The sequence below is a fragment of the Thrips palmi genome, unplaced genomic scaffold, assembly GCF_012932325.1.
Source record: "Thrips palmi isolate BJ-2018 unplaced genomic scaffold, TpBJ-2018v1 HiC_scaffold_11, whole genome shotgun sequence".
Taxonomy (NCBI): domain Eukaryota; kingdom Metazoa; phylum Arthropoda; class Insecta; order Thysanoptera; family Thripidae; genus Thrips; species Thrips palmi.
The window spans coordinates 5,993,869-6,448,959 of NW_023144622.1; the positions used below are offsets into that span (position 1 = coordinate 5,993,869).

Genomic DNA, 455,091 nt, shown 5'->3' on the forward strand with positions numbered 1-455,091 from the left:
GCCCGCGCCCGCCGGCCGGCCCCTGGCTGCCCCTGGCTGCCCCTCGCGGAAAGGGGGTCACGCCGTGGCGCCGGGTTCGAGTACCCGCGCCGCCGAGACTTTTTTTTCTTTACCCCGTTCTGTTTCCGGCCTGCGCCGCCCGTCTTGCATGCTCGGCACATTCTGAACATCACGCTAACACGCGCGTGTCCGCCGTGTGTGTGTGTGTGTGTGTGTGAGTGTGTGGGTGTTGTGTGTAGCGGGACCATGCGGTATGGCAAGTCGCAGGCGCGGAGCGGTCGCTGACTGCAGTGACCCCCCGAACCACCACACCTACCCACATTCTTCGGCATGGCTGTGTGTGTGTGTGTGCGTGTGTTGGTGTGCGTGCTCGCAATGAAGCGCGGCGTGCCGGGGAAATTAAAGCGTCCGACTTCTACCGATGCAAAGCGCGCGCCGTTCCGAGCCGAAATAGACAACAAGAACAAAAGGAACGAGAATGAAAAGAAAGCAGCGGCGGGGCGTTTCGTGGTGTGTGGTTGATTCGGTCGCCTTGGGCGTCACGGACCCATAGCCTGCTGCCCGCCCTCGCGTAATGCTCGCGTTGGCCGAGCCCCGCCCCGCCCCGCCCCGCCCCCGCCACGCGCCGCCAGGCCGTAGTATGCGGGATTTGCCGGACATTTTCCGGTCGGCCGGCCCCTACAGTGGGGCCTACACCCTCACGCCCCCGTGGCCGGCCCGCCGACTCGCCAAATTCCGGCGCCGGCCGACCGGCCGACACGCATGACTTGACATCAAATCGAAATCTCCGAGCCTCATTGCGCGCCCCACGCGCCCGGTCTCGCCGAGACACGCCCTGGGGCGGCCCGGGCACTGCGCAGGCCAAGTTCCGGATGCCCCCCCCCCCGGTCTGCTATCCACCCAACCTGCTCGTACATGACTCTAACAAAAGGTGATAAACTTAAAGCTCGTAAGACTTGAGAAAAAAATCTTTAAAGAAATTTGCTGTGCCTTCTGGAGACTTGAACGCGGGGCGGATCAAGAGGGACGCGCTATCTAAATGGGAGCGCGGCTGCCGAAGTAAAAGTCGTCCCGACAATCTCTTCATCAAACTCTTCCTTCCACTCAGCCGCGCCGTAACACCCGACAGAAAGCGACACCCTTCCTTTTATTTTTTTGTCGCCCGGGAAGGGTTTTGGGGCCCCTCCCCGCGTCGGTCGGCCCTTGTGGTCGTCGTGTGGACGACTGTCGCAACGGGTCAGGCCGTGCTCCGAATTAGACGTTTCTCTCAATCGTCTTCACCGCCTTCGCTGTCGCGACCGTCGCCACCGCAGCGCTCCATCTGCCTCCTTACCTATTAATGAACCAGGCGAAAACGACCCGGAGCGACTGCCGCGGAACCGGGCACCTCATGAACCGGCCGAGTTGTTTTAATCAAGAGCAGAGCAACAACGTTCATGATAAACAAGGCTCTTGATATGCAGAAGCAAGAGGAAATAAACTACGAGTGGAGCGGACAGGGCTGCTGCAGCTGCTGGGAACTTCCCCGCCGGGAAACAAGATGGCACCTTACTCCCAGCAGGGCTTTTCACACACCGGCCGGCAACAAGGCGAACAAGACACAAAAAAGGGAGTCTCAAGTCTTAATTCGTTCCGCGACAGTTGAAAAAAGACGAGCGGGCACCAGTTTTATAGCCTCGTTGGAGGGCGCTGGGTGGGAAGCACGCGTCCAGGGCTCATCAAGGGGCAAGGTAAAGGGCCGCAGAGGGCCTTTGCGACAGCAGTCGGTCTGGATTCAGCGGTTTGCCAAGCGGTGGCAGACAGGAGACAAAAGGGCTCCGTCGGCTGGCACGGATTGAGAAACAGCGGCAGTGGTTTAGGACGAATCGGCAGCCAGAGAGTTGGCGGGGTAACACCTCTGCCACGTTCAAACACATAACAACAAAAATACATTTTTAGATCAAGGGAAAATTTTTTTTACGCAAAATTATTTTTGATTTACCTACTATATGAAAAAATTCTTGCATCAAAATTCTTTACCCATGAAAAAAAAGGGTTTTTCTGGTCGCGCTTTTCCGGGCGGGAGTTCCAGCAGTCAGCCGGAAAACGGGTGGCTTTCCTTCCTGCTGCTTCCGATGCGAAATCGAGTCTAGGCGGCCGACTCGGCTCGCGTCGGTTGGCTTCGGCGCAGCCAATCGGGAGTGACCCGTTTCCTCCCACAGTCATTCAAGTTTGCATTTCCGCGTGGAGGGCTCTGCACCACACGGATCGAGATCGGCGCCGCCGCCGGTCGGCAAAATAAACAAACCCTTTTGCTCGTTTTTCGCACTTAAAAATCTCCATGAAGCCGAGTTTATGGAGGCAGTGCACCCACCCAGGCGAGTGCCGCGTCCCCGTACAAGGTGTCGTGCACTCAGGGTTATGTGAACGGCGAGCCGCCCCCGCCACACCGTAAAAATGCCGACGTCGGCGTCACAAGGGAAAACGACACGCTCGAGTGTGTGCACGTGTGTGTGAGTGTGTAAGCGCCATCGGGTCTCTAAAGTTCCCAAGCCTCGGGTCCATGCCGGCACAGAGCGCGCACCGCACTAGCTTAGGCGCTTTCTATACCGCCGCGACCAAGACTTTACAGTGAGGGGGCTTCATTACGGACAATTCCGTTCAACATTATTGCGCCGACACTACTTAAACCATTAACATTTGTTGCCGCGGAATGATTATTTATGAGCAGAGAGAATGGAGCTGCGGCAAGCTCGCGGTCGCGATTGGCGAGGCTTTCGTGTCGTTAAACCTCGCGGCGAGGACTTCCCGCACCTCGGATGAATGTCAACAAAAGTGGTTCGTACTCGGCGAACACCGAGCGGCTGGAACGAGGAAAAGGGCTCTGCTCCCGAACGGGACGTGGTAAAGGATGCAGGATGGACCTGACCGGACCTGACATACTCGCTCAGTGCCAATGGCCAATGGCAGCGGCGGCCCGGGGAGGGGGGAGTGCCGTTAGCAGGAGCCGGTTCGCGCGGACGGGCCGGCCCGGCCCAAAGGCCGCCACATGGTAACATGTCTTACAGTCTTACAGCACAGTGTGGCTGAAAAAGCAATCCGCACTCCGACTGGCCGGCCGGCCCAAACCAAACGGGGGGCACGGGCACGAAGTGGGCAGACGAGCCCGGGGAGTTCAATCGCGAGCAATTAGTATCGTGTTGCTGCGTTCCTTCCTGCATGTAAAAAACAAATCGAATGCCAAGATTAACAAATGGAGCAGCAATTTAACTGCGCGAAAAGAATTTCAAGAATTTAATCCGTGTTCGAAACACATTCAAAAATAAAAACTGGAAAAATAGAAAAGATTTTTTCCCGCCACTTAAGCTAGGGATTGATCCGGAGCATCGCATGTGATCGACATTCCTCGGCTCAGCCTCGGCTTTGGCTCGCTGACAGGTTTCGGAGCGCAGGGCAAATGTTGTTCCCATGCCTCAAGGGAAAGGAAGCCTCATCTGGGTCACGCAGAATAGTCCTGGGCAGGGCGCGTCCTTAAGCCGAGCCTGTCCGGCGTGTCCTCGGAGCATCTTCAGCGCGTCTTCGGGGCATCTTCGGCGCATCTTCGGAGCCTCTTCGCCGTCTTTCCGAGCGTCTTCGGAACGCGGCGGCGACGGGCAGCGAATATGCACCATGCAGTGCAGGCACCATTCCTTGGTGGTCATTGCCACGGTTGCATCACGCGCGTGCCGTGCGGCGTGCGCGCTGACGGCCGGACGCTTGATCACAGGCCGCGTGCCGACCGAGTCCGGTACAGCGCGGCTCGCTGGTGATGACCATGCAGGCATTGGCGAGGATGAGGCGTGCCTTGTCAGGTGGCCGTCGAGTGTAAGGCTCAAAGGAACAACTCACTAGAACACCAACCTTCTCTGCACTTGTCAATTACTTTCCTGATTGCGTTTTTATTTTTTATGGTAGTGCACCCAGAAAAAACAATTGACTTATTGGATAAAAAATATAACTTTTCTTGGTTTTTGAAAAAAAAATTCTGAATCCAATTTTTTTTTAATAAAGAAAATTTTTCTTGGGTCAAGAAAATCAAAAATCAAAAAACCCTTTTTCAGGTTGTGTTTTCAAAAATTTTATTTAAATTTAAAAGAACTTTGTGCTGAGGCATGCGTTAAGTTGTGCCGCGGTTTTCGTCTTCGATCTATCTCACGCCACGTGGAGCGGGGTCTGAAAATCCGCGCTCGCTTCAACAACGGCCCCTTACTGTACTGCGACTGCACCGTATGACCTGTCGCGCACGGGAATCAAACTATCAAACCAATCCGGCTCCGCTGCCTCGCTGCCGTCGTCCGGGGACGTCCCTCCCAACAACTTGTTGCCGGCGTTCCTGTCCGCGCGTAACGGTGCCATCCTCGGACAGTTGGATGGAAGGGGCGATCGGCGCGTCGCCGCGGTGCCGCGCTCAGCGACCTCACGTGCGCCACGGCCCGCTCCAGCGTCTTTAGCGACGGTCCCCGGGTCGGAAAGCCCCTCAAAACTCGGTCTCTTCGTCTCCCTCGCACCCGCAGGGCCGCCCCACGAGTGCGACGGAGACAGCGCGAGTCACCCCGCTGCACTGCGCCGTCAATCGCGAGGAGAAATCGAAACAATGGCGATTTATTTGCCAAGAAGCGGGCCGGACGCGGCGGCGTTGACGTCGAGGCTGCGATGATGGCTCAGGGCGTCTTGTTGTTTTTTGCGTCGCGACGCCCCGATCGTCACTTGCTTTCCTCTGAGTGATTTCCGCGCCTTTGCATCCAATGCTTTCACCTCGCTGCAGCCGCTCCAGGGCGTTATCAAGCGAAACCCATTTTTTTGGCGCGTTGCCTGGTTATTAAGCCGGTGCGGTATTGTGCCGAAGAGGCTGACGTGGGTGTGTCCTTCGCCATTTCGGCCACGGCGTAACCCTCGTCGGGCCAAGGAGGCAGCCAAGACCGACTCGCTATCGGCGGAGGCATCCCCATCCCGACCGAGATAGAAAGTGCCGTCTTTGTCGACCGCGTCTCCAGTCAGATTAGAACAGCGGAGGGTCGCCAAGTCCGGAGCGACGTCATCCACGCCGGGAACGCAGGGAAGGCCCAGGCCAAGCCGCGCCCCAGCGGAGCGCAAAATGACAACATGATATCTACGCACCGATGGCGTGCAGGATAAGCCCAGCCTATTCATTTTGCCAGATTCAGCTTCCCGGTGACCCCGAGCCGGCGCCTTGGTCCAGGGACATTCCTGGGCGCAAGCCCGTCCCTCATGACGCACCCGTCCTCATGAGTTAGGCCCTACACTTACCTCTCCGCTCATTACATGAATCACGCCAAGTTGCACCTGATTTTCCACCTCTCATCCCGTCTTCCTACTCACCTCCCACTTCCACTTCCCCTGGTGCCGCTCCTTCCTTCCTGGCCCAGTCCCCCAATCAGCTGATTATCCGGCCCTGACACAAAGCCGGGCCCCGACAATGCCGCCCCGCCGGCCGTCGATGTGCTCGACATCCCGCGCGCTTTCGCCTGTCGTCGTCGTGGGTGCGTCTGTCTGTGGAGCAGTAGGGCCGCCAGGCCGCGAGGTGAGAGAGCTGCAGGCTCGGCAAAGCGGTAAATTGTCGGCGTGCGCAGTGCGGCGCAGTGCGGCGCTGCGGTGCACTCGGCGCACGCCAGATCCGCCAAGCCAGGCTCGTCAACTTCGACGGCAGTTTCGTCTGGCCGGGCCGACCGCAAACATGACGACGTCGAGGCCAAGAAGCGAGGCTTGACCCGCATGGCGCCGCGGCGTCGCGGTCCATTTGTCCATTTGTGACGGGGGCGTATTGCGTTGTCCGGCTTCCGCAACCCGGAGGATGAGAGGCCCGCCGCCAGCTCGGACTGTCCGGCCGGGCTGCCAGCTCGGCCGTCCGTATAACCCGACAGCAGCGGGGTGCGGCACCGCGCCGGCCGGCAGCCTAGATACGCCGAATGCGACGCGTTGTGCAACGGAATGCATTTGGGCGGTGCATGTAACGAACCAGCCAACTCGGGGACGTCGCGGGCGAGGCGGTGAGGCGTCGCACAGTGGGCCAGAAGACCGGTGGAGGCGGACAAAACTCAAGACGCGTTTTGAGCTCTAGAGTAGCTATGGGACTCGAACCAAAGGTGTGATCCCACCAATGGATTGCTTTCCGAACGAGGAATCCATTGGTGGCGTCACACGTTCGTTTCGAGGCCTGCCTGGAGCTAAAAACGCGTCTTAAGTTTTGTCCACCTCCGCCGGTCTTCTGGCGCACTGTGCGTCGCCCCTCCCCCGCTCGCACACAAACACGCACAGAGGATACAAACTCGAGGACAGGCGCCACTTCTGTCAAGGAGGTGTTACCGCGGTGACCTCGACGCAGGGCGACGCGGGGCGACGCATCCCGCACTTTCACCCACACTGCCACAAAACGCAAACAAATCCCAGCGGGATAGAATGGGGCTGGAATCGGCCGGAATCGGATAGAGTGGCAGACAATGCGGGCCATAGCCCCGATGATTGCGCCCAGCGGGCACAGCAGGGCTCTCCATTCTATCTCTATTCTCTATCCACGCACAATGCGCCGGCTGCTGCGGGCTGCGTCCAACGGTTCCGCGGTCTCTCTCGCGCTCGCGGCGCGTCCCACACGGACGCGAGAGAGACGCAGCGTTCGGAGGCAGCGCGCCGCTGCCCACCTCGATGATCTTCATTTGTTCAGCTCGAAGGGCCGGACGGGTGGTCCGGTCCGTCCCGGCCCACTCGATCGAGTGCATCGGGGTGACGCAACGCCACTGCGAGGACCAGGCGCGGTTCTTTGCACCTTCCTTGGATTAACGACGCCGCTATTGTGTGTTTCAGGTGCGTAGCCGTGGCCGGCCCATCATCAGCTAGTCCGGTCCGAGCAACACCCGACGAAAATCCGATAATGAAGACAGTGAAAGAAAGCCTCGCAGTAAGTCGCGGCTGGGACAATCATCTCACGTTGCACAAGCCTGGCGCCTTTCGACGCCCCGGGCGGACTTCTTCGGCGCGGCTTGGTGGAATGCACGGTCCAGCCCCGCTGGTGACAACGCCCTCGCAAGGAGAGCCTTCAGTCGCGGACTTGCACTGCGGACTTCAGGCACTCCTACGCCGTAAACATGTCTCTAGCCGTGTCCTTCGGGCTCCAAAGCCAAGTCTCTGTCAAACTGCAGCCCTGCCGTGCACTATCACCGACACACTTTCACACACACACACACACAACACCACACACACACACACACACACACACACAGACAAACACACACGGACGACGGAGAGTCCGAGTTGGGGCACTGGAGCGCCATCTTCATTACGAAAATGACAGCCGTCCAGGACACTGTTTGCAGAGCGGGGACGGACGTTCATGACCGCGACGAAACCGCGCCGAATACGGAAGCCTTCCCGGAGGCATTACGGCAGCCGGGATAGCGCCCCCGGGAGGACTGCGAGGAAGTACCCGCGAGATCAGGCGGGTTAAAAGCAAAGAAATGGAGGCGGAAATGTAGGCCACACGAGTCGTAAAACTGTTTCATCCTCTCGGGGCCAAATCGGACAAATGCTCACATCCTGAGCCTACGTGGGTTCGCCGCACGCAAGCACCCACACACGCCCACTCCCGCACGCGCGAGCGCACACACACACACACACGCACGCGCACACACGCGCCTGCGTGCCGAGGTGTTCGGACCTTGAACTCCATGGGCACTGACCAGAATGTGCAGGAAACCCGGTGCCGCGCCTCGCTGCAGTCTGACTGCGAGCTGTGCCCAGTCTCTCTCGCTGAGTGCGAGCGAGACAGAGCGACGAAAACACTCTGGCCGCGCACGCAGAACGACGGACCGCACGGACCCTACCGCCTCACTAATCCACATTCCCGGGGCCTTTTAGAAATTCGGTCCAAAAGCCGGAGAGAAAAGAGATAACTTCGAGTCACTCAACCGCGGGAAAATCCACGGTGGAGTGTTTGCATAAAAATCGTCCAACCGCAGGGGGAGGGATGCACTTTACTTTTTTTCCCAAACGCGGAATGTTCTTTTCTTTCTCTCTAAGTGAGCTACACTCCATTTTGCAACTGAGCGCCCTGCCCCGGTGTTCGATGGCGCCACAGCACGACGTGGGAACGGCCCACGGCGCGGGCGGACCGCGGCGGACCGGGGCGGACCCTCGGGCCGGCGGTGTAAGGTGTATCTTTACCCCTTACTAGGGTACTATTTCACTAGGAGGAAAGTACCTTGCCTAAGGGGAGGGTAATAATTCCCTAGGGATATCATACTCATGCAGGGTGGGGGGTAATATTTTCCTAGGGTAACTTTACCCCTCTAGGGGGGGTAATAATCCACTAGTGGAAAAATACCCTCTCTCTGGAGGGGGTAAAAATTCCCTAGGAAAAAAGTACCTATCACAGGGGGGTAATCATACACTAGTAATTTCTTACCCTCTCTCCTGAGAGGGTACATGGCCACTAGGGTAAAATTACCTAGGGGTTAATAATTTACTAGGGCATTTGTACTCCCTCACCAGAAAACGAGCATTAAGGTGTTGAAAGACACGTTCCACACGCAATTTCAGAAAAATCAAATTTAAAAAAAGTAAATTGGATTTTACATAATCCAAGGATAAGCCAAAGCGGGCGCCCATTCCTGAGTTTTGGGCATTCGTCTACCTACCTGACTAACTCATCGTTTATTTCGCAAAGTTAAAATGAAGAAAAAAATGACCTATGGTGCTGAAAACATTAAAATTCGTGAATCAAGTTGTTTTCTGTGTTTAGAATTTATTTTGACTCATTTTGTATATGACTTGCTTTCTCTAATTGCTTGTGGATTTTTTTTTCATCTTCACACTCGTTTTTCTGGTGGGAAAGTACGAATTCACTAGTAAATTATGATCCCCTGGGTAACTTAACCCTAGTGGGCATGTACCTCTCTCCGGAGAGAGGGTAAGAAATTACTAGTGTATGATAACCCCCCTGTGATGGGTATTTTTTTCCTAGGGAATTTTACCCCCTCCAGAGAGAGGGTATTTTTCCCTAGTGGATTATTACCCCCCTAGAGGGGGTAAAGTTACCCTAGGAAAATATTACCCCCCACCCTACATGAGTATGATATCCCTAGGGAAATATTACCCTCCCCTAGGGCAAGGTACTTTCCTCCTAGTGAAATAGTACCCTAGGTAAGGGGGTATAGGTTCACGCTGACACCGGTCATACTTCACTTGGCGCGCGGCGGGCCCCTAGCCAGGGCCCCAAAGTGTCGTCAACACAATTATTGTTATCTGGAAAGAAACGGGCGGTTAGGATTGAGTGCGGAGTGGAGCGGAGCGGCAGGGGGCCGCCTAGGTCCGCCCGCAGCGAAACGACGTGGATTTCAGCAGGCCGTCTGTCTCGCTCGCACCCCAGCGGGACGTCTCTTTCCCACTTTTATTTCGTTAAAACGGGGGAATTAAACTCGAGCCGGAGTCCTCCGGGCAGTGTGGTGTAGGGTGCTGTCCGCGGCGCCCCGCTGGACAGCAAGCAGTGCACGCCGCCGAACGCCGGCGAACGACGGCGATCGCTATCCGGGAGCCCCACTCGCCAGTCGCGACAGACACTGATGCTGCGGGCGTCAGCCTGGGCCCCGCCAGAGGCCCTGCCTCGGCGGCACTCGCCCCGCTCCCGCAACAGGTGTCCTGTATAAGTACCGCGCGCGTTTCTACGCCGCTATCTCGTCTCAAAATCTGGCCGCCTGCTTCGCTTTCATGGGCTAGGCCAGCACAGCCAGCACAGCCAGCATTGCCTGCTGCACGGGCCCGGCCCGGCTCGGCTCGGAGGCCCCGCTTCGCTCTCGCAGGGCGCTGCTGCTATTCTTTGCCTTTAATTGTGAAATTTTCGTCCGCCGAGCATCGCATTAACACACAAGGCGCAGCACACACACACACACACACACACACACACACACACGTGGTGCTCTGCATACGACGAGGCGGTGGCCGGTTAAAGTGAAAATACGGGGGCCAGAGCACCTATACGACTCCGAGGCGTAGCAAAACTCCCCCAGTGTGGCGGATGGCCGCGCCGGCAGCTTGTTTGCGCCTTCACGGTCCTTCGCCGCGTCCACGACGAGGGAAAAAGACCGCCCTCTTGTCGGCGCCGTAAAAAGCGACCGGCCGCGTCGGCGACTCCGCCGTCCGCGCCGTCAGCGTGACCAACATTCGGGGGGAAAAAACCTCCTTGCGTCCGAGGGGGAGCATTCCAAGGAGTTTCAAACCACGCGCGCGTTGCTTAACCACTGGCCGGCAGATGGCGCTCTCAGGTGTGTCCCTCAAATAGTCCGGCATTTCATTTCTACCACAAAAACTAAAATTTTTTAAAAAAGAAAATTGTTTTTAAAGAAAATAAGGTGCAAGTCCGGTGAAACACAACGGCCTTCTTGGATTTCCCGTGGAAGCAATTAATCGAGCGAGCCGCCAATCGGGCAATCGAGATATCGATCCGCCGCTACGAGATGGAAAGGAAGGTGTTCCGTGTGTAGTTCGTCCTTCCTTCCAGTGGAGGCGGCAATCAGGTGTAATCAGCGCGCGCGGGTCCGCGGCCGGCCCGCCCGTTTACCCCGCTAAAACTGGGCCAGGCACCGCCGCCCTCACCATCAATAACAACAACAACAACAGCTGATGGTTCCTAAATCCTTAACAGTGTGTGGCCTCCCGCCGGCAAAACAGCAGCGGCACGAACTGCAGCATCAAGTTTCCATAATGGCGCACGCGGTGAAGTTTGGGCGGCGCAGGCGATTTCGCGTCGTCCGTCAGCTTGTGACTCTCACGAGCGGTTGCCTGCAAATGACCGAAGGACGCGTAAGCACACACACACACACACACACACACACACACACACACACGGCAATCTACTGGAGCCTGGAATCTCCAGTCGGCATCCATCTTCCTCACCGCGGTCCTCGCTGACAGCCCCGCGGATTCCTTGGCCTCTCCAGGCGCGCGGCCCACGGCGGCAGTGTCCTGCACACTGTCTTTTGCTCAAACGCAGCCCAGTTCGGCCCACACAACTCACATGGGAAGCACAATAGATGGATGGTGTCCGGCCTCAAGGCACCGCCGCCATTTAACCAGCATAAATAAGAGACGAGCGATTTAGAAAAAAAACAAGGATGAAATCCTCAGTGATTCGCAGTGCAGTTGTGGACAACCCTCCACTCCAGTACACTGTGAGACATAGTAAAAACTGCGGCCAGCTCCTTTCTTGGACGTCAGTTGTGCCATTGCAGCAGTGGAGCAGCGGGGTCGAAATAAGGCTGAGGTTCTCCGCTAAGCCCAAAGCCCTTAACGACTTCTCTTCAGCCATTCAAAGTATTGGACCGGAGAAATGCAGAGCGGCTTGTAGCGCTGCATGCACTACACGGCCTGGCCGGGGCGGGGCCAGGCGGGGCGCCTCAAAGCCTTGCACAACGCGGCACTGCACGAGGTCCTTATTTTACGTATAACATGTGCCGCTAAATAAAGCGGTTTGTAACGAAAAAACAACTTAGCTGGAACCTGGGTAAGGGCCTTGCAAGGGAGACTTAGCCGAAGACTAACCTTAAGGCTCATTGTGCAGACTTAGCAGCGGAAGCTAACACAAGCTTAGCAAGACTGCAAAATGCTTAGCACAGAGGCTTAGCGGTGGTGAATAATGCTGCTGCGCTAAGGCCTTTGACTGATCATGGGCCCCTGCGTGGAATGGCCTCGTAACTCTCTGCAGAAGGAACGGCAGTGGCCGAAGGGCTGAGGTAACAAGTCGGCAAGTAAAGTCTGAGGTTCGAATACCGAAAATTTCCTGACTTAGTTTGCTGCTAAGGCCTTGCTCCTAGCAATAGTGCCTGCTAAGAAGGTTGCACTGGTGCTACAGATTAGCTGTCAATACAGCCAAGATTATTAGCAAGGGCAGTTAAGAAGCAGCCAGCGCTAAGCATTTCTGCGTGCGGTAACTGAAAAACGGCGCACGCAAGGGCCTGCTGCTGGAAGGGCCTGCTGCTGGAAGGGTGCTGGAACTGGAGAGGGCGCACCTGGAGCTTGGCTGGACAGACGTTCTGCACAGCGGGCAGTCGGGCTGCATGGTCACGCCTGCATCCAATCAGGACACACCCACACTCACAAAAAACGCCTCACGCACACACACACACAGAGGAGACTAACGTCCTTGTCAGGTTCCCCCGAGCCACGAATACCTCCAGCAATAACAGGCTGCTGACGTCTGGCTGCCCACACGACAGTTAGAGCAAATAAGAAACCAGAGACACAAAAAAAGGGCTAGTGGGACACGATCTCGTGTGTATGCATAGCAACAAACTGCCCTCCCCCCTGGGGCATCATTACGGCCGTGGCACAAGCCTCCTCTGCAGCGTAAAGCCAGAGCCGTGGAATTCGGGCGGGGTGTGAGGCGGTGCGCGCAGTGCGCATTCTCCGCGGCCCGAAATTGGCAGCACGAAGTGTAACCACGAGCCTCACGACTTGCAGCTGCAGTTGCATTGGCCAAGGACGGGGAGGCCGTTGCCCCGGCCTTGGCTTCATCATCATCTTATTCGCAGGCATCTTATTCGCAGGCCGCGTCCACAAAACGACGAGCTAAATACGCCGGGTGCAAGGGCCGTGTACTCGCATCGGAATCCCGCGTGGCCGCGGCGTGGCGTCCGCAGCGGCGAGGCTTGTCAGGATACCGGATAACATCATCTCCGTTGCAATTTTCTTTCGAGTCTGTCCGAGTGAAACGAGCTGGAAACGGTGGTGGGTGATGGTGAGCAGAAAAGCGGCGTGTGTTCAGCCGCGAGTGCGAGAAAACACAGCGAGAGTCGAATTTCAATTCATCAGCTTTTCAAGTTGGTTGGTTTGTAAACACTAGGATCACACAACATGACGACCAAAGACTTGGGTTTCTTGCCCTGAAACCGAAGCAACACACACACACACACACACACACACACACACACACGGAATAGGCGCGGTCGGCATGACGGGTCACAAAGGTAGCGACTTCCCTTATTCATCGCGCGACAATACGAGAAAAGGAAAGCCATCCTCCTCCTTGCTTTTGCCGGCAAAGAGAAAAGAAGCGCGAAAAAGAGAATCGCTTCACGGTCGGCTAGCGAGGTGCACATGCTAATAGGGCTGCTGCGAGTGACACATCACATTGTTACGTGTCCATTGTCGGGATGGGTGACCATGTTTCCTGCCGGGTTACACTTGCACTGCAGCGGCTGGCTTCGCTGACCGTGACGTCAACTTGGCGGAAAATTCAGACGAGGAAAATGGTGTGGCCGTCTCTGTCGCACTCACGGGGCGTCCCGGAGGGAGTTGAGAGAGACAGAGCGACGAAAGCAGTCTTCGCTCGGCTGCTGTCGCCGGGGGAGGACGTGTGCTGCGCACTGCGCGCGCCATAGACTTCCGGGAGGTGATCTCTCTCCCGATTGGTCGAGCGCATGATCACGTATCGCCTATGACAGCTCGCCTTATGCTTCCTGCGCGCGATGGCAACCCTAGGCAGGCGGCTCGCTGGTGGCCACCCTAGCGTCTATTCATTCGCTCCAGCAAGTCATCCAGTGACACGTGTGAAAAAAAAAACGTTGATCAAGCGTGAGCCGACTCGGAAGACGAGCTTGAGATCGCCGGGGTTAACTTTCGTTTAAGAAGGGCTGGGAGACTGACAGTCTTGACCGATTTGCGTCGGAAATGGACTCCGATTGGTGAAAAGAGGAGACGGATGGCGAGGCTCGTAATGACAAAGGGAGAAGTATGGCCGAGCCGAGCGTCGTCACTTTCATTGGGAACAAAACGCGCCTTTTTATGTCGCGACCACTTTCGCCGAGTTCAACTGTTTCACGATTTGATTTGGCCGAAGTGACCGACCGCTGCGCTCTGCGGTGACGTTGGAAAAGTTCAAGAGCCACACTGCCAAAATTTTTCAATCGAATTCATTCAACTGAAGTTGTTTTCCTGGGGAAAAATAACCATGCACGCTTGCAAGTGGAACAACACACCACTCTGCGACTCTGAGAGCAGAAAACCTCAGTACCGTTTTTGAGACGCAAGTGACAGGTGCATTCTTTCCGCAGGTGTTTTCGACACCTGTTCCATATACCGGGCGTGCAGACATGTGGCAACGCTGGTGGCAGAAGTCACACTAGCTGTCGGCACAGGGACTGCCCGAGCCATTGTCAGCCAAAACGATCTCACAGTTCGACAGCCGTTATGTGATGCTATCATGGGCCGTCATGTCGGCACGCGCTGCTGACGGACGGGCGGACGGACAGACGGGCAGAGACACGCAGACAGACAGTTAGCAGAGGTTACCGTGCGCACGACCTGAACAACGATGAGAAAAGCACAGTAAGTGTGCACGCGGCAGGACAGCATGGCTTCTTCAAATCCGGAGGTGGGAAATGTTTCATTCATTCTCACTGCCTCATTCCTTCATTCATTCTTCAATGTCAGATGACACACAATCGACGGTTTGATAAATCACATCTCGTCGGAGGCGTGTGGTTACCGCGAACGGACTGCATCCTTGGCCTAGCACAACGCATATGCAAATGTGTGTGTGTGTGTGTGTGTGTGGACGGCCCACCGCATATTGTTCGCTCTCACGACGCCCTCTGGTGACGCTGGGCGCCGCAGAGGTCAGTGTGGCGGGCCAAGATGCTCGACAAACCGGTCATTAAAATTTAAAAATAAAAAAAAAACACAGAAAAATTACTTAAAATTACTTTAAAACAACTGCGAAAAAAAAATCATTATCTTTCACGAATTTCAAAAGAGAAACATGATAAAGGACAGTAATGAATGGCCTTTCTCGCCAGTCGGCATTAGCAGTCGGCGTCATTAAAGTTTCAAACGGTCGAAATTTCTCTCCGATTCCGAACGGAGCGGGCCTGGGGCGGCGGGGACCGATCGGAGTGCGGGCGGCACCGCGCTGTCCTAGGTGCACTGGGAACCTTCGGGCTATTGGAGCGCGGGGCGTGGCGTGGCATGGCCTGCAGTGGCCCCATTAACACCGGGGCGACGGTTCAAGGCGTTCAAGGTGTGCAGGCCGGGCCTGGGCCGGGCAGGCGGCGCCTTGCGGAATGCACGGGTCAGCACGCCACAACGGCCCCGGCGGGGCACAGCGCGCACAGCGGCCAGGCCGGCCGGAACAGGCCGACAGTCACGATTTTTCATCGCTCTGCTTCAATCGTCGTCATTTACCCCGGGCGCCTTAACGCGCAGTTTGATACGCCGCGCGAGGAGGGGACCAATCCGAGATAATGCGCTCAAACCGGGATTCTCAATTTTGTAGGAAAACGAAAAAAAACTTTAGTAAACAGACCCAGTAACTTTGAACCAGCGACTAGCATACAGATGGGAAAGGGCTTTGAGCCCCGGCTTAATTGAACCATCAGTAATAGAAAAGACCTTCATCGATAATTGGAAAATGAACAGAAAAAACTCGGGAGAGATAGGACTGCCTGTCTCTATTAGCGGCGTGCGCGTTCGGGGGCGGGCCGGCGGCAGGGCGATTCGGACCGACAGAGCGCTCTGTCTCTCTCGCAGCCGCGTGGGTTGACCCAGGAGAGCGAGAGGGAAAGACAGTGGACCGCACAGCGCGTTATCGGGCCGGCGGACGTGGGGCCCAATCAGCGCCACACACGGCCTAGAGGCCGGGGCGTGAAATCGACTGATCGAATAAACACCGTGTCCCGAATGAGGCCCGGGCGGGGTGGGGCGTGGCGGGGCGGGGCGTGGCGGAGCACCCCGAGGAATGCAGTGCCGAAGAGCACGTCCCGCGGCAGACTGACGTGCGAAAATGCGCGCGGGGGTGTGGACGAACGTGCGTGTGTTTACTGCCAACGACTAGCCAGCGGAGAAAAAACGGACGGGATAGTGTTTTCCTTTTTTGCAGTTACTAATCCGATTAAGACAGCTAGCAACGACACACACACACACGCGCGCGCGAGCAAATACAGTAAAGGTTCGGAAGCTTGACCTCGGGTAGACATGTGGAACACGCCCCGCCCCGCCCCGCCGCGTCGCCCTGCCCCACGATAAATCCCGTTGATGCAGACACGACGCCGCCCCGCCCCGCGCCGCCCCGCCCAGGGTGACCTAGCACGGTGACTCAACGAACGCGCACAGACGTAATTCAATTCCCGACGGTGCGTCCAAACGACGCGGCAAACTGCGAGCCACTCCCGTTTTTCTCCCTCGGCGGTTTATTTTTTCCGGTCCTTTCCTCTGCTTTGCTTTCGGCGCGCGGCCGCACTGTAAAGAGGTCCCCGAGGGTCATTGCCACCCGGCGGGGACCCGAACCGACATCGCGGAGCGGGAATTCGAAAAAAAAAGTGTCTGCTGTCACTTGGGTGGGGCCTTCCCTGTGATTATGACCGACCGGTTCCGAATAAATGAATAAATGCCCCGCGAAACGACAGCGACGGCGGAAACGGCGCGGCGGCGTCGGAAAGGTCCGACCCGCGGGCCGCGCGGGACACGCAAGGACGAACGGGTTGCAGTTACTCCGTCGCGAGTGTGCACCCGCATACGGCAACGGGGCACGACCGGCCACGCCTCGCCAAGGTAGGCAACCCTGCGGCCAGGCGCTGCTGCGCGCGGGGGAGTGGCGCGTGGCCAAGCAGTCATCGTTCGCTGCCAACAGCAAAAAAAAAAAAAATTGAACCAAGTTTTGAACCCGCGACCTCCAGTTTGCCTAGTTAGTGTCGCCTTACCTTTCGCGAGGCTAGGCACGTCGCGACAGACACGCCACGCGTGCCTCGACGATCTTGCGACTAATGTCTCCATTTCGCAAGCAATGCTCCTTGTGGTTGCCGCCCTGCCCGCTGCAGTCACATCGTCCCAGCACCAGCCACTCGGGTGGTGTTGCTGCGACGATGTGACTGCAGCTCGGCGGTCAGAACACGCCAATTTACTGGCCTTCCAATCCTAACTTCCAAAGTAAATCCCTCCACGTTTTTTTTTAATTTAAGAAAAGTTGGTACTTTGTTTGGGCGCGGCCCCTGCGCCCCTGACGGTCCAGTAACTGTCCCGCCAGAGAAAGACGGACAGCCTGTGGGAACCGATCTGACTAATAAAACAAAACTGGCGCCATACACCGCCAGGGCCAAATTGGCCTTCTCGGGCCACTTCTGCGGTAAATGGTGCGAAGCGGCGCAAAAGCACGCCGCGCTCTGAATCCGCGGGCCGCATACACGCAAAGCGCACGCGAGCACACTGTCGAAAACAAAAACAAAACGCGGAGCTAGCGCCCCTAGCGTCGCGCCGCGCACTCACTCCACACGTGTGAAAAAACGCTTCGAGAGTCTCGAACGTAGTGATCGCGTTGACCACGCGCGCCCCATTGTCGCATCGCCGATGCGTTATTGTCGCCGTTGTGTAACGTTCCAATTCCCAGGGTTATGTTGTTGTTCTGCCCCCGCGGTGGCCGCCGTGGCCGCGGTTAGCGGTTCAGTCGTCATTGTCGGCACAACCTTGACTCTTTCCTTTGTCGAGCCGACGGGGCAGGGCGGTCTCGTGCGTGGACGATCGACGCAGCTGTCGCTCGGATTGTCAATGAGGCGATGTTAATGTTCTGAAACCGCGGCATAGAGGCGTTAAGTTCCGCGAGCAGCGTGAAATCTTTCACTTCAGCCTCCGGCCGACCGGACCTGCCGGTGGCATAACGCCTCCAAATCGTTCCATCTGAGCGATTTGTTCCCGAACGGCCGGCAGAGGTCGCCGCCGGCGAAGGAAAAGATCCGTCACAGCGACGCAATCTCACAGTGGGTTTCCTTTTCGTGTTCCAGGTACTGCAGGCAGGTGCCGTTGCGAGCTGATTTGGAGAGGCAGAACGACCGCGACGACGCCCACACTGTCGGGTGAAAGGGAAGGGCGAAGCCGGCGAAGTGAGTATGAATGACGCGACTGACAGCGAGAGGGAGCGGCCGAAAAATAAAAAGGCTTTTAGGCACACGTGGCAAGCAGATCAAGTTTCTCTTCATTTCGTCGAAGCTCAGAATGCGCGATGTCTCCGTATCGAGTTACTTACATACAAGAAATATCTTTCATTATTTTTAAATTTGGATGTAATTAGTTTTAGATACAATTTTTATTAATGATTCATTTACTTACATTGCAAACATAGTAGTAACTGCATGAACTGCTCGTGCAGTCGAGAAGTTCCTTTCTCAGGAGAAAACTGTTCGCCTTCTCCCTTTTCTTGGCGCTGTCTCCTTAGGAGCCGTGCCAGCCAGCGGTCCGCCCGCCCTCCCTGTCGCTCCCTCCCGTCGAGGCGTTTCAATAATCATGCGTTAATTACGCCAAACAGCGGCAGACTCGCAATTAGGGCAAGCAATTACCCGGCGGGGGTGGCAACAACAACAACAAGCTGAAGGTCGCGGATCGATTTCTTTCTCGCTTTTTCCTCTAACAACAACAACAAATGGTAATTGCAGTGGAGTTGGGCGATTACACGTGAAATTCAAGCCAGAGTGTGGACTTGTTGACGCATACGCAACGATGTTCTCGACCTAGAGAGAGAGGAGGCAAAGTAAAACTGGGTGGAAACAACGAGAAAATTGATTCTGTAATGTTTGTGTTGGGAAACGGGCGTTAAATGGGGCTATTCCCGGATCGCCCCTACACGAGCGGCAGGGCGGCACTTACGGGCCGCTGTTAAACACACTGCCACTTCCGATGCAAGGCCCGGCAAGGCCGGCCCGCTGGCACACTGGCAGTCGTTGCGCCACACGGCCGGCTGCCCTGGGCTGCTCTACTACTCGTGACCCGCGCGGGGGCGTCGGAAGGCCTGCCAGGCGGCCAGCCCGAGCAGCCAGCCAAGGCCCCCAAATCAACAAACGAACCGAACTGACCCGCGGCCGGTCGTGCTCGATAATCGTCGGTAGCGCGGCAAGGCCGCATTCCGTCTCTCTCGCACTCGCGTGGCGGGTGGCGTCCCCCCGGGGGTGCGAGCGAGACAGAGCGACGAGAGCGCAGTAACTCAGATTCCGCACTGACACCGCCAGGCCGACGGCGTCGCCGGCTCTGTCGGCCCCCCGCGCGTTTGGGTCTCCGCGGGACCACTTCCGGTCGGAATCGAGATTTCCGCGATAAACACCGGCCGCTTAGAAAAAGCGAACGGAAAAAAAAGCGCAGACGCGGCGGTAGCGCGCGCATCCCCCGAAAGTCGCTAGCTTCCTCCTTCTTTCTGCCGCGGCCTGTCCGTTCGTGAGTCTGTTCATCCGTGAATTTGACGCGTCGGCGGGGGGGAAACAGCACAATGGGCAACGCGCGGCTGTTTTTCCGGCGCGGTCCGAATCGCAAACAGTGTAGCGGATCATCCGGCGCGGCCTGGCGCGAGGCTAACGAACGAGCTGCGTGGATGGGTGCAGCCGAACTGCGGCAGGCTGCCCGGCAGACTGCACCGTCGCGTCCATTCGTCCATCCTCCAGCCGCGTGGTGCCGCCTGGTCCGTTACCCGGCGCGCCGCGTCCACGCGTCCCATTTCACATCGTCCACCTTACACTTTGACGCCACTCGCAGCGTACTTTCAGTCGCTTCAAAGCAGAGGACCTTTCTCGTCGTCCTTTGACTTTTTAGCTAATTTTTCTTTAAAAAAAATAAAAAAATATGAAAAAATAAAAAAAAAATTAAAAAATATTTTTTTTTAAATTAAAATTAAATTAAATATTTTTAAGAAAAAAATAAAAAAATATTGAAAAAGTAGAGCATAATTCCAATGGAGTAACCTTGAGCTGTGTGGCCCATTTCTCCCTCCGACAGACGCCATACAAGCCCCCCTCCCCCGGTTCAGGCAGGCCTCCGTGTACACTTTGATTGGCCCTGGTACGACGCCGGGCCGCGTTTCGGAACCACTTTACAAGTTTTGTAAGGCGAGTAATAACCCGGCTGCAGACTTGCAGTGGCGCGGTGGGCGTAGCAGTGCGCGTCGCGCGGCGAAAGTCCCATCACCGCCTTCCCTCACGCGTGCGGACGCCACGTCCAGACCGAACCCGCACTCGCTCTGTCTCTCTCGCACGCACTCGGACCGCCCCGCGAGTGCGAGAGAGACAGAGATGCCAGAACGATACCGCGTCGGACACCGGCAGAATTTAATTTCATTTGGGCCGCCCAGTGTTTCTTTAATCTTTCTCCCTTAAAAGTCATGACGGGCAGATCGCCGGAGACGATCCCCGATTTCGGGAGCACCCCGATGGCGGCCGGATAGACGCGCGTCGTGTGACTGACAGAGACAGAGTGCGGTTGACCCAAGTGGGCGCGCGGTTGACGGAAACGCTTGCGTCACGTCGGTCCCGCGCGAAAGGACGGTCTCTGTCGCTCCTTCTGGCTCGCCAGGAAGAGAAAGAGAGAGACAAAGAGATTTAAAAAAGATCGCGGCGCGGGTATTCGAACGCGGACCCGGCACTCATCTTCTGCCGGCGCCCATCTAATCAGAGCAGATTCGTTGCAGCCGCCACCGCTCACGACGCGCAGGGCCATAGAGACGTCCCGACGCCAAATCCTCCGACAGACACAGGAAAAAAATACTGCCCCTCTTTTTTTTTTAACAAAATTGAAATCATTTTTTTCTTTGCGGTGTAGTGATTGTAAGGCAGCAGGCTGGCATGCGACGCGCGACGACGACGCGGCTGAATCTGGACCACGCGCGTCGCGCATTCCAGGGAACGGTGCGCGGAGGGCACTGTACGGGTTACCGTGCCAATACGCGCATCGACGGCTTGGAAAAGGAACACGACAAACAACAACAAGAGGATGAGCGGGGATGCGGCGTGCTGAGCGGTCTGAGCGCCTGTCGTCAGGCAGGTAGGCAACCACGCGGCACGGCTGTACGGCGTGGCGGCCCACCCTCAAGTTCGCAGGCGCTAAGAGCCGTGCGCATTTTCGATTTGGACGGATGGACGGACACACAGACAGGCAGCCTGACAGTGCCGTCGTCACCGATTCAAATCGACCGCGTGGATGAAAGCCGTGCAGGACAGGCTCCAATCGCCGCGAACGATATCGCGCAAAAAACGGGAGGAACACGTCTGGCCGCGCTCCGGATTCCGTGACGCGTCGCCACGCTGCGCTAAGGTGACAGGCACACGGCGGCGACGGCGGCGTTTTCGCGCTGCTCCCGTTAACAGTGGGGCGTCATTTGTACCGGTAAGGCACACCGGCCGGCTGCCGTGCCGAGCCGAGCCTCACAGCGCGGCGCGTCACGGACAGGTGCGCCATGGGAATGCAGGGCCAAGGACCGACCGGGACCACCGGGGACCCCTCGGGGGGCACCAGGGGGCTTCGGGACGGCCCACAGTGGGCCAGAAGACCGGTGTAGGTGACAAAAATTCAAGACGCGTTTTGAGCTCCAGAGTCGCTAAATGGGACTCGAACCGAGCGTGTGACCCCACCAATGGATTCCTCGTTCGGAGAGCAATCCATTGGTGGGGTCACACGTTCGGTTCGAGACCCATTCAGCGACTCTGGAGCTCGATACGCGTCTTGAGTTTTTGCCGCCTCCACCGGTCTTCTGGCCCACTGTGCGGCCCCTTGGAGTGCCGAGTGGGCATCCAGCTTAGGGCCGGCCCCCGGGCGTGCCGATTTGCAGCCTCATTTGCCCGCGACAATACCGAGCGAGATGCGAACGTCGATCTTGTCCCCGGCCACGATGCCACGCCGCCACCTCTGGCCGCCCCGACGCCGCGCACCGCCGCACAGCCCGGTCAGGCCACGGCACGGCCTCGGCGCGGCCCTCGGCCTTCGGGTCCGCCTTCGGGGACACGGGCCGCCGCCTGACACCGCGGGCTTTCAAATCGGCGGGCCACTTTTCCCCGGGCCGGCCGTTTTGACGGGACCGTCACTCACGCTTTGGCGATTCGCTGCTGATCCGCACTCGCCCTCTCTCTCTCGCGTGGGAGTGCGAGAGAGACAGAGTCCTGCTCGGAATCAAACAGCAGAGGTCGCCACGGCTGCGCACGAGGTCGCCCGGGCCAGTACAACAAACAATCGATAGTCCTTGCTTCGATACCTCGATTCCTCACGACGCCTCACCAGACAGCACCGCTCCGCGCGAAGACGCCCAAGCTTACCTGCAACACAACAACAACAGACACATGAACGTCAACACATCGCCGCTTTTCCGCCGCCGTTCGCTTAAAGTGTGCCCGCGGACGGCGCCGGCCAGCCCCACTTTCCCCGTGTGGACATTACCCGCCTCGTGTCGCCCCGATGTCGCCCGATGTCGCCCGCGGCCCGGAACTTGTCGCGGCCGCGGTGTTTCGACTGGGCAGCGAAGCCACGCCCCGCTTCCAGACAGTCTATGCAAATTTTGACGAAATTTCGGAGAAAGTGACCAAAATGTGTCGAAATTTTTGATGCATAAAGTCTTTGTGTTTGTGCTCACGGCCCCAGGGCCGAAGCGAGACGCTCCGCTCCAGGCGACTCCACTGCTGGAGTGGCTGACAATTACCAGCCATCGGTCTTGATCTAATTGGCCGAACGGCGAGTCATTAACGGAAGGCTGTGGCGACGACCGGCGTTTCCGATGTCCGCATTTCCGCAGCGGATTCCGATCGACCGCGCGGGTCGCTCCGTCTCACTCGCACCCTTGCGGGCCGCAGCCGCGGCCACGCCGCGAGTGCGAGAGAGACGGACTTCTGCGGTCCGGCGGCACTTTGGCGGCTAAGTCATGTCGCGGTGCATGATGACGGCCTCCTTGAGGGACTCCGCGAAGGGCCGCCAGGGCCGCCGAGGACCAAGAAGGGAGAAAGTGTCAAAAGGGCGCCGCGGGGGCCGCGCGTAAGCCACCAGCGCTGCCTCTCTCGCACCCCTGCGGACCGGGCGACGAGTGGGACGGAGACAGCCTCCGATCTGATCGGCAGGACACCCTACACGCGGCACGCGCGCTGCCAACGCCAATACCAGGGACCCTGGAATTCCCTTTCACTGGCCGCAGGACTCGCAGGGCTCCGTCCGGCCAAAAGTCAACACGGCAAATAAATTGTGACGGCGAGGATGCTTTTGCTTCTCATTAACTTTTAATCATCCGGCCGCAGCCGCCGGGGCCGCCACCGCCCCGTGAACCCGTTCCAGCGGCCGCGGGTTCGAGCCCCGCCAGACGCCTCGCAATTAGACGCGACAATTTTTCGCCCCTATCAAATGATTGACTTCCAACCGCACTCGGCCGGTCTTCGAATCGCATTCCGGGCCAGGCCACGGCGACGACGCTTGGCGCTAATCTGGCCTGCTGCTTGGTCTACTTGGCCTGCTCGCCGAGGAGAAACCCCTGGCGGCGCACCGCAACCTGCTGCAGCCACCTCTCGTTCTCGTCGAAAATAATTTGCGCGGAGACGGGACGAGCGGGAGCATGGAAGCGCCACCCGCAGAGCCCCTGCTCGTGAAAAAAAGGGGATCTATAAACCCCCTGCTGGTATTCGAACCCGGGACCATCAGACGCGGATACGTTTTCGGTCTTGTTACGCGTGTTTTTCCCCCCACGCCAAGCGCGGCGTGCCTGCGCCGAGCCCCGCCGTCGGACAGTCTGCAGCGAGCAGGGCCCTCGCTATCGGATCGCTTTCCTGCTGGCTTTCCTGCCCGCGGCCCATAAGTACCAGTCCAACACGGAAAGCTCAATTTAAGTCGAGCAGCACCGGCCGGCCGGCCCGGCCCCGCCCGCTGTCCACACCGCAGGCGGCGTAGGGCTTGTCCGCCACACGACTCGTTGTTATGCAAGGACCGCTGGCTGGACCGAGGGCAGGACAGTGCGCGGCGCGGGGAGGGAGGGGGCCTCTCGGGTGCTAGCTAGTCATTCATTGCTGCGTGAGGGCCACAAAAAAAGGACCTGAGTTAAAAGAGCGAAAACAACGACCGAAGACGAGTGCGTCCAATTCGGAAGGCAGAGGAGAAGCTTTCGATCTCATCATCTGATTGAATGCTGTTCTTGCCGCGCGGCAGTGACCTCACCGCGGGGCCGAACAACAAAAGCAACGAGCAAAAAACGGGCGCAGATTTGTCTTGGTCAGTCGATGTTGCTGCGTTCGCTGTCGATGAGGCTTCGGTTCGTTTCGATTCTGTGTTGTTGTCTCTCTTGCTCTGCAGCGACACGCGCGCTCTCTTATTCGGGGGCCAAATGTCCAAAAACTGGCGCCAAAACCGGCGGAGAGGCGCGCGGTGAGAGTGAAAATGCCGGCGAAATGAAAGAGAAGCGGCAGCCGTGATGACGGAAAAAAATAAAGAGAGCGAAAATGCGACTCGTAGATAACCGGCCCGCGAGAGAGACGTCGCGGTGCGATAAAGTGAAGTATGAAAATGTTGGCACGACCTGGCGGGGCGGGGCGGGGCGCGGCGGGTGCAGGCAGAACACCAGGAAGGCGTGCGCGCGCGTGGCGTTCTTCCGGTGCGGCGGGGCGCGAGTTTGGAGCAGAGCAGAGGGGCGGGGCGGTAAGATCAAATCTGTCCTACCAGCTGTAAGGCCGGCCAAGCCCGGCGACGACAGCAACAACAACAACATTGCTAACAAGGACAACAGCAGCAAGCTCGCCCAGGCCAATTGCGGAGCCGTGTCACGCATCCGCCGGGCCGGTCACAGGGCACGTCCCAAGACGTCGTGACAAGGCGTGACAAGCCGCGTGACAAAAGTGTGGCGCCGCGAGACGGAGCCCCGGCGTACCGCAAAATACGGTTTCGAAAAAGAAAAAAAATAAATGTTTGCTGTGTTCAGAATAATAATTTTTCGTAAGAAACTGTTGTAATTTTTTTAGAAACCATTTTGTTCAATTTGTTTGAACAAAAAGAAAACAAAAGTTACACAATGCTGTCCGCGCGGAGGGAGGCACTGTGCGGTTTTCCTTCGTCGTTTGAATAACAACATCGACCGTTCCGGACGCCACCGAGCACCGCGTCGCCGCCGCGTCGTCGCAGTGGAGCAGCCAGGCGTTTCCGCACGCAGCCACCGCGGGGCCCCACGCAATATAAATCAACGGGCGGTTCATTTTAAATTGCAACTCGCAACTTTCTTCCAGCAGCCGTGGCCACGTCCACCACGGCGGGCTCGGCCAGGCTCCAACGTCCACGCCGCTCAACTAGACGGCCGTGCGGCGGGCGGGCCGCACCGCGGCGGCGACCGAGGCAACGCAGGGGCTCCCCGCTGCTACGCGTGGTCCGTGGTTCGCGTCCTGCACAAGTCAATTATCATGACCACGCGTTGCAGCCGCAGGATTGCACCGAATCACATCACACGCTGGGGTTTGGGTTCAAACACCGACATTAATTTGAGATATTTTTGTACGATAATTTTTGCATTGTCGCGTGTTTTGGTTTTTGATTTTTCTAAGTTTTTTCATTCCCACAGTTGATGTGCGTGCGTTACTGACGCGGTAACCAGGGGCTGTCTGTCCGCGGAACAGGACGACGCTTGTCCGTCTATCGGCCGCCGTGCCGCCCCCGCTATGCTATGCCTCGCACCGGCCGGCCAAAGTATCCCTATTATAACTTTCTTTGCCGCCCAGCCGCTCCCGCCCGACTCACCCACACAGTGGCGTTACCCTGCCCAGCCAATCAGAGCGCGTCGTCATCGGTGCCTGCGTCGAGGGAAATTGTGCGTTTCGAGGATGCGGACGACAGGAAACCGTCAAAGGAATAAGAAGGGATGAGAAAATTGACAGAAAATGAATGAATGAATGAATGAGGGTGTGGTGGGAGCGCTAGCGGTTCGCAGAGACAAGTCCCGCTGGACGCCGCCCTACCAACATCAATTAGACGCCAATAGTATCGGTTTGGCTCGTCACGGCACCAATACCGTGGGGCTGCGGCTTACTGACAACCGGTTCGTCACCCGTCCGTCTGTCCGTCCGTGTGTCTCTAGTTTCACACCCGCGTTCAAGTCTCCACGGGAATCGGATCGGCGGGACATCCGCCAGCGCGCTGGTTCCCAACAGTGCATCTTTCGTCGCTCTGTCTCTCTCGCACCCCTGCGTCCTGCTATGTGTGGAGAAGAGACAAAACGACGAAGACTGCACCGTCCGGAACCGGCCTGCGGCCAGGCGGGAGTGTCACCCGCAGCGCCGCGAGATAATATGCGCTGCAGTGTGGTGAACGAGTTCCAGACTCGCGGCATGCCACACGCTCCCCTGGCGATACATTGCACTACCACTACTAACACTCCTCTCGACCGCCAATTAAAATTGAATGCGTCGTTTGGCACTTTGGAAGCGGCCTAGCGCGGCTCGGCACGGCACGGCTCGGCGGGGGACCGCGATCGCGTTATAAATAAGGAGTGCAGCGCTGTCGATGTTGCAATGTATGCACGATAGGCACACCCTATGGCGGTCGCACCCCCTGTCGCAATGCATTTCGAGCGCAGGAAGGGACGATGCCTATCTCGGGACGGACGGACAGACAGACGGACAGAGCGTGACTTTTGACGGCGTGCGTGGGTGGTGAGGACACTGACGCTGACTGACACCCTCGCCAGTCACGTCACGTGTGCTTCGAGTTTATTGCATCGCCTCATCGAGGACGGAAAAAATAGAACAATGAACTGTAATGCGATTGGCGTTGCATGCACGGTGGTACAACGAAAAAAAAGTTTATTTGAAAAACAGTAAACCCAAGTCTATTCTTTCTTAAAACAACCAACGCCACGGGCAAAAAAAGACCTGATCCAGAATGGGTAAACTTTGCAGTAGATCGGAGCGGGCGCCGCGGTGCCGTGCTGCTTGCGGGGTCCTTACATCAGTGGGGCCGACAACGGCGATACGAATCTAAATCAAATAAATAGTGACCGTGTGCCATAAGCGGCCACGTGCATTCTTGCATAAGTGTGCGAGTGTGTGTGTGTTCCATTGTCGTAGTGCAGCGGACACGGCTCACCGCGCTCCGCACTTGTCCAGTCTGGGGTCAAGCAAGCTTGCAAGCTTAATCAGCAGGTAGTCGACATTTAAAGAGCGGTGGGTGGGTGGTTATTGGAGGGGCAGCTGGTCACGGCACACACACACACACACACACACACACACGGGCACGCGCCAGGCGCATGCCGCGCGAGCCTCCACCAGTGTGCCGAACTCGTTAAAGGCCGACTGATTCTCTGTCTCTGTCGCGCCTTAGCGGGACGTCTGGACGGCCCCACGAGTCCGAGCGAGACGGCGAGGCAGGCCCTTTGGGGCCGCGACACCGCGCAGTTAGTGGACTCGGCACGACCCCGCAATGGCCGCAACCGCTGCAGCCCGCCTGCTCCAGTTCGATAGCTCGATAGCAGTGCAGTGGCTGCCGTGGACACGGCGCCCACCTTGACGGCCACCCCCGGTGGGTCCAGCCCCAACACGGACAGGCTGTTGCTGTTGGCCGGCGACACGCACGCTCTGCAAGAGCGTCGTGCACTACTTATTGGGGCCCTTAATAATGCGCACGAGCGCCCCACCTTCACTGACTCATTACTATTCCTCGCGCGAGAATAAGGGAGAATTTTTGCGCGGGCATATTCACCAATGCATGACGCCATATTATTATTTCGTAACTTTCTTAGAAAATGCTTTTTAATTCCTCAGTATTTTTTCACGTGTTTTCTCTTTCTTTGGCCGTGCCATTAGGTGGGGCCGGGCGCGCCGCATAAAGGAACCGCGCACGCGATCGACAGCGTGAGGCTAGTGGCGCCGTCGTGCGCGGATTAGACAATGTCGCTTGATTCTTGGGCGACAGCGGGCCACCTCGCCGTACGCCCTTTACCCTTGTCTGCCGTCATCGCCGCGCAGCATAGGCCCATGCCGAGCAGTGCCGTCGTCGCTGCGTCTCTATCGCACTAACGGCGAACTCAACAAGGTGCGAGAGAGACAGACGGGGCCTCCCCGCTGTCGGTATGACTCGGCGCAGCCAGACGCACGGGACCTACTTTCGAGTGCCACACACAGACGGCATGAGCGAAGCATCGCGGCGAAACATCGCCGACATTAATATCAATCAAAAGCAGCAAGATTGAAAAGCGGCGCAAAAACATTAATAACAACGCCCTCCCGGCACTGAGGGCTCTGATTGGTTCCCACGGATATAGGAGATCAGTCAATTTTTTACTTGACCTTCAAAAATTTCTTTAAATTTATTTTTCTTTTAATTAAAAAGGTTTTATGGCTTCTTTTGGACAGTGTTAGTGACGGTAGTTTTGTAACTGCGGCGACAGCCGTCTGTCGGCAAACAGTGTCGGTGAGATCGGACGCCCAAATCGGTCCGTGACGCGGGGCGGGCCGGCCGGGGTCAGCGGCTACCGCCTGGCGGCCAGTCGGACACACATCGCGCTGCAGCGTCTCGCATATCAAATCAACATCGGGCTCCCGAACCGACTCCAGTCGCTCACTTCGTGACTCGGCGATCCGACGCGCGGACGAGCCAGATAGGCGGGCCGAAAATCAACCGCCCTGCGCTATGGACCAACGATGAAAAGCTGTTTTAAAATATTTTAAAGTCTAAACTAAGTCGCTTAATACACCGCGAAGAGTCACTTCAAACTTTTTTGGCGGGTAAATTGGCGGTCCGGATGTCAATCGTGAGGAAAAGCGAGAGCGAGACAAGGCGCTGGAGTGGCTGCCGGCGGCGGGGCGACGCGGCGACACCCAGCCCGGCCATTTGGGACACTTTGCACGGGCAAATGGAGGGCGCAGGGCGCTTGCCCGCGTCCCAGTCAGTCTGCGGCTTGCCACGGTGGCCGGGCGCGGCGTGGCGTAGCGAGGAAGGTGGACGTGGACACACCCACGCAACTCAAACTCACTTTCGCGCGCTTTCTGCGCATGCAAATTTGGAGGCTCCGTGGTCCATCAATGAGTCGGCCAACATCTCGTAACACAGTCCAACATACACAGGTACAAAAATAAAAAAGATGAAGTAAAAAAGGCTGTGTAGAACCCCGGACGTCGATAAAAATGCACGGACAACGTCAGACCAGCCTAATTGGAACGTAGTATTCACTTTACACGCGTCCATTTACCCGATTCTTTACGTCGAAACGACGCCGTGCGCCTTTGAGGCCTGCCCGTGTGTGCGTGTGTTGTGTCACTGTCCCGCACTGTTCCCTAACGACCCCCTAGAGGGCGCCACGGTGCCCAGTCTGGCCCCGCCCCGGCCGTGTTGTCAGGGGCCCTTTTTTCCCCGTTCCCAACCGCCGAACCGCTTCTTTGATAATGACCAGGCCGCGGGCCGCGCGACTCCGGGCCTTCCAGTGACTCCAGCACCGCGGAGACCCCAGCAGTGACTCCACCGCCGAGTGCAGGCCCTCCAGGGAACGGGCGCACAAAACTGCGATAGCGCCACCGCGGCCCCCGCCGCCTTGCGACATGCTCCGGGCATGCTCCGGGCACGGCCGCTCCGGGCGTGGCGGTGGTGGGCCGTGGTCCGGGGGCGGTCCTTTCCGGGGTCCGCGGCCCGCCCAGCGGCCTACCGGGCCCCAGGACGCCGTCCAGGCCGTCCACCGCACTGACATCAAACGCCACGCGTGCTCGCCGTGCTCGCCGAGCTTGCGGCCGGCGCAGTCGTGACCCGCCGACCAAAGCATCGGTTGGTTCACAAATTACGTGACGTTTTGCTACCGCTGACCTCGCCAATACCAGCGGCGTTGGCGTCAGAGGGGTGTTTCTTTGCTGTGCTTTGACAAGTTCGGTTTGTTTCTGCGGTGGCACGACAGCGGGTTGTCCAGTCCTGCATGCACGGCCTGTCGGCGGTGTAGAGTGTCTGTCGGAAACGCGACCCAAGGGTAACGCTACCTTCGGGGCAGGACGAGTGGCCACAGCAAAAAAAATGCTTTTCAATTATTTTAAAAAAAAATCCATTTTAAAACGAATAACGCGGACTGGACACTACCATTCATCATCGTCCGGCGTGTGTAGCTTGACCCCGCGCCGGCCGAGGCGCTGCTGAGGCAATGCAGGCAATCCAGATTCGTGACGACTGCCTTGCAGACTGCCTGCTGAGAAGTCAGGCACGGCAATCGGCTGCCGACACAACCCACGCCCCACGCCTCGACGAGTAATTACCCAGTTCGGAAACTGCAAAGAGGTGTCGGCGGGGCCCTGGCGCTCGGGGGCCCAGAAGGTCCCCGACAACGAGTTCAGCGCGAACCGCAGCCCCGCAGTAGTTCAGCGCAGTGCAGCGCCCAGACCGCAAACAGCTTAAAAACGCGGAGCGCGCCGAGCGGTGGCGCCGCGACACTTACGAGTTGCCAAAGACAGTCGCGCAAAACGGACCCGCACCGCCACGGTTCATTCGGGCGCCAGCGGAGCGCGTTTAGAGGAGACGCATCGTCGCAGAACGCCAAGGCGAGGGGAAAAGGAGCAGGACGTCCACTGGAATCAATGTGCGGCGCATGTGTGTGTGTGTGATTGAATAACACACACACACACAGAGACTCCGAATGCGGTGTAATCTCGCAACTCGGTCTGCAAGGCGTCACTACTCGCATTAGCATTTCGCACACACAGTGGTGCAGTAGCACACAGGACATGATGGGTGGGACACACACACACACACTCACTCGGATCGCTGTTGCAACGAGTATTTGAGGCTTTGGCACACCCCCGCGTGGGAGCCTGGCATTGTGGTCGCGCCGCGCCGTGTCGTGCCAGGAAGGCGCACGTAATTAATGCAAGGCAGCCGATGCTGACTTATGATAGGCCGCGCGCTACGAGCCGCGCCGCCCAGAGGAAAGTCTTTCTCCTTCGAAAAGGAAAACCAGTGCGAGTGATACCCAGCCTGCACGCTCATTTCTTTTTCTCTGGTGGTTGTTGTTGTTGTTGTTGTTGTTTTGGTCTGGAGACACGGTGAACCCTGCTGCCCCCGACTGCCCCGCTGCATGAGGTACGCGCCGACGCGGGTTGGGATGGTCCGGCTGCCCCAGTTCCCGCCGCACGCACACTCACTCACACACACACAGACACTCGGCGAGCCCAGTCAGTGCTGCCAACAACAGCGTCAGCACTAATCCGCGCGGCCAGTGCGCGTTGTGTTTCCACGACTCTCGCTCGGTTTGAATGGAGAGGCGGGTGCGGTATATTAAACTCTCGCCAACCTTACATGCCGACTGCCAGCCAACTTTTTTTTTCGGAGGGAAAAGTTGGTGGCACTGGTTGCGGGCCCTGAGGTGTAAAATATGGCCCGGGCGCGCGGGCCAGTGCCATCGCACGGAGGGAACTTTGCGCGTTCCACAACGACGCACTGGTCATGAATCAAACCGCCGTACAAAAGACGAACGGAAAAAGAGGCGGACTGCGTTCACAGCAGTACGGCACCACCAGTTGGATTGAGCCCGCCACTAAAACGAAATAAATCACAGCTCCTGACACATTTTTAAAATCCCCCGCCAGCGAGGGCGATTGTCGGTTGTTTGCCCGGGACGACAGGAAGGAGTAAGAGCGCACCGTCACTCATCGAAGTGCCGAAAATTTAGTCTGCCAGTTGCAAGGGTCTTCATTTTAAGTCATTTAAAACTTAAAATCGTTGCCGTTTTTTTGTAATTTTTTTTTAACTTATTTAACATTATTTCTAAATCTGTTCTTTTTTTTCTGTGCCGCAGGTACGCCCAGAGCAGACGCCACTCGACTTAGCCACGGCCTCCTTCTAGGGCCACGGATGTCGCTTCGGTAACGTGTGTGACAGAGACCGCGGCGGACGATCGAAATGTGTGAATCCCGATATTATTGCCGGGAAAGCGTAGAGGATCGATAGAAGCTGTATTCCATTGCATTGCATCACACGTAATGACACACTGGCCAGACGGGCCCACGCGGCATTGGGGGGGTCTGTGATGCCACATCATGTAACGCGGGAGTTTAAAGGAAGGAGCACACACCGACACGTTCGAGGCCCGGTGTTTGCTGCTTCTCTCGTAAAACGCCATGGCTTGGCATAGGGGCTCGCTATCCGCGTAAACGCCGCACTCGATGGTGTGGGTCATCGCACCCACATGCTGGCCCGTCAGCGCGCTTTCCCCGACGATTTTCTTTCAAAACAAGTAAATGTTTTTAGTTTTTTTAAAGAGTAGTTTTAGTCAAGGGAGACGTCCCCGTTGGTGATGGCGTTACGGCACGTGGGGCGTCCGTCCTCGGCTCCGCGGCTCATTTAGGAAGCGGCCCTATTTGGCTTTTGGCGGCGAGGCGGCCGAGGCAGCCGCAAGGGGGGAAGGCCGCGGAGTCGCGGAACGAGGGAGCGCCAAAACGGCCAAAACGAAACGAGGGAACGTCGTAAACGTCGCCAAACGTTTCATTCCAACGGCCAGGAAGCAGTTTCCGTTTTTGCAGTCGGCTCGTAAATCGATACACGCATGTTACACCGCTTACACGGTCCACTGGAGGGAAAAATTTTAAAACTCCTTGCGTATTTATAATTTCTAAAAAAAATTTCTAGAACTAAAATTTTGAAAATGAAAACAAAACCGCGTCCTTCTTTTTAACAGTGCTTGAGCGTGGGTGGCACTGGTGGCTAATTGGTCCCTGCACTGACAGGCAATCCGTCTTCAGACTCACCGCAACGTACTGCCTCGGGGACGTCCTCTACCCAAAAAAGCAACCGAAATGAAAAGGGAATTAGAAGCACGGGCGGTGCCTTCGAAGGGCGAATAACGCGACGCCACCGAGCGTTATCGGCAGACTAAAAGCGCGCCAAGACGGCCTCGAGGCGATCCCGATTCCCCGTCGCTGACCGCGACGGCCACTGCGAGGCGCTTAAAAGCCGCGCGAATTCATAAAGCGACCAAGCGGGGGCAATGGAGCCGAAAACCGCACTCTAATCGGACTCGAACCCGCGGCCTGGGGCGCAGCGACGCGGCCGAGCGGAACGCCGCTCGGTAATATGCAGGCAATTGAATAATAACCGCACACAGTGCATCGCAGTGCATTCGCCGACCTTCGGACACGTCGTGCGGGGAATCGAAGGCGATCCTCTCGGACACAATTTGACCACGCCTGCGGGTCAGCCAGTGTGTGTGTGTGTGTGAGCGTGAAGAAGCATTAGCCATCAAGCATTTCCCGTTTTCGGGCGTGCGTTCGACTCTGTGTGTGTTTTAAGGGCACGGCGCCGGGGGGAGAGAGAAGGAGAGAGAGAGGGAAAGGAGGGAGGGGGAAGGGGGCAGCCGCCGGGAGCGCGGAGAGGGGGGGGAGTCATCCCGTTAGATTCCTCACTGAGCTCCACCTGACCCACCGACCGCTCCTCCACATAACAGGTGACTCCCGCGCGCTAGGGCTGTCGATGCTTGACACATATTCTTCCTGCCGCTGTTATCAAAAAACGGACGACAATTTTTTGATAATTGTGATTGATTTATTTTAAAACTGTTTAACTGTTTTGTCGTTTCGCGAGACGGTTTAAATTTTTCTCAAAGTGAACGTGCTGCTGCACCGCGTGAGTGCTGCGGCATGCGTGACGCTCTTGTCACTTTCAAATTGTTTCGAATTTTTTTCCTTTCTTCAAATTGAATGCGGGGCCACTGGTAGTGGGCAAGCCCTGGGCAAGCCGAGCCACTCAGAGCCATGAATGAAACATGCCGCCGGCAGCACTAGCACACCGCTGGGACGGCCGGGCCAGCGACCGCCATCAACATACCTTTTAGTGCCTTTCGTTGATGCTGCGGGGCGGCCAAGGGGCGGCAAGGCGTGCATGAGATCTCACTCCACCGTAATCAGGTGGGCTCGTAAAAGGGAACGACGGGCCAACCGAATCAGTGTCGATAATCCGCGGCCATCAAACTATTTTATAATCATTTTTAATTTTTAATTCGTAATTTTTCTGGCGTCGTGAGCCCGCGGCTGCCAAGGCTCCATGGGTAGGGGTACCACGCCATCTGCATCTCGGCGCGTGTAACGGGCGCAGCGCAGCCACCCATGCCATACAGGTGTCAACAATTGGGGCACCGCGGCACCAAAGCGGGCAAAGGTTCGCGACCCCCATCGGGTACACTGCAAACTTCCCACGTGGTGCAGGGAAAATAGGCGGGCTGCGCTGCTAAAGAGCGCACTGCTCGCCTACTTGACCGCTATTTTTTCAGACACGGCAGCCGGGCCCAGCCACAACGGCACTCATTGGCTTTCACGTCACTGCGCCATTCACTCACTCGGGGCAGCCTCTTTAACGCGGACGCATTTCACCGGCCGGGCGCTTTTTCGGTTCGGCCCGGCCCGGTTCGGCTCGGCTCGGTCCGGCTCGGCTCGGCCCGGTTCGGCTCGTGCTACTCGTGCCGACTCGGCTCGTGCCGGCGGCGTCGCGACGCGTCTCGCGCCCACACCGAGGAGCGTCTGCCGCGCCCCGCGGCGCCCCGCCCCGCCCCGCCTCGAGTTTATGACTCGCTTAAAGCGGCGGGTACCGCAAGCAGAGCAGCAGAGCGGCCCGAACGGAACACCGCGCTTGCAACAACAGCAGCTGCCGGCAAAACACTTTAAATAGCAGCCAGCCCACCTGCAGCCCGGCCGGCACCGCCACGGCACTGCGAGGCACCGCTGGCTGGAGTCGCAGGGCTGCCACGCCCACGGCCGGAACGGAACAGGCGTGCCACGCCACGCACGCCAAAACGGATTCCTTGAACGCGCGCGAACCGCCGGGCCAACGCCAACCCCGACGAAAAAAAAAGTTTCTCACTTCATCAACGGTTCAGCATTCCGTCACGGCCGGCGATCGCGCCGGTCGTCGGGGAGGTGCGAAAATGGACTCGGGTACGTGCGCGCCGCGTCAGGACCACGGCTAGCCACAGGCTGGATTATAGGCCCCGAATTAAAAGACGGCCTTTTCTCGCCGGCCTGGTTCCGAGTAGATCGCGCACGCGAGTGCGAGAGAGACGGGGCGAAGCAACGGGGTGTCGACCGTCCGCAACATCGGTGCCGCCACTGTAGTACGGCGCACGGGCAGTACGGGTTGCGTGGGCGTGCGGCGTGTCATGCCACGTAAGGGCTTCCTCCAGAAAAGAATAAAACAAAAAAGTTCTCACGACCTGGAAGGGGGGAAGGAGAGGCTTGGGCTTGGGGCCACGGTGGCAGTGGGGCCCTGTGCGAGTCGGAAGGTCAGTCAGATGGGCGCAGCGAAGTGCAGCGCGGGGTGGGGTGGGTGGGGGGGGCGGGGCGGGGTGGGGTGGGGTGGGGCGGGGTGGGGTGGGGTGGGGCGGGTGGGGGGTGGGGTGGGGCGGGGTGGGGCACGTTCAACGGGACGCGGCGATGGCGTTTGCGTTGGAAAACGGGCAGCATGGCGGAATGCATTTTTCAACAACAACAACAACAACAGCTGCGCGTGTCACGTGAGAGGCCTCGGCGGATCACGGCGGCCCAAGGGCGGCCCGGCCCGCCGACGACGGCCGGAGGTACCAACAACAACAACAATGAAGGGTCAGCCAGCCATTGTGTTGTTGTTGTTGACCCAATAGTATTGAACTTGGGCATGGCCCCGGAGGCCCTGGCCATTGAGTCGGTGCACGTCCCGCGGACCGTTAACCCGATCGCATCATATCGGCGTCAGGCGGAAGAGACGGAGGGGAGGGGGAAGGGCAGAGGGTGCGTCGTCGAGTCCCGGACAGCGAGGCGCTTCCTTCAGGCCTCCAGGACGCTTCCCAGGGAAAGGGTGTCGGTATCAAGGCCTGACACACTGCGACACGTAACCGCGCCCTCAGATTTGTCACTGTCGGAAACCGAACCGGTCACCGCCGCCGGGAGAGCGCGCGCGCTTCCAGGAACGCCGTGTGAGTGAGTGACACCTTGTTGTGGCGACGATCCGGGAGGCGCCCGTCGCTCTGTCTCTCTCGCGCCCCCGCGGCACGCGCCGCGAGTGCGACAGAGACAGAGCGACGACGTCGCGGTGGCGCTCGTTCCGAGAATCGCCGAGAAAAGTAGTGTCGCCCTGATGACAATGATGACGTGGGGAGAGAGCGTGGCGCTGGTGCCAAGCATGGTGGCGGCATGGTGGCGGCATGGTGGCGGCATGGTGGCGTGGTAATGGACAGATATGAGCACCGGGACCGCGGCTGCCCCGACTGCCCGGCATGCACCCAGACCGGCACCCAGACCGGCAGGCAGGCAGCCCGCCTGACCTACATGCCCCACACTCCCCTGCAGGCTCGCCGGAGCCCCACCGGGGCCCTACTGCCGTGGGATTCACACTGGGAACCAAAAGCGGTCCGTCTCCCTGATGTATATGCAAGCGGTACTCTGTTAAGTACCACGCACTGGGTCACGCAGGCGGCATAGCGTGTACACTGCGTGAACCGCTCATCAACACCGGGCCTGTTAATCCAACGCGTCCGCCAAAAAAATCGGCGATTTTTAAGTTGATTTTTCGCGAAGTGGCGCTTCTGCGTATTCGAACCGACAACCCTTGCGTCAGCAGCGCGCCCCGTCACACTTGGAAAACGTCGAAAACGGCGCCAAAACTTGGACAACTGTTACAAAGCTGCAGCCACTTCCCTTTCGGGGAACGAGCAACGCGTCGATGGCTCGCCAGGAAAGAAACGGCGCTCTGTCTCTGTCGCACGCACGCGGCTTTCCATGCGGGTGCGAGAGAGACAGACGACAGCCCCGCGCGCGTTGAAGTCTCCCACGCGCCACTGGAAAAAGGATTACCCAACGACGACTTCGATCCCTCCACTCCACTCTCATCCAGTAATGAGTGGCCAACTTCCGTAACAACAGAGACAACATCGGCCGTCATCGGAAGTCCTTCGGGAAGTCCTCGGGCAGTGCCTTCTAATTACACGCCAACGATTGCAGAGTCATCAAGAAGGCCCCCCTCTTTTTTCTATTCCCCCCCTCCCCCTTCTGGTCCGCGGAAGAAACACAACGGGCCCCGACCCACGCCAAAGGACCCAAAGGAATCGGCATGAATGGCGGCGCGGTGTTCCCGACCGGACTGAACTAGACTGTCTCTCTCGCTAATGCTCGAATAACGACTGGGCGAGGCGTGTGTGAACCCACCGAGCCGGAGAGAGAGAGAGGGGGGGAGAGAATGTCAAAAAGAGAGTATTTTTAGTGCCCCGCAGAGTATTTTTTATGTCCCTCAGAGTATTTTAAATGCTCCACAGAGTATTTTGTTTTGTTCGTACAAAATTACGAAGTATGAAATGAAACATTTTGTCTGATTTTAATGTTTATGAGCTCAGCTAAACTCTTCGTTATTTACGTCCGTTCCACTAGAAAATCCAGGCTATAATCCGCACCGATTCGCCCTCGATGGCGCCAAAAGCTGCCCGCAGTTTTTTCCTTGCGCAACGACCGACCAGGGCGACCAGGGCCCGAGGGCGCGACGCTATCGGAAGAACACAATGCACTCGTGTCATAACCTTAATTCCAGTGCACCAGCAGCAGCGAGCTGCACGCCGAACACATTCGTCGCTCTGTCTCTCTCGCACCCCAACGGGACGCCCCGCGAGTGCGAGAGAGACAGATTCCGAGTCAGCCTGCAGGGTGCAGAAAGGGGAAATTACTTTACGAGGTCGCGGGCGTCAAATACCTACTTCTCTCTCTCTCTCTCTCTCTCTCTCTCTCTCTCTCTCTCTCTCTCTCTCTCTGAGAGGAATAACCTGCTGCTGATGATAGCTCGCCTATTCGCACGCCACTTCCCGCCCTGCGAATAGCGAGCAAGAAGACCCTGATACGCGTGCGTTGCGTAAAGGCAACAGCCGGGAGTGGTTCGCAGTAGTTCCTAGTCGAGCGTTCGAGGGAAACAGAGCTCGATGAGATGATCCTCCAGATTGGCTTAGGCAAGATTGAAATCGTTTTGCACAAGTTCGCTATAACGCAGTCTTTTAAAAGTTTTTTTTTTTTTTTTGCAGTGGCATTACCCTAGTTTCAATACATGTACTATAGAAAGCGCTTGGCGGGAAAAGTTGGCGCGAAAATGAGGGGACGCTCCTCGCTGCACGCTCGGGGCGTTTGCAGTGCAGGTGCAGTGGGCCGCCCAATCCGTCCAGGAGGCGCCATCGGGCAGTGTGCCAGCAGCCGCCAACTAGAGCAGTGCAGCAGCAGTAGCTCTATCGCGCGGGGATTAGGATAGAATGTTGTGATGCGGGGCCGTGCGGAGCGGATAGAAGCCGCCCAGTGCCGAGTTAGGGAGCCAGCGTGAGAACCGCGGCGGGGCGAGGCGAGGTCACCGAGAGCTCGGAGAGCCACGCGTCCGGCGCCACGACACTTGCGTGGCGCACTGCTTCATGAGGCGCGGGAGCCGCGACGACCCGAGGACGGCCGGGCCGCCGTGTCCTATGGAGACATGGCGTGCGCAGGGCCTGGCTGCCAAGGCGGGGCGGGGCGGGGCGGGGCGGCCCCCACCCCTTTTTTCCAGTGGCTTGCTTGCCTCACGACGACACGCCAGCCACGAGATGCCCACTTTTCTGGGAACATCACGCCACTCACTCGCCAAGGGCTGCTTGATACGTCCCGTTTAGAGACAGGCACCGCCAGGAGCCTCGTTTACTATTTTTTTTGTCGTGTGTCAGAAAATCCAATAACGTTTGAAAAAAATGCATACAGAAAATAAAGAAACGGCTCCTAAGCTACTGCAGCGTGTTCATCGAGTACAGTGTAGTGTCTTAAGCGTATATTTGAGAACGTTGCATCATGCTGTGACCATTACCATCATTATGCGATCTTGATTTAAGATCTCATTTTTCAGGGTGCCCCCCCCCCTCCCCCCTCTTTCGCCCGTAGCCGAAATTAATACACCACAGTCATCCAGCATACACGCACACACACACACCGACGTCGGTTTCGCCGGAATGGATATTAATTCCGATACGACTGTCGTTTCATTTGCGCGCCATTCACGGCTTGCTGCGCTACACCACTACAATACTTCCGGCGGGAGATACGGCGCTAGTAGTGGCGCGACTGATCCGCCCGCCACACTGTGCGAGTTTATAGAGCGGGGGCGGAGTGCAGCCCGCCTTCCTTCCCTTGCAAGGGGAACGTTATGAGGGCGATCACATCTCCACGCACGCACGCACGCGGGAGTGGCGGTCGACGAAGGGGGGGGGGGGTCCGGTGCGTGCTTAGAGCAGAGCTTTAAGCGGCCCTCACATTTGAATATCAATATCGGTTATGGGAGACGATTGTTATGGCGCGGGGCACTGTCCAGGCGGACTGTCCCATCGCGCCTACAACGGGGAAAAAATTTAAAAAAATTGTTTTTATTTGCTTACGGGGATCAATGAGCTGCTTTGACGGTTCGGACAGCACAAAGTCCCCTACAGTGGCATGCCGCGGCGCATGTTTAATTAGGCGGATACACTGTAACTAGGTGCCCGCCGCGCCCTGCACCGCCCCCCGCCCCCGCCCCGCCCCGCCACGCCCCGCCACGCCTCTTCGGAAGTATAAGTGAAAGGAAGGAAGGTGCAAGTGGCATGCTAAGCCCTGCCGGCCTGCCGGCGTACGGCCCGTACGGTGTACGCGCGGGGCTTTAGATCACACCACTTTCGCCGAATCGGCGAGTCGAAGCCCCGCGAGGCACCGCGGTCTGGTCCGCCCGCCGTCAGCCTCAGCACGGCCGCGGCGGTGACCGAGCAAAATGCAGCGATGCAGCGCCACGCCCTGTTTGAGCCCTTAAGGGGATAACAGTGCATGACACCACCGCAAAAAAAAAACGCCAAAAAGTTGCTTTTTTTTTAAGGTGTTGGCTGTGGCCCGGCAGCAGGCTATGCCGTGAAAGTTGCACCTTTTGGACGGACACTGCCTGGGGCCCTGGGGCGGCGAGCGGCCTAAGTAAGGACCCCAGAGCCATATAGCGCGGCCCACGCCCACGCATGGCGCCGCCCCGCCGCGGGCACACACACACACACACACACACACACACACACACACACACACACACACACACACACACACACACACACACACGGTAGTGGCCGCCGCGCCGAATCCCAAATAGTGCAGACGGTCACGCACGAGCCGCGCCAGACACACTGTTTGTTACTCGGCCAGACGCGCGTTTGGACTTTCACGAGGAAACGGCGTCGGAGACAAATCGCGTATCCAGCGCTGGAGGACGATGGAGTGCACCCAGTGGGCAGGCTTCCCTTCGAGGCACCCCCGCTCTGTCTCTCTCTCTCGCACTCATGGGGCGCCCCCCTAGAGCGACGAAACGGACTCTCGAAGCAGTGTGCAGTGTTGCTTTTTCGGGACCGCCTCCGGGGTGCATTAACGAAGACGCGGACGGAGCGGCCCGCCATGACTGGACAGCCAAGGCAGACAGACAGACAGACAGACAGACGACAGACAGACAGACAGACAGACAGACAGACAGACGGACAGAACACACGCACGCCAGAAAAGCACAGAGCGCAAGGGCGCGACTTGGTCAATCCAACACGGGGGTTATAAACGACGATGTCGAGGGGGGAAGGGAAAACCAGGTCCGTATACTGCATCACACACAGTGCGGCTGCATCAACCACACCCTAGGGCCTCCAAGCGAGCGCGCTTCTAGACACACACACACACACACACACACACACACACACACACACACACGCACGCGCGCGCGCACAAACGCTGAACTGACCGTACAGCAGTTTATCAGTGCGCGGTACACTCACTTTGACTTTCTCCGCCGCCGTCCGCGCCGCCGACACCCCGTAGGGCGCCTTGCCGTCGGCTTGCCGTCGGCTTGCCGTCGGCTTGCCGTCGGCCCGCGAGCTTATTTCGCGACCGGCAAGCGGCCCGCCAATACGAGGGGCGGGGCGGGGCGGCCCTTGCGAGCGAGCACGCCCAGGAAAACGTTTTTCCGTATCGAACGACGACCATACACACTGTTCGAGCTCGAAGCAGTCAAAAATAATTGAAAAGTAGGAAAGAAAACAACAATGGTGTGGTGTTACGGGAGACATGACTTAAGGACGCGCCCCACTTGATTCGCGATATGCTCCCCCGCAACAACAACAACAACAACAACAACAACAAGGAAGCAGGGGGCGTGAAATTTTACACTCGGCCTCCCTACTACACGTTTCGCATCAAAACGGAACGAACGGTTAAAAGGCGCGCGGGAGGCTCCGGGGGCCATAAAGGCGAGCTGCTGCTGCACTGCGAGAAGTGGAGGAGCGGAAGAGGGCAAATCGGAGAAAAGAAAGCAAAAGAGAGAGAACCGAAAAATATCTAATCGAGATAGGGATCTTTAAGAGGACTCTCTCGTACGGTCTCTGCGGGCCTATAGGGCTACGCGCTCGCGTAGCGCGCTGGCGGTATTGTTGCACAGTCTCACATGCACACAGGTGCACACAGACACACACACACCTACGCACCGACGCAGGGTCTCAAGGTTCGCACAAAAGGCAGGGCGCACACAGAACACATATGAGAAAACGGTGACGCAAAACGTCCGCATGGAACGCGCCTATGTGTGTCCCTAGTGTAGGTGGCGCACGGAAGCACCACCGGGGAAGGCACCACAACCATGTCATCACCATCGCGACATGACGCAAGCGAGGATGGCCGGCCAATGGTCACTGCACTGGTATTACGCCCCGGACTGCAACGTTCGTTCCAGGACACGGATCCAGGCCCCGAGTCCAGAGCTTAAACTCGGCCACTTGCTACAGAGCTTTTATTGTCCCTTGGTCTCCGGTCCTAGCGAAGGCCCCGTCTCGAGTTGACTTCGACTTGGCTTTGGGTCCAGTCTTCGACCAAGACTCTGGTTCTATTGACTACAACTAAGACCTGGTTGACTTGGCCTAGGACTCGGACTTCCCCTGCGCCAATCGCCCGCCCTGCGTGCCCTGGGAAGCGGACGGCGGGCAGGCAGGCAATTTCCGTTATTTGCGTGCATCCTCTTTCCCCGGTGCCTCTTGGCCCGCATGCATTTATACATGACTTTTGTCTCCACCTGGCGCTTGCTTTCCCTTCGCTTTTTCCGAAGTGCTTTTGCCCCGGGCCGATCGGGGCGCCACTGCGTCTTGTCTCCGTGTGACAATCTCCGTCCATGATGAGGGTGGCTGAAAAATGGCCTCGGCGCGGCGAGCCTTAACCAGGCCGAACCGGGTCAGGGCAGCATCCTTTGGCAGTGTGCCAACGCCCTTGGGTCCTTCGGCTCCATTGGACTAAGAGCCTTTCAAGGATGCATGCGCCCAGGAATGCGATCTGGTTCAGGGCCTCGTTGGAAACTCGTTTGAAAAACGTCAAAATGGCTTGGCTGAGGGATGCGCGGTGGCTTCCACGAACGGCCGGCCTGCATGCAGGACTCATTCTAATAGCACAACGATGCGACGAGCCGGTCGCCTCAATCAGAGCGAGACAACACACTCACGTGCGTATACGTACCGCCGACATCGACACACTTTTTCCCGCGAGCGCTTCCTTTCACGTTTCCAACTTTTTTCTTTCTTCTTCCTTCTGCCGATTCCTCCCATGCAAAGCTACCAATGTTCCACATGGCTAGCCCTTCCTCGCGTCTAGTCACAGCCATTCTTCCATATTCATTCCCCTTGTCTGTCTGTCTGTCTGTCTGTCTGTCTGTCTGTCTGTCTGTCTGGTGTCCGCTCGCCCGCCCCCTGCCAGTCTGGAGTCCCACACTGTAGCGCATGGAAAGCGTGGCCAAGCGGTGAACGAGGTGGGTAATAGAGGCATCAGTGTCGCGTCACTCGCGTCACAGTCGAAAACGAAAAGACCGCCATTTCACACACATTCCGACCGCACTGCTACGCCTCTGTCTCGCTCGCCAGTTTGGCTGTCACCTGCTACTCTGTCTGTCTGTCTGTCCGTCCGTCCGTTTTGTCGCGAGAGTATGCGGGCAGCGGTGCGCATAGCCGGGGAGGCCACCAGCAGCTTTTCGGCACCTTCCCGACCACGACGGAGCCCCCCCCTCCCTTCCCCCGCTCCGCCATTTTCACTTAGGTACTCAAAAAAGCAGCCAGCGACAAATTGAATCCTCCTCCGTTCGCGTTCGAACGCCTCCGTGAGTTATAGCCAGCCGCTACTCCCTCGGCCAGTCGCTCCGTCTCTCTCGACACCCACGCGTGCGAGCGAGACAGAGCGATGGTTCGGAAGGACGTGCTGTACGACCCGATGCACCTTTCACTCTCGCGGCTCGGGGACGGTGACGGTCCTTCCTTCCTGTTTTACGCGCTCTGTCTCTCTCGCACCCGAGCGGGACGCCCCGCGAGTGCGAGAGAGACAGAGCGATATTTGCCTGCTTCACTTTCCCCGCGGGGCGTGGCGGGGCGTGGCACGCACGGGGCGTCATTCGGAGCGCCAAGGTCACGCCCCGCACCGCCAGCACGCCGGGCACGCCACTGCAAGTACGCCAAGCCGCACCAAGCACTCCATGCATTATGCGGCTACCGGTCAGGCGTGTCTGCGATCATCTCGCGCGCACGCTCACACACACACACACACACACAGTGGCGCTACCCGACCGCAGGGCTCGTCTCGTTCTGGTCTCGGGGGGTCAAGGGGTCGGCCAGGGCGCCGCGGAGCGCCGGTCCGTAATTATGACGTCATTAACGACGCGATAATCCGAGCAGATCGTCGTCATCGGCGTGTTCGAGGCGTGTCCGCGGGCGCGGCGCTGCAGGGGGTGGGTGGGTCAATCGCTGCGGGGCCCTACAAGGAGAACGTAACGCCCCCCGCGTCCTCGTCGTACACATGTCGCGGCGTCGTTCCAATGTAACCGGGAAACGGGCACGGCGTCGTGGCCCGTCGCGCTGTCGCGCGGCCGCCGCTCGCCGGCCGGGAAAACATTTTAGTGTGTTTCACGTTCGGCCTGGTCGGTCGTGTCACAACGCGCGGCGCCACGGGGCGGGCGGCTCTCTCTCTCTCTCTCTCTTCTCTCTCTCTCTCTCTCTCTCTCTCTCTCTCTCTCCATCGCACACTCGCGGCGGGCGTCCCGCACGGGTGCGAGAGAGACAGGCAGCGGCCGCCCCCGCAACACGCCCCGCAGTCATTGGGTGATAGTCATCGCCCCGACCGTCATGGCGACCACCGCGAAGGAGAGAGAAGGACGCCATCCATTTCCTGGGGTCGCGCGGCCATGTCGCGGACAGTGTGTGAGAGAGACGGAGCGACGGGGTGCACTGCACTGCAGGCGCCAGCCAGCCTCTTTGGCAGCGGCCGGCCTGCAACACGTCGCCCTGATTTTGCCCGCAACATTTGCCGCAATTTCTCCGGCGCGGTGGCGGCCAACGGGACCTGCTGGGACGGCCGCAGCCACGGCCTCGGCCCTCCGCCAAGAGCAGGCCTCGGTCAGCACACTGCTCTCGTCGCTCCGTCTCTCTCGCACGCACAGGGCGTCCCCTACGGGTGCGAGGGAGACAGACGACCGGCCGGGCCGTCCATTAGCATCGGCAGGGAGATGCACCGATAGGCACGGAGTGGCACCTTCGCCTCGGCGCCTCGGCACCGCACTGGAAGTTCGGAACCCAGCCCCAGCCGGAACGGCGAAAAAAAGGAACGAGGAGAAGAGGAGTGGAGGGAAGGAGCGAGGCGCCGCCAGGCCACGAACAAGTGGGCCGATCAAGTCGAGTGCCCGACCACGGGAGCGAGCGCGCGCCTGTGTTGCGTCTGCTCATTCAGGAGATCTAAGCTCGGCTGCGTCAGTCAATGATCAGTCGCGATCACCCGACGCACGCTGTGTGTGCGTGGCTCAAGTGATTGTGAGCGGCGCGCTCCGTCTCGGAGGTCAGCGCATAGCGTCTGTCAGTCGTGGAGCGTCCGGCTAGCAAGCGAGATAGGCTGGCGTGCAGGATACCTGCCCGGCGACCTGCGCACCAGCGGCGTGGCCAAAGCTAACGTGGAAGCGTCCGTCTCTCGCAGAGAGGCGAGATGAGTGCGGCGGACAGGAGCACCGTCTCGGCGACCTGCCTGCCCGGCGCGCTCCCTTCTCCATTCAGGAGAGATTCATTCCACAACGCTCCGCGCTCCGCGTGCAGCGAATGGTATCAGCCGAGTGGACAGAGCGGACAGCGAGAGGCAGATGAGACCACAAAGTGCCATTGGTGCAGCGGCCGCGCTCCGGTCGCGGACCGTGGGTCAGCGGGGGGCATTCTGGTCCGCGGAGCCGCCCGGCGGGTAGGCAACCCGACGACACGGCTGTGGAGGCTCGGGCCGGCCAGGGCAGACAGGCAGAAAAATCTGCCGGGGCCTTCGGGTTTGGTACCAGTAACGTCACAAAGTTGGTCAAAAAGTGGTCAAATCTCGGAAATTTGCTGATTTTGAGTGGCCACTGTGTCCAATCTAGACGCCGTAAAAGGCCTCCCTCGACGTCCTAGTATTCTTAAGACCCTACGCTTTCATGCCCTGTATCGGGAAGACGTTGACCACAACGATTTTGGCCTTGACCGCAACGATTTTCCGACCAAGTTGGTCAAAAAGTGGTCGAATCTCGGAAATTTGCTGATTTTGCTGACTTTGGGTGGCCACCGTGTCCAATCTAGTCGCCGCAAAAGGCCTCCCTCGACGTCCTAGTATTCTTAAGACCCTACTCTTTCATGCCCTGTGTCGGGAAGACGTTGACCACAACGATTTTGGCCTTGACCGCAACGATTTTCCGACCAAGTTGGTCAAAAAGTGGTCGAATCTCGGAAATTTGCTGATTTTGCTGACTTTGGGCGGCCACTGTGTCCAATCTAGTTGCCGTAAAAGGCTTCCCTCGACGTCCTAGTATTCTTAAGACCCTACTCTTTCATGCCCTGTATCGGGAAGACGTTGACCACAACGATTTTGGCCTTGACCGCAACGATTTTCCGACCAAGTTGGTCAAAAAGTGGTCGAATCTCGGAAATTTGCTGATTTTGCTGACTTTGGGCGGCCACTGTGTCCAATCTAGTTGCCGTAAAAGGCTTCCCTCGACGCCCTAGTATTCTTAAGACCCTACTCTTTCATGCCCTGTATCGGGAAGGCTATGACCGCAACTAGTTTGGGAGCGGTAGACTCACAAAGTTGGTCATGAAGGGTAAAAACATAATGTTGATCGGGGACCTTTTGCGGTCTTATCCGCTGGGGCCTTTTGGGGGCCAGTCCGAGCGTGCGGCTGTGCGACGGCACGGCCTACCCGGCACGGCGCTCCCGCAGGCCATCCCGACCCTGATGACCGACCGAGCCCCGAGGCCGCGTGATCCACGACGGGGTCCACAGTTACTCGAGTTTGTCGCCCCTTTTAGTCTAATTGGGCGTGGACAGGTGGCTCTGCAGGCCGATTGCGAAGAGGGCTTTCGTCGCTCTGTCTCTCTCGCACCTTCAGTAACGCCGCACGAGTGCGAGAGAGACAGAGCGACGAAAGCACTGCGCTCCGCGGAGTCAGCCCGGCGGACCGCTCCGGCGGCGTCGCGGCGTCTGCGTGGCGGCGTCTGTCTCCAGAAACACCGCCGTAAAAAGATAAATCAAGCGAATGAAAATCGTAAAAACCGATACCGCGGTGTGTGATTTGCAGGGGCATAAACGGCCAGGGATTCCCTGTGCGTTGGTTCCGCGCCACCGCAGGGCGGTCTTCGGGTCCTTCGGTCGTTCCATTCCGCGTTTTACACCGCGATTCCACTCCCTTTACGGCGCGATTCGCGATACACAATGCAGTCGTCCCATTCCGAACAGAGTGGCGTCGTCTCTCTCGCACTCGTGGGCCGTTCCGTCTGGGTGCGAGAGAGACAGAGCGACCGGGGTCGTAAAGTGGCGATAGGCCACGACAAACGCGGGCCAAGCCGAATGACTCGAGTGTGGCTGCCCGGCTCCGTGCTCCGCGCGCTCCGCCACCGATCTAGGCGCGCCTCTGCCTGTGCGCGGCGCGCGCCGCGGCCGGTTCGATGGCCCCGCGGCCCGCGCCTCCGCTTCCCCTCCCTCCCCCTCGCCGCCCCGGACGCAGCCAGCGGCAGCCAGCGGCGCGGCGATCGGGAATCGGCAAATGAGCGGCCGGCGGACACAGAAAAAAAGGGATGGCACCTCGGAAGTAGCCACCGGCCAGTTGGCGTCGCGCTGGACGCGCTGCCCGGCGCTGCCATGCCGCTCGCCCAGCCGGACTCGGGCTGCTGCCGCTGCCGCTGACCAGGCCAATAAGGAATGAATAGGCGCGCCGGCTCCGCTGGCTCGGCAAACGAGATGCCGCCGAGATTTTCCGCTCCGCCGGACTTTTCCCCGGGCGAAGGGAGGGGCTGGCCGAGAGCGACGACGAGGAACGCGACGCCCTGGATGGCGACTAACTCGCCCTGCTTGTCTGCCCACAGGATGAGCCGCTCCGGCCCGGGCCCCGGACGGTGTCGGGCTCGGCGTCGAGGGCCCTGGCGACCCACCTGGCACGTCCTCGCCGCCGTCCTGGTCGCCATGGCCACGTCCGCGCTGGCACAGTGCCCGTGGCACCGCGACGTCAAGGAGCTGCAGTCGTCCTGCATCTGCGCCTACAACCTGGGCCAGGAGCTGTCCGTGCAGTGCGACATGGTGGACTTCCCCCGGCTGCTGTCCGCGCTGGACCGCTTCGCGCGCGACGCGTCCCTCGACCTGCTCTACGTCAACAACAGCACGGTGGGCAGCCTGGCGGACGACGCCTTCAAGCACCTGCGCCTCAAGAACGTGCAGCTGTCGGGCTGCCGCATCAAGAGCATCGCGCCGCAGGCCTTCCGCCACCAGGAGGCCACGCTCAAGAACCTCAACCTGCAGGTGAGTGCGGACCCGTCTTCGCGATCCCAAGGACGAGAACCAGGGAAGTACATTCTGTGGTTCTTGTGCAGGACAACGAGCTGGGCGAGGTGCCGGTGGCCAGCCTGCGCGGCCTGCGCAACCTCACGCTGCTGGACCTGTCCCGCAACCACATCGAGCGCGTCCCCGGCGCCGCCTTCGCCGCGCTGCACAGCCTGGCCACGCTCAAGCTGGCCGACAACAACCTGTCGCTGGCCGCGGACGCGTTCCAGGGCCTGGAGGACACGCTCAAGAACCTCAACCTCAAGGGCACGCGCCAGAAGCGCGTCCCCGAGGCCATCAAGGGTCTGCGCACGCTCGCCTTCCTGGACCTGGCGCAGAACGGGCTGCGCGAGCTGCCGGGGCCGGCGGGCGCGCACATCCTGGAGGGCCTGCACTCGCTGTCCGCCCTCAACCTGGAGAGGAACCTGATCCAGAGCGTGGGCGAGACCACCTTCCGGGGCGTGAGCGACACGCTATCCTCCCTCAGCCTGCTCAACAACCTGCTCACCGACTTCCCGGCCGCCGCCGTCAGCAACCTGCGCGAGCTGCGGGTAAGGGACTGTCTGTAAACGTAGCGCTCTGACGGGGGAGTCTCCCCGCCCCCGCCCCTCCCTTCGCGGCATCGACAAGGCGAAGTAGTCCCGATTCCACGACGCCCCCCGGCAGAAGCCACATTCTTCCCCCGAAAACAAGGCAGAAAAAAAGGAGTTTGGGGCGCACAATGGCGCGGGCCTCCAGTGCCTCCCACGGCCGATTACAGGGCCGGTCCGGTACAGACAGACTGCAGACCCCATTCTCGCGTAGCGGGCAAGCCGGGCGAACCGGCAAGCCGAGCCAAGCGGAGCCGCGCCGAGCAGGCCCTGCGGTCAGTCACGTGGCACACCGGCACACTGCCAGGCCGGACGCGATTGACACGCGCCGAGCACTCGCCGATTATTGCCCCGCCGCTTCCGGATTTAGGGTCGGCCCCGCGGTGGGGTCGGCACGGCGCGCCGGCTACCCGATTTAGGGTCGGCCCCCGGGGTGAGCACGGCGCGCCGGCTACCCGATTTCCGCGAACAGGCGGCTAGCTCGACGGCGCGTATTATGGATACCGCACCGCTGTGTTTTACTGCGCTGGCCGCCCCGCCCCGCCCCGCCCCGCCACGCCGAGAAGAGAGAATTCCTGGATGCACTGGGCTCGGGGCTCGTTAACGCGGTCGGTGGCGTAGCCAAGGCGCAGCTAAGCGCCGCTGGAGGCGGCTGGAGGCGGCTGGCCGGGTGTACAGAGCCATCGCATTAGTGACCATGATCAGGACGTTCCTTTTGGCGGCGAGGCGCGCCGGCCAGGCCGGGCGAGGCCCCGGAGTGCCCCGGAGTGCGGGGCCCGCGACTAAGCCACATTCCGCGTTTTAGCGCGCCGTAAAGGGTTACGCGCGGAGTAAAAACAGCGGACGTTTTCATTTTAGTTTTGCCCGGCCTGCGCTACACGATGCGTAACACCTGTAACTTTGTCTTTACTGCGGCGGCGCGCGCTCTAATCCTCGTGCCCGCTCGTCCGCAGGTCCTGGACATCGGCTTCAACCTGCTGACCGAGCTGCCGGCCAACGCCTTCCTGGGCACGCCGTCGCTCACGCTGCTGGCGCTGGACGGCAACCCGCTGGCCGGCGTGCCGGAGCGCGCCGTGGCGCACCTCAACACCACGCTGCGCGGGCTGTCGCTGGGCGGCCGCTTCCTCAACTGCGACTGCAGCCTGCGATGGGTGGCCGAGTGGATCGCCCGCGGCGACCTGCAGGTCACGAGCCGCGAGCGGAACCCCCAGTTCTGCGGCAGCCCCGCCCACCTCAAGGACCGCAGCTTCTACGCCATCCAGCCCAACGAGCTCAAGTGCCCCGGCGACAAGGAGGAGCCCGAGCAGCCCGAGGAGAGCAAGCCGCACGACGACGAGGACCAGGACGCCGACCCTCTGGACACGGACTACCACGTCGTGGCCGTCAGCTCGCCCGCGCCCACGACGCCCTCCTCGACCACGACGACGACGACCACGGTCAGGACCACTGCGGCGCCGACGACCACCACGACTACCACGGCGCGCCCCACCACGGTCGCCACCACGACGACAACGACCACCACCACCACACCGCCGCCGCCAACCACGACGACGACCACGCCAGCCCCGACCACCACGACCACCACAGCGCGAAACACGTACCGCCCGACGTACAAGACGAGGCCCACGACGCCACCCACCACGTCCACGACGCCGCCGACGACCACCACGACCACGACCTCCACGACGACGAGGCGCGGCAACGGGCTGGTGGCGGCGCGGACCACGGCCGCCCCCGGGGTCTGGAGGAGCAACGCGGCGCCGCAGGGCAGCGCGCCGCCCGCGGCCGCCAGCCTCCCCACGGTGCACGCCCCCGGGCACGGCCCCGGGCTGGTGCCCGGCCTCGCCCCCGGCCACGCTGGGTCCGCCTCCATGCACCGGCCGCCCCTGGTGCTGGGCTTCCCGGCCGGCAATCACGCCAAGCAAACCGAGCCCGAGGAGGTAAGGCACCCGTGCCGGTTGTTTGTCCCTTTACCCGCAGCCCTCCGTGACCCCGTGCCCCTCTACGCCCTTTGCAGGAGGTGAAGGTTCGCAGCGCCTACCGCCAGGACAGCTCCATCATCATCCAGTGGGACTCGCACACCGCCAACATCCTGGGCTTCCGCGTCGTGTACCGCCTCTTCGGCGACAAGAGCTTCAAGCAGGGCCCGCCCCTGGAGGCCAGCGAGCGCGAGTTCAAGATCAAGAACGTCCCCTCGCAGGTCAGTGGCCGTCTTAAATGTGAGTTCGAACAACGTGATTCGAATGCTAACCCTGCTCGCGTTCTAGGAGTGCATCGTGGTGTGCGTCATCTCGCTGGAGGAGGTGAACGTGACCCCCGAGATGGTGCCGTACAGCCAGTGCCGCGAGGTGCGCACCGTCACCTCGCCCACCAGCAACATGGACAAGATCACGATCGCGGCGTCGGCCGCCATCTGCGGCACGGTGGTCATCGCCGTGATCGTGTTCGTGGCGGCCAGCCGGCGGCGCACGCGCAAGCTGCACACGCTGCAGCAGCACGGCTCCAAGAACGGCATCCCCGCCGGCGGCAGCGTGGGCGGCCTCGGCCTCGGCGGCGGCCTCGGGCTGCCCGTCGGCTGCTGCGGGCCCACGCCGTCCCCGGCCGGGCCCCTGTCCTCGCTCGCCACGCTCAGCGCCTTCACCAACCACAAGGACTGGGACCAGGTGTCCGTCTACAGCAACCGCAGCATCAACAGGGCGCCCCGGATGTACCACGTCGAGCGGCAAGGTGAGTTACGTTGTGACCAGTGGGGTAGCAATGCGAACCCGCGGTCGCGGTAAGTCAAATGCCAATTTATGTAGCTGTTTGTTCGTAGCTTCAGGAACACAGGGTGTTATGCAGGGACTTAGTTTGGCTAGCAGTTCCCTACACTGTGTTTTATAATTTGCTGAATTTTTGTTCTTTTGTTTTTTAATCACACCCAGCTGAATAAACTCTGCCATGTCAATAATATTTGTAATTAGCCAGTCTAACATGATGAGTGTTTTAAAATGTTGTGTATTTAACATATGTAGCCTTAGTGTGGCTGAGTGGTAGCACAGCTTTTCAGTTCTCGTGAAAATGTGAAACTACAGCACCCTATTTCGCAGGCTCAATAAATGCTGGATGTGCTGCGGAAGATGTTCGCACACATGCTTCTCACTTCGCCAGCAAGCCTAAGACACGCTCCATCGCCGACGGCCAATCGCAGCACAGCTTCTCCAATCACTCTGGTCGCTACCTGTCCGGCAACTCCTTCGCCCCTGGTTTAGTAAACTCTCCGCAAGGTGCTTGTCCTCAACTGCCTGATTGCATGCTATCCTGCACAAGCTTTTATTTGTTTACCTGACTGCACAGTAAACTTAGAAAATGTGATTATTATTATCTTAAAATTAAAAACTGATTTTATGATTTAATACCAGTGAAGTTCAGAAGTAAGCTTACGCTTTGGGCTATATGTGTTCTAACCCGTAGATTACAAGGAAATAAATGATAGTTATGTGCAGCTAGCCCTAGGGTGAAACAACTAATACCATTGTTAAATGTTTCAGAGTTGCGACATTCTCGACAGTCGCTGGCAGTTTCTGACCGCATGTCCAGAGTGAGTTACCCAGCCAGCCATGCAACGCACCACCAGCCCTCTGTAGCGTCGTCGCGTCGCCAGCGACCCCGCTCACGCACCCGCGAATCTACAACGAACCAGTCTCTAGCTCACAGCCATGCCCCAAGCATGACCAGGCCAGGCAGTCGATACAGTGCTGCAGGTTCAACGCATACTTTGAATAACTACTGCGATACGTCAGACAATTGGACGGACCATGACATGGACATTTACATGGCTCGCAATCCAACAACAAGGACTGGATTAGTGCCCCTATAGCATGTAGCCGCTGGCACACAGCAACACAATCACACACCAACTTCCAGCGAAGAGAGTGAGAATGGATGGTTAAATCGTGTTAAAGATGTAACGCAAGGGAATAGAGCAGCAGTTGGGTCATGGAGTTACCGCAAAATTTGCTAAAGCAGGATGCAAACGAAAAACTAGATCCAAATTGGAAAAATAATAACATGCTCCAAAAAGGAACAAAATTAAAGGATGTGGTGGCTCCATCTGTGTGTATGTGTAAGATAGCTTCCAAAAGTAAGCTACTGTTGAGTATTAATGGGATGGCCAAAACAAATTTATAAATTTATTGAGGTCTCCCAGTTAGTTGTGTGCCAGCACACTGCAATGCATGCTGATGAAGTAATGTTATGTCGAGCTTCTAGACAAACTAATTTATATTTTAAATGTCCCACACAATTATATGATAATTTTGAATTGGGTACAGTCCATGCCAAAATCAATTTGAAAGCCAGCAGAGCCACAATGTGCCATGGTTCTGACAAAAAAAAATTATTCCATTTTCTGACTCCGAAGCATAGTTGAGTGCAAGAATTTGACTGAATTATAATTCTTCAGACTATTTCCACTCAAGTCTGTTAAGAAATCTGAGTCATAACAGGATATCTGTTATAAGGAGACAATGACAATTATACCAAAGAACTGCTCAAGGCTCATGCCTTCTTTCAAGTAACTGTCCAAACAATAGCATCATCAGTGACACCCCTCTAGTATTTTTTCCACTTCGTTTTAATAGAATGTAATCAATTTTTTAAATTATTGTTCGTTTCTAGGAGAAGCAGTAGCTGCAGCAGTTATTGAGAAATCAATAATTAAATTTAAATTTTGACATCGCTATAACAGCAGCAAATATTTCAAACCAATTATGGTAGCTGAGGTCCATGTATGGGCTTTCTCCAAAGGGAAAATAATACACAGAGAAAGGATTAAGCCCACTGATTAATGTTACCAAGGTAAAATCTTAGTTGCAGGATATATTTGAATCAATCATATCACTGCTCATTTCTGGAGGGAGCAAGTTCTGTTAAGCCTCTAAAATTTAGCCCTGACTTGCATGAGATAATATGTACTCAGAAGTGCAATATTATTAGTCAAAATAAATTATGTGTAAATAAACTGTTAAAGAAAGATAGGTATTCAAAGTAATCTAGGAGTAATCTAAGAAGCAACGTAATAATAAATTTTAAATTACTAAAACTACCATGACAGAACAGGCAGTTCATTGTGATGAACACAGCTACCTGCGTTTCTCATAGACACTAATTTAAGGACAATATACCAGTGAATAGATTACTAGATTTTAAGAAACTGTGAATTGAGTGACTGACATTGAACTTGTGACAGCTAAAGTTGAGTAAAATATAAGACATATGCCAATTCCGCTGAAGAGGCACATTCAGATACATTAAAAGTTGAAAAGGCTGGTGAGGAATGACAATTTTTATTTATGTACATAAGACACAATATCTTATTATATTTTTTGTTAGTAACGGAAATGCATGTAGTTTTTATGTGTGCGTGAGTGAACTTGCTTGTCAGTGTAATAAATTGTTTACATTGTTAAGTATCTATGTGTAGACACTTTAATAACAATAATGAAAATGTTTTCTTGTAAATAGTGTGAGTATCTGCATTGTAATGTATTGTAATATATGTAGCTTTCTTTTTAAAATTTCCTAAGGTCAATTTAAAATAGCTGAACTGACCTCAACAGTCAAAATTCGTGATTGTATTCATGACATTGATGTTGCACTGTATAGAGAGAACTTCATGGATCTGAATGTGTGCTATAAACACTTAGATTAGAAAATGTCCACATGACACTGTTGATTATGCACTCGCCTTTTCAGCTCTACAGTAACAGTATTTATATATTTTTATGAAATGCAATGTTTGTTTTGTCCGTAATATTTCTTTATAATAAACAAAGTTAAAAACTGATAATGTGACTTACCCTGGAATTGGAATGGCCTTCTCCCACCGGTAGCGCATCTCTTCGGTGAACTCGTACCACACATGAGCTGCACCAGGAGTGGAGCGACTGCTGTTGTACATGAGAGGAAGAAGCAGAGCCAAGCGCCACACCAGACTGTCAGGAGGCGCAGACTTGACAATATGATTGCGCTGAAAAAAGTAAAGGCAAATAACACTAATTTAAATGACTGGGACACATTTTCATTGATGAACAAAGAAGGAAACACTTACTTGGTTCTCTTTAGATGGACTTGAAAGTTTGCCTGTCTCAAATGATGGGTATGGATAAGGCACTGTTGTGGACTTCAAACGGAACAAGAAAAAGATGTTAGTCAGTGACAGTCATTTCACTTCACTTTTTACCTCATCAAATCACACAAAGTGAACTCACCGGATCTGTGACAGCATCTGGGAAGAGGTAGTACAGAATATCTTTCAGGCTTGATTCAGGAATGGCTCCCTGTTTGTTCCTTTGTCTATTTATGACTGAAGGGTTCCCAGTGATTACTTTGTCAAGAACCTTTGAAAAAGTTGGTACTTTGGACTCTGTGAGAGCGTCTAAGGAATTGCCAAACTTGGGATTTCGGGGACAATCTACAATGACTGGATCCGGAAGACAGGGAAGATTAGTAAACAAACTTCCAAGATCAATTATTGGCAAAGGCAGCGACACCATACAGTACTTACAGGGAGCCAAAGGCTCTGAAGACATTTTGCAAAGACTCGCAAGTAATTGGGATAGTTGAGGACCTTTTGCATTTTTTGCAAGTTCGATTTGCATCGACCACAAATGAGCCTGCATTGGTTCCAAATCAGAATAGCTTTGGCTATCGACGACCATTTGATCATTGAGCTGAGGCCATGTTGCTAGGAGATGCAATTTGCTGTAAGAACATAAGTTAATGTTATTGTTTGTCTTTATTTTACTTCTGGTATGAATTTCCAGACTATAGCAATACACTTACCTTATAGGATCGGAGCCTGTACCAAACGGAACCATTGACACAGAAGTAGCTAAATCAGTAGGGATGGAAGTTTTCCAAGGACTAAGCATTCTTAAAGTGTAAGTCAGACGAACTGCAATATTGATGGGGGGTGGCTGCTGACCTCTGCTAATTTTAGATTTAAAAGTATCAAGCAAACCTGAAATATAGAATTTTTGTTGACGGAAATACCATGAAGAAACATTTAATTTGGTAAATGTGTGTATTTGACCAGTACCTGTGAGGTATTTACAGTGTTGAGGGGTGCGTTCAAGGTGAACCATTTCATAATCCGCACTCAGCTCTTTGCCAAGGCAGGAGCCAAGATAGAAGTGCTGCCATAGTTCAAGGATTTGAACAAACGCAGGGATTTCACTAGAAAGATGAAAAAAATGTAACACATGTAGCTTGTTTTCATTTCAAATCAAATCTCAAATCTAATGACAAATTGAAAAAAAATTTACCATCCTGTAGCATGGAGGGCCATTGTAAGAGAGCTAAGAAGTATTTTTGCTTGAGTTTCTGACGTTATATTCCTGACATCACTTTTTAGCAAAAGAAAGTCTCTGATACCATAGAATTGAGCAATTCTGGGACAGCTAGCAACCTTAAACACACAGAAGAGAGACAGTAATTCTATAAGATTAAAAATCCACTCAGAAAGATTTCATTTTCACAAAAGTCAATGTAAATTTGGCATGAAATACTTACAGTTACGAAATCTCCGGATGTTGACATCATGTCCACCAGGCACTGAAGTTGAGGAACATTCGCTGACGGATTATCCGGTTCAGGCTCTTCGCTTGAAATGATCGAGGTGTCCTTCAAGCTCCATGATGTTAAGGAAAATTTCTCGCCTAAACATAACAAAGAAATCATAAGTAAACGAAGATGTAACAGCAAACGACTCGTAAACTTTCCAACAAGACATGGACGTTTCTTGATACACCACTATTATGACAGTTCATTCAGGACGTAATAGTGGATTTATTTTAATCTTTCATATGAATATAATCAACAATCGAAACAGGGAAAGAGTCCATTTCTTTGTTTGGAAAGTGGACACAGGGTAACATAACCTCCAGTGTAAGAAGCATAACCTCCCACGGCCACCACGACATTTAAGGCAACCGTTCATTACGATGACATAAGAAGCACAAGAAACACATAAACGAAAACATGCCTTCGAAATGAATTTCTTCCGTCTTTGTGGTCCATTCGCCATCGAGATCGCCCTTCTTGAGAGGCAGTCTTGTTTTCGGTTGGTTTAACTTCCAGTCGACAACTATTTTCTCAATACGATCAACGAACTCCTCCCAAGCCGATGCTGTAGTAAAATCCTGGTGGTAGACATCGGGGTCATCGACTTCCAAGTTCATTTTTCACTAAATTTCGTCCCCAGATCGGGGTTTGACAGCTGTTGTCTGTTGCTTTTATGGTCTGCTAGCTTGTTTACAACGGAGTGCAGCGCTACCAACATAACATTTCCGTCGTCTCACCACCGAAAGAAAGCCGTTTCCCATTCAGTACGCCGAACATTGTTATGAGTGGAATGGAATTAGTTTAAAATGCTCATTTTGAATAAAGCAGTGAACAATTATCGACGGGAGCGGGTAGTCTGGCTCAAATTGAACGGGGAGAAAAGGGAAGGGGGAAGTACCACCAGCGCCCCGCGATAGCAACAGGGCCAACAGGGCCCATTATTAGGCTGGTTTTCTTTCGTGGCCTCGCCGTCGACCATTTCTTAACAGCACTGCGGCCATGAATTTTCTCCGCGGCAGCCGTCGCCACAAAAACATAGTGTAATGTCTTCGCCGACGTCCGCACCCACCGCAGGAACAACAACAAGCAGAGAAGCGTTTTGACTTTTTCCGACGCAAACGACGAGATAACAGGTACACGCGGAACCATGATCACGAAGGCGGAGGTGGCGGTTTCCGCGGGAAAGTCGCGTGACGGTGACGTCATTGGATTCCCCCCAGGCGGCAACATGTCGCACCTGCACTCCTTCGAGAGCATCGCCAACCTGATGCACGACCTGGAGATGGAGCGCCTCAAGCGGCCCAAGCGGCCGCACCTGCAGCAGTGCGCGTGGTTCGAGAAGCCACCCGTCGTCTTCTCGTGAGTACCTCAACGCACCGCGGCACCGCCGGGCCGCCAGGCCGACCTCCAGGCCGGACAGCCTGGGGTAAATTTACCACCACACGCCCCCCGTCGTGCGGAGTAACATGTAGGGAAGAATACCCTCTCTCTCTGCCCTTCGGCCTTACGGTGTCGACGGGTAGCATGACGTCGACCTTGATCAGCCACCGCGCATCCGGCAGCCCCGGCAGCTGACTGACTCCGACCAGAGTCGCGCTGTCTCTCTCGCACTCACGGGGCACCCCGTAGGGGTGCGAGAGAGACAGAGCATCAGCCGGCTCAAGTGGGTATTGACAGCCCCGTGCCACACCCCCTCCGTATGTGAGGCAGCGGGTTGAGTCCGAAGACTGCCCGCGTCTGTCTCTCTCGCACCGCCACGGAGCGCCCCGTGGGTGCGAGTGAGGCAGAGCGACGAGGCGGCCCTCGGACTCGGCCTGCAGCAGGGCCCGGGACGGCGGCCTGCAGCCCCAGGGCCCCAGGCCAGTCGATCTCCGGCGTCGCCCTGCTCGACAGTCTCCACACTTTATGTGTGCGGCAGCCCCTCCAGCCAGTGTAGCAGCTGGCACTACTCCGCGACACGAACGCGACGGGCGACGAGGATAGAAAAACGGGAAAACGCCGGCCGTAAGGTGCGCGGGGTGACGGGCCGGGTGACGCGCGGCGGCTTGTCTCGTCACGCGCGTGACGGAGTGACACGGCGACAGCGTGACGCTCATAAGCCGCCGCAATCGCCTGTGGTGTTGTTGTGGGTTCGAATACTGACCCAGGTGTATTTTTGTTTTTGTTTTTACCGTGCTTCTCGTAGCTGTTAAGCGGCATTATTGGTCGTTCATTTAGCACTCTAATTCTAATTTCATCGCAATTTTTCTGCCACGCGCTATTTTTTGGATGCCCGTAGTTTTTGTTGACTGTGTGAAATCATTTCTGACGAAAAGTGTGAGGGAAGTTTCACAGTCTGAATATCGATACCTCTTGAAAGCAGGGGTCACTTGTGGGGTTGTGGGGCCGCGGGGCCGCGGGGCCGTGGGGCTGTGGGGCGTGGGGGCGTGGAGGCGTACACTTTGTTCGTGCGTTGTGGTGCGCACTGGTTCACGCAACCACGCCACCTCGCCGCCAGCCATCCATCTCCCGCTAACAACGAGCAACCCGCGAGCGTGTCTGGGGGATGTCGGCCCGACAGGCAGGCAGGCCAGACAAATTAGGTGGCGGCCTTCTTGTTGTCCGTCACTAGCCGCGGATCGATTAAATCAAAAGTCTCAGTTTGAAACAAAATCGCGAGCCCCTGTGGAGGGGCGAGTTTTAATGTTCGGTTTCGCTTAAGCAGGGGCAAGACAGGGCATCATGGACTCGCGGAAGGTGGACAACCTGTGGGCGACGCTGGACCTGCTCGTGGGCCCGGACAAGAAGCGCACGTCCAAGGACATCCTGGAGGACGTGGACGAGTGGCTGGACATGGTCCGCGCGCGCATCGCGGGCGCGCGCGCCGAGGTGGCGGGCGAGGGAGCGGCGGCTGCGGCGGCCGCGGCCGCGGCGTCGTCCGGGGGCGGGGGCGTCGTCGGCGAGGTCGGCGGGGGCGGCCGCGGGGCGGCGGGCGGGGGCCGCGGGGGGCTGTGGGGCCGCGGCATCCGCGGGGTGTTGGCGCCGGCGCCTCAAGACAGCCCGGTGAGACGAGCCGCCTCCGCGTCGGCCGCCTCGGCCGCCGCCAGGGAGGCGCCCGCCGGCCAGACCGCCGCCGCGCGCGCCCTGAGCGCCAGGGCGGCCAGCACCGGCATGGCGGCCATGGCGGCCTACTTCGAGGACAACGAGTCCGAAAGCGACAACAACAACGCCAACCTGAAGCACTCCAGGCGCGCGTCCGCCGCCGGCAGCAAGGGCCGCCGCAAGAGCAAGGACCCGGGCGACATGACGCAGATGCTCATCTGCAGGTCAGACCCTTCAACCGCCCACAAACCACGTAGTCACTGCAGGACACGTCCGCGAGGACACGCACCGCACAAGGCGTAGCTGGAACCCATTGTCTCCTCGCACCCAGCACCAATGCTCCAAAAAAGGCACCTGCGAAGTGCCAGTCTTGTGCACCGTCATCGCAGGCGTCGCGCGATCGCACCAATATGACTCATAACAGAGCGTGCCTCGTGACTGACAGGGAGAACGTCTCAGCAATTTTATGCCCTCTCCCTCTCGCCGAGCACTTGACGCCCCCCCCCCCCCCACTACCAGCGAAAACACAAGCTAATTAATGCCCGGAAAGGCAGCCCCTCTCCCTCAAAGTCCGCCCGGGGGGCAGGCGAGGCAGGCAACCCTTCCTTGCCCTTTGCTCCGACTTTGTTTATTTTCTGTTTTCTTGCCAGCTTGACGTCAGGCGCGCCTTTGGCAGCTCTCCTGTTTTTGACGCGCTCTGCAGATGCTTTCCTTCGGGCCCGTTCGGCCCCTTGGCCTTTCCATTTCGTCCCCTGGTGCATCCGCATGGTCTGCATGGCGAGGGTCGTGGTGGTCGTGGCGTGGCGGAGGTCAAAGTCAGCGTCTGGCCTCGGCCGTGGCCGCCGTGTCGAACCGTCACTCTTCGTTCTTCGTGGAGGCCGGGAACCGAACCGTACCCGCGCGGGGAGGCCGCCAGGTTGGCGGTGCGGGACTCGAAGCAGGGCCTATCCACTAGAGCGTCTCTGTCTCTCTCGCGCCTCCACGCCAACGCCCTGTGAGTGCGAGAGAGACACAGCGACGAGTCAGTCAGTCGATCGGAGGAGCTGTCAGGGTGTTGCATGCCGCCGGTTCGGTGACGGACGGCAGTATTGAGCAGCTGGATCTAGATGTGCACAGTGTGGTGCCGAGCACTGCCCTGCCGCAACCCGGTACGCAAATACGCAGCTCTGTTAGCCGAGAGGTTAGAGACGTAGCGCCCTATCAGCAGGGACCAGGGTTCGACTACTAGGATCTCGAATTTTTTTTTCCGGCTGGCTGTGCAGTGGGGGCGGTTCGAGGCCATTAGAGCGGAGCCGTGTGCAATAAACCCACATGTCGGAGGTTCAACTCCTCACAAATATTTATTTAATTTTACTGCCGCACCCAGTGCGGTTCGAACCCGTGATATCAGCCAGCCTCCACCAAGAGCCGTGGTGGTCTAGGGAGTAGAGGCGTCGGTTTCCAGTGCTAGGGTCGGCGGTTCGACTCCCCCAACTTCTTGCGAAATTTTGACCGGGTCGGTCGAGTCCTGTTGCGTCAAGAACCCACCTCACGCCGATCCCCCCATCATGGGCCGTGGTGGCCGAGAGCGTAAAGTCGTGTGATCCCGATGCCGGGGTCCAGGGATCGAATCCCATCATTTCATTACATTTTTCGACCGCCTTCCTCCCAGTGCAACTCAAACCCGTCGTCCAACACGCTGCCAGACGTACAAGCGTGATAGCGTAGTGGTCAGAGTCACATTCACCTGGCCACTCCGCTGTGGGTGTCTAAAAAGCAATCCGCTTCGGCGGGTTGGCCTCGGCACTGGAGCGATGGAGTATTTGATCCATCAATCCAGACCATCCGGTGTGTGGTTGCGGGTGGTGCCTCCTTGACTCGTCGGGGAGGCGATGATAAGTCCTTTGAAGCTGGCCTAAAACGCTGTATGTTCGGTACGGGAGCGCCGGACAGTGGGGGTACCATGGGGTACACAACCAACCCTACGAAAACAAGAAGCTCCCACCAAACCTCTTCTCTGTCTGAGTCTCTCTCTGTCTCTCTGTCGTCTCACTCTACGTCCCGCCCCTCAAAGAGCTTCGTACTGGGTGCTCTCACCCAGCTGCCTGAGCTTTGGGGTCCTACTGGGTCCCCCGGCGAACGCTTGGGTCGCTGACGGGATTAACCCCAGGTACCTGATAGCACCGGTTCCCATCCCGAACACCGAAGTAAAGCAGGAGGCCTCCCCATTAAGACTGGGGAGGGGGTGTAGAGTTCAAATTTTTTTCCTTTCCCTTTCAAATTTCTTGGTTAATACTCGTTTGGTTTTCTTATACGGGGTAGTATGCGGACCTTGGACGAGCGGGGCGCCATTTTGCAGGGTCCGCTGGGCTGGCCACCCGTTTCCAGGACTGTCCTGGTCCAAAGCGTCCGTTTCTTTTAGGACAGTCCTGGAAACGGGTGTCCGGCTCTACGCGAACCATGTTCCAGACCGCCCAAAACACGATATCTTTCCCCCGCTGGCGAGCGTGCTGGAGTATTCACCCCTTGTCGATACCCCGTTCTCCGCGGCGGCGATACCCCGCCCCCTGTTGCACCGCCGGCCACACAGAGGGCGCGGGTCGCGGGTCGCGGCCGCGGCAAGGGCACCAAGTCAACTCCCTCGCTCCTAGAGGCCCTGGGCCGGGCCCCGGGCCGGGCTCGCCGGGCTAGCCTGGGGCCTGCACTGGGAAAAATGCTGTCGGATGTGGATCGAAGCATCGCATCAACTTATCCGCAACCAATCCGCTAAGTGAGCTGGCGGGCGTGTGCGTATGTGTGTGTGTGAGTATGCTAGTGGAGGGTAGGGGGAGAGCGACGTAGTTGAACCCGAAAGACCCCGATAAAAATGTCAACTCCGGCGTGCAGTCCAAATTTCTGAGTGCGAGTCGGATGATGACCCAAACCGTCCGGGGCGCTTCACCCGCCCTTGCCCGTGAAGGCCGTGGACGCCGTGAACCCTGAACCGAAATAGGCGCGATGGCGGGGAGGAGGGCGGCGACACTGTCATCGGCGAGGTGACAGGCCGCCTCATGCCCGCTGGCAGGCGGGGCGGGGCGGGGCGGGGCGAGGCTTGCATCTCTATCCGGTACGGAAAAAGGCATGCATCCCTGGCGGCTCGAAGGCGTGAAGGCCAAGGGCGACACCTTCCAAGCCGTCGTCGCCGTCGTCAGAAAGGCGCAGTCTCTCGTCCCCGGGGACTCGCGCAGCACGGGGAGGGTCTCCAGGGCGTCCGGCAGCCCTCTCTGTCCGCCCCTCCGATGGCCCATGGACGACCAGCAGGCGTTCCAGCGCTTCGAGAAGGACATGATGGTGGTGCGCGGCCGGCCCACCGCGTCCGGGGTGCACCTGCTGGAGCCGTGGTGCATGATGTGCCAGCCCAGGGTGCCGGCCGCCTGCTGGACCGAGTCCAGGTGAGCCCCGCGCCGCGCCGTCAGTGTTGCCACCACGCCCCGCTCATCTAGGTCACGGCGTCTGCGGCCTGCGCGGCGCGCACGTGCGCGACGAGGGCCTGCCAGCAAAACGAAAAGGGCGAAACGCACGTAGAAAAGCCGGCCGGGCCGGGATTTGAACCCGGGGGCACGCACTTGGCGGGCTAACCGCTTGTTGCCCGCGCGCAGCCCCGCGCCCCCCGTGCAGCTAAGCCACTCCGCGTTGTTCCGAGTTGGCGAATTGGCTGCGGGTGCAATATGCAATATGCTGAGGGCGGGGCGGGGCTGCGCGGGGCGTGTGGGGCATAACGCGAATGGTTTGACCCAGTTCCCGCGCTGCAGGGGGCTACAGGGGCTGCAGGGGCCTATTGGATGGCGCACTGCATGGCCACGACGCTGGAAAACCTCCGTCATGTGAGCAGTGCAAAATGGAGGTCCAAAGACCACCCCCCGGTAGAGGCAGTGATTAGCCGCCTTGGATTGGACGCAGTGACCACCAAAGCCCGCCAGTCTCAATGACTTCTCTCTTTCCTCGTTGGCAACGAACAGAACAAGCGGCGATCGAGTGCACCTCGAAATGAGTTATGCATAATTGAACGAATGCATGCAAGCGTGAGCTATGAGTGAATATAATTGAAGACTGAGAGGTGAGGGTGGGCCTTTCACCGCCCCCGGCTCCGGAGGAACAATGCCCGGAGTGCAGGCCGGTCCCGAACAGGCCGCTCTGTCTCTCTCGCACTCATGGGGCGTTGCGTGGAGGAGCGAGAGAGACAGAGCGACGAGCGCCGTTCGAAAGCAGCCTGCAGGCGGAGCGGGCGTAGGGTGTGTATAATTTACTCGCCGAAGTCCCCCAACTAGCTCCGCACCCTCTTTGTTGGCAATTTGCAGGCCTCGGGCTTCGGGCTTCGGGCTCCGGGCTTCGGGCTTCGGGCTTCGGGCTTCGGGCTTCGGGCTCCGGGCTTCGGGATTCGGGCTTCGGGCTTCGGGCTTCGGGCTCCGGGCTTCGGGGTTCGAAAGGCGTGCCACGATGTAGAAAATATAAAGTGTATAAAATAAATCGTGGGCGTGGACCTCAACAGGCGCTTCGGATCACTGTCGCCAGTCTGTCTCTCTCGCACTCACGGGGCGTGCCGCACAGGTGCGAGAGAGACCGATCGAAATGAGGCTACAGGCGCCTCGCTTCTTCGCCAGCCCGGCCCGCCACCCCCACCGCGGCGCCCCCGGCAGAGGTCACCCTCTCCGTCGCTCTGGAGCGGAACCGAGCGAGACCCGGAGACGAGATTGCCGGCGGCGTGCGGTACTCGAACCCGGTCCCGCGCGGTGTAAGGCGATGCTTGGCGGCGACGCTCCCAGTGTCGTGGCGGCAGGGCGCCGAGCGGGGAGGGCGCCAGACCCGGCGGCACTGTAATTCCCTTCCCACGAAAGTGTAACAACTCGCAAGACTCGGCCCAGTACTTGGTGGTCGTACGTTTTTCCAGGTTCCAGGTTTACTGCCTTTGGCGGCCTTTGCCCTCGTTCCTCGTTCCGCGGCGCGCTGCCCTTGAGGCTCGGGGCCGGAACCGGCGGAGCCATCAGTCGTGGGAAGCACATAAACTGTCCTCGCGCGAGGCTAGGCGGCGTGCCGTCGATGCGGTCCCGGGGCGGGGCGGGGCGGGGCGGGGCGTGGCACGCCCGTCGAGACAAAACGCCGCCCCGCCCCGCCCCCGCGCAGCGCGGTGCCGTTTGATGGATTACAATGGCTGCGGCTGGCGGGACTCGCGACGTACCTCCGATGGGGACGACGACCCCCGCAGCACCGCGAAAACAAATTCCGCCATTCGCCTGCAGGATGCCTCCGAGCCGCTCTGTCTCCCTCCTACTCTGTAAGGGAGACAGAGACGGAGCGACGCAAGCGAATCAGCCTGATGCTCGCGTCGCCGTGACTGTCGCGCGGCCAAGCGGCGGTGGCAGGGGCGGCAGCCACGACGACGACAGCTTGCATGTCGACGGCGACCTGTTATGGCCGCCGCCGTGCCTCGCGCCGGGGCTGGGCCGCCCTGGCCGCCCTGGCCGCCCTGGGCGCGGGGCTCGGGGACCGCTGCGTCGCGGTCGTAAATTGAGCGGGGGTCGTGTAGCCGTCGCGGCGGCACGGCGAGCTGCCGCGCGGGTTAGGTTAGGTTGCGGGGTGCCTTGGCGCCCCCACCGCCGCGACGCCGACGGGGCCTCGGCATTGGAGCCATCTTTGAAAGTCATCTCTGCGAAACGGCATCGACTTCTTTCTCCGCTTCGACCACACCGTTCTAGCCGACCCTGGCTCGCGGGCAGATCGCCGAAGTTGGCGTCGGACTGAGCCGTTCGACGGCGGCGACATGTTTCCCGCTGCATCGGCGGCGACGTGGAGGGCTGGAGGCCGCGGAGGCGAGAGCGGCGCTCGTGCGCCTACGCCTCCAAGATAAGAGTGATGTGGGACTGGCGCATTTATCGACGCCAGGCATGCGAAATACTTGGCGACGGCGCGCGTCGCTAAACGTGCCCGTCCCCCGGCAGGCCGATGCCGAATAGTGGCATCGTCGCTCTGTCTCTCTCGCTCTTTGGCTTGCCCCGCGGGTGCGAGTGAGACAGACTGCTAGGGGTTCCCGCGCCCCTCGAGCGAACCGCATCGCTAACTACTCGCCTTCCCAGCAGAACAACAACGGGTCGGACGGGAAATCTGGGCCACTAACTGTCACACTGTTTGGCGTGTCACTCTACGCGCGGGGTGGGGGACTTCCCCTGGCTCAGCACCATAATGGCGGGGAAGAGGCTCGACGTTTTGAATGAGGGAATGAGGGGGCGGGGGGTACCGGGTCAAGGAACGCGGCACGCTGTTTTGGGGTGGGGTGGGGAGGGGGTCGCTAGGCCGAGCGAGCATACACGCCGATAGCGCGCGCTGCCGCCTCGCCCCGCCTCGCCCCGCCTCGCCCCGCCTCGCCCCGCCTCGCCCCGCCAGGCCGCCACCGCACGTTCTCATGTCGCTGCAGCCAGTCAGCCACAACGGCGGCGTGTTCCTTCCCCTATTCCGGCTCGCTTCCTTTGCCCCTACTTACAGTTCCGCCCCGCCCGCCCCGCCCCGCCCCGCCTCGCCCCCACTTGTGCATGGTCGGGTTGGTCGGGGTCGGTGCTCTGCCCCGCTGCGCCCCGCCGAGCCCCGGGGCCCGGGCCGCCCTGTCCGCGTGGTGGCGCAGACCGCGCAGGCCGCCGTAGTGCCGCTTCGTTACCCACACCTGGCGGATGGCCCCGGTGCCCCTCAGCCCCTCCCCGTCGACCGCGACCCTAATTACCCGCAACGCCGTTTTAATAAAGGCGTTTTGTCGCGTTTTGTTTTGCGAGTTTGCTTTTTGCGCGGCGCCGCGTGGTCAGCGCGTACGTCGCGGTGCGAGGCGCGCTGCGGCGTGGGCGGCCGCCACACCCTCGCGTCGTCACCGCGCTAATTTGCCTCGTTTTTTGGCGGGGAAAAAAGTCGCACGCTAATTGAAAGCGGGGCTCGTTGGCCCGTGGGCCGATCCGGCGTAGGTGGAGGTGGACGCCGAGCGCGCCGAGCGCGCCGAGGACGCCATGAAGTGGAGGACGAGGCCGCTGTTGTGGCGGCGGCCGAGGCCGCGCCGGCTGCTGAGGACCATCATCCTGCGCAATCCGTCCTGAAGGACGCCGCCGCTCCAGTGCTGTGACTGCGGCCGTGGTTCGCGCCGTGCCCGAGGTCGTGTCCGAGGCCGTGTCCGAGGTCCAGTTTCGCATCCCGCGCGCTTTCTGCAACTTCGCCGCGATGGGCGCCGGCGACCTGATCGTGGTCCCCGAGACGGCCACCATCTCCGAGGCCGCCGCGCTGCTGTGCCGCGGCCTGGAGGAGAAGCAGGAGCGGCTGTCGCGGGGCAGCTCCCAGGACGTCATCGCCGCCCTCACCGGCCAGGCCGCGGCGCCGGCCACGCCGCAGGACGACGCCGACAACGGGTCCTCGTCGTCCACCGAGGCCAGCAGCAGCGCCGAGTCCGAGGCCGATGCGGCGGCCACCCTCACGCGCTGGGAGGACTGGTTCACCCTTGCCAGGTACACCGCCCGCGGGGTAGGCACCCCAAGTCACCGCGGCACGCGCGCGTCGGGGCCGTCGGGGCGCCCCGTCAGCTGTCAGCCTGTCTGCTGTCTGGCGGTTCGCCTCGGTTCACCACACCCTCGGCCTCGCCCCGTGTGGTGCCTGCGCCCCGCCAGCGCCCCGCCAGTGCAGCGCAACCACAGGCGGCCAATCAGGTTCCCATGCGAGCCGTGGGTGCGGTGTGCGCGGCCCCCAAGTTGTTCCTGGAAATTCAAGTGGTTCATGTTATCGTGTGCACCCGAATCTGACTTTGACGCGCGCGCTATTTTTAAGCTCCGCTACCGGACTCCGTGCCGCTCGCTCGGCGTGCGAACGGAGCAAACTCTCGACAAACAGCGTAGGCAGACACAGAGAGCAACCCAACGCCCGGAAACGAACGTACCGCCACTCTCTTTGCTTCCGGGTTCCATAACTTCCGCGTCTTTTCCCGAGGGACTTCGGGTGTTTCCGGACACTAAGCCGGCCGAGCCTCGATACGACGATACGTCAGCCTGTCATACACCTGCCATTGCGAGGCGCCTACCCACGCCCCGCCCCACCCCGCCCGACTCGCCATGACCCGAATCTTTCACGGCGTGTTTCATGATCCAATCCGCCTGCCGCCCGGCTCGGTGCTCGGCTCGGCTCGGCTCGGCATGTCCGCTTAGCCTCACGCCGCTGCCTCACTTTTTCATCATTTCACGCCACGGTCTCGCCATCACCCTACACAGCGTGATGACGAACCGGCATCATCGGTCTGTCTGTCTCTCTCGCACTCGCAGCTTTGTGCATCGGCGTGCGAGAGAGACTGCTGCTGCAGACACGTCGCGGTGATCAAGGCGACGCAGTGGCACTCCTTGATGAAGGCACGGCGGCCGGGCCGGCCCGAGGCTGCTTGCGCGTCCGCTCACTTTGCCACGCCGCCATTGAATTGTTTTCGGTGATGGAAAGTTTGCCCTGCCGGAGGTAATTGAAACGCTGTGAGACCGTCGAGACGCGCTGACGCCGCGCGCCGCGCTCAAAGCCCCCGGCCGGCCGAAGAAGGCGACGATGAAGGGGGGGGGGGGGGGGGAATTAGCGCGCTAAGTCGAAGAGATTACTAATAGGTGCGGTGTATAAAGGGGCCGCCTTCGCCGCCTTCGCCAGTCACGCCGCGACGTAACGCCCCACTAAACAGGCAAATGACGTCGTTCACCCTCCACGCCTCGCGCCGTGCCTCGCGCCGTGCAGTCGCGCAAATCTTTGACACGCGCACCAACAGCACGGCCGTCGTCGCCGCATCTCTCTCTCTCTTTACCACCGCCTTCCGGCGTTTCCATAAAGGTGAGAGAGAGAGAGAGAGAGAGAGAGAGAGAGAGAGAGAGAGAGAGAGAGAGAGAGAGAGAGAGAGAGAGAGAGAGAGAGAGAGAGAGAGAGAACGCGAAACGCGATTTGTTTACACCAACTTTCAGCTGAATCGACGTGTCGGCGCGTGGCGCGGGGTGGGGGTGGGGGTGGGGCGATTCGAGTATGTGGGCGGGCTGCGCACCGGGTGGTACGTACTGCGTAGCCGCTAGAATAAAAAAGGAAGTTAAAAATCAAGCGTCCCGCGCTGCGAGAATTTTCTGCTTTCTGCTCATCGCTTGAGCGAACGCCTGCCCGCGAATCAGAACCGAACGTTTATTGGAACGCGTGTGCGGGTTGAGTTTGAATACTCGGCCAGCCAATGCGCTGGGAAGAATAGTCTCGGGGAAGGGAGGGGGAAGGGGGGGAGGGGAGGGGGTAGGAAAACGTGGGCAGAGGGGATTGCAGGGCGGTCGGGGGATAGTACAAGGCGAAGGGTGGCGGGGGGTCGTGAAAAGAATGTGCTGCCATGCTTGCGAGGGGAGGGGAGGGGCAGGCGGAGGAGGGGGTCGAAACAACAAGGGTAATAAGGACCGACGCAGACAACACACACACACACACACACACACACAAAAGAGGGAGGGAGGGAGGGGGTATTCCAGGAAGCTGATGAGGTGCGTGACAACGGTGGAGCGAGACGACGGCGAAGAAGGGTGGGGGAGGGGGGAGCAGGCCCTGGACAGAACTGCGGCGGCGGTTCAAGGGGCTGGCTGCTGCCTGCATGGAACGCCTGTGATTCGCTGGGTAGGCAACCCGTGGAACGTGCCTGTGGACGGGTCTGCCTATCCTCCGTTTCACAGGCGCTCCGAGCTGCAGGCTCATCAAAATAAAACTTAAATCGTAAAGTCGCTTTAAGCGGTCCAATATGGGCGACCGCGGCCTCCGCAGAAGATTGACGACTCCGAAGCGGAGAGGTGTTTCACCCCGGTGACCTGCACGACCTGCACACGAGGGTTCTTAAGCCTCGAGTACATCGTTGACCTTGGTCGGGGTGCACGCCGCCACGCCGCGCCGCAGCAGCAGGTTGTTGGGGGGCGGACGCGGGCCGAGGGGGCGGGGGCGGCGGGGGCGGGGACGGTTTCTGAGCAGCAGGCGGCACGGTTTTCCCCTGCAAAATAACGTGTCAGTCTCGGCTGGCATGGCGGGCGCCAAGGCTGGCGCCGGGGCCGCCGGCCCCCGGGGCCCTCATCGCCGTGATCCTCGGCGGCATGTCGCCGCCAGGGGGTGCCCGCCGACGCGCGCAGGAAGCCGTCAAGGAGGCCGCGGCCCGAAGGGGCCCAGGGGGAGCCACGGGCGTGCGCGCGGCCGGCACGCCGCCGTCAGCGCCGAGGGCGACGGGTGAGATTAGGCCCCGTGTGTGTGTGTGTGTGTGTGTGTGTGTGTGTGTGTGTGTATGTGTGGGTGTGTGTGTGTGTGTGTGCGTGTGTGTGCGGCACGTCAGACAGAGACGTACTGACCCTCAGGGATGATGTGCGCTCGCGAGACGCTGAAGAATACGGGGTGAGATAATCTTCTTGGTGTGTGCGCATGTGTGTGTTTTTTTGTGTGCGTGTGAGTGTGTGTTGTTACTTGCTGTCTTGTAGAGAAAGCGAAGGTGGGAGCAAACATTCTTGCTCGAGCTGGCGATAGCAGAGCTGCATAGTGAATCCGCATTTAAAAGAGATTGATTTTTCTTAATAACGTGACTTTAATTTGAATGACTGCGCACCCACGCGTTCGAACTGTCCTCCCCTTTCGATCTGTGTCGCCCTGTCGTCGTCGGCTTCCCTTGCCGCATGCCGAGGCTCTCCGAGGTCGGCGGGCGTAACCGTCTTGTAGTCTAGTGTGATGGTATCTGCGGCCGTGTCACATGGCGGGCCGGGCGCTGAGGCGAGGGGGCCGGGTGTACAGTGTACAGTCCACAGGCCCACTTACCCAACAGGCAGGCTAGGCCAACGTGACTGGACCCTGTGAATGGCCGCGCTGGAGTGGGCCAAGCTGGCCAGGGTGGCCCCGTGCGGACGGTCTGAGCTCTTCCAGACGAGGACGACGCAGTCAGCGGTCCCGATTTGAAACGTCCTTTCGGACTACGAAACGGCCCTTTACCCCCGGAAGAGACTTTTTTCCACCGACGAACGGCACGGAATGAAACGAGGGGGCTGTCGTTAAATGAAAGCTACGACTGCCGGAACAAAAAACAGGCAATAATTGGCCAGCCCAGCCCGGCCCAGCCATTCCGTCATGAAGGCGGCCATAAATTCGTCCTGCTGTCAGGCGGGACAGCTGCCGCGCTGTCTGCAGCTGCCGGCGGACGGATTCCGAGAGATCCTCTGTCTCTCTCGCACTCATGAGGCGTCCCTTGTAGGCGCGAGAGAGACAACGCGACGACTCTCGGAACCCGTCTGCTGCTCTCTCACCCTCGTCGGCACGATGCAATTTGCTGCAATTTAGGCAGACAAGGCTGCACCGAGGAAGCGCGCGTCACCACTGCAATGGATTTATCACTTTGCAGTGGGGTGCCGGCGCGCGTCCTAAAGTCGGCAGCGCGGTCTCGGCTCGCGTTTCGCTCGGAGGGACCGTCCATCTATCACATCGGGCTGGAAAAGTTTCGGCAGCGAGGGATGCAAGTTGTCACGCGGCCGAGTTTGGTGCGTGTCCTCAAATAAAAACCGTTTAAAACGGAGCGGGCGGCTGGTGACACGACGACCGACACGTCGCTAGGCGCCGCGCTCGAGGCCCGGGGTGCGTGGGGGGTGGGGGGGGGGGGGGGGGGGGGGGCGTCCCCCAGTCTCTCCAGGAACATCCCCGGGACACGCGAGGTGGCCGTCGTGCGGCGGCCGCGACGCTCTGCGCACGCCACCCCGTGCACGCACTCGACCTAGCGGGTGACGCTCCGGATTTCGGAACGGCTTCGTTCCTGGAAAAGCCCACCCTTCAACAGCCGACTCTGCTGATCGGTGGCCGACGCCTCACCTCCTAACCTTCGACCGCAGTGACCCACGTTCAACCATTCTTCGACTCCTCATCTTCTCTATTTGTTATAAATTATTTTTGAAGACAAGTTTTGCAGTGTGCGTGCCGTAAATTGACCCCGGTCGGCTTCATCGCCACGCTGCAGGAAGCGCTTTGACGCACTGCCGATCCCACGATACCCAGAAGCGGCCCCCGCTGCGCCGCCCCCGCCGTGACGAGCGTATACTACCGCCGCCCCGCCCCGCCCCGCCCCGCCCCGCCCCGCCCCGCCCCGCCCCCCCCGCCCCGCCCCGCTGCGAGCAAACACCCTGATTGCGAGCGAATCGTGTCATTAGCGCGGCGCGGTCGCATCGCGGGACTGTCGCCCCGCACGCGGTATGACGCGCCGAAGGAGCGTCTCTCTCCGTCTCTCCCTGTCTCTCTCGCACTCACGGGGCGCGCCGTCAGGCCGCGAGAGAGACGGCAACACTAAACCACGCAGCGCGGAGGAATTATACCGGTGTGCCTTTTCTCTCAGTTTCAGCCACCCCCATGTCATGTCCCGGCTGGAGCGGCTCATGGGCACCAACGTGGTGCGCATCACGGACCGGAAGTACATGCTGGAGCTGCAGCGACGCATCCGGGAGGACCACATCCGCAGCGTCCGGGAGCGGATCCGCGCCAGGGAGGTACGCCGTTCATGTTCAAGTTTTCAGAATTTCCAAAATTTCAAAAATTTCAAATTTTGAAATTGAAGAATTTTTTTTTTGCATAATTTTTGACACTTTTTCGTGTAACGTAATTTGAAGACTTAAGTGTAGTCTTAAAAAAATTCTGCATGATTTCGAAAATTTTTGTGTATTTTTTTTTAAGTTTTCAAGCGTGGTTTTCAAATTCTCAAACTCCATATACTACTGTTGAAAAACAACAACAACTTGTCATTTTATGAAAATAAATCACTCTTAGGGTGAGTGACCGCTGTAAAAGTGACGCTTTAAAAAAATCCCTGGCAGCGGCCGGTATTCGAACCGACGGAAGTCACTCATCACGTGGTAATCTGACGAATCAATCACAATCGCCCCCTGGCTGGTGCCTGGCGTGGGCGCAATCACACACCACTGTAAATCAGGGCCGACAAGCCGCCGGGCCCGGCGGCATCATCATCGGCCGGTACCGAGAAATGGCCCGCGTGGCTCGGTGCGATAACGCATTGGCTGCATTGGCTTTGTTTGCCGGGCCGAGCCATGGCCGAGCCCTCCGACAGCCTGTTGACGCTGACATTCGGGCCTTTGGGCACGCAGTGGGGGATTGGTTCGGTGGCCGGATACAAAAATTAAACACTTTGTAAAAAAAATTAAACTCTTTGTAAAAAAATTAAACTCTTTGTAAAAAAAATTAAACTCTTTGTAAAAAAAAATTAAACTCTTTGAAAAAAAATTAAACTCTTTGTAAAAAAAATTAACTTTCTTTGTAAAAAAAAGGTTTATTTTAGGCGATTTTGGGACTGTGCTGTTAGTGGCGCCCGTTTTGTTGCCTGTCCAGGTGGACGAGCTGGAGCGCGAGAAGAAGCTCATCCTGGACGGCCGCATGTCTCTGGACGAGGCGCCGCGAGAGCTCGTGGACCACCCCGTCTTCCAGATCTCACAGTTCATTAAGCAAATTCTCCTCGGAGGCAAGGTAACTGAGCAGTCGGAAATAAATATGTTTTTTGCATTTTTGTTTTTGCTGAAAGGGGACCTTGATGGCGCCAGCGCGGCGCCGAGAGTGTCCCTCTCTCTCACTCGCATTACCGGCGCAACTTTGCTCATCTGCGATACACAAAGCGGCAGAGCGGCCCAAGCGGCGGGGAAATTGAACTTTCCAACTGATCCACCTCCTCGGTCGGTAGCGACACTGGAAAACTGAAACGGAGTGCGGCACACTGGGAAGGGACGGCGGCACGCGGACCTACACCGATTCCGCCGCGGCAGAGCCTCAGAGCCTGGTGGGACTTTGTTGACCCGCTGGAGGACAGCCACATAAACATACCTTCCAAGGGACATCGAATTTGGGGCGGTTGGGGATCGGTTACCTCGAGCGGTGCTGCCACGGGCACGGGCCCCGCGGGCCACGGTACACTATCCGTCCTGCCCGCTGCGGGCATCTTTGAAAGCGTTATGGCCTTTTATACGAGCCCCGGGGGAGGCGGGGCGGGGGGACGCGCCTGCCCAGCGGCCGGCCCGGGGAGGGGGCGTCAGCCGGTGACGTCACCACGCATTAGTCCAGATAACTGTTATTGTTTTGGCGCGCAATTTCGCGCGGTGAAACAGGGCAGTAAAACGCGGTAAAATGGAAAGGGGGTCGGGACCTGCAGCCGCCCGCGCCCTCACCCCGCCCCTTGAAAGATTCCAGGGTTCCTGGCCGCGCCCAGGACCCACATCCAGCCCGAGCGACTGTGCGAAGTAAGTGTGCCGGGTCTCCCGGTCGCTCCCCACCTTCCCGAACCGGACCTGCAGGCGTTGCCAAGCAGACGGGCGCCCACTGTAAGTGACCCCCCCGCGCTGCCGACAGATGGCCTCCAATGTGTCGCGGAGCACGTCGTCGAGGGCCGCGCTGTCGCTGTCGCGCAGCTGCCTGGAGGAGGGCGCCGACCGCTCGCTCGCCACCCCGACCACGCTGGCGGCCGCGGCCAGCCGGCCCAGCTCCACCAACGTGTCGTCCAGGACGGGCACCCCGAGGACCAGCACGCCGAGGGACGCCTCTCCGAGGGACGAGTCCCCAAGAGGCTCCAAGGCCGCCGCGGACGCCGCGGACGCCGCCAAGCCCGAGGAGGCCGTGGAGGTGGCCGACGCCGAGGAGGCCCCGCAAGGCGAGCAGGCCGAGCAGGCCGAGCCCGTGGTGGAGGAAGCGGCGCCCTCGGCCGCGCCCTCCGCGCAGTCCAACAAGACTGTCTCCGTCAAGGAGGAGCCCGCCACGGTGAGCCTCGGCACTCCCTCACGCCACCGCACTGGTATAGTGACCCTGGCCTCACCGCCCGCTCTCGCCGCAGGACCTCCAGGACACGGACGCCGCCGGCGTGGTGGTGCACGTCGAGGACGCCGAGGACGACGTGGAGACGCTGTCGGGCATGTCGGCGTGCGACGCCGACGAGGACCTGGACCGCCAGGCCGACATCGAGCGCGGCTACATGTTCACGCAGGAGGACTTCGATCGCATCAAGTTCGAGGCAGAGAGCGTCAAGAAGATGTGGGAGCTGGAGGTAGTGCACTGGAGGGCCCTGCTGGCCCACTGTGGGGTCCGTGACACAAGTCGTTAGGGGGGCCGCCCTTACATTACAACTCCCCTCGAGACTCCCGTCTCATCGCGCAACTTGTTGTAACTGTGTGTTGCTGTGTCTTTGCAGACGGTGGACGAGCTCTACGCCCTGGCGGAGTCCATCGTCAGGGAGATGGTGGCGCAGGACGCCGCCCCCGCTGCCGCCCCCGCCGCCGCCCCCGCCGAGGATCGAACCGCGTCCGAGCCGAGCGGCTAAACGGGCGCGGCAAGTTATTAAACCGCACCCCCTTGCTGTACACCCCCGCGCCGCGAGTCAACACCGAACTGTTGTGAATAAAGAGTACTTTTGGAAACAAACGCTCGACGAAGGATTTTCAATCTTGCTGATGGGACTCCCTGGACAATTTCATTAGCAGTGGCGCTGCCGTGGGGACGGCGATCGACGAACGTGTCCGGGGGACGCGGCGCCATGCCATTCATCACTACTGTGGGTTTAATAGGTCACCGTCGACAGTACGGGGAAGGCAGCGGTCTCCAGGCGCAGGGCACGGCGTGGCGGCCGGCCCCGGGGGCTGTCCTGTCCACCTCGCCGAGGGCGTACTCCGCGTCCTGCGGGCCCCAGGGCGCGGCCCGGGGCGCAGCGCCGAGCACAGCAGGGCCCCACGGGGCGGGAAATAAACAAGCGAGGTGCGAAGCAGCGCAAAGCCAGCGGGATTTCACACCGAGCAGCACCACAAGTGGGCGAGGCAGCACGCCGGCCGGCCCACAGTGGGCCAGAAGACCGGTGGAGGCGGCCAGAATCCCGGACACGTTACGAGCTACAGAGTCGCCACATGAGACTCGAACCGAACGTGTGACCCCACCAATGGATTGCTCTCCGAACAAGGAATCCTTTAGTGGGGTCACACGTTTGATTTGAGTCCTGTTTAGCGACTCTGGAGCTCAAAACGCGTCTAGAATTTTGGCCGCCTCCACCGGTCTCCTGGTCCACTGTGCGGCCCGCCCGACCTGGGTGACCCCTTTCCGGGTCACCAGGCCGGGCACTACCGGCGTCCTGGATGCTGCGCTAGTCGGAGGAGGAGAGGAGAGTGGCGGAGCTGCAGCAGCGCGCGATATTGCAAGACCTGAGGAGGGCGGTCATCAGTCACTTTATGGAGTTGAACCTGCGCGGGGGAGGGGCGGGGGCTGCACGCTAAAGGGCACGAATTGGAAACTGGGGCAGTCCTGCATGCCTTACTTTGAGGTAGCGGCCATGGCGGGGCGGGGCGGCGCGGCGCAGGGCTGCCCTTTGACGTAGCCATTATATTCGCTCCGGCCGAGTAGTTTGCTGCCCCGCCAGTAAGGCGGGCCGGTGCCGCACATATGGCTGCAGCAGAACAACAAACAGTTCCACGCCGTGATTAGACAAGGCGCCACCGGCCAGGCCGTCACCAACCACATCAACCAACAGGGAAGGGCTTCATGTGCTTCGTCGCTCCGTCTCTCTCGCACACTGGCGGCGCGGCCCGCGAGTGCGAGAGAGACAGAGAGAGTCTGCGCGTGGGCCGCCGGCGCGGCATGGCCATGGGCACGGCGCTGGGCGACGCACCCGCGCGGCCCCGCCGTATTGTCAACATGTGTGTTCGACAAGTTACGACGAGCAAACACAACTTAGCACGGCGCCCTGCCGGCTGGCTTGCTGGCCGGGCCTACGAGCGCCAACTAAGGGCTGCGTGGCTGCGTCACGCCGGCGGGCCTCTGGAACCTGGAGCTGCCAGGAACCAGAAGCAGCCAAAGGTGGTCGGGATCATACGAGAATCCAACTCAGTGGACGCTGCGCGAAGTTTACTCATAGTTCATTCGGGTTTTTGACGAGGCTTTGTCCGAAAACGTCAATCTGCTTGTCGACTGGAGTCGAACGGCTGTGGGCGTGCGGCGCGGCGCGACTCTAACCCTTTCGGAGTGGGGAGGGGGGCCATAAACTAGCCCCTCTCCAATATTAACCGTTTTCCCTGAACACAAAGCCGCGATCGTTGCTGGCCGTGCGGTTGACTCAAGCTGTGCGCCAGTGCTGCCAACTTGGCGGCAGCAAAGCGTGGGAACAAATCGCCTCGCGCGCCGCCAGGAAAGCAAACCTGACAAAAAAAAAACTTTACTAGTAGGGAACAAGCGCCCCGGGCGCCGAGAATTCTGAATTTCACAGGAAGACACTCCGTCGGCCTGCTGCCTCGAACAGCAAGTGGAGCCTCCCGCTTTCCCATTCGCCCCTCGGGCGTTGGGGGTGGACGCCGTGGACGCGACGGGGTCCTCCAAGCTACAGGTCAAAGCCACACGGCAGTTTCATGGCCTTTGCACCGCCCTCCGAAAGGCGGCGGGGAGGGGGAGGGGAGGGTCACAAGTGACATTCATAAATTTCTCGCACAATATGACGTCCACCTTGGGCGCGCGCTCGGCTCCAGCAAAGGATTTTCCTGTTATTCTGCGAAGGAAAAAGTTGCCTGCCGCAGCCTTTGCAGACGCCCCCCCCCTCCCCACCGGAAGTGAACGTTACCCCTGGAGCGTTTCCGGTCTCCGGGAGGCACTGCCGCCGTCCCGGGGCAGCGAACGCAGTGAAACGACGCAACAAGTTGCAACGCCCCAGCAACTTTGGAAAGACCTTGTTTGCCTACCCCAATGGGGCAAAGGGTTGGGGCGGAGGTGCACACGTGCGTGAGTTTGCGTGCGTGCGTGTGTGTGTGTGCATTGATCTTCGAAAAAGGGTCCCCGCCTCCCGGCCTATCGCTTCAAGCAATCGCCGCGGCCCTTCGTCGCCGCAACGTCCCGGAGAGTGAAGTAACACGCTTTGTTCCCGGCCCCGCTCACCCACGTGCCTTTTTCATAAAGACCGCCATTACTACTCCTTTTCCGAGAAAGAGGCTGCGTCATTTTCGCGCGGCTCCGGCGCGTCGTAAGAGTTCACTTTGTTTTCATATCTTTTATAATGTAAGCTCGACCGAAAGGAGAGAGAAAAAAAAAGTTGATGAAAATTTCCCTCAGTGTCATATTATGGCTTCTCGGATTACCTCGGAATTTGTTCCGGGTTTTACTTCAGTCCGACCAACTACTGCAGTCGGTACGCGTGCGCGTCCACGCACGGCAACGGCTAAACAGAAAGTAGTGCAATGCTGCGGGAGGCGCTCGGCCACGCGTCTCGCCTACTGGCCATAACGCACAGCCACGCCTACGGGAGCGTCTCCAGCTTCGGAACCGCCTGCCTCGACAACAACAACAACAACAATACAGCAACACAAAAAAAGCACAACAAAAAGTGGTTATTCCTTCTCACCCCCGGCGTGCACCGCATAGAAACACAAGCCAGTCATTCGTATGAATTCCGAAGGCTGCTTCCTCTTTTCTCGCTTCCCTGCTCTCTGTCTTCTAGTGTGTGTGTGTGTGTGTTGGTGTGTAGGTGTGCGTCTGTGTGTGTGTGTTCGTGCGCGTCTGTGTGCGTTATCCCGGAATGCCTGTGCTGTCGCGGCGGAGGGTCGGCGGGTGCAAACAAGTGTCTGACAGGGAAGGGGGGTGTGGGGGAGCGCGGGGCGCGAGAAAGAGAAAGAGAATCAATGAATAGAAGAAGAAAGGATTTCCAGTGCTGCCGACGGCGGGGCGCTGCTAGGCGGGCGCGACGCGGCGGCACATCTCGACGATGTATACCTTTCAGCAGGGAGGCGCGCTTCGCGGGGGCGGAGGGGAGGGGAGGGGAAGAACATACGGACACGGCGCAACTTGTCGGGGCAAGTTTCGTAAGAAAGGTACAGAGCGAAGAGAATACACTCTCATGCAGGTGACTCTTTGAGCCACCCTCGACCAGTTATTTCAAACTACGTTGAAACTAAAAAGCGCGGTCAAAATAGCTGATGAGCAACAGTGACCTCTATCAGCCGTCAGGTCCCATCAGTAAGGTCAGGTGATCGACTCCCGGCATTTCCTGAGAATATTGTTTTTTTCGATCCTGAGGCCTTACAATGATGGTTTCATTTACAGTAGTAAACCACCATCACCTCACGCACACTGCCTCCCCTCCCCTCCCGCCCCTCCCCTCTCCGCGCCCCGGGTGGGGTGGAAGTGCCCCCTCCCCTCCCCTCCAGCGGCCTGCAGTGGCGGCGCTAGCGCGGCGCTGGCGTGGCGCCCCGTATAAAGGGGCGGGGGTCGGCCGGCCGCCGGTTACTCTCGCGAATCCGCCGGAGCTGTGCGCCGCGTCGCGTTGCTGACCGAGGCCCCCCAGGCCCTCTAGGCCCTGCTCCTCCACAGCGCGCGCGTCGCCGAGTGGTGCGCGCCCCGCAGGGCTAGAACCAGGACTAGGACTAGACCGCCGTGCTGGGGACTCGCTGCACTCACTAGACGAGGTAGGTGCTGGGCTTGCAGTGCAGTGCAGTCGGGCCATTCCGCCGCCCGCGCTCGCCGCTCTGTCTCTCTCGCACTGATGGGGTGTGCCGTAGGGGTGCGAGAGGGACAGAGCGAGAAGTGCGGGCGGCGGAGGGCGCGACACGAGCCGAGGCCGTTGAGTCCGGCTGGAGAAGCTTAGGCTGGACCGAAAGGATAGTCGGAAGCCGGCAAGAGGAGAGCCACACCCAAAACCCCGAGCAAAAAACGCTTTCTTGCCAAAATTTTCTTCCAAAGTTTGTGTTTGATTCAAAAAAACACCTTTCGTAGCAAAATTTTTATATAAGTCAAAACACAAATTTTTTGAGGACTCTGCAGTGGTGAATTTGAGGGTAACGACGAAATATGTGAGAAATCCGATCAAAATTTAGGACCAAAGTACAGCACCACGTTGGCCTGAATTTTATTTTTAATAAATCCGAAAGAGAGTATAAATTTAGAGAAAAGGTTCAAGCTTTCAACACGCGTCGATCTTATAACCTGACTTGAAACCAGTCGCTTTTCTTCCGACGCCAAATTTACTTGAACGAGAGGACGCGACTCCGGACGCAGAGACTGCCGTTGCATCGTGCAATGTGACGTCATCGTCCGCCAGTTGAACCCAAACAGAGAGTTAGTCGCCAGCAAACGGCTGCAAGGCCCTCAGAGCTTCGTGCGCCCTTGTACACCAGTGAATTGACCTTTCTCACTAAAATGGACTGATTCGGCAATATTTCGTAATATTTGGCGAAATTAAAAGTCCGATATAGCACTGCTTCATGATTATAGTTGCTGTATTGTTAGGAAATCTAAAATATAGTCAAATGGGCCAAATATATAGAAATTCGGGAATGAGCTTGTGAGTGATGTCTCTTTGTTTTTATTCGGCGAAGGGCGTCCTAGTTGATAGCTGCCGACACTGTGAATGGGCTTTGTGCGGCACTCGGCACGCGTCCCGGTCACGCGACGCACGCGCGCCCGACGCACGCGACCGACAGACGAGGACGGACGGACAAAGACGGACAAAGCTGCACGTGGAGTGACGTATTTAGCCCGGCTGGACCGGACAAAAAGGCAGAGGGGGAGGAAAGGTGACGGGGGTGGGCGAGGCGGCAGCCTCTGTCTCTCTCGCACCCCTTCGGAACGCCGCAGGGGAGCGAGAGAGACAGAGCGACGAAGCCCCTGCATGGAATCAGCCTGCGGGACAAAAACGGCTGCAGGCTGGAAGGATTAAACAAGAGAAAAATCAGGAGCTCACTCTGAAAAACGATATTAAGCCAGAAATGTTGAGTTACGTCGAACTGTAAATAAATGTGATCGTAAGGAGATCAACCTAACTTCAGTCCAGGTAGATTGATTTTTCCAAGGGCTCAGGGAATCCCCCGGCAGTGGGGGAAATCCATTGCCTGGCTGCGCGGGGGCGGAAAACTTGGCGCGCCAGTTCCCGGAAAGCGTCCTGGAGTGCTGGAGTGCTGGAGTCGCACTCCGAGAAAGCAGCCCGATGCAGCGGCCGAGCGCGAGGCTAATTTCCGGGAACTCTTGGTCTCTCCGCCCCGGCAGTCGCTCTGTCTCCCTCGCACTCGTGCGGCCGGCGCGTGTAGGTGCGAGAGAGACAGGGGACGAAAAAAGACTCCCGGATCCAGTCTGCTGAACCGTAAGCCGAAGCTTAGCTGCAGTCGACCCCACTAGAGGGAGTCCGGAGTTGGAGAGTCGAGCGAGCGCTGTTGGCGGGGGCGGAGGCGGGCGGGGGCGGGCGGAGGCGGGCGGTGGCGGGCGGGGGCAGGCCTGCCTGCCGCGTTGCGACGCGCTGCGATGCGCTGCGAGTTCATGACGTCCACGTGTATTGATTGGCACGGGGAACATCACACGGCGGGGAAAGCACGAGTACACTGGTACACGTCGACACGCAGAGACGGCGGCGAAAACAAAGAATGAAAACGGTCAAATTGGGCGCGTATCGGGTTCGATCTCTCGAGCGGTCCTGGCGAAACCGAACGCGCCACTTGCCAACTAGGGGGGCGGTGGAAGGGTGGGGGAAGGGACAGTCCTGCGGGACCGAGTCAAGCCCAGCTCCAGCCGACAATGACCTTCAGTAATCATGAAAAACGCTCCGTCTTTTTTTTTAACGTCTGCGGTTTTAATTACGAACTTTGGGGGCTCCGCGAAAACTTTATAACTAAACTGCAATTTTATAAAAAAGAAAAATACCCTATGAAAATTTTACTTCCATACTCCCGCGCGCGCGCGCCATGACATGTGAGACCTTAATTAATTATTTAATTAAGAAAAGCTGTTTTGGGGAGGCGGGGGAATAGGACTCCAGTCTTTGTTTTGACCCCAGGAGGCCCATCTCGGCTACAATTGCTTTCCGCTTCCATGTGCGAGCTCACTGTGTGTGTGTGTGTGTGTGTGAGTGTGCATCAGTGTGGGAGGGCGCGTTGGTGTGACTGTGAATGCGAGATTGTGGACCGGTATTAGCCAGGGGAGCGTGGCAGTGGCGTGGCACAGCGCGCGCCACAACAACATCGCAACCCGAGCCGTGCCGCTTTTCGCTTTGTCGCTGCAAATTGACGCGAAATCCATATCAGCCGGCCGACCGCCCCAGCGACAACTTTTCCCGACCGCGTTTTCCTGTTTCCAGTGCCGCAATGAACACCGTGTGTGTGCGTGCGTGTGTGTGTCCATAATTGGACACGCGCATCGTTACGAGAGAGACAGGGAGAGGGAGGGAGAGAGAGGGAGTCATGCATGCCGTTAAGTGTGCTCTCGGTCGTTCCGGAGTCCCTTGACCCCAGGGCCAGCAAGCGGCAGCGAGCAAGCAGCGGCAGAGATAGTGGTAGTGAGCGCAGCGCGCGCTCATAAGCAGAGTCTCTCTGGATTTAAGGGGGCGCCGTAAAACGGGGCTCAAAAAGTTGGCTTCGTGATTTACGGTGAGTCCCCGGCAGGCTGGCAGGCCGGCACGGCGCGCCACGCCACTGGCTCGATTACCTAGCTGACCCCCGGCCGGCCCGGTCCGTCCCGTCGGCTTTCCGCCACTTGTTGCCCCCTCCCCCCTCCCCCAGAGGCCGAGGCCCCCGGGACGGCCGGGGCGGCGAGGGGAGCCTGTTGCCTGTTGCTCGGCCAATCCGGCGCCCCCTCTCTCTCTCTTTCTCTCTCTCTGTCTCTCTTTCGCTTCCGACGCACCCGCGACGATCGCAATGCATTTATCTCGAGAGCAGCGGCTAAAAGGGTGCAATTAGGAAGGCGAGCTCTACTCCGCGCCTGCCTGCCTGTCACATCATTGCTATTTTTCTGGCACTTTCTGACGCGCTCTCAAGCCTTCATCGTATACTTAACGTTGAAAAGGCGGGTTTCGCGCAGGTAACTTTTCAGTTTTCATAAACCGAAAGCACAGAATTTCTTTTTCTATTTTTCTTTTGAGTGGATTTGCAGTGGGCGTGACGCGCTCCGACTGTGCCCGTCGGAATCGCAGCGTTAGAAAGGGGGCGTCCTGCCGGAGTCCTGGCGGAGTGTGAGCAGTCCAAATCATATTACTGCTCAAAGACCCACTCCCAAGTCCCCCGGGCATTCTCCCCCACCCCCCTCGCTCTCCCATTTTCAACCCTCCTCCCAGTGATCACGCCTCTCTCTCTCTCTCCCTCCCCCGCAGCGTGTAACTCAATGACGGCTCCCCAAATCGCGCGACACAGTTGCACCTCCCGGCGGCCCGGCCGCGTCGCCGACGTCGTCAAAATCGATAGACTCTTCGCGCCGGAACCGGAAACGCGTTTCGGACTCTCGGGCGCCGCTCTCCACTTCCGGGACATCTCCCATCGGTCGGAACGGGGTCAGCAGTCACCGCACTGGGGAGGGGGCAGAGAGAGAGAGAGAGAGAGAGAGAGAGAGAGAGAGAGAGAGAGAGAGAGAGAGAGAGAAAGGTCGAAGTCAACACGAGATTCTTGAACGATAATTCGAGGCTGAATGTGCGCGGCCCGCACTAATCCAATCCGCGGGAAATGTAACACGAGAATGACTACACCCTATTTTTCGGCGGCGTAAGGCGGAAGGTAAGATTTTTTTTTTTCGAGGAATTCCCCAGTGTGTAACCGGACTCTCGATTTTCGTATTGCACAGGGCTTACAATGTGTCGGTCCCGAAATTCCTAGGCGGGCCTGATGTGGGTTGGAAGTCGTGGCGCGTCGTCGCGCTCAGACTAGGTCACTGTTAAAAATATTTGCTCCAAACATTCAGGCCGTTTTGGCGGAAGTAAATACGCGGTTGCTAACTGAAAATTCAGACTGACTCTTCGCTCTCGGACTGCTCGGCGGTCTGGAATTTCAAGGAGCTCCGTGTACTCCAACGCGGTGCTCCTGGCTTGGTGCGCACCTCGGCTTAGCGCCGCGGCCAGAACGAAAACGCCGCATCGCTGTTATGCTAAATACAATTGGATCCCTCTATTTGCCGGCAAACGGCGGCGTGGCCGGGCTAAGCCGGGCCGCGGTGGACGCGGTGCTTTTGGCCTCGCGACTCGCGGTGTAGGGATCACCGCCGGGCGGGCAGCAGTAGTAGCAGCCAGGGTCCAAGAAACCTCCAGCACTTTTCATTACTTTGTTTCAAAGATGTTTTCGATTGACGAATTGGTCTGGGTGCTGCAGTCGCCACTGATTCATTACGAGCGCGGAAAGCGGCCAGCCAGACGGCCTGCCGGTCGGCCTGGGCGAAAAGTGTTTGTTTTGGCTAGTTGTCCGCCCGTTACAACCACGGCCCTTTAAGGGCGAGACGGGCTGGCCCTTTGTGGGCTGCCGCCCTGCCGCCCGGCCGTCCCGCCGCCCTGTTTGACAAAAGGCATCTGTTCCACCGCAGCCACCTGGACATGACGAGCACATCAGCCCTTTGTCGCCCTTTTTTTATGTAATGCCTCTCTCCCTTTCACTGGAAGAAAGGGCTTTCGATTCTGGCCGTGGCAGGAAAGAGATAAAAAGATGCGCCGGATGGCCGCGTGCTCGGGAGGAAGTGGGGCAGGACGTGCCCGCCGAGGGGGTCCTGGTGGGGCGGCGGGCTGCCCCGGCCGGGGCCCCCCGGCTCGTCCTCGTGCGGTCGCGGGGGCGGATCGGACGCGCCCCGCCACGCCCCCGCAGGGCACCGCCGTCAAAATGTCAGTCTGAGAAGGGCTGAATTAAAACCGGGGAAAATTGAGTGGCGCGGGTATTTGAACCCGCGGCCCCGACACGGTTCGCGGGGCGAGCGCGGCCGTGGAGCGCCTGCGCAGAGCAGGGCGGCCCGCCCGTCGCGCGGCCGTGGCCGCCGGGTTGCCTACCCGGCGCTTCGCGGGCGCTACGGCGGGCTGACTGCGACGCTCTGTCTCTCTCGCACCAAGGGGGCGCCCCGTAGAGGTGCGAGAGAGACAGCGCTCCGCGGTTCGAGGAATCGCCCTGCGCAGGCCGGCCAACCCTTCCTCCGCCCACGCGGCGAGACACTGTATGAACGCCCACGACTAAATCCCGTTGGTACGACTGTACGACTCGGCGTCCGCGGGCCGCGCCGCCGGCGATGTTTGCGCCTTGTGCTTCTGTGTGGACTCGGCATCTCGGAATCGGGCGGCGGATCGCCCGAGTCGGCGGCCTGTCAAAGCACGTCGCCGAGAAAGAACGCAACGCGGCGAGGGTGGCAGCCCTGGGCAGCCCTGGGCAGCCCTGGGGGCCGGGTCATGAACCCCATGACGTGGGGTGGCCAAGTAGACACTGCCCGCCTTACCCCTACACCACCCTGCGCACACACGCGCCTCGGAGGATGGAAAAACTCATACACCCATTGTAGTCAGCCCTGCCATTATTGCGAAAATAACATTGAAGATTGACGTGATGCTTGGTGCCGGCGCAAACGGGAAAGCTTCATCTCTCGTCTCTTTTAGAAGAAAGGCAGCTCTCATGCGTGCGAGAGAGACGGAGGCTTCGAATTGAAACGGCCGCCATTTTGCGGGCATTTCGATCACTCCATTATTCACAGTAAGCCGGATCGGATTATTCCCAGGGATGATCAGCAGTCGCCCTCGCCGCTAGTTTCGCCACCCTCGCCTTGCCCATGGCCGATCAAAGTGATACAGCGCCACAGGCCGCGGGAAAAGTTAAAGTTTTGCTCGACTTGCGCGACGACCGGCACTTTGGCTCCGGCCGAGACCAGAAGCAGAGGGCTACACCGCTACAACCGACTAGAAAACTTGAAACGCACCGCTGTTGCCCAAACAGAAATATCGTAATCCTTTCTAGGCATTTTTCATCCCATTTGAAAAAATATATACGTGAAAAGGCACTTTGAAGTTTAACAAGGGTGTATACACTTTTTTTTAAGGCCCACTTTTTACCAAAAAAAGGTTGTTTTATCTAGGCCAAGCGCGAGAGGCACTAGGGCGCCCTCCGTTATTGGCGGCGTGTGTCACCGTGCTGGACGGGCCCGGTGGGGCAGCGCGGCACCGGACGGGCGTGGGCGGGGAGCCGGCACCGTCAGCCCGACCGGCACTCGCGGTGGGGTGCCCTGGCCGCTCCCGCCCGCTCCTGGAGGCTTGAGAGCAGACCTGGCGGCCAGGTGGTTTCGTCGGCCCGGCACCCAGCAGCACCAACAAGGCCCCCGAGTGTGCCGAGTTTGCTGCAAAAATCGCTCACGAATCGATCTCTCTCTGTTGCAGCGCGACATGTGGAACATCCTCCTCGTCGGCGCCGTGTTGGCCGGCCTGGCTGCCCCCGGACTGGCCGGCCCCGTCGTCCACGAGCAGGCCCAGGCCAACGGAGGTGAGGTTTTGGATCGACTTTTGGATCGACTTTTGGATCGACTTTTGGATCGACTTTGGGATTGACTTTTGAATCGATCTTTAGATCGACTTTTAGATCCACTTTTTGGATCGACTTTTGGGAGCGACTTTTGGAGCGTATCTGTATGAACTTTTGGAATTTTATATCGCAACTCTTTAGCGAATTTTTAGCGACTCTGTAGTGGCTTCTGCAACGACTCTGTAGCGACTTCTGGAGTGACTTTTGTCGAACCGTTGCGAGGAAACTAATCGATGTCCGGCGTCGCCGCGGGGCCCGGCCGGCCGGCGCTGGAGCACGCTGCGTCAATAAAGTGATGAGGCTGTAGGCCCGGCCGGCCCACCGCCCTGCCATGGCACACTGCAAAAAAGCCAATGTTGGTGTCTCTGGTCGGCAGGAGTCCCGGAGGTGGGCGTGCCGCTGGCGGCCATGACGGACTCGGAGCTGCAGTGGGTGCGCGACTACCTGGTGGAGCTGATCCGCGAGGACCCCTGGCAGGACAACAAGATGCCGCTGCTGTACGTGGAGCAGCCCCAGGACGGCGGCCGCCCGGTGCAGCCGGGCCCCGGACCCAACCCCGACGACGCCGAGGACGCCGACAACGCCCTGGACGCCATGCCGGTGAAGCGCTCGCGCTACTACCGCCGCTACCCGTGGAAGCGCGTCACCCGCAACCGCGGCACCTACGACCCGGACCTCTACATGTGCAACCCGTCCAGGGAGGACGTCATCCAGCTGCTCGTGGGACTGCACCGCGCGCGCGAGGGCGACACCGGCCGCACCATCAACTTCTGCAACCGGAAGCGGCCGGCCTCGTCCGTGTTCACCAACATCCGGTTCATCGGCTAAGGGAGGGCCGCCGGGCTGGGCGTCATGTTCGGGGTTTGGGGCAACGCGGTGGGGCGGAGAATGCGAGGCGATGCAGAGGAAACATCCGTTTTTTTTGTTGTTTTCTTTTTTTAGTCTGTAGAGCGAGTCATATCAGCGTGTCGTTTTCGTTTCCAAGTTGGGTGCCGAGGGGAGAAGCAGCAGAGGACAGGAGTTGAATCGATGGTCACACGGTTGTTCTTTTCGTCAAGCGCCGCAAATGTCTCTAAACTCCCTCGAGGATCGTTTTAAATGACTTTGGTTGTTGTTTTGGAATGATCGTCATCAACCTGGACACCGCTCTCCGATGTAGCGGGACGGGTCCACTTTGGCGTTGATGCTATGTGTTTACTTAGTTAGCAATCCTTAAATAAAGTGTCAATGTTGGGGGTGGGTGAGAAGCAGGCACGACTATCCTTATAATTTTTTCCTTAGAGTTAAAATCCGTAGTGAAGAACAACTTAGACGCTTTATTTTCCTGCTCAGAAGGCTCTTTCTAGATCGGAGCGAACAAGATCAAGCTCCTAAAAGTAAAATAAAAGCCGCATGCCGCGATCGGCGGCGGCAGAACTGAGTTGGTACTTTAAGGGAAACCTCGTAAATTATCTTCTAGCAGTTTATAAGTTTTAACTCAACGCTTCGCTCTTCAGGTGCTTAGAAGTGTCAAGGCCACTTCGGTGCCCGTCTCTGAATCAGAGATAGTTGTAGTACGCTGCCAAACCTCATTTTAACTCTAGACTGATTTTTTTAAAAATATCAACTGTGACTATATTTTGAATATATCTTGTAAGTTTAGATTCGAAACACGGCGAGTTTCCCTTTAAAATTGTTAGTGCTGCACATATGTTCAGTTCCCTCCCGCTTGTGCCTTCTGCCTTCATGTCGGCATGTTCAAAACGAAAATTGAGAAAAGAAACACTTACCAAAATAGAACTTTGGAGCAAAATCTAAAACGTTTTGGCTAACGATTGAGATGCATGATGGTTCGGGGGAACGTGCTTTAACTTATTATTTATTGTCTACTATTAATCATCATTATTATTATTATCATTACGATTGTAAGAGGGACGACGTTGTTGAATCAACCCAGAGGCAAAAAGAGGATTACTTGGTGTGACCTGCTGATGCAATAAAGTGTTATGTTTGTAGCTGCTGTTGAACGTGGAGACTTCCTTCCGTCCTTCCCGAGCTTCAAACCCTGTTGTATGACGATTACACAAGACAAAACTGGAGTACTGGAGTTCTTTTTCAACCCTTAGTCCGTCGGGCACTAAGTCATTTACTACAGTGAGTACAGTGGAAAAGGGAAAGCTGAATCAAAACCGACAAGAAGTGTAAGAAAATACTTGTTTTATTCGAGAAAATTTACAATGAGATATTTACAACGTCGAGCACTCGCTCTGTATTTTTCTTCATAATTTTCTTTCATAGAAAGAGGAAGGAATCAATAAATACTGAAAACATCGGCTGCAGTGTAGCGGAGTCAGCACGGCAGCTGGGCGTAGGAGACGTTCCAGCGGGCCGAGGGCACGTCCTTGTGCAGTCGGTAGGGCAGCTCGATGGTGGCGCCGGCGAAGCTGAGGCCTGTCAAGGTCAACACGGCGCCAATTAATACCGCCATCTCCGTTCGGGGCGGCTCCGAACCGTCGCGCTCCGTCCCTCTCGCGCCGGCCGCTGCGGGGCGGCCTGCGAGTGCGAGAGAGACGGAGCGCCGCCCGGAGGCAGCCCGCGGGGTGTCTGGCCCGAAATCGCCCGGCATCACGGTGCGGTCGGGCCGCACAGTGGGCCAGAAGACCGGTGGAGGCGGACAAAACTCTAGACGCGTTTTGAGCTCCAGAGTCGCTAGACAGGCCTCGAACCGAACGTGTGACCCCATCAATGGATTGCTCTCCGAACGAGGAAGCCATTGGTGGGGTCACACGCTCGGTTCGAGGCCTGTCCAGCGACTCTGGAGCCCAAAACGCGTTTAGAGTTTTGTCCGCCCCCGCCGGTCTTCTGGCCCACTGTGGGCCGGGGAGGCCGCACCAACACAAAGGCGGGTCAGCCAGGCAGATTGCGAACAGTGTTCTCGTCGCTCTGTCTCTCTCGCACTGACGGGGTGGTCCGTAGGGGTGGGAGAGAGACAGAGCGACGAAGCCAGTGTTTCGGAATCAGCCTGCAGGGCCGCCCGCCGCGTCGCGCGTCCACAGTGGCGGAGCAATATCGCCCACAAACCACACGCGGTGAGGCCGGGCCGGCCGGGCATGAGCAAGCATAGGGCCGAGCGGGGCCAAGGCGCACCCAAACAAAGGGAAGACCGGGCCGGGACGGCAATTATTTTTGATGAGCACGCCGCCGTCGGCAAACCAAGCCAGCGGCGATCGGCACCGGCCAGGAGGCTGTAAGCCGCTTAAAGCGCGCGCACATGCACACACACACACACACACACGCACACACGGCCAGGACCGTTGCCGCGTCAACTGTGACTCTGACCCGAGCTCTGACCACTAAACTGCGCAGCCACACTACTGAAAAAATAAGAGCAACGTGAAGTTGGCGGTCCTCCTCACCGTGAGTGGTCCTCGCGAGGTCCGTGCCGCAGTACTTGTGGTTGCGCAGCGCCAGGTAGGACTCGGTGCACTCGGGCCCGGACGCGATGGCGAAGTCGTGGAAGTCGAGTCGCAGCACGCAGCGGCCTGAAAAACAAAACGGGGAGGCCGTGATTACAGTGTCAGAGTACGCCTCTCCCTCCGTCGCTTCCTCATAAGGGCGCGTCCCTAAACGACCGCTTGGTCTGACCTCTCTCCACAGGCACCCCCACCCCCAAAAGGACCTCGTGCGGGGACGGGCCCCTTAACCGAGGATTGTTACTGCGGCTGATTATTAAATTCCAGAAAGCCCGCCCCGCCCCGCCCCGCCCCGCCCCGCCCCGCACACGAGGATTTGCAGCGAGCCTGGGGCATTATGTCTCCGAGGCTTATTACCCCGGCCCGGCACCGGGGCGGTCCAGGACACCGATGAACACGACCCCGGCGCCGCGCTGCAACGCGATGCCGAGACACTTTGTAAGAACTGCGGTCGGGCCGCGCGACGCTGACGCTACGCTGCTAGTGGCCATCTCGGACCTCTCGCTCCTATATCCGTGTCCCTCTAGCCAGGCCTCTAGATGCTCCGCCCTCGAATCAAACACGAGAGGGCTGGCAGTGGCTTCCCCATTCGAAGGGCAATCGATTGGCCCTAGTTGGTTCGAGACCTATTTAGAAGAACGACGGAGCTCGAAGCGTGCCCAGCCCAGTGCCCAGTGCCCCGGGCGAGCGTACAGTGCACAGGACTCCGGGTCGGTGGTTTGGTCTGTGGGTCCAGCAGCGGCGGAGACAGTCCGGCCGGCCGGCGATCAAAAGAATCCCCAAGTGGCGGTGGGCCTCCCACTCCACTCCCTCCACGCCGGCGAGCACGATGACCACCAGCAGCAGCACCACCAGCAGCGCGTGTCGTGTCGCCGTTAAAAGTCATCGCCTCTTCGGCCACTCGTCGCCGTCCTCGTCGCCGTCCTCGTCGCCGTCCTCGTCACCGTCCTCGTCGCCATCCTCGTCGCCGTCCTCGTCGCCGTCCTCGTCGCCGTCCTCGTCGCCGTCCTCGTCACCGTCCTCGTCGCCGTCCTCGTCGCCGTCCTCGTCGCCGTCCTCGTCGCCGTCCTCGTCGCCGTCCTCGTCGCCGTCCTCGTCGCCGTCCTCGTCGCCGTCCTCGTCGCCATCCTCCTCGTCCCCGTCACCGTCATCGGAATCGGCATTCTGCTTTTCTCCCCTAATGAGAATGGGGCCGCCAGGTGCAGGGGCCGCTCGACTGGAACGGACAAGATAGGCCCACTCCGAGCAGCCCTCGCCAGCGCCGTCTCTCTCGCACACCCACGGAGAGCCCCACGCGAGCGAGAGAGACGGAGCGACGAAAGCACCCGTTCGGCCCGGACAGCCGTCAAGCCGGCCAACCGAAATTCCCTTTGGCTTCCGCCGAAGCCGCCTCCACCCTGTAGACTCATTTCGAGAGTCGTTTGCGTCGCGCTGTCCCTCTCGCACTCATGGGGCGTGCCGCATAGGTGGGAGAGAGACAGAGCGGCGAGGACGACTCTCGGAATCAGCCTGCTGTTCGAACCGCCGCGGGCACAAAGGGCCAGCGCCAGGCAGGCCGAGGCCGAAACGTGGTGGCGTCGCTCTGTCTCACTCGCACTCGTGCGCCAACCCGCAGGGCCCCTAGAGGTGCGAGAGAGACAGCAGTTTCGCAATCGCACTGCACGTGGGGCACACCAACGCTTAAGCACGATCTTCTTCATTCTTTTCTCTCACTCGCACCCACTCCCACACGCGCGCGCACAAACACACACTCCCGCTGGAACACTGGTGCGTGATGGGGGAGGTAAAAGAGCGGACGCTCTCTCTCTTCCCCCCGTTTTTTCTCTTTTTTCGCGCCGAAAGCAATCAGTCCAAAGCAAGCAGCGCGGCCGCGGCCATGGCGGTCACTCCTGTTGTCGGACCGTTTAATTGTTGGCGACTTGAGCGGTGCGTTGCGTGCGGCCGATTTGTGGAAACCGCGGACGGAAAGGAAATCCCGTAACCGGTTCGCTGCCTTTCATTCTCGCCACTCAAAGTCTCAAAGGCCAGCGGGCTCGCTCGTTCCAGAGGGCGAGAGAGACAGGGCGACTCGCTTTCGGAATCACTCGGCGTAATCCGCGCTCGCGAGTCACCGCGACGGAAAACGGAAAGACCCGGAAAGACCTGTTAGTCACCGAGGGAGGCGTTTGCATAACTTGGATCGACTGTAGTTTCCCGCGGCGCACTTGACGGGGCTCCCTGCCCGCTGCAGCTGCCGCTCTGTCTCTCTCGCACTGACGGGGCGTCCCGCAGGGGTGCGAGAGAGACGCGATCGACGCCCCTTGAGCCGCTGTGTCGCGGTGCTTGCAGGCCGTGCAGGCCCACTGGGCGGTGTCTCCCCCCTCCCCTCCCCTCCCCTTTCACTCAAGTGGCCTACTCCAGAGACTGTCGAGGTTCCGCCCCCACTCCAGACGAGATGGAACGAGGCGCGGGGGAGGGAGGGGAGGGAAAAAGAAGAGGTACAGGTTTTCACACCTTCCATAGGGCGCGAGCGGGGGAGGGGTTGAAGCCTTTTCATCTCCTGAGTGGCAGCGGCACCCTGCCGGCACCTGCCGGCCCTGGAGGTCCTGGAGTTCCAGGTGCCTACGGCCTGCGGCCTTGCCTGCGGCCCAGGGCCTGCAGGGCGCCGCTCGCCGCGCAGTCAAAACATAATCTCAAAGTCATCACCCCCCGGCCCGGCGCCCCTGGAGGGGCCCTGCAGGCAGCCAGGCGGGCAGCCAGGCAGGCGGGCAGCCAGGCGGGCAGCCAGTCAGGGGTGAGGAAAGTAGCAAAGTGGCCGCTTCTCCGCCTTCTCCTTCTTCTCCGGAAAGGAGAGACCCACCTCTAAATAAATGGCGCCGCGCGTCCCCACCTTTCACTTTCCACCGCGAGGTCACCGGGCAAAGCAAAGAGAGGCGGTCCGGATGACACAAGGCAGGCGGGCCTAGCGGTGCCGCGGTGCCCAGGAAGTGACTCAGGGGGACAGCGCGGTGGGCCCGGCCCCGAGTCCCAGACCGCTCCCCAAGAAAATGTCGACAAATCGATGGACTATGCAAATTTGTGCGGCCACTGCGTACAATCCAGCTGCGGTTGAGGCTCTTTCCCAACGCTGAAGTTGTTTAAAGACCGTGCTCTTCCATATGCCCCGCCTTGCGAACGCCTTGTCCGAGCTAGTTCGGGCATTTGCGTCGGACCTGAAAGTAAAGCGGCAAAAGTGGTTCGCTGGATTTTTTTTCGGCGCCGCTGCGAAAGATGAAAGATGAAAGGCCGGGGGCCAGCACGGCCGAGGGCACAGCCATGGCACAGTGGCGTGGCGTGGGAGTGGCGGAAAAATAGGAGCGAGACGGGCGGCAGCGGCGTCAGGGGATGAATGAGCAGAATGCGCCAAATCTTGGCAAGGCAGCGACAAGTGCCGCCCCGCCCCGCCCCGCCCCGCCAGGAGGACCGCCTTCTATACCTCCCACTGCCGCTCCACCATTAACATTATCAGCCACTTACAAGATTAGCCCGGTCCCCGAGTCCCTCTCCCGGTCCGCGAATCGGCCCCATTTAAAGCGAGGCCTCCGCAGATGGCATGGCCCCGGATTGCCGGAACCGGAAGTCACCTCTTTGTGCGCACAGCGGTACAGTCCGCTCCCGGGACTCACCGGGCCGCCGCCGGAACACGTAGCTGCAGGACAGGTGGTGCGGCGACCGCGGCTGCAGCGCGGGCGCCTCCAGGTGGCCGAGCACGCCGTCCAGGACGACGACGCACTCGCTGACGTCATCGGGCGCCGCCTTGCCGAAGCGCGCCACCGGCGTCACGTCCACTGGAAAGAAGACAACAGTCGTCGTCGTTCTGTTGTTTTTGTTTGCATGGCGAAGACGATTTGGACACTCACAGTCCAGACAGTCCGCCACCTGCTGCACGTGGATGAGGAAGTCGGCCTGCGCCGCCTGCACCCCCTCGGCGAAGCCCTGGTACACCATCCGCACCGCGTCGCCCAGGAAGTCCACCGTCACTGCGCAGATCGGCCGCCACATTAGATTACGCCTTTCGACTTTTCGAGACGAAACCGAACGCCCGGCTCTCTTTATTTTCTCCCCCTCGCTGTTCGAGAAAGGCCCGCCCCGCCCCGCCCCGCCCCGCCCCGCCTCGCCCGGCCTCACGCCCGGGCGTTAATCTCGGAGGACCTTTCAAGACCGGAGTGGAAGGAAGCCGGGATCTTAATAATGAAAGATAACACTACCCGGGCCGAAAAGAGTGCCGAGTGGCCAGAGGCAAAAAAAGGCTTTTTTAAAAAAAATGTGAGTGTGGGCGTCGACGTTTTGAAACCGGCTGCCAACTGACAGTTGGAATACTTATTGTGTTTCTTTCCCGATATCAAGGACTGAGATAGTAAAACTTCTGCATTCTCAAATTTAAAACATGATTATTAATGATTAACGTCGATTTTGTTCTGTGGTTCTGCGGGTTCTGCCGAAAGGGGTGGCGGGGATGGATGGGTTGGACGGCTCGGCGCCTCATTTCCTGCGCCGTCCTGCGCCACTATTACATCCGCTACTGAGGCAGTTTTTAAAGGGGAGGGCGCCCCTCACCACGCGGTCACGCGGTCACCACACCGTACCGTACCCGTGCGCCCCGCCAGCTTTTGTCCACACAGTGTGCTGCCGCCCACCACGACGTGCTCGCGCTGGCAGTCCAGGGCCATGCGCTCGACGAGCACCTGCAGGCCGCAGATGTCCTGGAACAGGCAGAGCGTCATGAGCTTCGGCCGGCGCCAAGTTTGATTTCGAAGAAAAATTCGCGCCTGACCTCGCTGACCCTCCTGACGGTGAACTCGCACTCGGGGTGGCCCGCCACGTCCAGCGAGCTCAAGGCGAACTGCTGCTGCCTGACGTCGCCGCCGCAGACGGCGGTCGGTGGCGGCGCCGTTCTTGGCGGCGGCGGCGGCGTCCGTGGCGACGACGGCGTCGTCGGCTCCGGGTACAGCGGCGGCCGCTCGGGCTGCCCGGAGTCCTGGTAGGGACCGGCCTGCTCCACGGGCAGGGGCCGGGGACGCGGGAACAGCGCTGGGTCCGCGGGGAACGACGGGAACACACCCCCGGCAGCCCCGCCCCCGAGCGCATCGCGGCCGATGAAAGCGCCCGGGACTCCCGCGAGTACCCCGCCGTAAGGACCCGGCCCGAGAGCACCCCCTCCGGGAAGGCCTCCGGGAAGGCCTCCGGGAAGCCCTGGCGGAACGCCGCCCGCAAGGACTCCTGGCACGGGCCCCACCGGCCCCACCGGCCCCACCGGCCCCACCGGCCCCGCCACAGGTGTGCAGGGCAGCTGCCGGAAGTTGGCCCGGAAACCCCTGCCGTTGATGGCGTTGTCACTGATGAACAGGACGTCCACGTACTGACTGTCCTGGAAGCTCAGCATCACTGCGAAAAAAAGAGAGAAAAAAATCTCATTCAACGAACGTTAATGAAAGCAGATGATCCGTCGCCTTTCACAACTGCTGTGATAGCCGAGAGGTTAGAGACGTGGGATCGAGTTACCGCAGGCCGGCGTTCGAATACCAGCGTCACGAAAGTTTTTTCGACTTGCTATCCTAAGGGTGGTGGTTCGAGGCCATGAGAGCGGAGCCGTGTGCAACAGGCCCACATGCCGGAGGTTCGACTCCTAACAAATATTTCCATTTAATTTTACTGCCTCAGCCAGAGCGGTTCAAACCCGTGAACGTGAGCCCACTTCGAGCATGGGACGTGGTGGTCCAGGGAGTAGAGGCGTCGGTTCTCAGTGCTAGGGTCGGCGGTTCGACTCCCACAATTTCTTGCGAAATTTTGACCGGGTCGGTCGAGTCCTGTTGCGTCAAGAACCCACCTCACGCCGGTCCCCTCATCATGAGCCGTGGTGGCCGAGAGCGTAAAGTCGTGTGATCCCGATGCCGGGGTCCGGGGATCGAATCCCATCATTTCATTACATTTTTCGACCGCCTTCCTCCCAGTGCAACTCAAACCCGTCGTCCAACACGCTGCCAGACGTACAAGCGTGATAGCGTAGTGGTCAGAGTCACATTCACCTGGCCACTCCGCTGTGGGTGTCTAAAAAGCAATCCGCTTCGGCGGGTTGGCCTCGGCACTGGAGCGATGGAGTATTTGATCCATCAATCCAGACCATCCGGTGTGTGGTTGCGGGTGGTGCCTCCTTGACTCGTCGGGGAGGCGATGATAAGTCCTTTGAAGCTGGCCTAAAACGCTGTATGTTCGGTACGGGAGCGCCGGACAGTGGGGGTACCATGGGGTACACAACCAACCCTACGAAAACAAGAAGCTCCCACCAAACCTCTTCTCTGTCTGAGTCTCTCTCTGTCTCTCTGTCGTCTCACTCTACGTCCCGCCCCTCAAAGAGCTTCGTACTGGGTGCTCTCACCCAGCTGCCTGAGCTTTGGGGTCCTACTGGGTCCCCCGGCGAACGCTTGGGTCGCTGACGGGATTAACCCCAGGTACCTGATAGCACCGGTTCCCATCCCGAACACCGAAGTAAAGCAGGAGGCCTCCCCATTAAGACTGGGGAGGGGGTGTAGAGTTCAAATTTTTTCTTTTCCCTTTCAAATTTCTCGGTTAATACTCGTTTGGTTTCCTTATACGGGGTAGTATGCGGGCTCATTCCAAAGATAGTAATTAAAATTGTGTATGAAACAAAATATATAGACCCGAGCGAGGTGGCCGGTGTTGGTACTAGCCGTGCCGAGCTGTGGCCTGCACCGCCCGCCGCCGAGCCCGAGCTGGCCCGATGAGTGCCCCGGGCCGGGCCGAATCGGGAGGTATTGTTGCGCGATATTCCGCGCCGTGGCAGGCGGGGAGGGATTGTCAATGTTGCGCGTAGGCCGTCACGAGCGAGGAGGGGGTGCCATTGTTTACGCCTGGTGCCGCTGGCGCTGTACCGAGGAGGGATTGTCGAATTCCGCGCAGGCTGCGCCTCATTGCCAGACACACGCACCAGCCCGCCCCGGCAGCCAGCCCCTATTATATTGTTTAGGATACGCGCTTCGTTTCTGGACTCGAGAGTAAAAGCACGCTGACACCTTCATGTGTATAGTAGTTTTAAGTATGTTTCAAGTGTGAAGGTATCATCTGCTAAAAAATTAGCAGGTGGTCGCCGGGAGTCGAACCCACGCCAGCGAGTGGTCAAAACCCACCCAAGGTCGACGCGAGGGTGTTGCCGCAGTACCGCGTGGCGCCGCCCAAGCTCACGTAGTCCTTGTTGCAGGTCGGCGACGGCTCCAGGTCGAAGTCCAGGAACGTCACCTCGAGACTGCACTGCTCCGGGTACCGGGGGAACCTGATAAAGCAAAGAATAATGGATTTTACTTACCAAAACTTTAAAAAGTTAAACTTTGGAAGCTAGTTGTGCTGCTCACCGGTAGCAAACGCGCGCGTTGTTGGGGTAGGGGTCCGGGTACCGCGGCGAGGTGAAGACGCCCGCCAGTGCGCGCAGCTCGCGGCACTTGGCGAAGGGGAAGACGCCGACGGGGCACTGCAGCAGCGCCGAGGGCACGGTGCCGGCCCAGGCCGCCGCGCCCGCCAGCCAGTCCTTGTAGGAGGGCGCGCCGCACACGGGCAGCAGCAGCGCCGCGCTCGCCGTCACGGCAGCAGCCCCGCCGCGCTGCCCCGCGTCCTGGGGCACGTCCTCGTCCTGCTTCACGTCCCCCTTCGCGTCCCCCGGCACGCCGTGGACGCCGTCCTGGGACTCCGCCTGGTCCGGGAAGCGCACGAGGCCGGACCTCTCGCTGGCGGAAGTGGCGTTCCTGGACGGGGACGCGTCGCGCCTGGACAGAGATTGTTTGCGTCAACAGTGAGGAAAGAGTCGAGAGTTTGAAAGAAAACTGCAAGGGAGTCGCGCGTCGAAAGTCCAGCCTTTGAACCTTGAACAGGCTTTGATCCTGTACCGGAATCAGGTTCCGGTTGGTCGGAAACAACAGCGACGGCAATACGTGTACAAAAAGTCGACGTACCCGTTGGATGCGTCTGTACTGCGAGCGCGCCACGGCAGCCCTGGAATTCCAGGGATGCCAGGGTAGCCGCCGGGGATACCGGGGGCGCCGAAGCCGCCGCCGGGCAGGGCGGGCGCGCCGCAGCCCTCCTGGCGCACCTCTATGATGAAGGCGCCCGTCGACAGCAAGTGGCGCGAGTACCTCAGCAGCTGGGTCACTTCACCGGGCCTGGAACACAAACAAGAGCGTCTCACGCGGGTTCGACTCCCCGCGGCTGCAATTGAGTTTTCGTTATTTAATTTTTTTTCCTTTTTTTTCGAACCTGAAGTAAGACACGATCTGGGCGCCGCTCTGGCAGCCGCAGAGGCGGCGGCCGCCGACCTCAAGGAAGTGCTTGTCGCAGGTGCCGAGCAGCAGGAAGTGGTGGAGGACGAGGCGCAGGCGGCACGTCTGTGGGAGCTGCCTGGCCACCGGGTACACGCAGTCCGAGGACCAACCGCTGGCCAGGCCGCTGGGGAAGCCGGGACTCGTCAGGAACAGCTGGGGCCCGGCGTGGACGCGGCCGCAGCACTGTGGGGCCGAAAAGCGGAACGAAGCGAACAAACTTGGAGCAGGAAATTGGATGCGCCTTGATCAAAGCGGCACACACAAGTCCTGTCTCTCTCGCACACCGACGGCGCGCCCCGCGAGTGCGAGAGAGACAGAGAGCGCCGTTCGGAATCAGCCTGCAGCCGGGTACAGCAGAGCGAGCCTACTATCAAGCCAAACAGACGCGCGGCGGATCCTCCATCCTTCCCGGCCCTTCGCAGCGCTGCGCCGAGTCGCTCTGTCTCTCTCGCTCCCTACGGGCCGCCCCGCGAGTGCGAGGGGGACGCAGCCAAACAGACTGCCGGCAGCACAGGCAGCACAAGCAGCACAAGCACTGCGCAAACAAGGCCGACTCACTTGCGGCAGCTGCGCCGGGTACGCGGGGAAGGCGGGGAAGGGGAGGCCCAGCGACGCGCTGGCGAGGCCCGCGATGCCCGCAATGCCTGCCAGGCTCTTGCCGGAGCTGGAGTCGTTGCCGTGGCCGCTGAGGCCCTTCATGTCGGCGGGCATGAGCGGCTCCCTGCGCTCTTGGTCGCGGTGCTGGCCGTGCTGGCACGGGCTCAGGGTGGCCAGGACGCGGAAGCCGGCGGCGGTACCGGCGGCGTCCGAGAGGAAGCGGACTCGCACGCCGGGCTGTTGTCCGCGTTCTCCAGGTTGCCCGCGCGTTGGTGGCGCGGGCGGCAGCAGCGGCAGTCGCGTGACGCCGGACCGCTCGCCGCAGAACGCCACCCCCACGCCCCCCGCCGCGCCCTCCACGCCCTCCACCAGCAGGCGGTCCCCGGCGCCGCAGCTCGCCGACGGCGAGGCCAGGTGGAAGTCCACGAAGTCCAGGTCCAGGAAGCAGGCGGCGTCGCCGTCGGCGGCCTTGGTCGCGGGGCGCTGCTCCAGCACGAACAGGCAGTTCTTGTTGTGCGGGTAGCGCGCGGGGTAGCCTGGGCTGAGCAGTCCCACGGGCTCGCCCTGCGACACGGGGAACAGCCCGCCGCAGTCGCCGTCGGACACCACCCTGCCCTCGGCGGTCGTGGCCTCGGCCACGGCGTCGACGCCGGCCTCGTCGCAGGCCTCCAGTCGCAGCAGCGCCTCGAAGTCGTCCTCGTTGGGGGACACCGAGCTGCAACACGGTTTTATTGACATCGATAAAGACCAAGTCAACCGGGAGTGTAAATTCAAATTCTTATTCTCATTACAAATCGGGCCCCACCTGTAGTGCACGGGGACGGCCCTGGTGTCGGCGGGGAGGTGCAGTGTCCTGGCCCCCAAGTGCCCCCCGCACAGGAGCTCGTTGCCGACCCGGAGCGCGCCCCGGCCGCAGGGCAGTCGCAAGGCCAGCAGCGCCACTCGGAGGCGGCAAACTCGCCGCCCCCCGGGGAGCCGCAGTTCCCACGAGCAGTGGCCGCCCCCCGCGCCGCCCCCGCCCCCGCCAGCCGACCGGAGCTTGACCACTGGCGTCCGCATCACCATGGTCCCGGACTCCGGGCAGTCCTGGAATGAAGCGAACTCCTTCGTAAATGGTGCCTTGGAGTGTTTTCCCGGAACTGCGCGGCCAGAACCCGGCAGCACCGAGTGGCGCTGCGCCTCTACATCCGTCAGGGCTGATCCCGCGCAAGTGCCGCCGATTGTGCTGAGGGTGTTGCGTCATGGCCTTCATCGTCATGGCGCCATGGCGCGGCCCGGGCCGGCCGCCTGTCTCCCTCGCACTCGTGGGGCGTCCCGCAGCGGTGCGAGAGAGACAGCGACACAGTTCGGAAGCAGCCTGCAGCCACTCAGCGCCCCGGGTGATTAATCAGGGGTGCGGCACTCGTACAAGCACCTGCCTTCCTTTGAGGAGGCCGCGGCCTTGGTGAGCGCGGCGCGGCCGCCCAGTCCCGCCTTACCGAGGCCTTGACGTCCTGCTGCACGGCGTCCACGGTGTCGTTGAGGTGCCTGGCGGCCACGGCGGTGCCCACGGCCGGCCGCAGCACGGGCTGCCAGCCCCCGCAGGCGGAGGAGACCCCGCGCAAGGTGACGGCCAGCAGCACGGCGGCCGCGAGGACTCCGCACGACGACGGCGCCATGGTGTCGAGAGGTCGCGCGGCGTGCGCGCGTTGCACTGGCGGTGACTCGAGTCCGAGTCCTGGGATACTGCGTGGGCGTGCCGCGTGCCGCGAGCCAGGCCTGCCCAGGCCAGCCCGCACTCTCTCTGGTTTCACCCTCAAAGTCAACACGCGAGTATTGACGCCTCGGCGACGCAGCGCCGCGAGGCACGGTGCGCTTACAGAGTACCGCCCGCCGGCTTTGGACTGGCATTCCGAAGATGCTCGGCAGATTGGACGCGCCCGCCACCGCGCCACGCCGCCACCCACATCCAGCGCGTCATGCAGGAATATCGGACGGATACAGTGTGGCACCTCGTAAACCGACCGCCGCGTCGACGTCGACACCCTGCAGCTGGGATCGGCGGCACGCAAATCGACGTTCGCTGTTAGACGGTTCACCCAAAAAACAAAAATAAAAAAGATTATTTAAATTTTTTTCGTCTTCAAAAAAATCGTTGAGTGATGTAGAAATTGTGGTTTGGGTTGACTTTAAGCGGCCACCGCGTCCAATCCCACCTTTTGAGAGTTTTCCCTCTCCGAACTGTGTTAGTCAGAACCAGACGAGGTGAATCCGAAACTGCGCAACTCGCCCTTCGTGTCAAATCAATCAGACTGATCGACATAGACGTGCCTTTTCCAATTTCCGGTTTATCTTCTTGTCCCGATACAGTCGAAGGATCTTGGCGCCCTGAGCACACACGTCGGGGCTTGGCGCTCGCTCTCCGACAAGACACTCTCCTCCCCCCCCCTCTCTCTCTCTCTCCCTCCTCCTCGCTGCTCTCTTTGCTGTATGCCGTCTGCTCTCCGTGCACCTTTCCGCCAACCTATGTGTGTATGTTGTTTGCTCTCTTCAATCAACGGAAAGGACTGTTTGCCTGGGAAAAGGGAGCTTTGTGAAAGCGCGGCCGCGCGTGTGGGGGGCAGCATAAAATGGAGCCGTAAGACGCCGGCAGTGGAGATCAAATGCTGTACGACGTATCCGAAAAGCACGTATAAAAGCCTTACATCAAATAAACAAGCGGCAGGGGGCGAGGGAGGGGGATCTCATCAGAACGTCTTTTCAATGGACACAGGCTTTCCAAACAAAATAATAAAAAAAAATGGAAATGTCAGCAGTGTTTGATCGCGCTGCCTCGGGGACAATGTTCCTCGTTCTGTTTAATCTCGACGCTGTTGTGATTGGCAGGGCTGTCCTTTGCGACGCCCAAGTGGACAAGCGCACTGCAGGCTAACTCCGAACCCGTCGCTCTCTCTCCCTCTTCCCGCCGGAGCGCGCCACGAGAGCGAGAGAGAGCGACGAAGGTCCGTCCGGAATCCGCCTGCTGGAATTGACTCCGATCCAATGACAACTAAACGAGTAAACAAAAAGTAGTCGCAAGTGAAAAAGAAACAACAGCCACTGGCAGTAGCGAGCCCATGTCCGCGTCGATTGCACAGCGTGTCAGTCAGTCGGGACAGTTAAAAAGAGGCGCGCACAAGCAAGACCGTTTTATTAAAAAAAAAATAATTACAAGTTTCTAATGAATACAGTGTGGGGTCACAGCTTGGCGCGGCGGCGGAACACCTGCCGGGGCCTGGACGCCAGCTCCTTGTTGCTGCGCTCCAGCTGCGCGTGGATGATGCCGGCCGGCTTGTCCACGGGCTGGTACACCTCCTCGTTCTCGCTGCCGCCCTTGATGGTGGCCGTGAACTTGGACAGGTCCAGGGAGTTGTAGTGCTTGTTGGGCATCTGCATCTCGACGCGCTCGATCTGGAAACAGGGAGAGTGTCACGCTCCGCCGGCTCCGGGTGGCGAAGTTGAAAACGGTCGCCGAGGTACCCACCTCCTCCACCCGATCGAGGACCATCTTGGCGGCCAGGTACAGCGTGTTCTGGACGGACGGGGAGAAGATGCCCTTCTTGGGCTCGCCGGCGAACTTCTCCAGGATACACTCTTTGACGGTGTGCCTGCAAAATTGAGACCATTCAGTGCAAGCCGAACTACGTTTCCCCCTCCAATGCCTCATTCAGGCCATTCAGGGAAGTCAGCCCGGCTAGGCTGCGGTGGGCGACGGGAGGGATAGAGAGACAGAGCTATTTTCCACGTGTCGTAACGCATCCAACAAGAACGTTTGCCAAGTCTGCCCACACTGGGATTAAAGGGCAGCCCCCAATCCGTGGGGAGGTTTAACTGCATGAGCGGATTCGAACCCTGGGAGGGCCGGGGCCGGGTGGGACTCGTTGACGTGGAGAAGGGCGAGGTGATGACGTGTGTAAATCTGGCAGTGAGCGGAAGCTTGGCCGTGCTCAAACACGCGCCTGAATATGCATCATTAGACAGTTTGGCAAGCGCGCCGCGCGCCAGCCCCAAACTCCGGCCCCGCGCGCACCCCACCGCCAGCGCCACTGCGCACAGCGCACTCACATAAGAACGCGATCCGCGAGAGGCAGTGAGGTTCCAGTGGGAATATTTGATGGCTCAGATGAAGGCGTCGTTTCGGTCAAATGACCAAACTATTTTTGAGTGAGAGTGCTTCGCACTGCCTCGGTGGGGTTTCCTCGGACATTCCTTTCCCGCGTCTGTGTTGACCCTTGTCCCGGCCGCGTCGGGTTTCGACGCACTCTCACTGGGCGCGGGCCGCGGGACCCAGTCCCCAGGACCTACCACACTTTGTCGAAGTCCACGGTGCCGGTGTTGTACAGCCAGTTGGCCGTGACGATGGTGCTGAAGATGCGGTCGTTGGCGTCGGGCAGCGTTCGGAACTCGTCCTGCACGAAGTCGCGGAAGGCGGACTGCGTCGTCTTGAGCACGCGGAGGCCGTGGAGCTCGCCGCGGATGCGGGGGGCCTCTGCAACAGCCAAGCAGTCTCTCTCTGTCTCTCTCGCACTCACGGGGCGTGTCGCTGGGTGCGAGGGAGACAGAGTGCTCACCGTTTCTGCGCTGGCTGACAGTGCACGACCGGTAGGCGACGGGGCACATGACGAAGGCGTGGTTGTGCTCCTGCCCCTCGCTGTTGACTCTGGTCCAGGGGTACTCCTCGATGTGCACCGAGGCCTCCGTCACCTGGGGGTACGTGTAGAGGAAGTGGCTGCACAGCAGCAGGCTGAAGGCCTCGGGGGACTGGATCTGTAAAGCACGGCGACAACGAGCGTCAACAAACAGGCCAAGGAGGAACACAAGCGGAGCTGCGAACGCGCCTACTCACCCCGAACTTTTTGGCCAGCACGTAGACGGTGTTCTTCTGCGTGTCGGTGGCGATGATGTGCTTGTTGACGCCCTGCAGGAAGTCCTCCCGGCTGTCGAGCTGCAGGTGCGTGTTGACCTCGTACTCGCGGATGTGGTGGCGGTCGCCGTCGCGCCGCACCTTCAGCACCTTGACGTAGTTCTTGCCGTAGCCGTACTCGGCCAGGTCGTAGGTCTCCTCGACGTCCCTGCCGCCGTCCGGGCGCTCCATCCTGGACGCCGGCTCGGGCAGGAAGGCTGTCTCCACGGCGGACGAGTACGACGGGTAGACGTCTCCGGGGGCGCCGCTACCGGATCCAGAGTCCTCCATCTGCAAGCAACAGGAAGTTTGCAGGAAGCGCACAGGCACTGCAGACTCACTCGCACTCGTGGGGCGTGCCGTAGGAGTGCGAGGGAGACGGAGCGATGAAATCGCAGCTCGGAGGCGTCCTCCAATTAGCGTATCGAGCTTTCTTCCGCCCGCGCCCCGCCTCTAGCCGGCTGCACTGGCTGCACAGGCTGCACGCGCACCGCTAATTTCTCATACTCGTGTCGCAGTCGCCGCGACCTCCGCGACACGGGCAGGGGAGGGGGTTAGTAATCACGCTGTGTGACCCCAGGGGTAAGAGAGTCAACACGGCCGGGGGTTCCTAGTTCCTGGGGCCGATCCCTCGTCCAGAACGCGTCCCCCGTGAGATCGATGAAATACCTGCCAAATCGCTGCCAAAAAAACGTAAAATTTAACAGAGAAGAAAGTGCTGCGTTCCCGCCCCCTCGCGGTCTTGCCTTGCCGGCCGACCTTGCCCCCTACACTGCAATCGCCACGCATCGCCTTCGATAAGCTGCAATCCGCGAATCGCGTCACCACTGTTGTTGTCTCGCGTTCGCCGATGCCGGCCGATGCTGGGCGATGCCGCAACCCCGCGATACAAAGACGAGGACAACAACACAAGGCTTTCCATTTTACATTGGGCTGCCGGCGTCGGCCCAAATCGCGGAGGCCTAGCGCTCCAGTTCGTGGAAAGCGGTGAGACTGTTATTGGGAGTTGTAGACATTCAACGAGCGGGGCCGCCGCTACCGCGCACGGCACACAGAGACACGTGCAAAAGGGGTGGCCGGGCCGAGTGGGCGTGGCGGGGCGTGGCGTGTCCTTTTTTTAGGATTAGCGGTTGACGCACTACGCGCGCACACACTGCGAAAAAAGTCCTGAGAAACAAGAATGGACGCACCCTGCGCTATACTGTCATATATGATGGCACCCTGCGGGGCCCCGCCCCCACCCCCGCCCCCGCGGCGCTGCCCCCACGCCGCCGCCCCCACTAGGCGACGACGCCCGGCGCGCATCCCCGTGACGTCACGCCGCACTTAGGCCCTTGGCGGTGACTCACTGGCGAGGCCGTCTCGCTCCCGGCCGACCAACCAGCGCGCGGAACGCACCCGGGGATTTCGTTTGGCCGATTTCCCTATAAAACCGCCGGAGGGGTTAGAAACCGCTAATCAAGTTGTCGCTCTTTTTTTCCCCTCCCGTCTCTTTGACATCCACACCAGCGGGGAAAAGGGAAAGGGGCGCGCGGGGGCGGACATTCAGGCCGCTACACCACAAGGACTCAATTAGACGCGACATTACTCTCTCACGCACACACACACACACTCTCCTGTGCCATGCATCTACATGTGAGTGTGCACACTACGCGCGTGTCGGGACTCTGTTCCTCAACTACGTAAAACACTACATAAAAGCAATTTTTTAAAAAATAAACAAATTTAATCAGAAAAATTTAACAGATTTAACATAAAAACAAGTGAAAATCTGTTCCGAATCGGAGTCCTCTGCCGTCGTGTCGTGCCCGTTGCCTCACTCACCTTGTTTGTTGCGGTCCGTGTCGCGACTCGCTGCTGAGTGTCCGGCACTCTGCGGACGCGGTGTCGCTCGATGTGATTCGATGCCAATCAGCATCGTGGCAGCGGGGGCGCGGCGGGGCGCGGCGTAGTGGCGACACGGCCACGCTCTCAAAGGTTATCGCACGGAGACCCCCAGCAGGCCGTGCCCTGCCCTGCCTGCCCTGCAGCCGTGCCTAGCTACCGGCACCGGCAACGAATCGGCGGCCTTTTCGGTAATGGGCAGCGAGGCTTACTTTCCGCGGGGGAGGCTGAACGAGGCTGGAGGTTCCACGACGTGGCACGATAAGGAGCACACTGTTATTCTGTCTGTCTCCCTCCCACCAGTGCGGGACGCCCCACGAGTGCGAGAGAGACAAGCGCTGAGTCGGAATCAGGCCGCCGCCGCCTTACACGTCAACCAAGCATCTCCTCTACCAAACTTTTTTTTAGCTTTTTTTTTAATCCGGGCAGCAAGTTTTGGCGCGGGGGCGGTTTAATGAGAACAATGCAAGCAAGCAGGGGCAGCCCCGGCGCGCTTAGCATATGAAAGCAGCCCTGGCGAAAATGGAAAAACGAATTCTGGGAAGCAAAAGAAGGAAAGGGAGGGGGAGGGAGCCGCTAGCCGGGAGACTGTGTTTACTTGACCTGCGCATCGCATTTTGCATGCATAACGCGCCGTGCTGGCCGCCCGACTGATTCCGAGCGTCGTTTTCGTCGCTCTGTCTCTCTCGCACCCATGCGTGACGCCCCATGAGTGCGAGAGAGACAGAGCGACGAAAACGACTCTCGGAGTCAGCCCTCTCGGCCCGGCCAGTGCAATTTCAGTCACCAAGCGCCGTCAGCGGCGAGGCGGGCGAGGCGACCGACAAGTGACGCAACTCCCGTTTTGCAAAAAGGGAAATGGAACACGCCCGGCTTGGCACCGAGTTGTTTGTTGAACGGCGTCTTTTGTTCGGTAATCCGAACGACGGCCCGCCTCGGCCCGCCTCGCCTCGGCAGTGGCGTGGACGAGCTTCAAAGCGGCGCAGATTGGCAGCCAACTGCGTTGCACCCCGCCGACGTCCTGCCGGTCCTTTGGCGCGCCGGCGTCGCGCTGTCTCTCTCGCACTGGTGCGGCGTGCCGTGGGGGTGCGAGAGAGACAGAGCGATGAAGCACCCCTGGCGTCTCCGGCGCTACACCCTGAACTGCGTTTGAGTTGGGGATTAGTGGGGTGTCGCAGGACGGCGTTAGCCATGTTGGCCGTGTCGGAGCTGGTACTGACGCCGCACTCCACTGGCAGCAGCGCCCCGAACGTACCCAAAAATTAATTTCCAAACAAAAATTAGGATTAGAATCAGTCCTGTGAGCGAGCGGGGTAGCGTGCATTCTTATAAATGCCCCCAGCCTTGGCGACGTCTCGTTCGGTACTTTTGGATTTATTGCCCGTCCATCCAAGGGCGGCCAATACATTAGACCGACGGATGACTCGTCGCCGATTCGTCCTCGGCGGAAAGAAAGTTGGCAAGTCGGGCGGGACGACCTCTGACATTCCACGGAACTCGCCCATCGATGGAGGCGGGGCGGACATGGCCCCGGGAAAAAGTCGAACCGGGCGAGTAAAAGCACGACGTTCGTTTATTGGTTCACACTACGGCGTCGCATGTAGGGGCGCGCGAGGACGGGGGGCGCCTGCACAACGCGCACGCGAGCGCGCTCCACGCCGACCTCCACCAGGACGACCTGGGCTCCACCGCCACCGCCGCACAGTCGTCCCCACAGTCAGACCTGCGCAAAGTCCGAAGTTCAAATACCGATCAAAATTTTGTCGTACTTTTGTGTTTCTTGACACTTGCATGATCGCCGGGGAGTCCCTGTCGAGGCCCGGCCCGTCGAGGTGGCCGTCGTGGTGCCCCCTGCTCGTGGAGGGCATCGACGGCGACCTGGCGAGCCAGTCGGCGCCCCCTTCCGGCCCCTGCGGCCGCGGCGGGCAGCAGCGCAGCACGTCGCCGAGCTCCAACGCGGTGTCCCACGGCGACACCCCCTGCCGAGAAAAATGCCGGCAAGCTCGACCATGCAGAGTGACGGACGAGCTTCGGTGCGCTGCATGACGGCATGCATGGCCTGGAGGCAGCCAGGAGGCTTGCCGCGAGCCGAGACAGTAACAAACCGCCGGCCGCAGACCGCGGGCCGCAAGCACAAAGACGAGCACGTGGGTTCGAATCCCTACCCCCGCCCCTGCAGGCCCGCGCGACACAGCGACACGCAGTCGGAGCGCCTGGCCTAGCGCCTGTCGAGCGTGGGTAGGCCGGCCCGCCGCGCACAGGTGCGCACAAGTGTCGGCTGGCCTACCTCGCAGGCGCTCTCGGCCTCGGTCTATGCCACGCTTCGTCTCTACCCAATCGCTGAATTTTTCATTTTTACTTCGGGTTGATTGCAACCTTGGTGCGCGCCGGGGCACTCACCCAGGACGTGAGGGGCTGCACGTCGTCGCTCTCGGCCTCCTCCGTGGTGGTGAGGTTGACGAGGGACGGGCTGCAGGGCTGCATGGCCTCGCCGTCGCCCAGCCTCCCGCCCGGCGGCGCGCGGAGCCGACGCCTCTTGCTCTCCTTGCCCACGCGCATGACCGTCATGTCGCTGTCGCTGGGCCACGACACCAGGTCCACGTCGAAGCGCAAGGCCGCCATCGCCTCGCACCGCCTTCCAGAAGTCATTGTTGTCGGCGCGGCCGCGCGGCGTGCGAGGCAGTGCAGGCGGCAAGGCGGGGACGTCGCCAGGATGGCAGAACTACGCCCATGCCGGGGTGGGGACGAGGCAGGCGGCACCAGGGGCAGAGGCGGGACGACGGCGTCCTGGCGGCGGCATGCGTCCACTGACGCACACCATCAAGGCCTTCCTGCGGGAGCTGGGGCGTGCTCTGCTGCCGCGACCGGAGACAGGTGCCTCGCGCTGCGGACGCCTAACCTCTTGATGCACTTGTTGGGCGTTGTCTCGACCGTCTCGACGGCCTCTTTAACACGCAGAGGGCTTCGGGGGGCTGGCCTCGCGCGATGGCGCGGCCGCGGCGCCGCCCTGGTCGGGCTCTGACGTCGCCTTGGTGCTCGCGACCGGCGCCGCGCTCACCGTGGCCATGTTCGCCCTGTCCCTGGCCATCACGTGGGTGCTCGCCGCGCGCGCGCGCCCGGACCCCAAGGCCGTCTTCTTCGCCATGTTCGACGACCGCATCCGGTGAGGACGAAAGACGGGTTGCGTTTCCCACGCGCCACGCGGCGAGCTGCAGCCTGACTGTTCCTCGACTTGGCTTCCAGTGGGGGCTTCCCGGCGCAGACCGCCGAGTCCATGACCACCATGCTGACGGGGGTCAACACCGTGCTGCGCGCCAACCCCGAGACGCCCTGCGTGCTGCTGCTCGTGAGCGCGCCCGGCGCCGAGGCCACCGCGCTCAGGATGGCGCAGGCGCTGGCCCGCGCCGTGCAGGTTGCGACGCCCACAACGCCCGCTTTGTCTTAAACCCAATCAAGCGTGACATCGTGAAATCTGGCAGACCGTCCTTCGCGGGTGGCCGGGCATGCCGTCGTCCCCCGAGGAGCTGGAGGTGATGGGAGACACCTTCCCCTCCTCCGACGACTACTGGCGCCTGTACGAGGCGCTGAGCCGGCGCCTGGAGGACCAGCGCGTGGCCGTGGTGCGAGACCTGCAGGCCATCCACCCGCGGGCCGCGGCCGCCATCGCGCACCTCTGCGACGACACCTTCCCGCCGTTCCCGCAGGTAGTTGACCCCCGCCTTCCGTCGCTGTCCCACTCAAGTCCCACTCGCACCCACCGCGACGCCCCAATGGGTCTGCCTTCCAGTCGGTGTTGATGCTGCTGCTGAGTCCGGGGGAGTTCTTTCCGGACGAGGTCGGCGTCGGCGTGCCACGCGGCCCCGCCGAGGCGGTGGTGCTGGCGGAGGAGTGCCTGCTGGCGTGCTGGCAGGCCAGGGGGCCGCCGCCGTCCTCCGGGGCGCCGCCGCCGGCCTGGGCCAGCCGCGACGTGCTGCCCACCGTGCTGGGGCGCCTCACGGGCCGCGCCGTCCTGGTGCGGCCGGAGCCTCTGGACCTGCCCGCCGAGCCGGCCCGGCCGGGCCACGTGCCCGTCAAGGAGGGGGCCTTGGCGCGCACCGCCATCCGCGCGCGGTAGAACACTCAGCATCGCGCGCGACAAAGGACATTAACTAAAAAGGTAGGCTTATTACCTTTGAAAAACAAAAATATATATTTTCAAGACTGCACCCGTCTTGTGGGAGTACAATTATTGTGGGAAGATTAAGCAAAATTAAATTAAGGGCATAGATTGGCTTCGTGCGCTACTTGAAGGAGGCCCTGAGGAAGGCCAGGCGTTCCTGCAGCTCCACGACCCGCTTCTCCTTCTCCAGGCGCTCGGCCCGCGTGCGCTCCAGGGCGCGCTGCTCGCGAGCCAACAGGACCGCGTTCCTCTTCTGAAAACAAGGAAAACAAAAACAAAAGTCGACACGACATTAGCTAGTGCCGTGCCCTGTGTTGTGTGTGCCCGTCCTACCTTGAGCAGCTCCACCATGTGCTGGGAGACCTTCGGCATGCCGCGCGTCTTGGCCAGCAGTTCGTCGCGTTTCTGGTGTAGGCGCCGCAGCTCCTCTCTCAGGGCCTCCGCGTCGTCCTCCGTCTGCGTCCAAGCGTCGCGCGAGGACGGCTCGGGTGATCCTCCGGACGCGCCGGCGCTCGCCGCCGAGAGAGCATCTGGAGGACATGACATGACACGACATGACATACCCCGCGTTGGCGGCAACTCTACCCACAGTGGCGATACCCCGACAGGGGAGGATACTCCGCGGCGAAGCTTTGGTTGCTCCAGTCGATTTTAGAACACGAGCCGCAGCGCGGCAGGACTTTGAAACTAGAAGAAAAGGAAACAGACTATCATTCCGCCGCTTGCCGCACTGGTAGCGTACACGTGCTTGCCTGTCCGCACAAGACAAGCAGCTCCATTTAGCCGGCGCTCCGTCTGCCACTGAATGCCGTTTCTAAGAACGATCCCTCCGCCCTGCCAGGCCCTGCCCTGCTGCCCACCCTCTCCGTTGGCCGCGTTAGCCGACTGAGTAAACGCGACGCCCACCTGAGGTGTGTTCTCAGCAAGGTACTCGGCCGCTATCACTGTGCGTGGGCGGCGGGCCCAGGGTGGGCCGGGGAGGGGGGGGGGGCACTGCGGGTTCGGCTCCCCGTCGTCTACCGGGCACGCCGGGCACACCCGCCGGGAAAGCACAGGCGAGACACGATGGCGCAGGTGTCGCAGAGAGGTCGAAAGGTGAGTCTCCCGGGTCGCTCTAATATTCCGTCACAGTTCTTTCTGCGACGCCTGAAAGGGCTGGCCGCGGGGAGTACCTTTCAGAAGGTCAATGTGAGTTTCCCCAGGGAGCCCCAGGCTGCGCCCTGGTGCTGCTCGCGGTGGTGCTCGTCGGCGTGCTGCTGGAGACCCAGCTGGCGGCCGGCGCCACGGTCGGCAAGGCCAGGGCGGGCGTCAGGCCCACCGCCAACGCCGCCACCGTCCACTCGCGGCACGGCCACCACCACACCACCCACGCCGGCCACACCGACGGCCACACCGACGGCCCGGCCGCAGAGGAAGCCGCGCCGGGTGCGACGGCGGCCGCGGAGCCGTCCGCCAGGTAGAGTCGCCAAGCAGCCCGCCACGCCCCGCCAAGGAAGCCCAACAGAAAATAAAAATTTCAAAAGGAAAGCCGCTTTGCAGCTCGCGCAACCAGCGACCCTCCCACACACAGTGCCACACTTTGCTTGGGAATGAGTTCCTTTCGGAACCGGAGACCCGGAAGGGAGAAGTGACACAGTCTGTTTTCCGGGGCGCCTGCGCCGCAGGATGTTCGGGCTGCCGGGGCTGCCGGGGCTGCCGGGCCTGGACTACATCAAGGAGCTCTTTGGCGTCCGCGGCCCCCGAACGTCCACGCCGTCGGACGGCAAGACCGGCGACGTCGTCTCGAGCCGGTCGGGCGGCGCGGGAGGGGCAGCTCGGGGGAACGACGGCTGGCAGAAAGTGGGACCCGAAGAGCCCTTAAAAATGATCCAGGAAGACAAGGAGCGCGAGTGGGTTAGCGTGCGCCGCACGTGAGGCCGCCGCGTCGTACCGCGTCGTCGCTCTGTCTCTCTCGCACTCACGGCGGGTGACGTGCCAGAGAGGCACAGCAACGGAACGCTGCTCGCTATCAGTGTGCCGGACAGCAGCATGCCTCCCTTACATCGCCATCGCCCGATCAGGTTGTCTCGGTGCGCTTGCTGCTCGCTGAGGAAAGTACGTTACCGAGTCGCTCAAGCGTCGACCGCAGTACCGCCGTTTTGGCGCGCTCCGTCTCCAGGACAGCCGTCTGGGCGGCAACGCGGGCCGCCAGCGAGCCAGCCAGCATGCACTTTTCCTGCATCAATAAAGCCCGGTTCGCCATGAGCCCACACTCTAAAACATTTTTAAAATGCCTGAAAGGCGACGTGGTAACTTTTGTACGCGCGTGTGGTGTATGGTGTATTACCTTGGCAGATGCCTCTAAATCGGCAATGGCTTTTCGGAGACTTTCTCTCTTCGCAGCCAGTTGTGCTGTCGCTTCCAATTTGGCGTTCGCCTCAAGGCTTTCCCGGGATTTGTTCATGGCGTTAAGAATTCACTCACTCACTTAATCTGACTGAAAATCGTTAAAATGGAAGATTCTGTCACTACACGCATCACAGCACAGGGCGGCTGAAAATTTCGAATGGCTTCGCCTTGCAGGGGTGCAAACTGTTGAGACAGTAGATAGTGAAATGACGACGTCGACGTCGATGGACTGACTAACATATTTTGTATAAGAACCATCTACAATACGTGACTGTTTCACTTTGTGATTAAGCGGAACGAGAAAATCGAGGGCGTACTAATAACTGAAGTTGCAGTTTTGGTGCAATCGAAATTTCTTAATTACCGGAAATGTGGCCAAAGCCGCGAGAGTTCAAACTAAAACGGCTACATTAGCAGGAAAGTTTTGGCTCCTGAAACCTTTGAATCTTTGTTGGGTAGGGGCAGTAGGAAGATAGAAAGTATCTCAGAAAGGCATTTTCATGATAGATATATTTATTTCATACTCTGCTTTCAAAGCACAAACAATATCTTAACAAAATGTACAAAGTGTTATAGAGGTTGAAAGAAAAGAAACATTAACACAGGAATAAAATAATCAAATCTTAACACGCAATTGCCTGGCAGTTATAAATCTTGTTCAAGTTACCCCACTTTAATGCAATCGATATGCTTATGCGAAAATATCCTTTCAAAAAAGATCACAATGGACAGGTATTCTTTGCCTTATTAGTTGAGATTCGTGCTATTGCTTCAGAGACGAAGGCAACTCCATCCCACAACTACATTGAGCATGACTGTGCCCTCCCTCCTACAACAAAATTTTTCCATTTATCACAAATCCTTATGATTATAATCTCTGTAAGTTACATGTAGCTGAACTAATAGCCTGAGATAACCAGCTCCAGGCTTTGTGTCCCAGCAGACTCTAAATCAAATTGATGCCAAATTGTTACAAAAGAATACATTTAAATATACATTTTTATGGAACTACATGAAAGCCAGTACTATATTTACAGCTAAAACAGAAGCCAGAGGCTGAAAAGCACTTTCAATCTAAACTTACTAAGTATGGTAAGACTAATCAGTTAGCAATCACAATCAGTAACTCATCAATATAGTTTTCAGAACAATTGCAAAGTGCTGTTAACACACAAGCAATACATCAATGTTAAAAGAAATTTAGAAAAACTGTTATTTTTTGTAAATTATTGTTCAGCTGAAGCACTGCTCAAGTCATACATACTAAAAGTTCAAACTTCTTTATTCATAAAATGAAAATGTGTTTGAAGAGATCTAGATCATAATAATAATAAAACCAAAACAATGTTACATGGTTCCAGTTCCAGTGCTACAATAGTGAAACAGTTCTAGAACTATCATAGCTGAAGACAAAATTACCAAATTAGCAAAAGTTCACAGTCTTAGCTTGCACTGAATAAAAATGACTGTGGGATTATCCCAAGCACCCTCTTCCCCTTAGTATTTAACTTTTCTTTTTACATCATTGCACTAAAAGAAATAGGAAAGAAGACTCCAAAATCTAGCCCCAAAAAGTCATCATAAAAGAGTATAAATGTAAGAAGTACAAAAGTTGCCATTCTTAATCACTTTTCAAAATTTGTTTCAAAGACCAGAATAAATTTACAGTCAGCGTCTAGTCAACCAACTACATATTTCAGATGCATGTGCTCAAAAAGACATCTTTCACTACATAAAAACGCAAATAACACATTAGATTGATTGAGAGTGAATATTGTACAACATAGTCTAAAAACAAAAGGAATACACATGGAAAATTTTCTTCAATACAAAACCACCATTGGGTCTAATTCTTGCACCTTACTAGGTCCTAAAGAAATAGTCAACAAGTTAAAAGATTATTTTTTTTTAAAAAAAGGAAAAACAAAAAACTACACAATATATGTAGAATGAAAAGCTTTGCACTTCAGATCTGAAATGAAATGGTCACTCATCACATTTGAAACAAATGCAGTGGTGTTTACCAACAGATATAGGCCCAACATCAACAAACAAAACACCACTTAAAGACTTCCAGCGAAGAAAAAATTAACACATTCTTAATACTTCATTAGATAATACAAATTTTACACGTCAATGATACCTTACATCCAGAGTATTAGGGGAATGCTCCTGAGAAATCAACTGCTCCTATGAAACTTCACAATATTCTGACAAGGTCCAACACACAAAAATTACCATGGTAGCTCCTATGGCAAAGGGATCCTGAGATGGTTCTCAGTTAAGGGGGCAATTCACTGAAACTAGTCAAAACCAGTCTCATGTGATTGCTTGAAAATGCTTCTTTTGGTATGTAATTAAGACAAGAAACGTTTGAACTACAGACAACAGTCTGTTTGCAAGCAATGACATGAGTCAGTTTTCAGCTAGTTTATTTATATTGCCTCCTTTACATGAAACCACAAGACACTAATACAAATTGAAGCAAATGACTAGGCGTAAGTATCTACAAATTCATTATATAACAGTTATACTAGGATACATTACAGGGGTCAAATATTACTCCCAACAACTCATGACCATTATCAGTTTAAAGGAGTAGATGTACCACTACCCTGTCGACGTTGTATTCAAATAGAATGTTTGCCCCTATTTCGCTACTGAAACACTTGTCCAGCACAGCAAGGTCTATCACGTAAAAAACAACAAAATTTCAAAAGAAAGATAAGAAACAATACAAAATGATTGCACATACATCTTAGAACTAGTGGCACTCAATAAATAATAAAAGCTTGCAAGGGATATGAGGTTGTTTAGGATGAACTATGGGTGAAGCCTTTAAATGAAAGTGCAAATATAGTCATAAAAATGAAAACAGAGAAAGGTACACAATACTGTTGCTAGCTAATATTTTTACATTAATCAAATACTTAATTAAGTATCCTATAAGGATGCTCTCATGGTCAATCATAAACAGTGTTTGAATAAGGCTTATAAGTAGTTTAATAAGTTCGTCAATTCAGTAATTCAGTAAAATTCGGTCTCCTCTTCAAGAGCAAGATTGTACAAATAGCTCAGCATGGAAAGATGCAGTGGCTCAGTCTTAGTAGACCATCAGTGGCAAAAAGACCAACAAAACATGCAAACAGGACCTACAATGAACATTGCACCTAAAACTAACCATTTAGGGTTTGTAAGTTCATAACCTCCATCGGCTGATTCTGCTATTGATAGTTCATGTTATTCATTTTGCCACTGCTGTAACTATACATTAGTCATGAAAACATGGAAAACGGCACATAACATTGCAGACAGCTTATCACAGGAACAGAAGTATTACAGAATCCTGTTAGTCTTTAAAATAATAATTGATAAGATCAGGAAGTGGCTGTAGGGGTCCAGTTTCTTCCAGGTCAGTCCGGTTTTCCTGCATGCTCAATTGTCCCCGTAGTACCTTCCATTGATTTAAAATGAAGGTGTAGTGTGCCATCTTCTCTACATCATCAAGTTCTTTGTAACAGTGGACAAGGCCTTTGTAGTCATATTCCAAACCAGAGTATGTCTCACCATACAGTTTCAACCCTGCAACAGGCAAATGATATTAGTATACAACCTTAAGACTAAAATAAAAACTTAGCTCAATGATTTACCTATTTCAATTGAGCGTAAATAAAGTTCCTCTGCTTTATGGTACTGAAAGGTGTGATAGTTGTACAAGGATGCAAGATGACCAAGTGACAATCCAACTTCATAGTCATCCTTCCCAAGAATCTGCTCTTTAATTCCAATTGCCACAAGTTGCATCTCTTCTGCTTCCTACAAGGTAAAGAAGCAAAGAAATTATTTTGAACAAATTATAATAAAATAGGAAAAAAACAATAACAACCAATCAAAAGTATTCACCTTGTACTTCTTCATACTCTGATATAGACGTCCCAAATTACCGTAATGTTTGGCTGTTTGCACATTGTTATCACCAAGAGCTTTGATGGAGGATTCTAGTGCAGTAATGTGCAGTTCTTCAGCGTCTGGCAGTAGGGAATCCACTGTAAAGATAAAATCACACAAAAATTCAAATATATCCAGACAAAATACAGAACAAGGAGATTCAACATATCTTTAGTCATACCAAGAGTGTTGCTTTGATTGTCAAGCGCGATTTCTTCTAGAATTAGGGCTTTAACTCGCTTGGCTGTAGACAGTAATAAATGATTTGGAGGCAGAAGCGCTTCTAGGATACTGATTGAATCTTCAGCATATTCTCTGAAATGTTTTTGAAAAAATCAGTACAATGTCTCGATACCAACAGAGGATTCATCTCAGATGAAAAAAAAAAAAACACTTACCTGGCACGCTTAAATCTACCAGTGCTGTACTCATATACATACAAGGCATAGGCCAGATCCTCCAATGCTGCTGCCACATAAATGTTTTTACGGCGATAGATTGCCTTCTTTATTTCCAAAGCTCTAGTTATTACTTTAACACAGTGGCTGATGCCATCAAAGTTCAAAAGAAAATATCCATAATCAAGAAGAACATCAGCTAGTTTATAATGACTTGGCTCGTATATTTCATTTGCCATACGGATGGCTTGTCGAATAAGAACCTCTGCTTTCTTAAACTGCCGTTTGATAACACAAGTTTTTGATAGTTGTCTCAAAACGTCTACAATTACACTGGCAGGAAGACCAGGAACAAGTTCTCTCAAGGCTTCAGCACTCCATTTATGGGCCTGCAATAATAAAAATGTAAGACCCCTGACCAAACATAAGGCTTAATATAGTAACAGCTGGAAGAAAAACTGACCTCATCATATTCACTGCGCAAGAAGAAATGAATAGAGAATTCTTTATACAGAGCAGCTAAATTAGGAAGTTCATTCATTTTTCTCAGTGTCTGGATTAGTTTGTTGATGTCCTGATAAGTTTTAGCTGCCTCAGGAAAAAGGCAGAATGCAGCTTGTACATGGAAAAGTCTACAACACAAGAGAAAAAAAACAATCATAAAAGAAGCAATACTTGAAGTGGCATTCAAAAACATGTTTAATCTTACTTGTGGTAACATTCTAACGTTCTTCTGAGAGAGGAGGGGGTCTCAGGGGCACTCAAACAGAGATCTCTACAGTGAAACAACACAGCCTCACTGTCCTTGAACCAACCAGCATCACTCAAAAAGCCACCTGATAAAAACAACAATTTAAACATCAGATTAGATTAGCAAGGTTCATGCAAGGGCAAGAAACCATATCTTATTAAGTAATTATTTAACTAATACAAATGTAGACAGAATTTGAAGGTGAAGTGGAAGTTCATGCAAAGGCAAGAAAACATATCTTATAAAGTAATTATTTAACTAATACAAATGAAGACAGAATTTGAGTGTGTAGTGGAAGTAGCAAACAAGGAGAAAACATTGTATCTAGTGCAAATGGCAGATCTCAAGATAAGCTCACAGATAAGGAATCTGCACAGAAAAGTCATCAATTGTTTACTTCCCCCACCCATGCAAGTGGAAAAACACAACAGAGATAGCTGGACTTTCACTTGCCTAATCTTAGTCCCAAATCAATTGTTGATTCCAGAAGTGAGGGGCACATTTGAGAGCACATGCATTTGTGGGCATATGCTGTTGACAACTCTTTTGAAATGTTGGTGCCATGATCCATCAATGTCTGCAACCAAACAGATTAGCATTATTATCATTAGAAAGTAGCAGCGGTGGTTTGATGGGTCCAAGGAGGGAGAGGTGATAGCACAGAAATCGGCCACCTACAGGGGCATCAGTTGTGGGAGGCACAATTAGGATGTGATGGGAGAGGGCGATCACACCCAGTGCTCAGTGCCTGTCCTGTGCCCTCCAACCCCCCACCCCATAACCACCACCAACTGTTCAAATGTGAATTAACTAGTTGTTTGACTTTACCTGGAAACATTGGAGCAACTGAGTCCGTTTGTGGGTTACTTTAAGCATTCGAGCAAAAACATTGAGGTCGATAAGTTCCCAACCCAAAAGGCATATTCTCTTCTCTTCGTAGAGCTGAAAGAAAATATTAATCATCAGTTGCAGAAATTAGGGTTTAAAAGATTACAATATTTGAAAATCAGTGGAAGAGTATGTTTTGTTATGCTGGAAGATCCAACACACAGCAACTCAATATCTAAATTTTACAATTCACAATAAAGAAATGTGTGCAAAACAGATTAAAATTATGTACAGAACAGGGGCTTGCATCACAAGACCGGTAACGTAAAGGCCAGTGCTGAAGATGGAAGCATGGCAATTAGTGACTTTTAACTCTCTTTAGTCAAAACATTGACAAACAAGCAGAAATTCTTCTAATTGGAAAATGTTAAAATGCATTCGCACAAATATCTCAAGAGTAATTTAAGGCATTAGTTGAAGTACAAGGCCTAGCCTGAGACCAACCAAACCAACAAACAATGCATGGTTCCAGAGTCGGGAGGGCCTATCGCTTCCGCATAAAGTGGGGGCATTGCCGTTCCTTTAAACAAGGCAGTTAACAGTCTCTCGAAAACAGAAAAAAGAAATGCATACCGCCCTCCTCCAAAAAAAAAAACAAGCAAAACAAAACAAACCATTGGCCATATCTCTGGTCAAATGGGAGTGGAGGGGGTAAGATTACATTTTTAAGCTCCCAGTTCTAAACACTGCGTCTCAACGAATTCGACGCATATTCTTAGTGACATTGAAGAATAACACGAGTGAACTAGAGTGCATTAGAGCTTACCTTAAAGTAGAGATCAAACAAAATATTTTCTGGCAAAGATCTGAGCTCCCTTTCGTACAAGTGGAAATAGCTCATTATGACTGTAGAACTCAAATCATAAAGCGAGTTCACGTCCATAGTTTTCGCGTTAACAGCCATTTTTGAAGGGATCCGATCGCTCCGAGTATGAGTGCCAAGTTATTGCAAGACCAAACAACGCAAATCCCGTCCAACACTTAAGGAAAACACAGCAGCTTGGAAAGAAGCAGCCAAGCAGCCCGACAGATGAGACAGCTGACGTTCGTGTGGGTGGTGATTTCGTCCCAGATCACGGCCTACTGAAAGTCGTAGAAAGTGAAACGAGCAGGCTAGCCACCCTTTTCTCCTTGGAAAAATCCATCTTCGGGGTAAAGCTCATCCCAAAACCATAAAAGTTGGGTAAGTAAGGAGCTTCACTCGTTTACAAAGCAAACTAATGCTCTTCAGCACATCTGTTCGTAACTTTTTATTTATCAGTGTTGGTACTTACTACCTCCCCCTCCCCCTCCCCCCTTTCAAATCCTATTTTTTATGCTATATGCTTGTTTGGAAACAGCATTGGTTCTGTTTCAACTGTATTTTCCATCGATTTATGTTTGACATTTCATAATCTTCATTTTCTTCCTGATCTCTTTATTCTTAGTTCCGTCTGACATTTCAACAACTTGACATCATGGGTGGAGGTGACCTGGTAAGATACACACTGTAAATTTAACCTAAGTCTCAACAAATTTTATTTTGACTGTTTTCAAGGATTTTAATATCTTTTTACTTAATAGAACTTAAAGAAATCATGGCACCCAAACACCATGAAAAATATGGAGCGGGTATGGAAGGCGGAACAAAAAGACAACGAAGAGAAGAAGCGCATAGCAGAACTTCAGAGAGAAATACATGCAGAGCGGGACAAAGAAGATATGCAGAAATTCGCTGAAGACACGGGAGTTGTAAAGTAAGATACTTTTAAGTATAAAACAAATAAATGTCGTATTTAATTTTTTATTTTTTTAGGAATTATTATCTGAAGTATATACTATCATTGGAACTGTAGACTGACACCTTAAACCAATTTTTCCAGGAAAAAAGATGATGTCAAACTTGAGTGGATGTACAAAGGCCCCAGTCACAGCGTTAACCATGAGGACTACCTGCTTGGAAAGGCGATTGATAAGAACTTTGAGAGGCACCAACAAGAACAGCAGAGGGGTGGAGCGTCTACCTCACAAGATGAAGGTACCGTACCCACTGTGTGTTTCATTATTTCTTTGTCAGTTTATTCTTCATGTGATGTTTTCTACATTACTTTTTCACTGTAAAAACGAAAATCTTTGCAGAACGAGTTCCTGATGCCATACGACAGGCTAAGAGCAGTGTTTTTAGTGAGCAGGTGGATGTAGCTCGAAAAATGAATGAAGATCCCCTTATGGCAATAAGACAAAGGGCGGTTGAGAAAGCCAAACAACTGTATGATAACCCAGTGAGGTTGAAACAGTTGCAAAAAATGGTCAGTATGGGTTCAGGTAGCACCATCCTATAGAGAGACCATAGATTAATTTTTTTCCAAAATGTAATTTTTTTTTATTTGTCATAATTTTCTTACAGATTGCATCTAAGTCATTGATGGAAAAAAAGCACAAGAAGGATAAAAAGAAGAAAAAGAAAAAGAGCAAGAAGTCAAGTAAAAAGGAGGAGGACAAGGAATTGAATGCTCTTTTAACAGAAAAGCTGAAAAGTGCCCTTCAAGATCGAGAACTTCTTCGCAAGTTAAAGGAGAAGGCCAGCAAAAGTAGTGATAGCAGCAGCAGTGACAACAGCAGTAGTGAAAGTGACGATGAAACTGCAGACCGCAAGAGGAGAAAGTCTCCTGTTGATGTTGTTCCCAAAAGATCACATTCTCCAAAGTATTCGAAAGATAACCGAAGAAATGACCACTCCTCCAGCTACAATGTTCACAGAGATGGTAGAAGACAATCTCGAAGTCCCAAATCACACAAATCTAGAAATTTTAATGATAATTCTAGTGCATCTAGAAGGAGGAGCAGATCTAGGAGCAGAGATGGAGAATATGAAAGGCATTCTGGTACGTCTAAGAGGAGAAATAGCCGGTCAAGAAGCAGAGACAGACAAAACTCTCACAATCAAAGGGAGCAGAGTAAGTATTCTGACATGAAATCTGGTAGAAATACCAGGAGAAGCAATAGCCCCCAGACAACTAATGCAAGGAAACACTTTCCTGAAAAAAAGAAAAATAAAGACCGGTCACCATCCAGTGAAAATGATACTAGAAGGAAGAATGTCAAAGGCAGGAGAAGCTCAAGCTCAAGCTCTAGTTCAGCTAGTGACCATCAAAATGATTCTGATGATGACCATAAATCTAAAAAGAGAAGGACGTTTGGATTGGTTGTAAGTTTTGGTTTGAAATTTAATTTTCATTGCATGTATTATTGGGACCTCAGCATCTAACCTGGGCTTATTTCCTTGTGTGCTAGATGGCAGATGGTTCAAGACCTGTTCCAAAATCAAATCCTCATAGGGAAGTTCAGCCAGCTGTGCAGCCGCAGAAGCCGAACCCTCCCACTTGGCAACGCAAGGAAAGAGTGAAACTGTCAGAGGAGGAAAAGGAGAGGAGACGTCAAGAAATGCTTCAAAATGCATCTTGGCGGGATAAAGAACGCGAAGCAAATGTCAAGCGGTATAGAAAAGAAGATGACAGAGAAAAGAAGGAGCTTCACGAGAATTTTGATGAGGACTTTGCCAGGTACAAACAATTTTGCACCTCTTGTGGTTTTAATTTTCATTTGGTTTTCTTTCTAACCTTTTTTCCCCCTCACAGGAAACAATTCTCCAAAGCCGCAAATCAGGCATCTGTTGAGGGTAGAATAAAGTCAAAGCTGAATACCATTCAACGATCCAAGATGTCCATGGACCAGAACTTTGCTCGGCGGTGAATCAGTAACCTATTTCAATTGGTGATAATGTGAGTAGGTGGAATAGCAATTGTTAACTTAATCAGTTGTTGAACCAAATTTTTCTGTTTTTCTGCATTTTTTTAAATCTTAATATTAGAGTTTTATATTTTTTACAACAAAGAGATCACTATAAATAATTAACATTTGTGTCTAAGTTTAGATTTAGCTGTCTACATCATTCATTTTCATTTAGCATTGTTTCGCTCCTTTGCAAGCTCTTCTTCAATTGCTTTCTGAATTTTGACCACATCTATCTGTACCTGAAATTAAAGATTGAAAGTAATAAAATATCACAATAGAAACAAGCGAGTCTCAACTGGAAAGTTAGTTCACCTGGTCCTTCATTGCCAGAAACTTCTCATTCATTTCTGATTTCTGAAGTGCATCAAGATATTGTTTACGACTGAGCAAGACTGTATCAAGATGCGTACGATGCTTTGTTGCAATGTCCAAAGCTCTGTAACATAGATTATTAAACCTTAGAGAGCAGTTGCTAAAGATCAAAGACATCTCATAATACATTTTTTTATTTGCTCGCCTGTTCCAATTATGGAGGTGTACATTTGCCATTATAGCTCGGAATACCAAACCGTTTTGCAATAATAAATTTTCTGCTTCATCTAAGTTGCCTGTCATCAGGATCATTTCTGCCATTTGCACAGTCCGGTTAGGAATTGTCTGTGAAGAAAAAAGAGTTAATTTTACATCTTTCAAAAGTGGATTGCAGTGGCAAGATATAGTTACTTTTCAGACTCACCTTAATGTGTTGAATATAAGCTACTTTGTCTGTTTCTTCAATGGCAGCATATGCTTCTTCAGCTATTAACAGATTTTTAGCCTTAGTGGCCATAGCTGCTAGGCAGGCCCACAAAGCATCTTCCTAGAAACAAGATACACCTTTATTGTGTACTTTAAAAAAAATCATGCTTCATGCTGCTTTTAGCAGAATTGTATTCTGTGTCCTTACTTTTACCACTCTGCACAGCTTCCTTGCCTCTTCCCATCGAGATGTTGATGCAAATTCATGCAATGTTGTAACTGTCATTGGTACAGCGCTGTTCACCAAAGAACCATCCGCTCTTCTTACTCCAATATGATTTCCAACAAAACTAACCACAACAGGATTCTTGCCGAAATCGCTGCAAAAGAAAGTTCCTGATTAGAAACTATAAGATGATATGATCCTTTTTAATTTCATGCACCTTGTGCATCGAACCTGGAGTCATTCTTTGCACATGTCTTTTCCACAATTCGCTTGTCGCTGAAAATTACTGCTGGGTAGTACCACACACTCAGGGTTGTGTCTTGAATCGCAGCCAAGATATTGGTGCTGCAGTTCCAGCGGAGAGACTGTACCATTCTTCCTGATATTCAAACAAAAATGCTCCCTTCAATGTCTTGTTTTTATTTTAATAAAAATATTAAATTATGAATTTTAAATGAGTGAGCTGATTATACCTAGTTTTCCGAACTTTCTTTGTCCTGATCCATGCACTGATGCTAGAAAGAGGTCATGACTCCTATCAACAAATGCAATGAGGCGGTCTGCTGCAGAGCCTGCCTGGTTCAGAGCAATTTCAAGTATTCCAACAGTGTGCAACATTGGCGGAGCCTCAGAGAGCGCCTTTGTTGTTCCAATCTCAAACACATGAATCACTGTGGATGAAAAGGGTATAATATTAGCTAGTTTGAAAAAGTTGCCTTATTTTTTTAATTAAAATTTTTTTTTTTAATGCTTCCTTACCCTTTGGGTCGTTTTGATCCCTTGCCGCAAGAGTATCATCACTAAGACTGATACTCTTCTCATTCATTGTCTCAGGCTGCATGGCAGCCCACCTAGGTGACGATACTAGTCTACCTTCATAGCTGTATAAGTTAACGCTAGATCTTTCGACTAAGAGGAAGAACCTGTAATTTTAAATCACATTATTAGAAACACACCATCATAAATTTCTAAAATTGTCTTGTTTGATTGTATGCTTGTTTTAAAGCCTACTTTGGACAGAGCAGTAGCATGCATACTGCCCCTTCCCGAAGTTCCAGTATGGTCGGAGTATTCCAGTGGTGGCTATTAAATATATGGCACTGGGAAGGTGTGACCACCACCAAGTGATCATAGCCAAGCGCAAGTTGAATGACTCGGTCAGGAATTTCTAAACGTTCCCAGGATTCATTGCTGACATCACGTACAGAAATGCTTCTTCTTCCTGTGAGAGTAGCCTCATATTGATGCCATTCAAGACGCCTTCCAAGGCCACATGCACAAGTTAATCACTCATTCTCAAATTTACTGCAGATTCTGGAGACATGATAATAATGGCACCAACCTTTCTATAACATGTGCAAACATGCAATGGCCATTGGCACAGGCACCTGCTATTTGAGTTCCATCACTAGACCATGCTAATGCATAGATACTCCCAGAATTCATTTTCTCCAATGAATGAGACCACTAAAAAATGAAATAAAACATGTCATTTATGTAAATAATTTCAACTAATTTCAAATAGTTAAATTTCTTGGAAAGAAGGTTTATTTTTTCCTTACTCCACTCTCATCACACAAACGTAAAGTATTAAACGCTCCAACAGCAAACACCCCTCCATTTGGAGCCCAAGAAAGGGCGGTGATTGGGTGCTCATGTGGGGCACTGCTGTATAATTGTTGACCAAAAGGATCCCAAACCTGAGGGATGACAGTCGCTTTTAAAAAATATCAAAGGCAGGTGTGTGTGTTGATTTTGATTAGGTACATACTTTGTAGCGGCAATCTTCTCCTCCAGACACTATTAAGTTATTGCTAGGATTCCATGCAACTTTCAAAATCAATCCCTCATGAGCTTTCCACTGTAAAACCATAGACACAGAGGATATGAGCATTTTGGCCACTAAAAATTGAGCAAGCAGGCAATTGATGTACTGGTATTTACCCGGCTTGGGTTGCTATTGGGCATTAGAGGCTTGACAACAAGCATCTTTCCTTGAGCATACAAGACTTGATTTGAATCAGCACTCCATGCTGCACTGTACACTGGAGCACCTGCTTGCACCACTGTAGATCTCAGCATTCCTCCTCTAGACCAAATCTTTACTTGGCCGTCTTCTCCCGCTTAACATTTTAAAGATATTTCTCTTGTCAGTACTACAATTTGAATCAATGTGGTAATTCTTCCATTGGGTACTTTCTACTTACCTGTAAGTAAGCCAGCACCATCATAACTCCACCGTCCAACAAGGACTGCCCCTTTGTGAGCTTCGACTGTCCTGTCGATACGCCCATTTTTATTTAAGAGGTGAAATTTGCCTGCAAATAGAATGTCCCATCATTTTTGTTCTAAACCATAATAATGAGGAAAACTCTAAACGTGTATTGTGTTTTAATAAGGTTACACCTACCATCGGCAGATGTTATCATCAAAAGATCGGATCCCTGTTTCCGATTACTGCTCGGACCTTTAGGGAACCAATGCATGTCTGTTGGAAACAGATTATTGGGAAGGTCTGCAATTTTGGTAGTCTCCCCATTCATCAAATTCCATCTCAAGAGAGTGTGGTCATCACTGCAAAGAAATTACGTGGTTTCAAATATGTTGAGTTAACAAATGAATTGCTGATTGCTAATATCATAAGTTGGATCTACCTTAGCCCTACCTGCAAGAGTACACTTCCTCAGTGGTGTTCCAATCCACACATGTTACAAAATCACTGTGTTTAGGTTCCTTCCCTACCGATGTTTTGAACCGCATTCTGTCGTCGGTCGTTGGATTCGTAGAGAAAGTTTCACGCAGGGGAAAAACACTGCGCCACGTGTGTCTACCGGCAACTTTTTTTGTTGCCCTGTAAGTGCGACAATTTCTTGTAATGTCCAAGGTACAATAAGGTGTTCGGTGCTGCTGCTCCGCTAGCAGAAAGCATGTTGTGTAAACAGAGCGTTGTCATGGCGACGGCTGGCGGATGGGGAAAGCCCCGCTCGCTGATTGGTCGACGGAGAAAAGGCGCCAACCGCGGGACTTTTGAACCGCGCCGCTGTCGGGGCGTGTGTGCATTGTGTCAAAGGATTCGGGGAGGGCAATGAGGCTACGAGTTCCACCCATCTAAAATTTATTTACAATTCCTGACTGAGACATAAATTAAAATAGTTAAAATTGGCAGGCAATGGCTCGCTTCTCGCTTCGAAATCCCGGGGCTACTTCCCGTTAGTCTTATCGCGTGCTGGCATGGACCACATGGCGGTGCCCGTCTCTTCCTTCAAGCTGTCGAATGAAAACGAGGCGTTTAGTTCGGCTCAGGTACACTGTGACTGGCACACTGTCTCTATCTCTCTCGCGACAGTCACACGAATGGCAAGGTTTCGTTGTGGCCTCGGCGAAACCGGAATCAAGCTTCCGGTTCCGGTTCAGGCTTTCTTGGAGGGGTGCACGTTGTTGCAGAAGGTGCGGACGCCCTCCTTGGCCTGCTTGTTGAACCAGGAGCCGACCTTGGTGTCCGAGACCTGGAGGCCCTTGAGGCTGTGCAGGGTTTGCAGCGGGGCCTTGAGGATGGGTGCCACACCGCCACCGCCACCACCTTGGTCACCACCACCACCAAGCAGCACGCCCCTCCGCGCAAAGCCCAGTGCGATTCTGCAACCAACACGCCGTCAGGAGACTGATTCCGAGAGCCGTTTTCATCGCTGTGTCTCTCTCGCACCCATAGGGCGTTCCGCAAGGTGCGAGAGAGACAGAGCGAGGAAAACGACACTCGGAATCAGTGTGCCTTGCAGGCTGCCGCGTCCGAGACTCCCCCGGCGAGGCGAGGTCGGTGCAAACCACGTGTCCGAGTCCCTACCCGTAGTTGCCCGGCGGCGGTCCAAGCGGAGGCCCTTCATGGCCTTGCGGCGGGTTGCGCGCGCGCTGCAGCATGCCCAGCGAGTGCACGTGCAGCAGGCAGCCCGCCACGGCCAGCACCACGGCGCCGCCCAGCAGCACCCACGGCAGCACGCGCAGGAAGGTGATGCGACGCGTGGCCGACGCGATCTGGTCCAGGCTCACGCCCTCCAGCTCGATGCCCTGCGGAGCAAGCACGTCGTCAGTCTCGCTCTGTCTCCCTCGCACTCGCGGCGCGTGCCGTAGAGGTGCGAGAGAGAGCTCACCTCGTCCACCCACACGATGGGGAACAGGCCCTCGCTGACGTCCCTCAGGGCGTCGATGGGCTCCATCTTCTTGAGGAACATGTTGAGCTGCACCCGCTTGCCGCCGCGGAGCGGGACGCCGGTCATCTGCAGGCGAACGCCAAAGACCGTTGTCGATTTTACAGTGGTTAATTTCGGGTCTGCATTTTTGGTTAACTTACCGGCTCGATGTCCACGAAGGTCTCGTGCTTGGCCTTGTCGGCCTTGAGGCCGATGGCGTACTGCGAGAACTCGCTGGCGCCCAGGTAGAAGTGGGGCAGCGTCAGGATCACCGGAGAGCCTGCCAAAGCCATTCCGTCCATCAAGGGCAAAGATTAAAGAACAGCAGGTCGATTGCGAACAGTGCTTTCGTCGCTCCGAGCGACGGAGCCCTGCTGGGGGGTTGACGCACCGAAACACGTGGTCATGTCGAGGGAGCCGTCGGGGAGGCACGTCGACGCATCCCTCTGCTCGCGGAGGTCCTCCGTGACGTCGCGCCGCCGCCTGGCCGCGTCCTGCGCCGTCGACGCCTCCTCTTCCGCCGCGGGGGCCGCGCTGGGGCTGGTGACGGCCGCCACCGCCTGGGAGGATGCCGCGGCCTCGAGCTCCCCGACGGTGGAGGCGGCGGCACTGGTGGCGGCCCCGGTGGTGAGGGGCAGGGCGGTGACGGGGGCGGGCAGCGCGCTGGCCGCGCCCACCTACGGGGACCGCAAACGCCGTGTTAGCAGGCAACGCGCGCGGCGCTGTGTTCGGCGGGCCGGCCTACCCCGGGCCGCGCAGGCGCTCCCTGCTCCCCGACGACACTCACGTTGTCCTCGCCCGGCGGCGCGGGCGGCGCTGGCGGGCAGAAGCAGCGGTTGGGCCGGTAGGTGCGGCCGCTGGCCAGCATCTTGGGGTCCGCGACGTAGTGCAGGCCGCGCACGCCGCGGTACTGCACGGCCTTCTCGAACGTGACGTACATCGACCTGTCAAGCGTCGCAAGGGCGGCGTTACCTCCTTGCTTCCGGGAGACACTTCGAACGCTGACGAGGGTACCCACCTGCAGGAGCCGGACACGAACACGGGCATCTTCCCGGGCGGCTTGATGAACGGGTGGAAGATGGTGGTGTCCGTGCCGTTGATCATGTTGCAGTGCGTGCCGGGCCGCCACGCCGAGTGCAGTGAGCTGTTGCCGAAGCGCCTGATGTTGCCCAGCGACATGGGGTCGCGCAGGCCGCGGCTCACGCGCACGCGGTTCTTCCGGTCCGTCCCGTTGAGCTGCAACAAGGGTCGTCGCTCTGTCTCAGTCGCACTCCCGCGCCGCCGCGCTGCGGTGCGAGAGAGACAACACTCACGTGGTTGAACAAGGAGAAGTAGTAGTTCTGGCCCTCGCGGCGGAAGGTGACGGGCGCGCGGGTGCGCATGCCCTGGCAGACGGGGCCCGCCGGGTAGAACGTGAAGGGGTGCGAGCAGTTGACCAGGACGCCGTCGAAGAGCACCTCGCGCACGCGCGCCGTGATGAAGGCCGTCGGGGCGCTGGGGAAGATGTGGGGGATGGCCTCGTTGAAGATGGGCATCACCACCTCCATGATCTTCTTCAGCATGAGCCCCGTGCCCTGTGGGAAACAGTGAGGAGAGTGAGCAGCGAGGCTCTCAAGTGGGACTTCCCCGCGGCCCCCACAGCGTACCAGCACCGGGGCGTTGAGGATGGTGACCACGTCCTCGTCCGAGTGGCAGCCGGACTTGTTCTGGTTGAAGCGGTAGTGCGTCTTGTCGAAGTACGAGACGGTGTCGTCCTCCGGGTGGAACTGCACGTCGACGCGCTCCTTGAACAGACTGGCGGCGCGGCATGAGAGCGAGAGGGAGAGAGAAAAGAGAGAGACAGCGAGGCGATCGAGGCGACTCACTCGTAGACGTAGGGGCCCCGCTCCCGGACGACGGGCCGCGCCCCCTTGGACACCTCCTCGGGGTTCTCCACGTGGAAGATGTACACGTAGTAGTTGAGCGGCTGCGGCACCACGGTCCAGCGCTGCAGCGCCTCCGAGCCATCGCTCAGCACCACGTTCTGCAAAGCGCAAACAGATATCAAATTTAGTTCAAGTCTCGTTTTTCGAGTCATTTTGTAACCCAGGGCTGTTGCGCGAGGGGCAAGCAAACAGTGTCCTTGGGGCGGGGTGCCAAGGCCACGCGGAGACCAAAGACCCCGCTCCCCTTTAATGGCCTTTTAATGGAACGTCAAGAAGTCGTGCCGGACTGCCGGACGTCAGTCAGGAAGCAGGAAGCGTGCCGGCCGCGCGAGGCGAGGTCTCTTTCCTTTTCTTTTCCGCCCCTAGCTTGTTGTGTTTCTGTTTCTGTCGTGTCGACGCAATCCAGCCATCGCCATCGGGCCTCGCTATGGCGGATCGCGCGAGTGCCATTGCCAGTGCGTCGTCGGCTACCCCTTCCGTGTCAACGAACCCCATTCCCCATATCGGCGAGGGAGGGCAGTCGCCGGCAGTGCCGCCACCGCACCGCCACCGCACCGCCACCGCACCGGACCGAACGCCCAATGGCGTGCATTTGCGTGCAATCGGGGCGGTAAAGTGGCGTGTCGTGTTTTCGGATCACCCCTCCGCGCTCCGCGTCTCGCCGCCCATTTCCCCGTTTCGCCGTGGCGACACTTTAGGAAGCGCGCGCGCACGCCATCCGTATATGCACAACTCGGAAAAACACAGCGGTGTTCTAAACACTGCGGGAAAAAAGGCGGCAGAAAAAGAGACTTCATCGAAAGCAGTCGCTTCCGGTCCGCGGCGTGCCTCCGTGCCGGCAAGGCCTCCGGCAAGGCCTCCGGCCTGGTGGGAGGCCGACAGAGTGACGGACAGCCTGCCAATCACTGTCCTCGTCTCGTCCTCCCGCCGTCGATCCGGCCGGCCGCGGTAAAAATGCAGCGGGCTGTCTTTGGGCTGGACCGAGTGTTTGCGGTGTATCAGCGGCGCGGCTTGTCAAAACTAGCAGTGGCGTGCGCCGCGTCCCGCCGCGTCCCGCGTGCCACGGACACGTTCGTCAACGGCCGCCAACGGCGCGGCGGCAGGCTGATATCTTCACTCAATCAAAATCAAACCTCACGATTGTCCCCGAGTGCGAAAGGAAGGCGGGAAAACGGCGTCGCTCACCTCGATGACCATCTTGGCGAGCAGCGCCGGGCCGGCGTAGAAGGCCCCGACCAGCGCGGCGACGCCCAGGACGATGCCCGTCCCCAGCAACCAGAAGGCCCTGTTCTGCTTCATCTCGCTGGGCAAGCCTCTAGGCGCCTCTAGGCCAGCCGGCCGCCCTCCAGCCCTGCGGGTGCACGTCGGCGTCAGCACCGCGTTGTCTCTCTCGCACTCGAGGGTGTTGCCTACGGGTGCGAGAGAGACAGCGCGGCGGCACACTGGGCGATCGCCCTGCTGGCGTACCTGTCGGCGGGTGAGTCTCAGGCGAAGCTTACTCGCCGCATGCCGGGACCACTGCCGCCCTCGCAAACTGAAAGAAAAATGGAAAAGTGCACAAACAACAATTAGGAAATGGTGGCCTGGACATGAGCCGCGTGACGGCGGCCGCGCTGCCGCGCTGAGCTCGGTGGGCGTTTGGAAGGTCGCCTCGCCGGCGAGCGCGCTTTGAACGTTTGAAACGCGACTGCAGCCTTCTCACTCGCACGCGTGCACTCGTGGCACTCGTGGCCGGCACCCAGTGGCCAGTGCCCGTCGGCACACCGTCAGGACAGCAGCTGGTGTCACGCGGTTTGGCGGTCAAGCTCGCCGCCGGCATGCCACGCCACCGTCACCGCCAGCCGTCGCTCTGTCTCTCTCGCACCCTTGTGGAGAGCCCCGCGAGTGCGACAGAGACAGATCGACGAAACGACTTGAATCGTCCCTTTCAGGCTCCGACTTTTCAGCGCGTTCCATTCACGGTTCCAATGTTCGCGACGCCGCAGCACGCGCATCGCGCTTGCGTCCTGCTCCCGCGGAAACCTTTCTGTTTTTCGGCGCGTTTAGAAGCCGCGCGAGTGCCTTAATGGCCGCGGCGTGGGAAAGTGTGGGACCACTGTGGGACGAGGAACAAGCGCGGTCGCTCTCCGACTAATTTCCCGCGAACCTCGGCACTGGCACTTCCCTGTCAACCGGTTTGCCGGGCCTCTCCCGAGACTGTGACTCGCCTCAGAGGTCGCGACGACGTCCCAAAAGTTTTACGTCGGAGACATTGCAAATGGGTGCGGAAATATCCCAAATTGTATAGGGCATCAGCTCCAAGTTCCAGCCAAATTTGAAAAAGAGTTGTCTAACAGGTGTGTGTGCACGCCCTCCACGCTGGAGCCTTACCTGTCCTTGCCGCACCGCCACTGAGGCCCGTTCCTTGGTGCAAGCCGGCGAGGACTCCCTCACCCCCGACGGCGTCCTGGGGCTGCTGGCTGCTGCAGCCCGGCCCGGCCGTGACGAGGACGAGACTCCGTCGCGCACGCCGTGGACCCCTCCGTGGTGCCGGGTAGCTGCCGCGCCCACACTTGTAGAGTCCCGCAGCGGCGCGGAGACGGAATTCCCTGGCCGTCCGCGACGCGTCCTGTCCCTGACCGCGACTCTGCAGGACTCGGCCACTCCAGCGATCCAGATCCACTCACTCCAGGGCGCGCTGGCCGTCCGAGTCCGTCCGCTCGGTCTGCCGGTCCGCCCGTCGCATGGCATGGTGCGTGACGCCGTCGCCATGCTTCGAACCCTATCGGCAAGCCATCTCGCCAAGCTCGGCGGCCCGGCGCCACAGCAGCCCCCCCTCTCTTTTTTCAGGTCCCGCGCGGCGTTATTACACGGCGAGTGTGGCTGAAACTGGAGCCACTGTGTCAAGCAAGAGTCGCGCCGTCTCTCTCGCACCCCTATGGACCGCCCCATGGGTGCGACAGAGAGAGAACGCTGAAGCGATGCGACCCTTTTGAATGAGTCTGCTGGTTACGGCCCGATCTATCCGTGCGATTAGACGGGCCCTTTGTCTGTCCCTGGGGAATGTCTCTCTCGCACCGCCCCGACCCGTCCCCACTCAGAGAGTCTATTTTCGGCATTTGTTGTAGTAGTCGGGCCGTTCTTTAAAACATGCCTCCATTCAATGTTTGCCTAATTGGGTTTGACATGACACGACACAGGCATCATCAGATTGATCCACATAGTGAATAGAGTGGGGGCATTTAAAAGAAAGAAAGATTCATTGCAAAAAAAAAAAATATATAATTTTCAAAACCGGGACATTTGTCACCGTTAGTTCGAAAATAGTTTTCAATGTTTGACATTTGGTAATACAATAACACTATATGACTAATTATTGCACACACGCACACCGTTGCACTCATAATACATAAAATGATTATTAAAAGTAAAAATCTATCATAACTATACGAGCATTATATCTTTGACAGGAAAGCAGGGAGTTCAAGTACATGGCCAACATATACGCCAAGTGAAAAATTGATTGAAACAACAAAATACTTTAAAATATGGTTTTGATAAACCGGGAGAAGATTAAAAATATTCTTCATGGGAAACTAGTGAGTTATGCAAGGACTTGACAGATACTTTTATTAGATAAAAGAACTGTCCCTAATGATCTCAAAAGGGGAAAGAAAAGAGAAACAGAAAGAATCGCCTATTAGAAATGCATCTCAGTCTTCAACAATCTCCTGTCATAATATTATCACATGTTGTTGCTTAAAAACAAATTTAAATAAGTTGTATCTAATTGCATTTACATTTTAAGCTATTCTCAACGTTTGTTCCTAACAGTTAACTTTTCTTTCTCCAACTGTTCTTGCTGCCGATGTCTTTTTATATTGGATAGAATTCCCGAGAAACTTGATGTCTTCTTCTTAGCACTTCCCTTAGGTCCTGAAGCCTTTCCTTTTCTTAACACAGGGGTGGCAGCTTCGTCCATGAAGTCAAAATCTGACTTTTCCTCCACTCTGAAATCATAATAAAGAAATTAAAATGCATAACAAGCAGAGAAAAGAAGAAACAACATGAACGTTGAGTCTAACTTACTTTGTTTCCTCTGTCTCTTCAATATCTTCTTCAATGAAACCTGATGAATCTGTTGGAGCTCTTCTCCCGTGAGGCCACTTCCACTGGATAGGAAGAGGTCCATTGCTCTCTAATGCTTCATACATTCTAATAACTTCAGAAGACGGAGGGACTGGTTCAAGCTGAAGACAAATTAGAAAATTTCACAGATAAGGTTTGATACTACCTCACCCATAGTAGAAGGCGACACAATTAGTTAATATCTTTATTCAACTGAAAAATTTCAGTAAATTTTAGAAAAAAGGTTTACTAATCCCTTTTCATTTTAAATCTAACCTTAGTAGAACTGTTTGACTCATCATCAGAACAGTCAACTGTCCACGCTTCTTCGCTGTCTCCCATTTCTGGCATTTGAATAAAGGAGTATACTAATTGGAAGATTGAGTAACGCTAGTCCATTACCCTGAAATATTTTGTCATTAAGAAAGTAAACAAACTGAAAGACGAAACACATAACCTCCCACAACAACAAAGTTTGAATGGGCGGGAATCAGTGAAATTTTCATAGAAGGCAGTGTTGAGTGTAAATAATGAGTGACAGACGCTCCAAAACGTAAATAAACAAAATATTCGAGCTAAGCTCGATTATTGCTCAAGTTTTTAAAGTGAAGGACTGATAACAGTATCTTTTGAATCTTATTTTATTCTTTGGCGTTCTCCTTTCAGGATTCAACGCGTCTCATAAGTTTCTATAAAAGTTCGAGGTACTGTCGTCAGCTATGTTGTTTCTCTTTACATTGATATTATTGTAACTTTTATGAGCTATTTTATTTCAAAGTCAGTTAATCTAAGCAACGTTTTTAAATTTAAGTTTATTTTGTTACAAACTTTCCCCTACGTGAATGCATCGCAAAGTTATGGTTTTAGTGCCATCGTGGAGTTTGAGGTTAAACTGGACCCAAATGATTCAATTCTAGTATCTTTAATCGTTTTGACAGTCGTTCAATCATTTTTCTCGAAGATTTCTTTGTTTTTTCTTCGGCCTCTTATCAAGTCTCCTTCTTTAAGTTCAGAGCTATATACCTGACAAGCTTCTGTTTTTCATTTACAGATGAGCGGTAAAGGAAGAGCTCAAATGATGCAGCAGGGGTGGTACCACCACTCAATGGCACAGCAAGCTCAAGAGGCGTTAGAGGACGATGATGACGAGGAAGAAGAGGAAGATGAAGTGAGCCAGAGTGAGACTGTAGACTACAAAGAACAATATAAGCGGCTCAAACGGAAGCTTAAGTACCTGATTTATGTAAGTAAGCTCTAATTTGGAATTTCTCTATAGTGTCCCTTTAGTACTGGCTTTATATATTTATACGGAGCTCTAAATTTTGTAGGAAAATGAGTGTTATCAAGAAAATCTTAGAACTTCAAGAGCTAAGTTATTGGAAGTTGCTAGAGATAGGAGTTTCTTACTGGACAGACTATTGCAATATGAAAAAGTAGATGTTTCATCATCAAGTGAATCGGGTGAAGATACTGAATCCTCTGATGGTGAGGTAGAGTTACCTAGGCAAGATATCAAAAGGTTGGTAATCTTTTTGTTTCATTTAAATTTTGAATATTTTCCTCTTACTAATAGCTCTTTGTTTTCTTCTGTTAGGAGAAAAATGGAACAAAGTTCCCATGCTCAAGCGCCAACTACTCATAATGCTGGGGCACCAGTGGTGCAAAAACCCCAAGCACCCTCCAAAAAGAAGAAACCAGCCATAAAAGGCTCTAAACAAAGCTTATCCAGCGTAAGATTTTTTTTTCTGATCAATATTTGTTATTGCATTTTTTCCTGAACTTCTTTGCTTTATGTCACTTTTGCTCTCCCTTAATCTAGGTAAACATGGGATCACTTATAATACCCTCAATATCACCTGCTGTGTCAGCTCTGGCTCCAGACGGCCACATGACCCCTGAAGAAGTTGAGAGGCATTTATCGGCTCGTGGTCACTCATTCATGGGACTGTTGCCTGAGAGAGCACCACCCACTGTTCCAACCGAAATGTTTAGTAATGAGCCTTCGTTAGACAGGTAAGCTAACTAAAACCCTGCTTTTAAAAAAAATCCTTGTTTTTCCTTTTTACAAATTAATCTGCTTCTTTTCCTCCTGTTAGTGAATCAAATGATCTTGGAGACCTGGAGACATCACCTAGCAATCTTGGAGAGGACTGCCTCAGTGTAGATATGCTTGGAGATTGATCTAGGCTACTTTTAGTTAATATTAATTAATTGTTTGTATGGATATTTCCCCCTTTGAAAATGTGATGTTAAACTTTACAACAACTGGACTTGATTAGACAAATTCATCCTTCATTTTAGACTGTATGTGACATTGTGACAAGCTGGTTAATGTTTGTGTGTTTTTCAATTGTCTAGTATTTACTCATCCCTGAAATCCATTGTGATGGTTGAAGATTAAATAATGCTTTACAGTTTGAGATTCTATATTCTGATAAAATGTCTAGTATCTCAAAATTATCTATAACACAAACTATACAAACAGTAACAAAAACAATATACTTCATATCATAAGAGCAACAATTTTCTGATAGAGAACAACTTCCTATTACTTGGAAACATACAATCTCATTGTGTGTGGTCTTGATTCGACATCAGTGATTTACAATCTCATGATTGTTATTAATTTGTAACAATTATTTGATTTCTTGCCACCTCATGAAGGTACAGGTACCTGTGGTGTTGCTGCTTTACCTTTAGCTTGAGGCTGTAAAAATTGGAAAAAACAAATTTCATTATTCCCACTTCATATGTAGTCTCATCTTAATTTCAATAACATTAATTTCATTACCATAACATAAACATGAGTTGGTAAACAACGTTGCAGAAGTTCGGCCAGGGCAGGAGGTTGAAGTTCCAACTGACCCTCCTTGACTAGAGAGAGACAGAGTCTAGGCAGAGCAACAAGCCCCGACAAAAGAGGATACAGATTGTAATCTAGCGTACGAACTGATTCGGGTAATAAGCAAAGCTGAAGCTGGAACACAGGAATAATAAAATCAGTAGTAGTTCCAATTGACAAAAATCCGTTTTCAAGACAAGAGAAAAAATAATACCTGCTTATGGCCTGCAAACATGAAGGCATCACTAGCTTCCATACTTAGGTCAACATCAATTAGGCGATTTGTATGGTTGTGAATTCGATATGACACAGCCATCGGTGTTCTTACCCAACCATGAGCAGGAAGTACCATTTCAACATAAATTGGAGCATTTTCAACTCTGAGGGTAGGTAATGTTACAGTGCTGCTTGTTACCATATGCTCCTGTCCCTTCCTACAGAAGAAAAGGAAATTCAATGAAGGTTTGAGGTCATAATGCATCACAGGGCACATTGTTAATTTTATGCTGTTACCCACCTGCTCCACTGTAAATGATATGTCCCTACATGAACAGGCTGATCACTAGGCTGAGTGATATTGAGGACTGTTGCTTCTGCAGCCATCTCTCCTTTCTGTAGTTCTAGGCCTTCCAGTTGGGATACAAAGGAGTCATCTACCAAACGTACATTCTGGGCCTGAAATTTAAAAACCAAAGATAATTTTAGATTTGTGACATAAAAAACGTGAAATAGGTCTAAATAGAATCAAGAGACTCACGAGCTCAAAGGATGAGTTGTGAATAACAATGGGCCATGGTGAAAGACATTCTGTATGGGGCATTGCAATTAAAGGCTCAAGAGCTATTGCCTTGGTAAGTGGGTCAAGTTGCAAAGAAATGAACTTGGTCAAAACATCAAATGGCTTTACAACTGATATTGTCACAAGTTTTTCACAAACATTCCAAAATTCTGCATTGATGCCTAGAGAAGGGTCAAGCATTAAATACTTTGCCTGGACAGAAAAAAACACAAATTAAAACCATGTTTCTTTTTCATTTTAGCATTTTTAAGAAGAAAAACAGCAGCAAAAAACCTTACTTTTATAAGAAGATTTCTTGTGTTTAGGCGGAGAGCCCGTACATAGAAACTTATTTCTTTGGAGGAACCAACATTGAGATCCCCAATAATTAACTGCATAGGAAGAGAAACTAACTCTCCCGATACATCTTTGCATAACTGAGTTGTGAGTTCTTGGTGTGGATCATCAGTACTTGGCACCAAAGATACTTCAACACTCAAGGAGGAAGCATTACACAGCTCATTGTTAAGCATTTTTAACTGCACCTTGTACCACTCGCCGAGGAGGGCAGGTGCGTCATGATGAATAGACAAGTCCAACAATGACGTGCGAGGCACCAGAAGAGTTGTTGATTGTACACGTATGCTGTCAAAATTTACTGACTTCACTGGAGTAGGTCTGAAATGCTGAAGCTCAGGACAGATGTCATCAGCTCCAGACGATTCATTGCTCACACAAGAGTATCGTAAAATTATATTACGATCTCCATCTGCTCCCATATGAAGTAAAATGGAGGTGATTTGAATCTCATTTCCAACATCTCGGTGATCTGGGATGAACTGGCACATGTATGACTTCACTGAATTTGTTTCAAAATGCAATGGATGACCTTCAGAGGGCCCCACTATTGAGGCAGGGAGCTCAGTGCTCATACTTGGAGTAGTCACAGTGACCAATAATTTTGAAAATTGAATTGGATGTGGGCATGAACTTCTAACATATACTTCGATGAGCACTGGCTTGTCTACATGAGATTGAGACTCAGTGAACTTGGCTTTGCTTTCCACACAAGAGGCAACATTGCTCATATCTACTGTGACATATGGTGGATCTACAGACGCACAGCTTGCTGTCCATAATTCTTTTGCATGAGGAAGATCTATTGGAGAGAGGCCTGGTTCCGGCTCCGGTAGCTGCCTCTTCAGGATTCTATTTAGATTTTGAAACACTCTCGTTTTGTCTTGAGACGTCAGCTGAGCAGCAGTGCCTAAAGCTTCAAGAGACAAAGTCACATAGTCCTGAAGTCCTGCGGTGAGATAGGCACATCCTAACGCTCTTAAGAGGATAGCGGAGAGAAGTCTCCACCATTTCTCTGATCGATAATCCCAAAGCATATGTGTTAATACAGTGAGTGCTTTTCCATAATCTTTGGCACTGAAGTATTCTTCTGCCATTTGAACCAAGAGCTGTCGCCTCATCCGTGGACAGCGGAAAGCTTTGAATTGTGAGATAGCAATCCCAAATAATGTTATGATAAGGCTCGAGTGGTTCACACCGTTTTTCTCTCTGAACTGAAGAGCAAGGATGCCATCTCTTTCCCTGCTAGGATCAATTGGTTCCACGCTTAAACTTCCAGGTCGCCATGCTCTTTGGCCGAAAAATTCCAATGTATCCATTCCAGTGAGTGGGTCTGGCTCGGGATACGTTGTTACATTCTGACAAAGCTGCTCACAAGCTTGCTTCCTTTGAATTGCCAACTGAGCAGCTTGTTGGTAGTAAAATCCAGGATGTTGAGTCTGCACTGCTTGAACTCCTTGTTTGATTGCTTCATCAAATAAGTCTCCAAAAACCCAATACTGCTTGGCTAACCAGCCATAATGTTCAAAGGTCAGATCTTTGTGACCTTCTCGGTTTTTAAATGCTTCAGTATGAGCTCTAAATTGAGCAATAGCGTCACGAGGCATACTTTGGGAAAACAGAATACGGCAGATTTTGTAGTTAATGAGTCCAGCAACTGTCTTCACCTCCATGGCATTTGTGTCCGCAACACGCAAATCCAACAACTGGCTATAAGCTTGTGCATAACTCCTGCAATTAAAATTAAGGTATAAAAAGGGTAAAATAAAGAAATCTTGCCAAACAATTAATAAGGAAAGCACTTACTTGTGAGCATTATGTGAATCTTGTTTGAGCTCAGACAATAGTCCAATTTTAAATAAGTGTCGCACCATGAGGTATTGTTGAGTTGTTTTATTGAGTTGGTCTCTGTGTGACTTGATGGCCCGAATGGCATGATGATAATAACCCTGAGCTAATTCAAGAAATGCTTTTTCTAGCCTGAAATAGAGAAAGGGGTTAAACCATGATTTTGAGACAAACAAGTTCTGAATCACAGTCTTCCAAGAAGTACCTGAGAATGTATCCTTGGAGGTGATCTCCAAGCGGAAGAACAAACAAGCATTTTGGATTGAGTTCGCAAGCGGTACACAGTGCATTAGCCTTGTCAGCAGCAGACGGGTCCTCTCCTGCCACTGGAGCAGTCCTTTGGATCAGCACCACAGCTAGTCTTGTTAACCGCCCCTTCAAAGCTCCTCTGAAAATATAAATTAATGTTATCATCTAAATTTTTTGAAAGGTTTTTCTTTAGGAAAGAGCAAAAGGAAAGTCTCATCTAACCGAATACTCTGCAATCTGTTCGCACAGTCAAGCTTCTTGGCAGCAAAATTGGGATCGTCCCAATCAAGATGATAGAACAAAACATTGACAGCAGGTAACTCTTGAAGGTGTTTCACAATCCAGTTCCGCTTAAGGATACCTTTTGGAATGTACCAGTCGTATGTATTTCTCTGAGAAAAATAGTTAAAGAGTTGTTAGAAATCGAATTCCATCACATGTCAGTGACGTTCATACATTTCAAGCCACTGGTAAAAACATACCTTGGGTTTCATAACAGGAAATACATGCTGAGGCTCTAGAAGTTTGAAACTTATATGAGCTCTATTTGGGGCCCTGTTATTGCTAAGCGACTCCCAGACTTCACGGTCAGATGCATTTTTGGTGACATCAATGCCTGATATGCCAATTAATGCTAAAGGCTTACTACAGAGCTCAGGGGGGAAATCGAAACCATCCATCCACACTGCCATGATGTAGATATCAACGAGTATCGACCAAACCTGTAAATGTTCAACTCTGAATGAGATAACTTAACAAAGTAAATCTGTCCAGAATCCAAATTTCTTTGAGAAGACAACAATTAATATTAGAGAAGCAGAAGAAAATATCTGAAAACCTGTAAAGTTGAACTTCTTGAAAAAAAATTACAATGATTTATTAAATTATAAGGCATCATATGAAATTAAATTCCAAGAGAAAACAATTACAAGAAAGGCGAAAGGCCCAAACGAAAAATAAATCGCAACCTGATATGTAACCTGTTGTCATTCTGTCTGCTGACTGAATGAAAACTTACCTAACAGTTTATTTTTGCCACGTCTGACGAGGTTTGACAATACCTTCTCTGAATGGCTGATATGTTACGCAATGATGGAAGTCATGATGACAGTCAAAACATTACTAACTCCAATCCATTGCTTTCTTTCTAGTTATTTCCGTGTTTATCGTTCTATGCTCAGATAATCCATAACCTAAGATTTCAGGTGACAGTAAACAGTCAAGTGTTTTCTGTCAGTGCGCTTGCGCTAGAGGGCGGTGAATCCTAAGGCGCGCATTTTGAAGTGTGAACCACCTGCCGCACCTGCTGCCTGCTTCACCTTCACGCCCACCCCCTCCAGCTCCCCCTCCCCCTCCCCCTCTGTTTTCGCCGAGGGTTTATCGTCAGCATCATGCGTGACGATGGCGTCCGTTTTATGAACTGATGATGCGTGTGTACTCCCCCAGCATTTGGCAGGCCATCCGCTCTCCCGTTGTTTCTGCCCCCCTGAAACAAATGCGTTGAAAATAGATTCTGCTTTCGGACAGCCATTTATCAGAGGCTCCTGAGACAGCATCGATAACCGCTCATGAACAAACAGCTATTGCCTGTTTGCTACTGTAAGAAGATAGATAAAGGAGATTACACTGTTGCCCCCTTCGTTTCGTGTATCACTTTTGGAGAACTGTTTGCGTGCGGGTGACCACCGCACCGATAAACCAGAGCGAGTCGAAACCGAGAGTTTTCTTTTTCATTTGCGGTCTGGATTCGGGGACGTCTGCGTGCCGGGCACCCAGTGCATTCATTTTCGTGTGGAGGCGGCAACTCTAGACGCGGTTTTAGCCCTAGAGTCGCTAAATGGGACCTAAACGAACGGGTGACCCCACCAATGGATTCCTCGTTCGGAGAGCGATCCATTGGTGGGGTCACATGTTCGGTTCGAGTCCCATTTAGCGACTCGGGAGCTCAAAACGCGTCCGGGATTTCGACCGCCTCCATCGCCTCACAGTGGCGTGGACGCGCGCTGCGTGCCGGAGAGCCCGGAGTCCGGAGCCCGCGCTGGAGCCCCTTGCGTCGGCCGGTAGGCAACCGGAGCGCAGGTGTGTGCGCGCGTTGCCTACCTCGCCGGCGTTTCGTCGCCCCCTCTCTCTCGCACCTCCACGGGACGGCCCATGGTAGCCCATGGATGCGAGAGAGACAGAGGAACCTCCAGCAGTGCATTATGACTCCAGCGGCAGTGCAAACTCCGCTTATAATCACCGCGCTGCAGACTTTAAGGGTGACGTCATCCGCACGCCGACCGCACCGCCAGGTCGCCCTCTGAACCATCGAATCTTTCAGTGACTCACGCAGCGCGCCGCGTTTCCATCACGGCCCCCTGGTCCCCTGGTCCCCTGGTATCAAGGTTCATTCCGTCGGCCGGCTGGTTATTCTCTCTGGGCGATCCGACACGAGTTTGATTCGGTTTGATTTGGAGTACCCCGTTCCTCTCGCACTCGTGGACTAGCACAGGCCCTTGCTGCACTAATCTATCTCTGGCTGATCCTAGTCCTAGTCACTCAACCCCTGCTGGCTCCTTTTGTAAAGCAGCCCCTAAACTGGACCGGAGGAGGGGGGGGAAATAATGCTGCTGCTGGTGGTTTCTTCTCGAAAGTTATTTCGATTGGTTGGAAGTGATCTTTGGTTTCATCCGGGACTCGAAAAGATAATGTTGGCACCCGGTGACAGGTGCACATGACAACGCTGACACTGAAGGCCTGAAGGAGCTCGACAAGAGGGTCACTCCGATAAACGGATCTCCGCTCGAGTTTCGAGTTTGAAGGCGCAAATATCACTTACATAATCTTACACGGAGTTGGCCCGGCCCCGGGTCCGGCCAAATGATCGCACCTCTCAGGTTTTCGCTGTGCACTTTGAATACCTTCTTTTACTTTTTTCTTCGAACTGCATCGCGCATCATGTTATCTGGGGTCGTATTGCTCAAGTAGCCTCTCAGCCAGAGGCGTGCTTCAAGGGGATTTTCACGCAGTGCGGTAGTGCGCCCAGCATGAGCAGGCACAACTGACAGCGAATTTAAAAAATAAAAACATTCAATCAAAAGGACACCATTTTTCAGTTTGTGTGGTTAAATTTCATCCTAGAGGTGTCCTGACGCAGATGGCACTGAGATCCATCTTGCAATAACATCGAAATGCAAAACGCCAGGATGCAGTGAGAGTAGCGCAGTCATGCCTGAGCACGGCCCGTCCAGGCCTGCAAGATTCCATGAATGAAACAGTTCCAAACGGTGTGCCACTTTGTGCCATATTGTAACCCTTGAACCACAAAGCACAACGCTTAGCTTAGAAGAGCTCAAGTGACGCTCACGGGAGGCGGGGGGCCCGATGCGCTCGGGGGGAAGGGGAGGGAGGGGCGAAGGAGTGGGAGGGGGGTTGTTGATAAGCCGCAAGGAATCAGAGTCAGCGTGGAGGCGACTGATAGTCGCTCGCGCCGAACAAGCGCCGAACCGAGCCGAACGGCGAGCCGAACGACGCCCCCGCCGCCCCCTCCCGCCCCTGCCGCGGCCCGTGGGGGGCTGGGCTCGGCGGGCTCGGCGGGGCTCGGCGGGGCTCGGCGGGGCTCGGCGCGACTGTCCGAAGCCGGGCCGCGGCCGGCCTGCCTTCTGCCTAGCTGCATAGGCATGGCCGGCTCCGCGGCACGGCGGGCATGGCTGGCACGGCGGTAGCCCGACCTTTGCGCCTCGAGAGATTACACTGAGGTTCGTGGTAGCTGTTAGGGGCATCTCGGGCCAGGGCGGGCAGGGCGGCCGGGGGTGGGGGCAGGGGGAGGGGGCACGGACTGCCATGGCCAGTACATAGGTGGCCGTCAGTGACAGTCACAGTGCGAGGAAGCTTGGTGCCGAGACAGTGCGACAGTCAGTGCATTCCCAGGGAACCCCCAGTGCATCAACGAGCAAGTAAGTGCCTCGCGCTTGTCACCACGTTGTCACCGACCGTCCCGGCGAGCGCCGTGCCCGGTGCCGGCCATTTGGGGAGACGTTCTCAACAGCCTGTTGCCAACGAAATAGTGATCCGCGGCGAAAGCCTGGTCTCCTTATTGTTCGGTGGGTCGAGCCCTTTGCCACAAGGCGAGGGTTCGGGGTTCTCTCACCCCTCCAGTGTCGTAAGAGTGATTTGGCAGTGGACGCATCACTGCAGCCGGTGGTTCCGGGCAGCACCGCTGCGCACGGCAGGGAAGTGCATGCTGCTACACTGCACGCCGGCCGGCCGGCCGTACGCACCCCGCGGCGGTATGAAAAACTCGTGGTGCGGCGCGCAGCTGGCTCAGCTGGCGGAGGAGGCGTCCACAGACGGTTACGTGGCGGTGGCGGTGCGAGAGAGAGAGGCATCTTCAAATCTGTTCCATCGCCATCTACCCTCCGGTTTCCTTAAAATAATTTTTGGGACAATTTTTTAAAATTTTATTTGCGGGCCGTGCATCTTTGCTTGCGCGAGGAGCCGAGATGCAGCAGCCGCTGCGGCCTGCGGGGCGCTCTCCGTCTCTCTCGCACCCATGGGGCGCACCGTAGGGGTGCGAGAGAGACAGAGCGACGACACGCCGTTCGGAACAGAAGCGGCCACGCGCAGGGCACTTTATCGAGCCGCCTTTATCTTTCTCAGAGAGTCTGTACTACTCTTTGGCACACTTTCAGCCGAAAGTGCAGCGACATGCGGGCGGGGCGAGCATCCTCGCGGACGCATCGCCGTCGCCAACGCGGCGCCGAACAGTGTACCCGACACGCGGCGTGCGGCTGTCATGTTCGACACAATCAAAGCGACTAATTAATTAAGAGGCCTGAGATGCACTGCCGCTGAAGCGCGCCGGGGTCAGGGACGCCACGGCACTGCGGGGAACATTGTGTGGAAATAAGACACCGAGGGGGAATCACATCCAAGGGTCATCCCGGCTGTTGTTGCAGTGGGCAGGGCGCCTCGTGGAGGCTCAAAAAATAACAAAACGCGGCCTTGAGGACGGAGGGTCAAGCGTTATTTCTAGGCAGGGACCCCCCGCGCCGCGCGCCACGCCGCCGAAGTAGAGCGGATCGGGATGCCGTCAATGAGCCCCGAGTCCGCGGTCCATCCAACGCGCGCGTTCGGTCGTTTTTTAGAAAAGCGGGGCGGGGCGGGGCGGGGCGGAAGGGTACTAAGCCGCCACTATCGCGGCGTTGTCGGTGCAGTCACGGTTTCGCGCGGCCGGCCAGGGCGGGGCGGGCCGGGGCGGGGCGGGCATGGCTCACAGAAAAACATTGACTCAGTCCAGCCGGCCGGGGCGGAGCGGGGCGGAGTCAGCTCGAGCCCAGGCACGGCTCGGCGCGTGTCACTGCGACAGTCACGTCGTTCACGGACACGTCACGGACACGTCACGGACACTGGCGCGCTATGCACCGTTGTTGACATTTGGGAGGTGTCCCAAAGTCCCCGCTCGGCGACGCTCCTTCCGCGACGACGCCGGCGACGCCTCGATATAGGCTCAGCTGTGACCCGCGGCGGAGAGTGCCTGTGTGTGTGCACAGCGTGTGTGTGAGTGCAGGCTGTGTGTGTGCGCGGTGCGCGGGGCCGGCGCGGTTAGTCGATTTACCTTGCGTTAGTCGCCTCGCCTCGCCGCGACCCGGCGGCGTCTGCGAATACGCCTTTGCAAGTCGAGGGCCCCAGCGTAAGTCCGAGCCCGCGCCAGCACCGCACAGTGGGCCAGAAGACCGGTGGAGGCGGACAAAACTCTAGATGCGTTTTGAGCTCCAGAGTCGCTAAATGGGCCTCGAACCGAACGTGTGACCCCACCAATGGATTGCTCTCCGAACGAGGAATCCATTGGTGGGGTCACACGCTCGGTTCGAGGCCTGTTTAGCGACTCTAGAGCTCAAAACGCGTCTAGAGTTTTGTCCGCCTCCACCGGTCTCGCCCACTCTGCGCCGCCAGCAACGCCCGTCGTCCCCCACCGTGAGAACCTCCGCGCCGCGCGCGCACGCCCCCGCGGGGCAAATTTGACAAGTTCGGTTTCGGTTTAATTTTCACGCGTAGCAGCACAGCAGCGGCTGCAACGACTACAGCAGCGTTTTGTCGCTCTGTCTCTTTCGCACCCTCGCGGGGCGCCTGGCGAGAGCGAGTGAGACAGAGACGGTCAGCCGGGCGGCCTGGACGCCGTGGTGCAGGCCAAGCAGGCCAAGCAGGCCAAGCAGGCCAAGCAGGCCAAGCAGGCCAAGCAGGCCAAGCAGGCCAAGCAGGCCAAGCAGGCCAAGCAGGCCAAGCAGGCCAAGCAGGCCAAGCAGGCCAAGCAGGCCAAGCACATCGAGCGGGGTGCGCGGAGCCCCGAGCAGCTGTGCGATAATGAGCTCGGCGTCGTGACGGCCTGACGGCCTGCCGGCCTGTGACGCCCTGACGCGTGCGGTGTCGTCACTGGCCCGCGTAGCTCGCGTAGCGCGTCACGGTGTCCTTGGCGGGGCGGCGCGGGGGCGAGGGCACTCAGGGCAACAAGGGCACCGAGGGCGCCGACGCCGTGGTCCACGTGGGGGCGCCACGTGCCGGAGGCACACTTGTTGCCTACAGTGTAGCGGAAACTGCCCGCCCGGCAGCCGCCTTGAACAATTGGAGGAAGGGGGTGTTTTGAACCTCCCTTTCTTTTCCCTCGTCACGCCACTGCCCCCACGGCCTGCCTTACCTGACACGCCCACTACCCCCACCCTCGCGGTCCACGCGGGTCCACGCCCCCTTCCCCCACCGGCGCCGCGGCGTGTGCGTCAGGGATTGCCAGTGTAGGCGCTCTTCGACGGCGTCTCCGTCCCGCAGGCCGCAACACAGAGCATCATCATCATCATCAACGCTGTTAGGCCTATGCAGACCTTTAGCGGTTCGAGTCAGCAAGGCACTCCAACCTCGCGCGGCCTCTCCGCAACCCCATCGATAAAAAGGGTCTGAAGAAAGACGGTGGTTTTAATGGTCGCTCGCCAGGTATGCCATGAAGGCTGGTTCCGAAGAGGCGTCGTCAGTGTCTCCCGCACCTCAATGGGGCGCCGGATGAGAGCGACAGGGACAGCACGCCCACTCACAGCCGCCCCGTCCTGGCGCCCAAACTGTGTAACCGGGTGGTGGTTCGGTCCGGTTTGCCAATCTTGGGCAGCGCGTGCGTCCTTGTGGTTGGAGGTTCGAGTTCGAGGTTCGAGAATGGAAAGCTCTGAATGGCTCCACTTCCGGGCCGTATCGCGCGTTTCGCAGTGCGGGCATCGCGTCGAGGCCAAGGCGAGCCAAGGGCGGGCCGCGGATGGATCACCCTCGGCGCCGTCGAGGAGTCCGAGAGGAGTCCGCCAACGCCGAGCCCGCCACGTGCGTGTGTGCAATGACACACACACAACACTGATAAGAACACAAGATTGCCGAGTCTTGTTCTTTTCTTGTTCGACGTTCGATAGCGCCGCGCGCCCATACGCGCTCCAGGGCCGAAAGAAGCACTCGCAGTGACGTGGGTGCGCGGCGGGGCGCGGCGGGGCGGGGCGGGGGCAGTTCATTTTGCATCTCTAAATACGCTAGGCGGGTCACGGGTGGCGGCGGCGTGCTCGCGGTGCTCTTGGCGGTGCTCGTCGCGGTGCTCGTCGCCGAGGTTCCGATGTCAATGTATCGGCTGGCAGTGCTGGCGGTCCTGGCGGTAGGGGGGCTATAAGTCGCGCCGTCGCCGAGCTCGTCACTCCAGTCCCCATCCTCGCGCCGCCGCCTTGACAGCTGAAGCGGTGAGCCCGGCGGGGTGCCTAGCTCGCCAGGTCGCCGTCAACGACGAGTCCTGACCGCAGACCGTTGTCTGTTGCAGAGGTAGACTCCGATCGCCGTCAAGATGGCCGACCGCTGCAAGATGGACGTGTCGCCGATCTCGGACAGAGTGAAGGCCATCGCCGAGAAGGAGCTGCGGGAGACCCCCGAGCTGGCCCAGCAGTCCCTCGCCAAGCTCAGGGAGCTCATCAAGGGTGAGTTTCTCGTCTACTTCGTCACTGGCGCCCAGCTTCGAAAAATGACATCAAAGTGACTGTTTAGTGAGACTGGCGGTTGTTACCGCGGTTTCGTTGTCGATGCACAACGGCACGCCGATTTACTACACTTTTTTCCCCGGCGCCGTTCGAGCGGCGGGTCGCGGCGGGTCGCCTCCTGGAGGCAGCGTAAATCTTGGGTAAACACTCGACGCGCCGTTTCTGGACTCGTCGTCGGGAAAGAGTAAACAGATTTGGAGCTCGGAAGAGATTAAAACGGACTCTATCCGACAGTGTGGCGGCTCGGGCGCGCCCTCGGCCCTCAGTCGTCGATGTGTCGATAACGGGGCGGCGATAAGCGCATGGCTCGCGATAGTGCTTGGTGGTGCCTTGCATCGCCTGCATGCGTGCCACCGCGTGCCACGATGTGTGGAGCCGCCTTTCCGTTTATTTGCAGCTTCCGCGAGTTACGCGGTAACGGCCGCTCCATTCTCGGAGCACAGCGACGAGTTCAGTGAATCGGCGCCGATTGGTACCGCTCTGACGAGGTGGTCGGGGCGCTGCCGACGGGTTAGAGTGTTGCCGCTCGCAGTGGGGTGGGTCGAGGCGGGCTCAGGGCTCTTATCCGCGAGGGCGCCGCCAAACAAGGGTGTCCCTCGGGGTGTGCTTACCATCTTTACTCCATGCGACCGTGCATTGAGGCCATATTCCGTACCAGCCCAATGACTGTAGGTTCGCGTCAAAACCGAGGCATGCCCGCCCGTCATCTTCGCGACAAAATAGACCGAATTCCACCCAAGTCACTCTGACGTGGCGCTGACAACACTTGAACCCCTCTGTTCCCCGCCGGGTCGAGTTTGTTGCGAGCAGTGTGCCGTATCAAAGCGGGCAACGGTTGTCGAGATAAACTCCTGCTTCAAGTGGCGTGCCGCCTAGCTATAGCCCGGCCCGGCCCGCCTGCCTTGCCCTTGTGTGGCATCGCCCAGCATCGGCAATAACGAAACCAATTTGTCACCTCTTCGGCGTGGCAGCTTGGCGGCATGTACTTCTTGCGCCGGCGCCTTTTTTCGCCCTCGCGGACAAACGCCTCATCGTCGTCGTCGGCTTGCAAATGAGTGCGAGGGAGAGGGAAGACCGCCGCTCCGCCCCGCCGCTCACTCCCAAACGAGCGGGATCAAAGATGAGCAGTCGCCGCTTTGCATGTAGATGGCTCGATGGCGCTGCGGTGCCCAGCCAGAAATGGACGCCCCAATCGATTTTCGCGCGTTTCCGGGTCCAAATCGCCGCGAAAAAAACATCGAAATGACACATGCTTTCGATACTCTCGTTATTCCGGTCGAGTCTAGACGTTGCGATACGATGACGCTAACTGAAACGCGACCACCGATCATTTTATGAGCGCGGACAATGTTGCTAATTTACGATAGCGACGACTTCTCTTCGCACCTGTGGCGCATCCATCAGTTTGATTCCGTGCGATGCTCTCTCTCGCACTCGCGGGGCGCTCCGTATGGGTGCAAGGGGGACGCAGAGCGCTGTTCGGACTCAGCCTAGTTATCGACATCATAAAGCATTCTCATTGGCGCCATTGGCGGCACGCTGAGTCAGGCCGCGGCAGGGGCTCCCCGGAGAAGAATGAAACGGGTCGGGTCAGGTGGACAGGCTTGGCATAGCGACAGACACGGGACTTTACTGCTGGATGCTGTCTGCAGTACGTGTCGCTGTGCCTGCACTGTGCCTGCACTCCGCGGACCGTGGCAACAACACCGACTCTGATAAACGCAACCTTGCCGTTCGCTTCGCGAGTCGCGACACTTCAAGTCCCTCTCAATCCGTTTAAGCACCTTGTAAAGCCCGCGGCCTGCGACACCAGTCGGGGTGTTGGGGTGGACCGTATCTCTGGCTGACTAACCAAACCTAACCTAACCTAACCTGGCCTTTGCCATCTAGTTTCTGACAGAAGTTTGCTTTTGTTCACAGCCGACGGCAAGATCCAGATCAACGTGGACGACGACGCGCTGATGCTGGTGTTCCTCAGGCCGTGCAAGTTCTACCCCGAGAGCGCACTTGACCTGGTCAGTACTCCAACCCGCCCCATTCGCCGAAACCCCGAGTCAAAACATCTCCTCATTTGGTGTGCGCTGGCCGGCATGCGCGAAGCGTTCCCTGATTATGAAGGAAACCTTATCTCTTGCAGTGGAGCCTCTCATTATTGATAACGTCCACCCGACTCTCACTTATCTATTTTTCCTAAGTCTTGATTTCTGTCCACAAACTGACACCTTGGGTTGCGCAATGCGGTGCGTGCACGCGGCCCAGCCCAGCCCCTCATGCTCGTGACCCACCAGCTCCAGTACAGTTCAGTATCGGTCACCGCCCGATGCCTTTTTTCTGGGGGCGAGGGGAAGCGGAGGGGGCGGGGCTATCTCTTCCGCTTGGAACAGAAATAAAGTTCAAAGAAATAGTTTCCCTACACTGTGATAAATCCCCACTAGTCGTCGTCGCTTTCTCAGCGGGCATCGTGTCAAAAGCGCACTGCGGTTCTTTGCTGGATTCGCGGGTGACATTTTGCTATTTTGTGTGAACAGATCAAGCGGGTGCTGGAGTTCAAGGAGAAGAATGCCTCCCTGCTGGCCGGCCTCAAGCCCGAGGGCGAGAAGGACGCCATCCTCTCCTCCGACGTGGTCAACGTGCTGGTGGACCGCGACCAGAACGGCCGCCGCGTCCTCATCAACAAGTGCGGCAGCTGCTGGGACCCCAAGAAGGTCACCTCCGACCAGATCTTCAGGATATTCTACCTGATCCACCTGGCCGCCATGCTGGAGCCCGAGTCCCAGGTGTCCGGCGTGGTGGTGGTGCTGGACTTCGAGGGCCTCGGCATGAAGCAGGTGGGGGCTTCTCGCCCACCTTCTCCATGCGCCTGCTCAACTTCATCCAGGACGCCATGCCGCTGCGGCTCAAGGAGGTGCACATCGTCAAGCAGCCCTTCCTCTTCAACATGGTGTGGACCATGTTCAAGCCCTTCGTCCGCGAAAAGCTCAAGGGCAGGGTGAGTACTTCGCTGAGGCTCGAGGCGCGCCGTCACAGCCTCTCGGCTCTTCTTTTTGCGAGGTGATTTTCGAGGCCTAACGTCCCGACCGTTCTTTGTCTTGACAGCTGTACTTCCACGGCGACAAGATGGCCTCCCTGCACAAGCACATGGACCCCAACCACCTGCCCGCCGACTACGGCGGCAAGCTGCCCAAGATGAACTACACCAGCGCCGACTGGTACCCCGAGATCGAGAAGTGCAGAGCACACATCGAAGGTGAGGGTTCGGGTTCGACTACCTCGCGGCGCGATTGATTTTATTTTGTCTGCGCCGCAGCCTGAGCTCATGTCATCTCTTTCTGTTTCAGCGTGGGACACCTACAAGCTCATCAAGTAAGGGACCAGAGGGCCAGAGCAGGGCCGGGACTTCCGTCCGCCCGGCCGCCCCCACACCAAGACTGAGCAAATACCATTTAGGACCACAAGGCTCAATATTTATGTGAACGAGTGCTCAATGTACCGTACGATGTACAATGTACAGTAGCGTGCGGCGTTCCGCGCCGCACGATCATTGTGATACATTTTACGCGAAACCGTTTTCGTAAAACTACAAAACGTGAAACTAGTCTACTTCCGCTGCGTGGCATGCGTGGCCTGCGTGCCCAGCCGATGCCGTGCAGAAGCAGGGCGAGTCTCTCCCAGGCTCCTCCAAACTATCGACAAAAAATTGAAGAAAATACCGATATTATATTAGTGTGAGACGGCCACGTTTCACCGTCCACTCGGGACGTGCATGTCGATGTTGCTCGTTCCCGCGCGCCTCCATGACACCCCCAGCGGGTTTTGTAAATAGCCATTTTACCTAAGCCGAGGCGAGTTGATATTTTTAGAGCAGTATTTATGTTTTGAAATAAACATTACAATAAGAGTCGATCGGTTTCTGTCTGTTTGACACCCGTCTTCCACTGCAATCACATTTTGTCCGTCCACGCCGCGCGCCGAGCCCGGTGGGTAGGCAACCAATCGAACGCCGACGCACGCTGTGTGGCCTACGCCCCAGGCGAGGTGGCCGGCGCGTTGGAGCCTTCGCTACGCTCGTCAGCGCCACTGTGAAGGCGGAATTTGAACCCTCACACACACACTTCCACACAGCCAGATGCTTACTCGCTCACACACAAACGCACACTCAAATTCCAGAATTGGTCTTTCAAGAAGCAACCGCCCGCATCAGCACCCACGCACGCCGCCGCGCGGCCGCCTGCTCGCGTTGGCATCATTTTCGGGCTGAGCAGACAGCGGGCTGTGCTGTGCCCTCTCTCTCGCACCCACGCTGGACGCGCCGCGTTCGCGACAGAGAGGGAGAGAGACACCTCTGCTCGGCGACAGGTTGACTCCGCACTCCCACGGTCCGCACCCCGACGTCGTCGTCGTCGTCATCGCCGAGGGCGGCCAGGGCGAGGCGGCAGCGGCGGTAGCGGCGGTAGGGCACTCAGGGCGGCCGCGCCGAAAACAATAAAACAATAGGCGTGGCGTTTCTAAAAGCGAGTCCGCCTTCCGACCACACCTTGACTCTTAAACTCTCGGCCGAATGCAGTCATTCCGCGCCATTCATTATTCCCGATTCCGCCGAAAACTTTCTAGCCGCGTGGCCGCCGCGGCCGTGGCATTGGGTCGTTGCCATGTTGCTGTTTGGTTTCAAGACGCTAGTTCGACGTCGCCGCCGGTAGGGCGCGCGGCGGTCGCCCTCCGCCGCCCCGCCCAGCCCCGCTGTCGTGGCGGTTCGAACGTGCGGCGAGGCGACCAGCTGGACACTTTACTTTGTCTCCGCGGCCCGCATCTCTCCATCCGCCACCGGTCCCACGACGCGCGACTGACTCCGACGGCGGGGAACGCGATCAAAGCCAGTGTGCTGACCACGGACGCGGGGGACCGGCACCGGGACCGTCGACGGACTGCCCCAACAATAGACCGCCATTTGGAGTTGAAGCGGGCCGCCACCGCGACCACCGCGACGACGACGGGCAGGACCACGCCGCCAGCATCTCCGTCATCTCAGTCTGCCGCCACGCCGCCGACAACATGGTCCAGGACAGCGAGCCCGCCTACACGGTGTCCACCAGGAAGGTGCCCGAATGGGGTGAGTCGAGTCGCTTTGACTGTACACTGTACTGTGCCGCCAAGGTTCGCACTGGTTCGCACTGGGGTGTTTGGTTTCGTTGTTTTCATGGGTTCCTATTCGGCCGGCGTGACGTCACCGTAATCCCCAGTCCTCGCGCGGCCGCCGATCGCGGTAATAACAAATGACCAGCCGCTCTGTCTCTCTCGCACGCACGGGTTAGTCCGGAGTGCGTCGCCTTCGACTCCAATTGCAGATCTAGCTGAACTAGTGTCGAAATTGCCGCCGGCCGGCGCAGCCACTGCGTTATTTGACAGCAGGCGGCTCGTCGATGTCTCTCTCGCACCTCCGCGGGACGCCCCGTGAGTGCGAGAGAGACAGAGCACCGCTCCGGAATCAGCCTGCTGCAGATTATGTGTTGATGTCGGCCGCGCTGCGCGCTATGCTCCGCCGAACGTCGTGGAGCCCGTGTTGTTGTTGTTGGGATGGTGGTGTGGGTTCGGCCGGGCTGCTGCACCTGTGCGCGAAGGTGCAACGCATTTCGTGGGAACAGCTGGAGAGGGGGGGGAGGAGTAATTACGACACGCATTAAATGAGCCGAGTAGTTCCGCATTCGCTGGCTACGCTGGCCTAGCCGGCGATACCCCGCGCTGGCACACCAACAAGTGGAGCACCGGGCGCGGGCCGAGGGCCGCAAGCCGCGGGGCGCAGCTGGGTAGCTGGCCGCAGTCGCTGTCTCTCTCGCACTCACGGGGCGTGCCGTCATGTGCGAGAGAGACAGAGCGACGAAAATGACTACGCACGCTGCTCGTTCGTTGGCCTGTCCGTCTTGGCGACGCGCGGCGAAGACTTGGGCCCTTGGGCGTGCAGCGAGTCCTCCTCGGGCTGCAGCCTACACTGCAAGGCCGGCCAGGTCCGCAGTGATTGCACCGCGGCGGCTGGCTGGCCGGCTGGGCGGGGCGGCACCCGTCGGGGCGTCCGCACACGCGGCGCTGCTGCACCGAGGCCAGGCCGCCTCGGTGCATCGGGGCATTACCCTAAACTTGGACAAAACGAGGAAACGAGTTGCCGAGACTTCCTCGTTCACGGTCGCGGCGGTGCGGCGTTTCATCGCGTATCGACGGCCGGTCGTCTGTCTCTGTCCGACTCGCGGGCCGGCTGGAGTGCGACGAGGACAGCTGCGGGCACACCGTCGGCCGCGCTGCCGGCCGGCTACCCTACCCGCCCCCCGCGCGCCGCTCGCCTTTGACGACGTGGCTTTCTTGAGGTACATCCGGCCTGCCGCCACATTCCGAAGGATCACGCTGTCTCTCTCGCACCCCGGCGGCTCGCCCCGTGAGTGCGACGAGGACGGGACGATCCCTCCTCGGAGTGAGGCGGCTGAGGCCCGGATCGCGGTGTGGTGGCGGGGCGGGGCTCGGGGTTCCGCGGCCGCACTGCCGCGGCGTGCGGACGGCCGGCCGACCAGTTCGCCCTCGACTTCGACGTCAGCCCCAACGCGCCCCCCGAGGCCTGCCTGGGCCCCGAGCCACCCGAGCGCTCGCCAGGTGCGCGGTGCATCCGTCAGCCAGTCCGCCGAGCGGCGCCGCGACACTGGTCTCGTCCTGGTGCTCGTCGCGCAGTCCGTCCTGGTGGTCGTCTTGCCGGCGTGCCGCGGTTCGCGAGGGTTTCCACGTGTGTGAGAGGGCGGGGCCGCCGCCATGTTCTCCAGGAGGAAAAAGGAGGAGGAGAGGGTGCCGGAGAAGGAGCCGCCCCTGGCCACCATTGAGTACGTGCCCATAGTGGACAAATGTGAGTACCGCGCGGCTACACTGCTGAAACCGAAAGGCCCGCCTGTCAAAGTGTTGACAAAGAGTTGTCGAGTCCTGTGGCTTTGACAAGCGGTGGCGTGGTTGGATGGAGAGTTCAGGGGACCCGGCGCGGTTATGTTTGCTAGTGCCCGGGGAAGGACAACATCCTAGTTAATCGATATGTTTGGCTCCAGTCCAGTAATTTATCAGGCCTTGTTTTGACGAGGCTCTGACGCACTTTGCCTGTGGCACTTCGTCCTCCCGGATCATTTTTATGAAAAATTCATCCTCCTGGGCCTTCCCTACGAGGAAAGCTCTTCGTGAATCGATAGAAAAGTTTTTTTTCCCGTATTTGTGATGACCGCTTCGTGCGGGCTGCCGGGCGGCCGGCGACAGCGCTTCGAGTAATCCGATGACCAAACTATTTGTCGGTTGGATCACGTCTCGTTCTCGAGTCACCGAGGCTCTTCCTCCCCCCCCCTTCCCCTCCCCTCCCCCTCCCCTCCCCCGCCGGTGACCATCGCTTGATTGTTACTCAAATGAGATGCGCGGGGCGCGGGCCCTGCGGCTAGGTGGCCACCACACTGGCCGCGGTCGCACGGGCCGATGCACTTGGAAAAGCGGCCGGTCGCCATTGGCACCAAAACAGGTGCCCCTCCCCCTTTCCCCCCACGCCGAGTGACGTCAGGATGACGTCATTGTGACGTCACGGGCCCGTCACCGACACTATGGCGGCGGCAATTGTGATGATCCTTGTATCCCGATTCGAGCAATTGGCTGGTGTTCCCCCCGACGCTTCACGCACTGACCGCTCTTTAATTGCATGACAATGATATTGAGCGCGATCCTTGCCCCACCCCCTTCTACAGGAAGCCTCTGTGTGTGTGTGGGGGGGGGGGAGGAGGAAGAATCCGGAGGACCTGTTTGATAGCCAATGCCGTGCATTTCCTTGTTGTGAGCACTTGCCTCATTTGTTTTTCACAGTGTAGGAAATGTCGCCGAACTGTCTATCATTTCCATGTTGCGTCACGCGTCCAGGGCGAAAGAAGTTCGCCCACAAATCTGGGTGAGCAGGTCGGCGTACTACTCCTAGACCGGTTGAGGCGTTGAGGCTACTACCGGCGCGGCGGGGCGTCGAACCGTAGGGCGTGCGTTTGGTTGCCTACCCTGCGGGGGGCGAGACGCATCTCGCCGTCGAGCGCCGGCGTGCGCCCATTGGGTTGCCTGCCCGGCGGGCGCGGCTGCGGACGGCCATAGTGGTCCCTCTCTCCCAGTGTGCCCGGCGGAGCCTGCTGGGTAGGCATCCCATCTGCCGCGCGCGTCGTGCGGGCTGCAGCGCTGCCGTGCTGACTGGGCGGCTGGAGAGGGGGGCCATGGACCGCGGGGGCACGGAGTGACCGCGGACTGGTGCCACCGGCAGGGCAGGTGTGGTCCAACCCGACGCGAAAACGGGTTGTGGTTTTTGCTCGGCCGCCGCCGGGGCATCCACCTCGATGCCCGGGTTTGTTTTGGAAGTGTTTCCCTTGTCCGGGGTCAAGATACTTGCTCACTTTTTGCCGTGCTTGTGCCTCACTCGTCCCCTCGCGAAAAGTTGTTTTGGATTTATTGGAAAGAAGCTTGGGTGCAGGACGGTGTGGGTCATCGGCAGGTCGTGGTCTGGGACGGGCGGCATGGCGGGGTGGCTTCGGGTGGCTCGGGCCGGCCGGGTGGTTGGCGGCAGCCTTGGGGGCGGATTCCGACGGTCATCGCCGCGGGCAGTCTGTGCTTCGTCGCTCTGTCTCTCTCGCACGCCCGCGGAAGGTCCCGCGAGAGAGAGACGACGGCGCTGGCGAGGCTTGGCAGCAGCGCGAATCTCTTGCGCGTGCCGCGGTGCGTGCTTACAGCGTAGTGCCCTGTGGCCGCTGTGGCAGTGGCGGTGCCCTGCTGACCCAGCCGCCGGCCCTGACTGACGAGCGCCCTGGCCGAGGCCCTGGCCGTTGGTGGCAGTGTGGTGGCAGTTTCCGTTTTTTACAGCGCCGCCGCCGACTTCGTGCGCACGGGCTGGTTGCATGGACGATTCTGCGCACACAGGAAAACAAAGTTTCCAGACGCAGATTTTTCCGTTCACAGCTCTCAATTTTAAGGTGTGGTTACCCAAGCTCGAGCCGCGGGTTACAGTGTAGTAGTGATAGCTCCGCAGCGTAGCGCTTGTCTCCGTCCGCCCAGCCGGCCTCTGCATATGTATTCGGTGTCGTAGCATTTACCGGATAAAATCGTATTACCACTGGAAAAAGATGAAGTTTCCCAGAGTGTCTCGCTTGCAGTGGCGTGTGCGCTGGGCCGGCTGGGTCGCGTGTGGGCTTTTTATTTATTACTAAATTTGGCGTGCGGAGTGGCGGAATGGCCCTGCACAGACGGTCAAAAACAATCCGAAAATAACCGAAACGGGCGGCATGGGTGACTTTGGTTTGTTTGACGGGCATTGTCGTGGCTCGGTTAAATGCTGGCCTGCGCTGCACGCGTGGCGGCGGCATGGCGTGAGACGCTGTCGTCGCTCTGTCTCTCTCGCACCTGTACGGGACGCCCCGTGAGTGCGAGAGAGACGGACGCCTCTCGGAATGAGTCCGCTGCAAGCGCCGGAAGTGGCCGTCCGTGCACGTCAGCCGGAGTCCGAACTCCACTCCACTGGAAGGAGAGGCGAGGAGGGTGCTCCCTCGTCTCAAGACTCGCGTTGACGCTTGCTCGCAGCCTCTGCAGGATGAAGTGACGCCAGTGGGTCCTGCTTCCAAGCCGGTGCTGTCGAGTGGTCCTGGCTCATCCGTATGCATGCCACGTAAAAATTAAAAAAAAAAAAAGCCGTTGAGCAAATTTTTTGAAAAATTAAAAAAATGTTTGGCGTTAGCCTCGCGTCCCCTCAGCACCGAGCTCTTGTTTGCGTGCTTGGCGCGTTTTGCACTGACCGCGTTGCTCTCGCCCTTGACCGAGTCCTTGACCGAGTCCTTGACCGTGCGGCGAACGCGTCGCGTCCCGCGTGTCCGAGACACTGCTGGAGATGGAGCCGGACTGCTGTCTCTCTCGCACTCGTGGGGCGTCTGGTGAGGGTGCGAGAGAGACGGAGATGCCCTTCACTGTAATGCGTGCCCATTGGCCAGAGTGCGTGGTTATCCTGGCGGGAATTCCCTGACGAGAAAACGATTAGCCATTTTTGAAACTCGCGCGCCGGTACTAATGTTCCGCGCGTCTAGCTGTGCTGAATTTGCCGCGTGTGGTGCGGTCCTCCTCTGGTTTGGCTCGGTCTGCACGGCGGCGGCGGCTTGGGCTAGATCAGATTGGGGGTTTGATACCGCTTAGTCACCGCGTACAAACCCGCTCTTTCTGTACAGCTTTTCCCAAAGCGGGCGGGACGGTCCGCGGAGACAGTGCGCGTGTTTTGATCCGAACGCGGATGCGGCGCCGCGGCGCGCAGCACGTAGGGCCTTGTCGCGGGCTGTGTCTGTCTCTCTCGCACTCGCGTGGCGCCCCGCAGCGCCCGCGTGGGTGCGAGAGAGACGGAGCGTCGGGACAATCGTTCTACCAGTGTAGTTGTCGCTCGCCATCGTCAGCCTGTTTGATAATCCGCGCGGAACGCGTTTCTCTGTGCGTATTTGGTTCAATTACGACGAGGTCGGCCTCATTCATTAAACGATCGTCCGATGGGGTTCTTGTGGCCATTGACTGGGGTCCTTCTCCTCTCCAGGAACCAGAGGACCCTGCAATCTACCTGCCCGCGTGTTTAGCACCCCGAGGCGGTCTCGTCTTGACGTCTGTGGGGGCAATGGAACGAAACCAAGGTGGAGGTGCAGTTACGGTGGCGTGGACAGGCGCCGCTGCCCAAAACAGCTCGCGTCTGACCGCGCCGCGAGCGTCACCAGGCCTTATCCGTCACTGCGCTGGCGTTAGGTGTAACTTGGCCGTACCTTGCACCTTTTTGTTTCGTTTATTACACTGTTCGTCATCAAGTCGTAAAAGAAGCGTTCCCGCGGGACGGCCCTGGGGGGAATTCCAGAGTGCCTGCATGCTGATCGCCAACAGTGCAGGCTCTGGGCGTCGCGTAGGAGTGCGAGAGAGACAGACGACGGAATGACTCTGTGCGTACGTCGCCGGTTCGATCGCAGCGCCTCGGTGGGGTCCTCGGTAGGTGCCGATCGGGGTTGGGAAGGGGGCCGCGGGGCCGGCCGGCCAGAGCAACAACCCGAGCGGGTCGGGGTCGAGTCGGGTTTGGGGGGAAAATTCCCAGTGGGTAGTCGGGTAGTGGGTCCGGCTGGACCCTTTCGCCCAGCCGGCCGGGGCCTCTGCGCCAAATCGCTGCTTTTGCCAAGTCTCTTTTGGAAAAGTTGCCACATTAGCACTGCACGCAGTGCTGCCACACGCTGAAAAGAAGACCAGCAAAGGGTTGCCAACCTATGACCATCGAATTGTCGCCTCGCGGCAGCACCGGTAGTACCTGCGTTTAGGTCTCGCTGTGGCAGGAATAGCGAATGGGTCTGGGCGAGTGGGTTTCCAGTGACGTGGACGTGGGGCGTTGGGCGCGGGGCTCGCACCGAGTGGACTGACTCTCACTGCCGGTGCAGGCCCACCGCGTTTTTCGGCGACCTTGAAAACCGCGAGCGCGGCGAGCCGCGGGGCCGCGGGCTCCTCTCCACGTGGTGGTCATAGAGGGGAATGTAAGTAATGGTGACCGATTAGGCAGGGTAATAACTGGTTTCGCGTTGGCAGTGGGTCGTCTCCTCCACGCGTGGCGCTGCCGCTGGTGCTGCTTCTTCGGCTGCTGCTACTGGCGCGGTGCTAATTGTGGAAAGAAAAAAATAGGTTTCGAACGCGAACAGTGCAAACAGTTTGAAGCTGTTTTTTCCTCTTTTCCTCGCACGGTGACTCGGCCGCCTTTTTACGAGCAAGTCCTTTGTTGTCTCCGCGTAGGACACGTCGCTCTCGCCTTGAGCTTGGCATGACTTGCACGCCAAGAAGCTCGCACACTGTACTGCGAGGACGGCGTCCCCGCTGGCTGGCTTTTGTTTTAAATTATTTAACCTACTTGGTTAGCGTGTGCGCCCTCGAAACCTGGTACACTACTTTAGGCCTTGCCGGGCCTTGCAAAGAAAGTAGTTTGTCACAGAGCATTTTGAGCGTAATTTACGAACTAATTCTTTGAGTTGCGAAGTACATGGTTTGTACCTTACATAAGCCCAAAGTACGTGGCAAGGTTTCCAGTGTGTCGGGGTGAAGGCTTTCGCAGATAACCGCCTCTAGAGGCTTCGCCGCGCTTGGCCACGCTTCGCTGCGGTCAAGGTGGTGAGGGTCTTGCCCTCGGTGGCGCCCCTCCTCGCCTTGGCGCCCACTTTGAGCGCTGACCTGTCGCTGTCCGGGCGGTGGCACCATCACCATTAACCGAATTGAACTAAAATGCGATAAGAATGTAAACACGCGACCTCGTGACGTCACGCGGCGCCCGCGGCTGTCTCTCTCGCACTCGTGGGGCGTCCCCGGTGGGTGCGAGGGAGACAGGTCGGGGAGGCACGTCCGAGCCTTGCCTTTCACTACGCCGCCGACGCCGTGGACGCCATCTGGCTGGGCTGGACGGCCGCCCCCGCCCCCTGGGGCCCCGACGCCGACGCCGCCCCGCTCCCCCCTTCCGCGTTCGGCTTTTCGGCCGAGCGGCGGAGATGCCCGAACGCGTTTCCACCGGCTCGGCTCGGGCTGCGCGGCGTGGCGGCGCGCGCTGCGTCTGAAGGCGGTCCCAAGCTCCGCCGGGCTGCGGTGCGGTGCCTGCAGCCGGCGGCGCGGCGACTCTCGGACGCGGCCCGGGCCCCCGCGGCCCCCCCGTGCCCCCCTGGCCGGCCGAGCTCATATAGCGCTGGCGGGGACCGCGGCGGCCCACAGCCAGTGTACCGACCGGCCCGTCCGGAGCGTTTCCGTGCTGCACCGCGTGCTTTGTGCTTCGTCCAGTCAGTGTGCTTGCCTCCAGTGCGGAACCCAGTCGCGTTCGCCCTCGCCGACAACATGGCACACGAGTATGTGGAGGCTACCTGCAGCGGTGAGTGCTTCCTCGGCGTGGACGTGCCACTGCACTGCTTTCTCCGGCAAGCCGGACCGCAGCCAGGACGACGCGACGGGCTGCTTGGGTCTATTGTCGAGGGCGCGCGCGTGACTGGGCTGGTGCGCGGGCGCTGGAGCGGCTGGAACTAGGTCGGCCGGCGCCAGCGCCCAGCGTCTGAGGCTAGCCGCCTGGACAGGTCTCGTCGCCCCACTGGCGGGGAAATGGAAAAAGGCAAAACAGGCGGCGCTGCTCCGCCCGCCTCGCGCCGCACGCGATTTTTGCCGATGAATGAATGGCTTTGGATCCGGTTTGCTTGGCGGGACCGCGGATTCCCCGGAAAAAGGGGCCGCCGTTTAGCGAGGCTCGGATGACACACCAGTAACTACTAAGAAGTTGAAGTACGCTGTGTTTGCTTTCCGCGACTTGTTTGGCGGAGCTAGGATCGTTTTAGTCATCTCGTCGGAATGGCGTGGACACACCGCACTCACAGGCGATGGAGCTGATGCCGTGGATTAGACTCCGCAAGGCGCTTGGGCCCTTGCCTGCAGTGTACTGTCATCTTGATGCTTTGCGGCTTGGACTGGCGGGCATTGCGATAGCATCAATTTGGCCGGACGACCTTGCTTCTCTGCGGCCAGCGGTAACGAGCTCTGGAGTGTTTCTAGTGTGGCTCGCTGGAGAGGCTCTCTGGAGTGTCTCTCTGGAGTCTCTCTAGTGAGGCTCTGTGGTGTGGAGTGCCTCTCTGGAGTCTCTCTAGTGCGGCTCGCTGGAGCTCTCTGGTCGCTGGAGTGCTCTCTGCGGCTCGCTGGAGTCTCTCCAGTGCGGCTCGCTGGAGTCTCTCCAGTGCGGCTCGCTGGAGTGTCTCCAGTGCGGCTCGGTGGAGTCTCTCCAGTGCGGTCTCGCTGGAGTCTCTCCAGTGCGGCTCGCTGGAGAGGCAACAGGAAACTTTGGGCCGCGGCCCACGCTGCGGCCGTCGCGTGCTCTGGTCGCGTGACTCACAGTGGCGTATGCCGCCGGGGTAAACACGAACCGTCCCGTCTCGGCGCGCGCGGACCTTCCGCCCGCCCGGCGGGTAGGCAATCCGTGGCTTTGGGCGCGGCGGTGTGTTGCGGTGTTGCCTATCGGAGGTTCGCAGGCGCTCCAGCCTCGTCTGCAGCCTGATTCCGGGTGTCGTCGTCGTCGCACAGTGGGCCAGAAGACCGGTGGAGGCGGCTGAAGCTCTAGACGCGTTCTGAGCCGATGAGACAGTGTAGGCGCGAAGGCGTGGGTGGGATGAGGGCGGTATTGGCGGTCAGGCTATCAACGCGAAAACGTAAACTGGACCGCGCGGCGCGCGACAGGTGTGTCTATGCGCGGGGTATCTCCGGCGGGCGGGCCTCAAACGGTGGCGTGCGATTGGCTGGGCTGGGTGGCGCGTGGCACGGCCGTGTTTGTGTTTGCCTGTACTCCGCGCGCTGCAGTGCCCCGCAGTGCCGCTACCGGCGTGATAGCTGTCGCTTCGGTTCGACTGCGATTACCCGCCTGCCGCTATCTATCTATCTACCTGGCCAGCCGAGAGGCGCCTCGTCGCTCTGTCTCTCTCGCACTCATGGGGCATCCCGTATAGGTGCGAGAGAGACAGAGCGACGCGCTTCGGAATCATCCCGCTGTATGGATATGGGCAAATTGCTTGCCGTTTCTGGTGCGTGCGCGCGGCACTGTTTGCCACTGCACTGCGTGAGGAACTAGCGCAGCCACGCCACTGTCACAAACGATCAAATTATCGGAGTCGAATGACAGTTTAGACACTTTTGGTCATTCGATTTTATCACGGAGCTCATTGCTGCCGGTGCGCTCGCGAGCGATCGCTTTATTATTATGCCGTCGTGTTCTGGAAGGAAGTCGTGTAGAAAATGTAGAGCTCGAACCAAAGCTGGCACTTGATGCAAATACCATGTTTACATACGCGGACTCGCGCAGAGGTTTTGTTTTGACTTGACTGGATCGAGTACTAATGGCACGTGGGGCGCTTCGCATATTTATTTTTAAAAAGAAAAAAAGAGAAAGAAACTGGGCCTTGGCTATGGAAAATTATGCGCATTGCGTAAGCTTGTCGATTCGTCGGGTTTCTGATTATTTTCAATGAGCATTTCAAAAAACCGTTAATGTTTGCGTTGCTCGTATGCAAACAACCCTTTTTTTCTTTTTTTTTTTTTAAATTTTGCTAAACATGTTGATGTTTGTCCTTTGATGGGAGGACGGAAGCGCACTTGTTGCTCGGTAACGCTCTGCTTCCAGAGCGCCTGCGATGCAAATGCAGGCCGACTCGTGTTGTCGCTCTCTCTCGCACTCAGGGGGCGTTCCCTGCGGGTGCGAGAGAGACGGGGCGATTGATCGACTTATTGTTTTGGAATAATATCGCTGGGTGTTTTGCTCGGGTTTCCCCCCGGATGATGATTGGGTGGCTGCGTTTGGAAACTGCACGCCCCTGTGGTGTGGCGGTCCGCCCCGCCCGGCAGGGGGAGGGGGGGGGGGGGCTCAAGGACGGCGGGTCGGCCGGCGTGGTGAACGCCCTGGCTGGCCGACTGACTGGCCGACAGGCCGACGGCAGCCGTCATCGCGCTCCCCGCCCGGCCCGGGTCAGGGATGCGTGATGCGGGGCGGAACAGCACGGCTGTCTTGATCGGGACTGTCACTCGCGGTGATCCGAGTGACAACAACAAAAACCAAGGGAAAATAAGAATGGAAAGGCACCATGGGAAGGTGCATTCATGCTCGCGTGGCGTGGCTCGAGCGCAGAACGTGCGAGGCGAGGCACGGCGCCTTGGACTCTTGTCTGCAAATGGATCTAGACGTTTGCGGACGCGTGCAGTTGGCCGACTGGTACACCGCTCGTTTCCGCCTCGTCTACTTCGCGGTGTAGGTGCTTTTCCCGCGAGGTGGTGATCGGCGTTTGGGCCCCTCGCGGCTGTTTGGCCATTAGCGGTTAGAGTGATGGAGACGAATGCGATGCCGGCGGCCGAGTGAAGTGCCGGTTGCCGCGGCTCCGTCGCGCCGTTTGAAGTTTGAACTTGACCCCTCGCCGCTGTGAAGGACAGGCGGGGCCGCGGCACCCCAAAGAGCACAAAACGCTCACCGTGACGTCATTTAATGTCAGTGATTAATTTCAGTCAATTTTGACAACAACAAACAGAATTGTTTTGACTCGCTTTGACTGCCTCGTGAGTTTGGGACGCGGCTCGCTCATAGCGATGTTGCTTTTCGCACAAGCCGGCAGGGCAGCCTCTCTCTCTCTCTCTCTCTCTCTGCTCTCGGCCAGCTGCAGGGCGTATCTCGCTGATAAAGTGCACCGACCCGGGTGCCTGGCTCCCGAACATGGTAACCCGGCCGGGATCAGTTCTCTTAATTTTTTTGTCATTTGTTTGTGGGTATTCCAAAGTCATTGGCGTGACCGCTGCCCCGTGCCTTCGGCGTTCGCGGAATGGCCAAGGGCGCCGCCGAGTCTCGTTGGGCAAGTGGCCTGCACTGTGAGTCGCTCTGTCTCTCTCGCACTCGTGGAGCGTCCCGTGTAGGTGCGAGAGAGACAGACAGGCGCGCTGACCGACCGTGACCGGTCAGGCGCGCGGTGCACATGGCCGGCAGCGGAGGGCTTTATGTAATGCACGGTTTTAAATGAGGTCGCGTTGAGGGCGAGGGCCTCGAAAGTTATGCCTACCTACAGTGGCGAAGTGAAGCCCACCCCACGAATTCTAGGGCTTCATTTGATAGTGGCAGATTGTGCTGTGTGTTGGTCTCTGTCTGACGAGCTCCTTTCTCCGTTGCAGCCAAGACGGCCCTGCTGTCGGACATCGACGAGCTGCCCGTGGTGCACCTGGGCGACTTCACGCTGACGCTGGAGCTGAACGAGATGTCGGACCGCACCAAGGAGGTGGCGCGCGACGAGCTGCGGGAGACGGCCGAGAACGTGGGCCCCGCCGTGGACCGGCTGCGCGAGCTGCTGGCGGGTAAGACTCGTTTTGTTGCAGAAAGAATCTGTTTTATTTTCGTCGCCCCCGGAAGCGAAGGCGCGTTCCGGAAGCACTCCCTGCACCGACGCCTTGTTGCCAGTCGGTTGCCCCCCCCCCCAAGCGGGCCTTCCCCGCGAATTGGCATGGGAGCGCTGTGCCGCTTTGCTTTGGCGGCCCCAACGGGACTAGTTCGAGCGGTCGGGCAAATTTTCCGCGCCTCGCGGTTTGGGATCTGGTTCAAGCCGTGGTTGGCTACCGCACTGGGACACCTCATAAAAAAAAAGAACAAAAAAAAAAAAAACTTTAATCTAAAAAAAATGGGGGCAGAGTTTGTGCAGTCCGGCTGTGCAGGGTTCTACGTGCAGTGTGAAATACTAAATTGTAGGAGAAACCCACGCCGGTCATTCTGCATGGGCACTCTTCCGCTTGACTTAATGAGCGATGCGAGGGATTTGGCTCGGCGGGTATTCTCGTTCTCGCCGGCCGCACTGTGGGCTGCGTGCCGCGCGCCTGTCGCCTCCACTGTCTTGTGCTTTTCTCACGATTACCGGGACTCGCTATAAAAAGGACGAATTATCCGGAGCCGTCTGGGCGCCCAGTGTGACGCCGTGACGTCGCGTGACGTGTGACTGCGCGTGCGTGTGGGAACCTTCGACTCGCGTCGGTCCTGGGTTCGAATACCCGCGGTGTCTTCCCTGCGAGTCCTTTTGTTTACAAGGGAGATCTTGCTGCTGGTCTTCCCGGAAGCGTGCCCCTGCATCGGACCTATCGGACATGCCCGCGCGCTGCCAAGAGGGGGAGAGGAGGGGGAGGTTTTCAGGGTCGAGGTTGCCTAGACTTTCCACAGTGCAGGCAGAGCGTTGACGTTGTGTTTGTGTTGCAGAGGACAAGGACCTGGTGGTGCCCCTGGACAATGACGCGTGGCTTGTGCGCTTCCTCCGGCCCTGCAAGTACTACCCCGAGAGCGCCTACGAGCAGATCAAGAACTACTACTCGTTCAAGGAGAAGCACAGCGCCGTGTACCGCGACCTGCTGCCCAGCAAGGAGCGCAACGTGTTCGAGTCCAACATCCTGACGGTGTGCCCCAACAGGGACCAGCTGGGTCGCCGCATTCTCGTCCTGGAACTCGGAAGTGAGTCACCGTCTGGCGCTGCTCTGAATCGTCCTCAAGTTGGTACTGGGATTGTGGGGACTAAATGAAGCCTTTAATTTTCAGAGAAGTGGAACCACAAGAAGGTGACCTTGGATGAGGTGTTCAAGGGTTGCGTCCTGTTCCTGGAAGCCGCCATGTTGGAGCCAGAGACTCAAGTCTGCGGTGCTGTTGTTATATTCGACATGGAAGGCCTCAGCATGCAACAGGTGTGGCAGTTCACACCGCCTTTTGCCAAGAGGATTGTGGATTGGCTGCAGGTAAGCTTAGAGCCTATGTTACAAATTCTGTCATCTCTCACTGATTGATTGAAATTATTAATGCTTGCTGTTATTTGGTTCTTTAGGACAGCGTCCCTCTCAGAGTCAAGAACATTCACATCATCAACCAGCCTTACATTTTCAACATGGTCTTTGCTTTGTTCAAGCCTTTCCTCCGGGAAAAACTGAGGAACAGAGTGAGTGGTAAAACTGACTACATTGCCGATTCAGAACAATTTTACAAATTTTCTAAAACTTGTACTTTGTCCTGCAGATTATTTTCCATGGCAACGACAGGGATTCTCTGCACAGCTACATGAGCCCGAAGTGCCTGCCCGATGTTTATGGAGGAAGTGTTGCCATGCCCCGCATCTCTGGAATGCAATGGTTTGAGCTGCTGAACAAGTGTGATAAGGAATACAAAGGTGCGTCATCCATCTCATTTGCCTCCTCTCTGCTCCTTGTATTTCTCTGGCCTCTTTCCTTAATTGCAAATTTTTCTAACTTGCAGCAATCAACACATACGGAATGAAGAAGTCATTAGAAAGTGCAGATGACAGCAAAAAGGGGAAGAAGAAATAAATCTGTCCTACAGATCTGTTCTCATAACCAGGTAGATGTACCGTCAGTGTTCACACTGAAAAATAACTGTACAAATCTTGTTACTGAAGAGGTTCCAAAGCATATCCTCACCTTTGCTCTCTTTAGGTCTAAAATACAGGGTTTAGTGATAGCTCAAGTTGTCCCTGGTAACTTCGGTATGGACTGTGATTTTGTTGTATTTAAGCTTTTCATGCATTTTCACAACTTCGATTGCTCAATTGGAAATTGCACTCTCATTGTCACTCCTGCGTTAATGCAGTGTTTGATTCCCTGACATTAATCTTAAGGCTGTGGTTCATTTGTATTTTATTATTTAGTGTGTGTGCGCTTGTGTGTGAATATGTGTATTGGTTTGTGTGCTGTGCCTTCATATTTTTTAAATCAATAACTTAAAATCCATGTTTTAAATTTCTCATGTACTATATTTTAATGAATTCCCACCTTGTTAGTGTATGATCAGATGTAACAGTGAAACATCACAAATCAAATTTGGCAAAACTAAAGGACCTAATTAAGCATTTTCTATTCATTAAAGAAACTTCTACTTCCAAAAATATGTATAGTTTTGTAGAAGTCAGTTTTTTATTACCTGTATACTGATCAAATAAAATAATTTACAACCATTGTTAAAAATGCTGAAGTATCATTTCCTCATAACTCCTATGCTTTCATCCGAATTCACCTTCAGTCTCTTTCTTTCCATCTCTACTTTGAGTTTGCTGAAGGAAAATCAAGTGACAACTTTCATTCTCATCTTAAAATGAAATTTATTTATGGCACTGTTATACAAATAACTTCCTCAGAAAATCTGCCTCTTGTGCCATCTCCTCCTCTGACCGCCACTGTCCTATAGTTGAGTCTGCCTTATCATGTTTAGCAAGGTCTCTGTATATATCATCATTGTTGAGGTAATCCCCTGGACGGCGAGGCAAAATGTGCACATGGACGTGCTGAAAAAATTAATTTGTTAAGAAAGGGTAATCTAAGGTAATCGTTTTGGATGAAGTCTTGCAAGATACACACCTGAATGGTTTGACCAGCATCTTTTCCATCCTGAACAACAACTGTAGATGAAGTGCCGTTATAAGCTTTTTCTACAATTGGAATGACTTTGCTTACAAGCGCAAACATGTCTGAAACTTCTTTTACAGTGAGTTCAGACATTCGTTGAACACACCTAATGGGACTCACAAGTACATCTGAATTCTCCTGTTAAGAAATTATTTTTGAAATGCAGATAGCTGACAGCATGCAAACTTCAACATGTGTTCAGTTTAGAAGGATACGTCCTGGGACAACACACTTCTTATTAGTAAATGCTATAGTGAGGTCAGTCTTGGAAAATACTCCACTGCTTTTTACCGTAACTTGACCAAATTTGTAAGTTTCTGATTCTTGATGGTTTGCAACAGCATCTGAATCAAGTTTTGGCCACAGAGCAGGATAAACATCATTTCTTCGATGCTCAAATACTGGCATTGATAGCCTAGTTCTGCGCAGGAATTCCAGGTCGATCTCAGCCACAGCAATATTGTTGACCTCAGAGCACTCACCGATAACAGTACCCCATGGATCAACCACCTATGCAGAATGTATTAAATTAATTGAAAACCTTCTTGAAAGAGAAAATATGAATAAGGTGGTTCAAAAAAATAGTAATACCATTGCATGTCCCCAAGAGGTTCGCTTATCATTGTGTTTACCACTCTGTGCTGCAGCAACTACATAGCACTGATTTTCAATTGCTCTTGCTCTCAGCAAAGGCTCCCAATGTGCTTTACCTGTTGCATATGTAAACGCTGATGGGAAAGTAAGAATATGTGCATTTTGCATAGCCAGGCTAGTACTTAGCTCTGGAAATCGCAAATCATAACACTGATAGGAGTTAGGGAAAATATCTCAATTTTTTGAACGAAAACCTAGATATTAATTCACAATGTGAAGGATACGATGGACAATGCAACATTCCCGACAGGAGTTGCCACTGGAGGCACAATCTTATCCCCAGGTTTGCAATACGAAGATTCTTTTAGGCAGACATTAACTTCCTTGCAATCAACATCAAATAGATGAAGTTTTGAATAGGTTGACTTAATTTCTCCGTTTGAACTGATTAGCACGTGAGTATTGCTAACAGTCTCGTCATCTACCTAAATAGGCAAACAAAAATAAATCTAGGATGTGTGTTTAGTACAATAACAAATTTAGTATTTGTGTTTTTCGATGAAAAAAGTATTACCTTTATATGCAATCCGCCAAGGGAAAGCCACACTCCAAATGACTTCGCTAAGTTCTTGTACTGTTCTAAGAGTGGCCCATCTAGACTTTCGGCCATTGCAACAGACTGTACTTTATTTCCGGCAATGTAATCACATGCTTCTGGAAGGAAAACCACCTATCAAGACATTTTGAGCCTACTTCTACTTTAACACGAAAAACAAAAATTGCAGCCAAAATTTTGTGTGAAACCAACCTGGGCGTTCATTCTTTTGGCAGACGATACAAGATCAGTGCATATTTCTAGATTTTTTGCCTTGTTATCTGTTGCTGTCATCTGGCATACAGCAATAATTCCCTTTGAATTCATGGTTTTGGAACTCTTGGCAGAGGAGGGATAATTGGAGAATGATCTCTTCAAAAGAATTTGCCACCGTAGTTTCATTACCTGTAAGAGGACATGACTTAAATTGCATGATGCAAAGAGCTACAACCTGTAGACAATTTGAGAGGCTAAGGTTTCTCATTATATTAAAATCTGCGATAGGACAGAACTATCAGCGTAAACGGCTTCAGGTAAACTAGGCTGAAGTGTTAGCATATCGTAATGGCAGAGATTTACGGTCGTTCAACGCAGCTACAGGGCATTTATTTTGATTCGATTACCTTCGTACTTTTGAGGTTTGTCGTCTGCTTATTGCCAGTCTGTCTCTGTTTAGCTAAGTGTCCGTCTATCTTCCCATGAGGGTGGGGAGGGGGAAGTCAAGCTCTGGTTGGCTGGCGGACCCCCACCCTCCCACAGTGTACAGGCGGAAGCGGAAAGCGGTCGGTCGGCCTCGGGGAAGTACGCGTCTACTGCCGCAGCTGTACGATGGGTTGCCTACCTTTCCGGCGCATGCTTAAAAGATTCGAGTTTCTCGCCAGAAAGAGACTGTCTATGGCCGAAAAGGCTGTCGCAATCCTCGGAATAGTGACAGGAGTCCTAAGGGAATTCTCCAGCAGAACATAGTCCAATTTGGGCCATTTGAGACATGTAATTTGGTGTAAAAATGACTTTTTCCGTGTGAGTTGAGAGATAGAGCAGGTGAGAAAAGGTGGGTGGGGGATACTAAATAAGGAAAGGACATAAATATACTTTACACAGACAGTTTATTCCTTCTTTGGACCCTATACAGAGATCTGATCTGCAATGAAAATTCAAATCAGATTTGCCAGTTACATTCTTCTCTGGGCCACAGTTAACCACACAAAATCAAAAAAATTGAATTGATGAGGAAACAGTAGATTCTTTATTATATTTTATCACGTTGAGAGGATGGTGGTGGTCACATGCCATAACGTGGTGACTAGCTCATGACTCTGACTGCGCTTGTGATACACAACTTCCTCATGAAACCATTTGCTGCTGTTATTCAGAAAAGTTCTACTTTACAACTAGATCATAACCAAGTATTTTGGTAGAGTCATGGTAACAACTGATAACCATAATAAATGTTAACAAGTTGGAGATGATATTTTCTTTATACATGCAGGGCGCATGGAAACAACTGTGTGAAAATTAACAGGTGAACTTGGAGGAATACAAAGGAAACTTTGGAGGAAAATTGAGATTATATTAGAAATTTACATTAATGAAGAAAGTTCGCAAGGATGTCAATGAAAGCATATTTCACATTGCGCCCTGTCAAAGCTAAAACAGCAATATGGGAATCAGCATCTGTCTTGGATTGGTTTAATTCAGTATGCCATACAGACTTAATACATACACTATGACTTCTCTCTCACGACTATAAATGTTAACAAAGAAAAACTAACAATATGGGGCCACATATTGTTTTTAATAAAAATAACTGACAAATTTTTACTTCTAAAATAATGAAAATATATTAATATATCTATGCTTTAGAAAACCACTTAAATTATCCTCCATGAAAAGATAACAGAACACTTCTTTATGGAATCCCGCTCAAGTCAACTCAGTCATTACTCTAGGTAAGTAGAGATAGAAAAATCATGGGCCACACTAGTTTTCCTCAATAAAGAGGATTGTTCATACTTGAGATGACAGTAAGAGAACAAGTACAGAGAGATTTGTGTCAGGCAAAATTACAATTTTCCTCAACTAAGATTGTACCTGGAACATTTAGCTGATCTCGAAACTCTGATTTTTTTTTAAGTGCTTAACAAAATTTTTGGGTGTTATGATACATGACTCTCACATGCATGGACTGAACCAGGCGGCACCGCAAATACATAAAGAGTAGTCGAGAGAGGAAAAAAAATAGTAATTGTCTAAGTCTTCCAAACCTCATAGACAACATGTGGTGATCTGTCAATTGTAAAGTTAACAATTAGTGATATGGTTATTGAAGGCAAATTCTGTTTTTACAGACTTATCACACAGGTAACTTTCCATTTTGGTGGAAATCTAGCTCATCTTTGGAATAGTATAGTTAACAATCCTTAAATTAAGCAAATATTTTCCAATTGTCAAATCAACCAGGGAGATTGTCTATGAATGTTTCCACATCCGTTCCATTGCACACCAACCCTCCAGTTTCTTAATATTCTTGATTTGAACCTTATAATTACAAAAATGTAATTCCCTTTTTAGTCCTACAATAGTAACGCCACACAAACTACAACTGTAGAGAAGAGGAAGAAAGTCTTCCTGCCAAGTTAAATCTACAAAACAGGAATCAATGATGATCCAACAAAGCTCATCTATTTGGTTTTGATAACAATATTGCAGTTTTCACTCACATTCACTCTGAAATGCACACACACACATACACACTCACAGGGCTGGTCATGTAAATCGGTAATGGACATAGGCATGATAGTTGCTAGCCCCTCAAGAAGTTGGCTAGGTTCAAAACTGACATGCATAAATTGACTTGGTGATTCATAATTTTAAGTTGCATGTTGAGCACACAACATGTGTGTGTGTGTGGCATAAGCACTAAAACCAGACACACAATTTGGACATGCACATGTTACACTGTTGAACAATGATATGTCAACTCTTTTAGTAACAAACTTAAAAATCATACATTTATATTAAAGAGTAAAAGTAATAAGTACTCATTGATAGAAATACACAAAACCCTTAAACATTTGAAAAAGATTTGTTTTGTAAATTCTCATGTCATAATATATATCAAACTTCACTTTATTTAACATTTCTAAAATTTTATGATGTCTCATCAATAGGGGGCACAGATCATGATATGTTTAGAAACTGGTGTTTTATGTTCTAGTACCTAAAGCTGGCTCATCAGAAGGCGTGAGTGGTTATAGTTAGATTATATCACATAGCTCCGTATAAGAGATAAAAAAAAGTTTACTTAGAAATAACATTGAGGAAATTTGCATTATGGGGCTCAAACTAAATAGTCAACAAACATTTGAGATCGACTTTCCTCACATCATCTGCTAATCACACAACAGATAATTAACCTTAGCTGTTCACTAATCTTAATAGAATGGTTCAAATATTAATAGTAAAATAGAGCATTCAATTACTTTTGAATGTAAAATTGGTTGAATCTAATTAATCTGACTTCCTTGGTGCACAGGTTCAGTCAGAACTCCACATGGATTCAAAATAGAGCATTTCACATGGAAAGTGCAGTAGATTTTATTATTGCTAGTTGCCTGTTTGAATTGACTCAAACTTCCACAGTTGTCACTCTGCTCAATCACAGAAGATAACAATTAAAAAGTAACAGTTTGATCTGGCTAATAATTCAAAACAAAATTACTGGACCTTCGTCTGATCAGAATCTATGAATGACTAACAGGTTTATTACATAGCCAGTAAAACAGATATGAAGCATAGTTTCCCTCTACTCATAAAGTACATAAAAGATTTTTTGTAATTTTTCTTTTTGCATTTCATAAATTTGAAATAACAATGTAATTGTACATAACAAATCAAAAACAAAAAAATTAAAAAAGGATCAATTCCACAAGTTTATTGGAATATTAAAAATAATCAACACTTTAGCCTACATATTTGAGCCCCATAATTTGCATTGAGAAGGAAGGGAAAGAAGGTGGTGCACACAGAGACATGAAGGGAAAAGCTTAGCCTTCCAGGAGAACAGTAAGAAATGTGTACAAAAAGGGAAAGGGACCTCAGTCCAGTCAGCTTTGGACAGTAGGATTTGGACTTGCAATTTCAAATGGTATGGTCAAGAGAGGGTGTGACGAGCCTGTCTGCAAGGAGAGGCAAGCATGTTTAAATCTCAATTTTGGTAAGGTTTGTCTGGTTATCAACACAAAGACATTTTAAGTATTTGCATGCTAGACAAGTTATCACAATGCCTCCTGAGTACTGGCTGCATTTCTAAACTACTTCAGCGAAGAAGAAAGTACACAATATTTCTCTTTGGTTTGTAGAGAGGGACTTGAAGGGCCCGCAAAAGCTGCCAAATTTAGAATATGACAAAAGTTCAAGATCGCCAAGAGTCAAGCACATTTTAAAAATGCAAACTTCAAAAAGAGAGCCACTAGTAATGAAAATGGAGAAATTAGAATCGTGAATAATCTTAGTGGGCAAATCTACCCAAGTAGTCTACTTATCATGCGTCTTTAAAAGCTATGTACAACTTTGGTTTATCTTTGCAATGCTCAAAAACATAACAAGCATCTCTTACACAGGTTTTAAGATGATATACACAGGTACACAATGAGCACTGATTATCTCACTGTTTGCATGTCTCTGTGTACAACTAAACAGAAATAGGAGCCCTTGTAATTGATCCTCTTAATACATTATAAATAGCAATAGATAATATTTTCATAATACAATTAGCATTGCTAAACAAGTCATGTTGACAGAAACAACAAATAGGTTCGGATCTCATAATTCAAATTTACCTAATTTTTCTTAATTTAAGCTGATATGTGTGTTTTCTGCAATCCCCAGTGTGCCCCACAACAAGGATCGCCCCTGTAGCTTTGAGCTGCATAACGTCTTTCTTATTTTAAAGACAAAAAAAATGGACGGAAACTCTCACATACTTGTGTAAACATCATGTGTTAGATCTCCAGTACCTTCAAAGGTCTAATGATATTTAGCTGAGATTCAGCAAATCTAACACAATCTGTCACTCAGTACGCAAACAGAAAGGGCTGACACAATTTCACTGGTACTAGCAAGGTGTTCTATTTCATGCAAAAGATTACAGATTTTATTATTTTCTTTGTTTCATGATTGCCTAGTTTCTGCGAGAAACAGCATTCATGAATTCAAAGGAGTTCCTTCAACCATGCTAGATACACCTATATTTTTGCTAGTACAGCTGCATGTGTTCAGTCCACACAATTTATCATAATTCTATGAAATATCACATCAACCTTGCACACACAAAGCGACTACTAGATCAATAAATATTACTCTCATAAAAGATTCTACTACATTTGTTTCAAACAGAAATCAACACAGAGCATATAATATATAATTCTACATAAAAAGTTATGCCTGTCAAATGATGTAGGAGATGGAGGCACTGAGGTTCTGCAGTGCAAGTGCTAGTGGTAACCATCTTGTTGATAGCGGCAAAGATCTTTTGCTCTGCTTCCATTTTCTAGATCAAGTATTTGTTCTGTCATGGTTCTATGAAATAACAAGAAGTTATTGACTAAGACTTTTGCACTGCTGAACTTGGCAGAGGAAGGAAACTAGCAGGATTTACTGCAGGAACCACAGTGTCTCAAATGGCTCCAATTTGCGATTGTCCAATATTAACAAGCAATGGTCAGTCTACTTACAGTACCGTTCGGGCCATATTGAGAAAATGGACTGAAATACATTTTGTTCAACCTTCCACCCCAGTATGATAAATTAACTCACAATTGAGGAGGTCATATCAACAAAACACTGAGTTTGGAATTGCCCTGCATAACACTTCTTCACTGAGATCTCTGGCAGAAATACTGCTAAAATAAACTACAAGAGAGGCTCATAACAATGTAAGCAGCTAACACTGAATGTTTTAAATTCTCATGAACGGCACAGTAGAAATATTACAAAATCTGTCAATCACACACTACAAGACAAGCAGTTATTCTGCTCCTATGACAATGAGTACTGTTGCCTTGGGGTAGGTGAAGAAGTCACCATGGCATTGCTTTGGTACAAGGAGGTAAATTAGGTGCCAGCAACGGACTCTCCTATTCACCCCACCCTCAAGTTATTTTGGTTTATTGCTATCCATCACTGAACAAACCTACATAAAAGTCAAACACGAATAAATCAACAAATAAATTAGTTTGTGTTACTACAATGATTAACACTTCAAAAAAGCCTTTCTTAACCTATTGTAAGGCTAAAATTCATGTGATTCACCTCTGCCTCATATAACACTAAATGCAATCACCAGATAATGAAAGTCAGCAAAATATAAAACATATGACTGCATTATAGCAAAACATAATTCTAAAACGCATTCATAGGTAGAAAAAGAAACATAAGCTTGCTTTTTCTTGAGAATAGGGAAATAAAAATAAAGTCTTGCTTATCAAGATCATACATAAATGCTTCTTAAAATGCATTTTCAGCAGCCCTCCGATAGACAGCATGAAATCATGCGACTTTAAAAAAGAAAATCATATGCCGACAACGGATAATTGATCAAACGTTTTAGCCATTTTCACTTGTTCCTGCAAACAAAACTTCATATTTTTTTAAGAGTACAATTTGGGGCACCTTTGGTTTACATCAATTTTTGTGTTATTTTTTTTAAAAGGTATCAATGGAATGTAAAGAAATATTGAGGCCTTCAACAGCTAGGCTCAGCCAAGCCCACTGAGTACACTACTCTAACACTCGTCGGCAGCCTCTTCCAGTTCATGTGCTGAGCTGCAAGTAGCTATTAAGGTTGTCCATTTTCCGCAGATTAGGGTCTCTGGAACACACAGACAGAGAGGAACAAATGAGTAAAGCGTCGGCTGGAGCGCCTGCGAAGTCGGGGCTAGGCCGCGCGGCCGCTGCCGAGTTCGGCGGGCTTGCCTACCCTGGGATCGCAGGCGCGCTGCGAGAGACTCGGCTTGCTTGCCTTGCCGGGGAGAGCGGAGCCTGGAGCCTTGAGAGCCAGGACGGCACTACTTGCACGCGATTGAACAGACGCGGGGCGGCCATGAGAGGAGATTGGGCCAAAATGAGGAAATGCAGGGGGGGGGGAGACAGAGATATAAAGAAGGTATCACGGGGGAGGAAAAGATTTGGGGGGCGAGCGGGACGGCAGACGGTGGCTGCTGGCGCTGCTGGCTCCACGCGAGAGACTGAGAGGGCGAGAGCGTGAGAGAGTGGGGTGCGGAACGCAAACGGCGACCAGACGGGCTCGCTTCGGCATCCATCACGGGGACAAACGACCCCGCCGGGAAATTCTGCGCCGACACGAGTCGACAGAGAGGCGGGCGGGGCGCGGCCCCGTGTCTACCTGCCCACCTGCCCTAAAAATTAGGGCGCGGAAGGAGAGGAGGAGGAGGAGGAGGAGTGGAGGGCATCCACACTTTTGTTTGCGGACCCCACCCCGACTTCATCCTTCTTTCGTCTCTTTTAATGCTTCCTTTCCGTGTGTTTTAGGCGCGGGGGTAAGAAGGATAGACTACAGGCGATTCCTTTGAATTAAGAGGAGGAGTCCGGAGGGAAATAACCCAGAACAACATGTTCGCCGAAATTCATCAAAGCTTTGGCAGGCGTCATCCCTCTGCGTTCGATCGGGCTGTCTTAAAAATTAGCGTAGTAGTAAAAGTGGGCGCACCGCATACCTGCTGAAGATGTCCTTAAGCTCGTGCTCGGACACGAACTGGCCGAGGCCGGTGACGAAGAGCGCCGAGCAGGGCGGGCCCTGGCCCTGCTGGGGCGCCAGGGCGCCCTGCGGGGGGTGGGGGCCGTGGCCGCCGTGGCCGCCGTGCTGTCCGCTGGGCGAGCAGGAGGACCCCGCGGGCGAGGCCAGCGCCGGGGACGGTAGGAAGTGTGGCATGCCCTGGCCGTGGCCGTGGCCGTGGCCCTGGGGCCCGAACACGCGCCACGCGTCGGCCTGTTGCCCACACACGCCGTTCATGTCCTGCCAACCAACGCACTCCGTCACCACCAGCCCGGCCAGGGTGGACCGCAGCGTCCGCGGACCAAAGCTCTCGGCTTCAGTGGATCTCAACTTCAAATTTCAAAGCTACGCATTAAAAAAAAAAATAATTTAACTGAAGCAGAGAACTCTGGTCGCGGCTTGTCAGAGGACACAGAGGCCCCTACAAAAGACACCTGGTGCAGAAAACCACAAACACGCTAAAAGCTATTTGCATTATGCCGTCGAAAACAAACTAGAGGCTTTTCTGAGTTACACCAAAAGCACTTATTCCAGATTGTGAATGCAAATAACCACGTTAAGTTGCTGCGGGCCGTTGGATGGAAGTGCTGAAGCAACGCATGAGAGTGCACTTGGCATTGCAGTCTGAGTCAGCGCGTCCATCCAATCGTCCAACAAGTACAGTTTTAAATCCATGAGAAATGTTAGCAAATGTTGCTCGTTTCCACAGATCAGGTTGAAATGTTAACGGAAAAAAGGACACAAAAAATGCTTTGAAACGATTAAAACAGGTATAGGGCAGAGGTTATTTCCTTCTGCTCTGACTGATCTTTGAAAGCGAGCAAAGCAAATCACAGGGAAGGCCATGCAAGTCTAACATCGACCGGTTCATTCCTGTAAGTTTAACAAGCGATTTAAAACTCTGTACAGATCATGTGTTATTGTTTTCTAAAATAAAAACAAGATTGTAGAAAAAGTAAGTTTCCTTTAAAAAACAATACTCAAAATTTTGAACAATTTGTAAAACGAAAAAAAAAAGTTTCATTACAACAATTTAGGTAGAATTGCAATTTTGTTCGGAACCTTATCTTTCCTTGGTCTTGCCAGAGAGGAAACCCATTTATTTTTTTGGAAATGCCAGATAGGTATGTTTCCTCCCGCTGCCACTGATCACAGCGACTTTCAGTGCACTGCTTTAGGACACTTCAGAGAAGTCCTGCAGTGGGAACAAGTGCAGAGGCACCAGCGAGGACACCGCACTGCGAAGAGGCAGAGCCGCACTCTTACAAAACCATCCATCCATCCATCCATCTATCCATTCATTCAGTCTTTTCAAAAATAAACATATCACTGAGATTAAAAATGACCACCCGCGGTGGATTTCGTAAGAGTGAGGCCACACCTTTTCGACGGCGCTTTCGACCCAAGCACAAATGCCGTGTCTCTCTCCCACTCAAGACAAGGCAGGGGGAGCCATAGAGACAGGGCTGCGGGGCGTTAGTGTGAGTGTGTCGGTGTGCGTCGCGACGGATACAGTATGTGTGTGTCTGTGCGCGCACGTGGGGTCAGGGAAGGATCGACGCGAACCAGGCCTACCTGCCAAAAGTGGGAACAGAGAGGAAGAGAAAGACGCAGATCAAGGAAAGATTAGAGACAGAAAAGAACGGGGAGTGAGAAACCAGACGATATTTAAACAAGGGCCATCGAGACCTATTTTTACCTCTGGACTTTTTCCAGTACTCTCCCACCTTATACTAAAGTACAGGTTTCTTTGACTGAAAAAGTCAAATAAGGGACCTAGCCAGGGTTCACTACAATTCAGTGCTGGAGGATTTCTGATTTCTAAAGCCCCCTCTCCCTTTTTTTCGAATGTGAAACTACTAATTGCATTCAGATGATCGAATCGTGGGACTCATTTCTAGAGGAAAATCTGAGATAAATTTTCTGAGACTCGTTAATTTTTTTTGTCACGTGCCAAACGTGCATTCTCGATAGTTCAAATCTCGCGCCGTTGCACGGGAGTGGATTCCAAAAGGAGATTCTCTGCAGGAATGCGTCTCTCTGGAGACGGCTTCTGGAGCGATGGGGACTGAGGTGAAAAAGGGGGAGGGAGGGTAACGCAGTGCTAGGAAGGTGGAATTCTTTTTTTAGTTATTCCTTTTTTTTTGCAGCGCAGTGCCGATAGGGTGGGGGTGGCGTTGAGGTGATTTGGTGCCAAGGCAAGATACGGCTCTCTGCTCGCGCTCACAAAGATGACCGAGTGACGAGCAAATAAAAAAAAAACAGTGTAAAAAAACGTGACGAGTGCTTCGAAAATAATGACTAGTACAAAAAAAGTGCACGTGAGACATTCCTAAAAAGTGCAGAGACACCACACTGGTAAATCTTGTGCTTGATAGCGCTCGACTATTAATCGTCTGAGAAAAAAGAACATGCAGTGTGAAAAAAAAAATCATTGAGAAACGTGAAAAGTAAGCTAGGGAGAGACAGAGACAGACAATAACAAAGAACAGAATTTCAGGACGAAAGCGTGCGAGTGACAAAAAAAAAGTCAACAGAGAGACGAAAACAATCCAAAGAGACACATATAAGAAAGACAGAAGGTGCAGTCTAATAAGCTCCAGCAAGGTCCACTTCCGGTTTTCAGAGGGTCTCGAGCCTAATACGAGAGGGATGTCGCGGCGTCGTCTGTCCTGGTGAGAAAGAGAGAGACAGAGAATGGGGCGGCAGGGCGGCCCTCGTCTCTGCAACGGGTTTAGGTAAATGTTCTACGCGGGTGATGCAGGCAACTAAAAAGCAGGTGTGTCGAGTCCGGTAAGGCTTTGTTTGGAAGCGTAGTAGTCACACTGGACTGGTTGCTTGGAAAAAGTCTTTCTTTCCTCCTAACTGTTTATTTTTAAAACTTCCTGTCGTTTCAACCTAAAGAGTGACTTTAAAAGGGTTGAAGTTGCATAGACTGCAGCACTTCGCGCGTTTGACGGTTAAAAAGTGGGAACGGTGCAAGCGTACACCGCTGCTGTTTGAACTGACAATCCACTGTCAGGCTGGGAGCTGCCCTTTTAGAAAACCCTCAATTCCTAACCGCCCAAGTCCGAGAGAAGATTGCCTGGTGTGGTGTTGGAGAGACAGAATATGTAGCTGTGTTGGAGGGGCACGACTAAATTTTGCCTCAGTTTCATTCGTTCTGACAAAGGAAAAATGAACGGCATCAGATTGAGCACCGCGAGCGCCCAGAAGGGGGCTCCGCTGCTCGCCGCTTCGTTCGCGCGTCGCCTCTGGAGGTGGCCAAGGAGGCCCAGGAAGTGGACCCGCCGGAGTGAGTGAGTACGTGAGGCGTTTGGACTAACGTGGTGGGTCTGGTTGCCGCACTGGTTGCCGCACTGGCCCGTCGCCGTGCACACTCCTTGTCCGCCATGGCTCACGCCGCTGCAGATGGGGCCCAAGGGGCCCAGGGGGCCCAGGGGGCCGAGCGGGCCGAGGGGGCCCCCCGCAGCCGGCAGATGGCCGTGCCCTGGCTGCGGCCCCGGCGGCCCTGGCGGCCCCGGCGGCGGCCCCGCCTGGCTCTTGCTGCTGGAGGCTAGTCAGAGGTAGGAACGTACGGGCAGCTGCGGGTGCAGCGCGGGATGCACCAGGTGGTGGAGCGCGGGCCCGGGCAGCTCCGCCGCGGTCGAGAAGGCTATCGGATGCTGCCACAGTTCCGGCGCACCCGGGTAGAACGGCGACAAGTCTGCAAGCAAAACAACAACAGGGTCAGTCTCGGCCTCGGCCTCGCCGCGGGCAGGGAAGCAGTATCAGAGTCTTTATTTTCCAAAGGGTCAAGCTTAGCGCTTCCGCAGGCTGTTCGACTGAATATCACCCTCATCCCTCCTACACGTCCCTCCGACACGAGGGTCTGTATGACTCAAAGTCCCGAGACGGTTCGGTGTTCACCATCCCTTAAGCATTAGAAACTAGAATCTATAGCTACACTGGGTGCATTCAACGGTGCACCCCAGTCTTGAAGAAACGAGGTGAAGCCACTACCAGCTCTAGAAACATAACAGTGTGAGTGTACAGACCCACCTCGGGTGCAAACTGTATAACGCACACTGAGTTTCTAGAGTGGATTACCACTATGAGTGGCGCCTACGTCTCATGACCTCTGTACAATGTGGCGCGAACCATACCGACCATGTTGATGCTTAGGGAACGAAAAATAGATTACAACTCCATGCATATCACAATGAGAAACATGCCTAGTAATAATAATAAAATAAAAATATTTAAAGTCATGCTGGCCATTACTTGAGAAGTCCAAATGACTTACACTAGTTATATTGTGTTGAATGTAGGGTTGCCAGCGCAACCTTTTTAAAAATTAAGCCAATTCGATCAACTTTTTTTGACAGTGTCCACGCGAGGCCGATTCTAAGCCGAGCCGCATCGCGTCCCTCCGATTGCCGCCGCTTTGGCCGCCCCTTTGGCTGTGCAAGTTTGCCCGCCAAGTTGGCGCGGCAAGCCCGGCCCAGATTGAATTTTAAAATTTAACTTTAATTACCGGGCAACCGGTCTTGCGTCGGCAGGTGAGCGCGGCGGCCCGGGGAGGTGCGTAGGCCACCAAGTCGGCTTCCTGTTTCCAGCTAATCCCAAAATTCCCCACAACGTCTTCAGCGCCCTGCCAGCGTTCGGCCCGCATGCGCCGGTCTGGTCGGTGCCAGCCCGAAAGAGACGCCGCCGAACATTCAGGGAAAACACACTGAAGCGACGTTCGTGCCGGCCGGGCTGTCCTGGCTGCCAGTCACGCCAGGACCCAGACACGCGCGCCGCCAGCCAATCACAACGGCCCACGGCCCGTCGAGACATCGATCGCTCGTCATTCGCTCTACGAGACAGCGAGTCGAAGGGTGCATCGCGGCTGCAAGCTGCCTGCCGAGCGCCAAGGCCGCACGCATGCGAGCCTGGCAGCCTGCCGTCGGCCTGCCGTGCCGGCCGGACATCCCCGCTATCGCGGCCTCGCCGTCGATCGACACGACACAGCACACTGATTCCGGGAGTCGCTTTCGTCGCTCTCTCGCACCTGTACGGAGAACCCATGAGTGCGAGAGAGGAACATCGACTGTCTGCCTCACGGCGCGTGCGGCACGAAGCGGTGCCAGCCCGTGTCGTCCCTGTCCCGGCCATCGATACGGCCTCCCTGTTTTCCCGCGCGTCCCGCGGAACCTAACCTCACTTCCGGCCTGACTCGGAAAATGGCGCCAAATCCGAAAATGGCGCCAAATCGAAAATGGCGCCAAATCGGCCGCAGTTATGCGAGATGCAGCCCGATCCCCGGTGGCTCGTTTGGATGCAGTGGACCCGGCAAACGGCCACCACTCCCCACCACTCGCCCGGAAAGGCGCCGCCCGCCTCGATGGAAGCCCGGATTAAACACTATCCAAAACCGGCGGCACTTCGCGCTTGTTTTCAATTCATCACCGAGAGCAAAACAAAAGTGCCCACGCGCTTGCTGGGGAGCTACCGCTGCTGTGTGTATTCTTTTTCGCAGTGTAATATCACCGCACTGCGCCGCCAGCCTCGCCCCACCTGGAACTACACCGCGGGAACTAGCGCGGTCGGATCGGAAGGGCAATGTTTGCACCACTGATAAATCTGGCCGCCTCATTACACGGGTCGGCTAATTCCATTCTAATGTCGCTGCTGTGTGCATAAGGGCGGTGAGTCGTTTAGGGCCCTTCCGCCCCACGGTCTCCGTACCTAGCGCAGCCGCCAGGCAGCCCGCCAGGCAGGCAGCACTAGGGGCCCTGCTTTGGCACTTACACACCCTGCAGCGCCGCCCCCACCCCCTCGCGACGAAATTGATGCAGAAACAAACGGATTGTAGCTGCTCGGCAGAGCAGCTTTGTCAACCGGTAGCGACGCGACCCACTGAGAAATACACTGACGGCACGGGGCGGCAAGATATCGGGCTTTGCGTCGAAAGGGCGCCAAAGCCGTATTGTTTCGAGCAGACCGTTTTCGTGCTTCTCGCTCGCACTTGGTCATGAGAGGAGGAAAGCAGAACAAACGCCAGTACGGCCACTATAAATTTTAAAAAAAATGAAGAAAAGAAGTTCTAAACTTAAGCGTGTTTGATTTCAACCTTTCCAGAAATATGCCATGCATTCCGGAATCTCTATCCTACGCGCATCAAAGGCCGCAAATTAACACAACGGAATGACATAACATAAATTTGTGGTTGCGCTGAGGCCTTCAGAGGACGCGTTTTAACCTTGTTAAAACAGCCCGGCTGAGAAACCAAAAGCGCATCAACAAACACAAATTATAAAGAAAGAACCAAACACATGAAATGACAATTCAGCGCTGTTTTGTATGAAGCATGACTTAAAAGAGAAAACGAAGAAATCGAAAGCACAGACAAGAAAACCTACCTTTACCGAGGTAAAAATTGAAACCTACTTGTACCCTAACCAACAGAATAAGTAAATCTCAACTACAATACCACGATGATGTAGAGATGAACTGCAAGTTAACAAAATATTAAAAAGAAACAGTGTCATGCAGGACCCCCTTCCCCCATTATGCGTCGACCCGCCCAGCCATGAGAGCATCATATCTCACTTGGTCAAGGCACCCAAGGATAGAAAAGAGAAAGTAAGATTAAACAAAACACCTGTGAAAGGCACCTTACAGGGCACAGGAGCTAGATGCAGGTGCAAGCGGTTGGTGGTCAGGCAATGGTTGCATGCAAGCGGCAGGCTTGCCAACGCGCGCTGCACCCCAACCACATCACGGCGCGAAATGTCAAAAAAGGTTTATAGATTCAAAGATATACCATCTCATTAAAACTGCGAAACTAAATTTGATTTAATTTTTCTTTGCGCGTGGTCTGTCAGGGGCGCAGCGCGTGCCGGCTCGTCAGGTAGGCCAGGGTGTGGCGCCAAGGGAGTGACGGTGCGGTACTTACGTTGGGTGAGTGGGTGCATGAGGGTCTGGTGAGCGGGCGCGACCGACGCGCTGGGTTGCTTTGGCTTGCTAACTTTGGTGTTGCTCTTGGCAAACTCGAGGCGAATCGTTTGAGGCAAGTCCGGGTCGAACCGAACACCCTGCTGTAGACAAAGGCCCAGCCCAAAAACAAAAAAGGAAAAAACAATTGAGGTAAAATGGTGGTCATATAGTGCGGTTGGTGTGGTCCATTTGAAAAAAAAAGTACACTAGCACAAAGTGTAACGATGCTTCTTATGAAAGAACATATTGAGATGCTCATAATTTTAAGAATCACGGAATAATAAAAACTTTATGTAACTAACAAAATTAGTAAAATGTCCCAAAATTTACTAGCTTTCGTGAAAGAAACCACAAAAAATTATACTTTAGTCCGATTGCACGGAAATTAATTGCAAAGAAGCATTGTTACAAACTGAAATACCATGATCATACTTTCAAACAGGTGCTTGCGAAATCAATCATTGTCAGAGGGTAGTACAAGAAGTGACCGAGTTAGTCATCAAATTCTGGAAAGAAGAAACAACTTGGGGGATTCCGGAAGTACCTGTGTAAGCTGTGAGTTAGTGGGGGTCAAACTAGAAGCGTTGGAAGTATCCAACAGCAGTGCTCACATTCATTCTCAAACCACGCATTCATTTCCAGTATGATTGCGTTGGATTTTATTTTTGAAAGGATTTGCGGTTTCCAAGAAACGAAAACCCTTAAACATTCCCAATTTGTTAATTTGGCTCATTCACACATTAGACACCCTTTCCCGCAAAGATTCACACTCTAGACCCTGTCCGTGACGGAACCCAACCAATGATACCAATCGAATGCAGCGGTTCGATGCGTGTGTACACAGGTAAGAAAGAAGAAGTACCACTCTAAACAAGGACACGGGGATGGTGGCAAGACTGCAGTCGAGACTGCGCTGCTGGCACCTTTGTACAGCGTACGTGAACAAGTGCCGTGAAGAACGTCGTGAAGGACGTCATGATGACGTCATGGTGTCTACAGCGAGTGCGCTAAACCGTCCAGCCACTAGGTTAGGTTGGTATGATTGGTTGGGTGGGGGTGAGTGAGTGTCCGGATTGTATGTACATTGGCGGAGGCCCTCAAAGTGTCGCTTGGAAGCTGCAACACAACCACTCGTGCCGCACCGTGCAGCCCTGTGCAGCAACCCCGCCAGGTGGACAGGAAATGGAAATCACACAGGTACACTCGCTTCAAAAACATTTTCCGTCTCTTCCGCAGCGGAGCACACGGAGCGGTGCTGTGTTCAGGGGGCAACCGCCCGACCGCCGTGTGACAAGATAAGTGTGTGGCCCTGTGTCTGTGTGTGTGTGTAAGTGTGTGGGTGTCAGTGATGGACAGTGTTTGTTTCACGCACCTGAAGATCCTGTTTCGCGGCCTCGGCCCCCGCCCTCGTGTGGAACGTCACGAAGCCCACGGGCTGCAAAGACACAAAAAGGTCAAGGAGGAACAAAGTTGGCAAGAATATGCCAAGAGAGGAAAACTCACCGAAGCTGTCTTTCCATTTTTAGTGGTAACTTTTAGTAAGGAACCCTCGTATCCCTGAAACAGAGTCAAACAAGCGCATATCTCTCAGCAAAGCAAACACCAAGTTTCGAGGTCAGCAGTTCACAGACTACATTCCGCTGCCAAGAGTTACAGACTTCACAGGATAATAATTTAGTTTCAAAGAGTAATCTGAAAATTACGTCTCCTTTTTCCACAACCTTCTGACGTAACCCTGTGACCGACATCGTCGGTCGTGATAAAGTATCCGCGTAAAATCAGCAACAATGACGAAAACGCCACGCAAATGAGGCGCGAGGAAGGAGGGGGACGGGTCCTTTTTTCATACATATAATTGGGAAATAAAAGTGTCTGAGCCCGTCATCCTAAACAAACGAGGCGGGCAAGGGAAGGGAGGGGGAAGTCGGGGAGCTTCCTGCCTGGCACCGCAGCACCGCGAGGATGCCACCTGCCAGCCAGCCAACACACCACCCCTTCCCGCGCCACTGCCAAGCAACCATTTTATTTGCTTTTTTCGGACGAGTTGTTGTGTCGCCTTATCTCCAACATCAACATTTTTGTTCATCGCACTCGTAGGAAGGCTAGGAGATATTTATTATGTTATATCATGAAATGCTACAAATGATGCGATAGAAATTGGTTACTTTCATAACAGTCTCGACTAAAATACCTAGGAGGGAATAGGAAAGGAGTCATCCCCATCAGCTGATGAGAATTTTCGATTACTTTCAATAAAAATGAGCTAGAAGCGAATGAATGACCTACCTCGTAAGCTCTGAAAAGCAGGTACAGCTCTCGCGGCTTGGCGTCCATGGGCAGGCCGCTGACGAAGAGTGTCCGAACCTGGAACGGCAAACAGAGAAAACAGGTCATTAATATCGACGCCACTGGGAAATCCCCCATTTTTATTTTTCAATGGCGCCGTTCGGGCGGTTCAGGCTCGCTGGAAACGATTCCTCAAGGCGGTTCGGTTCTTTCTTCGGCCGCGACGGCGTTCCGCCGGACTCACGCCGTTGCACACACAATTATTTTCATTCAATCTAAATGCAAATAGAGGCCGGCGCTGTTACGGTGTGGCCGAGGCCGGGCCAGAGGCCAACCGGAGGCCAACCGGAGGCCAACCGGAGGCCGCGGGGGCAGAGGCCACGCGCAACAAGCTCTGCAATGATACGGAAAGCCAAATCCGAGCCGACGCCACCGAACCGAAAGGCAAGGACCCCGGCTGAACCGCAATAAATTGCATCTTTTAAAGTTCAAGCAGCGCGACGCGAGCCACCACGCCGGGCAGAGGATTGTTCCCAGCCGTTCTTCCAGTGTCGCGACGCGGCCCGCGCGAGGACACTGCCTGATTCCCACCCCTTGGCTCCACACCCCACTAATGAGCCTGAATTACCTCGACGCGTAAGCTTCTTACCCGCGCCACCTGCCCGCCCCGCCCCGCCCCGCCCCGCCAGGGCCTCACACGCGCCCCGCCGCGGCCCGCAGTCGCGTTTACAGCAACGCAGCTGTCACCTTTCCTTTGAAGGGCGCGAGAAAAACTCAGCGGCCACTAACAAAAAAATTCAACCCACATTTTTTTTTTCAGGTAACCATTGGGCTCTGGCTAACATTGTCCGCCTAACGGGGTTGACACGGCTTGGGTGCTGGATTCCTGGATTCCGGAGCGGTGAACGAGGTCTTCGAATGTCTGGGCCGGTTCCAAGGACGGCAAGGGAGGACGGCAGACGCCAAGGCAGACGCCAAGGCAGACACCCGGGCGCACATATATTTCACCTCCACGGACCGAAAATGGCCTCGGGATGGGGGGAGCATGCTTTCAAACCGAGTAGCACCCCCACACATGTACCCCCCCCCCCCACACACACACACACACTCGCAGTGCAAACACCACGATTAGACGGGTTCGACGAAACCGGCTGTCCTGTTTTTTTTTTACGGTGCAGGCGTTCCCTGCAGCCATACTACTTTACATGCCCCTAAACGGCTTGACCCACTTGGTGGCGGGGATGGCGGCGGGATGGCGGTGGGATGGCGGTGACGTCACGAGCGCCTCGTCCGTCTCCGTCGCCCCCGCGGGGTGCGCGCGGCGAGAGCGACGGAGACGCAGCCGAACGCAGCCCCGCGAGAGCCGAGCCGAGACGGGCCGGCCCATTGCACGCCCGACAGATGTTTCAACGCGGCCTTCCCTAACGCCGGCGCGTCTCCGCCGCGTCCCCGCGAGGAGGGAGGAGGAGGAAAGAAAGCCGAGTTTTGGTTTATTCACCGAAACTACCCGCGCGGCCGGGAACGGGTTCCTGCAGGAAGAGCCGCCAGTGATTTATTGGGGTAGTGGGTGGCAGGCAGGCACTTCGCAGCTGCCAAGGCGCCAAGGCGCCCGCCAGTGTGCCGGCCCGAGTGCGTGCAGGTGTCTAATATCGCGAGAGATAGATAAATAGACGGCAACAAGATAGATGAATAAGCGGCCGCTCTTCCGTTTATTTCCCCCTTTTACAGTGGCTGTAGCGACCCACATCCACGGCGAAACTACACTGCAATTTCCGGTCCCGCTCCACGTCGCTCCTGATGGCGCGAGATACATTTGGCGAGGCAGATGTCTCCGCGCGACAAGTAAGCGCGCCGACGACGACCAGCTCGCTCTGTCTCTCTCGCACCCGTGCGGGACGCCCCGCGAGTGAGAGAGAGAGAGAGAGAGAGAGAGAGAGAGAGAGAGAGAGAGAGAGAGAGAGAGAGAGAGAGAGAGAGAGAGAGAGAGAGAGAGAGAGAGCGTCGGTACTGTCGGTGTCGCAGCGGATGAACACAATGCTGAGAAATGGGCGGGGACCTCGGCTTACGCGCTTTACGCCGTCTCAGCAGATGCACTCGCAAAGGGAGAAATTACCGCCAGGACCTTCCCTCGTCGGCGTGTGTGTGCTCCCGCCAGGACCCTCAGCATCGGCAAAAAAAAATAATTTAAACTTAATTTTTTTTCATTAGACTGTAAATTTAATTTTAAAAAAGTATTTTTTACTGAGTGCCGCCCACGCTGCGCGGTGCTCGTCTCGCAGTGGCCCGGACAGCGCTCAAGAGGACACTTTTCCCGAAGGAAAGCCACCCGAAAATGAGAGGAAGTGCCAGCGAGGCGACGTCCTGAGACGACGAGGTCCTCATGTCGCAAATGACTCCCCTTGTCGGGCGAGCCGAGCCGGGCGGCCTCCGCCATTTTTCGAATTAATTGTCCGCTCGCGACTACGGACTACGCGATGTGGGTCGCGGACGCGACAAGGCTGTCGCTTTTTTTTTCTGACTTTTTTTTCTCCGCCCGGCCCGTCTGTCGCGCAGCCCTCCTCCGCCAAGCAAGTTTCCTCCTTCCGCTGGCTGGACAATTTTTCCCCTCCTTTACGGATTGATTACGGCCACGTTAAACCCCCGGCCGCGCCCGCCCCCGACGGCGCCGCCCTCTGCAGGGGAAAACTGGAAACGCTCGCCGCGACACAGGCAGAGCCGGCAGAGCCGGCGGACTGATTCCCAGAGTCGTCGCGCTGTCTCTCTCGCACTCATGGGGCGTCCCGTACAGGTGCGAGAGAGACAGAGCGACGAAACCGACTCTCAGTCTGCAGGCGGCCGCCAAACTTTCCGCCAACTGTCTGCACGCCATCTATCGGGGCGAATGTGCGTGCCGCGCGGCCCTTTGGCCCTTTGGCGGGGCATCGCTCTGTCTCTCTCGCACTCACGGCGTGGCGTGGGGGTGCGAGCGAGACGGCGTGCGACTTGCTGGGCCTTTCGGCCGCGCCGCGGTCAGGACGGCCCTCATTGCGGGGCTCTGTCGCCCTCATCAGCTTCAAAATGAGCGAAACGGAGACAAATTACACACCCCGCCCCGCCCCGCCGCCCGCCCCCCCCGCCCCGCCGCGCCCCGCCACCGCGACCGCAGCCGAACGCGCCGACCGCGCCGGCGAGGAGCCCCAGAAGGGCCGGGGGGAGCAGGCGGGCAGGCCGCAGGCCCCAGGGCGGTGTGGAGGTTCAGAGCCAGGCTGGCCAGGCAGCAGTGCGAACCGGGGGAGCAGCGGGAATAACAAGGAAATATCGGGGAGAAATGAAAAAAAAAGGGAGCAAAAAAGTGAGAAGTGGGACAGCGGTTTCGGAAAAGGAGCGCCGCACCGGCACGGCCAAGTAGTCGTGGTGCTCTGGAAGAGGGGGGGGGCAGTAATTACGATAATGGCGTGAGAAAGGAAGGGGCGCGCTGCCGCCCCGCCCCGCCCCGTGACATGTAGCGCCGCGTTACTCCGGGGCCTTTCACGGGGCGCTCCGCTCGCCCCGCCTCGCTCCACCCGCTTGGCGCTTGGCGCTCCGCGCTTGCTCGGGATGACGGCGCAGACGGAGCCCGGCCGACGGGGCAGTGTTGTCTGCCAAAGTGAGCGAGCACGGAGCAGGCGGAGCTCCGGCAGCGGGCGCAGCGCGCCTGAGACAGAGATGGCGAGAGATGGCCACCAAATCCATTAATTTGGCCATTGAATCCGCGGCCGCCATTGTGGCCCCAAAACAATGCCTTTGTCATGCTACTCCCTTATTAACGCCACGCCGCGCCGCCACGCCCCGAATCATCACTGTAAATCAAAACAGAGCCCCCCTTTCCTGGCCGGCCTGCTCCAGGTCTCTCTCCGTCTCTCTCTCCCCCGCAACGCGACGGCAGGGTCCACGCGAGTGCGAGAGAGACGGCGCGAGGTTCGGCATCAGCCTCCCAGTGCACGCCCCTCCGGAAATTATGAAAGCGAAGGCCCAAGTGGACGGAGAGGACGTCCCGGTGGAAACGAGAGCGCCCGTCCACCGGGGCGGGGCGGAGGGGGTCAAGGGTCGACGCACCGCCAGGGCGGGGCGGGGCGGGGCGTGGTCACCTGGCGCGACACCAGCGAACGCTCGCCTGCGAAAAACCCGGGGCGGAAAGAGAAGAGGAAAAGAGAAAAGCACTTTTGGTGGAAACCGCGACGTCGAAACGGAAGGGAAATTTAGGCCGGTGGGAAGACGACGCAGGCCGCAGGGGCCGCAGGACGCTGGGGAAGGCACGCCGCCGAGCGAGTGAGAGGAGATCGGAGTACTCTCCGGGGAGGCGACGCTGGCGCCAAGGACGCCGCCGACGGCGCCCTGCGGAACCCACCGGTATGGCGAACGTGGCCGAACGCACAACGCACAGCCAAGCACAGCCATCCATCAAGGTGTCCCTTTTAACGCACGCGGCGCGCCGCCCGACGCAGATTTCGCTCTAATGCTCCACAAAAAAATAAAACAAACAAAGAAGTCCTGTGATAGTGGCCGCAAGGGGCACACTCTCTGACACTCCCACATTCTAAAAAAAAATCAACTTCGATTCACCACAATTCTCTGTTTTACAGTGGGAAACCTTTAAGTGGAAAAGTAGGTTACTGGTAGGGACGGCCGCCCCACCGCGTCCACATATCCTTGGAGGGGTTCCTCTTCCAGACATAATGGACGTGCTCCATCCAAAACCTCACCTCAGCCGTGCAGAGCGTCCCTCTAACCCTGTTACCTCCCCTCCCCCCCCCCCTTCTCCTCGCCGGGGTCCTGCACACAAATTCAGCGGCCCCTGCCTGCCGTCTCCTCAGCTAGCTTCTCCCCCGGGACCCCCCTCCCCTGCAGGAGCCACTCTTGTTAGCTGCATCCCCCCGCCCGGCCTGGGCCCCGGCCTGGGCCCCGCGCGGCCGCAGCCGAGGGAGAGAGACAGAGAGAGACAGGGCGAGAAAAACGTCTGCCGAGGAGGAATCAACAGGATAGCGAGGCAAACGCTGCCAATACACACTGCCAAAATGCAGCGGGGGGTCGCCAGGGCGATGTCGCCCTTCTACAGTGTCGGAGCGACACCTGCCCGCCATGCCGACGGCGGGAGTTGAACCCGCGACGGTGACAGCCGCGCCGGGATGGCACTCCGGCCAAGGCGGCACGGCGTCGCTCCGTCCACTAATGCACATGAATAGGGCAGGCGTGGCGCTGCACTCTGCACTCGGACAGGCCACACGGTGCGACTGCTTCCGGGGGTCGTTTCCGTCGCTCTGTCTCCCTCGCACTCACGCGGCGCGCCGTTCGGGAGCGAGAGAGACAGCGCGACGGAAGCGACACCAGCCGCAGTCCGCACACGCGACACGCCGCGACAGACAGAGCTCGGCGAACTTCGCCTCTATTTCCCCCTTTTCTTTTTTTCCCGCAGTGACTCCGCTCCGCCACTCCGCGCGCCACTGCTCTCCGCCACTGCTAAAAGTGGCGTCGCGGCACTGGAACTGTCCCGTCCCGATTCCGACAGGCGGTGATTCCCCGTGACTCTCCGTCTCTCTCGCACTCGCGGGCCGCGCCGTGGGGGTGCGAGAGAGACGCACAGCCGTGTGACTCGTGACACGGCGCGAGCGAGACAGCGCGCTAAATAAAGGATGCATCCAAATGCGAGAAGCTGGTCACGTGTCGGCCGCCTGTCGGGCTGTCGACTGTCGGCGTCCTAGTGTCGGCGTATCATAGGGCATTAGCGCCTCGGCCTCGGGGTCACATGTTTAATGCAGCGGCCGCGCCGAGTCGCGTCGCAGCGCGGCCGGCCGGCCAGCCTGACAGCGGCCAGCATCCCAGCACAGGCCGTAGGCACGCCGCTTTTAAGTGCTCCAGCGCGGTGACGGTAGCCGGTGGCCGCCACTAGCGGCAGCACTCCGTGTCTCTCGCACACCTTCGATGCGCCTCACGCGCGCGAGAGAGACGAGTGAGCGGCGCGCGAGCGGCCAGGGGCAGAAGGGCAGCGCCGTGAGCCGAGTGCATGGGACTCGAACCGAGTGGCCCACGATTGCTCCCGTCGAACGCGTCGGCGCTCGAGCGCGACGAGCTGGCCTCCCGCTCGGCACGGGCGGATAGGGCGCCGGGCAGGCAGGCTGTCCCGTCGAACGCGCGCGCTCGGCGGCCTGCCTCCCCGGCACGGCGCTCGCCGCCGGCGTCCTGCCATGTACGGATGGCGGGGGGGGGGGGGCACTACGGGGCTGTCGGCCGCGGCCGCTCCCAGATCGGTCTCCATGCCCACTGACTTGCCACAAACCTGCAACAAGAGGAAAGCGATGTAGCAGAGGGAGCGGAGGGGGGACGGAACACATTCCTGCAAACGCACTGCAAAACGAGCGGCGGCGGTCGGCGCGCTGGGTCCCGAGGTGTGGCTGTGGGCGAAGGAAGGATGGAAGGGTGGGCCCCCCGCCCCGCGCCCCGCCCCGCCCCGCCCCGCCCCGCCCCGCCCCGGGGTCTGACAGGTGCAGAGAAATGGGCGGAGGAGACTTTAACTACCCTGGGGACTACATGTAAATTACATCAGTAGCCTGACACCCGTCCCCCCTCCCCACCCTGTGCTCCGGGCCCCGCGGGCCTCGCCAAAAGAAGACAAGTAAAAGGGGAAACCACACGTGAAGCGGGCGGCTGCCAGGACAATCCCAGCCGCGGCCAAGCACGCCACTTCCCACGACGGCGGGGCGGGGCGGGGTGGCCAAATGACGGACACCCGCCATTTTGGTCCGTCCGTGCGTCTTGCCGCCCCGCCCCGCCCCCTCCTCCGTCCTCGTCTCACTCCATTGCTCTGCGTGATATAACCACGCGGCCCGGGCTACATCCCAAAGTAGGGGGCGGTCCGCAGCGCGGCAGCGCGCCGAGCAGAATATCATTCTCACTGGTAAAACTCGACTCACGTTCCAGATTATACGTTCCACGCCACGGGCGCCAACCCTTTCGGCCGCCCCGCCCCGCCCCGCCCCGCCCCGCTGACACACTCCGGGAGAAATAATCACTCGGCCGCTCTGCAGACGGGCGTTGCCCTGCTGAGAAATATCCTGCAGTACTTGGGGCAGCCCGGCACGGCCGTCGGCCCGGCCGTCCAACGTTCATCGCGTTCCTGGAGGCGCTACACTGCGATCCCCGATCTCCACTTCCGGTCGGCCGGGCCGTTCATCGCGGCATCATTCCTCCACCAACTCGCTGCGCTGCTCTGCTCGCCCCGACAGCGTCTTATGAGCCGGCCGGATAGGCTAACCACGCCGCGGCTGTACAGCCAGTGTCGAGAGAGAGAAAGGGAGACAGCAGAAGGGATGGGATGGTTTTACAGGGAGAGTCGCTTCTCTCGCGTCGCGGTGCCGCATGTCTCACCGCCTGTCTGTCTGTCTGTCTGTCTGTCTGTCTGTCTGTCTGTCTGCCCGTCGGTGTGCAAAGTGCAGAGCTTCTGTCTGTCACAGACCGCACAAGCGCGCGTGTGTGTGTGTCACTCGGATGCACTCGCCGCGAGAGCGGCAGCAGCGCGGCGACGTCACGCACGTCACCGACGTCACCGCGGCCGATGACAGCGCTGTCACCGCGTCAGTGTCAAGCTTTCCGGAAGAAGTATCATACGCACAGGGCTGCGTCCGTCCGTCCGTCCGTCCGTCAGCGAGAGGACGACACACTGACGGGCGGGGCAGGCAGGCCTGACAACGCAAACCTGGACCTCTCCCGCTCTCCAGATGCTTTATTGCTTCCGTCAGGGGATGGCTGCAATGGCCCCGTCCACCCCTGTGTGTGTGTGTGTGTGTGTGTGTGTGTGTGTGTGTGTGTGTGGTATGTATGTGTGTGAGAGTGTGTGTGAAAGAAACCCGTAAACCACGAGAAAACCCGCCACCCCACACACCCCTGCCACTAGAATACTCGCGCCCCTCGCCAAAAGTGGCATGACGTTGAAGCAAAAAATTCAAAAATAAACACGACAAAAGAGACCGCGACGCTGGAATTAACCCACTGTAAGTAAGTGAGAGAAGGAAGGAGAGGGAGAGAGAGAGGGAGTGCATGCCGCGTCAAACCCGCCCCATTCCTGAGAACGTGACGTAGGCAATAACAGCGACGTTCTGCGGCACGGCCAGTTCGTGCGGCCCGTCGCATCGACACTGGAAGAAAGGGGGAGGGGGGGGGGCACGCCCTGGGAGCAGGCAGGCAGTCATAACTGTCATCTGCATGCATTGCCGACCGCGCTCCCAGATAAGAATATTTACTCGCTGCGAGCACTGCGCCCGGGCCGGGGCCTCGACGCGCCGTCTCTCTCGCGCCCCAGCGGCCCCAGCGGCGCGCCCCGAGAGAGCGAGAGAGACGGAGCGAGGAGCTTTGGTGGCGACTTAGCCGTGCCCCCCCCCCTCCCCAGTCCCCTTATTTCGGCCCGAGCTCGACCCGACTCCCTGACGGTCCTGATGGGGTTCCTGTTACTCTCGCTGTTTGCCATCGGCGCCGTGAGCTCGCCGCGGGCCGCGCCCTCGCCTAAGAGCAGAGCCCGCTGCAATTCCTCGAACAAACAAAAACAAAAGCCCGCGAAAAAGCAACAAAAACAGACCGAAAAACAGAAACGCGAGCGTATGCCGCGGCGAGCTTGTGAGGATTTCGCGATAAAGTATCATCGACCGCGGCGACCGCGGCTGCAGCGGGGCGACTCCGAAGCGGCGTTCGCTCTGTCTCTCTCGCACCGCCGCGGGGCTTGGCGCGGTGGTGCGAGAGAGACAGAGCGAGGGAATCGGTCCGCACGCTCGCGCTAGCCTCGCGCTAGGCTCTCGCCGCGGCCGGGCCATCGCCGAGGATTGCCCCGCAATTTGTCTCCCAGTAACGACAACTCGGAGCCCCGCCAGCCCCGCCAGCCCCGCCAGCGTTGAGGAGAATACGAAATCGCACTTAGTCACTTTGGCGTGCCGTACGATCCCAGGAAACTTCGCCCCCTGTACCAAGCGCGGCGCGGCTGGGCGTGGCGGGGCGTGGCGGGGCGTGGCGGGGGCGGGGCGTGGCGGGGCGTGGCGGGGCGGGGCGTGGCGGGGCGTGGCGGGGCGGGGCGGGGCGCCAGACACAACCAGGCCCTCACGGTACAAGTCTACCCCCTCCACAGTGTGACGCCGTTGGCACACACACGCACGCACACACACACACACAGATGAAAGCTGCTTAAACAGCTCCGCTTGCACTGCCACACGGTGAGCAACGCCCCCCCCCTCCCCAGTGCAATGCGATTATTTCCGCAGCGCGATTGATACTGTGCGGAAAGTTTAGCGAAGCACCTCGTGGAAAACGGGTGGGGGGAGGAGGAAGCAGAAATGACTGAAATCGTTCAAGTGGTGTCCTGCTTCGGATCGAATAGGCGATCGAGGGCGAGCTAGGCAGTGCTGCGGCGGTGGCTGGTGGAGGCCCTCGCCTACTGTCTAGGCTAGGCGCTCCTCAAGGTGGGGTCCCCTCCACGCCACTGCCGAAGCCAGCCGAGCCGAGCCGAGTGCAGCGGAGGGAGCGGCGAGTTAATATTGTCGTTTCACTGTTGATTCAATGCTGCGGAATGCGTGCCGTGGCGTGCCGAGTCGCGCCGTACCCAGCACGCCCGTGCCCACCATGGTGTCGCCTGGGACCTGGCGGAGCTGTCGCGGAGCGCCGCTGGGGACGACGCCGTCGCCGGGGGTCGTGGGGGAGAGAGGGTGGGAGAGAGAGAGAGAGAGAGAGGAGAGAGAGAGAGAGAGAGAGAGAGAGAGAGAGAGAGAGAGAGAGAGAGAGAGAAACGACGGCGACCGGGGGCGGTTAGGACGGCGGAGGCAAACTCGTTTGGAGCATGTTTGTCGTAGCCTTTAGAGCCGCACTCCGGCTCCATTTTTGCCCCGAGGAGCGCGAGGCGAGGCGAGGCGGCACGACGCGGCAGACTGATTCCGACCTGCTGTCTCTCTCGCACTCGCGGCGCGTCCCGTGGAGGTCCGCGCGAATCGTCAACTCGATTCCGTGCCGTGATGTCCGCTTCCTCTTCCGTCTCTCTCGCACCCCTACGGTCCGGCGACGCTCCATAAGTGGGAGGGGGACAGAGCGACAGAGCGGTCACCGGCTTCGCGTACTTGCCCGCGTGCCATCGGGACCATGTAATCGCGCGGTCCATTGTGAGACGGACCTCAAAGTGGACGGCATTTATGTAAGAACCGCGGCGGGCCGTGTGGGGGAGGGGGGCTCCGGATGAGCGCAGGGTCCCGGGCCGGGCCTGGCACGGCTCCCAATGAGCTCGTACCACCCCCACCCCCCGGCCCGCCGACATCCAGGAAGGCAAAACTGCACGTCAAAGAGGGGCCGCGTTGTTGGGGGTCTCCGCCACGGCGCGGGTGCACGGCCACGGCACTGCGAGACACGCGGACACGCAGAGGGCGGGGACCGGTCGGACCGGTACACTGGTACGGCCAGGTCTGGGCCAGGTCTGGGCCAGGTGCCCCGTCGTCCGACCTTCCCCGACCTTCATCCCTTGGAGGGTCGGCCCGAACGGTGTCGCGAAGTCACCGTGCCACCGAGTCAGCGGGCCGGCAACGCAACGCGGCCCGACTTTTAAAAGGACCCTTGTTGGGCGGGGCCCACAGTGGGCCAGAAGACCGGCGGAGGCGGCCAAAACTCTAGACGCGTTTGGAGCTCCAGAGTCGCTAAACGGGACTCGAACCGAACGTGTGACCCCACCAATGGACTGCTCTCCAAACGAGGAATCCATTGGTGGGGTCACACGTTCGGTTCGAGCCCTGTACAGTGGCGCTCCAACTCACCCGGCGCTCCTCTTTAGTTCCGGCGGCCGCCATGTCGGAATAATAACAATGATGACAATAATTGGCGTCTCACTGAAATTGGCCGGCCTGGCTGTTTCCAGTGCCCCCGCTACCTGGCTCCCCCATTACGCCGCGGCGTCCCGTCTCCGAGGCCGGCCTGGCCTGGCCCTGCCCTGCCCGCCAGCCGAGCCGAGCCGCGTCACTAGACGCCCCGCTAACGATCGCCAATAATTAATGAATTAATGCCCCGCCTCGAGTTGAACACGACAACGTCCAATGCGCCAGCGTGCGCCAGAGACCCACTTTCTGTCGGACTCATCATTTTTTCAGTGCCGCGACGTCGGCCCGCCTGTCTGTCACGTCACTGGTGTTCCAGGAATGTCACACGTCACGTTGGTCGGGACAAGAATCCAGAGCCAATTCGGTCAATTCGGCGGCCTTGGCGGCTCGCATTCAAACAGACACGGTTCACCGTTCAATGACGAATGTTTCACGTCACACTTCTTGATACACAACAGTGTACACGCCTGCCAGGGGCAGAAGCGTTTCGTGTCGCTCTGTCTCTCTCGCGCCCCTGCCGGGCGCCCCATGAGTGCGACAGAGACAGAGTGACCCGACACCGACCGCGCGCGATTCAATTATTGGACAACACACTGGCAGCTCGCTGGCAGTGCAGGGCGCCTTTCACGCTGCAAATTAACCGAACACGTTCACTCCGTTTTCGTTGGTTCGGATCCCGTGACGCGATTAAGCAAACATGACTTTCCTTTCCGCTCCGAAACACCGGACGGACCGCAAAACTGGCAATCGGGACGACACGCCACTCGCGGCGTCTCTGTCGCACTCGCGGGGCGTCCCCGAGGAGTGCGAGAGAGACAGCGCAGGGACCGCCGTGGCGCACGTGCATTAAAACGACTCGTGACAAGGTTTGAATTTCCATCGGTATCCCCCAACGGGCACTCGTCTCTCTCGCTCTCACAGGGCGCCGCACAGGGGTGCGAGAGAGACAGAGCGACGCAAGCCAAACACACATTCCGAGCCATTTCCGAAAGGGCAACAAATGCCGCCTGCGCGCCGCGTGCCCGCCTCCTTCAGGCAGTGCCGTGCCGTGCCGCCTGTTTGCCGGCAAAATTAAATATTAGCTTTCGGCTGGGAATGCTCATCATCTCCAATAGCATTCGCACGCCCAACTTTTCCATCTCTGTTTGCCCTGAGGGGCCGTGCCGGGCCGCGCCGCCGCACCGCGCTGGAGTCTCCAGTCGCTGGAGCCAGGCGGCCCGGCACGGCCCGGCAGCCAAGGCACTGGCCGCGGAAAAATGAAGCTGCATTAGGCTAAACAGGGCTGCCCGGGCCGTACCGTCACAGAGCGAATCGCGCCGAGAGAGAGAGAGGAGAGAGGGAAAGAGAGGATAGGAAAGGAGAGGAGAGAAGAGCGAGGCGAGAGAGAGAGAGAGAGAGGGAGAGAGAGAGAGAGAGAGAGAGAGAGAGAGAGAGAGAGAGAGAGAGAGAGAGAGAGAGAGAGAAGGGTTGAAGGGTTAAGGGTGCAGCCAGTTTAACTTTGCTCGGTTTCCCCCGTTGTCTCTCCAGACAATGACCAGCGGGGCGGCACAGACTACACCGGGTACACCAACCGCAGCGCGCCGCCACCTCCAGACCCCAACGGCAAACGAGTGCTGCTTCTCGCCCCGTCTCTCTCGCACGCGCCCGAGAGTCCCAGAGTGCGAGAGAGACGGAGCGTGTCCAGACGGGTCGCCGCGGGGCGTTGATGAGGGATCATCGGGATGATCCGGGGCGCGGCGGCGCGGCGCGGAGTTCCGCCTTGCTGGCCGAACTAGCGAGACGAGACGAGTCAGACGCATCGACGGGGCGGGGCGGGGCGGGGACGTCAACCAGCATGCCGGGTTGTTGGTCTCAGCGCAAAAGTCTTTGTCTCGAATCAAGCAGGCGCCCCTCCACTGCCTAACATAATAACAAACTTCCTGCCTGTGCGGCTGCGCGGCTGCGAGGCAGAGAGTGAATGCTGGCGAACGTTACGCCAGATTGAGAGACGGGCACGACGGGGTGGAGTGGAGTAATGAACTTCGTACAACGATTGTCACCGAAGCGGCGTCGGCGGCGTGTGGGCCCCGGCGGGGCTCGGCGGGGCCCTGGCGGGGCGCGGGAGGCGGAGGGGAACTGCTGAATAATTAATACAAATGGATCGCACACAGTGCGCCCAGCAGACGCGTCGTCTTTTTGTGTGCGCCCCGTTTTTATCTATTTTCGTTCCCGACAGTGTAGCAGGCTCCATTACCGCCCTTCGGCCCGATGCCAATTAAGGCTAACTTGTTAGTTTGGCTCCGGATTTGCATCGGGCCGCGCGAAAGAGCGACGAGGACAAAGCGAATGCGCAGACGGACAGACGGCGACGCGGAGACAGAGAACCTGGAGGAGAGAGAGAGAGAGAGAGACGTGGGCGCTCCCCAAGGCGACGTCTCCCTGCGGCTGTAGTTTGCACTCCTCGTTTCTAAACTTCCGAAGCAGGGCGAGCAGGGCGGAGCACGTGGGACACCAGTAGGGGGAGGGGGAGGGGCGGGCACACTGCCAGCAAGGAATACATTGGCAACACGTTACCCTTGACGCCTTAATATCGAGGCCCGCGACGACGTGGCCAGAGTGACGCCCTCCCCCCCCCTTCCCCGGTCGCAGCGCCCCCCGCCCCCCCGCCGCCCCCGCCCCGCCGCCCCCGCCGCCCCCGCCGGCCGCGTACAATGCACGCCCTCAGCCGGAAACGGGCGCATTTCGAGTGGAAAACGATGCCCCTGCAGCCGCGATAACCCGCGAACCGGGCGCCGCCGAGCCGAGCCAAGCCAAGCAGACCGGCCGGGCCACCGGGACCCTCGCAAACCGCAAGCAGACGCCACCGGCGCCACCGCCGCGGAAACGGTCTGTCGGACTCTCTCGCACTCAGAGTGTGTAGAGAGAGAGTGTTCGGACGCAGCCCACCCCTCCCGTCGCAGGGAAGTAATTCTTGTCACGCAGTTTTTCGCACGTGTGGGACACAGAGGAGCTACTCACGGCTTCGGCAGCGAGGCGCCGCGGTGGCCGAGCGCGCTGGCGCGTGGGTCGCGGGGCCAAAGGTCACGGGTTCGCGTCCCGGCGGCGGCGGGCACTTGTGGCAGAGTGAGCGAAACGAGGCTGACGCTCTGGCTGACGCCAGCGCCGCCACTGTAGTGTGGGAGGGCCGGCCGCGCGGGGGAGGAGAAAGAGAGGGGGCGGGGGAGGCCGCGCCTGACCCGCAGAGTGCTGCCGGGGAAATGTCTCTCTCGCAGGCGGGAAATCAATGGTCGGATTTATACGGTGCGAACCGTTACTTCCCGGCCGCGAGCCGCCACACTGCGAGGACGCCGAGCCCCGTTTGGGGCCCTGGCGGCCCTGGCGGCCCCGGCGGGGGCGCTGGCTCGGAACGAGGGGGGAGTGGAGACGACTTGTTCTTCCAGTGGCTGTGTCAGCGGGCGGCGATGTCCCACACCCCGCCCCGCCCCGGCAGACACGAGAACCGATTTGGCGTTTCGCGCCTGGCACGGCCAAGGCACGCCAAGGCACGCCAGGGCCCCGCCATCCCCGTCAAGCCAGACACCTGTCGATGGCAAGCCGATGGCACGGCGACGCCACGCCGCGAGGCAGTGAGACAGCGCGGCGGCGTGGCAGCCTTCACGACTTCTGCGGACTGATTCCGAGAGTCGCTGTCTCTCTCGCACCCAGACGGGACGCCCCCCCGGTGCGGGGGAAAAAGGGACAAGCGGCGGAAACGACACTGGGAATCAGTGTGCTGGCGGCTCCGCGCGCGGTCACGCAAAGAGAGCAAGGGTGGTCCCACAATGGCGAGAGCAGGAGCGAGAGAGAGAGAGAGAGAGAGAGAGAGAGAGAGAGAGAGAGAGAGAGAGAGAGAGAGAGCGGGGTAGTCCGCAATGGGCCTGCAGGTAGCACCGGAAGGCGACCCCGGCGCGCCCCAGCCGCGTCACTACCCCACGCACACGAGCGAGGGCCAGTGGCGGGGGCAGCGGCGTGGGGTATCGCCGCGTCTCCACCCTTCCGGCCCGCCCGTCCGCGCCCGTCAGCCCGGCCGGCCGGCCAAACGACTTCCGTGTTCCGTGTTCCGCGATCCGTGTTTCGCACGGTGGCGCGGCCAGCCGGCCGTAAGCAGCCGTAACAAACCGGCCAGGTGCGGAGCGGCGCGTCAAAGAGCAGCGAGGTGAAAATTAATTTGAGGATGACTATGCATAAAAGCCGCCCCCTGCCACCCCGCCGCGCCCCGCCCGTCCGGGAAGTGTATTCGCAGAATAGAAGACGGAGGGACAGACAGCGTGAATCAAGGCGCGGCGCGGGGCGTAAATCTTGGGCAACATCGCCGCCCCGACTGGCTGCCTGGCTGCTCGGCCTGGCTGCTCGGCCTGGTGCTCGGCCTGGCTGCTCGGGCGCTGTGGCTGCTCGGCCTGGCTGCTCGGCCTGGCTGCTCGGCCTGGCTGCTCGCCGCCTCGGCTGCTCGGCCTGGCTGCTCGGCCTGGCTGCTCGGCCTGGCTGCCGGGCGGACGGCCAGCGCGCCAGCACACTGGCTAACGTCGCGCAGGTAGGCGGCCACGGCCACGGCCGGCAGACTTCACCCCAAAAGCCAGGGAGTCGAGTCGAGGGAGCGGCGCAGCGAAAGAAACTTAGAATATGGATGATATGTATAGTCTGGGACTGGCCGCCGCGCCGCACCGCGCCGCACCCCGGCCCCAATCCTGCGGGATCCCGCCCCGCCCCGCCCCGCCCCCCCCGCCCCGCCCCCCCGCCCCGCCCCGCCCCGCCCCCCCCCGCCCGCCCGCCCCGCCCGTTGCCCGCATTCAATATTTCGTGGGGGCTTTGCGAGAGGGTTCGCTGTTCGCCTGTGATCTCCCCGGCCGCCCGCCGCGCCTGGCAACACGCGGGCCAAAGGACAAGTTGACAACCGCAGGCTCATTCTCGGAAGTCCTTCTGTCCCTCTCACACTCCGGGGGTGCGAGAGAGACAGAGACACTCTGCCTACGGGACAGTGACGAACTATTTCTTCGAAATAAAGCCTAAGGGATGCTCGAAAACGCTCGGAAAGTCTTGGAGCGAGCGCCTCAGAGCGCCCGGAGGGTAGGCCTTCTGCCCGCAGCCCTGTTCACCGGGCGGCCTACCCGGCCCATTGCGGGCGCGCTGCCTCTCTCTCTTGAGGCGGACCAGCCTCCTTACTTCTGACCCCTCCACCACACTCGAAGTACCTCGTGCGGCGCCGTCGCCACGCCACTCGACCGAGCCACGCCACTAGTTCATCTCAATGGCAGCGGGGGCTAGCGGGGCGTACGTACCACCGCCCCCGCCCCTCCAATCCAGCCAGCGCAGCCGGCGGGGGGGGGGGGGATGTCCCGGCATCTGATCGTAGCGGGCGGGGCGGGGGCGGTGCGGTGGCGGGGCAGGCCGCGCGTGCCATCAGATCCCTTCCGAGAGCCCTTCTCCCTCGCCGCCTCGCCCTTCGGACCCCTTCGTACTGTCGGCCCTTCGGTGCTCCGTACTCCGCAGTGCTCCGCCGCTCCCCCCCCCCCGCTTTATCTCGTAATGGTAAGATTTGCTGTGCGCCGTGCGCCCGCCTCGGCCTGCTTCGGGCCGCCTTCGGAATCACTTCGTGACGTACCTTCGGGCCACTTCGGGCCTTCGGGCCGTCAGGCCACTTGGGCGCGCTCATTTGGGGTGCGTCGGCTGCCTGCCTGCCTGCCTGCCTGGCTGCCTGTCCGCCTGCGGGGTGTTTGCCGACGGCCCGCCCCGTATCGCCATCACCCTGGCCGGGTCAACAGCCAGAGAGTGACACTTTCCATTTTTGACAAGCACTGCCGAGGCAGAATGCGCAGAGCGGACGGGACGCACTCCAGCCCAGGCACTTCCCCTCTCTCTCGCACTCACGGGGCGCGCCGCAGCGGAGAGAGAGAGAGAGAGAGAGAGAGAGAGAGAGAGAGAGAGAGAGACGGCGCGGATTGCGACAGCGGCCTACTCGCGGCTAATCGCATGCAAATGTATGCAGTCGCCATTTTTGCCCGCGCCGCCGCGCTGTCGCTGATGGCTGGAAGCGCTGGAAGCGTTCCGACAGCCGGAGTGGCCGCCGAGTGTGGAGCAGTGAGAGGGACAGGGAGAGAGAGAGAGAGAGAGAGGGAGACGGAGAGAGCGACTGTCCGTCCGCTCCATTTTTATTCGAAGCATAAGATGCCCGTGCCGCTCGCGAGAGACGCCACGAAAGTGCGGCCCCCGTACTTTCGACTTTCCAGAACTCACACACTGACTCACACACACACACGCACGGACGGGCGAGGACTTGCAGTGGAGGCGACTATGTCCCGAGGCGGCGGGCGCGCACGCGTGCACCGCGCGCGAAGACCCTCTCAACTCACCTGCAACACAAGAAAGCAAAAGGAACGCCATAAGTCACACCGGCCAACACAACGAAATCTCCAAGTGGGGCTCGTCGGCGCGCGCAAGAGCCATTTCTCCAGCCGACAGTGGGGGTGTGTTCCAAGCCTGCCGGTGTCATATAGGCTCACTCTCACCCCCTCCCCCGTCCCTCGCACCCGCAAGCTAGACTCAGCAATCCTATAACCACACATTTACCTTCTCTCTCTCTCTCACTCTCTGCCACCGCCACCTTCACGTTCTCGCTTTTCGCCTCTGTGTGTGTGTGTGTGTGTGTGTGTGGGGGGGGGGGTGCTTCCCCCTAATGATGGCTCCGACACGTGCTCAAGGGCCTGCAGGGAGGGGCGCAGGCCGTGCAGCGAGACTGACTCCGGGAGTCGTTTTCGTCGCTCTTTCTCTCTTTCTCTCACGGCGGCGTCCCGCACAGGTGCGAGAGAGACGGAGCGACGAAAAGGACTCTCGGAGTGAGTCGCTGCAGGGCGAGCAGGGAGGCGATGCCGCCGAAAAGATAGACCAGGTGCATGACACGGCCTCGGCGCCTCGGCGCCTCGGCAGTGGCGGTGCACCGCCGGGCGAAACGACTCCAGGACCACGACGACGAGGACGGCGACGACGCCCTGCGCAACGCCCGGCCCGTCGTGGTTTTGCGTGGCGCCGTGGCGGAGGGGAGGGGGAGGGCTGGCCTCATTAACAGATCCTCGACGGGTCTCTCTACTCCTGTCCTGCCCCACGCTCTTGAGGGAGCGCGAGAGGGCGAAGAGGAGAGGCGCGCAAGGAGGAGGAGAAGAAGAAGAAGAAGAGGCCGGAAAAAAGAGAGAAAACGCCCCAATCGGCAACACGGCTCGGCAACGCACGCGCGCGCTGGAGTTAACGAAATACCGACGCCTAGCCTCACTCGAGGGCAACTCCGCGCCAATTTGATTCCCCGTCCCGAGTCGCTCGCGGCTTGCTCGCGGCTCACGCGAGGTTGGCTCCCCTGGAGTCGGCGCGGTGTGAGCGAAGCAGCTAGGTCATTCCGCCATCCCGCGAGGCCGCGAGGCCGCGAGGCAGACACACGTTTTCGCCGAGCACCGCGGCGCCGCGCCCGCGGCGGTGTGGCGACGGCCTCCTTCAGGACTAAAGATGACGGCAGGCAGGCAGCCAGGCAGCCAGGCGGGCAGCCAGGGCTGGCAGCCCTCCGTGCAAATGAGGCGCCTCGAAGGGCCCCGCCCGCTCTGCTAATTGTGACCGGGTCGGCGTGCCGCATGCAAAGAACGCCCCTGGAACGCCCTGGAACGCCCTGGAACGCCCTGAACGCCGGCCCAGGCCAAGCCGAGCCATTTGCCAAATCTCACCGCTCGCCGCTCAACTTTCCAGCGGAGAAAGAAAAACAACACTTTTTATTTTACCGCTGTTCTGGGTTGTAATTTTTCGGCGCGAAGTGCGGCCTTATTTCAAATTAAAAAAAAAAAACAGTTCTTTCATTTGTTTTTGCTGGGACCCAAAATAATTTTAGTGACTTCCACGGCTCTAGAAACCCGTTTCACAAAACGTCTCTTTTTCCTACCCTCGTTCCCTACTCTAATCCGTCACTATCCCCGAACTTTAAATTGGTCGGTAAATGTTCCGCGTAGTCTCGCTGCGGCGCGCTGCGGGCACCGCGTCGGATGATACAACATTAAAACGCTTTGTGCCGGCCGACGAAGGCCGCGAAGGCCGCGAAGGCCGACCCCGAAATTAAAAATCATGCCCAACACGGACCTAACAATGTCACCATGGAGACGGGGCGCTCGGCCTGGCCGGGGATCGATGTGAAAAAAAAGAGAACAGACAGAGACAGTCAGACAGACAGACAGAGACAGACAGTCAGACAGACATTCAGACAGACAGACTGCTCCTATAGTACACTGGATTAAAATCCGGGCCCCGGCCGCCACGTCGGTTTAATTTCAAGTTCTCTCGGCCGCAGCGGAAACCTCGAGAAGCCGAGGCAAGCCAAGGTGGCATGGAGGCGATCAATGGCGAGAGAGGATGGCAACAATAAGAAAACGACCCGGCCAACGACATCCGCTTCAATTCCCGCCCCCGTCCGAAAACAAAACAGAAAATGAATACGAAATCGTAAACATAAAAGCAAGTCAATTGTGAAAACAGAAGCAATAAAATGAGCTGCCGACGGTGGTGGCAGTGTCTTCCTCCCTGACAGACACAGACAGACAGACAGACAAGCAGGCAGGCGGGCAGACGGGCAGGCAGACGCAGTGAATATTTTAGAGCTGCAGCCTTGCCGTGCTGTTTGTCTGTTGCGACGCGGCAACACTAAAAACAACACTAAATTGGGGAATAAGTGCGGGGCGCTGTAAATCGCCGGGCAGCGCGTGCCGTTCGCAGCGGCCCCTCCGGCGAAACCGGAAACCGGAAAACCGGAAAACCGGGCTCGCCGCGGTGCGCACCTGACCCCGTGTAATCCCCAGTGCACTCGGCCGGATGTAAGTTGAACGCCATTTATCAAACGCAAAGAGGTTCCGCGTAAAAATTACGTAAATAAAGCATAAATAACGGCGCGCCTTGCCGTTAACGACCTCTTAAGAAAGTTGGCGAGTGGGTCTTTCTTTTCTAATGATCGGCTGCTTTCATCAGCGAGGCCATCATCTGCGTGGGAATAATCGTGGCTCTCCGTTACGGTGCACTCGGCACAGTGGGCCAGAAGACCGGTGGGGGCGGCCGAAACTCTAGACGCGTTTCGAGCTCCAGAGTCGCTAAAGGGGACTCGAACCGAACGTGTGACCCCACCAATGGATTGCTCTCCGAACGAGGAATCCATTGGTGGGGTCACACGTTCGGTTCGAGTCCTGTTTAGCGACTCTGGAGCTCAAAACGCGTCTGGAGTTTCGGCCGACTCCACCGGTCTTCTGGCCCACTGTGGGACGGCGCACGCGGCAATCTGCCCCGGAAAATGGGAAACGGGGAAACGTGGGGGCTTTTCCTCCCGCAGGCTGTCGCTCCGTCTCTCTCGCACCCCCGCGGGCCGCGCCGTGCTGGCCGTGCGTGCGAGAGAGACGGAGCGACCGGCGGGCGGCGCCACCGTAAATCAAGACATGCGTTAATATCCCGGCCCCCGTCGAGCGGCGTCTCCGCGTCCGTGACGCGGTGACACACGGCCTCGCCTCCGTCTTGCCCTGCATGGCCTCCTCCGGCGCGTGGCCTCGACACCTGGCCGTCAGCGACGTCGGCGACGTCGTCGGGCAGCACCGCCGGCCCACGCCGTCCCCGATATGATGCAGGTGGTGCCAGCCGGGCCGCGCGCCGCTCGCCCTCCGTCTGACAGCGCATTGACGGCGACCTGGCACGCCACGGCACGCCATCAAGTTTTCATGCCGCCAGCGCGCGCCAGCGCCCCCCGGCGGAGGCAGCAAGAACTCGACTCAAAACTACGGCATGCCGTTTTTCGGCCACAGCGGTGGTGACCGCACAGCAGGCTGTCTCTGTCTCTCTCGCACTCACGGGGCGTCCCGCTGCGGTGCGAGAGAGACAGAGCGACGCGCTGCCGGACAAACACGCCGTCGTCACTCGGGGCACGCATCGATTTGCCTTTGCCGCAACACGTTTTGTTCTGTATTCTTTTTGTCGGTCGGCACGCGACGCAGCCTTGCTGCCCCTGTCTCTCTCGCACCCAGACGGCGCGCCCCGCGAGTGCGAGAGAGACAGACGGGGCGGTGCCGAGCGAGGTCACGGGACCGGCACGACATGGAACCAGGCAGGCAGGCGAGCCCCCCCGCCCGGCAATGTTTCAGTTCATTTTGTAGGTAAGTGGGGGTCTGACTGCCTGACGCTCCCTCCCAGTGAGTGTCATCGTAAAAAGGGCCGACGAAAGGAAGATTGGGGGAGGGGGCAAATGAAAAGAAGTAAAAGGTGGAGGGCAGGGCAGGGCAGGCACGAGAGGCATCGCGTTGCAGCGTGTCTTGGAGGAGTATGTAAATGCACTCCAGGCGACTCCAGGCGTCGCCCACTCCAGCCACCCTCCCCCCTTCTGCCTGCAACTCGTCCTACGCCACAGGCCAGATCGACGGGGCCGTTTTTACAGCCCGGCTACACTGGACGAAAAAAAAAAGACAGTGGGGGAGACACGCAAAAGCCCGCGCAGTCACAGATAAAGTCTCCGCCAATCGATCTTTAGCAAAAGATCACGAAAAAGAGTTCAAATAATGCTTTTGAACGGTCGCAGGATTAATGACCATGCCGGCGGTTTCAAGACCCCGGGGATGGGGTGTCGGTTGGGGGGGATTTGGATGGAAAAAGACATAGAAGCGGTATAGCTAAGGACCGCTTCAAAGATAACGAGTACAAAAAATAACGAATCGACATTCCGGTCGCTTTATTCCATCGTTCCAAGTGCGCGGCTCCGCGGCTGTGCTGGCATTGTTTGTGTTTCGTTGCGTTCGTGTCGGCGATAGCGCCACCTGCATAGTTAAACACGAATCGATAGCTACGATTGGGGGGGAGGGGGAGGGGGAAGCCCGTAGGGAGGAAAGGAAATAGGGAGTCTCGGTTCGCTCGCAGCCCCGCCCCGCCCCGCCCCGCCCCGCCCCGCCCGCCCCGCCCCGCCACGCCGCCACGCGAGCTATGCAGATGGGGCCTGCACCTGGTGAGCGATTCCTAACAGATCGCCGTCTCGCTCGCACCCATGCGGACCGCCCCGCGAGAGCGACAGAGACGGAGCGAACGAGGAAACGGCGTAGTATCAGACTGCTGCGCTGCGCGCGAGTCGAGACAGGCACGCCATCAAACATTCGACCCAATAAGAATTGGACAGATAGAAGAGCAGCACATACGACGGGCGTTTCGACGTCCCCCCACCCCTTTCGCGTGTCATCATCATCGGATCGCGTCAAAACCGGATGTGTACACGGAGTGGTCAAAACACCCCCTGCCCGTGCGTGCACGCGAGTGTGTGTTTGTGTGAGTGAGAGTGGGCGGGGGAGCCCCCAACTTCGACTGGGGTGGCGGGCCCCGTGTGAAATAAGTCTGCCGGTGCAAGGCGCCCAGAAAAAGGGCAGCTTGTTTACGCCCGCCCCCCGGAGCCCTCGACGTGCTCTCCAGAGTCCGTCCGTTCGTCCGCCCTTATCAGCACACGCGCTGTGGCTACTCCCCTCACGCGCAAGAGGCCGAATCAAAAACAAATTTGTGAAAAAAGGGTTGTAGAAAGAAAACAGCAGGAGTTCCCTCTGCGCTCGGTTCTAGCGTGACTGGGTGTCATCGCGGCGGGCTGGCTCGGCGTCGGCCTGGGCCTCGGCCTGGGCGGCCCCGCGGCCAGAGGCGCCAAGAGGCCTCCAAAGGCCAAAGCCCACGATAATGCGATGACGTCACAATACGACATGAAAGCCCGCGTCAGCGCGTCAGCCCGCCGACACCCAATCGCAAACGAGATTGAAACTTGGACACGGCGACGACCCCGTGACACGCCACGCCCCGCCACGCCCCGCCCGGGCCACAAGAGTGGGGGATTCTTCTTCCTCCTTTTTTTTCTTTTTTCATTTTTCCCCCCTCCCCGCGGGTCGCTGGCGTGCCGGCCACTGTATGCATGTCCGTCCGCCAGTCCGCCAGTCGCGCCCTCCGACTAATGAGATTTCGACGGGGGTGGGGGCAAAACGGAGCCCAAGAACGACGCGGTCGATCGCTGCGGCTGTTTATTGTGTCCGGATTCGATGTGGCCGCCGCCCCCGCCCCGCCCCGCCCCGCCCCGCCAGTGCATTACGTCGGCAAATGTGATTAGGACGTAAAGCTGTTTAGTCACCGCCGCGTTCCCCAAAGTCACTTCCGCACTTCCGGCTTTTTGGAGCTCTTTCTTTACTTTCTAAAGGCCGAGCGACTTAATTCTCGCAGATTGACACGCCCAAAACTTGTCCCCCCCCCCCTCCCCCCGCCTCGCTCATCGCCCGGCCAGACCGCCTCAACTAAATTCGCCGCGTCAAAAGAAACAAGGCGGAAAGATTTCAATGAAAATTGGTTCCATTTTTTGGGGGGCCTCGGTTACCTTGAAACGCCGTTCTTTGTAGGGTAACAGTCTGATCCACCATTACCGTGTTCCAGGTACATAGTGCTCATACTATTTATACTTTTCCAAGAAGCGTTAGCTAAATGCGAGACCTGGCTTTTCAGGGTGCTGTTTTCCGGCAGTGAATTTCACTTCACTTCACTTCACCGATGTGGCAGAAAAGCACAAGAGAGCACGACCGAAAGGTCAGACACTGTGAATCAAAGGAAAGGGGGCGGGGGAGTAAACCTGTCGAGCGGCCGGTCTGTCTGAAAGGCGCTCTGTTGCCCGGCCAGCGCCAGAGTAGCGCCAGCGATTCAAACGGCCCGGCCGCCTCCGCGTGCGTCTCTCTGTCTCTCTCGCACTCACGGGGCGTCTCGGGTCCGTGCGAGAGAGACAGAGCGACCAAAGCGTCGTTCGGAGTCGGCCTACAGGACCCGACAGGAGGCTGATTCTGAAGGGGAGGTCTGTCTGTCTGTCCGTCACGGCGCGTCCGCCCGCGTGTGGGTGCAAGAGAGAGAGAGAGAGAGAGAGAGAGAGAGAGAGAGAGAGAGAGAGAGAGAGAGAGAGAGAGAGAGAGAGAGAGAGAGAGAGAGAGAGACGCAATGAGTCTGCAGAGCGCAGCACAACAGTCCCTCTGCCGTCACTGCAGCGTCGCTTTAGTTTCGGTCCCATTATGCCCTGCCGGCCCTGCCGGCCCCGCTCTGGGAGGCAACGCCCCGCCCCGCCCCGCCCCGCCCCGCCCTGGCCGCCCGCACAAAGGTGGGCCAAATGTAACTAAATGTCAGCAAAGAAATGGGAAAGGAGAAAAAGGGCGCGTTGCCATTTGACCGGCAGCCACTGCCAAAAAATTTGCAGCGAGCGGATCGGTTAGGCCCTCTTGCACTCGGCACTCCACCGCGCGGCAAAGAGAGAGACAGAGAGAGTCGCGGTCTCCGCGCGGCCAACACGGCCGCCGCCATGCCGACACGTAGCAGCGCGAGGAGAACAAGAGAAACAGAAAACAGAACACAACGGCCAAAAAAGTGACGACTACATTTACTTGCGAAACAGGTGGCGCGGCGGGCCAGGGTCCCGAAAGTGGGTCTAAGGCGGGCAGGGCGGGGCGGGGCCGACATTATGCGGAACACCCCTGGAAAAAGCGGGGGCGGGGTGGGGCGGGACGGAAGGGGGTGACACGGGAAGTAGCCCCTGGGCCTGGACCGCGTGGGAATGGCTCATGGCGCCTCCCCCTCCACCATGACAACGCCGCGACAAGAAAAAGGGGTCCTTTCGGCGGCAAACACACACACACACACACACACACAGTGTGGGGCGGGGCGATCCGACGCGTGTGACTCCCTGAAAAGCCGCACGGGGCGAAGGCGGCGGTCCTGCTCCGCGACCGATTCCGAGATTCGTCGTTTCCGTTCACTCTGCGCCTCTCGTCTCGGTCGCACACCCACGCGCGGCCACCGCCAACCGCGTCGTCGCCCTGCTCCGCCTCCTCCGGGAGCGAATCATAATCCCCCGGCGCCCCAATCCGCGCCGCCGGCAAGGCGGGCGAGACCGGCAAGACGAGCCAAACGCGACAACTTTGAGGCGGAAGTTCCCGACGTTCCGACGGAGTGCCAGCGCCAGGCCGAACAGCCAGCCAGCGCCCCCGTCACCGCTCCGTCTCTCTCGCACCCCCATGGGGCTGGCTGCGGGTGCGAGAGAGACGGAGCGCTCTTCGGAATGAGTCGGTCGACTGTCGGCGCAACTCGGGGGCGCGTGAGCGCGGGGCGCTGCAACTTGTTGGAGGTGCGCTCCACGACCAACAACAACAACGACGACAACAAAAACGCGCACCAATTACCGACATTTTTCGTCAGACTCTTTTTTAATTTTTTTTCCGCGACTAAAAATAAACGAAAGTGGTCCTGTGTGGCGGGTGGTGGGTGACATGCATTGAGTGGAGCCCCCTTCCCCTTTCCCCCGTGTGTTTCCCTGTATCCCTTTTTGACCTGGTCACAATGCCATTGTGCGCACCTCAAACAAAAGCGCTGGCGCCAAGTGGAAGAATTCAAGCCAGTCCCCCCCCCCCACAACCTCACGTCAATATAATGCGTCTGGGCGTCGACTGCGGGGCCTCGTGCAAAGTGATCCAATTTCCTCAACGCGACACGCCGCCCTGATCCGCCTCACCTGACTCGGGAGATGCGACGCGAGCACCGCGCCAAAAATCAATCCGACTGATAACGCACACCGACGACAACAACAACAACAAAACATTAAACACAATGACAGTATAGCTTAACCCCAGCGCGCCTCCACCGCCGCCCCCGCCGCCTGCCACTGCTGAGTCTGACAGCCGGTCAGCTTGCATAACACGCATTAACCAACTCCCCGGCCTCCCTCACTCACACAGACAGACACACACGAACACACACGCACACACACACACACACGGTGGGTCCACCCTCACCGCATATCAGAAGGGATGCGCCGCTCTGTCACGCAGTCTGACGGCTTTCAAACTCGTACTCGTCCAAATCCGAATTATGCCAGACCAGGTGAGGCTGGGGGGCAGGGCACACCGTAAAAAAAACCACGATCGTCTATAAACTTGTTTCTGACGCGAAGCAACTCTTTTTTTTGTTTTGCCTTTTGGGCCCAAACATGCCCGCCATAAAGACAGGCGTTATGAGGAAATCTGATGGACAATCTGCGTCCTTCTTTCCTCTCTTTCTCTCCGAGACAAAAATGTTTTAAAAAAATTAAAAAAGGGGGAGGGGGAACGAGGAAATTTGTGGTCTACTTTGCGAGGCACTTGTCGTTAGACAAAAGGCACACGCGTGCGCGGGGTGGAACGAGCGGCCGACAACTTAGTCACACCGTAAATGGCCACCCCGCGTTAATGGAGAGAGAGAGACCGGGGAGGGGGGGGGGGTGAAAAAATGGGTCGCCCCGAACAAGACGTTCACGTAGGACCCCCCGTCACTAACCAAACACACACACACAAAATTTAAAATAAAAATTAGCGAACCAAAGCGGAGTGGTCCAAATTTCTCTGCTAGCGTCTCTCGGATCACGTCGTGGCGATTGGTCTCAAATCAAGGGAGGGGGATTGGGAGGAGAGAGAGAGAGAGAGAGAGAGAGAGAGAGAGAGAGAGAGAGAGAGAGAGAGAGAGAGAGAGAGAGAGAGAGAGAGAGACGCGGAGCGCGAATCCTTGTGCAAATTCAATCCCGGACGGAAGGTAGATAGTCGTTAGAACGCGCTGTTACTGCCCCTCTCCCCCTCCCCCCACCCCTTCCCGATCGGGCGCTCCGACAGCGCGTCCTGCGTATTAACTAAACGCGGCCATCCCCTGAGAAATCAGGCGGCTTATTTCGGCATTCTGCCGCCATGAGTGGCGCTGCTACACTATGCGAACAGCGGAAGAACGATAAAACGATCGAAACCCCACCACCGCCACGTCCGCCGACATAAAACTGCATTACCATTCCCGCGCGCCGCGATGATAATGTTGTTGTTGTTTTTGCGGACCTGTTCGAACGCCGCGCTGCTCGATTTCCGTGACGCGTCCGGCCTGGACGGCCTGCCGGGGGATGTAATGAAATCACTGGGTGCCCAGCGCGGCCGGCGCGCCCCGGCTTGGCTGTTGCATATGGATCCTGCAGCATCGGCCGCCCCCACAGAGGGGGGGGGGGAGAATTCGCCCCTACATACCAGGAACCCGAACGCAAAGCCACTTCCGCGCCCACCGAACAAAGAACTAACTCCGCTCTTGTTTCCTCCCAAGGCTGCCCCCTGCCCTCCTCAAGGGGGGGAAAATGAATTTCAAAATAAAAACGTAATTGCTTGTTTGCACGCAGCGGGGCGGGGCGGGGCGCGGATGTGGGTCAGCGGCAAATATTTGTCGCGGTCGGCCGCCCAATGGACCGCCAGGCGCGGCCAGGCGGCGCCACGGGTGGGCGAACATTCCGAACAGTGCTTTCGTCGCTCCGTCTCTCTCGCACCCGCACGGGACGCACCGCGAGTGCGACAGAGACGGAGCGACTGTTTGGAGGGGAAGGGGGCGTGAGGGGGGGGGGGGGAACTGCAGCAAGGCTGGGCCGGGCGGGGCGGTGGCGCGACCGTGTTTGATACCAAACACGCAACATCGCCATGGCGACGGTGAGCGAGCGCGCCGCGCGCAAGAAAAAAGAAGAAAAAAAAAAAAAGAAAAAAAAGAGAACAGGAAGGAAAAAAGAAAACGGGTAAAAAGAAAACCACGAGTCATTTCCTCTGTGCCAGCGCAGAGAAATTAATTCCTTCTGGGGTACATACATTTTCAAGTTGCGGCACTGCAGCGCAACTTGACGTCCGCGCGCGCGCGCGCGCGGCGTGTGTGTGTGTGTGTGTGTGTGCTGCATCGGCGTGCGATGTGACGGCCGTGACGTCATCCACCGCAGCTGCCGCCTCAAAAGGCAAAAACCGAACCGCGCTGTGACTGCGACGCCCCGTGACGGAATCGCGAGTGTGACGAGGAGAGTGACGTCCGTCGTCGTCACGCCGGAGTGGCCCGCCGAGTGACGATAACGATATGCAAACAGAGAGAGGGAGGGGAGGCCATGGCAGCGGGGCGCGTTAACGGTGCCGGGCTCGGACACACTAAAAGTCTGTCGAGAGTCAACTTCCACCGCAGAGTGCGGCTCGGCTCGGCCGGCAGTCGTAACGCTTTGACGGCGGGGAGGGGGGGGAGGGGAGGGGAGGGGGGGAGGGGAGGGAGGGGAGGGGAGGACCCACCAGCAGGGCCGTCGTCCCCGAGGCCCAGTGGTATGTATGATTCAGGAAACAATCATGTTTACATGGTCCGCCCGGCGTGGCGTGGCGTGGCGTGCTCGCAACCCCTTTTCCGCGCGCACCAATCAGCAGCCGGAACGCCTCCCCAGCCGCCGACTCGACGGACGCCGCGGACTCCAGCGGCTTGCTCCTCTCCTCCAGCGCTTTCCAGTGGGCTGATCGACTGGAGCCGAGAGGATTACCGGAAACGCGGTCCTGGCCGCCCCGGAATGGAGCCGATATAGGCTGAGGCCTTCTCAGGCTGATTCCTCGCTGTCTCTCTCGCACACCCCCAGACCGCCCCGCGGGTGCGAGAGGGACGGGAGTCGGCCAAGCGCCCTCCAGGACGGCGACGGCCGCACAGTTATACTCTCAAAGAGGCCGTTTCCGCGGCAGGATGAGCCTTTCAATTTTTCAAACCGAATGCCGGCCGGGGCTGGTGTCGCCGACTACGAACCGGGCGGTGCCGAGGGCTAGTGCCGCCCAGGGTCGCCGTCGCCGCGGCCAAACGACCGCCGGCCTGCTGCTGCTCGAGGGCGGCACCGCCGTCAGGTCCGCCAAGTCGCCCTCTTTGGAGACGACGACGACGTCGTCAGAAAAAAGCGACTCACCTAAAACAGAAAAGAGAGGGAAGGAACCTCTCAGTGAAAGCAGCATAAACAAACTCTGCGGCCGCGGACGGAGCGGCCAAGACGTCCGTCCAAGTGCACCGTTTAAAAAAAATTTAAGCCGCCGACGGAAAACTTGTCGAGAAAATGAATTGCCTGAGATCTTCGGGAAAAATGCGACGAAAACTCTAGTTTTACATTTCATCTCCCTTTCATCCCAATATAGCAACCACACAAAAAAAAAGAAAGAAAACCGGCGCGTCTACGGCTTACGCCTTATATATTGACGATCGGCCGCCGCTCCTTGGGAAACATATCCCCGAAATAAATCAGCCCGCCGATGCGATCACACACACACACACGCCACACACACACACTCACTCACACACTCACATTGCGGCCAAATAATGGGGCAGCGCGAGGCGGTGCGATAGTGGTGGTGGGGTTGCATGCACAATACCGGGCGTCCACTACAATGGGAACACACAGCTTATAAATGCAGCCACAATGCAGGGCAGCCAGGCCAGCCGGGCCAGCCGGGCCAGCCGGGCAGGGTGGTCCATCGCCACAAAACACCACCGCCCCGCCCCGCCCCGCCCCGCCCCGTCTGAGGCTGCGTTTGTCGCATGCGGCCCAACTCAGCTGTGTCGCACCCTACCCCCACTCCCACCCCTTTCACCCCGCAGACTGATTCCGAGAGTCGTCGCTCTGTCTCTCTCGCACCCGCACGGCGCGCCCCACGAGTGCGAGAGAGACGTAGCGACGACTCTCGGAGCCGGCAGGCGGGCGAGCTAGCGTCGCCGCAAAAGTGGAAATAATTTCGCCCATTCAAACTGTCGGCCAGAGCTTGCTGGCACATTCAACAAAGTTTCCGGGTCGTCCGAGACAGACGGCCGGCGGTCGGCCGGAGCCCGCCGGAAACCGGCTAGGCGGGCACAGCGCGCCAAATTCAAAACCACCCACGCACGGCTGCCGAAAAAAATCACACAAACACAACCAAAAAACCACACGCGCACACACCGCAAAGAAAGGCAAAACGCGATCGTCTAAAATGGTCGGGGATTTCCGGTCTCCGATGGCGCGCGCAGCGTTGAATATTTAACACTTCGTTTCTGATTTATTAATTAATTTGTAACTTGCGCTCATACGCCATTAATAACAATTCATTCGTTATTCACCTCTGGTTGAAAAAAAAGTTTTAATAAAATGGTTTTTAAATAAAGCAGAATATGGAAACCATCTGATGGCTGGGCATAACAATAGCGATGGAGGTCCAAGTAGTCTCGTTGCAAACGAAACGCGACGCAAAATAAATAAATAAACTAAACGAATAACCCGGCGCGGCTGGCACCCCTTGTCGCTCCCCATCATCCTTCAATAAACGACAAAAACAACAACAAGGACAACAGGCGGTGGTCTGCTTCATTTCCATCGCCCTCGCCCCGCCATAATAAAACCCTTCTCATTTACGCCCGAAAAACCGAGCGAGGCATTTTGACGCGGCCAAGAGCGGCGCGCTGCGGCGGTGGCGTCCGTGGCGGGGCGGCTCACCGCACGGCCACCCCCCGCCCTAGCCCGCCCCGCCCCGCCCCGCCCCGCCCCGCCCCCCCGCCCCAACCCCGCCCCGCACGCCCGCCACCCGCCCCCGCCGCCCGCCGCTGTCGTCCCCCTCGCCGCTGCTGCCGCCGCCGCGGCGCACGATCCGGGCCGGGCGACGGGCGACTTCGGCGAGCCGCTCCGGGAGCAGGCCCTAAAGCGCATTGGGATTTCGGATCGCACGCCCCGGAACGCGATGGGGGGAGAGAGAGAAAAGGCGGAGAAAGAGAGAGGGAGAGAGGAATGCAGGTACGGGATAATCTCTCGACGCCAAATTGCTCAGCCTGCGCGGGACGAGGCGAAGCGCGGCGGAGCCCTGCGGATCGGAAATGACTTCCCGACCGACACGTTGGGGGACGAACTTGCCGCTCATTTGCATACACGTATTGTGGGCGGGGGGGGGGCGGGGCGGGGCGGGGCGGGGCGGGGGGGCGGGGCGGGCGGGGCGGGGTGCCTTCGGAAGCACGCGAGCCGGGGGCCGGAGGGGCCCTGGGCCAGCTCAACAGAACGGCAAATATTGGGCTGGCGGCGCAGGCGGCGGAGGCGGGCGTCTCAGCCACGATCCGCTACAGCGCGGCCTGGAGCGGCCGCTCCTCTGATTGGTGGCTTCGGCAGTGAAGGGGGCGACGGGAAGGGGGTGGGGCGGAAGGGAGGGAAGACAACATGTCGACATCTGCCGCCGATGTCGCCGCTCCTTCATATATTGGGGCCGCGGCCGTGGCGCACGCGTGCTGCCGAGCCGAGCGATTCCACAGCGCTGTTTCGTCGCTCTGTCTCTCTCGCTCCATTACGGGGCGCGCCGCGAGTGCGAGAGAGACAGAGGACTCCGCTGGCGGCGAGCGCCCGGCAGGTAGGCCGCGTGGACGCGCCGCGGGCACGGCCGTGCAGCGGGACTGCCTACCCCGCCGTCCGCAGGCGCTGACCCGGTCACTGGGAGGGAGAGCGAGACAGGCAGACAGACAGAGGGACAGTGATAGAGAAAGCGAGGGGCGGTGCGATTGACCCGCAGTGAAAAAGCCTTTTTGCCTTTGCCGCCGCTTCCCTGCTGGTTCCCTGCTGGTTCCCGGCTGGTTCATGATGACGGGCTGCTCCATGGGGGCGAGCGTGGCGAGCGGGGTGGCGGGGCATTGGCGCGGGGCGAGGCACGCCGGCAAGCGCGCGGGCAACGCGAGCAAGCGGCCAGCTTGATTTGCAAAATGCGGAAACCTATATCGTGGCGCGGCAAGCAGCGCGGCAAGCGCGGAATCCAATCCAACGGGCACTCCCCACCGCGGGGTGTCGCTCTGCCGCTGGGCCCCACACTGTTTTTCCCCGCAATTTCATCCCAGCTGGAACACGTTCTCATCAACGGGCTGCCCATGGCTGGCCCGCCCCGCCAGCCCCACACTCCAGGCTGACTGTAGCGCCACTGTGGGGCCCCGCCCGCCCGACTGCACACCCAAAAATAGTGGTCCTTATTTAAGGTCTTTATTTACTCGCAATCCATAATAAATTCACCTAACAGTGCAGGTGCGTCCATGACTTTCCCTCCAGACTGTCCATTATTTCTCTGCGCGGGGTGTACACTGTTCGGCCCGTCGAGAATGCGGGCGTCGCTGCGTCAAACGCGGCCAATGTGTCGCACTTTTTGCTCCTCCTCCTTTCCATCTCTCTCTCTCTCTCTCTCTCTCTCTCTCTCTCTCTCTCTCTCTCTCTCTCTCTCTCTCTCTCTCTCTCGCCCACCGCGCCGAGCCCGCGCCAACGGAGCGAAATAGCTCAAACCGACCAGCTCCCCCTCGCTCATAGCACGAAAGGGGATTTAAAAACGGCGGGAGAAAAAAAAAGGAGCGAAATAGAAGAAAAAAAAACGACGACGCGGGGAAACGCGCGATACCTTAATGGCAACACGTTTTGTTCGGTGCCGTCGTGTCGCATGCGCGTTGCGGTTCTCAGGATATACTGTTACAAAAACCGGATTAGACTCCCCTTTTTTAATTTTCGTAAAAATAAAACAAGGGCGCCGCGCGGCAGCGGCTCATAATTTGGGCGGGCCGCCGCTCCAGCCGAGCTCGCGCCAATTGGCGGAGAGCGAGGTATCGATTTGGAGCGAGATATCGAGTTGCGGGCGGGAAAACGAGATACGACGTGGCCACAGGTTCGAACTCGACGAAAATAAACTTTTCCAGCAAATGAGAAAGGTGGCATCACCCCTCATCAGGCGCACTCGAGTTGTAAACAGTCGCGACCGCAGACACTCCCTAAAAATATCTCCAGCGAGTACAAAATTTTATGTGCCAAAGAATAATCTAAAAAATACACTTATTTCAAAGAAAAAAATAAGGCAAAAGAATTGTTTTTTCTGAATTTTTTGTTTGCCTGTGGGGACGCCGAGACCCCTCTTCCGTCGGACATGGCGACACCTCGTTTGACGACGCGCTGGGGGGCGGCGGGGGCGGCGGGGGCGGCGGGGGTGAGCACCCTTCCCTTCCCATCCGCCATCCGGGCGGTCCAGGACTTTTGTCAATGTTTGTCTCTTCTCACTCTCCCACTCGGCCGGTCAAGCGTCATCCAATGGCCCGATCACGACCCTTCCGGCTCCCAATGGACCGCAGGGCGAACCGAGCCGAGCCAGCCAAAAAGTAGGCAAAGACATAACGCCGCCGCGCGGTGCATTGATAGCCCAGCCAACTCCTCCCAGGGACTCGCGTCCGCGTCCACTGCACTGCAAGCCGCTTCAGTCCGTTTGCAAGGAGGCGGTGGGGGAGGCCAGAGCTGCCAGAGCTTGCCAGAGTGCAACTGGCCGCACAGGCGCCTGTCACGCCGGCCGGGGGGGGGGGGGGGGGGGGTCGTCCCAGTCGACCTGTCGCTGCCAACGCCCGCACTGCGCGGGAGTTATGCCCCTTTTTTATTTCCACCTCAATCTATAATATATGCCGCGAGCGCGGTGCTGCGGACGGGGAGGGATAGAGAGAGAACGACACAATATCGGGAGGAAGACACAGCGGCGGCGAAAGAGACAGAGAGGAGTGCCCCAACGTCCTTTATTCAGGTGCTGTCAGAAGTCGGCCGCCATCTCTCTCTCACTCATTAACCTGGACGGGGACGAGCCATAAATGATTCACTATCGCTGTCGTACAGTAGAAAACTCTCCACGCGCGTCGATACACACACACACACACACACACACACACCAAAGTCGGGCACTGGGTTCGATCGCACACGCAACGTAGCCCGGCCCGGCATTTTCCTTCGATTTATTCATTTTCCCATTCCGGATGGCCCCAGCCGGTCCCTCGGCCCGTCCGAGGCCCCCGTCCCGGTGACGCGGGTCCGCGGGTCACTCCGGTGCCCCCCTCCGCCCCCGTACGCCCCGTCCACCCCGTCGGCCCGCGTTCAAAGATTCAGGCCGGCGAGTCTTGAGTGTCTTGAGCAGCGGTCCCGTTCCGTGTCTCCATTTCCCCCAATTTTTTGACAGCACTAGCTGAGTCGCTTCCTCCTTCTACCGCCGGGGAACTTTCTGGACGTCGGACCGAGAGGCTCCTCTACACCGCGCAGTGGGCGAGAGGACCGGAGGCTGTCAAAACCCCGGACGCGTTTTGAGCTCCAGAGTCGCTAAATGGGACTCGAACCGGACGTGTGACCCCGCCAATGGATTGCTCTCGGAACGAGGAATCCATTGGTGGGGTCGCACGCTCGGTTCGAGTCCTGTTTAGCGACTCTGGAGCTCAAAACGCGTTTCCTGTCGTCTCTGGCGAGAGACGGGGATTACGACACGCTGACCGGCTTAGCTTCGCCGCCGATCGGCCGCGACGCGCTGAAAAGCCGCGAAGCGCGAGCCCCTCCAGTGTCGCGCCACTTTCCTTTCAAAATAATTGGCGCCGCGGCACCAGCACCCCCCACCTGTTGACAGCCTCGGCGACGCTCGGCGACCATGACGCGCCGCAGCCTCGTTCCGAACGACACCCTTCTCTCTCGCACCCCTGCGCGTCTACGGGACGCCCCGCGAGTGCGAGGGAGACAGAGCCACGATAAGTCCCGGCGGGCCGCGTCTTTGTCTCGCGAAACGGGAAATTCCCCCGTCGCGGCGTCGCTTTGCCCTCCGGAGGGAGAGAAATTCCCCGCGGCTTTCCGATGCAAAAGGCGCGCCAAAGCGAGGCAAAGCGAAAGCCGGCCTTTACAGTGAAGGAGGCCTTTTGGATGGAATTAGCGCGGGAGCGTCCAATAGGCAGGCAAGGCGTCCCTTCCGCCTTTTGGGGCCTTTTGGCTCAGACGCGGCGGCCTAAACCAATCGGGACGGCACGCCACGGCACGCATCAAATTGTATTCGAATAAACCGCCGTCGGCCGCCCTCCACCAAGCCTAGCCCAGCAAGCCCTGAACCGCCGCCACCGTTGCCAACTTTCTCGCTGCCCACCCTCACCCTCAGTGCACCCCACCCCACCCGACCTCCAGCCGATCGTCCTCCGAGCACACCCGAGCGCGGGCACACGCCGCCGTCGCTCTGTCTCTCTCGCACTCGCGGGGCGCCCCGAGCAGGCGCGAGAGAGACAGAGCGACTCTCAGTCTGCAGGTGTGACAGGAACAGGAAGTAGCTCGTGCCGTGGGATTGGGCCGACTGAGGTTGGCTGCTCGGATCAGGGACATAATGAAATGCAAACAAACCGGGCGTCGACCTCCAGGGCGGCCGCGAAAACAGGGGAGGGGAGAGGGGAGCGGTGGATAAGGGTGACAAGGTAGCCCGACTCGCATCAAACGCGTCGATAACGAAAAAGGGGCGTTACCGCGGCGCCGCCCCCTCCCCCTTGGCGTTATCGCCGTCCTGGTGGCAGCGGCCTGGCCCCGGCCCCGGCGTGGCGTGCGGTATGAAAATCTAGCGTCGCCGCCTTCGTGCCGACGCCGCGACGGAGAAAGACCGCCTTCCTGCTGTTTTAGGCCAGCCACGCGCCCCGGCCGGGCCGCCCAGAAAACACAGCGCCACCCCCTCCCACGCGCAATAACACCAACAAAAATGAAAAATAGCCCCCCCCCCCGTTTTCTGTCGAGTTATTCGTCGGGCACACGATTAGCCGGGGCACGTAACTGTAACAGCCTTACAGCGTAGCGGCGCTGCTAATCGCTCAGTAAATCCTACAGTGCACGCCCCGCGCCCCGCGGCCCGGCGGCCCCACCCGGCCCTGACCCCGGCGATAAAGAAAAACAGCTTCCAAATTATTTGGCGTCTGGCTCGATTGCGCCGCGCCGAGGCCGAGGCACTGTGAGTACTATGTAAGGCGCGACGGCGAGCGGGCGCGCTCCGAGGTATTCTTATTCGTAAAACTTTAAAACAAGTACACGCCTGGAACTGCCCCTGTGGGACCGCCCGGCCCGGCGCCGCCTTGCCTAGCATCGCCCTCCGTTCCCCCACGCACAACGCATGCGAGAAGTAGGCACGGCTGGGCCGGAACAGCGGAGTCGTCGCTCTGTCTCTCTCGCGACTTAGCGGGACGTCCCGTGAGAGCGAGAGAGACACGCCGGTCACCTTCGGTCACCGGCGTGGACGTCGCGCGGGTCGATGGTGACGGCGGCGTCAGCGTGCGCGGCGGGTGGCCAGGCCGGACACGCCGACGAGGGACTTGGAGACAGGCAGGCAGCCTCGCAGACACGCCCGCGCGCAACAAACGCGCCCGCCGCAGCCGCAGCCGGCCGCCGTGCAGAGAAACCCAACGAAATCACTCCATGTTTATTTTCCCCGCCGGCGGGGGGTTTCGAGTTCGAGTTTGAAACGTGTGCGAGCCGCGCGCCTCGACGGCGCGAGCGCCGCGCGCTGGGGCGTTACCGTTACAGCCCCCATAAATGGATGTTGGGCCGCGAGAGGGGGAGGGGTGGGGGGAGGGGGGCCCAGCCAAGGGCGTAGCTGGCAAGTCATACATAAGTTATGCAGCTCGGACTGCAGCACTGGCGGCTGCCTATCACTCCCCCCCCCCCCCCCCCGCCTCGCCCGCCCCGCCCCCGCCCACATCGAGCCGCATGCCCAGGTAAGGCCTGGCTACACCCTGCGAGGCGCCCCGCCCCGCCCCGCCCCGGCCCCGCCCCGCCCCGCCCCGCCCGCTTGGACCCCACTCGCTTTATTTCCATTCCCATCTTTCCGCCACCCCTGCACTGCTAGGGGGCCCAGGCCGGCCGAACGCGGCGGGGGTGCGCACCACCGCGAATTAGAACAGTGGAACAAATGTCACGCATGCCCCCTCCCCCCACCGCGCGGTGCTTAAAGAAAAGAGAGAGGGAGAAAAAAAGCACTTTTTCAGTCGGAATGAGCGCGCGGCTGGTTTTACGCGTTTTACGTTCCGCCCGGCAAGCGGACGTTGCGCGGCCACCGCTACTCACTGCTCACGGCCGGGTTCCAAGGTTCCGCAGGACCGCAAAACTCACCTGCAAAGAAAGGAAACCACAGAGGTTAGTCCAAAAATTCGTCGTAACATATACCATTTGAAAACAACTTGGAAAAAGTTGCGAAAAGTTGCGTGCGTTTTAAAGTCGCCTCGGCGACGTGAGCACAGCGCACCAGTCCCCAGCCTCTCGGCCGCCCTCAATAGAATCCTCGCGCGAGAGAACCAAACCCAGAGTTGACACCCTGCGGTACTTTTTTCGGGTGCCCTGCCGAGGACACTTAAGGATCGACCACTAGTGCGGGGCGGGGCGGGGCGGGGCGGGGCGGGGCGGGGCTGGCTGGCGGCGGGGCGCCGGGCGGAGGACACGGAGCGGTGACGCGGCGAACATACTTTCTTCTTCATAACTTTTCAAGATAGGGAACTCCGTGATACTCGGCGGGGGTGTGGCGAGGCGGGGTGGGGCGGGGCGGGGTAGGGCGGGGCGAGGCGGCGGGACAAGGTGAGGGAAACTTTCACGTGTAGCGCGGGGCGGGGCGGGGCGGGGCGAGGCGTGGCGGCGAGAAACCAAACGCCACTTGAAAACGCCCCCTTGATAACGCCCAGCCCGGCCCGCCGCGGCGCCACGCCACTGCGAAGCTGCTCCTCGCGACCACCGCACCAGAAAAAGGAACAGACCGCCGCAGTCCGCAGTCGAGCAGGCAACTTTGGAGGCGAAAAAGGAAAAAAAAAGAAAACGAGGAAAAAGGGACCGGCAAGGAAACTTTCAAGGGTGGCGCCGGAAAAAAACACAAGCCGGCCAACCTAACGGCCTAGCGGCCCAAACGGCCCGGGCGGCGCGATGCGCAGTCTGCACTATTGGCACGGCACCCCGCGTGTGTGCACTGCAATCAAATTAGACAATAAACGGGTCGATGCGTCGGCCACGTTTCCGGTACAGTACGGGGCGAAAATAAACAGACAGAAAGCGTCATTTCAAAATGGTGGCCAGGCGAAGAGTTGGGCTCAGCGAGAGCGCAGCTGCAGCCCTTTGTCGCCGAGACGAGAAGGTCGTAGTAGACTGATTTCGAGAAACGTTTTCGTCGCTCTGTCTCTCTCGCAGTCGTGGGGCGTCCCGTATAGGTGGGAGAGAGACAGCGACGAAAGAGACTCTCAGTCTGCAGGGCGGCCGAGGGGGGCTGTGGCCCCGGGCTCGCTCCGCTGGTCAGACCCCCCCCCCCCTTCCCCCTCTGCCAGTAATACCAGGGTAATAAAACTACTCGGCTGCGGCGCGGCATTAAGGGCCTTGAAAATGAGGTCATGTTTTAGTGCTCCGTGGCCTTCCTTCCCTCTGTCACCCCGACGCCGTCCTCGCCATCCTCGTCCCCGTCGTCCAAGCCGCCGGGCGGACGGACGGCGCGGCTCGGACCCAATCACGGCCGCGCGTCCGTGTGGGTGAGGGTAGGTGTGTGGAGGAATGCTCGAGGCTGCGCGTGTTTGTGTGTGTGCAACTAAGTGCCAGCGGGGAGAGGGGGGGGGGGAGCCCAGGGGGCAGTAAGACGCTTGGAGTGATACGGGCGAGACCAGCAAAGAGAATAGACGCGGGGCGAGGGAAAGACTCGAGTTTGTATGAGGAGCGAGAGAGAGGGAGAGGGGGCAAGGAACGCGGTGCAGTCGGGACGAAAGGAGGAGAAGAAGAAGAAGACAAAGAAGGAAAAGGAGGGGGGAGGCATGACGCCGTGATGGACCGCTGCGACCGTACAATATTGCTACCAAGGATTAAAGTCTTAGCCAAGAACTGTGGGCCGCCCTTCGGCACCCCCTAGGCCCAGCCAGCCAGCCAGCCAGCCAGCCAGGCCCCCCGACGCCAGCCGAGAGCTCGGAGAGCTCCACCGCCCCGGCACGGCGGCACGGTTTGGCCTGCTCCGCCTGCTTTGGCCCCGAGCAGCGCGTCTTTGTTCGCAGTAGCCTTCGCGCAGAAATGGATCGCACTACTCAAAGAGAAAGCAGCGGGGGGGGGGGCACGGAGCTCCGAGGAGAGGCGCCGCGGGTACGCGTGCCCAGGCCCAGCCACACGCGGCATCGCGGCTGCGAGGAACAACGCACGCACTCGTTGCTTTCAGTTTTCCTTGTTCGGCATCAGCGCGCGATGAGGAGGAACCACGACGCGGTATACTCTCTGTCTGTCTCTCTCTCTCTTTCTCTGACACCCACGCAGGCAGAGGCGCGACCCGAGACGTGGGCGGGGGCAGACGGAATTAAATCAAGTGGAAATGACTGAGTTGACGATCCCGGCCCGATGTCTGTGCCGTGCTCTGCCGTGCCGTCTGCGAGGTGCAGGAAAACACCCTGCTGGCACGCTGGCGTGTTTATCCGAGACGCAGAGCAATTTGTTGCCCCCTCCCCCTTCCTCCGGTCCAGAGCGAGAGGGAGAGAGAGGGAGGTCGCCGCGCCACCAGCTCAGACGGCATCACCCCGCCCCGCCCCGCCCCGCCGGCCACCAAGGTTGGTTGTCCCTTTAAAGCCGCCGGGGAAGGAGCGACCGGCTGAGAAATCAGACGAGTGCATCTCTGTCGAAACGACGGGCGGGGCGCCTCGCTGCCGTCCAGAGCGTCGTCGGAACGCCCTCGGAACGCCCTCGGAACGCCCTCGGAACGCCCTCGGAACGCCCTCGGAACGCCCTCGGAACGCCCTCGGAACGCCCTCGGAACGCCCTCGGTACGCCCTCGGAACGCCCTCGGAACGCCCTCGGAGCGCGCTCGCGCATGCATGCAGCCCACGCCCCCAGCCCTGCCCCCGTCGGTGTCCGTTGCGCCGCGACAGGTAGTCGTTTCTTATCTCATAAAAGCGGCGCGCATTGAAGACGCTGAAAAATTAATGGCAGTGAGAGTGACTGCTGCCGGCCGGGCGATGGCTATCTCTCTCACTCCGTCTTGTGGAGTATGGACAAGGCGAGCGGGCTCGGCCAATAACTCAATTGGCAGCTCTGCCCCGCCCCGCCACCGCCTGTGTGAGGCTCGTTCGCTGACGGTGTATTGAGAACGCCCCGCCGCCCCGCCGCCAGATCAGCACGTGGAGCAACGCGGAGCCCAGCCGAGGGGAATTCCCTAACGAACGGCACGCCAACGACGCGGCCAGGCAGGCAGCCAGCCAGGCAGCCAGCCCGCAAGCAAACAGGGTACCGCAACGCGTGGCGCGTACCGCGTCTGGCTTATTAGCAAAAGGAATCCCGGGCAGGCGAGCCAAACACGCCGTGGGTGCGTGGCGGTGCGTGCGTGGGCCCTTCGTCTGCGTCTGTGTGTGTGTGTGTGTGTGTGCTGGCGCGTGGTGTATTTCCCGCCCAAGGGCACGGGGAAATCCAGTGCAGGGCGCCGCGGAGAGAAGAGCTCCGAGAGCTTAGGCGGCCGCACAATGTGGTCAGTGTTCCTCCTCCCCGCCGGCCCGCCCCTGGCCCCAGGCAGGCTGATTGCCTCTGTCTCTCTCGCACCCGTCGCGCGTCCCGCAGGCCGCAGGGGTGCGAGCGAGACGGAGAGTCTGTCCCGCTCACCGCGTGACACGTGCGCTCCAGTTTCTAGTGTCGTGTCGGCTGTCTCGTTCACGGTGTGGAAATCGCCGAGGCGGCCGCGGCGCCGGCGGTAGCGGTGGCCGAGCACTGGTGCTCGACGCCGTCCTCGACGCCGTCCTCGAGGACGAGGACGACGACGAGGAGACGCAGGTGGGGGCGACGTGAATAAAAGAAGGGGTGGGAGGTTAATGAGAAAGGAATGAAGAAGGGGGAGCGAGACAAGGAGGGCCTCGGGGGCGGAGGGAGTGGGAGCACGGAGAGAGAGGGAGAGAGACAGAGGGAGAAGGGCTAAGTCTGGCCTAACGACTTGACACCGAGCCGCCCCAGCCACTACGCCCCGCTGCGCCCCGCTACGCCCGTTCCCGGCGCCAGAGCCCCAGTATCAGGGCAATGTAAATATTGCGCGCCGTGCCGTGCCGCTACGCGCACGCAGCCAGCCACGCCCAAAGTTGTAAGCGGCAGGCCACGGCACGGCAGATCTTTATCAGTACTCACAACACACGGCCCTGCGATCAAACAGCAGAGCGGGGGCGGAGCAGGCAAGCCGGTGGCACAGTGGCAATGGGGTGCTCCATTGTAAGGCCGGGGGTCTGCGCACACACGCACGCACACACACGCGTGCGCGCGAACACGTGCATGCACGCCTTAATAATTAAGCCGGCACATCAGCGGAACGATGCCCTGGAGCCTGGAGCGCCTGGAGCGCCTGGAGCGACTCGCGCCCCGCAAGCCCTGAGTAAAGAATAGCGCGTCGCCCGGGGCTCCAGCCGGCTCCAGCGCCCCGGCAACCAAGGAAGCAAGCCTCGCACTACAGTGTAGAGGACTATCTCAGGGAGAGAGAGCACGCCGGGGTTGACCCGCGGCGAACCCCGTGCGGGCAGACCGTCCCGGACGCAGCGCCGTCCCCGGGAGTGCCTACCCGCCAGGCGCTCCGAGCGGCCAGCACTCTCTCCTTCCCTCCAAGACGCCACGCGCAACCAGCCTCGATACAGGCAGACAGACAGACAGACAGACAGACAGACAGGCAGACAGACAGACAGACAGACAGACAGACAGACAGACAGACAGACAGTTGGAAACGCCCACTTTCCGGGAATCGGGCTGCGAATGCGATGAATGGATGCGCCTTCGAGGCCGGGGAAGGGGAGACGGCGGGGAGCTCAGTGACGGCGATCAAGAATTCCTGTAGCCGTGGCGTAGCCGCCGAGCCGAGCCAAAGGAATCGGTGGGACAGGTGGGCGGGGCGCGGCGGGGGTCCTTTGGCCGGGGCAGCCCGCCTGCTTGCCTCCCTGCGTGGCTGCTTGCTCGCAGCGAGGGGGTAAACACTTCAAGAAATCGTGTACAGACTACTCGGTATTAGGCTGTATTACGGGTGTATTACACGTGTATAACGGCCCTAAAATGCCAAAATTTGGCACATTTGACCCAAAAATGGTATTACGATCACGTGTATTACGCGTAATACACGGTTTTTGTGTACAGGGTATTACGCGAGTGGTTACCCCCTCGGCTCGCAGTGGGAGAGCCAAGAGGAACCTCTCATGGCTGGCCGGGCTTTTGAATATCCCAACCACACCGCGCATCTCTTGTCCGGCAAACCGAGTACGGAGCACACACTCCGTGCTACACTGTGAGCGCGCGCGTGCGTGTGAGGGCGCGTGAGTGAGTGTGCGTGCGTGAGAAAGCCACCAGCCTCTTTCTACTGCCTCCTTATGCTAAGAAGGACGAGGGCGTCGGAGGGGTCGCGCATTCGCTGCGGGCCCCGCGCTCTGCGGCCCGGCACTCAAGACCCCCCCCCCCCCCCCAAGCTCCAGAAGGGCCGTGTGGCCGGCACCGCCAAATACAAAGTGAGATGGATGAAGTGCCCAGGGAACACTGTGCCGTGTTCCTCGGGCGGGTGTTGGGGCGGCGAGGGGCGGCAGGGGGAGGGGGAGGGGAGGGGGGGGAGGGGGAGGGGGAGAGGGAGGGGAGGGGGCACGGCCGACCACAGCAAAACAAGACCGCGCAACTAACCCCAAAATACGGCGGCGCCGCGTCGTCCCTCCAATTCCATTTGGAGGGCCTTGTCTTTGTCTTTGTCTCCGTCTCTGTCTCAATCGCCGGAGCGCTAATGCATTAGTCAATACAGATCGACACAGTTGCTTCGCACCCTCTGCTTCAATTAATGTAATGGTGGCCACCTCGTCGCGTGCTTTCGTGTGAGTGTGTGTTGGTGTGTGCGTTGTTGTGTGTGCGAGTGTGTGCGTGAGGGCGCACCATTCGTCCGTTGGGCCCCGGACATTACTTTCCGCAGCGAATCAGACCCGCGTGTCGCGATAAGCGTAGTGCCGTGCCGTGCCGCACAGTGGGCCAGAAGACCGGTGGAGCGGACAAAATTCGAGACGCGTTTTGAGCTCCAGAGTCGCTAAATGGGTCTCGAACTGAACGTGTGACCCCACCAATGGATTGCTCTCCGAACGAGGAAGCCACTGGTGGGGTCACACGTTCGGTTCGAGTCCCTTTTAGCGACTCTGGAGCTCAAAACGCGTCTCGAATTTTGGCCGCTCCACCGGTCTTCTGGCCCACTGTGTGCCGTGCGAAGCAGGCAAACAAAGTCCGCGCAACGCGCCGTCCAAACCCAATCCAGCCCCGGGGGCACATTCGTCGTCCCGCAATCGATGCACCTCACACGCAACCTTTTATTTTCGTTTCTTTCTTTATTCCCTTGCCGCCATCATTTAAAAGGGGTGAATTATTTAAAAAGAAAAAATAGGAAAAATAAACAATAAAAGAAAATGGTTACTAAATGAGCGATACGCCAACCTCTTAAACCTTGGCGACTCACGCTACGCTATGCGTGCCTAATGCACGGCGACACGCATTTTTTGCCCCGACACTGTATAAAGCGCATGCAGTCAGCCGTCCCCGGCTCCCCCTTCCCCCCTCAGCCTGGAGGAGAAAAAATATTGAGGCCAGCCTAGCCTAACAAAGGCGTAATATTTCTTTAAACGGCACGGCCTTGCAGGGCACCTGCTAAATGGAATATAATACCACGAGGCGGGGGAAGGAAAGTCAGACGAACCGGGGGGTGGGGGTGGAGGCCAACAGGAAGGGGAGGGAGAGGGAGAGGGGGGGGGTGCCGACGGATAGAGAGGCGAAAGGGGGTGGGGAGAGGGCAACTGAACGTTTATCACCCAACCATTTTCCAACCGCCTTGTGTTTTGCAGAAAATTACTTTGCCGATAGCGGCTGAGCGGCGCGGGCCGGACGGTGCGAGAGAGACAGCAGATAAAGAGGTGAAGGGATAAAGTGCCCGGCGACGGGGTGGAGGAGCAGTATCGAAATCCAGCCAGCCGGCCAGCCGGGGCAGGCGGGCAGGCAGCCAGGCCGCCCGGCTCAAATCTAATACACCCCACAGTCGCCTCTGTATCGGCTGGACAGGCAAAAACCATACTCGGTTACCACCAGCATTATGGCTTGATGGCCACACGCACACACGCTCGCCGTCGTCCACAAAATCAATACGGATTATTTCGTGCATTTTTTTTTTCAATCCACACAGCTGGGCGGGAGGGGTGCGAGGCGAGGTGTGCAAGGTGGCGAGGAGTGAGGGTCAACCAGCCCGGGGCAACCAAAACAAAAAACAACGAAAAAATCGAGAGAAAAAAACGCGTCGCACTTGGCTCTTTTTTAATTTCAATTTCGCCGTATAGTTTGTTGTTGTTGTTGTTAGTTGGTGTTTTTTTGCGGTGCAGTGGAGCTCGAAGGAAACAAGGCAGCTGGACGGCCCCGATAATGGGTGGCTGCCCGTATGCCAATATCGACGCGGCGACCAGACCGACCGGTACGGCGGAGGGAGAGACTGTCAAACTTTCATGACGTCGCCGAGCCTCGCTCTGTCTCTCTCGCACCTGCACGGGACGCCCCACGAGTGCGACAGAGACAGTGTGCTAACGCGAGGGCACCGCGATTTCGTGGAACGCCATCATTTCAAGTGCCATTCAACAGTCGTGAGCACTGGAAATTTTGTTTTGGGGGGGTCGATTCGGTCGCGTCAACGACTTTGCGCACGGGTGAATTCAACCACCCAGCACTCAGAGATGTTTCCCAGTGTGTCCCCGTGTGAAACTCCGCGGATGGCCGTGAACCGCCGAGTCACGGAGTGGGGTCGTCTGCCCTGCCAGTGTGCCTAGGACTTCAAAGATGAGGAATCGCGTCGCTACGCCAGACGCCGCGTGCGAAGCTAGACAGCCAGGCGCCAGCTGACTGATTCCGAGAGTCTGTCTCTCTCGCACTCGCGGGGCGCCCCGTGCAGGTGCGAGAGAGACAGAGCGAAGGGGACTCCGCCGGCACGCAGGCGGCGCCCCCCTGCCGGCCGCTCTCCAAAGCCTCCAAACGGGGACAAGAAATAAGCCTGCGATGGGCTCCGAATGGTGAATGGCGGCGTGGCGCGGCACGGCACGGCACGGCGGCCAGGCACGTGGGGCGACTACGGACTACGGACCAGGACCACGGCGAGGGCCCACGGCGAGGCACGGCCCGCCAGGCACACCCCGCCACGCCCCGCCACGAGAAGCACCGTCGAAACGCTGACGTCTTCCGCCTGTCTTGTCTCCGAACATGGATTTCACCACGGGCTGTGCTGGGCAGAGCACTTCTCCAGCCGAAGAGGAGTACTTCTCCAGCTCAAGAGTATTTCTCCAGTCCAAAAGCATTTCTCCAGCCCACAAGCAAGGGGCAGAGCTGTTGGCCGGCAGACTGGCGGGCAGCCCCCCCACCCCCAATCGGCCTGAGTGCACGTGGGAGGTGCACCGCCGTCATCATGTTAGTCACTACCTTCGCTTTGACGCGCTGCGCCTGTCCGAGGCCTTTCCCCCGCCTTGGCCAGCCTTGCCTCGCCTTGGCGTGTCCACCTGTCAATCAATAGCCCTCAATAAAGCACTTCGTCCACTTCGTCCGAGTGCACCGAAACTAGAGCAGCTCCCTCGTACACATACACACTAGTCCCCCCCCCCCACACACACACACACACGAGCGCGCTAGCCTCACTGTTCCCGTAATGTCCCCCGGTCAGACACGAAAATCAGACAGGATCAGAGCTCGATACACATTTCGCCGTGACACGGAAAGGAACGGATGGCAGGGTGACAGGGCCATCAATAAGGTAGCGTGCCCGCCGGACTTCCCCCACCCCCAACCCCCCACCGCCGCCGCGGGGGCTGAGGGGTGGGGGCCGGTGGGTCAGCAGCTAATGGCGCTCAGGTGTACCGCATAAGCTCATGGATTAGTAAGTCGTCATAGCGATATCGCGTGGAGCTCGCCAACGCATTTAAATTCCCCCCCCCCCTTGCTTCCACCTCCACGACCAGCATCGCCTCTTCCAGCGCGCGTAAACGAATCGGGAGAACGTTCTTCCCGCCGCCGCTTCAGCGAAGGCCGTTTCGAAAACCGTGTCCGCCTCTTGGCAATCGGGCGGCGGCGGGAAAACAACAACAATCGCAAAAAACAACAGCAAACAGCAACAGCCAACCAAAACAGCCGATAGCGCCAATGACAATCCAGGAGGGATGATTTCCCTCCGCTGCCTCCTCCGAGAGCCTCCTCCTCCTCATCCTCCTCCTCACCGAGCCAGCCAGCTCGGCTCCCCGCCGCCTCGCCGCGCCTCGCCGCCGTGCCTGGCACCGTCTCCTGAATGTTGCAACACGCAATTCTCTCCCGAGGCGCATGAATACTACAGGAATCAGACGGGGCGGGAAATAATACGCCCCGACACCGGAACCCGGAACCAGCCGGAACCGGCGAACCCGCGGGGCCGGCCGAAAAGTAGCTGCGGTCGCTGTTGTTGTTGTTGTTGTTGTTGTTTTTGGCAAGGAGGTGGCCGGCCAGCACCCACCACTCAATTATTCTCCAAGGGAAGACCCCAAGAAACGGCGGCAACTCCTTCCCCCCGCCAGCAGCCCACCAGCAGACTGATTCCGAGAGTCGGTTTCGTCGCTCTGTCTCTCTCGCACTCACGGCGCGTCCCTGGTAGAGACAGAGCGAAGGGGCGGCCGTCCCTCGGCGTCGTCGTCCGCACACCGAGCCCACCCCACAGAGCCTCCAGCTCGGATTAATTATTGTGGTTGGCCAAACTGCGTGCTGCCAGGAGCCGGCCTGTTGGCTACACTGCGAGGTAGCGCGCGTGTATTGCCGCCCGGGGACGCCCCCGCCACGCCCCGCCGGGCCCCGCCAGGCCACCGTTTTGAGCAATTTCAGCAGCTCCATCGAGGGCCAGTTGGGCCCCACCGCTCCGCCGCTCCGCCACTGCGACTAGGGGATGTAATTTGAGACTAAGTCTATAATTAGGGCTGAAAGGCGGGGCGAATATGTTGCCGAGGCCAGCAGGGCCGGCGGGGCGGGCAGCACCAAGTGGACGGACCCTTTACGGTCTTAACGCCCCGACGGCGCACTGCAGGCATCTCGCGACCCCAAGCACAGTGGCTTTGCCAGGAGAGCGGTGGAGGCGGCCCAAATTCTGGACGCGTTTTGAGCTCCAGAGTCGCTGAACAGGGCTCGAACCGAACGCGTGACCCCACCAATGGGTTCCTCGTTCGGGGGGCAATCCATTGGTGGGGTCACACGTTCGGTTCGAGTCCCATTTAGCGACTCTGGAGCTCAAAACGCGTCTAGAATTTGGGCCGCCTCCACCGGCTTACCAAGGCCGAAGGGCGAAACCGAAGCGACGCCAGAAAGGCACGAGAAACAGAGTCGCTTGTTCCAACACAGAAAGTGGCGTCTCGCTCCCAGTTTCCTAATAAAAGCTGATGCGAAGGATAAAATAAAAGTAAGTGCCAACGCGGCGGCGGGCGACGCGGTGGCCGCTCCGCGAGAGGTGGAAGTCGAAAGTACGGAGCATGCGGTCAATCTGCCTGGACGTCCGTACTTGCCACTACGGAACGCGTACTTGTCCGACCTTTACAGGTATGACAAGTACGGACGTTCGCTGTCGTACCTCCGTACTATTCTGCAAAACCGTACAAAGTACGGCAACAGTGAGAGGCGGTCCGGTCCGGAGGCCGCGGCTCGCTGCTGCGGCTCCAGTGCTTCCAGTGGACACGCAGACGAGTTGTCCAGACTCTTTCCAGTGATGCATCCAATGTAGCGCGACGATGCGCGTAGTCGCTTCCGCACTGCAAAAGCCGAAAGTCCCAAAGACTGAAAGGGGCGAAAGCACAGAGGACGACGGACAACCCGTCCGCGCGTCGACGCACCGCACATTTGTTAGAGGGCCCTTCCCTTTGTGACCGCGCCAGGACCGCCACGCTCCGTCTCCCTCGCACTCGAGGGCCGCCCCGTCGGGGTGCGAGTGTAGAGAGAGACAGAACGACAGGGCGGCAGGGCCCCCACCAGGACGGTACTTTACTTGACCGTGCGCGGCCGCACAGCGCGCTGGCACACCGTCACTCTGCCTGTCTCTGCAGCGACCGCGGCCAGCCGTACAACGCCGGGCAACGCCGGCCAACGCAGCCACGGCCCGCTCACCTCAAACATTTAAAAGCAAACAGTGGCGTGGCGTCCGTCTTCCTTCTTTCCAGTGTACCTCGCACACGAAAAACCCAAGGCGGCGGCGGTGACTTTCAAAATTTTTGGTTTGTTTATTTTTTCCGCTGGTAAGTTTGAGAATTCGAAATTTTTTTCGCAGTGTGGGTGCAGGGGCTTGGCGGGAAGGTCCTCGGACAATTTCGCGTCCGGGGGTTCGGGGTGGGGGTGGGGTGTGGGGGTGAGTGGGGGTGAGAGGCGTCCCCGGACCCCCATATCAGCCTGATGGTCACATACGGACGGCCGGGAGGGACGGCAAACTCCAATTTCACCGGAGTTTTTATATAATAATATCGGCGCGGCGGAGGCGGAGGGGGAGGGGGCCGCTCGCGGTGGTGGGGGGCGGCGGGTGTGGCGGGTGTTAGTGGCGGCGTTGAGGGTGGGCGGGGGCGGCGTGTCGTGGCGCGCGCTGCAAAAACCTGACGGAGGGACTTGGATGGCCTAGGGGCCTAGGGCCTGACGGCGGGTTGTCCGAACACCGTGCCACACCGGGCCGCACCGGGCCGCACCGGGCCGCAAGGTAGCTCCACGGCCACGTCGCCACGCCACGCCACGCCGCTCCCCGGGATGGTATTGGGCCCGCCCTTGGCCCAAGCTGATTCCGGCCGGCAGGTCTCCCCCCCCCCCCCTCTCTCTCTTCACAGTGCGAGAGAGACGGCTGACGGCACCTCCCGGTCGGAACGGCCCCCGCAGAGGGGCTCACGGACCCCGCAAGGGCCCCGAAAGGGCCCCGAAAGGGGTCAGCACTATCAGATGATGGCACCATCCATCAATTACGTCGCCACTATGAGCGGACTTTTGCACTTCCGTGCGGCTTCGTCACTTCGTCACTCATTTCGCCCCTTTACCTGTCGCCGGTCTGTCTGTCCGCCTGTCTTTCTGTCCGCTCGTCCGCCCGACCGGTCCAAACTCTTTCCCTTTCTGTTTGCCTTACTAAATGAGGACGCTCGCGGGCTTCTCCTCCAGGACCGCCCTGCCGAGCAATTCGCTTCCCCGCTCTCTCTCTCTCTCTCTCTCTCTCTCTCTCTCTCTCTCTCTCTCTCTCTCTCTCTCTCTCTCTCACGGGCATCCCGTAGCAGTGCGAGAGAGACAGAGCGACGGGGCGTAAGCGGCAGGCATCAGTCTGCGCTGCGAGGGCGAAAGCACCTGACCGGAAGCGGGCCCCTCTCGCCGTGTTGAGGGATGTTCTACCTGCAGACTGATTCCGCGTCGCTCTGTCTCTCTCACACTCACGGGGCGCGCCGTGGCCGTGCGAGAGAGACAGAGCGCCGCAATGAGCGATGTATACGGAGTGCAGAGAGATTCCAGTCGCAAGCCGAGGATTCCACGAATCCGAACCCGACCCGACACTTCCGCTTCTTTCCCGCGTTCCCATTCAAAAGGCACCGCGGGGTCAAGCCGCACCGCCGCGCTACGCCTCCATACCTTTGTTTTTAATTTGCTTTTATTTTGGTTTTCACTTTCCCGCGTCAGCCGCAGGCGCGCTGGGCCTGAGTCGGAGTGGCTGCATATCATTCACATGATTTATAGATACAGCGAATCGTGCTTTTAAAGAGCAAAAGGCAAAAATAAAGGGCCGTCACAGCGGAGCGCGAGCACAAAAAGAACATTTTTTTTTGTTTAAAAAAATGTATGCGGTGGCGGGGAAAATATGTGTGAAAGGCGGAAACAATTCCCCCCGCGAAGTGGTAACGTGTCAGGCGGGCCGGGTCGGGCAGACGGGGCTGGCGGCCTGTGCGGCGTGCGGGCAGCCGGGGCTGGCAGGCAGCGCAGCGCGGTCTGGCGCGGTCGAGCCCCGCTGCCCCGCGGCGCCAACGCGACATTTAGGACCCTTCGCGTCGACATGATCTGGCAGGGGGGGGGGGGGGGGGTCGCCCCGGCGGGCTGCGGTCCGCAGGTGTAGGGGCATCCCACACCCTCGAGCTCGGCGGCCACGGCACGGCACGGCAGGCGACGGACACACACAATAAAAAAGGTGGTCCGAAACTTTACAGGCACACCGGAAATGAGCCCCCACCCCTGGTCCACTCCACCCCAAGCCGGGATGAGTGGGAAAAACAATACAGAACGGGGCGTTCCTTTCAAAGTGTGGGTACTGTACAGTGGACGCGGCCGCGGCCCCGCGAGGCCCCGCGCGGCGGTAGGGCGGCGGTAGCGGCCCCCGGGTGTTGTCACCGCACCGCCACCGACCCCCACAAGACCCCCCTCGGGCCGCCACCGCCGCCACCGTCTCAAAACCCAACACCGAGGCCCTTCCGGTTCGACTTGGAGGCGTGGCGCGGCGTGGCGCGGCGTGGCCCTCCAACTCCAAAGCCCCGTAGTTACCCGCAGGGGCCATCTTCCCATTCGATGGGACGTCCCCGTCCGTGCCCGCCTCCCCGTTCGACCGCATGTCCCGCGCGTCCCCGGCGCGCAAGCCGACCCGTCCCACAAGGGGGGAGCTTTGGAGACCCGCTCCCCGGCTGGCTGGCTGGCGGTGTCGTAGCGCCGCCCGTTTTAAACGCAGTGGTTCGCGTCGACCGGCACCGCCGGTGCGCTGGGGAACAGAGGCACCCGCAGTGCGGCAAGGGTCTCGACGACGCACTGCGGGGTGCGCGACGACCGCCACCCGGCTTGGGGCACTGCTTCGGGGTCGCGGTGAGGTCCCCGACGTCCCCGACGTCCTCGGCTGCGTGCGGCCAGAGTGACACGCCGACACGCCGCGGCTGGCTTGCGCATTTTCAGCCACATTAAGCCGCGGTCTGTCGGGGCTGGCGGGGCTGGCGGGCAGGGGTTGCGCCGACCCGACTAACCCCCCCCCCCCCCCTCCTCACCCCAGTCGCCTTTCTTCCTGCCAGCCAACTCCGGACGTTCTGACGGGGTTGTTTTTGGAACCCGGAAGCTCAATTAGGCTGGCAGCCCTGACTGTCCGGGCTGGCGGGGCTGGCTGCACCATGTCTCTTTCTCTTTATCGTGGATAAAGCGACCAGTGGCGGCCGTCCGGTCCCATCGGAGCGAACACACACACACACACACACAGGGGGAGAGGGGGGAGAGGGGAAGGGGGGAGGGAGGACGGGAAAGGAAACACCACAAGGAAAAACCAAAGGAAACACCGGCACTGCGCGCCAGACCGACGAACACAATGGCATGTGAGCAATAACTGTTAGTGGAACCCGCAGCCGCCTGCCTGCCTGCCTGCCTGCCTGACCGCCCGCGCCTGGTACGGGCCTTGTACGGGCCTGGTACGGGCCAGCACCTTTTCCGATGCCCCCCTCCCCCTTCCCCCGAAACCTCCCCTGTTCTCTCGCTCAGACACCGCCACCGCACTGCATCAGGGCGAATGAGGTTTCAGCCACGCGACGTCCAACGCGACGCCCACACACACAGTGATACGGTGGCGCGACACGGGTGTGCACCGGTAGTCAAGGTGCGCCCGGGCGCCCGTTTTAGCGTTTCAGTGTTTTACAGGCCAGGGACAATAAAGCTGTCGGCCATTGTGATAAATTTCCATGGACAGTGCGCTTCCTCGTCAAGGAACATAATGGAGATGTTTCCCTTCCCCCACAATGCACACGGGCCGTGCTGGCCGTGCCGGCCGTGCCCTCTCCCCTGTGCCTCTCTCTCCCTCTCCCTCTCCCTGCCTCGCCCCTCCTCCTTTCATCCGTTCTTTATTTCACAGCCCATTTAGCCGGCAAAGCGGGCCAGCGAGGCCAGCGAGGCCAGCCGGGGCCATGGCGGTGGTGACGGGGAGGGGCGGGGCGGGTAGGCGTCGCCGCCGGTCAAATGTGGGACACATGAGCACATCTTCGTCCCAACCTGAATTTATTTCACACAGCATTCAAAAAATGATTTTCTAATTTTAAATATCTTTTTTGAAATTTTCCCTGCTGACAAAATTTGCAGCCAAAAAAATGAAATAACAAAAATTTACATGAAACAAGGAAAATTTACTTCGAACAATGATAATTTTACTTAACCACGAAGACATATTTTATTCCGGTTCCTTCGGTCTCGCCCATCATTGCCGCCTCGGCGCGCAGCGCGCACCAGATAGGCAAATCAGGCCGCGAAAGCCAACCAGCCCCAGCCCAGCCCCAGCCAGCCGCACTCCGGACTCGGCACTCCGGATTCCGACTGGCGACGAAGACCCTCTTCGCCTCGCCAGCCTCGCCTCTCCGGGTTGTCTCCGGGCACCACGCCAGCCCCTTATCAACGCATCGCTCTCTCTCTCTCTCTCTCTCTCTCTCTCTCTCTCTCTCTCTCTCTCCTCGGCGGCCGGGCCATCCCTCATCCCATTTGTCCCACTATCTAGCCCATCAAGAGCCCCTCCGGACTGACATATTTTTCCCTCGGCCCCGCCCCGCCCCGCCCCGCGTCTCGGATTAGGCGCCCAGGAGGGAAAAGTGCTTCCAAACGGCGCCATCCGCTGCTTTTCGGCGAGCGCAGTATTTCATTTCCGGATCCGGCTGTTGCTTCGGCCGGTCCGAGGAGACGCCAGCCGGGCCTCCAGCGACCCCGTCGCTCTGTCTCTCTCGCACTCGCAGGGCTCCCCGCATGAGGGAGACAGCGACAGGGCGATGTTCGTTCGGGGTCAGCCACACGCTCGCGGTTTTAAAAAAAAGGAAGCCCCAGCCAGTCCACTGTCGACGGGAAGCTGGAAGCGGCGGCCCGGCAGTGGGCGAGCCGCGGCCAAGCCGCCAAGCCGCATGCTCAAATTTTCATACTGCCAGTGGCGCCGCACGGACGGGCAGGGCAGGGCTCGGCCGGATTTCGGGTTAGGTCGTCGGATCTTTTGATTCCTCTTTACATCCGGGGCCGAATTACGCGCTCGCGCACCACCGGCACCGCCAGCACATCCACTCAATGATTCACGAGACGCGGCAACGCGCGTTCAATTTAATTCAATTTAATTTGAGCCAATTGCCGCGGCCGGGAAAAGAGCGCAAAAAAAAATGAAGGTAAAAAGCCCGGGGGAAAACAGTATCAAAAGTCGGCGCCGCGTAACCTTACACCGCGGGGATGGGAAACAGAGTGGCGAAAGCGGCGCGGCCAATTAGGACCGCAGGCTGCTTCTGTCTCTCTCGCACTCGCGGGCCGGTCCGGGCAGGTGCGAGAGAGACAGACAGAGGGAAGCGTCGCAGTGTGCGTCCCGGCGGCGCGCGCCCGCGGGCCGCGGCATAGGCAACGCGACGGCACGGCAGCGCGCTTGCCTGCCTACCTCGCAGGCGCCCTGCTGGTCCACTGTCGGGCCACTGCTGGCCCTCGCCCGGCAACCGCCAGCCCACGAGTCCGTCCAGTCCAAGGAGGGCGACGAAAAGAGCAAAACCAAATACACCAAGGGTCAGCGTCGGGTCTTCGTTTTCCTCATCTTTTTCACTTTTCCCTCCGCGGGACCCTCCCTCCTCTCTCTCTCTCTCTCCTCTCTCCTCTCTCTCTCTCTCTCTCACACTCTCTCTCTCTGGGGTGACACGCCGCCGAAGCGACGCCCTCGGGAATGTTACACCGCTCTTGTGGTCGCCCGCTGCAAAACGCACACATGCTCACACACCAACACATGCTCAGACACACACACACACACGACGGGGAGCCAGGAAAGGACCATCAATAACGTGTCACCGAGCAAAGAGGAATGGAGAGGAGTGGAGGAATGCGAGGAACGGGGAGGCAGCGAGACGGGCTGGCCGGCCCGGCCTGCAGGCTGGCGAGGCGCAGCGCCACGTGTTCCTTCCGTGTTTTCACTTTAATATTGAAGCGCTATTCAAGAGAACGAAAGAGAAGGGCTGTTGACCGAGACCGCCGCCGTTTAACTTTTAAGAAAGCGTAGGCCAGGGGGGCCATGCGTGCACCGCCGCAGGTCTCGTCCTCTCTCTCTCTCTCTCTCTCTCTCTCTCTCTCTCTCTCTCTCTCTCTCTCTCTCTCTCTCTCTCTCCATTTTTTTCACCTCCCCTGCCCCTCTTTGCGCGGTGTGAGTGTGGCCCGCCCCAGATTCATCATCATTCTGGACCCAGCCTGCACGCCCTGACGGGCCTGACGCCCTGCCAGCGAATCTGTGCCGACACCCTGGTGCACACACGGAGAGGAGGCAGCGCGGGCAAGGCGAGGCATTCTGGTACACCCAGCCACAAGAGTGGTACACCCAGCCACAAGAGTGGTACAGAGAAGTACATTTCAACGACAAGAGAGATACCCATCTCCAAGAGCGGTATAACCGCGGTGCTGTAATGGACGTAGCTCTGGCGCGCCATTGATTTGTTTTTGTTTTCCCGCGCTCTCCATCTCGGTTTTTGTTGTTGTTGCTTTTGGGCGTGTCGCTGCCGATGCTTGATTCAACCGAACCGCACAGCCGGTGCGCGGCGCTGCGTCGCGTTTTTGTGACGGATCCAAGCCTTCCGATAGCCCTGTTTTTGTCAGCCGCCTGAGGGCCCCGCGAGGGCCCGGACCCGCCTGGACCGGCCTGGACAGAGAGGGAAGAGGATGGGGGAGAGAAAGAGAGAGAGAGAGAGAAAGAAAACGTCGAGGAGAGAAAGAAAGGCAGATAGAGAAGAGGGAGAGAGAGAGAGGGATGGTACTCGCACTGGTGTTTTCGCCGTGATAATACCCGCAACCCCGTTATCCGCCAGGACAAAAGCCCTCTGCATTTTCACACCAGCGCCGAGCGCGGCCGGCAAGAGAGAAAGAGAGAGATATTCACCGCTCGTACTTTGTCGAGCTCCAATGAATCACCAGCGACCGCGTTTCCCATTTTTATGATTTTCTATCTCCGCGCGCCACGGCTGGCCGCTCGGCTGGCTGCAGCAGGGTCGGGCAATCGATGTAGTCTACGAACCCTGACCCGGCCGGCCGGAACCATTCGGGCGGGGCGGGGCGGGGCGGGGCGGGGCGTCCCGGACGGTTTCTTACCGACGGGCCGGTCTCACAGAGTGCAGGGCAGTATATATTGGCCTGGCCGTCGACATACCTGGAACAGACAAAACAGACGACATTTAGTACAATCCCCAAATGCGTCCCATTTTCCACCTTTTTTAACGGACTGAAAGTACGCTTCTTAAAAGAAACACATGAACATTTTTTTTCCTCAGTCTCAGTCTCTCTCTTTCTTTGCAAATGATTAACGGAGTCGGTGCCTCGCCGCGGCGCGCACCTTACCGTGACCAGCTTCCCTCTCTCTCTCTCTCTCTCCGTTCTTTTTACTGGAGCGACGGCCGAGTCAACGGACGTGCCGCGCCACGGCGTCCGTCTCGAGCGCCTCGAGCACGGGAAGCGAGTCAACTGCGAGCCGGGGCCTTGAAAATACTCCTGGCGACCTCCTGGTGAGCCACTGTGCCGCGTCGGTAAAACCCTAAGGTTTAAATTAAAGCAAACGCCATTTTTTGCAGTGTGGGTACTGTGGGTCCAGTCACGGATGCGACTAGTGTCACCGTCACCAGCCCCCCCCCCCCCCACTACACACACACGCCAGGGTGACACGACGACGACGGCGGCGACCTCATAACCAGGGTGCCCGCCGTCGCCGCGTCCGGCCAGTCAGAAGGGCTTTCCCCGGTGATCCCGAGGACGGGACCCGCAAAGGCCCCTTCAAGGGGTCATTGAATAACCTATCGGAGCCATTTCGGCAGCGCGGGCCCCCTCACACACACACACACACACACACACACACCACACACACACACACGGAGAGAGACACGGTAATGGCAACGCTCCGACCGGGGCGGGCAGACAGGGTTTGAAGCCCAACGACATGGTGTGTGCGGGGCGCTGGCCTGCCTGCGCTGCCCACGCCGCCCTCGCCATCGGAAGTTCTCCAATTGATCTCCAAGTTGGAATCACTAGGGGCCAGGCCGGCCAGGTCCGGTCCGGTCCTGCCGGTCCGCGGCGCCCGGCGAGGCTGCACCCGTCCCACCCCCGGGCCGGCTGGCCGGCATGGCGGCACGGCCACTGGCCAGGACAGCCTGCTGACTCGCATTGCTGAGCAGGGCGGGGCGGGGCGGGGCGGGGCGTGGGGGACACTTTCGCCATCAGCACGGGGCCGGTAATATCCTTGTAGCGTCCTGCCCGCGTGTATCGGAGACGGCCGACGCCGGTTCCCGCTCGAAATCCCATCCCCACTGCGCAGTTCACTCGCCCCGCCAAACCCAACGACACACGCGTCCACAAAATGGCCTCTTCGACCTTGGTTACTTACAACGACGACATCGTATACGTTTTTCGTGTCGTCAGTTGGCAACGGTCCTCGCGGTGGCGGGGCAAGCGGATTGTCCTGCGGTCCCTTCACTTTCCCTCGCGTCTCTATTCGTCACGAGCGAAAAAAATCTATTCTCTCTCTCTTTCTTTCTCTCTCACGGGGCGTCCCGTTTGCGAGTGCGAGAGAGACGCCGTTCGGAATGCGGCGCTGCAGTTGAAAAAGGCGCGACAAATTCGAAATCGGGGCGGCGGCGGTGGATTGGGAAACGGAGTGGACGCGACGCGTTGCATGAGACTGACTCTACTTTCCTCTCTCGGTCTCTTTTTTTTTTCAGTGACGAGGCAAGCTCTTCCTTTTGGCGAGAAAATTAAATCTGGCGAGCCCGTTGTCTCGGCCACGCTGGCTAGGTCCACCGTCGCTCTGTCTCTCTCGCACGCGCGGCGCGAGGTGCGAAGGTGCGAGAGAGACGGAGCGAGCGTGAAACGCGCCGACCGTCACCGGGCTCACGTTCCGCCTCGGCGCCGCCGCGCCTTGACACACACTGCCATTTAAAAAATAAATAAAAAATGACGAACCGTTTTTCGGTTTGCCTAGCAGGCCAGCGGGACAAAAGACAGCGGCGGCCGAAAAGCCGAAACAGAGGGACACAGCGAGACGGGAGCGAGGCCGCACACGTTGGCGCCAAAATGGGAAAATGGGAAAATGGGGGCGACCTGCCGAGTCACTTCTGTCAAGGAAGACATTTTGAATGAGCAGGAAGGGCTCACGCATTGTGTGTCCCGGGGCACGGCGGGCACGGGGCGTGTGCACGCGTCCCCCGAAACGTGTCAGAACGGCACGCGCGTGCCAGCACGGACAGACTACGCGGGCCGCGGAGAGAGAGGCCGGATCAGAGGTGCCGAGCTGTGACAGGCAAATGTCCCAAGCGGGGCGGGGCGGGGCGGGGCGGGGCGGGGCGGGGGGGGGCGGGGCGGCCTGGACGGCGACGCGGTCCGCGAGGTCCACGCGCAGTCAGTCGGAAAAACGGCGCTCTTCCTCGGGCTTCGGCCGCGCCGGCCGCGCGTTGCAGGGACAAAAAAAAAAGAGGGAACAGTTCGCACAGAAAGAGCGGGAGGGAGAAAAAAAAGACGTATCGAAAACAATAAACGCGCTGCTGCGTGTCCGTTTCTCTTAAACGGAAATTAAGAACGCGGCTGCCAAAAAGCAGTCCAACTTTTGCCAGTTTTTTTGTTTTGTTTTATTTCGGAAGCGGAGGGGGAGTGAGGGCCGGGGAAAAAGAGCGATCCGAGCGGCGATTCGGTACTAAAGGGGAGGAGGCTTCAGGCCTCAGACGAAGAGCCATCGGTAAACAGAACTGGAAAAGACCCACAAACACGATAAAGAGGCTCAGCTCGCGGTTCGACTCGCATTTCGCGCGATAAACGTATTTACCAAGAAGAAATAAGAAAATAATAAAAGAGACCCAAGGACCACTCACACTTTTTTCCGCAGAAAAAAAGGGAAGGATAATGAATGGAAATGAAAGGAGCAGTGTAACTGAGCAACTCCGCTCCGGTCGACGACTAGACACCGGAGTCGCCTCCGGCCGGCGGTCCGGCCCGGAGCCGCGCCCGGAGCCGCGCCCGGAGGGAGGCGAGGCGGCCACCAAGACTATGGCGCAGAACTAAGTTCAGGTGAGCGGCTTTGCACAGTGGGGCCAGGGGGAGCGGGGGGTAGTCAACAGGTCCAGGTCCGGCCCCAGGCCGAGATAACTACCCGACTTCGGTTCGTTTCTGACCGACGACGCCGGCGACGACGACTCGACCGAAAGAACAAATTCAAAGCAAAAGGTAAACCTCCCTGAAAAAGAGTCCCATTAGAATCAAAGCGGGGCGCATTTGGCGCTGGCACGGCATGGGCGCGGCCGCTCGCTCCCCGGCGCCACCCACTAGTGGGGCATCGTGGTGACACGGCTCACGTCACGCCCCGGCACGCCAGAGGGCGCCGTCGTCACGCCACCACGCCACGGCACTGCTTTGCCTGGCTTAGGCTTTGCCACAGTCCGGCTCTCATGAACTCATGAGTGACCAGGGTGGCCCGGGTGGCAGGTAGGACCCGACCGGAAGAGCACTGGTTAAAATTCATGGGACCCGTGCTACGTAATCAACGCCAGGGTGCGCGTGCCGGTCGCGTGTCACGGCGTGGCGCGGCGTGGCGTGGCGTGCGCTAGGTGTCCACTAAGCATGCAAAGAGGCACGGACCGTGATGTATGTGGCGCCAGTCCGCCGCCCAGTCCGCCGGCCAGCCAGCCGGCCAACTTTGCTGGACGCACTGACGCAGTATTAATAACTTGCCAGCCAGCATTACACCCAGGCAGGGCAGCCGGCCAGCCAGCCAGGACTTCCCCTTCGGCTCCAGCGGGCCGAGCGACCACGCGCAGGGTGGCCAATTTACTAAAAAATGAACCGGCTTTTCGGCGACTTTGCTGGCCGGTCCGGCTCGGCCAAATCTCTCTCCGGCTCACCTGCTTCCCTCCAGAATTTACAGGTGTGCGAGACGCGCCGGGCAACCCCGCAAGGCCGCTCGGACCGCCAGCCGTTCGTCAAGGCGGGTCCGAGACGGGCTGGCTCAAGGTTGCACAGCCCTTAAGTTTCGCCAGGGCTGCGTCTCGGCACCAACTTGGCCACCAGGGCCACGCCGAGGCCCCGCCGCCCCGCCGGCCGGACGAGGCTGGCAGCTTAGCCCTGTCATATCTTTCTCTTCCTTTTGGCTGCTGCCGCCCCCGCCAGGCCGGGGCCGCCAGCGTGGTTTGGCTCACACGAACGGGGCTCCGGACGGAGATCACGTACCGTCACTTTCGCAACTCCATGTTCTCGGCGAGGCCCCTTCGCCGCCTGCCTTGCAGCCTGCAGCCCGGCAGCCCCCTGCGGGGCCCTGCGGGGCCCGGCCTCGCCCCTCGCCTCCGTGACGTGGCCTCATAACACATCCGTGCGCCGTGCGGGGCCGCGGCCGGCCGTGCCCCCGGAGGGAGGTACCCGTCAGAGGGTACCGCCACGGGGACGGGCACGGCCGGGACGGGGTTTCGGGGATGCCGGTGCCAGGTGTCGGCAGGGGCCGGCACCGCCTTGCACGGCGAGCACATCGACATGCAGCACCACAGCGCGCGCACTGCGCACACCACCGCGGAGAGCGCCTGCGAGGTAGGCCGTGCCGGGCGCAGCGCTGTCCGACGGGACGGCATGGCCACGGCGGCGACCTGGCTTCGGCGTGCATCGCACCGCGCATCGCCATTGCTGCGCGCGGGCCACTTCACTTAGCACGCCCTGCCCTGCCTCGCAGCCACATTCCGACATTCCCTGCAATTGGAGCTCGGCGTTCCGCGCTGCGTTCCGCGCCGCGTCCGCAGCGCCTCGAGCTAGGCCACACTTCCTGCAGGCCTCGTTGCCCGCGTTGCCCGCCCCGCTCGTTACGGCAGAGCCAACATTCGGAAACTAAATAGCTCGGCCGATCTAGGTTGGCGGCACTGCAGACTGATTCCGAGAGTCGCTTCTGTCTCTCTCGCACCTTTACGGAACGCCCCGTAAGTGTGAGTGAGACAGCGACGAAAACGCCTTTCGGAATCAGCCTGCTGGCGGCAAAAAATGAGAAAACGGCACCATTTGTGCGCCTCGTCGTCGCGACGCCGTCGCCTTGCCGTCGGCTTGCCGTTGGTCGCTCCGAGGAGCGCGGCAGCGCGGCAGCTGCCCCCGGAATTTGTTTCCTATACTGGAGCCATCGCGGACAGCGCGGCACAATTGTTCCCAACAGCAATTCGATAGGGGAGCGGCAGGCGGGTCGCGCTGTCTCTCTCGCACTACGGGGCGGCCCGAAGGGCCGAGAGAGACGGAGCGAAGCTGTTCGGATTTCGGCATCGCCCTCCTGGCTGGCTGCACCGGCGGCCTGCACCCCTGCCGCCCGACTGGCTGCCTCCGCGAAAAAAACAAAAGCTGCAATGCAGGACCCGTTTGCAATGCGACTTGCAGCGAGGCGCGCAGCGGAAGTGATTCTACGCCGTTGGTAGCAGCGTGAGCGAATGGCGACCAATTTCCCTGACCTGGCCACCGCCAGCGCCACCAACCAGCCTTGGGCCGAAAAAGAGGAAGCGGCGACGCCACGGCGACGCCCGTCCCCGCCCGTCGCACTGCGATGCACAATGACGAGCTGCATTCGGGGCGCAGCAGGGCGTCGCCGGGAAGCTCTGTCTCTCTCGCACTCGCGCGGTGGCCCCTGGGGGTGCGAGAGAGACAGGGCATGGTTCAGCCCGACCGGACGAGCCCCGCCCGGGCCAGGCCACGGCGTGCCGCGTCGCGCTCCGCTGCGCCAACTGAACCGAAGAAACGACCTCGTCACCGATCCCATTCGTCGTCCCATTCCACCGGCCGGGCGCGGGTTCGACTCCGGCCGCCGGCCGCGCCGTTTTCCCCCACTGTGCGTGTTGGGTTCGGCGAGCCGGAGATTTCCCCCGTGTGCCTCGCGCTACAATCTCATCAGGTGGCATGGCGCGGCGGGTCCAACCTCACGGACCTCACGGCCTCACGGCCTCACGCAAGAAGCGCTTTCCAAACAGCAAGCGGCCCGGCGCGGCCCTGAGGCGTGTCGGGGCGGGGCGGGGCGGCCAACTCCACCACTAATAACTCCCGCAAAACAGGTCGCGTTTGCCCTGGGTAAAGCACCCGGAACGGAAAGTTCAGAGGCAACTCGGGAAAAGAACGGAACGGGGTGACCCGGGCCGCGAAGCAAGGGCTGCGGCGCCTGGCGGACCGCAGGGTCTCCGTCCAGGGCGGGGCGGGGCGGGCGGGGCGTGGTGCTACCGGGCCACCCGGCCGCGTTGATGGCCAGGATGGCGCCGCGCCCATCGGGCACCGCGGCTTCGACGGGCACCCCGCCTCAGAGAGCAGCCCCAGCGTGACCGGCACGGGGCGCCGGGACGCCGGAACCGGCGGCCCTCGGAGGCTGGGGGCCCCGGAAGTAGAGGGCGGGGCGGGGCGGGGCCGCTGTAGTGTCACTGCAAGCGTGACTGGAATCGCCCAGTTCCGCGCGGCTGAGCCCGGCTCACTGGGCGCCGCGCCGCGCCGCCATGGCGGGCGGGTCCGCGTCGTTACACCGTCGTCAGCATCGCCGACGTCAAGGACGCCCCGACGCATGACAACAGCCCGGCCCGGCCAGCCCGGCACGTACACGTTAAGCAACTTGATTTCCAAAGTAGATTTCGCGCTCGCCGGCGACTCTCGACGCGCAACCCGAAGATGGCTGTGTCCGTCTCTCTCGCACTCACAGGCCGCAGGGGTGCGAGAGGGGCGGAGCGCGGAGGGCGGCAAACACGGATACCGCAGCGGCCGCCTTCGCCTTCGTTACCCTGAGATGGCGGTCAGGCAGACAACATCTCCCTCGGCCGCGCTGCCTACGCTGCCCGCGCTGCCTGCGCCAAGGGCGGCCGAGGGCTGGGCGCTGCGGCGCGGCTGTTTGCTCCGGTCTTCTGTCTCTCTCGCACCCAGGGCGCGGCCCGCACGGCCCGCGTGGGAGCGAGAGAGACAGAGCGACGGGCTCCTCGAGGCTCCGCGGCGGGTCGTCTCGTCCCGCTGCTCCAAAATGCATGGGTACACAGGGGGGCTCGTTACGGGCCGAGCCGGGCCGAGCCGGGCCGACGCGGCCCGAGGTGAGTGCATGTTATTAAAACATCGTTTTCATGATGGCGACGCACGCCGTGCCGTGCCGCGCCGTGCCGCGGTGGGATATTAATGCGGCCGCTTTATGGCGGGAAGAAAGGGAGAGACGAAAATTAACTTTCAAGTGACAGGGAGAAGGAAAAGGGGGTGGGGGCGATATTAATATAAACAAAGCAGGGCAGTACGGTATGGACGGCTGGAGTGCAGGTGTGACACACACACACACACACACACACACACAGGGGAGGAGGAAGGGATGGCCGTGCTGATACTGGGAAGGGGTTGGAAGGGATAGCTTGGGGGTGGGGGTCGCAACGCACCAGGTTCGCTTGCTTCTTACAGGGAGGCTCACCATATTTCATTCGCGGCGCCAACATCCAGCCAGCCCCCTCCCTACCCCTATCCTCTCCACGACGGCGCGGGTATAAGAGTGTGAAGTTTTTGACTCCCCGCGGAGGAGCGCGCAAGTTTCCTTCGCGCGTGCCGACTGCGAGACGTGTCCCCGCCGGCCAAGGCTCGGGTCGGGTCGCGAGTCGCGAGGAAGAAGGGAAGACGAAGAGATATCGACGCGCGGGTGTGCGAAAACCAAAACAAAACGCGGAAAGTAAACAGCAAAGTTAACCCAAGGGCGAAAAAAGAACAAAAAACAATAGGCATGTAAGACACGGTTGGCATCACGGGCGGCGAAAGCACGCGCGTGTGTGTACGTGCTGGTCTTGGTTTGAGGGTTTGAGGGTCGGAGGGGTTTGGGGGTTGGAGGGTTTGAGGGTCGGAGGTGACTGTGTCGACAAAAAAGGGGTCGTGGGAAGAAAGGCGGGGCAAGCCGGGCGGGCGGTGCACGCGTAAGCGGCTTGGGGGCGCCACCGTGCCGCCGCCGTGCCGCCGTGCCGCCACACTGCCACCTTTGCCCCGTAATGCGCCATCGGCGCGACGGGCCGTTATTGCGACCGGCACGCAGCAGGCCGTCTCTCTCGCACTCAGGGGGATTCCCGCAGGGCCGCGGGGGTGCGAGAGAGACGGAGCGACGCGGCGGCGGCGAATTCAAACGGGGAATGGAGGGAGGCGAATTTCAGCGAAGGGAAAGAGTTAGCAGAGGGAGAGAGAGGGGGAAGGGAGGGGGAATGTGGCTTAGCGCGCGTAAGGGGGCACCAGATGAGCAGTGCGCGGGGGCAGGGGCCAAAAGGGGCCAAAGGGGCCGCCGAAAGGGGGAGGCTTCTTCACGCACATTGTTTGGCAAGGATTGCAGTGCGGATTACTGCGTATCATTCCTGAAATTACTTCCCGTCCGCGAAGCACGCGAAGGCGAGGCGCGCCAAGGCCGCGCGGGATAAAACAGGATAAACCCACTGTTTATTGTGAGTTACGGCCCCCCCAGCGGGGCGCGCTCCCTGTGTGAGTCTGTGTGTGTGTGTGTGTGTGTGTGTGAACGCCATGCGGAGCAAACCCACGGCGGACATTTACCCTGGGAGGATGCAGTCCCCTCATCCCCCTGGCATCAAGGTAAGAAACCTCGTCCCCGAGTGTGTGTGTGTGTGTGTGTGTGTGTGTGTGTGTGTGTGTGCCCCCGCGTGCGCGGTAGCGGGTACTGCAGGAGAGTCCCCCGGGGCTTAATTCGGTGCCCGCAACGTTTTGGCGGTGCTACGATAGGCGGAGTGCTCGGGTCGGCGTCGTCGGGGCGCGCGAGGCGAGGGCGCGACGGCGAGACAGAGGAGAGCGGAGGACGCCTGCTGACTGAAAAACCCCCGATGCGGCTGCTCGTCTGCTGGCAGGCTGATGGCTCAAGTGAGATGCAATCACTCAAAACGAGCTGACAAGGCGACAAAAAGACTGAGAGACGCCGCGCGCGAGGGGGGAGGGAGAGGGAGGGTGCAAGCAAGCCGCAATAAGCGGAGTGGCCGAGCCGAGCCAGCGGCACGCCCTCCGTCTCTCTCGCACCCACACGGGGCGCGCCAGAGCGGAATCCGTCAGGAGGCAGCAGTGTGTCAGTCAGTGGGTCAGCAGCGCCGGCAGGCCAAGAGGGGTGTGTCAGTGCGCGTGTGTGTGCGTGTGTGCGGGGGCACGGCGACGACAGTACGGCGTGACACTGCTACGGACGAGCGACGTCGTCGCCGACACCGTCGACGAGGTCCTGGAGAGGGGGAAAGAAGAGAATCATGCGAAATCCATTTGTGATTGTCGCCCGGATAAAACGGAGGCAGCGGCTCGGCGCACGGCGGCGAGCAGACAGTCCGACAGACAGTCCGACAGACGCGAGCTGACAGCCCCGCAGCCTCCGCGGCTGTTACCGCCGTTACACCGGGGCAGGCCGAGGGGGTCTGCGGGACGAGCCGGGGCCACTGCCGGCGGTGCTGCCGACTCGGCAGATATTGAATGTGTCGAACACAAGCAGTGAAAATGAGGGGGGAACGGCGTGGCGCGGGCCGTGCGCGGGGAGGGAGGGGGACAGAGAGAGAAGTTTGGGCGAGTGGCGGAGACGACGGACCGATCGGGCCATCCATCAAGGAGGCGCCCAGCGAGGAGAGTCACTCCAGGACAGGCTCACGCACACACGCACGCACACACACACACTCGGAAATCACAGACTAGATCAAATTAATACATCGACTCGCACTCTCTCCCACTCCTGTCCTTCCGGGACCTGCTCATCCCCTTCCCACACCCCTTTCCCCGGGTGCCCCCCCCCCCCCCGCTCCGCCACGCGAGAAATAATCATGCAAATCCGGTGCACAAAGTAGTCGTAGTGGCGGCAGTAGGCGGCGCGGTCCTGCTTCACGACAATGGGAGCGAGGAGGAGAGAGAGAGACGGTCGCGGGACAAAGACAACCAAAAACAAACCGAAAAAGCAACAAACACAGCGGGAAAGATGACGCGAACGCGGAGGCAGCGCTATGGCGGACTACTTGAACTAGGCGGACGCGGTGTGCCAACAGTGTGTCGGTGAGGTGCTCGATGTCGCACCTCTACTTGACGCTCAACAACGAGCCTGATCAGTGTGTGTGTGTGGTGTGTGTGTGTGTGTGTGTGTGGCAGGGAAATGCACGGACTGCAAGCAAACACTGGCCGCGCCACCGTCGGCCACGCCGCAACAGCGCTGCCAGTGTAGTGGTACTCTGCGCGCCGCCGAAAAAAAGGCGTAAGACTCCTTCACGTTGCGCCGCGGTGCGTTTGCTTTTCAACGAATTTCGCCTCCCGCGCACTGCGGGACTGCAAAATAATAAAAACAACAAGAAAACATTCAGATGGATCGCAAAATTGTGGCTCTTGGCCACGCGGCGTTGCAGCAGCAGCCTTGCACTCGCGGGGTGGTTATTCATTTGGAAAAGTATACAAGCAGCGGCGGCGGACCAGCCTGCCACTACGGGAGCGGGGCGCAAAGCCATGACGCAGCCAAGCCGAATTTCAATTCGCTTCTCAATTATTTCCCCCGTTTGAATGCGGAGCTGGTGCGGGAAAGATTCTCAATTCAAAGTCCGGAGTCCGGAAACGGCAACGGGTGGGAAAGTCAAGGCGGGCTGCGGGAAGTCCAAGACGTCGTCCAGGACGTCGTCCATGAAGTCCTCCAGGACGTCGTCCAAGAAGTCGTCCAGGACGTCGTCCACGAAATCCTCCAGGACGTGCCAGCGGCTGCTAGCTGCTTGCCGTATCAATTTTCAAAAACAGGCGCTGCAACATTGAGGCGGGCTAGACGGCCAGCCGACATGGGTGGCCCGGTGGCCCGCCCGGCCGCCACTCCCCCAGACACATGCCAAGCAAGACGACTTGAAAACTACGGCCGCCCGTTCGGCCCGCCCGCCGGCCCGCCCCGTTCGCGGATTAAAACTGCATAGACCCCGAGTCCCGCCCGAGCCAGCGCCAGCCCCCTCCCCCCTTCCGCTCTACGCCACGCTGTCACAGTTTTGAGTGGCAAGTTTTCCATTAGCGGGCTGAATGGGAAACGCTTTGCGTAAAGAATTCATCGCGGGGGGCGGTGCAGTTCATGAAACGTCATTGTGGGGGCGAGCGCCTCCAGCCAGACTCCAGCGAGACTCCGGCGAGACTCCAGCAAGCCTCCAGCAAGCCTTTAGCAGCGCCGTCCTGGACAACAGGGCTCCAACTTGGGTCCGGCCATACAGCCCGGCGGGGACACACTGTAAGTGCAGGGGAAAGGCGACCCCCTCCGCCGCCCCCGCCGGAAAAGGAAGTTGGGGGCCGGCAGTGCGGCCACCACGGTGTGGCACGGTGTGGCGCACCAGAAGACTTACGCGCGCCTTACGCCTCGCGGTCCCGAACGCCACCGAGCGCCACCGAGCGCGCCGAAACGACCCGCTGCTTACCTGCAACACAGAGAAAAACACTTGCTTAATTGCGCACTCGGAAAATAAAAAAAGGAGAGAACAAACGGAAAATAAACTAACTTCCTTGGAACGCAAATAAAAGACGCTGGTTAGCAAGCAAGACTGGCGCGGCGCGGCCGGGCTTGAGCGCGGCTGAGCTTGGCTGAGCCACGTCGCCTTGCGTTGCCTTACAAGACAGAGTAATTCGGACGGCGCTGGGGGACAAACATTCCGGAACTAAGTTTGCCTAGAACAATTGGAGGAGGGCGGAGGGAGGGGGGTGGGGGAGGGGAACGGGAAGGAGGGGGCGTCCCTCACCTGACTAGACTAGCCCAAGCCGGGCCGGCCTGCTGGGCCCTGCTGGGCGGGCAGCGCCGCGCAACGCGGAGATGCAGCGGATGTACGCGCCGCTGAGCCCGCCCCGCCCCGCCCCGGCCCGTCTCGCTTCGGGCGGCTTGGACACCGTTTGCAACATTCATGAGTTCACCGAGTCCTGATGAAATTTTGATAATTGGAGTGCGCTGCGCGCCGTGCCGTACCGCGCCGCGCCGCACCGCGACGCGCTGTCGGTCACTACACTGCCTGGCGAGAACGGTGATACCCTCCGCGATGCGGCCGGCCGAAAACAAGAACGTCAAGAAAGTGTGACAGGGAGACCAAGGCGACAGGGCTGGCGGTCCGCGGGACTGTTGGGAGGCGCCAAGGCTAATTCAGGAGAGAGGTCCAGCCAAGCCTCATCCCCAATGCACGCCGATGTCAGCCCGTTGGGGCGAAGCTAGCGCTAGGCGTCAGGTGCTTCCCGGACGGCCCCCTGCCCTGCCGAGGTGCGGCCCGGCCCGAGCTGGCAGGCAGCGGCGGTGCGGCGGTATCACGATTGTCGCTGAGGCTTAGCGAGGTTTTTGCCCGTTCCGCTAAGTCCTGCGGCATGGCCCTGCGGGGCCCCCGCCCGGCCCCTCGCTCTGCTTCCTGCCCAGGGCGGTCACCTGACACCCCCGCCGCGCCCCGCCGCGCCCCGCGTGCCTGCCCCACCATGACATGGTCCGTTCCGGTCTGATGCGTCCCGGAAGGCGCGTCTTTTGCTCCTTCTCCCCCGCCTTGTTCGCCTTGTTCGCTCCCGTGTTGTCGCCGTGTCGTCGTCGTGGTCACCGCAACGCACCGCGCCCTCAGCCGTCTCTCTCGCGCCCCCGACGAACGCCCCCGAGTGCGAGAGAGACAGAGCGCAGCCTGCGCCATGACGCCCCATGGCCCTCCGCGAGGAGCTAATCACTCAAAGCATTCTGCGCACCCGGCCGGGTACTCATATTCATCTTTTTGACCAACTTTCCGAGACTGGCGCTCCAAGACGGGGACGGGGACGAGGGGAGGAATAACGCGGCCCTGTAGACACACGGGCTAATGATGAGGACTTGCAGGTTGACCTTTCCCCCTCCACCCCCGTCCGCCTGCCGCCCTTTGGAGGCCCCCTCGGCCCGCCTCGGCGTCATCAGGGCCAGAGCGGGTAGCTTCCAAAAAACCGCGCGGCCGAGACGGGGAAACGGCGCTGCAAAGACGATCGCCGTCCGGAGGCAAGTTTGGCGCAGCGCGCGCGGCGCCCCCACTGTGATTGCGGCCTCGGCGATGACATTTGCGCCCTGGAGCAACACGCCACGGCCGCGCCAGTGCAGTGACCCCGTCGCGAGGCCGAGGCCGTGGCATTCGCGCGTGGATGCGGATGCCAGAGAGAAGTTGAAATTGTTTGTTTAAAGATTATTCGCAATAGGGTTGATATGGGCCTTCAACTAAAGTGGCAAATGGCAACGGCGAGAAAAACCACGTGATTGGCGGTATGGCCCTCAGGTTCGGTGTACAGTCCACAGTCCCAACCCGAACGCGGCGGCGGGGCCGCCGAGGTCAAATCGGGAGCCGAGGGAAGGCGCGGGGGGCGGGGGTGGGGCCGAGGCCGGGGGTTGGGGCGGCAGTGGCGGTCGGGGCGGCTGCCTAAGGCCGGGGCTGGCCGAGGCGAGGCCGAGCACGGCGAGCAGGGCGAGCAGGGCACCGCGGCGGCGGGGCAGCACTCGACCTTGCCGCCCTAGCGGGCTAGCGGGCTGGCTGCCCTGGCTGGCTGCCCTGCCTGGGCCAGGCCGCCGTGCCCAAGCCGCCCGATCGATGTGCTGACCCGACCCGTGCGGCAGAGGCCGTGGCGTGCCTCGCCGCGGCGCCCCCGAGCCCTGCCGTGCCGTGCCGTGCCCTGCCCGCCCTGCCGCACGGCGTCGCGACGCCGGCCCGGCCTGCAGGCGTGAGGCGAGGCAGTGCGAGGCAGCGCCAGCACGCTAGCGGCGTAGCGGCCTGGCGGGCTAGCGCGGCAGCGCGGCGTGTATACTGTTCATCTCCATGGCAACCGCGTGGCCCACCACACCGCCCACCGCACCGCCACCCCACCGCCACCCACACCGGTGCAGCGCATTGCCGGCGAGCTAGCGTGCCGCCGTGCCGCGCTCTGGCGTGTGCGCCGCGCACCAACCAGCTACCGCGAGCCGCGGCCAAAAATTGTTATAAACAAAAGCGCGCGCGTGGCGCGGCGTCGCGTGCCTCGTGGCCGTGTTTGCCTGGGATTGCGCCGAGTACGCAGCGCGCCGCGGCCTTCCAGGAAAGCGGTCCGCTCGTTCGTTCGATCGGGTCGGCATAAGCAAGGCGCGGCGTCGCTCTCTCTCGCACGCGTGTGGCGGGCGGCAGGGGCGCGACAGAGACAGACGCCATGCATTCATTATGAGGCGATCCTCCTGCCAAAGCACCTGCATTCCCACCCCCTCGCGTCCAAAGAGCAAGCGACGCCCTGAAGTGCATCCCGTGACCTTCCGGGGGCCGCAGTCTGTCCTTCTCGCACCCGCAGTGAGAGGCACCTTCGCGGCGCAGGCTGTCTCACTCGCACTCGCAGTGAGAGGCGCTCATTCGGTCCCCATGTCCGGTCGCTTTGTGCGGGGCTTTGCCTGGCTTTGCCTTGTCGGCGAGCTGCGCGGTGCACGGTCATTCTGGGCCGAATGCACCGGCAGAACGCCCCGCCCCGCCCCGCCCCGCCCCGCCCCGCCACGGCGCCACCCCTCGGAGGAGGAGAACGTGTTGGAGTGGAGGGCGGCACGCCCGGCAGGGCCAAGGCGGGGCGGTGCACCCTTAAGGGCCGGCACGGCAAGCATAGGGGCGCTGCAAGGGCCGAAGGCAAGGGCCACAGGCCACAAGGTAAGGGCGCCGGGCAGGGCGGCGTGGAGGGCGGTAGGAGAGGGCCGAGGCCAACAACAAGGGCTCGCCGAGGCCCCGCCGCCCCGCAGGCCCAGCAAGGGCAGGCCGAGGTAAAAACGAGCACCGCAACAGCACGCCGCGCGCCGCGACCAGGTGCCAATACCAGAGATTAGTGCCGGCCGGGCCACCGCGACAAAACCAGCACGCTCTCTCTCTCTCTCTCTCTCTCTCTCTCTCTCTCTCTCTCTCTCTCTCTCTCTCTCTCTCTCTCTCTCTCTGCCTGCGCGGAATACACGTGGCGATCACCGTAATCAGCCTCGCCGCCAGAGAGCCTGACAGAGGCTATTACTTCACTTCCCCGCCGTCACGTGATTTGGGACTTTGTTAGTTAATTAATTAATTAATAATACGGGGCGGGCCTCGGCGGGCCTTGGCGCGGATCCAAGGGGGTGGTAAACAGACTTGTACATAATGGATTACTGTCGCCGACTGGGGCCGCCACTCCGTTCGATCACAAACTCAGGCAGCTATTCCGCGTTCCGCGTCGGAACGGACACGGAGTAGAGGCGCGGACGTCGGGCCCTCGCCGTCGCCGTCGCGCCTCGCCACGTGCCTCCGCTTCCCACGCGCGAAGTTTCTCATACCGCACGCCAGGAACCGCCGCCGTCGACGTCTAGTGCACGGCGCGACTTTTTCCGACTTTTTCTCGCGTGTTCTTGTTGTTGTTGTTGTTGTTGTTTCTCTCTCACACAATTACGTGGCGTCTAACTAGACCGGCCGCCGGGGCCACGCCCCGCCCCGCCGTCACAAGCCATCATAGTCGGTCGCGCAAGAGATCGCGCCTCGCAGCGCAGCGCAGCAGGGTTAAAGACGTAAGTGCAAGAAAATCAATCTGGCCGTTTATGCATTATGCAGTCGCATCGAAGCCGTACCCCCGTGACCTCCACCGACACACACACACACACACACAGACTGGAGCGAGACTGCACACCCCGCCCGCCCCGCCAGGTGCGCCCACGGTTCATTATGGAAATGTATACACGCGCGTGGCCACGACGCGGGGCGGGGCGGGGCGCGCATGACGAAACCGAGTGCACAATAAATAATGCCGATGCCCCCACTTCAATCAAACGCAGCCAAAAGGATTCCGCTTGGCTGGCCATCGGGCGCAACAACGCGCACAGTCGGATCACTGGTCGGCCATGCTGGGAACCCATCGCCAGACACTCCATGATGCTGTTATGTCCCATGACGGACAGTCTACTCTGATAATCGCAGCACCAAAAACTTCAATGTTGTATTTTTTTACGTGGCTTTTGTTTCATTTGTCCAATTAACATTTTCAGTATCATGTTACTTTTCAAGCTGTGTGGCCAAAACAAAACAACAAAGTTAATTTTTTTTTCGGTGTCCTGCACGTGTTGGCACCATAAAGCAGAGCCGCCGAATCGCCTGGGTGCGCTCTGCACTGCGCGTCGGCGACGTCCTCGGCGACGTCCTCGGCGACGTCCTCGGCGACGTCCTCGCAGACGTCCGTCCAGGTCCACCAGGGCGACGGGACGGACGAGACGACAGGGCGACCGCGTGGGATACGCATTCTTATTTGTGTTCCCATGGCGCTGTGTGATAACCGCGTTGTTCGCCCATCGCCCGTCGTCGCGTTTTTGAGGCGCCGAGAATAGAGCCCCGCCCCGCCCCGCTGCGGCGCTCACTTAAATGGAAAATCGCCGACGTCGAATACAATAACCCTGGCAATTTCCGTAGGGTTTGGGCCGAGCGCGGCGTGGTGCGTGTGGGTGGGGCCCGGTGGGGCCCAGAGGGGCCCAGAGGGGCCCGGCCGGCCGCCTCGATCACCGCGGCCTCGCCTAGCAATGGCTAGCAATCGCTGGCGATGCCGGGCCGGGCCGGGCCGGGGCCGCTGCGCAAAAGGTGTGTGCGGCGTCAAGGCGGCCGAGCCGAGCCTCGCCGAGCCCCACTGGCTGCCATTTCATCGCCGGCTTGAACCTCGCAGAGGGCTTTGCGCGCTCGCCGAGCTGCTTGTCCCGCAGGAGGCTCCAGAGGTGCTCCAGGCGGGGCGGGGCGGGGTGCCCCCTCCCCCATAGGCACCACGAGGTCCTCGCCCCGCCCGGCACGCCCCGCGCGGAACGCCCTGATGGCGCTCCGGCACGCCACCGAGATAGGCGTCGGCGAGGTGGGGCACCCCTACCGGGCGCCCTCAGCGCCTACAATCTCCCAGAGAAAAACGGCCAATTCGTCTCGAAAAAGATTATTCGCGGGTTAGTTGATGGGACCGGACACTAAGACACAGCGCGACGATACACTGTTTCTGACCGCCACGCCGCGGCCCAGGCCGTGTTACGGGCGGCCCCGCCGCACAGTGGGCCAGAAGACCGGTGGAGGCGGCCAAAACTCTAGACGAGTTTTGAGCTCCAGAGTCGCTAAACTGGACTCGAAACGAACGTGTGACCCCACCAATGGATTCCTCGTTCGGAGAGCAGTCCATTGGTGGGGTCACACGTTCGCTTCGAGTCCCATTTAGCGACTCTGGAGCTCAAAACGCGTCTAGAGTTTTGGCCGCCTCCACCGGTCTTCTGGCCCACTGTGCGCCGGGAACAATGGCGCAGGCGAAGAAGAGCGTGCTCCTGCCCCCTTTGTGGGGAGCGACAAGACGGACTGCGGGCCGCCGCGCCGCGCCTCGAAAAACGCGGCGCGCGAAACGCGAGTAACTGTGTCGCTGTGTCGGTGTGGTGGTGCGAGGCGCGCCCGGCTGCACCGCCACTGCAAGGCGAGGCACTGGCGCTTCACTTTGTCTTTTCTTTTTCACGGTGCAGCTACGTGTGCAGCTGGTGCTGTGTGGGTGCGCCTTGCCCCGCCCCGCCCCGCCCCGCCCCGCCGGGCCGCGCTGCCGCGCTCGTGCACCTGCTATCGACACCTGACAGGGTGTAGCCACGCTACTGCCCGGCCTGCTCGGCCTGCCCGGCCTGTGGTGCCTGCGGTCGGTGACGCCCTGACGCCGCGAGGCTTCGGTGCGTCGGCCCTTTAGGCCTGCAGGCCTTCGGGAAGGCCATGGCGGCCTGCCGCCTCCACCTGCCGCCTCGCCTCACAGTGCAGGCCCTGCAGTGCCGGAGCCCCATTGGGTGGCCCCATGCAGCGCGACGCGGCGCGACGTCGCCAAGCAGTCTCCGGCCGGCGGACAGTGCGACCGGCCGGGCCGTGGCGAGCCGCGCCGCCAAGGCCGCCGCCGTGGGACTGTGGGACACCAGTCCGTCTCTCTCGCTCTCGTGCCCCACGCCCCGCGAGTGCGAGAGAGACAGAGCGACGGAGGTTGCTCGGAGAGGCAGCGCGGTGTTCGGCGGCGAAACAGGGATAATGGGCGAGTCTGCGGCACGTCGCGAATTGCCTGTACGCCGCCCGCTCCCTGCCGTCGAAACTCGTAACCCACTGCTGAGTACGGCCAGGCCAGACCAGACCCAGACCAGCCGACAGCCAGGCGCGCCGAGCGTAGAGTGTAGGACAAGCACAAACAGTCATAACATGCCGCCCTTCGCCGGCGAGCGTATAGACACACGGCTGTCCTACACTAGCAGTGCCTGGCGGTGCCTGGCGGCCACATCGGTCCCCAGAGCCCCAATTACGCGCTTCGGGAGGAGTGACAGTTCCCAAGACGCGCGGAAAACGCAAGACGGCGGTTCACGGTGTACCCCCCGCCCCCGACCCGCGCTGCTGGAGCGACTCCAGCTTCCAGTGCACCGCCAACTACTCGCACTTCCTCCTCCCGGTCACCGCCTTCACTTTCATCGCAGCCAGAGCCAAACTGGAACCGTTTTACTCGTTTTTCTACGCGACAGTGTAGGCTCCGTAGCGCCTCGACGGCGGCGGCCCCTGTGGTGTCCCTCGCACCTGCCAGGCCAGAGCTCTGTCTCTCTCGCCCCCAGCCGTAACGCCCCACGAGTGCGAGAGAGACAGAGCGAGTGGCTCCGGTGATGCTCGCTCCCGATGATACAATAACGACACTGTCAACTGCAGTGACGTGCTGGAGGCGGCGGGGTCGGCGACGACGGCGGCGAGCCGCGAGTCCCCGCGCCATCGGCCACGCCCCGCGTCGCCCCGCCGTATTTGCATGTTTCTGCATATCAACGCGAGTGCCCATCACACACCTAGGAGGAGCGCCGCGCTCCGCCAGCCAGAGTGTCACTCACACGCGGATTAAAACGCAGATTCGCTTTCAACTACACGCGGTAGGGGGAGCGGGGAGCGCTCGAGCAGCACTGACTGACATCGCACAGCTAGCAGGTCAGGTTTCGCAGGTCAAAAAGGGGGCTCGGGAGCCGAATAAATGAAAGCGAGCCGCACATATCTGGCAGAATAACGGGAAAGCGCAGGCAGAGGTCTCATTTCGCCTCGTTTAGTGAATCTGGAGCTCAAAACGCGTCTAGAGTTTTGGCCGCCTCCAGCGGTCTTCTGGCCCACTGTGCGAGGCCGCTTCGGAAATTAGGCCCTGAGTGGCAAGGAATGCCCCTGGATCCCGCAGCACCCCGCAGAGTCCCCCGGGCCAGACATACCTCGGCCTTGCCTCAGCCACCTCGACCAAGGCCTCGGCCAAACCCCTGGAGGCAATAAAGCCCCCTGTCGTAATTTGATTTCCAAGACGAATCAAATCAAACTAATTCATTCCGCGGGGAGGTCAGTGGCGGGTCGCCCCGCCGGTTCGAAACCTTTCCCTTTCGCCGTGAGTGTCCCGTGTCGTGCGGCGCGAGGCGGCCCGCCCGGTCCTTAGAATTAGCATATTGGCCGTGCCGTGCCAACGCAGCGCAAGCCTTTTTACGGCCAGCCGATTGAGGGTGGCTGATATGACGACGATAGTTGGCTGGGGCGCCTGACTCGTGCCGACCGGTCAATGGTGCTGCTTGCCTGCCTGCCTCGTTTAACTACCGTTGCCTTCTCGTCGGTTACCCCATCAGCGTCCTGGTCGTTGACTGCCTCAATGGCCAACCTCCTCAACGGCTTCCTCGTTAGGGGCCTCAACCTCCTCGTTCTAACTATCTCAAGGCAACCTCCACGACGGCCACCTCCACGACGGCCACCTCCACGACGGCCACCTCCACGACGGCCACCTCCACGACGGCCACCTCCACGACGGCCACCTCTCGTTCGGCCTTCCTCGTCCCTGGGAACGCGGCGGGGCGGGGGTCGCACTATGCATATCAAGCACCATCTCTCCTTTTCGCTGGCTGCCTGGCTGGGTGGCGGGCACTCAGGGCGACTCGGGCGACTGGGGTTCGGCCGCACCTAACGGCCGCACTAAGCGCCACACGCGCAGGAAACGCTGATAATAACAATTCGGCCCCGGCGGCAAGGCGCGGCAACGCGCAACGCAACGCAAGGCACCAGTGGCGTGCCGGCCGGGGCACTTTGACGCGGTGATTGCCATACTCTGTTATCAAAAAATAAAAGGCCGGGGGAGGGAAGGGGGCTCTCGGGCAAAAAGAACAGTTTCCCTGCAATCAATAGCACACACAGAGGGCGCCAATCTCGGGCCGGATCGCCAGGATAGAGGCAAAGGCGGGCCGGCGGCGTGGTTCACCGTGCGAGACGACGCACTCCGCGCACGCACCGCCATGGCACGCCACTGCAGGTGCTGCGCAAACAGGCCGGCATCTCCAGACGGACATGCAATAGTTTTCCACTGTTGCCACTTTCCAAAATTTCGCTGCGGGCTGTGTTAGCGCGCCCACTGCTAGAGCCCTGTTGTTTCGTCATCGTCCTGCGTGACCCGAGTCTCGCAGTGTCAGTGTTGTTGACGCCTCGCCTCGCCCGGCCGGCCTGGCCCACTCCCACAGTCACCCTTGACCCGCGCCCACGCCGCCACCGCGCCCCGCCCCGCCCGAACCGAAAGCGGCTTAACTGCAAATAATTGGCAGCGCCTTTATTGGCACCTCATTAAGGCCGGGCAGCATCGGCGGCGTTAATAATAATTCGCGCGACGAGCCGACAAGCCACCAACCAGTGCCGCCATGGCGCGCCAGTGGCACCTCAACGACGCAGCCGCCCCGCCCCGCCCCGCCCCGCCACCAACACTAATGATCTTCACGCCTCGGAGCGCCCCGCCACGGCTTCCGCGCGGATTTGTCCGCCGCATTTTTATTCTATTTTTCACTTTTTTTTCTCCCGGCGGCGGCGGGTTGTTTCCTCCACAAATTTTAATCAGTTCCAAAAGCTCCTCGCCCGGCTGCGCCTCCCGGAGTCCCGGACGCCTCGCCGCGGAGGACAACAAGACCCCCAAGCCGCCCCACTGGCGGCACGGCGCCGCGCAGCGCAGCAGCGCCCTGCTTCCAGCCGATTAGCGCGTCAAACTTCCAGCGCCTCCCTTCCGCCTTGCCGCCGCTACCTGCGACACGTCGTCACGTCGTCACGTCGTCACGTCGTCACGTCGTCACGTCGTCACGTCGTCACGTCGTCACGTTCGTCACGTCGTCACGTCGTCACGTCCTGGGCGTCACATCTGCAGCCGCCGCCCACTGGACAGGACGACGCATGCGACGCGGCCAACGCGATGCAAGCCACGCCCTTGTAGGCAAAACAAACCACATACAAGCCAGCGGAGGTGCAAATCGCAACAACACGGCGCGCTGCACTGCACACACTCCCTCTCTGTCGCTCTCATTACAGCGAGGGGGAGGGGGCGACCGCCAGCCACGCCCCGTCTCTCTCGCACTCGCAGCGCGGCCCGGGCCGAGTCGTAGAGAGATGGCCGTGCCTCTTAATGAATTGCAGGCTGCCTACCTGCACGCCGCACTGGCTCATATTTTAATTAAGGGGTCTGCGCCAACGCGCCGCGCCGCCCCCACCCCCGGCAACCACGCCCCCACCCCCGGCAGCGCGGCACCCGCGTCATCGGTAGAGCGAGGCTGACTTTGAACGCTTCGCTTCAAAGAGTGGGTGCGACTGTGCGGCTCGAGCCCCCTCCGCCAGCATTCGGCACAGCAGGGCTTAACCCCCGGGGGCGGGGCCCTCGGCGGGGCCCTCGGCGGGGCCCTCGGCGGGGCCCTTGGTGGGGCCCTAGGCGGGGCGCTGCGAGCGACGCCAGTGTGTGTCACGCCCCCCTCCCTGACGGGCTGTCACAGACGCGCGCGTCTGTCTCTGTCTCTCTCGAGGCGGCCCGCCCGCTCCAACTACTTTGACGCCCCCATACGGGGCTCCGGCTCCGCGGCTCCGGCCTCCAGCCCCGCGGCTCTGTATTCGAGCTGCGCGCCACACCAACACGTTGGGGCCGCCCCGCCGCGCCCCGCAGTTGACCAACAACTTGCACCCCTCTAACGACGACGGGCTGGCGGGCCTGGCGGGCCTGGCGGCTGGTGGCCCCACCTAGCCCCACCCCAGTGCTGCCATCTTTCGGACAGTGCCATAAATCAGAGCACCTGTCGAGGCAGACTTATCACGGGCGTGCAGTTGGCCCTGCTGGGCTGGCCTGGCCGGCCCCACCCACGCCACTTTCCGTCGGAAGCTATAACAACCTTGTACGCTGGAAGGCCCTGCAGGAAGGCGGGGAGGGGAGGGGAGGGGAGGGGAGCGGTCAGGGCAGGGCGGGCGAGCAGGGACCGTACCGCAACACCACACGGCCACCCCTTCGGAGTATACCGGCCCCCAAAAATGGCGACGAAAGCCACCAATCGAAATTTAAACTTACGCCACTTCTTTGGCGGCGCGCTCCGCTTACGACAGACACGGACACACTCTCAATGCTGATTCTGCTTTCGTCGCTTCGCGCTCTCTCTCACTCACTCCTCTCTTTAGGGTGTGAGAGAGACAGAGCTCACAGCACCGTTAAACTGATTCGACTTCTGGCTCGGCCGGCGGTGCAGGGCTGCCAGGGCACCACACTCCACATCGAGCCCCGCAAATAGACACCCACCCGGCCGGTATTCGAACCCAGTCCACTCGTGTTCCGCGACGCCGCGTCGCGCGCACTGCAAATGACAGACCTGTCTTGATCGTCGTGCCGTGCAGCTGCACTGCTCCTGCTATCCTCGCTTCCGAGCGAGCGAACTAGCGCTGGCGCACGCTGGCGCAAAAGCACGCGGGGTTCGATCCAGGAAACCGCGTTTGCCAAGGCCGTACAGTGGAGTGGCGCGGCGCCGCCGTGCCGCCGTCACGCGTGTCAGGCCGCACGCGGCACGCGCCAGGCGGATCCTGCCAACGCGATGTGTTTGCCTCATTTCAGGTTTCCGTCAATCGCGGAGCAACCGATGCATACATAATTTTTAAACAAATGGAAAAATAAATAAATAAAATTTACAAAAAGGTGCTTACAGTGGCAAGGAGCTACTGGAGAGTGTCTGATAGTGGGCACCTAATACCTAAAGGAGTCCAACTGCCGTAGAATTGGCACGAGTCTGCCCGAGTCTGCCCGCCTGCGAGGTAGGCAACCACCACGCCGGCAACGCACCGACGCAGGCGGGTTGCCTATCGCCTGCGCGCGCAGGCGCTTCGGCCGCACCGCCGCCGTCTTCGTCATCATCATCGGCGTCCTCAACGGCGTCGACGGCGTCCTCAACGACGTCCTCAACGGCGTCGTCAGCGGGAGCGCGGCGCCAAACCGTGCGGCCGGGAACAATCGCCCGAGTTTTCAAAGTTGCACAGCCATTAGCTCTGGATCGTGGTCGCGAGGGACGCGGCCGTGAGGGACACGTCGCCGTCGGCGCCGTCGGGGACACCGAACGGCCGCGGAAACTTTGCGCGCAACCCCCGGCACGCAGCTAGGCGCGTACCTGTTCCCCGGGGAAGGGCGGACGGACGGGCAGACGGACGGACAGACAGATAGACAGACAGGGCGAAGGTAACGAAGGGTTCCATGGCGGCAACCCCGGAAAACATCCCTCCCCGCCCCGCCGCCGCCGACGTCGCTACCTGCTCCAGGGTTGCGCCAAAGCGCCCCGCCAGCGGGGGGCGCCAGGTCGCCGTCGAGGGGGCGGCGGCGGTCGACGGCGAGGTCAGGGGTGGCGGTCGACGGGGAGGTCGAGGGGCGGCGCGACTCGCGGCCGATACCGAAAGTTGATTGCGATCTCGTTTCTCCTTTCTCGTTTCGGCGGCCGCGGCGCCGCGGCGCCGTGAAGCCCGATCCGCGGTCCACGTACTCGCACTTCATCAGCACCGCGAGCGAGTGGTCTTGGATTTCGCCTTCCTCCGGCCGCCGCTTCGCCTCCTTGGCCCGCCGATTCGCCGCACACACAAACACACGTCGCGCACAAACACGCCCACACACACAGAGGCACGCCGCGACGTAATGAAATTCCCCATAGCGAGCGGAAACAAGAGCCCCAGCACTTCCAGCCCGCGGGCCGGGGCGGGGCGGGGCGGGGCGGCCTGGATGAGCAGCGGCGGGATGAGGGAGGCGACGGCGGATAGGCCCGGCCCGTCCCGTCACATGAGACGCCTCGGTGTCGTCTCATCAAACGCCATCAAGCCAGCCCGGGCGTCGCGGGCCTGCGTGCTGCCAGTGCTGCGTGCGCGGGAGTGAGACGAACAGCGTTGATTGCGAATATGGACCCCCCCCCCCAGTCAGTCAACCCAAGCCGCCCCCGCCAGGCAGGCAGCGGGAGCGTGCCACACCACCTGGGCTGCCCGGGCGGCGCGCAGGGCTCATGCAATCAACTTGAGGCCGTCACGCATGTATGTATGCACATGTGTGTGTGTGTGTCACCACACACGCGCAAACACACACACACACACACACGCGCGCGCGCGCGCGCGCGCGGTCCCTTTTCAACCCCTCAACCCCTCCAAGGGCGGCCAGGCCCAGGCCAGGCCCAGGCCAGGCCGGAGAGATAGTTGTCCCGCTGCCCGTCAGACTCGGAGGCGGGAGGCGTCAGGGCTGACAACTGCGCCGCGTAGGGGAGGGAGGGACGGCCGAGCCGGGACACCATTGCTGTGACTGGCCGAGGCGAGACGACGACGCCCTACTTTGCAAACACTGGCTGCGACAATATGCCGCAAAAAAGGAAAGAAAAAACGCACACACAAAAAAAACGCGCGCGCTGGGTGGCGCTGGTGGTAGTCGAACCCACGACGCGCCACTCGTCGCCGCATGGCCGCACGGCGGGCGCGGCGGAGTGCCTTTGTTTCCGGCATTGTGTCAACCAGAATCACATTCACGCGGCGAGGCCGACGAGGTCGACGAGGTGCTCGAGGGCTCGACGCGGCGCCACGGCGCGCCACGAGGCTTTCTTCAACTTCGGGGGGGCCTTCGCGAGCGCGGAAGCGCGGCAGCGCGGCGGTACAATGGGCCGGCCGGCCTGGAACAATGCCCCTAGCGAGTAGGCAACCCAGCCAGGCAGGCAGCCAGCCCGCAGGCAGTCGGGCACCGGACCGAGCCCGGCTGGCAGCACTAGTACAAGTAACGACGAACTGTCTGCCCAGGCACTCACAGCGGCCCCGGGGACCGGCCGCAAGCCCGCAAGCCGACTGGCTTTCATCCCCCCCCTCCCCCACCCCTTCCCCTTCTCCACCTGCCCAGTCTCCCGCGTGCAATTAGGGCTGAAGCCGCACGGTCCCTGGGCAGCAGTGCTTCAAGTTTTAAGGACGGACCTCCTTGCTCGGCTCGGACCACCCTAAAATAAATATTTTACAAAATTTTTGAAAATGACTCCGTAGTCCCGACTGCCCCAAAAAGAGGAAAACACGAAAGTGATGTCGTTCTCGGGTGGCATGGCGGCGCCGCTCGGATATGAAGACGTCAACGGCGAGGGCGAGGCCGCGGGACCGCGAGACGCGCGGAGACGGCGCGGGTTATATCGCCTCCAGTCGCCGGCACTGGAGGCTCCAGGACTCCAGGACAGGGGAGCGACACCTGGAGGGGGATAGCGTTACACAAAGGCGGGGCGTGCGCCACGCCGGGCCAGCACACTGATGCCGAGAGTCGTCGCTCTGTCTCTCTCGCACTCACGGCGCGTCCCGTGTGGGTGCGAGAGAGACGGGGCGACTCTCGGCATCAGTGTGCTGGCGCGGCCCGACCCCAGGCAAGCCATGGCAAAGCCAGCAAACAGCGAGCGGATCCGTTCCACAAAGTTTCCACTACACCTCCGCGTCCCCTCGTTCCTTCTTCGCTTCCTTTTCTCCGCGCGCTTCAAATTCTCGCACTAGCGGTGGAGCAGCGCCCCGTGAGGCCATCAGCATCCCGGCAAGGCCAGCACGGCCAGCACGGCCAGGAAGAGGCGCACGAGGGGCACGGAGTGCTGCTGCTGCCGCTGCTTCTCGCCAAATAAAAGGGGATCAATCGCTGTGGGGCTGCAGGGGCTGCCCCCTCCCCTACTCCATCCACTACCTCAGGGAGCCACAGCGCGCAGCCCCGCGCGGCCCCACACCGCCACGGCTAATCTGCTGCAGACTTCGGAATCCTTCCTTCCCTTCGCCCCGCCCCGCCCCGCCCCGCCCCGCCCCGCCCCGCAAACGAGGCCCTCGCCCCCGTCGACGGGCCAGCTGACAGGGGCCTTTTATTCGACGAGAGGGGCGAAGGGGTCTCAAAGAGGTCCAAGGCGTTCAATGTTTTTCTCAATTTGTGATTTTATTTGATTTTTTTAATATTTAAATTTTGAATGGTTTGCTCGCGTACGATGATGTTATTTTTCAGTGGAGCCCCCTTGGGAAAGTAACCAACGGCAGCGTAGCTTTTTCCAAAAAAAAAAAAAAAAAAGTTGGTTTGTTGTTTGAATTGCTTTGTTCGTTCCCGCGGAGTGACTTTGAAAACCCTTTCTCCGCGAGCCGTTCGACGCGCATCTCCATTTCGCGCGACGACGCACCGCGAGTGGCGCATCTGCAGACGCGGATAAACTTTTATTTATTTATTTATTTCTCAGGACTGCTTTCTTCTTCCTGCAAGGGAGGGAGCCCGTCGTCAGCCCTATAGTGCGAATAAAATGCGAGAGAGAGAGAAGTAAAAAGTCCCGGATCCAGGAAGACTGCTTGGTGTGAGAGGGAAGTCCCCCCCCCGCCACACACACACACACACACACGCACGCACACGCACACACACACACACACACACACACCGCGCGGGTCCCGCTCCCACGCCGGCACGCCAGCGGGCGCGCGTTGAAAACCAAGCGTAAAGTCGTATTAAGGAGGAAAATAGGAAACGACGCTGCCGCCGCTGCGCCTTAAGGACGCAGAGGACAGCAGGTGGGACGCGGGCGGGCCGTACCCAATCTCGGTACTAGTCTGCGCAAGGCCGCGCCACACACAGCCACACCGACCCACAGATAGACAGACAGACAGACAGACAGACAGACAGACAGACAGACAGACAGACACGAAACAGAAACGACCGCTCGAGTTCGGACTGTCTATTTTGGCCCATTGAGGCGCTATGCATGTGCGACAGTCACCGTCGCCGTTCAGGAAAGAAACACACACACACACACACACACACGACGGGCAGCTGTTCCTGCACGCCTTTCCCTTATTTCGACCTACTTCCGTCCCTTTTCGCGCTTCGTCCTACGCCCTACCGGGACCTCCCCCCCCCCTTCCCCCTGGTCCAGAGGCCCCCTCGGCCGGGCGACTGGCCTCGGCCCCTCAGGCAGCGTTACAGCCTCGGCAGCCTCGCTGCAGCAGGCTGGCGGCCCTTCCAGTGTGTCACGCGAGCGACGCAACGCGCGGCAACGCGACGCGGGCGGCACCCACGCCACTGTAGCCGCACTCTGCCCGCCGCCCAAACGGCCGAAAAGAAAAGAACAGAACAAAGGGAAACCGCCAGCAAAGTTAACAACACGCGAATGAAAATGACGAAAATGACGTTGCAGTCGTCGTCGTCGCGCCGGGCGGTCCGGTCCGGTCGCCGTCCTTGTCGCCACACTGTAGAAACCCCCCCGCGCGGTTATAGTGTACGCTCGCGTTCGAATGTAATGGCGTCAGCGTTTTCGAGAGAGACTATGACCTAAGCGGGCCCCAGTGCCCCACAAGCCACAACGGGGGATCTGGGATTTACTACTGTCTGGCCAGACAACACACGCGTCAGTTACAGTGCAGGGCGACGCGCGGCGGCTTCGGGACGTCCCGGCGTGTCTCTCAGACGGAGAGGATAACACGTCGGATTATTACACGAGTGTGTGTGGGGGCGAGTGACTGAGTGGTGTGTGTGTGTGTGTGTGTGTGTGTGTGTGTGGTCACTGTGTCCCACTGCGCCCCGCCACTCGGAGGCTACCCGCAAAGCCGGCCGGGTTAACGTTTCAAAACCCCGGACGCGCCTGCACTGTGTAATCTGCGCGCTTTAACGCACAATGGCGGCCAAGTGAACAGTGAACACTGTGAACCCCGGCCAGATCGGCGCGTAATACAAACCCGGCCAGCCCGGCCGGCCCCCGCGACACTGGACACTCACTGGCCCGGTAAGGCGAGAGTGCGGCGGGCCCGCCGTTCGAACCAGAGCCAGAGCTAGAGGCTAGAGCAGCCAGGCAGGCAGGCAGGCAGCCAGACAGCCAGCCCGCCGGCCAGGGAGAGCGATTCAATTATTGCTCCATTATTGCAGTCTGCAGCCGATAGGCCACGGCAGAGGTACCCGGCGGTACTGCCCGTGTACTGCCAGTGTACTACCCGCGGCCCGCCCTTGGCCTAAGCCCATTAGGTTGCTCCGTCCGTGCGTCCGTCCGCTCGCCGCCAGACAGGCAGATGGACAGACAGACAGACAGACAGACGGACGGGCCATCGTCTTCTCACGCCGCGCTGGCTGCTGCTCGCTGCTACCGTGGCTGCAAGCTTCCCGGTGACTGCGTTTGAGTCCCAGCCGGCCGGCTGACTTCATCGCGGGTCGCTTTCGTCGCTCTGTCTCTCTCGCACCGACAGGGGCGCCCTATGAGAGCGAGAGAGACAGAAACGACGCGAGACTTGAAATCGAAATTGTGCGGTACCGAGTAGAATTTCCCGCTCCTGTAGTATTTTTCTCTTTCCGTCTCGTGCTGCGGGGGCGTGCGGGTGCGCGCGTTGCCTCTCGCTCGCTGGGCCCTGCCGGCCCTGCCGCGGCCTAGGTGCTCGGCACGGCGCCGACGCGCACCTCCAGGCCCGAGGCGAAGACCCTCTCGACGACGGCGTCGTCCTGGCGGCACGCAGGAGGCCTCAAACAACCGCTGCTTTCCTTCGTTCATTTCCGATCCGTGTTGCTGGAGCGTTGCCGGAGCGGCGCCCGCTGTGCCCGCTGCACTACTTGGCGGCCGTCGTCACGACGCTCACGCCGAAGCCCTCCGGACCTTCCGGACGCCACGCCACGCCGCGGGCAGCGCCAGCAAAGCCGAGCAAAGCCACGCAGCGCCGGAGCGGCCCGGAGCGGCCCGGAGCTGGGTTAGGAGGTGCCACCTCACTTCCTGCCGCAAAGCGGAAAATGAGTGACTCGCCTCCCCCACCACGCCCCGATCCCCGGACTAACCGCGTCGCCAGCGTCGCCAGCGCCGCGACGCCCGCGGGGCCGGGAAGGCCAAGACGAGCCAGAGGACCCACCCGCCCAAAACGGCGGCCGTCGCCCCCACAGCGCAAGATCGCACTCAACTATTGTAACAAACATGCAAAAGTCGAGTTACGCCGGTTACCGGTGCCTGAAGTCCGACACTTCGCGCCGCAAGTCGCGGAGATCCGGCCGGACTTTCCGGACCGAATTTCCGGCCGACCGTCGGCATGATAATTACCCCGCTGGGCCGGCCGGACACAAAACGACTCCGGTTTACGACGGGACGGGGCGTCCGTCGTGTCGCTGCCTCGCCGCCTCCACTTACCTGCAATCACAAGAGAGAAAGACAAGTGTTTTAGTCGCCTTCAGTCACAAACGAATGCACAAGGCGGTAACGACGCCGAGGCGCGGCGAGGTGCGGCGAGGCGCTCACGGTCGGAATGGAGGCCCCCGTCGCCGTCCCGGGCCCCGGGGCGCGTCCCTAAGCACGCGGACTTCCCTTCGGACTCGAGGGACTCACTATCGATCCCCGTTCGAAAGCCTCAACGACCCGTCGACACACTGGAAAAACAAGCGGTGCTTGTTCCGCACTTTTTGCCGTGCCCCTTAATTATGTTCCAGTACAACATTGCGCGCCGTCACGTTACGCGGCGCTCCAGGCGGCTCGGCTCCAGGCGGCTCCAGGCCGGTGCGTGGCTGCGTGGGCGTGGGAGGGAGACAGGGCTAGCGCCTGACAAAGCGTCCCACTCCGGCACCTCCAGCACACCCAGCAGCAGACTGCTTCCGAGAGTCGCTTTCGTCGCTCTGTCTCTCTCGCACTCACGGGGCGACCCCTGCGGGTGCGAGCGAGACAGAGCGACGAAAGCGACTCTCGGAAGCAGTCTGCGGCACCTCGGGCAGCAGAGGCGTTGTCGGCCGGCAGCGCCTCCAGCAGGCCGAGCCCGGCGGGCCGCGCGGGTGGAGGATAAAAAGCAAAACAAAAGGGAATAAAGTAAAAACAACAAGGGCGACGTGCGTGTGGCGTGCGGCGCCTGTATCGATCCGCAAAGAGGATTACTAATTTTCACCGCGATGCCTGCCTCGGCCTACACTGTAGGGGGTGCTTTCGGCGTCGCTCAGTCGGCTTGGCTCGGCGTTCCCCGCTCGGCATCGCTCGCCACGCCCGTTTGAACAAACGCAACGCGCTTTCTCTGCGGTCGCCGCTTTCGTCGCTCTGTCTCTCTCGCACTCACGGGGCGCCCCGCAGGGGTGCGAGAGAGACGAAGCGACGAAAGCGACACGGACCGGCGGGCAAGCGCCGGGCGTCGCGAGGTTTCTCTGGGCGCCACAACAAGTGCGTCAACGTGGACGTCAAACTCGCCGTCACCGCCAGTCGCTCTGTCTCCGTCGCACTCGCGTGGCGGCTCCTAGGGGTGCGAGAGAGACAGAGGCGGCTCACCGGAATCGCTCGGCAGGCTAAACACGCTCCCACGCCGCCGCGCCGTCCAGGTGCCCCTGCGGAGCCTTGCGACTGCTCACTGCTCAATGCTCACTCCTCCCGCACGCCGGCGACCGCCAAACTCCGCCGAAACTAAAACCCGGGCCGGCGGGCTGCGGGCGCGCCAAACAAGGCCCTGTTCGTTAACCAGTGTTTGCAGGGCCGCCCTCTCCGTCGGCGTGCCGATGTCGTCGGCGCGGTGCTCGTGAACCCTGCGGTGGTGGTCATAGCACCCCGAGAGGTCAAGGCCTGGGCAGTGCCGGTGGCGGCGTGGTTGGTGGCGGCGCTGCGTCCGCCCTGCAGTTGGCAGGATTCCTGTTGTGCAACGGCCGGTCAGCCCGAGATCCTCCGCCCCTCCCCCACCGGCCGCGCCCGGGGCCTGGGCCTTCGGCACGCCTTGGGCCCGGCCGCGTTGCCTATCACTATCAGTGCCCCAGCCGATGGCTCGGCCGCCACGCCCTCCGCCACACAATTACTCCCCGAATTCCTTACTTCCGGATAAAAGGTCGCGCTGAAGCGCTGAAAGGGGAAAAGGCCCCGTGACATTCTCGCATGTGATGGGAAATGCCAGGCGGCCGGCATAAAACACGCGCCTCTGCCAAAACGGCGACCTCCCTCTCCTCCTCCTCGCTGCTGCTGCCCCGCCGCGCGGCTCACGGCCGGATTTCGTCCTGACAGTGTCCCGACCGTGAAGGACACGCGATGCCGTGACGGCCGCCATTCCTGGAACAGCAGGACACGGTGCTGGTCCTGGACACGGTCGCCGGGCTCGACGGCGGGCTAGACGGCGTGCTCCTGGCAGGGCGGCGGTGGCGGTGGCGTTTACCCACCGCCCTCCAATCGCACACCACCGCAGGATGTATCATTTCCTGCCGCAGAAGCCGCTGCGTGCCGTGGGGCCGCGCGGGGCACACCCACCCACCCCCTGGAGGCGCGTCGCCCGTCCCGCCCCTGCGCGGCCGCCTGGCCGCCTGGCCGCCTCCACCCTGCGGTCGTCTCACTGCTCAATCGGCTGGAAGGCGCGGCGTGGCGCGGCGCGGCGCCGAGCGGCTAGCGGGGACCAAACCGCGCGCACCACGCCGCCAATCTGGACCCGGGAAGGGGGACGGGAAAATAAAAATAAAAATAAAAAAACTCATAAGACGCACCGGGGGGCGAATAAGCAACCGAGCGTCTTGGAGCTGCCCCGGAGCCAGCCTGCACCAGCGCGAAAAGCCTTAATCGCAGTTGTTTTGTCACTTGCAGCGCGGCAGCGCGCGCGGGCCGCCTTCCTCGAAGCCATGATCGTGGCCGTTAATGAGAGCAGGGTGATTATCAGGACCACGGGAGAGGAGGGGAGGGGGAGAGAGGGAGGGGAGGGGCGGGGCGCACGGTGGCGGTCCGATCATAGAGGCCATTACCGTAAATCTGTTGTTGGCCGGGCAATGGGGTGAAGACACGGTCGCGCCGCGCCGACCCGTCCCCCTAAATTCCTTAATTTGACAAAACTACCGGTAATTGGCTCCTCTCTGCGAACTCACCCGCGCGCCGTGCGTGCGTCTCCCTGCGCGTGACGCGTGCGGACGTGCGGCGACAGCCGTCGTCACGGCCGTGACTTTTCGGAGCTGATGCACATCGTCGCCTCTGGCATGGCGACATCTCTCGCGAGAGGCACAGCGCGCACACGCAAAGAACCCGCACCCAGCCAGCGGGCTGCTTTCGGACAGTGCGCTGCCTCTTTCGGACTCGTGCGTATGGAGAGAGACAGAGACTGTTCGGCTGCAGCCTGCTGACCCCGTTCAACTCTTCAGCCACTGCTCCAGTTCCAGCACACTGTTCCAGCCAGCAGTCAGTCCGCTGACTGATTCCTCGCTCTGTCTCTCTCGCACCTACACGGGACGCCCCATGAGTGCGAGAGAGACAGAGCGACAAAAAAAGCGAGTCTGCTGGCGGATCGCGCGATGCGTGAACGGCAATTACAAGCCGCGCAAACTGCGGCCGAACCGCGGCGCCGCGGTCAGCACGGCCTGGCATGGCGGTCAGCAATCCGCGCGGCTGATTTACGGTGACGTGGACCGGGCGACGCCACTCCACGGCACGGCACTGCGAGGCACGGCACGCGACACGCAGCGACGAGACGGTGCGGTGCCAGATCGATTATGCATGACACGGACCGAATTTACGATCGCGCCCCGTTAAACTCGTCTCGCGATAAAACAATGACAAAAAAAAGACTTGAAAAAATTTAAACGACGACCGCGTGGCTCGGACGTCAATTTGGGGAGCAGTCTTGAGTGCAATGTAAAATTTTAAAAAAGAAATCAATCGCTGCAAAAAAAAATTATTTCGATTTTATTTTTGTTGGTTGAACAGGCCGCTACACACATGCACACGCCGCAGCTGGAGGCTCGTCGGCAAAAAGGCGAGGGTCTTTGCTTCCTCTCCAGCCTTCCCAGCCGGCACGCGCCGCGCAGCCCTCTGCACCTTGCTCTCCACCTCCACGCCCCCCCCCCCCTCCAATCATCCTTCGCTCCACACACGCCGCGCCCCGCCGGCCGAAACCCGTCCAGGTACACACAACATCTGGCGGGCCGGCGGGCCGGCACCCCTGGCTACCCGTCGAGTAGCAGCCCGTCTTTTTACTTTTATTCTTTATGACCCCGGGGAGCGGGCTGCGGGCCGGTCCCGGACGGCGCCCCGTCGCTCCGTCTCTCTCGCACCTTCACGGGGCGCGCCGCGAGTGCGAGAGAGACGGAGCGACGAAAGCACTGTTGGAGCGAGCTCATTGTCTTCCGTTCGACGGGTTCCCGCCAGCCCGTCGTCGCCGTCCTCGCACAAGGTGGCGGGGCGGAGAGGACGTCCGACGCTAAACGGGCAACGGCCGCCCCGGACAACACCTTGACGTGAGTCAAATTGCGTCCGCGATGACCCGCGTGAAAAAAGTCTGCGCCACTGTGGACTCCCACTCGAAATTTTCCCCCCGGCGGCTGGTGATGCGTATGGCACCCGCTGGGCCGTTCGGGCCGTTTGCACAGGTGGCGGGGAGCGACGCCCCGGCGGCCGAGACGTCGGAGACGTCAGCGTCCGAGTGCGCGAGAACCAACTTCGACTGAATTCTCGTCTTTTTCCGGCGAGCGGATCAACAAACTCGCTTCGCTTCCGCCGAGTCGCGCTGGATCCTTACGACGATACACTGTTTTCAGGCCGGAATGACATGACTGCACGATTTCCCAGACGCTGCTGCCGTGTGCGCCGCGTTTTCTCAAGAGAACGGGCGTAACGACACACACACGCACACACAGACGCTCACACACGCACAGCAATAACCCCCTTGTCGGGTCGCTGAAATGTCAGCAGGCAGCTCCATCTCACAAAGAAAGTAACAAACTAGGTTACTTCCAGGAAATGTCCACCCAACCTTTGTCTCTGTGTGCGTGTATGTGTGTGTGTGTGTGTGTGTGTGTGTGTGTGTGTGTGTGTGAGTGCGTCTGGCGGCAGGCCCTGCAGGGGGACACTCAGTGCGGGACACCTCGTGCAGGTGCGTCGTCGCGAACCGCCCTTTTCCAGACGCTCGCCCCAAATAAAGTTTTCCCAAACAGTATAAAGCACTTGGAGTGCTCCAGTGCCCCAATAGAGAACGGACGGACGGACAAATGGTCACTTTTTTCCTCCCTCTCTCTCTCTCTCTCTCTCTTTTTCGCGAGCGGTGGAGCACCTCTGGGTGAAAGACGGGGCGGGGAGGGGTCTCATTGAATGTCCAGAACTCCCGAGGTAAACGCAGGAAACACGCACACACACGCACACACAAGTGCACAAAGCAGAGTGCTCAGGGCTGGCAGGGCTGGCGGCGCGTGCCAGTGTGCCAGCCAGGCCACACGACGCTGCACCCGAAAGGCCAAAGCCTCGGCGTCGTCGTCGAGTCGTCGGGTCCGCCACACTGGCCGCTGGTACCCGCATCGTTCCCTCTGCTTATCCGCGCCGCCTTCAAGTCCGCCCAACTCTTGCCTTCCCCTCCCCTCCCCTCCCCTCCCCTCCAACTCCAACTCCTCGACGCAGCGCGCGTGCTAACGGCCGCCGTCGGGCAGGTGCTCCAACTTGCATCGAATAGACAGGCAGGCCCGACCCACCCGTCCGTCGTACACCGCGCACACAAGCAGACCGACTGCGAGAGTCGCTTTCGTCGCTCTGTCTCTCTCGCACCCGCAAGGGGCGGGGGGCGCCAAGGCTAGTCCCGGCACCAGACCAGGGTGGGCCGACTGGGCCGACCACCACCGCCCCGCATCCGGACTAGATCCATCGCACCGCCGTCGCCGCCGCCCGCTCTGCACCGCGCAGCACCACGTCATGAAAGCGTGAGAAAAGACAAACACGGCACTCCGCGGCGGGCGGGCGAGCGAGAGAGAGGGACTCTGGGACGCGAAGACGGAGCGAGAGAGGGACAGACTTTTCCAGCCCTGTTATTACTTGGGATTTGCGTAACCGGGATGAGCGCGGGCGGCGACGGCGCGGAGGAAATTGCTCGCACCCGCGTGGCCCGCGCGCGTGTGTGTTTGTGTGAGTGTGTGCGTGCGTGCGCGCGTCTGTGGGTGTGCCAGAGTCTGGACACCCTCGCGATAAAAGAGAGCAGCCCAAGGGTCAACCCTTTTTTTCCGCCGCCCCACGGTCGGCCAGGGGGCGCTACTGGTGTGGGGCTCCAGGCCGCTCCAGGCCGCTCCAGAACGCTCCAGCGCCACAGCATACAGTGTCTGCGCAGCGCCCCGCATGTGAGCCCCGCGAGTGCCTCGCCACGCCGTGCCGCGCCACGCCTCGCGCCCACAGGTGTACCGGCGGCGCTATCGGCCGGCGTAAACTTTTTTACGCGGGTCTATCGCCTCCGACCTGACTCCTGCCGGCCGGCAGCGCCGGCAGCAGGAAGCGGGTGGGGGTGGGGGCACGGGGGCGCGCTTACACACACACACACGCACTTACGCAGCCCTCGGCGCCCGCTACAGGTGCAGCCTTGGAGTACGTACTGGGCGTTTCGTATCCCTTGGCGTATTTTGGGGCACAGCGTACACTTTGGTCGGATTTGCTGGCTTCATTCAATCACTCAGTCATTCAATGGTCACGTGGTTCAAGGTTCCGAAGGTTGACAGTGCAGCAACCGGCTCGCTGCTGCTCGCGCCGCGCGGCCGCGTTCTCTCTCTCTCTCTCTCTGTTTGAATGTTAACTCTTATTTTCCTCTCCGCAAAGAATGGAAAGGAAAGGCTTGCAGCGATAAAGCACGAGCACTCCCGGCTTGGACACGGCGGCCTGCCTGCCTGCCTGGCCGCGGTGCCGCGGTGCAGTGCACAGCGATTTTCTCCTTTTCGGCGAGCTGGTGGTGCGGCGGCGAGAACACCACCAAGCCAGGCCAGCGCCACTGGCGCCACCACCCCCAGGCCCAACAATCTGCCCCCCGCGATTTCAGGCCGTCAGAGTGCGGAGCGGTGCGGAGCCAGCCAAGACCAACCCGGGCGAAAATTCACAAATCGGTCTCTTCGAAAAAAAAAAATGTTCAACTTCCGGGCAGGGAAGGGGTTCGCAAGCCCGCGGCCGCCGTGCCGCGCAGAACCGCGCACCGAGCTGCACTTCCTTATCACACGACACCGGCCATTGCTTCGACACGGTGTTCACTTGGAACGGGCGGGGCGGGGCGGGGCGGGGCGGGGCGGGGCGGGGCGTCACCACTCCTGGCCGCGTCCGCGGCAGACCAATCCCCGCCAATTCGACGTTGCCAACTCCACAAGAGCGCAAAAAAAGGCCGCTCGCGTGTTTAAATAGGACCCCCCGCGATGCCCCGGCCCGGTCCGCCGCTCGGCCCGTCGGCCCCATGTTGGCGCGCGAAGCCCAACCACGCACCTCCTGCTCGCGCAGCTCGTGTACCAGTGTACCTCCACACGTGGCACCGCCACTTTTCAAAGCCCGGCCGACCGAGCGAGGTGGCGAAAGGCGCAGCAGAGAGAGAGAGAGAGGCAGAAAAAATAAATGGAAATAAACGAGTAGTAACGCATGCATGTCTGCGGTAGCCGCGTGGTGGCGCCCGCTCGCTCTTGTATACTCTGTATGCGGCGCACAGCGCACAACGTATCGCATCACATCGCCCGGCTAGCTCCTGGAACGCCACGCCACTGCCACGCCACTGCCGCGGCACTGCCCGCATTACCAGACGTCTTACATAAAGGCCGCCTCGCGCCGCGCGGTGCCACGTCGCAAACAAAGTGCACAGACACACAGGTACACGCCACTTCGCCCGCACACAGGCGCGCGCGCAAACACACGCACACACACACACACACGCGCGCCTCTATCGCCGGAATAATGAGGGACTTCCTCCTCAATCGCGACCCGTTTGGAGGCGCGCTGATAAGGCGCGGGCTCCGCGACGTCAAAGGCATGCCTCCCTCGCCGGCCATCGGCCGCGCGGCCGCACTGGCGCCGTGATTAACGACACACTGGAAAAGCTGCTCGCGGGAAAGGAGATGAGGAAAAGCAAGGGAAAAGTGCATGCCGGCCGCGAGAAATGAGGAAACTGGAGGAAACGGCGTAAAGGGAAGCCCGGCGAGGCGGCGCGCGGGGTTGGCGGGGTTCGCTCATCAGGACGCCCCTCGCCGTCGGCGACATTGAGGCCCCCACCGCGGCCACCGCCGCCATGCCGCCCCCGCAGTGCTGCGGCGCCGCGGTGCCCACACCCACCAGTAAAAATGTTTATGTTCCCTCATTTGGGAGGACAAGGCGCACCCCGGCCACGCCCCGCCCCGCCCCGCCACCGCGACAGTGAGCAGGTGGCGGCACCCCCGGGACAACACCGAGGCCCTCCTCGTGTCCGAAGCCGAATCGCGGCGGCCGAGTCCGCGCGCGTTGTCCGCGCGACCACGCCGCCGACGGCGACCCCGCCCTGATTGATGTGACCGCCACCTGGACGCTCCGTCCCTCTCGCACTGCCGGGGGCGCTGCACTGCTCCGCAGCGGTGCGAGAGAGACGGCGCCAGTCGGAATGAGCCCGCTGCTGCACTGCAGGAAGGGCGGCGGCGCGGCACCCAATCCTAGGCCCCGCCATGGGCCCCGCCTCGCCGTGCCACTACACTGCCGCCTCACCGCCTTCCGGACTTCCGGCCGGGCAATTCGAGTGTGAAGCGGACAGCCCGACAGGCTGTGGCAAGGCTGTGGCTGCGCACTCCACTGTATACTCCCAGTGTACTGCGGACTGCGCCGCCACGCCACGCCGCTAGGCCGCGCATCCGGACGAGCTAGAGGACCGCGATACCGCCAGCCAGATCCAGCGCGCTGGAATGAAAAACCGGGCCTTTGTTCGGACCGCAAACTACACTGCTTGCATCACGCTGCCACCACTGTCTCTCTCGCACTCGTCGGGTGCTCGGGTGCGAGACAGAGCGGAGCAGTGTAGCGGCAGTTCGCCACTTCCGAAACAGAAGCAGCGGCCTGCGGGAACTGCACGTTATTCCAGGACTGGCAGGATTGAACCGAGTAGCGCTGGCCGAGAGCGCCCCGCCCCACCCCGCCCCGCCCCGCCCTTAAATAAGATCCACGGCGGGTCTCGAGGCGTTCTGTGCCGCGTTCGCCGCATTCTTGGCTGATTTAGAAGAGTGCCGACATTATGCCGCACTAACTACTAACTAGCGCGTTGCACCCGCCGCCTTCGCCTTCTCGATAAATAATTGCGAAACGCTTTCGCTCCACCGCCGGTGGAAAAAAAAGGAAACAACAACAACAAGTACTAGGCGAGGCGAGGGCGGACGGACGACGCGTATCTGCACCGCGCACAGCCGCTGCCGCTCAGCCAATCTAGAGTGTCGTGGATCGCAAGGCGCCCCGCCCCGCCCCGCCCCGCCACGGAGCCCAGCTGACTGGAGCTGGAGAAACAAAGAGGGGGGGAGGGGAGGGGGAGTGCAGCGGTGGGACAAAGAAGATGATCCGGCGGGGCGCTCGGAGGGAATGGACTGATCGTGCGTGAGAGGCGGCTCACCGCGGGAACGGCCTCCTAGACCGGCCTAGGCGCGCCTAGAGCAGCCTGGAGCAGCCTGGAGCAGCCTGGAGCAGCCTGGAGCAGCCTAGACACGACTGGAGCATGACTCGAGCAAGGCGAGGCATGTCGCTAGCCAGCGGGGGGCGAGCGGCGCAGGACTGCAGCGGCGGCCTCCCTCAACGCCCTAGTATTCTTAAGACCCTACTCTTTCATGCCCTGTATCGGGAAGACGTTGACCGCAACGATTTAGCCTTTGACCGCAACGATTTTGGGACCAAAGTTGTCAAAAAGTGGTCGAATCTCGGAAATTTGCAGATTTTGCTGACTTTGGGTGGCCACTGTGTCCAATCTAGTTGCCGTAAAAGGCCTCCCTCAACGCCCTAGTATTCTTAAGACCCTACTCTTTCATGCCCTGTATCGGGAAGACGTTGACCGCAACGATTTAGCCTTTGACCGCAACGATTTTGGGACCAAAGTTGGTCAAAAAGTGGTCGAATCTCGGAAATTTGCAGATTTTGCTGACTTTGGGTGGCCACTGTGTCCAATCTAGTTGCCGTAAAAGGCCTCCCTCAACGCCCTAGTATTCTTAAGACCCTACTCTTTCATGCCCTGTATCGGGAAGACGTTGACCACAACGATTTAGCCTTTGACCGCAACGATTTTGGGACCAAAGTTGGTCAAAAAGTGGTCGAATCTCGGAAATTTGCAGATTTTGCTGACTTTGGGTGGCCACTGTGTCCAATCTAGTTGCCGTAAAAGGCCTCCCTCAACGCCCTAGTATTCTTAAGACCCTACTCTTTCATGCCCTGTATCGGGAAGACGTTGACCACAACGATTTAGCCTTTGACCGCAACGATTTTGGGACCAAAGTTGGTCAAAAGTGGTCGAATCTCGGAAATTTGCAGATTTTGCTGACTTTGGGTGGCCACTGTGTCCAATCTAGTTGCCGTAAAAGGCCTCCCTCAACGCCCTAGTATTCTTAAGACCCTACTCTTTCATGCCCTGTATCGGGAAGACGTTGACCACAACGATTTAGCCTTTGACCGCAACGATTTTGGGACCAAAGTTGGTCAAAAAGTGGTCGAATCTCGGAAATTTGCAGATTTTGCTGACTTTGGGTGGCCACTGTGTCCAATCTAGTTGCCGTAAAAGGCCTCCCTCAACGCCCTAGTATTCTTAAGACCCTACTCTTTCATGCCCTGTATCGGGAAGACGTTGACCACAACGATTTAGCCTTTGACCGCAACGATTTTGGGACCAAAGTTGGTCAAAAAGTGGTCGAATCTCGGAAATATGCTGATTTTGCTGACTTTGGGCGGCCACTGTGTCCAATCTAGTTGCATTAAAAGGCATTAAAAAAGTTGGTCATGAAGGGTAAAAACAATGACGATCGGGGGCCTTTTGCGGTCTTATCCGCCGGGGCCTTTTGGGGGCCAGTCCGAGCCTGGAAGTTGGCCCGAATGTGGACTGCAGTGTAGGGCCACAGTGACGCTGCTGGGCATCAGTGCGACTCCAGCATGACTCCAGCAGGGCTCCATGCAGGCTCCAGCGTGAGGGTCCGGCACGACGGCCAGCCTACTTCCAGCGAGCCAGCCTTCCAGCCGGACAGTGCTGATGAGGCGCTCCGAGTCATCCCGGCGGACGCCCCGAGACGCCTTGCGTGAGGCTAGGCGGCTAGGCTTCCCGCCGCTCCGCTGCTTTCTCGCGTAAAGTGGTGCAGGCGAGTGCACTCCCCGCGGGCTCTGCATCTCCGTCTCTCTCGCGCTCCCGGGGCCAGGGGGTGCGAGAGAGACGGACGGCGGCGTTGGTTCTGAATCAGCACACACACTGCACTGTGCGTGTCCGCCAATCAGCACGCCGAACAGGGAAAGCAAAGAAACGGCGGTGAGATACGCGGCAGTGTCGCAGCCCCGCGCAGCCCCGCGGCCCGGAGACAAAAGGACCCCGCTTTTAAATAATTCCTCCAAAATGATAACAATGATGAGGGGGAGCAGCAGCCTAGCGAGGCTACTTAAAAGGCGGGCGGTATTTGCTGAGGGGGAGCGGCGCCTAGCGGGGCGTGGCGGGGCGTGGCGGGGCGTGGCGGGGCGTGGCGGGGCGGGGCGTGGCGTAGCGTAGCGTAGCGGGGCGTGGCGGGGGGGCGTAGCGGGGCAGCGAGCGTCGCCAAATCGTTCATTCCTTTCCCTTTTTCCCTTTCGCGCGGTTCGCCGCGGGGCGCCACGGCCGAGAGCCGCCGAGGGCCGCCGAGGGCACGGCACTGGCAGTGGCGCCGGCCGGCCGGAATTCGCTGCTTTTATTTCGACGGCTGATTGTCGGGCACGTCGACGCGGCCCTGGCGGCCCTGGCCCTTTCAAACGGCCAAATTAACACCGTCGCGCTGTCCTCGTCGCACTCACGGGGCGGCGCGCGCGCCCGTAGGGGTGCGAGAGAGACGGCCGCTCCGCGCAGACGGCGCGAGTCACCGCCGCCTAGTTCCGGAGCCAGCCCCGATCGCGCTTATCGCGTGCGAAGTTTGCGGCCCGGATTATTTTCAAGTACCTCGCATGGCTGGGCACCGCCAGCCAGGCCGGCAGGCAGGCCAGCAGCCCCCAGCGGCCGGGGGATGTTTCGCGCGCAGGTTCCCAAAGTGACCCTGCCTCCCTTCTGGCCACCCCGCCCCGCCCCCCCCGCCCCGCCCCGCCGCGCCCCGTTCCATTTCCGCTACAACTGTCCGACAGCTCTGACCTGACTTGATCGCTTCGCTCCTCGCGACCCCCACCCCGCCCGCCGCTCCAGCGGACTGCCTCCATCGCGCTGCTTCCCTCTCGCTCGCACCCCCAAGCACGCCCCGTGGGTGCGAGAGAGACGGCGCCCCGTTCGGAGTGAGTACGCTCCAGTCGACTCCAGGACGCCCCTCCGCCGCACACACACACAGACACACTATTACACACACAAACACACTGCCGCAGCGCCGCGATGCGGCGATCCGACCCGGCCGGGCCCGACGCGGCATTCGGCGGTCGGGAATAAAAAAACAAAACTACAACCACTGCGGCGAGGCGGACCGAAATTCCAACCGAAGGAACCACCACACTGACAGACCTTCCCCGCGCAACTAGATGAAACAACAACAGCAAAGTGCTCGGAAGGCCCAAGCGACGAAATCGGTTAGAATCGAAATGCGCAAAGAGAGCCCGCGCGTCCAAAAAAGCAACTGCACGCCTCGCCACGCGAAAACAAAACCGAAAAAGGGCCAATTTGGCTTGTCGCGCACCGCGTCACACAGACTCACGTGTGTGCGTGATTGCGCATCCCCCCCCCCCTTTACCCCCCTCCCCCTCGACCCGCTCCGCCCCCGCGCCCAGCTCCACCAGATCGTGACTTACGCTACGGGAACAACAGGGCACTTATCTTGGAATTCATCACGTTTAGAGCAGCCGTGTTGTGCCGTGGTCGTTGCTGTGGTGGCCACGGGGCCACGGGACCATGGGGCTATGGGGCCCCCATACAACACAGTCCGCCGCCCAGCAGCGTTGCGTTTCCAACGTGGGACGGACGGACAGACAGGACAGAGAGACAGACAGACTGCAGCAGGGACAGGCACACACGTCAGTGCACTAACATCGGAGCGCCATGGTAATAAGCGTGAGAAACGCGGCAAAATAAGATATGCACTCCTCTGTCTGTGTGTGTTTGTTTGTAGGTGTGTGTGTGCGTGTGTGTTTGAGTGTCTGTCTGTCTGTTTGTGCGCGTGTGTGCGAGTAAATAGGAAGGGAGAGCGACTTTCGAGAGAGACACAGAGAGAGAGAGAGGCAGAGAGGGAGGACGGACGAAATGGAGACATGGAAATGAGCCAGTTCACACAGGTGACTCCCGGTGGTTTGAGCAAAACCCTCTGCCCTTATTCCAGTGCGGCAGCAGCCTCCGCGCTGGGCGCAAGCTCTCCCCCCCCCCCACACACACACACACACACACACAGACAGGATATGCGTTTCGGATGCAGAAGGGCCCCCTCTCTTTGCGTGCCCGAGCGCGGCCACACACACACGCACACAGTTAAAGGGAGGGAAATTCAAAACGGTCGGAACGGGTCGTCGTCGACGCTTGATAGCGGGCTGCGTGCGAGATGGAGATTGGGTGAGGGGGGAGGGGGAGGGGGGAATGAACTAATTAAAGTTTGTTGTGGCGCGTGGCGGGGCGTGGCGGGGCGTGGCGGGGCGGGGTGTCGCCGCGTGGGGCAGCAACAGTCAGCAGACGACACCCAAAGCCAGCCGAGGGCATAAAAGACGCCGAATAAAACAAAAACGAAAAAAAAGTAAAAAGTGCGGGGGAAAAGAGGAAAACACAAAGTTATCTGCAGAGCCGGTTCGTCGTCGCCGTCCCCTTCGTCTTAATTTTTCTCGAAACGACTTGCTTCGGGTAATTGATGCGCGGCTCGCAGCCCTTTTCGCAGTGGAGCAGCGCGCCGCTCTGGAGTCGAGTCGCGACTCCGGCCATTCCGGCCACTTTGGCCGAAACGGCAGAAACGGCAGAAACGGCAGAAAGGGAGGATTCGCAGCGAATTACCATTTATTCCCGCACAATGCCGTCCCTAGGATGCACGGCCGTCCGGCAGGGCGATGCCGGAACAGCGCCCGTCGCTCCGTCTCACTCGCACTCGCACGGCACGCCGGCACGCCCCATGAGTGCGAGAGAGACGGCGCGACGAAAGCAGTGTGCGAAACGAGCCTGCAGGCTGGCCGGTGTCCAGGCCGACCCGGCGACAGCCAGGGTGCCGTCGTCCTTCGTCACGGGGAGGGTGTTGCGGGGGCGGCGGCGCGGCGGCGCAGCACGGGGGGCTGACGCGTCCGACGTGGACGTGGCCGACGTGGCCGACGTGCACAATAATGGGTTCCCAGTCGAGTTGCTGGCTTGCTGCAGCGCGGGGCGGGGCGGGGCGGGTGGAGCCCTGGCGCCCGGGGGGGAGAGTCACAAATTTGGAGGGGAAAAATAGGAGGGCGTGCGCGTTCAGGAGAGAGAGAGCAGGATGGAGATGCAGAGGACGAGGACGGCGAGGAATGGCAAGCAGGTGGACGGACAGGGGCAACAACATTGCGCGCTACCTCCATTTTTCCTGTTTGGGGATATCCGTCCCGGCCAGCACCGTCACTCACTGTGTGTGTGTGTGTGTGCGCGCGCGGTGCGGTGTGGGCACTTTAGGGCGCCAAGGACACTTGCGTTTCCTCCCCTACGGCTTCCTACGACACCGGCACACGCACCCACGCACACACACACGCGCGCGCGCGCACATTCCGGACACGAAGGAAACCGTTCGTGTGGGTCTTCTTCCACCTCCGGCCTCCGGGTTGGCTCCGGGTTGGCTCCGGCGTCGCGGAGCTGGTCGAGCAGGGCCCCACCCTGCCCAGGCAGCCCCAGGCAGCCCCCAGCCGCCACGGCCCCAGGCTGCCGCCGCCCCAGGGCGCTGAATTTTGCACCGAGACCCATAAAGCCATGTACTCACGCCTGCACTATAGTGCCGCGGCCCAGCCGGGCGGGCAGGCAGCCAGGCGGGCAGCACAGGCACACCGGAAACTCACCTGCAACAACAAGGAAACGAGTCAATCCAACTGTTGGAAATCCGGGAAGGGGAGGCAGGAGGCAGCAAGGCGGTGGCGCGGACAAACACTCTCGTAAAGTCGCGCAAAAACAGAGCGGAACCGAGGCCTTTCCGGCCGGGCCGGCCAACTTGGGCGGCCCAAACTATGACAGTGTGGCCAACGGGCCGCAATAAAAGCAAGGCCGGGCCGGGCCGGCCACCCCACTGCGATACGGCCCCAATAACGGGCACAAGTGTTTGCGTGCCATCATATGGCGCTCCATACTCGCCGTAAAGAGGCGAGCGGACGGACGGACAGACAGGCGGACGGACCGACGGGTTCCCGCGACGCGGCCGGCGACGCCGGGCACTCGCACCCACGCCGCCAAGTGCCACCGAGCGACCGAGCACCGCGACGACGCCCGGCCCGCCTTGGGCCCGCCCGGCCGCGTGGGCGGCGACGCCGCGGCGACGCAACGCCCCCACCACACTCGAAAAAGACATTTCAGAAAAATTAGAAACGGCATCCGAGTTGGTGCGTTAACGACCCAGGGGGCGTTCGTAAGCCACCAGCTTTAAGGGTGACCCAAGACCTTCTCTGGTGACGATCGCCAGATTTCGTGTTGATAAAGGTGTCGTGCCATCTGCTTGTGCGTGCGACGTTGGTCCCCTTCGGCGGTTCACCACACCTCAGGCTTATACGCGCTCGATACCGCCACCGTCACAACCGCGCACCACTTTTCGTCGGTGTATTGCAGCACCGGGCCGGGGGGCCGGGGCGCGCGTACCAACGACGGAGAGCTCCCCAGGCGTAGCAGCGTAGCGCCGGCAAGCGCCGGAGCCGGAGGCCCGCCCGAGGCCCCAGGCCCGAGGGCTTGACAGCGAATTTATATATTTATATGGGTGGCGCACCGCACCGCACCGCGTCGCCCCGCACCGCGCCGCGCCCCGCACGCACGCATACGCCACCGGGAGGGAAGGCTGCCGTCATAAACCCAGCAGTCGCTCCAGCGGCGAGCTTCGGCGCACAGTGGGCCAGAAGACCGGCGGAGGCGGCCAAAACTCTGGAAGCGTTTTGATCTCCAGAGTCACCAAACGGGACTCGAACCGAACGTGTGACCCCACCAATGGATTGCTCTCCGAACGAGGAATCCATTGGTGGGGTCACACGCTCGGTTCGAGTGTAACCGAGTCCACCCCAAAATAAAAACATCAACTACAAGCGGTACTACCTAGCGTGCGGAGCTCGGTCCGGCCGAAATGATGGGCTGTTCATTTCGGACAATGGCGCGGCACCAGTAAAAACATACTCCGCGGCAAAAACAGACAGAAACTGCTTTTAACTACACGCGGTGCGCGGCGGCCATCGAGTAAAAACCAGATGAAATGTGCGATTGCGTTATCGCCGACAAACATGGAGCGCCGCAACCCGATGGACGTACACTGGACGAGCACTGGACGTCCAGGACGTACTTCCGGGACATTATCGTGGAGCTTCGCCACGAGCTTCGCCGCGGCGGCGCCCCGATGCCATCACCGCCTGCAGTGCGAACGGACGGCGCTCTCGTCGCTCTGTCTCTCTCGCGCTCACGGGGCGTGCCGTACGGTGCCGTAAGGGTGCGAGAGAGACAGAGCGCCGGATCGCGGCCGTTCCCAGCGCGCCGCAGATTCCTGCTTGCAGCGCTTCCAGCAGGAAAGCAACGCGCCTACTCCATATTCCTCCCTCTTCCTTCCGCGCCTCGCGCTGCAGTCGCTGGACTCCAGCAGCACGGCAGTGCCCAGGTTCTCCCTGAAAAAATGGGCCGCTTTCCGCCACGACACTGTGTTTGCAGTGCACCGCCGAGGCGACACTTACGCCTTTCGCTTTCCCGCTGGCTCGGCCACCGTTTTCGGCCGTTTGCCGCAAACACGGCCAAAGTGGCGCCGCCGCCGCCGCTGCTGAATCACCCGCAGCCCATTCGTCGCTCTGTCTCCCTCGCACGGCCGGCAAGGGTCCGGCAGAGAGGGACAGAGCGATGTGCCCGAGAATTCGGCACCTCGTGAACCCGCGGCGGGGCCGTGGCGGGGCCGCGGGCCGCGAGGGCGCACTCGCAGTACAGCGTTGCCGCGTCTTGACCGGCAAGCCACGCCACGCCACGCCACGCCAGGCCGCGGCGTCGGAACCGCGGAGGTACGGCGGTACGGCGGTACGGCCTAGACGCCGTGATGCGCGGCGCTCCAGGCACTTCCCTCTCTCTTCCTCTCTCTCCCCGCAGCGCGGCCACGCCACGGCCACGCGGACATAAAGGAGAGCAGGGCGCTGCCCGGAGCGCGGCGGCCGCGGCGGGGACGGCAGCCAGCCAGCCAGCCAGCCAGCCAGGCCGTCGGGGTCCGAGCGCCCGCGGGACTCCAGGGCTTCCAGCCACTCTGGCAAAGAACTTCACGGCGACCCGCGAACAGCCGAGCGCGCACGCATACATATGCATACACACACACACATGCACACACACACGTGGGCGGGGCGCCGCAGGCACAACAACAAATTTCAGTTTATCTGTCTTTTTTCCATGTTTATTTCCTTCCTTTTTTTCCGTTTTACACGGATAGAGTTGTTCGGGCTGCAGCCGCGCCGCCGCGCCGCGCCGCCCAAGGCCGTGGGATTGGGCGCTCAGTGCGCTCTCTGTACAGAGCCGAATCAAGGCCGCAACGCGCCGCGCCGCGCCGTGCCGTGCCTTCCAGTGGCGTGCCGTGCCCTGCCGTGCCGCGAGTCAAATCAACGGCAGATCGCCGCCATTTGTCGGGCGCGGGCCGCACACACAGGGACCACAGGGAAGCCCCATCCTGCCTGCCTGCCTGCCTGCCTGCCTGCCTGCCTGCCTGCCTGCCTGCCTGCCCGCCGCGCGGATCCCTATCGCGGCACGGACCAAAATGCAGTGCGGTGGAGCGGCGGGGGAGGGGAGGGGGCGGGGGCGGATGAGAAGGGGGCCGAGGGGGGCCGAGGGGGCGGAGGGGAAGGGGGTGATTAGGAGCGCAGCACGCCATGACGAGCGTGGAGCGTCCCGACGCGAGGCGAGGCGAGCACCGCCCGTGGTACTCCGAGTAGTGGGAGGCGGAGCGCGGAGCGGACGGCCGAGCGGCGAGCAAGGTCAAGGCGGGCGGGGCGGGGCGGGGCGGGGCGGGCGGGGCGGGGCGGGGCGGGCCTCCGCCACTGCTATACATCTGCCTGTCCAGGCCCCGTCCAGCAGACACACCGCGTCCGATGACAGCGGCGGGGCGCTCCGACGGACCAGGCCGCCACCGCCGCCGTCGTGGCCGAGCGCTCCGGGATGATCTCGTAACCACGCCGGAGTTTCACTCCACAGTTCGATTCAAAAGCAAATGACTGAGTTTCGTTGGCTGCCAACGCGCTCACTACTTACATCACCTCGCGGAGACACTGTAAGCGTACTCTCCATCCAGGTACACTCCACCCTGGTGCCGGTACACGCGTCCCGGTGGGAGGAGGAGGCACCCATTCCAGGATCCGAGAGATTCCCCCCCCCCCGACTCCCCCCGCAGGGATCAACGTACGCCCCGGCCCCCCGGTCACTCATCGCTTTATTGTACTGCCGTGCCGACCAGGTCGCCGATGAGTCCCCCATCCGCCGCAAAACACCGGCTTGACCGCCACCAAGAGTATCATCACCGATTTCGACTGCAGTAGTCTACGCACTGCGACGCATTGAATGAGCTCCAGGAGGAGGAGGAGAAGAAGAAGAAGGAGAATGAAAGAGGAAAGGGGAGGGGGGGGACTGCACGCAATAGTAGTCGCCGATGACAGGCGCCTGATGTGCCGTGCGCTGCAATCACTGGGCAGCGGCCCGCCGCGCCACGCCACCGTTACACATTTCAATAGGCCATAGGCGCATATCAACAAACCACCGGCGGCACAGTGTGCTGGCACATCGTGCTCGCAGAGCCACAGCAGCGGTAGCAGCGCAGTCTTGTTTGCCTTCAGGCCGCATTTTATCTCCGTCCTGTCACGCGGCCGTGTGGCCGTGTGTCGTGCGCTCTCATTGGCCGCAATCGTTAGAAAAGAGCGGAGGGGGGGGGGCGTCGCCGCTTCCTGGACGGGATGCAGGGACGTCATCCATAGAGCTTTGTCGCGACTGACAACAAACGGCACGTCCGTCCTACCGCGGTCGCCATGGAAACCGCGAGCATGGCGGAGCATGGGCCCAACCAGGCCTACCCGTCAGTGGCGTGACGGCACACACACACACACACACAGACGCTAGGATCAAAATGCGGCCCAGCTTATTGTCCCAGCTCGTGGACGGCGGTACACTTCGGAAATGCGACCGATATCGCAGCCTCTCCGCCGCCGAAAACTCAAACACTGAGCAGCCAACTTTCCTCCCTCACCTTTTCCCTGTTTCCGACCTCACACACAACACACACACACACACACACGCACACACACACACACACACACACGCGGACGCCGCGCCGCCCACGCAAGTGAATTTCACGACGGCGCGCGTCGCGGCGCAAAAAGAGATCGAGAAAACGCGGAGCCGGCGGCAAAAAAAAAAAGATAGGAAAATAGTCCAAGACGGGGAGAATAAAGGGAAAAGGCGATACGGAAACTTTTGCGGTGGCGGGGCCGCGGGGGCCGTGACATGACGCGGCCGAACCCAACTTGGCCCGATCGCTTTGACACTTTTCGGACAGTGTACAACACGACGACGACGACGCTGACCATCAAACTCAACGAGTACCTCCATTTTTTTTTACTCCCCCGTCGTTTCCTCCTGGCCCGCTTCTTTCCCAGGGAGCGTGACGCACCGGGATGAGCGGCGTCGCTCTGTCTCTCTCGCACTCGTGGGGCGGCGCGCGGCGGTGCGAGAGAGACAGAGCGACGCCGCGCGTCGCCGTCCTAGCGCCGTGGCCGCGGCCCGCCCGTGGCGCAGCCGTGCGTTCGGGTTGCCTACCGCCACGCGCGCACGGCGCTCTCGCTCGCCTTAAAGTGCGGGCGCGACGTTGCCACCGCCTGCCCCGACGGAAGGGAAGGAAGCCCTGCCGTGGAAGTGCACGCGCGTCCAGCCCGAGTCCGGCGTCGTCCTTCTGGAGGACCTTCCGGTCGTAACGTTCGCGAGCCTCGCGAGGAGGGCTGACATTTCGTGCGACGCCGCGCAGCAGTGCAGCTACACTGGGCGCGCCCAAATCGAGAGAGGAGCTTAATGAAAGATTCACTTCAGACCTTCGGAGTTTCCTGCCGTCGGCGGTGTGGTGAGCACTCGGGTCTCCTTTTACCTCGGGTCACTGTTACGGGGGGGGGGGGGGGGGGGGGGGGCAGCCACCCAGCCATTGTACATCATCGGGCCGGCCGAGGCCGGTACACTGGCGCAGGCACAACTAGGCGGAAACCATTAAAGGGGGCGCCGGCCTCGGCGGCCCGTTTCCCCGATTTAACGCTTTCCGACTCGACTTATTGCAGAAAGCTCGCAGAAAGCCTCGCAGAAAGCGAGCCCCGCGGAAGGAGAGGCAAACGGCGACTTTCTTGCCTGCAATTAGAGCCACGCGACTTTGTCGCTTACGGCCGGGCCCCCTCGCCCCGCCTCGGTGCACCGCGAGCACGCCGCCGCCACGCCGCCAGGGCGCGCCAGTGCTGCGCTGCCCGACACTTGTTGCGGTTTCACAGCTGGAGAACAACGCGGCCTGGACTCCAGGCGTTCCAGGCGCTCCAGGCTGGAGGCGTGCCGGAGGCCCGACCGCGCGATGCAGGAAAGACAGCGAGGCGATCGGAACGGCGGCTGTGTTTCACAACGCATGGGAACGCAACAGGGCGGGCCCAGGTGAACGACCCGCGGGGAGGCTGCGATCAAACTAGGCGACATTCCCCCCCCCACACACACACACACCACACATGCACGCACTGCACCTGAGTGCCGCGCAGAGCCACCCCATCATCCATCCGCCTGTCCGATTCGCAATTTTGTGACTGCACTGACGCGGCCGTGATGAATCGCGCGCGGAGGAGAAAAAGAGAAGGATGGAAGGAGACAAGGGGTGGGCGGGGAAGAGAGAAAGACAACGGCGGTGCGGGGCGGAAAAAAAACAAAAAGCAACTCACAATCGTCTCAGCAAGCAGGCAGGCAGGCAGGCAGGCAGGCAGGGGCTCATCGCCAGACGAGGGTGCCCCGGCGCCCTCCCACCGCGCCTGGTGGGGGTGAAGGGACCACTCACCCCCGCGCCCCGCCCGCCCACTCGCCAAGCCTCGCAGTTCGTGGGCCGCACAGTTTCCGATCCAGTTTGAGTGCCGCCGCCGCGCCCCCGGATTAAGCACAAGGGAGGCGCGGGTCGGCCGCGTGGACTCGCGCGAAAAACGTCGCACAATAATAATAGCAAAAAGAAAAAAAAAGAAAAAACAAAATCAGTTTTGATAACTTTGAAATCCTTGCGGCCGCGAGGCGTCGGCTTTCAGCGAGGCGCTCTGCCAGTGTGTTACGTCGCCGCGTTCGCCGCGCGTGTACACTGCAGCTCGCGGCATCGCTCTGCATCCACGCAACGCACCATGGGAACGCCGCGAGTATGAGAAACCGGTGGGAACGCGCGCGACTTGCGCTCATCGCCGCGCTGCTGTTTCTTTCTTTTCGCAGACACATTATTACGTCACTTTTTTCACGTTTTTGTTTTTCCTCAAGAAAAGAAAAGTACACAAACACACACACACACGCGCGCGCGCGCTGTGAGACTGTCTCTAGTCCGTTTCTCTTCCAGCGCCGCCCCCGCCGCTCGCGACTCGACGCACAGGTAACGATAATTGACCCCCCCCCTCCTCCTCCTTTTCCTTCGCCTCCTCCGGGGCGCGCAGGTGACTTGAATCTCAATATCAAACTTGCGAGCGATATTTCAACGCGAGCTCGCTAGCGTCCCGAGAAGGCGACCAGGGACGCCGGGCGACGCGGAGAGCGAGCGGTGCGCTCTACACCATCGCAAAACTCGGGAAACGACCCGGCAAAATTATGAAGCAGTTTTAAGGTCCTTTTCGTATAAATGCGTTTAAATGTCTCATCCGCCGCCGACACCTAGGAGGTTTTCGACTCAACGCTGGTTTTGGCGTCACTTGCGGGAAAGACAGCGGCAGGCAAACCAAAAAGTGACGGCTTCTTGAACAACAGAGATGTCAAGCTACATCCGCGGGAGGATCTGTCGATTCAAAAGGTGCGGTGCACGCCGCGCCCCGGGTACCGACAGTAGCCAGCCAGCACGCCAAGCTGTTCCGAATCGGCCCGGCATCGCAGCCATCAAGAGCAGCCGGAAGTGGCGGCTATGATTTCCTCTGGCGTGCGGACGGGCAGCGGCAGCAGCAGCTAGAGCCCGACTCGCCATCGCTCACCTGGCGAGCCTGGCCAAGCCTGGCGCGGACGGACTGCCGGGGACCTTCCGTTTTTTGTTTTTTCACCGAGGGGCAGGAAGCGGGGAGGGGGGGGGCTTACGTGGAGAAGGGGCGTCGAGCCATTGAGCCGACTGCTGGGTCCCACCGAGTCAGCTGGGCCGCTGGGCCGCTGGGCCGGCCTGCGCCTGCACCGCTGGAGGCAGGCGTGCTGCAGCCCTTCGCCCAACGGTGCCTCAGCCACCTGCCTCGCCGCCCCGCCCCGCCCCGCCCCGCCCCGCCCCGCCCCGCACCGCCGGTCGGCCGTGCCCCAGTGCACATAGGGCTAATGACCAGCTTGTGGATTCACGAGATGGGACCTCCATGCTCCCCGCGGCCCGGCCCGGCAATCCGTACGAAACGCGCTGGCGCTACCGCGGTGGGCTGCACACCGAGTCGGTTTCGTCTCTCTCGCACTCACGGGGCGTCCTGCTTCGGTGCGAGAGGCACAAAGCGACGAAAACGGCTCTCGGAATCCGTCTGCTGTACCTTGCTGCCTCCGCGCCGTGACTTGCACAAGAGGGTCAAGAAGCCGAGCCGCCATAGACCACCATGAACTGCTGCTGCCAGTCATGGGGTTGCCATGGCGGCGAGCGCGGAGCGCGGCTGGAACCGTCACAGCGCCGCACCGTCACTAGCGCGCCGCGCCCGAGCGAGGGTTGTCGCTAGTGTCGGGTTTCCCGTGCCCGGAATCGCGCGCTCCAGCTCCAGCGAGGCTCCAGCGAGGCTCCAGCAAGGTTCCAGTAAGTCCACCTGACGGGAGGAAAAACTAAAACTGTCCCCGATGGGATAGGTTCGTACACAGGGTAGCGTGCCGGCCGCGCCGAGCCGCGCCGCGCCGCGGGCCGGTTGGGTTCCGAAACACGAACGCGCGCCCAGCAGAGCGGAACTTGGGGTTCGTCTCGTGCTGCTTGGCACCGGAAGGTAAGGGCAGCACGGCCAGCACGGCCAGGCGGCCAGCCAGGCTGGCAGCCAGGCAGGCAGCCAAGCGCGGCCCGCAGCACCTGCCGGCGTGCCCCAGCCCGGCGTCACCGTCGTCGCCGGCCCACATGTCGCCGCGATATTGCTTCACTTGTGGGGGAGACGCAGCTCCTGCACTGCAAGCTCGAATTGGACGTCGAGAAGGGTGCGCGCCGCCCCGCCCCGCCATCCAGGAGGGAAATCCACGCGTGCCGGGGACGTGCTTCGCCACACGCCACGCCCCACCCGCTCCGCGTCCAAGTCCAAACTTTGCCGAGTCAAATTCCCGGCCCAGCAGCGCGTTTACTTAAAACTCGGAACAAAGACTGCGCCGGCGGCGAGGCGAGGCGAAACGGCAAGCTTTATTAGCGAGCGGCCTTAGCGTGGCAGTGCGTAGCAGGCAGTAGCAGGCAGTAGCAGGCCGCCCATTGGCCCATTGTTGCGACCTTAGGAACGATCCATCCACGCGCCAGCGCGGCGGCGCCAGCGCCCAGCCAGTCCGTGTCCGGCCGGCCGGCCCGCGGCTAGTTGTCTTTTTTCTCGATCCGCGGCGGCGCGGCAGCTTGACATGCTGGGTCACTTCTTGCACCACATGGGGCCGGACGAGTGGCGGCCGGGGCCTCGGCGCCAATCAGCGGCCGCTGCTCCTCCCACTCTAATTACCAGCTACAAGAACATCTTGTTGTCGGCCAGGCCGGCCGGACCGCCAGGCCGAGCGCGGGGACCTCAGGGTCACACCGCGCCCTGCGCTCAGCGCGCGGCTCAGCGGCTCAGCGCGGCTCAGCGCCCCGCGGCGGCTAGCGAGTCCAGCCAGCGCCTGCAGACTCATTCCAAGAGTCTCTTTTGCACTTAAGGGACGCACCATGTAGGTGAGAGAGACAGAGCGACGAGAACGACTCTCGGAATGAGTGGTGGGCGCGAGGCGCGAGGCGCGGGAGGCGCGGCGCTCTGCATTGCTCTATCTCTTGCCGCGGTCCGGGAGCACGGCGAGCGAGGCTGGGCGCTGGGCGCGTAACGGTGCCCCGCTGCCCGCCTTGCGCTGCTCGGCCTCAACGAGGCCCTCATCAGGCAGGACTAGATTCGCGGGAATGGCACTCACCTCTTCCTCGCCGGGGACGGTGTTGACGGAGTCCATGCTCTGGCTGAGGACGCTGGGGGCCTCCATGCTGGACGCCAGGCTGTTCATCCTCTCGACGGCGTCGACCTGGTGCTGCTGGTGCTGCGTCGCGACGGTGGCTTCGGCGACGACGACGTCGAGTCGGGGTCGCTTGTACGCGGGGGCGGCGAGGGCGGCGAGGGCGGCGGCGGACGAGGGCGTCTGAGGGTGGGCAAGCTCACGCTCTAGACCACCTCCGTCGGCGCAAAGGTGCCGGTTTCTTTTCGACGTGGTGAAGCCGGGAGACGCACGGTGCAGACCGCGTTGTCGTCCTCGGCAAGTGTCCAGCAAGATCACTTCGCGGACAACACTATTGCTATTAATTGATATGCTTGCGAATCACGCACTGGGCTTCTCACGACGCACTACACTGTCGATCTTCAACACACGCTCCTCAGACAAGAGAGAGACGGGGAGTGCTTTGCCTGCGAACACACACAACACAAACACACACTGTAGTGAGACTGGACTGGATCGCACACACGCGGGACAGCTGTCTGGCGCCGTGCCTCCTGACAGACTACCAGCGGCAGGGCGCCCGGCCCGGCCAGAGGCCCGGCTCGGCGGGCCCTCGGCGTCCACGCCGTGCCGCCCCGCCGCCCCCTCCCTCGGCCGCGCTCACCGCGGCTCGCCGTGCCCGGCCCTCCCCACCACACCGCGCCACCGCGCCGCGGCGCCCCTCCCTCCCTCCGGGCCTCCGAGCGTAACGTCAGAGCGGCGCGGCGTTGCGCGGTGCGCGGTACGGCCAGGGCGGCCAGGTAGCGCCGCGACGCCACGACCGCGACGACGACGCCAAGCACCGCGACGCCGCCGGCCGGGCCTTCGGGCTGCCGGTGCCACGGAAACAAAAGGACCAAATCCGCTGTCAAATTAATAAAAATCCACGCTACACCGCGTGCAGCACAACCACTACCCCCAGAACCGGGCGCGCCACGCCACGGCGATAACACGCCTCGCTTCGCCTGCAGCCCTGCAGCGCGCCTTTCGCTGAGGGCACTAAATCGCGCAGCTGTAATAGCCGAGGCGGGGCGGGGCGGGGCGTAGATTAGCGTACCCGGCGTGACGTGGCGTAACAACGGCCAGCCCAGGCGGCACGGCGGCACGCCAAGGCGGCCAGGGCGGCACGCACCCCTGCGGCACAACCCCGAGCGAAGCTAGCGAAGCCAACAAGGCACACCACGCGGTGGGCCTCCCCCGCCCCGCCCCAGCCACATCGACCATTTCTATTCCCAGCAAAGGTTCGTGTCACACTGGTTCTTTCCATTGCAGGAAAAAATGGGCTGCTAGCAGGACGGCAGGCAAAAGACGAAAGGCCTGGAAGGAAGGCGAAAACGGCGGACCTGGCATCGCAAACGCCGAAAAGAGTTAAGCATGGCCAACGTGACTTTTGATAAGGCAGTCGTGGCGGTCCCTGTAAACTGTGTTAGTGCTAGAGGCCCACGCCCAGTGGACGGTAGCGGACGGGTTCGGGTCGCGCGGGGCCCTCCAACTCCACCGCCCGCCTGCCCGGCCCGCATATGTGGGCCCTCTCGGTGCACTAGTGCCTGGCATTGCCACGGTGCCCGAGTCGACTTGAACAATGGCCACGCCAGGCAGGCAGGCAGGCAGGCCAGCGCCCCAGGACCACGGACCACGCCCGCAATGTTTGCTGTACGGTGCCCCTGCGGCGCGCCACGCGTGTTGCGCAAGCGCCCCGCACGCCGTGTCACTCATGTCGTGAACGCGGTGCTGACCCGACCCACCGATACCCCTGGCTCCAGCGTCGCTCTGCCTTTCTCGCAGAGCGACGCTGTGAATCCACCTGTGCTGAGTCGGGGAAGAAAGGAACCCGTCGACACTCCCAGCGCAAGAGACCTCTAGCACGGCTGGCATTAAAAGTCACTTGGGCACGGAGTCTCGCCGGGCCGTGTGTCGGTGTCAGAGGCAGCCCGCCGGCTCGACCACCGTTCTGCGCGCTGCTTTTGCGGAGCAGGGCACAAGGCAGCACAAGGCGCGAGGCGAGACGACGAGGCGCTCCAGCGGCTCCAGCAGCGCCCCGGGCTCCAGGGGCTCCAGGGCTCCTAGAGGCCGAGAGGCAAAGGCCGACCTGGTACACCGGGCCTCCACAAAGCCTCGACCACTCCACACGCGCAATGGCTCAGGCACGCCCTTCACGGCACAAGTGCTCGCCAACCCCGGCAGGGCCCTGCCCTCACTGCACCCTCCCCGACCCTCCCCCCCCCCGGGCCGGCGCGGCTGGCGCGGCGCACAGCGCGGCGACCGAGCGGCCTAGCCGGTGTCACGGGTCGAGTCGAGGACGGGGCGGCGGGGAGGGGGAGGCGGCTGGCTGGGGAAGCGAGGGAAGTGGAAGCGGCAAGGGTTGGACAGGTGGCGGTAGTGTCACGGTACAGGATGGCGGCGGCGGTCCTCGCGCTATCACTTGGCTGCGATATTTTATTTACGCCCCGCACCACTGGAGAGGACGGCGAGGGGAGGGCGGGGGCTTTACGCCGACCGCCCCTGCCCCGTGGTACCGAGCCCAAATTGACGTTCATTGTGCCGCTCGCTGAATGAGGCAAGCTCGGCCCCACCCCGCCCCGCCATGTTTTCGCCCGCGGGCCGCAAATGTCAGCCGGAAGGGGAGGCAGGAGGCAGGCCGCACCGCGCCTAGACCGCCGCCATCCTTCCAGTAATATTTCCGGTTCAACTTCTGCCCGCTTTGACGACCGCGGGGGAAAGGGCTGGGGCCGAAAATGGGGGCCGGGCGACGGGGCCACCGAAGGGTCGTGTAGGCGAAATCGTCGTCTCGTCCGGCGTCATGCTCAACGGTCCAAACCGGGTTCGGCTTTTTAAAACGTTGAAAAACTTAGACTCAAAACAAAAGACAATCGAGGGAAATTCAGCGCGTTTCTGTGTTCGGCGTCCACGGCATCCCTCCCCGCGAGACTTTATTCAAGGATTCCGGTGCACCTGTGCCACTCTTGCCGCCGCTGCTGCCGCCCCGCCCCGGTTATAAACAACCCTACCGCGCGCACCCCACCCCACCCCACCGCCCCCACGGCGCGGTGCTCGGAGCGCTCGGCGCAGCGCCAACCGTATTCAAAAAGGATAAATGGATAATCGCGCCATCGCGCCCCAAAACGTGATACGGAGAGGCTTACGCGCGATGCCGCGCCGCCACCGCCGCCGTCTGGAACAAACTGATCTAAATCGAGCCGCGGCCCGCCAGCCCGCAGCCAGCCAGCCCGCGGCCGCGACGGGAAGGGAAATCGCCGAAATAAAGTGGCGCCCAATGCGAATACGGGCGGCAATAATCAAAAATTGGGAGTCGCGTCGCGCGGCACAGCAATGCGTAGCAATGCGCTGTGGGAACGGAATCATCTGGACAGCCCCCACCCCGCGCTGCGCCCAGCTGACGAGACAAGCAGGAACGCAGCTTGGCCAACCGGCTTAGCCACAAACCCACAGGGGAAAAATGAAAAAATGGCGGAATCGAACCACTGGCTGGCAATCGTTGGCAAGTCAGTTTGTTGTAACGCCACCGCCGGCACACGATCAGGCAAATACCTTATCTGGTTCCTCGCTCCCATTGAGGGCAATGGGGGCGGGGGCGGGGAGGTGGGGGAGTGCCAAGCGGTACCACTGCAGGCCCGCCCCCGGCCCGCCGCCCCCGGCCCGCCGCCCCCGGCCTCTGCCCACAGCCCTGCCTCGGGCCTCGCCACCCCCGCCGCCTGCCAGAGTACAGTAACCTTTACCCTTTGGCAGGGAGGGGGTGGTGGGCCCTGGTGGGCCTTGGTGGGCACGGAGCAGGTGCCCCAGCCTTGCTGGGCCCGTCGTGGCCCTACCCCCTGCGGGGCCCACGGCCCACGGTGTGGGGCTCCCTGCCAGCCCACCCTCTTTACGGCGTACTTTGCGCGAATCGTTAAGGCCGGGCGGCAACACAGCTCGGCTAGCACGGCGACAACCCTCGAGCACGCCGTCGTCGACACGGCGCCACCCCCGGCGCCACGTGCGGCGCGCACCACTACGCCACTGTCCCGACGAGCAGAGGCAGTGGCGGAGCGGCAGCGCGCGTCCCGCCAGCCCCGCCATCGCCGCCAGGCACTTCACCACGTGCTGCCGGCGCGGGCCGCCGTCGCCGCCGTCGCGCTGCTGGCCGCTAGGCGGCGCTAGGCCCGGCGAGGCCGCTGCCGCCAGAACCGGCAGGACCAAGCGATTGCCAAGCAAGCCAGAGGCGGCGCGGGGCCTATTGTTGCCGGCGTCCGCGGCAGACCGCGGCCCCCGCGGGGCGCCTGCGCGGCCTGCACTACTCACCAGGAACACACGGAGCGAAGCACGTCCACGACGTCAATCCGTTGAGGCCAACAACAACACCAACAACAACATCGACAACAAACGGCGCCGCGGCAGCGAGTGTCAACTGACGAGCGGCCCGAACGGGACGAGTGATACAGCAGGGCCAGGGCACAGCAGCAGGCAAGTCTTGGAGGCTCCGTCCTAACCGCCCTTGCGCCGTCCACACTCACACTGGGCTGAGCAAAGGAGGGGAGGCTTCGGAGGGCTCGGGCGGCTTGGGCCCCGTGGGGGTGGGGCGGGCTCCCGCCAATGGGGTGCTCTGATCGATATGACGTCACACCCCTCTGCGCAGCTCTGCGCCGTGCTGCAGACCCACCCCCTCCGCGCCGCTCCGCCGCCCCGCCCCGCCCTGCGGCCCCACTCACCTGTGTCGCGGGAGGGAGGGAGGGTCGGTCAACAAATGAGCCATCCGGAACAACACGCCGTGCAAGCCGCGTAGGCCGTGGCAGCCGTGGCTGTGCACCGCGGTGTGTCCGCGACCGTCGTCGGCATTTTGGGGCTGGCGCCACCGCGCCGCCTGCCGTGTTCCGACCGACGCGCGCAAGCGGAAGCCGCTCAACAAACTACCCGAGTTTCCGGTCGACTAGCGCTTACGGCGGCTTGCTCTGTCGGAGGCGCCCGTTTTCGCGGCGACCGGAGTCGGGGAAGACCACGCGCCCATTCATTCTCGTATCGAGACTGATGTACGCAGTGACGGGTGGCGCTGTGTCTAGTGCTCAGGCACTGTGCGACGTTGGAGCGGAAAGGGAAGGGGTTCGCCAGAACGAGCCACCTTCAGGATTCATGTCCTTCCACGAGAAATATTTCGCAAAAGGCGGTACTTAAGGTTTCGATTAACAAACCGCATTTTTATTACGCAATCTCAAAAATACACATACTTATAAACATTCGGTACATTCTTTTAAAAGTATAAACATAAAAATATGCATTGAAATATCAACATAAAATCGATCATATAAAATAAATGAGAAAACACAAAGAAACTATTTCATCACCGGGTGTTGAGCATATACATTACTGTAAAGACTGTGCGAATTTCACTGACAATCCACACCTTGAAACTTAATGAGACTCGCAAAGGAACGTTTGTGCTGGCGGACCATTTGTGCAAAAGCCACTCGACGTCGCCTAGTTCTTGCCGTACTTGGCGACCAGCTCGGCGACCTTGGCGATGTACGCCTCCTTGGCGGCGTCCTGGGTGGTGCCCTTCTTCTTTTCCCAGGCGTCCCACTTGTACTTGCCCTTGAAGTCCAGCATGCCGGGGCGAGCTGTCGGGAGAAAGGCAGATTTACAACGGAAACTTGGCCAAAAGTTGACTTGGACAGGCAAATCAGGTCGCCGCTTCGCTGCTGCTGGAGGGAGGGCGACTGCGATACTGCGATTTACAGAAGCCTAACCAAACCAACCGCCTCACCTGTGTTCACGTCACCCACGGTTCCTTGTTTGAAAAGAGCGTACAGTTCCAGCAGCTCATCGTCCGAAGGAGTAGTCTTCAACTGTTTCACTTCCTCAGCAGCTGCCTCGAAGGACTGCAGATGGAGAAAAACAGAAAATTTCGAGTCAGCATTGCAGCCAGATGCAAAATTTTGAGGTAAAATAGTCCTTTCAAGTCCTACCGCCATGGTGCAGAAGGGCTTGATGAGCGCGCGCGCGACAGGGGCGGTCTGTAACATAAGTTCAAATCCAACTGAAACAAAAAACACCGACGGAGTTGGCAGCTTCCGCTTCTCCAGCGGTACCAACCATCCGGAGACTACAGACCACCTCCCGCCCCTCCCCTCTCCTCCCCCTCCTCGACCTCCACACCTCCCTCCATTCACTCGACAACAGCAATGTCTTGGATGGAGCGAGGTTAGGCTCCCTTTCAAATTAATTCCACAGTTTTCCGCGTACATTGTCAACAATTTAGGTTACACAGTCTTGAACTAGCATTGTAGTATCGAGATCAAATATGCAAACTATGAGGGAAAACGACTGAGCCGAAAGAACATTTTAGAGGCAGCTATGTATCTTGCCCGGAGATTCATTCAATGTGCGACGTCGCAACGTACCTTTAAGTGACAGAAGCACTCACCTTCAAGAATAAAATCCACTTGCGCTCTTCCTAGTTGCACGTATAGCAATCGCGCTCTTGAGACCGGTGTGGTACCAAACGTTCCGAACTAGCCGGACACGCTACGCTAATTACTCATGAATAGAGGATGACTCCTAGTCCAGTCGCTCCCTCTAGCGGCAGAATCGTGAAGCTATTCAAACACGACGGATCGGAGATCAGGTTGCGCGGCTGGCATTTCGTCCATAAAGCAATATACCCTGATCTTTTTAAGAATTTAATCAACCAGCATCATCAGTGCCTATATGTTCACACTGTTCATGTTTCTGCTTCCTTTCATTTATCAAAGGTTGTGTGAGGCGGGAGGGGGAGGAGAAACAAGAGTAAGGACTAAGGACGTATACAATTTATTATTACTGGAGTAACTATATCACAAAACTTCATCATCAGAAAAAAATAATTCTCAAAACATCTCTCCAGACAAACATAAACCGGGCTAATGAACATTTAAGTAGTTAATATTTAAAAAATTGAATCCATAGTGATAACAGAAAAATTGCAAACAGTTGAGTTGAGTTGATGCTTTTGAGATTGGTCACAACAATGGGAGGAGAGCAATTGCACCAATAGAGATGATAGAGTAACAAAAAATTCAAATCCTCTTCATAGCTAGCCTACTAAAAGGTGGTCCGGTTATGTTGGTTTAGCAGAATTGTTATCACCAGTAGATTTCGCACTTTGCTTGGCACGAACCATTTCCACAAGTTCCTAGAAAGAAGAAAATATTTTATAGTGGTGTTTTTAGAATTAAATATGAATGACCCAACTATGCAACTTAAACAATGGCAGCTGAGTTAATATTAAGATAAGATAAAGTTTACCTTATAACGTTTCATGCAATCCTTTTTTGAACGTGTTGGAACATCTTCAGCAATTCTATCCCAACGTTCATCTGTCCCAGCAGGGAATTTCTTGAGAGCTTGTTCCAATTGCTGCTGTTCTTCATTAGTCCAGGGGGCAAGATTTTTACCTGCCTGAGCAGCTGGGGCTGAAGACGATCAAATTAGTTGCAGCTATTCTCAATTGGAACCCTTATGAGACCGAAAATTTGAAGACACTACAAACTTACTATCAAAACGCTCAGAGGCCCCACCATCAGCTTCAACTGTCACAATGTCACGTTTTTTGTTGTTCTGGAACTTGTCAAAGGCTAATGAGTTGACTTGCTCTCGCAATGCACTTCGGCTGTGATCGGATTTCTGTAATGTTTTGGCTTTGTCAAGAACCTCTTTTGGTGTACGAACAATGCCAGCACCCGATGCGTGAGAGTTAAGGAAGTTGGCAACACATTCCCATCTGCAAAATTGATAAAAGGTTTTTACAATTTGTCTTTAAATTAGAATGGGAGACTCTGGTTAGATTCAGTTTTAGCAAGATATACCTCTCTACAGTGCCTGCAGGGAACATGTTCACTGCTTTAATCAACAACTGTAACTGTTCCGGAGTCCAATTTGATACAACTTCAACCTTCTCCGTTGCTGGAGCAATTTGATTAGTACCCACAGAGACTCCGCGGCCAAGCCTAGCTGCCTCTACAACAAGGCGCCTTTCCTCATCCAGTTTTCGTTCACACTCTGTGAGAGCACTCACAAAAGCATCTCTCCCGCGCTCCTTCATGTCATTGTTAAGTTCTTGAAGTCTAGGCAAAAGACAACAATTAGAACAACTCTGTTCATGGAACACCACTAATGACCATAAATGAATAAATCAACTCACTGAGTTAATGACAGCATTTCACATATTTTCTCCATTCCAGTTAGATGAGGAAGTTTTTCATTTTCATTTATAACAAAATAGTCCTTTTCTTTAAGAAAATCGCGCATTGTTTTGCGTTCCTTTCTCATAGCCTTCTTGAAAGCTTCCTTTTGCTTCTTCTCAGCTTCCAGGCGTGTTTTCTCTTCTCGCTCCTTGGCTTCTTTTTCTTGACGAGCTTTCTCTTCAGCTTCCTTTTCAACCTGTGAAGCAATATTTAGAATTAATGCATTAAAAATTATTTGCCTGGATTCCCTGGGTCTACAAAACAAGCATCTTACCCTTTCTTGCTCGGCTCGAGCAGCCCTGGCCGCATCTTGCTTTGCCCGCTTGGCTGCAGTCTTCCTTTCAATCTCCTCCTGTCTAAAAGCAGCCACACGAGGATCCATATTGTAAGCCAGATCCACTAAAGAGCGAATGCGAACCATTTCTTCTTTTTTGCGCTTTATTCTCATTGCTTTGTTCTGCTTGTCAATCCATCTCCTCTGATCTCGGCTGCGGAAAAAAAAAAAAATTAGTGTCAAGTATGAGAAAATATTTTGAGAATAACTTCAGAGTAAATACAACTTACTCCATGCCAGAGTCTTTCTCTTCTTCATCCAGGTAGGAAAAGTCTCTCCATGACTGGAAGTCATACCAAAAATTATAAAATCTGTCTACTTCTTTCAATGTTGCATCTGGACCACCCAGTTTTGGAACAGGTTGCCTTTCTGACCAGCGAGTATTCATCTCGAAGAAGGCTCCTAATACCTGCAAACACCTGATAGTTAGAAACTGCTAGCAAATTGAAAAGATGTAAGAGAGATTCCAATGCAGGAGGATCTGGTTGGGGTGTAACATTAATTTAGGAGAGTTTGACACTACTAAAAGCCTAACCTGATAGAAATTTTTCTTAGTGTACTCGTTGGCTGTTGGAACACCATCATCAACTTCTGGATCTACTGAGTCATATGAACGGCGCTTGGATGGAACGCCAAGAACATCATAGGCTTTTGATATACAAACAAAGTAGTCATTATCTTGATCTACTTTTTCTCCTCTTGCTTTCCGTTTGTCAGGATGATGCCTTAATACTTTTTTACGGTCTAAAACACACAACAAGAAGGAAATAAGACTCAAGCAGATAAATATTCAGAAGAAATGTGTGTGGTTAGTTAAAGAGATTACTCACAGGCCAACCTGATCTCATTGTCAGTGGCTTTGTATCTCTTAGTGCCGAGGCCAAGCACCCTGTAGTGATCTTGATCCTAGTTTAAAAGATAGAAATTAATAAAAGGAGAAAAATATGCTAAAAGGCCCATACATGACATCAAAATATTTTACCTTGCACTCCTTAACATCCAAACTTTTAAGGTACTCCAAGTCATCATCCTCATTTGACGAATCATCCTCAACTTCATCCTCAGCCTCTTCATTACTGTTCAGCCAAACAGATTCCTCATTTTGATGAGCTATGCGGTAATAATTAAAATAGGCAGGTCCCACTGTCTGAACCTTACGGCGAGTAAGAGCTGCAAAAATTAAAAAATTGTCAAAACGATTGAACGTCAAGGACTACAAAACAGTTTTTCAAAGAAAGCAGTGCTGCAGATGGGCTAAACATGCAGCGCGAAGGACGAGGGAGGAACAAGACCGATGTAACCTCTCAGTCACAAGGCGCGACAGCACGACGACTAGTGCTGGCGACTTTTGCCCGGAGCAACAGGCAGACCCAATCGACAAAACATAAGAACCGAGTAACAAATCGGCAAACGAACTGTGAAATCATGCTTTGAGAGGCCATACGAAGAAATAAACATAGGCCTATTCACAGAAACATAACCTGCATTCACTTGCATGAGACGTTCCATGCGCTGTCAATAAATGAATCAAACTTACTGCAGACTCCATCTTTACACGAATTTTCCGGCACGATTTCCTCTCGGCATTCTTGGACGCACGTCATGATGAACGTTCAACCGGCATGCATGAGCAGAGCATGCCCAGTGTCCTGAAACTCCGCTGAAAAACGAGCCTCTCTTTAAGCAGGCGGCAAACCTTCCGACAGAAATATCCCCTGCGTCCTGCCTCCTCGAGGTGCGGGGAAATAAAGTAAATTGTGTTGGCGAACTGATGAAGAGGGAGTTTCAAATGTCAACTGGTGAGGTAACAAGAGTGAGCCATTATCTTCGGAAATTTGTGAAATACTCAACAAATATATGTTCATAATTTAATTAGAGAAATTTCTATTAATCCAGAGGATCTGCCAAACACTCAGAGAACCCTCCGGGGGCTTTATGTGTCATCAAGGTTGGTTGCATTGGTGACTTGACACGGTACAAATTTGGCCAAGATGGAGTACAGACAGCTGAGAGAAAGATGTAATGGGTGAATAATTTGTTGACAAAGACTTAATTTAGCCTACAATGGCACAAGAGTTTAATAGGAAAGCCCTCACGCTAGTCGTGGCTCAAATTTGCCAGACTATAGGGTGGCATTCCATAAATTCTACGCCTCTAGAATTACTGGTTGACCTCTTGCATAGATACTTGTTTGAAGTTGGAAAAAATGCTCATCTCTATGCAGAACAGCGTAAGTATTTCTTTTTGTTTTAAAATTGAAAAATCGTTTTAAAAAAATATTTTGCCTTTTCTATTTTGTTTGATTATTGAGTGATATCACTTTTTCCTTGAAATGACCGATATCACATAACCTCTAAAGTTAGGTTAAGTATGTTTGTAAACAACCGCAATGTCATATACTTGTTTCCCCGTTTTACTCCTATTAAACTTTTAATTCCTGTGTGCAAACACACTTTTCACGCACTTCAAAAGTATTACTTGCTTTGTTCAGATAGATCTACTGTTCGCTGTATGAAAATGTACTGTACCAAAAGACTGCTCTTTGAGTTGAAATCAGCTGACATTTTGTTCTTGTCTTTTACAGTGGGACATACCACTCCAGATTTGGACGATTTGGGTCTTGCTTTTCAAGAAATGGGAGTTAGTGTTGAAGATCTTAAAGAATATGTCCAATATGTTGATTCAGTACCTTTCATCCATCAAGTCCCTAAGTTCCCAGTACCTCGAGAATCCCATCTCAACTTTCTCAAGCCTGGGAGTCGAGAAGTCGTCACTCGGCCTGTTCATGTTCATGAATATCTTCCACCTATGTACCCTGATCTAGAAAATGAAGCTGGTGAGATTCATCATTCAAATTTGGTGCAAAATAATTCACCAATTGAATTGGCTTTCAGGCCCATCAATGCTGATATTTTTACTTTCTTTCAGCTGAAGAATATCCTAATAAAAACAGTCCATTGTCTGTGGATATATCATCTCCTGGGCCAAGTAGCGGTCCAAATAGCGCAGGTGGAAGCCTTTCTCCACAATCAAGCCCCAAACCTAATCCACTAAATCCATTTAAGCGACCAGGAGAACCTATTACAGCAGAAAGTCCAGCCCTTAAACGTGCTCGGTAATATGCTTGTTTCAAATCATTACTCCAATGTGTGTGTGTTTTTTTTGTTTTTTTTTTTCAAATTCTTAATGAAAATTGTGTGTTGTTTGCAGTGTGCTTATGGAAGAGGAAGGCAGGCCGTTGAGGGAAATAAGCAGTGTCATGATGACAACCTCTGGCTTTTTATCTCCTGCGAGAGAAGGCAAGCTTCCTGAGGCAAGAACACCCCTACAACCATCAGATTCAAGGTCCAACTCTCCTCAACCATCCCACTACCCATCTGTACCCCCTGAAGTTAACAAGTCTGATAAGAAACTTAAAAAGCTCCTACCCAAAAAACCCACTGATATTACAAAAAAAATGGACAAAGAAAACAAGAAGAAGGACCACAGCAGGGAAGCGGAACCTCAAGGCGAGTCAAATATGGATGAGTCTAACGTTGCAAAATTAGTGAGCATGAAGGAAACATCTAAATTGAAAGCCTTCAAGCCAGCTGGTTTTAAGCACCAACAGCCTCAGCCAGGCTCTTCATCCTCTGCAGGTGCTTACAAGATTCCCAAGGTTTCGGCCAATAAATCGCCCAAGCGGCCCAAACAGGCACATGCTCCTCACAACCTCGGGCCTCCAGCATCTCCTCCTATGTCAGATTACGATGACAAGATTTCTTCTGCTCCTGATCGCCAAAAACTTTCATTCTTCAAAAAGATATCCAAAGTTAAGGAAGAAAAACCAGAAAGGACTGACAAAAATGAAAGAATCAATGAAAGTCCCATTCCCATGAAAGAAACAAAAAATATTTCTGGAGGATGGGTTGTCAATGAAGAAAAGGCAAGAAAAGAGGTCAGAAGTTCTCAAATAGACAGCTGCATAGAATCAGTAATTCAGCAAGGCATACAAGATTGTGAAAACATCAAGAGGGAGAGGGATGTCAGTGTATCTAGTGACTCCTTTGTTGATGTTGGGGGCACTAGCATGGCAGCAGATAGTTCTCCCCTGCACACATACCCCTTTGAATTTGATGCTTCTCCACCTCATTCACCTGCTGCTCCTAAGACACCAGAAATTGTTCATACTCTTCTTGCCAAAGAGGAAAGCAAGAAGAAAAAAGAGAAATCAAAGTTAAAGAAAGAAATGAGGGCAAAGTCAAAAGAGCTGAGTCCTAAGAAATTGAAAATGGAACCCAACGAAGATGACTATGTAGAGCGCCCCAAAACCCCTGAGGTGAAACTTGATTTCAAACCATACCAATATGTCTCCGTTCCCCCTCATCCTGGGCTTATTCCCCCTCTATTGGATAACAAGAGACCTGAGAACCTGGCATTGATTCATTCTCCTCCACGAGATTGCCTTTCACCTGAGAAACCAGTGACACCTGGAGCTGGAGTTTTAGGGACATCCCTAAGCCATCAGATGCAGACCCCTACAACAATGCATTCCTTCTTCCACAACTCTCCTGCCTCATCATCTACTACAACACCCACTGGAGTGCCTGTGACTCCTGGTGCTGGAATTTTGCCTCTCACCCCAGGATACAATCTCCCTTCAGTAAGTCCTCTGATCAAGAAGAAAGGTCTGGATGGCAAAGGAAAGAATCTGGAAAAGGTATGTGTTGCCTGGGAATGTGACAATTGCAATATTTTCAGCTGCGCATGTGCATGTTTTGAAGCCTTGCCCTTAATGTCTTGTGCCCTCTTTATGAGCTATCTTAGATATATTAGCTCAGTTTTTTAATTAATTCTGATTTCTATAATAAATCTGCTGCACTTTAGTCGAAATTTGCTTTTTGCCAAGCTTTCATGCAGTTTGATCTTGTTCATTCTCTTGATAGTCCATACAAAGAGATAAATAAAGTCATGTAATATTTGTATCTTACATTCTGGTATAACAAGAAGTTTGCTTATTTGCTGCATAATAAAGGATGCATATTTGGCGTTCGGAACATAAAAGATAGACCTTATTATGTACAGAAAATATTTTTACCAAATTTCACAAGAAATTCAGCAGAAAATTTTAAAATTTCTCTTCAATATCCAATTTGTTTCTGATCTTGTTTTCTGAATTATTACCTAACTTGTCCGAGTGTTTGCGGAGCGTATTGAAATCAATATACATTTGCTTTGCAGCAATCACAATTGCTCTTTGCTAAATGTTTTGCTAAAAGTTTTGCATCTTGTGCATCTTGTATTTCCTGTCTTGTATGTTTGTTCCTGGTGTGAAGACCTATGCAAATTCTGGTGGCCAAGACAGTGACGTGGGGCAGGGTGGGATGCAATGCCATCAAGTGAGCAAGCAGAGAGGACTCGTCTTAGTTCTGGTAGGTAAAGATCAGCATTATGCGGGTTATGTACCTTGTGTCACTGTCCATCATATCTCAGTATTGTTCTTTCAACCTCAAATATTGCTAGTTTCTCTTTTGTCAAAACATGTCACACTAAAATGTTTATATATTGGTTGGGGGTTTTGTGCATGCTGCTTTTTTATTTAGTGCACAGCTTGGTGGTATGCATTTGTTTTGCTTGGAACGCTCAAAATTGTGTATCTCCTACCCTGGTAGCAGGTAAGTTTATCTAAGTTTAGAAAAAAAAAACGTACTGGTAATTACTTTTTCCACCTTCTCAAGAGTTCACGTAGTCTACCACTTTCATAACTCTCTGCATGCAGGGCTTCACTAGTACTTTGGAAGATTATCTTTTTAATTTCATTATTTGATATTGACACCTAATTATTACTTTACTTCATATTGACTATTGTTATTGCACCTTTGTCCACCCATGTAAATATAATTTACATACTGAAGAATTTTCTTGAGGTGAACAAGGGCACCAGGGTTTCTTCCATATTCATTTGGAATGCACTTTGGTTGTGCTTTACAAACTGATTGCTTTGAGTAAAATAATATTTGTTGCCATAATTTCTTGTTACATAATGGATTTTTGTGTACTTTTTCAGAAAAAAGAACACAAAAAAGACAAGAAGGATAAAAAGGATAAGAACAAAATTAAGAAGAAGAAGGATAAGAAGGATAAAAATAAAGACAAAAGCCTCAAGAAGAAGGATAAAGTCCTCAAGAAACTTAAGGATAAAAATGATTTGAAAGGTCTTGATAAAGTTAAGGACAAGATCAAAGATAAGAAGAAGGACAAGAAAAAGAAAGAGGAGGTAAATTTACTTTTTATTATTTATGATTTAGAACTGCTGTAGATTGTAATATTTTATCATCCTTATTGTTGTTTGAATCTACATTTTTAAAGACTGACGAATATTTCGTGCTCTGTTTTGCAGCCTCCCCCATTGCTTGTAACTGAGGAAATGGGTGTCCCAAAATTGACGTTACGGATTGGTTCTGACTCACCTCGTCCTGCTACTCCTGAGGCTGCTCTGCCGACAGCACCACTCACAGCTCCAAAAATGTATGTATACGTCGGTGTAGATTCTTTTTCACCAATGGTTAGGGGTATTGCTCAAATCTTAGTACATGTTTATAGAGTTTCCAAGCATTTATTTTAATCACCAGTATTGCATTGCTAATATTAGGTTACCATTTGAGGCACTGTTCACTTTTCTGTGACCAGGTTAAAATTAATAATGATTGGTCACTGTTTCCTTGTCTAGCCCGCAATCATTGTCAGGAACACAAAAGTAAGTAATTTTCACTTGTCGAATAATTGGTCCTGGAAATGTATCATGCAACATTTGAAAGTGTAGTTAAATAATAGAGGTAGTAATTGTTGAATAGCAATAGATTAGCATGGTGCTTAAACAACTTGTTAGTGTTAATAGAATGTTTCTGTCATTGTGTTCATGGTTCAGTAGGTACATTGTTTTTCATCATGTTAATATTGAGCCTAGAATAACATACCTACTACCTAATACTCTGTGATTTTTGTTCCAGTAGATTTTATGTGTAGTTGTAAATTTCTTGTCAATTAATGCTTTTCTATTCTTCTTTCACAGAGTAATCAAACCTGTTAAAAAGCCTGTTTCTGAAGAGGAAAGAATGTTGAAGGCTGGTCTCATGCCAGAACCACCACTATTTTCTTCCTCTCATGTAATTGAGTCTGAGCGATATCGCCGTGAAAAAGAACTGAAACGTGAGCGAGAAAAAGAGCAAGAACGGGAAAAAGAGAAATTGGAAAAAGAAAGGCTTGAACGAGAAAGAGAATTGGAGAGAGACAGACAGCGGGAAGTGGAAAGAGAGCGTGAGCTTGAAAGAGAGCGAGAAAGAGAACGTGATGAAAGGGAAAGAGAAAGGGAAAAGGAGAGAGCTAGATTGGCTGCTCTAGACCAAACATCTCGGACTCCGGTCTGTGCTGTAAAACCATCTAAACAGAAATCAAGTAAGACTCATAAACACCCCTTCTCTGATCTGTCATCTTTCACATCTGCCTCCTCCCCCTTCCCGACCCTATCCGCCTCCCAAAACCAACTAGATACCCCCAAAGTGAAAAAATCTTCAAGCAAAAAGGATAAATCTCTGAAAAAGTTAGAACGAACAGTTAGTCCGTCACCAGATATTAATCCTGTGCGAACTGTCGCACCAACACCAGTTGCTGTAGGTGGTCCTGCGACTCCTCTAACATCTGAGCAAATTACTTCAGGCATCATTTTTGTAAGTATAACACAAATACAACTGTGGGCCAATATTGTGATTATTACTACGTTTCAATATGGTTGCTCCACTCTCAGTTTTCTCAGAACTTTTCTGGCTGATTCAAGTGGAATTGATGATACTTTTGTGCCAAAAAAGGCTTGGCGCTGACTGTTTTCTTCAATTTGTTAGAAACTTCCATTGACCTTATAAAGTTTCTGAAAATTGAAGTGCCACCTAGATATGATCTGTATGGAACATTTGAATCGTAGTAATCGTCAACAAATTCTCACAAACATAATTAAACCAAAGCATTGTCTGTTCATTAAGGGCCACATTACAGTACTTACCGAATATTTAAACACTTAATACATGAAAGAATCGTCTCTTTGTGAATTGTATCTTGTTTCCTCTTTGAATCTTTGAGAGTAGGTAGGGTGTCATGTTTATTTGTCCTCTAGAGTTAGTTTCACAGGATGTCTCAAATACGTGTGTAACCTGATCAAAGTGATGCTTTTGTTTTGTGTTTATATAAAGGCCCTACTCAATTCATATTGTGTTCAGGTATGAACCACTGGCCTCCCATTATTTGTTAGATATTTATCTCCCTTTCATCCATCCCGACTCCCATTCCCAAACTCCTATTTGCATGCTATGTCTTTTCATTTTATAAGTATTTTGTTGGTTTTTGCTTGTGTACTGATTTGAATCTTCTTATTTCTCTCTTTTGCTGTAAATTTTACACCCTTGTATCAGTTTTCAGGGTAAAGTGTAGAAATTTTTTGAAGTAGATTGTATTTTTTTTAAATCAGCTTTGTGCTTCCCATTTTGTGTAAAACAGTACTCAAAGCAGTCTAACTGCCTCTTTGTATAATTTGTTGACCAAAACTGCACAGTTCTGTTTTCTGATTGATGTAGTTGTTACTCCTGGTTATGGATATTGAGTGTTACAACTTGAGAGTGGTCACAAAACATGATTGGTGCAATCTGTATTCTTTTCTGACTTGTATTCAGTTGTGGATACTTCTAGAGTAGCTTGAGCCAAGTCAGATACAGTGGGGACACAATAACCCCACCCCTACCTCCACTCACTAGCCCAGTGGTTCTCAATCTTAGGGTCGCGACCCCAAGTGGGGTCGCGAAAAAATTTTAAGGGGTCGCGGCGAGGTAGCTGGGGTCGTGTTTTGGGCCGATTTTAAGCAGCCACTGCGTCTGATCCGAGGCGGGCATTTTGCTCCCTCAACGGGCAATTGGTCTTTGAACCTTCCTTTAGCATGCCTTTGTTACGGAGTGTGATTATCAGTCTAAGTTTGGGAGCAGTATTGTCTCAAAGTTTACCAAAACGGTCAGAAATGTCTTTGAAAAATCGTGTTTTGGGCCGATTTTAAGCAGCCACTGCGTCTGACCCGAGGCGGTATTTCGTCCTCCTTCAACGGGCAATTGGTCTTTGGACCTTCCTTTAGCATGCCTTTGTTACGGAGTGTGATTATCAGTCTTAGTTTGGGAGCAGTATTGTCTCAAAGTTGGCCGAAACGCTCAGAAATGTCTTTGAAAAACCGTTGTGACTGTTTTGGTCAACTTTGAGACAATACTGCTCCCAAACTAAGACTGATAATCGCATTCCGTAACAGAGGCATGCTAAAGGAAGGTCCAAAGAACAATTGCCCGTTGAGGGAGCAAAATGCCCGGCTCGGATCAGACGCAGTGGCTGCTTAAAATCGACCCAAAACATGATTTTTCAAAGACATTTCTGAGCGTTTTGGCCAACTTTGAGACAATACTGCCCCCAAACTAAGACTGATAATCGCACTCCGTAACAGAGGCATGCTAAAGGAAAGTCCAAAGACCAATTGCCCGTTGAGGGAGCAAAATGCCCGCCTCGGATCAGACGCAGTGGCATGCTAAAGAAGGGGTCCCGTGGGGTCGTGAAACTTTTCCTGGGGGTCGCGGAAATTTTTGGCTACAAATTTGGGGTCGCGAGCCGAGAAAGGTTGAGAACCGCTGCACTAGCCCTTGAAATCCTAGCACCAAGAGACCACACTAATGTCTCCACACGCCCTCTTGTGACATTGTTTTACTTTTTCTATGTTTTTGTTGTGCACATTTTACACAGTAGTTTGGATGTTTTTTTGTTTTTTTTTCCCTCTGAGTTTTTTGCAAGAATGTTTTGCTGTAGTAAAGTATTAAACCCCTCCAAGCTTTTCAACTGCTTCAATAATCAAAAGGAATTGGAATGCTTGCATGCACGGTTGCTTTTGTTTCACCCTTAAATAATTTTTTTATGGGATCCAACTTAAATATTGCTTCAGCTACATTATTAAAGAGTATTTAGTGGCTTAGTTACTTAAAAACTTATCACCAATCACTAATTTTATTTTTCTTCTATTTGCTTGTTGTTTTCCAAGCATTGTCTCTTGCTTATCATTCTGGAAGCTTACCCCTTCCAGAATTATGCATCAATGTTGCTGTGCCAAGTTCATATTCATGGTCAAATGGTTGCCTTTCTCATTGAGAAGTGCAACACCCATGTCGTATGACATCATTTCATTTCATAATTTCATTGTGCCATGCAGAGGTGAAGCAAGCTGCTAAAGTCGCTGCTAAAGCCTTCCCTACCCTTACCTCAGAGGATCCTTCGCCCAAATTGCTCATCAAGGCTAAGCAATCCAAGAGGACTGAAACTGAACCCGAAATCGTGGTGGTAAGTCTTGTAACATTTGTCCACAAAACTATTATTATCAAAGTCAAGGTAACAACCCAATTTTTCTGATAAATTCAAACATTCAACTCAGTACTTGAACATTGAATTGAATCACAAACAAATGTAAATTCAGACAGATGTTCTGAACCTAAATTACAAGAGACTTGACTACTTCAGATGTACTCATAGTCACTTCTTTAGTTGCATTTTTTTTGGGGGGGGGACAGAGCTTGATTGAGTCAGTTAAATGCTATTTGTTTATGTGATTTTCCTTATTGAGTCTACCAAAAGGAATTTTTGCATGCCTTTGGCATGCTTGCAACCAGGAAATGCAGAAGTTCTTTCTAGCGTTTTTACTCAGCAGTTAACACAAAAAAAAAAAAAGTTTAGTATGCTTTTAGCTTTTATCATTGCTGCTATAGTTCATTGACATCAAAGATATGTGCTGATCATTCATGCTACAGTATTGGAGAGTAGGATTTTGAGTAGATATTACTTAACATTCAATCATTTGTTTCTTCATCTGCTCATTCAGCATGGTGGGTTTATGCTAGATGGCCTATCCTGCTCGTGGGAGCTTTGGGAAACCTTTATGTTATTTTATGTTTCTGCATGTTAACTGATCATGGTTGAAGGTGAACATGAATGCATGTTCTTTGTCATGTTTGCCTTTCTCTCCTGCAAGTTTAATAACAAGAAATACAATTTTTAATATACAAAGTACCAAGTATGTTCGCATCGTCCTCTAGTCTTCATAGGTATGTGAGAGAGATAGTGTGGCTTGATTAAGGTAAACAAGATTATTCATGCAAGAAAATTCAAGATGAGAAGTTCTTCATATCCTCTGAAGTCATCCCCAATTTCAATGGCAACAGCACCCCAGGCCAAAGGAAAGCCCCATCTTGCAGAAGATTTCTTTTCTCTTTGCAGCTTTTCCTAGATAAGAAGTTATGTTAGTGTAAAACAACTTAGTGTTTTATTGTGAGGAAACCTGTAACACAAATGATCTGTCATGTGGTCCTTTTTGAACATAAGAACAAAAGAAAAATACCTACAGTCTGCTTATGGTTTAAATCTAAATTAAATTGGGTGAAGGAAAATGTTGTGCCTAATTCTGCTGCATTTACATATATTTGTGTGCCTCTTTCAGGATGCAATGGGTAACAAAGTTTGGATATGTCCTTCTTGCAAGTGCCCAGATGATGGAAGGCCCATGATTGGTTGTGATGACTGTGATGCCTGGTACCATTGGTATGTATCTTATCTCAATAATTGTTACTCGCTTCACGCTATATGAAGCTTGAGTTCTAATAATTTTGGTTAATGCAGGGTATGTGTAAACATAACAATTGCTCCTGACGAAAATGAAAACTGGTACTGTCGTTTCTGCACCATGAAAAAATCTGAAAACCTGGACAAGAAGAAGAAAAAGAAGTCTAAGAAAAAACCTAAAGTACCTGTTTGATGAAAATTAGCTAATCATAATTTAAAAACTTATGGGAACACTATGAGGAAATCAGTTTGTAGTGAAATGTTTTTAATGCATTTTATTTCTTTCAAATGTTGCTAAATTATTTTTGCTCAAAGCAATTCATGTCCATTTAATCATAAATTGTCAACAACTTCACAGTTGTGTTGCATTGTTTCTAAGTGTTTATAATGCTGTTTTCTACTGTTTACTGTATGTCATGTGTATTGTATAACATATTTAACTATCCATTTTGAGGTGGAAGCTATGTTGTTTTGTTTTTTCTTCTTTTTTTATTATGCAGTAGAGTCTCAGTTCACTGAATTTTGAATAAGCAAGGACTGCATAAATCAGAGTTTCTTATAAATGAATATCAGCAGGGTTGCAAAAGCACTCATGCTGATGAAATTTTATGTATAGTGTAAATAGTACTGAACTTTATATAATTGTAAATTCTTTATGAATTTTTGTGTAGTTGATTTTGATGAACATTTTAGCTAACTGATGCAACTCATAGATGTATTTGTTGTTGTTGGGCTCCACTAGTCTGAAACTGAAGAATCAATATGAAATTTATCAGTTCATCTGTTGTAGTGTAGTTTCACAGTGTATTTACTTATTTCCATTTAACTGGATGTTGGTGATATATTACATTGCATGTATATTTGAAGCTTGTTTTATTAGGGTAGGACTTAGGGAGCCGTTGCTACATCCCTAATTTTCTAACCCATTCCTTCTACCATCTTTGTACCTTACAGTTGCCAATATAGACAAACGTTTAGTTTTTGTGAATTTCATATGTTGGTTGCCTTTTTTCAACCCCTTCAAAAGGAGTTCCCACAAGCTTGTAAAATTTAATGAAACACACCCTTTGATTTATTTTCATAGTAAATAGGGGTTTGTTGTTGTTGTTCACATGTGTAATGCATTGTTTAGGTCGTATGTAGTCAGCAGGGTTTTGTCGTATTGACACAAAATTTGAACACAAGTTGTTTTCTTTTTCTCAGGCATAAGTGCAATCAATATATTATATTATTATAGTACATACTTGTGTAAGGATAACACTATCTTGTCATTAACACATGTTGCTCCCATTTTATATTGATGCAATGTAACCAAAAGTAGCAATAAGTCAGTTATCACAATTTTATTGTTCATTTTTGGTTAGAGCTTCAGGTGTATCAGAGGTATAGGAAATATCCAAAGTGTGATCACGGACATGCTGTTGTCTTGGCTGTACACCTTTACAGTTTTATGGCTAAACAGTAAATGCTTTAATTTTTAAAAAATATAAATAAACTTAGTGTGACGAGTTTACATTTAGCTTCTGCTTACATTCTTCTTTTCCACCAACGCCCTCAGATATGTTTATGTTGACATAGTTAAGCTTCACCAGTTCTCACAATTTTCAAGAGAGAATGAAGATTATTGCTTTGCAGAGCTGATCTGCTAAGGTTGACAACATCAGCTTTGTTCTGTCCAACTGGAAGGAAAATAAGAAATTGACATCACTATAGACTACTTAATACCAGGTTGTGGCATATCATTTGACTTGTAATTAACTCCTCACCTCTGAGTCGAGCAGCTTTTTGGATTGTCAAATTTATTTGTTTCAATATTTCAAGCAATTCATTGTGGTTGCTGCACCTAATATTGTAGCTATTTATCAGGTCATCATTTACCTCTAGCAACTGTGTGTGCCATTCTCGCATACTGGTTCTAGAGAACAAAGAACTGGTTTAATTCCTCCTATTTCAATTTTTTGTGTAAAATTTTGTGCCAACATTTGTAACTTAAATAATTACTTACAGATCAGGCAAAAGACGAGCATCTTCTGCCCGAACAATCAAGTTCCGAATGAGTCCCGCGCGATGCGCCAGGTCAGCCCCAAGCTGTATTCTCACTTCTTGAAGATTAGCAACCTTTTCTAGCCACTCTCCTAAGTGAGCCAATTCATCGGGGAATTCAGCTGTAACCTGAGATGGATCAAAGCATTTCATCATGAATTAATTCCTCAGGTACTATTTCCCAGTTATAAGGAGCCTCATTCCATCCCAAAACTCTTGATTATAATTTGACACACCCCTCCTAAAAAAGCCACTTCATTATGTAGTAGTTATTACCTGAAGGTTGGAAAGATTGAGAAAGGAAGCCAAGGACTGCACAAGATCACCAGCAAGTGTCATATTAGATGTTGCTATGGCCATTCGTCCTGCTGGGTGCATTGATATACTCAAGAGAGATCCATCTCGTAGTGCAGAGAAGGAGAGTGATAATGAGCCACCACCCGACTCTGGTTCTAGCTCAGATGAGAGCAAAAAATTTTGGTTAATCCACAAAACGACCTGTCATTTTAAACAAACCCCACAAAAAATGGACATTAAGACAGGTGATTTAACTTTTTTTAAACTCAACCTTTCAATTTTGTCTTACCCTTTGTATTCTTTCACTAATAAAGAAAGAAACAAAATTCTGTGGTAATTCCTCTGGGAGAGGGGCTGATGCTGAAATGAGGTTATACATTGAAAATCTGGGTAAATGACGAGTCAGCTCAAAAACATGGAATTGCTCAGTTCGAGGTAAGCCCACCAGAGCCTGAATAAATCAAACACAAAGGGTTAGTTCTCACTTTCAAAATTCCATTTAAAAAATTCTTTTTATCTGCTCACCTTAATGTGAATGTCTAAGGGAACATCACGAGGAGGGAAAAGTGCAACTTTCAAGCTTGATGTTAGTTCTTCATCTCGTGGATGCACAACATGTGTTTCTCCCGCAAATATACCTTCAGCAAAAACTAGTACTGCGCGGATAATTGTTTCATTGTTGGTTGTCAAGCATAATTCTACATGAGGCTGAAATGCAAGCATTATATCAGACATTTAAATGAAAAGTAAGGTGTATACAGTATTTGAATTTTTCCCGTTAAAATATAGGCTTACCCCTTTTGATTTATTTCCCATATTTATTGACACTGTTGTTTGTAAACTTGTTTTGGCCTAAGATCAAACAACAACAAGAATTTGTGAGCTCACACTTAAATGTGGATTAAGGAACATTTTAATAAGATGTGTAGCACTTACTGGTATCATTCCTGCATTCATATTTGTTTGCGCAGCACCACTAGAAGAACGGGTGTTACTTTCATAATTTCTTAGCTCCATAAGGAGAGCTTGTTTTTTTTGCAAGAGATCTCTCACTGCATCTTGATGGGCATTCCCCTCCATCAAGGATCCCAGTCGGGATGAGTCATATCCCCGCACTACAGAGGGTAATAAATCATGATTGTTTTTATTTTTTGAAACTTAATAGCCAATCTCCATATTGTTTCAATTACACCAATCATACCTTCACCATCAACAGAGCAACAAATTAATTGTGAACGTCCTTCAAGTCTGTAATCTCCGTCTGCCAGGCCTGCGACACTATTATTAAAATTGTCCTTGAACACCACTTCTCCAGTGCGACTATTTCTAGCATCAACCTTTCCGTTTGACCAGCCTGTCACTAGTTCCTCCACACCATCGCCATCAATATCGTAACTTAAAACCGAAACAGCTCGGTTTTTGGACTGTAAATAAACACTGTTGTAAATATTATTTCTACAAAGCATTTTTTTCAACAGGATCCAGGACAAATCACCTTGACTCTCCACACTCGGTGAAGCTTGTTGTAAACACCTACAGTACCATTAGCGAGCGCATAAGCCATTTTACTACCTCTTAAAGGTGCCAAAATTGTTGCAACCTCTGTTTCTGAAGTTTCTCCAACCATAACATCTTCTTTAAACACCCTTAAATCAAAATCATCAGAACCAACTATCAGCTGTAAATATAGAAATATATTTTCAGAAAAATGTTCTGTAATTCATGGAAAAAGACACAAATGTGCAACATCAGCTTACCTCATTTTCTCCATCCAAATCATAGTCCAGCAATGCAAGGGATCGGACATTGTCACCTGACACAGTCCAATATGGGTCATTTCCTTTATAGTCGAATCCTTGGATTGAGCAATTTCCACCGACCAAAGCTAAAGGATTTTCATAGCCACTCAGATGCCCCACTACTATGATATTGGCTCCATCTGCTACCTGTGAAAACAATCAATGATGATGACACACATAACAAGGAGAGAAATTGTTCAAATGAGCATGCAAGATGAGACAGGTAAAATCAATAATTCTATTTATTACCAGCAAATTGAAGTGTGTGCAAAGGGCCTGGGTGAAATTCTAGGAGGAAAGTGCTAATGCTAGAAATGTTTGGGGCGAGGAAGTTTGGCTATCACCTCTTTATAGAACAAATCTTTATTGTTTTCCACATTGTATGCCAAGACACTCGAAGGCGTTCCCACAACCAATATGTCCTGTTCCAAATCTGGGTGAAGACGTCCAGCGCAGAGAGCGGAAACATTTCGGTTAACACTAAGAAGCGAAATTTCCTTGTTCACTTGGCTCCAGGTAGCTGCACCAGACATTTGGGAGGTGGTTCCAAGCCTACGATGAGGACTGTGGATTAAAACCTGTAACTTAAATATGTTATAGAAAGTACACATCAAAGACAGACAACGGCTATCAAACCTTTCCTGTAGCTTTATACCTTATCAGCTGTTGTTGCTGCAGTCAAGCAGGAGTGAGATCCATCATATTTACCAATGGTTACTCTACCAGGTAGTAGCTTATGGTTAAGCTGCAGGGTAAAGACTGGGACTGCCATACTGTGTAAGGTGTAAAACTTAACTCCTTTCAGACTTTGTCCGAAACTCAGCTGTCACTGTCTGTCTGCTACACGCAACGACGCAAGTATTTCAAAGCCCCATGTTGTGATGTTTACATCCAACGTTGCCATGGAGACAGCTGTTGTACCGGCACCGGCATCATGACCCGTGTCTAGTTGACACATTGCGTCACGTTTTGATTTTGGCCGCGTTTATCAATGGTTCTACCACCGCCGTTGCCTCCAGATTACCGGCAAAATTTGCAAAAATACACACTTTTCATTCTCTCATTCATTCCTCTCTGCAATAGATCTCTAGTATTGTAATATTTGCAATGAAGAGGAAGTTAATGATGGACAAGTTGTCAAAGATTGTTGTCTATTTTGCTAGTATTTTTGTGTTATTTGTTGGAAGTGACATAATCGATGACAGTGGTTATGTCATGTACTGCCCATGCATGGGTAAGTAATTCTATGAGTTATAATATTCATTACATTGTGGGAGGTTAGATTCATTTCACTTCGTGCTTCTTGCTCTAATTAATCCTGATAAGTATTGCACTCTTCTTCATCTATTTCTATTTTTGTTTCTTGTGCATGAGTTGTTTTTAGATTCACTTCTAAATGTTAAATAATTTCAACTATATCAGGTTGAGTTAACAGGTGGCTTCTGTCACTTGTTTTGATTAGCTGTGATTTTGTTGTTACTTAAGATTTGTACTTTGTGAACAGGGCGGTTTGGAAATCAAGCAGACCATTTCTTAGGATCTCTTGGCTTTGCAAAGGGCTTGAATAGAACTTTGATTTTACCAGCCTGGGTTGAATATCGATATGGGCAACCTCGATCTGTAAGTATCGCTTTCTGCCTATGAATCAATTGATTTAAGCCTTAACTCAAATTTCTTTTCTTTGATTTTCTGATAGATCCAAGTCCCATTTGATGTATATTTCAATGTGGAGAAACTGTCAGAGTTCCACAAAGTAATCACCATGGAAAAATTTATGAAGAACATAGCACCTGTAATATGGCCATCTGATAAACGAATAGCATTTTGTTACACGGCACGTGGAAATACTGAAAGTGAAGGTATTGAAAAAAGCTGCAGTGCTAAAGAGGGCAATCCCTTTGGCCCTTTCTGGGATACATACAACATAGACTTCGTAGGATCCGAGTTCTACGGCCCACTTCACTATGACATCCATCACTCAGATATGGCAAAGCGTTGGGGCCAAAACTATCCTCCGAAGGAATGGCCAGTCCTAGCATTTACTGGGGCTCCAGCAAGCTTTCCCGTTCAGCTAGAAAATAGAGACTTACACAAATATTTGATGTGGAGTGAGAACATACAAAAGCAAGCCAAACTCTTTATTGAAAATAAACTTCCAAAGGGAGCTTTTGTGGGACTTCACTTACGCAATGGTATTGACTGGGTACGAGCATGTGAGCATGTTAATCACAGTCCTAGTCTGTTCTCTGCTCCTCAATGTTTGGGTTACAGAAATGAAAGAGGAAAGGCTACCCATGAAATGTGTTTTCCTTCCAAAGAAACTATTATCAAACAAGTTAAGCGGCATCTCCGCAAACTAACTGATAAAGCAACTTCTATTTTTGTTGCTTCAGACAGTAATCACATGATATCTGAGCTGCAAGAAGCACTGAAGAGACAAGAGGTGTCTGTCCATCGCCTAGAACCTGGCAATCCTCATGTTGACCTGGCCATTTTGGGTCAAGCAAATCTCTTTATTGGCAATTGCATTTCATCCTTCAGTGCGTTTGTGAAGAGGGAGCGCGATGCTCGCGGCCTGCCGTCAGCCTTCTGGGGATTTCCTGCAGAAAAAAATTCAAATACCAGGCATGAGGAGCTCTGATGTAGATTTTTATTTGCACTTACATTATTTTAATGACGAGGTTTTGTTCTTTTATAACAGCATTGGTCTTTCTGTCACACTAGTACTTTTTCATTGTGTTTTTATACGTTTTAAAATAGTTAGGAGGACTAGAAGGTTCGAATCATCAAAAACATCGGGAACAAGATTATGCGAACAATTTTACTTATATTCTGAACTTGTGGTACCTTTGTGTTAGAGTCCTATAGGACTCTACTTTGTGTATGTAGCTGGAAATTATTTCTTTTAAAGACTTTTATGTTTTTTAATATTTTTTCCTTGAGAATTTTTTACTTTGGCCTTTTGCCTGGAGAACTGTCAAGCATTTTGTGTATGTTCTGGTCAATAAACTTTAAACAGTTTCCCACCTTCTTTATTCTTTTGAAAGTCGCGCCTGATAGTTGCTGGTGCTGCCCTCTACCGCAGTTCCCTAGAAATGGCCACGCGTCGGCTGCTAGTGCGTCGATTCGTCTGGAAAGAAGCAAACCAAACAAACGGCTGATCTTGAAACAAATAATCCCCGAAACTCGACATAAGTGTCAGTTACGGAATTGCACCTTTCTTTCGAGATTCAAAATAACTTACCGTTAATATGATTTTCGATGCAGTTAAGAGATTTTTTGGTATCTCTGGCTCTGACTCCTCAAGGTAAGATGTCACTTTGAAGTTTCACCTTTCAAGCTTTATTCCTGATTGTTTCTCTATAATAATGTCCTGTTTATGATTTATCTACATGTTTTATTCTAATATTTTCCTTCAGGTTCAGTTGACATGTTTCATTGAGAATATGATGCAATAGCATATTCTCTTTGTGTACACATTCCATCTTAGCTAGACATTCGTAACAGTTAATTTTTTCTTAAACCATTACAGGAATGACAATCATCTTGATGTCTCTATAAAATTCAATGATCGATTGGTGCCTCACAGGTACTGTACTTTGCGCTGCAACTGGAATTTGTTCCCTATGGGTACTCGCGTAATTTCATATATTTGTTTCTCTTTGCAGTCAGATTCCTCCAGAAATTAATGAAATAGGTTCAGATTTTGCCCAGATGGGTTCAGACATTGCCCAGGTACATAAGTTCATGGAAGAGCAAATGCGCTCAATGATGGGTTCATTCGGATTCATATTTGGTGGCCCTTTCTCAGAAATTGGAGTTGAAGGTACAAATTACAGCTTTTCCTGTTTAACAAAATTTCTTTTGTATTTGCTCTAAATTAATTGTGCCTTTCGTATTTTGTTCTATTTTCAGGACATCCTCAGTTTCCATTTTCTCCTGGAATCCAGGATATTCCCTATAATGATGGCTCCTCCCAAGTCTCCAAATCAGGCCCGCCTGCCTTGGATCCTAGGGATGAGATGCTTAAACCACAATTCAGATCCAGGTCCACAGAACAATGGAGTGGACAAGATCACATCCTTGACGAAAGGTACTGGCTTTGTGTATAGCTTGATTCAGAAGTAACTTCTTGTTACACTTCACCCTCTGTTTAATTCGTCAATTCTACTCTTTCAGGTTGAGCAATGAGGGCCTTGGTTCAGTTATTCAGGATTTAAAGCCATCAAATGAGTTGTATGAAAGAAATAATCCAGTGTTTGGTGGCTTCCCATCACTTTTTGGGAATGGTGGTATTTTCGGGCCTGATTCATTTAGCAATGGGTTAATGGGAAATATCCTTGACTCAACAACGTCCAGTTCCACAGTTACTATTTATTCAAATGTTAACGGACATAAATCAATGGAGAAAATAGTCAGGCGTCCAGATGGGGTATGTTGTGCTTTAACATGAGTTGAATACTTGTGCATGATGTAGACTGTTTTTTAAAATTATTTTTCTGTTATTCTTACAGACAGTTGAAAGAACTGTAATAACCGGTGATGATAAACCAAGTCTACCAGATTTATGAGTCAATAGTCAATCAGTTAAACTTACAATTGGTTATTTCAGTTTTTAATTTAATGCAGGCCGGAAGTTTTGTGAGGTTTATTTTGGTGTCTGGGTAAATTATGAGATTAAATAGTGAAAACAATGCACTTGCGCTCTATTTTATTAATATTACAATTAATCCTTTCCATATAATATTAATAATTTGAACACAATGGATGTTACAAGAATTCTTGGCATTACCACATCACATACCCATGCTTCAATATCTATTCATTTCAGACATGTCACATATTTACCTTACTTTTAAAAACGACAGCAAGGAACTGAATAAGACAGCACTCAAATGTAAGAAGATATAAAGTTAGAGCAGAAATAAAGAAATATTGATGTTGGAATTTTAAGCCAGATGCATGAGAAGAGGATAAATGCATCTTCATCACTGTAGATGCATCAGAGCTCCAAACGTTAGTGGACCATTGCAATCAGCATCCTTGCTGTAGCAATAAATGCATTGAAAAAATAACATAAAATGTTACAGAACCTTTCTACAAAAGCCAAATAATATTGGTTAGGTTTTGAAAGAAAAATAAATCATTAGTTACAGGAATCACATTTTTCTACACTTAAAGAAGATGAGTCATTAGTGTGACAGTGTGAATCCTAACTTACAAATAGAAAGAAAGAAAAAATACACCACTCTGAGATCAATAATCTCTCTTGCTTGTGATCGACAAACCAAGAAAGCTTCTTGAATAGGAAAACAACACAAATGTTACTAAGATATGATGATAAGCAATTGAGGTGGGAAGTTTCGGACAATGAAAGGAAACCCAAGGAGCTTTGCCAAAACAAGATTCAAATCAGAAAAATTTTGATATGTTTTTCTAATTGGCTATCATTAACAAAATCTTACACAGCTACAAGCTGATAATAATATTCAAGTTAGGGGTAGAATTTTAATGCCTTTACTGCTAGACATATGGAGCAGTTAGTTTGTGATATGATAGCATAGAGGCCACTTCTCTTTTAGGTGAGAATAGTTCTAATAAATAAAACCAGTGTTAATCTAAGCAGGCTGTCAAATCACATCATTTTGTTTCCACCTTTTACCGTCAATATAGAACAGCCTTTTCTTTGGTTCCCCACATTACAGTCATTACAGCCAGCAGCAGCAGACACTAAATTTTTAAACAGCATCTATATAATACAGAGATACTCCACATTAAGGGAAGCTGGCTAACTATAGATGTTTTTTTTTTTTATCAACAAAGGCAACAAAATGACTTAAAGCTGCTCAGGTTTCTTTCATGTAAAACCTTACTCTAACAATACAGCTGAAAGCTTCTGATAAAGCTGGCCACAAGTTACGTGTGGAAATCTGCTCTTGTCCAGTGTGGACTTGGAGCTGTCCATTTATGAAGAAAACCCAAAGCATGAAAATGTTCTCACTTTTGTTCCATGACAAAACGAGAAGTCTGTCCTTGTGTGCTAATTGAACGATTGCATTTAAATTTGGAAAGACCAAGGGGAAAAGTACGAAATTTTCTGTACCCTTTGGCAGGTATAACCAACTACATTGAACATGAATGAGACAATATTCATACTGAATGCAAGTTTTATTCGACACATCAAGACGGAAACTACAATTAACATCACAGGACTTTGTTCATCAAAACATGAGGACATTTCATCATCTTTGGACTTTGGAAGCATTGAGGGCTAAACCATTGAGAAATTTCTTCCAACTAGTAAAGTCAAATATTGATGAACTAAGATTCACTAAATTCTCACCCACTGAATCTTGAGATCTGATAGAGTTCTAATTAGTAAAATGACATGCATGCAGCTGAAAGCCAAGTACAGAAAAGAAGAAAAGTAACAATAAGGGCAAAAGTTAATGACATAAATTTGATTGCTCAACACTTCTAGATCAGAATTTTTGCTAAACAAGATATTTAAAAACAAAACTAATGTGTTTTCTACTTTACTATCTGTAGTAATTTTGAGAGAAGATGACATATGATCATCCAGGGACAAAAAGCATGCTCCCAATTTGTCACAAACAAGAACGAACACACTAGAATAATGCAATTAATAGGTAGTCCTTGAGTGAAAAATATAAAATTTTGAATTTTTTCTTTTTTTTAAGTTTTTTTTTTTATCGTACTTTAGGACAGCTTTATCATAACCAAAATGAATATTTGTACCAACCCTTCTTAACAGCATCTTCTGGCGCACAAGTGCAGGTGCATCTTTGGTGTTGTTGGGCTAAAACCAGACCAACTCCAAGATATACCATGCACAGAATTATATAAATAAAATTTAACAATCTTGTTACGTGACCAGCAAGGAAATCTACTATGATTACAGTATGTACAGATAATAAATAGTCTCACTGAATCTGCTTTAGAACAAGCACCACACAGAGAGTGATAAGAGGAGAGACATCTATAACAAAGATGCTTTGAAATACCAAAGCACACACAGCACATAATTCAATTTGTATAACATAGCCCAAACAGATGAAAGCACTGACAGTACACACACAATGCATGCAGAATCAATAGATGAGGATCAGAAAGGGACACAGCAGAAAGTTACACTAAGTCACGGCAGTCTTTTTGATTTCTAATATTCACGAGGTAACTGTACCAATTACCTAAAATCCAAAACTCTTAGAAGCTAATATATTGGGCAGCAGAGGACCAATCTATAGAACTACACTTACACAACACATTACAATATCTATCACATACATGATTCAACTAAGCTAGAGTAGAGACCATACTTTTTTTAACTTGGTATATAAAGACATTTCTACAGAACAAACAAGGAGAAGGTATACACATAATGGCTTGACAAAATGCACAGTCAGGCAGAATCGCTATTAAATAGTGAGAGGGAACTAACTGATGAAGACCTGTACACAGTAAATCAATTTGGTGATGGTGATCTACAATGACAGAGAACTTCAGGTGCATTTCAATGACAGAAGAATCACAAATTGCCACCAATCCACAAAATTGAATAAAAATGAATAAAATTTTGAACGGCAATTCATCTGTTCAGACATGATAACTGTCACAAAGTAAAACATGTCTCAATATGCCTCCAATACATGGGTATTCAGATGTAAATACATAGCACACTTAAGAAAGCTACATTACAAATTAAAATCACAAAATTGAATTAACATATAGTTTGCGGCCCCCTATTAAATGTTATGCAGTTGTAGTTCATAAAAACAAAACCATTGAAAATTGCAAATTTGCAATAGATGATTGCTAATCAGAAGGGGGAATCTTCCACCTTATATTTTATAAACAAAACATCAAGCAGCTAAATTCAGCATTATCAAATTGACTTAATCTCATGCAGTCAGTCGATAAGAAATAATAATCACGGAAGACACCCAGGATAGTAAACACATAATATATTCTGAGGCAAAGGTCCAAATAAGATTCAGAATCCCAGAATGAATTAGAATTTGAACTAATAGAATTGTGCAGAGCTTAAAAATATAACTTAGGTACTTAAAATGAAGGCATATTGATGTCCTGCAGTTATCATCATTTTGATGTACAAACAGCTCTTTTCTCAGAGTAACTGACCCCTTCAATTACTGCTCTGCTCCTGAATTTGATTTTGACCATACAATAGTTTCACAAGTAGACAAATCGCTTTTTACAAGAAGATACCCAAACACAAAAATTAAACATGATATTACATTGATGAATAACAGCAAACAAGACAAAAAGGTAAATACAATAAAAAGCTTAAAACTGTGTTTCCATAACAGAGAAAAGAAAATAGCTATAACACTTGGGGCATGAATGACTAAGAATCAATAGGGATTTATTTTCATTTGAATGGTGGAGACTAGTTTTCCTCCACAGTAGGAAGCCAAAATGCCATATTTGTGCAAGCTGAAGCTAACATCATGTATTTAGGGTTGAATTGCACACATTGAACGGGAGCAGTGTGATCCGCTGCCAAAACACAAACTTTGTAGCCAGTTCCCGCATTCCAAACATGAACCCTACCATCAGTGGAACCGCTGAAAATGAACTGCGAATCAGGGCTATAAGACGCTTCAATAGGAATACCTTTATTGTTTAAGTGTCCTGTGAATGTTTGCAGTGGGGTTCCATGAAATGCGTCAATTAGTCTGATGATTGATCCATTTGTAGAAATAAGAATAGTTTTACCATCTCTGCTGAACTTCAGGCCCGTCCAATCACATTCCCTCTCCTGAGTTAATTTGAAAGTGACAAAAGGACCTTTATCAAAGGAGCGTAAATCATACAGCTTGATACTTTCGGAGTTGACGCCTGCTGCGAAGATAAGCCCCTCTGGGTCATATGCAGCTACAGGTCTTCCAGCCAGGTGCATGAGACCTTGACAATTTGGAGATCGCAGATCCCACAATCGAAGGGTTTTGTCAACAGACCCCGAAAGAAATGTGTCTTCAACGGGAGAGATGCACAATGTGACTACCTTCTTGGTGTGGCCTGAGAAGTACCTGATGTATTTGTTGTCATGAAGGGAGAGGTACCGAATGGAATCGTCCACCTTGGTAGAGCTGTGAATGGCCGTGTTTTTGGCGTGCGTGAAGTGAATGAGATCCACGCCATACTTTTTGCTGTTTACAGTTCTCATTTGAGTTCCTTTCTCGCAATCATAAATGACAATTTGGTCGTCCTCACTGCAGGAAATCAATGTTTGTCCATTGGGCGAAAAGTCTATGCTGTTGATCTTGTCGGTGTTCTCGCGGAACACCTTCGCGACTTTGAAACTCCGAACGACATGGTCCACCAGCTTCATTTTTATGGTATCCAGCTTGAAATCGGATGAGACTTTATCTCAAAAACACACAAAATATCGAGTGCTGATGCGACTCCGACTCCACACACACGAACAAAATGCGATCGGATGAGCAATGGGTCTGTTCCCGAAAGTGAATCTGTGACCTGGTCAAATTCACTCTGACCAAATGCGACCAGAAATGACCGACGCTGCGATTTTCTTTTTCTTCTTACTTTTTGTTTTTTAAATACACGTCGTCTGCAAGTTAAACAGAAAACACTTTCTGGTCGACTGGAGCCAATACTAGGAAAAGTTGACCTAAACTCGGTGTGAAATAGGTGGCAATATCAAAGAAGGGCTCTCAAATTTTAAAGGAAAATGATTGGTAACCACCATCAACAGTCTGACCCTCGCCGGTCTGAGAGAGAACGCAGGTAGGTTGGGTTATGGGTCAACATGATTGTGTTAATTACGAAATTCGATTTGAGCTAGTCAACTCTCTGTTCTTATTTATTTAAAGGTTTTTTTTTAATTTATTTTTTCTTTAGGTACAAAGCGCCAGCAGTCTCTCAGGTGAATCCAGGGGATGATATGACACCTGACTACACCAATATTTTGGGCATGATATTTTCGATGTGTGGCTTAATGATGAGGGTGAGTTCTCTTTCTCCACCCAATGTTCTATTCTCACATTTTTCATCACAACCTTTTTTTTATTTGCATTTGTTTATTTCGTTTTTTCAGCTAAAGTGGTGTGCATGGGTTGCGTTATATTGTTCCTGTATTAGTTTTGCCAATTCCAAAGTGAATGATGATACAAAGCAAATCCTCAGCAGTTTCATGTGAGTGTAATTGGCTTGACCCTTAACAGTTTTTAGTTTTAAGATTTTCATTTAAAAGAAATTTTTTCTGTTTAACAGGCTTTCCATTTCTGCAGTTGTGATGTCATACCTTCAGAATCCACAACCAATGACTCCTCCGTGGTCATCAGTCTTTGGATGATTTTTAAAACTATTAAGATACAATCATATGATTTCTTCTTCATTCATGTTTTGTTTTATTCATTGTTATATTTCAATAATTATACTTGTAATCTGTTTTGTGCCAAAAGTCCTGGTTATACCAAGGCACAATGGGATCAACTTGAACCAATTAAGCATATGCAACAATTACATTCCTATTTTTTTTTCCCAAACAAAGAGTTGTACAATTCTGTGACAGCATCCTCATTCATTAAAATAGACGGTTCTGGGGCCATGTAATTGACAAGTTTAGGATGCACTGTAAATCGCAAGCGTCTTCCCTTTGATGCTTTGGTGTCTACTTTTCGCTTCATTTTACTTCTGATTTTCTGCAGTTCAATCCATTGTCTACAAAAGATGAAAATTTTAAAAATAGATTACTTATTTTATAACAAAAATTTGGAAAGGAAAGTGCTGATAATAAATAAAGTTTAGGCAAGTTCTGATTTCTTACCTGCCAAGCTGGACAGGGTTTGTGACGTCTGAAGACCTCCGCTCAATTAACTCTCGTAGGAGCTGATGATAAAAATCGCTATCATCAAAAATTTCTGGATCATATTCTCTGATTAATTCTGCAGTAGATTTACTTTCCTGAAAGAGGAAACAAAATGAAAGGCCAATCGAAATTTAAACAACATTGAACTTCTGAAGCTATGACATACTTTTGATTCTGCTCCATCATGAGTTTCTTTTGTTCCTACTTTTTCGTTAGGCTGATCAACTTGTCCCAATACATGGTATTCAGTTCGTCTTAACTGAGTTCTTCGTGTGACGCGAGATTTGTCAGCCAAGATTTGATCAATTTGTTTTAAAGTACTTTGCTCAAATGCACTAAAGTTTCTACTAGATGTTCCGTGGGCAACCTGCAATACAAAGAAACCTAATACTTCAAAACTCAGAAGTTAAAACACAAATTAATCAAAGAGAGAGGTGGAAAATGGAATGACCTGTGTTTTACTATTCCATTTCTGTATGGTTGCATTGCGATATGCTACATAGTTAGCATGTCTTGTTGCTAAAATCTTTCCTATATCTTCCCTCTTCTGCCTTTTCTTGGAGCCATGGCCATCCTCCTTATCCTCATTATCCTCATCATCTTCATCATCGGTACCTTCAAAGCCCCTTTTACTTCTACCATTACTTTTCATGTCGTCCTCATCTTCTGAGCTCGTAATCTCCTCATCTGAGTCATCTGCAGCATTGGTGTTCTCTGCCCTAAAACACACGCAGCACATATAACAATGTTGGATATTCATAATAACTTTATCCAACTGAAAAAAAAAAAAACTTACTTGTTATTGGATTTATTTAGGTTTTTAGTTTCAGGGTAGGATTTCAAAAGGGCATCCTGAAAATAGATCACAACTATTACATGCTATAAACAAATAAAGATGTGGGGGCCTTGTAAAAGTTGATCCACACCTGCAGGTTCAAAAGAGAATCCATGAGTTTAGAGAGCCTATGCTTTGCTTTTGAAGTGTTGGATCTAAAATCAGCTCCTCCTTTCTGAGCAAACAGGGGATAAACGTCTGGCTGTGGAAGTTGATTGCTGATAGACAAGATCTTCTGAAGTTGGATTCGACAATCAAGGAAATTATCCCAGAAGTCTAGTAATTGAACAAGAGTAAAAAGATTAGTACCAAAAATTTAATAATATGAAAAATAGAAAAAATGCACTTGTATTGCAGAGCTGAAGCTTAAACTGACTTTGATTTTAATTGCAAAATAAGTTGACTCACTTAGCTGATTTCGGACCGAGATGCCTCTCTTCATCTCTTGGTTGACATCTTTGCCAGACATGTGCCTGAAATCGCTTGTTTCGTCATCTTCGGAACCCTCTTCTGGGCTGTCCTCAGAACCTCCCTCACCATCACTTCCTTTATCTTCAAAGTCTTCATAATCTTCATAGTCATCTCCAGAATCCCCATCTGCACTGTCTGCTTCACCATCACCATCTCCATCGGCTTCCTCTTCTTCAGCACTGTCATCTTCATCACTGATACCAGCCAAACTTCTATAACATGAATTTATTATACATAAGAAAATTAGGAAGTAAAGCTAATAGCATCAAGTGGAGTTCACAGAACCAAACTAGGACAGTTCTAAGAGATTAGGACCATACCGTTTCCTCTTCAAAGGGCCAGGGATAAGATCCTCCTTTCCAGAACTGTGATTATCGTCATCACTGTCATCATCTTCCTCATCGGAATCAGAGTCGTTCATCAACTCTTTTCTCGAGGTTCTTCCACCTTCATACCGCTTGTCCACAGATTCCAAAAGATCTGCATTAGACTTACGCAATTTACTTGATGGAGCAAAGTCATCTAGCTCATCATCAAAGTCTTCATCCACAACACGAGCTGATGTTTCTGAGAAGAAAAACAGGGAGCAGTTAGCATTCGAGGAACTGAACTCAAATCTAACATGTGATTTCTAAGGTTATAAACAAGCCTACCTGGATGAATGTCATCCTCAGGATCAACAGTGGTATTTTCATTTGCTAAGAGAAATGAAATATTGTCTGCTAGAGTCTTCTTTTTCCTTTTCGGTGCTATCATGGTGGTAAAAACAACTGTCAAACACTCCCAAATACCACCAAATAACCTTAAAAAACAACTAACGTGGTGGTCTGTGCACTCGGATCGGTGCTGTTCGCACGACACAGTATTTACAGGTCCTAGCAGAAGACATGTGTGTTTTCCCCACCCCTCTTACCACCCCTCCCCTCATCTTTCATTTCTAGAGCAAAAGTGCATTATTTACAGTAATCATGTCTTATTTGCAGGATCATTAATAACCTAGAGGGAGCGGAGCGAAGCGAGGCATCGACGAGCTGTAGGACGAAGGAACGGGACAGTCGAACAAGTTTTAAAGTTCTATGTGATATCAAATGACCACAGCCATGGAGCAACGAACCACTACAAGTAAACGTCGAGAAGACGACATTTTCAACTCTATGAACGAACGTCCAGTTGATGATATTTCATTGGAATTTTTCTACAAGCCTCACACCATTGCTCTTCTGGTTATTTCAATATCAGTTGTATTATACACATCATTTACAAGGTATGTCACTGGTTCAAAAGCTGTATGTTTACATTTTAGTGCATTTTCCTATTAAATTGTGCACTGTTTGACTTTGAGGACCTATTCATTATTTACATCGGTCGGTTCGTTTGTCTGAAGGTTAGAAAGCTTTTGCCCTACCCAGTAAGTTACCCCTTCTCTTTGGAGAAAATGCTGTTAGAATACCCCTATAGGTGGTTATTCTTACATACAGAAAAAATTTGTAATGTCTGGAACTTTACTTCACCCCCTCTTATATCTGTTAGTTCCAGCTTCAAGATCAACTCTACTCCCACCCTTCATTAAACCTTCAGCTTCACACTTTTCAGTTTCTTGTCCTCAGAATGGAAAAAAATCCTCAAAACCATACAGTCTAGCATCACTGCTTGATATCAACTGTGCAGATCTTGTGCAATTTATTTTTGATCGTCAGATTGCATCATTCTTGTCTCTTCAACATCACCCATCAATCTCAACTAATATTTTGAAATTCTTGTTTTCCAGATCTGATGAAAATATTCAAGACAATTACTGGGCTGGGTGCCTTTGTGTGATATTCTTTTTCCTCATTATATCTGTGCTGGCTTTTCCTAATGGGCCATTCACTCGACCTCATCCTGCGGTGTGGCGCATTGTGTTTGGAATGAGCGTACTTTACAGTCTTGCTTTGCTCTTCTTGCTCTTCCAAAATTACAACACTGTGAAAAACATTTTCTTGTGGATTGATCCTGCCTTGAAGGACTTTAGCATCGACAGTGAGAAGGTTTGTAGCCTGTATTTTGCACTGTTTGTCTTTTCCTCAGTTACTTTTCTTCCAGTGGAGTGTTACTTGCTCAAATGTTGACTTGTATTTTCAGGAGTATGGTGTCAACTGCTCAGAGTACACTTTTCAGAGGATTTGGAGTACAGTTGATGTGTTCGCCGCTGGTCATTTCTTTGGCTGGGTATTCAAAGCTGTCCTGGTCAGACATCTTGGCATTCTCTGGGCTATGAGCATCATGTGGGAGCTCACTGAGGTTTGAATGATTAAACCGTGTTTCTATGCATTAAAAATTCATACTAGCTCATTTGTAATTTAAATTTTGCAGATGATTTTTGCACACTTACTTCCAAACTTCATTGAATGTTGGTGGGATGCTTGGATTTTGGATGTTCTTGTCTGCAATGGACTTGGAATTTGTGTTGGACTATGGATCTGCAAGATATTGGAAATGCGTGATTACAAATGGGCTAGCATCAGGTGAGTTTAATTTTAAACCTTTGTTTTTAATTGTGTCCTCATTTTCCCCTTCTGTGATAAATCTCTCTCTAACTGCACTTATGAATACTAGATCAGATTACAAGAATTTTATGATATCTTTGGTTTGCATTGGTACTATTTGGTAAAACTAAGAAGTAGTGTTCCAATTGAAAAAAAAATTAAGCATTTCAGCAGGCACTGAGTTCTCTCCAATAGTACTTGTCATGTATCGGGTATTTTACATTCCGGCCGCTCATGTGCTTTCTGCTATGTCTTCCTTTGTCTTTGTTTGGTGCCTCTTTACTTTTGAGCAAGTTTATCTGCAATATCTTGTAGAATTGGGAGTAGATGGTGACACCTGACCTCTTAAAAAGACCCCAATACTCATTTATTGATTTCCGCTCTCTTTTGCCAAGAGTCGTCTCTTGCTTTTGCCTGTTGTAAATCTCAAACCATGTATTCCCTAGATAATTCTTCCCCTCATTTGCTGTACAAAAGTCCCTTTTTATTCTTTATTTTTGAGATTAGATACTTTCCTTTAATGCTTTGAAATAGTTTGCATCAGCATTATTAATTAATTTTCTTCAGTTCTCTCTGTGACTGATTTTTCTTTTTTGAAATAGGGTCCCAGAATATATAGAGAGACATCTGATATACTGGTAAATACAGTATCTGTGTTGTCTCTATCACTAACTGTTTTGTGTTCACAAAGTTTACAAGACGTCATATTTCAGATATAGTTGTTACTCCACTATAGACCGTTTCATTGCCAGGTCGGGTGTCAATGTGTGACTCTGCAGAGGCATGTTTAGTACCAAAATTAACTTTCCCAAAAAAATCCACAAGCCTGGTAGAATGCTGTCTTTAAAATACCAAGCTAAAATTTGACATTGAAATTTTCTCTAAACTGCTGAATAGATATTTTTTTACCCTAGAGTAAATGCATAGACCTGGTTTTGCCTTGAAGAAATCTTATGAGAATAGACTCTGCCTCTGATGAAGTCAGATCAGTGAAATACAAAATCCCATGTTCAAGCTGTTAATCCTGTGCTAACAATTATTTCCAAGTTACATTGTTCCATCTTCATTTTTTGTGGCAAATGTGTGTTTTTTTTTTCCCCATAATTGTTTCCTGATTTTCCCCTATTATTTGTTTGGAAGCTTTTGTTCTCTTAATAAAATCCTCATATGCACTGCTCACCTGTGTTGGAAGCATAATCAACTGATCTTTCGGAAAGCTTTTCATATCGTATTTAAGTAGGCGAAAATATGTGTTGGTGACTCGTTTCTTGCTCCTATGCACTCCCTTCATTTATTAAACAGCACTTATCCATGTCAAAAACTGGCATCACACTCATGCTTCTTCACTTAATAAGGTTTGCTCTAAAAATCTTTGACCTTTTTATTTCTATTTTCATCCTGGGCTCATTTAAGTGGTTTTAGTCAATGTTTTGTTCACTCTTGGCAGTACTTTAATGACCACCTTGAGTGCCAATCGTGAAATAATTGTAATGATTGTGTTTTCAGGGACATACACACTGCCACTGGAAAGATCAAGCGGGCTGTCCTGCAGTTTACTCCTAGTAGCTGGACACCTGTGCGATGGCTGGACCCCAATTGCACGTATATGAGATTTGTAGCAATTTGTCAGTTGGTTATCTTCTGGCAAGTCTCTGAGCTAAATACATTCTTTTTGAAACATATCTTTGAAATGCCACCATCCCATCCAATTGTTGTAGCAAGGCTTTTCTTTGTTGGTATTGTGGTTGCACCATCTGTGAGGTAAATATCTTTCTAGATAAATCAGGTACCATTTGATATATTCTTGACCACTGAAGCACTTGATGTAACTTTTGCAGGCAGTATTATACCTATGTAACAGACCCTCTTTGTTTAAGAGTAGGCACACAATGTTGGGTTTATGGTGTCATAATGGTATCAGAGAGTCTGTTGTGCATTAAAAATGGAAGAAACTTATTTGAACGTACTCAAGTTCTGAACATAATGTTGTGGCTCTTGTTGCAAGCTATAGTGTCCATTTTGTTCCTGTGGGGTATTTCGCAATACCACAAATATTTCCCTGTAAGTTCTTTTTTTTTCTTATCTGTATAACCTGCTATAAATATACATTGTTATAATGGTTTTTTTTTTTTGTTTTTTTTTTCAAATTTCAGAAGGAGAATGACGTGTCAAGAGATTCTTCACCAGTGAAATCTCAAGATTCAGATTCTTATGATGAAGCAGGTATGAGTTTCAATGGTTACTGGTTACGTTTTTCTATTACAGTATGTATCCTGCCTTTGATTTCTAAAATTACATGTTTTTTTTCTGTAGGCGGCGTTCGCCGGAGACATGTTACATTCCTTAGTCAAAATGAGCATGAGAGATCAGACTAAAGAGAGACCTAAGACTTGCACTTCAGATCTCATTGCTCTGTACTGAGCATTGCTTGTTTTTAGCACGTAGGAAGCTGCTTCATCTGTTCATGTGTTTCTGCTCACTGAAGATGCTGTAAATGTGTTTGTTGTGAACCCTCTGAACTCAGCTTCTGTCTGAGAAAATTTGACATTCTCTGCAACAGAGCCCAGTCTTGACTTTCTATCAATATTCAAAGTATTTGTGTAAGCGCTCTCTGAACCAAAAGTTTTGGCCATTGAAGAGTGGTTGTGTTTACCATCACAAGTGAAGAGGCCGTAATGTCAGCAGGGTACTACAACTAAGATTTATTTCTGCTTACCTTGCAATTCAATTTTTATTATTGATGTGAGATCGCCCTTGTAACAGATCATTTTGCTTTTACAACATTCTAACCCCCTTCCCCCTGCCTCCACCCTCCCTCTTTTATCCCCTATTTATGTCAAGAGGCAAATTTAGTCCCTGTTTAGTTAAATGTGTGCTGTAGTAGCGTATGTATTGGATGTTGTTGCTGTTGATGTATGATTCTGTCATCACTTTAATTTGAGTACTATGTGCATCAATTAGTGATGCTGAAATCAAATGGCTGTGTTTAGTATCGGAGACTTGCTAGGAGAATTGCCATTATCAACTCAAGAACCAAAGAGTACTTAAGTTCTTTGTACCATGCATACAGAGATTCCTAGAGTCAAGTCAAGAGAGTGGTGTGTCATATTTAATTTCCTCTAGTTATTTCACTATAGTCTCAAGTAAACAAATCTGTGGCAAATAGGATTTGGGAAGTTTGTTCTTGTTTTTGCTATTAAAATCACAAAAGTTTGACTTTTTTTAATTTGACAACTTTTTTTTCATCATCTTTTTTTAGTATCAGTTGACTGGAGTACGTAGTTTTACATGTAATCGATTTGCCAATCACTTTGTGCCACATGCCTTGGTTGTGGAAATACATTGACTTGCTGTCTGGTTAAGCCATGTTACTGTTGCTTGTAGGTGATGATAACCAAACCAAATTTGTTTTTCTTCTTGTGATTCTGAAAACCTTTTTGATTGTTAGTATGAGACTTATTTAATGGACACTACTGACATGCCTGTGTTGCATTTTGTTAATGCATGTACCTTGGTCTAAACAATGCTGTATCATCATCTCCTCAGACATTCTCTTTCTTAGGTAAGAGTTGGAAATGTAAACCTCTAATGTTGTAAGAAACTAGTCTGTGACAGATTTGTTTTGTAATGTGTCTTAGACTTTATATAATTTTTTTCCCTGACTTTGCTCATTTTTAGCCTGTTCCATTCTCCCATTATAGCAGAGTTGAGTGTCCAGCTTAGATTTATAAAGTCGTCTATCCTTTGCCATTTTTGTCATCTACTTGTCATATGAGGCTTTGATAATTTCCACAGGCCACTGGGAGCTGCAAGAAACATTAGTGAAGTGAAGTTTTATGCTCCAACCAGTTTTGTGCCATTCATGTTGTAAATGTTGTAATCGAATAAACCAATGTAAAACCAAAATAACCATTTACAGTGGATGCACTTGCTTTTATTTTCTCCTTTAATTTTCCCCTCTGATATTTCCAGCCTCATAAGCAGAAAGGACTGATGTCTAAGTGTAACAGAAACACCCACCGATTTTTTTTTTAGTTCTAACGTGAGCACACAGCGCTTCCACCTCAAGCCCATCTGTAAGCCTTTTCCTTTTTTTTTAAGTGTAGTGGTAATAGACGGCCAGGACGACGGCGACGAAGGCGACGGCGGGGCGGGCAGTGGTGGTCGTCGCCGCGCTCAGGCCTTCCTTGACGGTGATCTGGTACTCGTCCAGGAAGTCGTCGCGTACCAGCGGCACGCGGTCCACTCGCAGGTACGGCCCGTTCTCGGTGCTCACTGGTGGCCACTTTGGGACTTGGAAGGCGGGCGCCGGGACACTGCAAACCACGGCCAACCGCCTCACTTGAAAAGAACCGCCCTTTACGAGATCTGGGGGTCCAAAATCCGAATAAATGACAAATCAGTAAAGCAGGAGAGCTAGGCTACCCCGTGGTGGCGAAGTTGGTCCACAGCTCCACCATGGTGCGCGCCGTCTTCTCGTCGTCGTCGCTGGGGTCGCGGTCCGGGAACAGGTAGATGAGGTCGTCCGAGTGCGCCACGCCTGCACGAGAAAGCCACCAAGCTCGTCCAACAGTCCCGAACAAACGAAAACAATGGACGCATAAACATCGAATGGGAAGAAGGGACGTGCCTCCGGTGAAGGGGTACTCGATCGAGTAGCCGTAGCCGAACTTGGTGTGGCGGCCCTTGTAGTTGAAGCTGTACAGGTAGCTGGGCGCGATCCGCGAGTTCTCCTGGACCATCCGGAAGGTGCACGCCTTGAGCAGCGTCACGCCACACATCTGGAACGGACGGAAAGGCCGAGCGGGGCCACACTTTAAGTCCGACTCGGGCGACGCGGCCGCCGGCCTCGCTGGCCGCAGCGCGGAGCCATGGCGGAGCCCTGGCGGAGCCCCTGTGGTGGAGGGGGTAGGCACCCCCCGGACAGGGCGTCGCGCGGGTTGGCCTACCCACGGCTCCGCGGGCGCTACGCGCTACGCGGGCGCTTGGCGCGTTTCCGCCGTCTTGACTCTTGACTTGCCACCATCCGCCCTGGCCCCTTGCCCCTTGCCCGGCCGTCCGCGAGTCGCGCCGCGAGTACTCACGTCCACCAACCCCGGCGTCATGCGCGTGAAGTTGCCCATGTCGCTCTCCGAGAAGAACTTCCTCCTGAAGACGTCGCTGAGCGCCCCCGTGTCGTCGTTGATCCCTGTCGACGTGGAGGGAGGCGTGTTAGTTCGCTGCGGACTGCCCCACGCCCCGGCCGCGCCTCGGCCGCGCCTGAGCGCCTTACCGCTGAACTCCAGAGCGACCTGCGTCAAGTTGTGCTTCAGGTAGTCGTAGTCGTCCATCCTGCCGTCAGGCTCCAGGTAAAAGTCGTACAGGTCTGCAGCAAGAAGCAACGTGCTCATTCGAAGGTCGAAAACGCGGTTCAGGCACTCGGTATTCGAACCCGCGGCACTCCTTACTTCCGAGAAAGACGGAGCCCTCGTCCTTGGTGACGCCGCCCATGACGGGCAGCCGCTTGAAGCGGCCCTCCCGGAGGCTGAGGCGCGGGTTCTCGACGAGGAAGCGCTGCGTGCCGGCCTTCTGCACCACGGCGTGGTTGCCGCCAGCGCCCGTGGCCTTGCCGCCGTCCGCCAGGTCCTGTTTCTGTGACGGGTTAGTGCGCATTACCCGTGAGCAAAATGCTTTACACCCCGCCCCTCGCGCCGCCCGATATTTACAAAAAAAAAAGAGAAAATAAAAGAATGTTGAAACTGGTATTTGAACCCGTGTCCGTGACGGCGCGTCCAAGGTAACACGCGCACGCCCCTCTGTTTATCTGGCTGCTGGGCGGCCTGGTCCACTTATGGCACACAGGGGCACGGCCAGGGCCGCGTCGCCGCGTCGGCGCGTCAGCGTCCATGTGTGTGTGTGTGTGTGTATGTGTGTGTGCATGTGTCAACACGCCAATGTACGTGTGCATGTAGCCACGCCTGGCCGTGTGACGGTGTGCCAGCATGGTGCCAGCGTGCCTGCCCGGGCGGGATGTCGGCATTACTTTCAATTGGACCCTGATCCAGTTCCTTGCAGCGCGCGCTCGGAGCGCTTCGGGCTGACACCACTCGCTTGCAGTGCAGGCCAACTGGCGGTCGCAGTGTGGCGCGTGCGTGTCGCAGTGCAGTCACGGTCGCACGCCCCGCCCCGCCCCGCCCCGCCCCGCCCCGCGTCACTCCGTCCGTCACGACGCGTCGCGTTGCGCTTGGCGTTGACCTGACCTTCCGGTGCTGCGACCCAGTCCCCGTCACACAGACGCACACACACACATGACCAGGAGGCGCGTAAAAGTGGACCTCACGTGGTGTCGCACTTGTTGTGCTCGCAGCGCGGGCTTGCATTGAGGATTTAGGGATTCGATTTCGGACCTCGAAAACAACAACACACCGCTGGGATGCTAGGCGATGGCTTTGCCCGTGCCCATCATACATGTTGATTGGCCCACGGTCAAGGGCAAGCAGTCCATCGTGGCGGGGGCGGTGGGACTTCCCCCGCTAGCCAGCCCTAGCCAGCCCTGGGCCCGGCGGCGCGGCACTCACCAGGAACTGGTTGTGCGCGGCCAGCAGCGTCTGCGGCGGCACGGCGCGCAGGCAGGCCGCCAGCTTGTCCAGGTCCGAGGTGTTGGTGCAGTTGGCGTAGTAGGCGATGTTGCGCGCGCTGTTGAGCGGCCGGTCATCCATGAGCCACGTGCAGCGCGCCGACCCGCTCTGGAAGATGACGCGCCGGAACAACTCTGCCCGCGTCAGAGACAAAAATTACAAATGCATTTGTTGGCAAGGGGGCAGTGCTGCCAACTGTTCGCTGCTAATCCAAGCGTGGAGCGAGTCCAGGCTTAAGGCGTGGACTAAGTTAGGCCCACACTCGGCAGTGTGCTGACCGTTGCCGACGAGCGGGCTGATCATGAAGAGTGTGACGGAGGCCGCGCCGGAGCTGGAGCCGAAGATGGTGACGTTGTCCGGGTCGCCGCAGAAGTGGCGGATGTGCTGGTGGACCCACTTGAGGGCCAGCAGCTGGTCCAGAAGGCCAACATTGCCCGGCACTGAGTCCGACTGTAGAGACAAAAATCCTGAGGAGGAGAAGAACCACCTCACAAAGACGTCTGGGAGCGCCTAGCATAGTCACCAAAGTAAACAAAGATTCAGCAGCGATCGGTAATTCATTCAGAGGGACCTGTGTTGACTCAACAACAAGCTGCCACTTTTCCGCGGCGAATATCTTAGATCCACTTCTCCATAAACACAGCATGTTCCATCTTTTCAGACAAACCGCCGCTCTCTGCGTTGTCTCTGCGTACCTAGGGGGCCCAGGCGGTACTGGATCACGACCAGGACCACGTCCCGGTCCACCAGGTAGTGCGGCCGGAAGTCCTCCGCCGTGCCGACGCGCCAGGAGCCGCCGTGGATGTAGAACATGACGGGCAGCAGGCGGCCACCGCACGTCGACGGCCTCTGCGGACACGACAGAACAGCGTCAGCACTCTGTCTCTCTCGCACTCGTGGGGCGTCTCGTTCAGGTGCGAGAGAGACGGAGCGACGAAAGACTCTCGTGAGCAGGGGTCGTGACCCCCGAGACTTCCCCCTCCCCCCAGCCCTCTGTCACCTTCTCCAGACTCCAGTGGCACGTGCGCTGGCACGGCCGGCCGCCGGGTGTGGGAGGGCAAAACATTTACGCAATCGCCCTCCGCGGCGGCACCCTTAAAACCGCGCCTGCCTCCCTGGCCGCCTGGCTTGGCCTGGCTTCAGACGGAGTTGACTGAACTCCCTTTGCTGCCGACTGATTCCACGAACCGCTTCGTCGCTGTCTCTCTCGCGTCCCTACGGCACGCCCCGTGAGGGCGACAGGGGCAGCGCGACGACTGTTGTTTCGGCGTCGACCACCGTTGCGTGGCGGTGCGTTGCGCAAGCTGTCGTCTTGCGTAAGCGCGCTGTGATGGCTACCCGAGCCGCCGCTGCCGCCGCCGCGCTGGATCGCCTTACCACGGGGGTGTACACGTTGAGGGTGAGGCAGTCCTCGATGTCGACAGACTGGTCCTCGTAGCTGACGGGGGGCTGGTTGTCGGGGAACTCCCACTCCTGGGGGCACCGCCGTCCGAACGCCGTCGCCTTGAGTGGGCTGGACCATGGCTTGGCGGGCTCAGGGGGCTGCAAATGGAAACATCAACGTCATTGGCGTGTCGGCCCGTCCGTCAGCCCGTCGCGCGGACGACAGTGACACGAGCGGCGGGCTCACCAAGAACCTCCTGGCGCCGCTGGGGGGCTCGGCGTACGGGATGCCCTGGTACTGGTAGATGGGTCGGCGCCGCCAGTAGGACAGGGTGCGGGTGCCCTGGATGCTGCCCAGGCCCGGCACCACGTCGAGCGTCGGCAGCGGCGTCTGGCTCAGGTCCTTCTTGTCCGCGGAGAGCACGCAGGTCCAGCACAGGGCGGCCGCCGCCAGGAGCAAGTACCTCGCAGGCAACCACATCCCGCAGGGCTGTCGACACGGCCAAGGCTGAGCTTTTCCAAAAAGAGTGGAAACGGCAAATATGGCGGGGGTTCTTCGCGGCCTCGGACATCGGTCACGGCCCCGGCCGTGTCTGCTGTAATTCTAGCAGGTGGGCCCGTATACCTCGCCTGTCAAGCCGTCCAGGCCGTCCGGGCCGTCCGGACGCAGGCAGTCGAGGCCCAGCTACACATCACGGCGCCTCGGGAGGCCGCCGCGCCGCGCTCTCCCCGGGGATGGCCCTCTGATTGATGCCCTTCATGCCCGCCCATAACTTGACCTCCGACGGGCCGCGCGCCGCCAGGCCGCCAGGCCGCAGGGGTGGCAATAAAGTCCGGCGGTGTTTCTGGACGCACCCCGGCCGAAGAGAAGGCGCCTGGCCCGGCCTGGCCCGGCCTGGGCCCGCCTGGGCCCGCCTGACCGCGGCAAAGCTTCCGAGGCGATTCGGAGACGGCCCCCAGACTCGTTCACCCCGGTGGGGTGGCGGCGGCGGCGTCGCGGGCCCCGCTGGTTGTGGCCAGGTGGCGGGGGCGGCGGCGCCACGGCGGAGGCGGGGGCCCCCCCCTGTAGCTTGTGCCTTGGCCCATGTGACTCTGGGGCCCGGCGGTTTAAGGGTTCCCGGGGGTCGGGGGAGCCTTGGCGGGGTGCCCCACCACGAGGTTGCCTCCCCGTTGCCCTCTTTTGTATCCCCTTAATAGGGAAAAGCCAAAAGCAGAAGTTTTAAATTTTGGGGTTTTGGCCGTTTGCTAATTTCTTTTTGCGGGTATAGACGTTGCTTGCGAGGCGAGGCGCACCCGACCACCACCCCACCACCACCGGCGGGGCCCGCGCCCTGCGCCCGGAGATACTCACAGTCGAGTGCTCTTGTGGACCCTTCCCTTCCCCCTCGCGACTGGAGACTGAACTTGCTGTTTGTTGAGATAGGGCGGTTACCTAAGCGCGCTTCGGTGGCCGAGGACGTAGATAAGGGCCCTGAGGGCCTGGCCCGGCAGGCCCGCTCTGCCCCGCTGGAGCCACGCTGGAACGGACCGCGGGGCGGGGAGGGCCCGGGGCACGGCCCGTGGGACTGGCTGGAGGCTCCAGAGATCGGTATCCTGGAGAAGGGTTTTATAGCGGCCATCACGAGCTTGATGGGGAGGGACTCCATGGCGGAGGGGAAGGAAGCCAGCAAATAAAAGTATAAGCAGTCCGTAATCCAATCCGAAACGCGTTATCGGAAACAAATACGGCGGAACTCGGCAAGTGGACTCCAGGAAGGGGTGGGGTCTCGGGCTCAGTCAGTCGGTTGCGTCTTGAGCGATGGGGATGCTAGGAATGACACTGTCGTCAGTTCGTGACGATTCGAGTAAAACTCTAGGCGGAGCCTTTAGCGAGTGAGACGCCAATCAGATGTTCGCACCTTGGCGAGTTGCGGAATTCCCTGTTGGAGATGACAGAGCCTTATCGCGGCTGCGAGAACCAGCCGCGTTCAAGTCTGGCCCTCTCAATGTAGCTAACTCGGTGACTGGCTGCTAGTCGGAGGCTCGGGGGAATCACTCACTAGTGCACTCGCACCTACGGTGTACATACCCTCGCTAGAAGTCGACTCGGCTGCGACAACTTGGCGTCTTCATCGCATTTCGGCCGGGATGGGGACTCGCCGGGGCAGCCCTCGGATCGCACAGGACACGAAGCAGCCCGCGCTCCACACCAGCGCTCGGGACTCGGCACTGAGAGACTGAGAGGGCCCTCTCCCGGCGCGGCAGCGCGGCCCAGTGTGCCAAGCTCGGTCCAGGCGGCTTGGCTTTCGAAGGGCCCAGGGCCGTCCCCGTGCCGCGCCAAACCCTAGCCTCCCTGCAGGCCAGCCCTGCCCCTGCCAGCCCTCGGTCTGCCCCCACCCTCCCCTTCCTCCCCCAGGCCTCTCCTCTCCTCCGCCGAGAGTACTTCCCTGCCCGCACCACAGCACGGCGTGTTCCTCGGTGTGCTTCACTGCTTGTGCATGTTTACATGAAACGCTTAAAAGATACTCCAAACGTTTGCCAAGGGCCAGTGACAAATCAGATTATAAATGTGCAATGGAGACAGAAAAGGAGACAAAATAAACCCAGGTCGAATCGTCATTATTAATAAACAACCTTTAATAAAACCATGCAGGTCCTCTATTGGTCCTCTCAAGCCGCCTCACGTTCACAAACATTCAAATGGAAGACACTCATACAACATGACTGAAGCTCAAACAAAGCAAAAACCATGCTAATAATAACAATGATCTTCCCTCTTTGAACTTGTTAGTCGAATAACAGTGCATCAAAAAGCTGCACATAACCGACAAGTAGTAAATTGATCTCATGTACTTTTTCAGAACAGCAACTGATTATAGTAGATATGAGATATAAAATGAGTCAAGTTAAGATAACTGTGCTGGGACTACAGAAAATATTGTATAAATTACATAAAACTGTAAATTTAGAGTCAACAACATATACTCTTCTCTAGTATAATGGACTTTCATTTGTACAAAATAGATTGTATAAATAATCTGTGACCAGTTTTTGACAACACCTTCTCATCAATGTCTTTTATTAGTTTTCTTCTTTTTTTTGCCATTCTGTGTATCTTCTGAGGTAGAATGTTTCTGTTTTCGTTTAACGGATGAAATTACATTAGATTCTAGACTTTCATTGAAATTAGAACTATCATTATTTGATACATCCATTTCCTCATCTGAGGGCTCCATGCCATTTAAAGCATCGTTATTTACACCACTAAATGTAACAGAATCGAAACCTTCAGCCATCAGAGCCATTCTTTGCATCTTTTTCTCTTTCTTACTAGGTCCTTTTGAGACGGTATTTAGTTGTGCGGTTTTTGAGCCTGTGTCATTGCTATCTAAACCTCCATTCACTCTATTTTCATTTTTCTTTTTCTTAGACTTTGACTCAGAAGTTTCTCTATCTTGCACCTTATCAACCCTCTTCAAATTCTTCAACAAGCTGTGGAGGACAAAAGACAAAGAAGTTAGTAACAAAAGAAGTTTGTAAAGCAACTAATTTTACAGTGTTATAATGCATACCTTTGATCAAGTTTCAGTTTTGATACAACATTTTTGAGTGAGCTCTTGGTCTCTGGAGGAACACCATTTTGGCAGAAAGATGTCACAGATGCAGACAAAGAAGATACATCAGTAGGTCTAGCTAGGGGCAATGATAATATTTGATGAAGAAGACGCAGTGCAGCTGCAATATATTTGCCCTGTTGTGCTTTTCTAGAGGAATCATCATCAGACCCATTCAGCAATTCAATAGAATGGCTAATAATCGAAGACACTATTTTCTTCAACATCTTCTTTTGCTTGTCATTAGCTAAGTTCTTCATACGCCGATTATTGAAAAATTGGATCAATAGATCTAATGCCTGACCTCTTCTGAAAAGGCGAACTTCTGAACTAAAAGCATACTGCACAATTGATGGGGCAATACACCAACAGCCACTCCATGTAGAATTTAACACGTCCGAGAAAATACTCACTGGAAGAAGACTTTCCCTATTATTGAAGAATTCAAGAAGGAGCGCTTCGTAAACATTTACAACAGGGTTCTGTTTGTCTGATTCAGCAGACTCTGATTGAGCTCTAACGATGTCTGAGCACCGAACTAAGAATGTACAGCATTCAGAAATCAAATCTGACAAACCCAAGAAGGTGGTTGTACTTTGGGCTCTTTTCACGGCAAGTGATTTTATTTGGTCTGCCAAAGATCCCTCGTCAACTCCAGCCACAGAAGAAAACTTTTTTACCTTCGTGAGAAGGTGCAAAACACTTCTGGTTCTAGTTTCAAGAGGCTTCTGATGCACATCTTTCAAGCAGAACGCCATAAGCGACAAGAGAGGTGCCACACACTCCAAACACATCTCCATTGAAGGCTCCTTTGAAATATAAAGGTCAACTAAATCAAGAACACGGATTCTGAAATGGGTCACACTCTCCTGATTTTTGGTTTGTTTCTTCTTTTTCTTGCTATTTCTAGACATTTTCATTGCTTCAAATGCTTTAGCTAGAGCCTCATTCATGCGTTCCCCTTCTTCTTCAGTAATCTCATCCAGGTCAACAGATTCAGTGTCGGATAGTGACGCGGCATTTCCGAGAGCCTGTCGTATGTCATTACGTAACTTGTCATTAATGGTCTCCTCCAAATCTTCATCATCTATATCCTCATACTCATCATCATCATCATCTGTATCATCATCTTCATTCTCTTCATCAGACGTGTCCTCACCATTGTGCGTACCATTAGTTGGCATTTCCTCGTCCTCGTCCTCACTCTCTGATTCACTTGCATCATCCAACTCCTTTGTTGAAGTCAAAGGATTTTCATCTCGACTCGGGTCAAGAACTTCAAGAATCTGATAAAAGGCGGACACAGTGAGATGTTTCTTGAGGTGGGGAAAGACTTTACCAACAACAGTCCGCAACAAACGAGAACTATTTGAAAGAAGGGACAGGAGCACCTCAACCATCACTTCAACCCACTGGGGTTCCTCTGCATTTTTGGATTTGTGCTTGCCCTTCATACGTTCATAACAACTGTGAAGTTCTTGAAGGGATTCAACCGCCATTTTGGGTTCTGAAAAGAGTTGTAGTCCCATAAATAGGAACAGGCTGTGGAAAATTTGCGTTTCTGATGCACTTGATTCACTTTTAGCAAATTTAGAAACCGTCTTCATCATCTGCTGCCACGCTGCAGAAGACTGCAACAGAGAAAAAGCAAGAAGATAGTGCTGAGGTGTGAAAGAAATTTAAGTGCAGTACTTAACAATGGACTAGCATTGCATACTCACTTCAGCACCAAACTGAACTCTGAGGCTCTTAACAAATTGTGTCTGATTTGCCATTAATTCATTGATGTGTTGGACAATTTGGTTCAGAATAACAACCATAGTTTTAAAGTCAGAGAACGCCTCATCCAAAGCACGGAAGAAGCAGTTCCTCACATTGGCTGGAAAGATAACAGAAGGCAAAATATTAAATTATCAAATAAAGGAAGGTTTTCAAATGAAACATTTCTCATGATGTCATGTAAGTTCCATACCAGCCAATTCAACATTGAATGCAGAGGAAGTAGTTTCACGGAACAATCCACGGTGAAGTAGGAATAAAAGCTGTTCGACCTTCCAATTAATATCATCATTACAAGCTTGGTGTCCAATCAAACTACAAATATAAAATAAAACCAGAGAATTATAAAAACATAATAAAGGCTGCATTCAAGATGAGTTGAGCTAAGGTATACGGACCGTTTTAGTTGCTGAGCAGCAAATACACGATCAACAGTTCTCCACACTTTGTTTTCTTCTGAGGATTTGCCATCAACAATGTCCGCAAATTGTTTGGAGAGATCCTGCACACTTTTCTTGCCAAGTTTGTTCTCTAATAAAATAGTTATGTGACTACCTATAAAATAAAAAAAAAGAAAACATAAATTTTCCATGACATAGACAAATTATTCATGAGTACACAGGATTAGCTTCAAAATTGAAAAGTCACAATCACATACCAGTTTGTTTCTCATATTGAAGATCACCACAGAAGAGAATCTTTTTGATAATAGCCATCCTTACTTTATCTGTGGCATCATCAGCTAAGAGAACTTCTCCAAGAGATGCAATAGCTTCTTGGGCCTTGGTGCAAATTTCCACATTTTTAATTTTGTCTGATGCAGGTCCACTTAATGTGCGACCAATAACATCCAAGATGCGAGATGTTACAAGTACTTTTACCTAATAACAAAGAGCAGAAAGGTATTAGTAAGAGAAAAGATGCAATCCAAATAATTTCACAGCAAAGAATACAAAAAAAGTGACCAATTCTGAAGGCGCATACCATCTTTTTATCTGGCACTTTTCTGATAAGTATGGTGAAAAGTATAAGAGAAGCATGATCCTTGGATTTGGAGGATGATGCCAACAAACTGTCAACATCCTGTGTCCAAAATGTTTTAAATAAAGCTTCATTGTCAGGGAGGCAAAGACTTTTACAGAATTCTTCATAAACAGGGTGCTTAATCTTTGTAGAATTGCTGTCACCCTACAACATAAACAACATTTTAAGCCCATAAACTAGGACATGAAAGCTTCAGCATGCTTTCACAACCACACTAGAAATGCTTCATGGGATGCTTACCACAAGCTTCTGAGCAAAAAACCGCATAGACTCTGGGGAAAATATTGGGAAACCTAGGTTCTGTTGTATCTTTTTACTCTTGATGATATTTGGAACTCGGTTTAAGGCAGACAACAAGAGAAGAAGTGTGTCCAGTGTTTGATCTGCCCATGGTTTCAAAACTTCTTTGCTGACCAAAGGCCAAACTACATCAGTGAGAACAGATTCTTCAACCTGCAACCAACAATAAGTTCCATAAGAGACACAAGTACAGAGTAAAATAAATAAAAGGAGTAACAAATCAAACACTTCATCATACATTAACCATCAAATCATGTAAAAATGGCGCGGAGGCATAGGAAAGGTAGCTTCTCTTGCTGGCACTAGAGAACAGAGTCGTCACAATTTCCTTTTGTTTTTCCTCTGAACTTCGTAAGAATAAGCCTCCTCTGACCGCTGCACCATAAGCAAGTACCTGACCCAGCAGCGCTTCTCCTTCTTCCTATGATGAAAATGGGAAAAAGTGAAGTGTTACTTGATTATAAGAAAAATAGGACACTGTTAAGACAAATATAAACAAAATGGAAAACATGACATACCCCTTTGGAATCAATGTCAGCACATGAAAATTCCTTCTCCACTATTGCGGCATAAGTTTCACAAGTAATCACAGGGAAAGACTCCAAAATAGCAACAAGAGCAGTGAAGTAACCCTTCTGCACCACTTTATTCTTGGAACCCACACCTCTAACAAGTCGTTTGAGACTGTATGTGAGATCTATAGGCAACTTTTCAGACTGAAACAAGGGAAACAAAACATGTTATCATTGTGACAGAGGACATACTGAGCGATAGAAGGGTATGTGGATTTGGTAGCAACAGAAGTAAAACAAGAGGCATAAAATACTTGAAACAAAAGGACAAAAACCGAGAGAATCTTTCCAAAAATACGAATAAATAATTCCAAACGGAGAGAGCCGGTGAGGTTATGACAATAATAATAAAACAAATATGCAGACCACCGTAGAGGAGGAAACTAATACAAACATCAGCGATTAAGGAGACGAGTTGTCAGAATTAAAAGGCATTATTTCCTCTCCCAAAATACAAACAAATGGACATAAATACAGAGGTTGCGCCACGCCGCTGTAGCTTACCGTTACGTCTCCTAAGATTTCAGTTAAATGTTGAACAAGAGAAACACACGATTCGATTCTTGCGTCATCTGATTCAGCGCCAATACGTTGAAAAATTGTAAAAATTGATTCGTTGACTCCATTATTTTTGTTTTTGGAGGACGTCGTTTCACCCATGTGGCTTGCGGCGTGGTCCATTTTTGATTTCGCTCCCTTCACCGCCTTGTTCGTCTGACATTCGAACCTCGCGCCGACACCAACCAAGGCAACAGAGCTACTCTTTTTTGCGTCGTAAATTTGTGTAGTGATATTCAGGCCACAGTATTGTTGTAATTAAGGTCGTGATAAAAAAGTGAGTGGATTGCGATTTTCGGCAGTTGTCAACAAGGCAAAGAATAGTTGATCACAGTCATCCGCCGCCAGTTGCATCCATCCAACATGGCTGGACGCAGCGGGTATGATGATCAAGAATCATGGTACGTGTATTTTTTAAAGTTTTCTTGTATTAATTGAAAGTCTGATGTAAAATGAACTTGAATAGGGAGGCTTTACCTTGACACTTTGAGTTGTCAGTATTTATTTCCCCCCATCAAATCTACAGTGCGAGTTGAACCGGCATAAGCCACGGTCCGTCCCCATGGCCCCTGTGTGATAACCGCCTGTGATTTATGTTGTTATGGCCAAAACTCTGTTCTTTCCTTTCTCTGTTTCGCGTCCTAATCGGCATGGCCCAGGTGATCAATGTTAGGGAATGTCGAAACGTTTAAAGACCCTAGTTCTACCTTCAGAAAGTGGCTACTTGTGCAGCCTTCGCGGTCTTGTGAGGGTTATGATCCGGCCCAATGCAAGCGGTCAACTATTATGTCTATTTACAACTTTGGGCGGTTCCTTTGCACTTTCAGGAAGTCAAAATTTCCAGTCTCATTTTATGGATTAAATTTACTTGGTGAATGTGGGTTCAATATTTTAATGATAAGAGGTTCCCTCTTTTGACAATTTTGCCCTCTATTGTACCTTTACTGCATGCAGGCAAGGCAATTTGTAGCAACAGAGACTTGGTACAAGAAACTTCTTTGTTGTCTGTTCATTTATCGCCCATTTTTCCACAACTTCTATTATTCTATGTGTCATCCGTAAGAAACTGAATGGTCTCTCATTCCTAGTGATTTACGTTGAACCTTGTGCGTTTCAGGGACAATTTTGGAGGCGGCAGGCGAGGTGGTGGAGGAGGCGGAGGACGTCGCCCTTTACCTACGGAACCACCATTCACAGCCTTTGTCGGAAATTTACCTAACGGAGTTGTCCAGGGAGATATTGCCAAGATTTTTCAAGATATGGCGGTTAGTATATCAGTGAAACAATCCCTTTCATTTTTGAGAATTGTATTGGAGTTTCAATTTTAAATTTTAATTTTCTTGTTTTTCTTTCAGGTTAAAAACATTAGGCTAATGCATGACCGTGATACTGACAAATTTAAAGGCTTCTGTTACGTGGAATTTGACAAGAGAGAGGATCTGGAAACTGCTTTGGAATACAATGAACGAATTAAAGTTGAGTCATCCCTTATCCGGGTAGACGTTGCAGAGGGCAGAAGGAATGACCGTGGTGGTGGTTTTGGAGGCCGTGGAGGTCGTGGCGGCGGCGGCGGTGGAGGTAAGTATCGGCTGCAAGTTGCCGGTATCTGTCGGCTAGTTCGCGAAGCTGACCCTTCTCTTTTGCATGTCCATGATTCAGGGTTCGGTGACCGAGGGCCAAGAGGCGGTGGCGACCGCGGTCCTCCTCGGGGAGGTCCCCCTGGAGGCCCATCAGAAAGGTTCTCTGACGGTCGGGGCAACAGAGGCATGTACGGCGGTGGCCAGTTTGACGGCGACCGTGGCGGCGACTGGGACCGCGGCGGTGGACGACGTGGCGGCGACCGCGATGGTCCCCGAGGAGGTGCCTTCGGCGGCAGGGATGGCCGGGACGGACCGGAACGCCGAGGCTTCGGAGGCCCCCCTGGCGCTGGCCCTGGCGCCGGTCCACCAGGCCGAGACCGGGACCGCCGGCCGTTTGAGGAACCGCCCCCAGGTATGGCCACGCCTCATGCAGACAGTGAACCTGGAAACAATTTTGTGACCACCTTTTATCGTGTTCAAGGGAAGGCTATATCCCAACTCCATTTTCGGTGCTCACAAACTACTTGTAACCCCTTTCCCCCTCTCAGCAAATAAAAAAAAATAATTCTTGTAACTTTGTTTTCTTTGCAGACACAACTGGCCGACCAAAACTGAAGCTTGCTCCCAGAACTGTCCCAACACCAGTCAATGCACTGGCTGAAACCTTACAAAATACTTCAATTTTTGGAGGTGGTAAACCTCGAGAAGAAAAGGTTGATTCTTCAGAATCATCCGACCCAGCTCCGCCAAATAATACTGAATAAGAGAGGACTTAAAATGTAAGCCTCCCACAATTGCAAAATATTCAGGTAAAATAATTTTTTGCTTGTAAAATGTATTGATGACTGAAGTCTTAAGGTATTTGCATTCATGGATTTGTGTCACTCTTCCAGACTTGACTATGGTATAGCACAAGAGCAAGGGTGGAGAGGACAAGAAGAGCCGTTTTTGAGGTGATCTCTAATTTCTTTAACAATCAAATCAATCAAATGTCACTGATCAGTGTGAAGGAATAGAGATATGGACTATCTTTGTTTAGCAATCCATTTTATTATATGTAATTTCAAATATATGTATTGAAACTCCTGTTTGTCTGATGCCTTTTGGCATTTCTTTTGTGCATAAATGTTTTCTCTTTGCTGCAAATGTGCATTGGTTATCTGTTTGTGGTGTTTGATTTTCAAGTTACAGTCTGAGAGTATGCTCAGTTTGTGTCTTACCTATCTGTTCTTTTGCTAGAATTGTGGTTGTGTACTGTTAAGGGCTGTGGCAGTAGCAGGCTGTGGGACAGGAGCAGGGCTCTTGTTCATGCAACTTAAGCTCTTTGTTGTTTCGAAACACTTTTTGCATTTTTCTTACCAGAAGGTCAAAGATATAACACAATAATTTTACTGCATCATTCAATTATTGAAAGTGATTTTTTAAAAAATGAATGCCGTAGATTATCAGGACTTATATTATTGTTTGCAAATTTGGCATACTGCAAGTCTTGGCCCGAAGTTTTTCCTCTCGTAATTTTGAGCTCAGGTTGGGTATATTTACCAATTGTGGATATTTGCTTGAAAAGTCAATGTCTGTAATACATTAATGGCAGTTTGCTTGGACTGATTGTGCCTTAATGCAAATCATGTTTGTAATGTCAATTAGAACTGAGCTGTTTCTGTAGGCAAATGATGTCTTTGAATTCTCTCTAATTTTACATTTCATGTCCTTTCCATTCTGTAAGTACCTTGTGGTTCTCTTTAGATTATTGCTGTTTTTGTTTCTTCACTTGTTTTACCTTTTTTTGTCCTTTTTATTGTATTTGTTTTGAGACCTTCAAGCCATGCCTTTCTTGTGATGTCTTTTTTGGGTGTATTCATTTGCCTGAATTCATGAAGTTCAAATTGAAGCTTATTAATAAATTAAATCTGAGAGAAAACCCTTAAAGAAATAAGGTTTACACTTTTTCTTTTCTTATAAAAAAATAGTAAGTTTATTGAAAAATGTGTGCAGCATGCACATTTAGCCCTTATAAACAGTGATTTGCAAGTAGTGGTAAAGTGGAAGGGCATACACAAAAACCTGTCATTTTCTACCCAATTTCAGCACTTTTCCATCAGGCTACTTTCTTCGTTTTTCATTTTTTGATCAGGTAACTAACTGGGCTTTGGCGAATTATGCTCGTATCTCTTAAATTGGGTTCATTGTGATTCTTACTTTCGGGACATCAATTTTTCCATATTGGTTCTTATTAAGTAACTTAACTCCACAAAATTTGAAAGTTCAGATTCAAACACTCAAATCACCACACCTATGTGAACAGGACCGGAAAGTACCATCAAATTAAGAGTAACATGAATGACACAATGATCACCATTCATCTTGGAATGAACGATGAACACACTTCCGCTGGAAGGGACCACGCTTGACCAAGGGCACCAAGGGTGCTTTCTGGAGAAGTGAAGATCAAGCGCAAGATGGCGGAGTAGACAAACGAGCCGCGCATGCTCGCTACACTAGAACACCTCTAACTGAACAGCGTTGGTGACGCACGAGCTACGTCACTGGGCCCGAGTCGAGGCGCGGTGGTGGTTGGTGGTGTGGCAGTGTGTGTGCGCAAGTGGATGTGTGAGTGTACGAGCCCCTACCCGTTCCACTCGTAGCCAGCCACCCAAGACTCGTGTGATATTTGCCTCTTTCGCATCCCATGAGTAGGACCTTAGTTTAGAATGTTGATCAAGGAATTGTAAGTAAAATTCGGTTACTTTTAGTGTTTAGGTGGACTAGATAGATTTGTCATTCAAGGTTTCGCAGTTTATTGAGTGTGGACATTGCTTGAAAATTCGAACATTTGTGAGCCGACTGTGGTTCGATACTCTAGTATCGGTTAAGTGCCATTGATTTACTGCAGATTTCAATTTTTGCGGAAAGCATGTTGTCAAATTTAATGAATGTGGTCTAGGCACCTAAATCGTAGCAGTAGGACTTGCCCTGAAATTGAATTGACGTAGCCTTGAGAGTATCAACCACCCTCTATTGACGTCTGCCAAGTCAGTTATTTGTCAGAATTTGGCCGTGGCTTTTACAGTTAACTTGTGTTTGGTATCAGCTGGCCTCCCTTTTGTACTTTGCGTTAGAATGGATAGCCCAACCATTGGTTTTAATGCCGTTTCTCTATTCAGTATTGGTTGGGGTTCTAAGTGATGAGTCAGATTTGAAAGGTTAGGTTCCATGTTGCAGCCCCTGGCTCAAACCCGGGCATTCGTCTAGGAAAGACTGTGTCAGCATGATCTAAAACTTTGAATGGTGTCCTGTCACTTAATTAGGAATAATATACTCTTGACATGATCCTAAATTTCATACAGAAATTCAAGTGTTGCGCCATTCTGAATATTTGTGAGAATATTTTGTGTATTTGCACTTTTGACATCTTGTCAAGGCCACACACGAGTAACATTCAGTCAAAAATTAACCCATTGATTTTATAAATTTAATTGTCCATGACAATTTCTCTATTAACATGGTATTGCTCTGATACTCTTTTGGAAACTATTTCTTTTGAGTGTCACTATATTTCATGTCAGAATTGACTCCTCGCACATGGTATTATTATAGATAGAAAATTTCTTGGGTACATAGCTGTGCAATATGTGACAGTTCTTAAATTTTCCTTTTTTTCTTGTTACAGCCGTGTCACACTCCCACTTACTGTGGAGGAGGTAAGCGCTCACATCAGAAAGAAAATCAAAATTAATCCATTTTTCAACCATTTAATTGAAAAATTCAATTATAACTCCCATATTTTTCTGTGACATTCACCCCTTTCTTTTTAAATTTTCAGTACCAAGTTGCCCAGCTTTATTCTGTGGCCGAAGCTAGCAAAAATGAGACCGGAGGTGGAGAAGGTATCGAAGTCTTGAAGAATGAACCTTTTGACAACTACCCTCTCCTCGGAGGGAAGTACTCGAAGGGGCAGTACACCTATAAGATATACCACTTAGCAAGGTAAGTGATGGTGAAAGTAATTCCAAGCAGGGGAGTTGATAGCTGTCGTAGCTCCACTAAATTGTAATGCCCATAAATGGACAATCAAAAGGCGGAGGTAATCTCTGTGTCTAATTGAAATATCTGAGGAGGTGATTCACGTATATGAGGTGTTGTAGACAAGAGTCAAACACTCGGGGTTATCAGTTATCTGCTATTACAGATCCATATGATCTGCCAGAGCTAGAACCCATATTTGCTCAGACAGGACGGCGGAAGTTGCTTTGATTAATCCACGCTGCCGCTCCACCCCGTCCACCCCGTCCAGGCCGTCCAGAACGACCTTTAAAGGTTAATCCCGCTGACCCCCCAGCCTGCCGCTGTCTCCCGCGGGAAGCCAAGGGGGAGGACTGGGAGGACCAGCCCGCACCTCAATTTTTTTTAAACTTTTATTTTTTTGAGGTGCGACATTAGCGTGAATTACTCCAGGGGGAAAAGCGGGCGAGGCGGGCGCTATCGAACGCGGCCCTCCGAGTGTCGCTTTGCGACTGATAAAACGCCTGTTTGGTCGGGATTGGAACCCGGGTCGCGGTGATCGGCCGCGGTGTCTGCGTCGTGTCGTATCGAAGTATCAGCAGGCAGCCGGCGGTGGAGTGCATCCTATCTGTGCTCTAGCTCTTTGATAGCGCCAGCCCGCCCGCCAGCCAGCCAGCCATCGCAGTCCCGCTGTCATTGTCGCGGACCTGGCGCCGCCCTGGCCGCTTGCGTTCTATTGTTCCTTCCAATTTGACGAAAAAAAAAAAAAAAAAAATCAGAAAAGGAAATCAATGGTATGATTGATTACTCCAGGTGCCGACGTGATGTGTGAAGACGCGTCATAGGAACCTCGAGCTTAAATTGAATGACATTTTTTAGCTTTCAAGGATAAGATTAGACTTAAAAAATATTTTTTAAATCTTTTTTCTTAAAATTTTTCTGCAAGGTTTATTTTTAATTTTTCAAACCCGTCTCGAATTTATTTATTTTTTTTTGCACTGTCGTGTTTGGTTTTCCTTGTGGCTGGGTAGGACTCTGGCTGGGACTCTGCAAGCTCTGAGGCCCGACTGGCGACGGCATAACGCGCTCGGGATGGAAGGGGTCGCGGGAGACGCGGGGGAGGCAGCGGCGGCGCGGCGGAGCGGCGAGAAAGGGTGGGGGCGGGTCGATAGGCACCCCCTGTCCTGGCCGCCCCAGGCCGCCCCTGCCCCCCGCGGGGCCCAAGGCAGCCCACGGCAGCCCACGCCAGCCGCGCTAGCCGCGCCCAGGCGCTCTCTGGCAGGGACGCGGGCCCGCGGACCCGACCCGGCCCCAAGGACTCGGGCGGGCGCAGGCTAGCGCTGCTAGCGCAGGCTCCGGACCCAAGCCACCCCCACTGCGGTGATCACCGGCCCCTCCCGCCCCCGCCCCCTTGGCTGTGATTGGGCCGGGGGCGGCGCCGCGGCCTGCATCTGGCGGTGCATGTGGGGGGCGGCGGAAAATAAAAACTTTTCAATTAACATTGTAGTGGAAAGGGGGCTAGCGGCGGGACTTCCCCCCGAGCCGAAAGTGCGCACCACTCGTAAAATGAATACTCTCTGCTTCCCGGCGTGGGTAGCTATACCGACGCTCTCCGTGACTTTCTGCAGACTGATACCGAGCCGTGCTTCCGTCGCTCTGTCTCTCTCGCTCCGCCTTGGCGACGCTCTTGGAGTGCGAGGGAGCGCGACGCTGGCGCGCAGTGCTCGGCGCGGCTTTGTTTGCCGCCCCACTGTACACGTGTGCTGCCGTGGCGCGGTGTTAGCGAGCGGCTGGAGGTGCGAAATGAAGCGCTGTTGTCTTCGGCGCCCTGTCGCCCTGCCGCGCGCGCCGTCGTCGAATTGAATTAATTAAGGCTGTCAGCGGCAGTCGCTCTGTCTCTCTCGTGGGGCGTTCCGTGTGGGTGCGAGAGAGACGGGACGCTCGTCGTTGTCCGTCGCGCTGCTCGTCGCTCTGGCCGCTTGCAGTGGCGGCGGACGTCCTGCAGATAAGGCGCAAGCCTGCGGGCCGGCCGTCTCGCTCGCACTCATTGGCGGCCCGTTGGCGCCGCCCCGGCCGGTGCATTCCTTGCACACTGATTCCAAAACCGTCTGTCTCTCTCGCACTCTTGGCAAGCGCCGTGGAGTGCGAGAGAGAGAGAGAGTGTGCGGATTGGCTCGGCTGAAGCGCCCGCGGAATGCGGGGTAGGCAGCCCGCCGAGCTGCGCTGCGTGGGGGTCGCTCGCGTTGCCTATCTCGCCCCTTGGGGCAGCCCAGCCACCCCGAGCGGGGGCGAGGCTGGGTCTCCGAGGCGGCGCGGAGCGGGGCGGCCGTTCAAACGCCTCGTCTCGTTCGACGCGAGTGACTCTGCGTTGACGTCCCGGACATGTCCCGGAGGTCGCCGGGTCCGGGAGCGCGGCCTGCGGACTGATTGCGAGAGTCGTTTTCGTCGCTCTGTCTCTAGCACTCATGGGGCGTTCCCAATGGGTGCGAGAGAGACAGCGCGATAAAAACGATTCACGGAATCGGACTGGGTTCGCGCTTCCTCGTCGGAAGTGCGCGAGCGCGCCGCCCGAAAACCGCCGCCCGGTTGGCTGGCTGGCGCCCGGTGTTAATAAACGTGCTTGCCGTCAACTAGGTCCTCTTTTTTCGCGGAGGGAGCAGGTTCGCCGCGACGTGGAACGCGCGTCGGCTTCCGCGGCGGCGGCATGACGCGCGGGAACGGGCTATACCGCGGAAACTCGTCCGATCCGCCGGGGAGTTTTTACAAAATTCGAGTCAGTTTTCCCACGGAATGACTATGCAGCGCGGCGAACAAGTTCCTAGTCGCCTGCCTGCAGTTCCCTTTTTCACGTTTCTGTTTCTGGCGCGGAATTGCCCCCTCCGCGAACCTGCATGCACATTAGTTGCGACAGCCCCGCATTTGCGTGACTGTCCCATGCCGACTCTGGGCGTAGCTCGGGCCAGGCAAATGAACAGCAATTTCCGTGCGACTTTTGTGTCGGGCGGCGGCACGGCGAGTATCGCCGCTCCGTCTCTCTCGCACCCTTACGGGGCGCCCCATGAGTGCGAGAGAGACGGAGAGCTGCAAGTGGCGCCGCTTCAATTATCCGCCTTTAACTTTTAAAACGCGGTCGTGGGACTCGGCAGGGACGCTGTCTCCAGTCCAGTGAGCTTCCGCGCGATGAAGCGGCAGAGCCTGTCCTACAGTGCCGTGCCGATGAGAGCCCGGCCGCCACACTGAGAAATCTCCTGAGAGAAAAAGAGGGTGGGGGAATGGGAAGCGACCGTTCCTCTCCTATGCGACCCGACCCGACCGGGAGTTTTGGCGAGCGGCCTTGGACCGGCGGCGCGGCGGCGGCGGCCCGTGCGTGCGTGCGCTAGTGTAGCTCAGAGCGGTCGGCCACAGTGGGCAAGCTGATTCCAAACAGTGCTCTGTCTCTCTCGCTCGCGCGGTGGCGCCCCGCGGGTCCGCCGGTCCCCCGGGGGTGCGAGAGAGACAGAGCGACCGCGGTGTGTGGATTTGATCGCGCCGATTGTCGTCACAGCGGGCACGGCGGGCACACCGCGCACGGGCCGGGGCGTTGTACGCCACCTGTACACTGCCAACGGCCGTCCACTACAAAACGAGATCCCGCCTCGCCCGGCCATTGATTCTAACGTGGCACGGAACTAAAAGTCGCGTCTCCTCGCTTCGGTTGCCAACTTGTGCACACAATGATGTGCGGCCTTCAGGAGACGGCCGGTTAGAATCGCTGTCATTGTGTGCAGAAAACGCCCGTTTGGCGGTTCGTTTGCAATCGTCATCGTAATCGGGCCGCTCGTCGGAAGCGGCGCGACTCCTGTCGGACGGTGGACCATTTTGGTGACGAACATTTCTGACAGTGTGCGATCGACTGAAGTGTTGAAACGTGGCTGTGAATTCCGGCAAGTCTTGAGCAGTGAGCTCGCCGCCGCGCCGTTGAAGAAATGTTTGTTCTGTGCGGCCTGCTGCAGGCTCGTTTCGAACACGTCTCTCTCGCACACCTTCGGCGTGTCCCGTGAGTGCGAGAGAGAGGGGGGGCCTCAGCTGGAGGGCCCCGTCTGGCCGGGCCGGCGGCAGTGGCGGCAGCAGGCCCGCGCCGCAGTCTGCCGCTACCTAGGCCATCGTGTCAAGGTCGCCACGCCGCGCCGCGCCACGCGATGCGCTGTGTTCCGCCTGCAATGCCTTAACGGGTGCACTGACGCGGCACGCGGCGGGGGCGTGGGTGTGGGTGGCCCCGCCCCGCCCCGCCCACCGCTGCTGCTGCTCGCTGACCCCTGCCTGCCTGCCCACACGCGGGCTCGCTTCAATTTCGCCTCCATGGCGAATCGATTTCTATTTTATCCCGTGGCGGGTTGTGTGGGCGTGTTTCTGGCGGCAGTGCATCTTTGCAGTGGGGGGTGGCACGTTGGCAGGCCCGTTCCACGGGGGGTGGTGACTGCACTGCTAGGGTAGGCGACGTAGCGCCACGGCCTTCTTCCGGTGTCGGCAAGGCAACTTTGCGCCAGGGTAGGCAACCCCAGCGGCCCAGCCAGTCGCGCTTGCCTTCCGAATCTCGATTCCCTGCGATGGAGGCGGCGGCGTGCCGGCGTGCCGGCGCACAGTGGGCCAGAAGGACGGTGGAAGTGGCCAAAACTCCAGACGCGTTTTGAGCTCCAGAGTCGCTAAATGGGGCTCGAATTGAACGTGTGACCCCACCCATGGATTTGGGAGGGGGGGGGGCGAAACGCGACTCCATTCGCCCCGCGTCACTTGTTGTCCTGGGATGGATTCTGTTTGGCCTGGGCGATGTCTGTCTCGCCGCCATGGGGCACGGCGGCACGGCGGGCGATTCCGAGCGGGGGGCGCCGTCGCTCTGTCTCTGTTGCACCGGCACGGGACGCCCCGCGAGTGCGAGAGAGAGGGAGGGAGGGTCCTCCCACTCGGCATCAGTCTGCGTGGGTTGGCAGGAGAGTGTGGGGGAGTGTGGGACTGTTTGGCCTCGCTGGGTCAGCAGCGGGTGCCCGTCTTACTGTAGCCAAGCCGGGCCAAGCCAGGCCCTGGTGGGCCTTCCCTCCCCCTTCCCCCTTTCACCCGTTTGGACGCCTTGCCTCCCCCGCACCGGGCTTGCACGGTACCCAAAACTATCGATTTGTATCGACTCGCTTCGACCGGCTGCTGCTGGAGGGAGCGTCGCTGGAGGCGGCTGGTCGAGTCTGGAGGACGGTGATAGTGTCGCCTGGATTAACGCGTGCCCCCGCGGCCCAGCCAATACGATACACGTGCAGCCAGGGGTGGCGGATGGAGGAAATTGCCTTTTTTGAGCGGGGAAGGGGGGGGGGTGCAATTACCGGTCCCTCAGTCTTCACGTGACTTTGTTCGCGGCAGGCTGTCACCCCAACTTCAGTCACCAGCAAAAAGAAAGGGAGGGAGAAGAAACGGGATAACGGCCTTGAATTTATTTTTGCCCGGTGTGCCTTCCTGGTGCTGAAGGTGCGATAATGAATGAATCTCTCCCCCCTCCCCAATCCGATTTTATCCTTTCAACCCCGGAGCCACGCGTTCCGCCGTTCCGCTGTCCTCGTCGTTCGGCGGCGCCTGGTCGATAGATGGCACCTCTCTCTCTCCCTCCACTCCGCCTTCGCGCGCGTCTTTGCGGCGGCGGCCCCTTTCGCCACTTTTATGTCTTTATGTCCGCGCGATGTGCGACAATGTCACACTTTCCGTTCGATTCGTCGATGCAGGGACCAAGTTGAAATTTGGAAGCACGCTGACTGACTTTGCTCCCCTTTCCACGTGTAATTGAGAAATTAGTTTTGACGTGTTTATTTAGCGAGAGGTGACGCCTCGCCCGTCTCGCGGAGGCGCCCTGCAGACGGATTGAGTCCTTGGCGCCCCCACCCCCACCCCCTCTAAAGTTGACGTCATCGATTGGTGACGTTGCGTTTGAGAGGGGGTCGGGGTGGGCGGGGTTTCTAGGTCAGTGTATCACCCGGTTGGATGCTGCGATCCACAGGCCGCGGCGTGGGGGTGGGGGGTGGGGTGCCAAGTCTTTAGAGACCTAATTGTAATGTTGGTTGAAAGCACCTGAACGGCCGAGGGTGGAGAAGGCCTTAGAGCCGCCACCACCGAGAAGTCAACTAGTTTCTATCGGGCCATTAGTTTATCTAAACTGGCAGAAGTGGGAGAAAGGGGGTGGGGGAGTCTGAAGCAGACCTAAGGCTCATGTCCTATACTTAGAGATATTTCGAAAATAAAGCTTTCTATTTCTTTCTCTTATTTTATTGTACTTATTTTGTGTTTCTTTCTGTGTGTTGCAGCAAAGTACCTGCCTTCATCAGAATTCTAGCTCCAAAGGGCTCCCTAGAAATCCATGAAGAAGCCTGGAATGCATACCCATACTGTAAAACTGTAATCACGGTGAGTACCAAAGCATATTTTCAAGTTATGTGTTGAAAGTTAGTCAGATGTTACTGATTGATAAATTTTCTTTTCATTTTTCTTCCGTGTGAGTTTTTAAGTGTTTGTTTTTGGTCAATTAGAGTGTGATATAAATGAAGATTTGATGAAGAAAGATAAATATTTGATGCATATGTCATGTATTATGTAGTTCTGTTACTTTATATGAACTTTTGTGCTCTCTAACTATACATTTTATTTTAGAAATAGTGTTTCTGCTGGTTGGTGTTTAAGCAATAAATTGTCATTTCAGAATCCTCACTATATGAAGGATAAGTTCATGCTGGTAGTGGAGACACTACATGTGGCTGATTCAGGCAAATCACATAATGTGAGTTTTTTTTCACAGCGTGCCATGTACCCATTGTGGATGCTTCAAGGTTTTTGGTGCTTGATGATGGTGGAGTCTCTTGCTGCATTGGTGTGGTTCATTGTCAACATCAAAACTACATTAAGGCTACAATTTTGTAGAATTCTAAATTTACTAAAGTCTTTTTGCAGGGTTAAGATGTGGAGAGTTGTGACGGTGCATTTTTGTATGTGTTCATGTGCTTTGGGTATATGTCTGTCGGCCATGTGATCAAGTCTCATGCATTTGTCTTTTGTTCTGCTTTTCTTGCTTCCCTGGTTCATCGGTGTTGGTCTCACAGAATCCTGGATACATGAAGGAAAACTTTTATATTGTCATTGAGTCATACCACATAGGGGATAGTGGACACCAAGAAAATGTAAGTAACTCTCAATGCATGCTTGGGATCATTCGCTATTTAGAAAAGTCGTTCATGCCCTAGTTTGGTGTACACAGATAAGAAAATAGGAATGCAGTTTTGCTCAAAATGTCTAGTAAACCTATGGAATCAAATGATGGGTCTTATCAATTTTTCATAAATTTTTTTTTAGTCCCTATTATCTTGAAAGTAACAAGGCCCACAACCACTTAGCAACTATTCCTGGCAGGAATGTGAATTTTGGGTGGAGGATTACATGCTTCTGTTGCTTGTGTTGATCTGGTTTGGGAGGGCTTTAATTGTATACAATCTGTTAATTTGGCTGTGGATCCTGCTGCATAAACATCTGGGGTTAGCAGCAGTGATGAATTAGGACACAAGTGATTGACTTAAATGTTTGATTACAGGTTCATGAACTGGGCCCTGAAAAGCTGAAGGGGAGGGAAGTTGTGCATATAGATATTGCCAATGATCCCATTGCTCCAGCTGACTACAAGCGTTCTGAAGACCCCCAACTTTTCAAATCTGAGAAAACTGGCCGAGGTCCTCTTACTGGCCAGTGGACTGATCAGGTACAAACTTTACCTAATCTCAAGTTGTTTGTCCTCCTTAACTATGGGTCATTTTCAAGGTTTCTCCCTTTATTTCTCAGGTTAATCCAGTCATGACTTGCTACAAGTTAGTGACAGTGGAGTTCAAGTGGTTTGGCCTTCAGAATCGGATAGAAAACTTTATTCAGAAAGCGGAGCGAAGACTTTTTACCACATTTCATAGGTAATTTACTTTTTGCTTTGTTCTGGTGTTGTTTATTACAGTCTTATTTACGGTTCGTCTTTGTTTTGGTTTTTCTCTCTCAAGGCAATTGTTCTGCTGGATGGATGGCTGGCATGGTCTGACAATGGCTGATATTCGAGCAATTGAAGAGAAAACCAAGGAAGAATTAGACAAGGTATCCTGTCTTTTCAGTTATTTTCAGTTATTTTCATCTCCACTGTATTAAATAATTAAAATCTTTCGTTTCAGCAACGCAATGTTGGTCAAGTGCGAGGAATGAAAGCAGATTCAGACTAAGGAAGAACGCTACATCAAGAAACAGCAGCCTGCAAAATCATCTGTTACCCGTTTGTTGGGCCCTATGGTGTTCTGTGATTGATGATTTTAATGACAGTAGTGCATAATTGAGAACTTTTTATGGAGTTATATAGAAGACTTACCACAGTGAGATGTTGCCTTAGTCATCATTGGTATCTTAGTTTCAATTGAAGTGAAATATTTGCTGGGCGCTTAACTTTTGTAATGGTACATGGCTATGGTGTTATCACAGAATTTGTCCTGTACCCGAGAGGTATACCCCTTGCGGTCCATCCTTTCATTTAAACAAATACTGCTTTCTCTTCTATTGATGTCTCCTTATAATGACATCTTCTGTAATGCTATTGAGTTCAAGTAATTTTTGCACAGCTTCTGGTTGAATATACCCAAGCTGAAGCAAGCCTGATGTATGCAGGCAGTGTAAAACACACTTTTCATTTGATTTTTTTTTAATTTTGAATGTTTAAAAAAAATCTTTTTGCTTAAAAGAATTTTAATTGAAAGTTTTTCCTTTGTGGGAAACTGCAATATTTAAATTACTTCAATACTTAATGTTGTGGTGTATGAGCCATTTGAATGAATTTTACTAATACTTTCCATTTTTTGTCATGATAGCATTAATAATAATAATAATGAAAAATATTTGTCTGTTGAATTATTTTTCCTCAGCTTTTAGAAATATAAAGAATGAGAGTGAGTGTGAATGATGTAGCATGTGTGAAGGCCTATCAGTGTACAAATAGTGTGTTGGGGGAGGGTTTTGCAGGGTCAACTTATTTCCAATTTAAAAAAATTTGTGAAGCTCAAATATTATGCCTCTGCTTCGTTTAAGTTGCAGTTTCAGCATATGCAAATATCGCATTGTGCTCAGTTTACTATGTAAGCTTAAACAATGTTCACTCAGGGGTGCAAACTTGTGTTATGGTGCAGCTAAATAGTGTTGGCTAAATGATGAAATTACTGAAGAAATTGTTTTGAGGAATGAAAGAACATCAATGCCAAAGATGATATAGTTACTCCTTTTTTGATGTTAAATAGCCCCCTGTAGATGTCTGCTGCTAAGTCATTGAATTCATTCTGTGAAATGAAAAGCAAGAAATTAAAAAAAATATCCATAATTTTGTAGGTCTTGTGGACTGTTGTCTGATCTGGATCAAGGCTTTCTTTGAACTGAATGGACTTGTGAATCTTGTCTTTTCATTTTTATTGTTTTGTTGCAGGCAACAATGTTAATTAAGCCTTTCTGCAAGATGGCATTAAATGAAATGATGCTTAAGTGTCTTTTTTTTCCTTTTTATGATTCTTGCCACTGCTCATTATTGGTTTTCCCTATCCCCTCCCCCAAACAACTGGTGTCAGTTTCAACTTGACCAGTGTTTTGCTGGCCTGATGTCTCTTCAGTTGCCTTTGACCACTATCTTGTTGCAGGATGCAGTCAACTTGCCTCTAAACATTACATGCTACTTTTGTTCAATAGTTACCAGATCTCAGAATTTACTTAAGAGCAGTGTTTTTTTTTTTTGTTTTTTTTTGTTTTCCTCATTTTTTTAAAGAGTTTCTAAATTTTTTGGCTCTGTTTAGAAGGAAGAAGGGTCACTCTTCCTACATCCCAGAGTATCTTGTCAATTGTTTCCTAACAATGTTATATGCATGTAAAAACATTTCTGTGTAGTCAGTTGAGATGTCTAGGTAAATTTTCATTTTGTATGAAATGTAGTTACATCACCATAATAGAAGAGCTTTGGATAAGTGTCTAGTAATGAATTATTTATGGCCAAGCTATTGAATTTCATTATGCAATAAATTATTATTAATACATAAGAGAAGAGTAATGTGATATGCTACTTTCAGGTCGTGACTTAATCGACCGTTTCCTCGTTTTTTAATGGTTGTCAGTAAAGAGACACTTCTTATCGTCTTTTCCCATGAATCTGTACTTATATGTAATCGGACCTTTCACGTCAGAAATGTCTTATCATTGAAAATTACGTACAATAGAATTATTTTTCTTCAGGTTACTTTGTAACTGCATGTAGCTGATCTCCCACTCACATACACTGCCGGCTGTGTGCAATAGTGTTGATAGCATGATGTAAATGGTTGTAGTGAGTGTTACCAAATTCTTTGTGGGTGAAGTAGCCAGTAAAGATGCTACTATCAAGGAAAAATACCAACAGTAGTGAACAGTAAAATTTGATCTATTGAGAATCATAACTTGCATTCCTTGTAAGTTGAATTCTGATGACCAACAACTGTCGAAGATCAATGAGACATGTTCTACAATACAATTCATCCTTTGGTTTGCTCTGCACACATGCCATAGATTTGACCTCTAATCCTCTCTTAAAATTTTCTTTAAGAGAACCTTTATTATTATCAGTTCATTTCTGATAATTGGAAAATCTTAAACTAGAAAGCGATACCAAATTTATGCCATTTCCCAATTAGTTTGTAATCTCTATATTGCCTGTGTAAGAGTTGTGAATTGAAATTTTAATCAATATTCCTGATATCCACTTATGACCGAAGTTCAAGCTCAAAGCATCATTCCACCTGAAGCCTTTGACCTAGCATCAATGTTTTTATTGTTTAGACTTTGCTCTTGTTGAAAAAAAAACTAACATAATTCTGTGTGTTTTAGCATTAAGACAAGGTAATAGTAGAAGAAAGAAAAATCTGGTCATTGATTATCCTCTTGTCACCATAGTGACTTTTGAGCTAGATTTATTAAACCAACAATTATCAAATACATTGAGTAGCTCGTTTCTTATTATTTTTATCTGGCATCACCAAGGCTAGTAAGCCAAGTGATACTGATGAAAAATATTGTACAGTAAGTTGAAAATGTTATGCATGTAATGTACATAGTATAGAAGAAACGTGAAATAAATGTTAGAAGAGAGAATATGCACCATTATTTTTTTTACTGTCTTTAGCCAAATATTTAAAAATGGCCAAGACTGGAGTATGTTGTGCTGGAGCACTCCCTATTGACTCCTGACACTATTTTGAGGACCATTTCAGAGAGGTAGGCATGGGCAAAGGGAAAAAAACTTTTGACTTTTTGTTTGATTTTATTACAAAGTGAGTAGAATGACACATTTTACAATAATATGAACACATTTATTATTACAATAATAAAAATAAAAGAGGGTTCAAAACTTAAAACCAGTAAGTCATTTTAAAACCAGTCGAGTCTATAGGCGTCTCCATTGTACTAGCTTGTCTAACGAGCAGTGATCTGGAGCCTCTACTACCTCTGATTGACAGAGACCGGCGAACTGCAGTGTCAAAAGATCGATTAAGAGGAGTTCGAGGAGATTCTTCTCTTCCAGGAGGTCCAGGCAACTTAAGTGGAGCAGGAAGTGAAGGAAGCTCAACGCTTTCTGCTGCATCTGACAAATCATCATAGGAACCTTTTGCAGTCGGCCTGCGAGTAAGAGGACAACATTGTAAAATGATTTCACTTATAATACAAAATAACGACATAATATGACTCACCTTTTAGGAATACATTGGATACAGTCAGCCATGCTCCAATCCTTGCCGAATTCTTCTCCCTCTTCAACTGTCTGAGGAAGACTGTGATGCAGAGTCTCAGGCAGTCGGAGGGCTGTTACTCCTCCAACAACAGATATACTTCCCATTATGACAAGAGGCAAAACTAAATTCTCTCTGCCCTGAAACATATTTATAGAAAAGAAACAAACAATGAAAACTTGACAGCTACAAGTCTGAAAAATGGATTATAGTTTTGGTTCTAAATTGTCACATTTCTTACCAAATATGTAATAAATGGTATCAAAATGAGCCCAAGACCAGCTATGTATCCTGAAGCTCCAATACCAACCCCTCGCATCTGAGTTGGGTAAAGCTCTCCCGCAAAAGGGTAAATTATTAAAAAGGAGGCCGATATAGCAGACTTTGAAAACAAGTAGAGAACCAATGTTGCAGTTACAGATTCTGCAAAAGTACTGAAATGTTAGAAACACTAATAGTATGTATCAGTTATACACATTTTCAACAAATTACAAACCTTCTGGTAGGAGGACTGTGACAATGCAGCTTATTCCGCTTAGTATCATACAAATAGAAAGCGGCCAACGTCTTCCCCACCAATCCATCACAACCCAACACGCTAAATAACTTGGGATTTCTACTAAGGATGATAACAGGAAGCTCAGGTACTCATTATTGCCCAATGCTGGCCCATAATAACTCAGACCAACATAAACCATGTTGTTTGCAAACCTGTCAATCAACAAAATTATTACAAAAACTAAAAGAGAAGGTGTTGGAACTGGGCAAAGGCTAATACAAACCAATTGAGAGTGATGAGAGCTGTTTTCAAGCGCATGTTTGGAGTTTTGCAAAGTGCAAAAACACTAGGACCTTCCTTCAACCTTCTTTCTTCACTTTGAGTTCGGTGCAGCATCATCCGTTGCTAGGGATTGACAGAAAAGAATTCTGATAAAAATGCATAATGGATTGAAAAAAAAACTCAAAGAGGTTTTTTTATTTCTTTACTTAACTATTTAGACAAAAAGGGGGAAAAAAAAGAAGAAACACCTATTTATTTGGACACACCTTTAGTTTCTGCTTGAAGCTGTCAGGAAGCTCTTGTTGATTGACCCTTGCAAGAGTTTCTAATACTTTGAGTGCCTCCTCAAGGCGGCCCTTGGCGAGTAGCCATCTGGGTGACTCAGGGAGGAACCACCAATAGATAAAGTAGAAAAGAAATGGCAAGGATGTAGCCAGAGCCAAGCTGACCCAGTTACGTACTAAATATGTTACTCCAGCCAACAGAATAAGCCCAAGTGTGTAAAAAAGGCAAGTCATCACAGTCACAAAGGAACGATAATTTGGTCCCACAAGCTCTAATGCTGTGAAGAAACAAAGCAAGGCATGGCTTACAAAACAATGAAACACATTTTGTTAAAAATGAAGTTATTTTAAAAACTCACTCACAGATGATGAAGGGTATTTGATAGATGGCTGGTATTGTCAGACCAACGATAATTCTTGAAACAGACCAAGACCAAAATTCTGGAGCCGCTGCTGTGCATATACTTCCGGCAATTAAAATAGCCAAACATAGAAAGAATGACTGCCTTCTGCCAAATCTAATAACAAGCCAAATCATTTTTTTAAAAATGAAGATGATAAACAGTTTTTATTTCATTACAGAAAGTTCAAAATTATTAAGTACCTGTCATTTATAACACCAAAGAGGTAAACCCCAACTGGACCTCCTGTATTGAGAGCAGCAAGTCCAATAGTAGGGTAGATATCTCTGTTACAAACCAAATCAAACTGAAACAAAATACATGAAAATTAACATAATCATGTATGCTGTTTATTTGTTTGTGAAACAGATGAAACAAAATACTCACATCAATGACTATGGAAGACTTTATTTCAGATGTGTCATACTCCCATCCATCTTGGCAGGGTTCAGTGGTCCAGGAAGAATTTGGTTCTAGCTCATATGGGGAGGTGTCTTTTAGTAATGACCTCCAATCAACAGAATATCGTTCACAACTGCTGTATGTTCCATTCAAACCATCCTTTAAAAAATAAATACCAATATTGGAAAATGCTTTTTTTTAAATTGTCTCTCTTTTTAATAAAAGGCAATGCAAAATCAAAACATCATGTCCAAGTCAGAGCTACATACTTTAGGGATGGAGAGCATTCTCCTGTGCTCTTGTGACATGTTTGGCAGTAGTCCTTCCAGCTCTAAATTTCTGCACCAGTGGGCAGGAGTGTCAGCCATGAACAATTGATTGAACGCGCAAAATCCACAGGGAATGCAGGCAGGCAGACACACGAACCAAAGCAGGATTTTTTGGTACCTTCCAAATTCTCCAATCTGAGGAAGGAGGTCATCCAAATCCATCTCCTAGAAAAATAAAAACCATGTGGCATTTATTTACGCGAATTTATGCTTGCAAAATGGACACTGCTCACTTGAACAGGTGCCCACTAAAAGGCTGCATTGAAAACATGAAAGCGGTAGCCGGTTACGGCTTCAGAAGAGAACGGGCCGCGAGGACCCTAAGAAGTAAATCGGATTTTAAACCCCTTAGCTCAAGGCGCCGCGGCAGGGGAACAGGGGATGGGGGCAACGACGAGGGGGAGAGGGGAAAAGGGGAGGGGGAGAGTGAAGGGCCGTAACTGGCCCTCTGCAGTCCGTATCTATTTCCCTCCACTCTCGCTGATGGAAGTCCCCTCACGTCGCGCAACGGCCCTTTAATTAGGTTAGATAAACTTCTCGACAGAGAGGGCACCACGTAAAATGTTACCATTTTCACAAAATTTGCAGCAACGAACCAGCTCTTTTTCAGACCCTCAGTGACCTCAAATGTACGACGGGTCGCAGTCGATTTTTATGATTGCCTTGGCCTCGGTTCAACAACGGGTGTTGGAACTGAGAAACGAGTACTGGGTCAAGATGCACACATTCACAGAGCTCCTGGCCGCGGAGTGCGGGATGGGATGCCGGACCCGCCGTGCTGAACTCGGACTCACCTTGCTTGGCTGCCTCTGGAGCACGAGTCGCCTGCGCTCCTCGTCCGACAGCCCCCGGCCCTGGAAGCCCTCATCGTGCTGGGGCTGCCGCTGCGTGCCACTGCCCTCCACGAGGGGCTCCTTCCCGGAGGCGGCGTGATCGGCGGCCTCGGCGTCGCTACCGTCGCCGTCGTCCGCCCCCGTCATGGTCAAGAAGGCCGCGGGGGCGTTGGCGCGAGGCTGGCGGCGCACGCCGTCCTACAGGCACGTCCCTCCCGCCAAGGCAGCCAGGCAGCGGGGCACGCCGGCACGCCACGCCAGGAAGCCGTCTAAGTGACGACGAGTCAGAGCGCGGGCGGCGCGGGCCTTCGGTAGTGCTCGGGGATCGACCACCCCGTCCGGCCTGCCCGTCACGGACATCATACGTGCCTTGACCCAAGCCGATCAAGCCGGGGCCGCGGACCCTCGCCCGTCCAACGCCTGCAAAGTGACACACAACACGTCACACACACGTCCTGCGCCCAATTCTCCGCCGACAGCCAGACCCATCCACCCCACCCCCACCGGGCCTTCCCTCCCCACCCACACCTTCACCGCTGGAGTGTGTTCGCCAGTCCCGCCTGGCTGGAGGCTGGACTGGAGGGACGCCAATTCCCATGGCTCTTTGGCTAAAGGAAGGCACGCTTACCAAGTGTTCACCTCAGTCATTTGTTACGGGTTAGTTTGCAGTGCATAGGTTCAATCAGGTCCAAGAAAATACCAATCTTCCCGAATGTATGAAAATGCTCATTTCTGGCATGAACTAAATGTCCCGGAATCGCTTCAAAATTTCCAGGGAAGAAAAAAAAAACAACAATTAAAGTTTTGATTATAATTTTAATGAATAGGGTACAGAACAGATCCTGATATCTATCCTTGTGCCACAGCCCTCAGCACTTTGGTAATAGTCACTGGAAATTTCATTTGCCCAAAACTGAACAAAATGCATAAATGGGATAAAACTGAGGACATCTACTGTTAATTCGCACCTACGTACAAATCAGAGAATATGTGGAAAGTAAAGGGAGAAACAGAGTTTCCTTTTCTAAAAATGAGAAGGGACGGGCAGGCATACCATTTTGATCAACTCTCAGTCATGGCACACAAGAAATACCTCTCACTCAAATCAGTTTAAAAAAATAACATGCTCTCAAAAACTTCACTTAGTTCATCAAGAATCAAAATGTTCTTCATTAACACATGAGAAGACTGAAGTGTATAACACTTTAAACATAAAAAACCAATCACACAAGTATGGCGTTCATTCACACAAAGAAAAAATAGACTCATTCGAAGACTCATTTATTGCTCATGCACACAAACACATACACACACTCAATCATACAAAAATCACTCATACAGAGTTTTCCATTGATACAATGCAAACAAGCATGCCTTTAGAAGATCTCCTGGACACTTCCACCAGCATGAATCTCTCACACATATACAAGGGACGCATGTTATCACACAGTCAGGTATAATGGAGGCGTCTGAGCAAGTTAAACCCAGCTTGAAGAGCCCGCCCCGCAAGCTGTTTACAATTATCCATTTAAAATAGGAACTCGGTTCCCAAGTTTTATCTGGACCGAAATATCAGTCAAGGCATTTCAAAATTTGAGAATTTTGTGCCAAAAGGCGCTCAGACACCTCCAAATCACAGTTACTTTTCTACTACACTTTCTACTCTTACAGGTATGTCAGGGTTAAGTCAACAAGTTTCACAGTGCAACTGTCAGCAGCTGCCTGCCAGCTGTCACCACCACAGGAATGGTAATTTGTAGCTTAGGACTATTCACCACATTCATTACAGTAGCACACACATTCACAATTAACTCCAGTTCTGTCAAAAACAAAACGAAATTTATGTTGTGCAAATAAAGATAGAAAAACGGGAAAAACAAACAATAAAAAAGGGTCCTAGTGGATGAAAATAACCCCAGCTTCAATTATTTTTTTTTAAATCTTGAGGCTTAATTTTGATGGATAGCCATGCAAGCACTTCACCAGGAAGAGAAAAATTGAACATGATTATGTTTGTTACAATACTGGCAAAGGAACATTGGAAGTACTGATTTGAGCTGAACTGACAAACATGGTACACTTCATCTTCTCAAAGAAGACGAATTCATCTAGGAAGTCAATGAGTAACAGACATTAAAGTTTTGAGATATTGTAAAATAACATCTTAACAGCTATAAATAACGGTGATACCCAAGGATAAAACAAACATTGCAGTTTCAAATCTCAGTTCTGCAACAGAATGCTCATTTTCAAATTCAGTACTGCTGGGAGAAACATCTACAGTTTAGAACCTCACAGGGACAGAGGAAAGGGGAATGTAGTCCACAGCACTAAATTGAAGCATGGTAACAAAAATGACCAGCAGATATGTGAGTTGCATAGCAACATTGCAATTTCCCCTGCACCTTTTACTGGCTGGGTGTTGCCATCTTAACACTATATTTCCTGAGATGAAATTGCATAACATTTAACTTAACCTGTTTGGTGCCAATTAAGGCGTTTAAAGAAAGTTCTCACATTCAAACACACACATATTGTCAATTTTTGAAGAAATGTCTTGTTTTTTTTTGGAAAATTTCTTCAAGTTAAAAAAAAAGAAAAAAAGCCACAGTCTTCAAGTAAAGTCTTGCAGTCCTTAGTCTTGAGTCCACTAAATTCACTCACGCATGCACACTTACAAGTGCGTCCCTCAGCCTTGCACACCTCAGTCACACTACACTTTACTTCTTGTAGTCACTGTACACACTGTTGCTATGAAGCACCAACTCTCACGGACACGTTCATTCACCCAGACGAGACTTCAGAGCATGGAGGGGTTGCAGTAAAGGTCAACCAAAAAGAGGATTATAATGAATGAGAGAAAGTGATTTTGCCCCATTGTCTTCTGGCTCGTTACTACGACCTACGATGCATCTGAAAAAGGAAAATGTCTTTGTGAGAACTCTAATTGTGAAATGACCCACAGTAGAAACGATTCATGTTTAAGAGAAAGATAAATTTTAGGATTAACCCAAGACATAAGTCCTCTTTTCAACAGCCCCAAATTAGAACTTTTGATTATCTACTCATCTAAGCCCAACAGAGGCATGAGTAACACAAGAGCAAAAACAAATGCAGCTTTAAGGGAATCCTGGTTATGACAACTGACTGCAGATCCTTCCCCAGAAGGAAATGTGAAAAATTTTAGGCATTGTTCAAAACGCAATTTGAAAAGTAAATCAAAGAAATGGTCACCTATGCCAAGACTAGGACCACACCACACAAACACTCTTGTCACTCAAACACACTTGAATCAAGCACACCCTTGCACACAAGCCAGTTTGTCTACAAATGTTACAATGTTAGGTCAGTGTAAAACTGGGAACTTGGTTAATTAGAAACTCTCAAAGGGAGCTCTATCCCATAAACCTGTGCATTTGGTTAAACTCAACGATTAACATTAACTCAACAGTCAAGATTACAGTAAGAAGGGTTTGGTGAAGCTACACTGAGGAAATTAAAGGAAACTCACAAAACTGATGAATATTAATACTTACCAGCTAGCAGCAGCAGCAGCCCTGAACTTGCGGATTTCCTTGGTAGCCCAAGACGCAAGAGTCTTAGTCTTGGTCACCTTGGATCTGCGAGCTGTGGTAAGCAGCTCATTTATTGGCTCAACATCTAGAAGGTGAAGAATTTTGACCCCAAATGCGTTGCACAAGTCACTGAGGGAGACAAACAAGAACAGAAAAGATTAATTATAGGGTTGTTGAGCAGGATAGGCAAAAGAAAAATATATGGTCAATGATTTTACATACCCTACAAGACCAGCACATGATGCAATACAACTATCTGAGTGTTGATTATCTTGAGCTACAACTACAATGAATTCAACAATGAATGGAACAGTGGGTTCCAGAATTAAAACATCAGGTGCGGGAGTTTCCAAGTCTCCTTTGAGCCCTTGAATGATGCCAGTGTAAGCTTCAAGTACTCCTTCTCGAAGCTCATTCAGCCACTCCACCAAATCATAATCAGACTGCAACATTAAAAATTAAATCAAACTAGGGCAAATTCTTTGGCCCATTCAAGTTTCTTAATTTTATGTTTTAAGAAGAAACTTACGGTGTCAACTGTTGCTTGAGATGCCTGAGAAAGTGTTTTGAGAACTACTTCTAAATATTTCTTAAACTCGGGGCCAATGCTCAAAGCAACATCTCCAAAAACAGAAAGGATTTGAGGCTTAACAGACCGATGGACATTGTTGTTCTGAAAAATACACGATACAATCAAGCAAAGAAATGATGACTGACCAACGTCAATGATGAGAGTAAGCAATACCAACCCCAAGGTTTTCCAAAAGAAGCATCATGATTTCATCACAATATGGTAAAACTTTTCCTTTCAAAGCCCGGCAAATATCTCCAGTTAGGCCAACAGCAGCTCCACACACCTGAAAGTAATGAAGATGAGTAAATTGAGTATTATCTGAAGACACTGAATTAGGGAATGAAATACTGAGACATACCTGGTGTTCTTGGTGGTTTTTGAGACCCATGCACAGGTAATGCTTGAAGGCATCCATGTATTTAAGGAATCCTTCACCGAGAACTTCAACCAGTGTGGATACAGCCATGAGAGCATCTTCTTGCACTCCCCCAGATCTGCATGTGTTGGATGCAAACATCTGGAGCAGTGCTGTCATAATGGCATCAGAAATCTGAGGAGCATCTTTGGGTGACACTTTACGCAGAACACTCTGAAGGGTAGCACAAAGTAAACTTTGAAGGTCGTTGTACTGAGCTCTATCATGGGTCTGTATGTGAGATTCCATTTGAAGGACTTGGTTCAAACGCTCCAGAATAACCATGGTTGTCTTCTGAACAGTAACATAACAGTCCTTAGGCGAGTTCTTAACCATCTCCATAAGTGCTTCATATGCAGCAGATCGCAAATTGGCCTACAAAATAAAAACACCCAAATAAATATGTACACCAAGCAAAACCACAAAAACAGGGGAAAAAAACGATTTCAAAATTCTACCTGAGCACCATCTGGTCGATCAGTAGTCTCTAACAACTGTTGGACAATAAATTCGAAGTACTGAGACAAACAGTAGGTTTCCGGGTTGGGTTCATCCGATCCATCAGCAGCTTCATAAGCAGCCTCTGCCAAGCCAGTGAAAGCCCAACACACATTAGCAGCAACTCTAGGCTCTGCTTTGAGACCATTAACAAAAGCTTCCAAAAGAGGCTTTAGGTAAGTCTCATTGATGGCAGCATCTGGAATAATCTCACAAACTCGGCCAAACGTCCAGGCAGCGGTGTCCCTCACAACAACACTGCTGTCATACATCAACTTTATGAGGGTGGGCATAGCTTGCTCTACCAGTGGCTTCAGGTTTGATGGATCCAGTCCACCAAGAATTGAGCCTGAAGAAAAAAAGAAATTAGAATCTCAACCCCACAAGATAAAATATTAACAGCTGTCATATTTAACATACCATAAGCCATAAGAGCAGCATCTCGGAAGCGCCAGTCTTCACTTGAAATGTTCTCCCTCACAAATGGCAAAACATGAGGGACAATATCATCCTCACAGCATGTGGCAAGAAGCATCAAGCACACACCTGCTGCTTTGCTGGGGTTCCAATCATCTTCATCATCAAACTCTTCCTAAAAGTTTAAAAATCAGAATAAATTTGAGTTACAAGAAATTAAGGGCAAGTGCATAATTAAACTGAATTCCACACTGAGCACCAACCTGTTTGGTAAGTTTCTGCATGAGCACAGGACACAGGAACTGCAGAGCTCCTTTAGCATAGAACTTAGAACAGCGGGTAGGAGGTCGGCCTGCTTCTACTGCTTCACTGTCTTCAATGGCCAAATCAACCTCTTCATCACTAACGTTCGACCAAAATTCAATGCCTTGCAATGCTACTTCATCATTATCACATTTCATTGCTTCAAGAGTAATCTGAAAAGTTAGAAAATCATGAAAAAGGTGCCACAGGTATATAGTAACAATCATGAAAAAAAGATAGTACTTACAGGAAATAGGGCTCGGCCCATGTAAGGTTCCATATATTGGTAGTAAAGGGACATAATTTTGACTAAACACTGCAAGGCTGCAACTCTAACTTGAATATCTGTTGACTGAGTTGCTTCACAAACCACTTCCATGATGTAGTTACGCTCCGACTAAGGAAAAATAAACATGATAGATTGATTCAACTACGCAGTACAGCCCAGTAATAATTTTAAGAAAGACAAAAATCCTTACTTCTTTGTCAAAGTTAGCCCGAGTGAACTCCAATGAGTTATGGAGAGCTGTTGTAGCAGCAAGACGGACATGATTGCTGGGCTCATTGGACCTCATGCCATGAATGATAGCAGTTAAAATCATATTAGATTGCTCTACCAAAACATCATGCTCCTAAAACCAAAAAAATTGTACATTGGTGAGCAAACAACCTTGAGAATAAAAAACACCCCTAATATCAGATTTTTAAAAGAACACTTACAATTTCTTGACAAATGTAACCAATTGCCTCCAAAGTGGCCTCTTTCATCATTTCCGTGCTAGTGCCTCCAATAACATTTTGAACCAACAAGGGTATTAATTCTTTCCATTGACCAGATGGCAATTCAGCAACAGCAATGTAGGCCACACACTGAGCAGCTGAACTGGGGCGGTTATTTTCAGTGCCAAGAGCACCAACAACCTATAACAGCAAACAGAGATTAGCAATGCACACTTGACCATTATTAACAGCAGGTAAGTTCAGACAGCTAGTTCCAACATTAGTCATACATTGTTTTTCACATATGTTCGAATATCCTCTGGGAAAGCCAGCCAGCGCTTTTGATGTTCTTCTTTGAGTTCCTGCACTTTTGATGTGAGGGTATTTTTGAAGTGAAGACCGGCGGCCATACGTGCCACTTGACTATTGCCTCCATGGTGCAGAATTTCGGAAAGGGATTTAACAAACTCCGGCTAGAAAAATAAGAGCCATTTTAATAGCAATAATTGATTTAAGACGAAGACACCAACTTGTCGTCACATCTGTAAATTGCATGGTGAAAATTCAGGTACTTGCCAGGTTTGTTGCCGCTGCCCCATGCAAAAACTGTTCTGCTTGTTCTCGCTCATCTTTATCTGAAAAGAGATATCATCGTGATTAGAACACAAACTACAGCAGAAAGCACAGGACATACTAGACCTCAGGTACAGGACCCAAACTGACACTTAAATTCCCACCTAGAGGGTCTGAGTCGTCTTATTTCCAAGAACGGCAAGGGCCAGTTTGGAATGGACCGAAATGACTGGAGGTTGCCTATGGCAATGACAATGGCGCACTACCACGAACGGATTAGGTTAGGTCACGAATCGATCCTTGCCCAGGATACCCGTCCTGCTTTGATCGGGCTGTCTGGGGCAAACGCGTCTCGCAGATCGAGACGGAGACACCGAGTTTGACGGGCCGAACGCCTCCAGGAGAGGGAACGTGCCACAAAGAGAGAATCATGGCGGAGCCAAGGACCCGCGCTGCCCGAGGGAGGTTAGAAACTTGTCCGGAGGGGAACACCGCCGAAAGACACGGCGCGAGAAACACGGCTTCACGGCGAAACGACGCGACGAAAGTCAAGCTCGCCATTGCAGAACAAAGCGTGCAACTGGTAAAGAAACTGTCCAAAATTTCCCCGCGAAAATGCCGATACCGATAACCGTTATACATTGGGAGGCATGACATCAGCGTCTGTTTACAGCCAGCAAAATGCAGACAACAGTAATAGGGCCAAAAAAATTGCACTGGCGAATTTGCTACATCAAACGGCACATTTAGACAGTACATAGAGAGTAAATAGGAGAATCAATGGGCCATTTAGGTTGCTTAGGCTTAGCCCCTGGACCACGTTCATTGTTCCCGTCGACACTCTTTCCCAGCGAATTTCCAACAAGTTGACGCCATCCAAGTACTCACCAGCAGAGACCGTCTTCTCCAATATTTGGGTCAGATGAAGTGTTGCGTCGGGATTCATTTTCGCTGTTATTAGATTTCTACGAAATTTCTACAATGATCTACCACTAACCGGCTATCGGCCATATGCTTTCTGAAAACTATGTATTCATGCACTCCCTTTTGAACTTCGTTTGGGTCGGAAAGTTCAAACTGTCTCGGCAGGTGGTGGCGGTACCGCGTCCGTGCGTCCTGTGCGTGCCCGAGCGTTAAAAAGGTTAAATAAAACAAGGTCTGCGTCAAATCCGGAAGACACAACCACACAGACCGCTCAATTAGGGCACTATTTCGTGTCGCGGACGGAGAGGGCGCACGCTGGTGACTAACGCTCACCGGTCCACCCGCCAATACTGAGCTTCGCCGTTTGTCCCACAGATGGCGCGGCGCGCGCGCAGGCTGCGGGCCTAGAGGCTCTCGAGTCGGAGTATCGTAGGTCAGCGCGCCGCGCCGCGCCGCGCCGAGGGAGAGGTGCGCGTCGAAGGGGTTGCCTGCCGTCGGGCGTCTCTGACGTTCGTTTCCAGCGCATGCCACACCCACGCTCATGCAAGTAACTGTTCCGCCGATTGAGATGTGGGTCAAAACAGCGCGCAATCCCTGAGATTTTGCAGCCTGGTATCATCGTTAACACAGTGCATCAAGTAAGCAGGAGGTGTCGGATATGCGACGCGGAAGATGCTTCAGGGAATGACCACGGTTGCGCGCTGGTCGGAAGGCTTTCGAAAGTAGTAGAAGAATGTAACGCGATGTAAAGTTCTTTATTGTATAACAAGAGTCCAAAGAGTCACAAATATACGTGCAGGAGAATTCACACAAGTACAGCAAAACTATACAAAACAAAGTGATGGGGAAGTCAGCGTTAGCATAAGTTTCTGTACACAAGGAATACTAATACACAGATTTACTCTCTACATTTTCATGCTTCGTTTTTATTTAAAAAAGAGAAAGAGGGGGCGATTGGGAAAGGTCTCTTCCCCTCACAAAGTGGCTAGATGTAAAGATAAGAACTCACATTTATCTTCAACAACACACAATACAGTACACTGTGTGAAATGAAGGCAGAGATCTTTGGTATTGCAAACAGGGTCAAACATAGTCATATCCGCAAGTTTGGAAATATCACAAATCACAAGAAAGTTTGCCACACGAATATTACGAGGACAATAAATCGTCACTCCAGGCTTCCTCGTCATAACATTCGCCGCACCTTTATACAGATTATGTACAAAGCGAACGATTCTTAAAATAATTAAACACAGCAGAACCAATACATCTATTGGAACAGGTACGAAAGACATTTTATACTTTTAGAAACTTAAAATCGGAAATGGTACAATTTGCTAGAAGTTTATATTCTGCATTCAAATAAATATTAATACAATTACCAACGACGTTTACGAAGTGACTAATCTTTGCAAACATAAAAACATAAAGACAGACTACATAAGAAGAGAGATAATTCAATCCGATCATATAACATCAATTCTGCAGAAAATTTGTACTCCCGGAGACAGGCACAACACAAAATAAGTAAATGTCATGGATAGATCATTGCAGAAATTTCGTGATATGTCTACAGTTTGTTTAAAAGCTTATCCACAGGGCCAAGATACATGGAAACCAAGGAAAACGGAATCATCACGAAAACATCGCGCGTGACTTGTCACACACGACACTCTACCGAGACTGACGCGATTGAGACAATTTTGTTTTCATTGGGTGATAAAGGTTGTAGCCAATGCAATACTCTCACAACGATGGCGCCTAAGTGCAAAAATCAAATTATTACATCTTAATTATTTTTTTTTTTCCAAAAAGCCTAATTGGGTGAGTTGTCACAGTTATAGAATACAGGGGAAAGGATAATGTATGCATCGTGAGATTATTACAACTACTGAATAGATTCCACTATAAAAATACAATGTATAAACTGGTTCAATTGTATAAAATAGCTACAGAAGAAGCCTCTAGCGAACACAAATCGCGGAAGATAGGAAGATTTCAGGTCATTCCATGACAATGGCCGTGGAGTATTAGGATGAAAAGGAAACTTAAACATAACACTGTCTTACGATAAAGAAGACATCAATAAGTTAAAATCCCGACGTCTGTTCAACATGCTACGCATTTCCTTCAAGGATACACAACGAACCACGAAACATTAATTTATTTAATGCTGTAAAAATACTGTAGTTTATGTAAGAATGTTTACTGTTAGCTTCGAGGAGCCATTTTTGTTGAAGTTGGGTTAACGCTCCCTTAACTTACTTTGGATTGCTCACAACTTACTTAATTTACACAACACTGTTATCGAGGAAGGGGAAGGGCGGGCACAACGTGAATAGGTCACTGCGGGTTCACGGTAAAGGGTTCGTTCGCATCCCTTCAGTCTCATCAAACAATCACACTCAAACCGATTTTACTAGAAACAACATTATGCTTAAAAGTACGGTAACTTATTTTTAAGTGAAAAAAAGTTAGGGAACCTCCGAGGATAGAAAGTGTCACTTCTTCAAAACAACGAGAGTGCGACCGACCGGTGCGGTCCGGTGTAGTGGGAGCATCCCTGTGCCCCCAGTCCCTCCGACAGCACCCATGCGCACCGCACCGCCGGCCGGCCAGCCGCACTCGCCAAAGGGATCGTGCACAGGTTTTCGTTCAAAGTTGTGTCCGGAGACGGAAACGAAACGATACCCAAGAAAGTGTTACCTCCGGCGGCGTCGCGCGGTCACGGGTCGTCACGCCAGTGCGTCACGCGTCGTCACGCGTCGTCACGTCGCCGTGCGAGGACCACAAAACCTCTCCTTGTGCATGCTTCATTCAATTTGGTATCACAATCTGTTCCACTCTTACCTTAGCAGTCTCAATCTCAATCTGGGAAATGAAGGATATAACGTAGAAAAAATATTGGGGTGGGAGTGGGGGAGTAAGGGAGGGAATGCTGACCGCGGTGCAGGCGTTCCTGCCGCGGTCGGCCAAGCCTTGGGCCAAGCCTTGGGGCAAGCACGGGGTCGGACAAGAAGCTACCGCGTGAAGATTCGATGCCTACACTACGGCCACCTTGTGGCGTTAGTAGCAAATACGAGAAAAATGAGACACATGTCCGGAAACAGGGAAACTCGAGGCTGAGGTGCCCTTGGCCGGGGTGAAGAAAATCCGGTGACAGAATTTGCAGACCCCGCAAGAGCACTGTCGGCAGCACCTAGGGGGCCACCACCTGGGAGGCGGATGAACTACAACGGGCTAACGAGAAGTACACTAGCATTCTAACCTGACCCGAAGCGGACCGGCCCTCTCGCCGCGGGACGTTTGCAGGCGACTCACTGTTCTCGCCGATGCTTTAAATTTTTGTGCGGCTCGGCTGGACTTGGGCGAAACGGACAAGGCTGTGCGATTGTAACGAACTGAATGAACAGAATTGTGACGGTGAGCGCCGCGAAACGACCCGCGGGGCGGAGGAGGGCGGGACGCGCTTGGAGGAGGAACGACAGACACGTCAAATGGAAGTCTTACAGTAGCGCTGCATGAGAGAGATCCGAGTTGCTACGGGCGCGGAGGGGCGCTACGACTTGAACCACCTCAGAAGGGAAACGGCAGAGTAACGACTTACTCGTCGTTCTAAGTCTCTAGAGACGGACGGCGGCCAAGCGTAACGTTAGTCTAACGGGGCCTAGAAGGGCAGGCTGGCCACGAACATGTTCTCGATGAGGGGCGGCGCGGGCACCAGGTCCTCGAGCTTGAGGTAGAAGATGCGCTGCAGGCCCTGCACGCTGAGCGACCGCAGCTCGGGCAGCTTGCCCAGCAGTCTGGACAGGTAGTGGTCCTTCTTCTGCGCCTCCGCGTTGTACGTCACGTGGTCCTTGAGGGAGCTGATGATCTTCATCTGCAGCTGCTCCACCTTGTGCGGCTCCTTCAGGCCGTGGCGTTCTGCAACGAGAGCGAGAGGGACGGCGTGAGACCAGCGCCTGCAGCGGCACGGCGTAGGCAGTCCCGCCACGCAGACGCGCGTCCGGGACGGCCTAGCGCCACGGCGTCCTGCGCGGCGACCTTAAGGCTTACCTGTGATGAGGGTGAGCGCGCACAGGCAGGCGAAGGCCGAGATGTCCACCTCCAGGTTGTGCAGGGATTGGCAGAAGTCGAGGATGGCCAGCAGCCAGTCGCCGAAGCTGCGGTGGCACTGCTGCTTGTCCAGCACCACGCCGTTGCAGAACGTCAGTTTGGTGTCCTCGGCCCGGGTTCTGCGGGGCAAGCCGGTTCATGAGCGGAGGGACAGGACAAACACTGGCGGGCTTACGGTGCAGGGCGCGACGTACCGGTACGCCAGGCGGAGGACGAACAGCTCCAGGGACGCGGACTGGAACAGGAGGTCCTGGTCCTCCCGACAGAGGTCGCCGAAGCCGGGGATCTTCTCGGCGAAGTGCCGTATCACGTCCACGCAGGTGGTGAGCAGCCGGTAGAACTGCTGGATCTTCTCGGCCTCGGACACCAGCTCGTCGGCCGGGGTGGGGCCCGCGCTCTGGTACTGGAACGGCGACGTCACCTGCGAACCCACGCCGTTAGAAGGGCGCCTCCGCACGTTTTCGTCGTTCTGTCTCTCACTCAAGGCGCGCGGGGCAAGGGCGGCAAGGGTGCGAGAGAGACGCGACGTACCTGCGAGTAGTCGAGGTTGGCGAGGTCCGGCGTCGTGTCCACGTGCGCCCGGACGAGCGCCGTGATGAGGGAGACGGGCGGGCTGGGCGGCGACTCCTGGGGGGACTTGGGCTTGGAGGGCAGGCGACCGCGTCGGCCCTTCAGCGAGTCGGTCCGCACCACCTAGAGGGAGAGCGAGAGAGACAAAGGGGTTAAAATAACGGTGACTTCGGGCCGCTTCGGCTCGGCCGGCCTGCTTCGGATCCCCGCTTCGGTTGTCACCGCCACAATTGTCCGCTTACGCAAAACGCGCAAAGCGACGCGGAGCGGCTCGACTAGCTCCACTAGCGCGGCTGTCTGGGCCCATCCCTCACCTCACCTCAGGCGGGGCGGGGCGGGGCGCCCCGGCCTTACGCAATGCGTGTCCCGGGCCACTCCCGGCCACTCGGGCGGCCCAAAGAAGGCCGTTATCTAATATGGTGACAGTTTCGCGGCGAGGACACCGTCGCAGCTTCCTCCCGGTATATTCCAGTAAAAATAAAACACCGATCGGCCCGGCGTTTCGGATTCCCTTCCCGACTTTTTTCCGGACTTTGTGAGTGAGGGGGAAAGCCGCGGCCGGACAAAGCCGAGCCAAGTGACGTTCGACGAGCCGTCGAGAGCGACGGGGAAAATAACTCGGTCGCGCAGTCCTTTGTGCGCGGTGAAGCGCCTTGGTCCCCACGGTGCCTCCGGTTCCCTCCAGGAACAGGCACTCGACGGCGCCGAGTGGGCCCCGGCGCCAGGCCGGCCCCGCCCGCGCGGCGGTGGCGGCAGCACACTCACCTCTTTCACCATGCCGACGGCGAGGCACTTCTGGAAGCGGCAGAACTGGCACCGGTTCCGCCGCCGCTTGTCCACGGGGCAGGCCTTGTCCGCCAGGCACACGTACTTGGAGCCCTTCTGGACGGTGCGCTTGAAGAAGCCCTTGCAGCCCTCGCACGTCCGCACGCCGTAGTGCTGGCACGCCGCCGTGTCCCCGCACACCGCGCACAGCGTGGACGGCGAGTGCGGCGTCTGGCCGGGGCCGCCCTGGGGGCCGCCCTGGGCCGACCCTGCCCCCGGACCAGCGGGGTTCGCGGGCCGCACCTGCGGGCACAACGCGCCGTCAGCACCAGCAGCAACAACGAGGAAAACAACAACAATAGCGCCCTTACCTGGTGGGGCACTCCGTGGTGGGACAGCGCGTGGCCCTCGCAGCCGGGCGAGGACGACGCCGAGGACGTGGCGGAGGGCGCGGGGCCGGAGCCGAGGCCGAGCCGGAGCTTGGGGGACTCACAGGACCTGCACGCGTGAGGAAGCACACGTAAGTTGACGGTGTTCACGCAGTAGGACACTCCACTGTCGGTGCTGCTGCACTCACCCGGTGGAGTCGGAGCGCTGCAGCGGCAGGGAGGCCCGCCTTTGCCGGGGGGTGAGCGCCGTGGTGGCCACGCTGGGGAAGGGTGGCAGCGAGTACGTGTCCATGTGGGGACTCGAGCTGGGCAGCGCGCTGGGCAGGGTGCTGGGCAGTGAGCTGGGCGCCCCCAGCGGGCCTGGCTGCTCGTACGACTGCGGGTGCGGCTGGGGGTGCGTCTGCGGGTGTTGCGCGGCGGGCTGGGGCGCGGCGCTGGGCTGGTAGTACAGGCCGTAGTGCTGCTGGTGGAGCTGCCACGACTCGTAGTGCTGCTGCTGCTGCTGTTGCTGCTGCTGGGGGTGGGGGTGGGCCTGCGGCTGGGGGTGGTGATAGGACGGCACGGAGTAGCAGTCCTCGGCCTCCATCTTGAAGTCCAGCTGGCTCAGGTCCGAGGACGGCGACGGCGAGCAGGTGGCGGACGTCCGGCCCGTGTACAGCCTCCCGGAGTACGAGTCCGCCACGGCGGGCACGCCCGCGAAGGTCTGGGAGGAGAGCGGCAAAGTTCAAGTTGCGGATTCGTTTGAATTTTACGGAGGGGCAACATGGGTAAGTTGGTGGTACCTGGAAGCTGGGCAGGGGCGCGCACGAGTCGTCGCCGTGGTGGTGCTGGTGTTGCTGGTGGTCCAGGTGGCCGGGGCCCTGTCCGGCCTGGCTCTGCGCGGCCGAGGCGAACACGTCGGGGAACGGGTCCAGTTCCTCGGGCAGCCCGCCGGCGGGGTCCTCGGCGTAGGGCGCCGAGAGGAGGTCTGCGAAACTGCTCGAGCCGAAGGACGACTGCAACAGAGAGAGGCGAGGGCCCTTGAGTCTCTCCAGTCTCGCCGCGCCGCTAGACAAACCGCCGACGCCCTCCGACGACGCCGACGCCCTGCTCTCGCTCCGTGACGCCCGCGTCGCCGCGTCGCCGCGTTGCGTGTCTCTTGTCGGCGTCGCCGCGGCCGCCGCCTCGGGGGTCTCGGCCGCGCCACGGCTTCGCGTTTACGAGCGCCACCGGAAAATAAAAGGAAGACTCTGCCGGAGGGTCGCCGACGCGGTGCTCGCTTTGAGGGTTCGCCGCGGCTTCATTCAAGAGCGGCGCGGTCTCGACCGTCATTCCGCTCGCCGGCCATTAAGCTCGCCTCACGCCCCCGCGGAAAGGCCGCGGGTTCGAATCCCGCGCCCGGCGTCTTTTTTATCCTTTTCCGGTCCAAAGTCCGTCGTACCGCCTGCGCACGAGTGGTCGGCCCTCACGACGACGGCCTCGGCGACGGCCTCGGCGACGGTCGCCACCGTCCGCGGCACCACATCGATGAGCACCGCGACGTGGCTCGGCGGCCACGATAGCGCGGCCCGCGCTCTAGAGTCCAGCCCCCCAGGAGCTCCAGCCTGTGACGGCCTGCGAGGTCAGACTGCAACTGGCGACCGCGGCACGCAGCCCCCAGGGCCGCCCCCGGGGCCCCGTCGGGGCAGCACGACGGACACCACGGCCCCCACCTCCCCCGCCTCGCCCCTGGCCAGCAAACCGCATCCCCGTCTAGCTTCAACGCCAAGACAAGGGTTGAAAAAAATCTCGCTCCAATTTAAAAAAAAATGCAAGTAAAGAAGCGCAATGCAAAGCGGATGAAATGAGGAAAAAATGAAGTGGAGAAGAAACGCAAAAGGGTGGAAGCGCTTCCGGCGGGCCAGACAAGCCGGGCGGCGGGCAGGGGGAGGGGCGGGGGCGCGCATTAAGAAATCAGCGCCGTGATTACCGCAGCCTGATGGAAAATGAATGGCCTGCTTCCTCCCCAACCCGTTGCCGGCCACCGCCTGTCTCTCTCGCACCCACGGGGCGACCCACAGGGGTGCGAGAGAGACAGGGCGACGCAGCGACGCAGCCTGCAGGCCGAAAAGAGTCGACTTTGTGGCGGCGCCGGCAACGCCTTCCCCCTTTCTTTTTCGTGGGGATGATTTGCTTCCTATCCCCCCCTTTTTCTCGGTGATTGCACGATGCTTTCTTAAAACGTTTCCGTTGTTTCCCTTCCGACGCCACTGTAAAAAGACAGCCCGCCGGTGTGCTCGCGGCTCAGGGACGACCCATGCAGACGCCGAGCCTGTGGGCCCCACGATTCGCACAGCCCCTCCAAACTACCCCTCGTGGAACGAACTCGGAACCGATCCCAACGATACCCCGCGCCGATGCTTTTCCCTCAGCTCGTGGGGGACCGGCAGAGTCATGAGCCAGAGCGTGCCGCAAGGCCACAAGGATTAGGAGGGAAACGTGACAGAGCGTGACAGAGCGTGGCAGAGAGCGTGACCGTGGCGGAGGGCGGTGCGTCGAGAGTGGACGAGAGGCGTCGCTCGCTGCGCGGGCCCCGCCAGCCCCGCCAGCCAATGGTAGCCTACGGCGTGCCGCGGCGTGCCACGGCGTGGCGGCAGCCGACCGCACCAGGCCGCGCCGCCCTCCCCCCTTCCTCCCCCTGGCCCGCCCCTCCCCGGCGAGCGCCGCGACGGCGCCGCCGCATTGGCCGAGCCAGGCCGAGCGCGCCTGCCTGCTGCGGCAGTGCTGCGCGGCCGCCTTGGGCCGGGGGGCGCCGCGGCGCTGTGACGGCGCGGCGCTCCACCCGGGACCCCTCCCCTCCACTCCCTTCCACTCCCCTGCCGCCGGCGCCGCCGCGGGCACAGCAACATGGCACCAGCCCTGCCGCCAAAAAGAATTTAGGCCCGTCAGTACCCCACGCGCAAACCGGGAGCGGGTCTGCGCGCCGCTACCCCAACCAACCCGTCAGGACTGAAGGCACCCGATGACAACCCACGCCCCAGTTACTCCACGACGCGCGTGGAGTAGCGACGGCGTCGCTATTTCGCTGCTTTTGCTGGCTTATACGTACGCGGAATACTCTTTGGCCTGACAGAGTTTCACTTTGTAAAGTTGTCGACTCGGCGGGCGGGAGGTCGGGAGACCGCCTGCGTGTTTTGAGGCGACACTTTAGAGCCTTCGTGACGGGCAGCGGGCTGTACAGTGTGCGGGCTGCAGGCTGCACTCGGCAGTGCAGGCGACAGGGCAGGCCCCGCGGCGGGACGCCTAGATGTGTCTCACCTCTCACTCGTCTCGCTCTCTCACCGCGAGGCGGACATGACAGACACGCCGACAGAGAGTCCCCTCAAAGCCGCCGGCCGCGCGACCACCTTTGGCGGCACCGGCGGGCCGCTCTGTCTCTCTCCCGCACCCAGGCCACCTCAGGCGTGCGAGAGAGACAGAGCGACAAAACAGGCCGCGGCACCGCGGCATGGAGGCGAATCTGACGGCGATGAGTCAGGACCGCGGGATGCGGGTTCAAATACCGACCTCCCGTTTTATTCTCCTCGCCATGAGAACCGCCGCCCCGTGACGTCATCGCGCGGAGCACTTCCCGCAGTGCCAACACGACCCTCGTCGTCCTCGTCGTCGCGAGGATTCCGATTTCCAGTGTAACACCGCTAATGACTCGACCGAGTCCGGAGTGCCGAAGCGTCGGTCTCTCTCGCACTCGCGGGGCGTGGAGCACAGGTGCGAGAGACGGAGCTGGCTGAATCAGACAGGTCGGGCGCCTCCTCGAGGAGTCCTCGACGCGCATTCGCGCATTGCGATTGCCAGTGCGGTGCACGATGGTGAGTATCACCTGACGCCGCTGCCGACTCATTCCACCGCCTGTCTCTCTCGCACTCGCGGGGCGTCCCGCGTGGGTGCGAGGGAGACAGCGCACCTCAGCCCGCTGCTGCTCGATGGCTGCCTGGCGCCGGGCCAGCGCCGTAACGCCCCGAGTCGGCGAGCCGCCGAGCCGCCAGGCAACGCAGCGCGCTCTACCCCCTTAGCGTTCCCCCAAACCGCAGCACGGCACGGCACGGCACGGCCGGCACGGCACGGCGCGCGGCAGGGCCGACGACGACGCCACGCTTGGCGGACGACACAGAAAGGGAGGCCCTCCCGAAAGGTCAGCCCCGCCACCCCCTCCCCCTTTCACGAATCGGCCATGCCGCCACGACGGAGGGCCGCGGGGCCGAAGGGACGTTGGGCCTGCCTGCCAGCGGCCCGCCCAAAGCGCCCAGGGCCTGCTTGCCCAGGGCAGACACTTTGACGGGCCCTCCAGCTTTTGCGCGATTTCGGAGTCAATCAATGATGAGACAGGCGTTCCGACTGGGACAGCGCGGGCGCACACACAAACACGCACACACACACGCACGCGCGCGTATGTGTGTCGAGTAGCAGAGGGAAGGACAGACAGACAGACGACAGACACACTGACTGACGGACAGACTGACAGACAGAAGAGGCCCTAATGAGTCGGGTGCGTTCAGAAACTCGTTCCGCGGGCGGTCGGTACGGTGGCGACGCGGCACATACGCAGTCTGCAGGCCTCCTGGCGACCGGAGACAAAAAGATTCCCGAGTCACTTACGCACTCTATAAAGCCGCTGACTCGCCGGCCACCCCGACACGCATGCATGCGCATGCGCCACAAAGTCACGGCCCCACTACTCATTCATGATCTCGCAGTCACTCGCAGTGGCGTGGCGTGCCTGGCGCGGCGACACGCATCGCTCCGCCACCCACGCCTCCGCTTCATTTTCCCGCCAAAAGACGCCGCGCCACGCCCCGGCAATCGCGTTTGTTTACACGATATCATAATAGCGTTTGATTTAATAACTCGTGTGCCTCCCTCTCCCCTCCCCCTTCCCCTCGCCGTGCGGCCCTGGGGACCCTCCCCCTCCCTCCCCAAACCGCCGGCGGAAACTTTATTGTTAAATTGTTAGCGCGGTGTTGGGTTACACTTGTCACGCGGCTCGGCGCGGCACGGCGTGGCTTTTTATTGCCGCGTCGTGTCCCGCCTCCAGGCCTCCAGGCTCCGGAGGAAGGACTCCAGACGACTCCCGAGGGTGGCGTCCGGGGGAGGTCAGAGACCAGTCGGCAGAGCGCGGCGGCGCAGTCCGCGGCGCAGTCCGCCCTCGGCGAGGACCGACGTCGCTCCGGACGCGGCCCGACAGAACACACCTGGCGAAGTGCGCCCGGCTGGCCCGCCCTGCCCGGCCTGCCTTGCCGCGAGGGGGTCGTTGTCTTCGCGACGGATTTACATCGATGTTCGCCGCCCCTGAGCCTCCGCCTGGCTGGGCGGCCGCGCCGCATGGCCGATGGCATGGCGCAGCTACCACGTGCGAAACGGTGACCGAAACTCTGCCTTTTTGCGGGGACTGTGCCGCCTCTCTCGCACCCTGGCGCGACGCGCCGTCAGTGCGAGGGAGACAAGAACGCGGCTGTTTTGGAAGCAGCCGCCGGATGTCCTGAACAGCGCCACACTGCCTCCAATCTGGAGAGGAGTCCTCACCCCTATCGCGCAGAGCGGAGAGAGGGGGGGGGATGTGTATAATCATTTGATTCGGCGCGCCTTCTGGTAATCCGATCGCGGCAGCCACAATCTGCCACCGACGAGGGGGAGCCTAACCTAGGGGAACCTGTCCGTAAACACGCTTAATCTCCGTCTTGATTTGGCCACCCTCCTCATCACCGCCGCGCCGCCCGATCTGTCGCCAGGACGCTCAGGACAATAAATTATCACTCTCTTGAGATTCGAACCCCGGACCCCGCCGCCACCCCTCCCCGTCTTGGCACCGTCGCGAAAAAAAACAAAACAACAATAACAACAAAATATCTCTAAAATTTTGACAACTCGCCGGGATAAATATTCATGTGACGTCCAAACTAATTGAAATTTTTCAACGAAAAGGTTGGAAAGAGGACAAATTTTCGACCGGCTGTGGCCAACAGGGGTCGCAGGGAAAGCGCGCGAACGGACGCGTGTGACCGGGCCGTGACGATTCGAGACTATCGAGTGACGACTCGAGTGACGAGGACGTGACGGACGGGCAAGGACATCGCGTGTGACGGCGTGTGCGACTGACGCGCCGTGCGCCGCACGCCACCAAGCACGCCGCCAAGCACGCCACACGCCACGCGGTCGCACGCGACACATCAAACCCCAATCCGGCGGGAAGGGAGACGCGAGGGGGGCGCACGGCGGCGCTCGCGAGGCGCTCGCCACGCGAGACGGCCACCGCCTCTCCGCCGCCAAAAGGGACCGAATTAAACCAACAAAAAAAAGCATCATTGGAAGCAAAATTAATTTTCAGTCTCAATTTTTTTTTCATAAGAAAAAAAGCTAGAATGGAAATTTTTAGAGTGTTTGAGAAATCACCTAACCTCCGAATATTTTAAGGTTTTGATGCAAAGACTAGCGAAGACATTGGCTTGTACCGGCTGAAGCCCTACAGTGCAGCCACGCCGACCACGCCCCTTATGATGCAATTCGTTTATTAACCCGCGCCTTCTCGGAACCAGCGGCGCGGCGCAGGTGTCATGGCAACGAGAACGAAGATGGAGAGAGAGAGAGAGAGAGAGGGAGAAAGAGAAGCGGAAGCGAAAGAAGCCGACATGAATTGATACGTCTCATGACATACGGACGGCAGTCGGACGGCACGGCGGTGGCTAAACAATGCGCCATCACACCGTATTGGTCCTCCCCGATGCCGATAGCTGTAATTTAGTTTGGAGCGGCGGCGCGGCGCGGCTCAAGGCACAGAAAACACCATAAGCAGGCCGGCCCGCTGCCTCGCTCCGTCTCTCTCGCACTCTCTCGCCCGGCCGCGGCGGCCGCGCGCTCCGAATTGTAGGACTCGTCCTAACGACAGCCGGCCATCGACTCGGTGTGAGAAACGCTTACCCGCAGCGCCACGCCCGCCACTTACGGCGGAAAACCAACACGCGGATGCACTCGCCGGGCATCGCCGGGCTCCAATCTGACCGGTGGTCGGTCGCACTCGCGGACGGCGTTTTCGGAACGAACCCGTCGAGCTTTTACTCACTTTTTATGTTACTAACTGTTTGAAAAAATTCGAGAAAAAAAAATTACTGTTTCAATTTCAATAAAATCATCTCCTCTTTCATTCTAGCACTTGTAGCAAAATGGACCAAATTTGACCCGATTTCGAGCTTCGATTTCTCGCGGGTGCGTTCGAGAGGCCCGCCTGCCGCATCTTCCAGCCCTCCACTAATGAGGCTGCGTCCGAAGAGGGACGCATAATGCAGGCATTGATCAGCCCGCCGGACTGCCGGACGCACGTCAATTTGCGGCGCGGGGCCGCGCAGGGCTGCCAACCTCGACTTATGCTCGCGCCAAATTTCCCCGCGTCCATAAACCACGCGGTTTCCCAGGGCGCAGTAGGCTGATTCCGAGAGTCGCTCTGTCTCTCTCGCACTCACGGGGCGTCCCGAGTGGGTGTGAGAGAGACAGAGCGACGAAAACGACTGCAGTGGGCACACTGACCGCGCTTTCCATGCTAAACGCGCGCCAGGGCACGAGGGTTGGCTCACCTGTGTCTGCAGGAGCAGCATACTTGAAGAGACGGTGAACGGTATGGAACCGGCGGAGACACACGACAAATCGTTGGAGCCGCTCAGGTCCTTGGTGGAGGCGTCAGGGCCTGCAGGAACAGAGGATCGCACTTTAGTGGCGGCGAGTGTTGCAGTGTAGGCAGCGCGCTTCGGCAGCCGGTCGCGCGTTCAGGTCTCCGTCGCTCCGTCTCCCGCGGCGAGGCAGAGAAGGCGAAGAAGCCCCGCATGAAGAAAGCATGTTGCGGCATTTTCCGCAGCGACTCTGGAGACAGACAGGAAAAGTGGGTTCGGGAGGTTCGGCACTCCGAGCATCACCACCGCCCCGCCCCGCCCCGCCCCGCCCAGGTCACCGAAAACAGAAGGGCATAACTCACGGACGTCGCCGGGCCAGGACGGGCGGGGACGGGCCGCCTCGACGCGGCGGAACTGGTTTCTGCGTAACCCAACGAGAGTGAATCAAGGCAGGGAAGGCCCGAGTGCCTTCGGCTTCGGCGTGCTTCGGCCGCTGCGTTCGGGTGTCCTCGCGGTCCTCGGCCCGCGTCGCCGGCCGCCTCGACGGACCGACCGAAGACGCGCGGTCCGGATGACTTGCACCTCGACGCCGCAGGCCGCGGAGCAGCCAAGCGGCGGGGGTCACGGAGGAGGCACGCATTTCTCTAGCCGGGACAGGCGGGGCTGGCGGGGCTGGCAGCCAGGCTGCGAGCCGGCCAGGCCGGGGACGGTCGGTACTGTAATGGCGGTACCCTGACGGTGCCCTCGCGGTACCGGTTTGGCGCACAGGTACCAATCGTACAGGGCGGCTCCGCGCCGCTCCACGCGGCACCGATGCCAAGATTAGGGTGGCAGCACTGCCGGCACTGCACTGCCGGCACTGCACCGGGAGTGCAGAGAGGCACTCGCCGAGAAGAGGCGCGCAATTTGGCCGCGAAGGCGGTGGCCGGGAAAAAGGGATGGAAGGCACGCAAATCAGTCAAAATCCGAGGGGGTATTCAGAGAAACAGAAGCGGGGAAAAGTCGTTTTCTCTTGTAAGCGCTTCAGCGCAGTAAAATAAAAGAAGGAAAAAATAAGAAATTTTGAACGAAACTTCAAGGGACTAAACTCATTTTTCCCAAAAACTAAACCACAGTAACTGTAGAAACAAACAAGAGCCTTAGCACGCTAAGTCCCGTGAGGCGTACGCTAAGGAGCACTACGAACCGAGCATGTCCTCGTTGACGGCGCACAACATGTCCTGCTGCTGGGGGTGCGACAGCCGCACTGGCCGCCAAGCCTCCGTCCTCGGCGGGCCGGGCGCCAAAGTGATGCGACTTTGGATATTAAAATATAGCGGAGGCGGCGGAGGGGTGGGGCGAACGCCAGGGCGAACGCCAGCGCGAACGCCAGCGGGGGTGGCCGGGCAGGGGAGGGGCTAGTGGAGGCTAGTGGCTCCCCGGGGACAATATGCAGTAAAGAGGGGGGACGCTCTACACAACAATGGCATGCCGCGGCATGGGCAGGCATGGGCAGGGGTGGCTCGCTGCACCTGGCCGTGGAACTCCGTGTAGGCGGCCGCGTTTAGGGCCGATTCGACAAGAAATATGCCCGTCGCTGCCTTCCCGCCAAAAATTTACCCTCCGAGTATCGAATATCTAAAAAATTAAATCATAGAATAATGGAATAAACAAAATCAGAAAAATTAGTTAGCAAGGCTTAAGGCCGCAGAGCAGCGATGCTCCACCGCGATATGCCCATTCTTCCTTCACAATTTGAGGTCATGAGCAAAAAATTTGTGTTTTTTTCTTGCAAGAGTGCCGGCCATGTTGGGCCACCGGAAGGCTGATTACGGCGAAAGGCACTATTTCCGCGTCACAAGGGGCCTAACTCACAATGGGCCCTCCCTCTCCCATTTAGGGGCGGGGGGCGGGGCGGGACGGCCTCGTATTGGAAGTGCGGCACATGGAGCGGAACCTGTCCGTGATGAGTTTCGCGGGGGGTGGGGCGCTGGCGGGCGCTGGCCCTCGCTGGCGTATAGGGTTTCAGGGAATAACTTCCAACCCCCTCCCCTCTCCCCGCCCTCCCTTCGCCCACCCCGCCACCGTACTGACGGCAATACGGATTTCCAGCTCCGAGGTCACTTTTTTTTACCCAGCGCGGCGCACATTTCATTTTGTGAAGAATTATTGTCACTATTATTACTCGCGTGTTTTGGCTCCCCGTGGTTCCTCCGTCACGTGACATTTACCAGAACCGTGATTTTTCTAAAAACAACGAAAATAAAATAACCCTCAATGCAGTAATTTGACAAACGCTCGAAAAAAAATCTGGTTTATTTGGCCGGGCCTGGCTGCTGTCGAGTAGAGCAGTGTGGCGTAAAAGCGCTCCCGGTCATGGCGGCGGTGCATTCACCAGTCCGTCTGTCTGCCCGTTGTTCCCACGCCCACCGCACCGCGGCGTGGGGCGCAACGGCGGAACAGCCGGAACAAGAGGTATGGCGCTGCAACCCGTCCGACTAGTCCTTCTTCTCGGCTTGGCTCGGCTCGGAGCCACCGCGTCCCAAATAAAACGGCGATCGACTTGATGCCACGACAAATGACCGCCGTATACAACGGAGTAGTGTAGTGACGCGTTAGTTTGTTCGCGTCTCGCCGTCTCGCGTTCCTCGGGCCTTCCGGGTGGCCGTTTGAGGAGCGGCGCGCGATGCGCCTATCTGCCGGCACAGAACGGCGTATGACGAACGCCGAGTCCGCGCGAGGTACGTTCTTTTGTCCAACCATAACCTAACCTGACCGGGACGGCGGCGCGTGGAACGTTCTTTTGTCCGACCATAACCTAACCCGACTAGTGGAACGGCGCCGCGTCAAACTTGCAGCCGTGAGGCTGACTCCCGTGTGCGTGAATTTGATCGAGTGACGGGCATCACTCTCAGTCGACTCTCGGCGCGGCGCGCGGCGGAGGCGGCTTCGAAGAAACCCGAAGGACGTCACCTTCCGTGTCCGTTTCGAGCCCCTCCCCGCGAGAGGGCCTCGCGGGTCACGACCTCCGCGGCCTCCGAGGCCGAGGACGTGTCCCGGACACCCCGAGGTCCCCGAACTGGATCGCTATAAATGATGAAGCTGTCAATCAACGAGGGGCCGCCAAATAGGCCGAGAAGACGACAGACATGAAAAGGATAGCCACTCGTCTCGGGGTATGACCTGCCAGGTCGGGAGCCCGCGAAGGAAATTATTTGTAGTGTGCCAAGATGGCCAATTAATGATAATGATACTAACGGTGATACCATTGGGGGCAAGGACGAAACAATTTCACGACGGCCATAAGCAACTGTCAGTAAACCAAACAAACGGATAACCCCATTTGACACCGCGGGTATTTTTGTCCGTTCGTTCCCGCCACGCGTTCAAACGTTTGGCGGCAAAATCTGCGACCGTTTGAAGCTCACAGCCGCAGCGCACCAGTTCCGCGTTCTGCTGGCGGAGACAATAAGGAAGCAGAAACACATGAATTCGTCCGCTAAGGTCTCCTAAGGTGAACAGGACAGCCGTATACAGCGCGGCGCAGCGCAGCAGGACTGACCCGACCCGGCTCGGCTCGGCCGGCTCGGCCAGTCCGCCGGCCTCGGCTGGGCTCGACTTGGCTCGGCTCGGCTTGGCTCGGCTCTAACGCGTAATGAAGACATCGATAAAAGAGAGTGAAGAGAGGTGCGCGTCTCCACGCACGCCACAGTGCCAGGTCAGAGAAAGGGATGCAGTGGAGAGAGAGAGAGAGAGAGAGAGAGAGAGAGAGAGGTCGTTGTCGTCGTGCTGGACGTGGCGTGCCAGAGTCTTGCTCGGCTATCGAACAGGAATTAACTCGTCGCCACCAATGCTCTGTCGGGTTGGCGCCCTGCAGGGCTGCGAGGCGGGCGAGGCGGGCTGCAGGGCTGCCAACTCCGTCCGGCCGTCCGGCGCGCCTGGCGAGGCAAGCCAAAGGCAAGCGAAGCGGGGCCGTGGAGTCGCCCATCGGGCGCCTGCGCATTCAGACTTAATTCGAAAACACGCCGCGAGCACTTGTAACTTTGTTACCTGTTCCTGTCCTGCAGCGGGTGTGGGTGTGCCCGCACAACGTGAGCCTGCCGCCCCGCTCCAACGACCGCCGCGCGTCCCACAGGAACAATAACAACATTTCGCAACAATTTGACGACCGCCGCTTAACAGTGTAACCGGTGTGCTGAATCCACGCACATCACGCTGCGCGTGCAACAGCACGGTCCTCGGCCCGCCCTCACCGGAAACGGCCAGGGTAGCCAATCACCGGATCTTTCTTTTTTCATTTTTTGTTTTAAGAAAACGGCCATGCAGTCTGATTCATTCAATCAAGCGTGTCCCGTCCCGGAACACGATAAGCCAGCTGATCCAACCCGTTTGGGGCGTGGCGGGGCGGGGCGGGGCGCGCGCTGCGGGGGTGTGGCGGGGAAGAAAGTGAAGACCATCGTTGTCGTGGCGGCGCGTAGCGGGTGTAGCGATTCAACTGATGCGATGCGAGATGACCCTCCTCCTAGCAGCCCGAGCCGAGCCGAGCCGTGTCGTGCCGAGCCGAGCCGTGGCGCGGCGGGCCGAGCGGCCAGGGCGCAACTTGCCCCGAGGCGACCACGTCTCAGCGCCACACCACGCCACGCAGAGCAGCTAGCCGCTCCCACGATCCACACACACAGACTCACACACTCACAGCCTCTCACACACAGACACAGAGAGGCGCGCGTGCATATTTCGCCTCATCCGTGACAGCAGGGCCTCCGTCTAGTTCCTCTCGGCTTGGCTCATCATTTCAAAACACCATCCTTTCTTCCGTCGGCTGCCGGCGTTCAGGGCGCCTCTTATTTTCACGTTTTTTTAAATGTGGCAATTTCTCATACGCGAGGGGAGGAGCGATTTCTCATACCGCCGCTTGGCGCTGCGCACGTCTTTTACGGCCGGCCCCTCTGTCTGCATGTATCGAGAGGCTGGAAATTCCTGCAAACCCTCATCGCCCATGGCTGCAGTATGACTTGGCGGCGCTGCCAAACGGTTTCACACGTGACGTGTTCACCATCATTCACGTGTGTGTGTGTGAGAGTGTGAGTGTGTGTGTTTCGCAGTGTGCGGGTGAACCCATCGCCCATAATGCGCCGGCCCGCCCGGCTGGCCGGCTCCATGCCGGCTCGCACAATCTCGTTCCGACGTCCTCCTTGTGTGATGCCGCGACAACGTTATGCAAGACGGAGGAGGAGGAGGAGAGAGAGAGGAACGTGGAGCCAAGGGAAATGGAGAAGGATGAGAAATAAAAGAAGACGAACTGCCGTAAAGAGGAAACGAAAACAAAACGAGGCACTAGGCCGCCGCGCCGCCGCGGACGCGGCTGACTCGACTCACTCCGCGTCGGCTTCTGGAACCGAAACCGATATCGGGCGGCGGCCGTTTCGGAGGCGACCTCGGCGTATCGGCGTGGTGCCATCACCGGGGCGTCACTTCGCCGCGGACGCCGCCGAGTTGGCCCGCCTGACTGCCAGTGCAGTCCGGGACCTAGAAGCCACGCCAAGCAGGACGAGGAGTGCCCCAGGTTGGCGTCGGCGGCGCGGTGCAGGGCGTTGCAGGGCGGCGCCAGCTGTATATGGACCTGCCCCCTCCACCGCCCTCCACTCCCCGATGACGCCGCCGGTGATAATTATCTGGGCAACGCAGCGAAGGCGATGTTCTGCTTTAATTAGGGGCCGCGCATTAAACTCATTGGAAATATTGGCTATAATTAAGATCCGCGATACGTTATTCGGGGAGAGACTGATTGAACAAACACGGCCTAACGCGGTGGGGGCAGGCAGCGGGCTGCATCCGAACACGTCGTTACTCTCGGGGCGGCCCGCGGGGGTGCGAGAGAGACGGGGGCTGACTCCTATCTCGGCCGGGTATCGAGGCTGTCGGGTGCCGAAGGCTCCTGGAATAAGCGTTGCTGCCGGTTCGGGCCCGCCGAGCAAAGGAAATTGTTGCCGGCCTAAAAAACCAAAACAATTTCGCGATGACGAGCGGAGGCGAACACGACGCGCGTTGATTGAGTGTGCTGCACGCACGCTTCGCACTCACCGGCCGAAGACGCGATGCGGGCTGCCTACTCGCGAGACGACAGCTGCCAGACAGCCTGCCGTTTTGCGGCTTGCGAAATTTTTCGGTTGCAGCGTCCATAAAGAACAACAAATGAACGACGTCGGCGGGAGCGCCACGGCGCTGCAGCGCGAGAAGGGGAGGGGGGGGGACATAAATCAGGGGCCAGTTTGCAACGGCGATCCCCTCCAGTGCGCGTCGCGTCTGGACTAGCGGGGCTTGTCCGGGCTTGCCGGGGACAGTATGCTTATTGGGGGTCATGAGGCTCTGCGGGGACCGTCTGCGACCGCCTCGCGCCGCGGCACGCCAATTTAGCGATGGGGAGTGGTAACGATGGGCCGAGCTTACTACTGAGGGGCCTCCCTAAAGTGTCTACGCGATCACGTGAGCAGTACCCGCGGGTGTCCGCCGCCGGCCTCCGCGTCCTACGACGTGAGCCCCATGAGGGTGCCCGCCGCGACTAGAATGCAAGCTCCCCGGCGCTATGGGTGCCATAACCGCCACGGGCCCCGCGAGGTCGCCGTGTCGGCCTGTCGGGTATACGGGCGGTCCATGAATCCAAGAATGCCCACGGCTGACTCGGCCGGCCCGTTTCGTAGGAGTGCCTTGCCTGGAGACTCCAGACTTGCCAGACTCCGGGCTGCGACCGCGCCGACCATGGCCAATAGCTAGGCGCGCCACTCCCACACGCCGCCTTTTCCCCTGGAAATGGTCGCGCACACCTACAAGCCCCACAAAGCGCGCCGCATCGGCCGCATCGGCACCGCTGGCGTCTGCGTCGCCGTTCTGCCGCGCCGCCGCAACGCTGCCGCGCGTAATTCTCATAGTCTGCGGATACTGTAGCTGCGGATCGCAGAAATGCCAACTGTTCAAACTCGACTCCCGCGCCGTGTCGGTGCCGCTGTCTCCAGCCAGGCCGCGCTGCGCCGCGCCCGCCGAACACTGTTACCTCGCTGGCAGTTCATAAACCACCCAGATTTATTCACCGCGGCGAGGCAGGGCAGGCCAGGGCTGCGGCGCAGAAATTCTATCTCTGCTCTCCGCGATGCTCGCCGATCGGCCACTACAAGTGCCACGTGCTTCGGACGGAGGACTCGGTGAAATAAGGGCCAGCGTTTGCGGGCGGCTTCGACTCCCGCGTCTAACGGCAGCTCAGTATGCCCCTCGTTACCGGTAATGCGTAAACAAAATCACTGCCCCGCCAAAAAACAAGAATTTTTTGCGAGATGCAACGACGGTGCATCTGCAGGTGGAATTCCCGACAGAAGTGGACACACACACAGACTCACAGAGAGTTTATTCTGCATACCTGCCAGGAACGCTGCAGAGACAGCGTGTATGCATCAGAGTGATGTGCACATTATTGGTTTATCTGTGTGGGTGTCGAAACTGCCGGTGTAAAAGCCTGACGATCCGGCTAACGTAAAACGCAGCTATTCCTTTTGTTGTTGTTGTTGTTGTTGTTGTTGTTGTTTTTAACTTGGATACGTAACGTACTGCGGCCACGCATTTCCACATTGTGGCGTGTGAGGGCTTAAAGGACTTTATGGGGCTGGGCTCTTAATCACAGAGCGCACGGCTCCGTAGCCTCACACTAGGCGCACCGGTCTAGCCTCGCACCGGGCGGCCCGGCGCGCCTCCCTCACACACATACACACACTCACGCGCGCACACACACACTCGCACACACACAGCAATGCAACAAGCCAAATCAATAATGCACATCCAATTTGACATATTGCAGGTATAGCGGTGCTGTTTTGCGCTTGCCATGCCCATCTGTCTGTCCGTCCGCTTCTCTCTTATTGTCGTCCGTCTCTCTCTCTCTCTCTCTCTCTCTCTCTCTCTCTCTCTCTCTCTCTCTCTCTCTCTCTCTCTCTCTCTCGGTGCCTCGTTCCACGGTCCATACATCACACACTCAGCCTAGGGTTGTTGCGTACGGAAACTCGCGCACGGACTGGCTCACACACACACACACACACGCGCGCGCTCACGCACACACATAGAGCCAACCTGTGTTGCACGCACTAATTTGCATACTTCAAGGCCGCCATGGACTGCTACTCCAAGCAGCTTCGCCCATTCGGCTCATCTTCAGTCGCCAAAGAAAATAATATTGGGAACGAGGAAGAGGAAAAAATAAACAACCAGGGGGAAAAAAGGAACACGGTTTCGTTGTCTGCCGCCGAAGTAGCTCGGCTCGCTAGTGAGAGTCCGCGCGGAACGTCCCGGCAACCTTAAAATCTTAAACACAGCGTTCAGGGCCCCGTAACTCGCCAACAGAGAGCCGGGCTGTAAACGTCATCCGCGTTTAAAAATGAAATTTTTAGTTCGCTCGAGTCTTCTTGGCTGTGCGGTATAGTTGCTTGGCCGAGGAGTCGGATCGGAGTAACCGAATGTAAAGTGCTTTCGCCTTGGCTGCGCTCGCTGGGGGGGCATCGGCCACGCGTCGGCCACGCGTCCACCACGCGCCCCAATAAACCAGTAATGACAGCGTCATTTCGGGTATGACCTGCGTTTAGGCGCGGCTCGGCGCGGCCCGGCCTGCACGACGCGGTAGACAATAGGTTTAGACTAGACCACCCAGGCGGCCGGACCTCACGCCGGGCGCGACGGCGCGACGTCGGCGGCGTCCGCGTGGTGCGGCGGAACCGAGCCGCCTACGTCGCCCTGCTGTCGATCCAAGCCCCACGCCGCCACCGCGCCACCGCGCTCAGATACTTCATTAGCGCCAAGGCGATCACCCTGACCTCCGACAACAACACCGCGTGCGAGCGCGCGCGTGTGTGTGTGGCAATGAGAAGCCGAAATTGTATTCCGTTATTGATAGATGTAGGTCGACCGGCAGCGCCAGATAGCGCAAAAAAAGGCGCACACCCCACGCAGCCCGCCGCAGAGAAAGCAATTGGCGTTGTTATTTTGCCGGCAATCGCGCTGCCGCCGCGCGCTGCGCCCCTGGCCGCGTGCGTATCGCCTGGATCTGACAGACTCGGCCGCCAGATGGCGCGGCGGACAGCGGCGCTACCCCGCGCGGAGCCACCCCCTTGGACGCGCCGGGCGAGGACTCCGGCGCGCGGGGTATCGCCGCAGCAACAAGCCGGCACGGGGTGGCACTCCGGCCGGCGGCATCCCGGCGTATTGACGACATGTCTTTGCCGCCTGGTAGCTGGACAGTCCCGCAACACTCCGCCGCGCAACGGGACGGCCTACCTTGTAGGCGGCGGCGACCGCCTGGCGGGTAGACAGTCCCGCAACACTCCGCCGCGCAACGGGACGGCCTACCTGGCAGGCGCCTCGCTGGCGACGAGCCCCCGAGTGATGAAGGAGTACTGGAGCGACGTGCGCGCAACGACGTACACACTCCAGGCTCCACCCTTGTAATTTATACGAAAGGCATTCAGGCTGCGGCAATACAGCCATTCACACGCTGCTGGGCTGGGCCGGCTGCAGCACTGCGAGCACTGCGCGACCTCGCCCCGTGAGCGCGCAGCCCGGCGCAGCGCAGCCAGCCCAGGCACCGTCGCGACGCACTCACACACACTCACACACGGGGCGTGCCGGCACGAGGTGGCGTCACTGCGTGTGCGACCCACCCTCGCCTCGACGCCGTGACCTGTTGGCCGCGGCGGATGAAAAATTAAGCGCGGCGTTGCAGTATACGGGGCGTCATCTCCCGGAGACAAATCACAGCCTTCTCGTCGGGCGTCAGACTCCGGTGACTGGCGGCTTGTCCCCGGTAGCCGCGTCGCCGCCTGGCCGGCCGGAGGTTGACACTGGGCGAGGGCCCTGGGGTCTTTGGCGGGGCCGCGTCGATAGAGCTATCCATCAGAAGAGAGGCGACTGCATGACTGCATCTGTCTCGCCATCTTGAAAGGAGCGACCCATTCATCAAGGCGGCGGCCCATTCATACGCCGGTGGGCGTGGCCCGGCGTGGCGGAGCGTAGCGACACGCACGCACGCACACACGCACACACACACGCACACACACGCGGCCGGCCACGAGGGGTGCGCGCGATCGCTGGCCGATTACGCTTTTGATTTATCGATGGAAATGAAATCCGAGCACACGGTAGGCAAAGTAGTAGTAGGGAAGGCCCTACGCCCTTCCGTCCTTGGGGCGAGCAGGGCGGGGCGGGGCGGGGCGCGAGAGGTACGTACACGAGTAGCACCGGTGGGTGGTACTCGCCGAGTGTCTCGCAGTCGCCGAGGTACACACGCACAGAAACGGCTGAGCTAATTAAAAAGGCGAGGAGAGAAAAAAAACAATCGCAAGAGAATCGCTTTGGGTTTTCAATTCGGGCCGTGGCGCGAAGGCCGCTGCAGGCAAGGCGGCGAAGGCGGCCTGGACGACCAAATCGGGAACAAAAGGGGTGAACGCAGTTTTGGAATGTGGCGAAAGGGAACCCAACCCGCGCTATTAGTGTTGTTTTTGTTTCCAGCCTCGCCCGGCCGGAGACAATGCGGGACGCGGGAAAAAACAAAAACAAGACGAAATAATAAAAGTGAGGTTATGACGCTAGTTTTTATTTTCCGTCTCCGTTTTGCCGAGCCCTACTGTAGTTGACCTTGGTCCGCCGTCACTGGACAGTGGACGTCTCAGCGGCCCATCTTCCCCGCGTTCACTCACGTGCCCCGTCACCGTTATGCAAATTCGGTCCATCCCCGGACCAGTCCGGACCGCGTTTTACTATTTTGTTTTGCTCCTTTGTTTTTCGACGCGCTCCCAAATCACGACTGGAATAGTCCCATAAGGGAATATTAACACCGATTACACGCCCAAAATTTATCCGAGTTCTTTCAAGCCAGGCTCAATCAGCCCGAAGAACTGTCCAAAACTTGAAAACTGAGAGAAAATGGCGGGAATTTAATGTAAACCAGAGCACACCGGAGCTGGTCCGTTTTCCCTTGGTTAGGTCACACGGAGGCGAAGGCGGAAGGGGAAGGAGGCCGCCGAAATCACCCCGGACGACATGTAGGCCATGACGCCGGCCGAATCGTCGCCAAGCCCATCCCCGATGCTATCCCAGTGCACGCCGTACCTGCCCCGTCCTAACGGCGCCGTGGAGCGCGCCAGCGCGAGGCGGCCAGGCAGGCGGGGTGCCTACGTTCCGGGAGGCGGCGAAGGTATTTCGGGTGGGTTCTGGGTTCGAACCACCGTTACTCCTCACGGTGACATAAAAGGCCTGCCTGGCCGCGCGCCGCACTGCACGCCGTGCTCCGTCTCCCTCGCACCCACGCCGCGCTGGGGCCCAGGGGCCGCGAGAGGGAGAGAGAAAGGCCCGCCTCGGCGTGCAGTGTCAGATAGCGCAGCATTACGGGGCTCCTTCTGTGGACGGCATCCCCGGCATGACTTCCACGGCTCATAGAATATGGACGAGACTGCTCGCCTCGCGCCTCGCGGCACAGCCAGGCAGCCAGCCAGGCAGCCAGGCAGCCAGCCAGGCTGCAACAGCACGCCGCGATGTATGTCACATACTAGCCGAAACCCCTTCCGACGGCGACAGGTCGCCGTGTCCGCGTCCTCGCCGTCGCAGGGATGTTTGTCACGGCCCGGTCCGCGTTCCAACGGTGGCGAATCCATCCTGCATTTACCGGGGCCGCTTTCCGGAAAACACAAGATCCCCAGCTCAAAGGGCTCGCCGCCGAGCGCGGTTTGATACAGGACTGGCCGAGGGACTGGCCGATTGAAACTCGCATCGCGGCGGACGGTGGAAGGGGTCCGGCCGGACAGGGAAGGGTCCCCGCCGGTCTCCGCGCAGCGCGCAGCGCCTTAAAGGCCACCTGCTGCTCGCATCGCCGAGCATCTCCGGGATAGTTTAATTGCCGGCGATTATTGTATACAAGTGTTCTGCCGACTGCGCGACGCGCTGGCCGCGGTGGACGCGGTGGACGCCACGCCGGGGATATAGGTAATTGGCGTCGGGTATGCGCGTTAGCGTGCCGTGGCGGTGACGGCGTGCGACGCTACCGCGGGCTAGTGCACCCAGGACGCCGACTTTGACCTGCGAAGCCAAGCGCCGCCGGAAACCGCAGCGCACTACAATTCCTCGGATTATCAATATTTAATCCGAGATTTAATCCGTTTTGCTGCAGTGGACCCCTAGGGTCGCTACGGTCCGCGATGTTCCTCCGGGTCGTTGCCTATCCGCCAACCTGTCGGTGCCGTCGGTGCCGCGGTGCCCCGTCGGAGGCCGCGGGGACGGCCGCCGCGCGGCCAGCATGCAGTGCCACGGAGTGCCACGGAGTGCCACGGAGTGCCACGGAGTGCGCGCACTGTACCGGAGATCTTATCCTTGGCCGCATCTCTGCACAGCTCCACACAGCTCTGCACAGCCCGCAGGCTCGTTCCGAACGGGGCGGTGTCTCTCTCGCGCCCCTGCGGGACGCCCTGCGGGTGCGAGAGGGACGGAGCGGCCCGTTTGCCATCGGCCTGCAGGCGGGCAAGGCACTGCAAGGCACCCGGCGCGGCCGGGGAGGCGGCCCGGCCCCCTGCTGGTCCCCATGACCCCCCTCCCCTCCCCCGCCAGTCTCATACAGAGACACGGCCCGGACGACGTTAACGGGGAATCTTCCTAATCGTGGCTAATGCCCTAATGGGCGAGCTGCATTCAAAACGCGCTGCGAATTCCGCCGCAAAGAGGAGAACCAGGGCTTATTTCAACTTCAACGCCGCCAGGCTCCGATGCACTGACGAGATACAGCGAAAATATGGACCTTTTCCAGGCACTTGTACATAACTTCACCCAAAAAGGAGATAATTCTGTAATCGAGGAAATTTAGTGCAACAAGTAAATTTAGTCGAAACATTCAAGTGAATTCACTTTCAGCAAGGTATATCTTCGTTCTAGAAACGACATTTCTGTTTGTAAAAGCTCTGAATTTAGTATCTGCAGGACACGCAAAAAATCCTGATGCCAAATCTATCAGCCAAACTGAAAAAAAAAACACAGTGTAGTGTAATAGTTGACGCCCCCGACTACTGCTCAGACTCTCCCTCACGATCCATCTTTGCGAAAAAAAAAACGGTCAAGGATATGCAAGACGAGTAAGTGGCGAGAGGTTCCAGCGAGGGGGCAGGGGGGAGGGCACAGGGGCACTGGGCCTCGGCCGGTACGTGATGCGTGCAGCATCATCACTCTCCTCCTCCTCCTCCTCCTCCTCCTCCTCCTCCTCCTCCTCCTCCTCCTCCTCCTCCAGCTCCACCTCCTTCCAAAGCATTCTTCTCCAGCTAATTCCAGGCCGACACAACAAATTATATCCAGTTTTCCGGCGGCGCGCGGGGCACGCTCTCTAGTCATGTTCACACTTTTTGGCTCGCATGATTAGGCGCCTCTCACACACACAGTCTCACACGCACGCACACACACTGACGCGCACCGTATAGTGGTATGCCGTGTCATGGCGTGGGCGTGGGCGGCACTCAGGAGAAAGTGGTGTCGCGGCGAAAAAAAAAACCGCGCAACAAACGCGGATTAATTCTTAAACAAAAATAACTTTAGCACACGTGTCGTTCGGTTTTTCATGAGTGACGTCATGAATGGTGTCATCTTGGCTGAGAGACACTGAGACACCGGGCTATCGCGGAGGAGGGGGTATCGGCGGCTCGGATGGCGGCTCCCTCCCCCTCTCCTAAACAAGTCCCATCCAGATCGTGGCCGTATGGAAATTGGGAATCGTTAGAGCATCGTCTGCCGGGGCTGCCCGGGCTGCCGGGGCTGCCTGGGCTGCCACTAGCTCGCTGTTGCGGCCCGCGGGACCCGGCCTGCCCCGGCCTGCCCCGGCCTGCCTGCCTAGGTGCTGCATCGGCTGCATCGGTGCATCGGCTGCATCCGTGTTGCGGTAGTTGGATCCGCGTTGCAGTTGTCCAGCCAAGCTGCGCCAGCCTCGGCTGGCCTGGGTCACCGGTGGTCGAGCGAGGCCCTCCAGAGCCACGGCAAGCTCGTCGTCCTGCCGCTCCGTCTCTGTCGCACTCGCGGGGCGCCCCGTCGAGGTGCGAGAGAGACAGAGCGACGAGTGAGGTCGCTGTGAGGTAGGTCTCGAAATCCCGCCCGGCTTGTCGGCGTGTTAACGGAAGCCAGGCCGTCCCGCACGGTTGGTGCTGGGGGAATAGCAAATCAACGGGTGGCCAGAGAAGAGAGGAAAAAAAAAGCGGGAACCGGTATTCGAACTGCAGTTCTGCCGGCTGGGGACCCAACTTGGAGCCGGATGTGTTCATCCCGGGCTAAATAGCGCACGGTGAGCGCCGCGCGGCTTTCTGCCGCGGAGAGACTCGGTGGCCTCGCGGAGTCGCGGAGTCGCGGGGTTACGACGCCGCCTAGTTCAACTACTTACGGTAGCGCCGCCGACAAGACTTCCCCAGATCAATATCATTCTGCAGCGCAGCAGCGCAGTACTCGCGCGAATAAAATGAAGAAAATGATCCCCGCTGTGCAATTTTCAGCAGCTTTCGCCGGTTTTAGGGCTTCGCCGCCGCCGTGCTCCTCGTGGTCGAGATCGCGATGCCAGCGTTCACCTTGGCCCTTGGCGCTCCGGCACCGCGAGGGCACCGCGAGGCGACGAAAAAAGAAAAACTGGGACGCTGAAATGATATTAATGAGCAACGTGGGAATGGGCGAATGGGCCCAGCGCGGTATCACGCCAGGCCAGGCCCGGCCAGGCCAGCCACCACCGGCACCACAGGTGCGGCACGGCACGGCACGGCACGGCACGGCACGGCAAGGCTGCACTCCGGCTGATTTATAAGGCGTTCGCTGCCACTAAATGCCCCGCGCAATTTGTATATTGAGTAATTGGCGGAGCCCGTCTCGTCCGCGAGTATTTATCGAGGGAAGGTGCGAATAGCACAGCGCAGCGCGTTGAAAAAAAAAACGAAAAAGAAAATGACCCCCTTCAGTTTAAGAATGTGTGCTACCGCGTCCGCCTGTCTGCCTGCCCGTCTGTCCGGCATGGGGAGTCACGCAATGCAGGCAACCATTCTTTCGCGGTCACCGGGGGTGCCTTTTCTGTGCTTTACTCACCCACACGCACGCACACACACACACACACACACACACACACACACACACACACGTGTGGGAACCCTCCGCCCCTGCTGCTTTTCCTTCCTGCTAAACCACTAAACCGTTCAATTATTAACCCAGCCAATTAAGGGCAGCATATCTTATGGGGCGGCCGGCGAGAGTGACAGGCCGCCCACCGCCACGGTGGCGCGCCGCCCGGTAGCTCTACCGGTCGTGTCATGTCGTGTGTGTGTGCCTGTCTGTGTGTGCCCGCGGTACACAAATTCGCCGGCATCGTAAATAAAGGAACATTGTTCCCGTCGTGCTTCGATACCTCGACATGAATCCGAACTGCAATCAAGGCTAGACACACGCAGACGGACAGCAGCGCGGCCTGGCGGCGGCCAGCCCCAATATACGAGCCTCGGCCCGAACGGCAGCCCGTCTAGACCGATTCCGAGACTCGTTTCCGTCGCTCTGTCTCTGTCCCGGGTGGGTGCGAGTGCACCAGACAGAGCGACGAAAACGACTCTCGGAATCGGTCGGCAGTTCGCGGGTATGAAAAACTCTGTTTGCGGTATGAAAAAGTGGTCGGTGTATCGAGGCCTCGCGGCCGGCGGTGTCCCTTAGGGCCTTCCAGGGGCCTTCCAGTGTAGCGCACCGCACCGTGAGTCGACGCTTTCTTCATCTTTTATTGCAGGGCCTGGACTGGGCCGGCCTCGCCTGGCCTGGAGTCCGCCCTGGAGTCCGGACTGGACGGCACTGTCTATTTCTGAGCCCCGACTGCTCATCACGAATTAAAGGCGCGCAGTCCACACCAGCAGCACTCTCTGCTCCAGCCGGCGGGCCTGCTGGCGGGCCTGCTGGCGGATGCACGGTCGATAAAAAAAAATAAATTATTAAAAAATGCAGGCCGCCAAAATAGCGGCGCGGCCGTACTCGAACCCGGGTCATTAGCGTCCTTGTCGGGGTGCCCGCGCCCCGCCCCGCCAGTGGCCCCACCACGCCGCTCGCTCGGCGGCTGGCAGAAAATGTGGCGGCCGTTTTGTGCTGGGCCGCGCCCGTGCAGTATCGATTTCAATGTTCTTACTTCATCCGCGCCATTGACGGTCTGCCCCTCGGGTACCCGCAGAGACCCGCAGCCTCGGTGTGCGTGGCGTGCGGAGAAAGAGAGGGGGAAACTTGATGCTCGGCGAAAAATTCCGCGCGCAGCCAACAGTCGCAAAACCCGCAATTGCCGATCCATGCACGCTGCCGACGCCTCGCCGCGCCACGCCGCGCCACGCCAGGTGCCGTACGTACATGTAGGCACTGATTGTGCACTCAAACCGAGGGGCCCAGACCTGCACACACACACACACACACGGCAAGGCGGGGGATTATTGTGCGAGACCACGTTGTAGCTTATTACGCGAGAATCAGTTGTTTTAGCTATTTCGCCTTGCACCGTCCGTCCGTGTGTGAGTGTGTGTGTGAGTGTGTATTGTGCCTAGAAGCAGTATTGGCCACGCTATCGGACGAATGCATCGGACATCCTTGGCGATCCCCTTATAAAGGCCCGAGGGGTTCGCCGGGAAAAGCAATTGTCACACACACTCACACACACGCAAACATACAGTGCAGCGCCAACTTCCACACCACAGTGACCCAGATTACGCGAAAGGAAAGTGCGAAAGGCACACGAGGGAGGCTCGCCGGGCATTTGGCCGGGGACTGGGCTAGGTCGCGCTCGCGCCGCGAAGCTTGTTACGACGGGGAGCTTGCAGTCTAACCAACCAACCACCTCGCGGGCCGGGCGCCGGCCGCGAGTTTCGAGACTCTCGAAACCGTAACGCCGGCGTGGCTCTCAGGAACGTAACGCCCCGCTCGAGACGCTCGTCGTCCTCCTAACGTGTGCCGCCGTGCCGAGCCGTGCCGTGCCGTGCCGCCGTGCCGGGTCCTCTCCCTCCCGGAACGCCCGGCCGGCCGCCGTCTCCGTGTCTCGTGTCTCCGTCGCACCCGGCGAACGGGCCGGCCGCGAGGAGCGCCAAACAGAGACGGAGCGAGCATGACAAAATGTGAATCTGAATGAGAAACGGCCGGCTGGATCACGACGTTAAACACCTTTGCATGCGCTCGACACGGCCTCGCTGTCGTCTTCGGCGGACCCGGTTCACTTCGGGGCCACTTCGGGGCCACTTCGGGGCCACTTCGGGTGACGCCGGCGAGCCCCCTCGGGTGTTGCGTCACTGTAGCGGCCGGCCGACTCGCCTGTCCCAATCAGGGGCCGGCTGAGGTTGACTCCGGCCAAACGGCGACACGCGGCCGCCGATATAAAATAAACCGACGGTCTTCAAAAAACGAGGACGGGCTCGGGTTTCGAACCCGGGGCCTCTAATCGGGGCTCTACTCTTTCCATTTCGCCATGCACGTGAACACAGCCGCCGCGGGTCGAACTCAGCCGGGGGAGTACTTCCCGGGGGTGGGGGTAGTTTGGAGAGCGAGGGTGGCGCTGAGGGTGGCGCTGAGGGTGACGGCGGTGGGGGTCGGGAACCGTGACGTCACGGCGAGGCCGGCTTACCACCACCACGCCCAGACCCTCGGCCAGGCCGGCCAATCTGTAAGGTCATCGTGCTGGGCGCGCTGGCCAGGCCGGCCTGCCGCTGGCCTGCCGGGGACTCGAACCCGCGCCGCGACACACCGACACACCAACACACTCACACACCGGCACGGCGGCCAGACAATGTCTCAAATCGGGAGCGGTGTGTAAAACGGGTAGCATAAAGCGACCGGCATTGTCCCGCGAGCATTATCCTGCACAGGCAAACAAAGTGGCGCTTAACGGCCTTATTGAAAGGACTGGAGGACTGGGAGGCACCGGGAGGTGGAGAAGGCCCGGACGGACGTTAAACAAGTCGTGAAAGGCAGGCGAGCCAGCCAGGCGAGCCAGCCAGGCCGTCGGGGCACAGCCGGCACAGCCCCGCGAGCATCGCACAGCGCAAATATCCGCCAGGCAGTCCGCCAGTCCGCCAGTCTGCTGGGGGATAATTATTTTCTCGGCGGGGCGAATCGTTAAGAGCGATGCGAAAGAGTGCATAAATCGCCAGTGATAGTCTGCCTGCCCGTCTGGTGGCCTGTCTGTCTGTCTGTCTGTCTGTCTGTCTGTCTGTCTGTCTGTCTGTCTGTCTGTCTGTCTGTCTGTCGTCTGTTTGTTGTCTGTCCGTTTCCACGTCTGTCCGTCCGTCTGCCTGCCTGCTGACACGCGTGCCGTCGTCGTGCGCGAGGGAATGACCAAGGCAAGCCCCCGCGGCGCGTGCCAATAAGCTGTGGTGCGAATAATCGTCCGATTGCGCGGGGCGCGGTGCACGCATCCAGCCCCGCGGACCTCGCGGAGGCAGCGGGCGGTCGTCGTGCGAATAGCTGCGAGCAGCGCCGCCAGTCGCTCTGCCTCTCTCGCGCCCCCACGGCCCGCCCCGGGAGTGCGACAGGGACAGAGCGCCGCGAGCGGTGTTCGCAAGCGGCCTGCAGCCAGCATCACGCACGACTGCCAATAATCGGCCGGCCGGCGCGGCAAGGCGGCGGCGCACCCACAGACAAGGATCGGTGCGGGTGACCTGGATCATGCCTGCATCGCCTGCATCGGCCCGTCAATCCCGCGCGTCGACGGCGAGGTGGGGTGCGCGTCGTGGGACGGTGGGGGTCGCCGTGTGTCCTTCCCAGCGGCGAGCCTCCGCGAACCCAGCGGGCCGCCCTACCGGAAGTCCAAGGGAAGTCCTAAGGGAAGTCCCAAGGGAAGTCCCAAGGGCAGTCCCCTCCGCGCCATGGGCCTCGGGTCGCCGGCGGCGGCGAGGGTGGCGGACTCACCTGGGTACGCAGGTTGTGCTCGCTGTCCGCGGGTCCGGACGGGGGGCGCGGCGCCGACGGCCGCGGCCTGGGACGGGCTGGACTTGAGCTCCGCTCGCGGCATCAGCTGTGCCTCGACTGCACGGCTCGCGGTGCTGGCGGTGCGCGGCCGCTTGAAAACGAATCCGTTTTGGGGTAGGGCTGGTGATGACGTCACGGCGGCCAGGCCATGGAGGGGGTGCGGTCGATAGCCGGAGGGGGCGTGGCGGCGCGTGGCGCCCGCGCCCGGGGGGTTGGCGGGGTTGGCGGGGCGCCCGGAGTGACGTCGGCGACCTTGGGCCGAGGGTTGGGGGCTGGCTGGGGGCTGGCGGGGGCTGTCTGACGTCACCGCCACGAGCGGCGCGCGGCGCGCCCAAGGCGAGGAAGGACGCCGGCCGGCGGGACGCCCACGCCAGCGCCCCGGAAACGGAGAGACACCAGCCACCGCCAGCGACGGAGACGGGGATGGGGAGGGCCAAGGGGTGGGGGAAAGTGTCGCGGGAAGAGAGTCAACAAACTCGGACCAAGCCAGACCACCCGCCGGCAGACAGGTGGCGCCCCCGCGTTTCCGGTCTCTTCCGGCACCAATTTCCGGCTTTCCGGTTGCCGCTGCGGTCGGCGAGGGTGGCTGCCTGGTGGCTGCCGTCGGGGCAGCGGGGCACCGCCAGCGAAAACAATGAAGCACAAATTGCATTGCGCGGTTTTAACGCTGACGGCCCTCCTGCTGAACCCCCGGCCCGAGACAAACTTCTGAGGCCGAAACTCTAGGCAGTGGGGGCGACCGCAGCCCGGGCTTACAGGCCACACAATGCTGCCCCCGCAGTGTCCACCCCGGCCCGTCGCTCGGGACAAAAGACTCGTGGAATCACGCCCACCCCCACCGCCACGCCGCCCCCGCCGCCCCCGCCCGGTGTGTTCCCAGGCCGCAGAGGCGCGCGCTAATCCGAGCAGCCCCTGCGACAGCGACCCCACGTCGGCGAGACCGCGGACGCCACGAGGATCGCCCGGAAAGCGCGCGGCCACACCGTGTAGGCCGCCCCCGTACGGCATACCTGGAGGCGCGGCGGCGCGGCGACGCGTGGGCCAGGGGTGGGGGTGGCGCGTGACGTCACCAGAGCAATGACGCCAATGGCATCCCCCGCAGCCCAGCGGCCCAGCGGCCCAGCCTCCCGGCCGGCTCACTTTCCTTGCCAGCTGTTCTGAGGCCGAGGCCCAGCCCGCCCACCCGGCGCGGCGGCGCGGCGGCAACACCCCGCCCGGGACTCGAACCCGGGACCGCCGCGCCGCGCCCTCCCTCGGGGCGGATTCGGGGAGTATCCGGCTCCACAAGCTCCACAAGCAGCGTTCCTTCCGGAGCTGCCGTCGGGGGATCAGAGGCAGATTGCTTCCACTCGGGGGAGGTTTACAGGGTTACGGCGGGGAGGGTTACCGGGGGCTCAGGGCGACGTGACGAAAAACTCTCCCAGACTTTCAGGCAGCCTGGGTCCGGTCAAGCACCCCGTGGCCGCCCTAGTGTCCCTGACGCGTGGGGCACGCGGGGCCAGGCGGGGCCTGAGAGGACCGACGACGGGCACCTCGAGGTTCGATCACACCAGCGTCGCGGCGGGCATCGGGGCGGGCAGCGCGGCGGGCAATCCGTTCCCTTGGCCCACGCCCAACCGCACGCCGACCAGCCCGACGACATGAACGCCCCCTTCCGCGTGACGGCCGTCCACTTACAGTGCACACCCTCCTCCCCCGTGCCGCCGTCGGCGCGCGCGGCGGAGTGGCGGCACGGAGACGCGAAGGGAACGGGAAAAAATGCAATCGGCACACAAACAAACAAAAGAAAGCACGGCGAAAGGGCGCGCGGCGCGGCGCGGTAGGCAGCGCGACGGCCGATCCGAGATCCGAGAGGTCTCCGCGGTATATTTCAGGCCTCGGTCCGCGCTCCGCACCGCAGTCAAGCCAGCCACCGCCAGCTTGGCGGCGTGCCATGGTCACCCCATCGGCCGAGCCATCGGCTGCCATTCACGCCGCCGTCGTTTCCGAAGACGCGCCGCGTGGCGCCGCCAGCGCAGCCTGCACCTGGACGACGTGGACGGTCCGCCGCGGTGGTCGATGCGGCGCCCCGAGGCTCGTCCAGCAGGCCGACGACGCCCTGCGTCTATGAGCGCGAGAAGAGACGCGACAGCGCCCCGGCCATGTCCACTGCCGTGCCGCGGCGCCGCGGCCTGCACATGCAAGGCTGGAAATAGTGGGCGAACTATTCCGGGCCGCCCCGTCGCGCGAGTCCTGGTGATTGACGGAGTCGTCTGCCCGGAATAGCTCGGCCGGACCCACCCCCGCAACCACTCACCCGCAGGAATGCCACTCCCCGCACCGCGGGCCTCGGCACGGACACGGACTTCCAGTGGGGGTCGCTCGCCGCGCCACTGCAAAGGCCCCTCTCGCACCGCACAAGCCACACAAGCGAGTCATACTGGCGGCCGCTACCGGTGGCGGTGCTGCACTGAGCACTCCTCGGCCACCGGTCCCTAGCCGCACCTCGTGCTCGCACTCGTGACACCCGGTGGACCCAGTGACGCCGGGCATGTGATGCTCACCGGGTTTGGCAGCGCTCAGCGCTACCTGTGTGCTCCGCCGTGTGTGTGTGACTTCATACACTCGTGACTTCACTCGTGGCTCCACCGTGTGGCTGCTGGCAGGGCCCGCGCACTCACACACCGCCAACCCGGTGCACCGCGCCAAAGAATGCACGGGTCCTCAGCCCCGCCGCTGGGGTGGCCGTCCCCGCGAGTGCGACAGAGAGGACCCGACCCAGCTTGAGCGGGATCGACTGTGACGAGGCTCGGCGAACCGTACCGCCTCGCATGCCAAACCGAGCCGTCAGACCGTCACGAGCACCTCGCTGCTCTACAAGACCGTGTTTACACACCCGCCGGGGCGGCGTCCGCGGCGTCCGCGGCGCATCGGTACCCACGACGACGTACCGTACCCGTGGTCCCGGCCGCCGCCGCCAGGGGCGCTGCGCGCTGCGTGCGGGATGCGCGACTGCGCGACCTACATATCGACTCGTCGATACATCGATACATCGATATCACGGCAAGTTGGCCGGGGCAGCGGAAACCGAAGCGAAGCGCCTTCAGCTCCAACCGCAGCATTAAACATTTACCGCGAGAGGTCGTTGTTGTTTCGCCCGGCCCGGCCGCCCCGAGTACACGCCCAGCAGGATGATTCCGAGAGTCGCTTCCGTCGCTCTGTCTCTCTCGCACTCATGGGGCGTCTCCTATAGGTGCGACAGAGACAGGGCGACGACTCTCGGAATCAGTCTGCAGCATGCCCTCACGCCGCCAGGCGGTACGCGGTCGGACACTGCCGACAAGTTATTTGGATTCTGGGTTTGGAAGTGCGTTTGAAACCAGCAAACCCGGACAGGGCGCTGGCAGTTCAGTTTTTCGCCCGACGGTAACGAGTAAGTGGCGCTGTGGAGGAGCTTCGAGCTTCGAGCCGGCCGTCACGGCAATCTGAGACACGCGGCGGCGACACCTCGGCGACGACACCGCCGCGACGCCCTGGCAGGCGATGGCGCAGAACCGCTTCGTCGCTCTGACTCTCTCGCACCCCTACGGGACGACCTGCGAGAGCGACAGAGACAGAGAGACTGTCTGCGGGGCGTCGCGACGCCTCGGTGATTGCAGATACCCGCGCCGCGCGCCGTCCCGGTCTGGACCCGGTCGCCTCGAGAGGATGAGGGACTCTAGGAGCGCGGCCGGCGCGGCGGGCTGCGCCGGGGATCAGCCTGCAGGGGAGTAAAGGCGGAGCAGGCGGAGCGGGATCAACAATGGGGATCAGGATTTAGGAGAGGAGCTCCCCCGGGAGGCTGGCGAGGCTGGGAACGGGGACGGCCACGCGGGCGGCGGCCCCGCAGCGGCCACACAAGGGCGCTTGGCTTCCTCTACGCTTCCGCCACCACGGCGCCGACATTTTGCTCCGACGGCCGCAGCCTGGTTTATGCGCTGCTCCGCGTTTTCCGAAAGCGAACTAATAGCGAACACGTTTAACGTCCCGGCCAACCTGCCTGCCTTGCACAAATAGTGCGCGCGGAGGACGCCGGAGAAAGAGAGAGAGAGAGAGGTTTACCGGCTATTCACCGAGATACCGATAAATTCATTAGAGACACCCATTGAACCCGGCCCAGCCCAGCCGAGCCGAGTCGGGCTTGTCACTGTGAGTTAGAACCAGTCGGTGGCGGCGCGTAGCGTCTCGCCAGTGTAGCGGCAAGGCGGCAAGGCAAGGCGGCGCGGCAAGGCACCGAGGCAGTGCGCGGATCCGCACGCCGATGAAGTAGTGCTCAGGGTCGGGAATTTTATTTTTCAGCGCGCGGAGCGTTGCGACTGCGACCCGTCCGCCGACCCGTCCGCCGACCCGTCCGCCGACCCGTCCGCCGACCCGTCCGCCGACCCGTCGACCGACCCGCAAGACGGGCGACAAAGTCGAACTCGGCGGCGATATTTCAAGGCGAGAAAATCCCCGATCGGCAAACACAGAGAACCCACAAGGACAATAAAAAATGCATTCATCGAGGTCCTGGGGAAGAAAACAGGGGGGACACTGCGCAGAATCACTCAAAGCTGCAGTGGTATACAAAATTGGCACAACTGGTCATAAACAAAAACAACAACAGATTTTCCAGGAATTGAGGAGGGGACAAAGATCGCCGCCCACTCATCATGCACAAGCAGACAGCCCGATAACAGCGGACAGACAGATCACCTGTTGCGCGGCACGCAAGCAACAAGCCGGGGCCGATTTCGCACAAGACTTCTCGACTCAAACTTCTTTCTGCAACAACGTGGGTGGCCGCTGGGCCGTGACAGAAATCGTCAAAGGCGCGAGGGAGAATCAACAAGCGTCGTACTCTCAAAACAAAGAATGAATTAAGCATCGCAGAGGCATCAGTTTTGGCGCGCTTTTTAAAATGTCCGTTTAAAGAGGCGCGCAAATCGCATGGGCAATTACAGATAATCCGAAAGCATCTCATTAATTTTTAATTTATATAAATAGTTGTCAAGTACGCAAAAAAGGGAAGTTCTCCCTCGGCTCACAACACACGAGCACCGAAAAGCAATACCAAGCGTCGCATGCCGATGTCCAGCCAACGCACCACCATCCCCGCCAACCACCACCGAAAAAAAAAACATAAACAAAAACTCACGCAAATTGTTTCGGTTGTGACTGCTGGGTTGATTGTTATTGTTGTTGATGTCTTCTCCGTCTTCGCAGCCGAAGCACGCCGCACTGTAGTGGCCGGTGTCGCGCACCATGTCTGCCGTACATGCTGACGGCTCTCGCTTGACCCTCGCGGGGGCGGCGGCGGGGGCGGCAGGGGCGGGCCCAGGCAGCACGGGGGTGGCGCCGGGGGCGGGGCTGGCGGCGGACAGGGAGGCGGCGACCGGGTGGTTGGACGGGTGGTGGTTGCCACTCGCAGTCGTCAGGTTCGTCCCCCGGTCGTTCATCGGACACACGACGACGGGCACCTCACGGTGGTAATCCAGAGCGGCACTAGGCTGGGGCTGCTCTACCCCATAGCACTGCACTAACACACTGGCACACGGCACACGGCGCACACACACACACCGCGCACCCACCTGCAGTCGGCGGCGGCGGGGGCGACAACGTGGGCGTCGGCGGCGAGCCTAGCAGCAGCACGTCGGACGGCGTCGTCCTGGACGGCGAGCCCAGCAGGCGGTAGTCCTCACTGTCCGTCTTGTCGTCCTGGGCGAACGAGAGGTGCGCGGCAGCAGCACCGCCGCTGTCCAGGGCGAGCAGTCGCACCGCGTGGTCGGCCCGGTGGAACAACATGCATGCGATGGCCAGGTCAGGCCCAACCAGGCCGCGAAGCGCGAACCAGGCGCGAACACCGCAAGGCACCGCAAGGGCCGAACCACTCCGTGCACTCCGTCGGGCTGGAGGACACGCCGCGGACTGAGAGGCTGCGCGGGACCGGGCGAGCGGCGCAGCGGCACGCCACGGCACGGCACGGCGGGGCCCGCTACGTCCCCACTACGCGGCGGCCGGGCTCAGCCAAGCAGACACAACACACAGTCATCGGCGAAGGTGGACGGCACTGCGGCACGACGGCACTCGGACACGGCGCGGAGCGGAGCGGCGGAGCAGCGCGCGGTCCTCGAGGACCTCGTCGGAAGTGGTGCGCGCGGAGACTGGAAGCCGGCGCCGCCACGCCGCGCCATTATAAAACGTGCGCCGTGGGGGTTGCGGCGGGGCGCCGGGCGCGGCGGCACCCCCCGAGCTCGGCGACGTCATGGATGTCGTCACGGGTCGATGGCGGCTGCGTCGCGGCGCGCCGCCCGTCCTCGTCGCACGCACCGCGGCCGCGCATGCCGACGGAGAGCCCCGAGGGGAAGCCGCCCCCGGACGCGGCCGCCGTCGGCGCAAGCGCGCACGCCATTGGTCGGAGGACGGCGACGTCATCGTCGGATGCGGTCATCGGTGTCGTCATGGAGGGCGGGCGGCGCGTGGGATGGGTCCGCGCCGCCGCGCCGCCGCGCCTGCATCCCCTCCAGGCCGGGGCACTCCGTGGGGTTGGCGGGGCTCCGGGTGCTGCGGGTGGCGGCGGGGCAGGAAGGCCGGAAGGGTGAAAGTAAGTTATGGTTGTCGCGCCCCGCCCGCCCGCCACGCCCCAGCCGCCACGCCCGCACTCGTGCACCCAGCCCTCCCCGATTAACATCCCATGCAGCCGATGCAGCACGCCAGCCATGGCGCCCGTTTGCCGCGAAGCGAGGCATCCGGCACCTTCTCCCTGCTTGCAGTGGCCCACCCCGGTCACCCACGACCATCGGTGGGACCTCAGGCGACAGGATATTCCAGCAAAATTTAATCAATAAAAAATACCAATGCTAATCGCATTGCAAGGTGTTCCCATTTTCAAAACTGGTTTAAAAGTAGGTTATGAAATACCAATAAAAAGGAGTTCTGATTTGGGAGCGGTATTGCAGCAAAGTTGTTCGAAACGGTGACAAATGTGTAGAAATCGTGGTTTGGCCTGACTTTAGGCAGCCACTGCATCTAAACTAAGGCGCCTAATCGTTCTCCCTCAACGGTTGGGTGTTCTTTGGGCCTTCCTTTAGAACACCTTTGTTACGGAGTGCGAGTGCTGTTTGTCAAACCACCCATTTAGCTGGTTACAGAATTGAGGAAAATATGACAACCAAGGGGATGCGTCGTACGATTCTCATTGCAATGCCCGTTGAACCGGAGGGAACAAGGGCCTACTGCAGGCAAAGGCTCGCCTGGTCGGCCAAGCAGTGCATCGTGGTGGTCAAGGCCGCGCGGACGGCACCGCCCGGACCGACCGTAACGCCGGCACCGCCAGCACACTGCAAGACTGCATACTTTACTGGAACACATTACCCTCCCCCTTCCGCCGATCCCTCTCCCGCGAAAAATGAAATTAAAAACAAAACAATCCTCTCTCGGGGCGCGATGGCCGTCGGCCGGCCTCAAATTCTGCCTGTCCGGCCGGATTAAGGCTTATGGCTGGCTCTCCATCAAAACGTCATCGCCCCGATAATTAATGATTGCACGCGTAATTCGCGTTACATCACGGTCATTGCGCGCAATTCATTAGCGCTTACAAGCGGGCGGGCCGCGCGCCGTCTCCGTCGCACCCCTTGGGCCCTTCGGCGCGGCCGCCGGAGCGAGAGAGACGGAGCGACCCGGGCAGCCCGCTCCGGCCCGCGCCGCCCCGCGCCTCTGACAGCGGCATTTGTAAGGCCGTATGCAGCGCTGGCTCGGCACTGCTGGCAGATAGAAAGAGAGAGACGAAAAGCCCAGTCCAGACGGAAATGCATGTCGCGATGCAGGACGACGACAGACTGGGGTGAGCGAGAGGACACATGTTCGAAGAGGACTCTTTGTCGTGAAAGATGCATGGACGCCACACGGGAGCATACGCATCCCACAATCTTACAAACTACCAATGCCAAAATGCAACAAGTGCGTCTTCGAGGCGCTTCCTTCCAGCTGCAGCCGAAGCCTCGGCCAAAGCGGACGTCCTCCCCGACGTGGCTCCGTGCGGTTCGGTTCGGCCGATGGAATGGCATCGAATGGAGCCATTCGGCCGAGCCACCGCCACCGCTCGGCGGGCGAAACCAAACGCTGTCGCGGAGTCGGGCAGAGCACTGCCAGCCTTTCCCCATTCTTCTTGCTCTCCGTGTCCCTCTCCGTCTGCCTCGCCGGGTGCCGGTTGGTGCCGGTGATGGCCGCGGGGCGCCGCAACGCGAGGGGCAACGCGAGGCAACGCGGAGCCCTCGCGAAGCAACGCGAAAAAGAAACACCAAATTACGAGCCATTGTTGCTAATGTCGGTTTACAGCCGATGAGCTGTAATCTTACACCAAGGCCGCTGTAAGGCCTGGCCTCCGCACTAAAGCCCTAAAGCCGGTCTATAAGTGGACCGGGAGGCGTCAGGGAGCCGCGCTGCAATTTGGCCGCCCCTTACCGGTGTGGTGGCGGCCTGGCAGCGCGGCGGCGCGGCCAGTGGTGTGCACAGTGGGCCAGAAGACCGGCGCAGTCGGCCGAAGCTATATACGCGTTTCGAGCTGCAGAGTCGCTAAATGGGGCTCGAACCGAACGCGTGACCCCACCAATGTATTCCTCGTCCGGAGAGCAATCCATTGGTAGGGTCACACGTTCGGTTCGAGTCCCATTTAGTGACTCTGGCGCTCAAAACGCGTCTAGAATTTTTGCCGCCCCCACCGATCCTCTGGCCCACTGTGCGGCGGCGCGGTCGGCGCGATGGCCAGACGAACAACGGCGGCGGCGCCTTAAATCAGCAAGGCCGGGGAAAGCGCCCGGCCGGAACACGAACCGAACGCCGACTTTCAATAATACGCATCAATCCCGCAGTGTGCGCGTTGCTGCCGCCGCTGCCGCCATTGGTCGAAGCAGCGCGTTTCAAAGTGACGCGCGGGAAAGACGAGGCGGGCCATTAAAACTGGATGCGGCGCGCTCCGCTCCGTTTTTCGCGTCCGTTTTCAAAAGAGGAGCGTAAAATATTGGGGCGGGAAGACCATCTTTTTTTGTTCGGACCGGCCGGAGTGTCCAGCGGGGTCAACAACTCGGAATATTCGATACGATCGACTCTTCTCTGCGCGAGTTTCCAGTGGGCACCGCTTCGCAGCCACTGCATTATTAGTGGCGTGAAAAGTGGAGGAAAAACGAAAAAAAAAGCCGAACGAACGGAGAGTGAAGGAGAAAGAAGGCGAACTTCGGTGTCGGTGTCTGGTGTCCAGCCAGGCAGAGAGACGACCTGGCGACGATGGCGCAGGAAAAATAATAAAAACACAAAGATCTTGGGGAAACTCTTGTGCTTTAAGTTACGCACGGGGTGGTCTGTGCGGACGCCGCGCCAGGTAGGTAGTCCCGGCGACGCCGCTGCATCCGGGTTGCCTGCCGCGCAGGCGCTCCAGCTGGCCGCCGCCGCCGCCGACAGTACCATACACTGCGAAAAAACAGTCAAACAAAGCAACAATCGCTGCGAAAAATAAAGCCGCCGTGTTTGGAGCGGGAGGAAGGGACGTCCCCACCGTTCACCGTACACGGGGCCGGTGGTGTGATAAGTCAGAAATGGCGAGGCACACTTTGTTGGCGCCAAAACCGAAAGACCGCTGCAGCAGTCACCTCACAAATTAGCTCTTGTGCCTGGGGCAGCATGGGGCAGGCTGGGGCAGGCTGGGGCTCGGCTGGCTGCGGAGCGGCGCGAGGGAGGGGGAGGGGGAATGACTTGGGACATCGCTCCACCATCAGTGCCGCTCCGCACGCGAACACAGCGCAACACCGCGGCCAATCCTCGGCCAGGAAGAGCGGCGCAGCGGCGCGGCGGCGCAGCGGGAGGAGGAGGCAGTAGTTCCCACACGTGGGAAAGTGCGCCGGCACTGCTGGCACCGCCAGGCCGTGCGTACCTAGTTCCCCCGCCAGTTCCCCTCCGTTCCCTTCGTTCCCCTGCTTCCAGCCGCTATTGGTTCCTGCTGGACGAGACGAACTGTGGTGGTGCTCTGGTCGTCTGGACGTGATTTCAGTTCGAGCAGCCTCGTCGCTCTGTCTCTCTCGCACCCTTACGGTACGCTCAACGAGTGCGAGAAAGGGTAACAGTAGCCGAGCATTTTTGCAGACACGTGTACTGCGCCGGGCGAACCCCAGTGGCGGGGACGACTCTCCGATCCCTTGGCTCCGCCGCGGCGGTCCAGTCGGTCCAGTCCCAGAGCCTCACGCTGTGTGGCACGTTGCAGATGCAGGTGCTTAGCGGGGCCGGTACCGCACCGCGCGGGGCGGGGCGGGGCGGGGCGCGCCGGGCACGAGACATGCAACGTACCAAAGACCTGATAATCCAGCACGTTCGTAAATCACGCGAAGATCGAGGGAGACCCGACGCACAGGGGCACAGTGTGGGCGTGTGTGAGTGTGCCGTGGTACGGAGTAGGGAGGAAGGTGATGGAAAGGTTGTAGCTTTTCCCCATAATGCGACGTGAGGCAAGCGCTGTGTGCACAGCTTTCCATGACGCATGACGTCGGGGCGTCGGTCTGTCTCCCTCGCACTCATGGGACGTCCCTTGTGGGTGCGAGAGAGACGCAGACAGGCCACAGGGCTGGCGCGGCGCGCGGCCCAGGCGGAGCGGACGGCACTGGACGGCACCAGACGGCACCCCATGCCAACTCGCTGCATGCGGCTAGGCTCCGTGCCGGTCTAGGCGGTCTCGGCGAGCCAGGCGAGCCAGGACGGGTCGCGACAAGCGGCGTTAATCTCTCGATGCACCGGCCGGCCGGCTTAGCCAGTGGCTGGGTTAGCCAGCGGCCGGGTTACCCAAGGTCGGACTGGCCAAGGGATGGAGCTCACTGAAGGACAAAGCGCCGTCGTCGTGATCCTTCTGTTCTTTACACAGTCCCATGGGCATCTCGTGGAATCAACCGAGAGCCCCAAAGTCGCGGTGCCCCCTTGTTTGACGTAGCTACGCCGCTGACGCCCGCACCCCGAGTGCACACACTCATTGACCCCATTTTCGATCGGTCCCTTCGGGTTGGGCAAGGCGGGCAAGGCAGGGCCTTCGCTAATCCAGCCTTCCTCACCTTCTCGAACGTGAGGCCGCGAAGACTCCCTGCTGGACACGACTCGGAGGAGGGTAAGCGCACGCGCACCAACACACGCACCAACACACGCACGCACACTGTGTTGCGGGGTGGAGGACGCGTGTAAGTGTATGTGCGACTTAATTACCACTTTACCCGGCGAGCGTGTGCAAGCAGTGTTTGGGCAACACACACACGCGCACACACACACAACGGGCGCGCATCGACCGAGGATCGGACACAACCACACGAATTATTACGCAAATGGAAAACTGTACAAATATCGGGTTGTGCGGGAAGGTTCTGGGAAATGTTCATTTTCGATGGATAAACTATTTCCGGTCCTCGTCGTGGCACAGACTGAGCATAGCACAGCATGAATCGTGTGATAGGCCCTTTGCCGAATCGAAAATGTCACCCGTTGCAGCAAACGTGGAGCAAAAGCGGTTTGCGGTGGCGCGCTGAGTGTCGTCCTCCACTACACTGCTTTCCGGCCGACCGTGCATTTCCTATCACGGCCCATCTGTGAGCACACCCCCACACTCTCCCTCAAACACACACACTCACACCCACACAGCGGGCCGTGCACATGCCTCGCGCGCCGCGTGCGGCCCGTGCGGCCCGAGCGGCCGGGCGGGACGGAGATAGCGGATGACGGCACGGCCGACCAATCGGTGACGTCGCTTCGTCGGCCAGGTGCGACGTCACCGTGCCGCATCGATCCCCCACCCCTTCGCCTCCAGCCCGCGCGCCGCCGCCCGTGACCTTGGCGCCCCCACCCCCCACCCCCGGGCCGCCGTTCCGGGACGGGGCGGGGGCGGGGCCGCGGGGGTGGCTCCGCGGGGGTGGGCGGACACCCCCCGCCGGACCGAGTAGTAGGTAGTCGTCGTAGGGGCGGGTAGGCGGGCAGGGTTGTGACGGGGTAGAGGGGCAGGGGGGTCACGGCCTGGGCCAGGGCCACGGGTCGTCAGCCAAAGTAAGGCCCTCCAGATAGCCGCTATCGCTGCCGGAGGACATCGCGCTGCCTTCCCTCCAAGCCGTAGGCAAAACCAAAATGGCGTGGTGTAGGGTTACCCGTGCCATACTACTCGGCCTCGTGGAAGGGCCGGAAGGCCACCCTACACCACAACGGCCAGGACGGCCTCGTCCAGTGCCGGTAGAGTGTTACAGCCTCAACGAATCAAACACCAACACAGGCTGGTTAAAAACCGGGGACGAAAACTGATAAATGAAACAACTCGATTCTCGTTTGCACACCGATCAGTGCCTGTGGGCCTGGAGTCATGTCTCGGCCGACAGGGCCTACAGGGCCGACACGCATGCAGTGCCGCCATTAAAGTTTCAAGGCTCGGAGCGCGATGCTCGCAGGCACTCCGGGCACGCCAGGCCGAGTGCCGCCTGGCCGCCCGAACGCCAGGCCGCCAGGCTCCACGGGGCAGACGCCAAAGTAAAGCACTATTGCTCGCTACTGCCGCAGCGTGAGGAGGCGGCCTGGAGGCGGCCTAAAGGGGTGGCGACGGGACCAAGTTCAGGTGGCAGGGGCACCGACCAACTTGGGAACACTACGTTCGAAAACACCGTTCAAAAGAAGGTTTTGTACCAATTTTACAAGCAAACGACGCCGCGCGTGCGATCCTACACCCTGCATACACTGCAAAACGAAAAGCAATGTCGAAAAAAAGAGGGAGTCAATCGAAGGGCGCGCGCTTCGCCGCTAGCGGCCGTTCTCATACATGTATGCACGTGTGTGCGCGCGCGCACCCATCCACACGCACGCACACGCACACACGGACAAGCCGCGGCGTACACGGTAGCGTGTGACGGACCACTCGACCACCGCCGTAGCGCTGCACTACAACGCCGGTGCACTGGTTGGTGGCGTCCGGACACACACACACACACACACACACACACACACACACACACACACACACACACACACACAGTGTCTGCTCGGGGTGCAGCCCTGCTCCCGGCTTCAGCCATAATTCATCGGGCGGACTACCGCGCTACGCCGAGCACCGCGGCGAGCACGCCCGGGCACGGTCCGCACGCCACGCCGGTGCACCTCCTTGTCTGATCACTCGATAAATATTTCGTTATTTGTTGGCTCGGTCGAGAGGGCAGCGCGCAGCGCGGCGCCACGGCCCCGCCACTGCGCCCCGCCGCGGCGGTCCGGCAGTAATTAAAAGATCGAAAGCAAAGCACTGTCGGCGGGACGGAGAGGGGAGGGGGAAGGAGCTCTCGGGGTGACTGCAGCGGCAGCCAGGTGTAGCACTAATTAAGGTGACAGATCGCACCCATACGTTCCACCGTCACGGCAACTTGTGGCACACTCTCAAATTTGCACCACCACAGCGTGCAAGGAGGAAACAAACTCATCGTCCGAAAATCATCGAATATTTTGGTAAATTTTAGACGGTTTCATTTCTGATCAGTGGTTGCGAGCCCACGTTTTCAATAAGCACTCGACTGACGAGTTTGAAACTCGGGGAAGTGAGTAGCAGCATCCCTTAGTCCCCAAAGCAACTTCGTGACGCTGCTCTTCTTCGGCACTCAGTCACCGAGACTCAGCGGCCTCAGCACGTCAACATTTTAATCAGGCAGTCAGGTACTTACCGACTGACGCGCTGACGCGTGCAAAACGCACTCACTCGGCTCCCCCTGTCGATCAGCGGGGTCGTGCCGACGTCCTGGGAAGCGGCAGCGCTGCAGATGGAGTATCATCTCGTTCGAAGAAAGTCCGCCCAGTCACACCTGCAAGAGAAAGGATTTTTTTTAAATTTTGCAAATAAAAAAAACTTATGGTAGTACTTACTTCTGTAAGTGCCTTATTCTTACCAACATACCTTACCTCATTAATAATGAGTCATTATTACCATTCAAATTATTTTTTTTAAATTAAATTTTCATGGTTTTTATTCGTTGTTTTTAACTTTTCTTGATACTGCGAGAAGTCTACGCAGCCGCGTTTCCCAGTGCAAACAACTGGCGGATGAAAGGCCTATCCTCGCCGCAGTGCAGTCCCGGGGCACTCGGGTCACTAATGTCACTAATGGCTGGCTGGTAGTTCCCATTGCTTCCCAGCGCATCGCAATGTGTGACTGACGTCCTTCTGTCTCTCTCGCGCCCCCGCGGCCTGTGGCACGCCCCGCGAGTGGGAGAGAGATAGACCAGCCTGCCGGTGCTAATGGCCGGGCAAAACGGACATGACGGCGTCGCGGCCGGCTCGTGGTGGACGACGGAGGCCACGACAAAGAAGGAGAAGAAGGAGGAGGAGACAGCTCTGCCAGTCGGTGCTGCCACCCCCTACTGGAGTGTGCCCGTCCAGGGAACATCTCATTAACGAGGTGCGCCGGACATTCCTGTCCTGACGCTGTCCGCTGACCCTCTACGCGCCGCCGTCGCCGCCGTCACCGCCCCGCCCCCCCGCCCCACCCCGCCCCGCCCCGCCGTGCTCGCTTTCGGCATAATGAGAACGGAGCAAATACGACGCGAATCTCTTCCGAACAACTGCATTTCGGGGGAGGGAGAGAGAAAAAGAGGAAGAACGCAAACGCAGTGGAGGAGAAAAAGAGACGGAAACTGATTAGCATTGGCGGAGATGACGGGGCCGAGCCACCGCGCCGGAGATTCTCCGCAGGCGGGGTTGAGCTGGAGGGCCGAAAATGGGGGCCTTACAGTGTGGGTGTTTACGACGCTGCGGTCCCTGACTGGACAATTTTTTGGTCTCCTCCAGAGCCCCTCGCGGAGGAGCGCCGTTGATTCCAGCCGCAAGATTATTGCAGCTCCGCCAGGGATGGCGTCGCCATAAAATCGCGTTCGGTCAGGAGCGATCGTCCCGGAAACGAAGAGCAACTTCCGGTCACCCCCAAGACGACATCCTGTAAACACGAGCATCGAGCATCCAGGGTGGTTCTTCTGGACGAATGCGCACTCCAGTCGCTCCAGTAGAGAGCCGTCATCACCGCGTGTCGCAACAGCTGCAACCAAGTCTGCAACCGAGTCTGCAACCAAAGCCTGCAACCAAGTCTGCAACCGAACCGGCAACCGGCTTGCGTTATGCGCAGTAATGAGGTGCTATCCGCACGACGCGTCGCGGTGCTATTCGCAGGACCGGGCCAGCGGCGGCGGCGGCACCGCAGCGCGGCAACGGGGGGACGCGGCGACGCCGCAGAAGCCAGCGGCATTACGCCGTAAAGCGCGCACAATCAGTGCCGCCTGGTCACACGCACACACGCACGCACACACGCACTGGGTCTTACATGTTTCGTAATTGATGATTTATCCCTCGGCGTGTGACGCGGCGTCGCGGCGCCAAATTAAGCGCGTCATAATAAAGCCACCGCGAAGGCGAGGAAGAAGAGGGAGAGAAGAAGAAGAGAAGAAGAAGAAGAAGAAGAAGAAGAAGAAGAAAAGAAGAAGAAGAAGAAGAAGAAGAAGAAGAAGAAGAAGAAGAAGAAGAACGGCGACAACAATTGTGTCTGGGAAGAGCCGCCTGCAGGGCGGGCCGTCCCGTCGAGCCACAGAGCAAGGCGTGGTTGCCTACCCGCCACTTCACAGGCGCGATGGTGTGAGTGCGACGCGAGTTGTGGGAGTGAGAAGGAGAGCGAGTGGGAGAAGAGATACGGCGAAGAAAGTGGCGTTTGGCGCGCGGCTCCGCCCCGCCCCGCCCCGCCACGCCACGCCCCGCCGCCGCGACGCACGGGGATAATCGGCGCGTTTTTGTGGCGTCGGCAGTAGAAAAGAGAAAGGAAAGAAGAAGCGGGGAACCGAAGATAGCGAGCAATCATACGCGGTGCTCCGTCATAGTGTATGTGTGGTGGCGGCCGGGCGGCGCGGTGCGAAGCCACGGCAGCCGAGCGTCGTGTTTTATTGTGTAAAGGATGCCTCTGGGCGCTTTCTAGAAAACCGCTGTTGACTTTATTTCTCTCCTTTCATGGAAAAACTTTTTTTGGTCTTTTTATCTTTTGCTGCGACGGTTCGTTCTTAGTTTCGCCTTTTTTGAGGCGGCGTCTTAGACCCCTAAACTCGAGCAAGTTATTTCGCAGGCTGCGGCGCGCGAGGCTCGGGGACGACGGCCTTCGTATCGACGACCGCGTCCCCCACCGCCCCGCCCCGATGGCGGTATCCACCGTAATTTTACAAATAATTCACACGACGACGGTCCGGCCGCCCATTTACATAAAACAAGGACTGCCCCGCCGCTCACACACACACACATTCATGAAGAAAAACCAGTAGCAGAGAAATGATAAGTTCTGATCAGCTTACGCTGGCGCCTGCAGATTTCATGGATAACACAGCGGGGCGGGGCGGGCCGGGGCGCCGCGCCAGTCCGCTACTACATACACCGTGGGAAGCCGCGGCGGCCCGGCGCTCGATTAACGTTCGATGGTCGACCAATGATACGGGCCGGGACGCTGCCACGCTGCTCCAGCCAGCCAGCTCCTGGCTCCAGCGGGGGCTCCGGCCAGCAGAGGCACCCGTATTACTGCATTCCAGCTGATTCCAGGCAGGGCTCCAGCGGGGTCCGGGGCCCATAGTGCACATTATTATTTAGAACTCACACTCACTTGGAGCGCGGTGCTGCGCTGCGCTGCTCGCTGGCAATAAGGGAGCTCATAGCAGGGAGCAAAACTGTTCTGGGAACTTCTTTCACCATGTTCTTTGATAAATGGGGCCTTTTCTGGTCGCCGTGTATCCTGCTGCGGGCGAGTGGCTGGGGGAAGGGGGAGGGGTCCATCTCGGCGGCTGGCACCGCACGGCTGGCAGCCTGGCGCACCGCGCAGCAAGCGGCTCAGGAGGTCATGCCGGATTTAAGGAATCCCCGGCATGTTTCAAATGGTTGCAGGTGTGCAAGCGGAGCGCGGAGCGGCCGGCGGTGCGCGGCAGGCGGTGCGCACGAGCTGGGGCCGGGCTGCGCGGGCTGCGCTGGGGGACTAGGGGGTGGGGCGAGACAACAGGTTCGCACTACTGGTACCGCTCCGTTTCTTTTCGAGCTGTGCGCGAGGTTCGCCGCGCGATTGCAGAGGAGTCGAGTCGACTCGGTTCCGAACGGACCGAAACGGCGCGCGGCCCGTACTCCGTACCGTACCACTCCGTGCCACGGCGGGGAAACTACGCGCTGCGAGCAGAGAGACCAGCCTAACCACACCCCCAGCGGGTATCGTCTTGCGCTGCAATCATCACCGTAACCCCGTGCGCTGAAAACCCTTAAAATACTCCGTGTCATGGAGGTTCTCCAAGCAGCAGTACGTCACACACCTTTCAGTTTTTCGGACGCCTCGGCAAATAAAGGCGTCGTTTTTGGAAAAAACGAAAAGAGATCGGGTACTCAGTCGGCCAACAGGCTGCATGTCCACCCTTATAAAGAGGCGCGCTCCGCGAGGCAGACTGCCATGCAGACTGCAGACCCGTTCCGTCCGTTTAACGGCGGCGCGACCCCGCGGCCCGGCTGGGCCCGGCCCCACCAGGCGCCACGCGCCCCCTGCGAGCCACTCCGAACAGTGGCTCGTCTCTCTCGCACGCCTTCGTGCCTCCGCAACGCGTGCGACGGAGAGAAAGAGCCCAGCTCAGCGCCGCGCTGGCGCCAGATGAGATGCAAATGCGGCGACATGATTTGCGATGCGGTCGTCATTCCTTTGATAAATAAATGAAGCAGCCCATGGCGCACACCATGTTGCTACTGCCAGAGGACTGCACTGCACCGCACTGCATAAGGGCTACTCTAGTGCCGCCTTCATCGCCTTGATTTATCCAGGCCCCACCTGCATTGCACGCCCAAAACAATAAAAACAAGGCGCGCCATCGCCGGGGATCGTCGATAAATCACGAACATCTGTTCGTGGTTTTTGTTTCTTGTTTCTTTCGCTCGGATCACCCTCGCCATGCAGCCCTCCCCAAAGTGGTTTAAGGACTCCCCCTCGGGGTGAAGGGGATTCAGCCCTAGTTTCACGCCTGTCCTGTTGGGTCTCTTGCTCCACTGCCGCTGCCTTGTTGGCCGAGTAATACAAAATAATCCTGCACGCCTCGCCTAATCCACGTTTAGTCTGTCTGTCGGCTGTTTTTTTAACTGAAGCAAAATCAGAGCCTGCACGGTGTACTCGCTGTTCCGAAACGAAAAGTGTGCCACGCGTAATCCTCCGACTCTTCCCCGATCCAAATCGAGAAGCAAACGGTGTGGCGGCGGGCAGGCCGGGCGGGCGGCTGGCACCTGGTACGCGTGTGGACACTGTCTTGTGTAATCAGTTAATTGTCATCCCTCCCCGTTTGATGGTCCACGCAACGCCATAAAGAGTTTATGGCGGAGACGCGCCGCCCGGCCGGGCAGGCAGGCGGAGCCGCAGGGCGTCGCTTGCTAATCGGGAAACGGATACCGACGCAAAGGGCGCCTTGCTTGTCTTTCGCCAAACTTAGCACCTCCATGACGTCGCCACAAAACTTTCCCGCACTACTTTTCCAGTGTGTGTTTTACAGGGCTGAAGCGAACCCGACGGCAAACAGGTGGACGGAAAACTTTGCATTCGCTTTGCGGCTGCTTTGTAAAAAAAAAATTGGCATCCAGCTCAAAAAAGACAAAACCACCGGAAATTAGGAGCCAACACGTCCGTCCCGCGTAGAGAGCCACGTTTGACTCGACCAAAGCGTCTGTGCACAGCGCCGCCGTTTTCAAGATACCGGTCTTTGTGTCAACCCTTGGACAGGGAAATCGTGTGCATCGGTACAAGCTGGATCCGTTCCCAGGCGCCGCCCTGTGGCGCCAGGAGCGCGCAAAAAAGCAACTTCTTGTACCTCGGCGTTCGAGCGTGCGCGCTAGGTCTACTCACGTGTTCTTTGCAGTAAAGGGCTCCAGCAGCTAGACAAAAAAATCTACAGCAAAATTTTTATTTGCACCTGAAAAACATGCGTCGTAGTAATATGGTCACAGAGCCAACTAAGAAAATCTACTCAGTGTTTTCATTCCGATTTGAGTTTGTGAAAGTCGGGCCGATGCCTTGGTCCGATTTGTGACAGTGGTTCGCCAGGGCCAAAGCTGGAACAGCGCGTCCTGCTGATGCCTGCTGGACAAAGTGGAGAAAGCCGAAAGCCCCCCTGGGAGACGGAACATAATAGCGAGGCCACCGTATTTCGGCGGGACGTCGCTGCCCCTGACAGCCGCTACCTTTCAGGGCCTGGTCTGCATTCACCCCGCCACGACAATGGTGGCCGCGGCCGTCGGCATCCGAATAGCGACTCTAGAACGATCTCCGCCGCCAATTATTTATGACCGGAAACGGATCCAGCACTGCGATTTTTTTCTCAGTGTCTGGTTCGGGACCTATGAGAACTTCACGTTGCGGTGCCGCCGTGCTGGCAGAACGGCGACGCAGACGCTGCCGCCGCCGCCACTGTCCGGGACGGACGCATTCATCCGGGGAAACAGGTGGAGGTGAGGGAGGCCGCGCGCTTGTCATTCGTGTAAGCGAATTACGAAATGGAGGCGCGGAGTGATTACCTGGTTATTTAACGTACTGACCTGGCCAATAGCCCCTCGTAGTCTTGTGGGAATGATGGGCCCTTTCAGGCCCCTTCAGGTCCCTTCAGGCCCTTTGAGGGCGGTGTCGGCGCCACACTGGCGCGGGCGCGCGGCGTAACACCCTTGTAACACCTAGGTGTTGGGTCCGTACAATCGCGTTACGGAATACGCGAAAAACAAAAGGAGGCGCTAGCGTAACACGCCATTCGGAAGGGTCCCCTCAAGGAATTCAAAGGACAGACCAAGGGACCGTTCGTAAACAGATCGTCGGGGTGTTAGACCACGGACTCAGCATGCTGCGACCAACCCCGCTGATGTAAGAGTACTAACTCTGACTCCGTACGCGATCTGGATGTTTATTTTGCAGTTGACAATTTTTCAACCTGGCTTGCCTACAAAACTTTTACAGCGCAGCCTTTAGCTACAGTACTCATCTGTATTAAAAAATACAATCTCCGAGTGGTTTGAGTCGAGGTCAGGCAGCCACCGGGCTGGAATCCTGAGCTGATTTCCAGAAAACCTTGGCTTCCCTATCTCCTCGGAGGTCGGCCAGGTGATAGCGTGGAGTGCAGTGGCCCCGACGCCCCACCCCTCGGGCTGCGTGCGGAGTGACGGCCACTCCTGCTCCCCCACGAGGGGTCGGAGGCGGACCGCGCGGCGCTTCGGACGCGTCCGCGGTGCCTATCGATTGCCTCTACACCCCACCCCTGCCTTCCACAGCGCCAGCCCCAGACGGAAGGGCTGCATGTGACCTTGAGGCCGTACGGGCCGTACCCAGGAAACAAGCAGCCGCCACCAGCCCCGCCCGCGAGGGATGAAGTCGCTATCGTGGTAAAATCAGTACAGTTACATGCAATGGAAAGTCTAAAAATAATCACCTCAAAAATTTTCAAGAAATTAACGAAAGGATGGGATTGAGTACTGTCCAAAATGTAAACAAAAAATCAGAGTGCTTCCAGGGGGCAGGTGATGAGACTGTACGGCCAAGCCCACGTGGCCACGCGCTGTCTGTCTCCCCGCCGGACCGCTGCAACTCCACGCGGCAGGGGCCTACACGCCGCACTCCACACCCCCACCGGCTTTGCGGTTTGGAGAGATCCGAAGGAAGCCCACCGACATAACCGCAATGTTTATCCTCGCTGAGGCTTCGCACGGTTCCTGAAAAAGTAAAGCCTCCGCTCGCACCCTCGCGCCACGCCCCCTGCGCCGCCCGAGCGGCCCACGGAACACGTGCTCGTGACGTCACTGTCTCCGTCTCCCTGACGTCACGGACACGTCATTGATTCAGGGCGTCACGGCGCGGCACGTGCGGCGCGTAGCGGCGCGCCTCCAGCGCCCTCTGTCGGCCGGCGGCCGAACCACTTCGCCCTGCCCGGTCCTGCCCAGCGAAGCGAGGTGCGAAGCGGATTCCGAGTCCAGCTCGGGTGCGGAGTGGACGCCGGTCGCCACCCCTTGCCGCCCTGGCCTGGCGGGTGGATGGAAACCCTCCAGACGGACGACTTCCGGCCGCCGCCATCCATTTCCATTAGAGTCCCTCCCCGCCGCGAATTATTTCCGCGATTGCGGGGGGAGTCATCGCGGCGGGTAAACACAGGAAGCGGAGCACAAAAGGCGCGCAAACGGGCTTTTTTCTCATTTTTAATGCGGATTCCGTCAAATGGGTTTTTGATAAGGAAATGAGGCCTGCGTTCGGGGTGCATCCCGGGGGGCGGCGTGAGGACTGGATTTAGCGTGGCAGAATAAGACCACTGCCTCTGCAAAAGTTACAAACCTAACCCAGCGAGGGATTGCAACAATCTCATGAGTACGATAAATGCGTGTGGTTTGCTCTGCTGCCGTTTTAGGTGAATCAGGCTACCCACGGGCGTGTTGCCTGCCTGCTCGGCCAGCCCGTCCCCTCCCTACTCCAGCCGGACAGTAGCCAGTGGTCCGTGCCGGTCCGCTGCAACCAGCAGGCGTGGCCGCGGGGCAATTAGTAGTGGGGATGAGTGTGGGAAGTGTCGGCCGGCGGGGCGTGGCTCTGTGGCAACCAGTCGCTGAGTACCCACATTTTCACACCGTCGTGCGACGCAGGGGCGACCGAGACGAGGCGACAAGATTTTTCGCAACGCCTTTTCTGCTGGGCCGCTGGGCGCCACGAGGAGCCGCACGGTAGCGGGGTCAAAAGCGTGCGAGGGGGTTAGGTTAGGCGGAAGCGGCTGCGGCTGGGCCAGGCTGGGCCATCACGCATCGCGAGCGAGCGCCAGCGCGGCAGCACAAAGGGGCTATTACCCCCTCCACCTCGGGAGACTGGGGCAGCCTGAGGCGGCCGAGGCAGCCCGGGCCCGTCCCACGACTCCTCCTCTATAAACCATCTAGGCCGTTCCCCTATTTCTACTCATCTGTCACGGAGCCCAGCGCGGGGGTGCCGTTTGGCGCCGGCAGCGCTCTCCGGCGGGTGTTTCCGAAACTAGCCTCGAGCAGCTACGCAAGCGATCACTGACTGTGCAGACCAGATACTAGTGTTGGTCCAGCTTGTTCAACAGGTGGGTTTTCTAGGAAAGGATTCGGGACAGACAAACGACAGTCGTCGTTCGACTCGGTTTTCACAAAGGCGGTGGTTCGCTTTGGCCGCGCCGGCCGTGCCTCGCGGCAAGATGCTCTGCAAAGATGCCATCCTCCCTCCCGCTCCAATTTCTTTGCCTGTCTTCCTCATTCGCTGAGCGCCTTGTTTGTTGTGGCCGCGGACTGCCGCAGACCATACGGTACCCTTCGGCCGCCTCGGCGTTACACAACGGTAGTAAACCTCGCTGTAAAGCCGCGCACTGCCTGCCTGTTGCCGAAGCGCCGAAGCGCCGCCGAAGCCCCGGCCGAAGCGCGCCGCTGCCCAAATGACAGGCTGCCGATACGCAGTTTCTCACCTCATCTGCGTAAACCGGCCGCCGCATTCGCCGGGAAGGTGCGGGAAAGTGACAGGCAGTGTACACAACCCGCAGCAGGTGTCGCCGCCTGTCTCCAGTCCTCCCAGTGTCCGCGAGCGCGGATGCGCCTGCGTTGCGTGGCACGCGGAGGTAGCGTACTGCGTACTGCCGACAGCGAAACAAAATGGAACAAAACTATAAATCTAGCTGAGATCCTCATAAGTGAGAACTCAGTCAAATGATTCTTGCACAGACATCCTAAGTACTTACGAAAGATTGAACTCAGTACACACTTCTTAAAATGGTCATTCAAAAAAATTTTTTTTAGAGTTTTTCTTTTGAAAATAAATCCTTGACCTTTCTAACGGAGCACCTTACCCCTGCCGCTTACCGCGCCGTCATTTCCTCCACTTCTCGCTTTCGTCCGCGCGGCCGGTGTCGGCCGATGCACCATGGTATGGTGCTGGGGCCCCCCAGCGAACAGAGGTGAAAGGGTGCCTCGATGCCATCAGTAATTTTCGCACTTTGACAGGGTAACCCTGCGGCCTGCGGGGTAAGCGTAGCGCAGCCCAGCGCAGCGTAGCGTTGCAGCGCCCAGAGGCGAGCTAGTAGAGTGGAGATTGCTGATCCAGTGCACATTTTACGCCATATGAATTACTGTTATTCAACACGCTGGATCATCCGACGGGCCGACCCCCTGGCCGCGCTGCGGGACTGCGGGGACGGTGGGCGCGGAGGTGTAAGGCTCCCATGGTACGGTACCAGCCTTGAGTCGCACCCACCCTCGGTCCTCGGTACACTGCCGAGGCGTAGCCAAGCAGCAGATGACTTTCCTTGACTCGCAGGGCTGTACCCTGATGGAAAACGCACCCAAGCAGTAGATCGTTCAATTGTTCTTTTCAAGAGGGTAGTTGCTTGCTGATTGTCAAAATGAGGTAAAGATGGTATGCGGCCAAAGAATTTCGCAACGCGAAGTGACAAAAAGAGATGGCCAGGGGAGATGGCTGGCTGCTCCTGGGAATAAATCTTGGGTCCTTTTAGCGCGGCTCAGGCCGGCCCGGACCCGAGTTTGCTTTCCACGCTGTTTTCGCCTCAAAAGCTGCAAAGCTGCATCGATGCGCCAAAGATTGCGACTGCAGTCCGTATTTCACGGCGGCCGTGCGATGATGGTTCTGGGCCGATAAGTCACCGGAATATCAAACGAATATAAACAACACATAATTGCAACAAATCACGCGCAGAAAGCAGCGGAACGATTTGGCATTCAGATTGGACGGGAGGCCATACCTCAAAAAATGTCGGCGATAACAATTCCTCCCGCTGACAGTGCTGGACCGAGGACCGAACAAGAGCGCACGCGCCACCAGCCTGCTGCAGCCTGCTGCAGCCCCCGGCGGGCGTTTCCACGGCCCTCTGACACGGATGCAGAAAAAATGTTTGCTGTTTTCTCCCTCTCGCAACGGGACTGGCTACCACTAACAACTCTGTGCCGTTTTCATAAACTACATGCACGCGATGCACGAGGGGGTTGCGGGTCGGCGGGTCGGCGCGGGGGTTGGGCGGTCGCTGCGCCTCCCACGAAGTGCCTCGCCGGCACTTTATGGACCGTGGTGATATTTGGGCTCGACCGCCGCGCAGTGCGGCGCAGTGCCACGCAGTGCCACGCCGCTCGCTGCGAGGTGCAAAATACAGTGTCAGGATGCACACCGGGCCGCGTGAGAGCCGGACATAAACAGGCGGATTAGCCGGCTCGATATCTCCGCGGGGTACAATAACTCAAGGAACACGTGCACTGTAATATCTTCTTTCTCGTTACCCGCTCGCCCGCAATTATTTATTCAAATCATACTCGAAAGGCACACTAGCCGGCCCCGATAAATCTCCGTGATTTGCGAGTGGTCACGCCCCGAGCAGCGCGCGGCCGGCCAAGCGGCACGCCGGAGACAACTACCGCGGCGCAGGTTTTGGCGGGAAAATGCGCTGCGTGGGGTGTGGTGGTCAACCTAACCTCACTTTCGTCACGCTTTGGGACATCCACTGGGGGTTTCTTAGATGAACGGCGCGGTGCTTGTGTTATAATTACCTTGATCGCAGCGTGAGAGAGGCAAGGGAAATGTGAAGAAATACAAAATCCTAGATATGAGTAGAAGAATAAAAAGTTTGAGGGGTGGGAAATTGCAAAATATTAACCTCTATGAGGATTAGGTGTTCGACATTGCTTCGAGAAATATATTCGGCCCTCTCGAACCACAATACAATTTAGGCTGAGCAGTCCGAATGCATCGACACCACGCCCGGCCGCATGATTGGACAAACCGTGCCCCACTTCCACCCCCACAATTAAGCCCGGTCGCCTTACGTAAGCGGCAGAACAAACGAACGTGACTGCGAGCGCACAGAGTGCGCCGCTACTGTAAAACCGAACAAAAATAGAGCCGTTAGCCGGAGTCTAGGAGTCACATTCAGTCGGCGCGAGCGGCGGCCCCGGCTCGGCTCGGCCGCCCGGCCCGGGGCAGCGGCTCGGCTCGTCCGCACGGCATTCCAGTCGCATCCCGCCTGATTACCGGCGGCCTGCTCCCACGCTCCGCAAGTGGGGCGAAAATCAGCGGGTGACGACGTCCCAGCCTCCCAGCACCTGCATGCATGCACGCGCGGCAACGCCAGGCCGGCGAACGCCACGGCGCTAGCCAGCCGCGCGCTAGCCTGCCACAAAACCCCTGCCGGGCACGCTGCGCCGCGCTGCGCCGACCGGACCGGGCCGGGCCGACCGGGCCAGGGCGTCTGACAAAGATCAAGGTGAGGACGGGCTGGTATTTCGCGGATCACGTAAACTGGCTTCACGCGAAGCTTTTATTTAATATTTAAAGTAAGGTTTGTGTTGAAATATTTTTACGTTGCAAAATGAGGTCTGTCGGGAGTGTCTACTTTTGTCCGAGTCGAAGGAAGAGTGGGCAACCCGCAACACAAGCGCCACAAAAATCCTCAACTTCACCTCAGGTGCATCACTGAGTGACGCGGGCCCATTCGAATTTGGCGCGCTGTCTGTGCGCCGCGCCACGCCATGCTTGACTCCGCGGCCGCTCAGTGACGTAACAGACTGCTCCGTGTGACTGGGAGAGCGCTACGGGCCTTCGGGCCTTCGGCTCGCCTTGTTCCTAGAGTCACGTTCTGGAGATGAGGCCTAAACGCCGCGATGGGCCGTGCCTGGCCGTGCCGAGCCACGCCATCGGATCCGCAGCGACTCGCGCCAAATTTGGGCCGCGGCCTCCGAGTAAGTGGGATAATTTCAATGGGGACGACGTCGGCGACGTCCAATGCGCGCATCGGCCACTTATCTGCTCTACTTTGCCACGAACCGGAGCGACGCCGCGACCAAAGCCGCGACAGCGCAACGGCCATTCTTTTCACCGGCATTACGGACTCCCGTATTTGGCCGAAAACGAGAAACAACCCGCAGGGATTCAACGGGCTGGGCTGGGATCGACCTATGAACCGCGCCTGATGGCCCTGAGACGACTGATATTGACGAACAGCCACCACGCACCAGCTCCGCTTCACTTCTTTCGCGAAGGCATGCTCGAGATTGATAAATAATGACGCCTGGGAAAATGATGCCAGATAAAGTGTCTCTCTTCCTCCAGTCTCCTGCTTTTTTTCTCGCTTCTAATGGGAATGGCGCGCGAGGAGTGGCAGCCTGTATCGCGCTGAACGCGGCCGGCGCCATTGAAATAGGCCACGTCCGCAAAAACCGTGTTCGGTTCGCATCAGCACAAAACGCTGTGGAGAACATTGATCAATTTTGATTGAAATTTGAGTTTAGTTGTCAGGAACAACCTGCACTCCTGCGCTTTTCAACGCATCGTACCAGCCACCGCTGCAAAAAAAAGTTGGATTGCAGTTTGCAGGCCTGGCGACGCCTGACGACGTAGTCCGTCCTCGGGTCGGGGTGCCCGGCGGTGCCCGGCGCGCTGCCGTGCCCCTCGGATGGCGCGCCGCCTGCGCTGCCGGATAGCCGGACGGCACTGTCAAGTCGTTAGCGGGAGAAAGTGGCGGCTGCATCCGAATTAATTAGTGGCTAGGTCAAGTTGACACCCTGGCGGCCCGAAGGTGCCCGAAGGCCGAAGCGCGCCAAAAAGACACGTGCGCGAGGAGCCGAGCGGGCGGCCTGCCGACGGTGTAGCGGTGCAGGGGAGACGAGCTTTACGATGATTGGACGGCCAAACTTGTTGATTGCGCGACATACTTGCGCCGACTTGGCGCCGGCTCGATTCACCCTCGCTCGCGCGTGCCTGCCCGGCCGCGTGCCTGACCGGCCGGGACCTTTCGGCCGGACCGTCCTGGGTTCAAATCCCGGCTGACTAATATGAACACGCCCTTTTTTGTTTTCAGGCTTGTCTGGCCGAGGAGGCTTCGACTCGCGTTTAGCGGCGTGCCACAACAACGCAGAACACGGCGTCAAGCACGGCGCCGCCACACTGGAACACGTCCGCCCACTTGCAGTGCACGTGCTGGCTGCACTGCCTGGCACCGCCGCGCTCTAGCGGTTCCCTTCGGAAACACGTCTCGTCTTTGTCTGCGCGGCTTAATTAACGCACCGGCTCGGCTCCACTCGCGTGTCTCGGCTGGGTCAGCTCGGCTGGGTCAGCTCGGCTCGGACGGATCGCGATGTGTCGCGTGCTTTCCGTCTCTGTCCCTCCGCAATGAAGCCGTCTCTCTCCCCCCCTCTCTCTCTCTCTCTCCTCTCCAGATTGTTCAATCAAAGCGCACCCGCCAACTAATTGCACCAGAGTAGGGTAATTAAGACGCGGAGCCCGGCGAAGCGAGCCGGAGGAAGAGGAAAAAAAAGGCGCCAGTCACTGCGGGGATTCGAACCCGCGACACTCGTCGAATCGCGCGTTGTATCTCGGCGGCGCGGTGTTGGCCTACGTCCGCGTGCTGTCTTCGATGCACGGTAGATTCGCGCGTGAACACCTTGCCACTCGTCGACACGGCGCGGCGCGGCACGACACGGAGCGGCACGACACGGCGACGGCCTAGGACAAGACAGAGGACACGCTACGTGTTGATAACGCTGTAATAGGACCCACACGCTGCGCTACCAGAGAAAACAATTCGCAGGAAAAAATATTTTTCGTCAGTAGTATGCGAGGTCCATAGTTACACTTTTGAGGTGCCCCCTTTTTAACGGGCCCCAAAGTGGAGGTGAGAGAGTCATTTGATAGTCAGAGATTAAGTATCGGTAGTCAGAGAGCGAATTCCGGGAGACGACAGACCAAATGTCGGCGATCAGGTGGTAGATTAAGGCGCCTGGAGCCCGTAATGGTAATGGTAACGCAGCGTAGGCCGCCACGCCGCACGCGCGCCGTGCAGTGTGGCCTACCCCGCGTCTGGCAGGCGCCGTGGCCTCGACGGGGAGGTGCAGCGCGAGGGTGCGAGCGCCCCGTCGTCCGTCCATCAGCCGATCGGCAGCCCAAGGCGGGCCCAAGGCGGGCCCAAGGCGGGCCCAAGGCACCACGATGGCATCGCGACCTAGACAAGCCTGCCAGCGAGCCTGCCGGGCAGGTCGGCCTCCTGGGTCACCGGGCCCCGCATCTACGCGCCCGCGCCGCCGAGCTGCGGGGGTTTGCGCGCCGCCGCTTCTCCGAAGACAACGGCCTGTATCGCGTAGCGTTTTATGGGTGCACATTCCGAGAACACGGCCCCGTGCGCGGCCGCGGTGGTGCCGTACCGTCTGGCCTCGGCCGCCTCGGCCGCCTAGGCGCAAGTGGCCTAGATGGCGCATGCAAGATACGCGACTCCAACGCCGGCGGCGGCGAGATGCGCCGTTCGAGGTTCGAGGTTCGAGTTCGAGGTGTGCGCGCGGTGCGGCGGCGGGGCTTTAAGACGTGCCGATTCTTAACGGCGGCGGCCGGCCGAGCATTGTCGGTGACGAGCCGCGCTTCGCGCTCCGCAGCCGCGCACTGCAGTCGTAGGTGGCTATAAGCGCGGAGCCTGGAGCCTCCAGCGGACACCCAGACCCGCAGTTGGAGGCGACCGTAAATTGCGTACAGTAAAAACATCAGGACGCGTGTGACAGTTAAATACCCACCGGCTCAGCGTCCCGGCCCGCACCGCCGAAACGCCACAAAAAAACGCGTGAGTCTGCAAAAAGAAGTGATCATGAAAAACGGAATCAGGAACGGTGGTTGGAGTCGAACCCTAATGAATGGTGCTTCACCTAAGGGCCACCTCGCTGAGCGCGCTGGTGAGCTCACTGGAGCTCATCGGCCGCCACAATCACACAATACCGCCACACACAATGCGATCGCGAGGATGAGCTGAGGCTGCGTCCGAGAAAGAGAGAGAGAGAGAGAGAGAGAGAGAGAGAGGGGGGGAGTCTATCCATCGCACGCAGCCTGCATGTGGCCGGCGGTCTGAAGGCAGAGCGGTCGGTAATTGTACTGGCATTCCCTGGGCGTTGGTTGCCGCACGCGCCGTGCCCCACAGTCTCGCACAGTCTGGCCCCTTCGAGGTGCGGCCCTCGGCTCCAAACAGTCCCTGTCTCTCTCGCACTCGTGGGGCGTTCCGCAGGGGTGCGAGAGAGACAGACCGCCGCGCGGAGTCGCTCGCCCGGCCGGCCGACCTAGAGTCGCACTAATCAGGAGGCGCCCGGCCCGACTCACTCGGATGGGACAGGAGGAACTTCTGGGCCGCGCGGGGGAGGGGTGGGGGAAGTGGGCTGATTCCAAACGTCTCTCTCGCTCCACTACGGCCCGCCTCACGAGTGCGAGAGAGACGGGGTCGGGAGGTGGCGCGGGGGAGGGGGAGTGTCGCGCCGGGACGCCCTGCGCGGACCTGCCTCGATTTGCGACGCTCTCCGGGCCAGCCGCCCCAGCCTGCACGAATTCCTCGAGCCCCTGCTGGCCCCGCTGCCTCGGGGACGCCTCCCCCCTCCCCCCCCCCGCCGCGTCCTCGCCCGCTAATGGATGCACCTATTGATGCTGCAGCCGAGGTAATCACTCGCTTCGCGGAAGGAGAGCGGGAGAGAGGTGCGGGCGGAGGGAGACGCGGAGAGGGGGAGGAGAGGTCCCGGGGAGGTTAATTAATTAGAGGAATAAATTGAGGCGGCGCGCTGGGGGGACGTCGCCACGCGCTGGAAACGCGCATATTTCAGAACGCGGCGCCTCGCCACGGCCCGGCTCGGCACGGCACGGCACGGCGCGCCTAGACAACGCCAAGACCCCCGCGGGGCGCTAGGCCCCGGCTAGGCCGAGCCGCGGTGGACTAGGCGCCCCCCGCTCGGGCGGCGGGGCCAAGAAGGATGGCGTCCCCGAATCGGACAAGGCGACGACGGCCTTCCCGCTTCTCTAAAAACGGATCGGCGGCGCGGCGGCAGCGATCCCAGTCCGCGCCGAGGATGTTCTGACTCGGCTGCCCACGAGGCGGTGTGGAGGAGGGGGGGGATTCGCGCGCGAAAAAAGTGGGCCGCGTTTTGCATCTGGAAGCGCGCGAAGCGGGCGGAGCGGTGGCCGCGGGGCTGCTTGGTGGCCCCGTGGTGGCACCGCACAGTGAACACCGGTGGAGGCGGCCAAAGCTCTAGACGCGTTTTGACCTCCAGAGTCGCTAAATTGGACTCGAACTGAACGTGTGACCCCACCAATGGATTGCTCTCCGAACGAGGAATCCATTGGTGGGGTCACAGTTTCGGTTCGAGTCCTGTTTAGCGACTCTGGAGCTCAAAACGCGTCTAGAGTTTTGGCCGCCTCCGCCGGTCTTCTGGCCCACTGTGTGGTGGCACTCGCAGTGCGCCTCGCGGACTCGCGGACGCGCGGCCCTCGCAGGGGAAGGTGACTTGTAAATCAAACGTGAGAACCAATACAGAAACCATTCCGCGGGGCCCGTTTTATGGTGGTTAAGCCATCCATTCTCAGGGTGACGGGCCGGGCCTTGGTGTCGCAGTGTTCGCATACCGCGCCTTGCGCAATTTTTCATATTCCGCGCACGTGACTGACGCGAGGTTGCCGCGGGAGTAACTGCGGGACGAATAGAGAGAAACGCACACACTCTCCTACACTCGCACACACACACACACACACACACACACACACGTGCGATGGCCCGGCCGAACTGGGCCGCGAATCGGAACTAGTGTAGTTTGATTAACCTGTAGCGCATCGGGTTCGTCACGTAGGCGGCGCTGACGCGAGCGTGATTAATGTTTGGATTCGACTTCACGTGCCGAGAGTGACGCGTGCTGGCCCCGCCAAGGGCCCCGCCACTGCACTGCACAATGCAGATGGCCAAAAAAAAGGGGGGGAACGGGCAAGAAGACTCGTACGCAGGAACACAATGATCACAGGAACTAGGTCACTGGCACAGTAGCTTCAGCGAACCACAGCCTCGTCGTGTTTAACGCACTCGACCAGCCTGACTAGGATATGTACTTATTCGTGGAAAAAATGTTGTGAAACTCGTGTTTGTTACAAATGGGTCACATTCGGCTACAGTGTCGCGGAACGACGAGCCTTCTCCCCTGCGAATAGTGCGGCCATTTCATTCCAGTCATTCACGGATTCATTCATTCCTGCATTCATTCATTGATTGGTCGACTCATTCAAGGAGGCGACACCGACAGTGGCCAAAGACAAGGCCGGCGCTGGACAAGGCGCAACGCCCAGCTAGGCACGGCCGGGCACAGCCGGGCTCGGCCCCTCCCTTCAGACATACGGCCCGTGTACGGCTATGAACACAGCGTGATGCAGCCAAGGATGCACACACACACACACACACACACAGTGCGTATCGCTGCAGCGCCTAGTGTGGCGTTATATCACAAATGCATATGGTTATAACGCTGTAGGGAGGATTTCCTTTGCAATTATCTGCGCGAAAATAGTGGCCTACTGTGTGCCGTGCATGGAAGGCCGTTACGTCCGGAGGGCAGTGATAATAGCTTCCAGCAGGGAAGCTATTTCTATTTTGTTTTATTTTTGGGTGGGAGGAGAATTACTGTTCGTACGTTTAATGCCCCTGGTGGTTTGAAAACAAAATTGCACTTTACCATTGCGATAAACTTTCTTTTATATTCAACCCCCCTTTCTCTTATCAACGTCGAAGCAACAGAGCCTCGCGAAACAAACGAAAAAAAAAACCCAGAGAAGATAAACAAGAGCCCGACCGGGAATTGAACCTGCGCCAGCTGCTCAATCTAGCGTATCAACTCTCTCGTGGTGGTGACAAGCCGGAGAGGACTTGTTCCTTCCCGCAACACCACTGACCTTATAATATAATACGCGAATGGATGCGCCCCGCCTGGCCGGCCCGCCGCCCCGCCGCTCCGCCCGCTGCCGGGCTCATAGTGTTTTGATTCAGTGCCGGGGAAGACCTGCTGGAGGTACCTCAGGTACCTGGTACACGCTAAGGGTGGATAAACTGGCCGTTCACCCGCGACGGACAGAGGACAGCCGCGCCACGCCGAGCCGAGCGCAGCCGAGCCGAGCCGCGGGGAGTCGGGCGGAGCTTGTAATAGTCCAAGGCTCGAGTTCTCACGGCACCGCTTGCTTGTCACACACACACAAACACACACACAGGAACACTCACACGAATACGGAAATGAGTTAACCCAGCGGCGGGTTCGAATGGCGCTCACGCCTACACACGAGACCAGGGAGTCAGGACGGAAGGTGAGAGAGACATTTGGTGCTGCTGGTGACGCGCCGTTGATATGCGGCGGCGTCTGCGTCGCCGTTCTGCCGCGAACGCACCGCCGAATTCTCATACTCTGTTTCCGAACAGAGTGCGTCTTTGCCGTGAGTCATGATCGCTCTCGTTTCGCGCCGGTCATCTGTGTGGCCGTGTGGGTCCCACACTGTGGGAGGCCCGCCGCCGTCTTTGGAAAGATTGCCATTCGCCGGGGAGCGGCCGCTCTAAACTACGACACGCCAAACTCCTAGAATCCTAGGATATCTGGACCCAGAGGTCGCCACGAGCTCCGAGCCGCCGCGACCAAGGACAGCCTGAGAATGGACTCCAGAAAATATTAATGCTGGTGAAAAATGAGAACTTTGCAAAAAAAAAACTGTTAAAAATGCGATTGACACCCAAAATTAGTGTCCGGTGTCGATTCTCCGTGAAAACGCTGCGCAGTGTAGGTGACCGAAGATCGGTGGGGTAATCCCATAAACATGGGGTCGAGGCTGCGAGTTGAGTTTGCTATAGCAGTGCAGTGATATATGCAAGTGCTTTCGAATGAACATCGTTCCAGCGGAGCTATATACGAATTGGTTTGATACTTTGCTTGTCATTAATCAGAGATGCGCCGAGATACTGGCCGGGTCCCGCGGTGTCCCGCGGGGAGCAACACCGGGACACGGTATTGAGGGGCCGTCGCTACGTTTCTTTGTCAGAACGGGGTGCGAAAGCCGCGAGGAGCCAGTATTCGAACCCGGGAACGATCGAGCGACGACTGTTTGCTTCAGGTCCGTGGCAATAAATTATCAGCCTTCAGTGCAGACCTCGTCGAAAACCACCAGCAAGGCTATTGTTATTTTTGAAGTATTTGACCACCAGCTTGTTTTTTCAGAATCTGTTTAAATTTGTCGTCCTGTCACAGTGACGCAACCCCCAAAGCAGCCCCACAGAATCTCGCTGCGTTCTGGCGTAGCGCGGCGTCGTAAAGCCAAACGCGGACGAACGGCTATGCAAAATCAATACGCGCGAAAAAAGCGCCAGTCTTTATGGGGCGAGGCGAGCGCGGATAGCGGAGCAAAGAAAAACGACACTCGATCAGGATTTGGTTGTCACAAGCGGAGCACTCCACGCCGCCCCCGCCAGGCCGCCAACCTGCCGGGCTGCCAGCCGCCCGAATCCTGACCCGCTTGTTGTGTGTGAGGGCGGAGCAGGGCGCTTCAGCTGTGTCAGGTCAGCGTCTTTGAAAAATCGTGTTTTGGGCCGACTTTGAGTAGCCACTGCGTCTGATCCGAGGCGGGCTTTCGTATTCCCTCAACGGGCAATTGGTCTTTGGACCTTCCTTTAGCATGCCTTTGTTACGGAGTGGAATTATCCACCTCAGTTTGGGAGCAGCATTGCCGCAAAGTTGGCCAAAACGATGACAAATAATCGTTTTGGCCAACTTTGCGGCAATGCTGCTCCCAAACTAAGGTGGATAATTGCACTCCGTAACAAAGGCATGCTAAAGGAAGGTCCAAAGACCAATTGCCCGTTGAGGGAATACGAAAGCCCGCCTCGGATCAGACGCAGTGGCTACTCAAAGTCGGCCCAAAACACGATTTTTCAGAAGACATTTGTGACTGTTTTGATAAACTTTGAGACAACACTGCTCCCAAACTAAGGTAGATAATCGCACTCCGTAAAAGAGGCATGCTAAAGGAAGGTCCAAAGACCAATTGCCCGTTGAGGGAGGACGAAATACCGTCTCGGATCAGACGCCGTGGCTGCTTAAAGTCGGCCCAAAACACGAAGGCCCTCCCGGGGGTGCGATGACATCCCCGACTTTCAGCGCTCTCAAGGCGGCCAGACGGTCGCCCCGCCCCCTGGAGCGTGGTCGTGAGGGCCGGGATCCACCCGGTGGTACTGCACTACGCCCTGTGCGTCGCACGCGTTGCAGTGGGTGGCGAGGAGTGGTTGCGTTGACTCGCCGAGGGTGTAGTGTTGCGTCCAAAAGTGTTGTGTTGTCGCTACAGTGTGCGATCGTCTTCCTCGAGTCTTCCTCGCCACTTTCTCCTGCGAGTCGTGCACAGCTACATAACACGGGCCGATCCGGCGCCATGGCCCGGAGGTGCCCGGAGGTGCCCGGCGGTACAGAGGGGGAGGACGCCCGGCCGATATCGTTAAAATAAAATCACGAGCAAATTTTGCACGAATTAGGTATAAACCCGCAAGCTCAGCTAGTAATTAAGCGTATCGGTTAAAGATGACCTGGGACAATCTTTTCGTCGCTCTGTCTCTGTAACACCTATGGGCCACTCCGTAAGGGAGCGAGAGAGACAGAACTGCTCTTCTGCGGCTGGGTTGTTCGATCCTCTCTGGCCCATGAAGCGCGACCCACAGTCCGCCATGAAGTGGCCCGTCGTCCTGGCCGAGCTTCTCCACCGTACTCTTTGAAAGAGAAAGGACGAATGCTAATTCTGCCGAAGCAATAAAAAGGCCGTTTTGAGGACGAGACAAGGAGGCGACTCCCTGAGGCTGCCCGCGGCCGGGTCCCCTCCCCTCTCCCTCCCCCGCCACGCCCCGCCACGCCCCGCCACGCCCCGCCACGCCCAGCGGGTCGCATCCACCAACTCCACCCGCAAAGCGCCGCACCGCGCCGCACCACACCCATCTACTCTACCGGTTTTCAAAAGCAGCCTCTTTTCTGCGCGGATGAGCGCGTCTGTGCTCGCCGCCTTATGGCGGGCGTCACACACACACACACACACACACACACACAGAGAGCATACATTTGAATGAGTAGACCGCATGAATCCCGAGAGGCGACTCCCGCTATGAGAGGAAAGGACTCCATTTCCTGCTTGCGTTGCTTGCGTGATACCTGCTGCACAGTGCCACGGCGGTGCCCGGCATGGAGGCATGGAGGCATCAAATGCCGCCTGGGTGCGCCGCGCCCCGTCCCGTCCAAGTCCCGTCCCCGAGGCCGGGCCCCGCGCGTGCACACCGCGGACCGTGGCCGGGCCGTGGCCGCGCCGTGGCCATGTGGGTCGTGAACCTGCCCGGCTTGGCCAACTCGGCGTGCCAATCCCATCCCCGTTTCCGGCCCCGGGGCCCGCGACGACGGCCCGCGACGACGGAACGGACGGGAAGGCCAGCCCGTCGTTGTTCCATTCAAATTGCCCGCCGCCAACCTATTTTTCATTTGTTTCATCTGCCGGGAAACTTGACAAATTTTAAGGATGAACAACAATAAACATCAACGTTTATATACTTTATTTTGTTAAATTTTGAGGAAGTTTGCAGGACTTTTTTTCCTAGCTTTGCCCTGTCCCGTTCTGGGCCCAACGGGGGTGCGTTTTCATGTTCCCACCGGGACGATGTCGAGGGATAGGTCAAGACCATAGCGCCTCCGCCACGCCTCGCCACGCCTGTCCCTGTCGTTCGCTCTTTTGACGGGACTGTACCACGGATCTGCAGACCTGTCCCGTCCTGGAAACCGGCGAAAGGGGCGTCCATGTCCACAGCGGAAAACGGGTCAAACGGGCATCCCGGACGCGTTTTGAACTCCAGAGTCGCTAAATGGGACTCGAACCGAACGTGTGACCCCACCAATGGATTGCTCTCCGAACGAGGAATCCATTGATGGGGCCACACGTTCGGTTCGAGTCCTGTTTAGCGACTCTGGAGCTCAAAACGCGTCTAGAGTTTCGGCAGCCTCCACCGGTCTTCTGGCCCACTGTGCGGGGGGTGACGGGGGCGCGGGGAGCAGAGTGGCGACCGGGGGCTGCACCGGGGCCACGCCAACACCAGCAGCTCCGTGTAATGCGCTTGTTGCATTGTGCAGTAGCTGCGCGCCCGATCACAGCTGGCTGGCGAGGCGCAGGCGGGCGGGGCGGGGCGGGGCGGGGCGGGGCGGGGCGGGGCGGCGGCCGTTCCCGTTTCCACGGTGCTCTCTGCCCGAGCGTCGCGGCGGAGCGCGGAGCGTCGCGGCGGAGCGTCGCGGCAGCAACATGCTCCAGCGGCGCGTATTGTGTCGCGACGCCTAACGGCCACGCCTGCGACGCCTGCACTGCATGAGGGCGGCGTGCGAATAGCGGCCGTCCCTATCGGCAGGCAGGGCGGCTGGCCGCGGCGGGCGGGGGCACTATCCGCACGCAGCCGCTGGCCCGCCCCGCCCCCGAGCTGGCGAGGGGCCAAGCTCAGCCCGCCACTAGCAGTACGCGTGTGCTGTGCGCGCCTCTACGCCGCCGCGCCGGTACGGAGAGGAGGGTGTGACAAATCGGCACTGCAAATTAGAGGACATCCATCGGCCGGCCGACTCGGGGCGGGACGCCGGGACGCCCCACGAGTGCGAGAGAGACGACTCCCACTCGGCCAACACGGCTTCGGGACGCAACCGGCTTGCGGGCGACACAATCGAAAAGTTCGAAAGGGAGTGCGCGAAGAACCGAAGGCTGATGCCGGGACGGCGTTTCGCCGCTCTGTCTCCCTGGGGGTGCGAGAGAGACAAGCGGCGAAGCACTGAAAGCGTGCCCTCGCCTCGGCCGCCGCGTTCCAGTGCGTCCCGCCGCCGAGCCGCAGCCAGAGGTAGCACAGTAGTAACGCAGTCGGAGACATCGGTCCGGAGTGCGCCTTCTTTGCCTTGTCTTCGCCTTATCGCCGGGCGACACCATTTGCAACTCAAGCGGCGATACCCCTCGCCTTGCCGGCCGCCCTTCGCCGCGCGGGGTATCGCCGGCCTGGACATCGTTTCGAACTTTGCGGCAAGGGGCGTCCTTGGGGCGTAGCGGTGGAGCACCGTGCCAACGACAGTCGTCAATGCCCGCAGCGACCGCGAACCGCCTGGCCTGCTTCAACCTCCATGACTCATCTGCGAACGTTTACTATTTTCTTCGAAGTGGTTGTTAATGTGGGGGATCCGAACGCCGGTCCTTTGTGTGGGGAAGCGACGCCCCTACGCTCTCGGCCGCGGTGCCGGCCCCATGCCTCACCTCGACGCCTGCAGTGGCGCTGCAGTGGCTGGACATAAACCTGCATTTCCATAAAAACGCTGCGTATTGGAAGAAGCGACGGCAAGGCTCCCCGCGCAATAAGTCAGACTAACCGACGGACCGCCGGGATTGGCTAGGCCGCTCTCCGTCTCTCTCGCACTCGTGGGGCGTCCTGGAGGCCGCAGGGGGTGCGAGAGAGACGGAGAGCACCGCAGCCCTGCCGCCCCTTGCAGGCCGCCTCCCTCCCACGAGGAATGCCATCCCGTTGTTGTTGCGTCGGATCACGGCGTGGGTAAAAAGCATAAGCCCCGCCAGGCAGCCAGCCAGGCAGCCAGCACTCGACTAATGACGGCAAATACCGCAAAGCAGCAAAGCACCGCGTCATGAGGTGAGCGAAGGTCTCCGGTGCGGGAGGCTGTGGAGCCCTGGCGGGGCTGGCAGGCAGGCAGGCAGCCGGCCAGGCGGGCTGGCAGGCGGCCGGGGCGCGGTCAGACCCAATGACCCGCAAAGGGGCCTAACTGGACCCATCTGCTCACGACTCGACCCAGTCGGCCGGCCACCCGCTCCGGCCTTCGGGCACCTTCGGGCACCTTCGGGCTCCTTCGGGGTGGAGCCCCCACCACGCCGGCCGCCGCCCGACTGACCGGCCGGCCGGTGGGAGGACACATCCACATCGAAATTGCGGAAGGCCGCGCGAAGTGGCGAAACGGTGAAGTGGTGGCGCCCACTCCCACCGTCACCACCGAACACCATTCGCAAAAATCGAATTTGGCGGAGCCACACTCTTAACATCGGCAATGATCGTCAAACTACGCGGTTACTGCGGGGGCGGGTCGAGCTGCGGAGAAGTGCGACTAGAAGCTTCGGCTGCTTCGGTCTCAGCCAGCAATAAAACAAAGAAGAACCGGAATTGTCCAAATCTGACGCTGATATCAAAGGAAGTCAAAGTGTTCGTTTCTTTTACCACTCCGTCGGTCCACGCCTTCTGTTACACTCTCACCGACGAAACAAAGACAGAGATACATACGTCCCGCGAACTTCGCGGCGGATCCGAGTGCGGAGAAGACAAAACAAAGACAGCTTGAAAAAAAAAAGAAACGAAGGATGAAAGAAAGAAAGAAAAAAAGGACGCAGAGGTACGGGCCGATGAAAGCGAAACCTCACACAATAATTACACACGTGTCCCGACCACTCATCTAATCGTCCGAGCCGTCACACGTGTCCGCGGAGCTGCTCCCTCGGGGCGTGGAGGGGAGGGGGAGGGGAGGGGGTGCACCGCAGAGGAGACGGCGTAAATCATAGGCTTTTCGGAGCCCGCGACCATCCCTCTTATTTCGTTTCTACTTACTCATACACGTCCGTCTGTCTGTCTGTCTGCCTGTCCGTCTGTCCGGCCGTCTTAATGACGCGCTAGAACAGCGCGCGGATGATGAAGCTAAGGGCATTCACAGACGTTGCCGCGCCTTTGACGGGCCGTGGCGTGGCGCGGCGTGGCGCGCGTGAGGATGCTTAAACCGCCATCCATGTGATTCCCCCTCCCCTCCCCTCCCCTCCGCTCCCCGACGGCGTCCTCAACAAATGCGCACGATCCGCGCGCGGATGCCCGCCGACATCCAGCAGTGTCGTGGCGGGTGCGAGGGAGACGGAGGGAGACGGTCACGCCACGGCCCGGCCGGGGCAGCGAGAGAAAGAGGGAGAGAGAGAGAGAGAGAGAGAGAGAGAGAGAGAGAGAGAGAGAGAGAGAGAGAGAGAGAGAGAGAGAGAGAGAGAGAGAGAGAGAGAGAGAGAGAGAGAGAGAGAGAGAGAGAGAGAGAGAGGCGCTATGCAAATGGAACGGGCCGATCGGCGTGTTGACACGAGCGGGGCTGCAATATTTGGACAGGGCGGCCGATTAAGCCGATAATGCGGCCTGCACGCCGCAGCGCGCCGCGGCACGTCAAGCACACCTGTTTGTTGTGTCAATTGCGCGGAACACGGCGACGCGGCGACGCGGCCGGGAACGCGCGGAACAGGCACGGAACAGGCACGGAACAGGCACGGAACAGGCACGCGGGCGACGAGAACCAGAGCAGCAGCATCGGGACGTGGCGCCGAGCAGGCGCTGCCTTTTTTTTTTGCGGGTTGGTACTTTTTATTCAAGTTTTTTCTGTGTGTCTGTGTGAGTGGGGTGGGGGTGAAATTCGCGTGAAAAGTTCCTTATTGTTTATTGACGGCAGCGTGAAGGTGGCCGCTTGTCCGTTGTCCGTGTCCGCCCTCTAAAGTGCGACACCGGATCACCCGGACGCCGGCGGGGCGGCGGCCATCCAGACGACGAAGACGACGAGGCCCTAGCCGTCGTGTGCTCAGCGCGCGCCGAGTGACTCCTCGTAGTGACTTGAAAAACCTGTAGCCGCGGTTGGAGGGCGCTGGGCCCCGCCGCGCTGCACAGTGTGCTGCACACGAAGGCCTTTGTGCCTGTCCGGGCCCCACAAAGCCCAAACTGCTCATAAAACGGGATGCGGCGTTGGAAAGGCAGGAAAGTCGCCCGGGACGGCATGGGCATGGGCATGGGCATGGCCGCCACCCAAGGGGTGCCCGAAGTACAGCCGGTAGGCTCGGCACTGCACCGAGAGGCACCCGACAGGAGCTTTCAAAGTGAATGTTGAGTGGAGGGCGCCGCGACGGTGCTCTCGAACGGCCCAGTAGAAAAACCGTGTTAAGGGTGTCCCAACGGGCGCGTTCACTTTCCAAAAAGAACAGAAAATAAATTCAAAATCGCAGTACAAGAGGCTGGCGAGAAAGTGAACATATTTTGCAGAGCGTGGCAGGAGGCAAGGCGGCCGGGCATGCCGGGGTGCGGTGCATGCGGTGCCGGACGCGTACAGGAAGTGCTCCAGGTTTGGCCGCTTGGCCGCGCGCCGCTCCGCCGTGACGTCGCCTCACTTCGTGACGGCCCGGGGGCGCAAGGTGGCGGCCCGGCCGTCCAGGCCCAGCCCGTCCAGGCCCAGCCCGTCCAGGCCCGGGCCGGTGCAGTCCCCCTCTGCGCCCCTCCGCCACGCCGCCATGCTATGCCACGCTCGTATCGGATCGGCTCCGGACATTTCTTTCACGGATTCTCAACGGACAGTAATGCTCTCGGCCTAGGGTGTCGCGCGGCGTGCGCGCCTCCGGGTGGCACCCCGCCCCGCCCCGCCCCGCCCCGCCCCGCCCCGCCCCGCCCACCCCGCCCCGCCCCGGCCCGCCACGCCAGTTGGAATAATCTAATTGCGCGCTCCGTGACCGCCCCCACCGCCGCTAATGCAAACTACTTCCGATATGAGAGTGCGGGTCGCTCGGGGAGGCGGACCCACGTTGCCGTCGTCGGACCAGAGCCTCCGGACTCCGGACGGGTGCCCCAGGACGCCCGATTCCGAGGGGATAGTTTCATCGCTGTCCCTCTCGCACCAAGGGGTGACCAACTTAGGGTTGGTGAAAAAGAGATTGAATCTCCGAAAGTAGCCGTTTTCGCTGACTTTGGGTGGCCACTGCGTCCAATCTAGTCGCCGTCAAAGGACTCCCTCAACGCCCTAGTATTCTTAAGACCCTCCTCTTTCATGCCCTGTATCGGGAAGACGTTGACCACAACGATTTTGCCTTTGACCGCAACGATTTTGGGACCAAAGTTGGTCAAAAAGTGGTTGAATCTCGGAAATTTGCTGATTTTGCTGACTTTGGGCGGCCACTGTGTCCAATCTAGTTGCCGTAAAAGGCCTCCCTCGACGCCCAAGTATTCTTAAGACCCCACTCTTTCATGCCCTGTATCGGGAAGACGTTGACCACAACGATTTTGCCTTTGACCGCAACGATTTTGGGACCAAAATTGGTCAAAAAGTGGTCGAATCTCGGAAATTTGCAGATTTTGCTGACCTAAGGCGGCCACTGTGTCCAATCTAGTTGCATTAAAAGGCCTCCCTCGACGTCCTAGTATTCTTAAGACCCTACTCTTTGGGACCAGTAACCTCACAAAGTTGGTCAAAAAATGCACTGCAAACCGCAAAGACGGGCAAGGACACTGTAAGTTGATTCGGCCGTCGCTACCAGGGGGCGTGGCCGCCGCCGCGCCGCGGGAGGGTCTCTGATGAGACGAACTTATTCAAGCAATGCAGCTCGTGTCGCCGCGGCACGGCATGCCACGGCACGCCAAGCCAAGCCACGCCCGGACCGCATATATCTCTGTTAACTGATACATGACTGCGTGTTGATATGCTGTCCACTCCGGCCGCGGAGGAGATCTACAATCCCTGGCGTGCGAGAGACGAGGACGCGCAGAGACCGAGAGAGAGAGAGAGAGAGAGAGAGAGAGAGAGAGAGAGAGAGAGAGAGAGAGAGAGAGAGAGAGAAGGGGGCGGAAAGAGATGTATCTAGATGCTGGGTGCAGACCTCCTGTGGCGGAAGGCAGAGCCGAACGCGGATTGGCGCGGTGGTGCGCAGGGTTGCCTACCCAGCCGGCCAGGAGAAACCAACTTACAGTGCGCCACTCCTCTGTAAAGGCAACTAATCATCCCCGATCCCGGACGAGGAGTTGCCTGCATAATTGTGGCCAAGGCAGCCGGCCAGTTTCGGGGCACTTCGCGCGAGTGCAGCGAGAAATCACTTGACCCGCTGGCTGGGCTCGGCTCGGCACGGCACTGCCCCTCCAGGAAGCGGCTGGATCAAAAGGCGGCAAATTAATTGCCTCAGGAAAGGAATGCATAGCGCGCGTAATTCAAATTCACGTGCATTAGACGGCAAATCAGTCATAGACGCACCGCAACGCGTGTGGAAAATACGTCTGTCTGTCCGCTGTGCGTCCGTCCGTCCGTCTGTCTGTCCATCTGTCTGTCTGTCTTCGGCCGGAGTCTCGCAGCGCGCTCGACGCACGCATGCGCGCGCCCCACAACGGATAGAGCTGTTCCTACACTGTGACTCGGATTAATCAGCTTGGGATAAAATGCGTTGATTGGTCCGTACTCTTCGAGAGGCCGCCGGCCCCGGCCGAGCGTTGTTCGCCAGTCATTGCGCTACACGGCTACGCAGGCTGTAAATCCACCGTAAAAAAAAATCTAGCAAAACAGGCCAGCGAAGCGGCCTGCCGAAAACTATCGCAGTAAAATCCCGGACGGCTACATTTCGGATTCGTGATTCCTTATCTTTAGTTTTTCGGCGGAACAGGACAACGTGGTGACAGTGGCGCGAGCTCGGGCTTTATTGAACATGTTTATTTTTTTTTATTTTTTTTTATTTTTTGAAGACACCACGTTGCCGAGACACCGACACCGGGATGGAAGTGGACGGGGTATCGCAGCCGAGTACTGTCCCATCCTCCGGTCCGCTGCCCTGCTTGTCGCAAAAAAATCGCTCGCGTTCTTGTGTCACTCTCACTCGGCTGGTCTTTATTGTCGACGTTCTCCCTCCGCGACGCGTTTTGCTGGTTTCGTTTATGCAAATCCGACCGCCAAATAAAAAAAAACAGGTTGCGTGTGATGTTGCGCGTTGATGCGGAGGAGCAGAATCGAGCAGAAGCCTCTGGCAAACGGACACACGGACACACAACCAATTTAACTAAATTAATAGTTCATTTCACCAGCGGGAACGAAACTATTTTTTTCCTCAACTACACGCCAGAATTTTTTTTCGCGTGCCGACAGACATATGAGTTGGAAGGCCTGCGCGCGGAAGCACAGCAGCGGACCCGAAACTTTGATTAATTGAGTATTGCGTTCCCAGATGGACAAAAAAGCGATACTCTGCAGGCCGTGAATGCGGCTGATTGCTGGGGCATTCATTCAGACGGACGGACGGACAGACAGACAGACAGACAGACAGACAGACAGACAGACAGACAGACAGACAGACAGACAGACAGACAGATAGACAGACCCCTTGTTGTTTTTCTGCCAAAGAGCTCTACTCTAGATGTGTATGGCACCCCAGCTTCCTTCACGAAGACGTGCATTTTCCTCCGTTCCGAGCAACGGGTCTCATCCCAGCGAGTAAAACATCGACGCCGCGGAAGAAGTATAGTCCTTTGTTGAAAGAAAACAGGTGGTGTGCTTTTCACTTGGTGCGGAAATTGTACCACTGGCAGCAGTATTTAGAAGTGTTGGTTTCGTTGCCGTTTCCAGACACAAGTTTATTCGCTCTCGGGAGCTCTCATGTTCGCCCCGCGTTGAAGTCTCCGCGGCGGCAGCCGCTTTCGGGTTCCATTCGCCGTTGCGTCTCCCGGCTTTGTAATCCTAGATTTGTCTCTCGTCGCCGAGCAGCGCTGCGGCCGGTGAACGCTGGCACCACCTCGGAGTGTGTACGTTGCACACTTTACGAGAGGGCCCCGCCCCGCCCCGCCCCGCCCCGCTAGCGGGCGGCCAGCATCTCAGTGACTATGAGTTGGTGGCGATCCTTGCGCGCTGCGCGCACTGGGCCCTCATCTTCGCCACAAAAGGGACCGAGGGAGGGGAGGGGGGGAGGTAGGCGCCGCTCGCACTGCGCGCCGCTCGGCAGCGGTAAAAATACTCGCGCACTGTTACCATGGTTACCGCACAATGGCCTGATGAGCCTTAATGAAGTCCGTCACCGCGCTCCGATTATTTACACAGCCGCAGTGGCCAGAGGTGTGGCGTGGCGTGGCGTGGCGCGGCGCTCCAGGGTAGGCGTCCAGGGCGTTAGATACGATCTGGCGAACGATGGCCTCCCTGCTCGGCAACACGCTACTTGCGACACGGCCTCCCGCATAGGCCCAGGGCCCCGCCAGACAGACAGACAGACAGACAGACAGACAGACAGACAGACAGACAGACAGACAGACAGACAGACAGACCGTCTGCTTGTGCGTGGCGAAAACAGCACCGCCTAAATCTTGAACCCGCTGCAGTCAGTCAACAAAATAAATTAGTAAACACCCCTGCAGCAGGCTCCAGCGGGCAAGGGGCGAGGCAGGCCGTCCCGTCGAACAGTGGCGTGGCCGGGTTGCCCACCCGCACGGCGCTCGGCCGCCCAGCCTGCGGTGCACTCCCTGTGGCCGGGGAGCGGTTACACTGACTCATTCGAGGGGAGGGGAGGGGAGGGGAGGGGGAACACAGGGTGCCACACTTGCGACACACTCACACACTCACACACGCAGACACAGAGCCAAGCCCATTTCACCACACGCGGGGTATCGCCGGTTCACGAATTCGCATGCGTGGATAGGAGTCGTAACCTGCAGCCTATCGCGACCCGTCTGTCTGTCCGTCCGTCCGTCCGTCTGTCCGTCCGCCTGAAAACGGCCTCCCCAACATCCCACACACCAAATGGACGTCACAGAGTGGCCGGGGCCGTTGGGGCACACAGGGCGCGGCAGGGCGCGGTGCACTGTTAAAACACAACAAAACGGCGACGCGGCGTTCCGGTGCCGCTCTTAAAAAGTTGCCATTTCACGATATGCGGTGTGCCGGGCCGCCTAGTGCACTAGCAGTGCACGCCACCACCCAGAGGCCAGCGAGGTGTTGGAGTGTCACACTTCCGCCAAAGTGTAGCACGAGGCGAACAATTTCCCATTGGTCTCACGGAGAGGGCCGCACCTCCATGTGTGTGTGTGTGTGTGTGTGTGTGTGCATGTGCTACACGCTGCAGATGGATGAGCGGGTCGCGTCCGGTCGGCTTCCGTGACGGCGCACCCGTCCCCCCCCCCCAATCCCTCCAATCCCCCCCCCCTGTCCACCCCCTCGAAGCGCGCGCGCGCGGACGCTTGTCGGCATACTGCCGCAGAAAACCGGTTTTGGCGCCGCGCCGTGCGCGCGGCGTGGATGTCTCCAAGTGTCTTGGACCGGGCCATCCTTTTCTGAGACGCGGGCGGGCCTCACGCAGACACACACGCACACACACAAACGAGTGTACACACACGTGCGCGCGGCTCTGCGGGCGCAAATTTCACTTCCCGACAAGAAGATAGCGGGCGAGCGCGCGTCGCGCGTCGCACGTCGGCCGGAGGAGTATCATGTGTTTCGGGCCGGGGAATCCGTCATGACAGCGAAGGGGGGGATGAAGTCGCCAAAGAAAAAGCGGCGACGCCACGCGGCGCACACTCCATCATCCTCCTTGCCGGGAAGGGCCCTTCCTGAAAACGCGGTCTGGCCGCGGAGGACCGCGAGGCGCGTCGGTCGGGCGTAAGGAGGCCGTCAAATCACACACACACACACACACACACACACACACACACACACACACACACACACACACACACACACACACACACTCGGCGGTCGGCGGCTTGGCGGCCTCGCGGTCACCGCAGCGGGCTCTGTGCGGGGCGCCCCACGAGTGCGAGAGAGACAGAGCCCTCGGGCCAGCCGACCCCACAAGGGCCGCGGGGCCGCGGGGCCATAGCGCAGGTGATGAGCGAGCCTCGGCGTTAAACTGATGCCGTCCGCCGGCACACTGTTTCCGAGAGTCGTTTCCGTCGCCGTCTCCCTCGCACTCACGGCGCGGCCCCCCTGCGGGTGCGAGAGAGACTCTCGGCCGCCGCCGCGACTCGCGACTGTAAACGCCCTGCGCGTTTTAGTGGATTGCCGCGATGCTGCGCCGCCACGCCGTATAAACGACTCTAGCGCCGGCAGACTGATTCCGAGAGTCGTTGTCGTCGCTGTGTCTCTCTCACACCTCTCAACAACAACAACAACAACAACAACAACAATGCTACCACCGAATCGCGTAGATAGATAGCGCTACCTCCTCGCGGCCCTGCTGGCTAGAGAGATGCAAACCGAACCTAGCTGGTCCGCGGTGCCATGGCGATGCATTTGTCCCAGCGGCAATGCCGAGCAATGCCGGCGGCCAATGCCCAGCGTGGTTCCGTTTTTACTATCAAAGACGCGTTCCAGTCGTAAAATTCTTTTGGAAAAGCGCGATGTTTTGTAGGAGTGTGTGTGTGTGTGTGTGTGTGTGTGTGTGTGTGTGTGTGTGTGTGTGTGTGTGTGGCGCCGCGTGTGATTGGCGCGGATAAGGCCAACACACACACACACATACACGCGCGCACACACTTTAAAACATGAGGAATAGCGCCCCATAACGTGGCGCAATTTATGGCAATATGCAAAATGGGCGATGACGTGTGCGGCGTTTTACTGTCCCTTAATCACTGCCTTTGTCCTGCAGAGCTGCGCTTTTCGTCCGAACCGTCAAACGGCGCCAAATCGCGCAAGTTTCAACTCCAGGCGGTGGTCATAAGGGGGAAAGTGATGTCGAAAATCTCGAGAGAAGACAGCAAAGAACACGACTTTTATGTTGCCCTGGTCGCATGGCGGTTTTATGAAAAGAAAACCTGTGCATGTGTTTGGAACACAGAAAATAAAGTGTCATTTCAGCTGATTTCAGCTTTTTTTCCTGTGCGATAGTAGCAGTAGGTGCCGTCCTTTTTTTTCTCTCTCTTCTCCAGTGGGCTGACGGCGGGAGGGCGGCAGGATGTCGCTTCTTCCTCTTCTTCCCCTTCTTGCTCCGCGGGGCCCAGATATACATCACGCTTTAGCGCGGCGGGCTGCTCGCTACGGTCGCGCCGCACCGCGCCGCACCGCATGTTCGCCAATTTGTGCGTCCCGCCGCGTCCACGGCGTCCCGGCCGGCTCCCGGCTGCGAAGCAGCAGACTCATTCCGAGAGTCGTTTTCGTCGCTCTGTCTCTCTCGCACTCGCGGGGCGTCCCGTGCGGGCGCGAGAGAGACAGAGCGACGAAAACGACTCTCTGCCGGGAAGCTGGGAAGCTGCGAAGCTGCGAAAGGGAAGACAGGGAAACAGAGCAGACAGCTGCAGGCGGCGGCACGGCACGGCACGGCGCGGCGTGGTGGCGCCTCCTGCCAGCCTGCCAGCCAGCCTGCTCCGTTTTACAGTCCACGGCCCGCTAACAGCGGGGCATATTTCATGTGAGATATCCACACTGACTGGATGAGCAGAGCTAGAGAGCCAGCAGAACTAGCAGTGCCGTGGACTCGACTCAACTCGACTGGACTGGATGGCCGACGCGCACTTTTGCATACCGGAGCCTTTGCCTGCCTTTCTGTCCCTCTGCCTTTGGCTTATCATTTCATTTTCTGACTC

General features: G+C 56.2%; 35 protein-coding genes across 56 annotated transcripts in view; 14 read left to right on the forward strand and 21 right to left on the reverse strand.

The window, feature by feature from the left end:
• Window positions 1-56,465, reverse strand: part of LOC117639699 (rab3 GTPase-activating protein catalytic subunit) — a gene marked incomplete in the record, with an annotated part of 60,321 nt that extends 3,856 nt beyond the window's left edge. The window contains 9 exon segments of the mRNA XM_034375575.1: window positions 54,004-54,170; window positions 54,252-54,323; window positions 54,412-54,623; window positions 54,708-54,904; window positions 54,986-55,163; window positions 55,242-55,378; window positions 55,468-55,610; window positions 55,715-55,860; window positions 56,187-56,465. Of these exon segments, the coding sequence (XP_034231466.1) occupies window positions 54,004-54,170; window positions 54,252-54,323; window positions 54,412-54,623; window positions 54,708-54,904; window positions 54,986-55,163; window positions 55,242-55,378; window positions 55,468-55,610; window positions 55,715-55,860; window positions 56,187-56,382 (1,448 nt within the window).
• On the forward strand, window positions 47,199-53,990 carry LOC117639489. The gene is made up of 7 exons (XM_034375197.1): window positions 47,199-47,549; window positions 47,621-48,121; window positions 49,114-50,100; window positions 50,178-50,360; window positions 50,428-50,887; window positions 51,250-51,426; window positions 51,691-53,990. The coding sequence occupies exons 1-7, from the start codon at window positions 47,217-47,219 to the stop codon at window positions 52,017-52,019; spliced, it is 2,970 nt and encodes a 989-aa protein (XP_034231088.1). The 5' UTR covers window positions 47,199-47,216; the 3' UTR covers window positions 52,020-53,990.
• A 260-nt stretch (window positions 56,466-56,725) lies between the features above and the next one.
• Window positions 56,726-74,183, forward strand: LOC117639700. Its single transcript, XM_034375576.1, has 7 exons — window positions 56,726-56,898; window positions 56,986-57,124; window positions 71,211-71,361; window positions 72,215-72,349; window positions 73,223-73,444; window positions 73,746-73,910; window positions 74,055-74,183. The coding sequence occupies exons 2-7, from the start codon at window positions 56,994-56,996 to the stop codon at window positions 74,181-74,183; spliced, it is 933 nt and encodes a 310-aa protein (XP_034231467.1). The 5' UTR covers window positions 56,726-56,898; window positions 56,986-56,993.
• A 3,935-nt stretch (window positions 74,184-78,118) lies between these two features.
• On the forward strand, window positions 78,119-87,188 carry LOC117639261. Its single transcript, XM_034374752.1, has 3 exons — window positions 78,119-78,291; window positions 84,969-85,071; window positions 85,487-87,188. Exons 2-3 carry the CDS (start codon window positions 84,975-84,977, stop codon window positions 85,936-85,938), a joined length of 549 nt encoding a protein of 182 aa, XP_034230643.1. The 5' UTR covers window positions 78,119-78,291; window positions 84,969-84,974; the 3' UTR covers window positions 85,939-87,188.
• Window positions 87,189-87,368: 180 nt separating this feature from the next.
• LOC117639702 lies at window positions 87,369-98,569 on the reverse strand. The gene is made up of 13 exons (XM_034375577.1): window positions 98,310-98,569; window positions 97,470-98,219; window positions 96,843-97,148; window positions 96,542-96,748; window positions 95,948-96,163; window positions 95,726-95,868; window positions 93,844-93,965; window positions 93,355-93,594; window positions 93,172-93,283; window positions 92,441-92,560; window positions 92,207-92,368; window positions 88,506-88,631; window positions 87,369-87,540 (listed from the first exon to the last, which is right to left on the reverse strand). Exons 1-13 carry the CDS (start codon window positions 98,567-98,569, stop codon window positions 87,440-87,442), a joined length of 2,865 nt encoding a protein of 954 aa, XP_034231468.1. The 3' UTR covers window positions 87,369-87,439.
• A 2,087-nt stretch (window positions 98,570-100,656) lies between these two features.
• Window positions 100,657-104,402, reverse strand: LOC117639546 (uricase). Of its 2 annotated transcripts, none has more exons than XM_034375328.1 (6): window positions 104,250-104,402; window positions 102,369-102,716; window positions 102,094-102,289; window positions 101,828-102,011; window positions 101,007-101,130; window positions 100,657-100,933 (listed from the first exon to the last, which is right to left on the reverse strand). In XM_034375328.1, exons 2-6 carry the CDS (start codon window positions 102,714-102,716, stop codon window positions 100,721-100,723), a joined length of 1,065 nt encoding a protein of 354 aa, XP_034231219.1. In that variant the 5' UTR covers window positions 104,250-104,402; the 3' UTR covers window positions 100,657-100,720. The 2 variants fall into 2 exon arrangements, with proteins under 2 accessions (XP_034231219.1, XP_034231220.1); XM_034375329.1 differs by having other exon boundaries at window positions 102,369-102,723; window positions 104,250-104,385.
• Window positions 104,403-108,477: 4,075 nt separating this feature from the next.
• On the reverse strand, window positions 108,478-111,255 carry LOC117639197. The gene is made up of 4 exons (XM_034374625.1): window positions 110,795-111,255; window positions 110,572-110,683; window positions 108,802-108,998; window positions 108,478-108,721 (listed from the first exon to the last, which is right to left on the reverse strand). Exons 1-4 carry the CDS (start codon window positions 110,909-110,911, stop codon window positions 108,590-108,592), a joined length of 558 nt encoding a protein of 185 aa, XP_034230516.1. The 5' UTR covers window positions 110,912-111,255; the 3' UTR covers window positions 108,478-108,589.
• An 865-nt stretch (window positions 111,256-112,120) lies between these two features.
• LOC117639195 (amyloid protein-binding protein 2-like) lies at window positions 112,121-117,892 on the reverse strand. Its single transcript, XM_034374622.1, has 10 exons — window positions 117,608-117,892; window positions 116,782-116,895; window positions 116,407-116,530; window positions 115,912-116,038; window positions 115,666-115,834; window positions 115,203-115,591; window positions 114,986-115,119; window positions 114,760-114,902; window positions 114,507-114,672; window positions 112,121-114,438 (listed from the first exon to the last, which is right to left on the reverse strand). Exons 1-10 carry the CDS (start codon window positions 117,743-117,745, stop codon window positions 114,206-114,208), a joined length of 1,737 nt encoding a protein of 578 aa, XP_034230513.1. The 5' UTR covers window positions 117,746-117,892; the 3' UTR covers window positions 112,121-114,205.
• LOC117639196 (pre-mRNA-splicing factor CWC25 homolog) lies at window positions 117,774-120,904 on the forward strand. 2 transcript variants are annotated; one of them, XM_034374623.1, is made up of 8 exons: window positions 117,774-118,024; window positions 118,269-118,316; window positions 118,405-118,577; window positions 118,704-118,858; window positions 118,960-119,129; window positions 119,228-120,028; window positions 120,115-120,383; window positions 120,459-120,904. In XM_034374623.1, the coding sequence occupies exons 2-8, from the start codon at window positions 118,299-118,301 to the stop codon at window positions 120,571-120,573; spliced, it is 1,701 nt and encodes a 566-aa protein (XP_034230514.1). In that variant the 5' UTR covers window positions 117,774-118,024; window positions 118,269-118,298; the 3' UTR covers window positions 120,574-120,904. The 2 variants fall into 2 exon arrangements, with proteins under 2 accessions (XP_034230514.1, XP_034230515.1); XM_034374624.1 differs by having other exon boundaries at window positions 117,865-117,993.
• Window positions 120,716-124,487, reverse strand: LOC117639194 (intraflagellar transport protein 80 homolog). The gene is made up of 16 exons (XM_034374621.1): window positions 124,245-124,487; window positions 123,990-124,153; window positions 123,787-123,897; window positions 123,524-123,702; window positions 123,351-123,440; window positions 123,142-123,279; window positions 122,922-123,046; window positions 122,591-122,839; window positions 122,339-122,502; window positions 122,053-122,250; window positions 121,811-121,958; window positions 121,562-121,733; window positions 121,352-121,474; window positions 121,133-121,272; window positions 120,928-121,051; window positions 120,716-120,854 (listed from the first exon to the last, which is right to left on the reverse strand). The coding sequence occupies exons 1-16, from the start codon at window positions 124,337-124,339 to the stop codon at window positions 120,780-120,782; spliced, it is 2,295 nt and encodes a 764-aa protein (XP_034230512.1). The 5' UTR covers window positions 124,340-124,487; the 3' UTR covers window positions 120,716-120,779.
• Window positions 124,488-124,677: 190 nt separating this feature from the next.
• Window positions 124,678-130,389, reverse strand: LOC117639703 (sensory neuron membrane protein 2-like). Its single transcript, XM_034375578.1, has 13 exons — window positions 130,059-130,389; window positions 129,156-129,222; window positions 128,874-129,039; window positions 127,629-127,786; window positions 127,410-127,557; window positions 127,077-127,337; window positions 126,782-126,999; window positions 126,551-126,707; window positions 126,155-126,323; window positions 125,925-126,043; window positions 125,725-125,850; window positions 125,421-125,641; window positions 124,678-125,215 (listed from the first exon to the last, which is right to left on the reverse strand). The coding sequence occupies exons 3-13, from the start codon at window positions 128,985-128,987 to the stop codon at window positions 124,990-124,992; spliced, it is 1,917 nt and encodes a 638-aa protein (XP_034231469.1). The 5' UTR covers window positions 128,988-129,039; window positions 129,156-129,222; window positions 130,059-130,389; the 3' UTR covers window positions 124,678-124,989.
• Window positions 130,390-130,925: 536 nt separating this feature from the next.
• Window positions 130,926-132,283, reverse strand: LOC117639406 (PAXIP1-associated glutamate-rich protein 1). The gene is made up of 3 exons (XM_034375018.1): window positions 132,072-132,283; window positions 131,757-131,917; window positions 130,926-131,677 (listed from the first exon to the last, which is right to left on the reverse strand). The coding sequence occupies exons 1-3, from the start codon at window positions 132,144-132,146 to the stop codon at window positions 131,482-131,484; spliced, it is 432 nt and encodes a 143-aa protein (XP_034230909.1). The 5' UTR covers window positions 132,147-132,283; the 3' UTR covers window positions 130,926-131,481.
• LOC117639405 lies at window positions 132,254-134,215 on the forward strand. Its single transcript, XM_034375017.1, has 7 exons — window positions 132,254-132,348; window positions 132,462-132,499; window positions 132,847-133,038; window positions 133,124-133,314; window positions 133,390-133,525; window positions 133,615-133,808; window positions 133,892-134,215. Exons 3-7 carry the CDS (start codon window positions 132,847-132,849, stop codon window positions 133,974-133,976), a joined length of 798 nt encoding a protein of 265 aa, XP_034230908.1. The 5' UTR covers window positions 132,254-132,348; window positions 132,462-132,499; the 3' UTR covers window positions 133,977-134,215.
• Window positions 134,216-134,275: 60 nt separating this feature from the next.
• On the reverse strand, window positions 134,276-139,154 carry LOC117639404 (trafficking protein particle complex subunit 11). Its single transcript, XM_034375016.1, has 11 exons — window positions 138,888-139,154; window positions 138,352-138,591; window positions 138,092-138,261; window positions 137,826-138,008; window positions 137,579-137,752; window positions 135,715-137,503; window positions 135,395-135,628; window positions 135,155-135,312; window positions 134,852-135,071; window positions 134,587-134,772; window positions 134,276-134,502 (listed from the first exon to the last, which is right to left on the reverse strand). Exons 2-11 carry the CDS (start codon window positions 138,559-138,561, stop codon window positions 134,452-134,454), a joined length of 3,375 nt encoding a protein of 1,124 aa, XP_034230907.1. The 5' UTR covers window positions 138,562-138,591; window positions 138,888-139,154; the 3' UTR covers window positions 134,276-134,451.
• Window positions 139,155-141,653: 2,499 nt separating this feature from the next.
• LOC117639622 (clavesin-1-like) lies at window positions 141,654-149,797 on the forward strand. Its single transcript, XM_034375473.1, is given in 7 exon segments — window positions 141,654-141,804; window positions 145,683-145,836; window positions 147,817-147,911; window positions 148,425-148,731; window positions 148,734-148,885; window positions 148,993-149,143; window positions 149,235-149,797. Coding segments are annotated over 6 exon segments (864 nt in total). The 5' UTR covers window positions 141,654-141,804; window positions 145,683-145,706; the 3' UTR covers window positions 149,264-149,797.
• Window positions 149,798-150,633: 836 nt separating this feature from the next.
• On the forward strand, window positions 150,634-165,456 carry LOC117639620 (alpha-tocopherol transfer protein). 3 transcript variants are annotated; one of them, XM_034375466.1, is made up of 7 exons: window positions 150,634-151,003; window positions 162,628-162,807; window positions 163,694-163,942; window positions 164,027-164,220; window positions 164,307-164,417; window positions 164,495-164,645; window positions 164,732-165,456. In XM_034375466.1, the coding sequence occupies exons 1-7, from the start codon at window positions 150,946-150,948 to the stop codon at window positions 164,800-164,802; spliced, it is 1,014 nt and encodes a 337-aa protein (XP_034231357.1). In that variant the 5' UTR covers window positions 150,634-150,945; the 3' UTR covers window positions 164,803-165,456. The 3 variants fall into 3 exon arrangements, with proteins under 3 accessions (XP_034231357.1, XP_034231356.1, XP_034231358.1); XM_034375465.1 differs by lacking the exon at window positions 150,634-151,003 and adding an exon at window positions 152,587-152,773; XM_034375467.1 differs by lacking the exon at window positions 150,634-151,003 and adding an exon at window positions 158,659-158,821.
• Window positions 165,457-165,570: 114 nt separating this feature from the next.
• On the reverse strand, window positions 165,571-167,843 carry LOC117639619 (nitrilase and fragile histidine triad fusion protein NitFhit). Of its 3 annotated transcripts, none has more exons than XM_034375464.1 (8): window positions 167,707-167,843; window positions 167,297-167,488; window positions 167,063-167,202; window positions 166,773-166,973; window positions 166,486-166,698; window positions 166,110-166,404; window positions 165,847-166,022; window positions 165,571-165,773 (listed from the first exon to the last, which is right to left on the reverse strand). In XM_034375464.1, exons 3-8 carry the CDS (start codon window positions 167,156-167,158, stop codon window positions 165,606-165,608), a joined length of 1,149 nt encoding a protein of 382 aa, XP_034231355.1. In that variant the 5' UTR covers window positions 167,159-167,202; window positions 167,297-167,488; window positions 167,707-167,843; the 3' UTR covers window positions 165,571-165,605. The 3 variants fall into 3 exon arrangements, with proteins under 3 accessions (XP_034231355.1, XP_034231353.1, XP_034231354.1); XM_034375462.1 differs by having other exon boundaries at window positions 167,063-167,218; XM_034375463.1 differs by having other exon boundaries at window positions 167,063-167,218; window positions 167,715-167,796.
• Window positions 167,844-168,170: 327 nt separating this feature from the next.
• Window positions 168,171-296,633, reverse strand: LOC117639621 (protein couch potato-like). 4 transcript variants are annotated; one of them, XM_034375471.1, is made up of 10 exons: window positions 296,432-296,633; window positions 292,082-292,563; window positions 190,360-190,419; window positions 184,128-184,205; window positions 183,345-183,398; window positions 183,214-183,276; window positions 181,801-181,939; window positions 178,457-178,584; window positions 174,820-175,118; window positions 168,171-173,954 (listed from the first exon to the last, which is right to left on the reverse strand). In XM_034375471.1, the coding sequence occupies exons 2-10, from the start codon at window positions 292,166-292,168 to the stop codon at window positions 173,897-173,899; spliced, it is 966 nt and encodes a 321-aa protein (XP_034231362.1). In that variant the 5' UTR covers window positions 292,169-292,563; window positions 296,432-296,633; the 3' UTR covers window positions 168,171-173,896. The 4 variants fall into 4 exon arrangements, with proteins under 4 accessions (XP_034231362.1, XP_034231359.1, XP_034231363.1 ...); XM_034375468.1 differs by having other exon boundaries at window positions 181,801-181,942; XM_034375472.1 differs by lacking the exon at window positions 190,360-190,419 and having other exon boundaries at window positions 181,801-181,942.
• A 661-nt stretch (window positions 296,634-297,294) lies between these two features.
• LOC117639398 (acyl-CoA-binding protein homolog 1-like) lies at window positions 297,295-298,704 on the reverse strand. Its single transcript, XM_034375006.1, has 4 exons — window positions 298,548-298,704; window positions 298,090-298,137; window positions 297,888-298,002; window positions 297,295-297,741 (listed from the first exon to the last, which is right to left on the reverse strand). Exons 2-4 carry the CDS (start codon window positions 298,093-298,095, stop codon window positions 297,602-297,604), a joined length of 261 nt encoding a protein of 86 aa, XP_034230897.1. The 5' UTR covers window positions 298,096-298,137; window positions 298,548-298,704; the 3' UTR covers window positions 297,295-297,601.
• Window positions 298,705-299,116: 412 nt separating this feature from the next.
• LOC117639388 (dnaJ homolog subfamily C member 2) lies at window positions 299,117-302,377 on the reverse strand. Its single transcript, XM_034374995.1, has 11 exons — window positions 302,217-302,377; window positions 301,662-301,849; window positions 301,510-301,585; window positions 301,215-301,423; window positions 300,910-301,088; window positions 300,620-300,833; window positions 300,303-300,541; window positions 299,968-300,225; window positions 299,656-299,882; window positions 299,408-299,574; window positions 299,117-299,294 (listed from the first exon to the last, which is right to left on the reverse strand). Exons 1-11 carry the CDS (start codon window positions 302,281-302,283, stop codon window positions 299,220-299,222), a joined length of 1,899 nt encoding a protein of 632 aa, XP_034230886.1. The 5' UTR covers window positions 302,284-302,377; the 3' UTR covers window positions 299,117-299,219.
• A 218-nt stretch (window positions 302,378-302,595) lies between these two features.
• On the forward strand, window positions 302,596-313,856 carry LOC117639385 (transcription initiation factor TFIID subunit 3). 5 transcript variants are annotated; one of them, XM_034374989.1, is made up of 12 exons: window positions 302,596-302,909; window positions 303,264-303,515; window positions 303,608-303,794; window positions 303,890-305,378; window positions 305,995-306,090; window positions 306,726-306,935; window positions 307,059-307,186; window positions 307,389-307,415; window positions 307,731-308,113; window positions 310,938-311,065; window positions 312,216-312,316; window positions 312,395-313,856. In XM_034374989.1, the coding sequence occupies exons 1-12, from the start codon at window positions 302,744-302,746 to the stop codon at window positions 312,528-312,530; spliced, it is 3,303 nt and encodes a 1,100-aa protein (XP_034230880.1). In that variant the 5' UTR covers window positions 302,596-302,743; the 3' UTR covers window positions 312,531-313,856. The 5 variants fall into 5 exon arrangements, with proteins under 5 accessions (XP_034230880.1, XP_034230877.1, XP_034230879.1 ...); XM_034374986.1 differs by lacking the exon at window positions 310,938-311,065 and having other exon boundaries at window positions 302,600-302,909; window positions 307,731-308,385; XM_034374988.1 differs by lacking the exons at window positions 305,995-306,090; window positions 310,938-311,065 and having other exon boundaries at window positions 302,601-302,909; window positions 307,731-308,385.
• Window positions 313,666-317,320, reverse strand: LOC117639387 (Bardet-Biedl syndrome 2 protein homolog). 3 transcript variants are annotated; one of them, XM_034374994.1, is made up of 13 exons: window positions 317,185-317,320; window positions 316,821-317,028; window positions 316,435-316,623; window positions 316,173-316,355; window positions 315,879-316,101; window positions 315,614-315,792; window positions 315,473-315,529; window positions 315,203-315,385; window positions 314,967-315,128; window positions 314,657-314,878; window positions 314,343-314,509; window positions 314,104-314,252; window positions 313,666-314,016 (listed from the first exon to the last, which is right to left on the reverse strand). In XM_034374994.1, the coding sequence occupies exons 2-13, from the start codon at window positions 317,007-317,009 to the stop codon at window positions 313,916-313,918; spliced, it is 2,004 nt and encodes a 667-aa protein (XP_034230885.1). In that variant the 5' UTR covers window positions 317,010-317,028; window positions 317,185-317,320; the 3' UTR covers window positions 313,666-313,915. The 3 variants fall into 3 exon arrangements, with proteins under 3 accessions (XP_034230885.1, XP_034230883.1, XP_034230884.1); XM_034374992.1 differs by having other exon boundaries at window positions 316,821-317,054; window positions 317,132-317,281; XM_034374993.1 differs by having other exon boundaries at window positions 317,132-317,250.
• Window positions 317,321-317,397: 77 nt separating this feature from the next.
• Window positions 317,398-319,497, forward strand: LOC117639394 (GDP-fucose protein O-fucosyltransferase 1). The gene is made up of 3 exons (XM_034375001.1): window positions 317,398-317,710; window positions 317,981-318,096; window positions 318,173-319,497. The coding sequence occupies exons 1-3, from the start codon at window positions 317,584-317,586 to the stop codon at window positions 319,115-319,117; spliced, it is 1,188 nt and encodes a 395-aa protein (XP_034230892.1). The 5' UTR covers window positions 317,398-317,583; the 3' UTR covers window positions 319,118-319,497.
• An 87-nt stretch (window positions 319,498-319,584) lies between these two features.
• Window positions 319,585-321,174, forward strand: LOC117639396. The gene is made up of 6 exons (XM_034375004.1): window positions 319,585-319,783; window positions 320,009-320,065; window positions 320,145-320,302; window positions 320,392-320,569; window positions 320,656-320,908; window positions 320,991-321,174. The coding sequence occupies exons 1-6, from the start codon at window positions 319,728-319,730 to the stop codon at window positions 321,045-321,047; spliced, it is 759 nt and encodes a 252-aa protein (XP_034230895.1). The 5' UTR covers window positions 319,585-319,727; the 3' UTR covers window positions 321,048-321,174.
• A 1,126-nt stretch (window positions 321,175-322,300) lies between these two features.
• On the reverse strand, window positions 322,301-325,979 carry LOC117639395 (WD repeat-containing protein 82). The gene has a single exon (XM_034375002.1). It carries the CDS (start codon window positions 325,850-325,852, stop codon window positions 324,908-324,910), a length of 945 nt encoding a protein of 314 aa, XP_034230893.1. The 5' UTR covers window positions 325,853-325,979; the 3' UTR covers window positions 322,301-324,907.
• A 78-nt stretch (window positions 325,980-326,057) lies between these two features.
• On the forward strand, window positions 326,058-326,990 carry LOC117639397 (protein Asterix). The gene is made up of 4 exons (XM_034375005.1): window positions 326,058-326,268; window positions 326,383-326,488; window positions 326,579-326,676; window positions 326,755-326,990. Exons 1-4 carry the CDS (start codon window positions 326,213-326,215, stop codon window positions 326,834-326,836), a joined length of 342 nt encoding a protein of 113 aa, XP_034230896.1. The 5' UTR covers window positions 326,058-326,212; the 3' UTR covers window positions 326,837-326,990.
• Window positions 326,865-329,524, reverse strand: LOC117639391 (protein AATF-like). Its single transcript, XM_034374999.1, has 9 exons — window positions 329,312-329,524; window positions 328,979-329,225; window positions 328,596-328,870; window positions 328,279-328,463; window positions 328,149-328,204; window positions 327,804-328,071; window positions 327,519-327,719; window positions 327,311-327,447; window positions 326,865-327,204 (listed from the first exon to the last, which is right to left on the reverse strand). Exons 1-9 carry the CDS (start codon window positions 329,412-329,414, stop codon window positions 327,012-327,014), a joined length of 1,665 nt encoding a protein of 554 aa, XP_034230890.1. The 5' UTR covers window positions 329,415-329,524; the 3' UTR covers window positions 326,865-327,011.
• A 105-nt stretch (window positions 329,525-329,629) lies between these two features.
• LOC117639393 (phosphatidylserine synthase 1) lies at window positions 329,630-335,099 on the forward strand. The gene is made up of 8 exons (XM_034375000.1): window positions 329,630-329,922; window positions 330,427-330,685; window positions 330,780-330,938; window positions 331,011-331,162; window positions 332,690-332,944; window positions 333,022-333,244; window positions 333,337-333,406; window positions 333,497-335,099. Exons 1-8 carry the CDS (start codon window positions 329,747-329,749, stop codon window positions 333,556-333,558), a joined length of 1,356 nt encoding a protein of 451 aa, XP_034230891.1. The 5' UTR covers window positions 329,630-329,746; the 3' UTR covers window positions 333,559-335,099.
• On the reverse strand, window positions 335,096-341,460 carry LOC117639390 (glutactin-like). 3 transcript variants are annotated; one of them, XM_034374997.1, is made up of 12 exons: window positions 341,252-341,460; window positions 339,431-339,696; window positions 339,178-339,342; window positions 338,496-338,649; window positions 338,079-338,267; window positions 337,741-337,934; window positions 336,631-336,814; window positions 336,456-336,548; window positions 336,268-336,371; window positions 335,814-335,964; window positions 335,609-335,723; window positions 335,096-335,499 (listed from the first exon to the last, which is right to left on the reverse strand). In XM_034374997.1, exons 2-12 carry the CDS (start codon window positions 339,662-339,664, stop codon window positions 335,280-335,282), a joined length of 1,803 nt encoding a protein of 600 aa, XP_034230888.1. In that variant the 5' UTR covers window positions 339,665-339,696; window positions 341,252-341,460; the 3' UTR covers window positions 335,096-335,279. The 3 variants fall into 3 exon arrangements, with proteins under 3 accessions (XP_034230888.1, XP_034230889.1, XP_034230887.1); XM_034374998.1 differs by having other exon boundaries at window positions 336,631-336,808; window positions 339,431-339,673; window positions 341,252-341,459; XM_034374996.1 differs by having other exon boundaries at window positions 339,431-339,673; window positions 341,252-341,459.
• Window positions 341,461-341,775: 315 nt separating this feature from the next.
• LOC117639591 (myb-binding protein 1A) lies at window positions 341,776-347,207 on the reverse strand. Its single transcript, XM_034375411.1, has 11 exons — window positions 346,976-347,207; window positions 346,418-346,615; window positions 346,138-346,320; window positions 345,840-346,052; window positions 345,540-345,743; window positions 345,214-345,436; window positions 344,954-345,110; window positions 344,749-344,870; window positions 344,498-344,655; window positions 342,735-344,407; window positions 341,776-342,654 (listed from the first exon to the last, which is right to left on the reverse strand). The coding sequence occupies exons 1-11, from the start codon at window positions 347,150-347,152 to the stop codon at window positions 342,231-342,233; spliced, it is 3,732 nt and encodes a 1,243-aa protein (XP_034231302.1). The 5' UTR covers window positions 347,153-347,207; the 3' UTR covers window positions 341,776-342,230.
• LOC117639594 (eukaryotic translation initiation factor 4H) lies at window positions 347,180-350,542 on the forward strand. Of its 3 annotated transcripts, none has more exons than XM_034375417.1 (6): window positions 347,180-347,430; window positions 348,147-348,294; window positions 348,385-348,607; window positions 348,689-349,021; window positions 349,201-349,388; window positions 349,503-350,542. In XM_034375417.1, exons 1-5 carry the CDS (start codon window positions 347,393-347,395, stop codon window positions 349,371-349,373), a joined length of 915 nt encoding a protein of 304 aa, XP_034231308.1. In that variant the 5' UTR covers window positions 347,180-347,392; the 3' UTR covers window positions 349,374-349,388; window positions 349,503-350,542. The 3 variants fall into 3 exon arrangements, with proteins under 3 accessions (XP_034231308.1, XP_034231307.1, XP_034231309.1); XM_034375416.1 differs by having other exon boundaries at window positions 347,181-347,430; window positions 349,201-349,418; XM_034375418.1 differs by lacking the exon at window positions 347,180-347,430 and adding an exon at window positions 347,670-347,688 and having other exon boundaries at window positions 349,201-349,418.
• A 600-nt stretch (window positions 350,543-351,142) lies between these two features.
• Window positions 351,143-362,708, forward strand: LOC117639595 (phosphatidylinositol transfer protein beta isoform). Of its 2 annotated transcripts, none has more exons than XM_034375419.1 (9): window positions 351,143-351,337; window positions 352,280-352,310; window positions 352,433-352,596; window positions 358,929-359,028; window positions 359,718-359,795; window positions 360,203-360,367; window positions 360,448-360,569; window positions 360,654-360,744; window positions 360,819-360,960. In XM_034375419.1, the coding sequence occupies exons 1-9, from the start codon at window positions 351,321-351,323 to the stop codon at window positions 360,864-360,866; spliced, it is 816 nt and encodes a 271-aa protein (XP_034231310.1). In that variant the 5' UTR covers window positions 351,143-351,320; the 3' UTR covers window positions 360,867-360,960. The 2 variants fall into 2 exon arrangements, with proteins under 2 accessions (XP_034231310.1, XP_034231311.1); XM_034375420.1 differs by lacking the exon at window positions 359,718-359,795 and adding an exon at window positions 359,321-359,398 and having other exon boundaries at window positions 351,145-351,337; window positions 360,819-362,708.
• Window positions 362,709-363,924: 1,216 nt separating this feature from the next.
• On the reverse strand, window positions 363,925-367,619 carry LOC117639593 (carcinine transporter). The gene is made up of 11 exons (XM_034375415.1): window positions 367,419-367,619; window positions 366,565-366,789; window positions 366,281-366,454; window positions 366,097-366,200; window positions 365,856-366,010; window positions 365,475-365,770; window positions 365,210-365,331; window positions 364,924-365,138; window positions 364,669-364,850; window positions 364,389-364,567; window positions 363,925-364,317 (listed from the first exon to the last, which is right to left on the reverse strand). Exons 1-11 carry the CDS (start codon window positions 367,602-367,604, stop codon window positions 364,050-364,052), a joined length of 2,106 nt encoding a protein of 701 aa, XP_034231306.1. The 5' UTR covers window positions 367,605-367,619; the 3' UTR covers window positions 363,925-364,049.
• Window positions 367,620-368,253: 634 nt separating this feature from the next.
• On the reverse strand, window positions 368,254-375,818 carry LOC117639592 (importin subunit beta-1). Of its 2 annotated transcripts, XM_034375414.1 has the most exons (15): window positions 375,421-375,817; window positions 374,536-374,594; window positions 374,250-374,432; window positions 373,960-374,160; window positions 373,719-373,871; window positions 373,487-373,636; window positions 373,200-373,412; window positions 372,940-373,111; window positions 372,480-372,868; window positions 371,965-372,396; window positions 371,782-371,889; window positions 371,562-371,705; window positions 371,255-371,475; window positions 370,994-371,161; window positions 368,254-370,370 (listed from the first exon to the last, which is right to left on the reverse strand). In XM_034375414.1, coding segments are annotated over exons 1-15 (2,652 nt in total). In that variant the 5' UTR covers window positions 375,479-375,817; the 3' UTR covers window positions 368,254-370,369. The 2 variants fall into 2 exon arrangements, with proteins under 2 accessions (XP_034231305.1, XP_034231303.1); XM_034375412.1 differs by lacking the exon at window positions 368,254-370,370 and having other exon boundaries at window positions 370,990-371,161; window positions 375,421-375,818.
• Window positions 375,819-376,192: 374 nt separating this feature from the next.
• On the reverse strand, window positions 376,193-413,692 carry LOC117639704 (nuclear receptor subfamily 4 group A member 2). Its single transcript, XM_034375579.1, has 11 exons — window positions 413,479-413,692; window positions 413,046-413,210; window positions 388,877-388,986; window positions 382,079-382,291; window positions 381,485-381,999; window positions 381,279-381,405; window positions 380,908-381,210; window positions 380,104-380,265; window positions 379,767-379,993; window positions 379,513-379,691; window positions 376,193-379,380 (listed from the first exon to the last, which is right to left on the reverse strand). The coding sequence occupies exons 1-11, from the start codon at window positions 413,690-413,692 to the stop codon at window positions 379,124-379,126; spliced, it is 2,472 nt and encodes an 823-aa protein (XP_034231470.1). The 3' UTR covers window positions 376,193-379,123.
• Window positions 413,693-455,091: the final 41,399 nt, after the last annotated feature.

Excerpts from the sequence above, each read along its gene's own strand:
- LOC117639397 (XM_034375005.1), top strand. The coding sequence starts at position 326,213 with ATGATTGGTAACCACCATCAACAGTCTGACCCTCGCCGGTCTGAGAGA. Across the intron at positions 326,269-326,382 it reads CGGTCTGAGAGAGAACGCAG|GTACAAAGCGCCAGCAGTCT; the intron begins GTAGGTTGGGTT and ends TTTTTTCTTTAG. Across the intron at positions 326,677-326,754 it reads CAAATCCTCAGCAGTTTCAT|GCTTTCCATTTCTGCAGTTG; the intron begins GTGAGTGTAATT and ends TCTGTTTAACAG.
- LOC117639704 (XM_034375579.1), bottom strand. The coding sequence starts at position 413,692 with ATGTTGTTCCACCGGGCCGACCACGCGGTGCGACTGCTCGCCCTGGAC. Across the intron at positions 380,266-380,907 it reads CCGTCGGCATGGTGAAAGAG|GTGGTGCGGACCGACTCGCT; the intron begins GTGAGTGTGCTG and ends CTCTCCCTCTAG. Across the intron at positions 379,692-379,766 it reads GTCCTCCGCCTGGCGTACCG|AACCCGGGCCGAGGACACCA; the intron begins GTACGTCGCGCC and ends CTTGCCCCGCAG.
- LOC117639390 (XM_034374997.1), bottom strand. The coding sequence starts at position 339,664 with ATGTGGTTGCCTGCGAGGTACTTGCTCCTGGCGGCGGCCGCCCTGTGC. Across the intron at positions 338,268-338,495 it reads GTACCGCCTGGGCCCCCTAG|GATTTTTGTCTCTACAGTCG; the intron begins GTACGCAGAGAC and ends TCTCCTCCTCAG. Across the intron at positions 335,724-335,813 it reads CGAGTACCCCTTCACCGGAG|GCGTGGCGCACTCGGACGAC; the intron begins GCACGTCCCTTC and ends TTTCTCGTGCAG.
- LOC117639546 (XM_034375328.1), bottom strand. The coding sequence starts at position 102,716 with ATGGAGGACTCTGGATCCGGTAGCGGCGCCCCCGGAGACGTCTACCCG. Across the intron at positions 102,290-102,368 it reads TGCTGGCCAAAAAGTTCGGG|ATCCAGTCCCCCGAGGCCTT; the intron begins GTGAGTAGGCGC and ends CGTGCTTTACAG. Across the intron at positions 102,012-102,093 it reads TGTCAGCCAGCGCAGAAACG|AGGCCCCCCGCATCCGCGGC; the intron begins GTGAGCACTCTG and ends TGGCTGTTGCAG.
- LOC117639620 (XM_034375465.1), top strand. The coding sequence starts at position 152,683 with ATGTTCTCCAGGAGGAAAAAGGAGGAGGAGAGGGTGCCGGAGAAGGAG. Across the intron at positions 162,808-163,693 it reads GCTGCGCGAGCTGCTGGCGG|AGGACAAGGACCTGGTGGTG; the intron begins GTAAGACTCGTT and ends TTTGTGTTGCAG. Across the intron at positions 164,646-164,731 it reads GTGTGATAAGGAATACAAAG|CAATCAACACATACGGAATG; the intron begins GTGCGTCATCCA and ends TCTAACTTGCAG.
- LOC117639194 (XM_034374621.1), bottom strand. The coding sequence starts at position 124,339 with ATGCGGTTCAAAACATCGGTAGGGAAGGAACCTAAACACAGTGATTTT. Across the intron at positions 123,441-123,523 it reads CCAATAGCAACCCAAGCCGG|TGGAAAGCTCATGAGGGATT; the intron begins GTAAATACCAGT and ends ATGGTTTTACAG. Across the intron at positions 121,273-121,351 it reads CTTATATTCAACACATTAAG|ACAATTCCTAACCGGACTGT; the intron begins GTGAGTCTGAAA and ends TTTTCTTCACAG.
- LOC117639702 (XM_034375577.1), bottom strand. The coding sequence starts at position 98,569 with ATGGTGATGCGGACGCCAGTGGTCAAGCTCCGGTCGGCTGGCGGGGGC. Across the intron at positions 93,966-95,725 it reads CACCCTCGCGTCGACCTTGG|TGATGCTGAGCTTCCAGGAC; the intron begins GTGGGTTTTGAC and ends TTTTTTTCGCAG. Across the intron at positions 88,632-92,206 it reads CGTGTTCCGGCGGCGGCCCG|GCCGCTGCGTGCTGCGACTC; the intron begins GTGAGTCCCGGG and ends TTTGTTTTTCAG.
- LOC117639197 (XM_034374625.1), bottom strand. The coding sequence starts at position 110,911 with ATGAACAAATCCCGGGAAAGCCTTGAGGCGAACGCCAAATTGGAAGCG. Across the intron at positions 108,999-110,571 it reads GTCGACGCTTGAGCGACTCG|ATGCTCTCTCGGCGGCGAGC; the intron begins GTAACGTACTTT and ends CATGTCCTCCAG. Across the intron at positions 108,722-108,801 it reads ACATGGTGGAGCTGCTCAAG|AAGAGGAACGCGGTCCTGTT; the intron begins GTAGGACGGGCA and ends CCTTGTTTTCAG.
- LOC117639394 (XM_034375001.1), top strand. The coding sequence starts at position 317,584 with ATGAAGAGGAAGTTAATGATGGACAAGTTGTCAAAGATTGTTGTCTAT. Across the intron at positions 317,711-317,980 it reads CATGTACTGCCCATGCATGG|GGCGGTTTGGAAATCAAGCA; the intron begins GTAAGTAATTCT and ends CTTTGTGAACAG. Across the intron at positions 318,097-318,172 it reads GATATGGGCAACCTCGATCT|ATCCAAGTCCCATTTGATGT; the intron begins GTAAGTATCGCT and ends ATTTTCTGATAG.
- LOC117639619 (XM_034375462.1), bottom strand. The coding sequence starts at position 167,485 with ATGAAACTACGGTGGCAAATTCTTTTGAAGAGATCATTCTCCAATTAT. Across the intron at positions 167,219-167,296 it reads CCAAAAGAATGAACGCCCAG|GTGGTTTTCCTTCCAGAAGC; the intron begins GTTGGTTTCACA and ends ATGTCTTGATAG. Across the intron at positions 166,974-167,062 it reads TTGGCGGATTGCATATAAAG|GTAGATGACGAGACTGTTAG; the intron begins GTAATACTTTTT and ends TTGCCTATTTAG.
- LOC117639395 (XM_034375002.1), bottom strand. The coding sequence starts at position 325,852 with ATGAAGCTGGTGGACCATGTCGTTCGGAGTTTCAAAGTCGCGAAGGTG.
- LOC117639594 (XM_034375417.1), top strand. The coding sequence starts at position 347,393 with ATGGCTGGACGCAGCGGGTATGATGATCAAGAATCATG. Across the intron at positions 348,608-348,688 it reads TGGCGGCGGCGGCGGTGGAG|GGTTCGGTGACCGAGGGCCA; the intron begins GTAAGTATCGGC and ends TCCATGATTCAG. Across the intron at positions 349,022-349,200 it reads GTTTGAGGAACCGCCCCCAG|ACACAACTGGCCGACCAAAA; the intron begins GTATGGCCACGC and ends TTTTCTTTGCAG.
- LOC117639592 (XM_034375412.1), bottom strand. The coding sequence starts at position 375,478 with ATGAATCCCGACGCAACACTTCATCTGACCCAAATATTGGAGAAGACG. Across the intron at positions 374,595-375,420 it reads GGAGAAGACGGTCTCTGCTG|ATAAAGATGAGCGAGAACAA; the intron begins GTGAGTACTTGG and ends ATCTCTTTTCAG. Across the intron at positions 371,890-371,964 it reads AAAACCACCAAGAACACCAG|GTGTGTGGAGCTGCTGTTGG; the intron begins GTATGTCTCAGT and ends CATTACTTTCAG.
- LOC117639595 (XM_034375419.1), top strand. Across the intron at positions 352,597-358,928 it reads AAGATATACCACTTAGCAAG|CAAAGTACCTGCCTTCATCA; the intron begins GTAAGTGATGGT and ends TGTGTGTTGCAG. Across the intron at positions 360,368-360,447 it reads CTGGCCAGTGGACTGATCAG|GTTAATCCAGTCATGACTTG; the intron begins GTACAAACTTTA and ends TTTATTTCTCAG.
- LOC117639591 (XM_034375411.1), bottom strand. The coding sequence starts at position 347,152 with ATGGACCACGCCGCAAGCCACATGGGTGAAACGACGTCCTCCAAAAAC. Across the intron at positions 346,616-346,975 it reads AAATCTTAGGAGACGTAACG|TCTGAAAAGTTGCCTATAGA; the intron begins GTAAGCTACAGC and ends CCCTTGTTTCAG. Across the intron at positions 345,111-345,213 it reads TCAATATGAGAAACAAACTG|GTAGTCACATAACTATTTTA; the intron begins GTATGTGATTGT and ends TTTATTTTATAG.
- LOC117639593 (XM_034375415.1), bottom strand. The coding sequence starts at position 367,604 with ATGACGGGGGCGGACGACGGCGACGGTAGCGACGCCGAGGCCGCCGAT. Across the intron at positions 366,790-367,418 it reads TCCAGAGGCAGCCAAGCAAG|GAGATGGATTTGGATGACCT; the intron begins GTGAGTCCGAGT and ends TTATTTTTCTAG. Across the intron at positions 366,455-366,564 it reads GAATGCTCTCCATCCCTAAA|GATGGTTTGAATGGAACATA; the intron begins GTATGTAGCTCT and ends TATTTTTTAAAG.
- LOC117639261 (XM_034374752.1), top strand. The coding sequence starts at position 84,975 with ATGTGGAACATCCTCCTCGTCGGCGCCGTGTTGGCCGGCCTGGCTGCC. Across the intron at positions 85,072-85,486 it reads GCAGGCCCAGGCCAACGGAG|GAGTCCCGGAGGTGGGCGTG; the intron begins GTGAGGTTTTGG and ends TCTGGTCGGCAG.
- LOC117639406 (XM_034375018.1), bottom strand. The coding sequence starts at position 132,146 with ATGCCAGAAATGGGAGACAGCGAAGAAGCGTGGACAGTTGACTGTTCT. Across the intron at positions 131,918-132,071 it reads AGTCAAACAGTTCTACTAAG|CTTGAACCAGTCCCTCCGTC; the intron begins GTTAGATTTAAA and ends ATTTGTCTTCAG. Across the intron at positions 131,678-131,756 it reads GAAGAGACAGAGGAAACAAA|AGTGGAGGAAAAGTCAGATT; the intron begins GTAAGTTAGACT and ends TTATGATTTCAG.
- LOC117639195 (XM_034374622.1), bottom strand. The coding sequence starts at position 117,745 with ATGGCTGTTAACGCGAAAACTATGGACGTGAACTCGCTTTATGATTTG. Across the intron at positions 115,835-115,911 it reads ACGTTAGAATGTTACCACAA|ACTTTTCCATGTACAAGCTG; the intron begins GTAAGATTAAAC and ends CTTGTGTTGTAG. Across the intron at positions 115,592-115,665 it reads TGCGCAGTGAATATGATGAG|GCCCATAAATGGAGTGCTGA; the intron begins GTCAGTTTTTCT and ends TTATTATTGCAG.
- LOC117639621 (XM_034375468.1), bottom strand. The coding sequence starts at position 292,168 with ATGAACAGCCTGGCGTCCAGCATGGAGGCCCCCAGCGTCCTCAGCCAG. Across the intron at positions 190,420-292,081 it reads CCGTCCCCGGCGAGGAAGAG|GTTTGTGGCAAGTCAGTGGG; the intron begins GTGAGTGCCATT and ends CTCTTGTTGCAG. Across the intron at positions 183,277-183,344 it reads AAAATGGAAAGACAGCTTCG|CCCGTGGGCTTCGTGACGTT; the intron begins GTGAGTTTTCCT and ends GTGTCTTTGCAG.
- LOC117639700 (XM_034375576.1), top strand. The coding sequence starts at position 56,994 with ATGTCGCACCTGCACTCCTTCGAGAGCATCGCCAACCTGATGCACGAC. Across the intron at positions 72,350-73,222 it reads AAATTCTCCTCGGAGGCAAG|ATGGCCTCCAATGTGTCGCG; the intron begins GTAACTGAGCAG and ends CGCTGCCGACAG. Across the intron at positions 73,911-74,054 it reads AGAAGATGTGGGAGCTGGAG|ACGGTGGACGAGCTCTACGC; the intron begins GTAGTGCACTGG and ends GTGTCTTTGCAG.
- LOC117639404 (XM_034375016.1), bottom strand. The coding sequence starts at position 138,561 with ATGGCAGTGTGGATGGATGGTTTCGATTTCCCCCCTGAGCTCTGTAGT. Across the intron at positions 135,313-135,394 it reads ACAACTCATCCTTTGAGCTC|GCCCAGAATGTACGTTTGGT; the intron begins GTGAGTCTCTTG and ends TTTAAATTTCAG. Across the intron at positions 134,773-134,851 it reads TGTTTGCAGGCCATAAGCAG|CTTCAGCTTTGCTTATTACC; the intron begins GTATTATTTTTT and ends CCTGTGTTCCAG.
- LOC117639393 (XM_034375000.1), top strand. The coding sequence starts at position 329,747 with ATGACCACAGCCATGGAGCAACGAACCACTACAAGTAAACGTCGAGAA. Across the intron at positions 330,686-330,779 it reads TTAGCATCGACAGTGAGAAG|GAGTATGGTGTCAACTGCTC; the intron begins GTTTGTAGCCTG and ends TTGTATTTTCAG. Across the intron at positions 330,939-331,010 it reads TCATGTGGGAGCTCACTGAG|ATGATTTTTGCACACTTACT; the intron begins GTTTGAATGATT and ends TAAATTTTGCAG.
- LOC117639388 (XM_034374995.1), bottom strand. The coding sequence starts at position 302,283 with ATGACGTGCGTCCAAGAATGCCGAGAGGAAATCGTGCCGGAAAATTCG. Across the intron at positions 301,586-301,661 it reads TGGATGTTAAGGAGTGCAAG|GATCAAGATCACTACAGGGT; the intron begins GTAAAATATTTT and ends CTTTTAAACTAG. Across the intron at positions 300,542-300,619 it reads CTCGAGCCGAGCAAGAAAGG|GTTGAAAAGGAAGCTGAAGA; the intron begins GTAAGATGCTTG and ends ATTGCTTCACAG.
- LOC117639398 (XM_034375006.1), bottom strand. Across the intron at positions 297,742-297,887 it reads CGTGGGTGACGTGAACACAG|CTCGCCCCGGCATGCTGGAC; the intron begins GTGAGGCGGTTG and ends TTCTCCCGACAG.
- LOC117639385 (XM_034374986.1), top strand. The coding sequence starts at position 302,744 with ATGGCACAAGAGTTTAATAGGAAAGCCCTCACGCTAGTCGTGGCTCAA. Across the intron at positions 306,936-307,058 it reads ACAAGAAAAAGAAAGAGGAG|CCTCCCCCATTGCTTGTAAC; the intron begins GTAAATTTACTT and ends TCTGTTTTGCAG. Across the intron at positions 307,187-307,388 it reads CCACTCACAGCTCCAAAAAT|CCCGCAATCATTGTCAGGAA; the intron begins GTATGTATACGT and ends TTCCTTGTCTAG.
- LOC117639196 (XM_034374623.1), top strand. Across the intron at positions 118,578-118,703 it reads GAAGACACGGGAGTTGTAAA|GAAAAAAGATGATGTCAAAC; the intron begins GTAAGATACTTT and ends CAATTTTTCCAG. Across the intron at positions 119,130-119,227 it reads TGAAACAGTTGCAAAAAATG|ATTGCATCTAAGTCATTGAT; the intron begins GTCAGTATGGGT and ends ATTTTCTTACAG.
- LOC117639387 (XM_034374992.1), bottom strand. The coding sequence starts at position 317,248 with ATGGCAGTCCCAGTCTTTACCCTGCAGCTTAACCATAAGCTACTACCT. Across the intron at positions 314,510-314,656 it reads TCAATCTTTCCAACCTTCAG|GTTACAGCTGAATTCCCCGA; the intron begins GTAATAACTACT and ends GATCCATCTCAG. Across the intron at positions 314,253-314,342 it reads GCTCGTCTTTTGCCTGATCT|AACCAGTATGCGAGAATGGC; the intron begins GTAAGTAATTAT and ends TTTGTTCTCTAG.
- LOC117639396 (XM_034375004.1), top strand. The coding sequence starts at position 319,728 with ATGATTTTCGATGCAGTTAAGAGATTTTTTGGTATCTCTGGCTCTGAC. Across the intron at positions 319,784-320,008 it reads TCTGGCTCTGACTCCTCAAG|GAATGACAATCATCTTGATG; the intron begins GTAAGATGTCAC and ends AAACCATTACAG. Across the intron at positions 320,570-320,655 it reads GATCACATCCTTGACGAAAG|GTTGAGCAATGAGGGCCTTG; the intron begins GTACTGGCTTTG and ends CTACTCTTTCAG.
- LOC117639391 (XM_034374999.1), bottom strand. The coding sequence starts at position 329,414 with ATGATAGCACCGAAAAGGAAAAAGAAGACTCTAGCAGACAATATTTCA. Across the intron at positions 328,464-328,595 it reads CTCGGTCCGAAATCAGCTAA|ACTTCTGGGATAATTTCCTT; the intron begins GTGAGTCAACTT and ends TTCAATTACTAG. Across the intron at positions 328,205-328,278 it reads ATTCTCTTTTGAACCTGCAG|GATGCCCTTTTGAAATCCTA; the intron begins GTGTGGATCAAC and ends ATCTATTTTCAG.
- LOC117639405 (XM_034375017.1), top strand. The coding sequence starts at position 132,847 with ATGAGCGGTAAAGGAAGAGCTCAAATGATGCAGCAGGGGTGGTACCAC. Across the intron at positions 133,039-133,123 it reads AGCTTAAGTACCTGATTTAT|GAAAATGAGTGTTATCAAGA; the intron begins GTAAGTAAGCTC and ends TAAATTTTGTAG. Across the intron at positions 133,809-133,891 it reads AATGAGCCTTCGTTAGACAG|TGAATCAAATGATCTTGGAG; the intron begins GTAAGCTAACTA and ends TCCTCCTGTTAG.
- LOC117639703 (XM_034375578.1), bottom strand. The coding sequence starts at position 128,987 with ATGAAGCAGAACAGGGCCTTCTGGTTGCTGGGGACGGGCATCGTCCTG. Across the intron at positions 127,787-128,873 it reads TCGCCAAGATGGTCATCGAG|AACGTGGTGCTGAGCGATGG; the intron begins GTGAGCGACGCC and ends TGCGCTTTGCAG. Across the intron at positions 125,851-125,924 it reads CCTTCGTGGACATCGAGCCG|ATGACCGGCGTCCCGCTCCG; the intron begins GTAAGTTAACCA and ends GTTCGCCTGCAG.
- LOC117639489 (XM_034375197.1), top strand. The coding sequence starts at position 47,217 with ATGGCCACGTCCGCGCTGGCACAGTGCCCGTGGCACCGCGACGTCAAG. Across the intron at positions 47,550-47,620 it reads TCAAGAACCTCAACCTGCAG|GACAACGAGCTGGGCGAGGT; the intron begins GTGAGTGCGGAC and ends GTTCTTGTGCAG. Across the intron at positions 50,361-50,427 it reads TCAAGAACGTCCCCTCGCAG|GAGTGCATCGTGGTGTGCGT; the intron begins GTCAGTGGCCGT and ends CTCGCGTTCTAG.